The sequence below is a fragment of the Colossoma macropomum genome, unplaced genomic scaffold, assembly GCF_904425465.1.
Source record: "Colossoma macropomum unplaced genomic scaffold, Colossoma_macropomum, whole genome shotgun sequence".
Classification (NCBI taxonomy): domain Eukaryota; kingdom Metazoa; phylum Chordata; class Actinopteri; order Characiformes; family Serrasalmidae; genus Colossoma; species Colossoma macropomum.
In genome coordinates, this window is record NW_023494800.1 from 8,723,274 (window position 1) to 9,238,503 (window position 515,230).

A 515,230-nucleotide genomic window follows, 5' to 3' on the forward strand; every position below is an offset into this window, starting at 1 on the left:
CGGCCTCCATATGCTGACAAATCCATTAACCAGGTACAAGGGTATGCGCTGTGAGCAGAAAAACATCTCTGTTGGCTTCTTAATGAAAATAGGTCAAAACGGCACTGTCAACAAAACACTTGAGAATTTGAGATGTCTTGAGTGCAGCACAAACACACAGTCTAATAGTTTGGAAAGAAAGCATGCAGTTGAAAGGATTTAGTGTTAAAGATCAGTGCAAAAGGTAAATTAAATATAAAACTTCTAAAATAAACAAAAAGTAAGTGAAATGAGGAGAAGTATCGTCCCTTGTCCTGATGTACAGGCAGCCTTGTCCTTCATGCGTCACTGACACTGACATTAGATGAACAGCTCTGTGTCCTTGGCTCTGAACTGTCTTATAAGAAAAGTTCACTCCGTGCTTTGCAGTGTATACACACTAATAAGTGCACTCATAAGTATGCAAGAGATTTTTTTTTTGGCGATGTTTGTCTTGAATGATTACTTAAAGGGCCCATATCATGGAAAACTGATTGGGCCTCGTTCACCAAAATCTTCTTAGTTTTTTCCTAAAATGTGTTCTTGAGAAAGGTCCTAAGAAAAAGTCTATGTCAGATTCATGACGTGTTCTTAAAGCACAGAATTCCACCTATGTGCTCTTGAGTGTGTGTAGATTCTGTTCTTACCTAAGATCCCAAATGAGAAAACAGAAAACATCTTTGTGAAAGCTGCATAAGTGGGTTTTACAAAGAAATTTCTTTTAAGAATGTTTGGTGAATGAGGCCTTTTGTTTTTTCTCACATTATTGAATGAAAGAGTTTGACATAATATGTAAATATTGCTGTCGTTTCCAACACTTACAGTTCACTCTCCACTCCATACGGCCCAAATATAGGAATAAGCTGCAAATCAGCCCATTTTGAATTCATTGGGCCTCATTCAACAAACAACACCATAGAAAAAACATGACTTTTGCTGAAACTACTGTAAACTAGCAACAACACACAGGAATCCAAACAAGCTTTTCAACATGGCAGAGACCACAAAGCAAATCATCAAATGCTTGTCAAAACAATCATTATTGTATCAGAAATACCAAAGTTCCTCTTTCGTGATGTGATGAAGACTGTCAAGAACATTCAGTCTCCAGTCACTTTTACATTATACACATTTATATTTAGATAGCCAGCAATGAATAGCTGACATCAGCAGGATACTTAGATGCTAATTGGAGTTTCATTGACTAACGTGCTAAATTATAGTGGACATTTTACACAAAAAGTGGACAACTGAATTCACTGACTAAACTTTTCAACAATAAACACACAAATCAATAAATGATAATAATTACACTCAGTAAACTACATATCTGAATGAATGTCTCCAAGGTTTGAAGAAAATAAGTACACTAAATTAGAACATGAAACAACACTTTTAGTACTGTTTGTGAAGCTTCTTGGATGCCGTTCCAAACACACAGTGTACTCACAGTCATTACCTCTAAATGTAGCTATTCTGACAAAACAACTTGTGATTACACTGAGTGGAATGTTTGCCAACTTTCTGTAAATTGCATCCAACTTAGCAACAGTTGCGACTAAAGGATGCATTTGCAGAGTGTGTTTAGGTTAATTGTGCACCTTAAAGTCATTATATGCAAAGAAAAAACACCACCATCTCTCTCCCCCTTTCACCACAGTGATGGATCCCTCAGTATGTCTTTTGTCACTGAATGTCACATCATGGCTTCACTCTGAGTCATGGTGGGATATTAAAGCAGTCGTCCCCTCACGCGGTCAGCTCTGCCTGTGGCTGCACTGCTGCTGTGGCTGTGATCTGAGTGATGTCTGCGGAGGGGTCAGGCCGGCCTGATTGTTCCAGCAGCGCCATCCCTCCCTCCTTCTTTATTAGATCGTCAAGACAAGGCGGTTTAGTTAATTGCCTCATTTGCAGATTGAAATATTATGCGGCAAATGGACTCTGTTATGGGTGCGTTTGAGTGCTTTTCTGGATTGATGGCTCGTGTGGAATTGATTTTTTTCTCCCTGTCGTAGTCTCTCATTTTCTCTCGCTTTGAAACGAGAGATTCCCTTAGGCGTATGTATGTGTGTGTGTGATTTAAACCAACTGCCACTTTTTGGGTTTGAAAATATTTGAAAACTGCACAAGAAAGAAGTGATGCATTGGATTTTATTTGATTCGAATGCGCAGATCATTTTTACATGAATATTATATGTCACGTTGTAACATTACTGTCTTTTAGTTTGCTTACTTTTGGCAATAATTATGTTGACGTAATACATTTTATTCATGTGGAAATGATGTACATTTTTTAACATATTCCTTTTTGTAAATTGCACAGATCTACATAGTCAGGTAACCAGTATAAATTTAGCATACAGATTTACAGTTACAGTTAAAATGGAATGTTACTGTTTTTTGTTCATATTTCCTGCATAATGTAACTCATTCAGAGTTATTTGACATGAAATGCTCTATTCTAGAGAAACTTAAAGAGTCTGAATTGTTTATTTGCTCACTCTACTCAACAATCTGATAAATCTCAGTTTACATGCTCACTACAAATAATCTGATCCAAAATGACGTGCATTCATAGAGAACCACTCAGTGTAGCTGTTACCATGACAACAAGCATCACCCGAGTCCAGTCAGAGAGAGATGAGCAGCAGTGAGCAGTGCTAGTGTTTTTCACTTTAAAATGATGTCAGACTCAGAAAAACGTACTTCACATGTCCTTATTAAAGAAGGCCGAGAGGAAGATGTTGTGTTCTGAGACACATAAGCTGGACGTCCGTCCCACCGCCGTCTTTTAAAGATTAAAGCATAAACTTCGTCTCCTCTGCAGACCAGTTTCTGCTCCCGCCATGTTGATCATTATAAACTTGCGCTATGATGTGACACACATGCGCAGAACATACTTAAACTTTCCGATTGGGAATGTAATCGGAAACAGGCATTTACATGATTATTATTCTTCTATTTAACAGATTACTTACAGGGTTACCCACCTTGCTCAATCGGATAGAATTTGTATTCCGAATGGCCTCAATCGGCCTAGTCTATTGCGATTGAGGTGTATAGATGGGACGTATTCTATTCTGATTGAGCTATTAGTCAGATTATTATCAGATTAAAAGGTTGCATATAAATGTAGCTACTGTTTTATGATAGTTTTGCAATAAGGTTTTGACCTAAAACATAAAAAAGATTTGTTGTTGAGAGGTACACTCAGAGTGTCTTAAGGCCAAATAGTTTCCAAAGAAACTTTTTTCAGATTTACTACTATATTACCATTATCAAAATTACATATAAAACTCATGTAGACATGCATAGGTTCACTGATGGTTTTCAATTGCTATAACTGTTTTGTAGACATCATCACTCTTGCTTCCTATCACCACCACTGTAAAGAAATCTGAGTCTGTACGTTTCTCTACACTCCTAAAAGAGCGTCAAGGGTTATTTAGTAAAGAGAATGGTTCTATTTAGATGCATGAGATCTCTATAGAACCATTTCATGCCTCAAAGCTGATAGAGCATGAGTTGTGTCTGATTCTATATAGAACCTTTTTGAAAATAGTTCTATATTGCACCAGAAAGGGCTCTGCTACTGTTGTCAAGTCTGTAATTATAGCAGAACCTTTTTTGGTGCTATGCAGAACCACGTTCAAAAAAGGTTCTTTATAGAACTATATACAACACATGCTCCATCAGTCTGAACAAAATTTCTTGTTTTCATAAAAGCAGTTGATATCTTATGAGTGGGTTAGAGGAAAAAGTTTGGTTTCAGATTTCTCCTCGAAGCCCACAGCCATCGCATGGACCTCTTTTCACTTAATCAAGCACTGATTGAGCCAAACATGTGTTGGATGATAACTACATATGAAGTGTTTCATGCCACTTTCATTTTTTGCTCTTCTTTAAATGATATACAGTCATATGCAGAGGTTTGGGCACCCCAGTGTTTTGTTGAAGTGAAAATAAGTATACATCCTCTACAGAGAACCCACTTCTGCACAATTACAGTTTATTTCCTGAATTTAAAGGAGACCAAGTAAACAAACCTGCATTTTCCTTGCCAGTTCACACACATGTTAACTGTCATTCCATTTGAGAAATTGTGCTATATAAAGTCTGTGTGAAGGCCTGTGATTCAACAGGCTTTTGGGATTTTCTTCTCATTTGTACATCGCAGCAAAGTAGAGTCTTGCTCTACTATAACCACACCCACCAACCCCTCCACTAGAATAACCACACCCACCAACCCCTCCACTAGAACAACCACACCCACCAACCCCTCCACTAGAATAACCACACCAACCAACCCCTCTACTAGAATAACCACACCCACCAACCCCTCCACTAGAATAACCACACCCACCAACCTCTCCACTAGAATAACCACGCCCACCATCCCCTCCACTGGAATAACCACACCCACCAACCCCTCCACTAGAATAACCACACCCACCAACCTCTCCACTAGAATAACCACACCCACCAGCTCATCCATTAGAATAACCACACCCACCAACCCCTCCACTAGAACAACCACACCCACCAACCCCTCCACTAGAATAAGCACACCCACCAGCCCCTCCACTAGAATGACCACACCCACCAGCCCCCCCAAACTAGAATAACCACACCCACCAGCCCCTCCACTAGAATAACCACACCCACCAGCCCCTCCACTAGAATAAACCCACCCACCAGCCCCTCCACTAGAATAACCACACCCACCAGCCCTCCCAAACTAGAATAACCTATTTGTGGGTGGGTGTCACCCACACTAGAATAACTACACCCACCCTGGCTTTTACTGCCATTTCCATGCCCTCTGCCATCTACAACGTTATTTCACAGTAAACACCATTTTGGACTGAAAGAAGTATAAAGTGCTGTTGTTGGATGCCAGCTGTCCAGTGAGTCATGTTTTCAAGTCCTAGATTCCATAGGCAGTTAAACACCTTAGTTTCTGCTTTTCAGTTTAACTGGTAACATGATGTGCCATCTGGAAGACTGTTTGCAACCCTTTTATGATTGAAGCAGTCAGTTCTTGGCTAACTCTTAAAAAACTTGGCTAACTCTTAGTGATACAGAACTGATATATAGCAGAAGCCTAAGATAAGCACACAGTGATTAGGTGTCTCTGACGGGTTTATATCAGATAGTTCATGTTAAATTCCTGTGGGTTTGCTAAGTCAGTAAACATCATCATCAGCAAACCACCATACACTTACAAAGGAAAACAAGGCTATGAACCTGTTCGTAAACTCTGACCATTCGGAAACATCCTGCCGTATCTTGGTCAGTGGTTGGCCCGTCCACAGCAGTGTGCATGTTCTCTGACTCTGTTTCGAATATATAAGGCTACCGCACAGAGTCCAAACATTCAAGCACTGCCGGCACTATGCACTGTTTGGATTCTCTCCACCCCATTCAAATATATACAAGTAATACCATACATGGTAAATGCAACATACATACATACATACATACATCATCTAAACCGCTTATCCTTCTGGGTTGGGGGTGGGGTGATGGAGCCTATCCCAGGTGTCATTGGGCAGAAGGCAAGATACACCCTGGACAGGTCGCCAGTCCATCGCAGGGCAGGTAAATGCGACATTTATATATAATTTTAATTATGTATAAATAATTATATAATCATATATAAAAATGCATGTTGCATTTTACAGCAGCTGTTACTCCTTTCAATCATCTTTATTTCCAAAATTGATAGAAATGGATATACAGCAGAGTACATTTCAGTATAAACATTTATTGCGTTATGTACAGATTTCTGCATATATATATATATATATATATATATATATATATATATATATATACACACACACACACACAGACATACATATGTACATACCTACATGCATACATACATATGTGTATTATAATGTACACTATTATGTCATTATATATGATATATATATATATATATATATATATATATATATTATATATTTTAACACATAGTGGCAATTTAGGGTTTCTGGTTTCTGCATAAGGTTTCATTTCAATGCTACTCATTGCACAGTGTTCAAAATGGTTTAAAAATGCTGTCTCAGTGCTACATCATGGCTCTATTTAATGCAAGTTCCTGTTTGTGTGCCGCTGACTGTGAAGCGTAGACATGAAACCTTATTTCTGTGAGGTAAAAGCTAACAGAAAAACACACACCACGTTAGTGCGCCATTGTCCTCGGAGGTGCCACCGCCATGAGAAAGTCTGGTTTTGCAAATCCATCCTGCATGCACACTCTCGATAGCTTTGCAGTGGAAGAAAGCCAGGATTTCCTAATTCAGTGAGAATGCGGACTTCTCAACAGATTGATCTGCAACAGGGGACAGTCTATTCTTTAAACGGCCGCTCTGAAAAAAGTAGCTCACGGAAGAGTGTGTTTTTGAGCAACACTCCGAGAGGCTCAGAGTCCACTCTGAACTGCAGTTGGTGTGAGAGAGAAATGATAGAGCGCCTGTGAGTGGGGAAGCGACTGACCATCTGATTAGACCACTGCTCATCACCCTGACAACCGGCAGCATCCATGGACCCTTTCTACCTTGACATCCACATGGGTGAGTCCCTAATGAGGTGCTGGGCCTCAATGAATGGGGAATGGTCACTTCATTTACTGGCAGTTGAATGTTACTTTTTAAAACAATGTGCTGGAGAAAAACAGACCTGATATGTGATTTATTGAAATAATTTATATAACAATGAAATTGTTTAGAGGGTTTTTTACATGCATATAATGTAAATAGTACAATGTGGCTCCAGCTGTGGTGCATCTGCATTGTCTTGGAGTTAAAGGAGGTGTATATTACATAGCTTTCCCAACAGGAAACAAATGTGTACATAGAAAGAGCCAAAATAAATGCTGATATCTGCACAATTATATCTCAGTGATAAATGCTCACTCATATGCAGTCGCATTTCTCAGTGCTGTTGCACAAGCAGATCCGCTTGTTAATATAGAGCAGTGTTTATCTTCAAACTACGCAAATTACTGTAAGTAGCAGTTTAGCGTTTCATGGGAGGACAGCATGATCCTCAGTGTTACTTTTGTTGGCTGGCTCGCAGGCTGAGCTATTTGGCTCGGCTGCCATACTTAGCCCATGGATTTCATCTGTCAGGACAAAAGAGAGGGAGAAAAAAGAGGAGGAAGAAAATGCTAAATTAAATCTAACACATAAATTTGGGTCTGACAGAGGTTTGGCAAGCTGTAGAGGCCTCATACCGCCGGGAAGCGCTCACGTCTTTGTCAAGAGGGGCTTTGGAGTATTGATTTTGCAACAGGGCTGGCACAGGCTGCAGGAATGTAGGCCACTGCTGTTGCAAAAGCCCAAGTGTGTTTTTGTGGGGTGGCTGTGGCTCCACTCCCAACCCCAAGTATCAGATGGACGTGTTTACGCACCATTGTCACCTTACTGGATCTGCTGGGTTACTGGTATAAATAGTTACCTTCATATTGCCTTTTCTATTTTCAGTGCTGAATGAGTATTTTGTCAGGATCTTGTCGTTCGCAGAGGCAAAAATACATGCCCTTTTAACTGGTCCACGGTCCATTTCCATCGAATGAGTGAGATACTGCAGGTGTTGATGGAGACAGAAACGAAAGACCTTTGAAACTCGAGGTGTGAGCAGCTACTCTACATGTGTCATTGTGTCCTTGTCAATCAGCCGGTCTTTTGCATTGCCTGCTGGTTGTGCAGTGGTGCAAAGCATGCAGAGAAAAAAGAAAAACAGTCCCAAAAGTTTAGTAATGTACAAACGCAGTAATCTCTCTGTGTGTGTGTGTGTGTGTCTAAAAAAAAGCTGTATATATCAAGGGTGTCTAAATGTTCATCTTGGGGGGCAAAGTGCAATGTTTGTGGTGGGCCGAGGGAAGAGAACAGTATATGAAGAAGGTTTGAAATTGTGTGTTTGAAAATTGCTTTATAACATTACACCATATTTTGTTGTAGGAAAAGCAAAATGACACCAAAAATGTACATATTCTTTATTCTTTATTTGGATCCCCATTAGCTTACACAAAGCAGTTGCTAGTCTTCCTGGGTTCAATTGCTTACAAGAGTGGTTACAACAAAAATCTTTACTATCATCCTATATGATAAACAAGATAAAATCAAACAGAATTCAGGAATATATCTAATACCTAACAAGAGAACCAGTAACTAGTAAATATATATATATATATATATATATATATATATATATATATATATATATATACACACACATGTATGTGCTACTGTTGGAACAAAACTCCAAAATGATAACTTTAAAAGAGAAGGAAAAAACATACTTTACTTTCAATGTAAGTCAATGCAACCTGACTTTTTCCCATGTAATTTTCAGAAGTAATTTTTTTTGGTCCATTCATCATAAAAATTGCACACAATGTTCAAATTATGTCAAAAACTGAAAGACGACATACATATCTCCAAAAAAGAAACTGTACAAGAGAAGAAAAACAGTTTTTAGTTTTCAGTGCAAGTTCAAGTAACAAGCTTTTATTCTAAGTCAGTTTGGGCTGTTCATATTGGTCCATTTATAACAAAATTTTCACACAATCTACAGGTCAGCTGGCAGTTTCAAATGATGTAAAACAATGAAAAACTACAAAAATGGAGATACAAGGTTTTGCTCCGACAGCGAAGATACAGTACTGTGCACAAGTTGTAGTTTGAAACTATTTATGGGGCAAGAAGTATGTTTTTGTGTGTACAAACAGTTTAACATTACAATAAATACAAATAAACATAGGTGAAGTGTTTATTTCCAGACTGCTGTACATCTATTTGTGACAATGGGATCTAACTGCTCACCATGTGGCCATGAGGGAAACGGATGCAGTCTCTCTTCCTGCTCTAAAATTCAGAGGTATAACTAAATTGCGTCTCCCCTGCGGATTTCAGTAGATTGGCCATACATGTGTATATGTGTACATATGTAAAATATCGCTGTTGTCAGAAGAAAACTTTGTACCTCCAAATTGATAACTTATACACACACGTATATATGTATATATATATATATATACATATATACATATATACACACACATATATATGTATATAATGTATTCTTGGACTGCGCCTTTTTTGAGCCTTTCATTCCACACAGGCCTTTTCTTTCCTTTCTTTCGTTGTACTCCAGACACTTCTGAGCAGCACTGAAAAAAAGATGAAGGATCTATCTTCAATGAGACAAAACCTCACCCTGAGGAAGTGGGAACCTAAGCCACACCCTTGGATTCCATCCGTATATTGACTATGAATAAGTCATGGAAAAAGCGTTTCACTCCTCCCTGCTGCAGCATAACATAGCATCACACCACCATTATTCTTCCTCACTCATTCTTCATTTAACACAATTGGCTTTTATTTCTGGGGCTTTCCCTGTCATTTCACTCTGCCTAAGTTCTTCTGCTGCAGGGTCAAAGAAACATCTGCAGCCATGAGCGATGATCCGTTACAAAAAAAATGACATGGGATTCAACCACTGGGCAGACAGTAACAGAATAAATCTATAAACATTGAGCTCAAGTAGCTTTTTCAAAGATTTGTCATTAGTTTTAGTAGCTTTGTTTTGGAAGCTTTTACAAAATCCCCTTGGTAATCTTTTATTTTAATAAAAAAATGCTCATCTGAACAAATTAAAATAAAAAATGTTATTTTCTCATACTTTTTTAGCACTTTTAGCAAAAATTGTTCTATACAATGCTGGAGTGGGTGATCAAGACAGTCTGGAGAATGGGCAGTAATGTTTTGGGTTACTGTGGCTAACATATAAATGCATGTACACACAAATATGCACAGATAAACTCTAAACATTACAACAAGTCTATATTTGTAGTATTTTAGGAGTTAAAAACCTAAAAAAGTTACATATTTCAATTAAATGCAAAAAAAGAATTTAGTAAGTTAACAACTTTAATGTAACTGAGTGAAAATTAGATACAGTACTTTAGAAATGTACTCAGTATAAGTAAAAGTGTTACCCTTTACACTCAGCAAAGTAAAAATCCATCAAAGTTTAACTTGAGTACATGAAGTAAGTGAGTAAATGTAATTACTCATTGGTTACATACACAGTAATTATTACTAGTAATTATTATTCATTGATGACAGTGTTTAATGTATTTATATACAAACACTGTAGAATGCAGTGAGATGTTAAATTTGGCTTTAAAACTGTAAAACTTTAAAAGAAAATTGTACCAGTAATTTTATGGATGCTTAGATAATTGTTGCAGTGTTGCATATCGCTGCTCTCAGAACAAAAACTTGCATCTCCATTTTTGTTGATTTTCAGTTTTTGGCATGATTTGAAAATACCTCTTGCACTTTATATTGTGTTAAAATTTCATGATGAATGAACCAAAAGAAACGGCCCAAAATGACTTGGAAAAACACTTGGTTCCATTGGCTTACATTAAAAGTGAACTATGTTTTTTCCTTCTCCTGTAAAGTTGTCATTTTGGAGATATGAGGTTTTGTTCTAACAGCAGCAATATAATATTTATCTTTATATTGTTTTTAGTTTCACTTTCAAAGACAGATGATTCCGTCTCTCTCTCTCTCCCTCTCCCTCTCCCTCTCTCTCTCTCTCTACCACTTTCACCACTTCGTCTCCAGACTCTGCTCTATTGATCGTCTAAGTGTGTGACTATAATAAGCTTTGACAGCCCTCTACTCACACTTGCTCTGAAGAAGGCAGTGATCACACAGCCGATATGTGGGCTCAGTAAAGTTCACACCGTCCTGCGTGCATGACTGACCGTTCCATACAGCCGCACAGCAGAAACACACGTTAACACATCACACTGAGCACGGGGACGCTGGGTGCTGCCGGTGTTGCAGTCCTTGTCTGCAGGGTCTTCTGCTCTGTGCCCTGCAATGTGCAATGTTGCGTCACCTGCTCTGATCTGTAGGGATTTGTCACTGTCTTCTACTTAAAGTTCATTATTTGATTTATTCTTTCAACATTTAATATTATTTATTGCCACACAAGAACTTTGTTGGTGTTTAGATCTGGGGCAGTTCTGTGTGTGCATGAGCCCACAAAATGTAATTTGGCAAGCAGTAAAACACAAGAGAAGTCAATAATTGGAAAAAAATTAGTTGGTGGACAATACTGGCTGATGTTGAGGTTCTACAGATTTATGGGTATTTGCAAAAATACTGCTGACAAAGCAGGAATGTTTTAATTGTAACAAACAGGTGCCTCTGATGTGAGAACAACTGTTAGTTCCTGAGCTTTAATACTCTTTTTAATGATTTAATGGTGTCTCAGTCAGATATTAATCTCATGAGTGGCACAACCGTCTAAAGCTGGCAGTATAATTCAAATAAAAATGACATTTTAAAGCAAAACAACATCTTTTTTTGGCCAAAATGATACGCTAAGTCTAAGACCGCAATTGGTCCTTTTTTAATGTGCCATTCTTTCTGAGACCTCCTCCTGACTGCAACTGGTCCACTGCATAAAACAGGCTCACCAACATCTTGAAAACTGGATAATATAGCAATGGACTAGCAACACCACAGCAACCACCTGGGATGTAAAACCAATGGCCTAGCAACATTAGCAACCACCTAGGATACTATCGCAACCATTGGGATAACATAGCGATAGCCTAACAGCATCCTAACAACCTAAAAATCCATAGAACCTCAACATCTGCCAATATTGTTAGACAACAAATTTTTCTAACTATTTGCCTCCTATTGTATTTTATTGCTTGCAACCACCTAGGAAACCATGAAAACCATGCTAGACCATTGCTATGAGTTAGCAACCACCTATGAAACCATTGCAATGGAATAGCAACAACGCAACATCCATTTGGGATAGCAGCAACAGCCTAGCAGCATCCTAGCAACTACCTAGGATACTATAGCAATGGACTAGCAACGCCTTAGCAACCACGTGGAATTCCATAGCAGCTTCTTTATTAAGCATGAATTTTAGCCTTCTATTTAATTTTGTTTCCTGTTGAGGATGTGTTCACTTATTTTACCTAGAAAACCAACCAAATGTAATCTGACTGGGGCGTCCAAATTTTGCATATGCAGGCAATTATGCAAATTAGAAGATCCAATAAAATGCAGCTCTCAGGCTCGTTTTCTCCTGCAGGACCTCTACAGGCGTTTAAACACTGACTGACTTTACAGGCAGATTTACTGCGCTCTTGCTTGGAGGGAGGCTGATTTATACAGTGAATCAGCCTTTAAAGGTTGTGAAAACCTGTTGTTTTTGGTGTGCCATGGTCAGTAAGTGTTGCTTGTGGTGAGGTAGTAAACTGGCAGCGGTGAATAAATGGAGCTGTGTTTCAGGCCAAGGCTAATGAGCTGGCTGAGCAGGATATGTTCATCAAATCTTCAAAAAAAAGTCTAAAAGCTGCATCTCGTCCAGTAGCCCCATTCACATGTACCTGATTTGTAATTACTTCCAAATGTAGTTTGTTTGATCACAGTCCGTTCTCCTCTCGATCTGTGGCAGCACGTAAAGGACGTTCTATTTAAAGAGAGGAAAAAAAAATATTTTAGGAAAGACGGAGAAAAGTGCACGCTTTCAATACAATGGACAAAGCAGTGGAAAGCAATGAAGGCTGTGCTGATTGTATGGCAAAGGCAGTTGCAGTGTTTCCTTTTTTCACTTCTGGTAATGTTCAGTTTGCACACTTCCATTGAGTCCTCTCTCGGCTAAAAGTCTGAGTTAGGATCTTTATTGGGAAAAGAGGCAGTGCTCACCATCAAAGTCATCTAATGGTGTAATTGCTGTCAGAAAATATTAAATAATGAAGAAGATCTTATCTATAATTTTCTCTAAAATCCACACTTGATGCAGTTTTGAAAGCTAGATGGTACTGCAAATTTAATTTTTCTGTGCAGACATCTTCATATTGATCACAGTGAAGTAAGGCCAGGCTCTGCCAAATTTAGGAGTTCATTAATTTTGAAACCAACTTTTAATATCATGTCAGTAATGATTTGCACTTAGAAATAGACTGCATTAACCCAAGTGCAGGAAACTGTTACGAGCGGAAGAGTGAGGACGTCTGCAGCGCTGTGGCCCATTTTCTGACTCGAATTCAAAGTTGTGCTTCTTTTTTAAGCCCAAGAACTCATGTGGCTGTTTAACAGCTAAAAGTAGATTTAGTGTCAGGAATGTGTATAAATATCTGTATGTCTTTCACTTTTTGAGCTGTTACAAATTTATTTTGAATACACTGATCAGGTATAACAGGTGAGGTAAGTCCACCTCCTTGTTTCTACACTCATTGTCCATTTTATCAGCTCCACTTACTATATAGGTGCACGTTGTAGTTCTACAGTTACAGACTGTAGTCCATCTGTTTCTCTGCATACTTTGTTAGCCCCCTTTTACCCTGTTCTTCAGTGATCAGGACTCCCATGGACCCTCACAGAGCAGGTACTATTTGGGTGGTGGATCATTCTCAGCACTACGGTAACACTGATGTGGCAGTGGTGTGTTAGTGTATGTTGTGCTGGTACGAGTGGATCAGACCCAGCAGTGCTGCTGGAGTTTGTGTGTCCACTCACTGTCCACTCTATTAGACACTCCTACCTTGTCAGTCCACCTTGTAGATGTAATGTCAGAAACAGTAGCTCTTCTGTTGCTGCATAGTTTGTGTTAGTCATCCTCTGGTCCTTCATCAGTGGTCACAGGACGCTGTTGGCTGGATATTTTTGGTTGGTGGACTATTTTCAGTCCAGCAGTGACACTGAGGTGTTTAAAAACTCCAGCAGCACTGCTGTGTCTGATCCACTCATACCAGCGCAACATACACTAACACACCACCACCACATCAGTGGTACTGCAGTACTGAGAATGATCCACCATCCAAATAGTATCTGCTCTGTGAGGGTCCATGGGGGTCCTGATCACTGAAGAACAAGGTAAAAGGGGGCTAACAAAGTATACAGAGAAACAGATGGACTACAGTCTGTAACTGTAGAACTACAAAGTGCACCTATATAGTAAGTGGAGCTGATAAAATGGACAATGAGCATAGAAACAAGAAGGTGGTCATAATGTTATGCCTGATCGGTGTATATTGCAATTCAGAAGTTTGGGATCCCAATTCAAAAGCTTGGAATCACTGTATTTATTGAAAAAATGCTGAAACTGCAATAGCAAAATAGGCATTGAATACTTCAAAATAAAAATATATTTTTTTCAGTAGTTTTTTAAAACTTCCTTTTTGCTTGAACCAGACACCAGATATCTTCTTTTTGTGTAACCAGTGGCCCATAGATCGTTTTTGGGGGAAGGGGGCTGAATCGTGGGCTGAATAGGACTGTGTCATATGCTGGACTTGGCCCGCGGGCCTTGTGTTTGACATATGGGGTCTAGACAGTCCATCTACGGAAACTAAGCTGGAAAAACAGCCCATTTTGAATGAACTGTTTCTCTAATGTAATGAAAACTAATGCATTTACATACACCACATATTCAGCCTACAGTAGGTTAGCCCCACCCTTTCACACTGAAGTTACAAGGAGTGTTTCAGCCCATACTGCTTCTTGAATGAGGCCCAGACAATCAGAACAAAGCTCATTTACATATGTCAGCCATAAAGACAGAGTAACAAAAACAGCCTGTTGAATTCTAAGGGATGAAGAGAAGTTGGAAAATGGTCATGCAAATATGAATTTGTTCTGTTTTTGATACATTAAAACACATAAACGCAATTATGTCCCAACAAGTGGACCTCTGGGGGAAAAAAATAAATTTGAGAAAAATGTAGGTCAAAATTTTAAGTAATTTGTCCAATGCTGTAAATGATTTCATAGGAATAAGTAAAGATGATTTGTCAGAAAATTACAGTACATAGATCATAACAGTGTAGGATCATGTAATAACATCTCGTAGACCTGTTTGGTGGTGTCGTGTTTTTGGTATGTAAATACACATTACACAGTGATTCCAAGGTAAATGATAATGTATATTTCCCTCAGTGCTGATCCAGGACAAAATCCAGGACATTTATTTGTCTGACGGTGTAATTATCTGAAAACTATCTGCTATGGCTGTGTGGGCTTTCAAGGGTTAGATTATGATACACCATGACCTGATCATGTTTCATTCAATCCAAACACTTTGAATCTGGTCAAGGAACCGGACACTGGGAAGGTTCTGTAAGGCTGTAAATACTTAAACATTGAAAAGGACATTCAATTATAGTTCCACTGGTCCACTGTAAAGGAAATGCATTGAATTCCTAAAACATCCCTGTGGGCTTTTCTGGCCCAATAGATACAGTTACTAGAAAACATGGACTTTCTTACAATTACAATTGTGTATCCAGTTCCACTCTGTTTTAGGCTTAAGTTGTAATGTAGTACCACTATACTATACATAACTAATACTAAGGAATGCAGTTCTAATGATAGTTCATAACACTGTCAAAAATGATTCAGACTTAAAAAGTAAGCAACCTTCTTGCCTTAAAGTCAACCTGAAATCAAAATGGACCTTTCTTATGCCCTTGGTCACTTTAAGCACAATTTGTCATGTCATATCATTCAAAAGACAAAATTCTTGTTTCTCTGTAACCTTTGATTGACGTGTGGTGACTTTTACCCATCTCTCAATGCCAACTGATGTCTGGTTGAGTCACTGTCCTCCAGCAGCAGGGAAAAAATTACTAGCTAATAATATCTTAGGATGTTTTCCCTCCCCCCTCCCACCGCCGTGAGCAGTCATCAAATGAAAAACACCCATCATCACCTCAGCTCCCAGCTGCACATACATGCCACTCCAGTTGGTCAGCTTGCTCCAGATGACCTCATCATTTGATTTACTCCCACATGTTCACTTTCAGTTTTTGGACCAGTCATAAAAATAATCAATTAACTATAAGTTGTTTCAGTTACTTTACACTGGCAACCATGGTCATTAAGTTACCCATAGTTAGTCCCACAATGGAGAAATTCACCTCCGCATTTAACCCGTCTGTGCAGTAAAACACCCACATACAGACTAATGAATGCACACAGTAGAGGGGAATGAGCCCTGAGCACACATGCAGCACTATCCACTATCCAGGGGCAGTTGGGGGTAAGGTCCTCCCCGTATGGGTATCAAACCCTGGTCCTCCGCATGACAGGCAGAGATACTGTCCACTATACTAATGAGGACAACATGTCATGAAAACATGAGTGAGGTAGTCCAAATATCTGGTAGCATTTGCATTGTTTTCTAAAGTTTTCTGTCACCCGACACTGCGATGCTGTGAGGCAGGCCAGCTGATGACGGTAACGTCCGTCTCTTTCTCACGCATTAGGTAATTACACTGGTACACAGCTTTATTTACAGATCCTGGCTTCTTTTTTCTGGAAGTGTTTTCTGTTGCTTTTGTGTAGAATGTGTAAAAAAAGCTTAAGCAACACAGATACAAAAAATGCTAGCCAGCCAAACGACGCTTAGCCCACATCTATGTCTTAAAAAGACTTAAAATCAATCCTTCTAAAATTAATGAATCATGTTTCAGAAGATACATATCAAAATGTTGTACTACTTCATTTTTGACATTGTTTATCCTTATTTTTTTATCTTCGGCTTTTCTGCAAAACAGATTGATGATGGTGAATGTCAAGTCTAACTCCGCATTTGTTCCGGAACGCCCGCTTTTCATATTCCAGTCAAAACCTTAAGAATAAAATCATGTCCTACTCACAGTTATATCCCACCTGGGTTTCCTGTTTCACTTGAAAATACATCACATTGAGGAAAAAATTTATCTGATCGAATTGATTTCTTATCATGTTGACTTGTTGAGTCATTGACCTTAATAATACATTAACAGATGTAATTGTAAATTGTTGTTATTGTAAAACGCAGATGATTATTCTGTTAGCTCACTATTAAAAGTTCAAGGACCTTAAAATGTTAAGCAAACCAGGCTACTAACTTTTTCGGTTAAAACATTGAATAATTTTTATAGTATAGCACTACTACGTAGGATGGTAGCATGCGGTTTTAGACGCAGCCCTAGTTCAGCAAAGCATTATGTATTCCAAATAATGAATGCTTAAAAACTGCAGGTTTCTTAGTAACCTTTTACTTTTATTTCTGATGGGCCAGTTCGTTTAAAAAGCGCACTATTTTTTGCACAAGAATTCTTTGTCTTTCATGTGCTTATGAGGGTGTGGGCCTGGATTCATGCATATAGCAGAAAAAATCATGAAAAATAGCAGAATTGCCCAAGCCTTGCAAAACTGAACATATTATTGTGAAAACAAGCTTAGTTAGACTTGCATATGTCTAGCAGGACATGCATTGTTAAAATGGGAGCACTAACATATGTGTTTGTACAAGCCTGTCCAGTGTGGCTCTGTGAAAAGATTTACCATTGCTGAGAATTAGTCAGAACAGGCCAACTCACTGAAGAAAGAGTCTTACAGTATGCCACTAATGCAGTGGAAGCTGGAGACAAAAGCTAAGCACATGTTTCAGTGATGCATGAGATAAATTGGATTACTTAATCTGCTCTCTTATGTGCATAATTTTGTATTAAGCGCAATAAAACATCCCCATGAAATTTGGACAGTTGTTTCATTTGACGGTCCATAGCTGCACATGCTCTTACTCATGAGAAAGGTACTCTTACAGTGTGTGTTTGTATTTATTTTGAAATATCTATGAACCTCCTGGTGCTCCCAGTTGGCTATTTAATAAGAGCTCGCTTTGCTAATGTGTCCTCAGCAGCACTCTGATGCAATGATAGCCAAAGACATTTCTGTTTTCTATCACTTCACTCATAGTGAGAGCTGGTAAGTCCAGTTAATATGAAAAGCAGCCAGTGATCAGGGCCTTCAGTCACCCCTGGGAGTGCACAGTGAGGCCCCTCAGGACACTGAGTAAGCACGTCCATGCATTCGGCCTAACACAACTCGTGTGATAAATCAGAAGCACACTTATCACTTTATCAGCTTGTGTGATCTGGGGATAAAGCACTGAATTTAAGCCACTGTATGAGATACAGTGCAGTTCAGACAGTAAAGCTAGAGATAGAGAAGTTTCAGTTTGAAGGGGTTTGTGGGGGGGCAGTGTTTTACACAAAGATTTTTTTTATTAAATAAGTCGATTTGAGAGGATAGGTACACTGTTATTGCCTGAATTTTACAATATTTAACATGTATTCATATGAATCTTTTTATTGTGAAATTCACTCATCATATCTGTCACATATTTTCTGTGACAACACAGCAAATTACTGGGAGGTTCCCAATGAGCTGTACCGCACAGTATTATTGGATGTGATAGCCTCTAAAAATTAAAAAGGTGTGAAAATATATACATAAAATATACTTGAAATATTTTAATGTTGGAAAATTATTTATTTGGTTTGCCAAATATGAGTTTATGGTTTATACAAATCATAAGCAAATCATAAATGTAATGAAATGAAACTATCTGTAGAATATGTATCTGCATTTAAAAATACTTACTTGAGATATTTTGTGCATATACAGTACAAACATGGTGAATAAATGTGCACATTGACATTGTTTTTTATTATTTATTTTATTTTATTTTATTTTTCTATTTATTCTGTTCTACTCTATTTAAATTATATCTATTTATCTCGAAAAATGAATAGTCATTTTTTCATATGTAAATTTACAGTAACTGGCTGCTGACCCACATTACTTTTACAGTTGTTCTGTAAAAATACAGAAGATTACTGTATTTTAATCAGAGCTTATTACTGTAAGTGTAAGTGAAGAATAGAGCTACATCACAGTAATCTTGTGGTGCAGGTGACTTTTAAGTCACAGCATAAAGTTACCCCCCATGTTTTGCTGATTTTCTAAGTGAAAATAGTTTAAAAATCCTCTACAGAGAACACAATTAAATATGACATTTTTTGCTAATGTTGTAATGTAGTGTACTATTTCTATTTATTCTCTGATCGTAACATTGGAAAAAGTGGAACATAAAGTAGCCTGAGCATTTTATTTTTTATGTTTAATTTTTGTCAATATGTTCAACTCAACATGAAGACATGTCAAAATTTAATCATTAAGATAAACATTTCACAACTGCGTGAAATTTCAAAACATTTCCACACATGCAAACTCATAAGCAGTGAAAAGTGGCATAAGTTCAGAAACCAAGCACTTGCACATGGTCCAAAGGCCTTTAACATTTAGCTTAAAAGATTTTAGTTTTAAAATTTCATTAATTTAATCAATTTAATTTTAAATGAAAAAGGAGGCATTATGGTGCATTCATATTGAAGAAACAGGTAAATGCTATAGAACAGAGGGGACCAATCCTGGTCCTGCAGATCCACCACCTTGGAGAGTTCAGATCCAACACTCCTGTGTCTGATCTTCAGACGCCTCTGAAGGCATCTATTAATTGGATCAAGTGTGTTATATGAAGGCTAGAGCTAAACTCTGCAAAACTCCCTCTGTTTACAGCAGTTACCTGTTTCCTTATATGAATTCACCATAATACATAATAACCTATTGCTTACCATACCAACATCACTGTGTATGAAATATGGCAAACATCTCTTTTTAAGGTCCCTCCTCAACTAAATAGAGGTCATTCTAAAAGCTCACTTCTGTTTGTGTTCTATCTGCTGAAAGGCCAGTACAGCACCATAAGTCATGAAGTGCTTGGACCCCTAAGATTGCCACTTGTGATGTAATTTGCAGATGATTGCTTAGCTCTCATAGGGAGTGCAGTCCACAGAATTTAACGTGTTCTACAACAATTTCAGACAAAAACAAAGTGATATCTGATTGTCGTGGTTGCAAACAATGATCACTGACTCATACTGGCCTTTTTGCACCCACCATTCCAAAGCTATTAAAGATTGATATCATATTTGTGAAAATGAAACTAGCTGCTCAAGAAACATCTACTGCACAGAAAGGGTTTCATTTAGCAGTAACACCAAAGCACTGTTTTCCAGTAAATTCAGCTAAGTTAATATTATGCAGCAGCACCATTAAAATTCTTTCAATATACACAATTCATGTGGGTAGCATATTCACCATTCAAATTGAGGAATTTCACTGAAGGGCAACAAGTTTATCAGTGATGTGACTGGAGGTTATGAGTGTCTGGAGGGGGGGCACTCAGATTTATGGAGGCCAATCAGATTTCTTTCTGGAGCCAGGCCTCTGTGGCCCTGCTCCTAGATGTCCTTAGGTTTGGACCAATATTTCAGGCCTAATCAAAGCTCTAATTGTGATACATATTGTGGATTGTGATTATATTGTTGCCCTAAATATAAAGTCTCACTGCTATAGAGTGTGCTGGGCTGAGTTCACCTCAGAGCACACACATGCAGGGTGTTCAGAGGCCTCAGATGAGGCTGAAGGCTGGAGAAGTCCCAGGCCATGATGGACGTAAAGCAGCCAAGTCTGGCTGGGAAGGGTAAATCGATCCTAACTGCCTGAGATCAATAGCAATAATTGTGACACTCTTGTTTGGCCCTGACCTAACACAGACAGATGAGCAGAGACAGAGAGTTCTCCACACGAACACTGGACGTGTCGCCTGCTAACAGGAATGGGTTACACACCTGCAGAAGGCTTTAAAAGTTTATTAATGGGTTATTGGCCCCCGTGGTTGCTTGAAAATGTTCTGGTTTGTTATATGAATCATTCAAACTGGTTCAAAGTTAGAGTTCAAAACCCATTTAGGACTTTTAACTGATTTGGACTTTAGACTAAAATCCTCTTGCTTTGAATGAAGCTATACCTTAATTATGTTTATCTTATTAAAATCAATGATTGAACACTTAATTTTTTCTACGAAAACAAGCATAATTTACTAAATGTTTAGGTAGTGACTGTTTTGGAAGTGACAATTTTAACTCATTTTGAGCAGAACTCAAAAATACTAGCCAGTACATGGCTCAAAAAACACTCTACATGTTTTTTTAAATGTGTGTTTTACATCAAAATCTTAATGCAAAACTATTGCAAAACAATCTCAGATGTCCCTCCGATGTCTCAGGCATCAGGCAAAGTATTCCTAACCATTTCATGTAACAGTTTTCTATGAGGTTCCTTTAAACCTACTCAGATGTCTGGTTTCTTTGAGCAATCAGTGAAATTCCTCTTTAACCAGTAATTTCAACACTTTTTTCTACAAAATGGAAAAAACAATGTGGAAAAAATGTTTGCAGCAACAACTTTTCCTTCCGCTCCTCATACACCCTTAACAGTCACACTGTGCTGATGACAGACATAAAGGGTTGTTTCCTTAATTCATTCCTCAAAACAAACCTCATATTTCCAAAATGGTAACTTCCCAACACAATGAGAAAAATAAGCATAATTTAATATCTAATGCACTGTAACAAAAGTGAGGAAGTCACTTTGGATGATTTCTATTGGTGATTATATTGATGTTTAATTGTTCACATAATTCAAAGGACAGTTTACATTTTTAAATGGTGTAAAAATAAGTTAGAAAAAAAACAGAAATGTTTACAAGGTTTTGATAAGATAAGGACATCCTGAAAGTGTTGGCTGTAGTAATATAAACAATGTCTACATTACCTTTCCGTATAACAAATTTCTTCTTTTTATGTGCACAAGATCTGTAGAAGCATCTGAAACTTCTAGAAGCATCTGTACTGGTACTGAGATACTATCCTGGGTATTACTCATGGGGAAACCTCCAGGCCCTTTCAGGCCTTTAGACAAGGCCTGATCATTTCTGGCAACTTAAAATATATGTCTGCAATGTTCAATTCATTTTATTAATAATAATATTGTAGTAAAGAGTATGTCCCAACAGAAAACTGTCCACTGTTTTTTTTTTTTCTGTGATATATAGGTACAGTTATATGCAAAGGTTTGTGCGTCCCTGGTTAAATTATATGTTGTTTTTCTGAAGGAAAACACTTCTGCACATTTTAATGTACAATTACTGTTAATTTACTGAATTCAACATATTGGGAAAAAAGTCTCCTTTCGAATGTGTTAAACTCAGCTAAAAAATATACATATTTAAGTGTGTTCTCTGTAGAGGGTGTGTTATATTTTTAAAATCAATCTAACACAATTTGACTAGGGGTGTTCAAACTTTTGCATATGACTATAGATACAGCCAAGCTAATTCTCCCATTGGTCAGACAGAAGGCCTTACATGTTAGATCTACTACCAACATATTAGGAGGCAAAAAAAAGTAGTAGTGACATTGGAATTCCCTGATGATTCTAGGCTTTCTGGAAATCACATGGCTTTGCTGTATTCTAACCAAGTTTCAATTTGAAACAGAAGCGGTTGCTGGGCCAGCACTTTTTGCTGAAAGAGATTGTACAACTGCTACATACAAGGTAAAATATATTTCATGTCTTTTGCAGGTTTCAAATAAAAATGTAGAATGTCTTTTACAAGCGTCATATGTCTCTGATTAATCTAGAATGGTGAAAAACGGCATTAAGCACTAACATTAGCTTAGAGATAATGCACTATTAGAAATCCCATAGAGGTGCTAGCAAAATTAGTGTTACTGCAGAAGTGTTTTTTTTTGTTTTGTTTTTTGAGCTTAATCTGAAGGCCCGTCTCTAATAGTTATGGTTCGCGACTGGTGTGATGAACGTCTAGGGGTAGGGTATCCCAACATTTGTTGAGGTAGAGGGGTAGGGCAAAGTGTTAGGGCTATATGGCCCTCCAAACGGAGGTTTTTCAGAGTCACATTTAAAATAGAGCGATATGAGAAAAAAAAACGCAAGATGGCTGAGCAAGCCACCAGAGAAACCCACAAATGTGAATATTTTCCCCATTAAAAAATTACAATAACCATTGTATTATCTTAGTTTAATGTAGTTTCAATGTACTATGGTCCTTTTCTTCATAACAGGCATTAAAATTACTACTCGAATGCTGATATCTCATTAGCTAGCTAGCTAAATTTCCTGTTCCACCTTAAATGGCGCAGCAGTTACATTCTGGCACCTCAGGCATCACTACTGCTGCTCCACTTAAGGTGAAACAGGAAAGTTCAAACAAGAAACTGGCGAATAGCTGACTTTAGCTTCATGTCACCGAAGAATTAGGGGTGGGCAATAATAAACAACTGTCATGCCCCCCCTCTTTGAAGGCATATGGTGCCCTAAATGTAACTAAAGCCCAGCAGTGAGGAGCTGAACCCTCCTCTGCTATCACTGCAGACTGGTAGGGTCGCCTACTGAGCACTGCTAACAGCCTGTTAATGAAGTAATGTTCTTTTTTATTTGAGGGTCCCATTTCGTAGAGGAAGATTTCAACCATTACCTCTTGTAATTCAGTGCCAAGGGGAAGAAGTAGGGGTAAAAATAAGAAATGGGATTGGTCCTTAGGATCAGACTGACAGAAAAACAGTGGCTCACGTGTTTTGTGCTCTGCTGATAATGGACCATATGTGCCGGAGAGTATGAAGTTCCACAGACTTGAATTAACTGAGTGAAAGTGTTTCATTTGCTTGCTTTTTGCTCATTTTTCCATTTCCTCTTTTCGTTTTTCATCGTCTCCATGCTTGGAGAAAATGTTCACTGGAAAATGATGCAGGTACATCTACGATAGTACTGAGAGATTTAAAGCTTTCACTTTGATTCTCCTTCTCCACTGATGTGATTAGTCATTTCTCCCTAATTAATCTAACAACCAGGCTTTGTGTCAACCTGACCAGATCCTGGAGAATCTTCATTCAGTTTGACGTTACGATGCTGCAGACGGTGCGGTGTTGTCTCAGGATGGAGCTGCAGAGAGGAGAGAGAGGCTGCCCATGGGGCAGAGTGTTAGATGACTGGCACAGAAGCGACATGCTGATACTGATCCTGCGTTCAGTGTCGTCGGTCACTGCAAATAGTGTCCTCTCTTGTTGGTGTAGCAGACATGTTGCCATCATTGTTTGTTGTGCCTGGCGTGAGTGTGTTTTTCATTAGAGCTTTTGATCCGTATTCAGAGGAAATGAGTCCCCTGAAGAACTTGAGTAGCCCTCTGTGCTTTATGTACTTAAACAAAGAAATGAACTGGAGCGGGCCTCTGGAGCCTGCCAAACGGTCTCTGTTTGTTCATTATAAGACAATCCAGGGCAGCTGTGACAAATTCTGACCATGAAGGATCAGTTGAAGGAAGACTGGTAGACACTTCATTCTTGGACTGAGATGAAGCATGTCCTTTCATGTTTCATGTGCTGCAGCACTGAGATGGAGGCTATACGCTAATGCTGAAAGCCCACATCACTCGATCTCACTTCTGATTTCCTGAGCGCTGTCATTTGCCCACCACAGTGAAGATACTGTGGCCTCGTGCACTTTACAACAATTCACGACACACTTGAAGATGGCATGATGGAAAAAAATAGAGAAAAAGGAAATGCACATGCGGTTACAGAACATGTTTGTGTGATGAGTATTCTTCCTCTCAAGTCTGGTCGCAACGGCTGTTTGGAAAGTACATTAAAAATTGCACAAAATGCAGCTATAAAACAGCTCTGGCTCTGAAAACTGACTGAAGTTGTTGTGAAAGATTAGGTGTATTAGATGATCAAACACAGTAACTGAACTCCACAGTAACATGCCTATTATGTATGGAATAATCTTTGATGGTTATGTTATTAATGAGCTACAATGCTTGGCGGAAGAATTGGTTAATGCGTTATTAATAATAAACTAAGTTATTTGTGGAACATTGGTGTGCAGTTACTGTAACATATGACTGCTTGTGGATTATTGCTTTAACGGGAAATTCAACCTATTTTTCATCTCTGCATAATTAAATTGTTAATATGTAAACAAACCCATTCAGGGTGGTTTGGTGTGAAATACGCCGTTCTAGATAAGCTCACAGTGGTGGTGATAGGAACCAGACATTTGAAAAGTGTAATGTTCTCTCACATAATTACATAGAAAGTTCAAAACTATGTTGCTTGATGTCTGAGACATTAAAGTAGTTTATAGGAAGGATTTGGCCTAAAACATATTTTTAAATATAATCGTGGAAGAGTTGTGTGCGCAGGGTGTTATAAGGTAAAATAGTACACAAAAATACACTTTTTAAATTGATATTAAAACTCAGACGTCACATATAGGTTCCCTGGTCACTTTGAATAGTAAATAAAATGGCTATATTTCTGCATACAAGTTGCAACTCCTGGTTCCTATCACCTCCACTGTAAAGAAAGCAGAGTCTGTAAGTTTCTCTACAAATGAATTCACATCAAACCACTCTGAATGACTTTTCAGGTGTATTGAATGATTGAAATGACTAAAACGATTGAAACGTCAATGGAATTCCCCTTCAACAAACTACAATGCTCTGCAGAAGAACAGGCTTTTGTGACTATTATTAATAATAAATGCACATATCTATTAAACATTAGTGCATGTTATCATATTGTATTTTGTTACCATTTTATGAAAGCAATAAGCTGCTAGGTCATAGTATAGCTAGGTATGCAAGTTTGGGCAGCTTGGTCACTGATATTTGCAAAATGCCATATTCAGGTCTGCTCCTTGTAGAGCAGGGGTGTCAAACACAACCACTAAAAGGGCCATATTAAAAAGTCTTAACAAATAGATGGGCCAGCTGTGCTTTTATTTTATTTTTACTTAACACATTTGACACATGGGTTGTAGAGGATATGTTAACTTATTTTTACACCCACAAAAATCAATAAAACATAATTTGACCGGAGGTTCAAACTTTTAATTCGGACAGTAAATTATAGTAATTTTCATAGCTTTAATCAGTGTTGTTCTGTTGTTTTATTGTTTCACTTGACAAAAAAATTTCCATAAGCAGTGCCATCACTATGCCAGTGCTGGGTGAATTGTGGCTTGGACAGGGTTTACAACTGGCTGCAAGTTTGATTGGGTATCAGCATGCTCCCCTTTCCCTGGCCCCCTGTCCTCCCTGTCCTCGTAGCCTTGCCCCAGTGGCAGTGGAAAAGGCAGGACATTCGAGAAGGCCTTATAGAGTTCCGCCTCAGCTCTCTCAGGTGAGCTGGACTGGATCTGTTTACTGCGCGGACAGCTGCCACGGGGAAATGATCCGCAGCTTTAAAGTTCAGCTCCACGTTAGACTATGGTTACATGGAGAGGTGTTGGGTTTTTTTTTCCTCATCTTTATTTTTTTGAGGTGGGGGGCAGTAAACCCCCAGCTGAGGGTTCAGAGAGAGGTCCCGCAGCTGTGTTTCTCTGGGGAGGTGGTGGTGGCGGTGGAGGGGAATGGGGATTCTGGGAAAGCAGATGGGATGTAGACATGTAGTGGCGGGCAGCAGCCCTCTTTGGTTAGCGCATGCTTTCTCCATCTTCAGTTTCTTTTTGCCTTAATCCATGCCGACAATAAGCCACCCCTAACTTTTTCCAGAATTGTGAGGATGGAAAGATGTTCTCCTCTGAATTGAAAGCCATGTTCTTGTGCAATCCAATAAATCTTTGGCGTCCTGATGCAGGCTGATGTTTTAATGTTGCCTATGTTCAACTGCATGATTGTGTGAGTGTGTGTGTGCATTGGGGGGGGCTTATCTTCATAAAACTGCCTCTGTGGTCTGTAGGGTAGAGTTTCACCAAAAGAAGTTCGACACAAAAACTTCATGAGAAGTGGAAAATAAGTTTCAGAGGGGAATAGACGTTGCTAAAGGAGAGTCTCTCTTTCTGTGAGACTTTCCGTGTACTTTTAGCAAGCTGAAGCACTTCCCTTACAGGGCGTTCCAAGCAAAATCTAAAGAGGCATCACGTTAAAGCGCTGAAAGTAAACTCGCCTAGTGTCCTTGAAACAGGAGCTCGTGCGTTTTGTTGAAGGATGTGTCTCACAGTTGAAGACGTCTCTTGGGTTGATGATGTCTTCTTCCTGGAAAAGTTTTAGTGCTGCCTCAGAATGGCAAGTAGAGAAGTCTGATTTACAGATAAGAGCTGTTACCTCTATTTTTGCTCAATGCATGTAGAGGGTGGACAAAATAACAGAAACATAGCAAGAGAACAGATTATGAAGAGACAATTTTAAATGCATGTGACTCGTATTTAATTGTATGGCAATAAGCAGTGAAACAACACTGTCCGAATGACAGAAACCACCCTTCATTTATTTAATTTCCAGTCAAAATAGCCAATAAGAATCAGTTCATTTTTCAGGAGGTATTTCTGAGAAGATCAGATATATTAGATGGTAGACCACCAAAACGGTCAATGTCAGATAAAGCTTTCATGTTTAAGAAGAAAATCAAGCTCCACTCTTGCTTCAGATCTAAAACAATCCACAGATGTTTCTGTCCAAACTTCCACTGTGAGAAGACAACTCAGCTCTATGGGTCTGAAAGGATGTGTAGCTGCCAGGAACCCTTACTGTGAAAAAAAACAGACTAAAATGAAGAAATCATTTCAAATCAAAGATTTGGTGTTCTCAGATCAGTGGACTGACCACCTCAGAGTCCAGACCTCAACATTGGTGAATGTGTTTAGGACTACTTGAACCAACTTCTAAGACTGAACTTTTAAGGTCTTTAAGAGAAATGTGAACAAATTTCCAGCAGATTTCTTTGAAAAAAATGAAAGCAAGTCACTGGAGAAGAATGGAATCTGTAATAAATAAAGAAAAGAGTGTAGACACAATATACAAAATAATCATTTCATATTGTATTTACTTATTGAGCCTTCTGTATCGTTTTCCATTAAATACATGTTTTCTGTTTTTTTTCCTGAGGCTAAAACATAAATAACTCATACATAATGGCCATTTTAACTGGAACATAGAATAAACGAAAAGGTTGGTCTCTGACTTCTGCGCAGTACTGTGAGTACACAGTTAGAAATAAAGCTACTGAGCAGCTACATTTTTTGTTCATCAAGGTACAAAAAATGTAAATGTACCCTCAAAGGTACAACAGTGGTTTTAACATCTAATCGTGTACCTTAAATAAGTTTTTCCAGGTGAAAAGTATGTATTTGTACCTTTTCATAACCTCATGTTTTAAAACAGAACAATAAAATAAAAAGCCTAGAGATGAGAAGGGGTGTGTGGAGTCAGTACAACTTAGAAAATATGATTTCAATGGATTATGGTACAATTATGTTCCCTGATGAAAGGTACTGAGATGTACCCTTGAGGGAACCACCCCAGTGACAGTTTCATACCTTTATTTCTGAGAGTGTACAGAACACAACACGACTACCCGCATACAAAATAAGACGAACAGTGATCTCAACAGCTACTAAAATAATTTAATGTGTTAAGGGTAACAGCTCTCGAAAGTCATGACAGCTCGACCAAATGTAGGCAAACTGAAGAAGTGGTTTCAGGTCGAAGCTCACTGGCAGGAAGAGTCGGACACCTAACAGTAAAGCGGATAAACACCATTAACCTCATATATTATCACTACCTTGAATCAGCACTTCACCGTGACCTACACTCAACTGGAATTTATGGCAGTCCTACTGTTTGGAAACCACATGTTTCTAAGGTTCTAGCACAGAGATGCATATGATATAAAGAGCCCTGAGCAATGGAAAAAAGTAATATGGCCTGATGAGTCATCTTTCACTGTGTTTTTCCTAGTAGTGTTTATTTTTGTTGAAAGCCAAATGATGCCTTCAACCCACAATGCCTGTTGCTAACCTTTAAAGCCCTCGTCATGGTTTCAAATGTTTAACATTTTGTTTTAATAGTAAAGATATGCCACAGTGAGCAATGATGCTAGAGATGACACACGCAGCAGGCAGGATTGGTGTGGTTCAGCCCTATATGATTGATTTTGAAACAAGCAAACATTTCCAACACCGCAGGAAAAGAGACCCCTTCGCTCTTTTGACTGCTCTCTGAATGATTAGTAAAAAGGTGTGAAATGGGGAAAAAGCTGTCTAATGTTCAGCTTAGACGACTAAATACATTTTGCAGCTAATGCTGGAGAACTTGTCATCTTAAGATGGGTAGATCACAGACATATTGTGTCTGATATTTGAATCCTGCCACACAGCAGAGTTAGTTTTAACACAGTAGTAACAATGAATCCATTTCCTCCGACAAAATATTTAAAAGAATAAATGTTTTGGAAGTTTTTTTTCTGTATCAATTTGTTGAAGGTGTGCTAAAGATATCATGTATCCTGTATCCTGTCTATAAACACACTATTTCAAAATAGAATCATATTGAATTAAATGTGTTTGCATTAATTTGCTACCTCTTTGTGCGGTAGGTTGTAACATTTGCACTCACTCCACTTTCAGGTTAATTTTTTGTAGATATAAGTTGCTGGAAACCAGTCTGCAGAGATGTGTAGATTTCTTGTTGGAAAGGGGAAAAAAATCATATTAAATCACTTTCAAATTTGAAGTTAAATTATATGTCATTACATGTTAAATTGCATGTATTCAGAATACAGAAATGATAAAGAATGATAAAAAAGCAGTGGTTAGAAAACCAGTGGTTAGATACCTATTTCAAGTTTAAGGAGTTGCCTTTAAAAAACTTACCCACCAAATAAAAAATATACAATAGCTAATAGGAACACCACCAATGCTTTCTTATCAACTACTGTAAAATCAGAGGACAGCATGTAGCAAACATTAGTCAGACTCTAAAGAGGAACTTCAGAAGTTCCTGCTAAAGCCTGAGTGGACTGATAAATCCACACGATGAGTCAGTTATTTATCTCAGTGTTACTGAGCTCTTTTGAGGGATGATGAAACGGAGCAGTGTGCTCAGGAGTTCATGAGTGAAGCTTAGTGTCAATGTTGTACTGCTTGAAGTGTTCATTCAAGTGATAAGCAAGTTAAGCAGTACCAGCGAGGAGTAGTGTGAAATTAATAAAAGTTATTTTAAGCCAAGGTGGCACGGTGGCGCAGTGGGTAGCGCTGTCGCCTCACAGCAAGAATAGCCTGGGTTCGAATCCCGGCTGGGCGGCCAGGGTCGTTTCTGTGTGGAGTGTGCATGTTCTCCCTGTGTCTGCGTCTGTTTCCTCCCACAGTCCAAAAACATGCAGTCAGGCCAATTGGACGTGCTAAATTGTGAATGTGTATGTCTGTCTGCCCTGTGATGTACTGGCGACCTCTCCAGGGTGTATCCTGCCTTCTGCCCAATGACAGCTGGGATAGGCTCCAGCACCCCACCATGACCCAGAAGGATAAGCGGTTTTGATGATGTATGTATGTATTTTAAGACAGTTTAAGATGGTAGTATTGAGTATCAGTACTCAGCCATCACTACCTTTTCTCATAGGTGTATATAAGGTGTTTCTGTTATTTTGCCCACATAGAAGAACATATCAGAATAACTAAACGCTATTTTTCACCTCATATGTTCTTCAGAATAAAGCTGGGCTGGTGAAACAAAAGCCACTTCCTGTGGTTTCTGTTTCGTTTCGATTTTGCTAGATTATCTACACTAGATAATACTGTAGGACACGTGTATTTGACTTCTCAATCACCTTGCCTATTCTTGTCTCTCCTCGTTAGGATGTTCCAGTTACCTCACACTGCATAAATATTTGTTCAACATAACTATGGCCCTATTCAGCCGATACCGCGACTGTAACCCAAGCGCGCGGCCCTCGCGTTTCTCCCGGCTGCCGGCCAGGTAACTGTACCCAAGCTTGCATGGTCATTATTGATGGCAAAGTAACTGTTGCAGATACAAACCAATTACTCAGTCGTTAATCTTTGATGAGGAGCTCTACAAATAAGCCGCCTTTCGCTTATCAACTTCCCCTGCAGCCGCTGCTCACTTTCGCTCGGCCTGCTGGGCAGCTTCTGCGGCTCACACTCTACTATTAAGTAGGAGGTGAAAATGACAGCTGGCACTCTTGGGCTGCATCAGGGGAAAATGTCTGTCAGTTCAAGAGGTAAAAAAGTCAAGAGGTGAGCAATGTGGCCCCTGCACGACTCTGACAAATCTGGTGATCCGGTAAAGTGATATCGCGCCATGGAGGAGCGAAAGCGACAGGGAGGGAAATGAATGGTATTTGCTACATCCACCCACAACTTCACCAGTCGTAGGAGGGAGGAGGAAAGAGAAGTAAGCTGCGGGAAGATGGAGGGAGGAAAGAAAGAAAGAGAGAGTTGGCACCCTTCTCGCCACTGCTAACGCAGTAAAAGATAGGAAGGCATGCGTCAGTGCAATTTCCTTCTCCCCACCCCACACACAAACCCACTTTCAGCGACACACTGCAGACATGTGCAGTGAATGTGAGACAGTGGGCGTGTGGTTGTTTGTGAGTTGCAATGAGTCTCGAATGGGAGGGTGACACTGTTAAGCAACAGTGGCAGAATCGAGTCTGTACATGGTGGATTACTGGAAGGTTTGACAATGTCAGCATGTCACATACTTTATGAGACATTGTGGTATGATTCACTGTGGTCAATATTGTCTGGTTTATACAGTCATATGCAAAGGTTTGCACACCCCCAGTCAAATGACATGCTGATTGTTGATTTTCTAAGTGACACTAATTGACATATTTAAGTGTGTCCTCGACACAGGACACACTTAAATACGTCAATTTTTAGCGCACAGTTTCTGTTTTCTTGCTGAGTTTAAAAAAATGGGAAAAACAAAATATGAAAACCTACTTTTGCACAGGCCATATTTTATGGGTTTTTTATAGTATTTTGTTAAATTCAGCAAATAAACAGCAATTGCCCATTAAATTGTGCAGACATTTTTGTATCTTTTCATAATCTAACGTTTTAAAACGGTGCAATGAAATAAAAAGCCTGGAGACGAGACGGGGTGTGTGGAGTCAATACAACTTAGAAAATATAATTTCAGTGGATTATGGTATAATTTTGTTCCCTGACTAAAAGTACTGAGATGTACCCTTGAGGGTACCACCCCAGTGACAAGAGGGGTACTGCCCCAGTGACATTTTTTTCTGGAGTATAGAGGATGCATTAACTTATTTGCATTTAGATAACCAACAAGGCATGTCATTTGACCACTTTTGCAAACATTGTGTCCTGGCACAGCACCAGAGGTGGATAATCCAGGTGGGTAAAGGTGGGTGAGAAAGTAACATTCCTCCTGAGGATAACGTTCCAACTGTCCGGACACCTCTGCTGCTGGGCCAACTCACGGATCCAGGTGGTTGGAACAAAATTCTGAGGAGGATTTTTACTTTCTAGACCTGATCAACATACCTCTGGACAGCATGAGCACGAGAAGCACTGTAATCTACAAAGCCAACAAAGCCCATTCTGTTAAAAGAGATCCAACCTCACCCAAATAGGAACAGTTTTCACTCAGGAATTGCTGTGTAAGCATAACGTTTTATCTATGAAGGTTTTAGTTCAAGACAGCTGTTTTTGAACTCTCTCCATAAGGCAGGGACAGTGACAGGCCTTTCAAATGATGTTGAATATGGATTATTCCATTTTACCTTCCACTTGGTGCAAATTTGTACAAGTTTGGAGAGTATTGTGAATTAAATCAACGAGTAATGAGATTATTTTTGTTGTGAAGTAGTCACTAAAGTAAATCCTTTACAGTTTGAGAAAAGTACCAGGTAATTTGTAATTGGATTGCTTTTTTTGTGTAACTACCCAAAATCTGCTGATACATTCACACCAGCACCACACGCACTGCAACCTCAGTGTCACTGCTACGCTGAGATTGGACCACTATCCAAATAATATCTGATCAATGGTGATCGGAAACTGGCCAGTAATGAATGGGTTAGAAGGGGGTTGATAAATTGTGCACATGTATAGCTCTATAAGGTAGGTTGCCAGTGGACAGGAAGGTGTTTCCAATAAAATGGCCAGTGAAATGCTATCAGTGCATTTGCCAGATTGGTCATGGAAATGCTATGCGATTTTATTCCCCTTTTTATTGCGTGAAGCTCGTCTGTTGGAGGCCACATTTTGTGCTATTAGACATTTCGCAAAGTCAGTGCGTTTGAGTTCCTGCTTGTTCAGGCATTATTCTCAGCCCTGCAGTTCTGCTCTGTGCATGGTAAAGACTTACATCAGCAACGTGGCAGCAGCGTACACATCCTTTGGCGTCTGACAAAAAAGGAAACAGGCTTTTCCTCGGCAGGAAGGATGTGCCTGGTGCACGTCCTTTCCACTGCGTGGGAAATTCCACCCAAGAGCCCAATGACACTGGCAGCAATTTCACTAATGAGTAAGAGACTCCATATACCAACATGGCTCTGATACAGTACCAAAGCCGTATCAAAAACCAGTAATGCTTTCCTTGATAGTCCTCTGTAGTGCTTTTGTAAATGCTTACCAAGCCATTAACTTTAGTTCAACTACACATCACCTTAACATTTCCCCTCAACCTACAGCCAACTGCATAACTATTGGCACATCCATATTCACAAACCACTCAGGATTCAGTGTGCTGACCTATCATCGGTATTTGTGACAATGGCACTCATAAATATAGTGCAGTACTGCTTTGTGAATAGCAGCTCTTGTTTGCTTGTAGCTGTGAAGTTTTTTTTCACTTTTACAGCTCACAGTACATCAGACTGTCCTATAAACCACATCAGCAAGTCTTAATAAAGACCTGAATGTGATTTAAGTGGGCTGACGAAAGTTTTGGGGATGTATTTTTACAGAAATGATTTGGGCTATTTGGGTGGTTATTGAGTTCTAGTGTTTGTTAGCAACATTAGCTTTGTAGCTTCAGTTGTAAAAAAAAAAGAAGTAAAATTTGTGCTCCAACCATCTTGGCTGATCGACTACATCCAGAGTAAATGAAAAATTGTGGAAATTAGATTTTTTTCCAAACTATTTCCTCTAATTGAAGTAAATTTAGTCTAAGAAAATAAATACCCTTATTATTCCTCAACAAAGAAACTCTCCAGATCCTACAAGGTCCTACGCCTTGTCTTTTGGACTCTCCTTTTCAGATCACCCCACAGTTTTTCAATGAGGTTAAAGTAATGGGACTGTGATGACCATGTCAGTAGCCTGATTCTGTGGTCGTTGAGCTTTTTTTGTGCAGATTTGGAGGCATGTTTTATAAGATTTTATAAGATTTTTTGGAGGAGAAACAGCCCCAAAACATCACAGACTATACTAAACAGTGGGGGTATTGTTCTTTTCTGCATATTTCCTTTTATGCCAAACTTTGAGTGTTTGTTACCAAAAAGTTCTATTTTTGTCTCATCTGACCACAGAACCTGGTTCCAGTAGCATGTAGCGAACTCCAGGAGCTTACGTTTGTGGTCAGATGAAGAAGAGGCTTTAATTATGGAGCTGACTGTAACACTCACTCCAACCTTAAACCTAACCTTGCATCTAATCCTAACCACAAACCCTAACTGTGGTGGCACTAGATGATTTATGCATCTGTAGATAAATATAGAGGATTATCCAAGAATGAGAGGTCTAGTTGTTGGTTTTCTTTCTGTTGAAAGAATGCATAATAGACTTAAATCAGTAGTGGCAGTAGTGTACACTCTTACTTACCATTATAACTTGCTCAATCTGACCTTTTGTAACCTCTGTCTTAAGTCAGGCCTATTCAGTTCAAGTTTACCTCTCAAAGCGACTGCCCTTTTATCTTTCAGGGGTACTTTTAGGGTCTTCTTTTATTGTGCTTCCATGTCATTTTCTTCCCCACCTTTCTAATGTTCCCCCTGTACAGTTAACTCCCATCAGTCTCTTGCAATGGGACTTTTGTGATTAAAGACAAAGTTCTCCCTGTAGCTTTGGCTGGTCCCATGTGACATGAGTAGAAAGGGCTGCTGTACGTTAGTACAGCGTGGAGCGAGAGCGTCTGGGTGAAGTTTATGGAGATTTATAGCTCTCCCCCAGGCTCTAATTGCCTCCTCCCCAGTGGGTAGTCCTGTTTGGACCCGTGTGAGTAGCAGCCAGATCCAAGCCTCATAATGGCTGGAGCAGGTGGGCCAGTGCATTGTTTACGTCTGCGAGGTTATGGAGACAAATGGTGCCCCTGGACTCCTCCTGCCCTGGAGGACGCACACACTGGAGAGACGCTTCCCTTCCCTGGCCGTAAAAAGAGGAGGTGTTCCTCAACTTGGCCTTCAGACGCCGGACGGAGGTGGAGGAGTTGGTTCCCAGAAGGAGTAGGGAAAACTGAGCTATGGAAGCTAAATATATAGGTTAATGATAAGTGTCCCTGTCTACATGCAGAGTAAAAGATGGACATAATCTAACTTAAGCTCACAACTTAGTTTTGAGCAAATGCCCAAATATAGATGGTTTTATTCATTTCAAACGTGAAAGACCCCACTTAGATTGAGTGTTCCTGTAATTAAAACTTTTAAGGATTCACATTTGATTAATAGAGAAATAAGTTGAAATTCACTAAGTTGAAAGGCATTGTGTTCTGTAAAGCATATCCAAAAAGTTGCTATGATAGGGTGTTTTTTTGGGCAGACCACACATAGTTCAGTTGTACAGGCAAATGCTGAGGCTTACTGCAAAGAGACCCATGAAGACTGGGTGTCATTACATATTTTCCAATACCATTACTAATACCTTGATTTCTATATTGATCAGGGGTGGCAACTCACCTCCAAAAATTGTGAGCCAAAAATTATTAGCTGAAAAAAAGAAGAAAAAAAAAGCATGCTAAAGGAACTCTGGCTGACAACAAACAAACAACAAACTAAACTGACTTCATATGGTATATGTCATGGCTATCACATAATACCATATCCCAATAAACCTGTTCATAAACAGTGTCAGTGCTTGGATACACTGAGTTCTGCCCAAGGCCTTATATTATAAAGGAGGAGAAGACACTTCACTAGCTGAAAAATGAATGGAAAAGCTTGTAATGTTCAGCTTGCTGTTTGTTTAAAGTCCTGTTCTTCAATTAAAAAGAGCCCGATCTTCCCACAGTGTCATGACATAAAAAGTGATCAAGTGCATTAGTTTGTGTATTGCAGTAAAAATATTTTACCAGATTAGTGAGCTGCATTTCCTCTCATTAAACACAAAATAATAACAGTTTTATGGTTTGGGAAATCTCCTGCTCCTCCAGCTGAAATCGAGATTTTGATTGGCTCTGTCACTGAGTTTGACTTCATGCCTATAGGTCATCAGTTTGTGCAGTTTTAGGAGAGTGGATCTCACTCAAAAAGTGGTGGGGCATCACCCCAGTACTTTGAAAAGGTGGTCAGATGGCCACTCATGAGTTCCATCGGCCATAACTTTTTTCGATACCTTCTTTCAATCGAGTGGGGAGTGCTGGTTGTGATAGTAGATGTTTCTTCTCACCACAATATAGACTAATCAAGAACCACAGCCATTAATACATGCATATAAGATGTAATTTAGACAGCCAAGATTTTGACAGGAGTCACGAATTTTAGAACAGGAATGCTTATCGGTTTATAGATGCTGATAAGGCCAACTACTAAAACGTGACTTTAGTAGTACTAAAGTAATTCGGCCTGAGAAGTGTTGAATTTTACTCCCCAGCCCTACATGATACAAGGCTTACTAATGACAACTGAAAGACTAAAAAGACTCAAAAGCTAGGCTACCTTTAGAATCACTTCCTATTAGAAAAACCGTGCACTATGTACCTACACTATGTGTCCGCCATTTTCTAGTGTTGTTCGAATTCTTAGCAGTAAATCTCTGCTTGTCAACCTCTAGTGTGTTCACAAACACTGTAGTCAATCAGGAATGCGTTATTGAGTGAACCATTCAGAACATAGCGAATGGCTGCAAGTCATATCCACTTTTCTGCATATTTTTCTACGCTCTTTTCCTGTTGTCTTTTGAGTGCCATGACACATCATTCATTCTGAGACTGACAAGAAAATGGAGCGTTTCACTTCAGTTCCTCTATGAAGAGCGGCGAGGGAGGAGCCTCCAGCATGTGAGAGAGCGCTCAAGGCAGGGAAAGTTTTAGAAATGTGCTTGTGTTACTTCAAATACTTACACAGTGAAATCCACATACTGTATTTTCACCCGTCTCAAAGCTAGTTCTGCAGCGGCTTGAAAACGTTCGTCCACTCATGCCTTTGTCATAACTCAAGATGCTTAATGGGGAAATCCAAGGCTATGATATTGACTTCGCTGTTTATTTGCTTTTCCACTGAACTCTCTTCTCTGCTTCTCGATTCTCTTTGGACAGATGGACAGATGAAGTAGGCTAACCTTGGTGCCTTCTAACCTAATGCTGGCCTTGTAAAAGAGAATTTCAGTTTCAGGCAAGGTGTTGAATATTCTTCCCTTTTTCATGAATTCCTCTGCATCAACTGTTCAAAGTCAGATGCTTTTCTGTGAATGTGATGCTTCATATTTCACATCAAAAGACATTTTTGTATATTCAGGTTTCACAGTGTGCTTACTAGATACAAATACTGCTAAGTCAGAATGCTGTAAAATATTTCTTCATCCAACCTTGGATAGGAGCAAATGAGTTTATCAAGAAAAAGGGCATCATAAAAAGTTTTTTTAAGCTCAAAGACTACAGGGGTTTATGAATAATTGCATATGTAGTAGTAATCAAAAACAGACAGTTAAGAGAAGCAGATGATTAAACTCTGTAAATAAATAAATAAAACAGTCTTCTACATAAGCAGACATTCATATTTGAGATGTGGTTATAATTGTGCCCAAAATGAGTGTTCCGTAGACAGAGGAAAAAACGGAAATGACATTTGTAAGTCTACGAAGCGAGCTGCTAGTGACAGCTCATAATTTTTGCAGGGGTACATGTCTTCTGCAGGCTGTGCTGATGAATCTAAGATAGGCCTGCCAGAGTCAGTAAGTGCACTAATGACTGAAAACAGCCTGGCCATGAATATTGGATACGCATAAGAGTCTGTATTTTCAGTTCCTAGAAGTAGAAATCCCGTGGCCATGGCCACTGAAGCAGGGACGCTCTGAATGATCAGTCTGCTGGACACAGGCTAGGCCTACACTTTTAAAAATAAACATGCCAGAAAGCGTTCTGTGGAGGCCGCAGAAGAACCACTTTTGGTTCCCTAAAGAACCTTTCAGTGGATGGCAATCCTTGTATATGAAATATGTAGGTGTAAAATAACACTTTTAAAGTTTAAAGAGTTTAAAGAGCCTCCACATAATGTAAATGTTGTATACCACTTAAAGATTATTGCTAGTACTCTGCATCCAAGCCAAGAACCATGTAGGAACCATTATAAGAATTTATTAGTGTGTATTCCTGGACAAGGGGGCACTTTCAGTGAAGATTCAGCACTAACCATGTGGTAACCAAAGAGTACTGAGCAAAAATCAGAGACTACCTTTCATTTTCTTTTTGTTTCCAGTCAAAATGACCATTATGTACAAGTTATTTATGTCGGCACCGACAAATAAAGGAAACACAACAATCAACCATATATCTACTAAATTGATCATCATTTTATCAACTCTAAACCTGCTCTAATCCTAACCCTAACCTTAACCTTATCCTCACCCCAAAACCTAAACCCAACCCTCACCCTGGTCCTAGCCCTAACTCTGGTCCAAATCCTAACCCTAACCCCACCACTGTTTAGAATTAATCAAATTGTTTATTAACAAAAATTATAGTTACATTTTATTTAGTATGTAATGTGTTCAATCTTTGTTTTTATTATATCCTGCTTTCTTTTGCTTTAAGCAAATGTATTATTATTATTATTATTATTATTATTAGTAGTAGTAGTAGTAGTAGTAGTAGTAGTAGTAGTAGTATTACTACTACTATTCTAATGATCCAAGAAACCCCAAGAACAGTCATTGATGTTGAGGTTTGGACTCTGGCATGGCCAATCCATTGTTCTACGAACACCAGCGACACCTTTTTTGTCTATTTCCTGTTTTCTTCTTGACAGCTACACATCCTTTCAGACTCATAGTGCTGACTTGTCTTCACACAGTGGAAGGATGGACAGAAACACAGTGGATTTTTTCCGATCTGAAGCAAAAGTGGAGATTGATTTCTCCTCTCTCTCAGAGATGAAAGCTTTAAGCTCTGTTTATCTGATGGTGACAGTTTTGGAGGTCTTCCAGGCCTTGCACAGTTGTTAGCAGAGTTGTTACCTCCACAGAAATATCTCTTGAAAAATAAAACAAATTAGAAAAAGAATTTAAAAAAATGTATAAATGAATGGTTGTCTTTGACTTCCACAGTACTGTAGGTTAAAACATAAACATTAAAAGCTGATCATTAATCAGTGTTTGAGGTGTGAAATGTCCTCCTGAAGCACTTTGTGATATGCATTTTGTTATCATTGGTTGGAAAAATGTTTTGATGGCACTTTCACCATTTGATATTGAAGAAAAAATGTGAAAACCGAGCAGTCATATAGATAAGCATGCGTTATATGAGTCAGTTTGCTTTAATAAAGCCACACTGATGAGTGCTTAGGTGCTGTCAGACACGTGGGCTTAATGTGAAAGTGGTGGTAGGTGGGTAATAGAGAAAAGAGTTGACTCACAGATGCAAGTTCCAATCATGCAGTTCAGAAGCAGCTGGAGTTCACACAGATTCAGAAACAAGAGAATGAACAGAGAACAAAGAAACAGGTCGAGAGTTAAGGTACAATCTTTACCAAAACCTGATCTTTATCAGTTACACTAATGGAAGCTTATTTGCCCCCACCCACCCACCCACCCCCCCCAAAAAAAACATTTGTTTCAACGGGCTTTGAATCAGAGCCTGTTTTGGATCCATGGTACAGGCCAAACTGAATATTGGAATGAGTTCTAAACCCCATCTGCCCACTCTGAGCCTTTGCATTTGATATGAGCTGGATAAGGGAGACGCGGCTCTACTCAGCATCTGCCCATTGAATATACACAACTCCAGAGCAATTTGCTAAAAACAAACTTTCCATTTCAGAGCTCCTGCAATGAGGCTTCTTTATGAAAACATTGAACATCAAGGGCTGCAAACCACCATTATAGGTAGACGTTATTTCAGGAATCATCTTGTAATGGTTGGACGGAGATAAATGTCATTAAAACTAGCCATAGCTGGCTCTCTAGTCTGCTTTTGACAAAGCAAACATCAATCATAGTCTGAGAGGAGCCACTGGAAAATTTCCCAGTGTTCCAATAATAGCCTATGAAAATATTTTGTTTTACAGCTGAACGAAAGAGAAGTGAGCACATTTCTGTTTGAATTCTAGCTACCGCAAATTCCTAAAAGCTAGTTTGAAATTCAGACGATTCAAAGAATAACACTCCACTGTGAACCTATAGAAATGCCAGGGAAGTAATACTCAACCACACATATTGATTCTGAGAAGTGAACATCCCGACTGGTGGTCAGTAGGGAGCAGGTTTCATGGATAATCACCCTGTCATGTGGCCACCCGCCAGTGACAGCCTTATTGACTGTGATATCGAAGAACTGCTCTCCCACTTCATTCCCCTTCACACCTGCCACTTTCATTATGGTCCACTGCTTCAGCTGGATTTTGCCCCTAAAGGCAAAATGAATGAGTTTTAAATAAAGTTGTGTGCGCTAACATGGTTGCCCACTACCTGCTTTTCATATCGAGGGCTTCATCAGGCAAAAACGAAGCTAATTATGTGGATAATATTGAACCGGGCTAGTTTTCTGGACTATATTGAACCAAATTGGACTGTCAGTAGAGATTCTCCAAGAAAATCCTTTTCAGTCTAGATCTGGAAGCTGGCATAGATTTAATACTAATCCTCTATTACAGTGTTGACTTAGTGGTCTTTGATGAGGAAGCTTCCAGCACTAAGCCCATTAAACCCATACACAGCTTATACCTGATACACCTGGAACTCTGACCACAGACATTCAGATCAAATGACAAATTTATTTTGACACTGGAGGATGTAATTATATCCCTTCGGATCTAAAAGACTACATGTCAGGCTGTAATGTTCAGTAAAACAACCATAGTAATGTAATTGCTCTGCATTTCCAATATAGTACAAAGTGAAAGGAATTATTTAGGAGGTACCACAACTTCTAAATGATCACTCATTCCTTTTAGACACTTAACTATCCAGAGCTGGGATATCATTAAAGATCATCTTAACTGGTAGAGAGAGTGTTGTGTGTGATGCTCGCTACCATTTAAGAATCATATTTGTACTTTCAGAAAACCCAGCCCAGTTTATTTGAGATATGGACCTCACTGGTCACCACAATTACATGTTTTGCTGATTTCCTAAGTGAAAAGAAGTTAACAGAGAACATACTATAGATTTTAATGCACAATTACTGTTTCTTTGCCAAATGTATATGTAATATATTGGGAAAACGACGAAAAAGCATGTGGAATGTGCAAAAGTTAAAGCACATTTTATTTTTTTATGTTTTATATTGTCTTAATATTTTAAAGTCAGCAAATAATAGAAATTGTACAGTAAAATGTGCAGACAAATGTCACGTTTAAGCTTGTTCCCAGTATAGCATGAGCACGTGTAGAGTATGTGAGCTTGGGTTAACTTATTTTCAGCAGAACAAGTCTTTGACCAAGGATGTTTAAACTTGTGAGTACAACTGTAGGTGTACATTCACAGACTGTAGCCCATCTGTTATCATGCACAATCTGTCATCAGCTCTCTACCGCAGTTGACAAGTGTTTGAGAAGTTATGCTGTATCTAAACTGCTTAAAATATCGGCTCTGCTCTCAAGCTACATGGCCAAAACTTTTCAAAGTATTTCACACTTAAGTCAATTTTCCATGAGCTAACACGTGTTGATTGACATTTAGTTTTAGTTTGGTTCTAGAATATTCCGTTGGTTTGCAGTGCTGTGCACTTAGGACATTTCTCTACTGCACATTCAAACACAAGAGCTGACACAAATGGGAATCAGCCCAACTTATGGTTCTAGTTTTAGTTCATTTTCCACCTGTGTGAGAGACAGCTGGAGGAGTCATAATAGCCTGATTAACAATTTCTTTGTCTTTTTGGTCATTTTATGCCACTGTAATAGTACTAAGTGCCTAATTTAATAACTTGCTAGCTAGATGAACTTATTGCCTGCACTAGGTTGGAACGATATACTGCACTCTTCTGTGTACACGTTAGACACTAGACAAAATGTCTACACAGACCCATATGTAAGGTCAAGCAAAGCTTCCATTTGTCTCTCTTGAAAGTGTAAATGAGCTATTTTGCTTTCTAGTTATCTGGTCACACTAGTTTTGCTGACATGAAACAATTTAATGCAGTTTTCTGTGCTCAGATTCTCAGACAAATGCTTACAATTATAAAAATCGTGCTGAATCCACAGGCATAGGGCTGGGGGGTGGGGGTCTGGGTCCTCTTTAGTGTTTGGAGGGGGGTGAAGTGTCATGATAATTATTCACTTTCAACAAATCCAAATTCTGGTGTTTAGCAGTACTTTGTGAATGGTTGTGATTTTTTTTTATTATTATCCTATGGCTTAAAAAGAAAGCATTATATTTTCAGTGACATCTTTATGTCCCTCCACACAGACTCTTGGGAAATGCAGTTCTTAACTGTAGCAGACTACACCATCTCCATTTTCCTACTGTTTAATAATGTTTAAAAGAATGTTTAAAAATGAGGTTAACTAAGCAGGCTAACTGTCATATTGTAAGTCACTGCCAGCTTGTTATCTGCTGCAGACTGTTGCTCTTCTGGAATAAAAAAGACTAATGGTGTAGCCTAGTTTGGTAGCGATAGCTAGTTAGGTAGTGTAGTCGGCCTAGAAGATGTATTTCCTTCATAGAACCTATATATAGAATAAAGCTTCTACATCTAAAAGTGTGCTTATGTGTCTCCGCTACACCTACATATGTCAAACTGGGGCTGCCAAGTGTCCACTTTTGGACCAGAGCGTCTGGTTTTGAGCTCCGTTGTCTGGTTGGTGCTACCAACTGGACGTTAAAATGTCTGCTTTCATCTCCCTCTAAAGACATTCGATTTGTTGAAGTAGGTGAAGAGCCATTCTAGCCCTGTTATCAGACTTCTTTCCCTCAGCCCTCTGACTAACAGCTAATCTCTGTGTTAGAGAGATCAGAGATCTGTATGTGTAAATGGTACTGAGGAAAAGGAAGTCTGATATTAGAAATATTTTGGGGGTCAAAGTCAAAGTATGAGTGTAAAGAGGTGTTTTAACATGCAAACACAGATACTTCACTGTTCATCATATGCAAACTATATGTTTCAACTGTTTAAGGAGTCTCTCATATAGAGGTTCTAGCTAGATCAATTATTATTTCCATTCTGACACCTGTTTTATCCATAAACTCCCATGGGGGTTGGTTATTTAAGAAGTACTGTGATATTAGAGTGTATGCAATATATATATATATATATATATATATATATATATATATATATATATATATATATATATTCAGGGACACCAGACCACTGGTAATACTGGACCTGACTAACTACAGCCCTCCATGGACAGGGGGCTACAAAAGCCTCAGTAATAAATTGATTTAGGCTTCTAATTTTGCATCTTCCATGATATGTTCTGCTGTTGTTTCCTTGCCCTCCACCCCATACCCATGCCTTAAAGCAAAAGAGATCCTTGGCACACATGTCTATCATTACTGGCTGTCTGATGAAAACCAAACTCAGGATTTCAGAAAGGGAATGAGCAGAGAGAGAGAATACAATAAATAGGCAAATAACTTCTGACTCATTTCATTCAGAAATCAGGTGAGCCTAAAGTGCCAAACAGCAAATACCGTAAGCTAGAGCTAACTATCAATTAGCCATATTAATTGCAAGATATATATGTATAGAGATGTTTTCTCTGCTCCTAACTACAAAATCACACTGAAGTTGAACTATCACTGTGCACATTAGTTAATGTTATGTTTTCCCCGTTGAGTGCAAATGACCCACAATACAGGCTGTACGAACTAGCTCAAGGGGGACTATACGACAGTAGGTGGAACAAACTGTAACTTACACTACTGTCTGTTCAAAATAAATGAAAAGAAACCTTGACCTTATGCATTTAGGGGTTTTTGGTGCTATTTTCCGGTTGTATCGAACTGAACCTTGACTTCTGGGTACCATTCCCCATATATGTGTGTAGGTGAGGTTAAATGAGTATGTCCAGGATGGTGGAGATCTTCATCTCAGTAGTCACTCATGGCAGAGTAAATAGCAGATGCTGAATAAAAGATTTTATACATTGCTACTATGTTTTAAATCTCTCTACATGGAATAGTGGTGAATTATTTACATCCTCTACACTTAGAAGTGTCTTGGGTCAGGTAGTGTGTGATAGGGAAAAAATCTCATTAGCATTAAATATTCCAATGCGCTGCTTTGAGAGAGGCAGGAAGTTCATGAAAAGCAGAGTAAAAGAGAGATGGGGGTGGTCGGGGGGGCATAAATGGAGGAATGCATCAAAACCCCTGGCAATGGGAGGAAGAGAGAAAGAGGAAGAGGGAGATACTGACAAGAATTGCTAGCAAAGTGAGATAGAAAGTGTGACTGAGTCTGGAAAGGTGTGCTTTTCATCTCACCGCGTTTGATTCATACACAGAGGAGACAATGGGCAGACTCTTTCGTATAGCGGTTGTGGCGTACCGAATCTACTCTCTGACTCAGAGGGTGGCAAGCAAATTGGGGAGGTGTGGAGGGATGCATCAAAAGAAGAACGTCTGCCGTTTGCAAAGGGAGTTCTAACAGTTACAGTTTCACCGAGCCTGATTCCCCTGTTTTTCCCCAGAGACTTGTTTGCATGTTCTCTTACTCTACAGGAGCTCAGTGGTTACCAGTGCCCAAACCAAGACCTGGTCTCCTTACCTTTGACTCTACTCAGCTTTAATGTGATTAAGAGAAAACAGGCACACATCCTCCGTCTGCTTGTACCTCATACCAAGGCCTCAGACAGCTCAGCTCACCACAGAGCACAGGAAGTTGGCCAGCCGAGTCGTTAGGCTGCCTTTTTTGCTGCTCTTTGCTAAAAACATGGGCATGGAAAGTAAAGCTGATGCCACAAGAATGTACAAAGGTTACAGGTGTTTACAGGTATTGGCTTCTGTGTTCTTAGCATAGTTTCTAAATGGTAAATGGTAAAAGGCCAACAGGTCTCCTTTCACAGGTAGTCCCAATACGCCAACGGCTACAACGTGCCACTAGTCTTCAAATAGCTGCTTGGTATACAAAAGAAAGGTGGACTCAAATTTAATGATTTGACTCGACACAATCACAAAAAACGTGCAACTCAATATTAAATTGAGCACCAATTACTTGGACGTTAACTTAGACTTGAGCCTTGTGACTCAGAACGACTCGAGACTCAAAGTGGAAGAAATGTGGAGAGGCGTCCAGCAGCAAACTGGACTCTGTATAGTTGGTTATTTTCATGTGAATGGATTAATTTCCTGGTGCAGGCATGCCAACTAAAATAGGAGTATTCAAGTTTGCCTCCACAAGCTAGAAACAAGCTAACAAGCTAGCATAAATAAGCTTTCGCTCAGCCTCAAACTCCAGTCTTACTGGAGACAAACATACTATTTTCCTCATGGTAGTTATAAAAAAAAAACAAAAAAAAACAAACAGATGGCTTCTGCAATGAAGTCAAGTGTTTTTTCCCAGCTTCATATTGAATTTTTTACAATTCACCTTAACATTAGCAATTACTGCTGCACCAGTTAAGGTGGAACAAAGAATTCATGCATCGACCATCCTTTTGTTGTCTTTTCACAACAACCACACTTTGGTCGATGCGGCCGTTTTGGTTTCTGTTTGTTGTCTCAATTCAATTTAAACCAGCGGTTGTTTTTAGTTTGCTGGCTAATGTAACCTAACCGACCCAGTCAAACACTCATGGCAAAAAGTGAAAGATGAGGCTTTATTATAAAGAGATTTGGCAAAACTCAATGTCATTGAACAGGCAAGGGTCAAATCCAGAAAGGCCAAAAAACAAAGAAAGACAAACATCACAAAACCAGACAACCAGATCCAAAGGGCAAAAAGTCAACAGACAAAGGGCAATCAGACAAAACGCTCAGTAGCGCTCACAAGTAGAAGCAATACTTGGCAAAGTACCTAAGCTAAAAGCACAGGCTTTATATTAACTCTAATGTGTACATGACAAGACGTACAGGTGAATGAGATTAATACTCAGGTGACTGTGAACGATGATTGGAGCACTGTGGAGTGTCATCAATCACGTGATCTCCCAGAGGATTCTGGGAGATGGAGTTCATGGATTCCTCAGAGCCGGAGGGATGTGTGGCAGGTTAGGTTTAGTGCTGAGCAAGTTTTTACTTTATTATTATAATTCTAATGCTCCCAAAATTCATCAAAAGTATTATCTTTGATTATAAGGTTTTTTAATGAAGTTCAAAACCAGTTTGAAAATTTTCATTTTTAGTCATGTGTACAAAAAAAAACTTATAGCCATGCATTTCTAACAAACTGTCATCAAAGGGCTTTATTGCCATAGCAATCATTTTTTAGTGTTTAGTGTTGAAGTGGTATTAAATTTGCTGAAGAATGCATATTGACTTGTTAATGAGTCAAAGTTTAGGACCTGATTTGACTTGAGACTTGTACTGACTCGGGACTTCAACTATCTTGACTTGGGACATGACTGGCATTCAAGTGTGAAAACTTACTCAGTCACTTGTTCCCACCTCTGGTATACAATCATTCTGTGCAAAAGCTTGATTTTCAATGGCTAAGTGAAAAAATCAGGGGGAGTGGAGTTATCTCTCTGAATGAACGGCAGAATTAGCTTGCGCTGCAGCTTTTTGGATGAATCAAATGTCTCATTTCTCCGAGAGACTGAAGTGAAACCTCTGCTTTCAGCATTCAGGCTGATGTGGTGCAACACAGCAGCATAAGATTGTTTTTTCCCCCCACGCTAAGCCCTGCCAACCTGTAGTAACACTTACAACATCCAGCACGCCCACGTCTGAAAGGAGCTGATGGTGCACTTGATAAATGTGCTTATTGTTTCTGAGGCCTGTTTATTATAAGGCAGCGAGATAAATAGAGGAAGGAAAAGTTGAAGATGCTCGAGGAAAAAAACGTTCCGCTGTTTCAAGTGACACTTGACGATCAAGCTGATGCATTTTTCATGATATTATGCGAGCCACTGAAAGAATGTGTCAAACACAAGTGTGCATGAGGGCTGTTGCTTGGCTGAGCAGTTGATGGGAATGTCATTTGTGGTCAGCATTCAGAAAAAGGTCATCATCAGCATCAGTAAACAAGCTCCAGTTTAACCATAAACACTCTGTTATGTGTCACTATGTCTTGCCCAGGGCCGGCTACATGACACCACACAGGCCAAGCGCCGCAAAGCCATGATTTACGCTAAAACTCTGACATGTCCGTTATCGATATCAAACAACCAAAGAAGAATGTGGGCTTGAACAGCAGTCCTGATATGGATACGGATGGTATGGATCATATATAGCCCTTCAGGCCACTCTGGAGATACTTGCTTAGCAATTAGATGAAGAGATCAATCACAGCAGCCTGTTTGTTTTAAAGAGGAGTGTTTGTATTCTCCAGTTTGTGATTAGTAGACTTCCTTTCTCCATGGCCATGTTGTTTCTGGAATCTCTCCCAGCCCACAAGGAGAGATTTACTCTCCCACATGGTTAGTGGTGCACTGTGACCAAACAGTACAGAATGTCAGTGTTACTTTGAAATTTTTTGTCGGGCGCAGCTTTATACAGCAAAAATAAACATGCAGAAAAAAGAGTGACTATCCCGCCTTCGCAGTTGTGATGTTTATTCCAGATCAACCCTGGGTCTCTGGTTATATTTTCAGTGTTCTTCCTTGTGTTCAGAGCCAACACAGTATCGAAAATCAGCAGACAGGCCGCATGAACAGAACTGGCGTTAGGAGTGCTCCAGTGGTTTCAACCCAATTTCTATCTGTTGCATCTGTGTCACACTATTCATAATCAAATACAGTCATTTCTAGATATTTCCTTGTGCTTACAAAGGAATAGAAGGTAACTTTTTTATTTTAATAGCCCAACACAGATCATCTACAGATGCTCAATATTTTTATAAACTATCTGGTGAAACTCTTTTTGGTTAACTGTCAACAGTTTAGGATAGGGTTATATTTATTTGTGTCAAAGTTCAATTGAGTTTTATATATATTTAGTTGAATGTTACTTACCCTCTTTTTGCAGGCACCTGGTAACAATTCTGCCAGCGGAATGGAACTCTGGAAATATACTAGAATATTTTGAATTAATATTTAAAATATTTTACCCCTGTATCTCTGTTAGATCAGCTAGGATAAACCTGAGATTAATAATATTTTTCCATTATGATTTCTCAGATTTTTCGCTTTTTCATAGTCGCTCTGCATCTGTAAAACAGCTCTTCACAAAACCAATTTTAAACATTTGAGAAACCATTTTTAATAAAAAAAAAACAATATTTTTAAGACGTTTAATTTGTATACGACAGATTCATGTTTACCATTAATATTATACTACATTTAAAAAATCTGTATTTTATTTAAACAATCATTTGTTACAGAGATTTTGGTCACTGGTGTGATCAGGACTCTTATGTTAGTATTTTCAGCTCTAGTAAACTGCTTCTTTGGGTCAAGGCTCATCAGAGAGGAAGCATCTCAAGGCATGAGAAGGCGAGTCCACACTTGCTTACTATATTTCACTAATTTATTAATAATTTTGTTTATCAGGCAGCACATGACTTCTATGTGTCACTGGTGTTACGTGCTTTAATGGCTGGGTAATTAAAAGTTTGTCAAAATAATGTCAAATATCATTTTTATTACTGATTTTAAAAAGTTACACAAGGTCACCTGACCATTAATTAGTCAGCCAACTTACAAAATCCTTAGTTTTAACCAGAATGTCACTGTTGTCACTGTCACTGGTGTTACACCATATTCATACAACACCAGTGACTGTAAAATATGTTTGGAATTAAGCTTTCCTTTTTGTGTGTATGATAATAGGAGATGTTAATGGACATATTAGGGTTATTTAGTTCAGGGATGAAAGAACTTGAGTTTTTTTAAAATCCACCTGAATTCCCATTCCACATGGAGAATGAACCGTGAATGTTGAGCTGCTGATGAGTATTGAGGGATAAAATGTGGGGGTGAGATCCATCTGTTGTGAAAACAGTTCACACTTCTTCACAAATATGGCCCAAACTGCAGCATTCTTCATACCAAACAATCAAGACACAATAAAAAAATAGCACTTAAACACAATAAAAACACTTTTACAAATGTTGACTTGTTTCTCACCCACGATATTGAAAATCCAGTTCACTTCCAGGTTTGTAAATCATACACATTTCCATCTAAATGTATTACATCAACGTTACTGCAGAGAAAACGTTATTGATATTAGTTACAAAGCAGGTGGAAATTGCATATTATGACTACTGAAGGGTTGAAGACAAAGTAAGCATCTTCAAAGCACTTACAGTGAACAGAAATTCTGCTTATTTGAAACATACTTATAATAGAAGCCTTCTGAATTTTGTGAATAAACATTTTTATTTCATGAACAATTTTGTGTCAGTGGTTCTAAAACTGCTCCTCAGGATCCCCCAGACAGTCCATATTTTTGTCCCAATTCCCAACACATAAAAGGGGTCCCTGAGGACCAGTTTGAGAACCTCTGGCCTAAATAACAAAAAACTGAGACCATCAATGATATGAAAATGGGTCTAACAAAACAGCATGGAGACAGAGAGAGTGTCTCAGAAAAGGTGTTCTTATAAGGCTTTATCCAACTTTTGAGCTCTTGAGCACCACAGTCAAACAGCAATTCTCATTACATTCCTTTTACCTTAAGGTTTTCTGGTATCCATGCAAATAAGGCAGGAGCCTGTGGAAACTCTGCCCAAACCACTTTACTGATAACACAATTCTTTCTTTCCCTTACTATCTCTCTTGCCACTCTGTGAGTTGAATGGTTACCTCTTCACACTGCATGTAACAGTGTAGTTTTATGCTCTCTAAGTCACTCACACTCTCTTTGTATTAATACTGACTCCACATGACTCTCATTTAGCCCTCCTGCCTTTGCAGTTCCTCATGTAATGGCTAATCCATGGCAGATCTTTCTCAGTCTCTTTTTCAGAGAGTTCTGAGGTACATTTGTTTTTGGCCTGTGTGAAGATAGCATGTTGTTGTACGGGCCGTGCAGTGCATCAGGGGTGGCATGAGGAGCATGCTTGGGCCTTATGAATGGGCTAGTGAAAGGCCACTTCTCCATGGCTCGGTGAGGCTGCATGGCGGGTGTTTGTTTTTTTGGCCCAGCACTCCCTTGGGCTAGAGGTTTCGGCAGGGTCAGAGGTTGAACAGGAGTCAGGCAGAGTCAGTTACCACCATGTGCAGTCTTCCTAAAGGGTTCCTGCTTGAATGTACAGTTCTGGAATGTCTACATTCTGTGGAGGTTCTTTAAACTTCTTATTTACAAAAATGCTACTTTACAGACCCATCAATTTAAAGGTTCTCTCGGGAAGCAAAGTGGTATAAATAACCTTTATTTTAAATAATGTAGGCCTTAGAAGAACATACCAGCCATACTTGGCTAAAAGCTGTGCTTTCACATTATATACAGGCCTAGTCCTAAATATAGACCCACAATTACTTCTCTGTCCCAAATACGTGAGATGCCACTGCATACCAGCTTTTCCTCATTCTTTGTTGTGCTGGCACAAGCGTCGTCTCCAGCTGTGACGACCATCCTTATCGCCCCTATCTCGCAGGAGAAAAACAGGTAAACATTTTTAGGAAATGTTGTTTGTTCTGTGTTCTTATTGTTGTTATTTTCTTTTTTTCTTTTTTTGTTTTGGTTACTGAGACGGGAAAATATGAAAAATTTATTCTGCATAATCGACAGGCCAAAAAGACCACAACTTTTTTTTTTATTCCTCCCCGGGGGCCAGCGCTCAAAATCAAAACAATGAAAACATAATTATCACATTGTTGTCTTGAGCGAGCCCATTTTTTTTTTCCCAGGCGATGTTCCAGGTCAGGCTCTTGGCGTATGGCCAGCGATTGTCACGGGTGATCTGATGGAGCTGGAGGAGAGCGAGTGATGAGATGCTGAAAGGGAAAACACAAGCCTCTGAGTCTGGCTTTGTGTCTGTCAGCCAGCACTCCTGGCCCATTTAACACCGCCCCTCTTTCAGAAGGGGCCAAATTAGAGCAGGAATAAGAACAGAATGTGCCATAAGACCAGGAGCTAATTACCCATGTTCTCACCGCAGCTCTAGAACATGCTCCTACAACAAATCAAGACTTTAGTGTAAGGATCGTCATGACAACGGATGCCTGACGACAGAGTCTTGTTGACAAAATATTAGTTCATCTTATGCTAGATCTGCTTTGGTCATAATTTTTTATTGACTCTTATTTAGTGCTTATGCATTTAATTGCGCCATAAAAATCTTGTTTGCCAGTATGACTGGAAATCCGCTCAGAGAACATATTCAGCAGCTTTATGCCTATGGGAAGCTACACATGAATGTCTTTTAAATATATCTTACTATGATTACCAAAAGATTATTACCTTCATAAATGTACTGCATTACACCCACTTTATTAGAAACCCTCACTTGCAGCTCCAATAGCTCCGTTGCTGGAGTACAGTTAGAGACTGTGGCCTGTTGATGCAGCGTGTGTGTTAGCTGTCCTCCAGCCCTGAATCAGAACTGACCGCTTGTACACTCACAGGTAGGTATACCTCGTGAAGTGGCCAGTATAAAGTGTATGTTTTTAATAAAGTAGACAGTGAGTAAATATCTCCCATTGAATACCTTCTTGAAAAGTCCAGAAGGATGTTTTGACCTCTTTCCCTGTTTAACAGAGATGGGGACTCAAGTCAGTGCCTCAATCTCAAGTCCCACAAATCACATGTTGACTCGGAATGGCCCTAGCTAACTCATAACTCGACTCGTACTCTGAGACTTGGATAGCAAACATGCTAGCAAGCACCATAGCTAAAGTTGACAACTAACTGAGCTGAAGTTTTACTAAAATACAAATCATGAGGGCTGGCTCTAGCCTTTTAGCAAAATTTTGGCCCCCCATCTTGCTAACTAATGTACTGTAAAATTACTAGGCTGACTAATAACACTGGGCCTCATTCACTAATATCCTCTTAAATTTGTTCTTAAGTTTGAGAAAAGTCCTAAGAAAAAGTCTACATCAGATTCATGACGTGTTCTTAAACCACAGAACTGTTCACACCTTTGTGCTCTTGAGTGTGTAGATTCTGTTCTTACCTAATAACAAATCCTAAATAAGAAAACTGGTGAATGTTAGAATCTTCATGAAAACTGCGTAAGTGGGTTTTAAGAAGAAATTTCTTCTTAAGAATTGTTGGAATGAGGCCCCATGACTCCCATCAGTCGTCTAAATTATAGAATGCTAAATTGTGTGTTGCTGATGATTGGATTATCATTTGAGGTTGTAATAAGTCACATTTTAAATTACAGATAACCTTCTCAGCATTTTCAAGCCAAAGGTCTGTCTCACCATGCAATTTTCTTGCTTACCCAGCTAACTTTAAGCTTAGTTTAATCTAACCCCCATGGCACCGGCAACAGTGCTGCAATTTTACCATCAAAATGCTTTGCTTTCTACATATTTAGGCAGTATGTGTAAGAAGACAGAACTGGCTGAAAACACATGGTAAAAATCTGAGAAATAGGCTTTACTTGTTTGAAAGCAATCCAAATTCGTGGTCACACGATAGGCAGAGGTCAAATCCAGGAAGATCCAAATACAAAAAGGGAACAACATAACAGGGGCAGGAACCAGCAAACAGGGTACAAAAGGGGCAAAACAAAAGGCAAATTTAAAAATACAGAAGCATAATCCAATACACAGTAAGGCAATGACAACAAGAATGACCACTGAGTAGCTCTAAAGACTGAAACAGTACCTCGCACTGATATAGTCTAAAGCCTGAGCTTATATCCTAACTAGGTATGATCACATAATACAGAGAAAAGGCGAAACAGATCAATATTCAGGTGATTGGTGGATGATGGTCGAGTCACAGTCAAATGATTTCCCAGTGAGGTCTGGGAAATGGAGTTTGTAAGAGAGTCTGAGCCAGAGGGATGTGTGACATTTCTTTTTCCTTTCTTGGAGACTCCTCCTCCTGCAGCAGATCACATTCTTTTAAACTTGCTAAAACTTCAGCTGGATTAGTTATTATGCTTACGTTAGCATAGCTGTACAAACTACAACAGTTTTAAGTTGCCACTTTAAACAGCGTGAAGTGCTTCAGTTCTGTCCTTCAGATTGAAGGTTTTTCTGTAATGGAAGTTTCTTTTTTTGTATTTTTCCCCAATTTTCTCCCCAATTTAGTCATTTCCAATTCCACCCACTAGTTAGGACTCCGCCATTCACACGATACCACCAGCACTAGGAGGGCGAAGGCTAGCACAGGCTTCCTCCAAGACCTGTGAAGCGCCACCGCATCTTTTCGAACTGTTGCTCACGCAACCTCATTGAACAGCGGAACGCGCTTGGAGGACCACCTGATCCGCCCGATCTGTTAGGTCAGCTAACAGATACCTGCGCTGACTAGCATCACATTTGGGTGATGGGGGAGACGGAGGGGCCATCCTTCCCACCCAAAGAGTGAGGTCAATTGTGTTCTCTTGGACTCCCGGCCACGGACGGCTGTAGCATCACCAGGGATCAAACTCGCGATCTCATGATAGGGCCAACGCTTAGATGGTTGTGCCACTCAGGAGCCTGTAAGTTTCATTTTTCAGCCTGTTGAACTGGACTGGTAGGGATTTTACTTTTGTGCAATCAAGACTAAATTAAAATTCTCTACAAATGACAAACCTTTTTTTGACTTGAGTTGGACAAACTAGTGATTCAAGACTCAACTCATATTGTATGAAGCACGCATCTCTGCTGTGTAACTGATGGAATGTGTATTCAGCATGGTGGGTCAATCAGTAGCATTTTAAGCAAAAAAGCCTCCTAAAATATCAAACAGTGACTCAAACACTTAAAGCATTCAGTACATTTTACATGCCAACTTTCAGCCATTTCTTTGGCACCAGCGACGCTGTATTTTTCTGCATTAAGGTCAGGGACTTTTAAGGTATAATTAGATGTTGTTTTATTGAAGTAGCTCTCCAGCAGAAGTTAATAAAAGCGGTTTCTCTGTGGAAATCCATGCAGCAGGCAGCACTAAAATTACAACCACAGATAAGGTTAAGCAAACAGTCCCTCATCCGGCTCTCCCTCAGCTGCGGAGTTCAGGCCCACGCGCTGGGCTACTGCTACCCCCACCTTAGTGCCTGGATAAACCAACCGTGCCCTGATAGCCATCGTTTTTTTACACTGCCTCTTGATTGATATCTGCAGGTGCTTGACAAATTGCATAATTAAGTAAATAGGGACAGATGCTGTGTTGAGGGGGGAACTGAAGTTGTACGGCCCTCATAACTCTTTTGCAGGTTTTAATAGTGCCTGCAGTCCAAACATACAGTAACACGTATCAAACACACATACACACATGAGCACCTCATGCATACCCAGTACACCTCCTATCATCGAGAGGGGCAGAAAAGAGAAGCAGAGCTTTTCTCTCTGAGCCTTCAGTGAAGAGAAAAAATGAGCGTCACGCTTCCTTTCAGAGCCGAGGGCCCACAGAGGGTTTTATCTCGCTCCTCTGGGATTGTGTGAGGCAGCGGAGGGGTGTTTCTGAAGAAGTAGAGCGAGTCAGGAACGGGGGGTGGGGGGTGGCGGGGGGTGGGGGGTGGCGGTGAGGGGGGGGCTTCTCTAACTTTAGATCTACAAAGCATCCAGAGGAGGGAGCAGAGGAACAGAGAGAGTAATTCAGCGTGAATACACTCATCCTCACACTGCCCCGTCATCATCAGAGCGAGGAGCAGGTCATGAGGACAGAAACGCCTGCGTGAGGAAATTACTACCTGCTGCTTTAGCCTGTAAACTTGCTCATTCGTTTGCTTGCTCGCTTCCTCATTCATTCCTGTCTGCCCACGGTTTGTGAGTTACTGAGGTGAGGGTCTGCGTTAATCCACATAAGTATGGAGTTATTATAATCATTTTGCAGTTGTTGATGTCAGTATGAAATCTTATGTCTCCAAAACTTTTCAGAAGAAAAAATCATTAACTGATGTCTCGCTCAAGATAGGTTATTTCCAGCTACTGCCATGATGAATTTGCTTATTACCAGAATACATCTAGCCTGAAGCATCACTAAGAATCACTGGTGCTGGCAATATCAGTAATTTGGCAGTTGCTTGTAGAAGAAATATAGATAAATCAATGAGCAGCAAACTAACAAAAGCAATAGAAACATGGAAAGCTCCAGTTCCCCTCAAGAGCCTCCACTGTAACAAGAATGCATGAGCTGTGTAAATGAGAGTGAGAGGCTACAGTCATGGAGAAGTTTGGACCACTGGTCCATATTCACAAAGCTTATGAATGTAGAAGTGTTGATTTAGGATTAGAATCATAGCTTATTTACAATGATCATACTGACAGGAACAGATCCTAGATCAATGCTCCTAGTATGAGATGCTTTGTGAATATGGGCTATCGTGATTTTCATGTCCAGGTTCATGTTAGTTCTGCACTCACAGGATATAATTTTGTTGAGTTACTGAAAGTTATAAGTACAGTTTGGGCACCACTGGTCAAATGTTTTGTTGATATTCTAAGTGACAATAACACATCCTCTATAGAGAACATACCTCTGCACATTTTAATGCACAATTGCTGTTTATATTTTATATTTTTATGTTACACTCAACTCTAATGTTAAACCAAAAAATTAAAATAAATAGAAACTGTGCACCAACATGGCAAAAAGCCATGTTTACATTTGTTCTCTGTAGAAGATGTGTTCACTTATTTTCACTTGATAAAATCAACAGAACATATCATTTCAAACTTTTACATATGACTGTACATTCTGTTCAACTTTCAGCTCTAAGAGAATGCACTGATTTTGAGGGTGAAATTTGAGCAAATAATACAAATGTGATTAATCATGATTACACAAAATATTGTGATTAATTGCCCTAGTGCATTGCCATGGTAGTTGCATAATTAATTACAAAGTAGTTACACAATCAATAATTGGTGACATAGTTACATAATCAACTGCATTTATTGAAAGGCTATAGTCTGAAATTTTGAGTTTTGAGTTAAGAAAGAAATGCAGATCAAGACAGACCGACTATATTTTTTCATCAAAATCAAATCTCAATAAAATGTTTTATTTTCTACCTGCAAAAGCCAAATGTACTGACTGAAAGTTGAAAGACTCCTTAAATGGCCAAGGGCAACTGGTGGGCCCAAAGTATTGTTACACACTTCTAGACCAAAGAATAGCCCAACCAGTTTGCACTGAACTCCCTGTAGTTACTGAACATTAAGTATTAGTGTGTAATAAGCCTGGGATTTTAAGCGGTTACATAAATCACTTTTTTCAGTGGAATAATAACAATATTAAAGTTAATAATAACCAGTCATAGATGATATACTGCCCTTCCTACAGATTATTCATGAGTCTAATGATAAAGCAGCACATACAGCAAATTTAGAGAAAAGAATCAGAAATCAGTGATACTTCATTAATACAGTATTGAGATCTGCTTTCTTTCTTTGAGAAAGATATTTTTCGTCTGGGAAAGAGCTGTACTATACTGATGTAGATGTTAACCCCTTAAATGGTCAGGGCCCACTAACAGGCCTAAAGTTTCATTATACACTTCTAAAACCTAAAGAATAGCTCAGCCAGTTTGCAAGGAAGTCCCTGTAGTTACTGCAAAATAAGCCTTAGTATGTAAAACGCCTGGGATTTTAAGAGGTTAAATGAGCTGCATGTGTGAAATGACAATCAAATAACACCAGGGCTTTGAGTTTAGAAGAAATGGTAAACAAATTACCGGAAGCAGGGAACTTTCCCTATGTAGCATCATCTACCTTAGCTCATGTATCTTCTGCAGAAAATGTGATTTCCTCTGTAACACAGCTAAGCGTCTCCTAGCATTAGCCACCACTCTTTGAGAGGAAAGTGGAACAGAGAGCTTTGAGTAAAAAACTGAGAAATAATTGAAGAAGAAGGGTTCTTTCTTTTTACTTGAAGAGCATCAGTTATCTTGGTTAATTTTAGCTTAAGCTAATCAGATGAGCAAAAGGCCACAGAAGCTCAGTCATTTTGTTCAAGCTTAAAAAACCACTCACAACAACTTTCATTCAAAATGTTCTTTTTTTTAGCAATTATTCCTGCACTTTCTTTTGGTTAACTAATATTATTCATCCACCTTGGCTCATTCTATTTTCTGTTGATCAGATGGGAAGAACCGCATGGAAGTTTAAGATCTTTTTGTTCAAGCCTAAAAGAATAAGTCACAACAACACTTAAATGGTAAACATGCTTTTTTAATTCATTTTTAGCACTTTTTCCACATTTATCTCTATTTAGTTATCCATGATTCCCACTCTAGGCCATGTTGTCTTCCCCATGTCTGCCACCAATCAGAGACAAACAAGTTTCTCAATTAGTCTTCGCCTCTGCACATTAACACTACAGCTGGATCCTTTTAAAGCTGTAGATCATACTGCATTGACAAGGTTCTCAATGCACTTGGAGAATGTTACATACTCAACTCAGCCGTGGGCAGCTGTGCAGATTTCGGAGGGGCTGTATATGAACCAAAGGGCACAGCCATAGAGAGTTCATACCACTCACTCATCACCCCTTACTCAAAATGAGAATGTCTCCAGGGACAAAAAGATGCAGGTAGTGCAACCCACCCTGCTGAAAAAAAAATAGCTCAGCCAACTTGAACTAGTTAAACTGTTTAAGATGGTAGACCAGCTTAGGTGCTTCATTTGAGTTTGATGGTTTAGCTTGTTGACCAGAATGACCAGATTGACTATGTTGATTAACCTGCAACGACCAAGCTGGTTGAGCAGCATAACCAATATGAGCAAGCCGGTCGACCAGATTGACAGCAAGACCAAGCTTGTTAACCAGCATGGCCGGTATAACAAGACTGGTCGATCAGCAATACCAGCATGACCAAGATGGTCGACTGCCATGATTAGCAACCATCAAACTCATACAAAAACAACCAGATCAGTTTTATCTACCAGCATTACCAGCTAGTTGACCAACACTGAGTATGTTTTTGTCCAGAGCAGCTGGATGTCCAGCTTGTGAACAACCTAGACTATCAGAGACCAGCTTAGACCATGTCAAGCTATAAGCAACAGCTGATCGTAAAAGGACTTCGCAGCAGGGAAAGTGATAGTTTGGTGAATGCAATACTCCTGTTACCCAAAATGTAGCTGAGACATGTTTAGTATCAACAGGAAGCTGAAACTAATGGAGATAACACTAATTAGCATTGTACAAAATGATCATATACATTTCTCAAACTGTGTTGTTAGGTTATCTAAACTTGACATACTTGTGTGGTTCCCGATACTGTATAACATACTATTATCTATAAAAATGAATTAGACATACAGTCTGCCTGATGCTTATTGGTGGGTAGACAACCATTTCTTGTTAACCACATTAGCCACAAAGCTCTAATGCAAAACAAAGACACCAAACATGTCTAAGCTGATCTACTAGATGTGGGTAAAGTTTGATTTGACATTTGATTTTTCACCAAGACTCATTTTGAGTCATAGTTTCAGCACATACCTCCACAGTGCTTGTGCACTCTGAAAGGGGAAACACCAAACATGTTTTTAATCCTTCTGCTAATAATAAGAGGGACTCTTTTCCTGGCTCCTGGAGTTGGAGGTTGCCACTGATCTTTGAGGATGTCTATCTGTGGTCAGGAAGCACCATAAACACTTATCACACAGCACCCTTGTGCTTTGTAAAAGTGAGGGTGACTTTGAGCAGCAGATTTACGGGCCTCTTCCTGAGCCTCAGCACTGATGACAGGGTGCCATCGCTTCCGTCGTTCATCAGAGAGAAAAATCGATCTGAGCATTACAGCGTAAACGATTCATCTTGCCAGTAATTATGCACAGCACCCCTGACAAGTCTAGTTTCAGCTGCTGTGCCTGCTGGGAGGGGCCACGGGGGCCTGAGATGAGTGAGTTATGGCCATCTAACCCACCTCCTCTTCCATGAGAAGCTGCTCTTGTGTAATTTACTGTAGTGCATGTTAAACAGATATGGTTGTTATGGACAACTCTGAAAAAGTGACAACAACCTTGTTATGGCTTATGAGCAAAAACAGATGCTGAATCTGTTATTTCAAAGGATGTAAGATTTGCCAAAGGAATTATTAAGTTGGCTTGAAAAAGCAATTTATTGTTCTTCCAATTCTTGTTTTATTCTTATGATTCTGTGATAAATGTTTCACTGCCCACAGCTTTCATGCTAGAACCTCCACACCATGCAGGATTGTAGAACCATATACCATAAGGATATGCTTGTGCTTTTTGGGGACTGATTGAGCTTATGATTTTCATACAGCTATCTTTCAAAGATAACTTTTTTTTCGTAGGAATTAATGGCAGAATGTTCAGAAAAATAACAACTAACTTCCACTGATGTTATCACATTGACATCTCTCCCACTGACCATAGACATTACATACAGACCATCTTGGAAACCATAGCAACAGCTTAACAACACCTTAGCAACCAGCCAGGATAACATGGCAATGGTCTAATAACATCTTATCAACCACTTAAACAACTTAACAATAGCCTGGTAACCACCTGGAACATCATAGCCATTATTGTTTAAACAACCAAATAACAAAAATAGTACATTAGTCCAGTTAAAATAATCTAAATTGCTTAAACACAGCATAAACAACCCACAACCTTCAGTCATTACTAATCACTAGTCATTACTATATAAACCCAGCTAAGTTAAATAAGTCTATAACCACTTGAACATTTCAACATTTGTCAAGTTCATTTACAAACCTTTTCCTTCTAATTTCGTTTATTATTGTTTAAGCAAATAAGTAAATGACACTGAGTACTGTCTTTTAGCATTTTGGCTGGTTATGTCTGAAAGTTTTCCATCATCCAGGTCACTGAATTAGGTCACTGAATTAGTTTTAGTAATGAATAAATCACGACTTTTGATGTAGTCTTGAAGACGTTTCATTTGACTCATTTATTAATATTATATCACGACTGTGAGGGGAGCTGAACACATTACAGCATGCATCTGTGCTATAAGATGCTTAAGAGTTTGGCTGATCACTGTGGATTAGTGATGTAATTTGTTAACGAGTCAGTTCTTTGAGCCAACTCTTTCAGGTGAACAGGCACAGCTGACAAAGTAAAATGTTTCCCCTGATGCGTTTTTTTATGAGTGAAACACGTCACAGGAGAATATTTCCTTTCTTTCACAAATGTATGTTGCCAGTGTTACCATGATTTGGCTGCTTTTTTGGGGATTCGCTGCATGTAGAAAGACAAATTAACAGACAGATTTGATGAACAGGATTGATCTAAAGCAGACTGTTGTATCAGGTATCCCTCTGGTGGCATAGTATTATCAAGGGACCAGCCAGCAAATCCCACTGGTGGGGTTGTACTTGCAAATCCCACTAGTGGGATCTCAGTTGTGATAGGATTGATCATGATACAGAGGTAGGTGCATGTAGTGTTAGGAGTGTAGCCCAAGGATTCTCATTGATGTAGCATAGTGTGCTTGCTAAGACAAGGAAGATCCAGGAGGAAGCATGGAGGGCTGCAGTTACCCACTCTGCCATATTAATCACCCATTGAGTGTTGCACAACACTTTAGAGCCAAGTCTAGCAAAAATGGCAAAACGTTTGACTGCATTGCTACTTATTTTAATGATGTAGGCCCACACTGTGTATCACTTGTCTAATTTTGTTCATTTGAAAACAGCAAGACTTCATTGAACACTGTAAGTGATAGACAGGCCAAAAGCAACTGTGGATTACAATGTGCTAACTTTGGCTGTTTGTACCTAAAGAGGCATTTGGGAGTTGAAAGACCCGACTCTCATTGAGCCAATTGATCTGACTCACTGTGAGCCGGAATTCCCATTACTACTGTGGATATTTCATACTCATTTGAATGTATGATTTTTTTGCTGGCCCTTACCACATAAAGTAATATCTATTTTATTAAACATGAATAAGAAGTGCCCTATACTGAATGAGTTGTGCTCAGACGAAATCAATGGACAGACAAAAAAGTAATGCCCAAGTGATAGTAAGCATAAATGTGAATAGGGCAATCCTATATGATTTGCCCTTCAAAAAGCCCCACATGAATTGAGCGCTGAAAACAAGGGGCGGGAAAGCGAGTAAAAATTCCTCTGTTATGCTTGCTATCTAGCTGTGGAAAATGAGATTACTTTTTGTGCTAAAATCCCACTGAATGCACTGTTTCTGTGTCTCAGAGCTCAGGCTCTCCATGCATGAACCACTATTATTTCTTATTTTATGAAAAAAGTGGAATAAAAAAGACCTCATGTAAAGAAGTGAGAGATTAATTTCACAACATTATACAGTACTGTATCTGACAGGAGTAAGAAAGTGGTTTTATTCTCTGTATGTAAGGGTGAGAAAAGGGACAGTTTGCTGAAAAGGGATAGTAAAATATACAGTTTTCCTCCAGTCAATCAGCCACGACATGTTTGGTGTGGATATTGTACTGCTTTACTTTTGCACTGAAGGCTAATACATCTATGAGAAAAATGTATACTCACTAATTAGCATTGTGCAAACTGCATGCCTAAATCATCCCACTTGCTTGAAACTGTGTTAAGTTTCATGCTCAAAGCCATTTGCTGCATGCAAGTACTCTGCAAAAGATAGTTTAGAAAACATGTTAAAACGCACATACAGTTACCAAATTTGGTAGACTCGATCTTTAAAGAATCTATCACTGATTATAATAAGATTATATTGCTACATTTCCAATATGCTCACAGGAGATGCAAATGTGAACAATCACAATTGGGTCAGCATAATAACACTGTAGCTTACATTAGCTGTTGATAATTATATAGCTTGTCTTCATCTGAGATGCTAGACATGCTAGAACACCAACAGAATAGAAACTACATGCAGCATTTTCACAATATATCAGTTTGCTGCATCATTTTTTTTTCTATTTCTTTTGAAATTGGGTTAGCTGATTAGCCAAGTCAATTGATTAACTGATGCAACTCCCACAGTTTGCATTTAGTCACAACTGTGACCAAAAATAAAATTACTTTTCATGTAGTCTGTGTCATTAAACAGTCCAAGGTAAAATATATGTCCTCACATAGCTGTAATTTGAATGAGTTAATATTTGTATGCAATTTGAGGCAAATGTACGATTTAGACATGCAGTTTACACAATATAAGCTTCTAGTATCTGTTAGCTACATTAGTCTCTGTACATCCACTCAGGCCCATGCACAGATATTTTGGGGGATAGTGGTTTTAAAGGAAAAAGAGACATTACCATGAAGGTTTTACTATTTAAAGCATATTGCAATCACTCTTATGAAGAGACACATTATAATGTTAAAATAAAACATTGTGTGAAGAGGTTTTTCAAAGGCAGCCAAAAACTGTAAAACCACAGTCTATGTGGGGGATTTGAACCCCTGCCAGCAGCATGCAAACCTATGGCACTACTCTACACTATTTAATCACTATGTAGTATGTAGTCATGCTGCTTTTAAGTGCACCATAGAGGCTTACACAAAACCATTTTTTTTTTATTCAAAATTACCCATTATGGAATATAACGCTTAAAAAGATTATCAACATTTTGTTGGTGGGATTCCAGCACCGTGGTGATGTGTATCAGTATAAAGTTACTGAGCAGAACTACTGGAGGTCGGTACTATACCAGAGGGGGGGAAGGCGGGGAGGGGGGGGGCAAGAGCGATCCATCTTGTACATACAGCAATACATCTTGTAAAACCTGAGCTGACCCACAAACTTCAATGGTGAAGCTGAGCCTCACCTCGCTAGAACTGATCTCGAAGAACGGCAGAAGCCGTTTTTATACAGATGTTATGCACATCGACTAGGCACTTGTACAGTTTGAAGGGGCTGGGACTCAAGGCCTTTGTGGGGTCAATCTATCCAGTGCAAAACTAAAACAGTTAACCCTAAGATACTAAATGTTCTTTGGCTGATCAAATGCAATTAGAGGAAGAAAAAAATTGCCTAAATCTGATTTTTCCATTGAATCATCACTTCAAAAAGAACACTTGAAGTAGATTGGAATCCTTATTACTTGCCTTTGCAATGATTTAGTGCACATTTTGAAGCAATCTACAGTATGATACCCTTTTTGTCCTCTTCTATGGCTGCAAATATGTGTTAATTGAGTCATTATACTGGAAAAAAATTAAATACTGAATTTGAACATTTCCTTTTAGAGGTATCGTGGCATTGACCTTAAGGATCTCATTTTTGCAAGGAAAACTGTATCAAATCTTTTGGTGTAAAAGTGATGAATAGCCGTTTTTGGTTGGTTGGTTGTGATTTTTAGGAAAAATATTCCACTTAAGCCCCAGGGTGGAAAAGCAAAGGGAGATAGGGGCATGCAAAAGCGTGTCATGCAGCGGCCCCTCACAGAACGGAAGTCTCCATGCCTCAGCCAACACATTTTGTTTCATCCTGCTGAAATTGAATATTCTCTCTCATCCCTAGCATACAATTAAAAGCCTATGTGGGTGGAGACGGTTTGGGGGGGAATCAACAGTGATATCTTGCCCCATTTGGTAACAGGAGTTATTTATAGAAAACGGGGTGGAAAGAGAGGAAGCTCTCAACGGTTGTAGTCCGGAGGGGGAATCCTGAAATGCAAAAGAGACAAAGCAGCAGAGCAAATGAATAATAAAGCTGAAAGAAGAGTATTGCTGAGTTCTTCATTTCTAATTGTCATGGTTCCAGTTGTGTAATTGTCCGGGTTCTTGCTTTGGTCACTGTCTATATGTCTTCTTCATAGCTTCTTATTCTTTTCTACTACAAAGCTTACTCATTTGCTTCAGCTAAGATGTTAATTTCCGCTGGGCTCCTAAGGGGGTTTTCAATGTTATTACAGCTCCAAGCTAACAGTGGTGAATTTTTGCATTTTATACCAGCTCTCTAAATTAAATGCAGACATTTGAAGCTCCTAACAGACATTTAGGTTACATGATAAAAGTATGAAGGCTGGTTGAGTGGGTGTGGTAATGCAAGTTGGGTGGGGTGCTTGTATCTAATAACAAAATTGACAAGTGACCTAACAGCCTGTAGAATCACATGGCTTCTCTAAAAGGTAATGGCAGATAATTCACATTTCACAATTTCTCAGATGGTTGATACAATGACACAGTGGTGTAACTAGAGGTGGAGCTGGCAGTTGGACTAGGGTCCATGGCAAAGAGAGGTCCGCAGCAGCTAGCCCTCCAATTTTTTGTTTTTCTTATTGGGCCTCTCCAGGCTTGGACCTCCCACCAGGAGTACTGAGAGATTGTCCAGCAGGTAGTCTGACTTGTTAGTTGCGCAAAAGATTAATTAAACTTCCCCGCCCCTCTGCCCCATGATTTCTCACAAAGTGGTCTTTTTAAATCACAGACATGGTATACATGCACTAAAAGGTATTGTGGCATCCACCACAGGCTCCACGAGTGCGCACCGATGCTACACTATCAAACCAGAGACACACAGTACAACTAGCTGGCTAGCTAGCTTAGATAGTTAACCAGCCTACAGCATCACGGTTCATGATCACAACTGGAAAAGAGAAGGAAATAAAGGTGGAGCTGAGAGGGAAAGAGAGAGTGTGCTCAGAAAAACTACACTAAATGCCTCAAAAGTTTGTGGATGGCTGTTTATCCAACACTTATACAAAATCAAGAGTATTAACAGGGTGTTTTACTGCAGTAACAGCCTCTACTATTCTGGAAAAGCTTGACATCTAGTGTTGGGACATTGCTATGAGGATTTCATTGCATTCAGCCACAAGAGCATTAGTGAGGTCAGTTACTGATGTTGGATGATTAGTTCTGGATCACTCCAACTCATCCCAAAGGTATTGAATGGAGCTCCGTCACTCCAGAGAATGCAGTTCCACTTCTCCACAGCCCAATGCTGGGGGGACTTTACACTCCTCTTGCTCAGGCTTGACATTGGGCATGTTGACCTTAGGCTCATGTACAGCTGTTACAGAGCAACTCCTTATATTGTCAATGCTGTTGTATGGAAATTCTATGGAAAGCATATTTAATTCTGTGTGCATTTGATCTCCTGTGTCAGCAGTGGGTGAACTTTAATGCCTCTGAATTCACTAACAGGAAGGGATGTCCACAAACCTTTGGCCATATAGTGTATTTCAGCTATATATTTCACCATATAGTGTACACCCTCACAGACCAGGTACTATTTAGGTGGTGGATCATTCTCAGCATTGCAGTGACACTGACATGGTGGTGGTGTGTTGTGCTGGTACGAGTGGATCAGACACAGCAGTGCTGCTGGAGTTTTTAAACACTGTGTCCACTCACTGTCCACTCTATTAGACACTCCTACCTTGTCAGTCCACCTTGTAGATGTAAAGTCAGAGTTGATAGCTCATCTGCTACTGCACATTTTGTGTTGGTCTCTAGTCCTTCATCAGTGGTCACAGGACGCTGCCCACAGGACGTTGTTGGCTGGATATTTTTGGTTGGTGGACTATTCTCAGTCCAGCAGCGACACTGAGGTGTTTAAAAACTCCAGCAGCACTGCTGTGTCTGATCCACTCAGACCAGCGCAACACACACCAACACACCACCACCACATCAGTGGTACTGCAGTGCTGAGAATGACCCCAATAGTACCCAAAAGACCCCAATAGTACCATCCAAATAGTACCTGCTCTGTAAGGGTCCATGGGGGTCCTGACCACTGAAGAACAGGGTAAAAGGGGGCTAACAAAGTATGCAGAGAAACAGATGGACTACAGTCTGTAATTGTAGAACTACAAAGTGCACCTATATACTAAGTGGAGCTGATAAAATGGACAATGAGTGTAGAAACAAGGAGGTGGTCATAATGTTATGCCTGATCGGGGTGTACAGTTTAAGTCTGGAATCATTTCTTATTGTAAATTAACAATAACAGTATTTGTCTGGGCAGTAAGTGTGTATTTTTTCCACATTATTTTTACTGCATTTGTGTTTATTTGCTTTTATTCCAATGGCATATAGCAAAACAAATACATTAGGTTATAGTGGTTGGAGAGACGCTTCGAGAGCATCAACTTGTTTGAGACACAACAATACTGAAAAAACATGCAAGTTAAATTGTTATTTTTATTAATTGAAAGTAATTTTTGTATGGTGGGGGGGCATTAGTTGTTTTCGCACTGGGGCCCACAAGATCCTAGTTACGCCACTGCAATGACAAGTAACATGCATGTGACCTGGCAAAGAAAGTGCAGTCCGCTTTGAGCTTATTGATTCAGAAATCTGTAAACTGAACACACTGAAGAGCCTAAGTTGACTGGACAAAAGAGGAAAACCCCAGATTTCACAAATTCTCCGGTTTTATCCATCTATTACTATTTTATACAGTGTCTCTATTATTTTATCTGGTAAAAGACCTTTTCTGTGAAGTCATGTTCTATTCTCATGATCATCCAGTTTGTTTGTGTGTTGTATCTGCTGTTTTTGGGGAGTTTTGCCATCACATTGGATAATTCATGCTCTGCAAAAGTAAATAATTAATGTTTCTGCTCCATTTGACGTGACGCCAGAGGAGCAACAGGGCTGAGCTGTTTTATCTCTAAATGAACATTCACGTCTACAGGTTTTCTGCTGTCATCTGCCTGAGTTTTATTCTCTTTGTGCTGGGGAGAAAGTCAGCCTGTTGCATCATGTGCCGGCTGTGGGAATCTCTCTGGTGTCGGAGCGGCGAGGTTATAGAAATCCCTGTAAAGCTTGTCTTAAAGATTAATTGTGGAGTAGATCGATCCTGATCACTGCGTCTTTGAGGGAACAGAATCCCCCTCCGAGCGACAGGCAGGCCTTGTTAATGTTTTATCCCCAGAGTGTTTGGCCATTCAACGTGATTCTTTTGTGTCTATACAGCCGTAACACTGAGTGATGATGAATCTTCACCGGCCGCTCGGACAGCAGAGGTATTTCAAAGGAGGGGAGAGAGAGAGAGAGAGAGAGAGAGAGAGAGAGAGAGAGAGAGAGAATAAAAGAGAAAGAAGAAAGAAAGAAAGAAAGAAAGAAAGAAAGAAAGAAAGAAAGACAAATGGGAAGAAGGGAAAGGAAAAGAGAAAGAGAGGAAGACATGGGAAGTAATAAGGTGAAAGGAAGAAGAGCAGTAAGGAAAACAGAGACAGACCATAGAAATTTAAGGAAATAAAAACAGTGAAAGAAAAAGAAAAAGCAAAAAGAGTGAGAATACAAATGAGCAGAAGTGGCAGGATTAGGAGAGCATAAATGAAAGAGAGAGAGAGAGAGAGAGAAAGAAAGAGAGAGAGAGAGAGAGAGAGAGAGAAATGGAAAGAAATTGGATGAGAGGAAGAAAAGAAAGAGAGTAAAATAAAGAGAAAGAAAAGGAGAGAAAGGAAGAGAAAGAGAAAGAAAGCACAGAAAAAGAGGGAGAAACAAAAATGGAAAGAGGCAAAAGATTTACAGAAAGAAAAGTGAGTCAGTGAAAAAAAGACAGGTGAGGAATAAGAGAGAGCAAAGGAAAGAAAAAGAGAAAGAAAAAAGAAAGGGAGAAAAAGACAGAAGAAAAGAAAGAGTGAGATAAAGGAGAGAGAGAGAGAGAGAGAGAGAGAGAAAGAGAGAGAAAGAAAAGAGGACTCCTGCTCTTTTCCGTCAGTGCTGGTGTGTTTATGTTAATGGCCGAGCGATTTCTCGACCCGCCCAATCGCGGGCGACAAAAAGAAGACGGATGGCATCACCTGCGGCCTTGACACTCGCTCTGTGCTGAAATGACATTACTGGGCAGGAGCTGCAGGAGCTGCGGGCGCTCGGCGTGCTCGGCTGTAGTCGGAGGTCTTATTAAAGTGTCTGCTGTGCTTTGTGGACCGCTGCCTGAGGGGCGCTCATCAGTACTTGTCACTGGAGTCGCTCTATTAGTCAGCAGGCAGATGTCAGGGCGTCTTGTAAAGGATAGCTGACCCCTCTGCGGAGACCCTGAGTGTCTCCCCCAATACAGCGCTGACCCCACAGCATTGCCCAGTGTCAGGAGGGCACAGAGGGCACGCCTGAGGAGGTGGGGCCAGGGCAGAGGGGGTTCCGGGTGCTGGAGGGTCTTCTACCCCTCATGGTGGGGATGAGGGGGGTCCTGGGTGTTGACCTGCCCCTGACCCACTGTAGAAGGAGTTAGCCCACCAGTGACTCTGCTACAGTCTGAGAAAATGGCCAAGAGAGGGAGAGGCAAAAGAGAATGAGAGAGGAGAGATAGAGCTTAGTCATTTTGCTATGCATTTGATTTACATTACAGAATTATTCATATGTAATTATGTTATTACATAGTTAAATACATTGTTAGGAAATATGAATTACACAAGTACAAGAGTAAATACATTGTTAGAATGTATGAATTACATAATTACTAGAAAATTACGTTGTTATCTATGTGCTGAATTATATTTACATCCAATTTACTTCCACATCTGTTCTTTTTTCCCTGTTTGTTTCAATGTTAAGAATAACAGAAATATAAAAGAAAACAAAACTGTTCAATGATAACTTTTCATCAAATTCAAATTGTAATATTGGTAACACTTAATAAGCCATAATAACTATCAACTCAATCTTTATCTAATAGTTTGTTAATGACTGTTAATAATTATGTAACAAGCATATAATAAGCATTTATAAATGGTAGCAATGGAATTATTTACCATTGGCTATACTGACATATGAATAATTCATCCTTATTTTGAATTGTGAATACCTAATCATTAGTTATGATTAAATTAAATATTTCTAAATAATATATCATAAATGAGATACAGTCTGAAGCAAAAGTTTGGGCTCCCCAGTCAAATTATGTTGTTGTTTTTTTTTTGTAAGTGAAAATAAGTAATGTTTATTTGCAGAATTTAACATATTAATAAAAATAAAACATGATCTGTGCAGAAGTTATTGCACATTTTATATTTTGTGATTTTTTTTTTTCAAAATACTAAATTAAGCAAATAAACACAAATCGTGCACTGAAGTTTGCAGAATAACGCCAGGAACTTATTTTCACTGTCACTCAATCAATAAAACGTGTCATTTGACTGGAGGTGCCAAAACTTTTGTATATGACTGTACCTTGAAATATTAATCATTTACACAGTTGCATTAAAACAATTCATAATAATTCTGAATTCATTGTTACTAATTAATTAATCATTGTTATAAATTGATTAATTTGTCTGTTTCAAATGAATATGCAATGTTTCCTCTCTTAATCGTTAAAAAGTGGTTAATATATACTTTTTTAAATTGTAACATTCGTTTGCCCCTTAAATGGCCAGGGCCCACTGACTGTCCCATTGTTTTATTACACACTTCTAAGAATAGATCAGCCAGCTTACGTTGAATTCCCTGTAGTTACTGAATAATAAGTATGTTATAATCCTGGGATTTTAAGGTGTTAATTGGAGCCTATTATAAAGTTATGACTCTATAATGCTTTTTGGCTTAAAAAAAGAAATGGTGGCCCCTCTGAAGCCCCTCTGAAGGAAAAATGGCTTAAGGAGGGCAGGAGAGCTAGAGACTGATGAAAAAGAGTCAATGGCAGCTTTTTGAAGTCTTCTGCCTTTTGATTTTGCGCTCTGTGCTGCGTTATGTAACAGACAGGTATGCAGGTATGCGTTGACGTTCAGGCTGATGATGGATGGAGAGGTCTTTGATGTCACTGCTCTCTCCGGAGCCTCATGACGCGCCACACAGCACAAAATCATCCTGACACTCGCTTAATAAATTGTTTTAGTTGCACAAACGTATCGCAGGCTTTTTATTTGATTGTGTTTGAGCTGATTTGACTTGAAGCAAAATGAAATCAAAAGGCCTTTAATTGCAGCTATTCTCAAGCAGGATTTGCAGGATCCTTTTAAGTCCTTAATGAATAGTGCATACGTGAAGTGCCGGTAATTAAACTACATTAAAAATGGATGTTTTATGTGAAAAAACTATCCAACTAATAACTGGATCTTCAAATGGTGTGTTTGAAAAGCACTGACTGTAGAGTGAATCTGTAGAATCTGAACTCACTAGTATGAATGTAACTATCACATATTGTCACTTTTGAAATGTGTCATATACTAACAGTCAAATGTTTGAACAGGTCTTACTCAGTATTCATTTTTTCATAATGTTGATATTTTGAGGCTGATTTTTAAAGCTTACAATTAAATGTAAATGGAATTTGTTTCTAAGATAAATATGAAAAGTGAACTTTTTGGCTATATATGAAATTATTTCTAAAAATAATTAAAATTTTTAAAATGTAAAAAAAATGACTCCACTGGAGAGTTTCTATTTACTTACCAAGTTTAACATTTTGAAAAAATATATAAACTGTGCCATAATTTTTTGTTCTTTATTGTTAAAAATGTATAAATATAAAATAAATAAATTTTATTTGTTGGCAAATTCTATGCTTGTTGTTTGTGAAACGTTATTTTCACTTAAATTCAAAATCAACAAAACATTTGGACAGGGGCTCAAACTTTTGCACATGCTCCCAGTCTCCCAGCAAGTGGTCTTTAGCAATAAGGTCTCAGCATATGTGCAATTTCTTCAGTCCTGTCAGAAAATCATGGTCATGAGTGTTTAAAGCAGCAATTTTAATATTTGATTGTTTGAAGATATTTTGATTAGTTTAAATTAATAGTCTGGCTAAAAATCAAATTTACACAATTGTCCACTCACCCCAGATGCAGTTGATCAGCCAGGACAAGTTTGGTGTCCAAATTTAGCTTCTTTACTGTTACACTGGAGCTAAGAAGTTAAAATTGCTAGCAAGCACTATAAGTCAATAGTCACCCAAATCTTTCCTGTAAATGCATCCCCAAAACTTCTCTCAACCCACTCACACCCACATCCACGTCTTCATTAAGCTTGCACAGACTTGATGGGGTATTAGGACTAAGTATGACTTAGTGTAAACTATAAAAAGGAACAAAACTTCAGCCAGTAGGACAGCAGGTGCTGTGCTGACTCCCCTTCGAATGCACGTCATGCAAGCATATGGACGCTTGATTGTGTTTGCATTTCTGTTAATTTCATAAATAGCTGTTTATCTTGAATAGTTTCAAACTGAACATGTATGTTCATAAACAGAAACAACAGAAAGAGCAAATGCAATCTAGAATCCATGCATATGACGAGGAGTCACATTTGGTGGGAGAAGCAAAATTTAGCACAGCACCTGTTATCTAAAATTGGCTGCAGTGGTCAGCTATGCTTTTTTATAGTTCTCAGTAAGTGAATTAATGAAGAGCTGGATGCAGTTTGAGTGAGTGGAGAGAAGTTTTCAGGATGCATTTCCAGAACAGATTTGGGAGACTATTGACTTCTAGTTTAAGTTGGCAACATTAGCCCTGTAGCTCAAGTTTAAAGATAAAGAAACAAAATTTGGACACCAAACATGCCTTCGCTGATAAGTTACATCTGGGATTAATGGAACATTTTCCCCAAACATTTGCTTTACACTTTTTTCACTACATAAGTACATATTGTCGCTGTTGGGACAAACTTTGTACCTTGAATTTTGTCTATAAATTCGAAATCGCCAGGTGCTCTTTGCATTGTGGCAAAATTTCATGATGGATGGACCAACAGAAATGGTCCAAGATTACTTGGAGTAAACCATTGCTACATTAACTTCCATCAAAAATTAAGACTGTTTTGATGTTCCAGTAGTGAGATGTGATGTAGTTTTGATGTCTTCACTAGAAGTTTAATGTAAGTTAAAAGTAAGTGAATTTTAATCCGAGTAATTCTGTTTTTGTCATGAATTGTTCATACAATGCAAAGTGTAGCTTATGTAGAAAAAAGGTGAAAAACGTGGTCTTATGTGGTTTTGAAATGACCTTGCCAAATAAACTTTTCCATCACATTCAACTCCAAGTTAATATAAAAGCAGCAGGCATTCTGTTAAACACTAAGCCTGAATGATTTATTCCACTGTATGCTTGACCACAAGGCCTTGAAAACGTGAACCTGATGCTTTTGTAAGAGATTCTTAGTATTGGTAAAATTCTTTCTGGTGTGTTTTAGGTCTCATAGCTGAACGTACTTTAAAACTGCTGGGAACTTTGCCTTTGTTTGTGAATGTGTGTGTGTGGTGTGTGTGCTGTAACATACTGAGCAGATCCTCCAGTCTCCGCAGAAGCCTATAGGAGCTCAGGGAGATGCTAATGCTCAACAGATGCAGCATACTGAGGCAGCAGGTGGACTCTGTGCTCTGTGTTCTGTGCGTCATGTATGCCACTCATTACTCAGGAGTTTCGCTCTTCACAGCTACATTATCAATCAAGCCATGTGTAAAGGCCATGCTTTTAAACGCTAGTGACAGGCTAGCATCAGTAACAGTGGGGAAGGGGCCTACGGCTGGCATGGCTGATTGAGCCGTAGCATCTGTCAGTACAGTAATAAACACACACTGAATCAATCCAGTGAAGTGAAAAGAAGTTAACACATCCTCATGAAACATGGAATAAACATTTCTACAAATTTTAATCCATTTGCTGAACTGAACATGTTGAAGAAAAAAAAATAAATAAATATAGCTTGTGCATAAGTTTGTCCCCCCATTCAGTTGATCCATTAGTGTAATTTTTGGTAAGATCTTCCAGCTGACCCATTAGGCCTCAATCCAAGTCAGCTGTAGACAATTCCAGAGCATAATAAATCGTATGAACCTTCAAACCTCTCAGAATGCTGTACTGATACTTAACAGCCACGGGCTCATCTGACTGAGGAAGCAAGAAAAGAATGAAAGTTATTTAAACACCTTCTGCTTATAAATTTCACAGAAATGTCAATAAGAAATTGAAGTAAAAGAGAGAAAACATTTTTAGTCAAGATAACATCTGGAAGACCAAGCAAAATCTTTGAAATGACTGCTCATAGGCTGATCGGGCATGCAAAGTAAAACCCCCACACCACTCCCAAAGACCATAAAGGGGATTTCGCTGGCATGGGAAGAGTGATGCATTGGCCCACTGTACAGTATTGCTAGACAAACGTCATCTACATGAAAGTTCATCAGAAGTTAACCTTAACTGTGATCTCACCATAAAAGTCATTTGAAGTATGCAAAACAACACTTAAATAAAAAAGAGGCATTTGGAGATCATGTACTCTGGACTCATCACACAAAAAAGGGACTCAATAGCTTCAATCACCAAAAGCATGTTTGGTGTGACGTGAAAATTATGTACATTTGATTTTTTAACTATTGCTTTACATGAATGGCTGTTAAAACTGGTCTCAGATCAGTGAGAAATTGAGAACCTCATGTTTTGTGATTCCTTGGGCCTGCTGTGTGTGCTGTAAACTGAAAGCCCAGTCATATTACCATAACAGAGCGAATCAGTCATATTAAGCCATCTCGTTGTCGCTTGCTTTAGCAGTGCCGCTCTTCTCTGCCAAAGAAGCGTGGCAAAACATAAGATGCGTGTAAAATACGATTTGAATAAGGAGCATTATTTTGTCACTTCTTTATTTCTCTCCTCCCTTTCATTTAATTTTCATGAATCTGTTTATTTTCCCCCCGTTTCTAGACTACAATCATGCCAAGGAGGATTTTTCAGGTGTCAAATACATTACAGTTTTATTTTCAAGGTTGCTTGTGTGACATAATGAACTCAGGCACTTCTGAATGCGCCTTTTTTAAAAAAAAAACCTACATGTTTTTGGCTACTGGTATGGTTTAGGTTTAGGGTTAGGCTTAGAAAATTGTTATTACACACAGGCACTTACATGCGTGTGTGTGTATATATATATATATATATATATATATATATATATATGTATATATATACACACACACACACATGTAAGGTTTTTGTCCGACAGCAGTGATGTGTGTGTATATATATATATATATATATATATATATATATATATACACACACATTATGTATATGGACCTACATTTTTATTATGTATATATACTTGTGTGTGTGCATGTGCTTGTGTGTGTGGAGGGCTGTGCTGGCATACAGCGGGCAGTTTTTTAACATGCTTGCTGGAAATGTGGGAAAGTGCATGACATCATTGCTTTCATTTGTGCAAAGTGAAGGTGACAGAGCCAGGCTGTCAGCCCTGCAGACCGTTTCCATAGAGAACACTGCAACTGTCACAACCCAACTTAAACACACTCACTTATAAGGCCCAGAGTTTGGGCGAACATACAGGGGCTGTATTTGCTTTACTTGCTTTTGGGTGCACTCCAAGGCCTAAAACTGCTTTCAGTGAGCTCTTTAGAAGGGAGATATTTGTGATAACTGTGTATATGGCACTTTTGGCAGCCCCTGCTTTAATGTGATTCATCCCAAGATGTTGGATGCAGCAGTGAATATTAAAAAATAAATGATCTTTTATCTCTCAGTCCAGATCAGTGGAGACATCCAAAAAGGACTGCGTTATGTCTCTTTAACAGCAAACACAGCATTCTGGAAGATGTTTTCAGCTTTTATACGGCTCCTCCAAGATATGGCGAGCTTTCTCAAGGCCTGCTGACTGGCCACTGTGTTCTCCAATGAAATGTTAAAATCATCTTAGAAAATACAGTAAATAAAGGGGAAGAAAATCCATACTGTGGTTGGCTGTGAGTCGGAGAGGAGCTGAGGTTTTTCTGTAGCGCTCTGTTCCAGTTCATGGCAGGGCGACGCTTTGACTGGCAGCCTCCTTTGCCTTTGATCTGAGATTTCACAGATGCATTTGGGCATTTCAATGACAACGCGTCTTTATTCGCAGCTTCTCAGGCAGCCGCGGCCCCTCCCCCGCCGAAATTTTGCTCTGTGTGCTGCAAATTGGCATTCTGGGACAGTTGTTTTTTTGCACTCATCTTGAAGGATTCTTCTGTGTGCCGAAAAGCCTTTGAAAACTTTTCCCTCTGTCGCTGCAGAGAAAGGCTCTGTCATTTGAAAAGAAATATTTGCTTTCAGAACTGTGCCGTGTGGAGTTTCTCTGTAATGTCATCCGTTTTGATAGGAGCTGCTCTTTGTGTAATTACAGAATAACACTGGTTGCTGGTGATTTTCACAGCATCAATTACTCCCTCAAACACCTCAATAAAACATGTTTAAAGTGATTTTTGTCAGGTGTTTAGCATCGCTTCCTTTAATAGAAACAGATCCCATGCTGAATCCCAGCCTTTCTGTGTCTTTTGTTGCTTGTACGCAAATGTTCTTTCTTCAAACCTTGCAGTAGCTTGACTTGGAATTCTTGGAGAGATAACATCATTGGAGGTGTTTGGGAAACAGAAAGCTGGAAATTGACCTGTCCATGCTCCACCCCAAAATGCCGTTGACAGGATGAACAAGCTTTTCACGACTTTGGCGAAAATCCCATTCAATCTAATTAATAACTGTAGAGGTATATATTATGTACAGTTTACAGTTTAAAATGCTGTGCTACCCAGCTGGGCTGTATTGTTGTGGCTAATTGAAAGTACACAGGTTGGAAAATGATTTGCCACCATGCTAACATTGCTAACTTCATTGCACCCAAAAAAAAATCTGATCTAACAGTCTGTGCATTTCTATAGATGCCAATAATGCAACCATTATTCAATTAGGGCAGTTGTAATGATTATTCAAGTGGTTATGTGAACGGCATACTCACTTTTCTTAGACTGGATAGAAGCTGTTATCAGACTTCTTGAAATCCGAGAAAGAAACTTGTATTTTAGCTCAGTATTTGGGTGATTTTCAAACTCATGTAAATCCTTAATCAGATTTCTATTGTTGTTCTATATCTGTGTATGCACTTAAACAGAACTCTTTATCTCTTCCTTGTTTCCTCTGACAACATCTTCTTCGGTCTCTTTGCAGCCTCTGCCATGATGTCTGTGCTGGGAATACCTTCTTATAGCTAGTTGTTGGTGTTGCCGTAAAGCAGTATGCAGTTCTCAAGAGAGGTTTCGTGCTGCTCCTCCAAAGTTACATAGTGCTATAGCAGGCATTCCAGGCCTGGAGTGGCAACAACAGAGACACCATTCTCCCTGTTATGAGTCAGTGTACCATAAAAATGATTTTTAAGCTGTTATTTTAAGGTAAACCTGTTACACAATATTGCTTTAAAATGTGCTACAACAACTGTGAATATTGTAAGGTATGATTAAATTTGCAGCTCTTGCCATCTGAAAATTACACTCCTTCAAATTGTAATGTCAATATTAAATGATTAACCATTCAGCCCTAATCTAATCTAATCTAATCCATTGAATTTGGATTTTGATGTGAGGGGTATCAAGGCCATGTGTCTTTTTCCTCGTCTTCTCTCTCATACCTTAGCTCTCACTCTGGGGAGAGTGGAGTGGGATTGGGGGTGGGTGTGGGGGTGGGGGGTGAAGCCTTAGAGGAAGAGGCTGAAAGGCTAATGGTGTTTGCAACAGTTCAAGCTTCCCCTTGAAGTGGGAGACAGCTGAAGGAAGTGTCCAGATTTATGGTGGCAAAGACTGGCTGTGTTAGCTGCCTCTGTCATGGCGGTTGACCAGCAAAAGCAGAAAGAGAGAGTGAGCGAGTGAGGAAGTGAAAGAGAGAGCGAGAGAGAGAGAGTGAGAGAGAGAGAGAGAGAGAGCGCGGAGGCTGAGAAGTGGCTGCAAATCACACCATCACACATCAGATACACATACACGCGGTTTACACCCCCAAATAGCATTCACTACGGTGATGACTGTATTTGTGTTTGTGTATGTATATGAAAACGGAAGTTTTACTGCTACAAGCATCAAATTCAGCCGTTTAACTGAGGGGTAAGTTGGTAACCAAACTGCTAAAAGATCTCTCAGTTTACTCTCACGAAGGTTCTTCACACTCATCTCATTTGTAAAAGTGCTCCTTTAACCCTTTAAAAGGCCAGTGCCCAAGCTTTATTACACACTTCTATAACCTAAGAATAGCGCAACCAGTTTGCAGTTTGAAGTCCCTGTAGTTACTGAATCGGAGCCGCGTTTGAAGCCGCTGTAAAATCCACATTATACACACACCTATGACCACCTCACAACAACTGAATTGCATGTCACTGCATCACGGCATGAAAAAGACCCTTGTGCTGTTAATGGATTAATCTTTTACTCTTATACTGCTCGAGTACACTGATGAAGTAAGAACATGTTTTTGTATAACTGAGGGGCTTACAACTTCTTCTTTAGTTCTTTACTAGAACTAGGCTGGTCAGCTAGCTAACAGGCTAAACAACTCCATCATTAATATTACAGGCTTGAATTAAAGTACTTACAGTATGATTAACTGTAAAATGGCAGAATAAAAGTCTAAAAATGTCACTTGAATTGATAACATGCTTCAAAGGCCCATCAAACCCAGGCTAACGACAGATGACTGAACATTCTCTGGCTGGATTTCCTTATAGAGAGCAGAATTCATAGTTCTGTCAATTACGACAGGTTACCCGGGCCCTGAAGCAGCAAAGTATCCCCACACCATTACTCTACCACCACAATGTTTGATTGTTGGTATGATGTCCTTATTGTGGAATGCTGTGTTAGATTGACACCAGATGTAATCTGGGAAGATTCACCAATGTCCCAAGCTTTTTCCATTTGAAGACAATGGCTCTCACTGTGGTTTGCTGGAGTCCCAGGATTTTAGAAATGTCTTCTAAGCACATGTCTTCTAAGTTTTTACATGTAATGTTGTTAATGATAAAAAAATCTGTAATAAATAACTCGCCTTTGGGTGGCCTTATGCCCAAAAGTCTTGCATGTACCTCTTTACCATGAATGGATTTGAAAAGTACATTTTAGCCCCAAAGCTTACTTCAAACTACTGTAAATCAATGTCTCAGGTATGCATACATAAACATTTTATGTAGGTTTCATTCTGTGAGGTAGCTTTTGGAGACAGTAAACTGTTCTATTGTGAACCGTTCTGACTTGACAGGTTTCTCTAGAATACAGCACTTCACTTCAAAACACTAAGAATATTTGCATCCTCATTAAAATTGGTGGAATTCGTCTTTAAAATTGTATCACGCTTTTCAAAGTAAAAAGTATGCATCTACAAAATTTCTGACCATAGACCATCATTCATAGTCTGAGTTTGACTGATAAACTTGTGCCATTCTCTTGCAGTGATTATCTATAATGCTTTGCTTAACAGAGAAAGCCGAGCGCCTAAATAAAGATACAATTACTATGCCATTAAACGCATTGCTGCGGTGTTTTTCCACAACTTGCGTCATTTCCTACAAAGACACCGGCAATGTTCCCTTTGACTTCTCAGAGCATGATAATCAAGTCAATCACTCTCTTTTACTGTAGCCCAGGGAGCCCATTTATATTTTTCCTTGGTGAAAAAATGGTGCGACCAGTGTGTACCTAAAGAAGACTTCTCTCCACAGGATCTGTTTATCCAGCTGAAGTCCAGCCGAGTCCTGCTGTCCCCCAGCAGAGAGCAAAATAAGCCTTTCAGAGCAAATGAATATGTTTTCTGCCTTTTTTAAAATGAGTGACTATAGACATAGGCCCATTGTGCCCTGTTTGAATGAATATAATGGAAAAAGCTGGACTGTAATGTGTAATATGGCTGAAAACCTACTGTAGATAATAAAGGCCTTGTACATTCTGGCTGCATAACATCGGTTTAAACCACCTTTTCACACCCAGCTGTACTAAATGGCTAGTCTTTGGCCACACTTTAGTCCACAGTTTGGTTTCTCTGAGCGCACAGAATGTTCAGTCTCAGAACCTGAGTGCACCTTTCAGCTTTACTCTTAAAAATAAAGGTTTCTAAGTGGTTCTTGGCTTGTATGCTGAGTTCTTAGGGAAAAAAAAATAATTGGCATAGATTTTACATCATGTGCAGGTCTTTAAGCTAGAATTAAATGTATCTCCTCACTCATATATAGTTATTTAAAGAATCATTGTTTTTGAAAGCTTCCAAAGGTGTTTCTCCACTGAAGAGAAGAGACTGTAGTGGCCTAACATGCTAAGACATAAACCAGTAGATCTCAGTTTAATTTTTCTTACGTGCTACTGATCGTGCTTCACTCCACATTTCACTCATCATGTCTAAACATGTTTTATTTATGTTTTTGTTTGAATATCCCTCACTGCAGATTAGCCATTCTCCACTCCAGCAGTGGCCGATTCAGTGGAGAAAGCGATTCCAGCTCATCCTCAGCAATAAAGAAAGCTGTCCAGCATTTATCACGGAGCCCATTTAAACGCAGCCAATATGGGTTTAATGTGATTTTAAAGAGCGATGTATGCTGACTCTCACGCTCCCCTGCAGTGCTACACTCAGCACTCGACTCACTCATGTGGGTGTCGTGGAGGCAGAGCTGCAGAGCTGCTGATGTAATGTTTAATATTGATAAGAGCGCTGCGAGGCGCAGGCCTCTAATTGTCTATGATAAATACAGAGCCGACGGGTTCTGTCACTTTCCTTCCCGCTCAGCTTCGCCCAGACAGACATTTTTTCTTATCACCGCAGCGCAATCTTAAGAGGGATCCGCCGTCTCAGTCTGGCTCAGAGTGGAACCACAGCCCACACCCGGATCACACCACTATAAACGGGCTACTTACTTTAAAGGAATAGTTTCCCCTTAACCCAAATGTAGTCGATCAGGGAAGACACGGTTTCTGAAGTTCGCTCCACGCTGGAGCTACGAGGCTATTGGAACTAACAAGTTTATACTTTACAGACATGGGGATTCGAGTCACACTCAAGTCACATGCTGACTGACTCTAGACTTGACTAGACTTTCAACCTCAGAAAGAAACATGAAGAAAACTGATCAAACCTTGAAGCAGTAAATGAACAAAACCTTTCAATTTCCTTTCAACATTCCTTAAATTATGGATATCAGCTGGATTGACTATTGTGCCAGCTATCTAGGGTACATGGCATATAAACTACAGACTAGTCAAGGTATAGTGCATTTATGCATATTGTTTTTTAAATAAAGCCATTTTGGATGCTTAAGTAAACCTTTTTTGTACATTAACAATGGCATATTTTCTGGCTGTCCCTTCACTTTTAATAAGAACCATATTTAACAACTAAAGTAAAGCTAAAATATTTTTATTGGGCAAAATATTAAAAGCAAAAATGAACTATACATGGACAGATTTCAATATTGCTTTCTAATCCTAATCAGATTAAGCGTATGCTTCTCTGTGCATGACAAAAATGGTGCTGAATGTTGTTTTATATTTGAAAGTCATTTGACCCATATGTCATTTCTTACACTCAAGCTTTAATCTACTGGAATTTAATAAATATTACAAACCATTCACACTATCAATTTTAGGCTCAGACTGCAGCATTGCCCTAAGCAGCTGGCTGAGCAAGGAGCGCCATAGGCAGTGCACACAGGAAGCCAGCTAGTCTCCATGCTAGGCTAACAGCTAACCCCAAGAGACTGGATTTTCCTTCCAATCTGGAAGGAATTCTTTATAATCTCTCTGCTTCTTTGACAATAAAATTGATTAAATAACACCAGGCTACAACTCACTACATGAGAGGTGAGGGAATCAGTGTGTTTTGCACTGTTTGTGTGTTGCAGTATGTTGAGATAATGACAAAACTAATACATTAAAAAGAAGGATATATGCAGATAATAATACACATATATACAGACATATAATAATAATAATAATAATAATAATAATAATAATAAGGACCCAAGACTCAAATTGCACTGCAAGAACTAGATTTAATTTAATATTTAATAGGTTTCTGACACTGTATGACACTTATATGTTAAAGTGGTAAAAAGTACATCACCTACTTTGCACTATGTACACAGGTTACATCTCCATACAGTTTGAGGCAAGTATAGTGATTTAGGCAGTTTGCACACTGCTGATCGGTGAAGTCTAGCTTTTGTTATTTGTTGGCTCCAATGCAAAACTATAAAATGCTAATTTGAGGCATCAGATAAGTGTTTGCTGAATGACTACATTTATGTAGGGAGAAAACTGTTTAAATTAGATTTTTTTCCTGCCTGTTCGATTAACAGCAGGCTGAGTTGTCCAGCTTTTAGAATAAAGCATTTTCTGCTTTAGTCCCTTTTACATCTCAAAGCTGTAGCTCCTCAAATGTGCCACAATTGTCAGAGCACCCTTATGAAGCCACATACCACTGACAGTGATTTTGATGTGCCTTGATATGATTTGCAAAATGAAAATCTGGCTCTATATGCATATGCAAGTGTTTCTCTACCCTACAGATCACATTTAATCTTCATGTGTTAAATGCATGATCCAGTTCTGCTCGTCTAGCTAGGGTTGATGGGAATTAAATTCATTTTCTCAGTTTCCCACAGCAAAACGCTGAGGTCTCATCTTTCCTGTTGGTCCTGTCAGTTTCACCGAGCCACTTGCGAAACTCTGTTTTAAAACTGCCACCCTCATGTTCAGACGTTTTACAGGCCTGTTAGAAATTATAATCCTACTTTGATTTGCAATTTCCTCTCACAGTCATTGCAGTCAAATGTAATTAAAATAGGTGGCCATTCTGTTTATTGCCTATATTCTGGATTTGATCTGAGAGCAGATGCAAGGGGATGCTCTGATGCCAGTAGAAAAGAAAGACAAAAATAATCTTCTTTATAAACTTTTCATTCTTTTTTCCATCCCCTATGGATAAATATTGTTATATCATCTACGATTGTATTGTTGATGCTTTAATTCTGCCCATGTTTGAGATTTATATTCATGTACAATTGTCTAAGCTGTTTACATTCATAGTTGGCTGCAGCAAATAATATATATACAGTTCATAACCACCTCCTCAACATTATTAATGTGACCACTGCTTACTGCCTTCCCTGCTTATAAGACATAACCCAGAAGACATGACCATCCTGGTTGACTGAGAATGACACGGCTTGAACCTGGACTGGAGGTGCATTTCAGTGCAGAAAAAAAAAGTCACGTTTTGTTTCCGTTCCCATTGCCCGTGTCTCTCTCCCAGAGCCATTGTAACCCCTGTAATGGGGAAGTGAGCCCGCAGAGCAGCGGCCATGGCTGCAGGCTGGAGCCTGACCCCTCTGGGTTAAGAATGTGAACCACAGAGCTCCGTGGCTGGCCGCAGAGCAGCCCTCAGGGCTAGTGGATGCAGGGAGCCCTGCTTATTGCCCAATCGCTGGGATTAGTGTCCAATTCTTTCTTCTGCAATCACTTTCTGCTTCTCTTCTTCTGTTCTTCACTCACTGTTGACTTGGCTGGACTTTGTCTCAGAAATCCAGTGGCAGCGTACATGATGTAGAACTTAGAGGCTATTAAGGCTGTTATAAATGTGCTCCCTTGTTGTAGCATCAAGTGACCACTGTAGAGATGTACTTCAGTTCATCAGCAGCTGATGCTTCAAAACAGGATGTCTTGTTTTTAAGTTGAGGGGAAAGAGCAGAATAAAAGAAGACATTGTCTTATGTCCAGGACATGGATTTAGCCTAATATTAAGCCTAATCTTGGGCTTAATTGCCATGTCAATGATCCTTCTCCATTAACCCAAGTTATTACTGTCATTTTTTAAACTATTCCAATGTAATTACACATTTGCATGGTGAATTACATAGTAACATTACATTTACATTCGGTTTACATTCTGAATCGACAGGTTTAGGTCTGCACTTATTTTTGTTGTGTCAGAAAATAATAAAAACATGGTAAAATGTAAAGGATGTTTTGTGCAAAACAAGACTGTGCAGACAACAGTGACTTGTCATCAAATTCAAACAATAATAAAACATCGCCTCGTCTATTTACAAACACAAACATGATGATGATTGATTGAAAGCTTACAATCCATGCTTTCAACAGAATTTCTCCATTACTTTCAATTAGGTACAAGTGAGAAATAATTAATTTCAAATATTTAGCATATTTTTCTTATTGCTGGTAATAACTGAATTCTAAGGGTTCAAACTTTGTTTGCTCAGCTTAGACTGAATCTACATGTACAAAATATTTTGAGCTTCCATAAAAAAGTACCAATTTCGACTAGCTTTTTCTTGTTTTCTCAACTTCAGTAAGAAATGCGTTATACCGGCAGACATTTGCTAGTACTGACAACTGCCTGCCTCACACTACACTTCTTCAATAGTTCTTCAAATATTTATCCTCACATGTCGCTGTGATGGGCTTCTAATAGTAGCCACTGTTTTTATAGAACTACGTATTATGTATTACTCTATTAGGCCTCTGACAGCAGTCAGTGACAGTAACAGTAACTCTAATAGTAACACTAACACTGTTACTAGTCAGTAACAGTGAATGGCTTTCGTACATGTATTTCTGATTGTTTATGTCGAGGTTTCCTCCCCTTGCTTATAAGGAGTTTTTTTCTTGCCACTGTCACCCTTGGCCTGCTCATCTTGGTTTGTATCTGGATTTTCTGTAAAGCTGCTTTGTGGCAACGCCTGTTATAAAGCTCTAAATCTGGGATTGAACAGAACTGAAGGCATTTAGCTGAGCTTACATAGAAATCTAAGAAGTACTAGTCAAAGCTCTTTGAGATGAAGAAACCTGTATTCTTTGACATTCACGGTGTTTGGTAGAAGCTCTTGTTGAGAACAATTTATGTTTTAATCAGAGGTAGGTGAATGTAGCATTAGGTGTCTTGCCCAAGGACTCTTATTGGTATAGTGTTGTATGACAGACCCTGTGATTTTTGATATTTATTCATTATGGAGCTTTGACCTTTGCATGCCTGTAGATTTTTCCAAAAAGACAGATTTTTTTCTATTATTTGTAGCACGATGTAGCATGAACTGTTATTCCTTTGCAAGGAATTTCCTGTTGATGTTCAAAAACATACATTTAATCCACCTAATATAACCTAATCTCAAAGTCACACTGTCACCAAAAAACTTTTTTTTAAAAAGTTCAAGAAATTACTTTTTAAAGCATTTTGCTAAATCAACTTGATTAAACTAGTCATTCGAACGGATTTTTCTACAGTAGAAACCACCTTATATTGTCCAACATCTTAGTAGTAAATTTAATCCTGAGTATAATTTGCTAAAAGATTGATTTCCTCTTCCATGAATCTCACACTGTGAAGAACCAGAGGCCTCAGCTAACGTCAGAATGGCATCAGTGCAAACAAGCATTATAGATGAGCATGTTCTAAACGTTTAGATCACAAAGGCCTGCACTCCATTTATCACCACCTCAAGGAGTAAAAGAACAACTGTCACTATTACCTCAGCGGAGGCCGTCACGCTGGTGTCCCCCCGAGCCATGAGAGCGTTATTTAAAGGCGGCAAATCCAATGGAGATGCTCCACCATAAAGACGGGACTGTGTGCGTGTCTTGAGACAGTGAGAGAGGAGTGGTCCAAACCATGAGGAGTCTAGGAGACCCACAACACCCTCCTGAGATTTATATGAGGGAAGGTCGAGGGTCAGGCAGCTATTAATCACGGCCAAAGAAAGGGATTAAATAGCTCGGTCTCGCGGGCAGATGAGAGAGCGGCCAATTGAGGCGTTTAAAAGAGTGTGCTGTGTCTGTCTTAGATTACAGAGCGCCGGGCCGCAGGCTAAACATCCATCTGAGCTGAGAAGTCACACTCTGTAATCAGCAGGCCAGCGCACCTCTGGAGTGGTCACTCATATATCAGAATCGTTCATCTGCTCTACTACCATACAGCAGAACAGCCCTCTACGCTTTAAACAAGGGTCTAATGTTCACAGTGATGAATCAAAGGAATAACAAACACCAGTTGCTCAATGAACATTAAGGCCTCCAAGCAAACCTTAAGATGGGACATGTTAATAAGTGTTCCATGTATTCTCTCTGCCTTCCCCTGTTTCTCCCTCTTTCTAGAAGAAAAATTAGCTAGCCATAGGCCTTGTTCCAGAACCAAATCACTGAGGGTACATTAGAATACATCCATTTACATATATGCACAATCATAAGCCTACTTGCCAGCTAGGTTTGCATAATTTTCCCAATATTAGTGGACATCCAGTGTGCTAACTGCAGCATAATACACTGTGCTTACAGGAATTATGAGTATTTGAAATAAAATCAGAGGCTTTTGTACTGTGAAGGCTAATTATAGTCTTCACCTATACTACCACAGCTGTCCTGCATACCTAAACAGCTCTCTGTATGTTCCCACACTGGGCTACAGGAGTTAGGTAGGCTGATAATCTGCTAGTTTTGTGGGCCAGAAGTAATCTCGTAACGAGGAAGTCTGGAGACAACCATCAGAACGTTAGGGCTAAATGTGGATTCATTGGTACAAACTGAGTGTGACATTTTTAAACCCAAACCAATGCTTTGTGGGGGCAGAGCTCAAAGTAGGGGCAATGGTGCACTCGTCAACATTGTCCAGTCTGACAACAAGCCTGTGATTAGCTCATGGATGTACCATTAGTTGGCATGGCTGAAAAGTCCCCCGAAATTAAGTCCCCCAAAACCTTCACATACAGTAAAAGTAAACGTTACATCCTGCAAGGGAAAAGCAGTTCTGTTAATAATATTGCTTTGCTGGCTTGCTTGTTTTACATGTGTTACTCTGGACGTTGAAACAACATGAACTGGAGGAATTCGGGGGCAGATTTTAAAGCTTGTTTGTTGCAAATTTGGCCACCAAAGGTTTAACCCCTCAGATGGCCAGGGCCCACCAATGGGCCTAAAGCTTTATTACACACTTTTATAACCTAAGAATAGTTCAACCAGTTTGCACCGAAGTCTCTGTAGTTACTGAATAATAAGCCTTAGCCTGGGATTTTAAGGGGTCAACAAGTTGTCCCCAAGTTGTTACTGTTCTGCATGTTCCTCAAAGCTGAACTAAGGTTGCAAACGTTCAAACTGAGGGTGCGATGCATACTTTTGCACTACTGTAGAACCAAGCATGGGCTCGACTGTTTTTCCATTTCAGCAAACGACACTGACCAAACAGAGGACTTTGAAACCGTTGGCCGAAGACCTGCTGTAGATAATGAAGGCCCTGTACGTACTGGCTGGATGACATTAGTTTAAACAAATCTTTTTGCACCCTGTCATACTAAATGCCTACTCTTTGGCCAGCATTTGTTTCAGAGAACATACAATTTGTTCTGTCTCAAAGAGCGAGTGTTTCTTTGAGCTTGTAACACCCTCATCATGTGGCCTTATGTGCTAAACTAGCAAAAATACCGTGTGTTCTTTCAACCACTCCTTGCGTAATTTATCCTTAGTTATTTTCAGGAATTGAGAGACACTCCTCTCCCTCTCCACTGTGCATACATAGGAAACCACTAACCTGGCTGTGGAACACGACTGCACCTCATTAGATAATAAATGTGGCTTAAGCCTGTTTCACAGTTGTGAGATTAGCAAAAATGTTTATATGTAGGCCATACACACGTCTATGCTCAAGTCCATAGTAATTGACCTATCCACACGCTACCCACAAATGCATTCTTTCATAGCTACTGTTGCGAAAGGTTGGAAAAGCTTTACAGACTGGTGGCAAAAATTCAATTAACCCTTATAAGGTATTGCTACATAGCTGGACTATGTTACTGTTGCTAATCAAAACTAGGCAGGTCAGAAATCACAATGATGGATTTGCCACTAAGATTTTGCTTGTGTGATTACATGACAACTATTCTGATAGCATGACATTTTACATGCATGCAAAATTTAGAATTAATACCACATTTCAAACCCCTAAATTCACAGACATATTACATTCTAAGGCTTAATTACTCAGCAACAGCAAGGATGCAAAATACATCTTGTTAATTTAAGTCCAAATAATTTAACAAATTATCTACAAAGAACACATTTCTGATTTCCTTTTGATACACAAAAACTGTTTATTTGCTGAATTTAACATATTAGGGAGGAAAAAACATAAAATGTGGCCTGTGCAAAAGTTATATATTTATTTTTTTTCATTTGTTATTCTCATAAATAGAAATTGTTCACTAACGTTTGTGCAAAATGCCATATTTAAGTTCCTTGTAAAGCCCATGTGTCAAACACAAGGTCCACAATCCTATCTGACCCACAAAAGTATTTTAATTTTCTATTTATATTAACTCGTTTCACAATGCACTGCACTACAGTCCCCAGCATGCACTACAACAAAATGTGCGCTTCGACTCTCCTACCCCAGCAGCAATCTATGGGACAGCGTTTACACCTCAATTCTACACAATTCTACACAATACAACAGCAGTCATATCACCAAACGCACTAACTGCATTTCAGCTGCAGTTGAACCAAGATGAACTAAAAATAAACTATAAACAGCTTAGAAAGAACTATAAGCTTAGAAAATGAGCCCAATTTGAACTTGCCGCAAAGAAAGGATGCCAGGTGTCTAATTCAAGCAAATAGGTAGGTTGAAAAGATCAAGCTCCTGGGGACATTTGAATTTTGAATATTATTCATGTAATATTTCAAGGTGCCTATATTTTACTGTTGAAGATTTCACGTTTTTTGAATATACAATGGCCAGATCAGGTTATAGCACAATGTTAATGAAAAATGAAATACAAAAATTTTTTTCTCTGGCCCACTGATTTGTTGAGATTTTTTAATATGGCCCCTTTAGTCGTTGAGTTTGACACCCCTGCTGTAAAGCGTGTTTTTATCACTTAGATAAATGTTAAAAAGTGATTTAGTGTAGTGTGGAGTGGAGGTTTGGCCATTTAGGTGAGTTAAATTTATGTGTTTTCACCCAAAACTCATAGTTTCTTATTACTTTGAATGAGACTTTTGCCAGCTTTCTGCCCAACCGTTCAACAGTGGCAGTAAAAGAATGTATTTGTGAGCAAAGAATGAATATTTCAATTGCAAATATGTAAAGCCACCCGTTTCAGCACCCAATCTCCTTGATTTATGACTATTTACATATACAAAAGACATTGCATAAGCCTACATGCCACCAGTACCCAACACAGAGATAAACACAGCCCTGTTCGGCTCACTATAGCTAATCTTACACCATAGTATGTTTACTAGGACCCACTTACACAACTGACCCGGTAGATCCAGCAGCACTGATTGTTGGGAAGAGCTGATTAAACAGCTGTGGAACTTTCCTGGAACTATCCAGTAGATGTGCTGCAGCTCTTGGTGAACACCAGAAAGGATGAATGGCTGCAAGTGAAAACTTCATTCTACCTGTTCGTATCGTCCTTCATCATTCACACCCACCCACGCACCCGCTCTCGCCTTGAATCGGCGCCCAGTCACGGCTGCTTTAGGTTTATTGCCGAGTGTCGACAAATGTCTTTGATCTCTAATGCGCAGCGTGCTGCATTAATTATGTATCCTCCCGCCAGCCGAATTGCAGCGAGCACCTTCAAACACTCAACGAGCAGAGCTGTGTTTTCACAGGCCGCTGGGACGGCTCCAGGACCTTCTGTGTGTATAAATGTACATCTGCACGTACACACCCTAAGAGGCATCCGAGAAAACTTCTGCTCCAGCTCTACAGCACCCTGTCACTGGATCAAATCCAGCAGCGCTCTCTCAGCCTGCTATTAGCTCTAATAGCATTTATAGATATGCATATATACATGGACATATGCTTCCTCTGCATATACAGCACTGTACGCTGTATACAGTATCCCATGGACGCTTGCCTGGTGAGCTAATCCAGCAGTGTGAGTAAGACATACAGTGTTGTGGTAGCCACGGTGAGATGACAGCGGTATAATGATGGAGAAATGACCCAGTTCTCTCTGCAGTAATGTGCAGGGTGTTATGTAAATTCAGCAGGCTGCTGCTGTATATAACTAGCTTCAGGGCCTGTTCCAGAAGTTTGATACACTGGTTCCACTGACTTTTTCCCTCTTTTCTCTTTTTTTTGCCATGGTGTGCAGCTGTAAGCACCAGTGGATGACAGGGGGTGGCCTGTGCATGGTGGATTTGTGTTGCAGAACTTCTTTCTTTGTTCTTGTGAGAAAACACTTCATTTTATGCTATGCGGAAATGAAACAATGCTTTCCGTAGGTGCCTGCACTGTGTGGTGGGTGGCTTTAACAAACTGAATATTTTCCATTGGCCACATTATATCAAACACATTACTCTGTTAAAGGTGTCACTCTGCATACACTGACAGTGACAGCAATTTAGATTAATAGATCTAAAAAAGCTCAATCTATAGAGATGTGCAACTACACGGCAAATGTGAACATAGGCACAATGCTTCATCTGCACAGTGCATCAAACATTATATGAATTCAAGGTAGCATTATACAGGGGAAGCATGAGGAATACAATTAACACAAACTCACTTATACTAGCTCTTTTTGGTTAAATGAAACTGTATACAGAACTGTAAGGAGAAAGCAACAGTGCATTATGTTTGTATTCACTGACTTACTTTGTCCTAGATACTCTTAAGACTGTTTAGCAGACCAAAAGGCACAAGCTCATATTAGGGGTGGGCAATCTCCTTTTCTCAGTAAGGGTTTCTTAAACAGCTACACATCCTTTCAGACCCATAGCGCATAGCAATTCTCACAGTGGAGGGATGGACAGAAACACCTGTGGATTTTTTAGATCTCAGAAAAGAGTAGCGCTTGATTTTCTCCTCTCTCTCAAACATGAAAGCTTTGCGTTTACCTGACGGTGACAGTTTTGGTGGTCTATCAGGTCTTGCACAGTCCTTATGATACATTTTTGAACTCCAGATGTGAAAACTTGATTTTTTTTTTGACATATCTTTCCTTTGACTTTCTTCTTCCTTATGCAAGTGGATTACTTTATATGTAACCTCCTCAGAAATATCTCCTTAAAATAAATAACGTGTACTTAACGGGCATGCTGACTGGAAATAAAGTAAATGAAGAATGGCCTTTGATTTTCTCACAGCAATGTAATGTACATTGAAGCTTGAAACAGAAACAACTATTTGCTTCATTTAATTGTCATAGATAGGGGCAGGTGATATGGCAACAATACAGTATTGCAATACCTCAAGAAATTTTCATGATTAATGATAGACAGCAGACAGTTTTGGGCCAATTCTGGCTTTCCTACGCGAATACTGGTTGACAGCCGGGCAGATGTTAGGCATGCGGGCCAGAACAGGGCCAGATGCCGGACAGCTCCATATGGTTTTGCTTCGTGTTTATATTTGTGGGCCAATTCTGGCAAAAATGTTTGGCCAGATTTGGGCCACATCTATTATTTCCACTTACTTTGCAGTGTGCAGTCCAGATCTGGGCCCAAGACCCAGCCAAATACTGGGCCAGAACAAACCCAAGGATGTGGCCCACAAGCATACATGAATATTGAATACAAGTATAAAAAATACTTGTATTCAATATTCGGCATACTGTGTTGTAATAAACCCTGATAGCAAGAGGATAGAAGAGGATAGTGGACCACTGTTGACCCGCTGATGGCGAGCTAGGGTTTTGCTCAGCATTTTTCGGGAAGGTAGTTAAGCAGTAATAGACAAAATTCCACTTATCATCACTGATTTTCTACTCACAGTCCACTTTACTTATTTTCCTTCCTTCCTTTCTTTAGCTATACTTTGTAAATTAGTTTAGCAAATAATTTTAATCTAGCACAATGTCAGAAACATTTTCTATAAAATCATTCCAGTCATTTGCCTAGTTAATTTTGTTTGTAATATTTGTTTATTTTGTAAAATAAAAGGCTCTGTGCATTCAAAATCTGTTTGAGGAGATTAAAAACTAGGTAGAGCTTGTATGCAGGACAATAATCTGGGTGGTCCGAGAGTGGACCAGCAGTGGATATCAAGCCAGTGGACCGATATATGCTTGCTATCTGGGAAATCCAGTTAAAGTGGGACTGATTTTGCTCTCTTTCTAGTGAAACAGGCAGTTGGTCAGTGTTCTACTGACCATCGCCACGAGATGTTCAGAAAAGCAGACTGCATTGTACTGTGATATCATTTATCATGATAGCGATATATATTGTCATATTGCCCAGCCCTGCATACTCATCGTTATCATACACTGTTCCTCCAACTTGTGCAAAACGTTTATCTGACATCCAGAGAAGGAGGGGTTAACTCCGTAGCGCCCCCCTCCCCCCTCTCCCCCCACCCTCCTCACCGGGTCCTCCTGCAACAGAGCCGCCAGACTGAGTGCAACACCGAGAGAGACGGAGGAGAGGAGAGAGAGAGAGTGAGCGTCTGTGCGTTCGAGAGCTTCCAACAAAACCCAAGTGATCACAAAGTGAAAAGAAAAAGAGGGAAAAACACATCTCGACACGCAGCAGCGTCCGCTTCGAGCCTCAGACTCGAGGAAGCTGGTGAAGCTCAGCAGCAGCAGCAGAAGCGGTGAGGGGACAGCTGGCATGAGCTAACTAACCCCGCCGGCCATGGAGACCAAACCTTTCCTGTCATTGGGTAAGTTTGTAAAGGCTGTTAAAGGCGTTACTTTGTCTCAGTCGTGCTTTTAAATCGGGCTCCTCCGCCGCGGAGGGGAAGAAAACATCTCGTGCTGCGTTTCGGTTTTTTTGGGGATTCTGTTTTTTAAAGCATGGCAACCATCAGTGAAACGCAGATGTTGCAGATGTTGCACATGTATGCTCGTCAGGTTTGTTTACTTTGTGTCGCTCGCGCTGAAGTCGCGAGCTCGTAGTAAACAGCAAACTTGCAGCGGGCGCGCGCTCCCGCTGGCACGCGCCTGTCATTCACTTACACTTTCAGTGCTTTCAGTGAAAGTGTGCTGAGCAATAAAGGAGGCGTCTTTTTGCCCCCGCTGCCACAAACACGGCTCATTTTTTACCCCTCCTGCTGTAAACAGTAATTTCTCTGTCAGGACGACGTTGGAGTTGGGAAATCACACCTTCACGTGGTGGAAGACCGAGGGAGGTGTGTGTGTACGAGGCTGAAGTCGGCTTCTCATTCGCCAGCTTCTGGTTCGAACTCGGCCGTTCCACCTTAAATGGTGCAGCAGTTACATGCAACTGCTGGACCATTTAAGGTGGAACGGAAACATTCGAATGAGGAGCTGACTTAAGCTTCGTGGTTTGTGTGTGTGGTTGCTGTAAAAGCTCTTGCTCTTAGCTGAAGTGCTCGCGTTTCCCCTTTTCTTCATTCCTTCTCCTCAGTAAAATAGCATTAGCCTCTTTGGCTGCCTCTCGCTAACGGCTGGTTGTGAAACATTTAAAAAACAAAACGTTGCCTTTTCAGCTCTCGACGGGGTGAGAAACACTGAGTCAGAGGACGTTTCTTCTTTCTGAGAACTTCTTAAAGCCTTTCTTTTGCCTCCTACACGGTCTGCTCATTAAAGATGAGCGCCAAGTTACATTTTTTTTGTTTTGTTCCGGCAGCGAGACATTTCTGCACTGAGGTGATGAAAAAAAGTAAAAGTCATTGGTCACTTCAGCTTTGTGGGTGTGTGGTTGTAACACGAGAACTTACGTGTGGAAACGAAAAGAAACTTTTTATAGGTTGTGAGATTTTTTTTTAAATGAAATGCTTCTTCAACGGTTATTTAGAAAGGGCAAATTATGTATAGGAACCATTTGAAGACGTTAACTCTAAATGGTTCTTCTCTAGGATGGAAAACCTGTTGTATGTGGTTCTTTAATACATAAAAAAAATGGTTTTAGCACCAAAAAGGGTTCCGCTGTTGTTACAGGAGGACTAGGACTGCGGGCTTACATACCGTCTTCTTTAACTCATAAGAATATGGCACACTTAAAAAGATGGTTCTTCAAGGGTTCTTGAGTAAGGCATTGGTTCTATTAAGAACCATGAGCTCTATATAGATCCGTTTCATGCCTAAATGTTTTTGGCATATCAAAGTGGTTCTTCAGATTGATGAAAAACCTGTTGTATGTGGTTCTTTAAAGAAAAAAGTGGTTCTAGCACCAAAAAGGGTTCCGCGGTTGTTACAAGTGGACTGGGAGTCTGGGCTTACGCACTGGGTTCTTTAACTCATAACAACAGTGCACACTTAAAAAAGATGGTTCTTTAAGGGTTCTTTAGTAAAGGCATTGGTTCTGTTTAGAACAATGAGGTCTACACAGAGCCGTTTTATGCCTAACTAGTTCTTTGCATGGCAAAGTGGTTCTTCAGATTGATGGAGAATGTGTTGGTTCTATATAGAATATTTTTGAAAATGGTTCTATATAGCACCAAAAAGGGTTCTTCCATTGTTACAAGCTTGACATCAGTACAGTAGAAGTATCGAGTACTAAAAACCCCCTGAAGAACCATCTTTAACTCATAACAGTAGTGCACACTTAAAATGATGTTTTTTTCAGGGGTTTTTTAGTGAAGGCATTGGTTCTGTTTAGAACTGTGAGTTCTTGATAGGGCTGTTTCATGCCTAAATGGTTCTTTGTATGGCAAGGTGGTTATTCAGATTGATGGAGAACGTGTTGCATATGGTTCTATATAGTATATTTCTTAATATGGTTCTATTTAGCACCAAAAGGGTTCTTCCATTGTTACAAGCTTGACATCGTAATAGTAGAAGAATCCTTTTCAGTACTAAAGTACCCTTTTTAAGAGGGTGCAACCCTTTTGGGTGCTATACAAAACCATTTAAAAAAAAAGGTTCTTTAAAGATCCACATACAACAAGTTTTCCATCATAGAGTACCATGCAAATTCCATTTTGTTTCATTCCAAAATGTCCATTTATCGACAGTTTTGGATACAAGGAGTTTATGAAAGGAATAACAGCTGATGTGCAATGAAAAGCACATTAATTTCTCTTATAAAGGTGGTATTAATCATGATATAGCACTGATATTTCTGTGTAAAGCAGCCTCCCAACAGCGTATAATATAAAAAAGGAAATTCTTGAAAGTGGTGTGTAGCTTTGTGTATTTAGTGTTATAGCTGAATGGGTGATTTCCATAAGCTAAACTGAGAAGCATTTAGCTGTGTGTGGTCATGTGCAGCCGATATGCCTAAAAATGTCCAGACATCCCATCCAGTCAATTCAGCTACTTTCATTTCTGACACATGCGTTCAGTTGCACACACACACAGTTTGCATAATCTCAATTGAAAAGCATTGCCAGTAGAATGAGATGCTCTGTAGCAGCCATACATGAGTCTAAGGTCACTATGCCCAATGTCAGCCGTGTGCTAGAGGGGTACAGTGAAGTGATAGGGCCCCATCCAGTACCTTTTAAATGAATTGGAGAGGTGTTTGTGATCCAGAGCTAATCTTCAAACATCAGTACCTGACCTCGCCAGTGCCCTTATGGCTGAGTACAATCAAATCCTCCCAGCAATTTTCCAAAGAAAGCCTCCCCAAAAGAGTAGAGGCTGTTACCGCAGAAGAGAGAGAACAAACTCCCTATTAATACTCTTGATTTTAGAAGGAACCTTGAATGAGCAGGTGTTCTGAGCATGCTTATCTAGTCCAGAAATGATCATATATCTTTAATATTTGTATTGTTGAACACTTGTGTGTGTGTGTTTTTGTGTATCTGTATGTTCTACTTGTGTTTGTGTGAATAAGGGAACATTGATTCATAAAGTCAAGGCTGCACATCCTAAAGGAATAGAAATAAATCAGTGTAATGACATTATTCAGACTGAAGGCACAATAAGCCTTCCTTCGAGAGCTGCAGTACGTACCATTTAGCGTTCGCCATTTGCCATTTACCATTTAGGCTTCTACTAGAGCACCCAAACTCAGGCCCCCTCCCTGCTTTATGACACACTCATAGGCCTACTTAAGGTAGACTTTGAAACGAAAGGATGCCAGCTGTAGAGCACTCAGCACAGTAATGAGTGTAACCCAATACTTATGCAGATCCCCACAGATGAGCTCATGATCTGGGGGTCATATACAGTTTAATTCGGGCCCTCTCGCTCCGGTGTGGTTTATGTGGGCGCCATGTCTGCACCGCATGGTTCAGGCCCAGAGAGAAGCCCAGGGCTGTAGGCTGTAGCGTTATTGTGTCTGCAGCCCTTTGATGAAGGGGTCATGTTACACCTTGACACTCATCATCACCCCATCCCTGCGCCAAGACGAGAGACAGCAGGCGTGCACACCTCCGTGCAGGTTTCTCCGCTTACCTACGCGCTGTCTAGAGTATTTCGCAGCAATGCCTCGCTCTGACACAACAGTGGGGCTGCGTGTAATGGACAGAGTCCTGTATTGTAATTATAGTGCTATGTTTTGTGATTACAGTGTACTCTATATTAAAAGCACATTAGTGAACACTTGTGGTGATGTGACCTGCATTAGGTTTTGCTTGTTGGAGCACATAAATGCCTTGATTCATAAAAACAACCGCAGAAACTCATCTAGAGCATCTGTGGTCATGTTCACTAAACATAATAAAGCATTTTGTAATTTGTTAGAGGGCTACGTATTGCAGCCTTTTGCAGTACCAGTATTGCGAAAGCTTGCCGCATTTGCATCATATCTGAAAATTGAAACTAAGAAAATAAGTCAGAAGTGCATATTCAAACCTATTGATACCAAATATAATGTAATTAATGTGTAATTAAACATGTGTTTATGTAATTACATTTGAATAGTATCGCTAAATGAAAGTAAAAACTTTCAAATTCTAAAAGTGAACAGAGCTTATGGTTTGTTAGCATGGCATGATCGCTGATTTAAGCAGACAGACTCATGTAACACAAGTAAAGGGGTTTTGACTGGCATACAGTAGTTAGAAGCAGTAGAAGCAGTCTTTCCTGATCTATTCCTCATGGGACCTGTGCAGGCCACATTTTTGCTCCCAACACACATGAACCAAGCAATCAAGACCTGAATACTTGGTACAGCTGTGCTCAGAGCTGGGATGTAGCAAAAATGTGGACTGTCTGAAAGTCCCATGAGGACTGGATCATATTATTGTGTGGACTAAGCTGAGGGCAAGGTAAATGGCCTACATACAGTGTTTCTCACAGATCTGAAATATACCTGGGGGTAGCATCCAAGTGGGGGGCAGTATTCTACATACCAATACAAGCAAATATACTGTCAGTATGTTTTGGTATTCTTTTTACTTAATTGGGTATTCAAATGAGGCAGATCTGGAGGTGGCTATCAGTATACTTTGGTGGGTCACCCAAAAATAGCCTATATGTGTAGGAACCACTGTACATATCTTTGTTATTTTAGTAAAACCTTGTATTTCTGTAATGTTACCTTTATAGGAGAAGGGTTCTTACCTTTAATGTGCGATAATGTGACAAGGTTTAATTCTGTATAATTTTGGACCACCTCTATCAGCTCATTTGTATCGAAATGTTTAGATAGTGTACAGGACGTGTGCAAAACCTGCAAAAATATTTTTTTTGTATTTGCTGAATTGCTAGAATGCTTTGGCTTGTGAAAACTCATCTAGAGCATCTGTGAGTGGTCAGGATATTTATTAAATGTTTGGTGGTTTGTTAAAGGGCTACATAATTCTTCTGCAGTATCAGTATTTATGTACATTAATGTAACAAGATTTTACTTCATGTAGTTTTGGACCATTTCTGTCGTTCCATTCATTATAAGTTGTTCACACAATGTGAAAGACTGGCTTTTTTTAATGGGTATCAAAACGCAAAAACCAGACGAAATACAGTAATGAGGTTTTGACATAACAGTGACAGTATGTCCGTGGGGTTTGACTTTTGTGCTGCTCAGCTTACTGATTTGTCAACACAAAGAATTCGTCATCTTGAACAGCTCTTGTAATGTATTAATTCACAGTCTGCTTACTCTTTCACTTACATGTGGATGAACAGCCTTTGACTCTCTTCAGGCTGTCATTACCAGGCTGTTGGCTTATTGGATATGTTCTTTTGTCCTTTGGAGTAGTCGTTTTCATTATTATTTATTCTCCATTAGCTCATTGCAAGTCAACAAGTGGTACAGAGGCAGTAATCAAGCAGCCACTTCAGGCCTACCTGTGTGAATGAGAATAAAGGGACTTTCATTAGATTGGTTTTGATTAGTAATTTGCATGTGTTTAGTCAGAAGAGGCAGTTGAGAGCACTCTACAGTGAAAGACCTGGCAAAAATGACACTGAATATGAGAGATGAACCACACTGAGGATTAAAAAAATAGATAAGTAAGTAAATAAATCAAGAGGGGATTGTGTGTAGTCTAAATATATTCTCACAGTGGGTAGTGTGTGTTAGGAAAACATTACATATTAATCTATGGCTTGTATTGCAAAAGATAAAAGCAGTCCGCGGCAGGCCTCAGATGTGTAAGAGAGCATTGTGATTCCTTTCAGCGGGAGTGATGTACAGCTAGGTACAGCGTGTGGGAATGAGCGTTTGTTTTCAGCTGTTGCATCAGCCTGCTGCTGTGGCATACCAAGATCAGACAGCCTGTGATTTATTTAGCTTCAATGACTGAAGTTCATGCATGGTTTTGTCCTTTTTTGTTAAAGTTGCTCTTTTGGAAGTAAGAGTAGCAGTGGCTCTTGCGTTTGTCATGCGAAACATGCCTTTAACCAGATGTTTGCAATATAATCATAAGGCCTGTCATTAGATTAATTCAGTCTGGATTTCTTGGTCTTTTTAAACCGATCAAACCAAACATCTTGCTGCTGATACATTCTGAACTTTGGGGTTGGCCCCTTAATCTTGTTTAAATCTGCTGCCAGAGGAGTTCGGCAGCAGGCATGTCCATGTACAGTGGATCAGCAAGCGGAATCGGAGCTTCCTGCATGCTACCATGCTTCGTATCACTGCATAAACGATGCACAAGCTTTCCTTTTGTTGGATGCACTGAGATTTTTTGAGTGCGCAAGCTCATTCAGAGTAAGGCTGGGTGATTAATTGAATTTTATTTTCAATTATGAATTTGGCTGCCAATAATTATAAAAGTAAGATAATTGAGATATAATGATTATTGATGATGCTCTGATTTTCTTGTGTTATAAATCCAGCTTTACAGCTGTGCGCCTTGACCCCTCCCTAGGAGCCCAAACTCACTGTCACTGCCAGGCTGTGGTATGTTTAGTTCAGCTCAGAAAATCTCATATATAAAAATATTTGGGAAAATATTACTGACAGTACTGCCTAATAATGCCAGACCATACCCATTTTATCCTCTTTATCCTGTCAGAACACAAACCTGTCAGATATTTTGTTCTTTTTAAAAGAAAACTGTCAAATCATTATGATTTAGACAAAACTTGCTCTTCATAGCAAGCAAGAATACGTTTATGATGCTGAGTGCTGCAAAATATACTCATTATTAGTAATTTGCTGTTATTGCATAATTGTTATATGCTAACAAAACCATTCTGGACATTCTTTTAACGTAACTGAAAAAAAAACAGTGAAAGTAAAAAACAAACGAGGAGGTGAGCCCAAACTTTTGAGGAGCAGTGTAGATGTGACTGAGGCTGGGCGGTGAGGATGATTTGGGTGCGTTTGAGCAGCAGGAGGTGAGACTCTCCTCTGTCCCCTCAGTGAAGTTCATGGGCTTTGATGAGAAGCTGACATTCATAGTTGGGGGGGGCGCATTCCTCTCCTGGCTGTAATTCAGGAACAAAGGTAGAGCTGGGTGGGGGGGATTATTTTACAGGGCTGTGGTTGGGGGCTGGTTGGCTCCACACCACTAAAAGCGTACAAGTTGGGTTTTTTACAGCCGGGCAGTTTTGGTTTCCTCCGCCGATGTGTTCAGCCTCCTTTTGTTGAGGGGCTGCAGCTGTCATTTTTATAGAAGGAGGTTTATAGAGAAAGTTAATGGCTTAAAGTGATAGTGCTCTGCCTCTCTCTCTTTCTGTCTCCTTGCCTGGTCCAACAGGTTCAAAATCAGCTTCACGTCTCGTTCACTCATGAAAATGCCTTTAAATACATTATGATTTTGCTATATCACCCATGTTTTATGCTTTTTTTTTATTCAATGCTTTATTCTTAAGCAGTGTCCACTGTGATATCTGTCGACATGAAGGGTCTCTGTGACTTCAGTACAGGAGGGAGAAGCACATACGTTAACACTGCTGGGTTTTTGTGGACATGATGAAAGAAGACGTAGCTGCATGTCATAGCTGTAGTATGTCCTGAAGCCTTGTTAATAATTTGTGTGTTTGTAGCCCCACAGTGGTGAGCTTTATCTATATGGAGAGTAGAGGACTCTGTACCTCAGCCCTTGACCTCTGCTCCCCGCATGCTTTATCTGCTCAGAATTTTACTTTGCCTCGGGGCTTCTAGGCTGAGTTTTAACCATGTTACAAAAGATATAATAAATGTCCCTTGATTGCTACAATACCGGCATCTCCACCTATAAATGAATCACTCATCATTACTGATGTTTTTGCTAGTCATATTTGTTTATAGTCCAGACTGTTAAATAATTTGGGGCCCAGTTGAGGAGTCCGGTCAATGTCAATAAATACTGAGCTGCTCGAGTCCAATGAGAGTTCTGCTAAATTATTTACTTGAATGGTTTGGTTGAACTTGTGAAAAGCCTCTTGTTCTGAGAAGAGCAGTGGTGTAGCTACTAATACAACCTGCTGAGAGCCACTTGAACTTAAAGTGATAGTTGTAGTTTGCAGATATGCCTGATATTGGCCTGTAGGGATAAAAGCTTCCATTACTTGTTAACTGAATACAGTAATAACATCCACCTTGAAGCAAAAACAGTCAATTTTATAGATAATAGTGTGTCATACAACATCAGAAACCACATAAAGTCTATTTTAAATTGGCCCAGGCCTATTTTTTTGACCAGCATATCCATTTTTTCAATGTTTAAAAGGCTGAACATATTGTGCCAGTTAGTTGTGGTTGTTTTCATTTACACAGCATGTGTTTGGTGGCTTCTTATTGGTCTAACACATCTACAGGTGGTTAACCTGCTTAGTGTTACAGGTAAAATTTCCCACTTAAAACGTAAGTGTGATAATATAGGCCATAGTTAAAGTTGCAGCTCTTGCGAATTGAAAATTGCACATCAGCCCTATTTGGGACCGCAAGAAGCTAAAGATCAGCTCAGTTTGTGGGAAGGGTAAGACTGTAAATTTCAGTGTTGCTATATTATTGCTTTACTTGTAGACCTATGGTAGAGGAGTCATCGGATGGAGGGAATGAATGGATTCACAGATTTTCCTTTTGCTGGCAGGCTTGTTGAAGCCTAGGCCTAGATACCACTGTGTCTGACACCTCAGAAGGTGCTAGTCAGTGAAGTGTAGTGTTCAGTGCACTGTAGCAAACAGTACTGTAGCCTTTCGCTCACCGATCTTGGCAATCCTAAACCAGTATTGGGAGGGATGCACTCTGGCAAGCATGCTGAATGTGTTTGGAGTGCAGGTGAAACTTGTACTCCCTCATCTTCGCTCATTCATTAATAAACGCAAAGATACACAGTTAAACTCCCAGACAGGAGCAGCTCCATGTCATTGTGAATGTTTTCCAGCTCACTCTTATAATCATATGGGCCAGAGTGAATAACACTGACAGTAAGGTAATGCAGTAGTGTCCACTTCCTCTTTTTGAGGGGTGAGTGAAATGGAGAATTTGTGTTTTTTCTTCAGAGGGTATTGCAGTGTGAGGCCTGCAGAGTGTGTGGCTGGCAGAGATATGCTACACTCTGTTTGAATGTTTGGGAAAAGAAGACATGGTTCTGTTTGAGCAGTGAGCTCAGCACTGTGACTGTGTGTGTGCATGTTTGTGCTTGTTTTTAGGACATTTTCAGGACCAAAATGTTCTGACCTTGTAAGAAATTATATATGCATATATAAATATATGTGAAGTCATTCAGAGTGTGAAATGCATTGTAGAGAAACTTCCTGATTCTGGTTTCTTTACAGTGGTAGTGATAGGAACCTGCGGTTGTATTATCTACAAAGTAAATCTAGCCATTTTATTTACTTTCCTAAACAACCAGTGAACTTGCATGTTTCTGTATATAATGAATATGGGACTTTCTAAAAAAATCTTTTTTAAGACTATTTTTGCCTTACAGCGTCCTGCACGTACCTCTCTGCCATGCATAGATTTTTAGACTGAAGTCTTACCATACAACTATGTCTGAACCATCATGCAGTGTATTCATAACCATTCAATTTAATAACCCTCTGTGATGTAGATTTTTTAGGCATTAAACAATTCAGACCTTTGGTTCCAATCACAACCAATGTGAACTGGTTTCTCCAGAATGAAGCGGTTCATATCATACCATCATGAATGACTTTGTTTACATGCTAAAAAAAAATGTTTTAAAATATTGGTGGAATTCCTCTTTAATACATATGGGACATGTTATATTTGCATTTAGGTTGTTTAATATAAGCTGAAAGTACATATAGAATAAATGAATACCCCACGTCCTGCCATTGTATAAAAACAAGTATGTGTGTGTATGATTGAGAGTGTGTGTTAGTGTGTGTGGGGCTCTGTCCACTAATACAGCAGCTTACACTGGAGAGCTTAAACCAACGTGGCAGATTATAGGCGCTGATTGCAATTATGATAACCCAGATCCGTTACAGCCACCAAAATATGATCTCCTGAATTAAGATAAGATGGACGGATTTGCATGGAAATATAAGACGGGCTAGGATAAAGCAAGAACATATTTTTTTCTTTGAGAGCCAGGTTTTCTTTTACTATCGTGACCAATCTCTCCTCACTCTGCTCTTTTTTTCCCCCGCTGAGCTCAGTGCTCACAAGAGTGATTTACAGTCAGTTGATGCCTGCAGGTCCAGTGTTGCTTCTCTTGGGCCTCTCTTCTCCACCCCTCAGTTCCCAAAGCATCAAATCTCCAGAATGGTAACTTCATAGGAGAAGGTAAAGTTCCTAACATCTGTTAATGTAGCTCGAAAGATTTGCTTTTCAAAATTTTTGATGGTCCATTTGCCCTGAAATGTTCACACAATGCAAAAGGGCAGCTGCCATATTCAAATGGTGTAAAACATAAACTGATTTGCTTGTAGAGATAAATTTCATGGTTCATATGTGTACATTTTTTAGAGAAGAGTGTTTGAATATCCCAACAATAAAATGTAATAATACTGTATTTTTCTATTCAGAGAAAATGAATGAATTAACTTTCATATTGATTTTTTCTTTTTCTTTTTTAGGTCTATGTGTTAACCTACTTCCAGCTGACCTACAAAAAGATAACTCAGAGTTGCATAAATTACATTTTGTACATTTTTTGTTTGGAATATTTACATATATAGATCAGTAAGAAACATACTTTTGAGTGGTCATAAAGTCATAAATCAGCGTATTTTATTTTTAAAATTTCAATCTTTATATGCCTTATTTAAATGGTTGCTTAACCCTTGTGTGGTGTTCAGGTCTATAAAATCCATTTTCAGTGTTTACCAAAAGAAAAAATGATGTGATTTATTATTATTTCACCCTCAGATTTCTTGCCCGTTGCTCATTTTATAAGAACATATAAAATAACCCATTTTCAGTGACTTCACTTTGTTCACCCCCTACACATTTATATTACACATGTGGTGTTGGGTGAACCTGCAGGGAGTAAAACTGTTCTCCTCCTACATGGCCTGCTGTTATAGTGTGTGTGTCTGTGTGCATATATGTTTGTATATGTGTGAATGTGTGTGTGAGGGTGGACAACACAGACAGGCTGCTAACTGGCTACAGCTGCTAAAGGAGAACTCTACGCCGGCCACTTGTGATATTTTGAGCATCTGTTTTTTTTTTTTTACATAAACTGTTATGGCTATATTGATTTAAAACAGCAATAATGTGGTGGGTCCACAGGACCACTGAGTAACAAAAACATCAACACCACACAAGGGTTAAGGAAATGAATGCCAGTATGGGAACTGTGTGCAATTCAGATAAATAAACATTTGTCAAATGTGGAAATTGAAACTAGATGAATTGGCATTATGAAGAAATAAATATAACATTCATTTCTGTAGGGTTGCACTTTGTAAAATGAGCGTTGCCTAAATGTTCTGCTATTCTAGAGTACGTCATCAAATAGCAGATGAATTATCGTCAAATCTAAACATCTGTCCAATGCTGATCCATTTTTAAAGCATATATCTGCTGACAGCTATATGATTCCAATATCAGTAAGGAAATTTTGGGCCAGTGCTGATATTCAGTGTTTTTGAAGTATGTTTCTGCCAATACCGATACATAATCCACATAAACATACATGTAAAATCATGTAGAAAGTGTGGGTCCATCTGCCAGAACTGTGGAGCATTATGGAGAAACGTTTATTTCAGTAGGGTTACAAATGTTGTAAAAGTCACAGTAGCGTAGTCTTGCCTAATTGTTGTGCTTTTCTGCTGTAAAATAAATACGTCATCAAATATTGGCTTGAAATATCGCTTAATTGGTTTCAAGTCGGATGTTGATCAAGTGTTTAAGCAAACATCTGTCCATAACGATATAATTCCAATAACACTAGGGATTCCCCTGGGAACTGTGGCCAGGTGCCAGTGTCTATTATCTTTCATATATCTGTTGATGTTGATTAACAGTAGAAACTGCAGCTAGATCTACCTGGATCAGCATTACAGAGAAATGTAGCATTTAGCATTTCTACAAAGTTACAAATACAGTAAAATGAATAAAATGGAAAGATTTTAGCACGGTAGCCCAGATGTCTCCTAAACATTCTGCTCATCCAGTGTATACATCATCAAATATCGGTCGAATTTAAACATCTGTCCAATGGCGATGATAATTTTTTAAAGCAAATATCTGCAGATTGCAAAATGATTCTGAAATCATTAGTGATAGACTGATAAGGGAATTGTATGCTGATGCTGATTTCCAATATTTTCCAAGTGCTTTAGTTGATACGCTACATAAAGATTTATAAAATGTGGAAAGTGGGACTCCATTTACCTGGATTAGCCTTACAGAGGAGTGTAGCATTTATTTCTATAGGATTACAGCTACAGTACATACAGAATAACAGTATCCTACTGCTGCCTAAACTCTCCGGTCTTCTAAAGTGCAATACATCATCTAATATTGGTCAGATTTAAACAGCTGCACAATGATACGATAATTCGTGATTATCTGACAGTATTGATGTGATCGTGATCTCATTGTGCATCCAAATTGATATCATTCTGATTGTGATCTCATTGTGCAGTACAATTAGTTGGAATACTTGAATAACTACATCCTATAGTTGGTAGTTTTCCTGTGACAGCAGTGATTTGCTCGTAGACGTGTCTAGAGATTCTTTTCTCTCGGCTACAGTGTCTGTTTGGCAGTGCGGATATGGAGGTTTGAATAGGAGAATAAGGCTCAGAGTGGGGCTGGTTATGTAAGCCAGATGAGGCTGTATGTGAGGCGTTAATGGGGCTTGTGTTGTCCACTCCCAGGCCCTTCTGTTCAGGGCACTGCTTTGGGCAGGGAGGCTGCAAGTCCTCCCCCTCCCCATCCCTCTACTCTGATCCCAGCCAGAGAAGAGTGCGACTCTTATCACCCGCTGAGTGTGAGGGCTACTGCTCATCATCAAGTGGCTGTTGAGCTGGCTCTCTGCAGCTGAGAGTCTTTTCAATCTCAGGGGAGTGAGTGCCACTAGCTGCCTCTAATGTGAGTGTGCTTTTTCTACTGAATTGGTGGAGTAATTTAGGAGCACTCGCAGCATCAGGAGGCAGTTGTGGTTTGGCTCTTGTCTCTGGATATTTGTTTAGACTACCAGCGCAGCCTTTCTTCCTCTTCCATTCAGAATGAAAAGCAGAGCATTTGATAGGCAGTCCTTTGGCCTGACTGAGCTTCGTGCTCATGATGGGAGTTTTCAGAACTTTTCTGTGGAGAAGAAAAGCCGCGGGCAGTTGAGCAACACGCTTACAGGCGGGCGGGTGCTGGCAGTGTTTTTGTCAGCAGTGTGCTCGGTGCTGCATACCACAGGGCTCGCATTCCAGTGCCTGCAGAAATGCAGAAACGGCCCCAACAAGTTCAAGTGTCACATTTAGGACGGTTTCTTCTGTTTCAGCATCGAGGAACAGGAGACAGCCGCACATTATACGGCCTAGATCGGAGCGTCTGGGGGGGTCTGCACGTGTGCTTGTGCACACGAGGGGTGTAAGTCTCTGACCTCATGAAGATACGATTCAGTTGCGATTCTTTCGGAAACTAACGAGTGCATCATGAAATCTCAAATTTCTATTTGACGTTTGGGATGCGCAACATCACTCCACACAATTGACAATTTATTAGTTCAATTTAGATCTGTGTTGCAGCTTATAAGGTGTATAACATGAGTAAATGCACCAGTGCTGTATTGGAATGCACTGCTACACATGTACCGCAGTGTTGCAGCATAATTATACATGACTCATTGTGCTAAATTACTTTCTGTGGAGCACTTTATTTAATTTATGTTATTAAACAGGGAACACATTTTTTGTTCGCCAGTTTGGCCATTAATACTGACTTTTTAGCAACCTTGGATAATAGAAAGTACTGGAAATGTGCTAATGTGTTTTAGGGCTGCAATTAACAATTATTTTCATAAAGCTATGCTTACTGGTCTGTGCATAATTAACATTAAGTAATTAAAATTTAACACAATGTTTTATTTTTAAAAAATGAACTTTATTGTTGCTTTTGTTCAACACTTTTCTAAATCATACTTTACCAAAAAACAAAAGGACTTTTTTCAAGGGCATAGCAGCATATCTTCTGCATTACTCTTGAACACACTATTTTAATCAGTATGAAAGGTACATAAAACCTGCACTTGCAAAGTTGTGTTTTACCAAACCAGAAATGGCTTGAATCTCCACTGTGAAGAATGTTTTATAAAAGCTGTGGCTGGGAGGCTAAAATACAGAGAAAATACAAACTACATCTGTATTTTCTTATAATGAAGTGGTGTAACATTAGATGAGAAGCGCAAACCTTGTTAAGCCAAGTAATCAATAACAAGATTCATCGGCAACTATTTTTTACGATCAACGTTATCGATTTAATCAATTTGTTGTCAAGGCCCTTGTATGTTTCATGTGCTTTTTGCACGTAGGGCCCCCCAAGCATACTGCTGACCACACAATTATAGTTTGTCCCTTTTTAACTGCATCCAATTGCCATTTCTTTCCCTTTGAACAAAAGAAGGCTTTGTTTATCTGATTTCCATTGTTACACTAATGATAATTTTCACTAGTGCCTCTTTGGGATTTCCCATGTTATGCTATCCCTATTTGATGACTTATTTAAATACTTTTTAATATTTAAATATGACTGGAGGAACTATTCATTTTCAATAAGTTCACTATATCTATTAAAACCAAACTAATAATCCCATTTCATATTGCACAAAGCAGTGCATACTGTTTGAAAACATATTGAATATTATTCTTGTTATTCTTCTATTGTTCTAAAATCAAAGCAGCACCTTCAGATCACACTCATTCATTTTTATACTCTGTGTGTGTGCAATGTGTGCAGAGGAATGTACATGCATGGGTGTTTGTAGAGATGGGCAATATGATGATATTTTATCATTATCTTGATAAATTATGTCCGCTATGCTTTCTGAGCATGTTGTGGATATCACCAATACTTGCTGACTAACCATGTGTTTCATTACAAAGTGAGCATTTTTTAATCTTGTTTAGTCGGAATGCAGTACAGTGCAGTTTGTATGAAAGTGTTGAATAAAAAATATTGTAGTTGTAGGTTTGTTATTATTATTGTGGTATTTTTATATGTGGCACTTCAGGTTCTGTTTTGTCTGTTCCAACATATTAAATCTCCAAAAAAAAAAGAGAGATATTGTGATGAATATATATGAATGAATATTGTGTATTCAAATGCCTTGAAGTATTGAGATATAGTATTTTTGCATTATTGCCCACCCCTGTGTGTTTGTAATGCATTAGCAGAGTTTGAATAAGACACGGTTTAAACAACGAGGTGCAGGACGAGCTTTATCTGGAGAGGCCTACAGCTCTCGGCAGTGTCGGCTAGCACACTTCAGGTTAAAGGTTGCAGCAGGGTCACAGCCTGTGGGCACAGGAGCACAGTGCAGTATCTCTACAGCAGCAGCAGGGTGAGTGAGAGGGAACCACAGCTATAACCACAACTGAGCTGCTTTCATTAAGCCTGTTCCAGTGTAGAAGGACACTCTCCACCTGGGGCTTCTGTCTCCATCACTGCTGTTGCTCCTCTTCCTTTTTCTTTTCTCTTTCTCGTTTTTTTTTCCACCTTTTTTTATATCATTTGCGTTTAAAGCGGAGGGGTGTGAGGTCCTTTGAAGCCTTTATAGCCGTACAGATATCGAAACCTCTAATAAAAGAAGATGAAGTGAGGTGTAAGAATAGAATAGAGAGGAGAGAGAGAGGGAGAGAGAGAGAGGTGGACAGAGGAAAGAAAAAAGTAAAAGAGCGAGAGAGAGGCAAAGAAAGTACAAGAAGAAGGGAGAGAGAGAGGTCTGAGTGAAAGATAGATGAGAAGAGAGAGTGAGTGTAAGGGAGAAGTAGAGAGAAGAGAAAACATCAGAAAGATAGAGAGCTAAAGCTCTTAAAAAAGATGGTTCTTCAGGGGTTCTTTAATAAAGAAAATGAGTCTATATAGAACCATGAACATATGATTAAAGGGTTCTTTGCATCAAGAAAGGGTTCTTCAGAATGATGGAGATTGTGTTGTAGATGGTGTCATAAAGAACCTTTTTGAAAAGCGTTCTGGGTTCGAAAAGGGTTCTGCTATTGTTATGATATCAAGCTTGTTACATCAGTAGAACCCTTTTGGTGCTATATAGAACCATTTTCAAAAAGGTTCTTTATAGAACCATGTTCAAGTCATTCTCCACCAATCTGAAGAACCATTTTACCAAGCAAAGAACCCTTTAATCATGCAAAGGGTTCTTTGCGTGTTCATGGTTCTGTATAGAACCCTAAAGAACCCTTGAATAACCATCTTTTTAAGAGGGTAGAGAGGGGGAGAAAATGTGTGAAAAAGAAAGGGAGGGAGAGAAAGTAAAAGTGAGCTAGAGAGAGAGAATGTGAGAAAGAGAGCGAGAGAGATGTGTGAGAAAGAAGAGGGAAGGATAATGAGAGAGTGGGAAACAAGAAAGAAAATGAAAGGGAGAGACAGTGATTGAAAGAGAAAAAAGGGGAGAGAGTGAGAGAGGAGAGGGAGAGGGAAAAAGAGTGAGAGACAGAAGATAGAGTGAAAGAAAACCTGAGAGAGAGAGAAGAAAAAGAGAAAGAGAAAAGGAGAGTAAAAGAGAAGATAGAGTGAAAGAAAAGCTGAGAGAGAGAGAAGAAAAAGAGAGAGAGAAAAGGAGAGTAAAAGAGAAGATAGAGTGAAAGAAAACCTGAGAGAGAAGAAAGAGAGAAAGAAAAGGGAGAACTGGTGGAAAGGGTAAAGGAACGCCGTTTTGTTGTGAGATGGGGTGGGCGCAGGGGTTGAGAGCTTGGCACATCTGGACTGTTTCAGTGAATGTTTCTGGAACATCTGGAGAAATTCCCTGAAATTTAAGGGTCCCTCCTTTTGATTTAGCCCTCTTTTTTTCCCTCTCCCTCCTGTAGTCGCCGTTCATCGTCTTCAAAGCCCCCGCTGCGTCGCGGGACGTAAAAGAAGGGGAGACTCCCATTACAGCGCAGGGTCGAGTCATTCCACATTTTTATTATGGGCTAAATTGGGCCCATGTGACCAGCGCCCCTTTGTGCAAGGAGTCTAATGAAGTGGTGCAGCAGTGAAAGACTGGAACCTTAATGCACACCTATCTATAAAAAAAAGCCTGAGCCTGAGCCTGAGCCTGCCTGCGCTAACCCCTCCTGCTCCATTTAAACAGTCACTAATCCTGATAGAAATCACTCATTCTTAGCAGAGTGTGAAATGTAATACCTGCCTAATCCTTAACCGTGGATCATGATTTGGGGAGAAAAAAGGAGGAATTCTCTGTGGAGTAAGATGTGGGGCTGATGAGGAAATATTGCAGCAATGCCAAGAGCTTTATCCCCATGTTAGACACTGTAGACACAATCAATGCAAAGTTTCAGTTCAGCATTGTTTCAATGAAAAACAGTGGAAAAAATGGAAAGGTAAAAAAAGAGAAATTGATGTACTTGTGGTGGTGAGCGGGAAAACATTCGAATATGTTCAAATTTTGAATACGTTATGTTTTAGCATATAAAACTAAGCACAATTTTCTAAGACAAAGGCTTTTATTCATTAAACTGGCATAATGAAGTGCGTCTGATTCATAAAACTTTCATACGTCTTGGAAATAAGCAGAGATTTCAGTGCTGACAGTGAGCTTCGGTGCAAGAAATCAAGTGCTACACCTCATTTACATATTCACATAAGGCATGCAGATATTTCAGCCAACGGCTGAGCTCGTAGGCAGAGTCTGAGGTCGAGAAATCAGTGCACTGCTTCTCCTACTGACTAAATTTAATAGTGTTAAAAGTATGACAACTGGAAAGCCTAAAATTTAAATAAAGAAAATGTCTTTTTTAAGACGGTGAAATGATTGTTTAGTGGGATTGCAGTAACATATTTAAACACTGTGTTATTGCAGAGCATGAGATGCTTCTGCACTAGCTGGGCAGTGTCAGTAGTATAAAACAAAAGCACAGTGTATGTATTATGTATTATATAATAAAGTCTTTAAGTGGAGCATGGAATAGTTGCAGCATTTGTTTCTAGCATATGCATATTAAACACGTACATGCACTTTTGTACTGGTTTATTTACAAAAGTAGCATAATTGGGCCTGATTAATTGAATTGAGTGCAGTTTGTAAAGCATTGAATAAAAATCATCATAGTTGTAGGTTTATTATTACTATAGTGTTTTTTATGTGGCACTAATGGGTTCTATTTTGTCTGTTGCAGTTTATTAAATCTCAGAAAAACTAAATAGCATGGTGCATATTGTGTATCATGAAAATGTGCAGTATCATGATATCATTTTTGCCATATCGCTCGCAGCTGCTGTTACAATAAAATTTTAAGATCCAATTTGACTGCATGCAGCTTTGATGAATAAAGGCCAATGTACCCTAAATCCATGAGTGGGCACTCATAAATATCAAAGTGCACTGAGGCAAAGAAGGTCTCTAACTAGTGTGCGTGGCAGCAGCATGTAGCTAAGCAGCTAACCAAGCAGCCTACATCACTACCATACTGCTATTATTACCTTACTTTGCAGCAGAGAGTTTGCACTTGTCAGAAATAGTGTGTCAGCTTTATTCATAGCTGCTCAAGAGATACATGTTCCTATACATGTTAATACCTAATAAATGCCCAAATTAATCATTTTGTTTAGCTTATTTATGGTCAGCAATGGCATGTTCTTCTGTACATTTGGTAGCCATTGTTTCTGATTAACTGGCCTGAAACATACTTGGAGCAACTGCTGAGAAAGCTTTAAACTTTATATTGGACATTTTCAACATTTAAAGATACATTTATTCATTAAATTTAATAAATGTTCCAATGTCAGATGCTATTTTGACAGCCCCAATGGAAAGGTAGCTGAGGTAGCTAATGCTGCAGTAGTCTGCTGTCGCGTGAGTGGCAAGGGCTTTTGCATGTGATGCCGTCCAGGCTGTGTTCTTCCTGCGCCTGTTCTGTATTAACGTTGCGTGACTGATCTTTGCATTTACCTTTTTCTTAATGCATCTTGCACATACTTAACAAGAGCGGCGTTTCAGGTTAACTTTGGTTACAGTGAATGTCCTGATCTGCTACATTTTGGGGACTCATTGGTTTTGATTTCCATCATCATTTCCTTCCAGCTCGTCTGTTGATTTGGAGTTGGGTCTTTCATCCAATATGTTGCTGGGACCGAGTGCTTTTATTTGATAAATCTCTCTCTCTCTCACTCGCTCTCTCTCTCTGAATGCAGCCAGTTGGTTAATCGTGTCCCCCTCAGTCTGTGCACAGAGCTATTTTCTCTGTGTTGCTGTGCAGATGGCCTACATCTTTCTGCCTGGCTGCACGTGGAACAGCAGGGAGAGACCAATGTGCACATCATCACAGAGGCTCATCTGTGTGTGTGTGTGTGTGTGTGTGTGTGTGTGTGTGTATGTCTGTGTGTGTGAGCGTATAGATTGCCTCTCCTCATTCCTGCATTATTTACCTCACTTCTCTAGCTCACTTTCCATTCCATACATGATGCCTCTACCTTGCTATTTTACAAACCGGCACTATTCCTAGAGAGTCATGACCATGTCTAGAGCAGTGGTCACCAACCCTGTTCTTGAAGATCTACTTTCCTGCAGACTTTAGCGCCGACCCTAATCCCCCCCACCTGACCTGTTTATTGCCTTCTGAAGTCTTTGACTAGCTGAGTGAGGTGTTAGTTTTGGGTTGGAGGTGAAACGTGCAGGAAAGCAGATCTCCTGTCTAGAGTGTTTGCATAAACTTCTCGAAAATGATATATTTACAGTACAAGCTTCACAGTATGATAAGAGCATCATGATATGCTACAAGCATTAGGACAAAACATGCGTCACAATACAATACGTATACAAGCATCATAATATGAAACAAATTGTCATGATACAAGCATCGCAATATGATGTAAGCATCACAATACAATATATCACTTCAGGATACAAGCATCATGATATGATACAATGCATCACAATATGATACAAGCACTACAATTCGATACAAGGATCATGATGCAGTGCATGCATCACAGTATGATACATGTGTTGTGATGCAATACAAGCATCACGGCACAATACAAGCATTGTAATACAATACAAGCATCACAATGAGGTATAAGGATCACAATACAAGCATCACAATACAAGCCTCACAATGAGGTATAAGGATCACAATACAAGCATCAGAATGAGGTGTAAGGATCTCAATACAAGCATCACAATGAGGTATAAGGATCTTAATACAAGCATCACAATGGGGTATAAGGATCACAATACATGTATCACAATGCAATATAAGTATCACAATACAAGCATCAGAATGAGGTACAAGGATCTCAATACAAGCATTAGAATGAGGTATAAGGATCTCAATACAAGCATCACAATGCAATGCAGGTGTCATGTTGCAATACAAAAGTCGCAATATGATACAAACGTCATGAAACGATACAAGCATCATGATATAAATGCCATAATGTTAAAAAAGTGCAACAATATGATACAAGCATCACAATACAATAAAAGCATCACAATACAATGAAAGCGTGACCTTGCGATACAAGCGGCATGGGTATTCGAATACTGCCACTTCGAAAGGCTAACAGAGAGTCCTCAAGCACCCGTATACATCCCTAGTCACAATATGATTTAATCATCACAATACGACACAAGAGACACAATTAGTGTCATAACATGATAGAAGTGTCCTGATGTGATAAAGTACACTCTTAAAAAAAGATGCTTCTTGGAAAGTACTTTAGTAAATGGTTCATGAAGAGCACACCCACATACACCAAAGTACCTTGTGAATCTTCATGACGATACTTAGTTGTGTAAGTCATATGATTCTATTTGTTGCTGGAGTAGTTTACCTGAGTGTTGTATTTGCTGCAGGAGGCTAAGCATCCTCAAGAGTTCTTGCAAAAAAACATAACCTCAACATGAGTTTTGGGTCAGATGCTCTTCTATGCCAAGGTGTTTAGAACATAGGTTTGCCACGTGCTTGTACATTATAAATATTGCACTCCCAGATTTAACCGTAGTAATGGTGTGTGAAAGTAGACAGAAGTATTGATACATGCATCACTATATTGATACAGGTATCGCCAAGATTTTATTCATTATTTATTGCCATATTGATATTTTGAACACAGCCCTAACCACGTTCCTTAGCAGCAACAGCAAAAAACCAACATGGCCATTGGCCTTACAATTATGAATGGAGGAATCGGTCAAAGTGATGGACAGGTAAGGAGAGAAATTGAGATCTTGCAGCATTTTTTTCACACATGTATGAGGGTTACATTTCTATTTCTTTGAAGTGCGACCTTCCAGCCGCCTGTCAGGTCAGCCTGTGCCTCTTGATCCAAATCGCTTTTGCTGCTTTAGTTCAGCTTTTAGTGCAGGCTTCTCTCCCTAAACCAAAATGACATTCTGTCTCTCTCACTTAGTATCTGTTATTAGAGATAACTTTCCCCCCTCCAAGGCTGATTTTTTTCGGCTCTTCACCAATGCTTTGTATACTCACTGAATTATTAATTCTAACTTCGGCACCAAGTTTAGGTTTATGTAGAAGGTTAGAATCTGATTTATGTCAGTTGACCGATAATATCAGTAGATATCAAGATATCATAGATTTATCGACAAAATCCAGTCAATAAATAATCCAGCCAATGTTTAGTGGCTTCTAATGCAACAGTACTTTTATTATTTAAGTCATGATAGCTTACTTTTAGATGCTTAAGTGAAGTGTTTCAATTAAAAACAGCTTATTTTAAAGCTTTGTAGTTTTTAAAGAATAAATATCAGGTTGGTATTGGTATCGAGAGTTTTAATATCAGTGTTGCTAGTGGAAAAGAATTTTTTATCAGCCGATGTTATCATAATATAAGTCCCTAAACTGATTTAGTGTGGATCCTGTAGATTCCTCTTGAAGGAAATTGCATATTCCAGAGGAGGAAGAACTCATAGCAGTCTCTGACCTCCAGTGGCACTGGTGGAGTGGTGATTGGCACAGCGCAGGCAGAGCTGGAAGGCACGAGTGAGCTCATGAGTGGATTAGTCTTTGCTTCTGTGCTTGATTGGCAGCCGTTGTCTGCTTTGCCTCCTCTGTTGTTGTGTACGGAGACCCATGATATTTGCCTGTCGTGAGATGTCACCTTGCATTAAGTGCACATCTTAGTCACTACTTGACTGATTTACCCAGAGCACATTGGCCTTTCCCTTTTACACAGTTCTGCCCAATTTGTTAGTGATTTAATTCCTTGACTAAATAAATGCCGCACTGCTGGTTCCATCAGAATGTCTGTTTGCTCACTCAAGTTTTAGATTTCTTCAGGATTAAAGAGCTTTGTAGCTGCCTTCCGGTGTAAACCTCCAATCCAGATGTGTTTAGCACTAAATTATCAGTATTGTACCGTTAAGCTATGCAAAGCTCTCCTGTACGGAAGCCGGCAGATCCGGTTAAAATGGGTTGAGATTACTTGCTAAATCATTCAAGGTTCTCGCTAATTTAGTGATGTATTTGGATTCTCTGTAAAGCAAGCATCCACTATGAGCCAAAGAGGCTAAGCAACGTTACCAGGAAATGTGAAGAACCACCGAAAACAAGGCTGTGGACGTTCACCATAATTATAGTGCTAAGAACATGGTCTCTTTGGCCATTCCTCACTGTGTCTGAAGATGTGTTAGAATGGTTTATAAGGTCTTAAAGCACAGCAGTCTGTGTGAAGAGCAAAAGCCAAGGCTGTTGTAGAGCTTTAACTGGGCCTGAAATTTTCGTCCAAACCACCCACAGCATCGCATTTTGAGTCTAAACCTAAGCCTGTCCGTACCTGAAACGACACATTGTCAAGGTTTGAGTCCAAAACTGACCTGAACTGGTTCTTTATCACCCAAAGTGTGACAGGATAGCTCTGGTTATCGCATTGTAACAATAATAGATATTAGAGCATGAGTAAACAAAATATACATGAATCTAATACAATATGCAATAATAAAAAGCTGACCAAACATTGCATTTTAAAGTGTACATTCAGCTTTAATGAATTTATATGTCAAATAATGCTTTCAGTGTATTTCAGTCTGGATATACTACCCACACTGCACTGTTCTCACACTATGTGGTGCAAGATGTTAACCTCTACCTGTTTAATCCTAAAACTTAAAGGATATTTTTATATGTTCACTATGTTTTTGGGCAAACAAATTAAACATTCTTTTCTCTGCACTGAAGTGCCCTCTGTGAGGCCATAGGACCTCGGTGCGCAGTGACTCCAGTGTCTCCAGTGTGCCAGATTAAAAAATGACTTAAGGTAGTGAAAGTAGTGAAGAGCAGAGTAAGAAAATCTAAAGCAGGGGGAAGACGAAGGTAAAATCTGTTGATGTTGGTGGCAGAACCTGCATGTGAACTTTGAACCCGACCCATACCCAAAACATATTTGAGAAATGCTGTTCAAACTAAACTCACTAGTGATTGTATTAGAAATCGAGTAATAAATTTGATGATTAATTGTGTAAATGAGTAATTGAGTAGTAAAATGAGTTTTAAACAAAGACCAAGTAATAAAAATAGACTCAACTGAACAACAAAACCATGCATAGCCTTTCACAGCTACTTTACAAAACACCTTACTAGAAAAGTTAGGAAGCTAACTTTATACACGTTAGCACGAGGATTCTTTTCTTGCCGCATGGTTGACGCTGTTGTCTTGAGCACATGGTGTCAAACACGAGGGCTGGAGTAGAATCATCTCACAAACATTAGACTGCCTATTTAAAGTGACACTATACAAGGCTTGGGGCGTTGGAGATGTGGAGACCCCTCTGGTGGAAATGTGTAATTTCATGCAACATGCAGAAAAACATTTTGCTGTTGATTGTTAGACCAGAGGAGGAAGGGTTACCCTTTTGAGTCTTGGTTCTTCTCAAGATTTCTTCCTCTTGCTCTTATTGAGTTTTTCCTTGCCATTGCCACCATTGGCGACGCTCATGGGGGCTTGGACCCGGATTTATGTCTGTAAAGCTGCTTTGTGACAACGCATGTTGGAAAAAGTGCTATATAAATCAACTTTGACTCGGCTTGACTCTCGCTCTGTTTCTTACTGAGACGCCAAAAAGAGATTTTAAATGATGTATTATCATCAGACATATTCACAGAGAAGGTACAATTTTCAGCAATTAAAGCTGATTACTCAATAAAAAAAATAAATTAAGTCCTTCTGCACACACGCCCATCATTCTGGCCCCTGCCTGCTTTTTGTCCTTCAAAAGCACGGCTGCTTTCTGTCTGTCGCCGTGTCCCGAGTGGCAGCATGTCTTTATCCGTCGTCTTTTATCTGCTGTCTATGGAGCACTATCATAGGCTCTCCACACTGGACCGTGTCTCCCTCCCTCCCCGTCCTGCACAGAAACTACAGATAAAGCTGTAGTCAACATTTGTTTTGTAAATGACCACATGCTGTAGCAGCGTAATCCAGCCTGCAGTCCATCGCTCAGTCATGTGACTTGACCTAGTTTTTTTCACTCTCTCTCTTTCCGAATTCTGTCTTTTTTGTCCCTCTCTCTCTCTTTCACACACTGCCTTTCAGCCTGCCTGTATCATTTGGACTGTGTGTGTGTGTGTGTGTGTGCGTGTGTCTGAGGATGGGGTAATGTGAGATTAGCACTGCAGATTTTCAGTGAGTGCAAGAACTTGAATAAGCGTGAATTTCTTATATCAGAAGCACCTTTTGTAAGCGATTATTTTTGCGATGAATGCCAACGTGTCTGGCTCAGGTTACAAGACTCACTGCAACATGATCAACCCATTTTAGAGAGAGGAGAAATTGGTTTGAGGTCATTATAACATGTCGAAACAGCACGGCGTCTCCTATTTGTTGGTACACTCTAATACTCTCCCAGGGTTTGCCTCCTGCTTGCGTTAAAACCAAGGCTGTGGTTATGTTTACTAAAGTCATCTTCTCTATGCTTTTCTTTGACATGTTGAAAGATAGGAGTGTTTGTGTCTGTGTGAAATAGAGAATCACATGCCTTGATTCTCTACTTCACACAGACACAAACACTCCTAGCCTCCTCTGGGTGTGAATGCCTCGGCGCCAAATAAGCACTGAATTGATTTCGTTTTTCTCAACATAGTGGGCTTTGTCGCTGACATAATGAGCTGTGTTCTGAGCCATTGGTCAACGTACAGTATTTACGTCCAAGACGGAGGCCCACTCACATGATCTAATAGATAGAACTGTGAGGCTGCACAGAGCCGAGAGCTCTCCACTATGACTAAATTACTGCGCTTAGAACAACAAGAAAACAAAAAAGCACTTCACTGTGGCTTCTGTCTGCTAGGCTGTAGGGACGACTGTAAAACTGGTATCTGCTCTGAAATGGAAACGACAGCTGTTCAGTATTTGTCTGCACACCTCAGATTGAAGGCCAGTAACTAAAATGTGTTCTTGGCTGACTAAGGGTGCTTTCAGACTTGGCAGGTTTGATTTCACTAAAACAAACTCTGGTGCGATTGCTCAGTTAGAGCAAGTGGAAACGCTGCATTCCCAACTTTGATGCACACCGAATAAGCGGGCAGAGATTCCCTGGGCAGATCAGTCTTGGTTCACTTCAAAATGGTTAATTTGAAGAATGAACGTAATACAGGCCAAAGAGGTCTAGATGGACTAAAGACAGAATGAACTGTCGTTTCCACTCTGCAGAACATCTTTGGTTTGTTGAAAAGACAAGTTTTTGATGCTGTTCTGACAAATGCGTGTGTTTTAAGCAGTTATTCAGTAGAATGGATAGTTTTGGTTTTAATATGAGGCTGAGGCATGATAAAATACTCTCTCTCTCTCTCTCTCTCTCTCTCTCTCTCTCTCTCTCTCTCTCTATCTCTCTCTATATCTAAAACTATCAAACACTAAAAAGTCACGAGGTAGAATTCAGCTTCATGTTCACCAGCTTCAAATTTCCCCATTCCTCCTTAAATGGTGCAGTTCACACTGACATATTTAACTTCGATATATATATATACATATATATATATATATATATATATATATATATATGTATATATAAATTAATACATATATATTATGTATTAATCTGCCAAGGTTTCTCTGTTTTATAAAAGCAGTAAACCAACCGAGGCTGTTAGAAAGATTTTACTTTGCTTTGTATTGTGCAAAACCACAGTAATGCAGGGAGTCTCATAGCTTATTACTCTAATGTCACAAGACAGATGAAACAAGACATAAATAAATCCTTCAACCCTGACAGAACAGAGAACAGCATGATTCAGAAAGTTTGGTGGACATTATTACAGTTATTGTGTGTCCTAGAATCTGTCCATTAAGTTGTGACCTTTTACTTGTATGACTTTTGTTTACATCTTTTGGTTCGAAGTTAAATATGTCAGCGTGAATGTAGAATGTAACTGCTGCACCATTTAAGGAGGAACGGGAAAATTCGAACAAGAAGCTGGCGAACGTGAAGCTGACTTCTACCTCGCGACTTTTTAGTGTTTGACAGTTTTTCACTGAAGATTGAACGTATCAGGAAACCAGCTGGAGTGCTTATAAATGCAAGTAAGTCCATTCGTGTCCAAATTATCGACGTTCGTCTTTTTTTTCTTTGCCTTTTTGTTAGCTTTTTGAGATTCTTGTCTGTGTTGCTATGGTGACCAGCTGTCTGCTTGCCAATCTTCAGGGTTAAAGTTGGTGAATTAGCTGTAATAGGCTACTTTAACTCCAGCGTTTAAGACCATGTATTGTTGAAACTGTGTTAGAACGATCAGCAGAGCTTTTACTTTTTATTTTACTGCAAAGGAGGATTATTTTATTTTTATCTAAAACCTAATTCTGCTGTGGAGCTGCAACAGGCCAGTAAAAGAGCCGCATATGGCTCTGGAGCCGCAATGTTGCCAACCCCTGGCATAGAGGGTCAAGTGTCCTTTGCCATTCAGTGTGTACTGCAGTGCATCTGTTGGCTTGGTCAGTGCAGGGAAAGGTGTGGATTAACAGCAGAAACTTCATCATGGTCACTCTATGGGGTCTGAGGATTGGGGGAGGTATTTAGCTTTATCTGTCTGTTAAATGGCAGAGCTTCCAGGCTAGAGTGTTTGCACAGCAAATGGATTGCTCACCCGTTATAATTGATCCACCTCACTGACTTATACACTAGGATTCGCTTTCAGTTTGAGAGTTTCTACATGGAAAGGCAGCTGAAGAGAAATGGACGCAAATTAGCTTGCAACATGGGCCTGACTACAAGTTCAACATTGTCTCCATTCTTTCTTTTGTAAATGTCCAGAAATAGCATTCACAAAAATGTATGGCTAAATTTGAATCCGATCACTGTTGGCTGCCTAAAAGAAATGATAAATATCATGTATTTCCAGGTTTTTATTCCACATCAAGCATATCTTAGCATATAAAATAATGAACTCTTGAGCACAGAGGAAGGCAAATGGAATGGCTTTTTAAAAAGTGGTAAAACGGTTCAAGAAATCAAGAAACTCCTGGGGAGAAATGTACACATCAGAGTGTCGGAGTGGAGCACTTTTTACACAGCTCTCTGCTGTTTTACAATTTTAGGCTGCCCTATGACTAAAGCTTTTTAATGCCTTGAATTTAATTTCCTCTTTTGATTTCCTGTTCACAGTGCGCCGGTCCAGCTGCGAAGACTTTATAGGAATAAAGAAACTCTCACTTAACATCGCACTTCAGCGAGCTGAGGTCAAGCTTACATCCTCCACTCGAACAGCACAGGGTGTTAGTCAGAGCAGATTCCTCTGGTTTCTTCAGTTTTGCTCCAGCACTCGCTGCCTTTTTTCACAGTTTGGTGACAGATCTGCTCGCATCTCAGCCCTGTGGTTTTCTGCTGAAGTTGAATGTTCAAGCTGGTGTGAAGATAGAAAGTCTGTGTTTCAGGGGTTTTAATGAACTTCAGTTTGGCCCATTGTTTTGCTTCCTGTACAGACGGCCTGGCCTCCGCACTGCAGAACATCACTGATTGCGAGTTTGAATTGTACCATTATTTCTTCACCACCTGTCCGCTGGTAATTATACCCATTTAGTTTTACATAGCCAGCTCTGAAAATGAAAAATAGCTTTATTAGGCAAAATTCACACTGTTTAATTTCACAGCTCTAGCAGGGTCAGTTTCTGAATTGCTGAAACTGCTGCTGCTTGGTTAAAGGAGGGCAAAAATACAATGAAATGAATAGATACTATGAACAATACATATATATATATATATGTATACACATACACAACAGTAGGTTAAAAAGGTGGATTCTCATCATTGGCAACCAAGACAGATCAGATTTCATTTAGTTTGTGTGTAAAATTGATGGGGAACACATTGATTTCTGTGGACAGTAACTGCTATGAGAGCTAAACAGCCATTTACAAAATTACACTGTAAGTGGCAATCATTGGGGTCAAAGCACTATGTGGTGTTATGGTGCCGCTAGAAAAAGCATTGTTGTATGAAAGATTGGGGGTCTCAAATGGAGAAGTCTGCCAATTTTCATACACTGACTTTTTGGCTATGGTATCAAAAGCAACAGACAAGTAATTTAAAATATATAGAAAACAGTACAGTATTTGGAACATTATTAGGAACTAAATAATTCCCTAGCAATTACCCCTGTATTTTGTGGTCAGAGTGTACCAGAATTTTATGTTAATATCACAAAAATGTTCTCCTAGGAACAATGCCATTGGACCCCGATGCAGGGAATAGTCACCTATATACACAGTATGAGTGTGTGCTATTTCAGGATAGGTCTTTTTTTCCCTCCAATATCCAATCCAGCATATTCTACTGATACTGCCCAGTATGACACCTATCGATAACGATAGGCCATCTCGAAATATTGCCCACTGCTCTTGGTCCGGAGCAGAAACCACATTTCCACATTCTGGCCTACAGTGAGTCTATAGACGGAAAGGTTAGTATGTTATGCAGTAGAACTGCTATAGGAAAGGCGAAGTGACTATTCCGTCTGTTTGATTCCAAATCCATCCACGGCTTTTACCAGCCTGGGCAAATTTGTTTTGAGTGCATGCTAATGAGTCATTAGGAAGAGACGCGCCAGAGTGGATGCTCAGCAGTGCAGAGGTGTGTAACAGTGATGAATGAAGGAGAAGGTATTAGGCTAACAGGGACAGCAGAAAGATATGATGATGGTAATGAGTATGTGAGAGCTCCATGGGCTCCGCACCGCCATGGGAATCTGGGTCAGACACTGAGGAGCACATTGTTCAGTGAAGAGAGACGAGGCACATGCAGCGGAGCTCTGTGTCTGTGTGTGCGTATTCCCACATGGCAGTATGGCAGCCCACAGAGCTCAGAGACACTCATTAGCATCATATCTTCATGTTTGTGTATGTGTGTGCCTCTTTATGACTTGTTTATTTCTTGTGTGTGGAAGCCGTGGGCTGGCAGGCAGAGGTTGCTGTAGGCAGCAGGACTAATGTTCAGTTTAATAGTCCGCTATCAGTTGGGGGGGGGGTAATTTCAGATGCTGACAAGAAGTTTGCAACCACAGGATGACCGTTAAGAGTTTGCCAGAAGGTCATTCAGCTTCATCCCACCTTCACTTTACTCTCTTCTTTTATAGCATCTTGGACATGCTTTGCAGTGTGACAGTACTCAACCTAATGAGAAACTGCAGCACAGAATATATACATTTTGGGTGTGTTACTCTTTTTAAATCATTTCTTCTGCAGCATTCATATCATTGGCGTATTACAACAGATCTTTTGTGTTGTGTTTCCAACCTGCCTGGTTTCAGTGAGCTACAAGAACACAGACCAGTTCTGTAGTATAGCAATTTGAACTGGAAGCATAAAAAAATTGGGCTTGGGTGAAAAATGTACACAATTTTCCCCTTACCCCAGACGTAGTACGATGGCATTTCAGGGCCACAGTTTAAAAAAATAAAAGTAATACACTTCAGGAATAAAGTCGTAATATTTTGAGAATAAAGTTGGATTTGCTAGAATAAAATCGTAATATTTTGAGAATAAGGTCGTAAATACAGTAAAGTTGTAAAGTTACAAGAATAAATTCACGATATTTCGAGGATAAAGTAGGCTAATCGTAGGTGCTGCCGTAACCTGCTGGGGCCTCGATTGCTGTATTGGCAAGGACAAAGACGCTGAGAGTTCCACTCACTCTTTCGGGATCGATCGTTTGATCATTGATCATTTAACCACCAATACATGCGTAAACAACCCTGCCTGAGTTCTCCTTCAACAAAACAGACAAATTCTCCAAATCCGTCTGGTTCTTTATTCTAAATAAACACAGTTTCCTGCACAGCTTTTTCAGCTGTTTGAGTGTTTCTTTAATGGAGAAATCAATATGAAAGTATAACTCTACCAACTTCTCAACGTCCCTTGTTTTGACACGAGGAGGTTACAACCTTCCTATTACAAACCCTTTGGCTACAATATTGCAGCTGTTCCTGGTACTGTCCCACTTTAATGTCGTAATGACTTTATTCTCAAAATATTATGATCATATTCTCAAAATTTTACGACTTCATTCTTGAAATATTATGACTTTTCTAAAAATATCATACCATATGACGTTTTATCTCAAAATATTACGACTATTCTCAAAGTCTACTATTCTTTTATTTTTCAACAGTGGTCCTAAAAAAAGATGAAGTCAATCAGTCAAAGCAAGTTTGGTGTCCTAATATTTTTGCTTTTCAGTTTAGCAATGGAACTGCAAGGCTAACATTGCTAAGAAACACTAAAACTCGGTAGTTACCCAGATTGTTGAAATACATCCCCAAAACTTGTCTCAACCCACTCACACCACATCCAGACTTATCAATCTGATTTAGGACCCAGTTTGACTTATAAGACCGTGAACTATAAGAATTAACAAAAAAAAAAGTTGGAGCAAAGAAGTGTTTGGGATGTGTTCACGGAAAATATTTGGGCGGCGTAAGTTTAGCCTCTGAGCTTCAGCTCCAAATTAAAGACACAAAAGCAGCACACATGTCTGATCATTTACATCTGGAGAAGCTGAAAAGAATATTTTTAGCCAAACTATTTCTTAAATGTTATGAAGCAACAAGTTCTAATTAGGTTGAATAGGATTTTGACAGTGTTGTACGAAGCTCACCCAACCTTGCAATAGTTGCTCTGAAATTTGTTTGTGAGCAGAGCAGGGAAAGGTCTTGAAACACTGCAGCAGCATAAATAATGTAATGGAATTTATTTTATCCTGTGTTATATTTACAATATTGTGAAATAGAGCTCTGATTGTTCGTGTGTGGAGATGCTGATCATGTGATCAGTAAGAGTCAGGACGTTCAGGCTGATGTTGGGTTTTTAAATACTTCCTTGTCTGAAGCTGATCAAAGGGGCCTCTTTCTTTCCTGCGTATATTCTGAGGCCAATCATACAAATTCGATTACGCTGTTTGCCCAAGGAACTTCGTGAATGCTGGGCAGAGTGAAGGCCTTGTGTTCTTTATGCGCCCTGGAGCGACGCCTGACGCGCATAAGCCATCTTCTAAGATCTCCCTCTTAACCTTGTTACCGCTGACTTTTTCTCTCTTTCCTTCCTGGCCCCTCCTCCCTCTCTATCTATCTCTCTCTCTCTTATTCTCTCTTTCTCTCTCTTTTTCTTTCTTTCTTTCTCCTCCCTTTCTCTGTCTCCCTCTCTCTCCCTCCGCTTCTCTCTCTCCTTCCTCTCTCTCTCTTTATCTTTCTTTTCCCCTTTCCTCTTCTCTCTTTTTCCTCCCCCTCTATTCCATCTCTCTTTCTCTCTCTTTTCATTTCTCTCACTCTCTCTCTCTAACTCTCACTTTGTCTCTTTCTTTCTCTCTCTCTCTTTCTTTTTCTGTCTCTCTCTCCCTCCCCTCTCTATTTCCTTCCTCTCTCTCTCTTTATCTCTTTTTTCCTCTCTCATTCTTTCTCACTTTTTCCTCCCTCTCTCTCTTCCATCTCTCTTTCTCTCTCTTTTCCTCTCTCACTGTCTTCCTCTCTCTTTTACCCCCTCTCACTCTCTCTTTCTGTCTCTCACTTTTTTCTCTTGCTCTCTCTCTCTCTCTCTCTCTCTCTCTCTCTCTCTCCTGTTTGTCTCTTTTTCCTCTCTATCATTTTCTCTCTCTCTTTATCTCTCTCTCTCATAATCTATCTCTCTCTTCCTCTCTCACTCTTTCTCTTTGCCTCTTTCTCTCTCTCTTCCATCTTTCTCTCTCTTTTCCTCTCTCACTGTCTTTTTCTTTTCCTCTCTGTCCAACTCTCTCTTTCATCTCTATTATTTTCTCTCCCTCTCTCTTTCTCTTTCTTTCTCTTTCTTTTTCTCTTGCTCTTTCTCTTTTCCTCTTTCTCTCTCTTCCATCTTTCTGTTTTTCTTTTTTCCTCTCTCACTCTCTTTCTCTTTTTCTCTCTGTCTCACGCTCTCTTTCCCTCCCACTCTAACTTTCAACTCTCTCTTTCCGTCTCTCACTTTTCTCTCACTCTCTCTCTCTCTCCCTCTATCTCTCTCCTCTGTTTGTCTCTCTTTTTCCTCGCCATCATTTTTCTCTTCACTCTTTCTCACTCTTCTCTCTTAATCACTCTCTTTTCATTTCTCGTATGCTTTCTCTTCTAGGCCTGTTTTCCTCTCTCTTTCTCTCTCTCACTCTCTATCTTTCTCTCTCTTTCTCCTTCTCACTCTCTTTCTTTCTCTTCCTCTCTCTCTCTCTCTCTCTTTGCATCTCTCTCACTGATGTCTTCTCTCTCTCTTTCTCAGTTGTCTTTTAGTTTAAACTCCTTTTTAAGAGGAGTGAATTGGCCAGTTCTCTGTGATTATCATTATTAATCTAAGTCCTTCTTTGAGGCTCAGATTTGACACACTTGACAGCTGTATTATTCCACTCAGGAAGTGTTCTGAAGTTCTCTCAGTGTGGGGTGAAACAGGGTGAAAGCACCTTTTTTTGGACGGAAAAATGCAGCAGCTGCAAAGTGCTCAGCTGCCAATCAACGTGAACCACGTTTACTAGTCATCCTGCCTCCCAGTCATACTGCACACCGGCAGTGAACACACTGGTATCACATTAATAATTGAGCAGCGCATGCATACCTTCAGCATTAATGCATAAAATGCATATCAATCAGGCTTTGATGCATGTATTATTGATACACATTTCAGTTAAAGGAGCCCGTGTGTGATAGTATCATTTGCTCTGTCTGTTTACCAAGACTGTAAACAACCTTGTGGTCATGCCCACCTTTGGACTTGTGGTTTTCAAAGCTGTAGATAACATACACCATGTCCTGCTTGTAGGACAGTGATCACGCTGGAGCTTTCGACTTACAAACAGAGTGAAAATAAACATCAGTAGGAAGATCTTGATCGCTGTCTCTGACTGCACTGCGGTCTTGTGGTTTTAAATGCCACGCCTGGGCAACTGCCAATTGTGATGCCACGTGCTGCGTCGAAGAAGAACAGATATAATGTGAAACAACAACTACAGCAGCCACACAACACGGCCGTTAGTGGCACAGCCCACTCTCACACACGTGCACAGCCTCCTAAAAAATACACTTCCACCAAGATCTTCAGAAAGGAGCAGTGCAAAATGAGTGTTATTGGAGAAATCCTTCAATTTTGGTTTGATGTGAAATGGTCCTTTGTAGAAAAACCTTTCCAAGTCAGAATTGTTCACAGTGCTGTTGATACAAACCAGGCGTCTGAAACGTAAAAAAAAGCTCCCTCACAGAAATTTATTGCACAAAATGGTTACAAGTATGCTGCCTGATGCCTGAGACAGTGCTTTACAATAGTTTTGAGATTACTTTTAATGTAAATCAATGGAACCAGACATTTTTTCAAGTCATTTGGGTCATTTCTTTTAGTCCATTCATCATGAAATTTACATAAAATGTAAAAGGCAAGAGGTATTTTCAAATACCTGTTTCAAATACCTGCAGCTTTTACCATAATTAACATTACATTTAAAATCTCAGAAGATGTGTAGGTTCACTGGTCATTTTGGATAGTAAATAAAATGCACCTGTTTCCTATCACCACCACTCTGAAGTCCAGAAGTTCCCTTACAAGAAACCATTTCACGTCAGTTTATTGGGAATGGTTTTGCTTGTCAGTGAATAAGTTTGGAAAAATCAGTGGAAGAAATTCTGAAAAATCTCAAAGTTCCCCTTAAAAAGGCCAGAGCACTAGGTGGTGTTCTGTGTTTGATTATAGGGAGAATCTAGAATGTTCCTGTTCATTAATTGTGGTTCATTTGGCTTACGCTGTGTCCTAACAGCAATCAAGCATTCCAGTGTAGTATTACATTGCGTCACAAAGCCTTCATGATGTCCACATTTCAAATATATGCACGTCGACCTCATTCACCAACATCTTCCTAAGTTTTTTCTCAAGTTTGTTCTTGAGAAAGGTCCTAAGAAAAAGTCTACATCAGATTCATGACGTGTAGATTCTCCTCTTACCTAAGAACAAATCCCAAATAAGAAAACACTGGTGGATGTCAGAATCTTCATGAAAACTGCATCAGTGGGTTTTAAGAAGAAATTTCTTCTTAAGAATGGTTGGTGAGTGAGGCCATTCAAGTCAATACATAAACAAATGAACCTATCAGACAGTAGCTTGAGACTTCAACTAAAGTGAATGCCTATCTTAGCCCACTGTGTTGGGCAGCTTGGTTGTATTTGCTAAGTCTAATTAACTAATTAGCTAAGTATCCTTATCAATGAGTGACAAAACAAAGTGTGCACCTCTAACTTCCAGCACTCTGGCGGTTTCTCTCCATATTGTTTACACTTTGTTAACATCTTTGTGTTATTTACTGAAAGGGTTGTAGAGATCCCTCCTTTTCTCCGCTTCATGGATGAGTTTCTGCTTATTCATTTTGTGGCAGAATAGCGACATGTCAAAAACATTGCAGCGCACCACATTGCATTGGCACTCACAGCTGGTGTAGACAGCTTCATTGGTTATAATGGGAGCATTTTGGTCGTTGTCACTTGCGTGGCTTTCTGTTTGGACACGGTGTTATCAGTTCTTTTCATGGACATTCAAGCATTAGAATGTGGGTGTTTGTTGAAGAATATTTCCTCTGGCCTTTCAGGAATGGTACATGAAGCAGAACTTTTACAAAGTGGACCTGAACAGTCGAGGCATGTGTGGTGTCTTACGGTTTGTTTCATCTTCGCTAGTTTTGCACAGAATTAGCATTGCGCCAAAATCCTTTCACTGTTGTCTGTGATGCTAATTGTTGGGGTATAAGATTTCATTACATGTTCGTTACAGTAGTCTTGTGGCTCCAGGGCAAAACTTAAGAAAAACATCATTTGGGATATGAAGAAAATTGAGAGAATTTTTTCGCTGAACTATTTCTTTCGACTTCAAACGTCCAGCCCAGAACTAACAGTCGTTCGAAAGGTTGGATAGAGTTTATTTACACATGGCTTTGAAACACATACTCAAGCACAAGTTTGAAAAAAAAACTTAGTCTGGACAGGAAACCTTTGTCCTGCAGCCAGTGTCTGGTAGAAGTGTGCAGCGGCTGGCTTTGTAGCCACAGGTGCCTGCTGTTAAGCACAGCTGTATGTCAGCATGCACCATGTGGCTCGGCCTGTACTGCAGCAGCAGCAGCAGCAGCCTGCACAGGCCCGGCCCTGAGGAAGCACAGACAGGAAGCAGTGTTGGTGGTTATGGCTGGCTTAACTCCCTCAGTGCGCTGTGGTATTTAGGCGCAGGGCCTGGTGATACCAGCCTGGTCCGCGTGCGGCCTTCGGCTTGATACGTAATACGCATGAGCTCAGCGTGGGGCCTCCAGAGTGTGATCTGTCGTGCTTTTTGATTGGCTGCATGGGAACACCTGTGCTCTCAGCAGTGGGTCCTGTTGAGGGTGGAATTTCAGAGCAGCCTAATGTTCTACCCCCTGTGGAGAGCACTTCGATGAAAAGAGAGGTGGAGTAAGAGATTCGGAAGGAAAAAGATGGACTTTTAAGCCCTCCCTCTACGCTCACCTTTTTCTTGATTATTTGACAATGCCCCTTAATGTTCTTCTTTTTTTAAAGGAGTACTTCAGCATTTTTGACCACTTCTGTAGCATATGGTTGATTACCACAGACAGTAATTTTGACACATTTCCCTGTGCTCAGTGAACAAGCAAGCAAACTGTGCCCCTGAAACAACTTATAATGCAAGGCAGTAGGCAGATGCTGAAGCAGCTGCCCATTGGTGGCTATTATAGGCATGTTTTGAGTCACTGGGTTTCGTACTCCTTTCTGTTGAACAGGGAAAATACTGGAGTATTCCTAAATAAGGAAATGTTCAATGGGCCGAACATGATGCTAAAAAGTATGTGGAGTGCTTTTTTATTTCTGGTTGATTAAATGGTTAAGATGTGGCGTCATTTAGAGGGGATTGCTGTGAAATGTTTCGTTCTAGAAGGACTTGCTGAGCCAGAATTGTTTACAGTGATGATGATAGGAACCAGACGTTTTTTAGAGTGCCTCTGGAAGCTCCACAAAATGGTTATGAGATATTGCCTGAGACATTGTTTTACAATATTTTTGAGATAGCGTTTGGCATTTTGAACCCATTCTTAGTGGGGAGGTACATGCAGGCAAAGCAGTAACCCCCCAAAAAAAAATGTATATACAACATATAAATACACGTGTAGGGTCGCTGTTGGTTTAGGACAGTAAATAAAATGGCTATATTTGTATTGCAGACATCCCGACCCTTGGTTCCTATCACCACCACTGTAAAGAAGTTTATCCGCAATGAGCCATTTCACATCACCACTCTGAAAGACTTCGTTTACATCTTTACAATCGAATTATGCAGAAAACTGTTCAAGTAAAACAGAGAGGAGGACAGCGAGGGACTGGGGGGTGAAGAGTGCCTGCTTGTTGTGTTAAGCGCACAAACTGGAGCCTGGTTTGTAGAAATGGACAGTTTGCTGAAGGAGCACAGAGCGACGGAAGGTTTGACATTTCCTTCATGCTGATCAGTCGCTTCTAAATGGAGAAAGCGCTTGAATAGCGAAGTGTGACAGAAAGAGCGTTTGATTCTCAGAGACAGGGGAGCCTGCACCGATGGGGTTTATCCAGGAGACCCAACAAAGTCGGCGCTGTCAGCTCTGATGGGCTTTGATTAAGGCTCGGGAGAGGTTGAGGCTGTTCAGTGTAGAATAACTGTCAGCGCGGTAATTGAATTTAATGAGAGGCTGCTCCCCCTGATTACTTCTTTAAGTGAAAAGCAAACATCTGAGGTTCAGTTAGGATGCCAGAGCTGAATTTGCTCGCAGCCCGCGAGAGAACAAGCTGATGTGCTTTAACTGGAGCGGGTCTGGAACACGGCACAGGGAGAGGATGTGTTCTGAAAGGATAATTGCTTCGTCAGTTCACCAGCAGTTTAGACATACTCCCCTTGACCTCTGCATTAGAAAGAGGCTGCTGCGCCGCTCTTTTCTACATTTAAGGATGAAACAGACTCATTAATGAACAGAAAAAACCTGCAGACAACACAACAGACCTCTCAAGGGCAGACGGGATGGTAGCATGGCCTGTCCGCATGACTCATGGCGCTCAAAGCCATTTCACAAGACCGGCGCAACTGACTTTAAGCTTCCACATTAAGGGTGTGTTGAAGGTCACTGGCCATGGAAAGGGAGGGCGACAGGGCAAATATATAACATCATGATATTTGAAGGCATTTTCGTGATGGACAGTAAGTAGCACGGTGTTTTGTTTTTTTCTGAGGTTTGCAAACAAGTTGGAATGAATTTGCCACATATAACAAAGGCTATAAAACTATAAGTAATAAGTACATTTATTAAATGCTTGCAATAAACTATTTAAGAGGGAATGGAAGGAAAAAATTGGTTAAACAATTGGTAACAATAAATTACTAAATTATGGCAATGGCATTTGGGCTGACATCTAATCCATGTCACTTCATGCAAGTTTAAGTCGAGTCTTTAATAGAGAATTTTAATTTAGTCTTATTTTTAGCTGCAGGCGTCGCATTGCACAAAAGTAAACCCCTATTAAAAGCCTGTCAGGTTCAACACGGCTTCAAATAAACTGAGACTGAACAAAAAGCACTACATGCAGTAAATGCAGGTAGGAGGCAAAACAAATTAAATGGCTGGTTAGCAAGCTAGCATAATGGCCAATCCAGCTCAAGTTTTAGTAAGTTTTGAGGGGATTGTGATCTGCAACTTCTCAAACTTCTGCTAGATAAACTGGCAACTTCAGCTGAATTAGCTTTTGCACTAGCCACCATACTTTCTATCCAAACTAATACTAGCCAGTCATTTACATTTTTTTCTCTTCTTTCGATTGAACAATACATTTACTGTTAGCACTTCAGCACTTCTGCTGCGAGCTGTGGGAGAAAAACATTACAGCATGACCATGACAAATACGCTGGAGAACATGCAAGTTTGGAAACTGCATCAAAGCTTCACTATGTAAGATTTGGGGGATTTGGAGACCTCTCTGGTGGTAGTGTGTAATTGCATGCAACATGAATAAAAATATTTCATGACATTGGCTGTGCTTCAGACCCCCAAGAGCGCATGAATCAGATAATTGAATCAGGGCATTGAAAGACTATTGAAAGAGAACTCTAAAGAATCCGTCTTCTGAGGATGTGAAAGGAAGTGAAATATGTACTATTGTCATCAAATCTTCATCGGTATAATGTTAATTTGGCATTTGAGAGCCAGATCTTCTTTTGTAGCCAGTGTGTGTGATTTTGATAAGGGAAGACGTATGTTGTCCGAAAAGCTCCCACTGAATCCCATTTGACACCTCTGACTTTTAAATTAGTATTCCAGGCTTTACAGGGAGAATCACAGCAGTGCGCACTCACCATATTTTAGGGTGTTTTCTTTTTCTGCTGACTCAGTAATACTTCTTTAAAGCAAAACAAAAAACTGGCGGTTCTTATTCAATCAGTTTGGTTTGTGTTTTTTTTCTCAGGCTGAAATTTCACATGTCTTAAGTCTGAGTCAAGTCACGAGTTAGTCAGTTAGCTGACTCAAGTCCCCATATCTGCTATGCAGTTTATGCAATTACTATACACTGATTGTTGTTGTGTACAGGCTCTCGATAAATGGGCTGCAGTTGTTTTTTTATGATATACAGTATGGTGCAAAGGTTTTAGACACTAGAGAAAATTACGTTTAAAAAACTATTTGTCTGAGTATTTATTTGCTCAGAAAAATGCTAAAATTACAATAAATACAAATATTAATACAATAAGTAGTGTTTTTATGTCAATGTGTCCATTTAACCATTTTCAAACCTCTCCCTGAGGAAGGCCAGTGTTGTTTGTAATCATCCACCAAAACCTGGACAGATATCAATACTTCATTATGTTAAATGAAGTGTGATGGCGATGGAACTTATTAAATCTGTGTGATGGCTGGAAGCATTGAGGAGAAATCTGGAACCAAACTTTGTTCTTCAGAGTAGCTCACAAGATTTCAAAATTTTTTTTGAAAAAACTAAATTCTTCTTGCGTTTTGTATTGTATTTTTGTTTATTTGTATTTAGCCTCATGATGTATAGTGATTTTCTGAGCAAAAAACACATTTAAATGGTTTTAAATAGTGGGCGTAGGTGCCTAGACTTTCGCACACTACTGTGTGTAGTTCAGTTTTCTAGAAGTGCTGATGATACCCTTAATATACTACTAATATGTACCGTTTTGTAATGTATCATGATAATAATGTCATAGCTAAATATTGCCCACCTCTAGGCCGCAGCCAAACAATACTCAGCTCAATATTTTAATGTTCTACATGATTTTTTTTTTCATTTCTCATTTTACATTCTAAGCAAAGTAGCTTTGGCACAAATGCCACTGTGTGCTTTTAGCACCAGAACCTCTGCTGATAAAGAACAACCATAAGAAACATTCCAGAGAAAAGAGTCAGGCTCTGAGGGGGAGTGCATTAGCAGCTAGCCGCTAACTGTATCACTTTAAGTATCCTATAAAGCTCAGCACGCTCTTCTATGTTCTCCTTTGACCTTGACCATGATCTCCATGGTAACACAACGGAGAATGAAGCAGCTCTTTAGCGATGCCCCTTGTCTACATTACAATGCTGACCTTTTGCCCTGATTCATAATAGCATCTGTAAACTTTCAATTGAGTCAAAGTCCCTGTGGCTCATAAAGAAGACCTTGCAGCCTCATATGATCCCTCTGGTCCAGCAAAGCCTGTGTTCTCATTAGCACCGTGCCGTAAACCAGCGTTTTAATGACTTAATATCTTTTAGCACGGTTTCATTTGCTTTGCTACTTATATTGTATTTGCACAGTGTAGGCCTGTATTTTTTAATGCTGTGAGAAATCTGAGCGTTGACTTTCACCAGGAGAATAGCAGTGAAGCTTGTGCTTCATTAGAGCAGTATCTTAATGAGGGGGTCCACAGTGGACTTGCTCTCCTCTCTAGATCCTCAGATTATCGCAGAAATTAATGCTGATTGGATGCTGGTTTGGGCTGTGAAGGCTTGTCCCCTAAAGCCTGACGGCATCATTGTTAAAATGAATGAGATCAAACTTAATGGGCAGAGAAATATTAAACTCGTCTTTAATCAGCGGTTCGCACTTAGAGGGACTACAGAGGGACTGTTAAAGAAGACGCTTCTTAATCTTATCAGCTCATCAGGACTGCCTGAGATAAAGAGACAAGTGGACAATCACGCTTTCTTCAGACATGAAGCTGCTCCGATTGAATCTCATGTTTTTCCATACACATATATGCGGCTTACAGATGTTCTGTTCCCTGACACTTAAAATAAAGTGCAACAGGAGTTTAAATATACATATATATGAGTAAATATACAGCATGCAATTCCTTCTTCTTGTGCTTTTCACCATGTAATCAGCTCATAGTCCATAATTTGTGATGAACACCTCAGTTCAAGTCCCATAATTGAGCCTACTTGGCCATTTCTGCAAAAAAAGAGAAAGAGAGAAAACCTTCTTCTTTCTGGGCTGTTAAGCACGTTTTTTTCCAGCGTTCGCTGTCCGGTCGCATTAGCCGTGTTTTTGGAAAAGCCAAACTTGACTGGAAGCCTTAGCTCATGTGTTAATGTTCAGTGACATCGCTCAGAGCGAATGAGCATGTGTCATTGTCCGTCCTTCGCTGGTTTCCGCATTGGGGAATCTGCTGCTCTGGGACAGAGGTGATTCGCTCCATCAGGGATTTTGGAATAAAGCTAATGGAGGAGAATGACCGGTGATCAGACTGAGCCCCTTAAAACCTTTTCCTGCTGGCAGATATTTTCATTTAGATTTCTAGAATCACAGAATACACTGGCTTTTACTTCCAGCCTTGTTCTTCACCCCGTGAGCCTCAGATCTATCATTCAGGCATTGATCTTAGTAACTACATTAAATGATTTGGTAAAGTAGTGTAAGATATGTTGTCATGACACTGAGGAACTAAAGTGTGCTTGAAACATATTATGATGCATCAATGATGCATCAATCAAAGTTTTTGCCACGCATAGAAACAGAAAGACAGAATTTTATGCAATATGTTGTTAAAATGTAAGGTATTTTATTAATGTAGAATGATTATTGATGCACATGTTTGAATCAATCATTATTTTTTCAGAGTAGGCCCAAATCTGGGTCCTTAGGTTTGAACCCTATTGAAATGAATGTCGTGCCTGTGATCCTTTTAGAGATTTTGTTGATATTTTCGCTTGTTTAAATCTGCGAGCTGCGAGAAGGTTGCTCTTTTTCTGCTTGACAAGTGGGTAAGATTAACTTTTTTTTTTTGCTGTTTCACAGAATCAGTAGGTCAGTATTGTTTTGTCTTGTTTGCTAATGTTTGTGTTGGCAATCAGTTAGCCTCACAGCAGCAATTTATGCCCACGAAGATCTAAAAGGTGTTGTTTGCCTTAGCAATGTGCATCCATGAATTTGGGGGCAGATCTTCTGAAAGAGCCCTGAAGGGAGGGATGTATTTGGTATTTGCTGTTGAGAATCGCTTCTGCGTCTTTAAATGTGGCATCCAGCCCTCGATCGGTATCGGTTAACGGCTAATCGTGCTCAAAGGCAATCAGCAATCGATATCGACCCTAAAAACACTGATCGGTCCGTCTCTAGGTATTTTGCACTGGAAAAGATTTAATGGTTGTGTGACTTATTATAAAACTGTCTTTTTGATGCAAAGAAAGCTTTTTTAACAAATAATTATTTAGAATGTAAAGTTATTGTGTCAGTAAAGGTCTCTCTTTCTCTCTCACCCTAAGCTAGCCCATCTCCTCCAGATTACCTTATAGTCTGGAGTTAAAACTCGATGTCCGTCTCTGGCATTTGCAGGTTTTCATAATTTTAATCAGAGAACGGCGGAACACATTATAGACAGCCTTACCCCCCCACCCCCCCCCCATACTTCCGTCTCACAGGCCTCAGCCCCTGACCACAGCTTCGGCTTCCCAGACGGCTTATCACGGGGAACTAATTCAATATCCCTGTGCCTGTTTTAAATGTCATTGGCTGAGCTCATCTGGAATGACATGTTTTTCATGGTGGATGTGGAGGCGCTTTATTGAGCAGGGACTGAAGCGAGGGGATGTCTCTGCCCTTCGCTCTTCATGTTTGCTCCACTCCTAAAGGTCTACATGAGGAAATGAATAAAAGGGGATTTTTTTAAATAGATCTTCCAATGCGCTCATATCGCATGAACTCCCTCATCCTCTCCCTCATTGGCTCTGAGTCACACTGCATCCTTAGCTGACTGGAGAAAGTAAACTACTGCGAAAGTATAGACCACAAACTCAGAATCTGGAGCAGGATCAGAGTCTTTCCCTTTTCTTACTATTTTTCTCTCTATCTTACTGTGTTTCTTTTCTTTTTTCAGAATTCCTCAAAGACAGATTGGGTTGAATTAATTTTTTAAGATGTTATTGCAACATCATGCAATTATGCAGTGTTGTGGGTAACAGTATAGAAAAGTTAACTTATATAACGCAGGACTTAAAGTTCTGCACTGACTGTTATATAATGTAGCAATAAATGAGGCTTTTGAATTATGTATAGTTATGGGCATCATTCTGCAGTGCATGTATATTTCAGAGCAGTGTTGCTCGAAATGGCCAAAAATTTCATCTTGATATATTGTATCAATCAATATTGACTGTGATAATTATATTGTTGCTTTAAAATGTTTGGTTTAGATAATTATCTAGGCCTAACAACTGCATCTCCAGTTTCCGTCACTAGCTTCCTGTACCACTTCTAGACCACATTGTTGATTCCTCCAAGTGATTGTGCAGTTCAGCAAGTTGCATTCTGATTGGCTTTTGTGCTGGCTTTATGGTTATCCTGCATGCTGCAAGCATTGTCTGTTTACTTATAAATGTGATGATAAAAATGACCAACATTTATTAAAATGTAATAAATGTTTATCATCATTGTCGGGGGAAAACTTATTGCAGACCAAAATGAGATCGTTTCATCATCCAGCACTGTTTCACAAGCCATCTCACGGCTCAAATGGTATCAGTTAACCCACTGTGTCAGATAAATGACCTCAGTGTGGAGAATGACCTAAGACTCCGGAAATCCACAGCATGGCGTCCCTCTGTAGCCCCTGCAGGCATGCCTGTCTCATCTGGCATTTTACCAGTGCAGAGTCACCCGCCACCCAGCTCACCCCTGGCCTCCTTGCTTGGCCCTCATGCCCTGGACGGGCTGCGTTTGTAAGGCCTGGGGGCGGCTTCACTGTCCAGGGCTTTGGGTCATATGAAACGGGATGGAGCTGAAAATGTGAGGGGTCGAGTCGGCCTCTCTGTGGCTCAGAAAGTCGGGGGGGGGCAGGAGGAGACAATGGGTCATTGCTCCTCTAAAAGATCTGTTTTGAGGTTTAAAAGGCAAGCCATGGTTTGAGCTGACAGGCCTGTGGCTCTAGGCTAACTCAGTCGGCTGTCACAGTGTCCTGTTTCTACTGATTTTCTTTGTACTGCAGAGAATTTGTAGAGTGATGAATTGGCCAAAAGTTACATTTCCACCTTTACATCAAATGTAGTTGATCAGTCAAGGCATGTTAAGTGTCTGAAGGTTTGCTTCTTTAGTTTTAGACTGGAGCTACATGGCTAATCTAGCTAACATGCAATGCAAGCTTACAGCCTCCAGTTAACATTGTGGAAGGACTTTCAAACTCTCAAATATTCTTTCTGGTGTAGTTTATGGCATTTTATGACCTACTGTTAAAATGGACAAATGTATAGAAAAATAGGTTTTAAGGTGGTTGCTACTACTGTTTTTACCTATGCTGCATACTTAGCAGTACAATAAGCAGAAATTGTTTCTAAATACTAAATTTTCTAAATATTGGAATTGCTGCATAATGATGAAAAGTGAGAGGCAAAGCAGCATTATGGGGCCTTTAGAGATTAGTCATCTTTTATTGTGATTAGCCTATGATTTGGCTTGTATTACATAGAACAGACTATGTTCTTATAACATCATATATAAATAATCATTATTCATTTTGTTACACGTCTTTAGTGTTTTTGAAAATCCGTGCAAACTGTTTCAACCACAGGCGTTGAAACTTATTAACTCTACTGTGGTCAGTTTGCATCGCATCCCCTATCAGACTGTGACTTATTTTGCACTTTCTGGGAAAATTCTCAGCTCTCTAACATTGACATCATACATCCTACCAATGCTAGATAATGTATTGGTGCCTCTTGACCTGTTAGAACTTTAATCGGCCTTTCATTCCCATCACAGAACCATCTAACATAAAGCTTTTACCAGCAAAATTTAGAAATAGTTTTAATTTTCAGTTGTATTAACTTCAAACATCTCTCACAGGGTAAGGCTGGTTATCAGATCTTGCTGTAGTTTTTTAGCATTGACTACAGCAGGCAGGGTTGCCAGGTCCAGCAAATATCTCCAGCCCAAGGTTTGCTTAAAGCCATCCACCAGAAGCCAAAACTTTAGAATTTTATCCTGCAATTGCATTTTCAAACTTTTCACTCATGAATCTGGCAACCTTGACAGCAGATGCGTGCGCTGTACCACTCGACAGCTAAACCAATGAAAGCAAAAGAATGCAATTTTACATAACTGCCTCGTCTGCAGGTGCAGCTGCAGAACCTATATTTTTCATGAAGAACCGCCTTAGTGTGTAAATCTCACATGTGGATAGAATTATAAAAGAGATGATAAAAAAGATCTAAGTGGTCTAAAAGGGGGGAAGGGGAAATTCATTTTAAAAGACTGGATAGTTTTGTTTTTTTTCACTAGGGGGATGGCATCCCCTCACATTCCCCCTCAAATCAAGCCCTGTATAACACACATGTAAACTGCCATAATCACTGGTTCTGGTAAGCTTTTTATGCTTTTGCTTGATATGTTTGTGCTTTTTCTTCCTGCAGGGTTCCTGAAGCCCCAGTGCTCTCTGGCGCCGCCCCCTCAGAGAGGCCGTTCAGGGGAGGCATGCTCCTGTTTCAGCGGCATGTGCCCTCTCCATCAGCGCAGACTGTCCACAGGTAACAGCACCTCATCACTCAGCAGCACCAGCTACAGCTCCCAGCACACAAAGCCAGCACTGTATTCTGCCTACTGCACTGCAATTCAGTCTGGCTTTTGTTCCACATAGTGTACACTCTTAAAAATAAGCCTCCCTAACTTGGTTCTTGACTAAGATGTACAGTCCTAGGAAAAGTCTTTGGGGTGCTCTGGCCAAAATCAAAAATATAAGCGTCACTACATCTATTATAGACAACTGCCGTTTACAGTAGTGCCTACGGATCAGAACTGAGTGAGATTTTTAGGTTTAATGTCTAGAAAAATCCTCTTCTGATGATGTGTCTTGAAGGTTGAAGTTGAATTTGAAAGATTACAAGCATTTTAGGGCTGTTTTTCCACCAACTGGCTAATTCTTCAACTTGACTATTCCTTTGAAAAAGTTCTGTTTGATGACCGATTGAGGTTAGTGCTATATTAGTAATACTAGTCGCAACATTATTGTTTGTGTAATACACATTTATTAGCCTCAGGAACCTTTGTATTTTGTGAAACCTTTACATTATGTTATCATGAATGAAACATTGGCAGGTTCTTTAGGGAACCTAAAGTGATTCTTCTTTGATATTGCTCTGAAGAACCCTTATTTGTAAGAGTCCAGTGTGTCTACAGGCCGGAGTACACACATACAGCACTGCACCTACCCACTCACAAAGCTGTAGATCAGCGCCTGTCATTGAGTGTCATTGTTATTGTTAGACTACCACAGGTTTCCTTCGCTTTCACTTGTATCTAATGTGTCTGATCTTGCTTGGCACTTCTTCCCACACACGTGCACATACATACTCTTTCTTCATATTGAACTGAGGAATTGTAAAAGCCTGCTCTGTATCATTTACAGTTTGTTGTGTTGGTCCGAGTAGTCTTGCTGAAAGACCTGTTAACACACTGCTATTAGCGTGTCTTCTCCTTTCATCATCTCACTGCTGTCCTTTCAGGCCCAGCGCTTTACAGACACTGGAACATAACTTCACATACCAGTCCTGACCTTGTGGCATGTAAAGAATGGTGCTATAACAACTTTAAACCTTCTGGCTTTTCTCTACTAAGATGATAATCGTGGTGCATTTAATAGAAAATTGTCCATGTTAATGTTTTAGCTTGAGCCTCGTCAGTCTGGTCATTGATAATGTGTGTTAATGGCAGCTTTACGCAATTGCTATTCAGGGACTACAGCAACCCATAACAGTGCATTTTTCAAGAAAGCTTACATGCAACAGTGGCACAGTAAATAATGCTAATAACTTAATGCCCACTAATTGTGACATTTTGGTTTATTGTGGCACAAAAATGTCTCCTTTATATGTTCTTATTTTTGGAGTCATCAGGACTCATTAGCAAGTTCCTTAATTATGAATATTTTCATGCATGACATTTCAGAACATTTAGTTTTCTGAAGTCACAAAATAATTCATGGCAGTTTTCTGAGTGTTAAACAGTACGTATGAGCTGATTCGACATCAAAATATCAGCATGCAGTTCCATATGCGTGCTTAGTGTTTCTTTTATGGGGTGTTAATTATGGCACATTTTTGGTGCTTAATGTTCAGATTTTTTGGAAATATTCGTCTCTGATATGGTGACTCCTGTAAACTAGCATTAAAGGAGTTCTTATAGAGTTCTTATACTATATTCTTCATCCAGAAAGCAGTATCACATTTATGATGTTAATAAGCAGTGCTGCTAAGGGTTTACACATAAACACAATACATTTTTAACACCACTAATTGTTTTTAACACACCTAACACTTTTTTAAGGCATTTTCTGAGTTTGACCATTAAGAGCATCTCTCGTTCCACCATGAAGCCCAGCTGATCGCCCACTGTGTGTTTTTTCAGTCGTTGTTGCTATGACTCAAACACAGCTTTTAAATGGCAAATTTTATTATGGTTCTCTCCATAAAATCAAACTTATTTCTAGCTACTGTCATATCATGAATTTGTTTATCACCACAGCACGTTGAGTCTGAAGTGTCATTTACAAGAAAAACTCATCGCCGATGCAGAAATATCAGTAATTTCTCAGCCTGTGCTGGACAGTGCTCACAGAAGAGAAATTATTAAAAAGCAATAGTAAAGTGGAAAGAACAGTTCCCCTCAAAACTAGACATAATGTAGTGCTATGAGAGCAAGAGGCTAAAATCCCAAAGGAGTTGGAACATCTAGCCACTGCTGCTCTCACTGGACGTCAGTATTTAAAATCGGAAACTACATTCACCTTATTTTCATGCTCATCTCATGACAAAATAATGTTACCAAATTATTGAAAGTTATAAGTACATTCTGATGAGCTGTAGTCGTGCAGAAGGCTCGTCAAGTTATATGTTTTGGAAGTGAAAATGAATTTCCGCCCCTCTACAGGGAACGAGCTTAAATATGACATTTTTCTGCAACTTTTAGTGCAAAGTTTCTGTTGTGTTTACTGAATTAAGCAAAATGTGCCATAACTTTTCCACAGACCACATTTTATTTATTTTTTTTAATATGTTAAATTCAGCAAATAAACAGTAACTGTTGATTAAATGTAATTTGCATGTATACCAAAATTGACTTGGGCACAAGCTTCTTGTTGAGTCAAATGCGCTTAAATGCAATCCATCACAATTAGTTATTATTCATTATTTTAATTGTTTGACAGTCCAAATAATAACCTAAGAAATGTACTCTTTAAACCTTTCATAGGCATTTGTCCTGTTTCAGCGACGCTATCTCGTCTTGTCTGTTTTACAAATACCTGTAAGGCAGGCGTGTTGGAACAATGTCTCGGAGGCACATGTGCTTCGCTGCCCTTCTTTGTGGAGCCATCAGAGCCAGCATGATTGATTGGCTGCATTTTTACTGTCCCAGCTCTTAGTGCGTTTCCGTAGCAATTAGAGCCAGCCAGCATGCTTTATGGAGCTCATGGAGCGGTAGGCTGCTTTTACAGGCTTTTTCTGAAGGCTTGTTTGACTTTGTTGAATTATTCTAAGCCATTTGCTCTCCAGTAGTAATTCTGTTCTTACTGTTAGAAACTTAGTGTTTATGCCTCCTAGGTTTCGCAGAGTGAATGGAAGTGCTCTTTGAGTGTTTTGGGAAGCCGGCGAGTTTTCCCAAAAATTAGTTCTGCCTTTTTATTGTCTTTTCCACAACCCACTAAAGGAAAGGCCCATGTGGAAAAGTGGCCTTAAAAGCGCTGCATGGCGCGGGCCGGTTTGTTGTGGGGAGATGGTGACTGGAAACACTGCGGCGTTGTGTGAGCGAGCCTAGCTGGAGTCGCACGTTTATAGAAGGAGTAATAGCCATGTTTCTAATTAGGGAATGTGTTGCTGTAAATCTTCTTGGCCGCATCCAGAGCGAGAGGCCGTCCGCTCGTTGGCTGCAGGAGGCCGTAGCGGTTGTGGGCAGGCTGAGGCTGCCTGTGGGGGCGAGTGATCTGCAGCTGATCTCCTGAACTTCCCTGCACTCACTGATGTGGCCGCAGTGGTTTTATATTGTTTTGGATTTTCTCGCGAAAAAAACTAAGCCTCGCTGGAAAGAGACCGTGAGAAATGCAGCATCCCCAGGCTCCCGTCTCCCCAGATCATTTCAAAGGCAATCATTTTTGTTATTCCTTTTTCTAAAGACTACGAATGAGAGATGAGTGGGGAGGAGAGGGGGAGAAAAAAAAAAGTTTTTTTGGAAAAGTGTTGTATGAAGTGAGCGAGAGGGAGCGCATGAAAAACAGGGCTTTTTGAAGGCCCTCACAATGCAGGCCTTGTCCTGCGATTCGGGCTCTTCTCACCGCGCCGAGCGGAGGAATGGAAAAGATTATCCACAGGAATGTCTGGGGTGCCCTCAAACGGAGCGCTCCATGTGACCGGCCAATGAGAGAGCGCAGCTGAGCGGCTGGCTAATTTTTTCCTGATGAACTCAGCCGCCTGCTCCATAATGGGTTCTGATTGCCAGCGCTGAACTCACATATGGTCCATGTTTGGAGAGCCCAAATGACAGGACCAATTCTGTACTGGGCGGGGGAGAAACGATTGCTGGCTTTGTCTTTGTTGTTTCATTAGAGCAGGCTATTGGGCCTGGAACAGCAAGCCTTGGACGGTCCAAACCCACAGCGGCAGTGCTGGCTCTGTGTCTGGATCTCTGGCCAGCCAAGCTCACTCATCTCTTGCTCCAGGTGTGCCGTTTGCCTTCAATTAATCACTCTTTATTGACATCGCTTTGCTTAAATAAGCGGTAGTTATGCCCAAAGCCAAATGCCTGCCTAACTTAATAGTGGTGCTTGGGCCCCTGTGCCTCTGAATAATCATCTCACGGCTTCATAAATTCTGCCAATTAATTTAGAGCTTATTTATCCTACAGAGTGCTTGGAGAGAACTTTCGTAGGGCCGTTACTGCAAGGCGGCCTGAATTAACCCCATAAATTACAGGGAAATGGAGTCAACTCCATAAGCTTGGGCGTATTTTTACTCATTGTTTGGAGTTGCTAGCATAGCAGAGTCCTAGGCCTGCAATAAAAAACACCATGTGGTTGAGCTCCAGAGAGCCAGGCATGTGTTTGTAGACCTTGTGGTCATGTGGTGGAGGGACACTCAGGGGGGGCTGCGGTAGCGGCCGTTGGCTCCTTATGTTTCCTGGAGCGGGGGTCTCTGAGAGGCCAAAGGTCAAGGGAAGGGAGCTCGTTAGCTACGACATGTTCCACGCTCCCCCGTTTTAATTGGCCCTGGCCGCTGTCCGCACACTCCCTCACAGCTTCCTGTTGGCCGGCCGGTCAAAGGGGCCTCGCGAACGCCAGCAAGTCGATTACAGGGCCTGGGCCTCTCCTCCCTTACTCCGATTCATCATCGTCCCGCACTCCAGCTATTTTAATACTCTTATTTATTTAAGCTGCTCTTCAAAGGCAAGCCCAGTGGAAGGAGCAACCATTCAGTGGCCATTTGTTATGTCTTTATGTTTTTTTTTTCCCTCCCCGAATACATTACAGTACATGCCTGCCTTTAGTTTATGTCCTCTTCTCAAGCCAGAGGTCTGCAGTCTGTCATTTCTGGGGTCATGGCCACCAAAGGAGTCTGAGCTAATTGGATTTTGAAGTTCATTTTCATCAGCTATTTGGTAATACGCTGAAAAGCTCACCCTCAGCTGCCTCCGGTGTCTGTGCTGATTAGTGCATTCCATACATCTGTCCACAACAGTGAAGGTAGGCAAGGAGAGCGGTGATCTCATCTGAGGTAGTCTCAATACCAGTCCCCCTGTGGACACGTCCCAAACACTGGGAGCAATGCTGAAGAGCCGCAGCTCTTTGTGATTAGCGAGAGCCTTTGAAATGGACGGCAATCCTTGTAAAAATCTGCCACCTAATTGGAAGCAGCTTGCTTTCATGTCATACATGTGCCTCTGAAATAGAAATGATAGGAAAGTCATATGTGATTTATCATTTTTCTAAATGCAGGCAGTTCTGTGTGGAGTGTTCTTTTGGTCTGAGTGTGCATTTATAGAGTATGCTGCCATTTAGATTAAGGCCTGTATTACAGGCCAACTTAAAGGGAAAACTGTCATGGAAAAACTGTTTATCCTTGCTTTTTTGGAGAATGCACAGTCCCTCCTCCTACCTCTTCACTCCTTGCTGTTGCTAAATAGCCAGTGTTAGCATTAGCAGCTGTTTACTTACCAGTCTAGAAGAAGCGTTGAGAGTTCAGCATCAAACTTCATCAGTTTTCTCTTCAAGAGCTGTCTTTGGTGGTGGAAAGCAACGCCAGTGTTAACTCTCATTTTGATTCTATTCATATCACTTCTTTTCTTTTCTGCTGAATGTGGTTTCTTGCCAGGAGTGGGCGGCGGTGATGGTAATGGTTACTCGCCAAGAGCTGCAACCATTGTTGCATTTACTGGATGCTGCCAAACAATAGTGACTCACTATCACCTGTTGTTGAGGTATAAAGTGGTATGAGACAGGATGGGCTGGGGCTAGCTGGTTAGCATGCTAACTTCAGTAGATATCTTTGCAACACAATACATAGATGTCTTTGACTTGATGTTGAAGTTGTTATTTCTTCAAAATATGCTCATAATTTTAGTTAATTTTGGAATGTTTTAAACTATAAAGCATACAAATTGCAACTTTGAGCTCTGCTCATTTATGCTGAAGTTATAAGGAGTGTTTCAGCTTGGACTGCTTTCTAAACAAGGCAGATAGAGCTTATTTACATCTACCAGTTTTAAGCACATGGTAAAAAAGAGCCTGTTTATTTTGAAGGTCTAAAGAGAAGTTGGAAAATTGTCATGTAAAAATGAATAAGGACAGTTTTTTGATTAATAAAACCATCAAATATCATAAGTGGACCTGGTGTGAAAAACGAAATTCAAGAAACAGAACATTTTATGTGTAAGTTTAAATGTGTACTCATATTCGTACATTTTCAATATGAGAACCAGAGAAAAACAAGATTAACCTGCAGTGTTAAGAGCAACAAAAGTAGTGCTTACCATGTAAAGAGCTCTTTACAAAACCTGCATGTTTTTAACTAAAAGGTTTGAACAATTTCTTTTTGGTTACTGAGGGTAAAGTTAGGGTTACATTTAGGGTGGGCTTAGAAAATTCTTATTGTGTATGCAAACTTACACATATGGGCCATATTATTATTACATATGGATATTTACATATAAAGTACTGTGCAAAAGTCAGAGACCACCAATGATTTAATTCATGTCCAGTCAAAATGGCTATTAAGTACAAGTTAGCCGTTTTTATTTCTGAAGAGATTAGATATAAGATATCTCATTTGCAATAGAAAGGGGAAAGTCAAAGGAAAAGAAGTGAAAAAACAGGAGAAAAAAGAAGAACATTTGTAAATCAAACCAAAAACTGCTGGTGGACTGCCCATCCCAGACCGCAACATCATGGGAAGCAGAAAAATGCAACCAACTTCTAAGACTGAACTTTGGAGGTGTGGAAAAATACGAAATATATCAAAAACTGAAAGCAAATCTCCAGAAATGAATGGAAGCTGTAATAAAACCAAAGTGTGAACACACTAAATACTGAAAAAAATATATAGTAGATTCAGTTTATGAGACTTCTGTGTAATTTTTTGTTTAATATATGTTTTCTGCTTTTTCTGACACTGAAAGCTTAATGACCTGTACTAGACCATTTTGTCTGGAAAGTAAATGAGTGGTTTTCTGACTGCACAGTACTGTATATAATACATATGTGACATTATTAAGTATAGGCTTACATATATAAAACATATGGGACACATATATGTAAACGCTGACCTCACATTACGCTTCATAGCCCACTGCACTTCAACCCAGATCCTCACATATCCAAATAAAGTTAGTTTTTGTTAACTTTGTGTTGGCATTTAGAGGTCAGGATTTATGTGTTTGCTTGATTTTTATTTGAGTGGCCCCAGGCAGGGGAAGCAGAGTGGATATGCTATGACCACATGGATGGATTCTAGTTAGGAAGTGTTTTCAGAGTGGTACATAAGGTCAGAACGTCCTCATGTAAAATGACCTTAAATGATTCATGTGGTGTGCAACCTTTGCTCATTCGGCTGTGTCAGGTGACATGGTAGTGGCTGTACATACAGTAATAGCTGCTACCATTGTGTTTGTGAGGGTGTTTGTGTGTGTCCACACCTTGTTTTTTGAAATGTTTTTAAACAAATAGGAATGTTTAATTTGTTGATTTGTAAATATTCCACATATTAATCGGGAAACTAATTGGAGGAAAACAGTATCACGTGTAAATATTCGGGAATAAAGCCAAAGCCCACTCATTTAATCCTCTTGTTGTGATGTGTTTTATTATTACTATTATTATTATTTTTACATAAACTCTGTGAGTGTCTGCTAAATGCTGTAAATGTATTGTGTGAAATTTTCACGATTAATGGAGCAATAGAAATGCGCCAAAATGACTTATTATTAAATTAATTATTAAAACTATATTAACTTTTATTAAAAGTTAAGAATTTGTTTCCTTCCCTTATAAAGTTACTTTTGTGAAAATGCAGGGTTTGTGATGAGATGATCTGTAAATCTGTAAAGATCTACAGTAGAATCACCAAATCACCAAATATCTACCCGTGTAGGAAAAGTCTGCTGATTTAGCCTCCCGTAGCATTAACTCTCAGAAAAAAGATACTAAACTATCTCTGGGGCAGTACAGCTCTTGTCACTGGGGTGGTCCCCTCAAGGGTACATCTCAGTACCTTTAGTCAGGGAACATAACTGTACCATAATCCACTGAAATTATATTTTCTAAGTTGTGTTGACTCCACACACCCCGTCTCGACTCAGGCTTTTATTTTACTCTTCTGTTTTAAAAAATTAGGTTGTGAAAAAGTACAAATATGCACATTTACTGGGGAAAAACTTTTTTTAAGATTCACAATTGGACCTTAAAACCACTGTTGTACCTTTGAGGGAACATTTACATTGTTTGTACCTTGATGAACAAAAAATGTACCTGCACAGAACCTTTATTTCTAATGGTGTAGTGTTTCTCCAAAATGCAGCCAGTACAAAATGATGTATGAAAACTCTTAGATATTTTTTGATGTAGCCTTTTATACTGGCAACCAGCACAGCAGCTCACTCAAAGTTTTGTTTCACTTTGTTTTTTGCCGGCTAACACTATATAGGCTATATAGGCTAATCATGATCATCGCCACACCACCAGCAACTGGATAAGTCTGTGCTGTTAAAAGGTTGGCAACGCTTGATGTACACAACAGGGCACATCTAGGTGCGTGTCTGGGTGCGTGTAGCTATTCCCCCCCTGTCCACTCCAGGGATTCCCCCCTGTGATAAAGTGTGCCAGTTAGAGGAGTCACTGCCAGAAAGGGCAGAGAGCCTGGGCCTGAGATAAAGGGAACACAGTGTTTCCTCTAGTGTTTCACTCCCCTTTCTTATTTCTACCTCCCTCTCATCAGGTGCATAGACATAGGAGGTGCCACCATGTGTCTCCACTTCCTATATTCATCATTTCAAATGAAAAGCCCATTGCAGAGTTTTGTAATTGCAACTTTATGACATTTCATAAAATCCTGAAGTCAACCGCTGCAAAATTACTGCCACTGCAAAATATATACAGCAGAAACACTGGGAACAAACTGAAAGAGAGAGAGAGACAAATAGGAGAAAAAAGCCAGAGAATGGAGGGGGAGGATGGCAGTGGCGGAGTGTGACAGAGCTGTCCGTGGTGGTTTGGTGAGGGAGCTGGTGTTGAGAGAGAGACTAAAGCATTTGATAACTCACTGAGCTTTTAATCTCGCCACACCATTCCACCAACACAATGGCCTGCTGCATAAACCAGCCAGAGAGAGCAGTGCCATCTGTAATTCTACAGTTCTCTCTCTCTCTCTCTCTCCCTCTCTCTCCCTCTCTCTCCCTCTCATTCCCTCCCTCACTCTTTTTCTCACTCTCCTCCTCTATCTCACTCATTTCTTTCTCTCTTTGGTTTTTTTTCTCTTTCTCTCCTTGTCCTGCACTCTCCTTCTCACTCTCTTTCTTTTGCTCTTTCTCGTTTTTTTTCTCTTTCACTTGACCTTTCTCTCTAGATTTTCCTCTCACTCTTTAAATGTCATTTTGTTCTCTCTCTCTCTTTCTCTCCTTGTAACTTTCTTTCTCTTACTCTTTCTCATTTTCTCCCTCTTGCTCTCTGTAAGTCCCTCTCTCTCTGTATTGTCACTGTTGCTCTCTTGCTCTTTCTCACCTTCTCTCCTTCTCTTTGTCGTTCTTTCCTTTTCACTTTTTATCTCGCTCTCTATTTTACTTATTCCCTATCTCTATCTCTATCATTCTCTTCCTCTCTCTCTCTCTTTCTCTCTCTCTATCTCTATATATCTCACTAAATGTGTCATTGTATAAAAATGATGAAGTAAAAGTGCCTTTTGCTGTTCTCAAGGACTCCTACTATTTAGAATAGATGTTTCAAGGTTCTTTTTCTAGTATAAATGTGAGGATTTTTTTTATGAATATTCACTGATGTTTGCATGTTTCTGTTACTTTGTGAGGTCCTGCCATCTGCTATCTGAGTTACCAGCTCCTCATCTGTGAATAATGCAAAATACTTGCAAATTAGGACGTATCAAAGTCTGTTTCCATTGGCTTTTATTCAAAGCCTCTGCAGTAATGAGCATTAACCTGCTCTGAAACACACTGACAAACGCCACAGAGAGAAATCACAAAGGCAGGATATCGTTTGTATGACTCAAGTTTTAGAATCATTCCCATTCCAATAGAAACAGTCCAAGGAAATCTCATTACAGTATGTTACATTAAAGTTAAAAGGCCCACATCATTGAATCTCCCTCAGTTTGTTCAAAAAAATACTGTTCATTTTCCAGCCCATAGTCAATATGGGGAAACTAAGCTGCAAAAACAGCCTGTCTTGAGTTGTTTTTATGATTTCACAGGAATCAGCTCATTTACAAACATCTGCCTATTCAGCTTACAGCAGTTTGGCTCCGCCCATTCATATTGAAGTTCTAAGGAGTGTTTCAGTGCTGTTTCAGTGAGGCTTTTTTAATACAGGGCAGCCAATCCCAACAGAGCTCAAAAACAGTAACAAAAACAACCTCTTTAACTTTAAGGAGTGAAGGAAAAGGTTGGAAAACAGTCATGTAAAAATTAATTGTGGTCATTTTTGTTACATAAAACCACACAAATGTTATAAGCAACCCTCAAGAGAAAAATACAATACAGGAAAAATGCAGAATATCGGCCTATATTTTCCCCTCTATAAAGTGATCCGTTTTGTTTGCGGCAACAATCTAACACTGAGATAAGAGTAGAACTACAATACAGTACAATACTTGCAGAGTTTCAATAAAACAAGCATAATGATTGAAAAAAATACAGATTTAAAAAATATATTTTATTTTATTTTTTAGTGTTGTTAATTTGAGAGAATGCTTTTTTGGATTATATGGTCATCAGAAGTTCAGTGATGCCACATGTCCAGTTTAAAGACCAGGCCAGTTTGTGAAAGTTTTGTTTTTTTCATTGATTTTTGTTTTCTTCCACACCAGTGCACACATACAGCTCTGATCAGCAGCTGTGCCTGGAGGTCCTGCTCTCCTATTTGTGGCTAAAAACAGCACTGACCACATTACCACCCTTGAAAAATCATTGTAATGCATGTGTATACGTGGGCATGCATGTATGCGTGCGTGTGTGTGTGTGTGTGTGTGTTTGAAATGGATGAGGGACTCAGAGTGTTGTTTGGACTGAATCCTGAGCTGAAGTCATTTGAGTCCAGTATGCATGAGGTCTCTCCTGCCAGAGACAACAGGATGCTCCAGTTTACGACACACACAGAGCCCTCTCGCACTGCACGCTGACTTCTACACTTGAAGCTCCGAGTTGAACTTCTTTAAATACTGATTTTTATGTCTGAGGGCAGAGAGCTGTAATGTTTGGGTTGCTGACCATTTTACATACAGATTGCTGGGATTGTGCAGAGTTTAAACCCTTTGGAATGCATGTTACCAGATTACAGCTTGCATTTCTGATGCAGTTTAAGATCATCATCCCTCCCACTCTGTTTAACTGTATGTGCTCTTTAAGCCAAATAAATGTATAGTAACACAATGCTGCCTACCTGCTTCAGTGTGAACTGGCACTATATCACACATACAGTACTGTGCAAAAGTGTTAGGCATCTGAGAAAATTATATTTACAAAGCTATTTATCTGGATTGTAGGTGCATCAGACAAACAGTAAAAACACCAACAGTAAAACAAATTAATATTAATTATGTCAGTGTGTTCATTTAACCATTTCCCAACCTCCCCTCAAGGAAGCCCAGTATTATTTGAGGTTATCATCCAATATTTGTGGTTATACATCCAATTTATGTAATCAATCCTTTATTAAATGAGATCAGCAGTGCTGCTGATGGAACTTTAAAATCCGTACAGTGAACCAAACCTCTTTGCACAGTACTGTACATCCTCTTGCTGCCCACATCCATGTCCGTTTGCTGATCCCGCCATCCGTCTTGGCTGTTTGTTAAGGGGAGCATGCAAGGTGCAGCAGCAATGGTCCGAAAATAAAACCGTCCTTTAGAGCAGTGGTCCTCACATATGTCTGTCATGCATGTAGGATCTGGTCAATTTTTAAAAACTGACAAATATTTAGTTAATATTTTAAATAAAAACTAATTATGGAATCAAAATCTTGACCCTTGACCCTGTACGTGTGGTGTCATTGAGAGGCCCAAGGCAGAGCTGTAACATTGTCTGGAAAACCTGGTTAGCAACATAAAGACAGTTACATTGGAGAAAAGGGCTGCGCGATTAATGTTCTCCTGCATGCAGAGCTGTTGCATCATGCAGTGTGCAAATGCAAATGAGCAGAGCAAAGTGCTGTGCAGTTTTTATAGTGCATACGTATGGACAGTGATGATTATTCTCAGAATTATTAAATTAGAATTTATCGTTAACTGTTCATATTGCCATCATAATTTGTTGTTTACTTTTAATATTGTCATTGCAATATTATGTCTAAATTGTGCATCTCTAATGAAGAAATTTTATCAACACTATTCAAGGTATCAGAGAGAAATGGATGAGTGTCTGCTAAATGATTAAATAAAATTAATACAATTTAGTAAAAATTTAGTTATGCAAATTATGTCTGAAATGGCAAATACAGCAAATAATTGGGTCTCTACAAACATTCAGAATACCTCGTTAGATTGAACAAATAGACTATAGACTATTATTATTGTTACAATATCAATGAACGACAAAAAGCCCTGATGTGGACGACATTGAGGTTGTGCCTTTTGTAAAAAAAAAAAACTTTAGTGGGCCACTGTGTGGTCAGTTTGCTTCGGCCACAGCTCTGGGGACACGAAGGCCATCCTAAACCTGCAGTTCTGCTGCTTTGAGGAGGAAAAGGAGAGAAAGAGGGAGAGTGCGGGAGGGGTGCTGTCGGTATTTTGACGCTAAACTGATTGGACATGCTTGGCATTATAGCTGGCTCGGTAGCGGGGAGAGGGAGCGGAGAGGCGGGCCAAGGGAGCGTTTGATCCGAATGTCACTGGAGCCGATCTCATGAAGTGGAAGGTCAGCGCTGGAGCACCTGCTGCCCGAGCTGGACCCACCAACGGCTCACCACCCTGTCCCGAGCCTCTGGAGGCACGGGTGGCTCAGTGGGAGTCAGGAGGAGGAGGGTTTGGTGGAGAAGTTTTGAAGCCAGAGTTACTGACCTTGCAATGTCACACGTTCTTCTAGCCCAGCAACAGGGCAAACTGAGTGTGCTAATGTGGAGCAAGGCATGCGGGACGTGAACATGCTGAGTATGAAGTGTTAGCAGGTTCTCCTTCAAGGATTTGGGTTGGTGGAGGGGGGTTAGCGGCTAATGGAAATGTCTTGTTTGCGCGTGCTGCTGTTCAGAGGAACACTACTGGGGCCGGAGAGAGGAAGAAAAGGTCCAAACTCAGATGCCGCTTCAGAGGACAGTGTCTCTGCTGGACCTTCACAGCCGTGTGGGTCTTTGAAAGCCTTGTTCTAGTGCAGAAAGTGTTTAGTCACTTTTTTTTTTATAAAGTGTCCTTCTCCTTTCATTTCCTGCCATCCATCCATCCATCCATCCATCCATCCGCTAACACTCAGGGCACTTCCAGAGGAGCTCTTGCAGAACGCTGACCTTTAATATATACACAAACACAAACCGCACAGACTTATTCGGCTGATATCCGCTGTGTATAAGAGAAGAAATTGGGCAGGCCGCGTTTGATGGGCTGAAATCGACGCCACAGGGGCATCCTGTCCTCACGTCCATTGCAGCCAATGACACTGAGCTAATTGACTGACGTGGCCCAGTAATGATGTGCATATGAGACTAGAAGGCGAGTGAGGAAGAGACGGCGGGACAGACTGAGAGCCAAAAGCACACGAGGACGTAAGAAAGTCAAACCTTCTCTGGCTCCAAAATGGCCCTCAGAGGGGCCATCTGATTCTGCTACTTTGCAACTGCTTGAAATAGAGTCTGTTTTCATTTATTTTTTTTTTTATTATTAGAACTTCACAGACTTTCTTGTGTATTTGAATAAGTGTTTTCCATGCAGTCTTCTGCTGCTGTAATTGGCTGTTGAGATGCAGCATGATTTTAACGTTCGTAACCCATATGGTGCCATATGGCACAGTTCCCTGGATGTCGACTCTTCAGAGACAGCCTCAGATATCAACTGCAGTGGCCAGACCAGTTGAAATCCACCCTGCTTCTCAATTCAGGCACTGTACTCTACACTTCTTACATTGTATGCTATGCACTCTTTTCTCACATTATGTGTTTTACTATATAGTGCAGGGGTCGGCAACCCAAATGTTAACGAGAGCCATTTTGTCAAGTTTCAACAAAAATCAAACCACCTTGAGAGCCGCATTTCATGTCCCTTTTATTGAAGTAATGTTTCACCATCTTGGCCGTAAATATGTCTCAGTATGTGCCAGGGACCTAGTATAGGCTAAAATACAATATAAACAAAAACCCAGACTTACTTTGCTCTGCTATAGCTGCTTTTCTTGCATCTCCAGCAGGAAACTTTTCAGCAAAAGTAGAGCAGTTAATGTGAATAGTAAAATGTCTCTCAATGTTTGACTTTTTACAAAGCTGAAGTCAGCTTCTCATTCACCAACTTCTTGTTTGAATTTTCTCATTCCACCTTAAATGGTGCCTGGCATGCCAGAATGTAGCTAGCCATGTAGCTAACTGTTGCACTATTTAAGGTGGAACGGGAAAATTCAAACAAGAAACAGGCAAGCGAGAAGCTGACTTCAGCTTTGCAACGTTTCGGTGTTTGACAGTTTTTTGTTGCAGATTAAATGTATCAGGAAACCAGCTGGAGTGATTATAAATGCAATTAATTCGTCTCCAATTCCATGCATCTCCAAAATGATCAATGTTCCTCTTAATTCTTTCTCTTTGCCTTTTCGTTAGCTTCTAGCTAGGCAAGATTGTTGTCTGCATTGCTACGTGACCAGCAGTCTGCATAAGCAGTTATACATAAAACTCCAGCTCTTAAGACCATTTATTTTAAAAAAGCTTTTTTGTTTTATTTTTACCTAAATATCTAATTCTGCTGTGGAGCCACAACAGGGCAGTAAAAGAGCCACAGGGCACATGTTGCCGATCCCTGACCTAGTGCCTGGAGCATAGTGTCTCGAATTGAACACTAAATTTGAGCAGTGTAGCAGTGGTTGCCTCACTCTGGGCTCGCTTGAAGTTAACGTTTATAATTTAAACAATAATCAGTATAAAGTTGGTAGTTAGCAGCTTTCAAGCTTTTTGTCATGGAACTAACTACCTAGGCTAGCCAGTAGGCTATAGGTTAATGCCCGACAGAAACAGTGTGATGTGTAAAAATAGAGTTAATTGTATTCTAGCTTAGCACTGTTATTTGGCCAAATATCCTAGTTGGGATTGTGCTGTAACCTATATTAAGGATGGATAAGAGGAAGTGTATTTCAAGATACCCAAGGACACTGTACAAAGAAGATTAAAATCCAGGAAATAGATTAAAAAATGATAAAAGAAAAGAACATTAAAGACACAGAAATAAATTATTAGGTAGAGCTAAAAAGCAATTTACATCTATGTCATCACAAAATAATAGGTCAGGGACTAAGTATGAGTAAAAGCAATCTGGATGAGGTTTCAGCTTTTAAATGAAGGGAGAGAGGCACAAGCACAGAGATGTACAGTGATAAGAGTTTTGCCTCTGCCAAATAAAAGCCCAGACGTCTATAGAAATGTGTGTAACTTGTAGGGTGGCACAGAATTCAGGTGGGTGTGAGAGCATGAATACATATAAATAACAGCAGAAAGGTACGGAGGTGCAAACCATAGAACCTAGTGTTTTATATAAGCATTTGAGAGTGGGAGTTATGTGTTCCCAAGTTCTGGTGTGTATAAGAACCCCAGCAGCTGAGTTCTGGATATAATACAACTTCTTCAGACTACAGGCAAGAAGCCCATGAAGAACAGCATTGCAGTAGTCAATCCTGGATGTAATAAATGCATGAATAAAGGTTTTAGCAACAGGATAGAAGAGAGAAGGATGTAACCTAGCAATGTTTGTAAGATGTCAAGATGTGCCGTTTTAGTGATATTTTTCATATGACCTTCTCTGATATATCCCTTTATAATGGCAAGAGTCAAGAGTCTGAGCTGGCTCCAGAAAACCCAAAGTTATGCATCACTAAGTAGGGCTACAAGTTGCACTCTTGTGTATGATTCAGAAACAGTCCTCAAGTTGGATGAAAACCTGCCTATAACATTGATTGTTTATTGGAAATTAAATTCACTTTTTAACCAAATATATTTGTCAAACATTTATGTATTTGTCGGTTAACGTTTAATTCATTAACATTCCTAGAAGCTAGCCGAGAAAATGTTCTTCCTTGCTTATTGGCTCACAGGTGCTGATTAGATAAAGTACTTTGGCATTTAAATTTGATATTGAATGATATGGAATTTTCTGATATGGAATGGACATACTAGGTAGTATTGCAGTTCATTTGTAATTGTAAGTAATTTAGTCTGTACCATAAAATTGAATTTCAGTAGTTCTGGTATCGTCTGAGTATCAGCGGTTCACTTCGTCCTGTTGCATTTACCAGTTTTAACACGCAGTACAGAAGGACTGGATCTGAGACACAGCCCCAGTCTCTCTCTTTGACTCTTTTCCTCTCCCCCTTCCTCTTCTGCCTCTGCAGTGAGTGCAGTGCCTAAAGGCTCTCCCAGGAAAGAGTTAACGGTGTGTACGTGACTGTAGCGGAGCTCCATACTAAAGGCTTACGAAACTCATCCACTCTCTCAGAACATTTTGTCCTTCTATTTATCCGCTGACGATCTTCAAGTAAAGATGTCTGGTTAAAGGCTAAACGACAGCATTGTAAAGGCCGTACATAACGCTTTCCATTTTGCTGTGCAGCTCTTCTCTAGTCCATGTGGTGTGTTTATGTATGCCTGCATTTCCTCAATCTCGATAGTGGACAGTCCAGCTGTGTGGGCCGGTGTTTTGAGTGTTTACCTGCCCGCTGATTGCAGTAGGCAGAAACCAGGCTGCTGGTGTTTTGTCCTCATTGTGCACTGTGCCTGTGCTCTGGTGGCCCACAGCGCTGATGAATATTCTCCTGCAAGCCTGGTCAGATTAACCGTGTTCCTCTCGCTCCTGCTTTTATAGGGCCACTCGTGTCAGAAACGGCGGCCTCAGCAGCTGCCTGTAACCCAGGACGATAATGCTGTTTATTTAACACCTCCCTGGCCATCTGTCCTGGTGTATTGTGATCTTCTCTGGACACATGTGGGACCGCTGCATGATTACACAACAAAGTCGGACGGTCCTCGCTTTTTATAGCGATGCTTCACCCGACACCACCACCTTACACTCCTATATCTCTCTCTCTCTGTCTCTCTCTCTCTATCTCTCTCTCACACACACACACACACACACACACTCCAGCTCAATTATAAAAACAGAGGTGCCTATCTGATAAGAATCATACACTGAAAGTTATGCCACCTAAAATTTGTGGCTGAAAACTGAAGGCTCTGAAATGAGCCTTGTTTTTTGCCCAAAGAGTAAAAAGGCAGAAATTTTTGACCAAAAGTTTCCACCATTTCTACTGTAAATATACACATTGGTCATTTTTTCAGGTAGCATAATTAGTCTGACTGACTGTATTGCTGGTCGATTTATCAGCCAGCCTCTATCCTTTTTATCAATGGACAGATTTTACCATAGGACTACTACTGACCAGATATTGTTTAGAAGAGGAACGTTAGGGGGTGTTGCACTTTCATTTGTTTATCTGGTCAGTGGTCATCCTATTATGGACTGCTTGAATTGATGTATATTTGACCAAAGCAGAAAACATGCTAAAAATTTTGACCCTTAAATTTTTTTTTCAGGTTTTGGCTTTTTAAAAAAACAAATTTTATTCAATAGAAATGAGGATTAGAAATCTCAGTTAAAAGTAGTTCCTTCTTGTAGTCCTCTGTAACTTGGAGTCCTGTTGAAAGGACTTACTTTTCAATAAAAAACTGTTTTTATTCATTACATTGTAGTTTTTCATTCATTTTAATTCAAAAGCATCATGAAAAACAAAATTATAATACAGCAATGTGCAAAAGAGACCACTCACTCACTCACTCACTCACTCATCATCTAAGCTGTCCTAGTTGTCCTACTGTGCTGTGGGGGGTGCTGGAGCCTATCCCAAACAAGGCAATTTGATGGAAAAGAATGGAAGCTGTAATAAAGGCAAAGAGTGGACACAGTAAATAATCAAAAATATGATATTATTTGATATTATTTCATTGTTGAGGCTGAAAAGCATAACTTGTACTCAATGGCTGTTTGGACTGGAAACGAAATAAATGAAATCTGTTCTCTGACTTTTGACAGAACTACAGTTTTTGCAATCGCACAAAAAGTTTTATCAGCTAAAAATGTTTCATTCATCACTACCTGATAGTGGCCGTCAGGATGGAATCCAGCCCCTGGTAGGCCATTCTGCCTCCCCTGTAGATCAATAACCACCCCACGTGTGGAATTCTGTACAGTCTGCTCTGATAGACATGACCGGTGATCAGTCACTGCAACACACATAAACACGAATGCACTCCTCATGTCAAAGATACACACCACACAATCAGAGAGCAATCTCAGACAGACCGAGGCAGGCCGGCTTCAGCCATCCATCTGCAGCAGCTGAAGGTCGTTCAGGTCGAAAGTGACATCCTGCGTCTGGGTGGGGAACTGTATTACACCACTTTCTGCATTTGCCAGGGTCAGTAAAACCTTCGCCTGCTGTCTTTTTTCCTTCCTGCCTTGGAGATTACAGATTGTCTGCTGCCTTCAGGTCTCAGCTCAGGTGGGATTGAAATTTTTAACCGCCCCAATCTTGACACGATGATGAAATGCTGAAAGATTGAGTGAAACGTAGCGGAATAGATATGACCGTGACTGAGGAAGTCCTTGAATTGACCATGTCTGAGGAAGTAGTGTGATTATTGAGGGAATGCATAAAACTCATTGTCAGTTCATTGTGTGTTTGCATGTATTCACCGAAACCTTGAGCCGAAAACATATTTTACTTGTTTCTAAAATGTGTTTCCTGAGCTCTGTGTTTCTCTGGCAACTACAGGGTGTTAGTACACTTTCTTTTTTCTGGATTTACTGGAGGGATGACATGGCAGTGTGCTAGAATGAGGCTTGTGTAAGCCATGACTTCTTTACAAAGGAACGTAAAACCAGATTACATACTCTTAGCTAATTGTATGTCATAGAAGTAAATGAATGCTCTCTATGCTGAATACATTGAGGTACCAGAGGGTCTTTACAGTCTAGTAGCAGTTAGTACAAAGCACAGCTATAGTACATAAGAAGTGCTAACAAACAACAAATTCAAGCTCACTCTACAATTTACTAGTATAGATTTAGAGGTATAAAACGTTCATTATCATGTAGTGAATTTAACTCATTTAGAGATGGGCAATATGATGATATTTTAGCATTTTAGTGTTTAGCATCAACATGAATTGTGTTATGATAAATAGTGTGCTTGAGCATATCCTGAATCTCATCAGGACTTAAAGAGCACTGACCAAGTACATGTTTTTCTTACAAACGGAGCGTAATTAGTCATTAATCAATTGGATTTAGTGTAGCGCAGTATGTAAAACATTGAAGAAATTAATTGTACCCACGGTTTCAGATATGTAGTACAGTAACAGTATGATGCTAAGTGGAATCACTGTCTCTGATGACGTCTGCTGCGTGGTAGCCTGTAGCCTAGTGGTGGGCGATATGGAAAAAATATAATATCATGAAATTTTCATGATGCACAATATGTGACAATATTTATTTTTTTCAGACATCTGATCAGTTGTAACAGAGAAAAAAAGAAAAAAATACTATATTGCACTGAATCCAGTTGAATTAGATTAATTTTGCTGTCTTTATAATGAAATAAGTACTGATAAGTATGGACAATATCCACGATATGTTCAGAAAAGCCTATTCTGATGTTCTGTGACATAATTTATCATGATAATAATACATATTGTCATATTGCCCAACCCTACTGTAGCCTTAAAGGGCCCAAATCATGGAACACTTTTTTTTTAAATAAAAGAAAAATAAAATTAAATAAAACAGTTTAATGTAATATGTAAACACTGCTAAAGTCTCAAAACCTACAGGTCACTCTTCAATTACAGTCCATATATGGAAATTACACTGCAAAAAAAACGAATTTTGTTTCTGTGACGTCACGAAAACCAGCACATTTACATATATTCACCTATGTAGCCTACAGCAGTTTAGTCCCCCCCCCCATTCATGCTGAAATTATGAAGAGTATTTCAGCACATACAGCTTTTTGAATGAGGTACAACATCCAGTCAGAACAGTGGTCATTTCACGTATATCAGTCACAGTAACAAAAACAGCCTGTTTGATTCTAAATGGTCATGTAAAAATGAATTACGGCTGTTTTTGATCCATAAACCCACAAAGATGTTATAAGTGGGCATCAGGTGGGGAATAAAATTTAGGATATGGGCCCTTTAAAAGTCCTGTACTGTTTTATTGTTTTTTTGGCTTGTCAGGGTATTGTTCGAATGTTTTCTGAAAAATGCTGTATGAATTTGAATATTAAATTTGACTAAAAATGCTCATCCCTACCACTGATGAGAAAATATTTGGGTGGACCATTTCTAGTACAGTAGTGATACCAGCATTATGGTGGCATGTGAGTGGGTGTTGCATTGTTTCTCAGGCACAGCAGTGTTGCTGGGATGTTTATATCTGGTCTATGATGTTCCTTTTCCAATGATGGACGGGATAGAGGGGGGCTGACAAATCGTGCAGCAACAGACGGGCTACAGTGTGTAATAGTGTTTACAAAAAGTGCACCTATAGAGTGGTCGTTTCTGATACAATGGCCAGTCTAGGCACATGGTAAATAAACTGGTATCTAAGTATAGAATGCTCTGTCACAAACCTCTGTCACCTTACTGGGGGGATATTTACTGACAGGCTGTTTTGGTGAGAACATCGTGTGGAATCACTGGTTTTAAGTACACAGTCTGTTGGAACGTGGCTACTTTCAACATAGTGACCCTCCCTACCCTGTTTTGTTTGGTTCTTCAGAAGAGAAAGTACACAGAGTCAAAGGAACATTGAATTGAATTCCGTGTCTCTTCCTCACTCAGCGGCTCGTTTGGTGGAAACAGCACATAATCACACACAGGAGATTTGAAGCCTCTGGCTGGAGTCTCTGTATCTGGAGTGCTGTTATATCGTTGCACCTCCCGTAAGGCAGCAGGGGTTTGTGTAATAGAGGCAGGAAAGTGTCTACACCTCACTAATGTGTGTTTTTCAGTTTTTCTGCTACTGTCTGTTCATTGTTTCTATCAGCTGCTACTAAATAATAATCTCGAGTTGAGTGTGAGGAGTTAAACAGCCGCATTAGAGTGTGAATTCCACACACTCCTTCAATCTTTGAGTGAGAGAGAGCGAGAGAGAGAGATTGGCTGTATTTTATAATCCCTTTTATCATTTTAATCTTTTACTTCACCGTAGGGGCGGGTAATATGACAATATGTTATCATTACTGTGATAAATTTTGTCACAGTGTACTTTTCTGAGTGTATAATTGCCAGGGTTGTAATTTTTTTCCCCCACTTGTCCAAAAGTGTCCTGAAAAAAAAGAGTGTATCCCATCCCAAACAAATTTTCTAAAACTTTGACACATGGATAGATTTCGTTCCCAGTTTCAGGACTTTTCCTTTTTTCATGATATTCATTGTTAGGAGAGGGCTTCACACATGCAAGAAATATCAGTCAGTGTGTTTACATGCAAGTAATCCGAACTTAATCGATTTCTGCAGTTATCTGATTGTTCAAATGGCCGTGTAAACAGTATAATTTCTTAGATCAGAGTAAGGTCTATAAATTCGATTAAGAAAGCCGATTAAGAGAGTTGGATTGTAGCTCAGTATGTAAACTCTTACTCTGATTTCTTTCGGATTTGTCAGTCTGCACATGTGTGAAACAGACAACAGTACCCGAAACAAGCAAGCAGCATTGCCACGAGATGGAAGAAAACACTTCTTGAGCGACGCTGAAACTGACTACATCCTTGACAAAATGAAGCCGTTAAATGTCTCTTTATCTTCTAGATGATGTATGTTCATATTTTCAGGTAAAGTGGCGCAATGTTTTTAAAAAAACCCACAGTATTAAGTTTGAGTTTTACGCTACTTTTACGTCACATATTCTTCTGTGAGTTTATTGGCTGGTTGTAAAGCAGAAATCCGATTACTGTCTGACTTAAAAGTTATCGGATTATTAGGTGCATGTAAACACATTGTGATGTATTATGATTAATACCACCTGTATTAGAGAAAGAAAATTTTTGTCTCTTTTAAAAAAAATCATTACATCCAAAAATTGCTACAAATGGATCTACAGAGACTGAAACTGTTCAATTATAGAGAGCTTGTAAGCAAAAACAACCAGTGTAAAGTAAGTGTGTAAACTGCGAAATAACAAGCTGATTGAATATCAGTCCATTATACCGTTATTTTTATTTCTTCATTTTTACTAGTTTGTTGTGCTCGCCTGCCACCACATGTCCCCTACAATACTGTTGTGAATTGGTGATGGCTAGGGGGCGTGATGAGGTGATGGTATATCGCATGCAAGTTTTCATAGCCTTTTTTTAAATGTGGCACTGCTGGTTTGCTTGTGATTTTTGTCCATTCCAACTTGTGTGCAACCTCAGGAATATAAACATTGTGATAAACATGCACAATGACATCAGAATCATATCAGGATCAGTGGATACTCGCTATAAGTTAAGATTTGAACGATATTTTAATCTGATGTTTTTTGACATATTTACTGGACTTGAGCAGAGTGCTTAGGTAATGCTGGAAAACTGTACAAAACATCATAAATGTTATTTATTTTCCTGCATTTTTAACCCTTTAAAAATAAATGTTGCATTTTTGGTATGTATTGGCATCGACATCAGCAGTTATGTGTGTGAAAAAAATCAGATATCGGCCCGTAATTCCCCCATCAGTGCATCCCTAATATAGTGTATTGTGAAGGTCTTCAGGCATTGTGAAGTTATTTTTGATATATCAGCCACACTTACTTCAGATGTGTTTGAATATGTGTGAGTGAAAGTGTGAGATTCCTCTACAATGAGTGCATGTTTATTTGTAAATTTCCGCACTTGCTGTTTTTGATTCCTCACTCCTGGAGTGTGTGTCCCACTGCGCCTCTCTTCAGGAAGAGAGGGGCTTCACGCTTCCTGTTTGCGCTGCGAGAGAAAGGAAGAGCCCGAGAAGTCAAAGGAAACACTCCCACCTACTTGAATACACACACACGCTCACATGTTTTTCACACGCACACACACAAAGAGACTTAGAAATATATTAATGTATAGAAATGTATTTATGCCCATAGATGCACAATCACAGAAGGCACAGATAAAACTGTAACAGTGCTAGTATATTATCGTTTAAAAAATTGCTCAGTGCTGAAAAGCTAATGCCGTGCAGTACATTAGCCTGTACTGTGTATTTATGTTACTAGGCCTGGCTACTCTGAAACTTAAGTGCCCAAACAGAGCGCTGGTATCGGGTCACTGCTCAGTGCTCAGTTGAAATTAGGGCTGAACAATTGGAAAAAAAAAATCTAATTGCGTTTTTTCTTGCCAATATTGTCATTATGATTTAAATTGCATTGATCTTCTATATTGCGAACTCAGGGCCTGTTTTTTGGTTAATAACACCAGCAAAGCCACTTTTTTTGGCTTGAAGCTTATCACATTTGGTTGGTCTGACTCATCTAAAGGCAGGTTACAAGATCCATGTTATTGAATTAATCCCTTAAATTCCCAGGCTTATTGCATACTAAGCCTTATTACTCAGTAACTACTGGGACTTCAATGCAAACTGACTGCGTTATTCTGAAGTTATAGAAGTGTGTAATAAATTGTGCTTTTTAAAATTGTGAATTCAATAGAAAAACTATTTATCTTTTAGCCCTAGTTAAATGTCAAAATCAGTGTCAGGAGGTTTGATTGGTGCATCTCTAGCCGTTTCAGCAGAGATGCTTCTGCAGGTGAACCGAGCCCTGTCACAATTTTTACATAATCTGCTGACCGTACGTATATAAACCACCTGCAGTTACTTACCACAGTTGTTAACTTTCACAAACGTGTTTGTATCTCAACGATCTGAATGTGTTTCATTAGTTGGGTTGAGGCAAATACAGGTCAATAAAAGAAAGCAGGAAGTTTATTTTATATACATTGGGTCTTGTGAAAACTTCTGACTTGGTGCTATGACACCTTTAGAGGGCAGCGGTGAGTAATGTTTGTTTATTTGAGCTCAAGCTCTGTCTGTCATCCGTTGGGTTTTACCAGAGGGGAACCGTTATGGCCCTCTACACCCTCAGAGAGGGCTTAAGATATTCTAAAAATAATACTTTAAAATTGAGCAGTTCTAATTTTATCAGATCATATTTTGACAATCAATATCTAAACAAATACAAATCTAAGCAAATAAATCCAATTTGTATTGGAATGTGAAGGGTTAAATAAAGAAGCCCCTTTGTCTCCCTATCAGAATTGCCATCTCTGCTGTTACTGGAAAGAATGGTGGTGATTGGTGGTCCAGCTATAAATTTACAGAGGGTCAAGCAATAGTAATTCAGTGAGAGACCAATTTCAAATGACAGTAAAATTGACCAATCATGTCTTTCCCCTAAATGGATGGGCTTTGTTAACGCTAACTTTATCGCTAACAAGTTCCCCCCGCTGTGGGGACACATGGGTGCTGGGGACACAAAGCTAGCGAAAAAAAAACTAGTTAGCTTACTAATGCATTTTTCCACCAGGCAGTATAGTACAGCACAGTTCGGTTACCAATCCGACCCCTGGTTGAGTGCCTGTGTCTGTTTTCACTTTGCATAACAGAACCGTGGAAGTAGGGAGTTCCCTTTAGCTTGTGGGGTCACATGATTTCTTATGCCAATCTAGCATCAATAGTGCTGATAGTACAGTTAACTTGTTAGTGGAAATGATGTGATCACGGATTTGTGAAAAATGACAGCTAGGAAGCAAAATAGCTAATCAGCCAATGTGGCTACTTTAAGCTTGTACCTTAGTGGTTGCATATATTGATCAAAGGAGACAAGTACATTGTGAATCGCAATTATTTATGTGGCAGTTAATCGTCAGCTCAAATGTAGCGATCATGACAGGCCTAAACGTACCTCGTCTCCACGAATGCACCACGGTGGATACAGAGCAAATGCACTCTCCAAGTTCTTCCTCCTTCCTCTGTGTTACAATAGGAGTACTGTCTTTTGTCAAGACTTTGTAGTAATTGACGCTTTAATCCGTCTGGGCTCCTCTGCTTAACAGATGTCACAATTGTGCGTCTTGTTGCACATTGACAGGGCTCATTATATGACAGAGAGAGAGAAAAAGCAAGAGAGAGATTTAAATTCTTGGCTGTGACAACGTGAGTGAATTCCGAGTCTTATTTCTCCGACGCTGTATAGAGCAGGCAGAGCTTTACAGATCAAATGTCTCCTTCAAGGCGCACTGTTGCTCTGGACAACTAAGTCAATAGAGGAGCGGCAGGCTTTTGATCTGCCTCTTTTTGTGGATGGAATGAGTGCAGATTAGCTTGAAAGACATTAACCTTTGCCTCATGGGTAATTCCCATTTATCTTGCATCATTGTGCAACTGATTGGTTGAACATACATTGAGCTGTGGAGTAACAGGGACACGTGGGTGCGGATTCACTTCCATTCTATGCTCTGGCAGAGAAATGCTAGCTTTTTCTCTCACTTTCAAGGCTGTAAGTTCGTTACGCCTGGTGGGTGTGTTGTTTATTAAACGAATGGGTCAGTCAGTATTGCTAAAAGTGTGAATAAAGAATGAAAGCCAATATCCAACAGAATTATGAAAATGATGTCACGCTAATTGCTATTGGCTTCCATTCATTGTTAGCACTCTTAGTATGTGTGATTGAAATATTCAAGTTTTGCTTGAGAAAGGAGTTGTGTTTTACTGGTGGTGGGTCAGGCTCTGCTCTCTGTAGGCCGTAGCCAGAGATCAAAGGTCGGGTGAGGATAGGGACCACTCTGATTAAGCTGTCAGTCATCCCACTTGCAGTGACAGGGGTGTGTCCCGAGATGATTTATTAAATGTTTATATCAAGCGCATGCAAGTTGAGTGTTATTGATTCTATTCTGGAATGGCATTTTGAAGTTTACTCTCAGGAGCTTGCAATGCAGGAGTGGTTATTGTTAGAAATCGTCATGTCCATGTGATACATTGCATTATGTTTGTAAAGCACTTTTCACTAACCGGGAAAGAACAACAACTGCAGACCAGTCAAATATATGGCCGATCATGTGGCAACGACGGGTGTAGCAATGCAACGGACCATTGTGATATTGCGATACAAAAATGTGACAGTGCATCATGGAGAATAGTCATGATTAATCATCAAAGGTTGCAAACATTCATAACCAGTCAACAACCCACATCAGTACATTTGTTAGTAAGCTGTGTAAAAACATGGATACAGTTAAAGCATTTTTTTTTTCAATTTCATGTTTTTTATTTTCAAATTTTGTTCAAAATATCAAAAACATGAACCCAGTATTAAGATTCAAATTAAACTGTAGGCCAAAGGTATCATTACTCAATTAGTGGCAACACAAAAGCATTACTGAATATGAAGCATTTAAGATTCTCTACAATTGACCATCAAGTAAAGGTGAAAAAACAAACCTGCTCTTAAAAACAAACCTGCAGTGAGAACGGCAGCAGCAGCAAATTAGTCTGAATTATCAGGATATAAAAATGGTTAAAAAGATCTGTTTTAATTTTTTTCCTGAAGCAGTTTTTAGCCGTGATAAACAGAATTATGCTGACTCTAAGGTAAGGTAAACTTCTTCTGAGTTCTGCATTTATTTTAATGTTGTCTATGATGTCTGTTGATAAATAACATTACAGAAAAATATAAAGATCAGTTGGCTAACTCGTTAGCCTTTCCAAGCTTAGCTAACAATTAGCTGAAAGTTAGCTTGATAAAATCACATTTCTAATTAAAAACATTGCGGGTAAAGACAAATATTAATGCACTCATACACATGCCATTCTTTGTATTGTTTCATTAAAGTTTGCTTAAAGACTGTGTGTAAAAGCCAGTGAGTCCTCCTCAGCATCTAACATTACTCTAACAATTTCTACTGTCAGCTTTAGTATTAGTTCTTTTGAAGCAACAGCAAGAAAAACTTGTTTTTGGCCTTCACAAACTTTCAAAGTGTTTAGAGCTGTTTTTCTTCACCTTTATAGTGTTTTTAAAGCATAAAATCCAATGTAACTATCATCGATTGGTAAATAAAAAATAAGTAAATAAATGGATATATTCATTGGACTTCTGTCAAATACTGTGGAGAATGTATGCTTTTAATAAAAAGTAGTAAAAATCCCACAGGGGTTGAGTTCCCACGTTCATGATACCACATTTGTTTCCTATTCTGTGAATCAGTCTTTACGCTTTGTGGGACTGTCAATTAAAAATGATTTGTAAAGCTCCGGGAACACTGACAGGCCTGTGTAGAGCAACAAATTATTATTATTTTTTGTTCAGGCAGGTAATCCATCAAATAAAGTATCACCATTTTTTAATGAAAAAAAATTGACCGTGTCTCAGTCTGTAAAAACAGATCGTAGGGGACGGAGTAATAGGGAACATGCCTGTCATCGCTGTCAGAAGAAAACCTCATAACTGTTTTTAGTTTTATTTGAAAATGCCAGCTGCCCTTTATGCTGTGTGAACATTTCATGACAAATAGACCAACAGATAATTTGAAAGAAAACCTTTCAAGTTTATTTTTAAGTTACGTTAACAGATGTTAATGTAAGAATGTTATTTCTTTGCCTTGTAAAGTCATTGTTTGAGATATGATGTTTCCTTATGGCAGCCATGCTATGTATTTGTGTAATTTGCAGTGTGCTGAACAGAGGGTAAAAGCGAGAGAGCATGTGTGTCTGAACAGTATGTGCCTAACTCCTGTGGGAGTTCAGTGGTGTGGATAATCAGCAGGCTGGATTAGGTGGTTGGCGAGGAGTCTTCCCTCTTTGGGCTGTCAGTGTTTGGCCCCCTGTCATTGCCACTGTTGCTGGCTGCATGACTCAGCACTTTGGCCTCTTAACTGTTCCGAAGCAGCAGCTCAGGGGCTGCTGGGGGTCATGATCCCTGACCTCTCTCACCATGCTCCGGTCACACAGTGTGAGGGCATATATTGTATGCTTATCCCTGTGTGATGAGTAACTATGACCATCCTGTCTGTGTCTTTATGTCTATCTGGTTGTTCATTTGTCTCTTCTTCTCCCTTCTTAACCTCAGACCCTCTGAGGCAGAAGAGGAGGAGAAAAAGAGGAAGGGGGTGAAGGAGGACAGGAGGGAAGAGGTGGGAGGGAGGCACAGATATTCTACAGGGGTTTGTGGGAACGCACTGATAAAGGCTAGAGTCTTAATCCCTCCTAAGGCCTGTCTGTGAGACTGCAGCGTACACTCGGCCCTTTTGTGATCATTAAAAGTGTGTGTGCATGTGTGTGTGTGTGTTTGTTTTCGTACACTTTCAGGACAAAAATGTCCTGGCTTTGTAGGAAAAACAGAGAAAACATGGCCAACCTATCCTAAAAGAACTAACAGAATGCCCTTGACTTTGTAAAGTGCTTTTTAAGTTTTATTTTACAAAACTCAAAGAATAAAACCAGAGATTAAATGTAGGGGTAGTTTTTAAAAAGTTCCATGACATACAGGTCCTTGCATGTATTTAATATATATGGGACGTTATTGTTGCATATAGGTACTTATATACATAACACACATGGCACATATACATAAAGTACCATACAAAAGTCAGGGATCAATGTTTCTTTGTTCAATTTCCAGTGAAAATGGCCATTTTGCACTGTTCAGTTTTCAGATCACTGAATGTGTATTTGGGATTACTTGTATTGTGAGAAGCAGAAAATGTAGCTTTTTTTTCCCAAAATATGAAGTGAAGCACAAATTTAAAGTGTAACAGAAAACACACACACACACACATATATATATATATATATATATATATATATATATATGGGAAATATATTTCGAAACAATAAATATAATTTGAAACATACATATCATTACTGTCATAACAAAATCTCTTATGGCCAAAATAACTACATGACAAAGTAGGATTAAAAAACAAGAAACATGGAGATGTGTTGTTTTCTTCCATCAGCGACAGTATATATAATACATATGGGACATTATATATAGGTACTTATATATGTACCTGTCTTACATCTGTATAATAAGTATGGCACATATTTGCATTATGAAATTATTACAGATAGGTACTTAAATATCGCTGTTGTCGGAAGAAAACCTCACATCTCCAAAATGATAACTTTACAGGAGAAGGAAAAAACCTACTTTACGTTTAATGTAAGTCAATGGAACCAGACTTCTTTCCAAGTCATTTTGGGCCATTTCAAATTTATGCACAATGTAAAGAACAACAGGCATTTTCAAACTATGTCAAAAACAACAAAAATGGAAATACAAGGTTTTCTTCCGACGGCAGTGATATATAGTACATATGTTTGGCCTCAGGTCCTGACTTTATTAAATATTATTATTAAAACAAGCCTGTGTGTGTGTGACTGAGCCTTTCTCTGCCTTTTTTTCTCAACTGTTTAACATGCACCACAGCAGATAGCTTACTGCTCCTGTTTAAGGATAACTCATGTTCCATGTAATTAACTAGCAGCCTTTCAAGCTTAAATCCTTCATGTTCTTTTCACCTGAAGTGCCATAACCCCACTGATGAAACCGTGCGTGTGTTCAAGTATCCCCTTTTTTCTGAACAGCCAGAATTTTCTAAATCAAGGTGTTATTATCTTTAGAGAGTGCGTGTGGGCCTGGAATGTGTGTTTTTCTTACTGCCCGTTGGCTCAGCTCTTGTGTTTGTGTGTGTGTGTGTGTGTGTGTGTATTCCTGCGAAGGCTTTACTGGAATTTGGAGCAGGAGTTGATCTTGTTTTGCTGCTTTATGAGTCTGAGTGGAGGTCTGTAATTGAGGTTATGGGTGATTAAACTCTCCATGGCCCTCGCAATCCCCCAGCCAGCCATCACTCAGTGTCACACACTATCCTCTCCACTCACTGTGTAATTGATTCCTGTGTGTACACCGCTCACACACACACACACACCGATTTAGGCCACATCAGCCAGTGTTTAGTGTCAGATCAGCTTGAAATGGAAACTATGGTCTCTTCAGCTGGTAAGAGAACGGCCTCATGGGCATTTGCTGTGCTCCTAGCGGTGTGGTAGGAGGGGTGTGCAGTTTGTGGTATTATACAGCATCATTTGTATGTTAACATATCACTTTTCACAGCACCTAAGTGAGCACTAATTACTTATTGAAGTAATTATTGAAACGTATTGTATTGCACTTACACTGTGCCTTGGTACAACAATTTTATCAAATATTGCAATAATTATTATTATGGGACATATTTTGCTGTTATTGTTCTTTTGTTCTCGTTCATGTGTCACATGATTTTTATTGCTTCAGCCATTTACAGAGTACAGTCATTCTAATACATACTAAGTTCATAAATGTGTGCGGTAGAAAAGACAGCACTTCACTGTGGGCTGTACACACAGAACTAATTAACCACACATACACATGGAGAACCAGTCACTAGATGTGACCAGTGTTACATGCTGCTTGTGCACAGTATAGTTATCATTATAAATGATTGAGCAGCATTAGAAGCTAGCCCAGTTGGTAATCATATGGTAATTATATCAACATCATGGAAAATTCAAGTGTACTTCATTATACGTCGTAACTGAACTTGATTGATTTTGTTTATGGATATAATTGTGCAGACAGTCATCATTTGTCTAATTTACATTATCATCCAGGCTTATTTGCAATATCCAAACAAATCAAAGACTATTAATAACTTGCTACCCAATAACATTAAATATGAGTATTTCAAAAGAAAGTAAGCTGTCCGCAGACCTTTGGCAGGCAGTGTACATGTGATTAGAATGTGCATGTGAACAGATCTTGTGTGTGTGCGGTCACCTTGCTATCCTTGTAAAGACTACATGCCCTCACAGTGATAGGACAACATGATAATTTTTCTGAAGAGAGGACATTTTGCTGGTCCTCACTTGAGGACATGTTTTTTTCACCACAAAGTATTTTCTTGGAAAAGCTTAAAGAGCAGAAAAACTGCCTTTAGGATGCTGATGTTAAGGTTAGATTTAGGTTTTGGTGTAGACTGAGGTTTTGGTGTAGATGTAGTATTACTTGGCTACAGTAATAAAAAAAATCAATAGAAGTCCTCACTGGTAATGTAAGACAATCATGTGGTTGTGTGTGTGTGTGTGTGTGTGTGTGTGTGTGTGTGAACTGTTCGTTTCCTCTTATTTTGGATGTCCTGAGGACTATTGCTGTGTGCTGGCCTAATTGGCATGTGAAGGGTCTCTCATTGGTGGGATGGAAGATAGAGGTGGTGGTGTGTGTATGTGTGTATTATCAGGCCATTCAGTAAGACCTGCAGGGGGAACCGATCTCCCTCTGTCTGACCCTCAGAGCCAACCTGAAACCCCTGTCGACCCCCACTTACAGTTCCAGACCCCAGAGGCCCAGCACTGTCTCTGAGCCCTGTCCTCCTCTCACAGCTCTTCAGACGTCATTCCCTGTCTTACGTCACCTCGCTTAGGATTGTTTAGGAAACAGTTCGGTGCATCATTAAATCTCAGATTTCACTACAATTTATTTTGATTATTTGAATTTGATTTAGGGGTGGGCGATTTACTTTTTCTGAGGTATGAGAAATTTGAACAGAACATTTACATTTACATTATTTAGCAGACGCTCTTATCCAGAGTGACTTACAAAAGTGCTTTGTTGACAGAACACAAAAAAACCCATAATACCAAATTTAAAAACTGTCAAAAACGATGAGTACCGTAATTTTTATTTATTTTTTATTTAATTTTATTATATTTCACACACTGCACTGAAGAAATTCCAATTAAACAGGACTTATTATGTGTAAGTACTCACAGTATCTATAACCTGCTCAGAAAAGCACAATCTGCAGCAGTTTAGCTCCACCCATTCGAATAGAGGTTTTAAGGAGTGTTTTTTGAATGAGGCTCTATACAGGACAGCCATTCAGAACAGAGCTCATTTATATTGTATTGTTAAAGGCAAAGTAACAAAACAGCTTGTTTAATTCTAAGGGATAAAGAGAGGTTGGAAGTGGTGATATAAATATGAATTACTACTTTTGGCACAAAAAAACCTCAAAAAATGTCATAAGTGGACCTCAAATTCAGCTTAACTGTGGCTGGATGAACTATTGCTACAGAAGTGGGATCAAGACAATATAAGGCATCAAGCATTTCATTGGACTTTTATGCATGAAGACAGCCCAGGCGTTTCATTCAGTACAAAACAGAATGCATACTCTATTGAATATTTTTATTATCAAGATAATAAGGCTGTAATTGATATATAACATTCCACAATTGATACAGTTGAATCGCCACCTTCTGAGTAATGTATCAATATGCATTATAAACCTCTAATTATTAAGTATTAGACTTTTTTGATTTTTGTGATGGCTTGCAAGGAGACAATCAGCGTATAGCAGGGTTGGTTCATTAAGGTCAATTTTACGAAGTTTGACGATTATAAAAACGTTCAGCTCTACACTTTAATCATACCACACATCACTGACTACTAACCAAGCCTGCTAATTTGAGTGTAATTAGTGTTCACAGTTGTGTAGACACTACTTACATTTGCAAACATGTACTTGAACACCGTTTCAAGTTAAATGGTTGCTTGTTCTTTACGCTGAAATTCGGCTCTGCTCTTATCCGCTGTTGTTAAGTCTATAAATATTTATCTTCAGTCAAAATATTTTTCACTGTATCGTATTTCCCCCTTGTCATCTCTTTACGGTGGTTTTTGCTCTTTAATATAGGCCTCATTGCATGCCTCAGACTTCAGAGGAGTGTGTAATTTTCTGTATTACAGTGTCAGGCCCTCTGTACCACTTATAAGATAAAGCATGTAATGGGGGTATCTGCCTTTTTTTTACTGTCCTGCATATGTCAAGTTTATCCCTTTAATCTGCTGTCGTATTGCAAGTCCAAGCAGAAAAAGGTCTCATGACTAGTGTGGAAAAACCCTGGCAAAGGCCAAGCCTTAATGCTCCGCTAGCTCGCTGTGTGTGTGTGTTGGCCAGCTGCCAGCAGCAGAGGCAGAAGGAGCGTCAGCAGCCTCCCTGTTTGCCGTGTGCAGTGTGTGAATGGTGGGAGTGTGCGTGAGGCCTGGAGTTCAGGTGGTCCATGTGTACAATACTGGGCAAAATTCAGAGAATACGCTTTATTTATATCATTTTTGGTTAAAACAGCCATTAAGTACAACTTTGTTTTCAAGCGAAAACCCGTATTTACACAAAATTACACAAAATTATGAACAAACAGATATAATATTGCCTTTTGCTACAGCTTCCATTCTCTTCAGTAGATTTTTCAAAGAAATCTGCAGGGATATTTTTGCTCAACACCAGAGTTCAGTCTTAGATGTTGGTTGTAATTTCAGCTTCTCATGACCCAAATGATCCCAAACACGTTTAGTGATGTTGAGGTCTGGACTCTAATGGACTGGGACGGACGTCCAGCTTATGTGTCTGAGAACACGACGTCTTCCTCTCGGCCTTCTTTAATAAGGACATGTGAAGTACATTTTCCTGAGTCTGACATCGTTTTAAAGTAATTAAAAACACAAGCACTGCTCACTGCTGCTCGTCTCACTCTGACTGGTCTCACGAGATGCTCATTGTCATGGTAACGTCTACACTAAGTGGTTCTCTCCACATGCGTAATTTTGGATCTGATTACTTGTAGTGAGCATGTGAACTGAGATTTTCTATCAGATTGTTGAGTAGAGTGAGCATAAAAACACCTCAGTCTTCCTCTATAATCAGAATGTATTTAATCGGATTGGCAAAAATCTTTGCATGTAAACACAGCCAATGTTCTGAGAACACCAGCAGCTTTTTTGTTTAATTTACAATTTTTCTCCTGTTCTCAGTGAGGCGTCTTAAACAGCTACACATCCTTTCAGACCCATTGCGCTGAGCTGTCTTGTCACAGTGGAAAGGTGGCCAGAAACACCTGTGGATTTTTTCAGATCTGAAGCCAGAGTGGAGTTTCCTCTTATAACTTAAAAGATGAAAAATTAAAGTACTGTTTATCTGATGATGACAGTTTTGGTGGTCTGTAAGATCTTGCCTGGGTGTAAGAAGTCTCATTTTCTTTTAATCATTCTTGTTCCAGCTTTGGAAACCTGATGTTTTTTCACTGATTTTCTTTCCACTTTCTTATGCAAGTGGATTATCTTATATCTAATCTCCTTAGAAATGCATCCTGAAAAATTAATGTCTTGTACTTAATAGCTATTTTGGGTGGAAATTAAATAAATCAGAGGTGTTTTCTGATTTTGTGTTTAAGGCAAAGGGGTCTGTGCCCTTCTTAGACCATGCCAGACATCAAACACTTGACTGCTAACTGCCTGCTTCAGCCAATCAGAGCTCAAGAGTAATGGGCCTACTGCCATTAGCCAATGAAAAACACCTGCCTTCCGAAACGCCACTTCTGGTGCCAGTCATAACACCTAATTCATTTGCTTTGCTAGTCTGGGCCAATCATAACACAGATTTGGTGGGTACAGTGGGCCTCAGCGGAGCGAGAGCATGAAATACGTTTTGTGTCATGCGGGCGAAAAAAGAAAAAGTTTTACAAAATCTCGTTCAAGAACAGCAGCATCATGAGACCTTTCAGAAAAACAGGCCCGAATAACACTGAGGCACCATTGTTCTAAAGTGCGAGATGAAAAAAAAAAAGTAGGACTCGTGGAGTCGCCACTTCAAAAACGTTTACGGTTGAAGTCGTTAAAAGGAGAAGAAGAAAGAAGAGGAGGCTGGTTTTCGAGGCCTGTGTGTGTGCCTGAGAAAGAAAGTGAGAATAAAGGCAGAGAATAAAAGCAATGCATTATTAAGGATTATCCGCTTACGTCTCTGCCCTCTGTTAAAATAAAAACAGCGCTTTTAGGCCTGCCATGAGGCGAAGAGAAAACCGAGCAGGGTTTAACTACAGCAGAGCAAGATTCTACACGCAGCACCTTCAGATACTCTCTCTGTCTCCTCTCTCTCTCTCTCCCTTTAACTCCCATTTACTCTCTTTCTGTGAACTGCTTGTCTGTTCTTCTCTCTGTCACACTCACTCGCTTGTTCACTTTCTCTCCTCTGCTGTCTCTTTCTCTTCTCCTCTGTCTCTCTCTTTTTCCTGTTTCTATCTTTCCTTCTTTTCTGTTGGTGCTCATTCACTCGTCTCGTCGCCTTTCTCCCATTTGCTGTATCCTGTTCTCTACCTCTCTTCTTTCTCCTTTAAATTGGACTCTCTCGTTCTGTTTCACTTGCTATTGTGCCTTCTTCTGATTCTGTCTCTCTTTTCTCTTTTTTTCTCTTCCCCTCTCTCTCTTTCCTCTTTCATCACTCTATCTCCTTTTCTTTCTCTCTCTTTGTCTCTCTCTTTCCTCTTAGTTCTTTAATCTTTCTTTTTTCCTTTCTTTTTCCTTTCTGTCTCTCTCTTCTTTCTTTCTTCCCTCTTTCCTCTCTCTCCCTCCTTTCTCTCTGCCTCTTTCCTCTCTCTTTCTCTTTCTCTTTCCTCTTTTCTCTCTTTTTTCCTTTCTTTCTTTCTCTTTTTTCTCTCTCTCTTTTTCTCTTTCCTTTCTCTCTGCCTTTTTCCTGTCTCTCTTCTTCTTCTTTCTCTCCTCTTTCTTTCTCTCTTTTTTTTTCTCTTTCCTCTCTTTATCTTTCTCTCTCCCCCCTCTCTCTCTCCCTCTCTCTCTCTATCTTTTTACCTTTTTCTCTTTCCTTTCTCTCTGCCTCTTTTCTCTCTTTCTCTCTCTCTCTCTCTCTCTCTCTCTCTCTCTCTCTCTCTGAACACCTGAAATCTCTCTCCAGTGGTTCAGAGGTATAATTGAAGTGGACAGGTCAGGCTTTTAGGAACATGTTCCTGTGCTGATCCGTCACGGCCTGACACACTCCACTCTCTGACCACTCAGCACTCTTGCACACGGCTGTATGTGTGTGTTTGTGTGTGTGTAAGAGAGAGGGGCCTGATAGTGTGTGAGTGGCCAAGTGGACTCAAAGACTGAGTGGACTTAACATATAGAAGGTGAATGGATGGATGGACGGATGGATGGATGGATGGATGGATGGATAGATAGATAGATAGATAGATAGATAGATAGATAGATAGATAGATAGATAGATAGATACATAGATACATAGATACATAGATAGATACAATCCTGCAGCTTAACCATAATAATAAACAGTTTAATGACAGCACTATGGTAGCTAATAGTATCACAATATGATTATTTGAGCATATCATGGATATAATCATTACTTAAACAACACAATTAATGCTGTGGTGTTAAACATTAAAAACATTGAAACACTAAAATTTTAAATGTTGTGATGCTTATTGTGTTTCCCGGGCATATATAACAATGTTATATATTTGCCTTATTGCCCACCTGTAGCACTAGGCACAAACTATCCCCAAAGCATTTTGTGTAATTTATTATGGAGCTTCAGCACATCTCAGAAGCTTTAAATGATGCTAAGCTGGATATGAGGAATCTGAACTGTTGAAATTGTGACTGGGACCCACGTGAAGATTATGATGTGATTACTGATTAAGTTTTTTTGGCCATGTCTGCAAAGTCTGCAGTGTCACTCCAATCAGCAGGAGGTGAAGGAAACTAGTCTCAAAGTGTTTTTTTTTTTTTTCTGAGCAGCACTCGGCATTCATGCCAACATCCAACCTCAACATGAAAGAGCCTCAGACAGAGAGGGAGGATTCCTTAGAGAGGAGAAGAGATATTCAATGGTTTAGCCTTTCTCTTTTATGCAGGGAGACCCTCATGACTCCATAGAATGACGATGATGATGATGAGGATGATGATGGCAGTATTCTCCCTGATCTTTTCTGTAAGATGATTTGTCTGTCTAGGTTGTGGTTCACAGCAGGGGTGGACAGTATGACGATGTATCATAATTATTGTGATAAACTACATCAAAGTACTCTTTTGGATGTTATCATCTTATTTTATTAATTTATTCTTTTTCAATTAGTTGGTTTGTTCCTTCCTTTCCTTCCTGCATTGTTTGCTTTTGCGAAAAAGTTTTTCATCACTACTTTTAAAATGGCTCAACCTCAGAAAGACTAAATATTTGATATGTGTATTGTGATATTTCTGCCATATTGCCCAACGTTAGTCCACAGCAGCATTCCTTTCTGTTTCCACACAGCAGCAAACAGAAACTTTCTTTCTGACAGAACTTCAAGCTTCTGCTTGTGGGGTCTGGAGTGTACTGTAACGTTTGTGGGGGAGTGTGTGTGTGTGTGTGAGTGTGTGTGGGTGGATCACATTATTCATAAAGAACAAGCACTCCCCTCTTTAATAGTGATTATTTGTCTTGGAAGTCGATCTCCCCTGTGGGTTTCGTGTTGTTGTTTGTTTGTTTTGCGCCAAGGGGAGAATGGTGGGAGAGGGACCCTAACCATGCTTTCCCCATGAGACCCACACACACACACGCACACACACGCACACACAGAGAGGCATAAAGATAAAAGCAGTTATAGTATAAAAGTAAAATCAGCAAAAACAATAACAAGAGAAAAAAAAACAATAAAGTAACAATAATAGTAACAATATTTGTGGTAATAAAGGAATAATGTCAGTAAAAAGCAGTTTGTAAAAAGATGCCTTTAGCTGCTTGTAACCCTGGTTAGACCAGTTTTTCTCAGCTTTTTCTGAGATAGTCATGAACTTATTGTCCTGAAATGTACAAAAACAAGCACAGACACACAAAGCGAAATGTCCTCAGTTCAACAAAACTCTCAGGTCTTTATCTTTATAATGACATTTGGTCCTCACAGAGTGCTAAAAACAAACTCAAACACATATTCACACGCGCATAGACGTGTATACACACACGCACGTGAGACGCATGCGCTCCCCCGGCCCACGAGGCCTCTTCCTGCTGCACGTAGACACACACATAGTTTCCCAAAGCCCCCCTCCACCATCCCGCCCCAGGGGTGCACAACTGCACTCTTTTCCGGGGAGGAGGATGCGGAGTGAGAGGGGGAGCAACTGGGGCAGCCCACTCCAAGGCCCGGCGTATTTCTTTAACAGGCCGGCCAAAAAAACAGCTCACTCCCCATTTGTGTTTCATTACAGAGACCCTGAGCAGAACAGAACAGAGAACAAAAGAATAATAATCAGAAAAAGAAGGGGGGGTTTCAAAGGCCCATTATGTGGTCAATAAATTCAGCCTGAAAAGAGCTTCAAGTTTTTTTTTTAATTCAATCTGAAATGGAAACCAGCTTCTTTCACTTCTTTCCGATGCAGATACGCAAATCGAAGAGGGCTCGTTATCCTAAATCATGCACACAAGCTTGCTCTGGCTTTTTTTGTTTAGGAAAGAAATTACACATTTTATGGGCCGTGATATTATCTCCCCAAAGCAGCCCTATAAGGTTATATGTGGAACGATGAGGAGAAACATCTGCTTTGGGAAGTAGCCAAGGATACACATATACACACGCAGAGGGCCAGATAAGCCTGTCACCATCATGAAATTTTAGCTGACGATTAATTGCCCAATAAATAATTGCCTTAATAAAAAATGTATTTTATTGTTCGTTGTGTGTAACTGTTGGAGTACAAGCTTAAAGTGGCCAAATTGGCTTCTTCCTAGCTAGCGTTACTCAGTAGCTCCCAACTGATGACAGAAACAGCTCAAGCTCAAATAACCATCACTCACTGCTGCCCTCTAAAGGTGTTATAGCACCAGTCAGATGTTAGAGCTTCCATAAGACGCTTGATGAGTCTCGATAAACGTGTTTTCTGCTTATTTTATTTACATGCCTTTGCCTTAGCCCAGAAGGTGAAAATGTGCCCGATTTACATTCTGCTTGCTGCAACATAAAATAAGACTATGAAAGCGAACAGCTGGTCAGCCTTCATAATTACTCTCAGCTGAAAATATTGTGAACAGACGATTATGTTATAATTGTGACAGGCCTAGGGCCAGATCCAGATGTAGGTGTGAGCACAGGCGCAGCGGAACATGCACCTGCAACGTGCCTACATTTTATGTACGATTTACTAGGGCAGCTTATCACACAAACTGCGCATAGCACTGCCCACTAACAGATGCAATGAAATAATAGAGCAGGCTCAAGACGAAACAGAACATGGAAGTTTAGTAATGAAGCTTTTTCTCACCGAAACATTCAACAGGACAGTTATGTTACATTAGCTCAGAAAACAGAGCTTGAGAAACAATGATATGGACTGCGTGCGCATGCTGCAGCCGCATGACAGCATATCGCTGCTGTCGGAACAAAACCTCGTATCTTCAAAATGATAACTTTACAGGAGAAGGAAAAAACATACTTTACTTTTAATGTAAATCAATGGAACCAGAATTTTTTCCAAGTCATTTTGTGCAATTTCTTTTCATCGACTCATCATGAAATTTACATACAGTGTAAAGGGCAACAGGCATTTACAAATTGTGTCAAAAACTAAAAAAACAACAAAAATGGAGATGCATGGTTTTGTTCCGACCGCAGTGATATGTTGTCATCTTCTCATGTGGACATCTGGTCCCAGGAGTTTAAACAGCGCTTTCTTTCAGCACATGTTCAAGGAAAAACACATCTGTACAGACCCTACATGCAAATGTATGCCTGGTTATAACCCTTTTTCACAGTAGCCATAAAACGCAATTTCCAGCTGTTTTGAACATTGCTTTGTTTTTGAACTACAGTTGTATGCAAAAGTTTGAACACCCCAGTTACATTTTTTGTTAATTCTTTAAGTAAAAGTAAGTTGACGCATCCTTTATATGGAACAAATGAAAATAGGCTAATTTTAGAGCACAATTTCTATGTATTTACATGGAATTTACATTTCTATGAGTTTAACATATTGAAAAAAATTTTTAAAAGATGTGCCACAGCTTTGAATTCAGCAAATAAACAGAAAATCAACGAAACATGTAATTTGACCGGGGCGCACACAACAGTTTGCATTTTCTTTCCTTAGTAAAGCTGATAGAATATATTAGGTGTATAATTGGCAAAATCAGAAGCAAACTGGATGTTTACAAGTCAACATTCGTAAAGCATTTAATGAGTTTAAAGACTTTTATTGTGGCAGTTGCATACAAGTTATTGATATGAAGAAAACTGCAGTTGAGCCGTGTGTTTTATCAGCACGGCCAGCATTGTGGAAAGGTGTGTATTGTTCTCACAGCATGGGGGATCCTCACCCTTCCCCTTTCACCCATCATTGCTCACTAACAGCTCAACATACATTTCACAGAGCCAACAGTGTCCTAGTCAACCTCTTACATGGCCAGGTCCCGCCGGCAAGCCCAAAGATTTATTACACACTTCTGTAACCTAAGAATAGCTCAACCTGTTTGCATTGAAGTCCCTGTAGTTACTGAATAATAAGCCTTAGTATGTAATAAGCCTGGGATTGAGTTAATCTGAACGAAGTTACAGGGATGAATGTTTTATTTGATTAAATTAATTAAAAACAAGTCTATTTCTGGTGGAATGGCTGCACCGTAAACTGCACATTTAGGCTCGCAAGCCAGTTTTGTACATAACAGGTGACAGAAAGCTTCTGATTTGTGCCTAAAACTGGTGCAAAAGGCTCAGTATATCTGACCCAGAGTATGTTCTTTTTTACACTGCCACCTGAATAATGAATATCATTGCCAAGTATAACACTCTTGTGCATAAGTCTCACTTAGGTACTGTGTGTATGGAAGAGCCTGGCATTACCTCACAGTGTGCTGTATAACAGAGAGAGAGAGAGAGAGAGAGAGAGAGAGAGAGAGAGAGAGAGAGAGAGAGAGAGAGACAGAGAGGCTACGCAGGCTTTCCAGAAATAGCTTTTAGCCCGCAGACACAAACAAGCACACACACACACACACACACACACACAAACACACACACACACATACACACTTACACTCACTCACCAAAGAGGAAGTGACAAATTCCACAGCGTGCTGCCATCAGGCCAGCAGTCTCCCTCATGTGATAATTGTCAAAATTAATCACTTTTGTCCACTTGGACCCACTGCTTCAGATAGACAGACCATGTGACCCTGAAAACCTCCCTCTACAAGAAATATAGTGTCCATATAGTGACTTCCCCCATAGTCTGCTTTCATTTCCTCTCTTAATTGGCTAATGTCTGCATGTGTGTGTGTTTGTGTGTGTACAAGTGGCCTGAATTGACGTGGTGTTGATGCAGCAAGGGGTTCTGGGATGTGTAAAAACCAAGCGCCAGACCACCAGACTCCCTTTATGCCTCATAAAAGAGGCCCACTGTCCCAGGCAGGGAAACACTAAGAAAACCACAGCTTGCAGCCATCACTGTGGTGGACCTACAGTAAGGCTGTCACTATCAGTTATATTAGTAATAATCAGTTTTTTAAATATATATATATATGGATATATGAAGTATAAATGGACTACACTTTAACATACCATGCATAGAATTTAAAGGATGGGTATTTTTCTTTATTTTACCATTTATTTTTATTCCTGCACAATTTTGCATTTAAACACATAGCAGTAATAACAATGCTGACAGTAATAATAGTAATAATTAGAGCAATGTGTTTTCTACCTGTACTCTTGAGATGGTTCCTAACACTGAAGCACAGTGATAGGATGTGAAGCGTAATCTTTGTGAATTAAAAGAACAGAATAATTGCACAGTTCAGTAAAAGTTGTGGCTGTAATATTATCTTCTTTAATTTGGCTACCAAACTGTAATTACTGTAGTTAGAACGAATGTAATTGCGATTGTCACACAAGATCATCCTTTTCAAGATCATCATGCCTTTTCGTCTGTGGCTGTTTTAACTTATGTCTGGTTGCGTGACTGTTTTTCCTGAGACCCAAAGCCATTTGAACTCTCAGTGGTCTGAAGCCTGATGCTGTGGTCTGAGGATGTCCTAAAATGTACAATGTATCTAATAGGCCCTACCATATAGTACCGTAATGGTACACTGTGTAGGAATCTTGGCAGCCCTAATCTACTTCTTTCTACAGCTGCACACTCTCCAGTCTGGTATATTATTAGAACTTAAGTTGGCTGAATTTAGGTGCGTGCAGGTTTTTGGAGTTGTGTGCACGGAGGGGTTCTTGTGTATAGGTGAGAGAGTGTGTTCTTTCAGTTTAGCCAGATTAGATCTCACTGTGGGCGTGTGCAGTGATTTCATCTCAAACGATTGTATAATGTTTCGAGAAGCTTGCGCAACAGGAAGTTCTGCGTTGGAGCCTGAACGTCCTGTTTGTCTGCAGAGGAGAGGATCCTGATCTAACGGGGAAAATGCAGGCTTCGAAGCGGCTTACACAAAAGCACATGCGGTGAGCACTCAGAAGCTCATTCACACTGCAGTGATGAATTGGCACAAATCCAATGTTTGTTTTATATATATATATATATATATATATATATATATATATATATATATGGGCTAGACTTGATTATGCAACTGATCGGATATTAGTGCGTTCAAATAGTTATCTGACTTTTAAACATGGTCTCTCCTCCGCTAACAGCTACAAACACAGCCCTCTGCTTTCTAGAGCCGTGATGTATGTGCTTTGTACCTCAAGTTAGACCACCTCTGTGAAGCACTGCTTAACCTGTGGCTAACCTATTACCCACTAGCCCGCTGCTAAGAGAGGCTAGTGGGCCTGGTAGATCAAGTAAAGCTGCCCTGTGAGTGACATAACGCTTTGCAAGAAAAGCAACTAACTTATTTTGTTCTCTGGAGCTTTGGCAGTAATCAACAGTGAATATTCAAAGTTAGCTCCCTAAACTACCCACCAAACTACCCCTCTTACCATTTCCTTGGTTCTGCAAATCAAAGCGTGAGCTCCTTTTACACATCCACTTTTATGCAGGAGTTTAAACAGTGGTCAGATCAGTGATTAAGTAATTAAACAAGAAGGAGTTAAGTATGAACTTAAGCTTGAGTCTAAATGAGTCTGATGTGGCAACGCAGAAGTTTTCTATGATGCTTTTGTTTTTCCACTGTTGAGTTTTCAGGCCTTACGAGTGAAAAGCAAAAAAGACCGGAGTGCATTTTGTGCAAAATTCCACTGTTATTGTGCTCGAGAGAAGCGGCAGATTTATCCTTTGTGCAGGTGTGGATGCGTAAGATCAAAAGAGACATAGAATGACAACAAAGTGGCACTTTTTTATTATAGATATACAAACATTCATTGTAAACTTTTTTTGTTGCAAATTTTGTATTTGACTTTGTTTTCCACTTTGTACAAAGTCATATACAGTCTATTGATGTATGCGTGCATTTTTTTCAGGGAGGTTGTTTAGAGAGAATATCTCACATATCTCTTATCTGTGAAATATCTCAATATCTCATGTGCATGCGGGTGAACATGAGCCTTTATGTGCAAATGAGTCCTAAGCTTAGGAGTTGACTTTAGATTCCCAAATGCCTGGAATCTTCTTGGGGATCCTCTTCCAGTCCTGTCTTTCACTGTGAATGATCCTCCGGTGTTGGCAGCGGCTAACGATAGCAGCTATAGATGATAAAAGTGCATATGCAGGTGTGTCCTCACTACTGACAGATACAGGGTCACTTACAAAACAAATGTGAAGCCAAGACAGAAAGATCAGATCTGAGCAAAACATATCAGAACTGTAGTGTGAACTTAGTCTAATCCTGCACATCATCATATTTTATAAGAGATTCATCCCCCTGGCATTAGCGGCATTACCAGAGGACAAGGCTTTAGCGATGAAATTAATGCTAATGCTGAAAATACTAACTCATCTGTGAGTTCTTTCTCATAAGCTTGTGGTTCATCATCCACCTCTCTCCATGTCTTTCTCTCTCTATCCCCCTTCATCTCTCTGTATGACTCTCTAGGCTATCCAAGCCTTGGTGCTGTATTAGCTTCTCCAGCTGGGTAAGGATGCTCTAGAGAGTGCTGCGTCATATTGCTAATCAGGCTCTATGCAGAGTGCTCCGCTGGTCGCTGCCTGTAATTACCTTCCGTGTCATATCCCACTCCAGCTCTAATCAGGCCTCCATTGTTGGCTGGAGATTTGGGCCTGTCTCTTCAGATATAAGACTTTACCAATGAAATAAATGCTAATGTTGTAAACGCTGACCCCCTGCTAGGCTCCATTCGCTTCCCTCTGTGCTAACATAGAGGAGCTGCAGCTGAGAAGCTGGCAGTAATCAGTTTGTTGAGACAGATCGGTCCTGTAATGAGCATCCGTGAATCTGTGTGTCTACTTCACTGGCTGTTCAAAAGCATAACAGATTAGATAGCAGAAAGGGCTCGTGTGCCAGCCCTCAAGACGCTGTCAGATGGAAATGTGGCCACTAGCATGTCCAACTGGTTTACAAGTGGACAGTAGTGTCTAGTTTAAAAAAACGATGATTCTTTATGAAAAGAAAGTGTATTATTATATGATTTATTTTACATGCATATATTGTACTATTTACTTTAATTCCTTCTTCAAGTGATTCTGACTGAATCATTCATGATCTTTGCTCATCTTTGCTCAAAAACACCTAATAATCACTGTACTGCATCACAGGGTCTTTATAAAATGCCCTCCTATAAGCAGGCCTCCTTTTAGAATAACATTTAATGGAGCCTTGTTCAAAAATGCAGGGAAGTGACGTTAACCCTTAACAGAAGGGTTGTCCAATCTTGTCCACAGAGGGCCGGTGTGGTTGCAGGTTTTCACTCCAGCAAAACAGGAGGTCACCTGATGAAATGTTTGAAGACTAAGACCAACTCATTAAACAAGTGGTATCAGGTGAGCTCCAGCTTGTTTGGAGTGAAAACCTGCAGCCTCACCAGCCCTCTGTGGATATGATTGGACACCCCTGCTGTAGGGGCAGCAGTAATCTGTAGTGGGCCAGTGATGGCAATTTGTTATTAAAAATCAGTTGAAGCTTAACAATAATAAAGAAATATAAAACTTTTTCAATGCTTAACAACCTTAATACAAACCTTGCAACAACCGTGTACAAAGGCAGCTTCATAAAATTTGTACCCCTGACTGTTCAGTTGTCCACTTGAGAGGAACTGGTGTAAAAAGTTATTGTGTAGAATTTGCAAATTTTAATTTGCCACAGTTCTGTTGATATTTTATGTTCAGTGATCGATGTTGCATACATAAATACTGTGTTGAAAATTGTCCTAAAAATGAAAATAAAAAAAAAAAGTTTTATTTTCATGTGGGCCTTTGTGCTTTCTACTGATAAACTAGGTGGGCCTTGAAGTGGAAATGGTTGAGAATCCCTATGTTAGAAGGTCTTCTTGACTGCCAAGTGATGACAAAAGCAACAAAAAATGTGTAAAATCGTTGCTAAGCTTTGATTTATACATACTGTACCCAATTACTAGAAATGAGGGAAATTACAATAAGGAAACTATGCCTGTATTGAAATTCCTGATTTTTAAGTAATAACAAAAACATAGTTTGCTGTTTGTTTGGTTGTTCACATTAACCACGTCATGGAATGTGATCCTCCCTTAAAGAGATTATCCATGCTGTATCAGCGGGATTTCCAGCCCTGTGGAGATGTATGCAGCTTGGAGTTATTGGGGGAAACCTCTAGCCGCTAGTGCTGCACCAGAGAGCTGCTCAAGAGTAATGAAGTTCAGAGAACCCGAGCTGACCCACAATCTGTTCTTGGGCTGAGGCTGAGCCTCGCCTCCCTGAAACAGATCTAGAAAAGTAAAGCAGTTGTTATACACAGGAAAAAAGGGCAGGAGCCAGCCACAGGCCCAGGGGTCTATCTGTGCACATGCCAAACAGGCAGCACAACTGGAGGTTGTAAAGTTAGTTAAGTTTAGACACAACATGTGAAAGTGTAAGAGGCACATTCCTTCTTATGGTATGAAAGAGAGTCAACATTATTCACTGGTATTATGTGTGGCATGAGGTTTTGTTAAGATGTTCCTTTGTGTTCCTGTGCATGTGTGTGTTTTGGCTCGAGGATCACTCGTATCACCTCCAAGTTGAAAAGGACAATTAGGCCGTATCAGAGCAGCGCAGCGTTGGCACCAAAGCAAGAGCAGCGATAGCGACTGTAATCTGTAGCTTATCTGCACTTATCCTCAGCCAACTGCATCTCCTCTGCTTTCTTCCCTCTGCTCTCAGTAAACATGACCTTTCTCTGCCTCAGTAAGCAGCTCTTCCACATAAATAGCGTAATTATGGAGAGAGAGAGCGAGCGCAGTCCAGCAGGTATAGTTATGGAGGTGAGGGAAGAGGTTAGAGCCACACCAGGCAAACAATGGCCTGTGATTTACCACCTACATGGATGGCTTGGGTGGTCAATTTGTGGCCCTTTTTTCCTCCCCTCAAACACTTATCCCCCATTAAACTTTTTCTTTTCCTGTTGTTGTACTCTGACGCTTGATAGCGCTTTCAGCAGTCGGGCCAGACTCAAGCCGAGACGGAGGAATCTCTTTATTTGGGCTGCGGGAGGATAACAGTGCAGTTGCGGTTCCGCTGTCGTCTCGCATCTCGTCTCGTCACAGCCACTGATGAGGACTATTAAAGGCCTCTATTATTCCCCCTGGCCCCAAGCACCAGCATTCAGCCTGCCTCGCAAGTTTTTACCATGCAGCATCTCAACATCTGACAATGGCCAGATTTCAGTCCATTAGGCAGACCAGCAGTATTCAGCCCATTTCTGAGTCTCAGCCAGTCCACATTTTTCTCTTCCACAGCCAGCTTATTTACTACTCAGCTCTACATCCCTTAATTAAAGGCATAAGCACTGGGAGTTGGAGGCAACAAGAAATGTGGACTGACCAGGCTCTTACAGACTCCAAATACCGCTCAGAAGTGTCTACTGAATGAAGCTTGTTGCAGACGAAGTGTGAATCACGTCACACTGATGATGATGCCAATAAATGCATGGCCTTCTGTGCATTATTGTTTATGATTCTGCTTGCTTTAAGCCAGATTATGAGATAAAGAAAGAATGAAAGAAAGTGATGACATTCCCTGGCAGGTCCTGTTAAAGCCAGAAAATTTCACAAGTTTTAAGTTTTGAACTGTCGAGTCGAATCTTGAGTCATTTTAGGGTGAGTCTGAGTCGAGATGCAGTTTTGATCTGTGGCATATACGAATTTTAGTGATTTCCTACTGGGTGTCTTTTATACCAACTGTAGCTTAGCCCCTATATCTTACTCCTGTGGGCCTTCCCTCTGCTGTGGGATGGTGTGTGTGCTGACAGGTGGCCTGTTTGGAGCTGTGAGAGGGAGGCCCTTTCAGAAGGCCGTGCTCAAACAGGGGCCTCCTTCAGCTGGGACTTCGGCGTTCTTTTGGCCGCCCCACGCGTCTCCTGAGCCAGCGCTCATCCAGTTAGAGTAAACACATCAGCCAGCACTATTTACTCTCAGCGCCTTAACAGTGTGCACCAGATTAGTCTGTTTATACAAACACACACACACAGTGCAAACGGCTGATTAATGCCACAGACCATATCCTCGCATCCACACTCCAGCAGAATCCCCCCGCCCCCTCAAACCATAATGGATCTTTTTCAGACCATATCCTCACTTCCACACTCCAGCAGAATCCCCCTCCCCACCCTCCCAAACTCTAATAGTTCATTTCTCCTGCATGATAATAAACAGCAGGGCCGTTCAGAGATGAATAGTAAGTGTGGCCTTGTTAGTAAATGTCAAATAAATTTCGGCTTCGACCGTGTGTGTCACTCATTTGGCTGAGCATTCCATCCCCGCACACAGGAGGACGACTGTGCAGGATGTTTGCTACCCACCCCCTCCTCACCGCACACACCCCGCCAAATAGTCCTCATCACACTCTAAACCGCCAGAAAAACATGCAGCTTTGCTCCCTGTGCCACTTTTATTTTAGGCTCTGCATTAATGCGGCCTCTTGGAAGTTCTTCAGGAAGTTACTCTGTGTTTTTTTTTCTTCCCCCTCCTCCTTACCTATGAATAAACCTGAGCATTTCAGAGAAATGCTAATGATTTCTGTTTCATCGCCGCCTGGGCCCACCATCTGTGGGCTTCAAAACATGCCAGCCATCACTGCACAGCTTTGTGAATAATAGATTGTGTATGTCGCTCCAGTGTGGCAGCGCAGGGGCTTTTTCACAGGAGCAGGACTTGAACGTGTCTCTGTGTTAGCGAGCATCTTGGGAAACGTTTATTGGGGTTCTTCTCATTGTCAGAGCAAGTGTACATTGACTTTTCCTAGACCGGCGTTAACATTGTTACGTCCAGTGATGCACACATACAACTGACCCTAAGTAGTTATGCAATTGAGCAGCATCAGTCTTGTTGTGTTGCTGGTTAAGACTACATAAGTCTAGTTAGATTGCCTCATCTATAACATAAATTGGGGGCTCATCCAGGATTTAAATCAGGGACCTCTCAAAAACAGAACTCCTTCAAGTGAACGAGGGAAACGTTTGTGTGCGTGGGTGCATTAGCAGTGTAGCGATTGGTGGACTGGGATGGCCTAGCCCTCCTCAGTAAGAAGGCAGGTCCTCCAGATTTCTGAGAGCCCAAAAGAATCAAAACGTCCTCAGACAACATTGACAGTGTTACCAAATGTAATTTGTCATGCTGGCTGAATCCCAGGGCGTGAGTTCTTGCATCCTTGCATTGTATAATGAATGACTCCATGTACGTTCTGTAGGCCAGCTGGTAATATTTTAACACTAAATTTTCAAATAGTTTTGTTAAAAACAGTTTGATTGCCCATTCCAAGACAGGCTAATGGCTTCATCAGGAACAGAACTCATCAGTGTATTCATCGCTACATGTCCATGTTCAGACAGACTTGTGGCCCCGGCCGTCTGCCCCATTCATTCATAATGCAGGAGGCTCAGTTCAGCCCACAGAAATCAGAGATAACACAAGAGACACCTAAACCAAACTACAGCAGCAGCTCAGGGTGGGAGAGAGAATATATACAAAACACACACAGAGACTCTGTCCAGCTCACACCGGCATTTGAACATTTGGAGTTGAGTTACTTTCGTCGTCTCATGTTCTTACAGGAATAATTTGACAAAACATCAAATGTACACAGTTCTTCTCTTACTCTAAATGAAGTCTATAAGCAAATGTTAACCCCTGTTGACAGTCGCCACGAAATGTAATTCACACCTGCTTATTTTGCACAATGCATTTTTGTTGTTAGCACCGTTGATGGAATATATTTCAGTGGAAATGTGAATGGCTTACAAAACCAAGAGCTAACAGATTTTCATATTTGAAGGGGAGCGAGCAAGTCAGCATTTATTTTTATTCTTTTATTTTTATTGCGTTTTTCAGGCTTTTTTACTATGATAATTTGTTGATGAGAAGAAAACTGCAGTTGTGATGTCTGTTTTATCTCCACAAGGCCTTCTTTGTGGAGAGGTGTGAATTATCTTCACAGGAGTTTCTCACTCCTCATTGCTCACTAACAGCTCAACACAAAGTCACATTTCACACAGTGAGCCAACAGTGTCCTAGTTAATGTGATGCCAGAGTCACAGGGAAACATTTGGCTTGATTATATTAATAAAAAAATATTTCTGTTCCACTGGCGGACCAGCCACTAGGGGACCTGCAGAAAGACACTAAGTACAGGTGCGAACAGTGTCCACTGTGTCTTGGAGACACGTTATGGTCTAATCTCTCAGACCACTCACAGAGGTGGCCAGGAACGTATGATCACATAACATGTCACACATCTCAGTGTGTCCCTGTCAGCATCAATGACCGCCGTAATCAGCTGCATCATCCCTGAGACTGCATTCAGTGCTGTCTAACTGTTTGTAACAGCTCTTGTTTACATGAACAAGAACTCGCAACTCAAACGCAGCGAGAGGCTGACACAGTAAATGTAGCACCCTTCGTCTGTTCATGAAATTTGACCATAAACAGGCACTGGAAACGCATTCGACACATGAAAATGGCAGATTTAAAAGGTAGTCTCTGTCCGCTTATAATCAGATCACTCGAGCAGGTTGTTAATACTGAGAATGAACAGGGCCAAAGTCACGCTGTTATATTGTTGCTGTGCAAAAAAAACAAGTTTCCCATTGTTTGTGATTTTTATTTTTCGACAAGTACAGCAGTTACTCTTTACATTGTGTAAAAATTTAATGATGTATGGACCAATAGAAATGCTCCAAAATTGCTTAGAATACAATCTCTTTACATTAACCTACTGTACAGTTACTATTTTGGAGATACTTGGACAGCAACAATATTTAAAAAAGGACAAAAATATGTTGTTGTTTTTTTAACTATAGGAGCAGCGACCTTAAAGCCTGAATTTTGCCCATTATTTTAAAGAATGTTTAAAGATGTATGTCATGGAACTTTTCCTTTAAGAACACACTGATTGAAGCTTATTGTGCCCACCCTGGTCAACTGTATAGTCAGTCTGCACAGCTTACTGCCTCTTTATAAGCTCAGTTTTCTCCTTCAAAAATCTCAAAGATGATAAATGTTCTAGAATGCTCTAGAATGTCCATCTCCCATGACCAAGAGGGGCACTCGAGCATGTAGAAAGCCATTAAAATCATTTATGGACTTATTTTATCATGATGTGTGGCTTGAAGGAATGCGAGTGAGGCTGCTTTGTTCCCAGAGACTGTAAGAAGAAGAGAGATAAAATGAATGAAGGAAAGGGAACTTGTTGTTCGACTTGTTGCTTCAGAGCGCTCGTCTTATCAACCTGTGAGTGGGGTCTGGGAACGAGCGAGGATTCAGTTAATGAAGCTACACAGTTTCTTTTTAAGTGCACACATTAGTCATGCAGGCAGCGCGCTGGCAGGCCGGCCCACTGTGTGTGTGTTGTGTGCGTGTGTGGTGTTGGTGTGCATGTGTGTGGTCTCTGGGTGTCAGAAAGACATGCAGAAAAGAGGGAGTAACCCACCCCCCACACATAATCATGGGTTTTTTCCATGATTATGATGTATCTGCTGAGAGGCTGTTGGTGTGCTGCTGGCGAGAGACTGCATCCAAAAGCACATACTTCAGCTCTAATCAGTAGGTAAAAGTAGCACTCCAGAACAATTAGCGAGTCCCGAACCACTGTATGCGATAAAGGAGGATTCCACCAACTTTTTACTTTTTTCTTTTGCATAATTATGTGGCTAAGATGCAAACCAAGTCACCCAGAGTGGTTTGTGTGGAATACTCTGTTGTAGAGGAACGTACAGAGTCACAATTGTCCTTCCTCACACAAAGTTATTACATGAAATGATTACGAATACACAGCCTGATGTCCGAGACATTGTTTTTCAGGTTTAACTCTTTTTTACCATCATCAACATGACATATAAAAACTTAGAAGATATGTGTAGGTTCACTGGTCATTTTGGATAGAAAATTAAATGGCTTTATTTGTGTTGTAGACATGGCGACCCCTGGTTCCTATCAGCACCACTGTAAAGAAATCAGAGTCGGTAAGTTTCTCTACAATGCACCATTTCACATTAAACCACTTTAGATGACTGATTACATTTCAGTGATTGAATGACGCAGAAAAATTGAAAAATTGGTAGAATTGCCCTTTAAGCAGTATATGAAAAGTACCAGGATGTCATACTATGTTAATACATTTGATATGAAGGCATGCAAACATAACTGGTTGTGGCATCTGAGACTGTCTGTTAACTATGAAAAGATGAGTAATGTTGTTAATACCATAACAATGTGATTATTATACTTCCTTTGTATCATAATCTTGCTCAACCATTGATTTTAAAATACATATGGTTCCATGCTCATTTGAATGCTGCACTAACTAAGCAGCTGAATCATATTTACTGTAACCAGATGTGGAAAGTAACAAATTGCAGCAACTTTAGTTACAGTACATAAATTTGTTTTTACATGTAATGGCGATTATATAGTTTTATATTTTATAATGGCCAAGTATAATTAATACTGAACATATACAGTGCACTAATAGTGGTAGTTTAATTTGAGTTAATAGCTTAGATGTTTAACGTCTTAATTACCATTAGAGATCATAGTTCAACAGCTGGCTGGCTAATTGTGGGCCGATGCTGATATCTGATATTTTTCACATAGGCCTACATGTCTGCTGATGCTGTTACATAAATATTTATAAAATGTAGAAATTGGGGCTTCATTTATCTGGATTTAGCTAGCTAGTTTTGTGAGTGTAAACAAACAAGGTACGTTAATGAGCAGTATTACATTTTGTGGAAAATGCTTTGCAACAAGATTCGCTCTGTGTTTCTAAGACATTGTTTTATAACTCAAGGGATCTTAAAATGAATAAAATCAAGTGAATTCAAATGAGTGGATCTTTTTTTTACAATAATGTGAGCGTTGCCTTATTTACTTACTTTCCTCTGAGGCCCACTCATAACATTTGTATAGATTCCAGTACCAAAATAGTCATTATTCATTTTTACATGATCATTTTCCATTAGAATTTATCCATTAGAAATTAACAGGCTGTTTTGTTGCTGCGCCATTAAGTCTAATATATGTAAATTATCTCTGTTCTGACTGGCTGCATTGTATTGTGCCTCATTAAGAAAGCAGTGCCGGCTGAAACACTTCTTATAACTTCAACATAAGTGGGTGGGTCTAGACTTCTGCAGGCTAAATTGGTGGACAGATGTAACTACGTTGGTTTTTGTGACAGCATTAAAACAATGAATTCAAAACAAGCTGTTTGTGTGTATGGACTGTACAGACTGTACAGACTGGGGAGTGAATGGTATGCTTTGAAACTGTAACTGTGTTTGTATACTATATCAAACTCTTTTATTTCCTAGTTTGATCCCTGGTGATGCTGCAGCCATCCCTGGCTGGGAGTCCAAGAGAGCACAATTGGCCTCGCTCTCTGGGTGGATAGAATGCGCCCCCTTTCCCCTTATCACCCAAAATGCAATGCTAGTCAGTGCAGGCATCTGTTAGCTGACGTAACAGACCTGGTGGTTGGCGCTTTCCTCCAAGCGTGTTTAGCTGACAGTGTGTGAGTGACAGTTCGAAAAGATGTGGCGGCGCTTCACAGGTCTCGGAGGAAGCATGTGCCAACCTTCGGTGTCCTAGCGCTGGTGGTATCGTGTGATTGGGGGAGTCCTAACTAGTGGTTGGAATTAAAAACGACTAAATTCGGAAGAAAACTGGGGAAAAAAATTCAAAAACAAAGAAAATTGGGGGTGATACGGCTCTTCAAGTATAAATTTTCAGTACTCTTTACAATCATGACTACTGCTTAGAATAAGTGTGCTACTTGATTCCAGCCTCAGCACGGGAGCAGCCGTGGATCTGTTCCCACAGGAACTCCCTGCTCCCACACACTCCCTCTAGAGCCTGCCAGATCCAGTGCAAGATTTACACACGTGCAAGAGTGGAGACACTGCGCGTGGAAAGTAGGGAAGTGAGTCTGTGCTGTGTTAGTTTTCAGGGTTTGGGTGGGCCGTGCAGTTTACAGCAGCATTCTGGCAGAGACAGTAATCCCGCTTAATTTGCCATGTTGTTGCTGTCGACTGTGTTCCTGCGTACCTGTGCGGTGGAGCCGATGGGAGGCTGATGACAGGCCGTGCCGTGAGCGCTGCGCTGCGCCACGGCGCATCTTTATTTTTTCCTCTCCCTTTTTCTCAGTCCATTCGTGCTCACGCTGGCAAGACGAGAAGAGCTGGAGGACTGCCACTTTTTTCCTGATGCTGCCAGGCTTGTGTTTTCCCTCTTTTTTTGCTTTCTCTTATCTCATCTAGGGAGCCTGTTTATCCTGGGCGTGCTGCAGGTAGAACAAGCCCCTGATGAGGCTTCCAGTGCTTTTTCTTAGACAGCTTGTAGAACACGTTTCTGTTTCCAGCCAAACAAGTCGGGAGGAAGACGGGGCGGGGGGGTGAGGAGGGCGTGAGAAAAAGAGAAGGAAGGAGGGATGTAGAGGGAATGAATTGTGGCTGCAGGTGGGACCTGTGCTTACTGTGCTATAGGAACAGGAAGTGGATCAGAGCAGCGGACGCCAGTATGTACAGCTGTAGCAGCCCCAGTAGCACTTAGCAGCAGTACTGTTAAAACAGATGGTTCAGATATTTCCACAATTTTACCTTCACCTCTATTTAGTCCAGACATATTTAAGGTTCAAAGTTTGTTTGTTTAGTTTTACGAAGCTAATGAAGCTAACAGTCAGTGGAAACTTATATCTAGCTGTTAGCATTGTGCAGGCTGCATACCTAAATCATCATACACATGGCTTCAAGTGTTATAAATTGTTAAATTTCTACATAGACTGCTTAGTGTTTTTGACACAATAGATATTACTTTTTAAAAATAGACAAATATACATCACATCGCTAAAAACAATAGCATGTATCTTGAAGCCTGAATTTTGTCTTTACCTTGGCCTTAATACAAATGCTTGAGTTTTAATAATGAATTTGATGCCTATGTGAAATTTACGCACATTGTTTTTCTTAACTTTGCACTTATAAATATGACCAAACAGTATTTGTAAATATAAGCAATTCTGTACGATGCTTAATCCAATTTATAAGATTATTTTTCCATTAACATCAGCCGTCCATTTTTGTGGTTAACAGTATCTCTTAGTGGCAGAAACCACATCAGCAAGTTTTTTTTGAGATTACTTAACAACTCAACCTGGTTTGTGACGAGCGTGTGATGATTTCTACAGGTAATTTGCACAGTGCTATCCGGTGGCTATAAGCTTTCATTACTTCTTAGCCACATCAGTCTCGTAACTACAGTGTAAAGCTAAAAAAGCAAGCTTCAGACACCAAACATGTCTTGGCTGATCAGCTACTGTTGAGATGAGAGGGAAATTTGGGTCATTTTCATTTATGAAATATCACTTCTGTGGAGGGTCAGCCAGCAGGGCCTTTTGGATCTTGGATGCAAGTAATACACAAATAATACTCATAGAATTTCTCTCCTCTCCTCTGTTCTCATCTGTTCTGCTCTTGTGTTGTATGCCCTATTTTCTACCAGCTGTGCCCCCCTTTGGGAGGGGATTATGGCCCCTTTCATCCATCTGTAATCCTAATCTGGAAACCCAGCCCTGACAGAACAACATCAGAACCCTCACAAATGTGCTGTACAGTACCAGTCAAAAGTTTGGGCACACCTGAGTGAAAGTTTTTTTTGTTTGCAATCTTAAAGATGTTTTGATCTGAAGCCCTTATGCATAAATGCTTGACTTTTAAATAATGAATTTAATGCCTATGTGAAATTTAAACACGTTGTTTTTTTTTAACTTTGCACTTATAAATATGAACAAACAGTTGTGTTTGTAAATATAAGCAATGCTGTATGATGCTTAATACAATTTATAAGATTAGTTGTCCATTAATATCAGCTGTAATTTTTTTTAATTAAAAAAAAAACTCGCTATATACATTGTTTCAAGTGGATATGCAGCATTTTGGCCCAAAATATTCCATATATTTTTATATATAATAAGCTAGCAATTCAGAGGTAACAAGGCACATCGGAATTTTTTCTGCTTCTTTTGGAAAAGCATCTTGGGAGGATCGTGCTGAAGCTGCCTCAGAAAATGCCAAGAGTGTGGAAAGCTGCATCGGGGCAAAGAGGGGCTGCTCTGAAGAACGTAAAACATAAGATCTGAGGTCACTACACAGCTCCATATGTGTTGCTGCATCAACAAAATGTGAACTATAGTAAAAACAAGGAAGACTCTTCTATGAGTAGGCATGTGCAAACTTTTGGCTGGTACTGTACGTGGCTCACACACTTGTATTTGCTGTATTGGATCCAAGGGCAGATGCACTTACGCATGAAGAGCAGTGCAGTCATTCCGAGCAGAAGCACAACTGTCCCCTGTGAGGGCACATAACTGCACCCTGCACACACACACTCCAGCACGCAGTCCTGTACCAGCGCCTCTGCTGCACTTCTGCCAAACGTGACGCAGCAGGCTGGAGAGTGAGGGTCCTATGAGCCAGGACAGTCCCCAAACACACAAACACGCACACACCCACCCTGCCTCCCTGCTGGCAAGGAGAGCAGCCCCGACTGACATCCCATCAGCTGAGCCCTTTGCTCTGCTTCTGCGACCCACTGACAGATTGGCATCAGACGGCTCGCCCTAATGAAGGCTGGCATCTCTGGGCCAGAGGGGTTCGGTCTGCAATGAGCCTTCACTTGTGACTTTGTGAGGTTTTTTGTTTGTTGGTCTTTTTCTCTGTTTGTTTTGAAAATGTATGTTGTTTAGTAGGAATTTCGGAGCACCTCATAAAACAACTTGGAACATCATGGAACACTGCTGTCATTTCATTTAAAGTTTTGTTTAGTTTGGATGGCCCCCAGTAGAATATTTACAAGTGTTTGGCATTAACAAACTATCTGTTGAAAGTCAGTTGATTCAGTGTTAGAGTTAGGCTTAGGACAAGGGTGAGGGTTGGGTTTAGCTTTTAGGTTAAAGTTAGGTAGAGGTGGGCAATGTGATGATACTTTATCAATATTGTGATCAATTTTGTCATTATGACAAAACAGTATGCTTATTGAGCATATCATGGATATTCTTACGTAAAGAACACTTTCAGCATTATTAAATTTAGTGCAGTGCAGTATGTGAAATATCCAATAAAATCATTTCAAAATCATTTTGATGGCAGTTTTTAAATGTGGCACTATCATACACTAGTATCATGTATGATGAAAAAGTATTGTGATGTAATATTTTTGCCATATTGGCCACTACTAGGGTTACGTCAAAGTTTAGGGTTATGGTAAATTAATTTAATAAACAATTAGTAGAATGTAGGTTAAGCATCTACAAAGCATTTACAGTGGGCAATCCAAAAAAAATGTTTTGTTTTTTTGCCAACTGTATGCCATTCAGTCATGAACACATGCAGCGTTTAGTGTAGAACCTTCTACTTTATAAGGTCTTTTCATCCTCATAACACCCTTTATTAACATTTGTTTCATTAATATTTGTTATGTTAGCGCCGTGCTAATACTTACCCAGACCGGTATTAAAATGAATCATAGCTGTTGTAGCCTACATGTGGACCTTTAAAACCTTCATTTAAGGATTAGCCTGTTAGCGATTTGCTGAGGTGGTTGAGCAACACTGTCGGATTTGGGGATGAATCTGACTTTTGAGAGTTGAAAGTATTTTCAAGAGAACACAGTCCATACTCGCTGAAGGGCGTGTCTTCTGGGGATGTGAGTGAATTATCTACTCCTGTCATCATATCTTCATTAGAATAATGTTGATTTTGCATTTGAGACCTAAACAAGTCAGGCCTCCTTTTTGACGTTGGCCTTCTTTTAGTCGTGACGGTAATACGTAAAACATTTCACACGGTCCAAAAACTCCTGCCCAATCCATCCAGGTGCGTCTGACTTGTAAATTATTTTTTCAGGCTTTACAGGGAGACTCGCAGTGGTGCACGCACACTATATTTTAGTGTGTTCTTTTTTTCTCCATACTCAATAATGCTACTTCTTTTAGTTTTAACAAATAAGTATTACATAGAGCGAAGCCATTTACATGAAGCCACATTCCTATGTAGGGCATATATACTATGGTTTCTGTCTTGTATTTCAAGAATACAGAAAACTATGACTAATTCATAACTGCAAATATGCGAGCATTAGTGACAACTAATGACATGCATTTTTTCCTCCTCCAAGCCCAGCCTGTGTTAAATTAAGTATAACTTTATAAAGTCTCTTTTTCCCATGCCTATTGTTTAGATTAGTATCAGTATAAGAATGTATAAGAATTCATTTATCAACACCTACTTTCATGATAATTTTTTAAGGTGCCTTACGATCATAAAGAAGCAGAAGTCACAGGTAGACCTGCTAGTTTTTTAGGTTTCACTGAGTGTCTGAAAAGACTGAGCAGGATTATAGATTATACTAAGAATATATGTGCATATTTTATACAGTGATACACCACGCTTTTTTCACTCACATTAAAAGAAAATAGTGCCCCCACCCCACATGGGTGTATTGTGTCTTAGGTGTGTAAGTGTGTGTGTGCTGACAGCGGCCCCTCGCTCACTGGAGGAGATCGGAGGGTGTTTGTAGAAAGTGTTGAGCCGGATGTGGAGGAAGTGTTTGGCTTTGGTGGAGCTGCAGCCAGGCAGTTGCTACCACACCCACAGACTGGGGCACACGGGTACTAAGCCCCCCACCACCACCGCCACCTCCACTTTCGACTTGTGCCTTTGGCCTGGAATCCATCAGAGGCTCTGACCAATGACGTGTGTCGTTCCGGAACACTGTGCTCCTGAAAAACATCACAAATGGGACACGCAATTATTCTGAACTGTCACCTAATTGAGCAGTACATGGTTTTTATTCCTGTCTGCTGGCTTATGAAACCGTCCCGTGAAGAGGCCGGCCTGCTCTTGCATAACAGCATCAGATCACAAATAAGAAATTGTTCTCTCACAAACGCTGATGATTTTGTCACTTGTAGAAAAGTTTGTGTAGGGTAGATTTGAGTGGCTGGTGTGTGCCTGTGTGTGTCTGTTTGTCTGTCTGTGTGATTGTCTTTGTTTTCATACATCAGAGCAAAAATGCCCTGACTTTGTGGGAAAATCAGAGAAAAACATATAATACTTCTAAGACTGACCTTTGGATGTGGAAAATAACTTGTACGTAATGCCCATTCTAACTGAAATTAAACTAATAAAGGGTGGTCTCTGACTTTTGCACAGAACTGTAGGCACTTACACAAGTATAATACATATGGAATGTATAATTACATGTAGACACTTACATATTTGTAATACATATGGGACATATTATTGTTAAAAATAGGTTCTTCCATAAATATTATACATATAGGAGGTATCTATGACCCCTTGTCCTGACAAGATATAAAAACAAACCAGTTGGTGTGTTTCATCAGCTCACTCAGTGCCTATTACTCCTGAATAAAGGAGGAAAGGAGAGAGTACAGGAATATGCCCTTGCTCTCTGATCTGTCCTGATTGATGGTGACAGCGTGACGGACAGGTTCAAGGCAGATAGGGCGAGAGAGAGAGAGTGAGAGAGAGAGAGAGAGAGAGAGAGAGAGGAAGATAAAGCGATGGAGGATGACAGAGAAGCGAAGTGGGTCAAAGAGTGAGAACCTGTGAGTGTAATCATTGGTGCTAATGACTTTGCACCTTCCTCTCTGGATCCCTCTCTCTCTCTCTCTCTCTCTCAAATTCACTTGGCAGGTGAAAAGACTGTATGAATGTTTTGGCTCCACATGTTGCTTTCTCCTCCTGTAGAGGAGAGACTGTGTGCTGGGGAGTCCCCAAAGAACAAATATTTTCAGCTATATGTTTGAGCTTTAGTTTATAGACAAACATGAATGCATAAAAGTGTGGATATTGGCCATTTAAATCAACATACCACTCAAAAAGCATCTTAGACCCAGTAGCGTTCAAATTTTGCACATATCTGAATTATGATCTGTGTACTCTTGCCAAGCAGCCAGCCCAGGCAGCCACATAGCTGCTATGTGCCGTTGATCAGGTCCTCAGTCCAGGCAGCCTCATAGTCGCAGTACAGTGTCACTCAAGCGGCTGATCCAGGCTGCATCACAGCTCTGATGTAGCGTCACCCAAACGACCAGCCAAAAGTCACTGAGCCGTGGCTGGAAAGTCACTCTCAGCCACTATCTCGGCAGATATGATGCCAAACTCCTCAGCTCCCTGGGAAACATCAAAAAATACACACAAACAATACAAAACAAAGCAAAACAAAAACAAAAACTGATGTAAAGCAGCAGCACACTTACAACGGAGCACATGCACACACGCACTTAAACACACACACATCTTAGAGTACAATGAATATCAGAGTACATGAATATACTGTTGGTAACATGAGCATCTCTAAAATCATAAATGCTCTACAGCAGTAACACTAACTGTCTTTCTCCACATCCCCTCTTTCCATCACAGACTCGTCAGGTCAGATGACCTCCTCTCCCCTGAGCTCACCCACCTCTCACCGTGCGATGCATCCGCCCCTGCTCAGCCCGACCTCCATCGGGGCCTCGGGGTCCCTCCACTCGCCCATCAGCACCCTCAGCTCGCCCATGAACGGACTGGGTTCACCCTTCTCTGTCATCAGTTCGCCCATGGGCCCGCACTCCATGGCCTCACCTGGGATGGGCTACGGCCCCAGCGTTAGCCCACAGGTATGACCACAGTGTTAGTACACAGATATGTTAGCATGCAGGTATATTAGCCCAGTGCTTCACATATCTAGTCCTGGGGGCTCACCGCCCTGTATCATATCCCAGCACACTTTTTTTTCTCTCATCCACCAAATATCAAGCCCTTTTTCAGCTTAATTAGATGTGTTAAGGCCTTAAGTTGAAGAGCTGGGATTTTCCATCAGCTCACCAGTGCTTCATGTCTTCTGTGAAAACTGCCCTTGAGCACACAGCAAAGACAACACCTATCCTGCACGTGACTGGAAATAATTCTCTTTATGAGGTGTCTGTAGTCAATATTCATTAGGCATGTGATATTGTGTGCAACATACTGTCAATCGTGTTCCCTAGCTATTACCGACTGCCGATGCTGCTCACTTCTTGTGAAAATAATAAAATGACTGAAGCTTAACCGTTGTTACTGTACCTATATGTCATATTTTAGTTTTTAATACAAACGTAATCACAACATAAAAACCTTTTAAGCCCCTGTTCATGTTTCATGAGAGAAGCCATGTTGTGCATGGACAAAGGGTGGAAAAAAGTTCTACTTCGTGCTGCAGCCATAATTACTTTGCATCATAAAGTTGCATACAGCATGTTTTTGGATGCTCCAATCGTTGGACTTGATTCACAATCACGATTGGTGGAAAGTGTCGGTGGTCGACAGTGTGATCTTCAAGCCACTAAAGCCTAGTTCGATCCAAGAATGAAAATCTGAAGACCCAATACTGCAAAAACATAAACAACCTCTCAGCAGATTAGAGCCCTGTTCCAAAAGGCATGCTAATCCATATGGTTCTCCTTCAAGACTGCATGCAGATAACATCATCAGCGGGCCTTGAGGGTTTAAAATTGTGTGTTTGGGACAGGCTCTACATGTGCCGTACCTGCTGCAATCACGCTATTGGTCATACTTTTTGTTTTGAAGCGCTAATCTTGTCTACAGTGGCACAATTCTAAATACAAAGATAACACAGTGGAAAGTTAAGTTAATAAACCAATTGATAAACAAATGCATTTTAACTCACACTTGAATATCTTGTTCTCCAACATGTTGGTCAGGCAGCTGTAGTTCTTGTCTCTGTCTCAAGGAATTTGGGATAAGAGTGTCCTGCAAGTCTAGATTGAGGAACTCCAGGTTCGCGAGTGCTCTGTTTGAAGCAGGGCTTTGCTTGTTTTACTTGCTCATCATTTACTGATTCGCTAGACTGAATCATAGAACTCTGTCACCAGTGACGCCAACTGGCCAAACTGGGCCGATTAGAGCCAACAGTGTGGAATTTACCACTAAAGCTAAAGGCAACAATCAGCTACAGATGCTTCATGATGGCCTGATGCCAACCGGCAGCCAACAGCTTAGTGTGTGTTGAGGCCCTTAGGGCAGAGACTGTGTGTGGCGTTTGGTCTCCAGGACTGGAGTTAAGGGTCCCTGTATTAGCCCACAGGTACGATTACAGCCTGAGAATTCACTTCAGCTGCCCTTGACCTTCCAACGCACCGGGGGGGCTTTATTTAAACATGTGCTAATGCTGCTTAAACTCGCTCTCTTTCTCTCTCGCTCTCATCTCTTCTCGCTTTTGCTTTCATTCTCGTCCATTCCCTTGTGTTTTCCTTTTCTCCTCTTCGTCTTTTTTTCAATTTTGGTTCACGTTCCCTCTCTCTATCTCTCTCTCTTTCCCTCTATCCTTCTCTCTCTTCCTCTAACTCCCTGACTCTTTCTATCTCTCGCTCACTTTCAGTCCTTTGTTCCTTAAATAGGCCTGTGCATTTCTTTGCCATTTAAAAAAAAAAGACTCACAATTAAGACATCAAAGCCTTCGGCGTCCCAGTTTTCTTTCAAAGCCAAATCTAAAAAGGAAAAACCGTTCCCGAAATTCAAGAACCTTTTTTTTTGTATTTATGAAGTAAAAGAAAAATCCTAAGAAAGAGTTCTCACCCTTATTCTAACTGCTGCACATACTGTAGCTGTGTGCCTGGCTTTGTTTCCATTTAAACTGATTGTGTCCCGTCTCCAGTGGAGTCAGCAGAGTGGATTAAGGACACAGCGTACGAGCCATTTCTAGAAAGTACAGTAGACGCACACACAGGCCTCTTTTTTTAATTCCTCCTCTTCAGTTCAGCCCTATTGAGAGGGAGAGAGAGGAAAGCTTCATGTGTTTGTGTTTTGCCTTTATCATCAGAAAGGAATTGTGGTGTTTCATCCAATTGTTGGGCAATATCAAAATTCTCCTACATCATTAGAGTCCTGAGATAAAATCTTATTATACCGCATTGCTGGGACCAGCTAACACGTGCATTCTTGCCAGAAGATGTAATAGAATATTAATCCTCTAAATTTGTGGAGAAAATGAGGAGCTCTTGAAATACGTCATTCGTAATGCTGCTTTCAGAATCATATCAGTAAAAATAACAATATTATATCAGTAAAAAATGTTTGGGTCAAAAAAATCTGAGGTCAGTGATGTTTAAACTAAAACAGATTGGTTTGATATCGCAACTCATCAATCACACACAGGCACACTGGACAGGCCAGCGGTCACTAAAGCAGGGAGGAACTTTCTTTCTTTTCTTAACTTTTTGTCTTGTACTGATCTTCCATTGAGGCTGCATGCTGTCACTCTCTCTCTCTCACTCTCTCTCTCTCCCTCTCTCGGTCTCTTTCTCTCTCTCTCCCTCTCTCTCTCTTTCTTTTCTTTCTCCCTTTTTCTCTCTCTTCTTTCTCTTTCTCCCTCTCTCTCTCTTTCTGTCTCTCTCTCACACTCTCTCTCTCTCTCTCTCTCTCTCGCTCTCTTTCTCTTTCTCCCTCTCTCTTTCTGTCTCTCTCTCTCTCGCTCTCTCCGCTGTATAGACTGACTTGTTTCTTTTAACTCTCTCTTTCTCTCAGACTCTTTTTTCTCTCTCTTTTTCCCCTTTTCTCTCTCCTTTTCCCCTCTTTTTATTTCTAACCGGCTCTTTCTTTCTCTCTCTTCTTCTTTCTTGTTGACTTTCTCTCCCTCTTCAACTCTTTCTCTTTCACTCTCTCTCTTCCCCTTATACTTTCTCTCTTGCTTTCTCTCTGTCTCTCTCTCCCTCTTTCTGTCTACCTCCCTCCATTTCTCTGTCTCTCTCTCATTCTCCCTTCCTGTCTCTTTTTCTCTTTTTTCCCTTTCTTTCTTTCTTTCTTTCTTTCTTTCTTTCTTTCTTTCTTTCTGTCTGTCTGTCTCTCCTCTCTTTTTAACTCTTTCTTTCTTTATCACTTAGTCTTTTTCTCTCTAATGTCCTGTTTCTCCATGACTCTCTCTCTGTCGCTCTCTCTCTCTCTCTCTCTCTCTCTAAGGTTACGGTAAAAGTGGTCTTGCGGGTGGGCTGATAGAAGGTGATTTGAGTCAGGCTGCAGATGCCACTTGTGTTTAACACTCGGCTGAGTGGATGTTTTCAACTCTAGCCAGCCGGAACAGTCTTGCTGCTCAGGTCCTTCGTATTTAACCTCCGAGGGTCCGGAACTGGCCCCCCGTCAGCACCGACCGTGCAACACACGCTGAGCGCTGCTCTTATTCCCACACACACACGGAAAGTGCTGGTTATCGACAGCGTCACTGCTTTCCTAAAACTGTTTCTGCTCAAACACATAATCAGTAAACAGTAGCTCTGAGTGATGTATTGTGTAGAGGTGGAAGGATCGATCGGCTATAACTCAGCCAATCCTGACAGCTGATCAGTGACGTAAAACATATGAGCCTCATTTCGCCTGAGCTGCCAGAATGCAACTGTGGCACCATTTAAGGTGGAATGGCAAAATTCAAACAAGAAGCTGGCGAATAGGAAGCCAACTTCAGACTCATCACAAGCATATTCTTACATATTTTGCTCATAAACTTGCTGTGTGAACATGCAGAGCTGTAATTAATGCAGTTTGTTGTCAAAACTTTGAGGATTCGTTCCTGTTAGCATGTTAGCATCCACGCACTAGCTTAGCTTACACTGCACTAGCTTCATGACCTACAGCTTTGGCAGGAACTGAAAAAGTGATCGTATCTCAGCCCCCTTTGCCTTTCAGTACATTTAAAAAGCCTTTTGTGAAGCAAGAGGACTGTTTTGCACTGTTAGCTGCGCCGGTCGCGTAGGCTCCAGTTATTTAAATGGTTATGGTAGTGGGAGGCACCAGATAGCTAGCTAAAAAAGCCTAGCTAATGCTAATGCTGTATCATGACTTTGTCCATACAGCGTTTGCACAGGGTTTTATGGCCATAGAACTTGTACAGAGAAAAATTACCACTCTGTAATGTCTTCTGGGTTTCTCAAACTCTAGAGGCATATAAATCATATGTAGTTACATTGTTGTTGCATATGTTGTTCACATGTAACTACACAGTTATTAGAGACACTTAACATAAAGTGGGACCAGGAAATTACCTTTTAAATAATTATCTATATAAAAACTCAGAAGACACATATAGGTTCACCAGTGGTTTTGGATAGTATTAAATGGTTGTATTTGTGCTGTCGACATCTGATTCCTGTTCCCACCATTGTTAAGAAATCAATCTGCTAATTTCTCGTTTCACATCAAACCACTCTGATTGACTGTTTACATTTCTATTCAACTATTGAATTATGCAAACCTAAATATCATCTGATAGTGTATCATATATTTGGTGATATGTTTGGTGATGGTGATGATATATTTGAGAAAGCCTCCACCACTGAATTTTATCAACACTGTTCATCATCAGTACACAGTGTGCAGCACATTTGTCAGAAGACCTTCACTAGTACAGTGACTAAACACTGAAAACGGTTCGTTCTGCTGCATATTTCACATTGCATATGCCAAAAAGAAGTGACCAAATGACCCAGTTAGCACTAAGCTTTTCATGTGACTTCACTGAACAATTAGTTCACACTCTCAGGCCTCTATTTAGCTAATCTGAGCACTTTGAAAGTGTTGCTGTGGAAGTGTAATCTGGCACTAATGGAGTGTGTTGAAAGGGCTTTTGGCAGCGCAGTGGATATTCAACACAGCCGACCATTACCCCATTCATCCATTACACCTGCGGATGACTTTATACTCTGCTTCTGTGTGATGGTTTCTTGGAGTGATGTGCTGAGAAGAGCCGGTCCGCAGGTGCTGTGCCACCTGTGGTGTGCTGAACAATAGGCTTTTGATACTATCACCATGTTTCCACTGTCATTAATTCACTGTGCTTGCTTTTTGTGCTGCATGCATCATTTCACATTATAACCAGCACCGACTTCTTCAAAAAGGGGCCACACATGGAGCTGACCGGTTGTTCTTTTTCCCAGAAGGGATTCTTTCCTTCCTTCTTTCTTCTAGTGCTTTGTTTTGCCATTGTCTCGTGTGTTCTGCACAGTGTCTGTGGGGCATTTGGTTGGTTGGATACTCAGACGGCTGTAAACCCACTCTGTCTGCAACAGACGCCACCATCACCAAGCAGCTGGGCCACATTACACAGATCTGGAGCTAATTTTACTCTTCCAGGAGGCTGTCCTGGAGGACATAACCTGGCCTGTTGAGTTTCTACTAAGTGCACTGTGATTCTGTCCAGCCCCCCCAAGAAAAAAACATAGCAGGGATGTCCCAGACAGTTTTTTGTGTTCCTAATTCTGATCAGTCTTTAATACCAAGTATCTGAAAAAAGCAATCTGATATTTGCAGTTTTGCCTATAATACAGCCACCATATGCACTTCAACTACAGTAAAGCTGATCTGTGCTGGCCTGCCAATTACTTACAAAGCTACAGTAAAATCACTTTATTTTTAATGTCTGCATAGTATAACACTCTATGAATTAGGCCTGTGTCAGGTGGCAGCTTACCAAGTAACATCCTCCAATGAGTGGAAAAATATATTGTTTACATACTGACTTATTTCATGCTAACTATAGCACAACACTAGTTTTCCTACACATGAACATGACTGAACTTTTATACATGTTGGGTGATGTGATATGCTACGTTAATACACATGTACTGTACCCAGCTAGATGAGATTGTTCTGTAAATGTGGCTGTTTAAACTTGCTCAGGGTACGGGGTGTTGTAGGGGGAAGTCACTGTATCATGCCTGTATGAAAAGCTGCCTATAGTACAGTATATGTTTTAGGACATCCTCAGACCGTAGTGTCAGATTTCACATATGTGACAAATTCCGACCCAATTTTTGATATTTGGGAATCCGCAACAGTTAATAAATGCATATCGGATTCACCACAGGTGAGGAAAAGAGTGTTAAATTTGGTAACACAAAGAAGCAAGCGGAGGAATACATTTAAAACATGTTTTATCAACCAAAAAAGCCAAGGAAAGTTGGTAGCTTTCATTTTGGATGAATAACAGGAGGCTGCCTCTTCAGATGTGAGTTAGAGCTACAGCTAACTGGTACAACACTGGAGGCTGGTGAGAGCTCTAGTTACGCAACGTCTCCTCTGCTCAGTGGACGATGTGCCAACATGTTAGTTTGTCACAGATAAATCGCTGTTATCAGAACAAAATCTCGTATCTCCAAAATGACAACTTTGCAGGAGTTTTTTTCAGGTCATTGTGGGTCGTTTCTTTTGGTCCATTCATCATGAAATTTACACACAATGTGAAGGGCAACAGGTATTTTCAAATTATGTCAAAAAAAACAGTTAGCAATAAAGCCGTGTTACCTCTGCCTTCCCAATCACGTCCTTAACAACACATCCTTGCTCAGAGTGGCACAGTGTAGTATACATAGTACTGTATTCAAAGTATACATTTGTGAGTAATGGATACCTGAAAAGTGATTTCAGTACTTTAATTCTAGCTCCTCGAATGGTTAACCGAGTACTTGAGTACTCGATTACCTGCACACATCCAGCTTTGCGTCTCGGGAAAAGCACTGTCATGTCTCAGCTCTCAGCTCTGCACATCAGGCAAAATGACCTGAATGGCATCAGGCTAAGCTAAACAGCTACAGACACTACAGCATCAGACGGTAAAATTCGCATGTCATAAATAAGCTCTGTTCATATTTTATGCGTAAGTCTGTCTAATATGTGCAAAGTACATTGCTATGAGTTGTGTGTTTATAGTGCACTATAAGAGTAACATAGCATTAACACAGGATCAGAACTGGGTTAGACTTAAAGCCAATACCGATCCATTAAAATATCTTGTAATACCACTCCTTTAGATTGGATCAAGACTAGGAATGTTTGATATGGCAAAGTGCAATATTATGATACTTTTTAGCAATACGTGATGTATCACTGTATTAAATTTTTCGGAGGTTTGGTAAGTTGGGACAGTTCCAGTAGTGCCACATTTAAAACTGTCGAACTATGAACAGTATTTTACACAATAAACTGCACTAAATCAGACTAAGCAGGACCAGCAATGCTCTCTTATAACGAAACATGCAGTTAGTGTTCTTTAAGTACTGACAATATCCACAATATGCTCAGAAAACCATACTGGGGAGTACTGTAATTTGTCATGATATGATAAAATATTTTCATCTTGCCCACCCCTAATCGAGACATCCCTAAAAACAAAAGTTAATTGGCTCCACCTCGCAGTACCTTAGCCAGTTAAACACAGCAGCAGCACGTCATCCCACATAAAGCAGGCATTGTGTGAGTGATCTACAGAGTCCACACTAATGCAGAAATGGTGTAAACCTTTCACAGGACCAGCACTGTTAGTGTATTAATGTGTTGCGGTGATGTCATCGGGAGCGTCTCGAGGGTGTGTTATTTAGATGGCAGTAGCTAGGAGACTTGCAAACCTGCTCTCTTAGCACTGCATTGAAATGGCAAACAGCAGCTCTTTTCCTGTAAGGCGGTCATAAAACTGCGATCTACACGCACATGCTGGATAGCAGCATTGTGCCATGGCCTAAATGGCCACACAATAGACCTGTGTGTACGGGCCTGAGAAACACTGTTACAGCTCTGGTCGGGTCAGGCAGTGCACACAGCCAAAAAGGATTTCTCCCCCCACCCCCCACCCCCCCTCCTCGTCTCTCTCTCTTTAATGGAGCTCCATGAGTGAGCAACAATTAACAGGCCGGGTCTCATGTTTCCCTGTGCAGCAATGAGGTAATGGCTCAGGCGTTTATCTCCGTGCAGGTGAGACACAAAAGATGATTTTCTACCCCATTCGGTGTCACACCTGCAGCTGGGCCTCTGCTGGGGTTCAGTGTGCATTCCTCTGCACGGCTGATGGACGCCCGGTGCTTCTAGAGATGACAGAGGAGTCTGTGGTCACAGTAAAGACTCTCATTGTCAGTTACTGTGCTGTAAATCTGGCTGCTGTGTAAAATCTATATGTGATTTATGGAATGTTTTGTGCTCGGTGCCTCTATAATGTATAAAGGGAAGGACACTAAGTCAAAGCCCAGAGGAAGGGGCTGCCAGCATAGGGGCCGCTAATGCTAGAATTGAATCAATTACAGTGTTGAGTCTATGGAGGAGACTGAAATCTGTTGTACAGCCCCCCGCCTGGTAAATGGAAAAAAACAGAATGCAATGAGGTTCAATCATTTAAACCCTACAATTAATTGAAAATAAATGGAAAGACAATATATCAAATCTTGAAACTGAGAAATTTTATTATTTTTTGAAAAATATGTGCCCATTTTGAATTTGATGCGAGCAACATGTTTCAAAAAAGTTAAAAAACATCCAGTTGTACTGTTTTTACTTTATTTAGAAAGAAATAACAATAAACATCGTATTTAGAGACTGGTGAAGGAATTATAAATGGCCATTGCTGTTTAAAACCTTAAAAACTAGCTGGTAGAAATCAGTCTGACTGTAAATAAAATCTTTATGAATAAAATATAAAGCTTACAGAGATGTTTCTGATTACAAATCTAGACTGTTGGCCTGTCACAATCATGACATTTTTATTATAAATAATTGCAATTAACAATTTGCCTTTTTTGTATATTGAATGCAATATTGTATATTGTGACAGGCCTACTAGACTGGTTTGTGAAGGTAAGGTTGGGGTTCTCTTCTCTTCTGTGGCATGCTTAGGTGATTTTAGAGATTGCAGAGTTTACAGTGCTCATGCTGTGCTGGTCACGTTCACAGTCGAACTTGCGTTAAAGCTGCACTATATAAGATTTTTAGTTAAAGTTGAAAGTTTTACTGAGTCAGGAGAAAGAAAACACTCTAATTTATGGTGTTTTTGTGCTGCTGCGAGTCGCCCTGTAAAGTCTAAAATAATAATTTAAAAGTTAGAGACGTCGGGTCAGGTGTTTTTCGGACCACGTCATAGGTATTTACCTATTAACCTCACACGCACAGGCTCAAAAAGGAGGTCTGACTTGATGTTTAGGTCTCAAACACAAAATCAACATTACACCAATGGATGTATGCTGACATTGGTAGATAATTCACTCACATCCTGGAAAGACACATTCTTCACCAATTTTGGAGTTCTCTTTGAGTACCAGTGACAGTTTTGACACTGCTTGCCCCTGATTTCAGACAGAACGACCTGCAAACTGGGGGAGAAAAGAATCGCTCCTGTCACAGTCCGACTAGAGACAGCTCAAGCCTTGTCTTTCTCACTTCCTTCTGTGAAGCAGAACAGAACTTCCAGCAGTTTTCACTTTCAAACATTCATGTGTGAATGAGTTTCCAGCTCATGATTCCAGATCACGTTCGGAAAATAAACGTCCGCCCACAAACACCCCTACAACAAACCGGCATACTGACGCCTTTTATTCAGCAGATACCAGAATGTCCTTGTGATTGCAGCCTAATAGTGTAAACTCCAGCTGCGCTGCGTTTGAGTAAAACCAGCAACAAGAAGTTCATTACAGCACTCCCAGACATTACAGTCAGCTTCAGTACGAGGCCTTTGGGGTTTGATTGTGGTCTGGTGCTGCCGCCCCACCTCATCCACATCCCCCCATGATTCATTAGCCAAGGCTGAGAGTTTGACCCCTCAGCCGTGGTGCTGCTTCTGTAATCCTGCAGCCCCACATGGGGGGCGTTCACCTACTCACTGACCAGACTTTGGCTGTGACTTTACCATGTGGCGTCTGTCAAAAAACAAATCATAAACTAGACGTCCCGCTGGCCTGGTGTAGCTTATGAAAGAATGCTCTGAAATCTCAGCATCATCTGAAACAATTTAACTTAAGGATTGTTTAAAAACAAGTTCCACTCATTTTTTTAAATAAAGTTTTTCAAAATAAAGTAAACTTTTATAATTCAACTCCTCTGTCTGTACAGCCCATATTATGGAAGCGAAGCTGCAAAACCAGCCTGGTTTCAATTTGTTGCTTTTTACATACAGTTAAAGGAAAATGTTCGGGCATTTCCGAGTGAAAATAGGTTAACACTTCTCTACAGAGAACACACATCTGCACATTATAATGCACAGTTACTGTTTATTTGTTGAGTTTAACATATGGAGCAGAAATAAATGAATAAAACATAAAAAAGTAAATGCAAAAATGATGCCACATTTTATATTTTATGCTTTTTTCAATGTGTTAAACTCAGCAAAAATTAGAAATTATACATTGAAATTAGCTAAATTATGCACCACACAGGGCACCTAATAAGAACAAATTCAGTTTGCATATAAGGGCTCAGTCTTGATGGCACAGCAACAAAAACAGCCTATTGGAGGAATAAAATGAGGTTGGAAAATGGTCATGTAGTAGTGAATTTTGTTTTTGGTACATAAACTCAAGTCGACCTCTGGGGAAAAAGTAAAATTCAGAAAAAATAAGATTTGCGCCCTTGAAAGCTTACATTTACAGCATTTGACAGACGCTCTTGTCCAGAGCGGCCTACGATTTGATCATTTTACACAGGTAGTGTTAGGAGTCTTGCCCAAGGTAATGGTATAGTGTAGGCTGCTTACCTAAGCGGGGAATTGAACCCCACTCTACAGCGTGAGTATATGTAATTTTTCTCTTACTCATCACAAAGAAGGTTTGTTATTGGTTGTTTTTTCAATCTGTCTCTGTAACAAGCTCTGAAATGAAGCATGTTCTCAGCTCTGAGAGACAAAGGAGGTCTCAGGGAGCGAGCTCTCGGCCCAGACGGTTTCAGACGGGCTATAATGAAAAAAACGTGTCTGCTTTGTTATTTCATATTCAGATGTGATCTTGAGGTTTGCGGGAACAGGGGAACCAAAAGTTAAGCGCCTGATTGCGTTTCAAGCTTCAGACTGTTTTCAGCGTCGCTCTCCAAATGTGGCTGTTTACCATTCTTTTGGCAGTTGAAATAGCTCCGCGCTGCCTGCTGGGCAGGTCCAGAGCAGACAGGGGGAATACGTTTCTCAGAGTGCCTTTCTGACAGGCTGGCTAACTTTAAACCATGGCCCAGTTGCAAAAACAACAACGTGCTTCTATTGTGCAAGGATTTTCCTATAGGTGAGAGAAAACAAAGTTTCAAATAAGATATTTTGCTTTGTGAAACACAAACATGACATGAGGGACCGTAACCCTTTTCATTATGATTCTGCTTAATGTATAATATAAATAATTTAAGAATGCCTTCAAGCTGCCAAGGGCAGAGACTTTAAAACAATCTTCACATGCCCTGAGTGTAGCACTGTGTGATACAGGGCAGAGTATTCTAACATAAACGGATATCCAAACACCTTTTAATTAATCGAGTATTGAAAAAACAAGGCACGTTTGGATCCCAAGGCACCCTCCACATCTCTCTGCTCGTCGCTGGTTGGCATTTCTGTACCGTTATAGAAATGAAGGAACTGTATTGAGCATATAATGAGAGTGATTTACAATGGGACTAAAATACAGACTTGTGCTTTTATGATTTTCAGAATGCACCGGTCGTCCAGACAAGCAAGAGAGTTAGCTCTCACTAGCAATGTGGCTCCTTCAGCAAGGAACGTATGAGCTAGTTTAAAATTTGCCTTCCTACTCGCAGCTTATAAACTACATCCAATCAAGCATCTTTCCTTCCAAATCTTCACTGTCAACAGTTCTGTATAAAGCCAGACATTCTCATTATGTGGCTGAAGTGTCATGGATCAAATGAAGAGAAAGAGATCCTTTGTTTCCCTTTGAACCCTCAGATAAAGTTTCATGTTTGGCCTTCGTGATAAACACCGCCTACTCTTGCCTGATTGGCTAAATACAACACGGCAGCCACAGATATTTGCATAAAGTTGAAATCTGCTGAACTTTTTTGATGCACAGCGAGGCAGATTGCGCCTGCGCTGCAAACTGTCATGCGCCACACGATGCAACAGAAATGAATAGAGTGCGACCAGATGAAGTCCAAGTGGACCCATACTGTTACAGTTTGAAACAGTATAATTACCATTATGCTATATTTAGGGCTGTCACTACAGATTAGATAAGAAACTGAGTGATCTGCTGATTATTTTGATGATTAATCAAATAATATAAGTATTTGTATGGTAAATATAAAGTATATCATAAAAAATATGTTTAGAGGCCTTAAAAAAGCTTAATTAAAACACTAAGTGACAATAAATACACATAAAAATACAAGCGTCTTACTGGAAGCGAGGAGAATTTAAAATATACAGTATTGTCAGGATAGTGCCACCTAATCAAGGCAGATTCTACTGTGATTTCTACTGTTATATATCATTAAAACCAGTAACTTTCCCATCCATAGTCATGCAGTTCCTCATCCAAGTGTTCAAAATTCTCTCCTCTCCTCTCTTCAGTGCTGCTCTGCTCCTCAGGGATCTGCAGCCTGTCTTCAGCTTCTCTTTCAGCCCAGTTAACACTCCTCATCCGTACCTGCTGATTGAACTGCATGTTTTTAATGGTGATTGTTTGTAGGGGTTATCATTAGGCTAGCTGTGCTGGCGCGGGACATTCTGAAGAGACGGATAGAGGGATTTAGACGTTCACATAAAAAAGAGCCTGTTTGCCGAGTGTCTGTGGAGACACTGCCAGAATGTTAAGTTGTGCTTTTACAATAGGCTGCCTCTCTATTGTAAATGCTCATTAGTCACTCATGTGACTTGAGATTCAACTTGTTTTGCCTAGTTGCCTTCGTATAGCCTTGGTACCTGTACAGTGCCTCTCACGCAGCCCACAGTACAGTTCTGGGTGTTTTCAGTAACCTTGAAATGAGCGCTGGTATTGTCCAGCTCCTTCAAGGACAAACACGTCCTGCTGCCAATTTTCAGCGTTCAAACACCCACTTTTGAGGTTAGCTCAGTGTCAAGTGTGTGTCCTTGGCTTTGGAAATGCCTCTGTACTTTCACTTGATGGTGTTTTATGACTTTTCTTCAGTACACTTTTTGGCAAACTCAATAATTCCCACCTGAAAAGCCTGCTTCTGTGCTGTGCACCCACACTGTGTCCTACATATAGGGAAACACTATGATCCACAGATCTGCTAAACAAAAGACTCAGTCCAATTAGTTTGTTTCTAATATTGCTCAGGCTGCCAATATTGATCAGAGTAATTCAGAGTAATAAAGGCCACACATTAAAAATGGCCTTTAAAAGATTCCAAATATATATATATATATATATATTTTTCCCCAAAGAATTCTGCAGGGATATTTACTGGGATATTTATATACAATTTTTTTTCCAATAAAGCATTTTTGGAGTGCTTGAAAGGCTATGCATTGTTGGTTATTATTCATTTAAGTCCACTTTTATTGCCAGTATAATAATTGAGTCAACTTAAGGAAAGCCATGAAATCAGTTACTATATCATTTTAAGTTGAGCTGAACTCTCATTTTACATTGTAGTCACATGAAGTGACCAGGTGTAAACAGGCTCTTAAGGTGTCTGTTTTTTTGTGACATCACAAAACAATAATGAATTCAGAATAACATCGCTGCCCAAAGGTATTCATTATGAAATCTTCACAAAATATAAAGGACACCTGCCATGTTGAAATGAGGCATCCATCCATCCATCCATCATCTAAACCGCTTATCCTTCTGGGTCACGGTGGGGTGCTGGAGCCTATCCCAGCTGTCATTGAGCGGAAGGCAGGATACACCCTGGACAGGTCGCCAGTCCATTGCAGGGCTGAAATGAGGCAGAAAAATAAAAATCGATAAAAATGGAGATACGATTTTCTTTGGACAGCGACGATATGTTTCAATGTATGGACTGTATGGACTGGGCAGTGATTAGAACTATTTGAAACTTTAAATGTGTTCATGTAGTATAACTTCTATATCCAAAAAGTGATGAAAGGCAGTTTTACAGGATATGGGCCAGTATAATAATCAGTAGATAATTTGATCACTTATATAATTAACAATGGCAGCCTTAGGTCATATATGAGTCTAGCTTTTACTTTAGCGAGCATTACTTCAACATGTGCTCCCCTTTTCTGATATAGTGAAGATGTATTGGTTAGTGAGAAATGCCTGCAAATATTTATGTTCGCTGGTTCAGATGCTGCTGTCATATCCAATATATATGCTTTATTGTGGTTTGGGGAGTTTTCTGCTGAGATGACCAGAGGCTCAAGCCAGGCAGGACAGTGAGTTAAAAATCAGGCACTGTTTTTTTTTCTCATTTTAATTTTCTCCCTCAGCGCAGCCACACATATGCTGAACACATATGTCGGAGGCTTAGCTCTGCCAGTGATCTGAATGATTAATCCGCATGAGCTGAAATGCAGGCGGTGTTAAGGATAATTTTCCTTCTGAAGGAATGACATCATATCAGTACAGTCCACAAGCTCACTGAGTTCTCACTGAGAAACAGTCTTACTGCCTATATGACCTTGAGTTCTTGGAGTCAGTGTTGAGAGTTAGGAACACTTTTTCTTTTGAAATTTTGAATGTTTGGTTTTAATACCCTTTTTACACCAGGGGTGTTTTTAAACAGCTGAAAGGTTTGAGAGCAGATGAGTCACAACAAAGGGATAAAACGGGTGGGCTTTGGCATTGTTCCCAAACTAGGAATTTTATCAATTGTTCCTTCAGGTTTGCAGTTCTTGCTAAAACAAATGGCAAAATCTAAACACGTTCTACATGTTGAGTTATTATAAACCACTAAAGAAAGCGTGATTGTTTTAGAAAACCTTTTGAGAAGCCTGATGTCCCCAAACGTTTGACCTGTAGTGTATGTTCTTATGGAAATATAAGCATAATTAATCTTAGAGGATGTGTAGTTGTCAGAATTCCTGGAATGCCTTTGGAAAGGCTGCTGCTGGCTCATTGTTGAAGGAGTAAGCTTCAGGCCGGGGTCCAGGACCACCTTACTGCAGCTAAAGCTTCTATTATCTCCCTCACACTCTCAGTGACAGCGGCCCTGATGGGGTCATTCTCAGGGTGAGTTATGGGTGTGAAAGGTCAGGGGTCAGGGGTCGAGTGGGGTTATCAGGCACTGGGGGATTGCTGCCTGGTCTCTGTGCGGTGGCCCCGGGGCAGTTGGAGGCTGTTGTAGTTCGCTGGAGTGAGGAACGATTTCCATGTGTTGGTGTTTACTTTCACGCCAAGTGCGGCCTGCAGGAGTCAGAGGTGATGATGCGTTGGGTTGTGGTGACGTTGTGCCTTCAGGCTGCTTTGGTTAAACTGCCTTGATAAGTAAAGGCTAGAACTGCAAGATATGGACGAAACCGGAGACACATTTGACTACCAAGTGTAAATACATGTGGCTAAAATCTTATCAGGATAGAATTTAGATAGTACACTGTTATAAATGAGAGGTCAGCTCAACTCAAAATGATGTAGTAACTGTTTACATGGCTTTTCTTGAGTTGACTCAACTTGAGGACACGAGTTCACACAACTCAAACTTCTTAGTTGAGTCAAACGTTCTCTTAATTTTTTTATTTATCTCAGTGAGGTATATAAAATGAGCTTGTTTTTTATGCTCAACTTCCCCACAAGCCAGGACTCTTTCCATCCCACAATGCTGCTAGACATTTTTCCTCTTGGATACACACTGATGGATGGCTATGGCATCACTGGGGTTCAAACTTACAACCGCCTGTTGGGGTGACAGTTTAGCCCACTGCACCACTCAGGATCACATGAAGCAACTCAGATTTTGTGTCTACAGATGTTTAATACACTGGAGAAAATATTTGTTGTTTTAACTTTAAAGCATGGCGTCATCTCATGTAGTGCAACTGTCTAGTAATTCATCTCAACATCAGGAGATTGTGAGTTTGAATCCCAGCAATGCCATAGCTGTACCTATCTGGAAGCCCAAGAGGGAAAATATGCCAGATGGGACTGTGTGAAAGAAGTAGGGTCAGCTAGTGGGGAAATTGAGTAAAAAAACACAAGACCAGTTTTGTTCATCTAACTGAGATGCCGACCTAGAAACGGTAGCTGGGAGAATTTTTGACTCAACTAAGAAGTTTGAGTTGGGTGAACTCTGGTGTCCTCAAGTTGAGTCAACTTAAGGAAAGCCATGAAATCAGTTACTATATTATTTTAAGTTGAGCTGAACTCTCATTTTACATTGTAGTCACATGAAGTGACCAGGTGTAAACAGGCTCTTAAGATGTCTGTTTTTTTGTGACATCACAAAACAATAATGAATTCAGAATAACGTCGCTGCCCAAAGATATTCATTATGAAATCTTCACAAAATATAAAGGACACCTGCCATGTTGAAATGAGGCAGAAAAATATAAATCGATAAAAATGGAGATACGATTTTCTTTGGACAGCGACGATATGTTTCAATGTATGGACTGTATGGACTGGGCAGTGATTAGAACTATTTGAAACTTTAAATGTGTTCATGTAGTATAACTTCTATATCCAAAAAGTGAGGAAAAGTCAGTTTTACAGGATATGGGCACTTTAAGAACGATGTGCAAATAATATATTGTGCAGCAAGGGCTGGCCGTGATCTCTCCTTCTCTCTCTCTCTCCCACATACACCAACAAAGGCACTTGAACTGCAGCCTTCGATTAAAAGCCGCGTTACATAATTAGTCTGATGTAGCTCACCATTACAGAGCCATTACAGATGAGATTGTTTTTACTTTAAAGTCCTCTTGAGAGAAGAGTGAGGATGTTTCTGCCGCTGTGGAGAGTCGAGAGTGTGTTTAGGGCTAGTGCTGCAGGATTTGGAGCACCCTTTGAAGTGTCCTTTTGAGGGAAGTGTGTTCTCTGGCTCAATAAGATGGGCTAAGCTCTGTTAAAGCCCCCCGCTTTAATGCCTTCACTCTCTTTGAGTGTGTTCGAGCAGAGTTGTTTTTGTGGATCTCCGCTCGGCGTGCCGTGTTCAGACACCCAGATGTTTGAAGCTACATGCCTTAAATCACATGTAATGCATCCGATTGTGAGGAGCTAATGTGTCTCCCTTCGCTGCATTTAAAGTGTCAGACTGAAGGTAACGTATAGTTGGAGTCCACAAGCACAGTGAACTGTCGGGTCCTGCAGGGACACTGCGCTGAGGAGGGCTTTATGAAAAGGCCAAGAGATTTAGAGCCTCAACTGAACTTTCATACAGAACAAACTGAACTACCTCTGAACTGAATCAGCTTGGTGCTACTGGGAGAGAGAGAGAGAGAGAGAGAGAGAGAGAGAGAGAGAGAGAAAGAGAGAGAGAGTCTACCAGTGCCAAGGCTGTTGGTATGTGGGGTGTAACGATTTGTATTTGTTTCAATTGTTGAATCTCTTTACTTTAATGTTACTTCAAAACCTCAGTGGCTGTCAATGTGTTACAGTGCTGAGAACACTGTAAAATAATATATATTGCAAAATATGCATGATTTAATAATTAAAATCATAGTTTAATAGTTTAATGCTTTAATAGTTAAAATATTTAGTCTGGCAACCATACATACACGTAATGAGAATTTGGTCACTTAAATTGTGAAATATTACTAAAAGTTTGATTGTTTATCCCCCCACATAAGTTTTTTGATTCCATTCCATCCTTACGTAAGTTGGATTCCATTATTTGTCATGTTTGTAACAAATACAGATACAAGATTGCAAAACAAGACTGCTCTGTCTGGTGAAAGCATAACTAATAATAAACTTTAATATTAGCCTTTACAGCCAGTTGGCCAATAATTTTTACCCGATTTTCTCCCCAATTTATTTGTCTCCAATTCCACCCGCTAGTTAGGAGTCCCTCAATCACACGATACTATCAACGCTAGGAGGATGAAGGCTAACACAGGCCTGCCGCTCACGCAACGTCACTGGACAGCCGAACGCGCTCGGAGGAAAGCGCCAAGTGCCAGATCTGTTACGTCAGCTAACAGACGCCTGCGCTGACTAGCATCGCGCTGAGTGATGGGGGGAGAAGGAGGGGCCATCCTACCCACCCAGAGAGAGCGAGGCCAATTGTGCTCTCTTGGACTCCCGGCTACGGCTGGCTGTAGCATCACCACGGATCGAACTCGCGATCTCCTGATGATAGGGCCAACGCTTAGACGGTTGCGCCACTCGGGAGCCCCCAGTTGGCCAATTTTAATTAGCCATTTTTAAATCCCAGAAGCTCTGTGTGGATTAAACATATTGCAAAAACTACATAAATGTTGCCTGTACAAAAATGTTTTGCACATTTTATGTTTTAATGTTTTTCCAATATGTTAAACTCAGAAATTGTGCAGTACAAATGCAGAAAAATGCCACATTTACATGCAATTTCTGTGAAGGATGTGTTAACTTATTTTCTCATAGAAAATAGAAAAGCAACAAAACATGTAATTTGACCACTGGTGTTCAAACTTTTGCATACGACTATGTCTGTGAACAGGAAGAGACCTATAAACTCACAAATGAAAGCCACATTAATTTTTAAAAACATTTCATTTAAATTTCATTGGTGAAATCTGACAAAATTGTATAAATGGTTTGTAGCATTTGGTTGAAATATTGTACCTGCTTTTTCAGGTTGTTCTGGCAGTATGCATGTTGCACATTATGCACATGCACATTTCTCCAAGGGGGTGTGTGGGACCTTGCCTGTTTGCACCCTTACCAACAGGACGATTGGCTGTTTCATGCCTGTTGTTGAAGAGTGGGACTTATCCCATTCACCTTTCCGGTGCACTGTGTTCTCCTCCCACACTCCAAAAAAGACAAGTTCCAGAAAAGGGTCTTTGCTTGATGACATAGAACAACCACTTTTAATTTCCAGATTAAAATAATAAATTGGCCAACGGCTGAGCAAAAATTGGATTTTGGAACAAAAATTGATACCAATGTTGTCCAATCCCTAATAACTAATACAAACAGGTAGTAGAAGACTTAGAAGACAAAGAAATATAAATACACAATAAATATATTTTTTTAACTTTCATGGTTATTCCTTTTAGAAATGTCATGGAGTGTTTTTTTAATCTAATAGTGAAAAACATTCCAATTTATGGTAATATTTCTATCACAAATATTTATGTAGCATCATATCTAACTATATTTGAATCACAGCATGTGTGGTATTACAACCCCTGTGTAGAAACAAATGAAAGCTAATATGCATAAAGTTACAGTGCTGTTATTGAGTGTATTTGCAATACAGAATGATGGTCTTTTTATGAGAGACTGAATGAAGTATGAAGAGTGAAATGCTTGAGAGACTCTTCCATTCAGACAAGTGCATCACATATTTGAGTGCATACAAACGTACTAATGATGTGTTCTGCCTGTAGGTTCACTCTAGACATGTTTAGAAGGTTGTAGTGGGCTGTGTGGTTATAAACTGATCCTCTTCTTTTCAGTAGTAGTCAGTGAGTGTTGTGTTGAAATGTGTGCCAGACTCCTGTTTTGTCCTCTAACCTCAGACTCTGTCCTATCAGTTACAGTGTGTGTGTATGCATGATGGCCGGAGTAAAATGAATGAGCATGTAGAATTGCTTTCGGGGTGCTACCTTGTTTTCTATCAGTGCATAAAAGATGTACGAGACCGCTGTTATTGCTGGACCTGCTGTCATTTTTTTTAAAGGGAATCAGCAACAGTAATCACCATAAAATGCAACTGATATGTGACTATATTAATGTTCTTGTATTTATTTGTTCAAAAAGGTAGTTTGTGAAACAAACTAAATAACAACCTGTTTTTGTGTCAGCCCTAAATGTTAACTCAATGGCCCAATCCCATTTCTTATTTTTACCCCTTCCTGTTGTTTTCGAGTGTTACCTCACCCCTTGGAACTGAGTTACAGGGGGTAATGGTTGAAATCTTCCCCTGCGGAATAGGACAACCACTGAATAAAAAAGAAAATTCATTCACAGGCTACTAGCGGTGCTCTGTGGGCAATCTTGCCAGTCTGCAGTGACAGCAGAGGAGGGTAATGTTCAGCAACCTCACAGCTGGACATCAGCATACTAGTAGCGATTTTTTATGCTTGTTATGAAGAAAAAGACCAGAATACGTTGAAATGACATTAAACTAAGATAATACAGTGGTTATTATAATATTTCAATGGAGAAAATATTCACATTTGTGGGTTTCTTTGGTCGCTTGCACAGCCATCTTGCAGTTTTTTCTTTTTTTCTCATTACATTTAGTTTGGAGCCTCAGAAAAACATCTGTTTGGAGGGCCGATGTAGCCCTAACACTTCGCCCTACCCCTCTATCTCAACAAAAATCTGGGCACCTTACGCCTAGGCGTGATCACGCAAAAAAAAAGGGGTAAGGGCTGAGTGGTATGGGCCAGGGGTGAAATGGGATTGGGCCAATGTTTATTATTAAACTCAAACATTCAACTCAGTATTTATTAAATTCCAGTGAAGTTGAATGTAATTGGCTTTATTAAATGTAACCCTAAACATAAACCTAACCATGATCTTCACTTCAATGCAAAACTTTATCCTAATCCTAACCCTGACCCTGACCCTGACGAGAATCACCAGATAGTTTGTTAACAGTTTGAACATCTGTAGAAAATCTGACGAGACTATCAAAATAAAGTGTCCCAATTTTCTTGTCTGTCTTTTTCTGTCCTTTTCTCCATCTTCATTTCATTCTTTCTCTTCTGGCCCAGCTGCTCTGCAGCACATGATAAGGCAGCACATCAGATGTGTTTCTTATGCCTGTTAGTTTACATTTGTGAGTGTGTGACAGACAGAGAGAGAGAGAGCAAGAGGAGACCATGTGACATCACATGTGAGACATGCTGGTTCTCTGTGAAAACATAAGACAGTCTCGCCGCTCATGCTCAGTGAAGTTGAAGGCGGGTTTGGAGTCAGGGGTGCAGCTGAGCTCCAGCAGTGAGGTAGTGCTGTAACTGCTGCTTTAGCTATTACTGATAAAGACCCCCGACACCATGAGAATGGGAATACTGCTTTGTAAAGACATATCGCCAGAGGCTACAGTTCATCAGTGGGCTAATGTAGTGTCCCACTCTGTTAAACTGCCGATATCCACTGGCCTCTGCTATCTCTGCTATCTCTTTTCAGATTTATACAGTTTATGTATTGTGCAAACTGCATGTCTACATACATACATACTTTCCTATGTGGTCTCTGACGCTCTATGATATACTATTATATATAAAAATTGATGAAGTATAGAAAAAATATATTGCAACTACTGTTTTTAGCTGTGCAACATGTTTTTCTCCAGTCGTAAGGTAACAGTATCCCATACAGTTTTAGAAACCAAGTTGATTGGAGATTACTTATTGACAAGTTAGTTGATGTTTGCTATTACTTAGCTACATTAGCACTGTATCTCTAATGCAAAACTAAAGAAGCAAATCTTGGATACCAAACACGTCTACATTCGGGACAATAGAAAAACTGTACATTTGATTTGTGGCTGAAGCATTGCTTTATGGCAGGGTGGTGTAGGCTATTAGCATGTGCTGTCTTGTGGTGGTTTCGTGTTCTCTGCTCAGAGGGGGGATGTGCCATTGGTGGTCGGAGTAGGGTATGTTTGTTGTTGAGAGAGTAAAGGGGCGACCCCCAACACTTTAGAAGACAGTACGGCTCTCAGGGGGCGTTCCTATGACACTCTAGCCCAGAAACAAGGGTACATGTTCATGTATGGGGAGGAGGGGGGGATTATTCTATTTACAGTAACACAACTGAGGCCTTTTAATCCTTCCGCTGCATACACACACCCACACACCACAGAGAGTAAGTTTGAGCAGATTGAGTTGCATGTTCACTGAAAATAGATTGAGTCAGAGACCTAGTCTCATAGAGTCTCAGTGCAGCGTCTGGATGAGACTGAGACAGAGAGGAGCTGCATGGAGCACAGCTAGAGCACAGGTACTACCAGAGTGTGTGTGTGTGGTCGTGTGTGGATGTGGGTGTGTTTGTTTACATACATTTCCAGAACAAAACTGGACTCACATTGTAGGAAAAACAGAGAAAGAGCAAGGTTAACTACAATGTCAAGTGCAAAAAAATGCTCCTGACTGTGTGAAGTGTTTTTTCACAAAAGTTTCATTTTTCAAAACTGATATTATAAAGCTGTTTACATTTTGTCACTCACACATTGAGGTTAGATTTAGGGTTAAGATTTAGAAAAGTCTTTATATATGAACATACCTGATTGTGAAAATCACATTAACTTTTAATTTTATAGAAAGAACAAACTATACTACTCAACTATTTTTGTCAAAATAAGAAATTCTCGTTACTTTTTTACTACGTTTGTCTTTATTCACATATATTCTAATCATATTTAATGATTTTTCCAAGCACAAACACATTTTTTTAAACAATGTACTCTGGAGCTTAAGACCCTGTTTACACCTGGTCACTTTATGTGACTGGTATCTGGACTGTATCCTGATAAGATTTTAGCCACATGCATTTGCACTTGGTAGTCAAATGCGTCTCCGGTTAGACGGACTGAAACCCGATTGCTGTGTGGGATGGAATATGCTAATCAGTTCATTACACGGCAGCCAATCTTATCTTTTCAGCCTCTTCGTCTGCAGTTTGTTTTGCACAGTAGTGTCTATATAGTTATATATAGTTATATATATGTATATATATATATATATATACATATATATAAATTTGTGTGTGTGTATGTATATATATATATATATATATATATATATAAATTTGTGTGTGTGTATATATATATATATATATATATATATATATATATATATATATATATATGGTCCCACTTTGTATTAAATGTCTCTAATAACTGTAGTTACATGTGAACAACAAATGCAACAACAGTGTAACTACTACTGATTTAGACACTGTTACAGCTGGATTACAGAAGTACACCTTATTTACTTTTTTCCAGCAGTAAAATGAAGTATGTAATAACTTACATTAAAACATTGCTTACACTGTATCTGCCAGCTTTCCTGACATTTAGCTAGCATTTATGTTGCTAGTGCTGTGACATTATAACCAGTTTCAACTTCATTCTGCACGTACATGTGACAGTACAGCAGACGTCCCTTTATCTTAAAATGTAACTTTAGTGGCATAAGTTAAATTGTTGGAATACCCCCAAAGCAATTTCTATATTACCACTCCATTATTACACAGTACCTTTATAAAAACTACACAGGAACTGTATTTTAAAATTTAACTTTACGCTACAGGAAAGTTCCTGTGTAGAGGATACACTTGTGCAATTACATGAGGCAAAACTGAAGTTGATACACATGTGTAATTACATAGGCTGCACTTCTGTAATCCATCTGTAACATTGAGTAAATTATCAGTGGTTAGTGTTATTGCATATGTTATTCATGTGTAACTGCACAGTTATTAGAGACACTTAATATAAAGTGGGACTATATATACATATATGTGATATATATATATATATATATATATATATATATCACATTGAAGAGCTGAGATTTTTCCATTGAATGCAAATTTGTGAAACTGACCATGTTAAGGCCCTTGTACAAAAAAGGTCAGTTTTTTATACTTATTGCTTCCTTTGAAGCTCGTGTTAAGACTCTCTAGTGGATTTGGTCTGCTTTACAGAGGCTTGTGGATTTTGTGCTAGCTTGAGTGCGTGCTGTCATTAAAGCAAATGCAGGAAAGGCCAAACACAAGGACTTTCATTTTAAAATATCAAAGATTCTGCTTTTTGCTTAAATACTTTTGTTCATAATATAGTTTGTAATGAAAAGCTATTTATTTAGAAAAGAAAGCAAAACAGAAGCATTTTCACTAGTGCTGTCACACGTTTGGACTCTACTGCATATATGCAAGTAATTCTGGATCATTTCTATTGGTCTATTCATCATGAAATGGATACATAATATAAAGTGCAGTTGGCGTTATCAAATTATGTTGAAAACAATTTAAAAACCTAAAGAAAAAGAGATACAAGGTTTTGTTCTGACATTTATTCGTTACATATCTATAATACGTATGGGACATATATATGACCCCACATCCTTACACTGTACTGTATGTGTGTGTGTGTTTAATAGAGCTCATTTTATGAGGGTAGAAAGAAAGAACCTCATCATAACTGGAAGTGCTTTCTTTCTCATAAACATTGACAGCTTGTATAAAAGAAGGCAGCGCGGAGGTGATTTATTCAAGCATCTCTCGTTTACTCACTGTCCACTAATGTCTTTCTTCCGGCAGCACGGGAGAGCTCGCTGTTCCAGCTAGCGTAGCCTTGACATGCTTCAGTATTATTCAAGGACAACGTCCATTTCTGAAGCAATAAATCAAATTTAGCACTTCGAAGATACGTGGCTTTTGTCTATAGTGAGTGCCATCGCTGCAGTGTTTATGTGGATGAGCGATGTACCGCTGGCGAGGTGTTTGAGTTCAGCTTAAACGCAGCTTTTGTAAGTGTCTGCTTGTGTGTATATGTGAGTTTGAAAGCATGTACAGTATAGAGCTGTTTTTGTAAAGGTAACTCTGTACATATGTGTTTACTTGCCTATCACTGTATACAGGGTCTGTTCATTACAGTGAACGGCACTGGTGTTAAGAACATGTATCTGGATATGTGTAAGTGTGATTATAAGCTTTAGTAGTTTGTACATAAAGTTTTTGAATCAAGTAAAGTCACATTTAATTATGGTCTGTGTGTAAAACAACAGACAGATGCATACAGACATATGCATTGCTCTTTGCTTTCCAAACTGTGTTAAAGGGGCTGTCAACATATTTTGTTAATTTGTTTTAAGGTTCTACAGAAAAGCACTCTTGACTGACAAATAAAGAACAATATTGATCATTTCAAGGTTTTTCACTTTTATGTTTTCACAGTTGGACTTAAACTAGATGGGAGTATGTTGTAAGACACTGATGTCACGTGATCCCTCTAACCCAGGGGTCTGCAACCCAAATATTAAGAAGAGCCATTTTGTCGTTCAACAGAAATTACACCACCTTAGGAGCCACAACATTTTATGTCCATTTTAGCATCTTGGCTATAAATGAGTTTCAGTATGTGCTAATGTGTTAGTATAGGCTAAAATAAAATAATATAAACGGAAACGCACACTTACTTTGCTCTGCTTTAAGGTTTAGCTCAGCTATAGATGCTTTTCTCACATCTCTGGCAGGAAATTCTTCCTTAAAAGTGGAAAAGTTTCTTGTAAAATTATTAAACATATCAGGAAAACAGCTGGAGTGATTATAAATGCAAATAAGTCCATTTCTCTCTCTCTCTCTCTCTCTCTCTCTCTCTCTCTCTCCCTTTGCCTTTTCATTAGCGATTTGCTAGTCGAGATTCCTATCTGCATTGCTATGGTGACCAGCAGTCTGCGTGCCAATCCTCAGGGTTAAAGTTAAATTAGCAGTTATAGGCTACATTACCTCCACTGTTTAAGACCGTGTATTGGTAAAACTGTGTTAGAATGATCAGCAGAGCTTTATTTTACTGCAAAAGAGGCTTATTTTATTTTTACCTAAAATAGTAGTAAAAGAGCCGCACGTTGCCGACCCCTGCTCTAACTAATTGATATTAGGGCAGATTTTTAATCAGCAGCTCCTTTCCACAGCCTCATCTCACACAAACCAGTTGTGTCTTGCCAACAACTAGTGAGTGAGCTAGCTAGCCTTTCAGAAACCCCCCTAAATGGTGGTTAAATTACTGTAACACACAGCTTACGCAATGCAAAAATGTATCTGCACTGCCTACTTGATGATGATCAATTCCACAGTTTCATTGTGTAGTTATTCCAGGTTGAACGTCACCTTACTTTACTTTCACATTCAGAGTTCGACTTCTGCCAGAAAATAAAAGCTTAAAAAAGTGACTAAGGCTTAAAAAGCTGTTGGGTTTATTTATGTTTCCATGGCAGCACCACTGTCAAGTGCTGCACAGTCTGAAAGGCCGACACAAACCTGATGATGCAGAAAAGAGTTTTCCTAACTTTTAAATATTGTTTAGGATGTATTTTTTTTTTGCATTTTCTGCAGTCGAGTCGGCAGCCTCTTTAAGTCGAATCCTATTAGATTCAATCCATCATCTCCTGGTTCCTCAGTCTGTGCTGTATGTGTGAAGAGTGCTTTATTGCCTTTGAGGCAGTGATCAGTTTGTGGTGTGTTTGGGCTCTGAGGCTGAAACCTCCTCTCTGCAGTGATGTGCGATGTGTGTAAGCGTCCTCTGGCCGCCTGACAGTGTGCAGCCGGCTCAGTGTGCCAGTCTCCAGCACTCATGTCAACACGTAGGCTGAGTGTTAAGTGAGAAGTGACGGTGGCCCTTTCCCTCTAAACAGGGTTCTGACAAAGCTGTCCTGCTGCTCTCACCGTTAGTGCCCTCGCTAAACTGCTCGAGCCGTGTTGGAGATGATAAAGCGCTGACATTCCCAAAGCATTCCGGATCTCAAACCAGTTAATAATAACTACACATAGCCTCGTGTGTGGAACACCTGTCAGTGACACAGTGTAGAGCAGTGTAACTCCAGTGGTTTCATCAGGGCCGCTTACAGTGTTTGACACTGTTTTTGTTGCTGTCATCACTGTAACAAAACCTCATCTCTCTGAAATGTTAACTTTGTAAGAGAAGAAAAAACATTATGAACTGCTTAATATATGTTAATATAACAAAATTATATTCCACATCATTTTAAGCTGTTTATATTCCTCTTGAAATGTTCACACAGTGTTAATGGCAGCAGTCATTTTCAAATGGATTCAAAATAAAAAGTTATGAGGTTTCTTTGTGATTATGTACAGGGTCGTTATTGATAATATTATGATATTCAGTTATTAATCTCAAGACTTACTTACTGCTGCTGAAACGAATATGATTGTTATTTAGTTATCAAAGTGAGGCACCGAAATGTGAGGCGCTTAGCATTTTAGGTTCATTTAAGTTCATTTTATGTCCTTCAGTGACAGCTATGCTGATGCTGTGTACGTTTAATCAGACAAATCATTCCTGACTGTCTCTCTCGCTCAGTGCGAACGTGAGAGACGAATCAGTCACCCGAAGCATCAAGAGCACGAGCCAGCTCACAGTCTCCCATTTACTGTGAAATTATGTGAAATAAGGGTCTCTCTGATATGCTAATTTTGTCACAGATAGTCATTATAAAGAGTCAAAAACTCTATAACTCAATAACTCTAATAAACAACAATATTGGCCAAAATAATTTAATGTGGTCAGAACTGCACAGACTCCAGTAATTTTGTTTAAAGCGTTTTAATGACTGATATGATTATCAGTTCTCAACGGGCAAATTTTGTAGCCTCTGTCTGCAGGCCCCCAACAGGCCATACCACTGGTGGAATGGAAATTCATTCAGATCTATTTAATGATATGTCCCCCATAATGCAGTTATCAGATTAACTAGGACACTGTTGGCTGTGTGTGTGTGTGAAACATTGAGACTCTGTGTTGAGCTGCTAGTGAGCAATGAGGGACAAAAGAAGAGGGGCAAGAACCCCCTGCTGTGAAAACAGTTCACACCACTCCACAAAGAAGGTCATGCTGAGATAAAACATTGCAAATGCAGCTTCAAGTGACAGAACTCTGAAATGGGTGGAAATTAAATTTTATGGCTACTGTGAAAAGGGATTAAATAATAAACAGCTTAATTAAAAATTCTGCTGGTTATTATTTAATCTCTTTTCATGAATAGATTAATATAAACAGCTTAAAATGATATGGAATATAATCTTGTTATATTAAGATATATTAAGCAGTTCATAATGTTTTTTCTACTCTTACAAAGTTAACATTTCAGAGAGATGAGGTTTTGTTACAGCGATGACTGAAATGAAAACAGTGTCAAACACTGTAAGCGGCCCTCACGAATCCACTGGAGTTACATTGCTCTTCACTGTATCACTGACAGGTGCTCCACACACGAGGCTATGTGTAGTTATTAACTGGTTTGAGATCCGGAATGCTTTGGGAATGTCAGCGCTTTATCATCTCCACCACGGTTCAGGCAGAATTCTTAGCGGTTTTGTTGGTTTCTGTTACTTAGCTCTTAGGTTTTATTATAACATGTTATCCTAATGTTAATGAATGTTAGGTTTAGATGTATTTTATATGTTTTTATTTCGCCCATAATGATTTTTGTGTTTAGCAGTTCAGCCTGTATTGCTGTAATGGAAGATAAAAGTTGGTAACTGTCAGCTGTTTCTCACAGGAAATACTGTTGCTTTATTGGTAGGATTTTCACTGATGCTGATAAATAAAGAGCCCCCAATATTACGTCCAGGGGTCACACCCTAATGCAGAAGCAGCTAGTGGTCATTATGGTTGGGATATTTTGCAGTTGTGGATTTGGGCACTGAATCCACTGCTAGCAGTAGAGCTGTAGCTGCTATTGCGCATCACATCCCTGTTTTTGATTTGGCGTAAATGGTTGTGCACTGTGAAGGCCTGATATGCTGTTCAGTTGGTGCGAATCCACGGCTGAAAATGATGAATTGCTGTTGATCGTAGCTTGTATCTCCCCTGCCTTCTGTCGTAAATCTGCATGGAGTGCTGCAGCGCTCTTTTTTCGGGATATGCATGTATGAACAAATCTCCCTCTGTGCCTGGATGAGTTCACCCAGGCACATTTTTGGCTCGGGTGTATTTTTACAAGAGGAGAAAAAAAACATAAGCTTGTCTTTATTCCACTGTCCTGTTAAATATTTTATTGCTGCTATCCTAGCATAGAACATTTGCACTGGCAGTGTTGAATGTGAATAAATGAGTCTGGGGACATATGCTGCTATGACTGCTTGCCTATACTCAGAGACAGAATGAGAGAGGGAGAGAGAGAGGGGTTCTTCCCAGACACACCTGCATTAATCATAAGAGACGCTTGTCTCACCAAAATCAATTGGAAGGCTGCATTCAGAGGGAGCGTCTGCATTACTTCGCAGAAAAGTTGGGCTGCTTGCTAGTGATACGTGTATTGTTTATTTCTGTGAAAAATACAGGATTTTTAGCTCTTTTGGCGACTGTATGGTGTAATACATTATTATGCTGGACCTGTAATGGTCTTCCATGACTTGCATTATGTTGTGCTGGTGGTCTGCATATATAGTGTTGAACAAAAGTCTTCATCTGACAAAATAGTCTGTAAAGCTATTTATTTGGACAGTAGGCAGTTATTTATTCAAAAAAACAACATTGGGGCGACACTTTATTTTGAGTGGTACTTTTTAAATGAAATAAACACTCAACGGCCTCTCAGTAACATGTAAAAAGCATATGAGGGTGAGGGTTAGGTTTTGGGTTGAGGTTAAGGTTAAGATCAGGGCCAGGGTTAGGGTTAGGTGTTGGGAAAAGTTGGGTAAGGTGAGGGTTAGGATTAGGGCCAGCATTAGGGTTTGGTTTTGGGTTGAGGTTAAGGTTAGGGTTAGGATCAGGGCCAGGGTTAGGTTAGGTGTTGGGTTGAGGTTGGGTAGGTTAGGTTTTGCATAATGGAAGTAACATATTAACAATACATCTACTTAATGAAAATAATGTATCAACAGAACATCTTCAAGATATTTACTTTAATGTATTCAGATGCTGCACTACAGCTAATTCACTGTTATGTAGTTAATGTGTTACTGATAATCTGTTAAGAGTTTATTAATCATCTACAAAGGACCACTTCAAATAAAGTGTTATCAACATTAGAATAAATACAAATATACAAATGAACAATATATTATGATTTAACTGTGTGTGACTGTGTCAGTTTTACCATTTCTAAAGCTCTCCAGGGGAGGAAGGAAGCCCAGCATTTACAGTTACCATCCAATACATTGTGTATTTAATCAATCCTTCATTAAATTAAATCAGGTGCTGCTGATGGAATTTAACAAATCAATGCAGTGGCGGAAGTGCAGCTGGAAGTCATCTAACTGCATTCTTCTAACCAATATATGAATTACTTTTTAAAATGAAAACATTCTTATTATGTTCTACTGTATTTATGCTCATTTGTGTTAATTGTAATGTGAAATTGTGTTTCTACTGGCACTCAATAGAACTTGTACTTAGCTTTGAACAATTTTCCTTTGCAGAGTACTATAACTTGTACACTTGATGTACTCAGATGCTCACTCTTTGCACATATTCACACTTTTATACATTTTGCTATATGTCTCATGTTGTTTTCTCCTGTGTATTTATCATGTTGTACTGATTGTTGGGCTTTGAGCTTATTTTTTGCACTATTGTATACTCACTGTTGTCATGTAGTGTACTATTTTACATTATTTTGTTATACTGCACTTTAAGGAGCTAGCCTATAAGGCTACCTACATCACAACATATGCATAAGCATTGAATTGCATAGGTATAACTCGATACTTAAGTATTTATGAGCAGTTCATACCAGTGGCCACAAGATAACAGAAGATAACATTGTTTTGACATAAATAGCCTTAAACTAAAGTGACAGATAGTTGTTTCATTTATAACATGGTTATGAAGCATCATTCCCACTCATAAGGCTGAGGCATGGTTAAGAACTCCATATATCAGTTCTGCAAGTTTCTACTTAAAGTATGATTCATATTAAGGTTGTGGCTGCGGAGAACTTACAGCTAACTAAACATTATCACTAAGTTCAAAAACTTCCACAGAACTGATAAATGAGGCTCTTAACTAGGCCTCTACTTGAGAATGATGTGTTATAAATGTAACAAATTTCTTTAGTTTAAGGCCCTTTTATGTCAATACAATGTAATTTACTTTTATGCACTTTTGTGGTTAATGTACTTATGAAGCTTTTCATAAATTCTCCAGTATTGCTTCATAAATGCATTATTCAATGCTTATGCTTGTGTTTTAAAGGCCCAATGTTGGTAGCCTTTAAACAAACTTTGTTACCATGTAGTCTAAGTCTTTGTCAGTCCAACTGTGTGGTCGAGTAAACGCTGATGTTTTACAGTTGTACACAGGCTGATATCTATCTAAACAGTGTTTGTTTTTTTGCGTGTATGTGTTGCAGTTAAATTCGCCGATGAACTCCGTCAGTAGCTCTGAAGACATCAAGCCTCCACTGGGCCTAAACGGCGTGATGAAGGTGCCAGCTCAGCCCTCAGGCACACCAATCTCCCTCACCAAACACATCTGTGCCATCTGCGGAGACCGCTCCTCTGGTACACACGCACTCACATCAGCCTGCATATTAACCACCAGTTGTGGCTAAACATTTGGACTCATTTACACATTTCATGTGTTCACCATAAAGCTGTTTTTTTGGACGTTCTCATTTCCACATGCCATTTTGATAGATGTGTCGTCTCCTCAGGTAAACACTATGGCGTGTACAGCTGTGAGGGCTGCAAGGGCTTCTTTAAGAGAACTGTGCGGAAAGACCTGACCTACACCTGCAGAGACAACAAAGACTGCGTCATCGACAAGCGCCAGCGCAATCGCTGCCAATACTGCCGCTATCAGAAGTGTCTGGCCATGGGCATGAAGAGAGAAGGTACAACAGATTACGTAGAGGACTGTCCCCCTCACAGCACTTAACACACATGTTCTGTTAACTTCAATGTTGAATCTGTCATGGGCCAGATACAGAAAACCCAGCGATAACCGTGCAACACAAAATGTGCAGCACCGGTAATTAAGCGCTGTGCATACAGTCACCTTGGTGGTGACCAGCCTCTCCTTACCACTGCTGTATTTTTATGTGTCATAAGTAAAAACTCATCATAATTGTTTGTTAATATCAATGAGCTATATACATATTAGTGACCAGTGCTTAGTGAAGGCCTGTTTGGGTGCCAAAATGGACATTCAAAACCAGAAATCTGCAGATTCTTAAGACCATGATGTTGCTTAGAATCTAAAAATACAGTCATAAAATTACAAGCGTGCCAGTCATGCATGCTAGCCGCCATAGTATTTAATGTGGAAACCTTTAGCCAATGATGCACAGTCGTAAAAAATGGGAAACAGAATCTAGAATTGTGAAAATAAGTTGAAAAATAAAAATAATCAGTAAATAATAAATGAAGAATTCATATAATCTTTTTAAATAGTTTGGAGACTTTAGTTAACAATTTAACACTTTTTTTTAACTCTAGAAAAAATGTGTTATATCATTTATTTCTCACTGAAATGGACATAATTGTTAAATTAGTTATTTAATCAAAAAATAGATGAAACAATTAAATAAGTAATCATTAGTTGCAGCCTATCAACTGTATCACAACAATAATATGTAACTTAAAAGTATGTTAATGATCCAGGTACAGCCTATAGTGCAGTGATTCCAGTGGAACTGTATATGTTAAAACAGGTGTTTCACAAAAAAATGTATTCACTAAATTTAATCCAAATGTTGTCAGAAAGCAAGACATGGTTTGCTGGCTGAAGTTTGGTTCTTTAGCTTTGCAGTGAAGCTATGAGGTGAATGTAGCTAATATAGTAGTAATGGAAGGTTCCTGACACTGAATGACATACTGTCATCTGGAAAAATGGACAAAAATACAGACAAAATTCAGGCTTCAAGTTGACTGTGAGTGCTGTTTTTAGCTGTATGTCCATTTTTATAGATAACAGTACGACATACAGTGTCAGAAAGCACAATATCAAGTCTATAAGAGATTATTTCATAACTCGACATGGTTTAAGGCAAACATGTAATGATTTATGCATTTTAGCTCCAGGGCTAAACTAAAGAAGCAAACTTATCTCGGCTGATGGATAAGATTTGGATTATGGTGGAAAACTGTATAAATTTGATTTTTAACCGGAATGTCACTTTAATACATGGTAATGATCAGACATATAGAGTCCTTGGACTTTCATAGGATCAGACTCTTAATTCAGGCTTTGGTAGAACTGTGGCCTTCTTACTTGCGAGCCTTCAGCAGGCTTGGTTTGTGTAATTGTGATGAGCGTCCATAGCGGTGCTGGAGGGAGAGGTTAGTGGCTTATACTGAGGCTTTGGACAGCAATGAGAAGTGATTGTAGATAAAAAGTAGTTTTATTTTGTTTCCTAGATCGTATTGTTAAAATGAAGAAGCCTTATTCTCTTCCCTTCCAGATCAGTACCTCAGGCATGAGAGAAAGATGAGAGCAGAGAGAGAGAGGGATGAAAGAGGAGTGAGAGAAGGAGCTTATCACTATAGAGGAGGAGGACATTAGCACTTTTAGCACACCAGTCACACTCGTCCCCAAGAGAAAGAGACGGAAGAACGCACTGCGTCGGTCCCTCAGAGAAGAGCGCAACACGCACTGGTGAAATATTGATCTGAGAGACTGTTTATAGCCTGAGTTTGGCTATAGATGAATTATGCGTTTATGGGATTCAGTAATTTCTCTTTGCTGTTTTTAAAATGGTTCAAAGAAGCTGCCATGCTGCTTTTAAGGATTCGGCTCATACCATTAAAGTAAATTCTGTATCATATCAATACACACATGAACACATACACATTAGGGCTGTTACTATTGATTCTATAACCAGAGTACTTTACCAATGATTTGGATGATTATCAAGTAAAAAAGGCCAAACTATAGATGGAGTTAACTGGGATGAGTTTCCCAAAAGCATCTTAATACAAAGATGACTGTTAAATGGTAGAGCAAGCATCAAAGTGAACACTCGCTGTGTGATCTCAACAGTAAGATGCTGTTGGGAAACTTGGTCCAGAGCAAAAACAAATCATGCTTAGCTTAGCCTTTCAAAGATTCTAAAATACTAGAAAAAGATGGTGCATATTATTAAACCAGGTTTTCTGCACTTTTTTAAATTGAAATGTAATTAATATGTAATATGTAATGTAATATAATGTAGTATGTAAACACAGTAAGTTTCAAAAAAGCTCACCACAGTCAATACAGTCCATGTGTGGAAAATAAGCTGCAAAAACAGCTCATTTTGAATATTTATTTTAATAATGTGACAAAAAACACTGCATTTACATATATCAGCCTATATATGAGACACAGTACAGGTCAACCAATGAGAACAGAGCTCATTTATATATATCAGTCAGTAACAAAAACAGCCTGTTTATTTCTAAGTAATAAAAATAGATCAAAAAATGGACATGTAAAAATAAATTTGGTGTTTTTGTTACACAAACTCACATAACAAGCATAAAAGACAAAAATAAAAGACAAGAAAAATAATAAAAACACTGTGTGCCAAAAAAGCAGTGTAAATGGCCCTGTTTCAATGTAAATGGCCCCGTTCACTTAAGTTTTAATATACATTATTATATAAACTGCCAGCTAATCATTGCAGATTAATCGAGCAGATTAATTTTAATCATATCATATTGTTATCCAAAACCCCCTTCTGTCCAGACATTAAATGGAACCCATCACCACTCTTTATATAGGAGCAGTGAGAGTGGAGTTCATGTCAAGGACGTGAGAGGCCCCCCCAGCTGCCTCTACTTTAGGGACTCTTAATGAACATGAATGACAGATCAGTTCAGTGATAAAGATAAAACACATATAGATTACACACGTATACATTACACACGTATACACATATGTAGATTACGCAGATAGCTGGAAGCTGAGCACCCCCTGTTCCAGAGCCACAAGGCCTTTAGAAATGAAGGTGCTTTAGGAGGTCTTGGCTTGGACATATGGTTCTAGGGAAGAGAACTTTAATTGATACAATTACCTTTACATTATATGAAAAGTCTTTAACCTTTAACCCTGTCAAGCCTGATGTCTCGTTGATATGTTCAGAGACTTTGGCTTTGTCTACTTGACTAATTTAGACTAATTTTAGCTAATTTAATCTCACTAATTTGATCTTTCTGTGTTTTCTATAATGAAATAAAAGAAGCTCCATGCTTGGATGCTCTGTCATGGTTTCCAAGCTCTTTTCAAATGATATTTGGTAAAACTTTTTTTGGTAAATATTGATCACCAGAGAAACAATTAATGGCTTTAAAATCAGCCTTGTTTGAAATCATATTATAATATTGACAGTTGACAGAACCAAAAGTCGCTCTTCTATATTTCTATATCTTTATCACTCCAAAGTGCCCTTTTTGGCACCTTCATTTTTAAGAATGCACATTAAGCTCCACCCAGTTCCATGTGTTTTTACAGAGTGCGAGTGAGGCACCACAAGCCAAAGCAGAGTGAAACAATAGAGGCCAGAAATACATATGCACAGTACGCACAGTAGACCTTTTCCCTCTCACGCTTTTTCTTCCTTGGCCCCAGCTTGGCCTTTCCCCCTGTTCTTATTTATATCATGTGGGGCTTGAGTTCTGTTGGAGGTTACGGTCATATACTGCGTTTGGGTCGCCCATAAGCCCCCCTGTAGCCCGGGGCAGGGGAAGAGAAGGGCCACGCCAGCCCGAAAAGGGCCAAGCGAAACTGCAGAAAAACAGGATTAAATGAATTTATGCGCTCCTCCTTCTACGGGGGGAAATAAAGCTAACTTGATTTCAGCCCCCCTCACCTCTCCCTGACTCCAGGAGAAGTATTCTACCCTTGGGCTGACCTCCAGAAGCAGACAGCAGTTTCTGTAAAGTGGGGCCCCCTCTCTCTCTCTCTCTCGCTCTCTCTCTCCCCCACTGTACCCTGAGGCCCCTTCAGCAAACCACAACTGTGATTCAGCTGTGAGGAAATAGCAGAGGATGAAAGAAAACAGAGAATGTGTGAAGTGAAGTCTGTGTGTGTGTGTGTGTATGTGTGAGTGTGTGTTTTTGTACATTTTCAGTATAAAATTGTCTATCACAGAAAAAAACTAGGACCAATAAAATGGTCCCAACATTGTAAAAAAGTTTTTAAAAACAAGATCTTTTTTTTTTTTGCTTATTGAGGTCAAGGTTAGAGTTGGGTTTAGGGATATACTTAGGAAAGTCATATTACATACAGATACTTAAATATATACTTATGAGTCATATTATTATTACATATAGATACCTAAAAGTCTGAGACCACATTTCCATTATCCAAAATCCACATGCATAAGGAAGGAGAAAGTTTAAAGACTATATGTGAAGAAATAAGACTTTCCAAGAGTTGAATATGGAAAAAATGGGATTCCTAACAACTGTGCAGGACCTGGTAGACCACCAACACTGTCATCATTAGATAAATGGGTCTGAAAGGATGTGTAGCTGTTACTGAGAAAAGGAAACAGGCAGTTTCCTTAGACAGTAGAATATTTGCAAATCAAACAAAGAATTTGCCTGTACATTATTGAATGTGTTGGGGTGTATGTGGATCGTGAGAAGTAGAAAATGCGACCAATTTCTAACACTTGGAGCTTTGGAGGTGTGGAAAAATATCCCTGCAGATTTCTTTGAAAAGCTGAAAGAAAGTTTCCCAAAAAGAAAGAAAGAAAGCTGCAATAAAGGTCGAAGTGCACTGAGACTGTTTTGAGTTAAAATTAAATAAATAGAGGGTGGTCTCTGACTTCTTCATGGTACTGCATATTATGATTGTATATGCTTACATATATACAGTACGTGTGAGACATATTATTATTAAAAATAGGTGCTTGCAAATATATCACACTTAAGGGGCTTATGTATGGCTCCATGTCCTGACATTGTATAGAAACCTGTGTGTGCCTCCATTTGTGTGAAGGGGGCCGTTTTGGGAGGAGGTCTTGAAGGTTTGTGGAGGAACAGGGAGAGACACACATGCACAAAGAGAGAGAGAGAGAGAGAGAGAGAGAGAGAGAGAGAGAAAGATAGATAGAGAGAAAGAGAGAGAGAGAGAGTTAGTTTCCATAACCACAGAGGCTTGAGGTGTGGTTAGCTCTGCCTTGGCCACAGTAAGACTGAGTGTCTGCTCAGCACTCTAACCACTTCCTGCTGCTCTGCTCGAGCCGATCAAACGCCTGATCCATTAAACTAAACATTGAATCAGCAGCCCTGTTGCAAACAAAACACTCCACTGTGCGCTCTCTTCTCCAAGCAGGCCTGGATTCACAGCGCTTCTGACGTCTCTGTGAATGACCGAAATAGAAGTTAAACCCACAGCACAGCTACCTGCAGTAATACAATAAATAAACTAAAAGCAAGTAGAAGGAAGAAGGATTAGAGCATCAGTACTAGGACTGCACAATATATTGTTTTTTATTAATTATTACACATATTGATCTTCACAGTATTGATAAAAGACCACAATATGCAAAGAAAAATAGCTAAATCACAGCTTTTTTATAATGTGATCAAAATACAGTCCAATCTTTAGGTATATCATATCAACTTACAATCAACAATATGTCCAAGCCCTGCTCAGTACTTCTGTACATATATATGTTAGCAGTGGCTCTGTAAGCAGCAGTAGTGACCGGACCCAGTTTTGTTACATGCAGCTGTCCAGGAGGAGCGCCAGCGAGCCAGAGACCGAAACGAGAACGAGGTGGAGTCCACCAGCAGCGCCAATGAGGACATGCCTGTGGAGAAGATCCTGGAGGCTGAACTTGCTGTCGAGCCCAAGACTGAAACCTACATTGAGACCAACCTGGGCATGCCCTCCAACTCAGTAAGTAACTCCCCCTTCTTAAACACGTAACACAATGAAAGCTTCCTGCTCCTGCATGGTCATCTCGCTTTCAGAGGGATGGATACAGGTTTTCTCATCTGCTTTATTTAACTATCGGGTGATATTTGAAACTCTGCAAAAAACATCTGTCTTAGCATCTATTGCTGAAACTTGTTTTGCGAGATCAGATCAGGCGATGAGTGTATGAGGGCAGACTGTGACTGAGAGAACACTGGGAAGTTGGGCTGGAGTGAGTGGCTTTTGCTTGGAGCTAGAAGGCTGGACCCCTCCCCTTTTGGATGGTGGTAAGACCGGCATAGGACAGACATAGGAGATGGGGCAGTGGTGGGGAATGCAGAAAACTTCATCACAGGAAACGGAAGGTAGAGATGGGAATTTATAAATCATTAGATTGGAAGGAGGACGGGTCTCAGGCATGGTACTCCCCCCAAACGTCAGTTATTCCATAACTCCATTAACTGCATCTGTCAGTATATTACACGGGTGTCCAGCAGTAGTTCTGTCCAGCACAGTTTGGTGATTTCCAGAAGTGGCGCAGATTGAGTATCTAGTACCAGTATCTAGTGCCAGTATCTAGTAACAGATCTGGCCAGAAATATCACAGAATTGGTTGTAATGTAAAAAAGATTTATGCTGGATTTAAATGTTGGCGATAGACTGATGAGGCAAAGCAGATGTTCCATTGTTTTCAGCTTCAGCAGTGGAATAAATCAGATGTTGATTTTTTGGGGACACATTGGATAAACCATCATTGTACAAAAAATGAAAACAGTGCATCCTCAAGCTTTTTCCTCCTTAAATAAGGAATCCACAGTGCTAAAGCTCTCCCCTGATAATAATCCATTTTTACTGGTTCCTTGTCACAATGGCAGTGTTTCCATGACTGTACAGCACTGTGGGTCAAGCACCAGTATGAGAAAGGTGATATTTTCAATGGCAATATGTGAATGCAGCATTAGGGGTTAAAATTAGATATACATTTTTTATTTTGCATCTTTTTGTTGCATATTTTTTAACAAGTGTTTTTCCCAATTTAGTTGTCGCCAATTCCTACTAGTTAAGTATCCCCAATCACACAGTGCCAACAAGCTGGGAAGGTGAAGTCTAGCATGTTTCTCCTTCGAGACACTAATGCAACATGAACACTAGCTGCTAATTCTGTTACATCAGTTAACAGACACGCTTGTTGGCCACAAACCCAGAGAGAGCAGGGCCAACTATGCTCTGTTTCCAGAAATGGCACAGACTGAGTATCTAGTATTGGTATCAGGCCGATACCAGCTGAAAATGTGGATGCAATATTGGAGGCTAAAAATTTGTTTAGATTCTGTAAAAAATCTAGCCAGGAAAAAATTGAACTCCCAGCCACAGACGGAATTGAACTCACAATCTCCTGACAACAGGGCCAATGCTTAGACCAGGCAACATGCATCTCTTTTACTGCCTTAAATGGTGCAGTAGTTAACGTTACCTTAAGCCTCATAAAAAATCGAGCGTTGAGAGACATTTTACAAGAAACTATTCCACTTTTTTGTGGAAAAGTTTCCTTTCAGAGATGCGAAAAAAGCAGCTATAGCTGAGCTAAAGATCAAAGTAAGTCTGCGTTTCAGTTTATATTATTTTTCTAGCCTATACTAGCACATTAGCACATACTGAGACGTATTAACAGCCAAGATGGTACAATGGAAATAAAATGTTGTGGCTCCAAAAGTGGTGTGATTTTTGTTGAAAGGACAAAATGGCTCTTCCTAACATTTGGGTTGCCGACCCCTGGTTGCATCCCTTGGAAGTCAAAGCATATTTTTTGAAAGAAAGCAATCAGATCTGTGCGAGTCTATATTCAAGGCTTCAGTATTAGTATTACAAAAGAAGAAAGTGATACCATGCCATCTTGCTAGTGATATCTGCTGAAACACGCCTGATTCAACACAGCACAGTTTATGGATTTAGTTGAGGTGTTTGAGCAGGGAAACCACCAAACTGCTCTCAACTCTAGCTGTACAATAATCAGACACCACTGCTTTCCTAGCTGTGTTCTGTCTTCCCCTGTTACTTTTTCTATGTATGGAATCTGACTTGGCCTGGCTTTCTTCAATTCATGTGACTCTGCAGAGATTTTCAAAATGTCACACTTCTGAGAAACTTGAAAAGTGAGGCTGTTATTACTGTTGTGAAAGCTACAATGTCAATGTACACCTGTCTCTGTGGCTCAATCTCTCTTTCTCACTGTCTCTGATGTTCCCTCAATTAGGTAGATCTACTGCGCTATATGTCTCCACTGCCTTTGTAGTGACTTGTTATGTGAGCTCCGCAGTGGCAGCATCACAGTTAACTGAAAGCAGGATCCACAAAACTCTTGTTAGCATTCCTCCTTTTTGACTTGGGTCTGTTTTCAGAGCTATGCGTCGAGACTGTGTGCTCCATTTATTCCGTTTTCAAAGAGAAGTGAAACAGCAGGTGATTGTGTGCATTCAGACTAACATGGCAGTCTGTGATAAAGATCATGACGCAAGCTGTAGCAGAGCTTTGCCTGTGTCTGCCTGCTCCACCTGTATCAGTACAGCAGAGACACTGTTTAGTCACTGTGATGAACAAGCACCTGTAATACTGGCTCTTACAGGAGCAGTGGCTGAATGGGAGATGAAAACCTGCATAGCAACTGTTGCCAGGTTGGACAAGCTTTACAGAACATTTCCAGTTTAAAATGCTACACAACAGAGCTGGACTTTGGTGTTGTAGTTTGCAAACGACAGCGACAAACATGCTATCATGCTAATGTTAGCTCAAATTACTATCCTAGCAATGTGAGCTTTCACAGACATACAGAGTCAATATATTTGGAAGTTAATAATGCACTATAAATGTAGGTATATATACATATATATATATATACATATATATATATATATATATATATATATATAAATTAGACTCTAAATACACACATTACTCACCAGAATTGCACCATTCCCAATGTACAGGTTAGTGATTGGAATTTGAGTTATGAAATAAAAGCTATGATATGATTTAGATATGATATGATACAGTGTTGTCTCGATACCTTTTTCGATATAACAAAAATAAGGAGTGGCTGAAAATGTACAATGCCTAAAACAAAAGCTGTGCTTTATAGTGTCCCTATCTAGGCCCCTCTCTGGACACAAGCTAATATGTTAGCCCCAAGTTAACACTAGTAATGATACACTGATGCAATATAATATACATCTATACAGTTCAGTACAGTACAGTATGTCAGTATGTTGAGTCATTACATGCTTAGTTGATTGTGATTTCTTCCAATGTGCTACAGACCTTATTCATCCTACAGTTGCTATTAAATAATATATGGGGCACAAAACAGACAAAATCAGACAGCTTCCAGTCTGTCTTGCGGTATGGAGGAGCATTTTTTTCCCTCTCTCACATCAAAATGAGTACATGTAGTACTTTTACGGTAGGAGAGTGTTTTCAGGAGATAGAGGAGTGGTGAGAGAGAGAGGGGGTGGGGGGCTGAGTGCTTCTTTTGGGACGGCTGTAGAGCGTAGAGAGAATGTCCTGGAAGTGAGGGTGACGGTTATGCGAGTAAATGGGGTTTATTTTGGGCGGATGAGGATGTGTGGGCTGGAAGGGGTGATGTTAGGGGAAGCAGAGAGAGCCTCTTGGGAGAAGCTGCCAGCCTGACACTAGAAAGCACTCTTTCTCTGTCTCTCTATCTCTCTCTGTCTCTGTCTCTCTCTCTCTCTCTCTCTTTCTCTCTCTCTCTCTCTCTCTCTCTCTCTTTCTCTCTCTCTATCTCTCTCTTTCTTTCTCTCTATCTCTCTCTCTCTCTCTCTCTCACTTTGTCTCTCTCTTTCTTTCTCTCTCTCTCTCTCTCTCTCTCTCTCTGTTGTGAACACTCTCTGCACTAGCAGTAGAGTCTATAATCAGTTCTATAGGATTGACTATTATTCATTGAATCTATGAATCTAACCATTATGTTTTTTTTACGATTATTTTATCGATTTTGACAATTATTTCAATAGTCGACTAATCAAACCACTATACCTTCTGTTTTTACAACTGATTATTTAATTGATTTCCACAATTATTTGATTAGTTGACTAATTAACCCTTGATGGCTTTCTATAATCGATTCTGAAAGACTATTATGTGATGATTAATCAACAAATCAAGCTGTTTTGCCTTCTGCAGTTTCCTCTCAGTTTGCCTGTCACAGCATCTCAATGCAAAGGTGATTTCTTCTTGTGTAACTAAAACTATAGAAGCCATTTCGCCCCCAACGCTTCCTGCTGTGTTCTGCAATCTGTCAGAAGTATAATTAGTATAATCTGTATAGTATGTTATCAGTATGCTTTCAGCTTAGTGTTCTTGTTTTCAGTTAAATGAGACTTTTTTCCATGATCATCTTTGTTGACCACTAACCGACGCAGCCTTACCACACAAACATTTTTAAGAATTTGGCTCAGACTGAAATATGAAAATGAAAACTAAACTATGAGATGTGTTGAAGAAATCAGCACTTGATGAGCTGGAATGAGTGTGTGTCCTCTTGGGAAGCAGGCAGAGGCATTGACTCCTTCTCACTCGCTCCATCTCTCCCGCTCTCTCTCTCCCCTCCCGCTGTCTCTGGCTCGTCCCCTCCGTCCCGGGTCTTTTCGGAGCCACTGCCCCGTGCACTAATTAATCACAGGGCCTCGGCCCAGAGTGCAGCCCCTGAATGAGCCGTCACGGCAGCCTAATGGCCGGGGTTTGGCCGAGCTGAATAACGTGTGTTTATCTCATGGTGACCTAGAACAGGAGTTAAACAGGCGTTAGTAACACGCCTCCAGACACACGAGAACCGGACTGAGAAAAACGCTCAGAGCCAGTCACGCTCCCTCTCTCTCTCGCTCTCTTTCGCTCTCTCTCTCTTTCTCTCTCTCTCTCCCCCCTTCTTTTTTCTCACTATCATTCTCTCTCTCTCCCTCTCACATTTGCTCGTACATCTTTCTCTCTTTCTTTCTCTTCCATCTCACTCCATCTATCTCCTTCTGTCCTCTAACTCCCACCTCTCTCCCCCTCTCTCTCTCTCTTGCTCTCTCTCTTTCTCTTCTCTCTTTTAGGCTTCCTTCTTTCTCTCCCTTGTTGTTCTTTCTTTCTTTCTTTCTTTCTTTCTTTCTTCCTTTCTTACTTTCTCTTCCCCCTCTCTCTTTTTCTTCTTTCTCTTACTCTTCCATCTCTCTCTTGTTCTCTCTCTTTCTGCTTTGTTTCTTTCATTCTTTCTCTTTCCCTTTTGCTCTCCCTCTCTCTCTCTCTCTCTCTCTCTCTCTCTCTCTCTTGCTGTCTTAGGCTTCCATCTCTCTCTTCCCTGTTCTTTCATTCTTTCTCTCTTTCCCTCTCGCTCTCACTCTCTCGCTCTCGCTCTCGTTCTCTCTTTCTTCTCTCTACTAGGCTTCCATCTGTCTCTCTCTCTCTCGTTGTCCGTCTCTTTCTGTTTTTTCTTTCTCTCTTTTTCTTTCTTTCTTTCTTTCTTTCTTTCTTTCTTTCTTTCTTTCTTTCTTTCCCTCTCACTCTCCCTCTCTCTCTCTCTCTCTCACTCTTACATTTTTCTTTCTCTCTCTGTCTCTGCAATCTTCACTGTCTGGTGTCTCTCATTCTGGTTCTGTTCCTCCTCTGTTCTCTGTAAATCATCTGTTCTCCTTTTCATTTCTTTATTTTCAGGATTTATAGTCTGTTTAGTCAGTTAATTGAAAGTTGTTTATGCAACATCTCATTGTTTTCAGTGCAATTTTTTGGCTGAGAGATGCTGTTTTGGGGGGTTTCCCACGAAAGCTCACACAGGCCCCTCTCGTCTCCATGCCGTCTCGGCCGCAGACACACACACCCTTTTTTCTTCCTTGTTGTCACGCAACTGTAATGCAGTTTAAGCAGAGTATGAAAAATTAAAACATCTTTCGTCTCCTCCAGTTATGAAAATTTCATAGAACAATATGCAAGCAAGGCGTTTCTGTGAGAGGGAGGGATGAGGATCGGCCGTGAATAATGCAGACGGAATGCTTTCGATTCGTCTGGAGCAAAAAGGAAAAAAAACAGCACTTGTTTTGCGATGGTCATGAAGAGACTATTCAAAGCGTCTCCTCGAATCCAAAATCGTGGCCATCACCGCTACCCTGGGGGGAGTCTCACAAACAAATCATGCGGCCAGCTGCATCGCAGCCCCTCTCACTCAAACACACTTAGAGAGGGAGAGCGGGGAAATCAGCATTGGCCATTTTCAGACATATCATCAGCCTTATTCTGCTTACAGCCATGGCTCACTGCTGGGTGATGTATTGTCTATACTGCCATGCTTGTGTTGGTATCACCCAACAATGTTGGCCTTTTCACAGTTTCGATAGATAATGATAACTTCATTAACCTCAGTGTGTGTAATTTGGAAAGAGCTGAAAACTAAATAAACAGCAAGCTTTCTTTCAATAATTCTGGGTTCTGTCTGGTTACAATACTGTCTAAGATTCCCTTTGGTGTAAAATGACCCATGTCCTTTTCTGTTTATGACATTTGTGTGGTTTTATGACCAAAAACAGTCACAATATATATTTAAATGACAGTGTCTAACCCCACAGCAGTGAACAGGCTGTTTTTGTTACTGTACCTTTAAGACTGAGATATGTAAATGATCTTTGTTCTGACTGGCTGTCCTGTACTATACCTCACTCAAAAAGCAGTCTGGGCTGAAACTTTCCTTATAACTTCAATGTTAATGGGTGGTGCAAACATGCATTAAGATAAGCTCATATATGCAAATAAACTGTTTTTTGTGACATCACAAAAACAACTAACTTGATTGGCTGAATTGGCTCAATTGGTATGGACTGGGGAGTGAAGCATATGTTTTGAAACGTGTTCACTTACTTCATCAAAATTCATTTTTCTGTAATACGTGCCCTTTAAGAGGCAGAACAGACCAATTGGAACAGGCTTTGCATAGAATTCCAGTATCATTCATTAATTTAAATTTAATACCATCTTATTCTGTTATACTGTGATACATTTTGAAAATACTGTGATCTATTTTGAAGATACTGTGATATCATTGTATAAGTTCACTACTCACAGATGAGATAATTACATTGAAGCTCTGTGGATAATATAGATTACCTACACATTCAAATACAGTTTTAACAATAAATGGTCTTAAACACTGGAGTTAATGTATAACTGCTAATTCACCCTTTAAGGTTGGCACAGGGACTGCTGGTCACCATAGCAACACGGTAGTCTAGCTAGTAGCGAACGAAAAGACAAAGAGAGATTTAAGACAATAATTTGGACAATTTGGATGGATTTATTTGCATTTATAAGCTCTCAGCTGGTTCCTGATTCGTTTAATCTGCAGCGAGAAACGTCAAACACTAAAAAGTGGCAAAGCTGAGGTCAACTCCTCGTTTACCAGCCTCTTGTTCGAAGTTTCCCGTTCCATCTTAAATGGTGCAGCAGTTACATTCTGGCGTCTCAGGCACCATTTAAGGAGGAACTGGAAAATTCCAACAAGAAGCTGTGAATGAGAAACTGACTTCAGCCTGGAATTTTGAGAGACATTTTACAAGAAACTGTTCTACTTTTGCGGAAAAGTTTCCTGCTGGAGATGCGAGAAAAGCATCTATAGCTGAGCTAAAGCTTAAGGCAGAGCAAAGTAAGTCTGAGTTTTTGTTTATATTTTTTAGTCTGCACTAGGACATCAGCACATACTGAGACAAAATGGACAAAATGTTGTGGCCCCCAAGGTGATTCGATTCCTGTTGAAAGGACAAAATGGCTCTTCTTAACATTCAGGTTGCCGACCCCTGACCTACACGATGGTAAAGAAAACAGTTCTATATAGAACCCTGAACACTCAAAGTACCCTTTGCATGATTAAAGGGTTCTTTGCATTGTGAAATTGTTAGTCAGATTGATGGAGAATGTGTGGTATATGGTTCTACATAGAATCTTTTTAAAAAAGGTTCTATATAGCACCAAAAAGGGTTCTGATATTGTTATGATACAAGCTTGTTTCAATAGAAGAACCCTTTTGGTGCTATATAGAACCATTTTTAAAAAAAGGTCCTATATAGAACCATTTAGAGCACTTCTTCTTCAAGAACTATTTTATGACTCAAAGGATCCTTTAATCATGCGAAGGAGTCTTTGAGTGTTCAAGGTTCTATATGGAACCATTTTCTTTACTAAAGAACAATGTTTTTTAAGAGTGTATCATATATCTGGTCCTCTGGAATCTCCACCTTTAGCATGGCAGTGTTGAGGCACGTTGTGTGTGATAAAGGGCAGACCTTTGGCCTGCTGGGGCCCAGACCAGTGGGAAGCCCTGAGTGCCGTCCCACCGCCTGTCACTTGCCTCTCTCTGTCGCTACACCCATCCGGGCTGGGAGAGAAATGAGGTCAGGGTAAACACGGCTAAGAGAGCCATGCATCATTCATGAGTATTGCTGTGTTTAACTAGAACTCTGGGAGTTGTATTCTTTTGAGAGGAATCGGTGGAGGCGCTCTGCTGCCGCTCTGTTTTTTATTTGTATCGCTGCATTGTGCATGAATTATCTGTTTGTTTATACATTTGAGAGGAAACACAGCAGAAAGCTGTAGTGCTGAGCAGAGTCATCTGCATGTCCCTAATCTCATACAGAAATATTCATAAGTTATGCTGCCTGTCAGAAGTTTGAGGTCACCTTGCCTTCTTTGAATTGAATTGTCACTGGTACGTTTCAATTAAGTAAGAAAAAAATACCTGCAAAAATAAATATTTGGTAATATTCTGAATCTATTCATGTTCATGTGTGAAGTGCTTTTTTAAACTGTTAATAGATCATGTTGAAGGTCTTTTGGACTTGAAGTTGGTTTAAACACCTGAAAGCTTTGAGTAGTGATGAATGCTTAGGGCTTATTGCAAACCAAAAAAACACAGGAAGTTTGCATGCATATAGTACTGTGCAAACTCTTAGGTACCTCACAAAATGGTATAATGATATTGTCACTGAATGCGTTTACATGCACTTAATAATCTGATTTCTGCAGTTATCTGATTATTTAAATGGTCATGTAAACAGCATACTCTGAATTCTTAGATCAGTGTAAGGTCTAGAAATCCGATTAAGAAATCTGATAAAGAGAGCTGGATTTTAGCTCAGTAATCAGATTTCTCAGTGCATATAAACTCTTACTCTGATTTCTTTCGGATTTCTCGGTCTGTGCATGTGTAAAAACAGACGATGGTACTGGAAATAAGCAAGCAGAGTTACCGCAAGATGCTGAAACCAACTTTATACTTGACAAAATGAAGGATTTAAATTTTTTTCTTCTTCTAGATGATGTGTGTTCATAATTTCAGGTAAAGTGGTGCAATGTTTTTAAAAAAAAAGCTTTGGCATGAAGTTTGAGTTTACGTTACGTTTACATCACGTCTTCCTCTGTGAGTTTATTGACCGGTTACAAAGCAGAAATCTGATTACTGTCTGACTCATGTAGACCCGGAGTTTCCCCATTGTCTGATTACTCAAGTGCATGTAAACGCATTGATGGGATTACTGACAGAATCTGATTTTCTGCAGTTATCAGATTTTTAAGTGCATTTAAACACACTCATTGTTTAAAATTGTATTTAATGTATTGTTTAAGCACAGCAGCTGCTCTTTACATTGTGTCAAAATTCCATGATGTGTGGGCCAATAGAAATGCTCCAAAAAAAGAAAAACATCTCATTACATTGACTTACATCAAAAGCTAAGGAAGTTTTCGTCTTCTCCTGTAAAATTACCATTTTGAGTTTTTTTTTGGACAGTGATGATATGTATAGCCATTTATCTGCGTGGCGAGCATATATTTCTTTGAAAAATTAAAAATAAAATGTGCCAATAAACAATACATTGTGATTGTGTATTGTTAGATGTGTGTTCATTCAACCATTTTCAAAGCTCTCCTCAAATCCTCAATGAAGTCTTGTATATACAGTTATCATCTAATACCTAGTAGATCTAATCAGGCAGTTATTCTTTTACTTGAAGTCTTGTTTTACTTTATTTTTGTTTATACGTATTTACTCTAATGTCAAAGTTTGTACTGGCACAAACACACTTACTCCTAAGATAAATAGTTTAACCAATTATCTTTGCTGCCTGAGACTTTTGCGCAGTACTTTGTATACTTTTAATACGCATAAAATGCCACGCAGGAGTTGGTGAATACATGGCTTTGTCTGGCAGTTTGCTATCTCCCTCTCTTGCCTTTGATCTGCTGCAGCTGTGAGCTGATGAGCTGAAGTTTTAAACAGGGTATTGAGTGAATGCTTGAAGACGATGGCTCAGTGGAGGGGAATAGTATTGGCATGAGCTTTCTGTGCTTAGGCCTGAAGCCTCTCAAGGGAATCTGCATGCTGGAATGCAGGAACATCCAGGAGATCACTGTATTGATTCCTAGGATTTTTTAAAACTGGGATTTGAGCAAAGTTTCTTTGCACTTGGTTGTTTGTTGTTGTTATGAATGGATGGGTTCATGGAAAGTGGGACTGATTTGTGTCTGTGAGTGATTTGAAAGGAGCTTGTGCAAGTTTGAGTTGCAGGTTGTGGCCACTTCTGCTACCACTTCCACTAAAGACCTAAACATCACACCGGACCTACTTTTTGAGCCTGTGCATGTGACATTAATAGCCAGAGACGTATGATGTGGTCAGAAAAACTGTGAAACCTCTGACATTTAAATTATTGTTTCAAGCTTTACAGGGCAACTCCCAGCAGTGCAAAGACGACATATCATCGCTGTCCAAAGAAAAATAAGCATCTCCAAAATGCCAACTTTACAGATGGAAAAACCGTTATTTACTGCTAATGTAAGTTAATGTAAAGAGAGTTTTTGGAGTATTTCTGTTGGCCCATTCATCATGAAATTTTCATACAATGTAAAGTATAAAAATAGAAATAGCTTCTTTACATTTTAAGAGAAAACAACTAAAGTCAAGGCCATTTTTTCCTTCTTTTATTAAGTTACCATTTAAGAGATGCAAGATTTTTGTTACCACAGTTTTATCATCCTGTTGGTGAGGTGCATTCGCTCTGACCTCTCTTGACACAGCAGTGGCATATTGACACTCAGATTCTATTAGCTCTACACATATACAGAGCTCCTGCTGCTCCTCGCTCTCTCTCTCTCTCGCTCTCTGACTCCACTGACTCTCGCTTTCGTCTTCAGAAACAAAGCATAAGCTCTGTATTTCCCCTGTTCACGGCTCACTCGGCGCCCAGCGTGAGGCTTCTGTGGCCGTTTTTCATGTTGCTCGTTTGTGGGCCATCGCCGTCTGTGGCAGGACGCTGTTTGGGAAGACGTGCTAATAGAGGCGCAGCCATGGGGGGTGTAAGGGGAAAACCCTCCATACAAACATGCTCCACTGCCTGTCAGTTTAAAAAGACAGCCTTATGTATTCCACTACTACTAGGACTGTACAAATGCAGCTAGTGGTATGAAGGTGTAAGCAGTCAACTGCATCAATTTTGTAACGTTCTAGTCAATTATAATTGATTAATTGGCTCAGTGTTTTGGTCCAAAATGTAATTCTTTTTTTTAAAGGTGGTGGTATTTCGCTGTTTTTAAAGGGCTCATATCATGGAGGCCAAAACTGTTTATTCTTTTTTGAAATAAAAGATTTTGATGTACCATGTAAACATTGAAGTTGTAAAGCGCACCATTCAGTCCACGGTCCATACAGTTCATGTAGAGAAATTTAGCTTCGGAAGCAGCAGTTGCAATTCTTTGTTGTTTGTTTTTGTGAAAAAGCAGTGGTTAAATATATCCACCTATTCATCCTACAGCAGTTTAGCTCTACCTATTTGTACAAAGGTTTTAGGAATTATTAAAAGAAATATGACTGTTTTTTGGTCATACGTGGAGCTCAGGGGAAAAATAGCCTGAATTATACTGAAATATTTCTGTATCATTGATGCATTCACTATATTTTACTACTGTATAAGCAGGGTTGGGATGTAACAGAATACAAGTATTGGGAATATCTACTCAGAATACAGAAATTAAGTATCTGTATTCAGTCTAAGTTACACTTTGTTAAGGCAGTATTCAGAATACAGTAACTTTTTACATTTGTTGGAGAATACATTTAGAATACTTACCGACCAAATAAAAAAGTAACTATTTTAGAATCAGTGTACAAACAGTGTGCAAACATGCTCATTAGACGAATTCTAAAGAGACCTAAATTAATGGCTTTTTTTACAAACAATGAAGTTCCTACTAAAGCCTCAGTAGACTGATAAACCAATGTGATGAGCCAGTCTTTAATGTGTAAAGTATTAAAGTGGACATGTTTGCTAGTGATAAGCTTAGCATGTGTGTTGTACTGGACTGGACTGTGGAAGCAGCAGAGGACTGACGCAGGCGGTCAGAGACAAAAAAAGTCGGGAAGTTTCAGAAGTTCATTTAAATTATAAGCAAATGTTTCGTGAAAAGTATTAACAGAATAATTACATAAAGAAAACTGACAACTAGTAACAGTGAGAAACAATGTGAAGTGTAAAAAAGGTTTTCTAATGTGACTTTCCGAGATGTATTGTAATGAAATGTGTTACTGAATACATTTACGATGATGTATTCAGTTCAGCCATCACTACTTTTTAAAGTATTCTGTCCAAATCTGTATATAAGTAGTTCCTCTCATTATATTTGCATATTCAGTGTATTTTGGTACAGTCTAGAAATATTTTTAAAAACACACAAAGTGTATTGTACCTATGTTTTTAAATGTACTGTCCGAAACACATCTGGGAGGGGGAGGTGGGGAAAGAAAGGGGATGTTATATGTTCTTATGTTGTATGTATGCCAACATATAAGTTAAAAAGACAATAAAACAATTGTTCACAAAAAAAACACAGTATGCAAATGTAATGAGAGAAACTACTGAAACAGTACTGTATTTTTTAAAAACGTAAATAGTTCCTCTCTTTAGATTTGCATATTCAGTGTATTTTTAAAAATATTTCTAGATTACACCAAAATAACTGACCCCAATCTAATCTTATATCAATCGTTGTGAAATTTGAGATGTTCATGATGCACTGAATCATTCCCTAAAGAATCCTGTTCTTAATTATGTCATTGTGAGGCCAGAGATTTCACACCTTTAGCTAATAGTCCATTGTGTAGATTCTCAGTGTGTATTAACTGATGTGTGTAGAGTGAAGTGTTTTCCTGCTCTGAGTGCTGTGAGGGCTCTTTTTGACAGCGTGAGTGTGTGACTTGGAGAGAGTGTCAAGCGGCTTTCTGTCCGCTAGAGCTTCCTGCAGGAAATGCCTGCCTGAGCAGGGTGTGTTTTTAACGCTGCGTCTCCGCAGGTATTTCCTGAGCGTCCCGGGGCAGAAGCAGTATTTGTTTTGCCTTCCTGTTCGCTCCTGCTCGAAGGGGATTACTCACTGGCCTGAGTGTGTGGGGGGGGGCGCAGTGGTGTCAGGGTCGAAGTGCAGAGATCTGCTACCCTCCAGGCTCCACACACACCCACTCTGACAAACTGTCACCAAAACCGTTTTACTCTGTTAATCAGTGTCTTCAGTGTCTTCTGTAGAATATGTTCTTACAAGCTGCCTCAATTATACAGTGTGATAGAGTTTCACTCTAAAGCTGTTCTTAAGATAAGTTCCCAGTGTTTGAATACGATTGATTTATAAAAACACAACGTTCATGAATTGCACTCTAATGCCTGCAGCATTCTTGTATTATATATTTTATGTACCAAATGCAGACATAATTTGTTTTTACATGACCATTTTCCAACCTCTTTTAATCCACTAGATTTAAACAGGCTGGTTTTGTTACAGGGCGTTTAGAACTGATACATGTAAATGACCTCTGTTGTGATTGGCCCTATATTGTGCCTCACTCAAAAGCAGTCCAGAGTGAAACACCCTTTATTCAGTATGAATGAGTGCAGCTAAATTGCTGTAGGCTGAATAGGCTGACATATGTAAATATGTTTGTGGCATCACAAAAACAGTGAATTCAAAACTGGCTGTTTTTGCAACCTAATTTCCATATATGGACTCTGTAGGCTGGCAGTGAATGGCACTTTCTGAAACTATTACAATGTTTACATACTACATTAAACTCTTTTATTTCAAATAAGCATGGACAATTGGTTTTGCCGTGATATGGGCTATGTGATAAGGGTCCCCAGGGGTGTAAATCTCTAACATCATTCAGTTTGATTTGCATGATTTAGTGTATCATGAAATGTCAAATTTCACCATGATTTTGATATAATTTACAATTATTTTTAAAAATAAGCTTACAGATTACAGATTTAGCTGGAGAAACTATTTACACTGTAGTGGAATATAGACAGTAAAAACAAAATCTAATTTTTGTATTTCTTTTGAAATAATTGTATTTTGACATTTGTATTTTAGCCAGAAAATCACGTACCTGAATATGATTGGAATCAATTATAATCAAGTCTAACATTCCAAAATGTCCGTAGTTGAAATGCCTCCTTTAGATGCAGTTTTACACCCCTAAAGCATGGAGTTACATGTGCGCCCACACACACACACACACACACACACACACACACACACACAACACACAAAACACACAGGAGCTCCATGCACAGCTCGGGTCATGGATCAGGCTGTCAGCACATAGTGCAGGGTTAGTGTTACTGCACAGCCAGCTGTGTTATGTGTCAGTGGAGGTTGTGTCGACAGTAGTGTGATTAATAATTGGTTGGCAGTGTAAATAGAATATGTGGTTTGTTGTCTCTGTGTTCTTCTCTGTTTCTGTATTTACCTTTCTGCTGGACACTGATTTATTCTCATGTCTCCCTCTGCAGCCTAATGATCCAGTCACTAATATCTGCCAGGCAGCAGACAAACAGCTCTTCACTCTGGTGGAGTGGGCCAAAAGGATCCCACACTTCTCTGAACTGCCCCTGGATGACCAGGTCATCTTACTGCGAGCAGGTAAAGACACCCAGTCACAGGTTTATATATATATATATATATATATATATATATATATATATATGTAATATACATATATGTATTTATGTGTAATATATTTCCCATGTATTTTATATATACGTAAGTACCTATATGTAATATGTAACAATACGTCTCATATGTATTACATATATGTAATTACCTAAACGTAATAATAATATAACCAATATGTATTTTATATGTAAATTTACGCATGTATATGTTATGACAATATGCCCCATATGTGTTATAAACACCAGCGTTCAAAAGTTTGATATCGCTTTTATGAATAAGAGAAAGAAAAACATTGCAGATAAATTTGAAATGATTCTGTGATGATGCTACAAAAAGTAGTTGCCTAGTCATTTGTTTAGCTTATCACGTAAGAAGACTGGTGAGACAGGATATACTTGCCATATGCTACATTGTTGTGATTCAGGATATATATAGAAAGTGCTCTTCATTTAATCCTTCCTTTGTAAAGGTAATTGATTTGAAAATAGTAGAATAGGTAGTGTTAATTATAATTTACACTAATTCAATGTTATGAATGTTAAATAATGTCATTGTTTATTAACAAAGCCTAATTACTGTTTGTGTCATATATACTTTTGCTGAATGTAGCCTTACAGAAGCCCATAATTCATGATTAGTTTTTAGGAGCCAAAATCGCGGACTAGTTATGACTAATGGAATAGTTTTTCGTGATAATCCAACACCTTTCTTATACGCAAGGATGCTTTAGAACAGGGTGGTCAAATTCCATATTCTTCTACAAGACTTGATCATTTCTGCAGTGTTGAAACAAACAGAAGCATATTGTTCCGATCCTCCACTGACCACAGCTCAGTGTTCTTTCTAAATGTTAAGTAAACCGGTGCTGTTTAAAGGCCTTTTGTTGTGCACTGTGCCTGCTTGGCCTCTTGCATTAGCTGGTTGATGCTGCTCTTCTCAGGAACAGCACATAGCAGTGCAGGGTGTTCTCTCACAGCTAGCAGGTTTTCTATAAATAACCTCTTTAGTTCTGCTGTCTCACAGATGAAAGCATTTTCCCCAGCCTTTTCCCAGCACTATTCTATAGGGAAATACGGGGGTTGTATAGGGCTGTAGTTGCTAGGCAGACTAGTTAAAGGAACCCTGTCACTCATCAGCCGCCTCGCTGCTTTTTATTTACCCCTTTAAAGTCATGTGTTTTGGCTTTTGTGTAAATTCCATTTTTCTGCTACTGTCTTTGTCAGGCTGGAATGAGCTGCTCATCGCATCGTTCTCGCACCGCTCCATAGCCGTGAAGGACGGCATTCTGCTAGCCACAGGGCTCCACGTGCACAGGAACAGTGCCCACAGCGCAGGCGTGGGAGCCATATTCGACAGGTCAGAGATCACAAGCAGGATGGGGCTTCAGGAGTTTAGTGCCATTTTACCAGTGATGAACTATGACTGTTAGAGCCAGGCCTTCAATTAGGGACATAAAAATCAAAACAATTAAAAAACTTACCACTATGATAATGCTGACTTCTGCATGCATCCCTATGGGGTTCTAGTAGTTCGTTAGCACTAAACAAATGGCGATTCAGATGAATGTTCTTTGGCTATTATAGATTAAACTTTTTTCTGCAGAGCTTTTCAAAGACATTCCATGTTTTACTTGAAGCCTGTGTCAGACATATTAGCGTATATTTTACCTTGTGGCAGTTTCACAGTGACTAAAGTTTCACTACAGAACTCTGACACTCTGGACTCCCAGAGAACCAGAGTGATGTTTTTATCTCACAAAATTGGTCCCACCCATTAGAAATCAAATTGATTGGTTGATTCCTCTGTCACTTTCTGATTATGTTGATAGCTGATCTAACATGTTAGGACTTCTCCTGAGCTTCTGGAGTCCTAACCAATAGGAGAGCTATTGGTGAGAGCTTAGCTATATCTACCTAAATACCACAGAAAAGAAACAGTTCATGATTGGCTATTTTTCACTGGACAGTTCAAGAATTTAACCCTTTTTTTCCATCTAAAACATAACAATAAAACATAGTAGTACTTGCACAGTTCAAATGCAAGCGTGATTCTATTGAATAAAAATGAAAAATTACAGACGTATTTTTTACTTCCCAGAAATGATTAGGCATTCCCTTTAGATAGTTTCATTTCCATTTTATAAAAAGGAAGTTCCATTGATTTTTCAAAATATCTGCAATATTAAATTGCTAAGATGCAGACAAAGTCATTCTGAGCCGTTTGGTGTTCACAGCAGTGGCGATAGGAACCAGACATCCAAAGTGTTTAATGCTACATCACAGAAAGCATATTACAAATACAGTGCCATGATGTTTTACAGTAGTTTAGAGGGTTTTGGCATAATGTACCAGGAAAGTGCATGGAAACAACAGTACAGAAAGAAAGCTTATTTTTTGGATTTTTCCAATCTTTCTGAAATGGCTAGGTTTGTACTTTGACCTATCATCACCACTACTGTAAAAAATCAGAGTTGGTTAGTTGCTCTACAGTGAACCATGTCACATCAGACCACTCTGAATGACATTAATTATATCTCAATTGTTGAGAAATTTAGCAAAATCAACAGAAACCACCTTTAACAGCAAATATGTGCAGCAACCTCATCATAATTTTAGTTATTCAGTGGTGAAGTTATGATCTCCGGTGTAGTTCTAGGTCTTTTTCAATGTGACAGCACAAAGGCACAGCTATACTGTACATTTTCATGGCAAGGGCAGAAGAAGAACCTTGACATTTCTGCCAGTAGAGTGCAGAGAGGGAGGGGGGGGGGGTGGCAGGAGGTCTTTTATCGATTAACATCAATATTCATTAAATATTCACACATGCGGGCGACACAGGTCGTGCAGAAGTTGAGGGCTGCTCAGACAGAAAATGTGAACGGAAATCCATTTGTGTGTCATCTGTGGAAGCGGCGGGGCAGCAGTGCCTGTGGACTGCAACACTGTAAATGCACACTATAAATACATATATTCACCCCGATGTGTTCACCAGAACAGTAGCGGCAAAAAGGAAGACTCAGACGCAACAACCTTAGCCTCTGTTTTTCCTTTCTTTTCACGTTTCGTGAACCATTCTGATGATGGTATATAAACATTTTATCAGAGCTGTCAGAGTAATGTGAGCAATTATTCAAGCCACATTTTTTTATTTCATTAATGCGTTTTGAGAGTTTGACCCTGCACTCTCATAATGCAAAATAATGTTGTTATTGTTATAAGCAATATTAATAACAGATAATGTAATAAAGTAATAGTAATACCATTAACTACACAAAAAAGTGATTAATTATTTTTATCGTTCAACAGCCGCAATTTTTATATGTGCAGTGCTGTGCAGTATATCTTTTGTTAATCATCACAGTTATAACAATATGCTCTGCTTTAAATGGAAAACACTCTTTTAAGGTTCCAATTTGAGTAAATTAGACAAATGTATTTAATCACAATTAACTACACAAAATGATGTGATCAGGATTTATTATTTCAATCACTGGAAAGGCATCATTTTTATAGGTATACAGTGCTGCACTGGACATCATTTGTTAATCATTTCAGTCATTTTGGCTGCAATATGCAAATTAGCCGTCCAACAAAATGCTTTTCTTTGTTGTTTATTGTGTGCTGTGAACTTTATAGATGAGTTTCTGTGGTTGCTGGGATGAATCAATGCATTCACAAGATCCAACAAATACAAATAATTTCAGCCAAAGCAATGCAGGCCAGTCTGTTTTTAACGCAAGGCACGTCACATTTATGGCTTGTGGCAATATAATCACAATAGGTGTTTTGTTAGTATCATGCAGATGTAAGGAACAAATGAACGTTGGTGAAAATGTGTTCGTCACAGCACCCACTTGATCCCAGTCTAATCAGGCAAAAAACCAGCTCATCACAATTACAGATAGGTTAGTGCCACTGGTAAACAGACAAACAAAGTCTGCAATGCAAACTGGTCCCCTAATGCTTGGTAACCTGATTGGTGGAGAAGTGAGGAGCTCTTCAGTAAAGCCTAGAGCAAGTTCCACTCATTACCATACAGCCAGCTCCTCTCAAAGGATGGATTACATCTCTGCATTACCACAGTTCCACATTCAGATGCACAGCGCTGATAATGTTTCTTTATCGGCTCCTCTGCAAGTGGCACAAATGAAGTGGATGGTTCACTTAAACGCTGCGCTGAGGGTTTTTTTCCCCACTCTCTTTGTTCCAGAAGGCAAATTGAATTACAGTGAGTTAAGAGTGGGAATGAGCTTGCTTTGCTCTGGTGAACAGTGACTGACCCGGTCACTCACAGGCCAGCCTTTTCTGCAGAGACTTCAGCTTTCCTAACGGGGGGCATGATATAATTCTCGCCACTAAGTATCTGAGATGTTTACGTCACTGCAGTGACGTAATGGCGCCTCTCTTGGTGAAATTGTTTGTTGCATTAGTTCATTATCATTATCAGACAAACCTAAAGGAATACTCCAGTGTTTTTCAACCTAATCCCTCTCTGGTGCATCTGTAGCCATGCATGATTATTATGGGCAGTAATTTCGTGGTACTTTGATAAAAAAAAAACAAAATAAAAAACAGAACACCCACTGACACTTACAATAGATGTCAGTGGGCAGGTGGTGAAGTAGATGTGTTGAAATTATTGTCCATGGTGACGCTACAGATGCTGCAGACAGTGATAAGGTTCAAAAAGGCTGAAGTGTGCTTATCAGAAAAACAAAAATATCCACATCTGATCTATTTGCTCATGTGTTTTCTCTGGGGAGGCCAAACTAAATGAATTGAAATGTCAATATTTTGGAAAACTGACCACTAACCTGAACAAGCACTGTGGGGTATTTCACAAAGTGAGCTTTCTCAGTTTAACTTGCACTTATGGTGTTCACACAGCATTCATTCCAGCACATTTTTTAAGGCAAGGCAGGGCATGGCAAGTTTATTCATAGCATATTTCATACACTGTGGTCATTGAAAATCGCAAAATAAAAAATAACAAAAGGTTGAATGTCATAGCAACTTTATAGCAAAACCTTAGCAACTTCAATTACTATATAAACCCAGTTAAGTTTTTAAAAAATCAACAGTTTTGCAGCAGTTTTAACTTTTGGAGTGTCAGTAATTGGCTTTGCCAAGCCAAATTAAAGTTTGTTCAACTTTCCCCTTCTAGTTTTTTTGAGATGGTGATCTTTTGTGTCTTCTTATCCTACTTCACATCACACACACTTACCATCACATATTTTGTAGTATTTTTGTAGTAATTTTTCAGCAAATACTTTGTGAACACTTCTTTTCACTGCTGTTCTTCAATTAAGTGAGTAAAATACCATATTATAATGAAGGAAATGGGTAATAAATTAATTGTGCTAAATAAATTGTGTTTGTATGTGTGTAATCTGTGACACTGTGTCTGCTCTTCACTGCAGGGTGCTCACGGAGTTGGTGTCGAAGATGAGGGACATGCAGATGGATAAAACTGAGCTGGGCTGCCTGCGGGCCATAGTGCTTTTTAATCCAGGTAAGCATTTTTAACCCTCTCCTTAAAGGAATACGCCAACTAATCTCTTGTATCTGTAGCATACAGTTTATCACCACTGACAATAATTTCCCAGTGCCAAGAAATAAACATAAAACTTGTTGACTCATAATATACTTAATATAGTATAATATGGAAGCCAGTGGGCAGTTCCTACTGAATGCTTCAGATACAGCAGATGGAGATTATGATGACAAAAGCATGCATATTCATTTAATCTGCCTCCTCTTGCAACATATCATAGTCATCCAAACCAAACTGACTGTGGCTGAGTTTGAGCGGGAAAGGGGGGTAGTTTGATGTCCGAATTTGATTTTTTTCTTAATGAAGTGTATTAGACTGAGAGTCCTCTTGTTTAGATCTGCTCAGATTAGAGGCTCTGCCATAATGACTCACACTCCTCCAAAAGCAAACAGACACTTTCCACTGCACACTACTCCCAGGCTCTGTCACACAGCGGTTACCGTGGATACAGTAGTCCAGCGGACAGAGCTATCTCAGTCTGCTGGCACACGGCTCATTACTGCTTCTTTAATGAGCCACAGTCCCAGCCCAGCAGACAAAGCCAGCACACGGAGCCGTTCTCCACAGCCAGCCCACTCCTCTGTGCCTCTGCTGTTCTCTTCAGAGTCAGACAGAATTACTGCCCCCATTCTACCAATTAGGAGCTCTCCAAGGACCGCTCCACACGGCTTGATTGAGCTGCGAGCGCGGCAGAGGCACTGAGATTCACTCACTTACAAATTCACTGGAAATATTTTGTTGTAGTATTTCTTGAAGTTCTGTGATTTCTGTTATGTTCATCTCCACTGTATACAGTACCAGTCAAAAGTTTGGACACACCTGCTCGTACAAAGGTCTGCTTTATTTTAATGTTTTCCACCTTTTAGAATAAAAGTGAAGACATCAGAACTATGAAACAGCACAGACAGAATTATGCAGTGGTGTATCAAAACTTTAGATTCTTCAGAGTAGCCCCCCTTTGCCTTGCCTAGAAGCAGCACTGGAGACTGTCTTAAATATATGGTTTTTTTTTAATACATTTTTTTGTATTTCATTTCCAGTCAAAACGGCTATTCATTTTTCAGGAGATATTTCTGCGGAGATCAGATTTAAGATAATTTACTTGCATAAGGAAAGGGACAGTCAAAGAAAACTGCAAACTGGATATTGTAGATGCAGAGTAAGGTTTAATGGACTCGTAAGTCTAAATGTGCAACTTGGATTGCTCAGAATTAGAGAGGCAACAAACGCAACCAACTTCTGTGACTGAACTTTGGGGATGCGGAAAAACATCCCTGCAGATTTCTTTGAAAAACTGAAAGCAAAACATTGAAAAGAATGGAAGCTATAATACAAGCAAAGGGCAGACGCACTAAATTCTGACGCACAATAAATCCCTTATAACCTAAATGAATAGACTTAACTGACTTTTGCACAGTACTGCACTCTCAGAAATAAAGGTACTGAACAGTCACTGGGGCAGTACCCCTCTTGTCACTGGGGTGGTACCATCAAGGGTACATCTCAGTACCTTTAGTCAGAGAACATAACTGTACCATAATTCATTGAAATTATATTTTCTAAGTTGTATTGACTCCACAAACCCTGTCTTGTCTCCAGGGTTTTTATTTTACTGTTCTGTTTTAAATCATTAGGTTATGAAAAGGTACAAATACGTACTTTTCAGCTGGAAAAACTTATTGAAGGTTCACAATTGGACCTTAAAAACACTGTTGTACCTTTGAGGGAACATTTACAATGTTTGTACCTTGATGAAGGAAAAATGTACCTGCATAGTACCTTTATTTTTAACAGTATGTATGTGTAAATCAGGTATATGTAAGCTTTTGGCAGTGCGAATAATAGTTTTTAGTGTTTAGTAGCTTGAACTCTGCATTATGTTTCTGCCACTTCATGCTTTTCCTGTAAGAAAGCTTTCATCATGGATTCAAAGACTTTTCTCCTTTTTGCATATATTATTTGCTCACATTAATGTTAAAACCTCTGTGATCTCAGCATGCAGGTCTCTCCCTCAGGCCACTCAGGTTGTCTAGTTGTGTTTAGTGTTTGCTTGCTGTCACATGCTCACACCCACACATTCACACACGAGCACACACACACATGCACAAGTGTGCACACACCCACCACAAACCCTTCCCACACACACTCATAAGCACTTTTTTAAGCTGTGCACCGGCACAATGAGCGATTCACACGCTTCATTAAACCTGCTTTCATGCTACATGGGTTTTCACCATGATGTCATGTTCATACGTGCTCCTGATGTTAAGGATAATCAGGGTCTTTTTGATGGAATAACAGAGGGAAAAAGCTTGGCTAGTGTGAAAGATGCTCTAGGTTTCTGTCACCCTTCTTAATTTATACAAGACATCATCTGTTATTACAGCCACGCTATGAGCAACATCAAAGCCAGTTGCTATGACTACTGCTGTGTTCCATGATTGCTTTTAAATGTAGTGAAGCAGGAATTCATTCATGTTAGGATTAGTTTGCATGATCCATACATTTCTGATGTCACTTTATGCCATTAGACTGGTGTGCATAAAACACTGGTTGGTTATGGTGCCACCTGCTGTGAAAGTCTGCATGTATAAAGTCTTGTGCAAAAGTTTGGGTACCCCAATCAAATAGTGTGTTTTGTTGATTTTCTAATGGCAAACATAGTAATACATCCTTTACAGGGGATCACTTTTAAATGTGGTTATTTTCCTGAAAATTGCACTTTACAATTTCTATTTATTGGCCAAATTTAACATATTGGGAAAAAAATGTTGCTTGTGCCCATTAAAATTTGCACCCTGTAGAGGACGTGTTACCTTATTTTCACTTAAATAATCAACAAAATGTCATTTGATCGGGGTGCCCAAACTTTTGCACTCATTTTGAGGACACTCAAAACACTGATAGGTGTTAGGGCTGCACAGTATATCGCTTCTTAATTGTTATCACGATGGCATTTGCAAAACTGATATCAAAGAAGGCTATTATATGCAAATGAGCCATCTAACATTGCAGATGTTCCAGAAGGGTGGTTTGATAATTAAAAGCAAAGTGTTTCAACATTGATAATTTTGGCCAGGCCAATGTTTAATCATGTCCTACTAAGAGCTCCCCAATGTGTTTATAATATATTGCAAGGCACGTTGCAATATGTAGCAATATAACTGCAATAGGGTGTGTTGTCCAAATCATGCGGCCCTAATAAGTGTGAAATGTTGGAGTTCATGCTAGGTCTCATTGAAAAAAAAAACAGCCAAGCAAACAAACAGCCATTTGTGTGTGGCTGATGCAAACCTCCGTAGCCATGTTCCATAATAAACTTGGTTATAGCCCATAACTTGCTGTGTTAAAGTGGTCTAGAGTGATTCTCATATGCTGGTATAGTCTATATGTGTTTCAGTCATAGTTTCGTCCTGAATGCAAAGTTTCCTACCCCTTGACCGTTACTGTTAATAAGAAGTTATTCATTGACAGATTATATTTGTTAGGCATGAGAGACTGTCTGCAAAACCCACTGTCACCACTGTGTTAAAAATGTTGCAAAATGTGTCTTTCTTTCAGACTCCAAAGGGCTGTCAAACCCAGGGGAGGTGGAGGCTCTGAGGGAGAAAGTGTATGCCTCTCTGGAGGCCTACTGCAAGCATAAATACCCTGAACAGCCTGGCAGGTACAGTATCACCTGCTGAGTTCAAGCCTCCATCCACATATACTCAAATGCAGAGCTACTTGCAAGGCCTTACAGTGATAGTTTAGCTGAAGATGAAGTTGTCTCTCTACAAGTACCATATTATCATATTTGTTGAATGAAATTAGTGGTTAGTAAAATGTACATGTTCCAGCAAATGTAAATGTTTTTTTCATATAAACCATTTATGATAGTTGTGGACAAAAGGCAGTATAAGGACTGCATATCGTAAGACACCATACTCACTGTCAGAACAAAAAGGTTCTGTAGTGGTCATTTTTTGTCCCCCAAAGTACAAACAGGGTAAATGTACCATCAAATATACAACATTCTTAAAGTCAAATCGTGTAGCTTCAATGAGATGGTACATTACATTCACTTTCTCAGGTGAAAGGTACATATTTGTCCCTTTTCTTTTTTTTTTTTTAAATAGAAAAATGAAATAAAAAGTCAAAATGGGATGTATGAAATCAATGAAACTTAAAAACAATAATAATTGCAGCAGAATATGGTACAATTATGTTCCCTAACTAAAGGTACTGACACCATGGCAGCAACGCAGGGGAAAGCGACACAACCTAACAGTCTTTGAGCAAGGTTTATAATATTTTGAAAACATAATGAAATGAAAATATAAACCATTGTTACCAGCACATACCATTTGTGAACATTCAGTCAAAACCATTACAAGTGCTGTTAAAAAGGTAGTAAACTGTCTCTGGGGCAGGACCCCTCTTGTCACTGGGGTGGTACCTTCAAGGGTACATCTCAGTACCTTTAGTCAGGGAACATAATTGTACCAAAATCCATTGAAAGTATATTTTCTAAGTTGTATTGACTCCACACACCCCGTCTCGTCTCCAGGCTTTTTATTTTATTGTTCTGTTAGGTTAAACTTATTTAAGGTTCACAATTGGACTTTAAAACCACTGTTGTACCTTTGAGGGAACATTTACATTGTTTGTACCTCGATGAATGAAAAACGTACCTGCACAGAACCTTTATTTCTAACCGTGTAAATGGGGTGAACTGTAACAGACAGAAGAGCTAGTTGTAGCAGGCACTAAAAATCTGGTAATTTGATGAAAACTCAATTTCAGTATAATTCTATGTTGTTTGATCCAGACAAGCTTTCCAATGAAAACAGTAGGGGTGTAATGATATGCAGATTTCACAATATGATACATACTGTTGTTTTTGATGATACATTTTTGAAACAGAATCAGAAAAGAAATGCAAATAGAACTTCAACATTTCTCTTTTTTGAAACCTTGTATCTCCATTTTTGTCGTTTTTCAGTTTTTGACAGAATTTGAAAATGCCTGTTGTCCTTTACATTGTGTGTAAATTCATGAAGAATGGACCAAAAGAAATGGCCCAAAATGACATGGAAAAAAGTCTGGTTCCATTGACTTACATTAAAAGTAAACTAGGTTTTTTTCCTTTTCCTGTGAAGTTACCATTTGGAGATACGAGGTTTTCCTCAATTATTTGTTTTTGTATTTTTAATTATTTTTTAATTCCCAAAACTTCAAAAATCAGTCGTCAGGATGAATCTTGGAAAATATCTGACGTCTGTGAAAAATTCACAGATGACATTGCAATTGAAATACAAGACCAAACCAAAACATGCTCTACTTGAATATGTTTAACTACATAAAATATCTGTTTATGTTGGTTTATGTTCTGCTCTCCCTTACTGTTTATAGAGAGCATATTAATAGGATCCTATGTGTTTTAAGCAGTAGTGATTGCCCTGAACAAAAATCCCCCCACACACACATCCAGTTTTCCTTCTAATTAAGGGCTTAAATTAAATAAACATTGACCCAGCTGTTTATCTAGAGCTGTTATAAAGTGCATTGCTCTAGTCTGTATTCCTGGAAGCCGTTTCAAAACAATAACAGGAGCGATAAGTGCTTCTAAGTGTCCAGAACAAATTATCCATGTAGTGTGATGGACTTTTTGTTGCTCAGCCTAACTGTGGAATTGTGTGTGTGTCTTTGTGTGTTCAGGTTTGCTAAGCTGTTACTGCGGCTGCCTGCGCTCCGTTCCATCGGACTCAAGTGTCTGGAGCACTTGTTCTTTTTCAAGCTCATAGGGGACACGCCCATCGACACCTTCCTCATGGAGATGCTGGAGGCGCCCCACCAAATGACATAATGACATCATGACCTCCCGTTGCCCTGGGAGGCGGTCGGGGGGGGGCCAGACATCCCCTTCCTCCCCAGATGAGACTGATCTTGTGACGCTATTGGCAGGAGAGTGCTGCCCTCCACTGAACGTTTCACAACACGCTCATGGGCTCTCATGCTCTTATACCTTGTATAAAGATATAAATATATAAACTTGAGAGAATAGAGGCCACAGGTGCTTTGAATCATCCGCTTTGTGGTCAAACGGAAAAAATAAGGAAGGAAAAACAAACAACATAGGAAAGAGTGTTCTGACAAAAGGTTTACTGGAAGTACTGGGGACACTAATGAACCACAGGAATGGCCTTCAGGAAGTTGGACTGGATGACGGCACTGTTCTGGTTTAGGAGATTACTCCTGCTGTGTTTACTTCTACAAATACGAGGAGCACTGGGGCCTCATCGATGTCCAGTTTGAGGGGTCATGAGATGTAAGGAGTCCAGGATGGACCAACGATGGCGATGAAGAGCTTTCCCTCCTGTCAAGAGCCTAGTGCTCCACAACAACTGTCAGTTGTGAATAGGAGACATTGTTAGGCTATAAAATTATGGATCTGACTGGCAGCAAAGCCTGGATGTTATTGAACGCCTTGGTGTTATTGACTCTGTAATGTTGTTTGCAGGGCCTACTGCTTAAGGAGATCGATCTGAGCTATACCGTCCCACTGTTGCAACTGTATCTGTGTGCTTGGAGCGCAGTTAGACTCCCTCCTCGGTCTGCAGATAAGCACGTGGAAACGAACCTCGTCCATTTCATAGTGATTTTGTTCACTACTTCTTTTAGCGTTTTCACTGTGGCGCAGAGGGGGGCTCTAGTCTAGACTGTCATTAAAGATTATCTGAAGGTTCAGGTGGCATCTTCTCACCTCTGAGTACCTGCGGTACACCAGTTCACCTCAAAACAAAAACAGCAATCAGACTGTTCCTCACAGTCGAGATTCTAGCTTTGGAATGGCTCATTCATTCGTACACGTCGTTACTGCCAGACTCAGTATTGGTATTTCTGTTTCACAATGTGCAATTACCTCCCGTTCAGTTCCTTATGCCAGACTCCTCAGTTGTCGGTCCCCAATCCCTCATCTTCAACAATCAGTTAGCAGCTGGCGGGATGTTATGGGGATGTTCTTGCTTAGTACTTAACCTCATTATTCCATATAGCAGTAGTCCGGCCTTAACCAGCTTCAGCCAACCTGGTTAACAAGGGTGTTAGTTGGCTGTTGGCTATGTAGGGGAAGGGGACCAAAGAACGTTCACAATCTGCACTTCTCTGGGCAAACCAAGTGTCATTTTTTGTTCTTTTTGAGTGTGAAATATCTTACTTGAGCTATGTAATGTTCCCATATTCAGCATTTTTATTTCTTTTTCTGCGCTGCTGCTGCTTAACTATGCATCTAGCATTCTTTCCAAAGACTGCCTGCGGTGAGGTTTGCTATCATTTTACAGATTCTGTACAGCACACCAAACCGGGTGGCCCTACGGCCCTGGCCCTGAAAGCCCACCGACCAGGCGGCTTTCTGCTGGCTCTGCCTTTCTCTTCTTCGGACAATGTCCTGTCAGGACCAGGGCTTTGGTGCCCCGGTGTTAATGCCAGGCTACGGTATGTACAAAGACTTTTGACGAGAGGCTTTAGTGTAGAGATGTGCAAAGGATGTGACCAGTGAAAATGCAGAGGCTATGAGTGAGCTGTGAGCGCCGCCTAGTGGAGGACATGCAGCATTGCAGCATTACTTGAAGTATTTAATCAGAAAAAAAGGCACTTTTTTCATAATATCAATGTTTTTTTTTCTTTCCCTCAGTCAGACATGAGATTGGATATGATCAGCAATAACATGATTACCTGATCAGTTAATATGATTAATTGAAAATGCATGTATAGCTGTGAGGCCCGTTATCATTGATTTGGAAGAAATGAACGGTGCTCTTATGAGTAGGACTGAAAAGTAGGCAATCAGGTGACTGGCGAAATTTTGACAGCCTTGATAAAATGAATCTTAAAGCAGGAAGGATGAGGCTGGGTTTCTGGTGGAAACACTGTAGCCTACATCTCATCTCAGATAAAACATCAACAGAACTCAGAAACCCCATGGAACATGCATGAAGTGCTGTAGTTCTCAATATTTACACCCTGATGTAATAAATTATCAATTTTTCAGGCTTGTGGATTAAACTGATCGTGGTCTTAAATGGAGGAGTGTCAGACCACAGGGATCTTGAAGCCATATGCAGATTTTAAAATCACTAACAATGAAGAAACTCTCCTGCAGGAAACACGAGTCCTCTGAACTAAAGATTGACAGGATGAACACATGCATAAATGCTTTATATATGAGATAAAGCTATATTTTGTCTATATGTACATGTGTATATATTTATAAATAAGTATATAAAAACAAATCCTTTTCCTTAAATGTTTCCAGTCAACGTTAGTAAAAAGAGCGCCAAGTGCTTTGGTAAAACCTACTTAAAAAAAAATTAATTAAAAAAAACAAAAAAAACAGGCCTAATTGCACTGTGTAGTATTCAGAGATACCAGGCGTGGTTCAGTGTTTGAATTGCTGAAGCTTTTGTGTTCAGCTTTGATGAACTAAAGCAGAGAAATGAGCAGAATACCAGCAGCTCCAAGCCCTAAGATATGATCGCTCACCAGCTCCTTCACGGTTTGATAATCATCCTTACGGAAAACCTCAAGAACTGCGAGAATCAGGCCTGGAAGCTGAACTGAAAAAGGCAGCGTGTTCTCGCCTGCTTTTCAAAACCTGATCGGATTTTCAGGATAGCAGCTAACAATCAGTTGCTGAAAAGCATATGAATGTGGTCGAAATCAGACTCCATGAGTTCAGGCTTCAAGAAAAAATTGGATAGGATATATGAAAGGAAAAAAGAACCTGGTTTGATAAGCGTAGACCCTGACACAATCAGTTCTTTAGACGCCACAGAGACAGAACCTTTGAAAATGTTGAGAATTAATTATGACACCTGAAAAAAAAAAAAGAAAAAGGATCTATTTTTGTAAAAAATGTAATTTTATCCCTTGCTTATGTATTCATACCTTCCTTCTTCCTTTCGTGGGCTGTTGTATACATTGTGTAAATGTTGATTTGAAACTGAAACGAGTGAGAAAATAAATCAGACCTCTTTAAAAGTTGGCTATGGTGAGGCAGAGGTCAGTGGTGACACCCTTGCAATTTTCGCCTGTACTTTGCCTTTTTTTGTTTCTTTTTTTTCTTTCCTCCTTCATCTGTCACCGAGTGACAGGATCGTCCTCTCATATTTTCATCTATTTTTAAGGAAATGAAAAAGACATCTGTTATTTGTGCATTGTTCTTTGATGTTCTTTCATGAAAAAAAGAAAAAAATATTAAAGTTTAAAAGATGAATTCAGTGGTTTTTGTTTAGTTTTTTTCTCTCCAGATATCTGTGTAGGCATCTGCATTGGGTTTTAATTTTTTTTTCTTCAATAACTCGTCGCTGCCGCCAAAACAAAAAAATAAATCCATGTTTGATGTTTTTTATTTTCCCATATTAGTTGAACATGGTGGCTGCCTTTAAATTGTCAAAAAAATTCATAATGAATGGACCAATAGAAATGCTCCAAAATCACTTGGAATTAAACCCTTTTATCTTAACTGACACTGAAAGTTAAGGTTTTTGCATTCTCTTGAATGTTCCTCCTGGCTGGCAACAGGAATTTCAGAATAAAAATTACACATTTACATTTCATCTCGTTAAAGGGGCAATATTCAAAATTTATTTTTTCCTTCTGAGGTTAATTTTTATGGAAATGTGAGGTTTTATTTACCAAAACAGTTGTAATTCATTTTACATTACTTTCCCCCCCTCCCCACGCCATCTTTATCTCTTACAAACTGAATAGGCTGTTCATTTTATTACTGCACTTTTTAAACTCACATATGTAAACACCTTGCATTGTGCATCATTCAGACATAAGCAGTCCAGGCTGAAACACTCCTTATAACTGCAGTGTGAATAGAAGGCCTAATCTGCTATAAGCTGTATTGGTTTTTATGACAGTAAATACTGTTTTTGCAGTATAGTTTCCGTATATCGCTGCTGTTGGAAGAAAACCTCGTATCTCCATTTTTGTATTCAGTTTTTGACAATCTGAAAATGCCTTTTGTTCTTTACACTGCATGTAAATTTCATGATGAATAGACCAAATGAAACGACCCACAATTACTTTGAAAAAAGTCTGGTTCCATTGACTTACATTGAAAGTAAAGTATGTTTGTTCCTTCTCATGTACAGTAATTTTGGAGATACAAGGTTTTATTCCGACAGCAGCGATATGTTCCATATATGTTTCGACATTTTAACAATGCTTACATGTTACATAGTTATTTTTCAAAAAAGCAGAGAATTCAGATTTCCATTCAGAAATACCTAAAATGCTAGCACTGTTAATAAGAAATGAAAGCCTGCAGGAGCCAGAAAACTTGCAATTAAAAGTTTAAATTGTTCCCTCTAGCTTATATTTATTATCTACATTTGCATTTTTAGATTTGGTAGGACTGTAACAAAAGAACAGTAGTCCAGAGCCCTCCGAGGCCGATACGACCTACGTGGTAAGGCTTATAGAACGGACCTACGTTGGAACAGGTCACTTTAAAAAGAAAAAAAAAAATCTTTATTGAGTCACAGGTCAAGTCCAGAGTGACTAAATGTAATACAGATGCAGTCTTTCCATGCAGCCCTTTTTATCACTGCAGTGCACTGAAACTCAAGAAGATACAAAGTGGGGTGGAGAGAGAAAAAGAGAAAAAGTGAGAGAGCGCTGAGGGACCGGGGGGGCTGGGTTAATGCAAACCCTGGACTTCATTAGGCAGGGAAATAAAATACTCATACACGAGCACTGTACCAGCTACTGAAGACACAGTTAAGACCACCGGACAGAGAGAGAGAGAGAGAGAGACCGTTAAACAGAGAAGCTGCAAGTATGTACAGACAATGTAAGTTTCATAGACCCCAGTCTGCGTTTGGTCACATACAACTGTAGCAAATGTAGCTACATAAACATCACTGTGGACCTTTAAACCGAGTCGCAAACTTTGCATATAAATCCTTTTATTATCAACCGGAGGGAGTGTGCCTTCATGCCTTCAGAGGGAGGATACTCTGTTAAAAGATCATTCGCTTGAATTATGTTTGTCAGTCAAGTTAAGCTGAATGTGTGCATGTTAAAAGGGAATTCCACCGATTTATCAAAATTCAACCACTGCCATGTAGACTGGTTTGACGTGAAATACTTTGTTCTACAGAAACTTGCCGAGTCACAATTGTTCAAACCCTCTGATGCATTTAGTGCCTCTAAAAGCTCCCTCACACAAAATGATTACAGTGAATGGTCTTTGGTTTCCAATTGTCCTGAAATAAGGTTTTAACCTAAAACATATTTTTAATGCATTAATAACAGAGAGGTACATCCAGGCTGCTGAGGCAAAATATTACCCAAAGTAAACTTATTTTTCAAATTTACCACCATTTTACCATTAACAATATTACCTAACCGCTGCTGTCTGGACAAAAACCTCGTTTTTCAGTTTTTTGACAATGGGAAAATGCCTGTTGACCTATACACTGTGTCAAAACTTCATAATGAATGGACCAAAAGAAATGGCCCAAAAGGACTTTAAAAAAAAGTCTGGTTCCATTGACTTACATTGAAAGTAAAGTATGTTTTTTCCTTCTCCTGTTAAGTTAGCACTTTGGCGATAGAAGGTTTTGTTCCGACAACAGCGATATACAATTCAAGTGTAGGTTCACTGGTCATCCTGGAGAGCAAATAAAATGGCTATATTTGTGTAAACTATGTGTCCTCTGGTTCCTATCACCTCCACTGTACGGAAATCAGTAAGCTTATCTACAATAAACCATTTCACATCAAAATCACTCTAAACGACAAATCTCAAAGATTAAATTATGCAGAAATGTTGAAAAATTGGTGGAATTCCCCTTTAACTACTTAGTAAAATTCCTGTAATCAACTTGACAAATTTAAGTTGTGTGCGGGCTTCAGTTTTAGCAACAAAACTAGCAAAATAAAATCAGTCGTATTTGCAAGTTACAAATGCAGTCAGTTGCCTGTCACACATTTAACATACGGTGTTAACTGCTACTGAATGCCGGTCAATCTCCAGAGCTCACTATATTTTGTTTGAAAGCATAAAAACAAGATTAATTTCAGGCAATTATGTCTCAGCAGCGATTAGTTTCTGACCTTTTTAAAGGAACAAATGTAGCTCCAGAAACTGTAATGTTATTTAAAAAAAAACCCAGTATGCTGGAGATAAACTGCTCAATGCTGTAAGTCTTAGTTCTTTCTAATTTTGGCTTGTGCAATATTAACTATACAAGTACAAAATCCTCCGAAGCGAAGACAAAAACAACTTTTTTTACACTGCATATCAAAACTCATGACAAACCATACTACAAGACAGTAACGATAAAAACGTCCAGCTCTGCAACTACGGTGGAACGAATAGTCAGTTGTGTATATGTTTGTTGACGCTGTACAGAAATACACACAGAACTGTCTCAGCCATTCATTATTGGCACCTTTCAAAACATACATTGGATAAGGTCATACATAAAGGATGATTTAACTAACTGAATGTACAAGGCAGGACTCCGAACACCTTCTGTCATCACTGGCGTCTAACGTTTAAGGAGAGACAGGTAGCAGCAAAGCCGGTTACTGCTTTACATGAGATCCAATTGTGTAGTGGATGTAATGAAGTCTCTCCAAAAAATGACTTTTGTTCAGCCGCACAAACAAACAAACAAACAAAAAAAAGCAGGTAGACAATTTAATCCGTAAGATGACCACTAAATATGCACCCAAGGCTCACTTCTGGCTGAAGTTAATGTACGAAATCAACACAAGACTAGTGTCATTCTACAAAACGAGTGAAAAAGCTGTCCTAGGCTAGCAGAGCAGTGGGTTGTTCGGTCAAAGCTGCCTAGATCTAAAAGACCAAAGTGTAAAGGTTTGCCAGAGTACACAAGTGGGAGCTTTGAGGGTTTAATTGGAGAAAAAGAAGGAAACATCCAGCTTATGTTGGGGTAAGGCAGCGAGAGATAGAGAGAGTGGAGACTGTTTTAGTGCACAGAAACAGTTAACAGGAGTGGTGTGTTGGGTGCTCTGGACATGTGCTTATACCATCATCCATCCTTCTTGCCGACCAAGATCAAGCTATCACCAGCACGGACAGCCTGGTGTCATCTTTTTGATGATAGAAGTCCTTCTTCCCCCAAAAATGAAAAGTACAAAATTAAAAAAAGAAACAACAAAAAATACAATAATAAAATAAGCCTGCTCAAGCATATATTAGCATAGCTTAGCAGTCGCTTTTCCACAGTTTGATGGTCTTGTCGTTTTCTAGTGCTGCTGATGCAATGATGTTTTCTGTGGGATGGCAGGCAGTTGAGATCACCACATCTAGAAAAAAAACCCAAAAGATTAATGAATTAGAGAGACGTCACTATACTGCCCATTATGTGACTGATGATCATGTGCACTCAGCCAAAACAGCGTTTAGCAACTGTTCTGCCATATATATTCTTTACCTGTGTGACCCTGTAGTTTCTGTACGATCTCCTTGGTCTGCAAGTTCCAGATGTAAACCATGTTGTCTTCTGAGCCAGAGACAATCCACTGAGAGAGAGAGAGAGAGAGAGAGAGAGAGAGAGAGAGAGAGAGAGAGAGAGAGAGTTTTGTTTACTCTTAAATCTAACACATTAACTTGAATGAACAAAGAAGATATATATATATATATATATATATATAAACAACCATAAGCAGCATCTAGCAGGCCTGTCACAATAATGACATTTTAGAGAGCCGTTTCTTTCCACATCAATAACCGCAATTAACAATTTATCTTTTTTTGTTATTCATCTTTTTTGTACTTTTTTGTAATCAATTAATAATTGTAATAAAATTACAAGTCTGAACTGGCTGATTAGCCATCTTGACCATCTTGATTGGTATCGCTAATTAATAGATACCGGCTGACGACAGAAACAGTTTGAGCTCACAAACAAAAATTACTCGTCACTAGTTACAGTACTAGTCAAAAGTAAATGATATTAGGATGATGACAGTGGAGGATATTAGGACACACCATGTATGGAGTTTTTTTAAATCTGTAATTGTATTACATTCAAGTATTAAGTAAGAATTATGTGCATTAAGTATTACTTGCATGCCTAAAACAAACTAAACATCCGTAAACGCATTGAATAATATTTTTGGGTTATTTTCTGTGCTTTTTTTTTAGCTGATATATCATTGTACCTGCATCAACTCTCTAGGCTGCTTTAATATCTCATGCACATGCAAGAGTCTTGATTACTGAATCGCAGCTTAAGTTAGCAGGAACAGATCACACCTAGATCTTGTTAGCAGAATCAACTGAGCCTGGAGTCAACTGTGAGGCTAAATTGAGCGGGACTAATTCAAAGAATTGTGTTTTTTATAAGCTCACTTTGTGGAATACCCCCAGACGTGTCTTAATAACATGATATGCCTCATCCTAACTGATGAAAACCCACCCAATTTTCTTTCTATTTGTGGTAGCTTGAATATACAGTCATGAGCAAAAGATAAATACCCCTGATCAAGTGACATGTTTCGTTGATTTTCTAAGTGAAAATAAGTTAACAAACCCTCTTTAGGGAACAAACTTAAAATTGCAATTTTCTGCAAACTTTAAGGCATAATTTCTATTTTTCTGCTGCACCAGCCACATTTTATGCTTTATTATTTTTGTTAAATTCAGCAAATAAACACTAACTGTGCATTAAAATGCTGATGTGCGTTCTCTGTACAGGATGTGTACTTAACAAAACATGTTATTTGACCACAATCAACGGTGGAAAATAATTATAACCAGCTTAAATGATTATGATCAGCTCAAATAACTGCAAACAATTACGCAATAATTGTGAGAGACCTACTACAGGAAAATAATTTCCCATCAGTCGATGTGCATATGCTTGCATTTAAATTCAATTCTTCAAATTAATTAGAAAAAAATAACATCAAAAAAACGAAAAAGGAATGTAAAAATAAGAGAGAAACAGGAATACTTACCTTGCCGCCTGTGACTGAGAAATTGGCAAATATGCAGTATTTCTCGTTTTTATGACCGGTGTACGTTTTCAAGCACTAAAGGAAAGAGAAATGGGTTATGACAGGATGTAGCGCTGAACAATTAATCACTTTAATATCAAAATCGCAATTTGCTGCCTTTTTTTTTATTTACATGAAAGGGATGTAAACTATTTTCCGTAATCAAAATTGAATCTTTTTTATATAGACTATTTTTCTTAAGAATTAATTTCTTTAACTTTGGAATAATAGCCATTATTATGTGTCTCTGTAAGGCCTGTGCTTGTTCCTTGAGAAGGCCGCTGTGACATGAGATCAGGACTCATGCCCATCTCCAATCTATCCTACCAGACATGGAGAAGGCCCGTGGTTCAGAAGCTGGAACAGGGAATTTCCATCATCATATAACTGGGTGAAAGGTGACCATTAGGGAATCTTCGATCTTCTGACTGAGAGCGACTCTTGCTGACGTCATTAAGATGTACATGAGGGACAATATTTGTTGACTGAATCTAACCAGTGACACTGTGCTCAGTTTCTGAACCAATCCAAGTCTGCATTAAAATCATTTTGATCTGTCATGATGAATCAGCATCTGTATTCACAGACTGACTAATTTATATAAAATTTGCATAAACGTACAACTGCTTTGACCAATCTGTGTTTGGGGGAAAACACCTGCAGGTACACTTTCTTTTTCCCTCTTTTTCTCTCTCTCTCCCCCTCTCCCTCCCTCAACTTTTAGAGTTTTAGCCTGCTGATTTCTTCTGCTTTTGACTTATCTAAGCCTTCGTGTGTAGAGGTTGTTTGTGTGAACATGCTGACAAACAGATTATTTTTCTCTATTTTTATCCATTATTTTAATTATGTTTCCTTTGTCATATTTCTGTAATCTTGAAAAATATTTTTCTGATTAACCTTTGTAATCTATTTTACTTTCAAAACTCAATGTCAAAAGTTAACTCCTCTTTTCAGTTTTCGGGATATATCACGTCACAGAAATTATGAACGGGCGTTTTCCATAAATTTCTAAACTTTAATCTTAGTTATGCTGTGGTAAATTACCCAACAACAGACAAAAACCTGCAATTAAATCACAATCACAATATTGGGAAGAAAAATGACCATTGGATACTTCTTCCAAATTGTTTAGCTCTAAAAAGGACAATTAAAGTTGTCGTCTCTATTTAAATTACAAACCACTTATTTAGGTAAACAGCAGCTAAATAACATGACTCAAGTTACCAAATGTCATTGACTGCGAATTAGTATCAAGCCTTGATCTAGCTAGCAAGGGTTTAAATGACTTCTTAATTCAGTGCGGTTTGTTCAACTGGGTGAAATCTTCACACCACTGACATCTCCATGACAATGCATCATCATTTCAAACATACGAGAATACAGCCAGATCGGTAGGAGTCAGAGTTGGAATGACTGTAACATCCTTACCTTTCCTTTGCTGTAGTCCCAAAGCTTCAGGGTACTGTAAGGCAAAAAAAAAGAGAAAAAAGCTGAAATAAATAATTCTTATAACCCTGAAACTACTAATACTAATTATTAGCCTTAAATGTCATTCAAAGAGTAACACTGAGTGACTTTGGCAGAGTGGCAGCATTAGCAGCTCAGAACAGCAGGAGGGCTGTTACTCACTTATCCAGTGTGGCAGCCAGAATGTATTTGCCGTTGGGGGAAAACTTCACAAAGGACACAGGAGGGTTATCATCGTCTGAGAAATATACGCACAGTTAGGATGCTACATGAATACCATTATATTAATTTAAAGGATTTAAGACTATTTTCCACAGTACAATGGCTTATTGAAGACTTACCAATGAGCGTTTTAAGGCACTGGCCTGATGCTGTGTCCCAAATACGGCTGTAAATGCATAAATATCAGCATTAGTCATGTGTCTGACTTTAAACAGCATTAAGTCTGTAAAGAATATTCAATAACTGGATGCAGTCATTGAAATATTAATAAATGTCACACAACATCCAACTCAACAAGAGCAGTCCTAACACCAGGTGCAATCCAAATGAGTTTCATTCAAAAGCAAAACAATTTAAATAATTTATATAATGACACACAAATGCACATTAATATTAATAACAATAATAACTATAATAATTATAATCTGTTATGTTTTTTATTCAATCAATAAAAGGAAACAAGCTTTTCTTTTCAACATAGTATTCCATAGAATATAAGAAAATTAAATATTTGCTATTTGCATCCCTAAACAGCTTCATCTACAATACTCATTTAACAGGTTCTTAGTCTACACACAACAGATCAAAGAGCTACAACATCAGGAATGCCGAACTGGGTTCCATCCAGGCCACAGTACTGCAGAGATTAGCATAGTCCCTCTTCTAACACCTTCTGTGTCTCTCATATGGGCTTTATGCACTATATTCTTAAAATATATACCATGTACATCTCTCTAGAGCTTGGATTTTTGTATCATTTAAAATCAACACTAATGGCTTGCACTAAACAGAAATGATGAATTATCATACAGTACTACCTCACAACACTGAATCATGCCTAGGTTACAAGTTTGCCTACCAAGCAAGCTACAGTTAACTACAACATAAAATGACCAGTTACATTTATAGCATGTTATAACTGCATTTCCAAGCAGCGCTTTGTACTGTATCTTCTGCACAACACTGTTCAGCATACCCAGTGTGTGGTGGCCTTAACTTCCATATGAAATACCAAGCTGCGGCAGCCTCTCATGGCTCCTCCCTTTCTGCTGTATACAACAGTCTAAGCCTGTGAAGCGCAAACAGCGTGCAACAATCTACACGTCATTGCTGCAGCAGGTATCAACAGCACACTACATCCCAGTTCCTTTTCCAGGGTGAACACAATACCTGCACTAACAGTGACCAGTACACTACGGATGTACTCAATTTGAGACTCAGGGCCTGAATTAAACTCATGAAGAAGCTAATTACTGATGAGTTGATTTAATTGTGGTAAATGAGCAAAACGGTAAAGTCTGCAGTGCTGTGACCTGCCAGGACTGAAGTCTGACATGTGTAATACAAGGTGCTGGGATAAACTGATGGCTTGCTGCCAGATTTACTCACCAAAGTCCATCGTAGCTGCTGGAAACAATCAAAGATCCATCTCTGTTAAAATGGACCTGTAACAAAAGGTTGCGCATATTAGCTTTCTCATACACTATTTGGGGATTACTGTGCCATGTCACTACTGCAGATTTGCATATTTACTGTTTGTGACTCATTCTGATGGCCAAGTGAGTGGTCAGAGAACATGGATACTCACTGCGGAGACAGGGTCAGAGTGGGCCGGCAAAGTCTTCAGACACTTCCCTGTCTTAACATCCCATATTCGAACGCTCTCATCAAACTAATGAGAGAAAATCACTGTCAGATTTATACATCTGCATGGAGTAGCACTGAATGTTATAATACTTAAGTGTAGGGCTGTCACTGTAGACTACATACAAGCTGCCAAACTATATAAACGGGTTTGTCTATCAGACTTTATTACTGTAAGAGAGAACAGTGAGAGAATTTATCATCTTGCAAACTGCCAATAAATTATTGCTGATTCACTGAGAAGCTACATTTTAATCAAGCATTGCTTTAATTAAGTAACAGTTATAAAGTGTTGAGTTTAGTTAATTAAGTAATTGTGACAGCCCTGCTGATGTGTCTAATGTAAAGTGTTGAGGAAAAAAGAGGCTACCAAGGAATGCTGTAATTAATGAACTTACTGATCCAGATACTATGAGATTGGACTGGGGGTTGAAGTTACAGCAGAACACATAGTTGCTGTGGCCCTTTAAGGTTTTCAGACATTTTCCCTATAAAAATAAAAACATTACAGTCCACAAGCAAGCCAAAATCATACCACTTCAAAATAAAGTCACAGCACGGTTCCACATTAAAATTTTCCCTAATTTGGTCAATTGAGCAAGTGAACCCAGAGTTTACTGCCCTGAAAAGAGTTCATAGTGTTAAAAACACATTTTTAAAAACATTTAACAAACATAAATCAATTTCAAATAAATTATTTCTTTATGGCAATTAACTGTTTCTTAAAATGAGGATGGGCATGTATGAGTGTGAATCTTATGCATTGTTCATTAAATGTACTGTTGTGTACATTCGTTGTACACGTCTAGCGCTGCTGGCGAGTGAGGCCTTTTTTGCTCATAAACACAAAATCACAGAAACTTTGACTACTATAAAAAATCCTTCTATAAGCAATAGTACTCTGGTTTTGTCTGCATTATTAATATAAGACCTACAAACAGTGAAAATCATCTCAACATCACTTCAAAACTGACCCAAAGAAGCCTTTTTATACCATCCTTTTGAATGACATGTCACACTTTTGTTAAACGCTTATCAACAAACAATGCCATTAGCTAGATTTAACTCTCCACAGCTGGACGAGACCAATTTTTCCACAGCGAGGGGGCTGTTTGGAAGTGAAAGCTAATGAAGACAGCATCAGGTATGTTCAGCAAATCAATTGTCCATGAAAGCGTCAAATCATCAGCTGTGATTTTCAACACTGCTGTCCCGAATTGGCATTTTACTTGCCATGGGCATCCAGGCAATTGTTAATGTTGAACACTGCACAGGTACTCTCGTTTTGATCTTTGAAAATTTGTAGTTATTCGTTTTGTGAATGCTTTATTATAGATCTGGCCTAATGATAGGTCGGTGCTATACTCCATATCGTGGTACTACTTGTATGAGCTCAGGTTTGTTCCATGCAGTGTGACTTACAGAGCTCACATCCCATATCTTCAGGGTTTTGTCGTCAGATGCAGAGACAAGGAGGTTGGAGTCAGAGGACCAGGCCACATCCGAAATACCCTAAAGGTGTGGTAAAACGTAAAAAGTAAAATGAAGGTGTACTGGAGGTTACTTGGCAGTAATTCTGAGTGATGGGCATTAATATTGTGCCAAACTGGCCTCTTTTAATGAACTTACAAGTTTGTGCCCAGATATTGTCTTCTCAAACTTTCCATCATAGGCTCCCCATATTTTGATGAGCTTATCAGCAGCTGAAAAAAAAGTCAATTATGAACACTACAAGATGTAGCAGTGACCAACATTAGTGCCAACATTAAACAATTGTTGAACAACTTTTCTTGAACAACCAAACATGTCCTGGGCCAGCTTTGTAAAAGAGTGTGTCTGAAGTAATATTTTAATATTAAAGTCCAGCACACAGAAAAAGAAGCACCTACTCACTTAATCTATTCCTCTAATTTCAGGGAAAAACATTTATCTTCTCATAATAGCATAAATAACTTGAACTTTTGGAAAACAAAATTAATTCATGTTTCCATGTTCCATGTTTTTTTTTAGTGCCTCTGTGATCAACGTACTGTAGAGAAGGCCTAATTTGTCTTATTTGGAACCAACCCCAAGGACTAAGAAGGGAGGATGAGGGCAATTACCCATACTTAAATTTCCTTGTTCTCATCCCAACGGCTTCCTTGTTATCTAATTCACCATAACATTCTGCAACATTTTCTGGCCTTTAATAACTTGAAGTACAATGTTGCTAACCATCTTTCTCTGTAACTTCACAGCTGAGACGGAGGTATAGCAACATTAATAAAAATCACAAGCTTACACGAGCTGGCAAGCCATTCTCCACTTGGGCTGAACTTGACAGATGAGACTGCTTTTGTGTGGCCAGCTAACGTGAACTTCAAAGTGTAGTTGGGCTTCACAGGTGCTGACTAAATCAGGAAGAACGATTAAAACAGTTAAGAAGACAATGAGTTACGGCATGAGCTGGGTCATTTGAAATCATAAACAGCAGGTTCGATGAACGTGGGCTAGTTACACTGGAGAGAAAAGGTGAGGAAAGAAAAGAACATTCTGATAGGTTCTTGAAAAATAATTTACTCAGCACACCTAATAAAACAAAACTGACCTCATAATGAAATGCAAGTCATAGCACCTCTGAAAATCTATTTTAATGTTATAATTTTCTAATTTTAATTGAAAAAAAGAAAATGAGTCATATCATGCTTATTTCAATACAACTGCCCAAGACCTAACTGGTGGGTTAAAGTGAGATCTTTCTTACACAGAACTCAGCTCAGACCTTCCTTTTGTCTACAGGGCGTTTGGTTCCTCACCTTGCTCTGGCTGGCGGACGCAGCAGAGGACGCCTGTGTTTTAGTCGCTTCAGTTTCTGGCTTCTTCTCTTCAGTTGCCATAGTGACCAAGCAACAGGGAACAGATTAAGAGGAACAGGTTCTGCCTCAGCCAAACTACAAAATAAAAAATAAATCATCAACAAAACATGATTCAAACATTCATATAATGACTTAATGATAAAAGAGAGTGAAGGAGCTGATGTGAGATTAATTATTATGGCAATCATATGGGAAACTCTTGCCTTATCTTTATTTTTAATCTGTTAAATCATACAAATATTTGTTTTAACCATCTCTTCGCTTCATTCAAAATTTTCTTCCTGCTAACTAGATGACTTTAAACAACTTCTATAACTAAACTGTCTAGATTAGATTAACTTTCACCACCATATGTCACTGGTTTCTCTGTTTTAAAAAAAAGAGTGACTCACAACAACACAAAAACATAAAAGAAATGGATGCAAGTTAAAACATATTCAGGCATTTGAAGAGCTTTTTAGAGTAAAATGTACATCCGTTTGCAACAATTAAAGATTTATAAGAATAACAACTGATGTATACTGTCAACAAATCACTGTTGTCGGAAGAAAACCTTGTATGTCCAAAATGATAACTTTACAGGAGAAGGAAAAAACCTGCTTTACTTTCAATGGAACCAGAGTTTTTCCGAGTCATTTTAGGTCATTTCTTTTAGCCCATTCATCATGAAATTTACAAACAATGTAAAGCACAAGATATCTCTAAATTATGTCAAAAACTGAAAAACATCAAAAATGGAGATACGACAACAGCAAAATACTTTTATTTCTATAATAAATTATAATAGTCTTATTAATCATAATATAATCACTAATATTTCTGTATGTGTAAAATCCACTCACAACAACATATGAAAGAAAAAGAGAGGAAAACTCTTGAAAGTGCTATTTAAGGAATTCTGAAATGAAACTACGTCGTTGGCTGATTTTTCAACCCTGTAACACACACGCAAGCACACAGTGAAGCCTCGAATTAACCAATTTTGTGTGTTTTCAAAAGGATAACTAAGCTTCTACTTGTACTACAAACAATGGATGAATGAATGAAGTAATTACTTTAATCAGCCAGTTTGGTTCATATGTACTTTGCTAAACGAAAAAATATAAACAACTGAAATTAAGCAGACAATTACAGGGAAAAAATAAATCACAAATAAATCAAATCACACTAGTACTTCAGGTATTGGACATCTTGGTTGTAACAAAAACCTACAAATCACTGAAACCACCAAAGCAAAGCATTCCCACTCGAACAGGAAAGCACAATATCAGAATCATATCTGTACTGGCATACAATTGCTTTGAAAATTAGCATCAACAAGCAGATATTTAGATCTGCACGATATTTGATGTCATATTTATTGTGGTCTGGAAGAGGAAAATGTTTAGGTGACGCTGGGCTACTAAGATGTCTGCATTTAATTCATTTTACTGCATTTGTAACGCACTGCAAATAAATAAAACTTTTCTCCATAATGCTAGTCCAGGTAGATGTAGTCCCAATTTTTATATTTTATGTATGTTTATTTATTGAATATCGTCCTCAGCCCACAACTTCAATATCAGTGCATCTTTGCGCTCTAAAAGGAACGAAGGACGTTGACCACGGCAGAACTCCACAGTGAACTACCAGGTTATGATGGAGCTGGTGTTAGCAGGGTATGTCTAATATGTATGAGAAAGAAAATAAAATCACTGTACTGCTATAACTGACTTATTAATTTAGTATTGACAGCATCCTACCTAAGAAAAGTATATGTATTATCTACACACTACATACAAAAAAGTGTTGCATCTATATACTTAAAAAAGGGTTCTATATAGCACCAAAAGGAGTTCTTCTATTGTTAAATTGTCAACGTTGTACCAATAGAAGAACCCTTTTTGACGCTATATAGAACCATTTTCCCAAAGGTTCAACACAGAAGCACACAACACATTCTCCATCAATATGAAAAACCATTTCACCATGCAAAAAAAACATTTAAGCATGAAATAGTTCTATTTAGAACTCACTGTTCTAGATAGAACATTCCCTTTATTAAAGAACCCTTAAAGGAGCACATTTTGTAAGTGAATATGAGCCTAAAAATGAAATGTGTTGATGCTGCTACTACAGAAAAACAGATGCAATATCTTAGAAGTCAAACACTTCATTGCTTTATGAAAAAAAAAAATTCTCTATTTAAATCCATTCTCTCTCTATTTTTTCTATATATGGAGCCCCTGGTCTTTTAGCCATTGTCCCATCAGGGAGAGCTGCTTTGGTTCCTTTTACTGGAAAATATGAATTTATCAAAACATAGAGAAGCAGGACACAGAGCAGTTTACACTTTACGTCTTACACATTTATTCATTGCATTCCCACAGTAAATAACCCACAATAATTAAAATAAGAGTAAAATGCTACAGGGCAGCGCTTACTGACCACAACTAATTTAAAATTGCTTCTCCTCTGCACTTTTAGACTCACATTCCTGAGTGCTCGAGTTCACAAAATACAATAAAAGATCTATTATTTGACATTATTGAAGGATTTCGATACTCACTGAATGCCTTAAAGGGTTAACAACACGTGTAGAACCTACATTTGTAGGTTACAGGCACCAAACTTCTCAGAAAAACTAACGCTAGATAAGTTAGAAGCCGCTACTGATTTTAGCCAGAAGCTAAAGGAGGCCTAAAGGGCTTGACTAGCTAGCGAGCTAAATAAGACATGTTAACACATTAGCGGGCTAGCTAACGTCGGTTATAGCGAGCTAATACAAGATTATCTCCTCCAGATTAATCTAATCTCCGTTCAAAATGTATGAGAAAGCATTTAACTGGCGTTTGTCTCCCCAAACTGGTCGACTAGTTTTATATCCAGTCCTCTAAATCAGGCTGGCTAACGTTAGCATTCTATTCGGCAGCTTCTTTTTCGAATTTACCCGTTCCACCTTAAATACGGCAGCCGTTACATTCTGGCGCCTCGGGCAGAATCCAACTGGTGCATTATTTAAGGTGGACCGGGAAAGTTCGAACAAGAAGCTGATCTCAGCTTCGTGTTAGCCAGTCTGTCTGATGGTTTCCTTTCTCTCACATGCAGCTCCTCTTCACCTCCATTCAAACAATAAAAGATTAACTGAATTCGCCACTCACCGCCGGTCTCTGTGCTTCGGACCGATCTTTTATAAAACCTAAGAAGGATCCGAGAAGCTGGCCCCGATAGGTTTTGATGCATATATGTAGAAAAGACACCACGTTTTGTGTTTACATTGACTGAGCCGTGTTTGATGGTGGAGCTGCTGCGGGCTCAGGCGGGGAAATGTGGCATCATGGAGAGACAGAGAGAGCAGCGCCACCATGGAGGGAAGGAGAAACAATCACAACGGCAAGCCTGAGAGGACTATCTTAATAGGCAGGCTTTCACAGGCTTTACGGAGCTTTGGGTCTTATATTTCTCCTATTTTAGCAAGTAATATGTTGAATTTTAATACAGTTTATTTGTTTACTTGTTTGGTTGTTTTTTCCTTCAGTTATTTTTGTCATTTGTTTAGAAATATTGTTTGTGTTTGTTTCTTATGCTTCCCTAATCCTTAGTAAGTGAAATTTTGATAATCTGTTCAAGCTAAAAGAATAAAACAGGCAATACAATATTTAAAAAATATATGTTCAGCATCCACACAACAACTTTTTGATGTTGCGCATGGTCAAACTTGCTTGCTTTTTATTTATTTATTTATTTATTTAATTAATTCATTTACTTGCTTTTTTTGTTTAGAAATAGTTTGTATGTGGTTCTTATGCTTCATAGATCCTTAACAAGGGAAATTTTGATAATCTCTGATATGGCATTCAACAACTAAAAGCATAACACAAGCAATACATAGAGCAACTTTTTATGTTGAAGCGCGTGGACAAGCACATCTGTCTGTCTGTCTGTCTATCTGTCTATCTGTCTGTATATGGTTACCAGAGGTGTGTAGAGTAGTCTAAACCCATACTTAAGTAAAAGTACTGAAACTTCTGTAAACAAAAATCTCTCCAAGAAACAAACTTGAGTGGAAAACTCCAGCATTTAATCAGGGCAGTGAAGAGGATCATTGGATGTAGTCCGCAAACGCTTCAGGACATGTACAACAGCAGGGTGATGAAGCATGCCAGCAAAATAAGAGCTGACCCCTCTCATCCTGGACATCACCTCTTCTAGCCGCTTCTCTCTGGTAGAAGATTCAGGGCCATCACAACCAGCACAACCAGACATGCTGACAGCTTTTTTCCCCAGAGCTGTAGGGTCCATCAACCACAGTGGACACCTCATACGTTGAACTTAAACTGAACCAGCAAACCTTCATTACAGTATTAGAGTATAACTCCTCCTGTAGCATAATGCTTAGCACTACTGTACAAGTACATGTTTCATCATCGCTCTGTAATATTCTGCATATAATCGTTTTTACAGCATATTTTATAGTATGTCTACTTGTCCTGCAGACAGACAGAATTCATATCTGCATATGTACAGATATTCCCACATCTCATATGTGCATCTCCTGAGCTCTTTTCCCATTAGCTATTTTTATTATTATTCTCTATACTTTATTCTATTTATTGTATTATATTTTATTTTTCACTTATTTTAATACTTGTTAATGGTCTGTGTGTTGTCTGCTCTGTTTAGTATGTCACATGTCATGCATGTGTGCACTCACCAGGGCAAATCCCTTGTATGTGTAACATACTTGCAGAAATAAAGTGATTCTGATTAGAGCTACAAAAGTAGCAGCTGAGCACTACAACTACAGTGGATGTACTTCTGAGCACATCCAGCATCTATCAGCATAGAAACTGTAGTTTGTTGGGCTCCATTCTTCTCTCTTTTTGATGTTGCTTTACTCTGAAATAAAATAATAAACCTCAAAGGAGAGAGGTGTGACCAGTCGTCAAGCAGTGTCAACACTGTCTCCAACATAACAATGAAATTAAACAGAACGAAAGCAATTAGTAACTACATGGTAATGACTGAAATGAAGCACAGTAAGTAAAAGGTTCATCAAGTCTTATCAATTGAACCGACTCAGAAAGCACAAATCTGTCAAAAACATTAATTAAGTATGTGTAACTCAAATGTGAGGGGTTACTACTCACATCTGATGCTTTATTAATCCTTAATGAGGCAAATGTTGACATGGCATTTAGCAACCACAAAAACAGAGCAAGCACAAAGGACATACATTTAAAACAGGTGTAGAAATACAGTTTGCATATAAATATACTTGCATATAGTTCATTAATCCCTAATAAGGGAAATTTGATCGTTTCTGGCATGACATTTGACAACGACAAGGATGTCACAAGCAGTGCATTAAACAGTCCTTATAATTAATTAAGCTGTGTGTGTATCTATAATTATACTATATATATATATATATATATATATATATATATATATATATATATGTGTGGATGTGTATTAATTATTAATACACAGGCAGCGTAATTAATTATAAGGACTGTTTAAGGCACTGCTTGTGATTGTCAGTCATTACATTAAAACCACCTCATTGTTTCTACACTCGTCCATTTTATTAACTCCACTCACCATTTAGGCACTTAGGTAAATTTTACAATTACAGACTATAGTCCATCTGTTTCTGTGCATACTTGTTAGCCCCTTTTCACCTTGTTCTTCAATATTCAGGGCCCCACAGGACCACCACAGAGAAAGTGTTGTTTGGGTGGTGGATCATTCTCAGCACTGCAGTACCACTGACTGTAGTTGTGTGTCTTGCGTTAGTGTGTGTTGCACTGGTATGAGTGGATCAGATCCAGCCAACAGCAACCTGTGACAATTGATGAAGACTAGTGGATGACCAACACAAACTGCGCAGCAACAGATGAGCTACTGTCTCTGACTTTATATGTACAAGGTGGAACAACAAGGTAGGTGTGTCTGACATTGAGTGGACACACTGTTTAAAAACTCCAGCAGCACTGCTGTGTCTGATCCACTCGCACCAGCACAGCATACACTAACACGCCACCACCACATCACTCACTGCAGTGCTGAGAATGATCCACCACACAAATAATTCCTGCTCTGTGGTGGTCCTGTAGGGGCCCTGATCATTGAAGAACAGGGAAAAGAGGGGGGCTAATAAAGTATGCAGTGAAACAGACAGAGTACAATGTGTAATTGTAGAACTAGAAAATGCACCTATATCGTAAGTGGAGCTGATAAAATGGACAGTGACTGTAGAAACAAGCAGGTGGTTTTAATGTTATGGCTGCTCGGTGTACATCAACAGTCCCACGGTGAAAGAGGCGCCAGCGCGCATGCGCACAGAGCTTCGTGCCCTCTTGTGCTGCTGCTACCTCCAAATAACAGCAGCGGCGCGGATCAGCAGCAGCAGCCAGCGGCCCTCGGAGCCCCAAAAAAGTAATACAGCTACTTACATTTTCCCTTTTCTTTACTTCATACGTGCTTTACACGCAAAGTAATGCGGTACGAATATGCCGAGAGGGTAACTAATGGATAACCACGTCTTGTGCTTTTGCTGTATGCTCTGTAACATTATAACGTTAGCAACTTAGCGAGCTGCTGGCTAGCATTGTTTTCAACAAAGCTTCGTCTGTGCTGCAAACAATACGAGAAAAACGCCTGACTCTGCTTTAATAACGCCAACCTGTCTTACGTCTGGAAAACGTCCTAGTTCGTGAAGTTTTTTTTCTACCTTTTGTCCCGTTTTGTGCTTATTTCTACACCAGCGTTTGGTCGCGTATCTGTATTTCCAGATATTTTAGGCTTCGCGAATAAACTGGACTACATTCGCTAGCGAGATGGCTAACTTAGCCTGTTAGCTTAAACTGCCCGCCATCTTTCTGATGGAGGTTGCTAGCGTTAGCTGCGACGTTTAGCTAAGCTAAGCTAGCAGGTTTAACGCTAAAATGTACCAGACTATGCTAAGCTAAGTCCGCTAACAAACCAACTAGCAAGCTGACTGGTTCGTCGTGAACATACTGTCCTTTCTCTACGGACTGTGTCCTGTTTTTTGTTCATTTCTTGCTCAGCTTCATTAGGTGTTTATTTTAGTATTGAGCTGTTTTTTGGACTTCAGGTAGCTTCGTATGCTAATGTTGCTAACGCTAGTTTGTTAACCGAGCTAGCAGGAGTCTGCCGATAACTGTGTTCGCTAGTTTGTGTAGGCACTACTCTTCCCTGTTCGGCCCAGTTTTAATGTCTTTATTTTGACTGAGTTGGCACCGTGGTGCCGCCTTAATGTGCTGTGCCGTCCTGTCAGCTTTAGGCTCTCTGGTTTGGGAATGAATGAACGATGTCAGTCGGCCGTAGAGAGACAGGAAAGCCAGCTAGCAAGAGCTGGTTTGTTAGCTACTGTTTACGCGGGAGGTCAACGTGAACTGTGTGGTCTGAGTCATAGCTGCAAAAGTTGGGCACTAAGTTATAAAGTGTACTTGTTAAACCTGTGTTCGTACAACAAGTCTAACCTTTTTGTATGATGTTGTTACACATTTAACAAAACTTCTCTTTTAATGTGTTTGACGTTAGACAGCCAAAGGAGTCAAATGCACTGATTTTTCCAGTTACTTTCGCTGGTGCATATTGGCCTTATGTTCTTGCAGGATTTACGTTTATGCAATATTACTCAGCTGTGAAGTTCATCTTCTGTTTGGTAATATTTGCTTTGTTTTGTGCTTAGCTTTGTTTCCAAAAATACTGAATGGAGTCAGGTATTGTGTGAAGAGAGTTGGTTACTTGTTTCTTCATTGTTTTGTTTTCTTTTGAATCACTACAGGAAGAGCATTTTCTGACACATTGTTAGAGAGCTTCTGTTTTCATGTGTTATTGGGTAATTACAGTACTTGGAAAATGTTAGGTCACCATCATCTTAATGCTTTGCCTTCCTGTTGTGCTCGATAGCAGTGCTGTTTTATAGATGATTTGTTAAGGGAGGATTTTCATTGCCTGCATCACATCATGTCTGTAGTAAATGTACATAACTGCGCAACGTGTGCTGTTTTTCATTTCTTGTTTTTTACCCCCCAGAGGTTACAAGGTCAGGTCCTGCGATGGGATGTAGTCCCTCTTGGATGAGTGAAGGAAAAAGAGAAAACCAGCGCAAGTGTCTTTTGAAAAATACATATTAGCCTACGTCTTGTGCAGAGCAAGCAAACCGCCTTTTCCTGAACCGAAATGTCGGATGTCACCTCAGCTACTTCAACCCCTCCTCAGATTGTCAACCCCCCGCCTCCTGAGGTAACAAACCCCACTAAACCTGGCCGCAAGACTAATCAGCTACAGTACATGCAAAATGTAGTGGTCAAGACGCTGTGGAGACATCAGTTCGCATGGCCCTTCTACCAGCCTGTTGATGCTATCAAGCTGGGACTGCCGGTGAGTACTTTTATGTTTGATTTGAATGGTTGCATTATCTGACTTTAGTGATGTATGTCATGTTTAGGAAACAGCTCCTGGGAAACTGTCATAAATATTTCTAGGTAAATTGATGTTGTATGTTGATCACTGTAGAGTTCTGTTGAGGTTGTTTTACCAGACAGTATTTTGGTTTTCACATTTACAAGTATGGTCATTTAGTTTCCGTCCGGCTTAGAAAGTTCTTGGAGTGTTGGACCTAAGAGAATAAATGTCTTTTTCAAGCTGTTAAATATTTGCTTTATGGTTCAAATCCTATATTTGTCCATTAAACACTGCCTGTCTTTAGGAGTGTAAATATGAAGTCTGCTTTGATAATCATAAGTATAATGTATGTCTGTTAGGATTATCACAAGATAATAAAAAATCCAATGGATATGGGTACCATCAAGAAAAGACTGGAGAATGTGTACTACTGGAGTGCCAGCGAGTGCATGCAAGACTTCAATACAATGTTTACCAACTGTTACATCTACAATAAGGTAAGTTTATTCACTTTTCTGTTTCACATCTTTACTTTTATAGCTCCCTGGTATGTAAACATTGATAGTTTTTATAAACTGTTATTCAGAAACTGTTTTGTCTTTATAAGTTAAACTTCATTGTTCAGGTCTCATGTTTATTTGCTTGTTTTCTTTGTTTTCTTTTTTTTTTTTTCTTTCAACTAGCCAACAGATGACATTGTTTTAATGGCTCAAGCCTTGGAGAAGATTTTCCTGCAGAAAGTGGCCTTGATGCCCCAGGAGGAGGTGGAGTTACTCCCTCCAGCACCTAAGGGCAAGGGCCGCAAACCAGCACCAGGTAAAAGCACAGTAATGGCAGAGGTGATGCTGGTTGGGTCAGTGATTGTGCAATCATCAATTTAAACTGTAGATATGGTGAACATGCATCTGCACATTTTAAAGCATTTTAAGATTGACTTACCAATTCAAAGTATTTGAATTGGTAAGTCAGTCCAATGATCTCCGATATGGCTGCATCGATTTATAACCTTGGATTCTATTCCAAACGAGAACAACTAAAATCGATACAGTCCTCAAGTCAATTCACACGACAGTCTACTTGTGTGTGTGTGTGTGTGAAAGAAAGAAAGAAAGAAAAAACAAACAAGAATGCACACGTGTGCGATTGCTCCTCCCCCTATTCTTTGTTGCTTACAAACACAGAGGAAACTGGAGGAGACAGTTGGCGATGCCCCACCAATTCTAAAGTCAAAAGTTTGGTAATACTTCAGATTCAGCAGAAGTTCGGCAGGACATCTTGACAAAGCACTGCCAGTAAACTTACAAAACTTCCATCAAGTATGCTGGCAGCATCACAAACCTTGCTACATACTTACGGAGGCGGCATTTTGTAATGCTAACCGAAGGTGAGCCTGCTGCTTTAGCCAAAGATACAACAGGTAAAGCTAGAATTAGCAGTTTCATTCAGAGCTCCCAATCAATTCTAGCTGGTCAAAGGCAATAACTAAAGCTAAATGTACCAGTTGATTGACAAAGTTAGTGAAGAAATGTTTTGAAGGGGTTATTTCTTAACTGAATTGAAATGGGGACACAATAATACATGTTGAATTTAACTTAACTGAAACATATTGGACCAGACCTGAATCATCGATGCTGAACTGAATCATAACGGCTCACTAATGAATGGACGTGAATTTAATTGTTACCTGTTTAACTGTATCATTTTGTATTGCAAATCTCCTAAAAGGGAGAGATTCACACCCCTAATGTGTACTGTTTGTTTCCTGATTTTTTTTTTTCCCCCCGGGGGATAATACATAATGTGGTGCAGAGGTGTAAAATTCAGGTCCAGAAAGTAAAAATCCTTCCCAGGATTTTGTTCCAACTGCCTGGACAGCTCTGTTGGTGGTTTGATCTAACTAGAGAGGCTGTTGGAACAAAATCCTGGGAATTTTACACTTCTGAAATGGTGTGTGGAAATGTTATGGCACATTTTTATATTTTTTGTTTTATGTTTTTACAAAATGTTGAACTTGGCATAGACATAGAATTGTGCACTAAAAAATTTGCAGAAAAAGCTGCAGTTAAGTTTGGACCCTGTAAAGGATGTTAAATTATTTTCATTTAGGAAATCAACACATTTATAGAAGGTTCATCAGAAAAAAAGAGAGACAAAACTTTCTTCTTCTAAATTGTTTGCAAATGTAAACTAAGGATGAACAGGAGAGTGAAGACAAATAATCAGTAAAAAGAAATAAATAACATGGCGTAATGTGCTAACATTGTCAACTATTTTGTGTTTTGGGTTATGCAGTCACTGTACACTTGTCATTTAGAGACTCTGTTTGATCATAATCTGTCTTCCGATACATGTCAGTACCTCTAGAACAACTACAATACTTTTGATATACTTAAGTTTTGATAAGTAATATAGTTGTAGTCTTCACCCCATATTAAAATATAAAAATTAAATGATATCCTTGTTAGATTTTAAAGTTATAGCCTGCTCCTTGAAAGTAGTGTAGAGTGTCTCTACATGTATGTTGTAAATTGTACATCGCTGTTCCACTCTAAATGCAGGTCAGCAGGAAGGAGCTGTAATGTCTGGCTCTCCACCCTCGGCTTTCCCAGGTGCTACCTCTCCAGCCCCCCCAGCGCCAGTTATCTCCCCTCCTGCAGTGCCCACCATCACGCCGAGTACACCCACTATACAGAATACAACAGCTGCCTCCATCATGCCTGCCATGCCCCCCTCGCAGCCCGTCATCAAAGTAAGTTCCAGGGCCAAGAGATAAAATATAAGCATCTTTACTTCCAGCCTCTGTGTGCCTGTAATGGTCCCTCACTGCCATGTGCTTTTGTCCTTCTGTGTATGCATTTCTTCTGTTTCCCAGAAGAAAGGGGTAAAGAGGAAAGCTGACACCACCACCCCAACTACGTCTGCTATCACAGCCAGCAGGAGTGAATCGCCCACCCCTCTCTGCGAAGGCAAGCAGGGCAAGGTGGCCTCTCGGCGGGAAAGCACTGGTCGGCCAATCAAACCTCCCAAGAAGGACCTGGAGGATGGGGAGGCGGGCCAGCATGGAGGAAAACGTGGCCGGCTGACTGAACACCTCAAGCATTGTGATACCATCCTCAAAGAAATGCTCTCCAAAAAGCATGCTGCATACGCCTGGCCATTCTACAAGCCTGTTGATGCAGAGGCACTTGAACTGCACGATTACCACGACATTATCAAACATCCTATGGACTTAAGTACAGTCAAAGTGCGTACCTCAAATTCCTTCTTACTTAAGTGCTTAAGAAGCTTTTCAATGTATTTGCAACATACAGACTTTGTTGCAGTGCTGTTGATGTATCAAGAGTCGTTTTCGGGCCTGTTCTGGTTTATTTAATGTTTAATTATGTGTTGCAGAAAAAGATGGACAGTCGGGAGTACCAGGATGCACAGAGCTTTGCTGCAGATGTGCGATTAATGTTCTCAAATTGTTACAAGTACAACCCACCTGATCATGAGGTCGTAGCCATGGCTCGAAGACTACAGGTGAGTTTGACTATATTTGTTTAGTCATTCTGTCTTCTTGGTATTTTGGAAAAACAGAATTCTTTGATAAAGTATCCTAATCCTAATAATTACTCTGTCGTGTCGCTGTGTAGGATGTATTTGAGATGCGCTTTGCCAAGATGCCAGATGAGCCAGTGGAGGTAAATGTGCCTGGTGGTGCTGGTGGGGCTGGTGTGGTCAGTAAGAGCACGGCAAGCAGCGAGAGCAGCGGCGACTCCTCCACCTCTGATAGCTCCGACTCCGAGGAGGAGAGAGCTACGCGGCTTGCTGAGCTGCAGGAACAGGTGGGTGCGGAACAGGTGGGTTTCAGAACAAGGTCTGACTATCTAAACCTTCAGAGGCCCTGTCGGGTCTGCTCCTTTTTTCTTTATTAACTCTGTTTATCCTTCTCACATTACTCTACTTACTCTTTTAACCAAACTTTGCACACTGAGAAGTTGAGGGGAAGGGCTTCAGTGGAGGAGGACCTCCTTGCTGAAGTTTGGCCTCTTCTTGTTAACAGCCTGTTTTTCTGTTTATTTATTTATTTTTAATTTTGTTTCTTAAATTCAATTGAGCAGGATTTTAGCCCTCTACCAAAGCCCTTCGCTGGTTTAAATTTGCTTTTTACTGGCTATCCCATGCATTCTGTTTTTTACATAAACCCTCCTGCACCCTCAGAAAACCTTTTTTATTTTCATTTTATTAATCTTTACAGTATCAAGTGATATTTGACCTGAAATGGCTTTGCTGTTGACTGGTTTTGATCATCTGTCTCTGGAGCTCTGTTTTCTCTCCTCATTTTCCTTTGGCTTTCTTACTACTGTTTCTCTGGAGCACCCCAGTGGTAGCAGGAAGGGGAGAAAAACAGGTGCACCAAGATTTTTTTTTTTTAATATTTATTTATTGATTTTGTCTTTCTTTCACTTTTTTGACCCAGCTTCTACCATTTTTGTTGATGTGCATATACTTAACAGCAGCTTTTATAATCAAAAAGTAGTTTACTGTGTGTTATAGTAACTATATATTAGATATGGCATACATTCTGCTTACCAGAAAAAGTGGTGGAGGGTTAAAATACTCAGAGAAAGCATTTAGAGAACTAATGTGGTGGTGTGGGGCGTGGTGAGATTTTCCAATGCCTAGTGAAGATCTGGGTTCCAGTATTGTGGACTTTGTATTGCGAGTAGACATAGTGGTGCATCCTTTTTATTTATCTCTGGTTAAAGAAAGCATGAAGGCTTTATTTACACCAAAAAAAAACTTAAGACAAATATTTCATACTGGCAGCATTCAGTAATAAATATGGTGCAAGGTTACTTGTATGTTGTCGTAAGCCAAATTTAGTTATGTTTTGAGTTCTATGCCAATAGGTAAAATTGATTCTCTGTCTCCTCTTTTTTTCAGATGCTTCTTTCATTTTCAATAAATAACTCTCATTCTCTTGTTTTTAATTGATATTTGAAGGATATTTGCTTATCCAGTGTATTTGTGAAATTTGTATATTGTACTGTATATAATTTGTATATTGGACTGTTTTAAAAAAAAAACCGAGACATGTTTGATTTGTCTGATACATAATGTAGCCAATACCCATTTATCATACATTTATGTTAAAATGCTGGATAAGCAAAATTTGAAGTAAAAGAACCAAATCCATTTGCTAAAGAAGTGTCATAATTGCCATTAGTTGTAGGGGTTGTCCAGGGAGCAGGGTCAAATTCGTTTAAGCGTTATCAAAATTGATGACGTTTCTCCTACTGCAAAATATGTAAACTTTATCCTGACCTTTTACTACTGGACAACCCATGCTATCTTTTCTGGTTGCTGAACTTTTTAGTTTAAGCAGATCACTGACCCACCCTCCCCTTTCCCTGCCTCTATCCCCAGCTGAAAGCCGTCCATGAGCAGCTAGCTGCTCTTTCACAGGCTCCTGTCAGTAAACCAAAGAAGAAGAAAGAGAGAAAGGACAAAGACAAGAAAAAGAAAGATAACAAGCACAACAAAGCCAAACCTGAGGACGACAAAAAGCCTAAGGCAGTTCAACCTACGAAACAGGCTCAGCCGAAGAAGGGCCCAGCCAGGAAAGCTAACAGCACCGTTACTGGCAACAGGTTCTCTCATGGTCTTCCACTTTTTCAAAAGACTTAACATTTCAGTTTTTCTCACTTTAGTTGCTTGTAATTACCATTTACTATTTTCTGTGTATCTGTCCATTGCATTCGTTTAGGTAGGTTTTAGTGATCCATGGTATACCTCTCATCTTGGTTTACTTTTAGCAGGCAACCAAAGAAGGGAGCCAGAGGAGGGCCAGGCTACGAATCGGATGATGAAGACTCGGCGCTGCCCATGACATATGACGAGAAGCGGCAGCTGAGCCTGGACATCAACCGGTTGCCAGGGGAGAAGCTTGGCAGGGTGGTGCACATCATCCAGTCCAGGGAGCCTTCGCTGCGGGACTCCAACCCTGACGAGATTGAGATCGACTTTGAGACGCTCAAACCCTCCACCCTACGCGAGTTGGAGCGCTACGTCAAGTCTTGTTTACAGAAGAAACAGAGAAAACCTCTACGTAAGTTCACTTCTGTTCTTTCTCCTGGACCAGCAGAGACCGGACAGCAGCAGAAGCCAAAAAATGTCCAAAAAGTCCCTGGCCCGATTCCACTTCTAAGAAACTTAGACTTTCTTGATACTCCTCCTAATCACCCTGTCCATGATACATGGTAATGGGATGCAGGCCTGGGTTTTAAGTTCAGTGTTTGTTTGTTTAGCTGTATAACTTCATATTTTAGCTGCATATTGAAAGATGTTCCTTAAAATGAAATGCATTCCAGCTATGTGCATTTCCCCAGTGGAAGAGTTTTCTTGAATTAGATGTAGGGTTGTGTACTTAGTTGTAGTACTGTCAGGAGGGGTTGCTGCTGTTTTGTGCACAGTGGGATTTACTTTGACAATTAAGAGATCCAGGTGGCCCGTTCCCATGGAACAATTGAAGGTCTTTGACTAAAACATCTTATTGGAGAATTACTAGGCTCACTAGGCTTGTTTAGTCCAGGATTAGAGGCTAATCAATTTTTATACAACATGAATACAACAAAATATGCCATGTTCAGGGCATTGTTGAGTGGTGCAAATGGTATTTTTCTTTAAATGTATAATGAATTAACTGGTATTAAGCATTGAATTTAATTTCAGCAATTTTATATGTGACCTAACCTTGTTTTTCCTGTCTCTGGTCTGTAGAGAAAGGCGGCTCTGGGCCAGGCTCAGGCCCGTCCCGGCTCAGCGTCAGCAGCAGCTCTTCAGACTCGGGCAGCAGCAGCTCCAGCGGCTCCACTTCAGACAGCAGTGACTCTGACTGATTTTATTATTATATTATTATTTACATTTTTACTTCCTTTTTTTTAAAAAAAAAACACGTATGCAGTTGTGGTTGTTTCTCTGAGACTTTTTTAAGAGAGGAAAAAAAGAAACAATGAAAATGCATCATGTCATTTTCATATGAAATACCATAACAGGGAAACAATTTTACAAAAAAATAGATATCTCATTTCCACTGACTCTGAAAGGGATGTCCAGATCAACCAAACTAGAACTATGAACAAAGAAAACCTTCACTGAGGCATACTTGGGAAGAAACGAAACAACCTTCCTGACTCAAACATTGATATTTTGCAAATGGGTTGGCATTTCAAACAAACCAGTGGCATCTCTGTGCAAGAGAGAGAGAGAGATAATGGAAGCTCACAGAACTTTCTCCTAATCTTCCATCCCCCTTGATTTGACCCCCTCAGCCTCTCTTCTTCTGCAGGTGGTGTTGTATTTATTTTTATTTTTGTTCTTTCTACTTTGTTGTTGCTTTTCATTTTCTCCTCACAAGCCTTAGTGTTGTCAATGAATTTATTTTTTAAGATTTTTTTTCTTGAACTGCCAGAAAGTTTTGTATTTTATGTTCATAAAATTCAATCATGTGGTGTCTGTGTTGGCGTGCATGTTCATACAAGGCTCAGTAATCTAGTGAATCGATACTTGGTTCTGTTAAATATCATAACTTATTTGTTTCAACTTTTTAGATTTAGAAATAGTGGGTGATTCTAGGTTACATACGCATGAGAAGGGTGTGGAAAAAGAAAATGTCAACTGAGCATTGTGGGTACTGGTCTTCCTTCTTTGCTGCGCCATCTTCAGAAGTGAATGTACACAACCCCAAATCGCTCCACCCTACTATGACTGATGTCTAGATCTCCACCGGCTTTTGCAGTTGGAAGTTGTCTGTTGACTGCCCAATATGTGAGTCTGGCAGCAGATAATCCATCTACTTTTGAACGCTTGGTTAATGTTTTATGGTGTAGACCTTTCTAGGAAGTGTTGCTCACTTATGAATGTTTCCTCTGAACTTTTGGACAATGATCAATGAATCACAGTCTTCCTTCGATCATACTCATGCAAAAGTGATTTCTGAATGTAAAACAATAGCAGGTTTCACATTACAAGTCTCCTTTTTGAAAGGAATAAATGAACGTTTATGGTCCCAGTAAATCCTCCACCATTCCTAATGCTGCCTACTTTGCTCATGCTCATGTTTTAGAATACGGTTCATTATTTTTTGTAGATTTTAAAGAGGGAATATGCTATTTTGTCATTATATGTAATTGGCTTAGGGTCAATTTTGGAAACAAAAAATTTCCAGATGAAGTCTGCCTTAATGTTCTTTGGAGAGAACCAAATTAATGAGGCGCATTAACTTTCTACTCTAATTAAAACACTAATTAATGTCAAGCACACAATTATTTTACTATCTGCAGCTCTTTGTCGTTTCTGTTGATGTGTGTCTAATCTGGGTGTACTTGGCAGCAAATTTCCCCAAATTGCCTTCCCACAGCATTCTGAAACCAATGTTCATCAAGCCCTATCAGGTTTTACCAGAGTGATATCTTTTAGAAACAGTCTGAAAACAATAAATATATATATAAATATATATAGAATATATACATATATAAAACTTGTAGATCATTTCTAAGCCCTGGTTTAAAAAGAAAATTATAATAACTCCGTTTTATATTTTGAAAAACAAATGTTTACTTTTTATCTTTGACATGCATGCCAGTTTATTGTATTTTTCTTATACCTTTTTGAGCTGTTTATAGTTATCTTCCTGTAAATGTCAGTCATTGGAACAACCACAGCAACAAATTTGAGGATTCGGTGAAAGTAGATTTAGGCTTGTTTACGGAACCGTGGGCCAGAGGGTTGGGCTTTGGGTTGGACGGAGAGAGGCTACCATTTGATTGCATCGCCTACCAGGAATCTCTTCTATGCTGGGTAAATTCTGTTTTTTCATAAAATAAATGACAAAAATACCCTTGTAATGTGCCTTTCTTGCTTTCTGTTTCTTTTTATGCAGTTCTGCTCTGCAGTCTGCTTACTTACTGAATATGTGGTCCATCTTTATTTCGCCCATCCCAGCCCAGCTCTGACTTTCTTGCTTTCTATTTCTCTTTTCCTTGGTCCAGCACAACAATGAAGTGGCTCTGTTGTTAATCCTTTTTATGTTGATAATATCCTATTTAATATATATGTGTGTATATATATATATATATATATGAGTGTGTGTGTATATATAGACATACATATATATATATATATATATATATATATATGTATGTATGTTTTTTGTTTTTTTTGTTTTTTTGGGACAAGCAGAAGCCAACTGAAGCACACATTACTACCTGTGGACCACTAGATGGCGGTAGTGTTTTATTTTTGATTGCTGGCTGTGCGCATCACTGCTGTTAAAATTGTGATGCATATTAATGTAATTCTCGCATTGCCAGGCCCACTAGAGCAAATGTTTTAAATGAGTTAATATGGACCTGTTGGAGGTTCTGGTGAAGTTTAATAGCTCCGATGAAAGGAGAGAGAACACAAGCAGCTTGAGGAAGCGCAGAATATTTAAAGTAACGAGCTAAGGTCAGAGATTAGATTGGCCACATAATGTTGAGTTTCCACTCTAAAACGAAACGACAACTAATTTTATACCATGCTAACGTTAGCTTGATTATAAAAAAAACAGTTTTTCGTTAGAAATGGGATTTTTGTGTTCTTTAACGCTCAGAAACAGTAGCAAGGAAAGAACACATCTGTTTGCAGAGAACAGACAGGTGAAATAGTACCAAGAGTCACTGCGGGGGAGATTTGTTTTTGCTCAATCCGAGTAATACCACGGCTAATGCCCTTATGCCAATACAGATACCTTCAAAAGTACTTTTGTGAACATAAAAAGGGCAGTTCTTTGGGATGTACGGTGTTATACAGTGAAAACCAGTAAATGTGTACATCAGTAATTAAGGATCCATATCATAGAAAAATGACTTTTCCTCACTTTTTAAATAAGAGAGTTCAGTGTAGGATGTAAACACTGCTAAGATCTCAAAACATGCCTTTCACTCCCCAGTCCACATCTAGAAACTACTGAATTTACTGTTTTTGTGATGTCACAAAAAACAACTCTTTTCTATTCACTATATGGACAAAAGTATTGGGACACCTACACATTACACCTACAGGAGCTTTTATGACATCCCATTCTAAATCCATAGGCATTAATATGGAGTTGGTCCCCCCTTTGCAGCTATAACAGCTTCCACTCTTCTGGGAAGCTTTCTACAAGATTTTGGAGAGTGTCTGTGGGAATTTTTGCCCATTCATCCAGAAGAGCATTTGTGAGGTCAGACACTGATGTTAGACTAGAGGGTCTGGCTTGCAATCTCTGTTCAAGTTCATCCCAAAGGTGTTGGATGGGGTTGAAATCAGAGCTCTGTGCGGGCCAGTCAAGTTCTTCCACAGCAAACTCACCCAGCCACGCCTTTATAGACCTTGTTTTGTGCAAGGGGGCTCAGTCATGCTGGAACAGAAATGGGTCTTCCCCAAACTGTTCCCACAAAGTTAGAAGAATACAATTGTCCAAAATGCCTTGGTCTGCTGAAGCATTAAGATTCCCTTCACTGGAACTAAGGGTTCTAGGCCAACACATGAAAAACAACCCCATAGCGTTATCCTTCCTCCACCAAACTTTACTGTTGGCGTAATGCAGTCAGGCATTTTTTCCCCACTTTCTAGGCATTAAATACACATTCAGTTTCATGGAACGGTGTGACTAGTATTGTACATTCCAAAGTGCCTCCACTATAGACTATAAACTGAAAAAATAAAATTTATTAATTACCAGATGATTAAAAATAAATATCCTCTGCTGTTTCTGTTGTTGGTATGGTCAGTTTCTGTCCTCTCTCAGCTGCTTTTGTGTTAAGCACCTCTCCAACCTCCTCTAACCCCTGTTGCTGCAACACTTACCATGTATGTATATTATTTTTAAATGGAAAGAACATTAGACAAAAATGAACTGCATGCATAATTACTACCACAAATAAATATATCTGTATGAACTGGTACCTGGCATCTCATCAGAACTCAGATGGCTGCATATTATTTGGTCCAGTTTTAAGTTCTTAAACTTTTTAGTACAAAGTAATTAATGATCCAGTAGTGTGCTAACATAAAGTTCTTTCCCATATTCGCCTTTTCGGGCTGCTGTTTCTCCTGCAGTTTTCTTTATTTCTGGCACTCATCGGGCACTGAAAAAAATGTACTAATGTCTATTAAAAAATGACTGAATTAACTGAAACTAGAAGGAAAACACATTCAGTAGTAGAATGGCACTTAGCTAGCCTAGCTTACTGGTGGCCAAAATAAGATCAAACTTCTCAACTGCATTTTTCGTTCCACTTTAAATACCAATAATATTTAAATAATTTAGCTAACACTGCTAGCTAGTATATGCACCCCCTTAGGCCAACAATTAATAAGCTCATGTTACAATGGTGCATTAAAACTAGTGTGCAGCGATTTATATTCTTCTTCTTCTTTTTCTTCTTCTTCTTATTACTATTATTATTCTGCCGGATTTTTGTCCACTGACTCGTCCCTCATTTTTTGAGATGTCGACACCATTTTAACTCTGGTCTGATCGGATCCAACCTACATTTTTTGTACCCTTTTTTCCCAGTAGAAATTAATAGGGTGCAAAAGTTTGCGCCCCCAATATCATAATGATACAAGTCCATTGGCAACACCCTATTAACCATGTGGGGTACCATAGCAACCACCTGGGATACCATAGCAACCACTTTGCAACATCTAGCGACCACCTGGGATACCATAGCAACCACGTAGCAGCTCCTTAGGAACCAGCTGGGACCCCATAGCAAACATCTATGGAAACTTCCTGGACACTCCTTAGCAACTATCTGGGAACTGATTAACCTGCGCAATCACTCTGCATTTTCTGCATGAAATGCACTTTTCTAGTTAATAATTAACATTGATGTTGTTTGGGTTTTTTCTAGCATAAACAAACATTACAAATGGCTAATCTGATGTAACATAAGCTTAATCGTCCACCATAAGGAGGTGCATATATTAGCTAGTTACATTAGCTAACTTATTTAGAACAAATAACCTGTTCCTTATTTACCTGCTACCTATGTAACCTAAGCTAATGCTCTATTTATTTAATGTAGTTAATGTACCATTAACTTGTCTAAGATGTTGTTGAACTGTACAACAGTCAAGTTGCTTGGAGTTATTTATTGCTTTTAGTCATTCAGAGTGGTTTGGTGTGAAATGCTCCGTTCTAGAGAAACTTACAGAGTCAGAACTGTTCACAGTGGGGGTGATAGGAACCAGACTGAAGAGTTTGAGAGAGTTTAATGTGGCGTTTAATGTGAGACTTGAAGTGTCTAAAGAGTTTAATGCCTCTAAAAGCTACATCACAGAAAGCTATTACATGAAAATGGTTATGAATACACTGCCTGATGTCTGAGACATTGTTTTATGCTAGTTTTGTGATAAGATTTTTAAAACCCGTTCAGATTTTTTAAACCCTCACTGGTGGTTTTGGATAGTAAATAAAATGTCCGTATCTGCAATGTAGACATTGCTCTTCTGGTTCCTATCACCACCACTGTGAAGAAAATCAGAGGGAGTGAGTTTCTCTACAGTGAACCACTGACCACAGAATGACTTTATTTACACCTCAGTGACTGAATTATGCAGAAAATTTGATAAATCGGCGTAATTCCCCTTTAAAGAAAACACTTGCAATATTTTAATACAGGGCTCGATCCCCAAAAATAAAGATCGGAAGTATCAATACTTCAGTATATTCAGTATTCAGTATCCCATGCCTAGTCACTGGGTACTACACTGCTCCAAAGGCCCGCACGCTTTATCATTTGGTGTGACATTGCCCCGTGCTTGCGTCTCGGCTTCCATTTATAGTGCACTCTCCAGGGCGCAGTGTCACAGTTTTCATAGGACCGTGTGACCTTCCCCCTTTGCTGCAGCATATGAAACATGCCAGCCAGCGACACTCTCTTACTGCATTGCCGCGTGATGGATCAGGGGCCCAACTTCTCTGACAAGGCATCATGTTGGAGGCAGAAAGCCATTGTTCATTCTGAATGTGGTTACAAAGCAGCCACTGCAGTGAGCCATCCATCCAGTCGGATTGAACATGTCTCTCCCATGTAAATCTTATTCCAGAGGTAGATTGGAACCACCACAGTGCTCCTTTAGTGTACTGATGAGTTCATGTTTGTGCTGGTAGGGTCAGATGGCCGTTCTGCATCCATTACAGTGCAGTCTTAGCTCATTCGTAAGTGAATGCTGGGATTTCTGCAGGCCAGTTAAACATGCAGTCTGTTCTCTCCACAGGCCACAATATGAAATGGAAACGCAATTAGTGGAACTCTATCAGCTTACTGGGCATTCAGAGACAATTAGTCTATGTAAAATCAAAATTAAATAAAGTAGAATGGCACAACTGGTGCTACCAAGTGATGCAACAGTTTTTGCAGCAGGGCATTCAGAGGAGTAGATATACTTTCATACAATCCATAAAAATTATTACATAGATAAGAATCTATTTACCGTCTATCTGTCATCTAGAAAAGCATGTTTTAAGTCTCGGTTTAATATTCACTACTATTATATTTTATGTGCATATTTGTGGCAACTTAGTGGGGAGCAAAACCCAAACCTCCTCCTCCCACGTGGACGGATCCAACCCGTGCGCGCCCCCGCGCCTCCTCTTCCTCCTGTCCCCCGGCCGCGTGCACACGCTTTCTTTCTCATAGTGATGGGAAGTTGGATTCAGTTTGCCGAACCGATTCTTTCGACCTGTCCGTTTCAGTGAATCGAGCGTCCGATTCAACGATTCATTGATTCACAGGTCAAGTGAACTTTGTTCTCTCCATACAGCACAGGTTAAAAATTACACACAATAAAATTTATACTTTTCACACATTAGTGCAGTTGGACAAAATAATGTCCAGTCAAAAATCAGGCTCCATATGGTTGAGGGCGAGTTGGTGGGGGGACATATTTTCTCATGGGCTGTCAGAAGATGCACCTATGATATACAAATAACTTACAATTCAGCAACTGAATCTGAACTGTGAAAGATCAGCTTTAAATTTTAATTTGAAACCTTAAACCTACATTATAGGACCAAAAATATCTAGACACCCCTTCAAATTGGTGAATTCAGCTATTACTAACACAGGCATTTGATTGCATGCATCTCCAAAGAAAAGCATTGTGAATAGACTGGGACACTCTGGAACAGCCACACATGAGCCCAAGGTCACCATGCCCAATGCCAAGTGTTGGCTGGAGTGGTATAAACCCTCCCAGCATTGGGCTGTGGAGCAGCAGAACTGTGATCTGCAATGGAGCTCCATACAGCACCGTTTGGAATGAGTTGGAGCAGCATTTGTGATCCAAAACTAATCCACCAGCATCAGTTCCTGAGCTCATGAATGATTTTGTGGCTGAATGCAATCAAATCTTCAGAGCAATGTTCCAACTCATAGTGCAAGGTTGTTCAATGCTTATCCTGGAGGGTCAGTGTTCAGCAAACTTTTTGGCAATTGCCTTGCTCAAACACACCCACTAAACATGGCAATTACCTGATGCAACTGATACCTAAATCAGGTGTGAGCAGGGAAATCACAAACCTGTGACACTTGCCCTCCAAGACCAAAGTTAAACCCCACTGATGTAAAGTCTTGCCGGAAGAATAGAGGCTGTTAATGCAACAAACTCCCTAATAATAGCCCTGATTTCAGAAGAAACACTGAGCAGGTGTCTACAGACAAAACTGACATACAGGGTCATTTTCCTGGTCAGGGATTAAACCTACACAAAAGATGGTTCCTCAAGGGTTCTTTAGTGAAAAAAATGGTTCTATATAGAGCCATGAACACTCAAAGAACCCTTTGCATGATTTAAGGGTTCTTTGTATCATGAAAGTGTTCTTCAGATTGATTAAGAAAGTGCTGTAGATGGTTCTATGTAGAACCTTTTAAAAAGGATTTCGCTATTGTTACAACCTAAAGAATGCCTTTTGCTAAGAGTTTAGTGCTAGACTACATTTCCCTCATCTCTCCATTGCACTTTATTTTATTGTTTGTCTAGATTACAGGATCATATAAGATTTGTCATTTATTGCTTTTATGTTTGTGTGAAGCAATTTGAACTGCTGCTATGTATGAAAGGTACTATACAAATAAACTTGCCTTGCCTTTTCTTTTAATGGAGAATCTTTGTTCAGATTGCTGTGTAGTCCAGAACTAGGCTTAATCTGGATCTGGGAAACAGGCTCATTGTGGATCAGAATGCCTTACAGTATTACCATATAACTCCTCTGTAAGATACGCTTATTTGTACAAGTAGACAATTTTGCTTTACACATGTTCATATCATTTTGTAATGTAATAATTATTATATCATAAATTCAATCAGACCTTTATGTATAGATATTCATATCTGTATACAGACATTCAAACTTCTCTTTGGCTCTTTTCACATCAGTCCACTATTATTCTATTCTATTTATTGTATTTTCTGTGATGGACCGGTGACCTGTCCAGGGTGTATCCTGCCTTGTGACTGCTGGGATACGCTTCAGCTCCCTCCGTGACTCAGAAGGATAAGTGGCTTAGAAGATGTGTGTGTGTGTGTGTGTGTGTGTGTGTGCGTGTGTGTGTATTGTTTTTTTATTTTAATTGCCCTTTAGAGAAATATTTGTTACTAATCTGTGTGCTTGTCTGGCATGTTTAGTATGCCACGTGTGTGCACTCACCAAGACAATTCCTTGTATGTGTAAATACTTGAAAATAAAGGGATTCTGAATTTCTGATTATGTGTATCACGCTTTTAAAACATTTCGATTCATTTGGACCCGTGAGTCGATTCGAGCGCTCTGCTGAAAAGATTCGGTTCAAAAGAACTGATTTGTTCGCGAGTCGCGCATCGCTACTCGCACGGCTCGCGAGCTCCGAGTGAAGGCGAAAAAATCTGAAGAAGCAGAAAGAAAACGAGTGGAAAGAAAAACAACAAAAACAGGATTTCGGAGAACGGACAAAGCGACAGGAGGGAGAGAAGTACGCGTTATTGTGTTCGTGTATACTCTTCAGCTCTTTTTTTCTGTTCGCAAACAGCGAAAGGACTCTGAAAACAACAACGTTTTCAGTGAGTTTTTAACGGACGTTAACGGTAACGTTAGCTCGGATAGTCGGTTAACGTTAGCAGGTCGGGAGGTGCTGTGTTAAACGCCGAAAGTTTACCAAAGCTTAAGCAGGCAAGTTGATAACCTAACGGTCCTGTTTTGTTTATGTCTTATGTTGCAAGTTTCACCGTTGCTAGCTTAAACACTGCGAGAGAAAGAGAGGAGAGACTAACTACATCTCCTCTCACCAGGAGACAAACTCACTCCTTCGTTTCTCCGTGCTAGTTTGTGTGAACGGTGCCGTCTGACTAACTGAAGGGAAAAACTGCTCCACGAACCGCTCAGCAGCCGTTATTTGCCGTTGAAATAGTATCATTCATACAGCCGAAGCCTGTCTGAGCTCGTTAGCTAGCTAACGTTAACTTAAGCGATGAAGAAGAGGAAACTGCACTGATTCAAACTCGGGTTTGTAGTAGAAGTGTGATGTGATGTTTTGACTTCCTTTTCTTTGCATATTTAGCTTCACTAAACCATTTAACAACAAACAGTAAGGACACATTTGTTTTGAACTGTACGAAGCAGTTTGTACGCTGGAATGTGCGGAGGCACCAGCGGTTCATCTGAAACGGAGGACTGAATGAAGTGGATTCAGCCGTGTTGATTTTGGGATTGAGTCGCAGCTTTGTTTATTTATTTTCTTTCAGCTAAGTAAGAATCTGAGCTTTGTTTTTGTCCTATGGACCGCAAGTCCAGTTTTCGCTGCGCTGACATTTAGGACGGTCAGCGTGTCTTCTCTGGATCTCAGGCCGAGCGCGGAGCTGCCAAACCCGGAGTGCTGAGCTCGCTCTGCCCGCCGCCCGCGATGGAGGAGTGGAGGCAGTGCGGCCGCTGGCTCATAGACTGCAAGGTTTTGCCCCCCAACCACCGGGTCGTGTGGCCCTCTGCAGTCGTCTTCGACTTGGCCCAGGCGCTTCGAGATGGGGTGCTCTTGTGCCAAATGCTGCACAACTTGTCCCCAGGATCCGTGGACTTGAAGCAGATCAACTTCAGGCCCCAGATGTCACAGGTAACTCACATCAGTAAAGTGAAACTTCATGACTTTTTAAACAAAACCTTGGCCATTGAGTGTGTTTATGGGTGCAGTGACTGATTTGACTGGACAGTTATGAGGACTTTATGTGTTCTGCAGTCCATTTTTTGCACTGATTACATCCCAACAAGGTCACTACTGCATAATTAGAATGGACAAGTAAAGCCTAGAGAGAACGCTGAGAAGTTTGACTATCACTGTCCTTTATAAAGTAGTGCTGGGCTGTATTGATTAAATGAAACACCACAGTATTTTCTGAATACAGTATAATATCACAGTGTCAGACAGTCACTCATAAAGTTAATGAACCCTTCCTGAGCACTGCTACTCAATGCTAAAGAGATGTATTACAGTCCTGACCTTGCTTGTTTTATTGTTTTCTGTTCTGTAAATGACACCAAAGGGAACTTTGTCTGCTGAACAGACATACAGCACATTTCCACAGAGCGCTTACAGTTTTATTACATTTTTTATGATTGTTAAACTGTTCTTTCAAAACAGTCAATCACAGAGCAACACATTGAAGTTTACAGGATCACCTGTCTTATAAGCATTATGTAATCGATATAAAGCTTATTATCTATCAGGTGTTCAGATAAAATATTGGTAAAACTGAAAAGCATTATCGTGCTTTGTCGTGATTGCTATGTACCAGTATATTTGATGTAATGATATATATCACCCAGCACTACAGAGGCAGGAAATCTAATGCAGAAGAGATTTTTCCTGTACATTTTTGAGGTGCTGTGACCGTATACCCTGTGACATGCAGGCGACTTAATTCAGTTTTCCCCTCTCTGGGGAATATAGAATTTGACTGAGCTGATTTATCACACACACTCACACCCACACCAAACGTAGCACCTCCTTTCCATCGCAGTAAACTACTGTAATCAGCAGTGTCCCATTTGAAACCAAGGACATTTAAGGATGTGGTCTGGGACACTGAACCAAGGGCCACTGACCTTTCATGGTTTTGTGTCTTTGAGAAGCATCCACATTGTAAAATCAGCACTTTGAACCCATGCATTGTGACAAGATTGTGTTTGGTTAGGCATCTTGACTGACCACAGTCATGTACGTGGTGTGTGGGGTTGGAGAGCTCTCGTGGTCAGTGTGTGAGATGTTCTGGTGCTGCGTGCGCTGGGGTGCGGAGGTGGGGCGGAGCCCCGCTGGAAGGCGGATATTGTGGGGAAGCTCGGCTTTGTCCACACAAAGCAGGAAAGAGCACAACTTCAGTTGTTTGTGGAATGTGGCCCTCTGCCAGGGCTCTTTGTGAAGGAATCTGAAAGGGGGAAGTGTTTTTACTCTCTTACATGACAGTAACGTGCTGGTATTTTTCTCCTGAACAAATTCAGGATTGTACATATGTACAAGCAAGCTGACCTGCTGTTATTTGCATACTGCTGGACGGATGCCACATGGATTTGGTCATTCGTGTTGACATCAATGTGAAGATTACTTTCCTGCCCCCAAAAAAGAATGAGGGCTCTGATGTTTATGAAACTCTATTGTAAAGTGGAGAATTGGTCAAAAATCTGTGATGTCTGTGATTGTTCTAGTTGCTTTCCTTGCAAAGTGCGGAACACCAGGGTTTTGTTTGAGGTAGAGAAGAGTGTTGCTGTAGGCTAGAGATGAAACTTCAGTTCCTTTAGAATTTGAAACACTTTAGGGCAGGCTTGACAAAAGATTACTCTCGGCAGTGTTTCCCAACCTCGGTCATGGAGGCACACTGCCCTGCACATTTTAGTTTTTTCACAGCTCCCAACACACCTGATCTGACTACTTGGCTCATTAGCAACCCCTTACTCAGTTGTAGTGCATGTGTTAAAGCAGGGAAAGTACTAAAATGTGCAGGCCAGTTTGCCTCCAGTACCAGGGTTGGGGAAACACTGACTTAAAGGAATGGTTCACTACAAAAATTACATAATTTTCCTCTTACCCCAAACTTTTTATTTGGCCAAGCCATGTTTGGTGTCCAGAGTTTGCTTCTGTAGTTTTGCAGTTGAGATACGAGGGCTAATTTCATGCAAGTCAATGTCTTAAAGCACGTTTACACTGTAAGATAATTATCACCATGATGCAGTATAATTAATGTGAGACAGAAGTCGCAAATCATGAAAGAATTGTTTGATTAAGTTGAGATTTGGTGGTCTTTGAACACTGAACGTGGCGTGCTCTGCAGCGGCCAGTTTACTCCCTCAAAGACAGCCTACGTTAGTCTTTCGTTTACATTATTAGCCTGGCTCACCCCTTGGTTCACATATCGAGTGAAACAGTGAAATGGCAGAGCTAGCTACCACAGAATGGACAGAAAAATTAGCAGACTGTCCTCAAGTTCACTTTGGAGAATGAGCATTCTATATAGACCTTTCACCAGAGCCAAGAACAGCACCACCCTCTCCTTCTGTGTGTTTTTTTCAGACAACCGATTGCCTCCGTGCTGAGGGTTTTGCTTACATAGCTTTTTTTTCAGCCAAAAAAGAAAGCAAGTGTCATCTTTTTCTTGAATCATAAATCTACTGGGAGAAATGTTTTATTTTATAATAATTTTTTAAAATCATAACTGAATTCGCACAGTCCGAGGTGGAGTTTGGACAAGATTTTATTTGCAATGTCTAGTGCAGTGTGAAGACCACTGTAATCACATAGTGTAAAAGAGGCTTTAGACTTGTATTAGTTGTTAGCTAAATTAGTCGTGTGGGTCTGATGCTGTTTTTCCTGGGCCCTTACTTTATTAATCAAAATTTGCATGATATAATTTAATATCTGTCATCAGTTAATTGTGGCAGACCACGGTGGATGCATTTCATTCAGTTGTATGGCTACTGAGTCACAATCAAGCATTTCATTTCATGAGCACCACTCCTCCAGTAAGCACTTGAAAAACAGACATTTTTTTGCTCGAGTATGTTGACCAATCTCAGATGTTTCCATTTGTTGTCTTTAGAATGTTATGACAGATGAATTTTCCTCTTGCCTTATTTCTGTGTTATTTGATCATATTTGTACAGCAGTTGGAACTGAATTACATATATGTGACTCATTCTATGACTTCATTTCTCAAAACACCTGTGGAGCTTTGCAGTGGTTGTGGCCCGAGCAAGCATGGCAACCTTTGATCCACCCACACCACCCAGTATCCTTCCAGTGTGGAGGGGCGTGCGTGTTATTCTCCTGTGACAAATTGGGGGAAGGAGAGAGCTGGCAGCAGAACGGGAGAGGTGATTTATAAACCCTAAAGGTCACTGTGTACTTTGATACACAGTACTCACTAATTTACAGCCTTCATTAAATCAGGACCCAGTGATTACATGGCTTTCTCATGGAGGAAAGCCACTAGCACTGGAGTTGTGTAGTTCTCCACCTACCTTCGCTAATCAACACATACTGGTTGTTGACCGAGTCTGTTGCTTTACATTTATTGATTAAAAGGTACTTTCTCATTGAATTAGCTGTTCCTATGATGTTGATGCATATTTTAAATCCCTCTACTGGTCCTTCTTACGATATTTGCAAGTGTCCACTTGCAACCTTGCTACGCCATGATCATTTCAGTGGAGGGCTATGTTGGGTCCACACAGTACTTGATGGTTGCAGCCTGACAAAATCTGTTATGCCATGTGGCAGAAAAGTTCAGTTGATTTCTATTTGAGGCAAATTAGTTTGGCCGCAAGTTTTACCAATTAGGCAAAAGTAGTTTTTATCTTGATTGGCAAACAACTTTCTCCGAAGGTAGAGAGGGGAAACAGTACTTCTCTTTCTTTTCTTTAAGTCCATACAAGATCTGGTTTTATGCATAACTGGTGAACTTGAAGATCTGGAGGGAAAAGTTTAATTAGATGTAGTTTACATGGTTGAAACAGGAAGACAAGTTTTATATTGAACGCAGCTCACAGATTGACTTGCTGGCTTAAGTTGCTGACGGATGCACATTAACACAATGAACCCTAGCCTCATTTCCTGATTTCAAAAAGATTCATCCAATTTCAAAATTATTTATTTCACTTGTAAATCATTACAGAACAATGCAATGAATTGTAAATGGTTTAAATGAGCATAAAGTTTATTATGTAATTTTACAAGTGCTCAGTATGAACCTCCTCCAGCTGTACAGACGACATCACACCATAGTCAAATTCATCCCATACTTGATTGAGCTTGTTGGGTGTCACTGCACTCACGGCTCTTTGCGTGCGATTTCGGAGATCATCCAGTGTTGTGGAACCAACGATGAACGCTCTGAGCTGTTGGAGGTTCACTGCCGACTAAAATCACGTTGCACAGTTATGACTGATTCACTCTTGCTGAAGTGGAGAACACAAAACGCTTTCTGCTCAGGGGTCGCATCTCCTCGCAGACTGAAGGGAGCCATCTTCCAGTGACAGTCAGAAACTCTATGACCCCCTCTTTCAATTGGTGTTTGATTGGTTCCTAAGTGCCTCATGGTTGTAAAGATATGGCGCTTTGAAATCAGATGAATCTTTTTGAATCACCCTGTATATAAGGAATGAGGGAGATATATGAGGAATAAACAAAGAGGTGTAACAACAGGACACTGAGTGAATTTTAGGTCATTTTCAAACTGAATTACTTGCTGATGCATCTGAGTAGCTTGATGATTCTGAGATAGTTAGAGAGGGTAAGTCCTGCTGGTTGTTGTGATCCGCATGTCTCTCTGTTCCGTCTTTAGGATCTTTGGGCTGTTTTTTGAGCCAGATTACTTGTTGGTGCTTTGTCGAACTTGATGGAACTGCACTAGTTAGAGCAATTTTTTTTTTATTGCTTTGATATGTGTATCACGATTGTAAAATGTAGTAGTGTCTGTGTTATGAAAGGTAGACAACAACTATTCAAACAGCCTACAAAATGGGTTCATTGAGTTAAGAAAATTTTAATAGTATAAAAAAGGTTTAGTGTAAGCTTTGGTGAAACATCCTTTGCGGCAGCAGATAGGTTCAATGTGGTTCCTGTCCTCTTATTTCATTTTCAAAACAGAAACAGCATAGAAACACTCACCAAATAGAGAGACCCAGCGTGATTGAATGAGACAACAAAAAGTGTGAGTGGACACATGCTATAAGAAACAGAACATGATGGACTCTTGTTTATATGTGTTTCTGTCAAACACACATCTTTTAAAGTTTGCTATTTATTTTGAAATCTTTGAAAGTCTGTGCCTGATTTGTTATGGTTTAGGTGAGGCCTTTTATTGCCTAGCCCCTGATTATTAAATTAATCATCAAAATTTGGTAATTACTTGATTACTGGTATAATCAATAGCGAGAGTCCTAGTGTGATCAGCAAATCAGGTCATAGTGCCATCGTATGCTGAGTGTCTTTCATGAATGAATATCTGTCCTGACTTGACTTGGTCCTGTGTTGCTGGGAGAGCAGAAGATATGAGTGTAAACTGGCTCCAGGCAGTATTAGAAGAATGTAAACCCTGTAAAGGCACTGGTGAATGAGGGTTTACTATTAATGAACATTCCATTGTAGTGAATGAAGAAGCACATTGTTGAGTCAGAAAAAGACTGGATCTGGCCCACAATTGAATCTCCATAGCTCACACCGAGGGCAAAGCCCTGTACTATTGGTATCAGTCACATGGAGAGTTTCTTCTCTTTGGGTTAATGAGGTTTGAGGTCACCAAGCCCATGAATGTTTTATTTGTCCAGCACATACCAGGGATTCTCTGATATTTCCCTCCGTCTGTCTCACTCTTTCTCTTTGTTTTACTCTCCGTCTTAGTGAAGCTAAAGGGAAGACTTTTAAAAGCTCATTACACTCATTAAGCTCATACTACCTCTTGTTTTGACACAAACACAATAAGGCAAATTATGCAAGTGAATTATCTGTTTCTTACTGTAAGAGGGATCTTCAGGAGAATTCAGTAAACACCATGAAGCACATCACGATTAATCATTGACAAGTCATCAAGAAGGTACATTTCAAATGTTTTTTTTTAGTTTAACTGAGTAGTCATGGCAACTGTACATTGCACAGCTTTAAAGTTACCATTTCATCTTCTTGATTCTAAAGCTGGTTTCACACTACACAATTTTCAGCCCAGTTTCGACCCCGATTTGCCCCTTCCGACAAATTTTTACAATCTGAAGCAATTTTCCAGGTTAGGAGCTCATTCAGAAGCGATTGATGGCACAGATGGTCTGGTAGTGTCAGAGGGGAAGTGAGTCACTCTTTAGCCTTCAGATTGAGCACTGGAGTGATCGGAGGCCCTCAGATATTTTCAAATATATTTGATTTTTTTATCATTCAAAGCCTTCACGAGTCCTGCAGTGCGGTGTGGTCAGCGATGTAATTGAACGAGTGATTCAGGCAACAGCTACTGAGAGAGCTGGAAGAGTAGAGGTAAAAGGTAAAAAGAGGGATGTGCATGTACTCGTGCCGCACGAGCAGCGCACTGCGGGAGATAGAGAACGTGCTTGTTGAGTTCGGAGCTGAAGACATATTTCACTAAGAACGAGCTGCTGACATGAAATTGTACAGAGAGTGATTACTGGGCTGAACTCGACAAGTGTGCGTTTTAACCCCATATTCGGCATCAGTTTGTGTTTTTTGTTATACTTCTTGTGTACGCATAAAAGCTCAAACAAGTCCAGTCCAGTTTAGCTCTGCCTGTATCACGTGACAATGGGAAAGACCTGTTAAGTGTGTGATGCTCTCCATTTTCTCTTAAGATTTTGAAAAGTGTGGTGTAGGCCCAGCTTTACAGTTCCTAATTGCTGCTGTTGGAAGGTTAAAATAACATCCTATTGATCAGGCATCTGTTCTGGTAATGAAATGGGGTCATTTGGGAAGCAGATGATGAATACTCTGATGCGCTTTGTACAGTAGAGCCTGATGCTGAGGAGCATGTGAGGAGTGCTCTGTTAGGCTCTGTGGGAGTGGATGAGCTGCAATGTGTTGGGCTCTGTATGGTAGAAACTGGTACTGGTGCTAGGGACCAGCAATATGACAGTTTTGTCAGCATGATGATTAATTATGCCATGATTTGCTCTTGTAGAACACTGAAACTGCTTGTATCATAAAAATATATAGAGAGAGGCAACCAGTGTATACTAACTGTGTAAACTGCATAGTAACAAGGAACTGGTTGGATGTCAGCCCATTATGCCATTGTTTTATTTTATCTTACCAGTTGTTTGATTTTTTCATTCTGTTCCTCCTTAATTTTTTTTGGAAACATTGCTATTAAAAATGATTTATTTGTTTAATGCAGAACTGCTGTTTTGCTGATGCATTTTGTCCATTCCAACTTCTTCGGAAACCCTTAAAACGCTGAATATCATAGTGCATGTTTTGTATCGTGAAAATGCCTTCAGGTATCATATTACTACATTTTTTCATGCCTTCCTCTGGCTCTTTGTCTGAGTGAGTCAGTCAGCTTTGTGATTTGCTTTTGAACCCTTGTGTGTATTGTGCAGGTGTGTTTTTTTTTTTTCCCCTTCTACCTTCCTACCTCTGGTGGAAAGGTAGTAGTGAATGCCTCAGGGATGAATCAGGCGGCAGCAGCTGTGCGCGTGCATGTGTGTGTGTGTGCGGGTTTGTGATACCTCTGTTTAGACTCCTCTGGCGTAGCCCTGGGGATGTGTCTCTCCTCTCCTCTCGTAGCAGCAGGGTCTGCTAACCTCTCTCTGCAGGGCTTCTGGGAATGCAGAGACTTCTGCTTCCTTTTGCGAAGTGTAGCTATGCTTCTTTGCACGCTGACAGACTGACAGGGCACACAGAGCAAGCGGGCTTGTTTAGCATTATGCCTTCGTTCCCCGTTTTGCTGTTTTACAACCATATGTCTCAAGCTCACTTCTATGCTTTTGAGACTGATGTGTTCATAATGCTCGTAATCTTTGCTGCAGGGAGAAAAGGTTTCATTTTACAACTAGCCTATTCTGATTTATCTACCTTGTCAGTGGCGCTGGGTATTGGCAGCAACTGCATGATATGATACAGATCAGTGATACAAGCGTTGATACGATACAAAATAACTCACAACAGCACACCAGATATACATTAGTGACTTTTTTTTTGTTGAATTAACAGCTTACAAGTCTTCAGCATGATACCTAGACTTACGTCATGAGATTTGTTAGGATAAACAGAAATAACTCAAACCTCAGCTTGGGGCAGCTGCTCGGCTGTGTTACAGTATTTATTCTTATTTATTCTTATTCTGTGTTACAGTATTTGTTCTTGAGAACTGGTGCTAAATTGGTACCAGTTCCTGACTGGTCAGTACCGAAATATCGATAAGCTCCTGGACAAATGGTGCTGCTATCGGTATTTATGTTACCTTAATACATAGCAGTCATTTTCAAATGGTTGGTGCTAGATTGGATCAGCAGGAGGGGCGCTCTGTTCAATGTGACGAAAGTGTTCGCACTGCCATAACCATTTTGAATGCCGAGTGTCATTCTGTGCTCTCTGGTCAATGGCAATTTAATGATAATGCTGCTAAATACAGTATGTGTGAAGCAGTAGTTTTCTGTAAAGGGAGTAACACCAGCAACCTCATGGAATACAACATCCTATAAATCTGAAGCAGTGCAGCTCGTTTGCTTTAGCAAAGCAGCTGCTGCACCTGCGCCCTCAGTGAAGCCTCCTGGTGTTGTGGCAAATTGTGCTACCTGGTCGCAATGTCCTACCATAACACATATTTATAGATAGATCCCTGAATAAAACTCTAGGTAGGACATTTTGATAGCTTAAATCACCTTATCAACAGTGCTACCAGTATTAAAACTACTGAAATCCGTTTCCTATCTGCCAGCTTCTTGTCTCAATTTTCTCATTCCACCTTATGGAATGGTGCAGCAGTTACATGCTGGCGCCAGGTATTATAATAACTTCTGCACCATTTAAGGTGGATTGGGAAAATTCAAATAAGTAGCTGGCGGATAGGAAGCCATCTTAAGCCTTGTGTTAAACCTGCAGGTAGGATAGTTTGGTAGTCATGTCCTTTTCAGAAAATGTTTCCAGTATTAAAATAATAATTAGGATATTTTGGTCGCCTGAATGAGCTTATCGGGGGGAAGTAGTAACATTAAACTGCCCTGGAGACTGTACCGGATTAAAATTTGGTAGCTAACATAGCATAAATTGCTGTGAGATAGCCTAACTTTGAATTCTATGTGAGCTGTCTAGGCAACCAGGGGTAACTAATTTAGTTTTTCTAATGGTTGTTAATATCTTCAGCTGTAGGGAGATGAGCACAGGCTTTTCACATCTTTTCATTTTGAATCTTTTCATATCGTCTGTTCTTTGCACAAAATTATGGAGAGTAGTACCAATAAGATTATCGTTAAGTATCGGTATCAATAAGCAGTAATGGTATCGATATCAGTATCGATAAAATCCTAATGACACCCATCCCTAACTAGGATACAGGTTTGTCACATGCTTAGAGAGCAGTATTAGTTTTTTATAAACTGATGGGTGATTAATATGGCAAAAATGTTACTTCAAGACATTTTCAAGACATGTTATTCTGAAGTTTAATAAGCTGGAACAGATAAAAAAAGAGCCAGTAGTGCTACAATTAAAGAATTCTGTCAAAAAATATGAACTCAATTGTAGTTATTCAACATGTCTTATACACCACTGCACTAAATCCAGTCGGGAAATTCACAGTTATGCAATCATAATACCTCCATGCATCCTCCATCCTCTTTTCATATGGAAAGTGTACCCGACAAACACACATTCATTGTTGTGTATAAATATTTAATGAGGGTCTGGAATGTGTGAGTTGATTCCTGGTAACAGCTCAGCCCAAGGAGAGAAGCTCAGGCAGATCCATGCAGAAGTTGCTTCCTTGTAAAAAGAGAAGCTCAACTGGTGCCAAGAGCCGGAAAGTGTGGTCTCTGGGCTTATTTAGCAAACAAAGGAAGAATAGCAGAACATACATCACAAATAAACTTCAAGCCAGATGTATTTGGACATTTGTGCCATTGTGTTAGGAAACAAAATGTTAAACCAAGTTCCATTTATCGTAAAACAGACCATCCCGAAACTGTTGTTTTCTTTTGGGCAAAATGTTCCTTCAAAAGGCGGCTGGTAGGAGGGCTAAATGTTCAAGTGTCTAAATACTTTTTGTGGGCTGCTGTATGCGAATTGATCACGGAGATGGTCCTGGGGATATTTCTGAATCTTCTTTTAAGCATAGAGTATACGTTGATGAGTAGGGATGGGCAATATGACAATACATATCTTTATTGTGATCAGTTATGTTGCATTACGTCACAATATGCGTTGTAAATATGGTCAGTACTTAATCACTGACAAACTACATCTTTCATTACAAAGAGAGCACGACTAGTCCCGTCTGACTAAGGTTAGAGTGAATAGGTTGAGTGTTGAATCAGACATTAGTGCTGCTGAGATTTTTATTTTATTGATGCAAAAGAGGCTGTTAAACATGCGAGATATGATTCATAATATTTAACTAATGTAATCACTTAGCAACAGTGTTCCTGTCTACTCTGTCTATGTACACAGATGTACTTCTCTATTTACATTAACCTTGTGAACTACATACGAACAGGGTCCTTATCATATACTGTGTGTACTTCCCTTTTTTGGGGGGCTTTATGATGATATGATGTCCAACTGGGAGTGAGGTTCAGATTCTGAGTCGTTATGGTTGAAAGCTCTTTCTTGTTAGCGGTGTTCAGAGGGTGGAGTGGAAGCTGTAATCTGGAGCCAGTCTTTTTGTCCCTTTGGGGTAATTTAATCTAGCCGTTTGGTCTACTGGTGACCTTTGACCTGTGGCAGCTGGGTGTAAGTGATTTCATTTATAGTGCTTGTTAGGAAACTTCCTAGGTTGTGCAGCTGTGTCACGACCGGTGAAAGCTAACATGATTTAGGAGAGGAGGAAATGGGAGGCTACTCTGCAATTTGAATTGAACCATTTTGTGAGTGGGCACAGAGAGAGCTGACATGGACTGATGAATAGGGATATGAATTCTAACTAGTTTTGATGTCTGAGTAAGAGTTAACGAAGGGCTATTCAGTTAATAGTAATTGAAGGAGGAAAAGAGTGCTTGGGGTGATAGTAATGTAATGTAGTTCTTGATTGTAATACACAAACAGTGGGGATGTAACAAAACAACATATCAAATTGTATTGCAGTGTATTGTAAAATATTGTGGCTAGAGTGTTAGCTTGTGGCTAGTGTGTTTTTTGTGGTGAGAGCACTAAATTGGGACACTATAAAGCACAGTTTTTGTTTCAGATGTTGTATTTTTGGGTTCTTGAATGCTCTAATATACTGAAAATGGGAACACCAACATTAGAATTTTGTGAACCACAACACTCGTAACAAACAGGATGAAGTAATTAGTGCACTGGTGTTGGCAAACTAAAAAAATTAGTAGCACAAAGGAAAATTTCATAGCTGGGCCTATATTATACAAATTTTAGCCTGATTTTAACCCATATACGCCCCTTCCAACACATTTTCACAATATGAAGGGATTTTTCAGGTGGATCGGAAGCGATTGACGCTGTGGATGATATGATAGTGTGAGAGGAAAAGTGAGTCGGTCTTTAATCTTCTGATTGAACTCCAGAGTGATCAGAGGCCTTCTGATATTTTTAAATGTGTTTGATTTTTATGACTGAAAACGAGTTTATGAATGCTGAGATGGTCAGCGATGTAACTCAGTGAGTGATCCAAGGAGAAAGCTAGAGGAATGGAGAAAAAGGATGAGGCTCTCTGTACAATTTCATGTGAGCTGGTATTTTTGTAGTGAAATAATGAGATCAGCATTTCTCAATTCACAGTCCAGTTTAGCTTGGTTTGTATCACGTGATAATGTGGGGAGATTTGGGACTTTGAGGTCTTATTCATAACCAAAATTCATTACGTGTGATATACTCTCTTTCTGCCTTATCGTGTAATGTGAGCGGCTTCATGACAAAAAGCTGAAACTCTGATGTTATGTTTGTGATGCTCTCTGTTTTAGAAATCTGTTAGGGTTTTAAGTTGTGTAGTGTATGCTCAGCCTAATATTTTCAGTGATTTGATTAAAATGCTCAGTGAGGGATAACATTCCTTCATTGTTTTATTGTCATTCTGGTTGAAGACTGCGTTCAGCAACGTAAGAAAGGCTTGATTTTGGTCAGGGATTAGCTAGGGAGTGGATGTGCTGGGGCCTGCACTTAACTACTATGCAATATCTCTCGTAAGAGGTGTGTCTCCTGACCTCACAAGAACAGCACCACCCAGAAATACAGTGTGGCTCTGTAGTTTCACCAATAATTATACTTCCTAGCATTGCATTTTGAATGGGCCTCCTACATCAGTGGTGTTGACTGATATGTGTTTGAGAAAAATGTTGTGCTACATCCCACTTCGGGCTGAGTTTTTCATTCAGCTTTCAGAGACATTTCATGAGCAGCGTGGTGATTGTAAACTGTTTACAGATGACTGGTTTTGTCGTGTTATTTTATATGCAATTTCTTTGCGACATTTAGGAATAGGCTGCTTTAGTTCTAATAGCAGTAGTTGTTCTTGATGGCACTGAAAATTGTGCTTAGGGCAGGAGTAGATAATAGAGAGTTGAATGGCTCCATTCTGTTTCTGCCTCTCTCCTTCAGTGACTGAAGGGAAAACACCCAAGTGAGAAATAGCACCTTATTTTCTCTATTACTTTTATGCTCACCCCAGATTGCTCAGTGCCCCCCCCTCGCAAGACTACAAACCTGGTCGGGATAAGATGCTTTCCCAGTAGAAGGACCGACTTGATCATAAGTGGCATTCTATTAGGAAAATGCATACAGAATGAGGAGGAACCCACACAAGGAGCTTGTAAATGAAGCTCCATCTGCAAGCACTTTGTTGAGGGATGTTAACATGGACAAGCCTGGGAACGAGACATGACTTTTTTTAGGCCATGCTTAGTCAGGTGCCGGTACACTCAGGCCACAGGAGTCCAGAGTGAATGGCTGTAGCACAAACAGATGGCTGTATCTTCCTGATGGACGATCTCGATTCAGACCTCCTTGTCTGACCCTCTCCTCTCTCTTGGTGTCTGGCGTTCAGTGACCATAGTGTAATTTCTGCTTATGGATTGTTTTTTTAGCTATTAGCGCTGTGTGATGCTGATAACATGCACCATCTACACCTGTTTAACACAAAACAAGATGATGATTTTTTGGTATTGATACATAAAGTTAGCTACAGTGGGCACTCTTAAAAATGAGGGTTCTTCAAGGGTTTTTTAGTAAAGACAGTGGTTCCTTTGCATGATTAAAGGGTTCTTTGCATCATGAAGTGGTTCGTCAACTTGATGGAGAATGTGCTGTATGAGGTTCTATATCGAACCTTTTTGAAAAGGTTCTATATAGCACCAAAAAGAGTTCTTCTATCGTTACGATATCAAGCTTTTAATAATAGAAGAACCCTTGTTGGTACTATATAGAACATTTTCTAAATAGATTCTTTATAGAAGCCATATACAGCACAGTCTCCATCAGTTTGAAGAACCATTTCATGATGCAAAGAACTCTTTAATCATGCCAAGGGTTCTTTGAATGTTCAAGGTTCTATGTAGAACTATTTTCTTTACTAAAGAACCCTTGAAGAATCATCATTTTTAAGTGTGTAGTGTGCAAAAGTCAGAAACCACACTTCATTCATTGACTTTCCAGTAAAATTGGCCATTATGTACGTTATTCATATCTCAGGAGATATTTCTGAAGATATTAGATCTAAGATAATCCACTAAGGAAGGTAAAAGTCAAAAGAAAATAAGTGGAAAAAAATGTGTTTCTAAAACTGGGGTGCAAAATTCTTAAAAGATAGAGAGAATTGGGATTCCTAACAACTGTAAAAGACCACGAAACTGTTACCTTCAGATAATCAGTGCTTAAAGCTTTTATCTTTGAGAGCTCAGAGCAAATCAAACCCCACTCTGAAAAAATCCACAGGTGTTTCTGTCCATCCTTCTCTGAGAACACTATGGGTCTGAAAGGATGTGTAGCTGTCATGAAACAGTGAAAAATAAAAATAGAATTTGCAAATAAAACAAAGAAGCTGCTGGTTATGTCAGACCAATGGTCTGTCCGCGCCAGATCGCAGACCTCAGCATCATCTTTTGAGATTACTTGTTTGTGAGAAACAGAAACTTCTGAGACTGAACTTTGGAGGTGTGGAAGGAATATCCCTGCAGATATCTTGAATTGAAAAATTGAAAGCAAAAGATTGGAAACTGTAATAAAGGCAAAGGATAGACGCTAAATATTTAATATTCTCATATTATATTCAGTTAAGGCTTCTGTGTAATTTTTCTATTGTTCTTACTGTCTTTTTTCACTGGATATTATTTTTATCTGTTGTTGCATATCAACACCTTAAAAGGAAATAAAAAATCAATCTTGTTTTGTGACTCCTATACAGTTGTGAATCATATATCGCTCAGCACTTCCCTAAATACTGTGTGTTATGGTCGACCAACATGCACCCAGACGTTGCATTGCACTAGTAAATTTTGATGTTTGTTGGTGCAGCTCATGACTGATACTGCCTGGTTAGGCTGCACTGGTAGATTGATTGGAGCCTCTGGCTGAGGTGGAAACAATGATAAGATCAGGATGACATGGAAAGAAGGAGAAACGAACGGTTCCCCTAAGCTTCCTAAACGAGCTTCCTCTACCAGTTCCCTGCTGTAGCCTCTTGCGGTGAAGATAAGCTTCTTAATATTTTTTGCTATCTTCTCTCACAAGCAAAAAGAGATATGATTGTCTCCTGTGATGCGGATCTTTACGGTAGATGATTTGCTATATTGCTAGACTTACAGAATTTCCTAGCAACACAAAACCAGCCAATATCCCATTACTGAGCAGTATTGATCAGATCTCATAATTGGCTGTGGAGAAGGAAGGGGACGCAGGAAGGGTTGCAACATTTGAGACTGTCCTGTAAAAAGCCACTGCTTATTGATCCTCTGGTCAGCGGACATGCCAGTTAATCATGCAAACAAGACGGAATGGTGTGTTGTGGACAGCAGTGAACGGAAGGGATCGTTTCCTCCCTATCCCTGCTGCTTCCTTGCGTTCAACGACTTGATTTGCGGCTGGCTTGAAATAGCCATCAATAGTTTTCCCTTCAGCCTTTAGCTTTATTTCCTAAAATATTTAAAGAACATGCACAAGCTGTTGTAAACGTGCACACATGAAATAGTTTTCTTAGTTTGTGAGATTTTCAGTCACATTGAAAACAAGTTCAGGGATTGATTTGGTTTTAAAAAAGACAGTTTGAAGTTTTATTGAGTGATACAACTGGCATTATTTGCAGTTGATATCTGTTATTAATTTGAGGCGCAGCTTGCTTTTTCCCATGGACTACTTCCCTTTTTTGCTCTTGTCCATACCTTTATTATGTGTCAGTGGAGGGTCCGGGGTGGAATGCTTCCTCGTTGGCCAGGAAAGCCTAAATAGAGGCTTTTTGACAGGGTTGTATGTCGTCATCATTGACCTGATTTTCCATATGGAAATCCAGTGTGATTTCCATCTCACTTCTCACTCTCTGTTTGTCATTTGTCTGACAGTAGGCAAATGTAGCCAGGGCAGAGTCAATCACTAGAGCAGGGAAAGAACAGAGAGATGCAAACTACAGTTCACTGAGGGGCATGTTCATGTAGCTTACATCTTCAGAGTGAGCATGTTTGAATTGCTTTGAATACAGAGTGGCTGAAGGATTTTTTATTTGACTAATGTGAGATAACTTTTAAAGCATCTGACGGATCAATTATCTGATGACTTTCTGACTTATGGGCAGGCGATGTCATGTTAATGAATTGGCCCATTCATAAATACTCATGTTTTGATTTGACATGTCTTAACAAATATTGACAAGTTTACAGTTGGCGGATACGTAAGTCATTCATGTGCTACATTGTTTTCCTGTCATATGGCTTTGTACTAGGACCTACTTTTGTGTCAGAGAGAAAAGAGCATGATGACTGGCACTAGATAATCACCACTCTCCATGGAGCCTGATGAATTATCTAATCATCTAATCGTGTTCGGAGAGCAGTGTGAAAACGTCTGTACTCATTTCACTAGCAAATTGGATTCCCTGTAGACAAACACTGAGATTAATTTCAAGCTGCCCACCCTACAGAATTGGAGCACACATGACTGGTGCAGTTATAGTTCTTCTAACACTTGAGGAAAGATTGGAAGTGCCTTTGTTCATGTATGTAGACCAAAAAAAAAAAAATCAAGTTTTACAAATAAGTTTTCCAAACACACTTTTGTTCTATTAATGGGGTCTTGTGTCCAATTTTGATGGATGGTGTCTGTGAAACCAATTTCCTGGGTGCGGGGAGGACCCAATGTAACAGCAGGTGCGATTACAGAGCAGTTTTTCCCATTAAAATGGGGAAAGTTTGAAAATGTGGCAACAGTGAGGCTTGGGCGTAATGAAAGCGATGGTGTGTGAAGGGATTAGAGCTGAAAACAATTGAGAATATAGCAAGAGGCGCCTCGAGTGAAAAATAAGAGGGAAAACAAAGAGAGATGGTGAGTGTCTGGTCTAGGGGAAGCTTTTAGTGCATGTCTGGGGTAAATTGGTGCATGTCTCTTCCTGCTGACATGTGAGACTTTAACTGACCCTTCCTTGCTCCGTTAGAAAAGAGCATATGGTTGTCTTGATTGGTGAAGGGGTTACAAATTAGAGAGCCACCTCGCCTCTCTGTGTATTTCCCCTGGCCTCAGAAAAGCTTTCCGGCTTTTCTCTGTATAGAGGGAAAAAAAGTGCAAGCTGAGTTGTGTAAACCCCCTCCACTGCCACCACCCACCCAGACAACAAGAAACATCTGGAAGAAGAACAGAGAGTTCAGCAACACACCCATCTCCACCCTGAGGAGCCGTGGCGCTCCAGGCTGAGGTATGTGCTCAAGAACTGGACACCACAATTATTGGAGGGTCTCGTCTGTCTATATGTCTGTCTGCGACTGTTTTGGGCGCTGTCTGACGTAATCTCACCATCTTTTCAAGACTGATTTTCTTTGATTATGAGGTTGGAGCACTAGTGAGACTTGGGTCTCGTTTCTGTGGCAGTCAAACTGAGTGTCATTTCTGCCACAATCGGGTCCAAGATTGTGATCCAAGCCCCTCTATTAAACCATTTACAACTGTATGAGCTATTTTTATCCACCACTGCAGTTCCATATTAATAAGCCCTCAAAATTTGTAAGCGTTGCTGTTTTCTTGACTCAATAAGTGTAACGTTTCAATAAGTCTCTTAATATGTAAAGAGCACAGTGCTGATCGTTAGGTCTGCAGAAATCTGTTTCGCTTTGACTGTCATTAAGATACTGCATGTGGTATCATTATTATTAACACACGTGTGGTTGCAGGTGCAACAGTTTAAAACAGAATCTGAGTGAGTGAAGTACTTCTGCTTTTTAAATATATATATAGTTTTTTGCTTTCTCACCGGTATTTTCCAGTCCCCTCTGAACATCTCATTTTCCTCTTTTTTTTGCTGCGGAAGTTTCATTTCAGCACCTCTGGGTTAGAGCTTCATTATTCAACAACGACAGTCCAATAATTTGATGTCTTCCTTCATGACAAATTATTGAAGCTTTGTTTTGGACAGAAAGTACTCATTTGGGAGGGAGCGGATTCAGAGTTAGTGCATTGCACTGAGTGAGAACAAAAGCATTTTATTTCTTCTTTTTTATGGGTCTTCGGATAGCACCCGGTGGAGTATGTGCCTGGCGTATTTCTACAGCGCTCTGTAACACTTGGCAGCATGCACCAATCTTTTTTTTTCCCCCTCATAAAGATTTTCTGTGCTGGAGCAAAGATGTTTTCAGTTCGCTGCATTGTGCTGTCTTTGTAAGATTCTTTTACCCTTCTGAGTCCGTGTGCAAGGGACAGTACTATTTGTAAATTATTAAAAACATTCATATTCATGTCAAAACAATTTCCTCAAACCCCCACACACTGTCAAAATCAAAGGACAAAAAGGTTGCGCTCAGCAGAACTAGTTGTTTCTCCTCTTTTTAAACTCTCAAGGACAGGTCACAGGAGGACTGTGATAACCTGCGCTTCATGTTTTGTGACTGTCCTTCACATCTTAAGTAACTGTAGTGCAGAAAGATCTTTCAGTGTACTTTTAGTAATTAAGTCTTTTTCTGGATTCCAAGCATGTCCATTTCTCAGAATCTCAAAACAACACATGCTTTTATAGCTGTGAGATCAATGATAATAGCAAGATGTTATGATACAGAAAGTAACTATGAGAGAGAAACTGATTTAGTTCTGTTAGTACCTCTTCTTAGTATGTATGTGTGTCTGTTGATGTAAACTTGTGTCCTTGTTCTTTCGGTCTTGGATGACCAGTCATCTCCACGCTCTTCTCTCTTTTTGTGAATGACCTTGAGAGTGGAGGACAGGAGGAGTCTGGAATAGCATTTAGCCTGACCAGCACCTCTGGACGCCCTCTTCAGATGATGAACTGCAGGGTCTGGACACATTAATCTTCCTCCTCCAACACTTCATCTTACTGCTAGACCTCACCCAGGCCTGCTGCAGGCTGGCATTACAAACACAGCCAAACAGGCACTAGCAGCGTGCTCTCAGCGGTCCTTATTCATCAAAGTTGTGTAGAAATGAGAACAGACTGTAAGTCAAAAATCACATTCACATTAATACATTAACTGACATTAAAAGTTGTTTTTTTTCTTCTCCTGTAAAGTTATTTAGTAGAATTTTGTTTAGACAGTGACGATGACTTTTGGAAACGAGACACCGTGTTTTATCCTTGTGTACATAATTTCTTTATGCCCTGGTTCATGCAGGTCTGAGCTATTGTTCATGAGCCATTAGTAGTGAGGGCTGAAAGATTGGTTGTTTTCGTATTGAAATCGTAATTTGAAAGAGTGCGACTTTCAAATTGCAGTAGCTGCAATAGTGTTGAGCCGATAGACGATGCCATTGTCCATCGTTGATAGCCGGCAGACATCATGATGTTGAGCCAGCGTCTTGATGCCACTGTCTGGACTGTCTGGCTTGTGGAATGGAGTGATTTTGGAGTGAGAGAGGACACTTGACGCTTCGACTTTTTGAAAAGCCGCTCCATGTTCCGGGCAAAAATGACATCGCTTCTCTCCCACTGTGCACCACTCACATTCTGTACCTGCTATAATTCCAGTGTCTCTGCTATAACATAAAAACTGTATTTATTACTTATTATTTACCAGAAGATCTGACCAGATGAACAATTTAAGGAGTGTTGAGTATTTACAGTACCTTTGTAAAACTAACGCTGTTCTTCTAAAGTTTAGTAAATCTGTCATCATATATCAGTTTGAAATATCAAAATTATCTGCTGATACTGATATGACTTTGATATCACTGTGCATCCTTTTTTTTAGGTTGTTAAACCTGTACACTAAATTTAATATGACGCTGTTGTCGTAACAAAAACTTACCTACAAATTGATAGCTTTACAGGAGAAGGAAGAAACCTTCTTTACTTTCAATGTAAGTCAGTGGAAACAGACTTTTTTCCAAGTCATTTTGAGCCGTTTCTTTAGGTCCATCATCATGAAAGCCATATACAATGTAAAGGGCAACAGGCCTTTTCAAATTATGTCAAAAACTGAAAAACGACAAAAATGGAGATACAAGGATTTGTCCCGACAGCAGGAATGTACTGTCACCAGATGTGACTGAATGTGCACTCAATCAGATATGAGTGTGTGCAACTTTTTTATAAGTAAGGTTTTCATATAAGAAGTCTGATATAGGAAGCCTGTTATAGCAACAGCAATTCTGTACACCTGTAGAATCCAGCAGGCTATACTGTTATTTACCTCAGACAAATTTTTTTCTCAGCTGTGCTTAAAGCAGTTTGATTCTGTTAATATATCTGTGTGGCCGCTACTTGGTTCATCAGTAATGTACTCTTTGATTATATCTTACCAGTGTGAATAGAGAGAGTGCATTGAAGCTACATAGAGAAAGGAGCTCATCACCACCTTGTGGATTGTTCTCAGTTACTGAGAGGAAGACGTGTGCTTAAAGGAATTCTGTTTGGATGGTTCCATGCTGTGTATGAATCTGTGTGAATGAGAGGACGTACTGTGTACGTGACCAGTAAAGAATGTCACCAAGAATAGGTGAGGGGTATTGTACGATTGTTCGTTATGCGGGTGAGTGAGTTGGAGAGACATGGAGGAAATGAGGGGTGTGTGTGTGTGTGTGTGTGCGTGTGTGTGCGCGTGCATATGTTTATATGCAGGGGTTGGGAAGTGCTTTGGGGAGTAAAGGGGAGGAATGGCTTGAGAGTGTCATTCAGTATTAACCTAGGGACTCATCAGTGGTAATATAAGACTTTGTAATGTGAGTTGCTGCCTGTTATTCAAAGGCTTTTTGCTCTATTAGCATGCTTGTTATGGCACATATGTAAATGACGATTCCACATTCTGCGACATTAATGTCACATTTGTGGCACTGCTGGACAGAGACGTATTCCACGGCTTGCTGATATTTGATAGTGTTTGTTTAAATGTCACAGACAAATGCCATGGAGAAATGTAACCGTTAACCTATTCTCATGCTTGCACAGTTTCTATACAAGGGGAAGAAACGAGCCAGACCTTGACCCACACAAATGCACGGTCACGGCTGAGGAGCGGAAATTAAGCAGCTTGATTAATTTTTGTGATCGAAATTGTGTGAAGTTGTTACAGCACTTGCTGAATGTTTGTCATCGCTTAAGTTTAATTGGTTAAGAAAAAATAATTCATTATGGGTGAATATTATTATGTCCTGCAGGCATTCTACATTTTCGCGAAAGCCCATCTTTGTTAGCCTAGTGGTTCATCTTCCTCCTGTTTCGAGCTCTGTCACAGCCCCCAGGCTCGATTTAGCTGAGTCAATTAATTTAGTCAGCGTGCCTCGTCGGTACTGTTGGTTTCTTTTTCTTGTAGGGCTGCATGGTCTAATTTTATTATATGTCTGAGCACTGCTTTTTTGTTTTTGCATGGTTGTATTTCCCCCTCTCTATCACAGCTGACCCCCTTGAGAGGGGCTGGAAGGATTTGGAAGCTGCTGTCGACTATTGTGGTTGTCACCCTGCGTCTCCCAGACAAGGAGTGGTGCCGTGCCAGTCTTGAGAATGGGGGAGTTGACTGTCTGCTCTCTGAAACACGCAGAGGCTCTACAAAAACTGACAGCCAGATGTTAGAGGCCTCTGGCCCCTTAGAACCCCTGCTGACACTGCTGTCTCCTCTGCTTCCCATGCCATTAATTAGAAATGGCCGCCCTCTTTGGCAGTGGGATCTTAGAGATGCTGCACCCACATTACTCTATTTTGGTCCCCACAATTCTAAGTATGCATGTAGAAAGAATTGTCCCATGGAACTGTTAAGGCTCTATGAAGAAAACTAGGCCTGTGCAGTTTACAGAGTTATAGCGCATCGTGTTATTCACACAATCTAGTCTAATCCTGCCAGGAGGCCTCCCAGTCTCCCAATGCTTCCGATCTAGTGAATTGAGTCAATGAATGCTTGTAGCCAAGGGCTGTTCTCATAACCTTCACTGCATGGAGGATATTCTGAGGATTTGTATTTATTTTTAGTAAACACTCTTCAGTTCTTGGTTTTGAGACCTTGGTAAATCAAGTTGAGCGCTGTTAATGAGGCAGAGTTTTGCCTAGAACAGAGAGTGAAGGGGTGGGAAAATGAACTCTTTAATGGCGTTTTAACCTTAAATAGCGTCTAACTAATTAAAGCCAACTCCATAGGGCTCATTTAGAAAACATCTAAAGTGTAACAGCTAATGAAATCTGAGGAAAACTAGGAAAAAGGACAAATATTTTCACACACATCCTGTTAATGATTTTCATAGCCTTGGGATGAATGAGTATCTAATGAGAAAGACTGAGATTAATGATTCAGTAACTTTCTGGAGTGGACCTTTCCAATTATTTTGTTTTTCTCCATTTTTTAGCACTGTCACAATTTTAGTAGCTTCAAATGAAATTGGGAGCACTACCGCATCCACAGTAGTCAGCAGGATATCCAGTTTTCGAGGCTATACAGAGCAGATCCCTGGAAGGCTACTCTGCTTTAAACACACAGCATCTGTGCCAGCAGCTATGTGTGTAGTTTATGAGAAAGACCCTTGAGGTGTGTTTCTGCCGTGCTGAGTCACACAACTGAATGAGGGTAAGAGCCAGAGGAACCCGACCTACATGACTTTGCTCTTTGCCTAGCCGTTCATCCTCATGAATGTTTGAGAGAGATGTGGTTATCTAGGCAGCCTGTTGTGTAGCAGCAGCAGCATCAGCTACATATTCGCAACACAAATGTTGTTAATGTGTACCCCCACCTCCTCAATATGATTCAGACTAAGGCCCTCAGTGTAAGTAATGTAAAGCAGAAGGGAAAATGACTGCTTTTGTTGTAGCTTCCTGGTTTATATGTGGCTAAAGCTTTAGAAAGAAACAGAAGTGGTTGTTTTCATACTGTAGTTATAGCTGCTGTGGGTTACAAAGATGATTGGTGCAAACTGTGTTGTTCTGTTCAGACACCACATGCATTTATTGTTCACTACTCGTCTCTGCTAGTTCTGTCTCACCTTTGATGGACTTTATGTACATACGTGCACATCTAGGCATATGCCTGTGGTTAGGTCTGCCTGTTCACTTAGCACTTGCACGAGGAGTTACGTTTTCATTTGGTGAGTATTAAACCCATCTTTGGTGGATGCCTCCCCGAAGATGCCAAAGTGCTTGACTTGCTCATCATGTCTTGTGTTTTCCCCTCATTAAAAACCATGTTCAGCAGCAAAGAGCCTTATTAGATTAAGGCTGGAGGCAGACATGCACATATTCGAAGCCATCATCTTCTCATCTAATTCCCAAGTAGTCTCTCTCCCCCTCTCTCTCCCACCCTTACATGCACACAAGTTCAAATATCTTGAAAAGAGTGTTGTTTTTTTAATCACTGTTTATCCTTCAAAATGCGTTCTTCTTATGTGTTAAAGAAAAGCTTTAGTTGTAAATATACGTAGCATTACACATGACACTACTTCAGGTGTCAGCGTTCATTTCATTTCAACAAAAAATGATGCAGATATTTTAATGACACTACTTCAGGTGTCAGCGTTCACCTAAACACCCTGCTTTTCTGGAGTACGATAAATCCATCATCAAATATCAGTTTTAATTATTGATCTCTAAGCTATGTCTAACTATCTGCCTGATGCTGAATTTTTTTAAAAGCTCATTTGTCTTGCTTTTTTGAAAGGAAAGAGATTGATGTAGAATGTAAACACTCTGAAAGTTTCAAAATGTACCATTCCCCAGTCCATATAGTCTGTATACTGAAACTGCATATATTGAAACTACTACATATAGGTATTGAAATTTTGTGATGTCATGAAAACCGATGCATTTACACACATCTGCCTATTCAGCCTACAGCAGTGGAACCCCACCCACTCAGTTTGGTGTTAGAAGAAGTTTTTAAGGCTGGACTGCTTTTTAAATGAGGCACAGTGTAGAGCAGCCAATCAAAACAAAGCTCATTTACACATATCAGTCTTAAAGGGACAATAAAAAGTTGGCTGTTTTATTCTAAAGGGAAAAAGAGAAAAGTTGGAAAGTGGGCAAGTAAAAATAAATTATGTCTGTTTTTGGTGCATAAAACAACATAAATATCATAATTGGACCTCTGTAAACAAATAAAAGAAAAGAAAAATAATGGATATGGGTCCTTTAAGCAAATATCTGGTGATACTGATATGGTTTCAATAACATCCTAAAATAGTAATGCCCAGAGACTGAAAGAGAACAATTTACCAGGCTGTTCTCTTGGTGTAATTTTGACCATGAGACATAAGAACAGTAATACATATTTTATAGAGCTATGTGTCTTTAGCACAATAGCCTGCATTTATATTGTTGGAAATGCTCAAAAAGGCCAAACTGGTAATATTTTCAGCGGGGAAGCGGGAATAGGAGCAGCAGTATATTACAGTTTTGATTTAGATCAAGCTCAGATTATATTGGTGACTTTGGCGGCAAGCAACCAGAATGCTTTGTGAGAATCAGAGAATGTTTTTGAAGGTAAGGGTACACATTATGGCATGACTAGTTGATGTCTTTTTTGCTTTAAGATGGAGAAGCTTTTGAGAATTTAATCCTTGATGTGTGTTGCTTGTTGCATTGTTGCATCATATCCCTTCCAAGACGACAGCTTATGTAACGTCTGTTTTTATTTGCCGGCCAAAAAAACAATCTCCCTCCTCCAAGCAAAACTTAAACGTCTTTTCTGCACCGGGGAATTTTCTTGTTAAGTCTTGCCTAACATTTCTGGCCCATAATAATGACTTATAATAACAGAGTCTATGGGCACGTCTTCCAAAAGGGGGGGAAAAAAATGAAGGCTTGCGGACTAAGTTTGGTTAGTTGTGAGGTAGATGGAAGAAACGGAGACAGAAAGAGAGACAGATGACGCAGAAATCCGGAGATGCCCTACTGCTTCTGTCTGCTCTCTGCTGTCCTCTTGGCTTGCTCTTCCATAATGAGAGGTATCAGATCCCACAGCCAAACGTGCCTCCCTGCATCCCAGAGTTTATTATTAGCTTCTTTATTCTATTAAGCACTATGAATTATGGATCCCCCACAGTCCCTGGCTGTGACGGTGTGGGCGCTCTGATTTAATGCAGGGAGCTGTTAGCGTTCTCTCCTCTTCTCTTTGCCCAAGCTGCATCTAATGGATGTGGCAGGCCTTGCACACCAGATCCTGCTAATGGCTAGAACTCCTTATTTCAGGCTAAAAATACTCAGATGCAGAGACGAGGAAGGAAGAAAGGCCCTGCTGGGGCGTTGAGCTGGGGGCAGAGGGGCAGCAGGAAACGCGTTTAGTGCACTGAGAGAGATGTGACCAGTAGCTATCAGACTGGCCAGTGCCATAATCTGAGTCTTCAAAAAGGGACGGAAGAGCAGTGATTAGATTTTGTTACAGAAGTGTAGCTGAAACTACACTTCTGGAACAGAGTGCTGAGAGATAAGCACAAAACAGAAGTTAAGAATAGTTCAGTAGCTTTTAGGGCAGGGTGCTATGTAATCTGTGTCAGTATACTTAAGTGCACTATATGTAATTTGCTGAGTGATTCAGATTTTTAAGAACAGTTTAAAATGCAAAAACCCCTAAATAAATATTAAATTTCCTTTCTGGAAATGTGGTTTCTGTAAAGTTAATGTTTACAGTACCTTGTTCGGTTCCCTTTGGTGTAAAACGGCTGGCTAGTTTTTCTGTAGGAACAGTGCCTGTAGTGTCATTTGCATTTAGATCAATAGAAAAGACATCAGTAAATAAAGCTGGAAATGGTGGTGGAAAGCGCACATTCAGTGATGGATGCTTGTGCATTAGTGTAATATGTATGGAAGAACAGAAGAGCAACTATTCCTCCTGTTCCTGACTGAGAATATCCTTATAGGAGTGGTCTCTTCTAGGATGACAGTGCCCCCATCCATAGGGCACAAGTGGTCACTGAGTAGCTTGATGACCATGAAAATGATGTAAATCATGTTCTATGGCCTTTGCAGTCGATCCTCTGATTTTGGACTGGGGTGAGCACTCCACACCACCATCATTAAAACACTAATCTTTTGGAGGAATGGTGTTTCATCACTTTATTGTGCTTTAGAGACTTAGAGAACCTATACCAAGGTGCATTGGAGCTGTTAAGGTGACTCTATTTACTGATTTCTGCCCCATTGATCAAAATGCAGTTGACAAACCTCTTAACACCGTACTAAGACTACATTCAGATTGCAGGTAAAGTGGCTCAGACCTGTTTTTATTGTTTGGTTGTTCACATTATCTTTTCAGTGTGACATCAGTTTGAACAAGTCATGCCCCTGAACTGACTCGAATGCACAAAAAACCCATTCATCTGGCAGGAACAAACACAGCTGTCTTCTATATTTCCTTAAGATTAAAAGACTCCTTTCATGCAGACACTAAACCAGACCATGCTGAACAAAGCTTACAGAAAAGAGTAAAGAAATGGTGAAATTCTGTGCTTGTTTAAGTTGTGAAAGCTGATCAAACAGAGAAAGGAAGCTCAGTTTTTTTTCGTTTACCTGTCCTGAAGAAGATTTCTAGCAAAGGGACACAAACTTTATGCCAAACAGGAATATAATATTTACTGGATAAAGAAATTTGATCGGTGTAAAGCTCCATTGACTTTGTTATGCTGCTCTTTTTTTCAAACTAAGCCACTTTGTTCTCTTCAGTTATCAGTCATCTAGCTGTGGACATTAACATTGACATTGACTTGAATTAACTCCGATAGAAATGTTCGACTCGTTGTTGCCACCCCCTCAAGTATTCAGCCCATATCTATGTCCTTGAGCTGTGGAGTTGAACGCTATGTAAGAGTGGTGCTTCATGTCTGTGACACTGTGTCCTTGGTAGATGATAAGTAAAGTGTAAGGAATGCAATGAACTGTGAAATCCCTGGACACAATTCTTCCGGAGGAAGCTGAGGAAAGAAGAACTGTTTATGATAAACCGTGTGCTTCCTGTAAAGCACATGCAGGAAACTGCAGTCCGCGGAAATTCATAAATGATTTAACGACTATGCAAACCGCTCAAATAGAGGCAGTGTTCATTCTACACTACCCTTATCAATGTGTTCATTTCAGTAAAGGTGCGAAGCAGGGTACCAGATGCGTAGGAGGAAGTGTTTTGCATGAGTTCTCACACTAGGGGAAACCCCTCCTCCACTGTTCATTCATTGGTCACGCAAGTATGGCTTCAGTCTTTGTAATTTTATACACAGCTATATTAGCAGTGTTGCTGGAGAGCAGTGTAGTTACACTGTATCAAATGTTCTGAATACTGAAGTTGTTCATTTAATACTGGTGATTTTATGCTGTAGCTGCTTGTGCTTTGCAGCTCTGTAGTGGAATATGTGATCATTTTTGTTACCTTTTTCCCACTGTTTTGTTAAGAGAATGGCTATAGGCCTGATGAACCTCTAGAGTTCCACTCAAAGGAGCTATTGAGCTAAGTAAGGGTCAGTCTGATCATTGTTAGGAGAGTACACCCCCCCCCTAGCGAGGGTGGGATATTTGAGGCCTGATTGAGAAGGCAGGCCAGCTTGAGAGAGAGAGACCTGTCAGTAGAAGATAACAGGATTTCTATGGGGTAGGTTTGATACAGAGCTTGATTCTGTGTTCTGGTAGATATCAGAGAGAACGTCTGTTAACAGTTCTTCATTAATATAGTACCCCCCCCCCACCCCAGTTCAAGGTGCTGGGCAGTGTGATTCATTGGTAGAAATGCTGGTGAAAAAAGAGGTGTGCTGTACAGCACAGGCATGGATAGAAGTTAACGTTTCACGCTGTGCTCATTCTGTATTCACTGTTTTTTCTCATAATTTATGATGTGAATATTTCATTCGATGAAGCTGATCTTAGATCAGCATACGTCATGCATCATGCCCCAGTTACAGGCTGATCTGGCACAGATGCAGAAGACATTCTTCTACAGCAACTCAACCGTACCTCACCTTCCTCGTTACTCTCAAAGCTGCTGGTGCAGTGCTTACTCACGCTTTTGCTCACTCGTTACTCACTCTGAAAATGACAAGTTTGATGTTTTTTGATAGTTATTATTATTTATTGTTGTTACAATTGAAATACATGACGATGAATTTTTATGCTTTCATATTTGTGAGAGGCATTTTTACCTTATCAAAAAGCCTATTATTTTGTTATTGTGCACTTTAGCTTTTACTCCTTCTTTCTTTTGCTCTTTTGCTCTTTCTTTCTTACTTTTTTCTCTAGCCTTCCATGCTAAATCAGATGTGATGCTTGTTGTCATTGTTGTAATAGTAGAGCTTCAAACTAGGTTCTGATATATTAGTCAAACAGTAATATTGGCCAGTATTGAGGTCTAGCGAACTTAGTAGTATTTAATATTGTAATGCACCTTTGATGTCAGAGAAAACTCTTGAGAATTAAAATGTTTCTTGTTAACATGCCAGTCTATCACATCAATACAGGCTGAATTGTTAAATGTGATCGCTAAACACCTGCATGGTTAAAATTATAGTAATGTAAAACTAATGTAAAATGCAAGAAAAACTAACCTTTTGCATGAAGATAGCATTTTATAACACACACACACACACGCGCTTCTACACACATGAAAGGAACTGATGAGAAATAAGTGGCCTCCTAAAGGGCTCATTTCCTACAGTTTTCCTCTATTTAATATTTTTCCTTAAAAAAGGTCCCCTTAGGATATTTGTGTGGTTTTATGTACCAAAAACATAAGCCATAGTCTTAATAATCATAACAAATTTTTATATGATCATTTTCCAACCACTCTTTACCCCCTTGAAAATTAGACTGTCTCAATAATTGTGCCTTTATGACTGATATATGTAAATGCCCTCTGTGCTGATTGGCTGCCCTGTATTGTGCTTAATTCAAAAAGCACTGCAGACTGAAACACTCATTATCATTTCAGTGAGACTAGGCGGGGCTAAACTGTTGTGGGCTTAATAGGTGGGTTGGTTTTCAAGATGTCACAGAGTTAAGTGCAAGCACTTTTATTAGGGACTGAATAGACCGGGGAGTGAACTGTATATTTTGAATCTTTTGCAATGTTTACATAATACATCAAACTCTTTGTTGTGAGGAATTTCCATTTTCCATGATATGGGCTCTTTAAAGTCAGGTTTGGTCTTAAAACTGTCATATCAGTTAGGCTATAAAATTTGAACACTGCAATATTCATTAGTCACGCAGATACCACCTGATTACTATTAAGCAACGTTGTCACCGAGGCAGTGGATACAAATATGAATATGAGGTGATGTGAAAGAGTTGATGCACGTCCACAAATAAAAAATGTGGAAAATGAGAGCAAAGTATTTATATATCTACATAACAGGAAGAAATGTTCATAAACCAAATGGCCACTGAGATGGCATGTGGTTAGTGGGTGGTTGTGCTAAAAAGCTCATATTGTTTGGTCATTAAGGACACATGCATAAATGTACATAACTTAGCAGAGGCTTTGGGTCTCACCACATTTCAGACTGGGCATTTCCACAAACCTTCTGTCCTGTGTCTGAAAGAGAGGAAGACAGTAACAAATAGATTATGAGTGAGCAAAATAAAGAATTTTTCAGACTGGTTTTTATGTTTCAGACTAAACTGTGTGCTCATAGCTACACATCAGGCCAGACCAATCTGAGGCAACCAAGATGCAGCAGCATAATGCTGTTTATGACTCATCTTCCACAATCGACAACAGCACTGCACCAGAGCAAAACTAATGCTTAAATATGTCTTCCACCCCTGATGGCCTAGATAAATGTTTAGACATTATTCATGAAAACGCAGCCTGCTTTTCTGTGCAGCGTTTGTTGGGCTTCAAGATTCTCTCAAGCATCAATATTACATGAGGTACACATGTACGTTGTGTCTAATGACTGTAATATGACTAAGGGTGGGAATTAAAAATGAAACCAACAAAGTGAAATAAAAGCTGTTATAGTTTGCCTCATTCTGGGGTCGTGCTCGTGTCAGCTGCCTGGAGTCGGTTTAGTGCTGGGTGATGTATTGTCTGTACTGGTATTGATGTTGTATAGCAGTGTTAGGTTTCAGTGTTTGCTGTATTAATAGATACACAGTTATATATTGATTGTTTTATTAAAAGACTGAACAAAACAGTCTACATCAAATAAGCTATGCCAGGTTTGAAGAACATTTGTTTAGTTTGATAACTAAATAATCCACAGAATTTATTTCAATTAGTCTAAAGCAACTATATTTTGTGTAGTTTTACCTAGCTGTACTTGTTACGTATGTGTATATATATGTAGGATTTTTGTTGTTTTACCAAAAAAGTCGCAAAAGACTAAACTTAATTTGATAAATTAAGCAGTGATGGCTCACTTTTTAACCATATGTTTTGATCAACTTAAATATTTATATTTATTTAGTCAGCATAAATATTATCAGATAGTGTGATTCCAAAATATTGTGATATTGAATTTTATCAAAACTGCCCAGCACTATGCGTGTTGGAACAACACAGAGGAAGCTGCAGGCCAAACACAGTTCACTGAGCCAGTCGATGGTGTATTGATCACAGAATGAGTAGTTCAGACTTTCAAAGTCTGTGGGCAAATTATTGATATCCTATTCAAACAGGAGCACTTCAGCTTTGCAGTCCACTTGCTCAAAACGCCTCACTAATTGTGAGTTAAATAATTAAGAGGTCTTAGTGTGGTTGTGTTTATCTGTCAGCCATGTTTACTTATGTTTTTGTGAGGTATTTAAGGGCTCTCAGCTTCGAGTTTATGTCTTGTGAGCAGTCGAGTGTGGTTGTAATGGTGACTCACTGCGGCCAGTGCAATTGTCTCATTCCACTAGAGAAAGTTTGGGACGTGCTACAAGCTTAGTAATGTGGCCTGTCATACCAGTTCACTGCAAGGCAGGGGATGTGAACACGAGACTATTCTGGATATCAGTGTTCTTTCCGTGGACATTAAGAGGAGTGCTCTGAGCTCCAGTAGAAACATGTGTGTGCAAGAGTTTGGAGCTCTTTTACTGATGATAGTTGGCTCCTAGGACTTGCAGCCATTTAACCATGAAGAGAAAGAGAGAAAGAAAATTAACCGAAGAGATGGCACTGATCTGATACTGTATATACTAAATATGCTTCGCTTTATGCAGTGTTTCCCTTATGATTAAATGCTCATGTGCCATCAAACTTAGGACATTAGGATGGAACTTAAAATATAGTGTTTGCTTCCTAACTTTTTTATGTGTTGTGTGTTAAATTTTTGGCAAAAGTAAAATTATGAATTTTACTACATTTATTCTATATTCAAATGTAAACATGGTGTGGATCCGATTGTTGATATAGCAGTGTGCTAAAATAGTGTGTGCTTGAGTCAAGCTGGGTCCGAAAGAGCAGCATCAAGCTCTAGCCTTCATCTAGTCACAGTGGTTTTACACAGTACTTGCACAGTAAGCATTTCTACAAACTGAAATATGAAATAACATTTTTTTATAGTGCTTCTGTTGAAATATTGTGTTGTACTTTTCAAGGCAGTAATAAAAGATGGAAAACTCAAGCATAATGTTTCATTTTTACCATTTTATTATGAAAAAATCAATGATTCCTCCCCTTTTGGCTGTTTGTGGTCATTAGAAATCAGCTTCCTACTAAGTAATAAATGTTTTAACAATCACAGGCAGATCTGTTTATGCTTTCTTGTAAACTTCACAGTCCAAACAGTGTTTAGTGTTGATGAAACAATGTTTTTCCACATTTATATGTTATTATATGCACATTATTCTTTGGCCCCATATGAAATGTAACGCATTCAGTCACACATGAATCTTCTGATATATGTTAACTGACTGTGATCTCCATCATTCACAATTAGAGTTCTTGAAAAGAAAAGTATAAAGCTGGAGTGCCCCACATTTTTTTTGTCTTTGGGGGCCAAAGTATAATGTTTGTGGTGGGTAAAAGGTCAAAAAGACATAACGATATACAAATAAATAGGATAGGTAAGTCTCAAATTGAGTCTTTACATTTTTATTTTATAACATTACACTTTATGAAATGTTATAAAATGAAAACAAAAACCTCAAAATACAAACATGTTTCAATAATACAAATTTCAAAGGGAAATAAGTATCTATTAAGTTATGTCATTTAAAAATATTTGTTTTCTCATTGCATGAGGGGATTAAGGATAGGGTAACTTTATGGTTAGCCAAATCACGTCCTCATGAGCCAGATTTGGTACTCGGACCACACTTTGTGAAGCCCTGGTAAGGAGCATTAAACTACTGTATTCACATGTATAGTATGTTCACTATATTATTAAAGGTAATCCTGCGCTATGATACTACTCCAGCCTCACATCTGTTTGATGACACCACATTTGCAAAACGACAGTGGTAATTTTGAATGGTCTGCCACCTGATCTGAATAGAGATAGCCTTTTTGTATCTCTTAACCAATACTAAAATAATGCTGATTTTCAACTTCTATATGATTTATGTTATGTTGTGTTAAAATGAAGCTAATTGAGGTGTACACATTGGATTGGTATTGGACAGTCTAATTTTTGTGTCTGTATTGGCAAAGAAAGTGGTATTTTGACAGCTTTGTGTGTGGGTGCACATGTGATATTGCTAGATTTTTCCAGACATTGGTTCAAAAACTAAATCATAGATATAAAGGGGTTTAGAGAGAGGGAGGGAGGGAGGTATAGAGAGAGGTGGGGGGGGGAAGAGTGTCACGGCCGTGCACACAGCAATTTAAATTTTAATTGCCTATATTTATCTTCCCTGTGCAGTGTGACGGGCTGATAACTGGTCCTGATAACTCTGAAACTCTTGTTTGTGAAGCACTGCCACCAGCCTGATATGTGAACACAGAGAGGAAGGCATTTACTGTTACAATATCATCTCCCACGCAGTCTAACACATCACAGTCCCTGTACCTACAGCCTGACGGTGGAACGTGAAGAGAGATTTAACTAATCTCTATGCAAGTTTAAACATCTTATCTTGCAGAAGTAACTCTTGAACATTTGGCAACATCCTAGTGTCACAGTGTTTTTGTAAGGTGACTTAGCTCACTTTTGGATAGAAGTGCTCCATGTTTAGCCAGCAGTTTTTCTGTCAGTCTTTGTACAGAAAGCTAGTTCAGCTCAGATTCTTGTGTAGACAGCTGCAGACAGTTAGAGGCTTACTCGAATACTGAGCTGTCTATTTTAGTCCAGATCCTGTTGTACCAGGCCTTTTTCTGCAGCTCTGCAGTTCCGGCCTGCTCTAGCTAATAGCCCTTGCTTATTTTTCCAGGAAACTGTCAAATTAAAGGCAAAAATGGCTGCCTCTTATTTTTGTCCTACATCCTCTTCTTGCTGCAGATTTTCTCTAATTAAAGATTAAAGCCTTCAAGTTTTAAAGTGTTCCAAATGCATGCTGCCTTGGTTGACTTTGCCTTTCAAGTTAAGGGTACTGAGCTAATATTTTAATCATCAACTGCTTCCCTCACTTACCATCTGTGTGTGCGTGTGCATGGGTGTTTGTATATGAGTGTATGAGTGCTATGAGAGGATGGAGCAGCAGTGAGCTGGAATGATCATGCTCCAGTCTGTGTCACAGGGCACAAACTTCATCATTAACTCGCCTCTCCCTATTTTTTCCACATCTGTCACTTTTGCTCTTCTTTTACTTGCTCCCTTTTCCATTTTTTTTCTTTTTCTATCTCACTGATCTCAATGTTCAGGTTCAAGACCTTTTCTGCTGTGGCTTCAGCTTTTCTCACAGCACCCCAAGGTTTGTTTCAGAGTTTTTCATTTAAGTCCATCCAAACACATCGAAGCATTTGTTAACTTATTCAGGTATTTGAATAAGGCATCAAATAAGTAAATGTTAAACCTTCCATATTTATCGTTTTTAGATGTGAAGCACCTCATGGACTTGGCCAAAGTAACAGTTTAGGTTGTGGAAATGGCCACAGGGAAGAAGAATGATGCTTTGCATCAGTGACATTGTATGCCTTTGTTTATGCATATCAATACAAAATTTTTTTCCTTAATGGGCGTATGTTTAACAAGGTGAAATGAAAATTGGTCATTGTTAAAAAGTGGACAAATATGCTTGGGTGGCTACCAATATGTATAGCCTATATGTGAAAAACATTAGGCCAGTAAGGCTGGTTATTGGCAGCAGGTTCACAGTACAATGTGTTAGGCCTAGGCAGTATAACTATTTATTGTTATCTTGATGAATTGCATCACAATTTACTTTTCTACACATGTCATGGATTTTTAAGCTTCTAGAAACCTGAACAGCTGCATGTTTCATTATAAAAACTGCATAAACACACTAGATGTACAGCAGACATTTTTTGGTCGGTGTTTCCTTTCAAATTTGTTTTAAAACCTACAGTAATAATACAATTACACTAGCACTGCTATAATGAGAAATCACAAACCATATTTTCACTGCAGGGAGCCTGCAACCTCTTGAATACATGTTTTTAAAGAGCTAATTGAATGGTGTGCTTTGGGGACGCGAGTTGGAATTTCATTACTGAAATATTTCTGTGTGAAAGCACTGTGTTCTTTCTGTTTGCAGTTATGCATTTGTCTTTGGCTATTTTGAATTCCTGCTTATGGCTTCCTGTCCAGAGTGGCTGATGATGCTGATGAATGACAACGAAGAGCCCCATTCTTTATTCCTCTCTCATTTTTTTGTTTCTTATGCTGCAAGAATAATAATTAATGTAGAAAAATGTTCTTAATTAACTAGTACAATGAGAACGTAACTATCTGTTATTGGATGCTAAATGAACCATGCTAGGGAGGCAGGATCTCTAACATAACCAGAGTGCTGCATCAATTATCTTCCCCCTGAGCTCATGCAAAGTAGGGCCAAAGAGAGGGAAATGATACGTAATGGCAGAAAGCTTCCCCTTGCCGCCCATGATTCCTGTTTTATTTCAGTGCCTAATTTGCTATGTAACAGTGGGGTGGCTTTGTTTGATAGTTCCATGATGATTTAGATTGCTGCGAGTGATGAACAGTTGGAGAGAGAGAGAAAGAGAGCTGTAATCCACCTGTCATGCTCTAATTGGATAGTAATGTCATCCTATGGCTAATTATCGTCACTGTTTTGCCAATTACATTATCTCTGTATGACCCCATCCTGCGGCACTGCCTGTAACGCAGCAGTGTTCTTCTGACCAATGGGTTTTGCAGACCTTTACTGATAGCATTTTTTGTGATCACAGTGGAGAAACTGTTTTTCATGTCTTGATCATGTTAATTATACCTGTTTAAGCTAAATATCTACAGAAGAGCAATAGAAATATTTGGAAAGCTACCATTTTTCCAGGCATTGCAACACAATAAATCTTGGATACCTTGCAGCCTTGACTGTGCATGTTTCACATACCTGTTTTCAGTAATGTTTGAAATATCCACTCTGTGTCAGATACTGTTGTGAATTTGCTTTGTTCCCTTAGCAGCATTGCAGTTAAAGTAGTGTTTTCAACACAATGAATTAAGCCTATGCTTACACAGCCGGTAGGTTAGGTGGCATGAAAAAGCATTACATGACAATTAGAGATGTCAGCGACCCTTATCAGCAGAAAACATACTAACACTAAGTGATGTGAAGTCTGGACAGTGAATGATATTTACTCTTATCATTACATGAGTTATTGTTGACTATTTAAGATGCCATAATTTCACCATAACCTAAACACTGTTTGGATCTGGCTTTTGATTTGTTGAACAAAAAAAGGCCCCACAGTTGTGGCTTCTTTTTAAAAAATTCCCATTCCACCTTAAATATACAGGTGCCAGAATGTAAGTGCTGCTGTAATTAAGGTGGAATGGAGAATTCAAACAAAAAGAGTTCTGAATAAGAAGCAAACTTAACAATGATAATGATAACTTGAAACAACATTTAGCTCCATTTCTGCCAGGCCTGCTGGGCTCATGCTAGAAAGCAATAATGACACAGGTTTGTTTATGTATTGTTTAGTTTATTTTTTTACTATTTTGCACAATAAAAATATTTCAGATTTACTTTGTTTGGTAAAATAATAAGCCACTGTTAACCTACATAGAGACCGTGTAATCATCTTAAATGGTTTTAATTGAAGGGGAAAAGTGTAATTATATCATACTATAAATTTCTAACCATACCACCCACTAGCACCGTGTAATGTAGTGTATCACAATAATGATAAATATCACCACCCCTGGTTGGCAGTGGATTTCAGTAATATCAGGCCAACCTGTGTTGGAACAGGATGTTCACCCTTCAGGAGGCCACATTTTCAATGACAGTACTATCTGTCTTATTGCCACAAATGTGTTCATAGTGTGCTTTTCTTGCTTGATGCTCATTTCTGAAGAGAAATAATTAGATTCAGATGTTTTATGCTGATTTGTTGATGAAGAAAATGCGAACACACTAATGTTCCTGTTCACACTCTCACAGGAATGACTGATGGATGACATCCCACTTAGCACCATCACTCTTCCAAGGAGCTGACTCAATTACTGCAGTTGGTTAATGACGTTATTATACCTTCACGCTGTGCTGCCTGGCTGCGTTGTGCAAAACCAGACCAGCAGAACCTTCTAGATTTCTTCTGAAACTGCACGAGGCTTCTAGATTGTGGTTGTGGTAAAAGTCACTTCTTGTATTATTCATATTGTCTAAATGTCAGGACACATCAGGAGTTCATCCTCTGCCAATGTCACCTGAGCATACCACAGCTGAATAGCTGAATTGTGTCCACTGTAGGCCTGCATTGAACAGAGGAGTAGCGTAGATGAAGTTGTGGTGAGGAACACAAACCCTGAGGTTAGCCAAATTTCCCCATTAAAAAAAAAACATATACAGGCCTGTGTTGTCATAGGTTTGACTGTTGTAGCAATTCATCATGAGGGCATTTCTAGAGGAGTTTCAGGGCGGTTGGGACCGTATGGATGTGGTAATTATGCAATTTAGTAGACTTGGCTTCAGCTGATCGAGGTGCTCACATTAAGATCTCTATCTGCAGCTTATTTTCCTACAAACATTCTGTGAGTCAGCAAGATGGCTGCTTTGATAGGACTAAATGGGCTATTTGTCTCCCGTGTGATCTCTCCTCCTTAATGCCTAGAGCGGAGAGAAATATGGAAATTCCATTCACTTTGTTCTGAGTGGGAAGCAAAGCTGTTTTTTTCATCTCACTGCTGTGAAGATAAAGGATTAAAAGGAGATGTGCCTTTGTCACTCTTCAGTCACTGTCAAGTGCCAGCAGATATGCCATGTGAGGTGCAGGCAGGTGTTATATCACTAAACAGGATATAGTGGAGCTTGTTTTGATATGATTGTCTGTGCTGTGTCTGTGGTTGGTGTGACGCATGGGAATGCTTCAAAATTCAGACATCCTGCATTCTTACATTCAGCATCTCTTTGAGTCAGAGGCTTGCGTTGGACGCAATAGAGCTCAGTTTTCTAACTCTGGCAGCTTATTTATAGACTCTCCTGGGGTATTCCCACTTTTGCTGCAATAAAACGGGTCAATTTTAAGACAAGCTTGAGCAAGATCTCCTTCCTCGCACTGTTCTGTTGTATCCAACAAGTTAAGGACTGTAGATTTATCATTTAAAGAGACGGCACACCAATTTACATACTCCACTGGGCTTTACTGTGTTTGAGTTGAACCTGATTGACCAGCCTTTGTTACATTGCAGTATAAGGATCAGTGATAAGTAAAGCTTTCAGAATAATGCTTTTAAAAAGTTGGCACAACTGCACATTAATAAATGTCATTTTAAAGTTATTTACAACTGTTGAAACTGATTGCACAAGACATTGTGAATTCATATTTGTCTTTAACTTTAAATTTTACCACCTGGCTTGGCAATATGAATCAGCATAACTGTGACTTAGAATGACTTTTTCATTGTTTTTGAAATGCTGCTGACCTGGTCATTACACCAGGCAGATCTTTGGTTGTCTTCTTTATGATGCAGTATGCTGCTCAGTCTTTCTTGTCAGAATAAGAGTCAATTTGTTATTGGTTGTGCCATGTGACATTTGAGGAAATCAGAATTTATGGACAGAAGTCTTTCCATGAGTTCAATACTTTTAAAGCTTCTCTATTTTGCAACTTATTGTGATTTAAAAGGCTTCAAACATAAAATGATGCCAAACTTTTTTTATTTGGACTGCATTACCCTTTTTATTAGAATACTAAAGCTGCATATATGGTTGAACATTTGCACCACTTGACTTTGGGAGGCATAAATACCTAAAATGCATTTTATTTTGAGACACTTAAATGTATTCACACAAAGTGAGTGTCAAAGAATAATGTGTTTATGCCATGTATTTATTAAATTCTTTAATACATTATCAATGGACTTAGACACATCATATTAATGACCCACAAATGGATACTGTCACAGTAGAAAAAAAATACATCAACACTTGGACAGACCAGCACTGTGTATTTTGTCCTTTAGTGATTTTGTTAGAACATTCCATGACACTGGAATCACAGGAAACAAATGATCATGCTTTGTGCCTTTCATTTAGTTATTGAATCCATCTCTACATTTTTAAATGTAAATGTGTTTGAATGTTGAGAAATGCATACAAGAATATGTGCAGCATATCGCTCATGCTATCATATCTAACTCTTAACGTCTGTCAGCAGTTATAATGGAAGTCTATTAACTAAGACATTTGTGATCGTCTTTCTGTACACATTGATCTAATATTCAATTAAATTCCAAGTCAGCTAGAGCGAGCATAATCAAGTGGGCATAATCCATGTCCAAACAGTGCTACATTCTCAGTCACAATCCAAATGAGTGCTCAAATACTGCATGGGCCCAGGAGCCCACCCTGGCTCTGGGGGGAAAGGATGAGGAAGTTGAAGTGAGCTGCAGAACATCAGCTTGCTTAAAGGGTAGAAAACAGGAACCCTGTGGCGAGGATGGGGGTCGTACTTCTCAGCGAAGCCTGGTAACATGTCTTAACTTAGCCAGTGAGTATTTTTGGTGAGAGAGAGATTTAACTGTAAAACCTGTAATTGTGCTTGTCTCAGCCATCTCTGCAATGATGTCACTTTGTGGTAAGGAAGAGGGGAGTTCACTTGGCTTGTCTGGGCCAGTATGAGTGAAGCACCAGTGATTTCCTTGCCTTTTTTTTCCCTCCTTCTCATATGTGTGGAATCTGTTTTGTCCTGCTCACTACCTTCAGCAGGCAGTCTAGTCAGTAGTTTGTTGGTTCTCACAGTTCTGATAGGGGCCAATGAGCTGGTCACTTTTTGCAGATAACCCCAAATAACCATGGCTTTGTAACGTCAACCAAATTATCTACAAAGTTTGCAGTTAAGGTTTCTCAAAGACTGTTTATTATGTCGTTTGTCTTCATTGCTCCTGGGAATCGAAATTCAGTTTCCAAAAGGTGTAGGGGCAAATCACATTGGGTATTAAAACCTGTCAAAAAATGGTTTTAAACCGCTAACTGAGTGTAATACATCAAACCTAATGAAACGTATGACAATGTATTAGATTCATCTCAGTCAAGAAATCTGCAGTTTTCTTCTGTTCATCATCTCAGGCCAGATGCACCACAGTCGCACAGTACAGCAGGAGCTGTTTACAACAAGCATGCATCAGTCACAGTTGTAACCAGCTAACTTATTACTTTTGCAAGAGGACTGTGAAGTTAGTCTGAAGTTAGGCTGCAGCTAGCTTTTAGAATGACTGTGCTGTGCTAAACAGCTGAAAACTATTTGCAGAGACAGCTCTGGAAATCTTGAGCCCTGTTTACTTTGTAATACTAAAAACTACTTGATTTGGATATGTTCTGTTGAGATCTAAGGATCTTTGCCTTACGTGGTGATAGTGATTTTCAGAAAAGCCTGTTCCAAACCCCTGTGAAATTAACACTTTATTAAGACTTAGCAGAAATTGAACATTGCTAGACACAAAGTAGCAGAAAATGTCATCAGAAGATAAAAGTTGTCTTCTAAGGTGGTCAGCACATTTTTGGTAACTCAGGATTTGTCTAACTCTCATGCCTTGTTTATTGTTGGGACAGTAAACAGGTTAACAGGTAACAGAAGCAGATAATGTAGAGTAATCCAAGTTTCTGTATTAAAGTATTAGAGTATTGATTTGGTATCTGTATCACATTCAATCAGCTGGTCTCATGCCCAGCAACAGTGCTGAAAAATGATACCCCACCTTAGTCTTCCTGAAGGCCGTTTTTGTAAATTACCTTATTGTTCTCTAACATTGTGTGGTGTTATTTTTTTTCATAAATCATGAACAGACAAAAGGCATACCTGTCCTCAACATTTGCCCCTGGCTTATGTACATATGTCATGGTAGGAATATTCCACACAGTAGATACCATAATCACAACAAATGCCCAGTATTGATGTTGCCTGACTGTAGCTCATACTGTACTTCATGAAGTGAAATAACTTTGTCAGAGTATATTCATGTAGCCAATGTCAGTATATTTATACAGCTTTTTATCTTTGCTCTAAAGCTCATGCTTGCAATCCACTCTGGGTTATTTAAGTAGCTTAGGCCAGTGTTTTCTATCTTTTTTCTATCCCCTTTTTGCCATCTGCTTTGAAATTAATGGCCATCATGTTGAAAACTAGGCTAAATCCAGAGTGAAAGCTTTTCTGTTTCTCTCCTTTTTAAAGACATTCAGAAGTACTGGAGGCTGTGCCCTGCCAGACATACACATCACAGAAATACTAACCCTCTCCTAAACCATAGGCCACTCCCTGTGTTCACACAGTGTATTGATATCACCCCTGGAAGCTCAACTGTAATAATGTAATAATAATGAAGGTGTATGTGTTGTGTGTGCTGTTAAAGGGTTTTGATGCTGTGTCATATTTCGATTTGTTTTTTTTCCTTTCCTCGCCTTGTTGTCTGCTAGCTTTTTGGTGTCAGGGTGTGTCTGCTTTGAATTCGCTCGTGTAGAACATGACAAAGGGAATCGGGGTGTGCTTCTTTAGGCGGCTCTCAAACACAAAATTTGCTTCACTTTAGCAGCTGTGTCCCTGAAGGCTTCGGGGATCATTTCCATTCCGTGCCCTCGTTGTGCCCTGCCATATCACAGCACTGCCAGATAAAAGCAGTCCCTTTTAGTCTGGCTGCTTGTCTTAATTGAGCTGCGGTGTCAGAGGGGTAAGAGATGTCCCCATCTTCCTCCGCTCCAGATTCTGCTGCCACATATGCAAAGACATCATGCTTTCATCTGATGTTTCCCTGGTAGATTCTTTCTCTCTCTGTCTGCCTGGTTACATTTCTGATTATCTGCAGAATCTAGTTCATAATAAGGCCTGTCTAGAAAAGTGATGAAAGCCTGACTGTAGCTGTAGATCGGCGGCCGCTAGCTGGAGTGGAGCTGCGGTGCTCTTGCCCTCCCCCAACACCCTACCACCCTGCCCTCCTCCTCCTCCTTCTGCCTTCCTCTGGAGGGATCAGTGACGGAGAGCTGCTTTTTGATCCTGCCAGCTCATGCTCTCGTTCGCCATATCTGCCTGACAAAGCTCTCCCTCCTTTCGTCTACTCAATAAGAGATGAGCTTCTTCCCCTGGCACGCTTTTTGCTCCTGACTCCTTCGCTTTTCTTTGATACAACAGAAGGGTGTTAGAGATTTAAGGAAAGTTAATTCAATTACACTGCAGGGTAGATAAAGAGGGCATGCAAGCCCAGGTTAGAGGCACTGAGAAATTGTTTGTTTATTTGTTTGTTTGATATGATGTTGTCACACAGAACGAGGTTAAGCCTGCCCTGACCAGAGGTGCCTGAGTCTTTCAGCCTGCCGCGCTCCCTCCCTCTACACCAGCTGCTTTGATCTCCAGTCATTAATTCCAGCAGGCATTGCCAAAAAGCTCTCTGATGAAATCTCGATGAAAAGTATAAACAGGAAGTGTGCGTCATATGCATTGCCGTTAGACTGGGGACCACATGCTCATGGAACGAGGGAAAGTGAGCCTTGTTACATATAATAGGATGAGATGCTTGATGAGATCAGTTGACCTTTTTAACCGGCATGCTCAAGTGTAAATTAAGTTTTGGCGTTAATTAGACAAACTTCTAAGCGAAGCCGGTCTCGGGCTAAGTGGGCCAAGTGTGCATTCTTTTAAATCTCTGCTGGGTGATCCTGGGTGACTTAGCTAAGAAAAGTTCCTCAGCAAACTTTCTTCTGCTAAGACAAGCCACCCACACAACTGCCTAGGCTCCGAATGAAAAGGGAGGATATGAAGAGCACTTCTAAATTCAGACATTATCTCCACAAAGCCTAATTATTACTGCAAAAAAATGTATGTAGAGCAACCGTAACCATAAGCCTTATGCATAGTTTTTCTTTCACCTCTGCCAACACTTATCTTTAAAATGCATTTTTGTTTGGTCCACTAAAAAAAGCTCAGACCCACAGAAAAGCAGAAGATATTTGACAGAACTTTGCATGAGCCAGGTTACCAGCTAGTGCTGCAATCAGATATTTATTCCCATTATAATTAAGATAATTGCTTTTTTGTTATTTTTGTGCAGAAGTGACTTCCTTGTCTTGCAGCCCAAAATGTATGCCTTATTTCGTATTCACAGTTTTTTTTTAATAAATACTGCAGTCTGTAGTAATTGGACAGTGACTCCGGCATTCATTTTAAAGAATCCATATCCTACAATTTTCTTGAGATCCACTTATGGTTACTTATTTGTATGGCTTTAAGTGACAAAAACAGGTGTAATTCATTTTTATATGATGCCAACTATAGTACTGAGCATGTAATCACCATAACCACACAGGTTTTTGACTTAACTTGTTTTGTTTTTCTGTAAGAGCACATCTCACTGAAGTGAAATTTTATAATAATAACGAAAACAAAAATAATAGAATTGTATTATGAGCAATTTTCTGGGTGCTCATGGACACTGACACAAAGGCGTTTAAGGAAAAGACATACGCCTACTTACATATGAAAATGTCAAAGAATAAACGTGTACTAATAATAATAATAATAAAAAAACAGTAAAGACAATGCAATTAAAACCAAAGCAGAAACTCCTGCATTTCTCCAGTGCAACGTTCACACTTGCAGGTAGTTCCTCTGCGCTGCTCCTTTTATACTGGCTGTGCACAGCAAGCAGCAGAAGTGGGCATGCGTACATAATATGCAATTGTAAGCTTCAAGTCCATTTTTCTCACTTGCTGTTCATCCTGCATGCCACTAGAAGCATGTACAGAACACGTATGCGACATTCTTAACTTGCCACTGCTGTGTAATAAAGCGTTGCAGAAACATTTCCTTTGAACCCCCATCATAACCGCTCTGTTTGGTTCTGAAGTCATAGTTTGCATCTGATAGATTGTCTCTTAACATGAGAACCAAATAAGTGTCTTTGCTAGTAAAGCAGGTCATGAAGCTGGTAAATCAGAATAAAGACATCAAGAAATGAGTGTGCCAAAATCAACTGTAGATGTAGCAAACAACCTGGCAGACAGAAGACCAAAGTGTATGGCTCAAGGATAATTTCAGTCATAAGGAAAAACATTTAACAGTTCAAGAATGTTATTCAGGATTTATTACTAGGGATATCAATACAACTTTTTTCAGTATGAGTACCTGTTTGTAAAACTTGCCAATACTGATACCATTTTGAGTAACCTATATAGAATTAAGTAGTTGTTAGTGCCAGTGACTGCAATTTACCTTAACAGTTAAATCATTCAAATCTGGCTGCTTTTAATAGCACTTATGTACAGCTGTAAATAAAGTATGTTTCAGTTTTGATCCTCTTCTGTCTCTTTCAGTAACAATCTCTGTAGCACAGTGGCAGTAATCACATCTGAGGCTAATGCATCTGAGGAACTCACTTTTAGTGTTGAGTCTTTTTGGCTGCTTGGCTGGTTGAGCTGTAGTTGAATGTCCTCTAAAGTCTAGCATACACTGCGATTTTAGAAATCTTCGGTGTTTGTTGGTGACTTGCAGTGTACGTTTGAATAGACTGTTGTGTACGGACAAAGCCTACGACTTACACACTAAAACTGTATGAAAATGCTTAGTCCGATTGACATGCTAGGTGAAATGCAGCCTCTAGAGACAGCTCTGTCTACGGACAATTATCAGTAAAGCTGTTTCATTCACAATAACACGCTGCACGTCCGAGTACTGAGCAAACACACTGAGAAACTGAGCAGCTTTGCTAACTTGTGCCACACTATGCACTGAAACTAAAACCAGGCGGTGACGTACACGGGTAGGACAGTAGAGTCTCTTTACTGCCACTTTTTTGCAAAGACAGTTTAAAAAATTAATGCATTCACGTTTGTATCTCACAATTCTATTTAAACAGAGTAAAGTCAGAAAATATGGACTTTAGTACAACAAATGCTGACTTTTTTGCCTCCGTTTCGTTAGTCTGCGTGTCTTCACCCCTATTGGGGTAGTGGTTGTGATTGTAGTTGTGTGTGTTTAAAATTGGGCTCAAATCACACTGTGCATGCATGGCGGGAATGTGCCGAGTTGGAATGTTTAAAGTGACTAATGACTTTGCATCCGACTTCCATGCTGTCAGCAACACTCCTTTCTGCAAGCAGACTCTTGTTCACTGCCAGCTTGAGTTGTTTGTTCATCAGGATGGTAGTGTACGCTAGGCTTGCCTCACATGGTATCAGGTGGTATCTGATGTTGGTCTTTGTGCAATTTTATGAATGAGTACGAGTAAATGAGCACACTGTCAGGCTAATACCTGATACCAGTATTGATATTGATACTTCCCTGTTTGTTACTAGATGCAAAACAATGGTAAGCCTGAAGAACAGTAAGGCCAGTCTTGAGCTTGCTAGAATGTGCGTGTGAAAGCTTTTAGAATTCAGGGACAAAGGTTCATCTGTACCCGAGCGACAGAATGAGGAAACAGTGCCGAAAAAAAGAAAATATTCATGATCCGTGGAATACAACCTCATCAGTGAAACATGGTGGCTCAGGCAGCCAGTAGAACCAACTCATTTGTCTTTGTTGATGATGTGACTGTAGACATCAGCATCAGGATGAATTCTGATGTGTAGAGAAGCATCTCGACTGCTCAGATCCAAACAGAGGTCTCAAAACTCTGCTTGGTGCTTCATCTTGCAGTAGAGTGACCCAAACCATACTACTGTGGGGTTTTTCAGGACCAAAATATGGAATGTTCTTGACAATCTCAAACAAATCACCTGACCTGAGTACTGTCAAGTGTGCATTTCACGCAGTGAAGACAAGAATGAAGACAGAAGGCCCACAAAACAAGCTGGATATGGCAGCATTAAAAGACCTTTTTAAAGTCCACTTTTGATTGTGTGAGTTTATTTACTACATTGTTATTTATTTTGATGAGGAAAATTTGTTTTTTCATGATATGGGCCATGATAAGACTCATCATCCGGCAATATGTTTACTTATCTGTGGTCACATATTTCAGAGACATTGTTTGCGAAAGTTTTACATTAAATGTGGTGTTAAGATTAGATGTTATTTAGGATTTCATAAATATGCTGTTTTTTTATTTTGTTGGTTCTCATTTTGAAGGACGTCAGCAATAGACTCCTGATACTAATGCACATGTAGAGTGTCTTATGTGTAGGCCAACAATGCAATGACACCCTTGGCCAAGAAACAACTGGTCAGTCGTTTTTCAGTTGCTTGTGGTCACCTGAAGTGGTGGCCCTTTGTATGCAGAAGACTGTGATTCCTGTATGGTTCACCCGATGCAGATGTAAGTATACTTGAATTAAATATGACATTCTGCGCTGTAACCTCAGTCATAGTTTCATTTCAAATGCAGAGTGCAGAGCCAAAACAACAAAATGGTCACTATACAATTACTTAAAGATTGTACTGCATGTATTATTATTTAGCAGATAATCTGTAGTGATTTACATAGTCCTGATGTATTTATCATGGCCTCACCTGTACTCTGTCTGCTGCTCAGTAGGTAGCGTAAATGTTATCATCAGTGATTGAGTAATTATTTATCTCTGCTATGAAGGTGATTATTTAAATGATGCTTTGCATGCAGGCCCCAGAGTCAGATGAGTAATTAAGGGGCTGTTTTCCATGGTAATGACATTAGCCATCTCTGAAGTAATCACAGAGAGAATGGCAGAGTACTAACAGCTGCACACTTCTACACACACACACACACACACACACACACACACACACACACACACACACACACACGCAGTGTGACAAGACTTAAGCTGTCCCTTTACTCCTCTATTCAGAAGTGCTTAATTTGTGTACGTAAGTAATCAAGTAATCTTTTGTTCCACATTTTATGGAACATTTGATGTTTTGTACAGTACTGTGCAAAACTCAGAGACCACTTTTCATTTATTTAGTTTCCAGTCTAAACGGCCATTAAGTTATTCATTTTTACGTGTCAGGAGAAAAAAAAAACAGAAAGCATTTAGCAGAAAATTACTTCAACGACTAAACTGAATTTGCAGTATTTAGCCTAGTGGGTCAACCCTTTACCTTTATTACAGCTTCCGTCCTTTTTAGGAGACTTGTTTTTAGTTTTTATAGAAATTTGCAAGGATGATTCACACCTGCAAAGTTTGGTCTTAGAAGCTGGTTGAGTTTTCTCCTTTTCCCAGAAGTCCCAGTTTCATTCAGTGATGCTGAGGTCTGGGCTCTGGGGTGGCCAGTCAGTTGTTATGAGATCACCAGCAGTTTCTTTGTTTTGCAAATGTTCTTCTTTTTTGTCTATTTTCTTTTCTCAGTAAGAGCTTCCTGACAGCTACACATCCTTTTAGACTCATAGCGTTGTCTTCTCACAGTAGAAGAATGGACAGAAACACCTGTGGATTTTTTCTGATCTTTTCAAAAGCGAGAGTGAAGCTTGATTTGCTCCTTACTCTGACAGATTACTTTTTTAATTATTAAGTGATGTTATCTGATGGTGACAGTATTGGTGGTCTACCAGGTCTTGCACAGATGTTGGGGGTTTCCCATTTTTTTCTGTATCTTTTTGAAATCCATATTTGTTTTTAAACTTCTGTTTTTTTCCACTTATTTTCCTTTAACTTTCGACTTCCTTATGGAAGTTGTTTATTTTATATCTAAACTCCTCAAAAAATATCTCCTAAAAATGAAAAACATCAATTTAATGGCCATTTTGACTGGAAGTTAAGTAAATAAAGGGTGTTCACTGACTTGTGCACAGTGCTGTAAAAAGAATGCTTGTGTAAGTTGTACTGATTTTTGTTTGAAATCATTGCTTTGTTCTCTCAAGTGGTTGCAGTCTACTCTCTTTGATGTTATCATTGTTTTTGTTGTATTTTGCTGCTCTTGAATTGTAGGATTTGTTATTATAGCTGTGTTATGTCACATGAGTAATACACAAAGAAAGTAGAGAAACATCTTGCTTGCCTGTTGATCTCATATAACAGGCATAGACGAATGCAGCGAGGCAAATGCACTGAGCAAATATTTATGGGCAGTTTAGTGCTGTAGAGCATGTAGTGATTTGCATGGCAGGATCAAATAAACACTGTTAATGGTACCGTTGTAATCCTCTGCGTTGCTTTTCAAACCACATCGTAGTTATTTATCTAGTAAACAGCAAACGGCAAAGATTAGTGGCTGGGAATTCTCTTGTGTGCCTACGGCAGGTCTTTGCAGGCCCCGGAGAAGGAAGGGAGGGTGAGGGAGTTGAGGCTAGCGGGGAGAATCTAAAGCAGGAATTCAGTCAGCGCTCTGAGCCATGACTGGAGGGAGACATGCAGGAAAAGATGGATGCAGCTCTCGGCTCTCCAAGCCTGCTGTCATAAATAACCTGCCCATTGATCCGCTGTAGTCTCTCGCTCTCTGCAGGCCCTCTCCCCACATTCATCAGGCTGGGAGCTGATGTGTTTGCCCGCTGCTTTTAGCTGCCGATTACTCAGCCACCCCACCTTCACCTCCCCACGATCCGTCACCAAGCGCGCAAAATGGGGCTCATTATAACGGCTGGGAGTAATTCTGAGGTCGTCTTGGCCGGGGTGGACTCATCATCTTCTGGAGCGTCCTCGGGCTGCACAGAGGGGCCAGGATCACTATGACATTCTCAATCCCAGGAGTCTGGAGGGAATTGGCAATATCTTATGGTTATCATGAGAAATTATATTACAGTATACTTTATTACATGTTGGATATCGTCAGTGAATAACTGCATATATCCATAAAAATACACATTTAGACCAACTATAAAGAGCCTGTTAATAATTTAGTCCACAGCATCTGCATGAATTGTGTGTATCTACAAGTAGCGGATTTAATATTATGTCTTGTGAAAATATCTTGGAGTATCACAATGTTATATTTTTGTCAATTCGCTCAGCCTTACAAGTTGTAGACTTCAAGATTTCAGTTCCAAATCCACAGTGATGGAGCTGGATAGAAAGTAGAAAGCAGAGATCTTCGATCCTCATTTGAAGTGCAGGCTGGTTAGTGTCTGAAATACAAACTAACTGTGAAACAGAGCTGTTTAGGTCACTGGAACGCAGGCCCCTGTGGAGAACCTGATGACTGCATCATGTGGATATGAGCAGAGTGAATCATACTGCTGGCGAATTCAATACTACTGCCGTTCAGGACAGAGGCTTAGCAACTACAGGGCAAGCACCTGCGTGCCGGAACAGAAAAAGGAAACAGAGCCATCCAAAAATGTGGTCACTTGCACTTTTTGCTGTTTTGAGAGCCCATAGGAAATGCAATAATTTATGACTGGTACATTTAGAGCTTGGTCAGGCTTGAGGGTCAGCAAGTATGGGAAGTTACAACTCAGATACAACTAAGGTGGTAATAATAGATTTCTACTCCTTTTTGTTTTCTTCTGCCTCTCTTCAGAAGCTGAATCCTGTAGGCTTTCATTCATGTTTCACTCTCTAGACTGGACCCTGAACTGATGTTGCTGAGTGGTTGTGCCAGAGAGAACATACATTTATTCATTGTCACTGAAAAGGGCTTGATCAGTCTGCTACTACAGGGCCACATAGTACACATGTTGATACAAAGCCACAGTAAGCTGGCTCTATCTGGCCAGTTCAGGTCTGGCTGTGCCATCAGAGTGTAAAATCCCTGGACTTTATAGCTATTGCCTCTTTCTATTATCCTTAAGAGCCCAGTCTTTGTTCCCCAGTGCAGGGATCTTCTGGTTCAATTGGCAGAGAACTGCTAAGACCTTTCTGCTTTGTCACAAAGCCTCTTTCTCTTTTCCCTCTCTCTCTCTCTCTCTTTCTGCCATCTACAAACACACACACACACACACACACACACACACACACACACACACACGCATATATACAGTCTCTCTTTTTGAGAGGCTTGTCTTTCAGAGTCCTTGTGTGCACTGGTTTTTTAACAGGTTTGCTGTAGAGAATATCTGCATAGTGGACTGTGGGTGGTTGTATTTATTATATTTTACTTACTTCACACCACCTCCAAGGCCGTTTTTTCTGCAATGGTTTATTTAAGAATTCAGAGTAAAAGCAGAAAAGTGTAATTCCCTAATTAGATCTATGTACGAAAATTCAGTACTGAGTAAATTACTTAGTACTGTGGTAAAATACCACAGAGCATCAAAAAATTCCATATCATTCAGTACCAAATTAAATACCTAAGTAGTCAGTATTATCAGTAAGCATGTTAGTTCAAAAATATAGACTGATGATTGGCTAGGAGTTGGGTGGTATGAAGTTGTTTATGTTATAATAATGTAATGTTATATTAGTATTACGCTTTATCACATCTGAATGGCCAAATAAACACATTTCACCCATTTACATTTTAGAGGGACTCACTGATTGGTGGTATGGGGGCTGTCTGATAAGAGGTGCTCATAGAAATAGGGGAAAAATCAGAGCCAAGAGCTTCACACACCACAGAACTTTGGATTTCAAATACCAGTCACTCACATTTTCATTCTCAAATATCCTCTTAACAGATGTCACTTTACCAAGGATGCCCTGCTAACGAAGCTCTCCTTAGCTTGGAAAAACGCAACCGTCCCAAACACTACAGAACACAGATTCGATTTCGGCTTACTGTCATTCCAGCGCCAGTCACTCGACTTTTGCTCCCTCAGACATTACTTTTTATCATCTACACTTGTTTCAGCTGAGCACCAAATAGTCAGGATGAAGCCTGTACTGTGGTGTGTAGAATTGTTTAGGCCGGCTCACTAAGCTAACGTTAAAGTTAGTTGATCAGGCTACAGATCCAAACACCATGGATCTGGTTTAATTTTGTGTTTCTGTCCCTTCAGTGCCAATTGTTCGACTTCACTTCCTCAGATTTGAATCTGAACTTGTGTCGGTGCTTTAGTTAGCCAGAATAAAACATTTTCTGTGGTGAGCATAGCTGTTGTCATGCTAGCTATACTTCCTCTCTAGTTAGCAGCACCGTTTAACATTTAGCAGTTGGTAGATAGATGGATTGACATTTATCGATGGCTTGAAAATCATAGTCTGTTTACTTATTAGGTGACCATGTCAGGAAATGAATGTTTTTGATTATGTTTGATTTTGAAATAATATAGACAACAAAACATAACAAAAACAGCATGAATGCCTTTATGTGGCTTATTTCAATTTCACATCAAACCACTCTGAATGACTTTGTTTACATTTCAGAGGTTGAATCCTTCAGAAATTTTGAAAAAAATAGTGCAATTTCACTTTAAGATGGCTCTCTGTGCTTTAGGCTTTAATAGTAGTCTTTAAGGTGAATGGGTTTGATTTTAAGATAGACAGATGGTTTTCCTATAGGGTGCTTTGCAATTGATTCAATAACGACATGGACGGGTTGCTGTGATATGCTCAGCTTTTAGATAATGCTATCAGATTACCATATTGCATAGCAGCATGCATTATTCATCTTGTGTCTGCCTCCCCAATTAGTCGAAGTGGAACCTTTCTCCAGAGAAGGTTTAACATCTGTGCGACCCGGAAATCTTTGAGGAGATTTGGGCTAATCAGCCCAGAGACATTCTGAGGCCCTTGGAATTAGCGGGATCTCAGGAGCATGGTTTCTGTGAGTGTGTGTGTTTGTTTGCTTCTGTGTGTGTGTGTGTGTGTGTGTGTGTGCGTGCCCTGGTCCATCCAGAGTGCAATTGTCCTCTGGGGAAAAGTTGCTGTATTGAAGAGGAGGATCAGAGGGAGATGGTGCCCTGACAAAACGCCACCGCCATGTCTCACAGCAGGTGGTGCCCTGTCTCAGAGACACACACACACAGACACACATACACCTTCTGACACAATCACAGCGCTCTTTCGGGTACTGACTTTCTCAAAATGTTTTGTAGTTTTTCTCAAAGTGTTTTCCTGTTGTCAGTATGCTTTTACATATTCTACATGATGTGTCGCAACCCAAGTCTGTCTCTGTATGTCTGCTTTTGCCGAAAGCCACGCCGGCTTTTGTGTGGTTTGTTGTTGCGATGGGGGTTGAGTGGGTGCACTCGTCTTCTCCGCCTTTTATTCCTGCCTCTCGGGAGACGTGTAGCGATTCAGTCCCGAGACACGGCAGCGTAACCTCAGGTGCCTGCCTTGCCCTGACAAGTGATTTGCTTCACCCACTGACTCACTGTCTGTCTGTCCGCCTTTCTGACTGCCTTGCAGTCCTCATGTCTGTCTCTCTGCTTGGTTATTTGAAGCTTTGTTTTAGTGTCAGACTGTTTGACTGACAGTTTGGCTCTTCGACTCTTTTGGGAGCAGTTCACTGAGTTCAGTCCAGCAGCATCAACTGATTCTCTTCGTCTCACCTTCTTTACTCCTACTTTTTATCCAGCTCAGACACAACAACCTTCCCTAAGGACTCCATGCTCTCTCGTACCTCATTTTTTCCTTTTCTGCTGTATTCTTCTCCTTTTGTCTTTGCTCCTCCCTCCCTTCACCTGCTTCCTTTTGTTTTTTTTTCAATTTTGGGTTTATTAGAAAGTACTCTCAGGGTTTATTTGTAAACTCCCTATTAAAACCAGTAGGGAAGCGATGCCTGTAAGGAGGGTGTACCTCCAGAGGAGAAAGGTAATGCATTATTCTTTGTGTGAGCATGGCACTGCCACAGGATAGACTGTCAGGGGATGACAGGTCTTTGTTACCAGTTTTCTTTCCTCTGCTGTTCAACCATGCACTCTCCCTCTACCTCTCTGCCTTGTTTCCTTTCTGCCTTTTTTTCCCAGATTCTTTGGATTTTCTTGGAAAGGGAGGAGGGGAACTCTGCTTTTGCCAAACCTGCAGCTTGTGTGGAGCATGTAGGCACATCTCTCCATGTAGTCTTTTTTGCAGGATAAATAAAGAGAACTTCAGATATGTGCATCCTCACCCAAAACCCGAGGATTCACTCAAACTCCTGCTAGGATAAAGAACTGCTCTGATACCTCTTTTAGGTACATTTAGGTCCTCAGTGCGGAACCACCTGCCTGCTAAGATCAGATAACCCACAGGCTGCTTCCTAAATTTGGTGCCTATGTTTTTTTTATTGAACACTATTTTTTGTAAATCATAAAATAACAGAACAGGACACTTGAAAATTTCTAAATAGTAGCCTTTTCTCTTTAATTGGAAATAACGACTCAATCAGCTTCTACACAACAACAGCTACAGTTTCAGCAAGTGATGCCTTTTTAAACCTGCCTTAAAGAGACAGGAAGCATTGTGTTCAAAAACAGTAAATATAAGCTTTTTTTGTTAGACGAGTGACTAGGAATCATTAGTATTGATTTGTCAGTTGTTGGTGACGTATCTCACTCTTTTGTGTGCTTAGCAGAAAGGTTGGCATTTTTTTTCAGCTGAAACGTGTTAGTCTTATAGAAGCAGCTCCTTATGGTGATGTGGTAATGCATTTGATTGACAACTAGGTAAATGCGAACGGTTAAGACCATGGCAGTTGATAAACTTTTTGAAACTGGCATGTTTAATAGAAAATAGAAATATTTAAGAAATTAAAAACATTTTTCTAACAAAACACACAAATAAACACACAAATTGGAGGAATCTAGAATGCAATGCAATACAATTCAATTCACTGTCTTTGAAAACTGAGTTTTAAGCTTTAAAAAAAGTGATTTAAAACGTGCTAGAAGACTGTTTTTTAGTTGCGATGTCAGACAACAGTGTGAAGAAGTGCGCTTGAGAGAGTTTGAAAGGGCAATGTCTGAAAGCCCCCTCATCTGTAGTGGTGTGTCTCTTGCAAACAATCAAGTCTGCCCTTTCCTGAGTGTCTGATTTAATTTGGAAAATGGCAAAACCTGAATTATGCATACGAAACATAAATAGCGATGGTGCATAAGATCACCATTTGGAACCACAAAAAGCTGTAAACTTCTTAAAACTTTTGCTCAAAAAAGACCAACATTCTCAACTGTTACAGTGAAATTAAGATTGATGTAGTATAAGATTGATTTTACACTGTCAGAAAAAAAAAAGGTCTTACATGCGCCTTACAAGTTTGACCAAAACCCAAGCTGCAGGAAGTTATTTATTTTGCTTGAATAGGGTTATGGAATGTGCCAATTGCACAAGGGAACGGGGCAGTCTACGAGTTGGAGTGTGTTTTCACGGTCAGCGGATGCAGAGCAGGCTGAGTTTTTAGCACTCAGTGATCAGTGAGAGGCAGAGAGAGAACCACTGGGGGTCACACACACATGAATTATGACAACAGGCCTGTACACAGCTTGGGACAGTGTCCAGATAGAGTTCAGAGAAGGTTCACCAAATGCAGCCGCAATGTAGCTCCAAATGAAGCTCCTCTTTGGAGACGTGTAGGCGTTAATTGGCCAAAAAAATATAAACGTGATGTCATTGTAATATTCATTGTAAATGGTTTGTGAAAAGGCCATAGCTGTTGTATGGCTCTAGATTATCTTTTATATCCATCCACATCCCGTATCTTGATGCTTCGCAGAATGTAGCCAGTCATCTGTGACAGTGCAGGTCTTTATCTAGTCTGATGTAGAAGCTGTTGTGACTAAAGAGCAGTGATTGCATTGTTGTATGCTTTTGTGTACTGAATAGGCCTAATGGTTTATCTTGCACACATGCCTTATTATACAGTGCATAGTGTGACAGTGTAAGTGACATAACATTTGCAGCTCGGGCTGCTGGGTTACTGGTACTGGTGTGTATTATGAATAACAATGTATCACCACTCCTTTGTTAAGGTTCACACTGAGCGAGTGAGCTGCTTGCCACTGTGTTAACAATAGTGTCTGTGATTAGGGCTGAAATAATGTTACCATGATCATTAAATTGTTGAATTAAAGCCCCTCTGTTCTGAACTCATTTATGCATTGGTATATTGAAGAGCCCAGTGGTACATCTTGAGTTTATTGTACAAATCCCACCCACAGTAACAGCAGTGAAGGGTGTTTTTCTATTATTTCTTTTGTTGCTACTGAGACATGTACAATCAAACCGTAGCTAGAGCCTAAATTGAGCATGTACTCTCCAATTAATCAAATTTACAGAACGACAATTCAGTGGAATGCTGATCTTAACAGGACTGTAAGATGTTAAAGTTTTGCTCATATATGTAAGTGTGGTGTTATACTTTGCTGCTCTGAAATGTGACGGCCTTAGGCTGCAACATTAAAGATGTGACTGAGAAGGCAGAGATAATGTGGCTTTTATTGCTAAACAGATTAATCTGTTGTGACACCCAGAAATACATAAAATGTATTTTTCTGACAAACCAATGTTGCCACATTATGCGCTGAAAAGGGAAAAACTCCCGTAGAAGTCTCCATCAGCATCCAGTGTTGTGCTGGTTAGCTGTAGTTTTTGCTCAACAGCTCATCTGAGTCTCCATTATGCTACTCATCCAGCACAAAAACCTACCAATTTCTCTTGGCTGTTTTTGAATAATAAAACGTGTTTTGAAATGTATAACTCTGTGATGCTACTTTTTTGGGCAACACCTGTGCTGCCACAGCGCATAATGCACTAGTACTACTACGTTTGATGACTGCCTTTAAAAACTCTGGGCACAGTGATTTTATTGAATGTTTCATATACTGTACTGCACTTAATTCAATTAAATAGGACTAAAAATGCTCTCTTTGTAATAAAGCAAGCAGTTGATCAGTGTTCTCTACAGACAGTAACACAGTACTGATAAAATATAGTCAGGTTGCCCATCTCTTGCTGCATCTTTGCCATGAAGGAGCTAACCTAGACACGTATACTGTATATCTGCATGCCTTGGTTGGCTAATCTATTACTGTAGGCTGGTGGGTTGGTAGACAGAGCCGGAACTGAGCTACAGCAATTCTTAAAGCACTCAGTGAGTCTCGGCTGATGCTGGCTTATCATGCGTGCTCTGCTTCACCAAGCCAGGTGATGGCCAGCATAATCACTGGGTGAGATCTGGCAGTGCTTAATCACCCATACAGGAAAGAGGAAATGAGAAGACTGTCAGTTGCCTCCAGGAAATTAAATCTGCTCCACATACTAAAAGAGAGTGTAGCAAGCTCACTTTACTTTTTACTAACAAATGCAGTTGAATGAATGCACAAAGTCAAGAGCAGTAGTGCCACAAAGACCCTACTGATGTACTCTCTTTCTCTCTCCTTTACCTAGTTCCTGTGTCTAAAGAACATCCGCACGTTCCTCAAGGTGTGCCATGACAAATTTGGACTGAGAAACAGCGAGCTCTTTGATCCCTTCGACCTGTTTGATGTCAGGGACTTCGGGAAGGTGAGTTATGTGACTTGTGTTGATCGGCAGCATTCTTTTGGGGCAAATGAGGTGCCTCTACAGTAATAACACTCACATCCTCATAGGTAAACCACATGCCCTGCTGTTCCCTTTATAAACAGAGGTTAACCTGTGAGTGACTGCTCTGCACTGGCTGGCAAGCATCAGCTTTGTCTATTCTTATACACACACACTCACTCAATGCTAAGGGTCTAATGAAAGCAAGAGCAATGCTCAGCTGGTTCTACTTGTATGACGTTATTACACCAGTCGTATTTCTTGCCCTGTGCATTGAATGTACATGTGAGTTTTCAGTCCAACACTTCAGGGTCAGCAGTATCGTGTGTGTGTCAGTAAATATCTGTGTCAGCATCCATACGATGTGTGTGTGTGTGTGTGTGTGTGTGTGTGTGTGTGTGTGTGTGTGTCATATGAGCTCCTGTAGTGATATGGGGGTGGGTAGGAGTTAGGGCTGTAATAATTAGTCGACTTTGATTAATTATAAAAAAAAAAAAAAGTTGACATGGATTTTTATAATTGGTGTTGTCATTTACTTAATGAAAAAATAGTTAAATGACACCACATAATGTTAATGTGTGCCAATTCTGACAGAATTCAGTGTACTCTAAACAAACGAGAGCAGTGTGGCTTCTGTTGTTCAGTTCCACCGAAGTTGGCCCGAATTACCATGGCAACAGACCACAGTGACTGAAAAACCGGTCATTCATTCATGGCTTTAAAAAAACAATAAAAAACAATAATTTTTTATTTATTTCATGGAAATCCTAGCAAAACACAAGTATTCCCACACGTGAACATAACTTGTAAACATGTAGAGTGATGTAATATTCTTCTACATTAAGATCAAATTTTATAGATGACACTGATGCAGGAACGTGGCTGCTGAGCTGCGCTGGCTGAACAAGCGTTGAGTGTGGCACGGGGCTGTGTAACACTGAGGCAGCCTATATTCATATGAATCACATTTCAACCACCATTATAAGATGACATCATAAAACTGTGTTCATCTTTGTTAGTTCTGAAAGTCCATGCTACCCTTAATCTACACTTGCTCTGGCAACCTGTGGGGCCTTGCCCTACTGACCTACACCTCTTCCTCCTTTTATTGGAGTGTTTGGTCAGAAGACCAAAAAATTCTGCCAATAGTGAGTTGGTTTCAAAACATAATATCACTGCAGCCATCTGTAACCATTTGGATTTTAAACTGAACGATGAAAGAGCCATTAACATACCCATTAACATACCCTTTTTCTTTAAGAAAATCCCTGTCAAATACAGGAATACGTAACATCTGCGACAGCTCTTAAAACACAATCACCCCCACGGCTTCTCCCAGTTAGTACTGTGTAGGAGTGTAACAATTCTCCAAATTCACGGTTCAATTATGACCTGATTTCTGAGCCACAGTTTGGTTCATACCTCTTTTTTTTGTTATTTGGTGGGGGTGAATAAGAAAAAACAAGGAAAAAAATCTGGGTTTTATTAAATCAGCAACATTTTGGAACACAAAAGAGCAGAACACTGTATACAGCTTGTATACAGCTTACCCTAACGTTAAATAGAATAATGGTTTCATGATGTGTTGTAGTGTTAATTGAACAATGAAAAATGAGTTTTGTTAAATTAGTAACATAATAAAAGCTCAACAGGCTGCACCGGCATCAGGTTGGGGGTGGTGGGGGCTTGATGGGAAGGGTAGTATCCGAAACCGTGATACGAGACCGTGGACGTTTGTAACGTGTTTTCAGTCTCAGTTTCGCAATTGTTATGCCTCTCATACTGTGTCATCCTCAGGAGAGGCACATCAGGTCACTATTAGAAGCATTTACCAAAGCAAGTAAGTACAGTAAGAACAAAGTCGAAAACCTTAGTCATTTTGGCATAGAGAGCAATATTAACATCTGTCTTTATATTGTTCATTTCTGGTTTAACCGTTTCGCCCAATAAAAGTATTTCAGATTTACTAAGTTGTTAAATGTGATTCTTATTAAAAGTGAAGGGACATCCAGAATAATAGTTATTGTTAATCTACAAAAAAGGATACTTAAGCATCCAAAATGGTTTTATATTTAAAAAATACATTAATACACTGTACTGTGATATATATCGAAACTGTCAGTAATCTTAATTATACCAAGATCGTCCATATACCCATATATACCCATATCTTCCACTAATATAAACACATGCAAATAAAAATTATTATTCTGTTTGTTTGTTTATTTAGTTTTGTTTTCGTAGTTATGTGAAGTTAAATTAATCTACCCTGTTCTTTAGTGTTCTTCTCTTTAGTGTTCCAAATTGTTGATAATGAAACCCAGATTTTTTTTCCCCCTTTTTTTTCATATTCACCCCCCACCCCACCTCCCCATCAAACAAAAAAAAAACCCCAAATGAACCAAACTGTGGCTCAAAATCAAGATCTGAACCGAACTACAGATTTGGAGAATCGTTACACCCCTACTTACAAAACTAAAAAATATACTGTCCTAAATTTACAAGCATTCCACTTGTTCATGCCAGTCATGAACAAAGTAGTGTTTAATACTGAAACCTTTAGTCAGTGATGCATGAACTGTCTCTCAGGCAGAAATGCCCCTCTCAGAATCATATAAATTGTGACAAAAAATGAGAAACAGATAAATGATTAAATATATGCTAAACAGGAATGACGATACGTTGAAAAGTAAAAAGAGCCTGTAAATAATAAATGTAGTCATCCAAAAAGAGACATTAGTAAATAATTGAAATCTTTCTTTTTTATTTCTTGCATTCAGTCACACTTTTGATTCTGCAACAGTTTCAGCTGAGAAATAAGTTTAACGTGAACAAAAGGCTAGTCAATAGATTAAGTAATCATTAGTTGCAGCCCTTGTAGAAGAATGTCTTCGTACATGATTGTTCCGTTGATGAGGCCTTGCTGGTTCTGTGACATGTTTACATTTTCATGGCTTTGCGTTCTTGGAGTGGATTGTTTTTGCTGTATGGGATGTGACTGCACTAGTTAAAGTCTTCAGTCATGTTCTGTATATGAGGATATGATCACCGAGACATGGCTGGGAAAATCACTTTCATGAGATAAATCTCACTGAACTTGCGTGGATATTTAGCCTAATGAATCTGCTTAGTCAGAGAGCGAGAGAGAGAGGGAAAGGGAAAGCAGTGGGAAATGAAGGAGGGAGGGGCAGGGAAAGAAAGATTAATCCTTTTGGCAGACGGTAGACTTTAACAGATAATGCAGGGGACGACGTATGAGAGTCAATGAGCTCACGGAAAACAATATTAAAATCCTCCACCACGCTGAATCAATCTCGTGCACCCTCCACATGTCAATGCGAAAATTGCGTTTGCGTTGACTCGAAGGTGACGGGCTTGTCTTGGCATTGATTTTCCATTAAAGGCAAGCAACACATTATAATATATTGAAGTGGGCAGCTCAGCACTAATGTGCCTTACATTCAAATCATTTGCCTTTCTCTCGTCGGAGAAAAATGAAGCTAGTCTGTATTCATGACTAAATGATAGACAGCACTTCTAATTCGTCAATACGGTGTTGAACTTTTAGCCTGAGTAGTAATGCATCTCATTGGGCACTCATATTTCATGTGACATAAGGAAATAATTAGCTGTGATCTAGTTTACCCTTGTCCTGAATAATAAAGATGATCTTGCAGATGGCTCATCTGGTCTGGTAAGTCTTTAACAATAAGCTTGTGCTGTGGTGTCACAAAACAACCACGTCTTTAAGATGCACAAAAGTAATTATATTTGGCTCTCAATTTTCTTAATATAATTTTTTTTTAATGTGTAACATTAGTCCATGTCCTGAATCAGCCCTGATTTGTTATCTGGTCTCAGGACATTCTGTAGCAGGGCGAGAACTTTATTTCTTACCAGTGGTTGTGCTTGATAACTAAAGCCATGCAGAACCCTTCCAAGCATGGACTGCCTTCCTTCACAAAACATGAACAGCGCAGATCAGTTTAACAAAAAAAAGGACAATGCTTAGCTACACTAATAGTAGATTTAGAGCTACTTCACATGAAATCTTTAGCTGCTTTATTATTTTAGTAAATGTTGTAATTTAGGGTGCCTTTAGATTTGACAGGTATGGTTCAATTAAAACAAATCTCGTTAGTCTGTTGGTGTGATTCATCACAGCAAATGAGAATGTTGCCATCCGAACTCTGGTGCGCACCACATGAGCAGACCAAGACCCCCTGAGCAGGTCGAACTCCGGTGTGGTTTGTTCAAAGCTTGAATGCAGTACAGACCAAATATGTCTAAACGGACAAAGAATAGAAAGAATGATCATGTCTTCTCTGGGTGTTTTTTTATTATAATGTTCTGGTGCTGTTTTGACACATACATGTGTTTTATTATCTCTTCGTAAGCTCTGAATCGGTAATTATAGAATGGATAGTTTCGGTTTTAAAACGAGACTGAGGCATGTGTGAGGTCATTATAAAATACTCAGGATACGCATTTGACTGCATGCATAAATTAAATTATGTATTAGTAAATTATGTATTAAGGCGTCAGGGTTTCTCCGTTTTGAAAAAGCAGTAGGCCACTCAAGGCTGTTAGAGGGATTTTACCCTGCTTTGCAACATGTAAACCATGGTAATGCAAGGAGGCTTATTGCTCTAATGTCACAAGACAGATAAAACAAGACATAAAACCAGCAAGCCCAGATAGAACAGAGAACAGCATGATTCAGAAGGTTTGGATGTAATTACAGTTATTGTAAAAATCTGCCCAGTTTGCTATGACCTTTCACTTATATGACTTCTTTGTTTACATCTTTTGGTTCGATGTTAAATATGTTGGTGTGATCGCAAAGCAAACCAGAACTAAAATGCAACAGTGTGTCACTGCGTCTGTTTTTGCCTGGACCAAAGGAAACGAACTACAAGTATGAAGGCACCCTTATAAGCTGAAACATACGCTGTTTTATTAAACCTAGAGCAGAAACGACCAAACAGTACCAAAATGTACCAAACTATACCACAAACAAATTTAGCTTACATCAGTGGTCTCCAATGGAGAGCTGCCGTCCTGCAGAGTCTAATTCCAACCACAATTTGCCACACCTGCTCCAGCTAATTAACTTCTTCAGAAGTTCATGATTGGCTGGATCAGATGCACCAGTGTTAGGTGAGGGGATGGTTAGCATGTTAGATTGAAGGACAGTAGCTCTCCATAGGGACATTTGGAGACCACAGGCTTACATGTTTCTGACCCGATAGCATGCGCTTTCCCGAGTTTAAGTGGGCACGGTAGGTAGTATTGGTGTCGGACTTGCCTTCCCACCACGGTAGTATCATCAAACATCTGTTTATTTTTTAATTCTATTTTTAGCTATTAAGAACATATTCTCATTTACAACGTGATGGTTAGGGGATGCGATCAAACAAGTATATTGTGATCTCACAAGCCTAATGCATACCTAAAGCTACCAGGAGCATTGCATGCTTTAAACGTCTTTCTCTTGGCTCTAGACCCTCAACCTCATCCAGCTACATAATGACTCGCTGTGAATCACCCCACTCTGTCTAGAGAGGGCCATGCATCGTGTCCAGGGAGTTAAAGGCAAATCTATCCATTAATGTAAAAAATATACCTCCCCATACACATCTGCTGCTTCCAAGCCCAGCATTTCTTTTTTTAATTATGCTCTTTCTCCTGGGTAAAGGAGAGGCACTTCCCCCTCCTGGAGGTGCAGGTAATTTTAGTCTAGAAACAGATGGATCCCAACTTACCTCCTCCTCTCTCCTTCTTTTCATACTTCAGCACCTCAAATTGGAGCACAGAGCCAAGCTCTGTCCCCTCTTGCGCCACCATACCGCCCCCCCTCTGCCATTCCAGCAGCCTCTGGGACACAACCCATAATGCTCACAGATGGACCAGAATTCACCTCATCATTCTATATTCATCATGATATTCACTGCGCATGAACATGGTGTTCTCCAGGGGACGCTTTCAGTTAAATGTGCTGTCAAATCGAAGCTGGCTCGATTTTTCTTCTAGCTCTTAATTAGACTCGGAACGAGCGTCGCTATCATTTAAATGAACATGGCAATCACTTTATTTTATGATGCTGCGATGATCATGGCAATGAGGCTACATCTGTTAGTCGTCTGGTTGTGTTGGAATGATTTGCAGTGCTGGATTCAGACTGGGTGAAGAATGGACTCATAATTACACACTTTGTCAGTGGGTTTTAACTGAAAACCATCATTTCTGATAATAAATAAATTGTCACATAATAATAAGTCTTTGCTTTTAATCCAGACCCTGTTTTCAGAAAAATTTAAGCTGCTTTTCTCTGAAAGAGATAGAGGGGAAGGGTAAAAGACTTCTGTATTCTGATTTGAAATGAGTTTTTTCACAGGAAAAGCCATCTTCTTTTCTCTTTTAATTCCCCAGTGAAACTTGGGGAGTAATGCTTTTTCTATGCTTTTATTTTTTCTATTACATTTATGTATGTTGAATTTCTTTGGGGTGAAACGCTGTTAGCTTTTAAGAGCATACTGGTGATGACATTGCTGTTATACGAAATCTGATTGACCTGCAATGCTTTGTTCAATGTTGTCATAATTAGCCCTTGTCTCTATGCAAAGAGAGGTCTCGTCCCAGTGGGTTCACATGGGCGTGCCCTAAATTAGCAGTAGGTTGAAGACAGACAGAGGTGGGGTCAGCAAAATTATCTTTTGATTGACAACGCTGTGGTGCTGGTCTATGGAGACCCAAGGAGTCAAGCATATTTTCCAGCACATTAAGCCACTACAAGCTTCAGTGTGCATTTCACCCTCTGCTTGTTGTTCTCCACTCTCATTTGCTTCTTCCTGCCTCTTGTCTTCTTTCACCTCCTCTCTCCCACGCTTCTGTTCTCAGACAGCCCACAGCTGCACTGGCTATTGTTTTCTGACTGCATGATCACAGTTTTGAGGCACTGCTTTGCCGCTCCTTCACTCCTCTCACACCTCTGCTGTTCAGGCTTACTGTAAGAACAGCTTCTGGCTTCTTTTCAGACTCGGAGGCTGAAAATAGCCGGTTGCCAAGCCGCAGTGCTCCACTAAGAATGCTGCAGCACCCAGCCTTCACAAAGTTGCTAAGAAACAATGGTGCTCCTAATGAGCAGAGTCTCTTTAAAGGTTACTGCGCAAGGTTCAGTTGCTGTTTTAAAGCTGCTGAAGGAGGAAGAGACTGCTGAGCACAGAAGGAGCAGCCGTGTTTGAAGGTCGGCAGAGGCATTAGCTCTTGTGAGGTCAACCTGCTGTGTTATTAACTTGTTGGTCAGTGAAGCTTAGGTTAGCTGAGGCTCCATGCTGCTAATGATCAGCTAAATGGAATTTCTGCTGCAAAACAAACACCCCTCTGATATATATATATATATTTTTTTTTCCATTTGTAAAGGGTTGGGCATTGGCTGTGCTCCTGAGAGTCTAGTCAGGCGCTTGAGGTCATGACTTAAAGGGCCCATATCCTGAAAAACTGAATCGTCCTTATTTTTTTATTTATTTTTTTTAATAAGAGTGTTATGTAAATATTGTTACATTTTCAAAACATACCATTCAATCTTCAGTCCATGTGGTCCATATCATCACTGTTAGATAAAAACCTTTTATCTTCATTTTTATCGGTTTTCATTTTGAAATGCCCATTGCCTTTTACGTTGTGTCAAATTTACATGATGAATAGACCAACAGAAATTAAAACAATCTTTTTCCATCAAGGTCCATTCAAAGTTATACAAGGTTTTGTTCCGACAGCAGCAATATGTGGAAACTAAGCTGCGAGAGCAGACTCTTTTAAGTGAATTGCTTTTGTGACATCACAAAAACATGTTACGTACATACAGTGAAATTTAGGCCACGTTTGTCTTGAAGTTATAAGGAGTGTTTCAGCTATGAGTGCTTCTTAAATGAGGCACAGGGCAGCCAATTAGAACAAAGGTCATTTACATATATCAGTAACAGAAAAAGCTTGTTTAATTTTAAACAGTAAAGAGAGGTTGGATTATGGTCATGTAAAAACGAATGATATAGCAGCTTTAATAATATAGGCCTGTAATAAAAGAACAATACTGTTCAAAGCTGAATGTAAATCAAAAGATACAAACCTTTAGTGTGTACATGTTCAAGCAGTCCTATAGGGGAATGAGGTAGTCTATGGCATACTGAAGACAGGCCTAGAAGTAATACAATTTATGCATGTTTGTAGTCTGTATGGAATAGCATTCCAGTCTTCCCAGATCATTACCCGTAGTGTCCCATAAAGTAAGTGTGCTGGCTCTCCCAAGAGGAGGACGTGTCTGCTTTTATATCCCTGTCACACCCTGTTCCCCACTGGCTCCTGTCCATCAGAGGCATCCCTGCATCTTTTAACATAAAGCTGCCAACACACGATCAATTATTCATTCAAAACGTCTCACTCCTGATGATAATTCTCCTGTTATGAATAATTGATGCCAAGTACCCCCCTCACTTTGGACTGCCTTCTCCCTTTCTGCCCCCCTCCTACTCTTCAAAATGCCTCATTAATCTGCTCCTCGTTAGTGAGGTGCCTATGGAAACAGGTGGTTGCAGAGCGTTGATGGTTGTCTGGGATACCAGCCATGACGGAGGTGGAGAATTAGTTGACGTTGGAGTGGGTGATGCTGTTTTTAGCCAGCATACACGTGCAGAAGTTCAGCAGGTTTATGCACTACTTGTTTTAAGCAACTGAAGTGAAAAGTGTCTGACTGGTAAGCTGCTCTAGGCCGTAGATTCTGCTGGTACAGGCAACCTGTCAGATAAGCTGTGATGTGGCACGGTTATTTACGAACGCGTGATGCTTTGAAATTTGTCCAGTAGCCTCAGAGGTGCTACCGGCTATCATGTAAACAGAAACGATCAATGATGAAAGCTGTATGTATTCCTTATGAAGTCACACTCTTTACTACAGAGCAATTTCCCACTGCGAGAGCAGAATGGCAGCAGTATTTCATATATCAGCTAAGGCTTACATTCCCCGGAATCAGCTCTTTGTTTTCTGTTGATTCTGTTCTTTACTCTGACAGCAGGCCATGACAGGCGGCTGTATTTAATTCTGCACGAGAGGGAGAGAAAAGTGATGAGCTGCAAAATGCATTTCATTCAGAGTCCAAAAAAGCGCCCTGTACAATAAAATGTCTGTTGTGGAAATAATTGCTGTTCTTTTATCTTCTCTGGGAGAACGTTACACAGCAGCAGAACTGCACAATGGCCTGGGCTGGCTTTCTCGTGTAGTGTTTCCTGTGTATTGTTTTGCTGCGGCGTCTTGCCTTAGCTGAGCTCAGGAAGCTGAGGATAGAGAGAGGTTTTGAGGCACTGTTATGTTTTTGCTGCTGTTTGGCTTCTTATGGTGCTGTCGCAGTAAAGAGGGGTCCAGGAAGAGCAACTCCCCTCCAGGTGAATCTTATACACAAGCCTCGCTCCTCCCCCCGCCTCCCTCTCTTTCTCTTCTTCTGTCTCTGTTTCCTCGCCCTTTAGTTTGATGACGCATACCTAAAGGCAGTTCTCTGATGGACAGGTACACTCTCTGCTCGTCTCTGGGCATGAATAAAGAGTAAGTGGGAAAATATGCAGGCTGTCCTTTCCTCTTCTCTGGCTCTACAAATAAATTGGGATTGTGCTATTGCAGTTGAGGGTGTGCATTCAGGTTTTTGTTGTAGGTATTCCCCCCAACCTATGTCTTGTTTTCCAGAGCTTAAGCTGTGAAAAGTAAGCAGTGTGTTTCAGCTGGCCTTATGGACCTCATGGTGGAAACTCAGGCAGCGTGTTGGGGTTTGTATTAGTACTGCATGGTGATGAGCTCAGTGCAGGATTATGCTAAGCACTCTGGAATTCCAGCACACTGAGAGGGAATGAATTAAAGTCTTCACGAAGGGCAGAAGTGTGATTCAGGGTCAGCTTACTTGCAGCTGACCTGTATAACTTTTGTTTCCCTCCTCCGTGCTTTATTAATTTATCTGCAGCGAAATGAGAGATGCATGTGAGAAGTGATCATTGTGGGGTGATGCCAGTGAGATGTATTCTCAGTGAATAGTGAACATAAAACTCTCATCTTTCTCTCTGTCTCTCTCTGGTTAATCAGCAGCGCTGCTGGATAAGGCTGAGATGTTCTTTGTTTCAGCCTCTCTCTCATATCATGTATTAAAGAGTTGTAAAATGTAAATTGGGATGAATGCATTACAGACTCCCCCATTAGCCCGTGCCTTGTATAACACAGATCAGTAATAGGGATGCTGTGTGGAATCAGAGCCCTGTTCTCCACTTAGCTGCCGACACACAGCCTCTTAATATTGAAAGAATCCATTAATCTTGACATTTCGCTCCTTGCAGTGGTGTCAGCATGTGGTTCAAACGTTAAATCTCCCATTTCTTCTTCTCTTTTACTCCTTCGCTTGTTCTTTTTTTTTTACCCTTGCCCTCTCTCTCCCTGCTCACTCGGCTTCTGTTTCATGACCGAGGACTACCTTACAGATTGTTTTTAAGCTCTGTGTTCATCGCTTGATGTAATTCCGTACGGATAATAAACTGTACATCACAGGCTCTCTACCACATCATCCCCACCTCTCACTTTTGGCTTACTTTCTTCCTGTGTGTGTGTGTGTGTGTGTGTGTGAGAAAGATGCCCTGCCAGGTGTTGCTGGGCTCTCCTACTGAGAGTGCTAAACTGTAGCCCTCCCTCCACTGTTCCTGTTCATTTCTCACCCGCTGGGTGTCCCCTGCTAGGCAGCAATAAGAGCCACCCTGCTGTTTTGCCGCAGTGGCCATGGGTGGCCAGGAGAGGCGCTCCGGCCTGGGGAGGCATCTGTGTACAGTGATGCGCCTTTGTCTCAGTTTCTCCTGCATCCTCTAGCTGCCCTAGCAAACAGAGCTTTTTGCACGAGTGGCATTTTTATGCTTGAAGGGTTTGGGTGCATTAAATAGAAAACATGAGCCTCTATCCAGCCTTGAATTCCATGCAGTATTATATATTAGTCCTCCCTCCTGAGCAGTGTCATTTTTTCTTCACAATAGTTCATTCTTTTAAGTTCATCTTTCTATCCAAGAAACGTAGGCTACCTTCACACTGCAGGTGAAAGTGCCCAAAATCCGATACATGTCTGATATATACCTATGTGACCTCTGTCTGAACAGTCAGATTGGAATTAATTAATTTTTACACCAATCTTGCTCAGTCTTCACCATTATTTTGTGTCTGTGGGAACAGACCCTTTATGGTAACATCATTAAAACGTTCATAATGAAAACAAGCACAGAAACTCACGACTTTTACCCCTTTCTTTGTGGTGTGGCCGCTTTACTGTCTCTTGTTTGTCTTTCAGTTTTAAAGGAACCATTTGCACATGTGAAGTTTGAAGTCATGTGAAAGGAGTCTGTTAATCTTAAGGAAAGGTAAAGGGATGCTGTGTTTGCTGGATGAGTGTGCCTGGCATACTTTTGTGAATGCAGTTCAGGAGCATGATCTGTTCAGACTAATGCCAGATAGTCAGATAGGAACAGACCAAGATCCGTGATTTTTGGCAGACCACAGTTTAGTTCTTAGGTGCGGACCCAAGTATGGATGGAGTGTTCACACATGTTAAAACGGACAGGCTAAAGAAAAAGTTTGATTTGTCTGCACCAAATAAGATGGATGTGAATGTGGCCTAAGATATAACATACAGGCCTAATTCTTTATTAACGACAGTGAAGTGAGAAACGAATATTTTTTGTTTTGCATACTTGCTCCCCAAATTTGCCACTGCAGTGTGCAGAAGGCTCTCTTCAGGCCACAGTTGATTTATAGTTCAGTTTATTTGTAAGAGCTGTTCATATTGATGCTGAAAGAAATTTGTAAATATGTTTTTTTTGTTTGTTTTTTTTGTTTTTTTTACAAAATTGGTATATTGAATCGTAAGTGAAAATTGTGATCTCTATTCTAAGCAATAAAAAGCATTTCTTATTGTGAATCGTGCAGCTTTAGTGTTTGTGTGGCATACATTGTTGGAGTGGTCATCATATCTATGCAGAGATTTTTTCCCAATGGAAGAGAGTGATAGACATTGACATTTAGAGCTCTGTTCCTCTGCTCACACACTCTTACGATCAATAATGTGCTCAATAATTTAGCGGTGGTCACATGCTAGCCCTAATCAATCCCAGTTACAGCCCTCACTCGTCTTACCAATTTTCTTTAATTTTACCTGATTGCACAGCATTCACCTCTGGTCATAACTAATGCCTTAAATAAAGAGCAGCTTGCAAGAGAGACTGAGAAAGAGTGCGAATGGAAAGTTTAAGAAGGTTGGCCAAAACAGGGGCAGACCACAGCGGCTCGTTGTAGTCGTGTCTCTTTTATCGGCCAGCGTGGTCACTGTCATGATGTGCACGAGCATGTGTGTGAACGAATGGAGAGGCCATGACTGTGCGGCTCTGAACTTTCAGTTACCTTGGCGTGAGAGCTGTATGTGACAGAGAGCTCTTCTTTTCACTGTGTGAGCAAGATCAAAGGCATACGGCCTGCTGAAAGTGGAAGAAGGCCACTGTTGTCAGTCAGGATGCTGCTATAGCCAGAGGCAGACTGAGCTGTTGCTTAAAAGCACATGGCTCTCTCCCTCTCGCGCCCATTAACCCTGCGGAGGCCCTCAGAGACCAGTCAGACACTACAGCAGTGTAGCGGTGGTGTCGAATTCAACAGGCAACCACGCATACGCATATTGATTTAGAATTATGTCATTATTGCATGCTGCAGTATCTGACTTGAATAATAACATTAGTATGATTGGTATGAATATAGTTGCTTTGTTATCTGGAGTTAACATCATTAAAAAAAATAGCAGTGACGCAGCCGCAGTAGACAGCTGAAAAAGAGTTTTGTGCATGCTTTCCCCATTCACTTACATGGAGCATGTTTTTTTCTGCCCTGTGCCAAGATGTTCAGGGCACTGCAGTAGAAGTTCAAATTCTTCTTTATGATCTTGAATCACACAGCTAGTGACATTAGACCATTTCTTGTGCCATTTCAAAATATAATTAATTAGCCTAATGCGCTCTTGATAACCAAAGACAGATCACAGTGATTATCACAGACATTTATTGACAGGTAGGCCTGTTGCAATTATTTCATATTTACCTGGTTGCAATTATTTGAGCTGATTGCAATTATTTATACTGACTGCACTTATTTCCCATAGTTGTTAGCTTTTGCATTGCAAACAGAATGTAAATTGGGTGCGTTTTCAGACACTGGGTTGAGGCAAATACATATAAATAAAAGAAAGAAAGCAGAAAGCTGGTTTATTGAGACACGTTATGGGTCTTAAGAAAACAACAAAAGTTGTGACTTTTGACAGGTGCTGTAACACCTTTAGAGGAGCAGCGATAAGTAACGTTTGTTTATTTGAGCTCGAGCTTCATCTTTCATCAGTTGGAAACTACTAAGTATCGAGGGCTAGGAAGCAAAGTAGCTAATCAGCCTATTTGACCAGTTTCGGCTTGTACTACAGTTGTTACATAAAATGAACTTAAAAAAAACAACTAAATTGTTAATCGCAATCCTGATTATAGCAATTAATTGTTGGCTAAAATGTCATGACCGTGTCAGACCTACTTACAGGACTTTGTTTGGGTTTGGTGGGTAGCTTTTAATAATAGTGCCACTGAGATTCCCGGAACAGTTAAATCTTGTCGCTGTTCTGGGAGTATATATAGTATATATAATATAAAATCTAGAGCACTTTTCATACCAGTGGCAGCTCTAAAAGTACCTTAGATAACAAGGTTTAACAGTAATAGAAGTAGATTTCTTCTGTTGTAGTTACTGTTTGGTAGGTGGTGCGCAAATGCACATTTTCTGAGATAAAAAATTCTGCATTGGGCTGTCAACAAAGCGGGTCTAACTGCACAGAATCCTGGATTCAGTTGCATTCAGTGGCGAGCATTGTTTCTGTTTGTGCCAGAGTAATGGCTTTCGATCTGTTTGCTTTTGTTTTGCTGTGGGAAACAAATGGCTTTCCAGATCACATTGTTTGAATGATTTTCTACTAAGATCAGCTTTTTTTGTTGTCCCACACTTCCGCAAAGATCGAGAGGGAATCAAACCAGTTTCAGATTTCTAACACCTACGGCTCAGCTCCAGCGGCTCCAGTAGAAAAAAGTTTTCTCTCACAGTGAGCATCAGTGGCTGCCTCAGTGAGGTGCCACGCCGAGCCTCCTGTGCTGGCTTATATCCTGGCTTAGCAGAAAAAGCCTGCTTTTGTACACTGCACTTCCGAAGGATAGACAGCTCAGCATCAGAAAGCCCTGTGTTGCCTTTCCAGTGTCATACAGAGTCAGCTCTGTCTGTATACAGCCTTTAAATGGAGTGAGGAGTGTCAGGCTGTGTGCTTTAAATCCACAGCTCTATCATTGTGGGTTTGATTTTACTGCAGTAAGGACTCTTTCACCCATGAGTCTGCAGTGAATGTATGCCGCTAGGTGAGGAGAAAAGGGGTTTGTTTTACAGTGCTAGGCTGTTCTGCTGTCTGTTTGGCTCTGAGATGCAGAAGCATTATTAATGCTGAAGCCCACACACTCTGCTCTGAGCGCCTTCCTTTCTCCAGTGCAGGAACACTCTTCTTGCCTGTTTGAACCTCCCATGAAGTGCCTGTTTTTCATGCTTTCATGCTTTCGTATTGACTTTCTGCTTCTGTCTCTTTCTCTCTCTTTCTCTTTGGCTTTTATCTTCCAGCCTTTCTCTCTTAGTTTGTCTTTTTCCTTTTTCCTTGTTCTCCCTCTTTTTCTTTTTCTCTCTCGCGTATTTGTACATACACACACAGATACATACAAAACATGCTTACTTTGACCATAATTTCCTGGGTTCTGTTGTAGCTCTGGCACATGAGCACTCACCATTCCAATTTCTATTGAAGCTAGTTTAGACCATAAACGTAAAAACAAAAAAAAAAACACCTACTATAATGCTAATTTCTGCTGATGCCCATGGTATTCTAGTAGTGTTTTAGTGCTAAGCTATGCAATGTTTTTGTCGTTCTAACACAGACTAATGTAAAGAGTTTGATTAAACACAGACATTTAAAGTTTAAAAACAACATTCTATGTTTTATGTTAAGCTTCTGACAAACATATTGACAAATTTCACCTTGGAGCAGTTTTCAGTGAAATTCTCAGTAAAGAGCTGGGCATAGAGGTGCCACCGTTTATCATCTCAAACGCCTAAATGAAATGCATTGCTAAGGTTATCACTCATATGTGCAGTCGGTGAAATATGTAGGACTTCTAAAAGGACTAGAGTGATGATTTTATCTTCAAGAAACTGGTTAGTTGATTCCACTATCAGTTCCTAATTATGTTGGTAGTTAATCTGGCACGTTTGGCCTTCAGTTCAGCTCCTGAAGTCCGAACCCCTGGGAGAGCTCACTTGGCTGTATGTACCTAGATATTGCACAGAGGATAAAAATCTTAAGTAATTTTACTTTATTGTTCAGTATTTTACAAAATTATAATAATAATTATAATAATAAATAATGAAATAAAATTTACAAGCATGAATTTATTTATTGTAGGCCGAGAAAGCCCTGAGGGTTTCCCTCTGGTGTTATAGTGATCTTTTTATAAGATTCCTTACCTCACGTTCTAGGCTGAGCAGATGAAGCCCCTCTGGGTGTTTTATAGTGGGTAATGTGTGCAAGCTCTGTCTTGGCTGTGCTGACAGTGGCTACAGAAGGTTCTGGAACTAAAGAACACCAGAGCAAGCTGAATGTGGCCCTGTTTGAAATCCTCTGGAAGAGAGCGAAGGCCAAACTTGAGAGGATAAAAATAAGAGCCCACAAACCAGTTGAGAAGCTTGTGGGGAATACAGGCCATTATTTTGTACAGGAGGAAACTACATATAAAATGCTGATGAAATGCTTTTAAAAGTGAATGAAATCTACCTTTAGAGATAAAACTCTTTAAAAAAACACTCTAAAAGCAATTCAGCTGCCAAGGAACCTAAGCTATGGCTGCCTGATGGCCTTTCCACTCACAATTAGGATCCAGCAGACACCCCAGGGCTCATCAGAGGCTGTGAAATCTGGGCAGGCCTAAATCAAAGGCTAGTGCGGCTCAGCTAACTGTTTTTATTAGGGCAGAATAATGGCCCAGCTTCACTGGCGTTACTCAGCACTTTGATGTAAAAGCAGCGCTCGTTTTGTTTTGGCTCACGCCAGCTAGACACAGGGGAGAGCGAGTAATGAGATTTCTTCAGCCAGAGGCGACGGAAAGCTTTCAGGTACAGCAAAGTTTTAAGCCTCTTCTTTCCTTCATCCTGCTTCAAATGCACTTCTACTCCCTCTTTTCTGATCTCAGATGCTCGCTTTCATACTCAACTGAAATTCAGGCTTAGGCCAGTTCTGTTCATGATGGATTTGTTACATCATCATATCTGTATACAGTGAACCACAGTGTTGCTTACAGACATGTTATTTTTATCCGCCCTGACTGGTGCACATTCGTGGAATTGTTAGCATGACTTTGCACTTCATCGCAAGCATTATTCCTGTGCTCTCTTCATTCTTTAGCAGAATCTGAACTCCCAAACCCAAAACACAAGCCTGTGTGTGCGTGCGTGCACGCAAAGCTTGTGTGCTAGCAAACACAGATCAGACTGTCATTAATCCTGGCTCCTTGTCAAAATAATTCATTATGCGGTTCGATAGTGGCTGCCAGGTCTCCGCTGCTAATGCTACATAAGCTGCAGTCTCCTCCTGGGAAGAGGCCAGGGCTGCAGACCCTGCTTGCCCGCTGAAGGTCAACACTGGATGGGGTTGGAAAGGCGCTGAGCTTCCCTGTGTGAAGAAGGTAGGTGCCTGGCTACGGCTCAGGCAGGAGTCACATGCACTGCACCTGCATACCTCTCTCACAGCTGTACTCGTCTCATCACTCCTGCAGTTGCAAACATCATGGCTCCAATGTTGCACTGATGAAAAAATGACTTGGAAAAAAGGGAATTTTTTATTGAATGCTATCGGTTGAAATATTTTGAAATTTAATGCTACTGATGCATGTCATGTATCCAGCCTGGAAGCTCAGGAAAAACTGCTGTAAGTGCTGAGCTTTTAGATTCTGCATTGAAGGAGTCAGACTTGTAGACTTCTGATCTTCAGTTCTTCTTCTTCTTCATGGCCTTATCATGGTAGTTGAGGTTGTAGACTTTGGAAAGGGCAACTCACCTTCTTTCGGCGTCTACTTCATAGATGCCATTTCCCATCTGTAATATTGGGAGTAGGGATGAATATTTCACACTAGGGCTGCAGCTTGAAGTGTTAATGAGTTTGTGATAAATTATTAAAGGCACTAATTTATTTTTTTATGCTATTAATGCTTTTTCCTATTTTGACTTTTTTGAGCAACCCATAGTAGTGCAGGCTGAAGCCCAGTTGCTCACATGCTATATGTTGCTATGGTCTAGTCAGCGATTGTAGTGGCCTCGTTCAAATACAGCTTTAAAAACAAAACCTTCAGCGGACTTCACTGGACAGTGCTCACGGGAGGCCTATGGGTAAATCAATAAGCAGCAGGCTAACAAAAGCAATAGTAATGTAAAAAGTTCCAGTTCCCTTTGTTCACAGATTTACTGTTATTGTTGGTCTCACTGAAAATGTAAATCCTGTCTTTGAATGAATAAAATAAATTTACTGAATTATTGAAAGCTCTAAATACATTGTATGGCCAAATGTAAGTGGACCCCCGAATTCCCCTACAACAAACTTGTCAAATCGTCTCTTTTATAGATCTTACTTTGTACACAGGTGCACAGTCATGCCGGAACAGGAAAGGGTCTTCCCCTAACTGTTGCTGCAAAGTTGGAAACGTATAATTGTCTAACATGTCTTTGAATGCTTATCATTAACATTGCTCGTCACTGGAACTTGAGGGGTCAAAAATACAACAGATGCCAGACCATTAACTCTCTTCCACCAAACTTTACTGTTGGCACTATCTCTTCTGGTAGGTAACATTCTCTTAGCATCCACTGAACCCACATTTGTCTGTTAGACTGCCAGATAGTGAAGTGTTGTTCACTCTAGAGAACGTTTCCACTGCTCCAGTCCAGTGGCGGTGTGCTTCACACGACTCCAGCCAATGCTTGGCATTGTGCATAGTGATCTTAGGCTTGTGTGCAGCCAGTTAGTCATGGAAACCAATTTCACAAGGTTCCTGACACAGTTCTTGTGTTGATGTTGCTTCGAGAGGCATTTTGAACGGCACTTTTGAACGGCTCTTACAGTTGATCGGGGCAGATCTAGGAAGTCATTTCACAAACCAGCAAAGATAGTATCCTATGACAGTGCAACATTCAAAGTCACAAAGCCCTTCAGTATGACCCATTCTGCTGCCAGTGTTTGTTAAAGGAGATTGCATAGCTATGTGCTTTGTTGTATATACCTCTTAGAAGTAGATGTGGCTGAAACACCCAAACCCAATAATTAGGAGTGTCCACATATTTTTGGCCATAGAATGTACATTCTGAAGAAGATCCACTCATATAGCTAAAACAAAATTCACTGCTTTTTAATGTGGCAAAAAATCTTTCTTAACTATAATTATATTAACTATACCAAAATAATGTGCTTAATACATTAATCATTGTTTGACAGCCCTTTAAAATTGTTATTTGAGTTTTTAAGGCATCACTGGAAAAATAATGGAATAAGTTGTCACAGAGTATCAGTGTAGCATATGTTCCCCATGCCAGTTGTTGCAGTCATAGATTTTCAGGCTATTTCATCCTTCTCCACCAGCCTCTGGAATTTGAGTAAATAAAATTTTAATTTCAGTTTTATTGTTTTTTTAACTTGTGTGTCTGTTCAAATCTGTGACAATTCAGACTGTTCCCTAACTGGGAAATGAATTAAATGATTTCACATTTATTCAAATGATCCTTTAAGCGTTTTTTGCTCTGTAAGACTGCTATAAATTATATAAAGCTATTCTTCCCAGTGGTAGAATATAATTGCAACTGCAATGTGTATATATATGTGTCCTCCATGGCTGCTGTAAAGGGTTGATCCCCATGTGTGTCTGCTGCATGGATCCCACCCCTGTCTCCCTGTCTCTCTGCTGTTTGCTCCTATGAAGTAGCACAGCACTTCGTAGATGTGTGCTTCCTCCCATTATCTCTGCTGGGGCTGCTGCTGCATTAATGGCTAATCTCTCCAAATGTCACTCACTGCAGGACTAACATCCTTTGAATGGAAATGGCGGCCCTGCGGAGGGTACTTCAGTTTGTTTTTTTTTTTGGGATAGGAAATCAGCCTTATCACTTTTTCTCCTAAAGCCCCCCTTCACCCTTTTATAGAGCACTAGAGACATAAATGTATAAACACACACGCACTCTCTCTCACTTGCACGTGTGTTTCCTCTCCACAAAAGCCCCAAGAGCTCACACCTTGAGCTAGCGTCTCTAGTGATTTGTAGGTGACACAAATTAATGCAAAGTCAACCAAAACAGAGCCGGTGTTTTCCAGCGTCAGGGCTGCTCTCGACTCGTGTGTTTTGGCACGCCTGGAGGTTTGTTTTCTCTTTGCCTCTAATTGCAGTTCGACTAGAAATACAGCCTTTTCACACTTCCCAGCTAAAAGCTTCTTAGGAGAGCGGAGTCAGACCATTGTTCTCAACTGAATGCTGCAGAATAGCTGATAAATTTGTTCATTTTTTAATGCAGGTCATTCGCCATTGTCTTGTGTCAGATAAACTGTGTTGGCTACACGTTTACTGTATCCTTTCATTAACTCATCAGCCCATAAGCCCCTTCTCAATCTGTCCCACTGCACATGCACTTTCATGTTCAAAGACAATTGCATAGAGTCAGCATGGGTGTTGGCGGCCTGTTTTGCAGAAGCAGCATTGCACAGTGGGACAGTCAATCATGAATGGCTCTCTTTGGGCTGAAAGCCAACACAAATGAATGTTTACAGCTCCCCAATCATCAAACTCATGATTTGCCCAATTTGGCCTAATCTGGTGTGAATGGGTCCTAGTCCTCGTGGGAACTGATCAGCTGGTCTGCGGTGGCTGGTTGTAAATTGCAATGCTAATGGTGAGGCTTTAGGCGGCCTGCATCCCTGCTCAAGGCAGATTTAATGGAGATATTCAGCGTGTGATCATTTATCAGACCCTGACAGGCTGAGCACTCCCCCCCCTACACCACATCATACAGATGAGAGAGAGCTGTGAAGCCCCCTCCCAACATCTCTCGCAGGAAGTGGGCCGTGACGGTGGAGTCTGTTCGGAGCAGACCCACCCAATCACACACAATATGCTGCAAATTTACCCTCCATGTACACACTTGAGAGAATAAGTCTCAGGCAGCATGTCCTTCAGACAGCTCTGACCCCCCCAGCACATACACATGCACCACCCCAGCTTGTCATTTGTTTGGTTGTTTGGGCCAAACTCTCACTTCCCTTTTCTTGCATCACTTGTTTATCCGACAGCTGCTTGGGCTGAAAGAGAGCGCCTCAGCAGAATGCTGGATTGTGCCTCATAGACACTGAAACAGCCAGAGCGGATATGAAGGAAAAGGAGACGTCCTGGTGTGTGTCCTCCCCTCCTGCACTAAACAAACCTCAGTTCAGTCCAGCATGTCCCCAGTTTGACCCAACCTGACCTGAGTAAAGTGTGCTTTTACTTCCTTTCACAGCTGTCCCTTGAGGCACAAAGCTTTCCATCCCCCTTTTCCTCTCCTCTCTTTCGCCTTTCCCTCCCTTCCAGGAACTGCTGATTTAATGAATGCCCCTGTGGTCAACATTACTGTCTGAAACAGGAGCCTCTACCTCCATTCAGATGCATACATACACTTTATATTGGTCTGATAGTTGCATTACTGCTACTGTTGTCAGTGATTTTTTTTGTTTGACCGTTATATATATATTCCCACTCTTGAGATCTGTCTGTGACCAGAGGCCAGTCTGGCCTCCTGCCCCCCAGCTCCTCCTCTGTCTCACCTTCACCCTAAATCCCAGGCTTCCTCTCGCACAGCAAGCTTTGTGGAATCGAAGCCGCAGGAGCTTCATTTACGGCCACTGCTTTGACTGCACGCAGCTGATGAGAACAGCTTGTGGAGCAGCTCATTAAAGGAAGAAGCAGTCGTCTCTCCTTCAGGTCATTTCTTACTTTTTATCTTTTGCTCTCGCTCTCTCTCTTGTGTTTTTGTGTGTTTCTCAGACTTTCTTTTTTTCTTGTCAGACTATCTCAGGACATACTCTCTTCTTTTATAAAATACAGTGTTTTCTCTGCAGATAAAAAATGGAGGGCAGGGTTGTGTACGATCCCATAAACCATGCCTGTTTTTGTATAGCGTGAATAGTACCGGACCATATTTTAATGATTACATTTAAATAAGTGTATTTATTGTATTTCTGTATACCACTAAATCTTGGCATATATCAGTCATAAGCATCTGGAAGAAAGAAACATTTTTTATTGCTGGCGGAATGGCATCTGGTGTCTCCTTTTTTTTCACTTTTGCATAATTTAAAACTGTTAGCTACCTTTACATTTTATGTATATTTCATGAATGGACCAATAGAAACTGTTCAAAATTACTTTGAAAAAGTCATATTACATTGACTTACATTAAAAGTGAAAAATGTTTTTGCCTTCTCCTGTAAAGGTACCATTTTAAAGATACAAGTGATGTGCCACATACATAAAATAACAAAATAACAAATATATACATTGTATGTGATGTCTTCCTATACAAAAGTAAATACATGTGCATAAGTTTCTTCATATCCAAAAATATATGGGCAATATGTATCAATACATACGATGTCCTCCAAAATTACAAAAAGAACTATTTCTGAAAACCTGCTACTAATGCGTGTATAGTTGTCATGGTGTAGACACCCAGTTCTGACTCCTGAAAATAGTGTATCAGCCCTCGGAAGTATTTCCATTGTATTGTTTCATTTCATGAGCACAATGCTTTGATTCTCCTTAGCAAGTGCTGTCGTGCTGTTTGGGTAATGCTGTAATTATGGGTGCTGTGTGGAGGGCTAATGAGGTTCTCAGTGCGTGGAGAGGCCGAGCAGAGCGGATGCATTTACCTGCAGTACATGCCCATTTGACTGAGTGTATTAATTACCACCAGGCCAAAGCACCATCACCCTCTATTATGTGCTCCTGGCTATAGAGATCCTGCTGGGTAGAGAGCTGAACCTCATTACCATTAACCATTACCGTGGAAGTGTAGAGATAAGGGTTTTTCTTTGAGGACTAAGTGACATGGTTTATTTAAAGCAGTAAACGTCATTGCCTTTTTGATTAAAATCCAGAGAATGCATGTTTCACGTTATATGATTCAGTCCTTTAGGTATACAAAGCCAGACATTTATTCTATTCAGGACATTTTGACTGGCATGTTGGTATGCCACTTCTTAAGGGCATTCTTTAGATTGTTTTGGAGATGCTGTTGGAGCTCATTTACTCTTCCAGGCTTATATTTTTGGGACAACAATTCAGAGCCCCTGGAAGTCATTATATTTGACCTGTCATCTCCAGTAGTCACTCAGTATCAGGCTGTTTTGACACCCAGTCCCTGCAGACACTCTTTAACGGGGGCCTTCTCCCCTCTAACCTGACACGTTGACACCTTTCTGCTGCAGTGCCAGGGATGTTCTCCCTATTGCCCAATTTTTGCCACAGCTTTCCCCCTTCCCAGAGGACCCCCTGCTTCCTCTAAGTACTGTGTGTGAAACCCTGAAATCCCTCCTTAAAAATGCTGAAAGGCCTCAGGTTGTCCTCCTCAGTGATTGAACAGCTACATCCCCTACAGTCAACATTTTTTTAACAATTTATTTATTCTCCGGGGTGTTTCAGTTTTTTTTAAGGTCTGTAGCATCCATCTATCTGTTTTGTCCTGTTTTGTTTGTAATATGCATATTTTGTCTTACATTGCCTTTTATTGTATTATTGACTTGTTTATTTCATTCTTATTTCTATTCCCCTGAACTGGAAGCATACTTCAAATGAAAAGATGTTTTGAAGCAAAAGTATTGAGCCAAAAAGACTTATATTAGTTATATTGAGTTGTTATGGTATAGTGTGCACTGACTGCCAAACAGAACTACATCTAAACACCATGTCTTTCTGTTGTGACACCTCCCTCTTACTGCGATTGGTCTAATGTTTTAGTGAACAGGGAATCACTTGTTTAATTTATACATGAATTTTGTTGCACCCAAAATGCAGTGTTCTTCTTGAGTATGCACGTTCAGCAGTTTTCTTTTTGTTTGATTAGTTTATAACTACTTTTAGACCTCTGCAGGTGCTGCTTCTCTTTTCTTTAGAAACAGCCATCCCTGAAACACTTCGGTGGCACTCTGTTCCTCACAGCTGGTGGTACCCATGACTTTGACTCTCTGGGTGGACAATAGGGCCCTAGGTCCTCCTCACACCAAGAGAGAGATAGGGAGAAAGAGCTGGTGAAGAGGAGCAGGAGGCTGAAAGACAGGAGACTGGAGTCTATTCAGCCAGAATCACAGCTAAAGCCCACAGGGAGTGGAGAGTGACAGGCGAGACAAAGCCCTCCTGGTGGTGGCCTCTGTATGATTCTCTCAGGCTAGAATCCATGGTAGGGAAAAAAAAAGTACTGTAGGTTAGCACTCTGGCCAGCTGTGTACAGCTGGTCGTACTGTTGCTTTGTCATGCAAGCAGAGCAGAACATTCAAATATGCATATCCACAGTATAGTACGCTTTTGCATACTTGCTTTTACATGAACGCAGTAGCGTGCCCATAAGCATACATTTTACATGCTTTTGTGCTTCTTCAGTATTTGCCATCTGGTGCAGGACAACCTGGATATCATGTTCTAGAAATGAGATGCTTTTTTCTCCTCTCTCCTCGAGTTCCCATAACAGTTCTGTGCCATTCTCTGTATGTGTTACATGATGTGGCCGTGTCGTCTCAAATCATGTCAGACGCTGAGTGTTATGTTCCCTCTCTTATAGATTTTGCCATGTCAGATTGGAGCATAACCTTTTATGTGCGGCGACGCAGTGTTTATTAAGCTCATAATGTAAATGCTGATTGAATTAAACAACCAGGATCACACAGGTTGGGGCAGCGGGAGAGTAAATGAGCGAGAAAGAGAGAGGACGAGGAGGAAAGAGAAGCAGGGGGACGGACATGCGTTCCTAATATCCTCTAGAGAAGTAATCACCCGCGGCAGTGCGGTGCTGAACAGACTGTCGGTTTGTTTCCTCTAAGAAAGAAAGCCATTGTTGCAGCTGCAGTTATCAAGCGGAAATCGATGGCAGCGTCTAATTCGATGCGTCAAGCAAAGGCCCGTTGTGAATCGATTGTTCTGTGGTTGAGGAGATGTGTGGAGGCTTTGGTTGGCTTTGGGTATCGTGTGTGACCAAGCATAGCAGTCAGGCACTTTCAGAATCTCCGCTGAGACTAATAAAACATTGGGTATGTCGCGTAAAACTACTTTACAACCTCACGTTTTGTCACGCTTACTGCTTGGGCAACAAATTTTATTCCACTCAGATGTTTTTGTGTGTCTGTCATAATAATGGAATTAAAGACTGTGTGTATCTCTCACGGCCCACCCTCTGCTTTGTGAAGCCAGCTGTGTTCCAGTAAGATGCAGGTGGCTCTGTTATAAGTGCTGAGCAGGACAGTGAGAAACCCCTACTGTCTTTAGGGCAGCTCTGTGCTGTGGGAATTATTCATCTCCAGTAGGCCAGCAGGATTGATTTTTACAACCAAAGTGATCCAGTCCCACCATCTCCAGCTCACAAGAATGGCCTAGAGTAAAGAGTTCCTCAGGGCCAGTGGAGAACCTTAAAGAGACCAGCAGAGAGAATCCCTTAGCTAGAGGGAAGCTGGAAATAGAGATTAAGTTTCACTGCACTTTAGGGTTTTCACGATTACTTGATTTAAACTTGATAAATGGTAAAAAATAAGCACTTAAAATGTACTTTCATGAAGAGTCTGCAGTAATTAGCTTGCAGTCTGCATGAACATCATCAAAATAATCAATAGATTACTCGATTACTAATAATGCTAATAATGGTGATGACAATGCTACACTTACTGTTTCTCCTTGTAAATGGACATTGTGAGATGATGTAGATAATCTTCAGTAGCAGCACTGATAGTTTTATTCGCAGTTATGGGCTGACTGTATTATAATCCTTAAAAAAATTTGTTATATTTGGAAAAGGTGCTGCCCTGTTAAGTAGTTGTGTTTTTGTGCTGACGCTATTAGAGTCTAAGCAAACTTCACACATAAACTTTGACCCATTTTGTTAGCAGTGGAGCATGAGCTGAGTTTGAAGCCAATGATGGTGTTTACCTGCTGTTTCTGCATGTGCTTTAGGTGTTTGCTGTGGCTTCTTTTGTTGACGAGGGATTAACAGATAAGTGAGCAGCTAATGGAGCTTCATTAGCACACTAATCACCACAGTTCATGAGCTTGCATAAAGCCCAGTCTCATGTGACTGTTCGTGTGTATGTGTGTACGTATGTTTTAATAAGGCCGTGCAATGAATTGTATATTAATTGTAATCATGAATTTGGCCTCAGCTATTAGCGAATGGTGATGTAATTATCTAATCCATTTCATATAGGAGCCCTCCCTCATTCTCTCTGCATAAAGTCAAACATCCCTAGTTAAAATGACTCTACGAATGAGCAGTCTGAATTAGAGGGCTGCACTCCCGTGGATTCCCGCAGGACCTGCCACAATATCTTGCTTGGTACTAATTTTCAGAATTGCACGCAAGAGTGGGTGGGAAACCAGCCCACTGTAGGTGGGAGTGGGCTGCAGCACGCATGATGAGAAATCCCGCAAATTAATGAATAGCCTAAATAAAGTAGAATGATCACTAAATCATATAAATAAACGATATAAAATTATAACAGTAAAACAGTTAAAATGAATAAGTCATTCTAAAGAGTTGCAAAGCAGCCAGTCATGTGAACAACATGCAAATTCTCATAGCTTGCAGAGATGGCGAAGCCTTCAGTCATACAGCCACAGTTGCTAAGCCAACCAAAACACCAAAAATAACCATCCTGTGGTTTAATTCCTACTTTGTGTGAGCATGATGACCCTGACTGCCATGTTATTTCAGCAGAGGGTAATGTATTTGTGAATAGACTATGTCAGATATTAGATGCCAGTTCGCACTGACGGAACTGCAGGAGCGGGCCAAAGCGTTTCGGTTGTGGGCGGGAGCAGGACAAATGATTTTGATTTTCTGTGGGAGGGGATGAAATCTTGCAGGAGCGGAGGGCTGTGGGAATAAATGTCGAAACTCAGTCAAAAATGAAGGAAAAACCCACATCAATACTGATATCTGCTACCTCACCTTCACATTAACATTTTTTGACTGTTGTAGAATACATTTTATTTTCAGATTTTATTTAAAGATTATAACAGACATATTAACAAATTTTACCTTTCATGTTGCAGTTTTACAGTAATCCCTGTCTGCTGTTTTCTATTTCTAACATCTGACTGAACCATGGTTGGACTAAGGCCTAGAGTGATATTTTTACTTATGAAATTGGTCCCACCCATTGGAAATCAAAACGTGACTGGTTGATTAAGTTTCTAATTATGTTAGTGGTTAATCTGACACTTTAAGCCATCAGTCCAACTAATGAAGTCCTAACCAATGAGCGGGCCAGCTTGGCTGTATCTGCCTAGATACCATGGAGAAAAAATCCTTACTGGATATTTTTCTATTGGGTATTTCAAGAATTTAACTCTCTTGTTTCAACCAAAACTTATAGATGATGTAAGAGTAGTTCTACAATACTTAAATACAATAAACATGAGACTATGATTCAATGAAAATGAACTAAATTACATAAATGTATTCTTATTTCAGAGGAGGCCCTCATGGTTCTCCTCTGGTGATTGAAGTCTTTATCAACAATTTGCATAACAAATATTGTTTACATCAAATTGGAAATCCTTTCTCATTTTTCTGTAAGAAGAATATCGCTGCTGTCATGACAAAACCTTGTATCTCCATTTTGGCGTTTTATAGTTTTTGGCATAGTTTGAAAATGTCTGTTGCCCTTAACATTGTGCATCATTTTTATGATGAATGGACCAAAAGAAATGACCTACGATTACTTGAAAAGACGTCTGGTTCCATTGACTTACATTAAAAGTAAAGTATGTTTTTTCTTTCTCCTATAAAGTTATAATTTTGGATATACAAGGTTTTGTTTCAACAGCAGCGATATGCATTTAGATTGCATATTTATCAAAGATACGTGAAGAAATTCTAAATGTCTTTTAATGCAGTATTTTGTCACATAATTTTTAAATTAATCATAATAAATGTTTTTCTGTACCATTATGTGGATCTCAGTAAATTACCATCAAAATAAAAAATAATCATGACTGTCTTTTCTTTCATAATAATACAGCTCTTGTACATGTGCATGTTGCAGCATGGTACTCTCTCTGGCAGATTATTATATATGCTTGCACGTTTCCAGGACAGAGGATATTCATATCCACTTACGTATGTATGTTCATGATATGTTCATGAATGCTTGAGTTCACATATATACAGCTCCTCCTGATGCTCATGCAAGATAAGAGAAAGGTGTAATTCAGGACTGCATCCTCTCCAGCTCTAGCACCACTATATTGCATGTATGCAGGGAATTGCATCCGGTAAAATAATCTCACTGCAAATCTAAATCTCCTTTAGCATGGGGCTCCTCGTTAAAAAGAGAGCCATTGAAATGACCCTGCACACAAATACCTCTTTAATTTCCCCTTAGCGTGGCTCTGGGGCATGGCCAGTCAATGAGCCTCTCAACACTGCCACGTTTAATGGCGCTACTGAATGTAATGACATGCTCACATCTAATGAGAGTGAGAGAACGCAGGGCTAATGTGCAAGTGCTGCTTGTTTGTTGCAGTTAGAAAGAAGGGTCAGTTGGAAAACCCTCAGTAGGAGATGGCCAAGGCAGCCGCTAAACAGAAGGCCATTAGAGATCCTGAGCAGCAGAATGATTGTTTGTAACTGCCTTATACTGCTGTGGCCCAGCTGGCAAGAAACTGATGAGGAAATAGTTAGTCCTTAGCAACTGCCCAGTAAATTACAATATCATAATCTCTGCACACACAGCTTTCATCATAAATGGATTATATCTTGTTGTACGCTGTATTCTCTAAATCACAACTGTTGTATCAGAACCTTTTTTAAGCCTTTTGAAAATGCCAGCTACTCTTTACATTGTGTAAATACAGATCTGTGCAAAAGTGAGGGACCAACTTTCATTAAATTCATTTCCAGTCAAAATGGCCCTTAAGTACAATAAAAAAATTCAGTGTTTTTGTCCATCCTTCTACTGTGAGGACAACACTTTGAGCCTGAAAGGATGTGTAGCTGTCAGGAACGTGATACTGAGAAAAGGAAAGAGACAAAAAAGAATTTGCAAATCAACGAATCGCCCAGTCTGTTGTTTTAGAATCGGCTGCAGCTCATCTTAGAACGTTAGACTGGGCGCCCCAGAGCCCAGACCCCAGCTTCAGTGAATGTGTTTGGGATTATCTGGGGACTAATTGGGTGAAGCAGAAAGTGCAGGCTTCTTCTAGGCCTGAACTTTTGAGGTGTGGAGAAATATCACTGCAGATTTCTTTGAAAAACTGAAAGCAAACCTCCCAAAAGAATGGAAGCTGTAATAAAAGCAATGGGTGGACATAATAATACTGAAAATTTTGATGCCATGTTTAGTTGTTGAGGCTTTTGTGTAATTTTCTGTTAAATGTATGCTTTTTTCCTGACAATAATAAATGAATAGCTTGTATTTATTGGCAGATTTGACTGGAAGTTAAATAAATGAAAGAGTTGTCTCTGACTTTCACAGCACTGTTTTTCATGATAGACCAATAGAAATGGTCTAAAATTACTTACAGTGATGCACATTAACCTTTTAGAGGAAACGAGACGCTGGCGAGATGAAATACCGTGCTATCTTTAAAGCATCACTGCTCCTCAGTGGGCTAGAGAGTTGTGTATTTTCCCACTTGAAACTAGAGAAATAGCACTAAAATCAAATTTTGTTATTGTGGGTCATTTACTTCATACGTAAACCTACAATGTAAGCTTATAGACAACATGCCTACCCTTTCCATGAACTTGGCACAATGCTTGTTCAGTCTTTTTGGACAGAAATTGCCAAGAAAACTTTCATAAATAAGCAATGTTTGATTTAAATGCACTCGGACAATGCCCAGAAAGGCGTAACTTGAAAACAAAAAGAAATAGAAACTTCAGGTAATTTGTATTTTAGGTCAAAGGTTTTTTGTGACATTTTCTGCGTTAAACTTTTCTTTTGATACCATTGTTTAATTGGTAAACATTTAAAAAAAAAAAAACAATTTATTGAGTGACACATTTTATTAGCTGAGGTAATGCTGAATCTGTATAACACTTTATGGTTCTGTCAAAGCAAATAAAATCAAAGTGCAAAATGCAACAGTATGCAAAGGTGGCATTGTCTCGTTGTAAGTATTAAAGGGTTAAAGTACTTTTTTTTTTTTTTCTTGTTCCCATAAAGTTACTTTTTCTAACAAGGTTTTTGTTGCGACAGTGATGATATTTTATCTGTCTTTCTCTTGCTCTTCTCTCTTATGGACTCTCTCAGCAGAGTGAAGTTTAATGTGGATCGAGTGCTATCAAGCACTCCACCTCAAACACACTCATGCTTGCTCATGTCTGCCCTTCATGTGTAATTAGGTGTGAGGCGTAATTGGACAAATTGTTCTCTCATTGGTTCAGGGTCAGTGGTTCCCCTCGAGTTGGCTGGGCAAATAGTGTCAGAGGCAGAACGTGTGAGTGTGTCTGTGTTTGAATGTGACAGAGAAAAAAATGTACTGTTTGTGAAATTTTTGAGCAGATGTGTTTTAGAGCACTAATGTATGCACTTCGGTCTGCCCTCCTTTTTTTCTATGTGAATGTGTGTGTGTGTGTGTGTGTGTGTGTGTGTGTGTGTGTGTGTGTGTGTGTGTGTTAGCTGCATGTTTCAGTGAAAATGCAGATGACGTGGGCTCAGCCTTCATTATAACAAGCTTGAGGGCTTTTTTTCGTGTTTACTTTGACCTTAACCAGACACAGACATAGCACACAAGCACACACGTACTCATACATACACATGCACATGTTTTTGTGCAGTGTCAGAACGTGGGATCCTCATCTGTCTCATATGTACATACAAGGGTAGACGTGTTTAAAAATCTGCACTGACCACTAGGACCACCAAGCCAATGAATCTTGCCAAATTTGCCAAAATTAAGAATTTATAGCTTGAATTATAGAAACATACTTATATTGAATTGACAATCAGCAATCGAGTTTCAGTTGCAAATGCAGTTAGATGTTGCTTTATGTCCCCCATGTTCGCTTAGTTTTTTCATTATCAGTGAATGAAGTGAAGGGATCCTCTTTTTTCATATAAAAGTCAGCCAGACTGAAGATTTTTATCAGGTGATCATGCTGACTCACCTCAGCCTTCATCAGGCTTTGATCAAGCAGCCCTATGTGTTTATTGCTAAAGATCACTGTACTATAACAGCCTGTGCTTTCAAATATTTTGTTTTCTAAACAAACTATTCTGGGTAAAGAATGAACACGTTGTGTTGGCCTGTTGTGGACACTGATGACATGCTCAATGGAATGTTAGGTTCTTCAAAAAATGAACTCCAACCACACAGATTCTTTCTTTCACTGTTTTTAACTTCACTGCCAGTAAAAAAAAATCTCCAAGACATGTGGTCACTTGGGCCACAGCTTCTGCATTTTTAATTGCCAAAATGATGTGGCCAAGGGCCCTGGGCAGTAGGCAATGTCGACCCCGTGTACATACACTCACTGGCCACTTTTATTAGGCGCATCTCCTTTTATCTACGTTTTTCATTTTTATCAGTTCCACATACCATATAGCTGCACTTTATAGTTTTACAATTACGGATTGTGGTCCATCTGTTTGTTTACATAATTTGTTACCACCATTGAGCAGGTATTATTTGGGTGGTGGATCATTCTCAGCAGTGTGTGTTGTTAGTGTGTGTTGCGCTCATATGAGTGGATCAGATACAGCAGTGCTGTTGGAGTTTTTTAAACACTGTATCCACTTACTGTCCACACTATTAGACACACCTACCTTGTTGGTCCACCTTGTAGATGTAAACTTAGAGATAGCTCGTCTTTTGCTACATAGTTTGTGTTAGTCATGTTAGTCGTCCTTTAGTCCTTCATCAGTGGTCAGTTTCTGGCGACAAGATAGAGGATATTTTTGGTTAGCATACTTGACTCAGTCCATGCGTGACTCTGAGTTGTTTCATCTAGCAACGCTGCCGTGTACGATACATTTGTACCTGTGCAACACAGAGTAATGTCATTACCATGATCCACCACCCAAATGATACCTGCTCAGTGGCGGTCCTGACCACTAATGAATAGGGTAAAATTATGCAGAAAAACAGACGCACTTTTGTCTGTCATTGAAGAACTACGGAGTGCGTCTATGTGGTAAGTGGACCTAATAATGGACAATGAATGTACATGTAAGGTAAGTGTACCTAAAAAGTTGCCAGTGAGTATATGTACCTGTATGTAATAAGACTTTTCCAAGCCTAACCTGGTCTGGACATTGTTCTGGAAAGGTCCGAAAAGCTAGCACATATACAAGTACCCTAATGCCTCAGTGTCACTGTCGGGGCTGTTGAGGATGGACACATTCCTGCTCCTCTTAAGGCTGATGAGCACACTCTGTCTCTTAGAACTGCTCCTTAACTTGCTGCTAACAGTGATGCCTCTCTGCTCCAGCCTGCTTTTAAATGTGTCTGCCAGTGTGCAGTGATCACTCATTTGAGTGTTTGCTGTGGACAAATGCCAGCTTTCTGTAGGAAGCAGGAGTGAGCGCATTCATCTTGCTCTCGCCGCTCTCTCTGATGCAAGGGAAAAGATAACGGTGAGAATGAGTGAGGAGGAGGTGCTGGTGATAGAGGAGAGTTGGGACGAAGTGTAAAGCAGGCAGGGAATAAGAGAAATAAGATAAGAAATGAGAGAGCGTAGTGGAAGTGAGAAGAGGAGAGAGGAGAGGTCTTTAATCATCCTACATACAGTATGCTTCAGTGGCTGCAGTACAATATTGTTCTTCTGCTCACCCGACCAGTGTCAATATTCTGCTTTTTCATGAGTGTTACAGTTAGATTTATTATTTGAAGACATGAAGTGGTCTTTCCTGGAAACCCTGAATGCCTTTCTACCAAAAGTACTGACTCTCTATTATCCAGTATCTCTCTTTTAGCTTTGGTCAGGTTCAGCTGTTAAAAGCCCTTTTTTTTTACGACTCAGAGGACCTGTTGCATTGACTTTAGCTTATGGATCAGTGTCAGAAATAAATCAAAACCACATTTCCTTTTTCTCTTTTCTACCCACTTATCTTTCTCTCTCATTTTAGCTCTCGCCACCATTTCCACTGCACACCACAGCTGTATTGATCAGGGCGAGTGCGTGCAAGGCATTGCAGGCGTTGCTGTCAGGGGAAGAAGAGACGGAGATGTTTGAGAGATGAATGTTAATCGATATCATCTGTGGTCTGGGGACGCGTTAAAAGCTGCTGTGTCATCCACCTTTATTAGCTACACTGGCAGAGCCTCCCATACTGCAGTCAATAAAGCCAACGCTGCTACGGGGAGCCTTTCCAACTGCTGCTCTTGATCAGTAGCAATTTGTCAATGTGGCTTTGGCGGTTTACAGTAGCAAGGCTGCATTAGAGATGCTGGTTTATGTTCTGATGCGACACTATCAGTTAGATCCAGTGTCAACCCCTCTTGATTTGCCAAAACTAATCAGATCAGTGACAGAGATGTTAACAGAGAGATTGCAGTGTCTCCTAGGCCTTAGAGGATACATCAGAGATGCCATATTTACTTTTAATTTTAGTATGTTTTTGTCACATTTACCTCTGTTATCTAAATTCCTGCTTTACACCGTAGCACCTTAGATTCTTTTCTTTTTTTTTATCTTTTTTACCCGATTTTCTCCCCAATTTAGTCATCTCCAATTCCCGCTAGTTAGGAGTCCCTCCATCACACGATACTATCAACGCTAGGAGGGTGAAGGCTAACACAGGCTTCCTCTGAGACCTGTGAAGCCAACCACCGCTTCTTTTCGAGCTGCCGCTCACGCAACGTCACTGGACAGCCGAACTCGTTCGGTGGAAAGCGCCAACCGCCAGATCTGTTACGTCAGCTAACAGACGCCTGCGCTGACTAGCATTGCGCTGAGTGATAAGGGGAGAAGGAGGGGCCATCCTACCCACCCAGAGAGAGCGAGGCCAATTGTGCTCTCTCGGACTCCCGGCTACGGATGGCTGTAGCATCACCAGGGATCGAACTCGTGATCTCCTGATGATAGGGCCAACGCTTAGACGGTTGCGCCACTCGGGAGCCAGCACCTTAGATTCTTTGACCTGATCTACACTGACAAACTGCAAGTGGCAAAGTGACCAAACTGCAGCCATTACCCTAGAGACTACACTTCATGTTAGACTCCATTAGTTTGCACTCTTCTCTTCTAGTATTGATCCTCAGCATGAGAAGTTTGGCTTACGGAGTGATCTTTTATCAAAAGAGATGAGTGTGAAAGTCATTGCACAAAAGAGGTCGCCTCAGAGTGCTCTGTCCCTTTATTCACACTGCTGAGCGTCTCTGCTTTATAATTAATGTAATTAATGGGAAATGGAGAGCATGAAATGAAACCATTTAAATGAATGATTTAGCTTTTGAAAAATGGCTCCTCGTGAAATTTGACATTGTCTTTTTGCTGGTCCGTTCTTCTGCTGAGCTGTGAAAGGCGCGTACTACCTTCACTCTTGCATTTTACTATCACTCAGCTATTTTACAACGGCATTAAGAGATTAGGCCTGTGCCGAACCAAAAAGTAATGGAGGTACAGTCATGAAGTGCAGTATACTTACCCTCCTGCCCCTGTAACCACCTCCATCTTGCAGGTTCAGAAAGAAGTCAGGGTAACAGCAACACCGGTTGCAGAGAGGTGCCCAGGTTGACACTATTAGGGCCAAATCTCATGGGTTGTCAATCTGTCATATCCTTTCTGGGAGATTACAACAGGGTCAGCCATTTCACAGCCAGAACAGAAAGGCTGGCACGGTGGAATGTGCTTAAATGCTCACTTCACGGCTCTGTTGGACCAAATTAAATCATCTGAGAACTGATCAGCATCAGCATCAGATTATTTCGGTATCAGATGTATTATCAGAGCAGCTGGCATTGGCTTCCCAGAGACTGCTTGTAGAGAGGACTATGTGTGTGTGTCTGTGTGTGCAGGCATTGCTGCACAAAGAAACTGATAAAAGTTGAATGTGTGAGTTACAGCTGATGTTGAGGGAAAAAAAAGATTTGTAAAATGAGCCTCAAAACTTTATATGGGGACATCTCACAAAACCTGTTTGCGTTGTGCGAAAGGAAATTTGTTTAGTTACATTCTACAAGAAATTAGCTCCTCTGTCGGCCAGATTCATAAAATTCACCACCAGATTTACCTTGACGTTAAGAGCAAATAGCATCACTACCACATTTGCTCGTTCACAAATGAGAATTATTGGCAACTTCTGCCACTTGCGCGATGTGAGGCGTTCCTAAACCAAAATAATGCCTGAAACACTCTCATGGTAATTTTCACTGGTAAAACTGCTGTTGCAGGAGCACACAAGGAGGAAGAAAAGGAAAGGAAGGGAAAGTAGCCTGTAATCCAAATAAGTGAGTAATTTGAGATGTTGAGGTTCTTATTATATATTCATATTGATTTTATTGTAAGCAGTTCTATCTTTTAATCCTGTTTTTGAATTTCTAAAATATTTTACAAAGAAATGTACATATGAGAAAATTACATTTTTGCTAGTTAAAAACTCATGTCAAACTTTTCTCATGTGAAAATTGGATTCCTAATATTAAGGAAAATAGGAAATAAAAGCTAAAATGGCTTGCTGTAGTAATTAATTTCAGCATGTCAATTTAATTTTTAACCATGTGAGTGGAAAAAATACCACATATTAAATTTTAATTTGTGTTAGTAAAATTTGTTTCTGCAACTGTAGAATTCTTGCCAATGAGAAAACAAATCTTATGTGCAAAAATATAATTCTTTGAGATGCTATTATTTGATATTAATGCATTTTCTCTAGTATCAGCATTTTCTCATAAAGTACCAATGAACTATTATTTGGTGGTACTTCTTTCCTTAAAATTCGTAACTCTGTTTCTGAGAATTTTATTTTGCTTTAATGTGTCATATCCACTTTGACAGCCGAACAGAGCTTCACTTGGCGTGGGTCCACTCACTGTCCACTCTATTAGACACTCCTACTTTGTCAGTCCACCTTGTAGATCTAAAGTCAGAGACGATAGCTCATCTAAACATTGTGTTTTGTGTATATTTAATATATTTCAGTTTCAGTATTTTCTTGTATTTTCATTTTTACTTTGTTTACTTTCTGTAGAGTAATTACCTGAGTCTTGCCACAAGCATTTCAATGCATGAATGTTGTGCAAATGACAAATAAACTTGAAACTTGAGCAACTTCATCTGCTGCTGCACAGTTTGTGTTGGGTCATCCTCTAGTTCTTCATCAGTGGTCACAGGACGCTGCCCTCAGGACGCTGTTGGCTGGATATTTTTGCTTGGTGGACTATTCTCAGTCCAGCAGTGACACTGAGGTGTTTAAAAACTTGTTCAGTGCACTACATAGTAATTGGAGCTGATAAAATGGACAATGAGCATAGAAACAAGGAGGTGGTCAGAATGTTATGCCTGATCGGTATACATGCATACATACATACAAAATAAATACATTTCTGTTTAGTTCTGCTATTTTTATGATTACATATTTAAGAGAAGACGTGTTATAGATGCGGTTAATCCAAAATCTATGTAGTATCTTGCCAGCGTTTCTGTTCAAGTAGTTCTCAGATTTCAGTTAAGCAGAACATCATTTTATCTTACTACTTCTTTAATAACTATAGCTTTATCTGTACTATATCATTAGTGGCTGCATGTCATTTTTTGGGATTATTCTTACACTAGATCTTTCTTCCAGTGCTCCCCCAGTTATTAAACACTCTCTCAAAACCTCAGTGACCACAACCAGACCTGTTCAGTCATCCCTTTCAGTTATTAAAGGAAAGCTGGTGTGGCAGACACTTGGAAATTGAGGCAGTTTTCTTTAGCAGTTTTCTTGCATTAGATAAATTGTGATACTACTGCAGCTTCAAGCGCAGGCAAGCTTGATGTTCTTAGGAAGCATTCTGCAAGTAACACTGATTGAGTCCGTCTTCCCTTGTATGTTTGGCTATCTGTAATAGACCATAGGATGCCGGGGCTACAGTGCTGAAGATGACCAGATTTTTATGTCATATTGGAGATGCAGAGCTAATGGTCCATTAAAGGCTGGCAGAGCTCATTTAGCATTACTGCTGCATACTGTAGCAGATGCACCATTCGACTCACACTGCTAAGGTACCATTAAGGGTCTGTGGCACCTTCAGTGTACACAGGAGTCAAGCGTTTGCCAATGGAGAAGTCATATGATGTAGTGATGGCATTAAAGATGAGTGTTGGGGTTTATGTGCATGAAGCTTTGTATGCAGCTTGCAGGGCTAGCTGGTGGTGCTCCCCAGCCAGTGAGTGCTGTGTGGAGAGTTCTTGGGTGTCTGTACCACACAGACTTTCCCTTCAATGATGTGGAACACCGTGAAAAAAGAGTGTGAGGACATTGGGTTTTTGAAGTGAGATCTTCTCACAGTGTGTGCTGGCTCTGCTGGGAACAGAACATGCCAAGCATCACTCCAAGAACTTAATTGAGCCTTGAAGTACTGTCAGAGACTCAGCCTGCGTCTGATATGCAGAACACACACAAGCATCTGAGCGTGCTCTTAACGAGAGGAGATGGCTCTCTTTGAGATGCTGAATGTGCTTATCTATCTCAGAGAGAGGAACATCATCTTTTCTAGTCGTTCTTCTTAGCAGAATTAGTATTAGAGGGATGCTTTGTCAGTGTGGCACATGCCGACGTAATTTATACAAAGCGCACAAACGTTTTTGCTTTTAATTTAATGTCAGTTTGAGAGATGGAAAAAGCCAAGCGGCTCCTCTCTGCTGTAATTCAGCCGTTTTTAACATTCGCCACATATTTGGGGAGGGCTGTCGCCTCAGGGCTGCGCTGTGTTGAACAGGGAGCGAGAGAGATCGTTCTCAGCAGGGTGGAGCTCCTGAGCAGAAAACCTCTAATACACACATACACACTCCCCTCAAGAGTCCCTGCTTCTCCCAGAGTGGGTGTGACTGCAGGTCAATAGGTTAATAGCCTCAGGACAAATGATGGTACAGAATGGCAAACTGCACATTCAGCTTATGCTCAAAGAGGCTGTGGTGTTCTCCTGTGATTCCTGTCCCTTCCAGCCTGCATGTTTGATCAGCATTTGATTCTGTCTGTTTCTGCAGGCGGATCTCTTGCCATCTAAATGCAGAAACAGCGTTTGGCTTTGTCTTTACCTCAGCTGTCTTCAGCTTGAACCTAGGGCTGGGCAGAATGGTATAAATGCCATGATACTTCAAGTTATTTTCATAAGAGAGGATATTTGTCATGCTGTTCTATTTTTTGGGGAGGACTTGATGAGTTAGATCTAGGGCTGCACATTTAAATGTCTTTAATCGTCATCACGATATGAGTTTTTGCAATAGACACAATGTTAAAACATGCTAATACAATACACATATTCAGTGCTAGAGTGACATAAATAAGTTGGCTGGAATGTCATGTCTATTATCTATGTAGGGCAGATGAACTACACTGCTACTGAGCCAATTACAGTCCACACACAGGCACAGCTCAGTAACTGCACATCATTAAATACTAACCTGTGACGTGATAATTATTGTGTAAAATGTGTGAATCAGTACCAGCTACTGTCACAACAAACCTGCATCACCACAAGGAGCATTGTAAAGGAATAGTTCGGCAAAAAAATCAAATTAGCATGATTTATTACTTACCCCAGATGCAGTTGATCAGCCAAGACTCGTTTGGTATCTAAAATTTGCTTCCTTAGTTGACAATGGGAGATGCTAGGTTAACATTGCTTACAAACACTGGACTTGGATTATCACCGAACTCCTCTCTGTAAACACATGGTTAGAAACGTCTCTTGACGCACTCAAAACTAATCCAGATCTTTATTTTTTTCATCTTGGCTTATCGACTGCATTTGGGGTAAGTGATCAGTCATTTTAATTAGATTTTCAGATGAACTATTCCTTTAAGGAATTAAACGTGTGCTTTTTTCATTTTTGTCGGCCTATATAGGGAAGAAGCGTTCAGAGAATGCTCACTGTTTACTAACAGCCTTATAGCGCAGGAAAAATCCGTGACATGCTCAGAAAAGCTTATTGTGATGTGATATTTATTCTGATACCAATATCATATCATTATGTCATCCATCTCTAGCTGGACAGAGAATTTTTATAATTACAGTCTTCCATTCAGTTTTATTCTATTTTCCTCTCATCCTCAGCCTCTTTTCTCTTATCTCATTTACCAATGGCATTGAGCTTTAGCATTCAGAGAAAGAAGCTATTCTAATGCAGACAGTGCTATCTGAAGAAGCCTCTTGTTCGGTGGAAAATGAACGTGCTTGATCATTAATGAAGTCCACTCTACTGTGGCTCCTGCTGCCACTCGATGAAATCTGTCTAGAAGTGTCAGGGATAAAGCTAATCATGAATTAATATTTGCCTTTCAGATTAAATGTGGAGCTCTGAGTCTGACTGGGGTCCAGAGGAATGATCCCTTAAGGGAGAAGAATTTCTATAAGAATCAAAAAACTCATTAAATCATTGAGATCCACCATTCATGCTTCATGTTTTTGTTAGAGAGTTGGAAATAACAGACACACATTAGTTAATGTAACAGATTCTGTTTAGCCATTTTTATGTTTTTTGCTTTCTCAAGGAAAGGTTATTTATATTGATGTATAAATATTACAGCAGCCTTGATTGTGTTTTTGTTTTGTTGCTCTAGTGTTTGAGTCAGCAGTACTGTAGATGGCCTTTAGATCAATAGATTTTCTTGTTGGTTGTACAACTGTTTAAATATATATAACTAAGTGTATTTAAAACTTAAAACATAATTCATTGCCATATGTCTCTCAGTAGCATTATATTTAATCATATTGACCTTGCCCAAGATCAGGCTCGTTTAAGGTCTCATTAAGTTCAATAGAAAGCTTGGGTCGATAAGATTATGGATTGAAGTCTATACGATATGGCTGTAATAACAGTAAATAGATTGACCTTGTCCTTGAAGGGCAAAGTGAGTCACTGTCACATGCTGTACTGCTATTGACACATCTGTCACATTGTCTAGATGTCTCTGTCGTATACCTCTGCCATACAGCTCTGCCTGCTGGCCAGGGGCCCTAACATTTGGGTAAGCTGCACTTTGAGTGTAGCCTCAATTCCCAGCCAACATAATCGAACAATACAGGCGAAATGGGCTACTTCTGGCTGAACAGAGAGTTCAGTCTCATTCATTTATGTTTTGCGAATCAGATAACCAGATGCGGCAAGGTGGGATTTACTGACTGCTTTCTTCACGCACGGTGTCTTAATCAGTCTCGCTCCACTTAATTCCATAGGGGAATTGTACTGAATCCAGATGTCATTGCAGAACACGACTCATGGCTGCGATTGTCAAGATTAATGTTTGTACGATGGATGCAGTGTAAGTGAGTGCATTTGTTTTACAGCACAGGGACTGCAGACAAGTAGGTAGAGGAAGTTTCAAATGCAGTTGTTTTGTTTTCTGCAGTTCTTTCATAACTTTTCTTGGTCTCTTTATGTATATGGGGGTATTTATTGTGGTATTTCAGAGTTTGCTCCTTTTTCATTTGAAATTCTCTGCTCTACTTCTGCTTCCATCTAGCCTGTCCTTGGTGCAGTCAATACTCTTTATTGTGGCCCACGTCTACCTGTGTTTTTCTCTTTGTCTCTCTGTGGAATGTGACATGTCTTGTTGGAGAATGCCCTTTGCTCTTTGGTCTGAGTGCGGAAGTGGACTCTTCTCTGCCCTGGGCCAGCAGATACAACCCACACAGCGTTGTCTCCTGTTCCACTTACAAGCTGATCGATTTGTTCTCTCCTCCCTGAGCTGAGTTCTAGCACCTTTCTCTTCCAGTGTGAGACCCAGAGTGCCTCTTATCAGAGCCAGAGCAGGCTTGCCCGATCAATGAGCCTCTGCCCAGCGTGCAGAAGCAAACTCCATACACATTCCACACACACCTACACACATGCGCACGCGCACACACACACACACATTTACCTTGTGTTGAGCGCTTAATGAGAAGACTCATTAAAACAAAAACAATTTGTGAATATGGAATTAGTCACCAGCACACTCTCAGCCAGCCAGAGGGAGGGTACTGGAAAGACTTATTGATCCACTTACTTCTTTCCTGAAGTATCAGCGTTTAGGAGGAGCTCCAGATTCAGCTCTGGACGTGTAAAGGGGGCATCCGAATGGCTGTGGAAATGCCTAAATAATCAGGTTTCACATGCTGTGTTGGTGCTTGTTGGCAGCTACAGGCATGCGAATGCCAGATGGATTGACCTGTCCATGCTCTGCCCAAAAATCCATTCTTTTTTTGCAACTGATACTAAGCCAGCAACCAAAAGGTCACAAGTTCACATTCTAGCACTGACTTGGGTATACCTGGCTGTGCTCTCGGGCAAGGCACTTAACTCCATCCCTGACCACAGCACTGTGCTGCTCCCAGAGTGGGCATAGTAAGACAGCAAAATAACAGATTTCCCTTGTAGGATCACTGAAGTACATAACACAACACTGAGCTTCCAGTTTAAAATGTAATGCTGACAAGCTGTTGTAACTGAAACTAGGCAGGTTTGAAATAATTATCACCATGCTTAACACAACAAAAACACCCAAATTATCCCAACAGATTTATCCTAACAGTGTGGCCTTTCACATGCATGTAAAATAAGTATTTAAAATTACTGCTGCACTCTAAGTTTAGTATTTAAAAAAAAAAATGTGGGAATGCACTGACATGGGAATTGTAGCCCAATCCCGACATCTGATATTTTTCATGTACATATCTACCAATGTCAGTGAAGATAAACATTTATAAAATGTAGAAATTTGGATTATGTCTATCTGGATTTGCATATTTCTGTATGATTATAAGATGCAGATATTTTAGCACGGTAGCCAAACATTCTATGTGGCTGGAATACAGTAAACACATAATAAATAAAAATATTGGATTGAAATACCTAAACATCAAATCTGAACATATGTCCGATGCTGGTAATTAAGCAATTGTCTTCACAGACTGATATGGTTCAAATATCGTCATCCATAAAAACTGAGCTGTGCTTTACAATTTCTCGTTAGAAATTGAGCGGGATTTTTCCAAGCATTCTTTAAAGTTAGTCTAACCTCCCAACAGTAGCTGTGAAAGAATGAATTTGTAGTTAGAACATGAATAGGTCAACTGTCAGCCTGCTATGTGTCCAGGTTCCCTACCACAGGTTTTATCTACAGCCCCTCCTGTACTGCATCACAATGGAGACTGACTGAATGGAGTGTATAGAGGAGTCAGACATGAAAGAGGAAGGAGGGGCAGCTCTATACTGATAAGGGTGCTTTATAAAGTTTCTCTATACAGATAAGAGAACTTTATCTCACTTCTGTCTTACTTTATATTTGCTCTGCCCTTACAAACCAAGACTGGAATTGACAGTTGGAATGTGACCTGAATGCTTCCCAACACAATTATTCATGTATGTTACTGTAAACATTTATTCTGGTTTTGGCAGCTTATCTTCAGTTTCCTGTAATGCCTCTCCTAGTGCAAGCAGCCTTTATCAAAACTGCTCAGCCTCATAATCCATGCATGTTGCGTCACACGTCAGGGTCAGCTAAGCACGTAGAGGGTAGTACTCTTCTGCCAGCTGTTGGCAGTGGCTTTTGATTTCTCAGACTCGCCTGCAACCACTGATTGATATTAACATTTTTAATCAATGGATGTTCAGACTAGTTAACATATGTTTGACTCTGAACGTGTTGAATATGGTGTGTGTGAGTGTGTGTGTGTGTGTATATGTGTGTGAGTGTGTGTGTTTGAAGGGCAATAAAGGGCTGGAGCAGCAGTCTTGATAATGAAGTTTCCCGCAGTAATGTAATTAATTAGAGTAGTTATCTGGCCAGACAAAACCCAACCTAATGGATCGAAATCAAAATGCAGGAGCCATTCCTCTCAGGAGGACATGGCAAATCAATCTCGCCCTGCAAAAACAAACAAACAAAAAAAAGCACAGAAACGCTCCTTGAAAATGCGTAAATATTTTGCTTATCTTTCTGCTTATTTCCTCTATTCAGTTTGGCTTAAGTAGGAATAACTTGCTTCAAGAGGTGGTTCTACTGGCCTATATTTGTGTAATTACGTGTCTTATGCCTGGCAGAGATAAATTAACATGGTCCGGCCCAGCTGCAGCCTTCTAGTGTTTGCTGTTAGCATATGCAGTAAACGGTGACAGATGGACTTGTGAAGGCTTATAGGAACAGCATCCGTGGCCAGCACTATGTAGTCCAGCCAGACTGCAGATGAGCTCCAGTCACACCCTGCCATCCCATAATTCCCCTGTTGGCCCCAGAGGGAGGAAAAGGAAGTATCTTTATCTCCCTCAGCCAACGGTAGCTATATTTCTCCGCTAAATTACTTTTTCTGTGTGTGTGATAGGAAAGTTAGAAGAAATGATATGAAAAAAGAAAAGAAAGATATGATGTAGGTGAGTGGAATATAGAAATGATAGTTCCATGGGTAGTCTTTAAACAGAGGAGACTTCAGATGGATTAGAATATGACCCTTTAAAAACGCAATTATAATGAGAGCGATCAGAGAAGACAAATCTCTGTGTCATACTCCATAACTCAGCCGTACCCTTCTTCGAACATAACTTCTCTCTGTTCACACATACAAAAGTAAACTGATTTACAGAAATAGCTCGACGTGGCGGAAATGATGTTGATGTATTGTGTTTTCTCCCTAGGACAAAGAAGGCTATTGGAGTTGTTTGTTTTTGTTTTGTCTTTATTGTCTTGATGGTAGGAGCATTTCAGGGTAAAGACAGTAGAGCACAAAAATATTTTTGTTTGTTGTGATTTCCAGTTCATCATGCAATTAAAGCATGCATTTATGTACTGATAACTGCACAGACAGCATTGCTAAAATAGATGAGGCTAAGAATCAGTGAGACGTAATCTGATTTTAATGCGTTGTTGGTTTCTGTTTTGTCTCTTTTTTACTGGCCTGTCAGTGCTAGAATGCAGTAGAGTGAGTGAATGCACAACAGCTCAGTGGCGTAAAGTACAGGGAAATCATCTTATTACCGTCTAGGTTGTTGTGTCAGAATGTTGTCTCGTCATGCTGGAAGTGGACACAGCAAGAGAGACACGGGGGACAAGTGTGAGTCATGCACCAAAGGCCCTGACAGGCTAACATGGGCACCTCTGGTGCTGAATCAGTGTATTATGGGTTTGTGTTCACACACATACACGCGCGTACACACACTGTGGTCCCCTAAGGCGACACTGAGCCATAGCAGCTGTCTCCTCGGGGCTCCTGGAGTGGCCATGCTGTCCGAGCCGGTTAGGAGTGATTATGACTGGCCGTGGATTTGGAGGAGGAGGGGAAGGAGGGGCAGAGAGCTCCTCAGAAAAATGCCAGCCGATCGGCCTCGACAAGTTCACCTCAGCCACAGGGGCCCTAAGCAGGATCACCACACAAGTCCCTCTCAGCCTCTGACCCTGTGTGTCCATCACCAGCCCCCACAGTCAGGCTCACGCCCATGCCATGCCAAGCTACGTCTCCCGCATGTGCCAGCCCGACTCCTGATGGCCGGCTACAGCATCCGAGAGGCGGCTTTCTTGAAATATCAATTGTCAAACAAGTTCTTCACTTTACTGTCACATTCATTTCTATCATGTCTTGCTCAAAGGTTCATCGTGGAGTCATGAGAAAGTACACCATCTTTCAGCTTAAATATGTTCATTGCTAATCTTATGAGTTGAGCTGTAGGGCTTTAAAAATGCATCGAAGGGTAAATGTTTAAATTATGTAAAGTATGTGGCATGGATGAGTCAGAATTGTTGAATCTTTGAATAGTCATGAAGGTTTCAAAAACTGAATCAAGTTAAAAAATGGTGAAGTACATTTTTTGATATGCAAATTAGCTTCTCTATAACGTTATTCGTTCTCAAATTGAAGAACCATCTGAAGAGGCATCTGAACTCAGTACTTTCACCAGAGGACTGTGAATAACCTGTGTCTTACATTTTGGTCAGAGTTTCTTATTAGTCCAAATAAGGAAGTATAGAAAGACTACTGCAGTTAGCTAAAGACTCCTGCACACCAGGTGAGAAACACCTCATTATGCTGCCAGAACTTTTGTGAATTTATCAGGTTTTTATCAGATGATTTCCAGCTAAAAGATACAAGGTGATATTTAATAGTGGCTAGTAACATTAGCTGAGGTGAAAACAGACTATTAGCATGTGTCTGTTTATCTTAAATACTTTCGATTAACATCTTTCTTAATGTATATTTCCAACCACATGTCATATACTATGGATTTGTGGTCTGGATTTAGAGAAAAATAATAGAGTAATAGAGAAATGGACAGCCTAAAGAGTCCTATATATATGTCGGTGTTAATTTATTGTTTTGGGGGGTGGTTGTATTCAAATCTTGTTTGTATAATGCCTTATGTATTATATGTATTATTGCTGCATATTTAAAAAATCTACCTGAATTGTACCAATATAATTCAATTAAATTAAATCATTGCAAAATTTGAGCTTTCTTAATGTATTGAATTATTTCCTAAACAAATCATAATTTAATCGAAACGGATATGAAGGCTGAGACTTACACCGGTTCCCCTCTGCTTTGTTTGAGCTCTGAGTCAAATCAACGACTTGAACCAGTGCCTTGCGCTAACAGCAGCTGAGAGCAAAAGCAGCACACAGAGAACAGCTAATGGTCAAACAAACGGCCAACGTTTGCTTTAGTCAGGCCTGCTGTGATGGGGGCACGCAGGCCTTGTCTCCAGCAATCCCAGAATCCCTCTGCAGGGACAGCGAGTGTATCCGTCAGGACTGAGTCACTTCCTGCTGTCACCTCCAGCAGACAGACTGAGATGGGCTAGCCGCTGACTGAGATAAACAGCCCAGACGTAGCCTGGGGCTGTTTGAGCAACAGTAAGCTTAATTGTCTTTTGACCTACAGACAATGATGATGTGTCTGTTCCTCCCCAGGACATGTACTGTAGTCAAATGCACTTCAGAAAAGGGGGGTGGGGATACATACAAGGTCTCTGTGTGTCAAACAGCCGCAGGCATAAAAAACCTGGAGGGAGATTTAGTGTAACTTAAGGCACTGTGTGTTTTTTCTCAGAGGATGTAGAAAGAAAATCAGAATTCTGTAACTGCCTGCTGTGGAATATTCTCCGAAAAATAGGATTTGTCCCTTTTCCCCTTGAGAACGTTATACCAGATTTTGCCTTTTTTATCAGCATTCTGCAGTAATTTCCTGTTCCAGAGTGAGAAAGAGGTAAAACCAAGATTGCAGTGTGGACATATAATTTGCTGTCAGTCACCCAAACAAATCAATCATGTCTGCATACCTGACCACAGCCAAGTCTGCATGTGGAGCCTGTGTATGGTGTGCAGATCAGCCAGGATTTGTAGCACAAAGAGCATTCTGTCCAGCTTTGAATAATCAATGCCATTCAGAAGCAAAAGCTCCTTTTGTTTTAGTGCTCTTTCAGTTCCTCCTGACAGTGTATTGCAGAATTGTGTCTGAGATCATCGGACTATGAGAGTTAATGGTGAGAAAGATGAATCTGCACTTCTACTTCATCCACAGTGGATCGCAGATAGTTTACCTTTTGTCTGTCATCTTTGAATTGTGCTATTTATGGATAGATTTATAGACAGCATATGCTCATTTTCCATGGTGGCTCGCTTATAGCCAGTAGTGGCTTTGCTGAAGCTGGTCTAATGGCATAGTGCCATTCAGCAAACACACAGCTTACTGGCTGTAGTGTGCAGGAAGGGAGAGAGCAAATCAGGGGTCAGAGCCATTACAGGCCGGCAGCCCCCTCCCCTATTCCTCCCGAGCTGTTTGATCACTTTGATTTGTTCAAACAGAATAACTCTCCTTATGTTTACTGTGCTGCCCCCTTCCACAGCTCCACAGGTGGCCCCTCTCAGTGTACTTTTCATTTATTTTTAATGGAGGTCTGCCAAAGTGGTGGCCACAAATGCTCCCTGCTGCCACCATGGCCAAACTGGGGCCAAGTCCTGCAGGAGAGACGCTAAACAGCAGTGAAAGCTGCAAATTCACAGCTCCTTCCTTTTACGCTAACAGGAGACTGATATGCATAGGCCAGTGGCCCCTGAGCAAGGCCAGCCCACACTGTGGATGGTAATGGGTTTTTGCAAGGCTGCAGTAGTGCACCTGGCCAGTGCAGAGGAAAGGGACATGGCAGCTGGCTGAAATTGAAGCGTTTGGGAGCTGCCGGAGAGAGGGGCTTTGGATGAGGTGGAGGGGTTAGGAGTGCTGCTGGACACACACTTCTGTCATCTGTTCCAGAGTGCTGCTGCTGGCACTGCTGCACACATAACTGACAAAGCGGCCTTTATTTGTAAGTGAGAGTAAAAGAGAGAGAGAGAGAGAGAGACAGAAAGGCTGCAGGTCACTACAACACAATTAAAGACTCTTTGACGTGTCAGTTAGGAGTGTAACAATACAACATATAGTGTATTGCATGGTCATACACAGTTGCATTGCAGCTAGCATGTTGGCTCATTGCTAGTGCATTAGATCAGGGCACTGTTAACCACAGCATTTCGTTCAGTGCTATTGTGCTGCTAACAAACCAGCCTAAATGGTTTAGGCAAAACTCTGACTGTGACATTCTAAAACCACAGATTTTGTACTTATTATAGCGCAAATATGTGTCAAAGCAATGTATCACTGTATCGAACCAAATGATCAATTTCGTGAATTATTAGGCTCCAGCAGATTGCAGTACACAGTATCATGTAGGACTGACAGATAGTTTGAGGACCAGATTTCTAAGTCAGTGTTACAGCTCCCAAACCTGCAAATCCTATCTGTCATCTGCATACATGATTAAACAAGATTGTTGTCCAAAAAAAGAACATGGGCCTTTTCTGATATATCTCTGAGAATGTATTATCTATAAAATCGTGATGCCAGTGATATCCCTTTTGTCACTGTATGCTGCAGAAAGTGGCTGCGCTGAAAGCACATGCACACTGATCGTGATGAAAGAAAAGTCTTCAGCAGATATAGGTGACTGCAGTAGCTGTGTAGCAGCTTAGCCATGCAGCTAAGCTAGCAGCTTACTTCACTGCCTCATAAATATTATGCGATTATTAGCTCACTGGGCTATAGAGCGTCTACATTTGGAGCATTGACTTGTCTGGAAAAAGTTTACCATCTGAAGCAGATCATCAACTACCCTACACAAGAACATATTTCTGCCCACATTATCATTCAGCTTATAATACAGGGGTGCTTAATCCTGTTTCTGGAGATCTACCACTTTGGAGAGATTAGATCCAACACACTTGTCTCTAATATATAAATGCCTCTGAAAGCCTTAATTACCTGGAAAGGGTGTGTAAGACTAGGAAGCAAAACTCTGCAGGATGGTAGATCTTCAAAAAAAAATGATAAAGCAAACACATCACCTCGTTCACAGTGACTAAGTTGCTTAAAAGCTGTTTGCAAATATTCTCATGCAAGTTAAAACTCCAGTTAAAGCCAAAATAAGTCATTATTTTTGGTCGACAGTGGCATGTTCTTCCCTCTGTTTTGGTAGCCGCAGTGTGTGATACTGTTACTCGTTGGAACATGCTAAAAGCTGTATCAGAGGTAGGCTTTAAACTTTCTAATGGACTTTGTCTTCGTTCGAATGTGCTTTTTTCAGTTGGATTCGATGAATATTTGAAATTGTCAGGGCTAATAATAATATAAAACAAGAAATTCCTTGCTGTCGGAACAAAACCTTGTATCTCTAAAAATGATGACTTTACAGGAGAAGGAAAAAACATACTTTTAATGTAAGTCAATAAAACCACGCTTTTTTAGTACAAGTAATTTTGGACCCTTTCTTTTGGTCCATTCATCATGAAAATTACACACAATGTAAAAGGGCAACAGGTATTTTCAAATTATGTCAAAAACTGAAAAACTTCAAAAATGGAGATACAAGGTTTTGTTCCAACAGCAACAAATTGCTTGTTGTTCTGACAGAATGTTGCATGATAAATCTGTTATGGAGGTAAAATGAGGTGATCTGTAAATAAATCCACTGTAGAACTAGTTTAGTTGCAGTTGTTTTGTATTGTACGTACATAAACAGACATGTTGATTCATTTAATCTTTTTCACAAACGATACTATTTAAGCACATAACACAGCATACACTGTCTACACTCAGTCATTTGTCCCTGGTCTGATGAAGTGAAAGGAGTTCTGTGGCTTTGGTCTGCTGAGACAGTGTGGCTGAAAGCCTGAGTGTGTCCCTGCTTCATGGTGAGCCATTTCCTGCGGAAGAGCTGGCTTTATCAGAATACCACTGACTGCTCAAGCTCCCAATTACACACTCCACACTTCCATCCTCCCCCACACATCCACATTTATTGCTGCATTGGTACACACCACAAGTTCCTTAGTCCCCTGAGAGGGCAGCACAGTTGTGAAGTGCACACTGTGCAGAATATTTGCAGTGGATTCCAATGAGAATTTCAACAGGCACGGATGAAGAATTGACCATGAAATGGCAAAGGCACGTCTGTCTGTATAGAACGAGGAATTGTTCTGCATTTAGACCTGTTGCTATTTTGGATTCAAAATAGACCAAATCCAAATGTCTGGAATTTCGCTCTGCTCTTTTTATTTTACCCACGGAAGAATTAGTAATAACAGAACAGGCTCTGTCATACATTATGCCTAGTTTGGCAACATTAAGTAACAGTAGTCTTCTGTTGAGCTTTAACAGGTCGCCTGACTGTTGAGCTCATTCCTAAATCAGTTCAGCTGATTCCTGAATCGGTTCTTAAATGACAGCCGTCCATATATCCTCATCTGAAGTAATAAAGGCCCATATCCAGGGCAATTCTGCTCCATTGCCTTTCAATAAAAATGTTAATTATTAAGTGAATTGAGTTCAGCTTTGCCTGAGAAAACTTTTTATTCTTTTCACAGGCAAAATAATCCTCTGTTGAATATGTACATTTGGCCATTTTGGATATTGAAGTACTCCAGTGACCCTTTAAGTGCATAATCATGTTCTCTCTACTTCATCAAAGGTATTCATTTAATAAGGGCATTTGGCTCGATCTTCTTCAGCAAAGCAGTAATGCTTTGCAGTCTTAATAAATTTGCTGGAGCATCTGAGGCAGACGGGGGAAAAATGGCCTCATGAATGAATAAACCATCTGCAACAGTTTAATGGTGTAATAAAATATGATGGTTCTCATCTTTGCAGGGAAATCCTAACATTATATTCTGAGCCACGGGTGTGTTTCTTGCTGAGATTAAACTTTCCGTCTCCGTAATCCTCTTCGACTGCGATGAGGTCCGTTTGACCCGGATACACGCAGCACGAGTGGGCTGTGGGAAACTAAGACATGAATATTTAAAGCATCTAATGTAACTTTGGCTCTTAGATGTATCACAATTAGTTGCCTTCTGTGTCATCGCTATGATGTATGTTGGCTGTTTCTTCTGTGCTGCAGCAAACAGTTTTAAAACTGCAGCGAAAGTTGCCTAGCTAAGAACAAGCAGGTGGAGGGTGAAGGATGTGTAAGGCCTGGTGTGAAGGAAATGTCACAGGGAATGAATTGAAGAGACATAAAAGTGAAGCACCACAGGGCAGTTGGTGGCTGCTGACGGGAGGCGGACATGAGCTGCAAATAATGGAGTGTGTCGAATGTTTTCTTTTTCTCTCGGGCCTCGGGGCTATGATTGTTATGAACTGGATGGAGACGCGCAGAGCCCTGTCCCTTTGTAGCCATGGTTACAAAAGACTGTGGAGTTTTGCCCTTGCTGACGCTCTTAAGACCACAGCATCAATTTGAACTGCTATCTAAAGTGTTTGAAACTAACAGTGCATTATCTTAGGCCTGCTGTATTGTATGTTTTTGTGTTCTTTTACCACTACCTTTTTTTTTTTTTACCACTACCTTTTACAAAGGAACATTGTGGCCTTGTTTGCATTGAAGCAAGTCTCGTAGTTGTGGATTACATGACTGACTGCATTCAGTACTCTTTATACTTCACCTTTTTATGCTCTGTATCATAGTATTCATTCTACTGTCTACTACTCTACTAACACTCCACATAAAGGGAGGGGGGGGGTCTTTCAAAGGAATGATAAATACTCAACACTTCTTAAAATACATGTTCGTCATATCAGGCAGAGCATGAGAGCAGTGTGGAGTGGGATTTTTGCTCAGAGCATGGTGTGGCTTTTCAGAAAGTCGGAGCATCAGTGTTCTCTTGCTCCGAAATTGTTCCAGTATCACTCCATAATATAAGCCAGAGATTCATTTTTTTTTGTTAAAAAAAAACAAAACAGTCACAACCTCTTCGTGAGTGATGCGGCAGTGACTCTTACAGCTCGCACATGATGGCTGTTCATACACAGCATCTGCACTGCGGCGCTGTTCAGCAGACTTGCATACTGGAAATTCTCACCAATTACAGTAAAATTCTACAGACATTACACAGAGTCAGTCTCTTGTCATTCATTTTGCTGCTAGAATGATGAGGAAGAGCATGTTGAAAGCATGTGCATATGTCTAACCTCTGCAGGTTTGTAGATTAGGCTGTTGCTTCCTGCCTGTACCTTGCGAGAAAACCCTGCGTAGCGCAGTAACTAGTGTATCGTTTAGTAACAGCCATAGGTTATACAATTCGTGAAATAAAGTGGAGTGTCTCGTTCATAAATTCAAAACATTAAGTAAATATCATAAGAATGGATCATACGGAGTGGACACGGAATGGGGTTTCTCTGATGTGTGAGTGAGAAGGGGGAAATAGAAAACCTGGAGCGGAGTGATTACAGAAACACTTTGAGCGAGGAGCGAAATGTCTGCTGCTGCACTCTTCTCACATGCATGATAGTAGGCATGGTGCACCCCACTGTCTGTGTGGGTGGGGGTGGGGGCTGGAAGAGGTGGGGTGTGGCATCACAATACTGGCTCAACATCATGATGTCCGTCAGCCATTGACGATGGAGCATGGCACCGTCTATCAGTCCAAACCGAGTCCCCATTCTTCTTGAATGTTTTCCTCCTACTTCCACTGTTCCTTCACTTATTCACATTATTCTTATTCACACTGTTCTTGACAGTCCTCTCTTATTCACTATGTGCTGGAATGCTCTCCCTTCATTCCATGTTTTAGAACGCTCTCCCCATCCACACTGCTCCTGAATGTTGCTGTATGTTCTCCCCCTGTTCTGAAACCAACATTAAAATGTTGGTGTTTGTTGTGTCAGTGTGCTCTGGCTTTTAGTATCACAGTGATGTCATCTATAACAGGGAAAATTGAAGCGCTTGTAGGATGAAATGCGACCTGTAGTCTCTTCCCAGCTGTTCTCCAGGGACAACGGGATGTGTAGTGCTAATAAAAGGGCGATGAACGGTCCAGTAGCTTGTTGGTCTGATAGCTTGTTGAATGCGCAGCCATGTGCTTAAACAACACAGACGTGCGGCCGTGCAGGAGTCTCTCGCCCCTCCTCAGGTCCCGATCTCACTCTCCTCTATTTGACAAATCCCATTTCCTTGAGTGGGCTTTGCCTGATCTGGATACAGGAGTTCAGTTTTCACAGATGTATGAAAAACAAGCAGCCACTGACTCATTTTTCTTCCCCAGCAAAAGAAAAGAGAGGGAGAGAGAGAAAGAGAAAAAAGTAATTTAACCAGCATGTAGGTCAGCGATCTGGAAACTGTAATATTGCTTTTATGTTCAGCCCCATCTGGTATCTCCTACGGCAGTATTCTCTCTCTCTCCTTCTTTCATTCCATCTCTCTCTCTCTCTCTCTCTCTCTCTCTCTCTCTCTCTCTCTCTCTCTCTCGTGCTCTCCCTCTTTCTCTCTCTCTCTTTCCTTCTTTCGTTCTTTTTCTTTCTCTATCTCTCTCTCTGTTCCCCTCTATCTGTCTTTCTCAGGCCCTGCCTCTCTTTGTCTCTCTCCCTTTTTTTCTCTCTCTCTCTCTTGTAAGCTAATGTACTATTAAATATTGCGAAGTATAGACACATCTCTTCTATGTGTTTTGTATTGTATTAGATTGTTGCGTCTTCTTGTCTGAGCTCGCATTTGTTTATGTGGATGTGTGTGTGTGACAGAGAGAGATAGAGAAAGTATGTAAAAGTACGAGAGCTCTCAGAAGTGTGGAGAGCTGTGTAGATGGCCAGTTACTCCATAAAGTCAAACCCAATCCAGCGATGCAGCAGGCCAGGAGGGACAAAAGAGGGAAGGAATGCATTAAGTTAATGGCACTCGCTCTTTCCCCCTCACAGAGTGACATTAAACAAATTACCTCGCCATCTCACTAATGCAAAGTCTCAAACAACAGGTAGGCACATTTCAAAAGGGGAAATCAATTCGGCTGTTGGTTTCGCCGTTTTCTGACTCCATTGGGAGCCGTGGCTGATGGATGGCTGTGTTTGAACATTGCTTTCTAGACCTGAAAAAGTCTGTGTAGAAAAGGAAAACACAGCCATACACATATACATTCACAAACTACCACTTCATTTGTGTCAGGATTAAACCACCACCTCAATATGTCAGATACTATAGTAATGATGTTTGAGTGCCAGTTTTCCAGATCTACATTAAGCCTAAGTCTAGACTAAAAAGAGTTTCCAGTGGCGATTCAACATTGGCACAGCAGTTTAGTCCAAGACTAGGCATAATCCTTGTCCAGGAAGGCAGCCATTAATGTTGTTTGTGACTGTTTAGATATGAAGTCGAAAGCTTTAGCATTTTGACTTGGTCAGATGAGATTCAGCTTCATGTTCTGTTTTGGATCAGATGTTTGGCTTGTCTGTGTTTAGGGACAGTGAGCTCAGGTCATTGGTGACAGAATACAGATTAGCTGCTCTCATCCATCCACTCTGAAGCTGTGGTCTGTTTGTCTGTTCTAGAACTGGGTCATGTTGATGTGAGAACATGTAGTCTGTAATTAGTGCGTGCATTTAGGTAGTACAGTGCCATGTGGGCTCTCTGTGTCCCTGTTGTGGGTTTATTTCACAATGTAGGGGGGGTATTCCTGTTGAGAGCAGAAAACTGCGGCTTTTTATTATCCACTGATGGATTGAGACTGTCCTCCTGGATACATTATGTAGTAGTTTCATATTAGTCATTGATTCATAATAACTTTATGAATAAAATATTAATTAACTTTCTAAATGAATCAGCAATGATTAGTTGCATGAGATTAACTAAAAACATACTTTGCAAAAACAGTTTAGAATTCATTGTTTGCGTGATGTCACGAGAACTAATTTACATATATCCACCAATTCAGCCTACAGCAGTTTATTTACGTTGAAGTTTAGCTCTGAGGGATTTTTTAATGAAGCGCAATACAGCCAATCAGAACAGAGCTCATTTGCATATATTAGTCTTAAAGGTACCATAACAAAAACCCCTTAAAAATCCCTTAATTCTAAGGGATAAAGAGAGGTTGAAAATGGTCATGTAAGAACGAATTATGGCTGTATTTTGGTACATAAAACCACATAAATGTTATAAGTGGACCTTAGGGGGAAATAAAATGCAAGAAAAATGTTACATATGAGGCCTTTCAAAGCTTCTTAATTCATCCAGTGTCCCAGCATCTTATTCCAGTAAAGTATATTTAATCTTTTAAAGGCTGTGCATGGTTTATTATTGCTCACGTATCGTTTGATGCTTTCTTTCAAGCTTTGAGTGTTAGTGACCTGAGTTAGTCTCTGTAGTGTCTCTTATTACTGTTCTGTCTCTTTGTGGCTGTACCTCACATTCCTTCCCTCAACTTCTGCTCTGCCTTTATGGTTTCGGAGTACGTCCGCCACACCGTGCCTGGCCCAGATGCCTTTACGTCAGTCTCGTAGTGGTTGTGGTCAGCACATTGCCCAGCGTTCCTCTGTAAGCACGTTTCTGGCTCCAACTCTCTCTCTGTGCAGGCCTGCTTCAGACTGTGGGACGCAATCATAAACACTCTGGCTCCCAGCCTGCACCGGGCTCAGACTTCCTGCAACATGTGGAACTCTCTCACACTCTCCGCTCTTGAAGTTTAGTGCTCTGTGTTTAGAGATGTTGGTGGGTTTTTGTTTTATGGACAGCGATCTTAAGTCCAATCTAAACACTGGCTGAGTATTGCCTAACTAACACAAAAAGACTCAAGTGCTGGGTTAGTGTGCCATATCTGTATGATTGAGAAGTGTTTTAAATATTCTCCCCATTCACAGTGGATTTATTGACATATAAGGTTTTTTTTAAACATCCTTAAGAATCTTGAATGAGGTAGTTAAAGCTGAATGTATTACTAGAGTAGTCACTATCAATATTGATTATATTAGAGATTGGATGCTCTATTTGATTATTTATTGAGTAATCAGAATTTTTAAAGTAGGCCAGACAATAATGAACATAACTGAATAGTAACAAATGATGCATAGCCCTTTACAGCTTCCAAAATACTAAACAAAGAAGCCATTGAAAAGCTGTAAAAGAGACCAGTAACGGAAAATTTAAAGTGTACGTTATAATAAATATACAGACTGCAAAAAAATTGTAATTAATTGGAAAAATATGAAGATTTTTTTTTGATTGAAGAATCATTACAGCACTATGTTTTCTGCAGACCTGCCAACCTTTACGCATTTTGTGTTGCAGGTACGCATTTTGACATTGAAGCTGACACGATTTGTCATTCTGAACTATGCAAAAACTGGTAAAGCCTGTGAGTTCAGTTGTGCATGTACAGTACTCAAATTTAACACCAAGAAGCAGCAGCATCTGGCCTTCTGGAAAAAAAAAAAGAAGAAGAGTTTGACCAATCATGACAAATGCGTAATGTCCATCATTACAAGAGACTGCAAACCGATAGCAACACGAAATGTCTTCTCTCGTCCCCCCTCCTCTGTCTGTCAGGCTGGTTCCACAGGGAGGATGGTGCTTTTAACTCCTTTGCAGGTAAATGGGCTGGAGTGAATGTGGAAAGTTGAAATTGTGAATTGAGTTAATGCAGACCTGCCAAGCATTGGATAATATTTAACGTTAATAATGTTAGCCTAGCCTTAAATAATTTGCAAGTTAGCTTACTTGTTCACCAGGCATTTAAGTTGTCAAAGTAACTTTAAGTAACATTGTCTGTGTGCCTCAGATTATTAAACGTGACTTTTCACAGTACTGTATTCATAATTAATATTGCAGCTCAAACCGTAAAAGTAATGAGAGCAGCAGATCATGGCAGTGCATGTTCCACAGAAATAATATTACCTAGAAAGTTACCGGGAGGTAGGTGTGTGTGTGTGTGCATGTGTGTGTGCGTGGGTCTTACAATTAAAATAAACATGACGTCGAATGAGGAGGACACAGACGGGGAGAGAGAGCAGGGGACCCTATTGCATAATGAAACGTGATGTGGCGGCGAAGGGGAAAATGACAGTGTACCAACCAAAGTGTTTTTTTTTTTGTTTGTTTGTTTTTTTTTACATTATGCATTGTGCTACGCAAAACATCATCCCGATGTTGGCAGGTCTGTACCTGTCTGAAGCACTGTCTTTGAGATCGCAGGTTGGCATAGCATTTTTAGATGCTTGGTATGTAAGAGGAGAATTGGTTCAGAGGCACAGATGGTGGACAGCACTCATAACCCAATCAGGCTGTCTGTACTGACGGGCAGCTGACAGGCTGAACCCGATTGACCTCTGCTGGAAATGCCAGCCATTCGGCTCCCTGCCTGCTTGGTTCTGCTTTAAACCACACAGCTGAGATTGGCATCAGTAGCTCAATCTTTGTGGTTGGATGAACTGCATGTGTATGTGTGCACGTTTGTGTCTTGTTGGCCTCCAGAAACTGGTGTATCTGGCCCCTTGAGTGGATTCCTGTTTAAGACAAATGGAAAGCAGCCACTTCAAGTAGAACTTATTAATAGTGGTGTGTTGAAAACTTGACTGGATTGCATCACCCATGCTGCTTGCCAAAGTCTGCCTTGGCTGAATGAGTAAACTAGATTGGGCCTTGTGCTTCATGTAACCCTGTCTTACCTAACGCAGAGTTGGCTCATTTTTAATCTAATAAAATCTGCCCTCAGAGTTGTTAGGTAGCTTATATGTTCACACTGGCCGTAGTAAAATGGATCAGCTTGTGGAATTGGAGCTTTCTGTGTGCTACTGTGTTTTCTATCACTATATAAAAAAAGCCCCATGCTACCTTTATTGTTTAGTACACTTTGATAGTTTGTGTGTGAGCATGTGCACACATCGAGAATAGAATTAGATCGCTAAGCTCGTTTTATTGATTTGTTCCACCAGAGTAAGGGGTGTAGGAAGTGTGAAGTAAACTGCTGTTCATGTGTTTACTTGCTCCAAAATACTTAATTACAATAAGTAACAATACTTAATTACTGTAATTTGTAAGTTGTCATCTACTCTTTTTCATCTGTCTCCTAGCAAAAAGCCTTAAATAGACTACAGTATATTCAAAATTCAGAAATCAGCAATAATTCTAACTCAAACCAAACATACAGAGCATTTCAGCTCTTACACCATTTACATTGGCTACCCATTCATCACTTATACAATACAGACTACTCCTCATTGAACACATTGCATGGACTAGCCCCCCTTATTTTATCTGTACAACCAGGTCCTCCAGCACAGGGCTGTTAGTTGTTCGTCAGAGCAGTCTTTCTTTCCGGGGTGACTGGTCCTTTAGTGCTGTACTTTAGGTCCTTTAGCTCATGCTTTTGGTTTGTGTTTTTGTTTGTTCCTCATGACTTCCTCCTGTGGATTTATTTATTTATTTATTTATTTATTTACACTTTATTTGGATGGTCCCCTACAGATTAACAAAATTTCTGGTGATACTTGATGATCAACAACATTATAATTAGAGTAAGGTTTAGGTGTAGGTGTAGATTTTGCCTTGAGGTTAGGATTAGGTTTAATCTTAGGGATAGATTTGATGGAGTCTTCCACACTTAAAGTTCAGTTGCATTTAATAGATATTTAGTCAAATGGTACTTAAAGATATACTGAGCATCTACAAAGCATCTACAGTGGACCATCCAAATAAAGTGTTACCATTTATTGTTGGCCTTTTTTTTGATGCTCTTAAAGCAACCTTGAGCTTTGGAAAGCCACTATATAAATAACAAATGAATGATTACACATATAAACATAAATATTATGTTTTTTACATATCAAAATAAATACCACAACACACACCCCAACACTTTCTAAGCTGCTTATCCTTCTGGTTCACGGGCTGAGCTGGAGCCTATCCCAGCGGTCATTGGGCGGAAGGCAGGAAACACCCTAAATACCACAACGGTACTGAGAAATTATTATTAAAGGATAAGAGTAAAAATAAAATGCAGACAGCTGTTTTTTGCCTCTGCCTTAAAGGGTCAGTCTATTTGTAATCACTGTTATTCTTGACCAGAGAGTCAGCTCTCACGCCTTTACCTTTAAACTGTTCAGACTGATATGTGCAAAGATGACTGCGAGTGAAACTTGGTGATCCGTGTCAGTAAGCTTTAGCTGTGTGTTTGTGATCTCTGACAGCAAACGCGTAACTGTAGCTCAGATATTATCATAACAGTTTCCACCTGCTTCACTGCTTTTCTCCTGCAACACTGGCAGCCGTGATGACAGCATCAGTATGCAGCATGTTCTTGATGTTGTGAATATGATGCAGCTGGTGCAGTTGTGAATTCTTGGTCAGCAAATAGTTGACAGAGATGGAAGAGGCAGACTGTTGTTGGTTTATAGTTGATTTATGGCATTGTTTTGCTTTGCATTTGATATGCAGACTGTCGAGGACAAACTCTTGAATGAGAGGAGGAGTAATTTAAATTGATATGATTCACCCTCTGTATGTGTGAAGTGTGTGTGTGTGTGTGTGTGTGTGTGTGTGTGTGTGTGTGTGTTGGCTTTAGACTGACATGGAGGTCAGCACAGTCCTGTGAGGAAAAAGACATCACACCGATATTAAAAGCACCTGCCATGTTGCATCGTATCAGCAAGAATGGGGACTAGCCCAATGAAATGACAAAGGCCAGTGTCCCCAAAATGAATGTGGACAAGAAGCCTGAGAGGCAGGATATTGCTTCTCTTTCTGTGTGTGTGTGTGTGTGCTTCTCAGTAATATACACGACTACATCCTGTCATTTCTGTGAAATTTGCCTTAACTCCCAGTGGTTTAAAGTGGATGTTGTAAAGCCTGATAACCCTTAAAAAAACTAAACATAACCCAGCTGGGAATGAACTGTGCTGCTTAAAGCAATAGTACTGTGTAGTTGTACAGCTAAAGGCAGCTGTACTTTTATGTGGTTTTAGAACTGTTTAAAATATTTCTAACTCTGAAATTTAGGACTGTAGCTATTAAAAAAATAACATTTCTTGGTTAATTGTCTTAACCTAGGCATGTAAGTGTGTTTATCTCTTAAAAAAGAGCTTTGACAAAAAGCTGTGCAAAGCTCAGTGACAAATTTGCTGTGACAAATAAATTTACTGAATAATTTCACTTTCCCTTTGCTTTGTACAGGCATGAGTATTTCAGAAGCATCCGAGTCCTAATGTTCGGATAACACCAGTGGTTTCCTAACTTCTGTTTTAGGCCTCTGTTTCTACTATTCAGTTGAAACTAGAATGCTGTAGTTACAAGTAGCTCTAGCATAACATCATTATGTTTAGTTATACTACTAAACTGCAGTTTCACTTGTGATTTTTCTTCAACTAGCATTTGTAGATAACTATAAATTACTTTTTTTGTTTATGTAATTTTCAATTACACATTTACATCTCAGCTGTGTGTATCATCAGTTGCTTGGTAACAGATCATCTATCTCGATCGAGTGGGTTAGGAATTTATAACTTTAGATAAGATGTAAAATAAGATATAATTCCTGTATTAAGATTTGAAATATATGACATGAAGCTGAGCTTGTCAGATCTTAACTTAGAACTAAAGATAGAGTTTCTGTAACATGGCATTTCTGAGTTTCTGTTTCAAGCATTACCTGATCAGTTAACTGAGAGAGAGCTCAATTAATTTGACCAGATCAATTGAGTAAGTGAGAGTCAGCGAGGGAGACAGCAAAAATCAGAGAGAGAGAGAGAGAGAGAGAGAGAGAGAGAGAGGCTACTGTAGCTGCTTGAGAGTGGGAGGACATTGCTGAGTGTTCCTAATATGTTTGCTGCTATGGAGAGCGACTGCTTGGCACTAATGTTAGACAGGTGGGACTTGTCCAATTCTTTGTCTCAACAATTGACATCTTAATGGATGTCCCTGGTTAAAGCCCTGTAGGAGTCAAAGGAGCCAGGTTAAGAAGATGTTCCTGTCTCTAAATGAAGAAAAATTCTCTGTTTCTGCAGTGACATGACATTTCTTCATGCCTTTTTTTGAAGGGAATGATCTTGTGATGGTGACGGAAGTGCCTCAGAATATGATAAAGGAAATGATTAGATAATGTGCACAATATTACAATGTGCAAGGTCTAATATGGTTTTAAATAGCAGCTCTAATGGCAGTCAGACTCGCCCTGTAATGCATGTCAGCAATAGTTGAGTGGCAGTTGCTCCTGGCCCTCTGTTGTCTGCTCAGGCTATGTGTGTATGTGTGTGGCTAGATGCTGAGCTGGATGCAGTGCTTTGGGCTTTGATGAGCAGAGGGAGCGAGGAACCCTGCAGGCTGCATAATCAGTCTGGCCCCTCATTAAGTTCAGGAGCCGCCCAGCGGCCCACTGAGAGCCCACGCTCTGCCTGCGTTCAGCCGTCGTTCAGCCGCCATCCAGCCCACCCGCTCCCAGCATCCCCACCCCAATCACTCAGAGAAAGAGGTGGTTGTGCAAAAGGGGCAGACTGAGCAGGAGAAAGAGAGATGAGGGAGGGTGGGGAGGTGTCATTTCTGCCCACTCCTCCCTGAAGGGCTGAACATGTGGATAATGAAGCTGCTCCATGTTTCCAGGCTTCCCTAACAGCACACCAATAAGCTGCAAGCCTCAGGAGCTCAGCAAAGCTTTTTATTCCCAAGCAGCTTCACCGCTTCATCAGTTTAAACCAAAATCCACTTTCTCTCAGAGCTCCACCCCCAGCTGGGGAAGTCAGATCACTGCTGGGGCTAGTTCTTATTTGGAGACACACCCGACACGCACACAATTAACCCCATCTCTTACCTACACATTGTTGGTAATGCATTGAGAGACTCTGAGAGGTGAAACCTGCCCCAGATTAGTTTGGATGCATGTACAGTATCATGCAGAAGTCTGAGACCTCTCAATCCTAGGTCCTGGAGCTGTATCTCTCTGGAGAGTTCAGATCCAACTCACCTTGCTCTAATATAAAGATGCTCCTGAAGGCCTTCATTACCTGGGTCAGGTGTGTTTGATTAGAGGTGGAACTAAGCTGTGCAGGGTGGTAGATCTCCAGGACCGCCATTAAATACAAACTTCATTTTTCAGCATCAGGAAAAATACAGAAGCATATATTTAATAGAAAATTACTTGGAAACCTCAGCAACTAAATATAATTTTACATATTTCAGTAATTACTGTGTCCACCCCTTACCTTTACCTACAGCGTCTGTTCTTTTCAGGAGATTTGCTTTCAGTTTTTCGAAGAAATCTGCAGGGCTATTTTTCCACACCTCCAAAGTTCAGTCTTTGAAGCTGGTTTCATTTTCTGCTTCTCATGATCGGAGTAATTCAAATTACATATTTCGACTCATCTTTTCATAAAACCTTACTCAACATCTCAGTTGTACAGTTTTGGAGCTCCAGTAAAAAACTATCTTCGTTTTTGACTAGTTTTTGTCAGTAACGGCTTCTTTACATTTAAACATCCTTTCAGACTCATAGTGTTGAGTTGTCTCCTCACTGAAGAACAATGGACAGAAACACTTTTTTTGTATTTTTTCAGATCTGCATGGTTTCTATCACTATATAAGAAAAGCATCATGCTGCTTTTATTTTTGAATACTCTAATAGTATCTGAACGAGTACACATGCATATTCGGAATGAATGTCAGATTATTAGTGATTCGTGTTGATCAGAAATAACTTTAACAAAAAAAAGACAACTGGATTGAAAGTTTCTAATCATGTTTGCTGGTTTGAAATCATAGTTTGTGACAAAATAATCTTCAAATTTTTGGCTTTGTTAGATTTTTTTTACATTTTAGCATTCAGAAAACAGTTCATGAATTAGAAGAGTGGAGAGTAGAAATAACTGCTTTTTTTCCATCAGCCTTAATGGGTTAATTTGAGAGACAATTGATTGGGCTAAACGGATTTCACAGATCATGTCTGGCATCCTTGTCTGCCTAGGTGAGGCATGAGTGAGGGGTCTAGATAAGTGGACTGTGACCCTTTCATTGTTTTTTTACATTTAAGAAGAAGGGATTTAAGGTTACGTAACACAGGTCTGTTAAAGTGATCAGTGAGCTCATTTCCTTAAACAGAAACAGGGTGGTAGTCAGACTGCACAAGGAATGGTGAGATAAGGGCAAAAACGATGCTATAAACATGACAGGTTTCTCCATTTACTTTTTTTTTACTCTTTTTATTCTGTACCGTTCTTTTTGATTGGCCTCCAGTCTTGTTGTGCCAATTACTTAATCCATATTTTCCACGCTTCACCTTCTCCGGCGAAACACTGTTTGTCTTTCATTAGACTGAGTGGAGCTGATGTGGAAAGAACATGTTGCGTGTGGCAGCATTTCCACCACACCGTGTGCTGGATTCTTTGGCAGCACTTTTCATTATTCTGTAAGCTCAGGCTTACTTAATTATTTCTGACACAGTCGTCTAAATCCGGGCTGGATATTTTGAAATTAGAATGCTGTTTTAATTTTAGAGAGAGAGGCGAGGAGAGATTTTTTTGCAACCGTATGTGAGCCAGGCCTACTTTCGGCTGTTGAGAGGGAGGTGGGATGTGATTGTGTGTGAAATGCAATTTAGGCATGGCTCATAGTTGCTGCTGAAATGTGAGTGAATAAAGTATCCTCTGTATAGTGGCATCTTCCAAATGATTTCTGTGGACACAAAGCCCAACCACAACTGCACGATTTCTTGGAAATGTCTGTCTGGACACGTTCCTTGCCGGTGGCTCATCCATCAGTGAGATCTAGGAGATCTGCGTGTGTGTGCGTTAGACAGGCTTTAGCAGACAGCAGTGACTGGCTGGAGAATGATGAGTGTGGAAGATTTATGTCCCTGAGCTGAGCCCCATGATGGACTGACTTTAGAACTCTAACCTCATGATAAACACACTGTTTCACTTGTGTGTGATTGCACATACATGTGTCTGTGTGTCTGTCTGCATCTGCACAGGCACAAATGTTTTGTGGTGATATTTTTTCATAGACTATGTTCAGTCCTTGTGTGTTTATGAAGGAAACGTTCTTATTTTAATCAAATAATGCTCACTGTGTAAGCCTTTAAAGGGAATCTATCCCAACAGGGCTGCAAAATAATTTGTTAATTGCTATTGCGGTTTTGGCCTTTGCCATACCAATTCTGCAGAAGGTTTCAGTATGCAAACGACCATCTAGCCAATCACACTGTTTTTAACTAGCATCCTGATCAATCACAGCTGTCACATTTAAGTTTTTTCTGTGTGAATTTCTGTATGAATCAAAAGAAGAATCTAATTCAGTGGTGACCAGTGTTTTTCCCGGAGATGTTTTTTTTTAGATTTATTAGTTTTATTCCATCCTGCATCTAACATGCTGCCCCCCATTACCTACCATTAATACATTCGATCCAGTAGGGTCTCTCAGGGCCAGATGTGATCTTGTATTAGACATTTTGCGTCAACCCTGTCCTTTACATCCCTGCCATGGATGTAAAGTATGTTAGCATCCTGAAGCGTTCCCCCAAAAAACTCCAAATAAGCATGTTGATGTGTGTTGCATGTGGTTAAAAAATAAACAATGCCCCTTGCAGGGAAAAAAAAATTCAGTTAGCTAAAGATAACATATTGCTAACTAGCTTGTTATCAGTTGTACTCCAAATATTAAAAGAGCACAGACTAGAGTAATTTGGGGACAGGTTTTAGAGCAGGGCATACCTTTGGAGGCACCAAAAGTTATGATATCAGAATGCAAAAGTGTGACCCTGTGCATCATGGAGATGTGACACTATGCATTATAGAGAACTATCATTTTATTAATTATGCCATCTAATGCAGTTGCATTGTTTGAACGGTGAAGTTTGCAAACAATCAACACCAACTAACAGCTCGCTCCAGCACTCCTCCTGTCTCCTAGGGTTGGTGACCACTGATGTAATTCAACAAAAATAAATGATTTGGGTTAAAATAATGCAGCCCAGGCTTTTACTATGTCAAAATATTGATTTACTGGTCTGTTTTTTAATATATTGTAAGGTCTATCACAATCACAAACAATATGTAGCAATATAATCACAGTACTATTATTTTGCCCGTACAGTGCACCACTACATCCAACAACAAAAGCATATTCTTTAGAACTCATTAGAACTCCTTTTGCTAGGCAACAGTAATACTGACTTCAATGGCCTGTATTTGTGTGGTGTATTTGAGTGACGGGTCCCATTCGTGCACCTCATGAGAGAGAATTATTAACCATCAGAGCTACGGCCACCAAACTTTGATGCTCCCTCCATTAGCATGTATTATTCTGTGCACAGTTGGATGCCAGCAAGTCTTTTGTGTAGTCCATTTTCCCTGAGCAGAAACCACTAGGCTGCAGCTGGCATGTCTGAATGTGAACTATAAAAAAGCTCTCTCTTCTCCACATTTGAGTGTGTGTGTGTGTGTGTGTGTGTGTGTGTCCATTCCATGGACATTGCATTAACACCACATGATGTGTCTGCTCATTTTGAAAGGTAAACCACTGCAAAACTCTTCATTCCAATCTAACATGACACCTCACCCCTGTCCCTGTGTTGGTGCATCTCGATCTGTGTGTGTCTCTAGGTGATAATGTTTGTAATCTCCGTATTAAGCCTTCATGTCTCTCTGTCTTTTTCTCTTTCAATTTGGTATACCTTTATTTAAGATAGCTTGATTGGCATAACTGAATTGAGATATTGTCTATAAATGACACAGTAACTGTGTGTAGTTAAACATATCCAGTAGATTTAATAGCAGTAAGAGTTTAGTACTTGTGTGTACTTTTTAAAAATATTTCCATTTTCAGCTACATTTAAAAGTAAAATATCCTATGTTTTGTAAGAAAACTACATAAAAAAATGCAACAAGATTGTATTGAAATCCTGCAAAAACAGGGTGGAACAGCTACAACATTAGTATTTGGTATGTACCATTGTTGTACCATTTGCCTGTAGCAGTGCAACACATTTCTAGGAGAATGTTTTTTCATCAAACTGCTGCTGCTGCAAAAAACCTAACCATATCACACCTATCCCTAAACACTTAATAACACTAAATAACAATTGTCCATTGGGTATCTGATGCTTACTTCGGATACCCAGTGATTTTCTAAGAGTTTCTAAAAAAGTGAAAGACACAATGAGAGGAAAAATATAACACAACTGTAATAGCTAGAATAACTCACAGTACTTTTGTATCACTTAAATACATTTAAACTTGGGTACTTTTGTACTTAAACTCGAGGAGAAATGTAAATAGAGAACTTCTACCTATAATCATATTAAAATCATGTTAAAATCATATTTAACAAAAGGTATCTCTACTTTAACCCAAGTACAGGAATATTTGTAGAGTTCTTAACATAATAGTATACTACTTCAACTAGTACTACTGCTACTAAAAGTAGTAATAATAATAATAATAATTAAAAAACATGCTCTATTGGCTTTAACATCTGCCTTGTTTGCTGCAAACAAGTCAAACTAAAGCAAGTTTTGACAGGTGTGAATACTCCACCCGTGCTCAGGTGTGCATCAGTTACTTAAACTATGGTCCACCAAAAAATCATGAGCCTCTAAGTGAACCCTGGTTCAGTTCGCTGCTGGTGTGAATGCATTTTATGACCGTCTGCACCAAACGAGAGAACACCAAGCGTGTTTCTGGTCAGGCATCAGCGACTTGTTACATTTAAACTGACAAACCAACTCCTGCTCAAGTGCACGTACACACACTTTCTCACACATCATTCACTCATCCTGTCATTCTTTATGTTGTCTTTGGGGAAGACCTGTGGTTCTTGCTAACAGGAGTGTTAATAAGGGGTGAGTATGTCTGAAGATGCCTCCTGTGATGACAGGTCTAAACTGACGTAATTAGTGAGAAAAGTCACACTCCCTTACACCTATTCAAAACACACACACACACACACACACACACACACACACACACACACACACACACACACACACACCCCTACACTTTGCTCTGTCTAACCTCAGTTCTTCTGCCCCAGTGCCCTAAATGTCCATCTCACAGTGTCTATAACAGTGTCTCATTCTGTGCAGACCAAAAGTATATATCATACTCTTAAAAACAATGGTTTTCGGGTTTTGATGTACAGTTCTGGAAAAAATACTTTAATTATTGTTGAACCTGGAGATTCTTCAAACTTTCTAATCTTTAAACTCACACATATCATCTCAAAAAGTGTTTTTTTGAATCATCCAATAACAGTAGAAATGGCTTCATGCCACAGGTCAGAGTTTGCTGGGCAAAGTTCATTAAACACCTACGACAAGTCTCCCAACTGCTTCCGCGACCCTAGCTGGATTAAGCAGTTTCAGATGATGATGATGATGATGATGTTTGTACCCTTTCATTCTGAGCGAGTGTCATGGGTGTCGTAGGTGTTTGTTGAACTTTGCTCACCAAACTCTGACCTGTAGCTTCAGGCCTGCATGTGCTCCTCTGTACTGACGGGCTTTTTAATGAAGACCCCACAACTCCCTGTGTGTGATATTCCTGAAGATGAGGACGCCTTTACCCTCCAGTTACTCCCCACAGTCACATCTGAGAAGAGTGTCTCAATGGGGACATTGCAAATCACGTTTTCTTCTTCTGGCTCCATGCCCACCTTGTTATTTTGAAGCCCCCCAACTGGGAGAATATAATGTAGTCTGACAGTCTTCTTGCATCTACTCTCACCATTCCTACACACACACACACTGTTCCTCCCTCCCTTCCCCCCAGCTGTGTAAAAAAGATCAGAGTGTGTGAAGTCGATGTCCTGGATAAGCTGACACACTTGTCAGTGTTGAGCTCTGCTTTTGGAGACAGCACGCTCCCTCTTTTGATTAGCATCATCATTAATGACTTTAGGTGCTTCCCTATAAGACGTGTACCTGCAAATTTGTAAACCTGCAAATTACCTTCGAATAAAAAAAAAAACTAAACAAATGTTGATAAGTTTAGCCTGGGTTTGTCACTTTGTATTGCATGTGTGAAAGAGAGTGAAAGAGGGAGACAGGTTTGATAGAGCTGAATGTGATGTTTGTGTCTGGATCTCACAGGCCCTGGGCCTTCGTTTCACACCCACTAAATGTCCTCCTCATCTCCACGGTAACAGATTTAAGACCGCTGGGATGGACACTGCACATTGCACATCTCTCTCTCTCTCTTTCTCTCTCTCTCTCTCTCTCTCTCTCTCTCTCTCTCTCTCTCACTTTCTGTGGCTTTCTCTTTGTTTTTCTCCTTTTCAGTGTCACCACAGCAGCCTGCATTTCCATCTACTTTAGAGTCTTTGTTGATGTTCTATCGGTCACTTACCCTTTTTGTAACTGTCCTCCTGTGTTTGCATGCAGCATTGTGCACTCGGCTATGATATGTTACATACAGAGTTTGTAATTTACAAGACTACAAATGTACAAATATTTATGCGTGACTTAAAAATACAAATACTAAGAACACTAGAACTTTTTATTTACAGATGTTATGTCTTTAAAGTCAAAGTTAAAGCTGTTCTTTGAGCAAGTGACGTGTTTTTGTCTCATAAAGCTAAATCACTAACAAGTGAATGTCAGTTTGTTTGCCTTTTCTTTCTGTCAACAAACTGGCACATGAATATATATGGATGATCTGACTTTCTGGCTGGTGCACTGCACCATCTGCCATCCTTGTTTGTGATGTAAAAGATAACACTTTGGCTAAATTTCTGAGCCTTTTGGCTCCTGTAGGTTGCACTACATGTTCAACCTAAAGTTCTTAAGGAACATGAAAACCACAACCATCTCTCACTTTAATAATAAGCACTGAAATTACCAAAATACACTTTCCTAATATGTTTTTCAATGAAGTTTAATCAGCCAAATGACTGCAAAGTGCTTCCACAACACTTTGAAATACACATCAGAGCACCTCAGCTACGAGTCTCTCCTCTTCACTGGTTCCTCCCCTGAGTTCTGTTCATGTAGAGGTTAAATTGAAAGCGTATTGTTTTTTTTAAACAAATTAATAAAAAATGCTAAACTTTCTTGTAATGGGAAGAAATATACCTGGGTGGTTGGCTGTGTATCTGGGTGTGTCATCAAAGTATAACCTATGTGTGGGACAAACTGCAATGTGTTTAAAAAAAAAAAAAAAGTTGTAAAGAAATTTCAGTCAGCCTTTAAAATTCATGATTGGTGCTAGAACTGGATTTTTTCAGCTTATTAACTTATTAAAAGAAAAAGGTCTAACCTTTTTCCAGATTTATCTGTATTTTACCATTGTCAACATTACATATAAAAACTCAGAAGACACATGTAGGCTGTAGTTTGGGTCAAGACCATCTTTGTTGAGTCCAAGACAAGTCCAAGACCATGACTAGTTGAGAGTGAGTCAAGTCTAAAGTCCACGTCAAAGCAGAGTCCAAACAAAAGTGAGACTAAGTCAAATTAGAGTCCAAATGAGAGCGAGACTGGAGTCCTCTTCAAGACCAAAACACAAAAAAAAAATTTTCGACTTGCTGAAAAAGTAACGGAAGGATATTCTACTCTAAATGAATCCATCCAGTGCATGTATCATGAAATATCATCAAAATGTGATTAAAATAAACAGCCTGTTGTTTCTGTCTTGATGGCTTAATTAATTCATTTACTTGTCTATTTAAAGTCCTTAATTGACATCAAAATTATTTTAGGATATCTGCTGATTATTTTCTGACAGAAATTAAATTAAAACTAAAGCCTTTAAATGGGCAAAACAAACTGTTCCAATTACTGACACTGTTAGCTAGCTAGCTATGTGCAAATGCATGCCTTTAGAGTACATTTAGAAGCAGTCAGCAAAACAGTAGACTAAACTTCAGTAATACGGTGAAATTCAAAAAATTTCAAAAAATGCCCATTTGCGTGGACAGATGCTCTGTACAAACAAGTGTCTGATTAAGCTTTCTCAGTTGTGACAGCTGTATCTGGCTACACTATTTCTGTGACAGAATTCATGCTTAAAATACTACTGATAAAGTTAAATTGAAATTTAAATTTTACAGCACAAATAATGGCAAATAATCTTGGCTACTTGTTAAAGTTTAAGAAAGTTGAAACAAATCTGTTTATGTGGTTAAAACAACAAAACAGCAGAAATGAATCAATCAACACTTACATGTTTGTGATCTCAGTAGAGCGATAACTGTGACGAGGAGGACCATTTAAACGCACAGTGGCAAAAAACAAGTGGACTTTTGGGGAGAGGGTGATATATTAAATTAAATAGTTTAACGGGTTTCACAAAGATGTTATGAAGTTTACATTTACATTAAATCACTGCCCTACGTTTTGGATAGTAAATAAAATGGCTATATTTATGCTCCAGGTTCTATGATCGAGGGCAAAAATATCACATCACAATCCTTCACATTACACAATATGTATCACAGTGTTTTAACACTCAGATACCATCAGACACTAGTAATGGCACAAATAAAAACTGCCATCAAAAACAATGTTAGGAATAGTCAGTTAGGAATAATGTTAGCCAGTTTTCTATGAACCATTTGACATCAAACCACTCTGAATTACTTTGTTTACATGCAGAAATGTAAAAAAAAAAAAAATATTGGAATTCCACTTTAAGGAAATCTGTTGCTCAGCCAGTGCAATTATGTAGATGGAGATTGCATTAGCCATAACATGAATATATGAGACTGACATATGCCACTCATCACTGCTAAATATGAATATTTCACCTCTGTGGGCCATTATCTCTGCGTGGCCTCTCCGTCTTTGTCCCGTTGCTTGTCTGGTCCTGTGGTGTCATTTGACCCTGCCTTCAGGTGTCCATCAGCTGTGTGGTTGTCATAGCAACACGGTGCAGTGACGGGTGTGGCAAGAGGTCCTAATGGAGGTGCTTTATCCTGTTGTCACTTTAATAGTCACCACAGAGACCTCCTGCAGGCCCTCCTCTGACTTGCCACACACACACACACACACACACAAAGTATGTATGACAGTGAGAGAGACAGTATGAGCAAATAAAGACAGTGAGAAAATTTATTGCCCTCTCTCTCTCTCTCTCTCTCTCTCTCTCTCTCTCTCTTCTATGTCTCACTCTTACTCACTCGCTCACTCTCTCATTGCTGTGTAAATCCTCAGACATGGCCACTCGAGCTCCCCTTGAGCTAACATCAATAGTTTGTGCTATGCAGCATCTTACAGAGATTAACACTAACTGCGCTTAAATGAGGTCAGAGTGTTTTTTGCGGCTTTGCAAGGCACTGATATAATGTTGAAAGTGCTGTCAGAGACTGTCATTAATATTTATCATTTATATAGATTAACCATAATGCTTGGCAGGTATAACAAATAAGTTTAATATGCAATTCACCCACAGTATAATAGCCAACATGATGAATACAAATTGATACAGTGTCATGGGTTTAATAAAAACCGGTATATTGGCAGCGAATCAGAATTGTACTTATTCTGTATGAGCTCTCTGGCTGACCCAACTGGCTCTCACTCTCTCTTTCTTTTTCTAAAGGTAACATAAGCATGTCAGTATCATCGGTGCCTTTTTTATTCAGTTAAGATGGCAACTGTGCGACATGATACAGTGCGAGAGAATAATCTGTTTATTAAAAAGTGAGAGAGAGGCAGAGGCTGCGTCCATGCCCTGTATCTTGTTCAAATGGATGGAGTTTGGTGACTTTATCTCCTCTTCTCTGTATTTGCCTTGGCTGTGAGGAGAGAGAGGGGAGGCACTGGGATTAGAGCCGGTGGGGAATCCAGTGCATTGAAGCCAGACACAACAGCGCATGTCCTGGGACGCCCCTGAGTTCAGCGCACAAGGCCTCTCTGTCCTTTTCCCTGCCCCCACTCACCCTTATCTCCTCCAGCAGAGAGCCATAGCCTCTGTTTCTTCTCCCCAGTGCTGGATTACCCTCTATAATCTCAGCATTCTCTTTGACACAGGGGCACAATGTCTGCTCTGCATCTGCACAGTGTCTCCAGGGCCTCAATGTGCAGATTCATATTTTGGTGTTGTTAAAAAAAAAATAAACAAAAAAAAACTTGTAGTTCAGAAGTGATAACAGTGTAGAAGGACTAAAAAACATTCTTAATACAGGGAGATTCACTCAAAAGAGGCCCAGAATATTCTGCTGTAACTCCCGTTAGGATGATGCAATCTGAACCAAAAAATACATACCTTGACGTATGTGTAATCGATTGCATTACATGCAACGTTGGAAGTGATCTCCGTTTTCTGCCAGAGACATTTTGATGCGGCGCTCCATGTTCCTGAACATATCGGCAAGCATTAGAGAGGTTAAACGTCACGATGGCTGTCTGGTGCCTGCCTCATTGCTCCGATGCAGGGGCATCCCGGCTTGTTCGAAGCTTCATATACTCAGGAGAACATTGCACATTGCTTTGTTCAGATTGCTTTGTCCAAGAGAGAGTTATTACGGAATATTCGGGGCCTCTTTCGAGTGAATCTCCCTGTATTGGTTAATGTAAGAATTACACTTAAAAGGTTTGCTTTCAGAAGTTTCTCTTGCTTCATTTATCATGAAATGTTAATATGATATCAATAGCAGCTGGTGTTTCAAAAGGTGTTAAAGATAAAAATGTCATAAAAATGGGAAAAAAAATATATCTCTATCTGTATGGGAGTGTCTGCTTGATTTGTGTGTGGTCACATTAAAGTAACTCCATGCGTAATATGCATCTTCAGCTGCTCACAAGTACAAAACTTGGTGCAAACTAGGGGGGAAAAAAGCCTGTAACTGGACTAGGGTTGCAACTAATGTCATTCACCGTGAACGCAAGCAGAAGAGTAACCAGGTTTCAGTCAGTTGCTAGAAATGGAAAACGACAGAGGTTGTTCAATACAGGGCTCTGTAATGAAGGAGTCTCTGCAGAAGTGCTACATACAAGGCAAACTATGTTTGTCTTGCAAACTTCAAATAAAACATGGACTGTCTTTTACAAGCTTCATATATTCATGTTTAATGTAGAACACACAACAGCTTAGCGCTAACATACTGTTAGAAATCACAGTAAAGACATTAGCATTTTTTTCCCTCCTTTCGATTTATAGCCTGAAATGAAGGCCTTTTTTAAACAAATATATAAATATATAAGCCAAAAAAAACAGAAAAATTGGATTTGTGAGATTTTCTTACGGCAGTGATGATATGCAGTGCGCTGATAAAAACCAGTGTGTTGGAATTGGTGTCATTGTGTGTCAGAAAGCATGAGAATCCCCTCACCTCAGCCTTAATGCTTTGGGGTCATCATTTGGCTTCTTAAAAGCAGCCTCTGCCCTGCTGTCAGACAGACAGAACAGACACAGAGCACAGGGAGAAACAGAGAGAGAAAGGGAAGACACAGCGCTCATACTGTATCATTGTCACATAATCCGCTTAAGTTCTTGGATTGTTGCAGATGCAGTCAGGACCCCCTCCATTGCCCTTGAACTGGTCTTAGCGACCCTGCTGCCTGCCAAACACAGACAGAGTCATCTTTTACACACGCATACTGACATACACACAGCTTAAATGGTTGTGTTGTGAAATTTGCCTTTAATAAGTCATTTAGAATGTCAGCTCAGTTCTCTGTGTATAGAATCAATTTCTGTTTAGCAGAGTTCCCAGATACTCTGCTATAATCTTGTCAACATCTCACTCCCTTTTGTGTGAACGACTGTTTTGATTGCCGTGTTTGGTGTCTGCACCAGCACAGGTTTTGTGGGCCCAATTTACTCGAGCGGCTCCATCAAATTAGCAGCTCTGTAAACAAATATGTGCAGCTGACACAACAGCGTCTGGTGCTCGCAGTGCTAGGCGGCAGGCGGGGAACGCTTGGCAAAACGCACCTCTCATTTCCGCTGTTAGCGGAGCCTTGTTTCTGTTATGCTCTTTAATTATTCTTTATGACTTAAGCAGACTGAATGGGACTTGGGCAACCTTGTTCTTTTGCAGCATGAATTGTATGGGATTCAGAAACTCATGAAAACAGATTATATAGGAATCATGTTCTAACATAAAACATCACAAAATTACCTAAACCTTTTTCACAGTTTACAGTTTTATCATGATATTTAAAAAAAAAAAAACACTACATGTATATGATAAACATACAAGTAGTGTTTTTTTTGTCATTTTAATAGCAGTTGTGTGTTGGTGCTTACACATTTTTGGGATTTGGCCTGCTGTGATGGTACTTTGTATAATAACACAGCAGTCTTCATTCATAGTTTTCGATTTCCCCTGGTTTCTCATGTCTTTGGATCCCCTGGATGTTTTCAGGCCAGGTGGGAGACTGTTTTACTCTAACTAGCATATAGAATGAAGATAGCACTGTGACCTTTACTCAAAGCTATGAAGTAAAGGTCTACTTCATAGCTGCGGTTATGTGCAAGAGTGAGCGGTGAGCTAGCCCGGTGCAGAGAAATCCTGCAAATAAACAAATGGCCTAAATAAAATGATAATAATCATTTGTTAATTAGTATATGTAGATAATGTCTAGCCACACAATAACTAAAATTAATAAACGCATTCTAAGTAGTAGTGAACAAATAAAAATATGTAACAATAAAGCCGACTAAAGGCAAGTCTGATGTGGTGCTCATTTTAACTTGTGACTAATGCAGATGAGAACTAGCTATTTAGGTCTGCGGGACAGCACCTTTAGGTAGCAGGCAGGAGCAGGAAGATGGTACAGATTTTCTGCAGAAGCAAGATGAAATCTTATGGGCATAGGCAGGACTAAAAAATCAGTTTAATGTAGACACCTTTGCTTTTTAAGTAGCCTTTGTTTGTCCCAGTTCCAGTGCTATGATGATGCTAATTTCCACTCATGCCCTTATGGGACTTGCAGTGTTATGTCAGTGCCAATATAACGGTGGGATATATTCACTGGGATTATTGCTGCTTATGGCAGCAGTGAGTAGTTAAGAAAATGTTTCAAGTTAAAGCCTAACTCCCAGTAATATTGGAGAGCCTCTTAGTCTGCTATCTGCCAAAGTGTTTGCTAAATGAAACCATGTTGAATATGTTTACTGTAGTTTTGGGCCTTTATTTCATATGCACACAGTTTGTGATTGCAGAGATTGATTTGTGAGAACGTGCATCATGTGATCAGAACAAGACCTTGCAAAAACAGAGCTGCTCTTCATAACTAAAAACTTATTTGTTTGATTGTCCATGATAAAATTACTGAGTTCAGTGAATATTGCATTATACCTTTTTACCAAATATCACCTCGTGTCTGATGGAGGGTGTACATGGCTATTGATTTTGAAGTTGTTGATGTATTTCTGCTGTAAACATTTTGGAATTAGCACTTTGCATTTAAGATTTTAAAGCTGTTTTAAACATTTATCAAAGACTTTATCAAAGTGGGGACCTATTTGTAGGTATGCCAGTCACATAAATGGTTGTGATTGTTTCCAAACGACCTGTTTTAAATTCTCCCTCCTTACTCCAAACAAGGAAAAGCTGCCTCAGGAGGGAAACTGTGGATTGAGAGTTGAAGCTCTTCCAATTTCCCTGAAGAAATGGTTAAAAACGTGTATTACAGCATTTCAATAAGGATCGAAGCTGCTTAGAAGACAAAAGGCAGTCAAGTCCTTAGTACTTCTATATCTGAATGCTGCCTGGGGTGTTCTCATTGTTTTGTCTAGCCTCTGTAGATGGGTTTGGATGGGCAACATTTCCAAGTAAACTCCTGCTGCTTGTGCCATCTTTCACTAAAATAGCTAAAGTAAGGCACAAATAACATGACATTTAAAAGAGACCGGCATTATACTTGCATTAGAGTGCTTTATTTTCTTGAAAGGTTTGTTTTTAATCTTCTTTTTCCCTGAAGCGTTGCACACATTGTGGCTTATTGCTGTTACAGGCAGAGCCCATAATAGGTGTGTTAAACATTTCATTGCACAATATTGCTGCTTTGAGGGAAGCTTTTGCATGAACATCTAAATTGAGTAAAATCCAATGTCAGCAGTGGTGGGTTTAGGTAGGAAACAAGCAAGCAGTTTCAGAGTGCCTGTGGTCTATGCAAATACACATTTACCTTGCTATGGCTACTGTTCGGTAGGGGGCGGGGGGGGTCCATTAGCCTGGAGTATGGCGACCATAACAGATTGCCATTTGAAATAGAGTTGCGTAATGATTTTTCAGTGGGAATATGCTCTCGTTTTGTCCACTTGTCTGGTTGCGCTGTGGTTCCACATGTTTAAATTGGCACACAGAGAGTTATATTTATTCTACCTTTGTCATATTTTGTTCCAATATATGTAAATATTTTAGCAAAAATAGGCATAAAGGATTGCACAGATAAATGATTTTGCAGCATACCAGTTGTCTGTCTGTCTCTGTTTCTCTGACGCAGTGTGCCACCCATCTAGGCTGGCTATGGCCAGTGAAGCGGATGTGAGATGGCTGCTTATTGAAAGGAAGTCGTTTGCTCGCCTCCTTTGTTTGACCCTCAGGGTTGAAGAAGCAGGAGGGTTGGGGGAATAGGTGGGGAGTGTGGGCTTCCGTTTGTCATCCTGTTATCCCACTCAGAAAATGGCATCACGCAATCTTGTTACTGACCTCTACCTGAACTCTCGCCCAGCGATAGAGTTTAACACTGTATCCCGTGGGTGGTGGGGAGACAATCAGCAGCATTACAGAATGAGAGAGAGAGAGTGGACATGCTGGGAGTGACCACAGTCCGTCCCTTGTGCCCTTCTGTTGGACCGGCAACAGGTGTTCACTTCCTGTTTTGCACTGTCTAAATACAATGTTCCACTATGTGCGCAAGCCGCTTATCACACACAGACTGGAATAGGGTTTGTAACTTCACCAAATTTCACTTGTTGGTGTATGGGTCAAAGACAAACAGGTTCTGTAGAGACTGCTTATTGCAGTGTAGGGGTGTAAAATACATCAGTGTGAAGGTGGCAATTCAGCTGCTTCACTGATTACAGTAAAGTATGTGCTTGGACAATTTGCAGAGATGACAACAATCCAATATCAGTCGATATCAATAGATAATGGTGGATTGGATATTAGAAGGAAAAAAAGAATGAATTCCATCCAATTCTGTAACAGATCTAGCGTGAAGTAGTCATGATGTTAGCTGTGCATTTCTTTCTGTGGGCTAGTATAATGTTTGAGTAGTTTGAGTATTATATCCTACTTTCAGATGTTCATCTTAAAGGGCCCATATCTTACATTTTTATTGTATTTTATATTTTCCCCTGAGGGGTGCTTACTACATTTGTGTGGTTTCATGTACTCAAAGACACCCATACTTAATTTTTACATGACCGTTTTCTGACCTCTCTTTATTATTTCGAGGTCCAGTCTGTAACACTCATTATAATTTAAGCATGAATGTGCGGAGCTAAACTGCTGTAGGCTGAACATGCAGATATATGTAAATCAGTTGGCTAGTTTCCATGTATGGACTGTATGGTCCATGGTGAGTAAATGGTACGGTACATACTACATCGACTTCTTTTATTAAATAATTAACTTTCCCATGATATGGGTCCCATGATTAAGCAATGTGCTTCAGGTGGAAACACTGCATAAAACGTGATAGATTTAAAAAGAAAATATCGGATTGTATCAGGCACTACTCAAGTTTTCAATATCAGTAGCGGCATCAGAAAAGAAAAAAGTAGTATATTATCCCTAGCAAGGCTTGGGCAAAATACAAGTACAAAAAAGTAGTGATGCCTGAATACTGAATACACTGTCCAAAATGCGTTCAGTAACGTATTCCATTGCAATACATAAAAAGTAGTGTATTCGGAATACCTTTAGAATACATGTAGAATGCATTTACAATGAATCTTATGCAGGCATATTGCAAATCTTTCTTTTTTTTAGTTCACACTGTTTCCCGCTGTTTCTGGTTGTCATTTTATCAGTCTATGTCACTTATCATTTAAATGAATTTCCAAAAATTCATAACTTTTTTTTCTCTCTCTTGCTAGCCGATTCCATCCACTGCTGCTCCTGCAATCTCCACAAACAAGAGTCCAGTACAACACGCATGCTAAAATTGCCACTCATAAACATGTCCCCTACTAAGGACATTATTTGTTTGGTCATCCCTCAAAAGAGCTCAGTAATGCTGAGATTAATAATGGATCAGCCATTAATTGAGGTCCTGCTTAGCATTTGTCTAATGTTTGCTACATTCTGTGCACTGATTCTGAAATAGTTAATGAACAAGCATCGATGATGTTTCTTTGAAAGATGGTATGCCTTATGAATACTGCCTTTATAAAATGTAACTTGGACTGAATACAGATACTTACTCTGTATTCTGAATATGTATCCCCAGTATTCCATTACATGCCAACCCTGTCTCTAAGCCATTTCCAGTTTCAAGCTTGGTGTATTGTTTTTATTGTTTGTGGTCAATTACTGTGTAAATATACTGAACACAAACACAGCACGTTTCACTGAAGGTAAAAGTACAAAAACCCTGCTGGATTGAAAACAGAATTCTCGCAGAAGGATCTGGTGTGGCCACTGTAGCAGTGTGACACAATTTTATTAAAAATTCCTGATTTACTTTTTATATTAAATTGCTGCATTATTATTTTTATTTTTATAAGTCTAGTTTAGTCTAGTTCTCAGTATAATTCTCAATAATATCAAAATAATCAAATGTAACCGAATCATGGTGAACCACCCTTGTGTATTGCTTTGTGTGTATTTAAGCTAAAGTCATTTACAGCCTAAGTGTTTCCTCCCTCCTCCACGTCTCTAGCCCTGACCCTCTTAACTGGGAGGATGTATGGCTCTTCCCTCTGCTGACCCCTGCAAACACCTCTGCATCTCATTGACCCATTACTGCCACTTTTCTGGGTCTGTTTCACTATTGATCAGAGAGGGCCCCTGCTGTGCTGGCCTGCACACTCGAGGGAGCAGAACTGTGCAGATTAGATCCAGTGTGAAACCCCAGCGATTCCAGACAGAACTGTGAGGTGCTTGTGTGAGATTTGTCTGGTTTGATCACACACTTTCACACTGAGAAATATGACAACAAGAGAACCATGTGGATCAGCAGTGTGCCTCAAAGCAGCAAATTATAATGCCAGTCCAGAGCATTCTCCTTCAGAAAGAGTGATATTAATGTTGAATTGCACCTTTGTGTCTAGTTCCTTTATGCTTTTTCCTTTCTTGGTTTAGCTTTGAGGAGGTCTTAAAGTACGTGCTTGGCAAAGTCTCATCATAGATCTTGCCTATGGTCCATGTGACTAGCCTGTATCGTAGTTAGAAATTATAAGATTAATACTGGCACTTAAACACCAAATCATTATTGGCAATGGGGAAGCCAATACCTATGACCAATACCAATAAGCAATTTCTATGTATGTGCACCAGTAGACGGAACTTAAAAACACGTCGGCAGTGTGGGATGACAAGCAGCAGTAAAAATGCTCATGGCAAAATCTGTAGCACCAATATTTTGAGAAAATGCAGTAGTAAGGGGAAATATACTGCTTGAAATTCTTCCTCAGGTATTAGTTTCACCAATATGTCACAAATACACCAGATAATGCAACATATAAACAGTTTAAAACGTGCTAACCTTATCAACTTACCTCAGTGACTGAGTCCGGCTTTGTTCAATAGTCACACATCTGCTGCTGTGTAGTCAGTTACAGTCTGAGCTAAAGCTGGTCAAGGTTGTTATTGAGGGAACGAAACAATGAAGAGATAGATGGAAGGAACAGCTGGTCTCTTGGGGTATTGATAGCCTTTAGACTTGGTTTAGCATTTAGCATTTAGCTAGCTGGACCTGTGTATCCACCAGCCCTGCCTGCGGTGCACCTCTGTCGGTCAGCAGTCATACGTGGGGCTTGTTTCAGATGTGTTCATGTCCACTCTTGAGGGCATCTTTCTGAAAGTAATTGGTAATCATAATGCTGCCAGGGCTCCATGAGAGGATTTAGCTCCAGTGCCAATGCCGAACGACTCACGCTGCCCAGAAACTTTCAGGCATAAGGAAATTGCCTCAGTATAGTCAGTGTTGCTGTAGGGTAAATACTTTTATTTTTCTTTATCTTTCTTTCTTTTTTTTGCTTGTGTTTAGTTCATTTGCAGATCTCTCTTAGATAGCTGAGCCCTGTGCTGGTTAGAGATTACTGGTGCTGGACTGTCTCAGGTCCATTATTGATGACGTAGGGGACTTTACTCTTCACACAGCTGTCTGTTCTCATGTCTCCCAATACTGTGGTCTCTGTCATCAGCTGAACCGAGGCTTCCTGGTGCAAACTCTCATTTAAAGCGCATTAATATCTCATGCTTCTGCTATTTTCTCACCCTGCTCAGTGGGGCTGTTTGAGATTCTACGTTGGTTTAATTTATAGACGTACAGAGAACATAATTGAATGCTACAGCATGAATATTATTGTACAGGCTGCAATGCCCAGCTTAGTAGAGTATCGTGTGGTGAGCCTTATCATGTGGCGCGTTATTCCCTGCTGTATATTTTAGTAATTAAACTGCCACAATGAATGTATGGCATGGTGCCCATGTTGTGTGCATTCATGGTGACATGATCTTGTGTGTTCTGCATATATAACATGTCATTAAATGCCCTTCCCCTTCGCTCTTCTCATCTCTTGCTTCCTCTGTTCCCCTCTCGTTTGTGTCTTCTCCTCTCCTCTCATTTCCTCTGTTCTGCTCTCCACTCCTTCTCCACTATGTTCTCCTCTCCTTCTCTCTTTCCTGTCTTTCTCTCTGTTTGTTCTGATCTCTTCCCCTCCCCTCTTCTGTTCTGTTCTTCACTCCTCTCCACCTTTCTGTTTTCTTTCCCTCTGTTCTAATCTCTTCTCCTCCCCACTCCTCTCATCTGTTCTATTCTTCACTCCTCTCCCCCATTCTGCGCTCCTGTCTTTTTCTCCACTCTGTTCTGCTCTTCACTCCTTTCCTCCTCTCAGTTCTCCACTCCTCCCCTCCTCTCTCCTCTCCTCTCCTCCCCTCCTCTCCTTCCCTCTGTTCTGTTCTCCACTCCTCTCCACCGTTCTATCCTCTCCCTCTGTTCTAATCTCTTCTGCTACCCTCTCCTCTGTTCTGTTCTGCACTCTTCTCCACCATTCTGCTCTCTTGTCTTTCTCTTCGCCTCTGTTCTGCTCTTCGCTCCTTTCCTCCCCTCTGTTCTTTTCGCTCCCTTCTGATTTCTTCCACTCTGCTCCCTCTCTTCTCTCCTCCTCCTTTCCACTTCTCTCCTTCCCTCTGTCCTCCTTTCTTCCCCTCTGTTCTCTTGTCATCTCATCTCGTCTCATCTGTTCTTCTCTCCTTTTCGGTCATTTAGCTTCCTCTCCTTTCCTCTCCTCTCCTCTCCGCTTGTGTTCTCTCCTCTCCTCTCCTCTCCTCTCCTCTCCTCTCATCTTAACGTCAGGTGGCCAGCTGTGACTGGAGTCACATGTGTTGCTGCAAGTCAGGACAATTTATTGTGTGTTTGTAAACACTCAGTACTGTGTTTCGCAGCTGATCCATGCACAACACCGCATCTCAGCTGCACCAGACAACCTGTTAATATTGCATGAATTCAGAATGTGCGACTTCAGGGAGCTTCATCATCAGCACAGACTCTGTCCTTTCTCTCTACCTCTCTCTCTCTCTCTCTCTCTCACACACACACACACACACACACATTCTTTCCTTGTCTCTGCCTCTTGCACCTTCTGTCATCTACTGTTGTATCATGAAGGGGAGCATCTGGGCTCTGGTGAAGCTATTGAATGTAATATGTCCTTCTACCCGCCAAATATTTCATTGTGTTTGATATGCTGTTTGCGCGAGAGGTGACGGAGGCTGTGTGTTCCCTTCCGGCTGTGACTGGCTGCTCCTCAGGGAGCTACACTGAGATGAGAGCAAAATCAATAGTGAAGAAACAGAGAGAGAGGATTTGACCTGACCTGAAGAATGAGAGAAAGGAAGAAAGAGTAAGAGATGAGAGTGATGGAGGCTGAGAAAGAGAGTTAGGTGCATGGAGATTTATTGCAAAAAGGCGCAGAAAGGAGAGAGAGGGAGAGAGCTGCATCACTGATGTATAACTCAGACACCGATGGTGTCACCATACTAAAACTCCATTAATATTTAAACCCATTAGCTGGTGGTGGATGAAGAGGCCAGACAGCCGTGTGACTAAAACAAGTGTAGTGGAGTAATGCAGTGCCATAGATCTTACAGGCTGCTGTCCTGAACAGGGCTGCATTGTAGCCATCGTAGGTAGGGTGGCTGCCTGCTCGGACTCATCTGGGCCAGGTGGGATAAAGAAGAATTTTGTGTGCATGTAAAAGGTCACCCTTTTAGATTTCTTTGTCATGTAATCAAGCTAACGTTAGCATTGTGGCAAATCTGTTGCTGTTTCCAACCTGCCTAGTATTGACTATTACAACAGTATAGTCCGGCTTGGTAGTAGGGATGTGTACAGATTCATGAGTATGCAGTTAACCTTTTGAGGTGTCAGTATTTTACAAAATACAGAAATCAGTATTTCAGTATTTGTCACAGAAAGACAGAGAAAATAGACAGGCCAACCATTTAGTGAAACTGTGTTTGTTTATTTATTTATTTATTTAAACAGGTTTTGGTTTTGAGTAAGTATGCATATTACACAACTTGCTACTATACAACACAAGTACCTGATAACATGAACTAAGACTGTTGCCAAGGACACATTGTTAAGAACTTTATCGATTTATCGCTAACCAGTCGCTAAGTACTCTAATTGATCTTAGGTATGTCCAGAAACAATGAAAAGATATTCCTGTGTTGGCGTATCCACTGTGAAGAAAAGACGAGTTCTCATCAGCAGCCAATACTGGATGACTGTTGTGTTAGCTTATAGCCTCATCTGAAGAGGCAACCCTAGAGCGCTACATTAATCCTAGTGCACTACAGTTTTTTTTTGTTGTTGTTTTTTTGCACACATCTAAACTTCAGCCTAAATTCATAAGGTTGAATGTGGTTTTGCAATGTTCTGTAAAACTTGTCCTACTTTGCAACGGTTAAAACAAAAGAATGCATCTGTGTATGGATACATTAATATATAGTACTTTTCAGTATAAGCATTCTGGCTTCAAAACTTGCTGGTCTTTTACCAGGTGTCAGTATCAGAACATAGGCAAACTATATCTTTGATCTAGAGCTACTAAAGAGATATTAAGGATGTGCAGATTGCATAATCATGCATAAGTGTCTAAGTTGTCTGTGAAGTGATGGTGTGTAGTCTCAGAGAGACACTCTGGATCGCCCTTCATTAGAGCCCATTCCCATTTGTGGAGTCACCTTCATGGCAGCAAGAGCACTGAGTGCATATATAGCTACACTGAGACTGTGCACACCTGCTTAGAGACCCAAGGAGCTCTACACACTCATACTCACTATGGCTGTCAGACAGCTGGTGTCGCCATGGCAGCAGGTGAAGGAGGCTTAAAACACGCACATAAGCATGTAATGAGGCAAGACAAACGCATCTCCGATGTTAACGTGTTTATGATCTGTGTGTCTGTACGGATCTTATTTCTACGTTGTGCTCCCAGGGCTATCTAGCGCACCATCTGGAAGCCCCCAGAGCGGCCACCAATAAGCCCACTCACATGTGACTCATGACTGGCATTAAATCAGTTTAAATACTGCATGCGTTTAACCCTGTTACCCAGTGCTAATGCACCAAGGGTGTATGTAGAGGAAGAGAGCACAGAGGAAGGCAGCAAGAGAGAAAATGTGGCAAAAGCCAAGGTTTTAGGAACAGATTTGAGAGAAGCTGCTCACTTCACCGACTTTGCGGGGGACGTTAGGAGCCACATGTCACCTGCCACTGTCACTAATACTGTGCCATTCTCACTGTTAACACACAAGCTGTGCACTGCATGCTGAGATAAACAAAAGCTGGGATAGTTTTCTTTATACTGAATATTGCACTTGTGTCTCCTTTGAGAAGTTTGTGTTGCTAACTCATGCTTTCTCCTGTGTTTTCACAGGTGATCTCCGCCCTGTCCAGAATCTCCCACCACAGTATTGCTCAGATCAAAGGCATCAGGTAATTGTCCAGCTCACACTGTGTCTGGTTTTGGCCTCAATTCCCGTGTCTGCTCTCAGCTGAGAAGGACGTCTCTTAGCACTTGCCCAGCTAGGAGTGGGCAGGTTAACATGTTGTTATCGTGATAAATTCTGAGTATGCCATGGGTTCTTCTCCAGTACTTCTAGAACACTGAATAATTGCATGTATCATCAGAAAAATTATTAGACCGATTATAGATTTAGACTATTTATAGAATCTATAAATCTGCAGAGATATTTTGTCACACCAACAAAGTTCAGTCTTAGAAGCTGGTTCCCAAATGCATTCAGTGGTATTCAGGTCTGTGCTTTGGGGTGGCCAGACCAAGTCTTTGTTTGATTTGTGAATTATCGTCTTTGTTTTCTCATGGTAACGGCTTCTTGACAGCTACACATCCTTTCAGACCCATAGTGCTGAGTTGTCTTCTTACAGTGGAAGGATGGAGAGTGGATTTTTTTTGTGGATTTTTTCAGATTTAAAGCATGAGTGGAACTTGATTTTCTCCTGTCTCTCTAAGATAAAAGATCTATTTATCTGATGGGAACTGTTTTGGTGGTCTGTCAGGTCTTGCATGGTTATTAGGAGTCCTATTTTCTCTATAACTTTTAATATTTTTTTGAACCACAGTTTTGAAAAACTCCTGCTTTTCATTTATTTTCCTTTGACCTTCCCATTTCTTATGCAAGTGTATTTCATACTTTGTCTTTTCAGAAATATCTCCTGGAAAATTATTAGCTTGTACTTAGTGGCTATTTTGACTAAAAATTAAAGAAATTAAGGGTAGTCTCAGACTTTTGAACAATACTGAATGTACTGTATTGTGTATCTTGTAAAAAGTGCCGCACCCCATAATCTCAACTATAGGCTCAGGTGTGCCGTTCATGTAGGCTCTTTAAGAAAGCATCTGGCTTCGGAAGTAGCATGTGGGTGCAAGCTGCGGGCCACCCCTCGCTGTGCAATGGGGCAGTAAGCCCCTGAGGTTCCTCTGTCTCCCTCTCCTGCTTTACAGGCCACTGTGGACTCAGTTTGTCTCTTTATGTGCCCAGGCTAGACTCCTTGCGCAAGACACAGTGCCCCAGCTCCACAAATAAAGCTTTTTATCCGGCAGGGTTATGAGCTGATGGAGCGGACCATTAGGCCTGCAGCCAGAGGGGAGAGACACATGGAGACAGAGGCGTTACCATTAGCCCAGCGCTGTACAATACTGCGAAAGGTGCCTAAATCACCGCCTGTGCTCAACAGCCAATATACTCCATGTTTATTTATCAGCAATCAGGACCCAATCACTGCTCCTTCTGTGCTTGACATGGACGTGAAAATGAGCGTGTTATTCTGAGGTTTTGCAAAGAAAGGCCAAAACATGGGGCTTGTAAATGTTGGCTTGATGGAATAAAAGGAAAGATCTGTGGATAGAGCTTGGCAGAGAGTGCAGCCTCTGTGACTAATGCAAGTCAAATTTACCCTCTAACATGTTCCCTGCGCATGTTTTAAGAGCGCTAGGAGCACAGTCTGATTCAGGGAGTTCTCATAATTTCCCTCAGTTTGAGGGAGCTTGAAGAAAGGCAGCCTTGTGGCTGCTCTCAGTGTGCTGTGTCTAAGGACCAGTGTGTTCCGGCACACAGCACCAGTGGTCGCGGTGGTTATGGAAGCTGTGGCCTGGCATAACCCTCAGGGTTTATTTGTGGCACTGAAAGATGCTGTTCTTCTGAAACAGATTTTTTTCTTTATTTATATGACTCCACTAAGTCAGAGATGTGTCTAGTTCTAATGAGCATTGCTAGAAGACTTTTTTGTTGACATTAAGGCAGAATGTGTTGAGGGTTCCTAGCTCATGTGTACGGGCCACAGTTCAGACATGAAAGCTAGTTTGTAGGGACTGCATTAATTGGTATTAACTAAGAGCATCCAGAAATGACTGGTTAGGCTAAGGCCCACATTTTTATCCTCATTCCACTCCAAGGCTATTTTGGCATGCCTCTGCTCTAAAGCAGGCCATAGACCGACATGGATAGGTCAAAATGTCAAACTTACATGAAACTTACATAGTGTAGCTTAAAACAAAACAAAAAAAAAACTATTTTGGACACTTAATTGTTAATAATTGGCAAATTATACTGATGCATAATGTAGTGCATGCTTTGCAGTATAAAGATCTCACTCTTATGACTTTTGACTTAAGAACCCTATTTTTTGTAGCCCATAATCATTCCGTTAAGGCTGAGCATCATTATTTCCCAGGCTTGTTAATTGATTAGATGCTGAAGCCCATTGATCAGAGCTTTGATGAAGGCTCACAGTAACATTTCACTCTGACCTCTCTGCCTATGTGGGTATGTCTTGCAGAACTTCACTGGTTGCTGTGTATGTGCTGACCAACCATGCAAACAAGCTGGTAGTATATAGTTATGTTGTAGGTAAAATTAAATAAAAATAGTAATGAATTGTTGTATGTTGGTGTTATGTTAAATATCTTGCAAACCATTGCTGAGAAGGGACAGCACCTAACATCTTACTCCACATTCAACTGCTTTGTGTGAACTAAATGGTCCATCTCATAGAGGTGATAGGTATAAAGTGAATTCCGTATTGATGTTTTGTCATGACATGGATTTTGCAACACCATTTTTTTGCCTTCTGTTGCATTTTTTATTGCATTACAGCTCAGATTTTTACTATACATTGCATACATTTACTGTTGCACATATCTAGTTAGTATAGTCTATATGCAAGTTCTGTAGCTTGCACCTAATGCAGGCTTTCTCGGTTTACCCCTGGTATACTGAAAAGGCAAGTTCTACCCATATTGGGTATGTATCTGTTCAACCATGACAATCTCACTTCCTCTGAGCTTTCCTGTCTGCAGAGCTCTCACCAGTGACTGCAATGTGAATAGCTTTATTAGATTGAACAGGCTGCTTTGAGGTACACCACAGTGTATTTGCTTTTGATTATTTTTCCAAAAATATATGTTAAAGGATACACCCAATTAAATGAAAACAGCTGCTGTTATGAGAAGTACGTTCTGCCTAATTATAGTGTCTCCCATGCATATCACCTAGTTGTTCTCTGGTTCCTCTGAGATGTTTTATGTACTAAACTTCGTGTTTCCTGTAGTGCAGCTGTCTTTCTCAGTTTCGTACATCATTATTGCTGTTACAAAACCTCATATTTCTGAAATGGTAAAAGGACAAATATCACTCTTTAATGTATGTTAATGTAACAAGATTTTATTCCAAGTAATTGTGGGCCTGTTACCGCTGGTTATATCGTTATGAAATGTTCCGTATAAACATTTGCATAAAAAAAATGGAAGTTTTAATATGACAGTTGACTGACAGTTACACCACCATCTTTTAGACAGCACGGTGACTCCAGACTGAAGCTTGCTCATAACTACTAATGCATCAATACTATTTTTTCAGACTGAGTACATTTTTAGTACTTACTGATACAGAGTCTGATACCATAACCATAACCTTCTTAGAATTACGTAGTTGTTAATGTAAATGAGTGCAATGTCCCTTCACAGTTAAATCATTAAAATCTAGGTAGTAATGATGTGCATTAAGATGAGACAAGATAAAATAATCCATTATTAGTCCCACAACAGGGAAATTCACAAATTAGCTAGCTATGCTACATTAAATACCTTGGGTTGAGTAGCATTGCAGTGGAGAAGTGGTTTTTTTGTACATCAGAAAAGCACTTCTGTACAGCTGTAAGTAAAGTATGTTTCATAGTCACTTGAGGGGTTTATGTCTTCTTGAAGTCTTTTGTTTGGCTGGATGAGCTGAAGTTGAATGTCCACTAAAGCCAGACATACACTGTGTCGTTTTAGAAATTGCATTCTTTGGTAACAGCTCAGACTGTGTTACGTGAAATGCAGCTCCTACACACAGCTCTGTCTATGGGTAATTATCAATAAAGTTTTACAGTAAAAAATAACATGCTGCTCGCAGTGTATACCTGGCGGGAATATTCAGAAGCAGAATGTGACCGACAGCTTTATGTCCAACTGCCACAGAGTCAGTTACACTTCGCTGTGTGAGCAGACCCTCATTCACTGCCAGCATGAATCACTTGTTCATTGTTCGTGGTGTCAGGTGATGTCGGATGTTGGTGTCTGTGAATTTTTAGGAGGTTGAGTATGAGTAGATGAACATGATATTGGGCCGATAATTGATACTAGTATTGGTATCAGTGCGTTCCTGCTGATAACTTACTTTGTTACTGTTATTTTATCTGCAAAATGTAAAAGAAGGCAGCAGACAGGAAAGTGCCTGAATGCTCTTTCGAATAACTCACTCTATTATTTTCATCCCATCACGCTTTTCCTCACTCCTCCCTTTTTCCACCCACTTTCTGTTTCACCACCTCTGCCCCTTGATTCTGACTGTATCTTGCCATGCTGTGACATTACACATGCTCAGTTGCACACTCAAAATGTGTGGTTATGCAGTTTTCTGTATTTGCTTGCATGTCTGTTAATTGGAGTTTATTATGCATGCAACACATTTGGGTGCTTTTTCACCCATGGGTGGAAAAAAAACACTGATCTAGAATCGACTATCATCTGCCTAGAACTATAGTCATCAGCACATGAACGTGAAAAGTACTCTCGAAATCAGCACCGTTAATCTCAGATGTTTAAAATAGGGTGCACGATATATTAGAGACCATTGCATCATTTGTCAGTAAATTGGAAAATTATCAAAACATTATCAGTAAAGCTAATCATTACAGTCGATAATTCTGTTCTAGATTTAGTTTGTGCAAGCACTGCTACATGCATGGTCACTAGTGGTGGGCCTTCCCATTCTTTTTACAGATTACACAAATGCATAACGTTTGGTGTCGTGTTGCTCAAGTGGCCAGCCTGGAGGTCACTCTTGGCCGGTATCTGTCAGTATGGAGGCAAAATCTTTGGCCAGTGAGGAAACATCAACACATACACACAAACAATACAGATCAGTCCACAAACCACACAAACAAAACTGATGTAGAGCGGCAGCAATGTTGCACCAGGTACACAAACAGATACACACAAACCCACACCAAGGACTCTAAATCAAATATACACACGTTGTTATACCAATAAGAGTCATTCAGCAGTACTCCCAGTGTTACATTCATCTTCTGCGGAGTATGGCTGCAGTGCAAAGAACAATAACTCATTACTGATAGCAGTATCATACACAATAAGGGGTTAATTATCGATTCTGGTATTGCCTCAGATATTTCATATTTGTGCATTCCTTGTTTTTAAATATATGGGCTTACATCCTGCAACATAATCAGACTGAGATCAGACTCTGAGAAGATTTTAATGTGTCTTTGAGTTCATGTACAATGAGTGAACTGGCCTCAGTGGACTCTTGGTCAGGTCTCAGGCATCAGATAGCCTTTAGCAGGAATGCATGGTCTTGACAGGAGCTTTGTCTCCCATCCCAGTAGATATCTGATGGGGTCTCAGGCTGCTGTCAGAACACTATAGATTTGGGCTGTGATGGACATGGCACTGTAAAAGCACTTCATCTCTGTGAGCTGGTGAGGGCCATAGAAGAGGATGAGCTCTGAAAGAGCCTGAGGCTTACACTGCTGCATAAATCAGATAGCACTCTTTCTTACCAACCCCTTCTCACGCAAGATTTTTTTTAGCAGATTTCTAGAGGCTTTTAGTTTCTAATCACATTTTAAATAGTCTTATCAAATGAAATTATCCGACTTGATGATTATTCCTTTCCTAAATGAAAAATCACTTTATTAAAAAAAGATTATGCACCAATGCATTTCTTTACACTCTCTTGCTGTTAACAGATATAACAGTCAGTTAATCACATTGTACAGGTGCTATGTGTATGTAGTTCACTTCAGAGCCACCCCCTAATCACTCTGCTTTCTGCATTTTAACAAACCATTCAGTATATTTAAATATTAGAGGTGTAACAATACACATATTTTCAAGTTCGATTATGATTTATATGACAAGATTTGAATAAGTTAAGGTCTCAGGAGTCTAAGCATTGGCCCTATTGGGTGATCGCAAGCTCAGTCCGCAGTGATACCACAGCCGTCTGTGGCTAGAAATCCAAGAAAGCATAGTTGGCCTTGCTGTCTCTGGATGGGTAGCCTAGCCCTCCTTCTCCTCCCATCACGCAGCACAATACTAGCCAGCGCGGATGTCTGTTAGCTGATGTAACAGAAATGGCAGTTAACGTTTCCTCCAAGTGCGCTGAGTTGCCGAATTAGTTTGCAGGAGGCTGGGAAGCACGTGTCAGCCTTTGCCCTCCAAACTTAATAGCATTGTGCGATGTGGGAGACCAAGCTAGAGGATGAAACTAATTGAGATTAAACTGGGGGGGAAATTGGACAATAAATCAATCCCAAATATAAAGCCTCCCCCAAAAATCACAATTCCTAGAATTTATAAGCAAAAAATGTCTACTCATTTGAGGACTGGTATGTGCATAGTACAAGCCCATCCCACATCTCCACCCACTTCACCCTGATGGGATGCACCTAGATGTCTTGTTCTGATTATTGAGAGTTGGACAGAACAGTTGTTTTCATATTGATATTGTAGTGTGAAAAAGAAATAATCATAGTATAGTTGCAATTGCAGTATTGGTCAGAAAAAAACAGGAATTAAATATGTAAGTCATTCAGCCCTAATTGAGAGAGTTTTCTACAGAAGATGGCAAATAAAAACTGCATTAGTCCCTTTTGACACGCGCACATATTTCAGTGACTTTTTAGGGAAATCAATATTTTTGCACTTTTGGTGAATGTATGATTGAGAGGTGTTGGGAAGAATCCTGTGAATATTGGGAAACGAAGAGTGTGAGACACTGAGAAGAAGAAGTGATAAGAGCCAGACCAGACCAAGCGAGGATGGGAGGGAGGGGGAGTTAGAGAAGGCCTTTAGGGCAGAGGGCTGACCTTTGTGTGGCTGACCGCTCGTTATCCAGATTCATTACTTGTTCCCACATTCTGACCCCAGCGCTTTAACTCTGCTGATGCTAATTACCTGTATTGTGCAAACCAACACAAACAGGTCAAATAGACACCACCACAAGCAATCAAGTAGGCATTTCACTTGATGCATGTTGCACACAAGACACCTAATTAATCTGTTTTGGGAAGTAGAAGTCAAAGAGAGCATTTGAGAGAATGTTTCATGAGTCGTGAGTAATCAGGCATACTTTTAATCTTCCTGGGCCCATTAGTAATTGAATCACTTTCCTCATGCATTTGTGTTTTTTCCTTCTTTGCCCCAGACAGCTTATGTTCACTCCATTGCACTAATAGCCAAGACAACCCAAAAAGTCTCAATACTCTGAGTGCTCATCAGAAATGGTGCATTCTGAATGGACAGCACATATCTGTTTCTGTGAGATAAAAACCCAGAAATAGTGTTTGGTTAGACATAAATGAAATTGGATTGAGACTGATGTGCCTGCCAAATCTAATTAAACCTTGTGTGAGTTTGATGTATTTGAGGCTGGAACTACCATGGGATGGGACTGTCTTTCACATCTTGTTGATTTCTAATGATATCAAGTTCATCAGTGTGAGCGCTCTTAAAGTCAGGAGACATCTGTGTGAGTGTGTCTGTGTTTTGTGCCTGTGTGTGGAGGTTTGTGTATTGTGTGTTTTTGTGGGAGATGACAGTATGCTCAGGTGTTTTGAAGTACATGGAGGATGGCTGTATTGAGCAGACAGATGGCTGGATTCTGAGGATGACACTGACTGACTGAGCTCTAATTGCTGCTACCTGTTAGAGGACAAGAAGCACTGAGCTAAAGAGATGGAGAGATTTGTTTTGCTTTCTGTTATTTTTTTTTATTGTGAAGTGGATGTTCAAAAAAGAGTTTAAATGTTTCAGTACAGTATTGTACAGTAAAGTTTTAAACTGTGTATAGAAATGTATGACTCCCTCTATATCTCCAGCAGATCTTTCATATGTTGTCTTTCGTGGAAACCACTGTTAATAGACTAGGTGTCTAGACACAGTCCTCTATTCATAAACTACAGTACCCTCAACAAATATTGGCACCTCTGGTAAATGAGCAAAACAGGCTGTAAAAACATTCTTTGTTGCTTATCCTTTTGAACATTCATTAAAAATGTGAACAAAAATCTAGCCTTTATTTGAAGCAGAATGATTGAAAAAATATACATTTTATCGTGAAATAAATATTTTTCTTGAATCTAAGTGTGCCACAATTGTTGGCACCTCTTCAGTTAGTACTTTGATCTGAGACCATTCCTCCAAACAGAACCTCTCCAGATCCTACAGATTCTGAGGTCCACACTGTGGACTTTCCTCTTCAGTTCATCCCACAGGTTTTCTGTGGGGTTTAGGTCAGGGATTGGGGTGGCAAAACCTTAATTCTGTGAACCATTTTTGTGTTAATTGTGAGGTGTGCTTTGGATCTCTGTCCTGCTGGAAGATCCAAGCTATGGCCCAGTTTATGCTTCCTGGCTGAGGCAGTCAGGTTTTGATTTTAATTATGCTGGCACGTGATGGAGTCTGTGATACCATGTATCCAAATAAACTGTCCAGGGCCTTTGGAAGATTGTGGTTTGGCAGACGTTCTGACCCCAACAGCTAATTAATTTCTGCAATTCCTCATCTCTGATCCTTGGGGATTCTTTGTCCACTCAAACCATCCTTCTTGCTATGCATGGGATCAGTATAGACATATGTCCTCTTCCTGCCAGATTCTTAATGTATCCAGTTGCTTTAAACTTCTTAATTATTGACCTGATAGCAAAAATGGGCATTTCCCACAGTTTAGCTATTTTCTTGCAGCTGTTTCCTGATTTGTGCAGCTCAACAACCTTTTGTTGCACATCATTGCTGTATTCTCTGGTCTTTCTCATAGCGTTGGATGACTGAGGGAACTTGGCCTTTGTTTCATCATATATATGTATTGCCCAGTGAATCAGGAAATTATCATCAGATCACTCAGGTGAACTTTAAAACATAAAATATAAATGGGAATGTACTTCAGTTAGATGTCACTCCTAAGAATTTCTAGGGGTACTGACAATTTAAGAAATATATTTATTTATTGACAAGATTGTGTTTTTTGTGTATCATTATACCTGAAATAAAGGTTAGATTTTTGCTAGTATTTTAAGTGAAAAATCAGAGGGATGTGTAATCAAGAATACTCTTTTCAGCTCATGATTACCAGGGGTGCCAGTGGTTGTGGAGGGCTTTGTGTATTTTGAAAACCCACAACAACTAGCCATTCAAATGCTAAACCAGTTAGCTTAAAGAGGAATTCCACAGATTTTTCACATTTTCTGCATAATTAAATGGTTGATGTATTCATTCAGAGTGGTTTGAAGTAAAATGCCCAGTTTTAGAGAAATTTACTAAATCAGATTTAAATCTGTACCACCACTACTATAAAAATAGCAGTATTAGCAGTAATAATTGGCAATGACATACCAATATTTTATCAATATTGTACATATATTTTTGATATTTGAGAACTCTTATAATCCTACAACTAAGACTTAACTCAAAATAGTTTTTATTGTGTTTCAAGAAATTTGTAACACCTAAAATATGCGTCCTTACACCATTGTTGCATATTTTTAGAAAAGAATTAACGCATTTTGTCAGAACATAATAAACTTTAAGACAAACAGTTTGTTTGAGGGATGAATGTACAGTGGAGTCAGTGCTGTCTATCAAATGATTAAATGCTACTATGCCTTTTTAAAGGTGCTCTTGTGAAAACCCATGAGATTTTGCTTCACTTACTTGCACTGTGAATCTTTAAAAGCTCCAGGTCATTTTTGCAGAGATGTAGGTGTCTGGAATCAAACCTATGGAACTGCTCTCTCGTTTTATTACTGTGACAAATACATCTGAGATCTATTCAGCCAGTGACCTGTTAACCTTTTACCAACTATATAAGGTTTTAACTACTGAATTACTCTGCTGACTAGAGTTCTGCAAGGACATCTGGTAACAGGAAAATTGAACTTTGGACTTGAACAGAGTTATATCTAATTGGGTCTGATGGCTGTAAAGTCCCACCTATATGACCAAAGACAATACATGGGGTGTTTGTTCCTTAACTAAGCACCTGGTGCTAACTTTAACCTTTTCAACTCCTTGAGACCACTGGTGGTTCCAAAACGCACTTTGTCATGTTCTTCATAACTTTCATATTTCACAAGCTACATTCAAAAGGTGGGTGCCATATGAGAGCTGTAACTGTCTTCTTTCCAGTCAAGTTGATTGGTAATGTAATTTTAAACCCTTATAATAGAAGAAGCTGAACTGCAATTTTTTTGGCTACTGAAGAATCCAAACCCTCTTGATACCAGGGGACTCAGTCTGTTGTCTGGACAAGTGAAGTTTATTCGTTGCGCGCGCAGGTCCCAGACACCGAGCTAGCCTGTAGGACATTGGGCTGACACAGTTTTATAGCTGGAGTGATGCCAAGATTAGACCCAGCTTATACAGGACAAGTAACAGGTGTGGCAAACATGACCATGTAGGGGTAAACACAAAATAGGCAGCCTAAAATACAACTTCAGCACATTCACACTCAACACAGCACATTTCACAATAAATTCCTTCACTACTGAAAGTTGACCCATTTTTCCACAAATCTGGGCTATGCACTATAAACACATGGTGCCTCTTCAGTGATGTACTCTGTAAAAATTATTTTTATAAAATAATATAAAGAGTGTCTAAGATAGCAATATGTTTATGATCTTAAAACACATTTTCTGTTAATTTGAGGGGAGCTTTTAAAATAAATAAATAAATAAAATAAAAAAATTTGACCAAATCATAAGGCAAATTATTCAGTTACTGAATAATTTGCCTTACGATTTGGTCATGTAAATTCAGATGGAAAACACAAAATATACCCTGCTCAATAAGAGGTTAAATAATAAGCTGTGAATCAATTAATGTAAAGATAACGAATTTGAAGTTGTCCATTCAGAGGTATACCGGAGTCAATAGATTGACTCGATAAAAGAGATCCGGTGCCGCACAGTCACTGATTTCAAAAAAAGCTCCTTTCATGGGTTGCCATTTATGAAGGTAAACTGTTTAATCCCTCTCATTAGGAGTGTGTGGCTGACCAAGAAAGGCTAATGAAGTCTGTGTTGACCCTGGCAGGTCAATTAGTGAAACCTATTTGTTTATTTTAGAAATATCATTCTGAAATGGAGGTGGATTTATTTTGCCATTATGTCTTTCCCACATGCTCTGTAGTTTGAGCATGGCATGAAGCAAGGGCCAATTTATTTGACCAAAACAGTCAGTTGGATGTTCTGTGATATGAGCATAATTTGATTTGACTGACACACCCCACAGCATCAGGGTAATTATTTATTCATGCACCACAGTAATTAGAAACCCATTTGGAGGTTGCATTCTTCAGTGTAATAACGTCTTCTTTGATGAGAAAATGAAGGGTATGGTCATCATAATTGGACGCAGAAGCACTACTGATTTGTGCTGATTATTTATTTATTTTTGTTTCTGGTTGCTTCAAAGATTTTAGCCACGTAAATGTACGTGTTTCTCAACCAGGGAGCCTCAGGTGGTTCTGGACGCATAAACAAACACGGTCTTGCACAGTCATGCACGAATGCTCCCTCTTTTTCAGTGTCTTGTTTTTCAGGATTCCTGCCTGCGTTCATAGCTGTGCCTGCACAGTATATCGCTCCTTAATGATATCAGCCTTTGCAATACTGACTTAAAAATGAAGCACTAACTGATCACTGATTGTTTTATTTGTGTGCTATGAGCATCCTGAGGCATCGCAGATGTTCACATCACAGGTGTGTTAATGAATCAAGGCATTCACATTTGCATGCACAGTTGTTTTGGTCTGATCTTTGGACCAATCTTTATTCCTGTCACATATGTAGGGTACTGTGCAGAAGTTGGAGACCACCTTTCATTTTTTAATTTCTTGTGTTCAAAGAAATCCGCAGGGATGTTTTTCAATGTCTGAAAAATAAACACCTCCAAATCTTAGAAGCTGCTTGCATTTTCTGCTTCTCACAATCCAAGAAATCTCAAACACATTCAGTGATGCTGAGATCTGGGCTCTGGTGTGGCCAGTCCATTGTTTTGGGAACAACATCAGCTCCTTTGTTTGATGGTTTGAGTATGCATCGTTTTAGACCCATAGCATTTTTTTCAGATCTGAAGCAAGAGTTGAGCTTGATTTACACCTCTCAAAAAAAGAAAGCATCAAATACTGTTTATCTAATGGTGACTGTTTTGGTGGTCTACTAGGTCTTGCAGGAGTCTATTTTTCTATATCTTCTATCTTCTTCACACGTAACTCCAATTTTGGAAACTCCTGTTTTTTGCCATTTATTTCCCTTTTACTTTCCCCTTCCTTATGCGAGTGGCTCACTTTATATCTAAAATCCTCAGAAATATATCCTGAAAATGTAAGAACTGAAACGACCATATTAATCCCCCTTAATTGAGCCATTTCATTGCTAGAATGAGAATTAACGCCATTTGGGAGTAATTTGTCTGAATACGTTTTTAATCTTTAAATATCACACTGTTACATTTTCGCAATATTTTTCGGTGTAATCGCATTGGTTTGACTGGAGCTGAAACCAGGTTTTTATTCATGCTACAAGGCCTGGTCTTCTGGTGGTCTCTTCAGGGACTGAGCGTCCACAGCAGTGAAAGAGCTAATGGTATTTCCTCCTCTCTAACCCTCACTGAGGGATCTGCTCTTCTCTTTCTTTCTCTCTCCTTTTTCCGTAAGACTGTATGACTCACGCACTCTTGGTGTTCAGGGAAATTGAGAGGAAGGCTAGGGTCAGCAGGCGCCTATGATTGTTAGCATGTTTATTTGTATGTCCAACACGTGTCCATTGCTTAGCACAGATGCTCTCAGCGTGTTAAACCTCTAAGAATCTTGCGCTCTGTTCCGATTATTGTGGGTCATGAGTCAGAGTGAAGGCTGGTGTTTCCCTGTCCATCAAAGCTGTTCTGACAGAAATGGAGTCTGTAGTTAAGGCTGTGGAGATGTGCCGCTTAGTCATCCAGAAAGAAAAGGCTAGCTCTATTTCTGTGGAGGCGGGTTACTATAGAAGTCTCCATACTGTAGCTTTTCAAGGCTGGATAATTTGGGGAATTGAAAGCATGGTGAGCTCATCTGCTCAGCTGCAGCAGCTCCCACACTTGAGTCACAGCTCCTAACCATCAGCATAGGGACATGATGAACTGCTGCATTTATTACAGCTGCATAATTCATGCATGTGCATAGTGATATTAAATGTCACTGAGATGTAACTCATCTCAGTGTGTATGCACAAACACATGCATGTACGCGAGTACAATGCGTTATGCAGTGCATTACATACACCCGCATGCTAAAGTAATCCTGACATAGCGTGCTCCTAAATCACTTAAGTTTATGAGTCCCATGTTTATTTCATGTCTCATGACACATCGTGTCTCAGGCCGAACGAGCTGATGAGCTCTCTGGAGGTAAAGGGCCTGAGGAATAGCTAGGCTTAGAATCGAATAATTGATCGATCATTTGCTGCATTCTAATTGGCCCATGGGCATTAGTTAAGTGCTGGCTTAATTACCATGTGGGTGGGATCTCGGAGGAGTAGAGCTTTTGACCTGCACTTATTGGAATAAAGCCCAATGCACATGTGGCTCGCTGTCTCTATTATACAAGGTTGTGTCATTCAGTCTTGCCACAGCCTCTTCACTGTATGTGCGGAATACTGTCCAAAATCAGATAAATGCCTTTGAAACATCTGTCTCATTGTTGCAGGTGTCAATCAAAAGAGTAGATAGAGGGTTCATAAATAAAACAACCTGTTGAATTATGGATGCGGTAGAGTGGAGCTGGCACGTTGACTGATAGATGTTCTTGCCTTCTTTATTTTTACTAATATTATGATTCTCTATCTCTCTGTCTTGCTCTGCAGGCCTTTTCCATCAGAAGACACAGCTCTGAATGAAGATGATGTCTACCGGAGCTTGGAGGAGCTGGCAGAGTAAGTGTCAACATATTCACCTCCCTGACCCTGGTCACACTTTGTGCACACAATCATCCTCAAGACACTAGGACCTGGATGTGACCCTCGTCACACTTTGTACACACAGTCATCCTCAAGACACATTGCCCATTCTAATCTTTCAGCTCTCTCTGTTTACATAAACAAACTGGCATTATTCACTCCTCTCGTTGTCATGGCAATGCCAGCTTGGCATGCATCAGATCAGAGCAGGCTGGAGTTGTGGGTGTTAGGGCGGGAGGGGTGGATGGATGAGAAGAACGAGAGAGATGGAGGGTGAGAGAGAGAAGTGGCGGCGATGATGCTGATGGTGGTGACAGAGCCTATTCCCCTCTGATTAATGGGGAATAATTAGGCAGCCGGCGCAGATAGGTGTCCTTCATCAGCAAAGGGGGGTGTGACAGCGCCTGCCCTCCACAAGCTGAATGCATTAGTCTTTAGCAGCCTCTGGAGGGAGTCGTGAACAGAACAAAGCTCCAGTCACTGTTTACACCCAGCACCTAGCTAATGGCTGCTTAATGCAATGACGTACATCCTTCTCTTATATCAACTGGGCTACATTTATGGTGGACAGAGGTGGCTATAATTTTGCTCTATGGGTATTATATGGTCTTCAAAATGCTTTTTTTATTTTTTTTCTTAATCCTGCACCTGGTCCTCCACAACACTGCATAGTTTCAACTCATCTGTTCCGGCTCATTCATTTAATTCAGTACCTGAAGAGCTGGATCAGGTGTGTTGATGCAGAGAATAGTTGTTTACTGTGTAGTGTGTCTCCAAAACTGGTTTTACTGTGCACTTTGGCTTTGTTGTTTATGAAGCAGGGACGTTCTTTTCTGCTTCTGTTGTTTTGCTGTGTTCTGTGTACTGAGTGTCATGTCATGTCGTATCAATTCTGTAATGCAGAAGTTTTTGGGTGTTGTATCCCCTATTGATACTCAATGTCCCTCATAAAAGCCATGAAATAGTTCCACATGGCTATCAAACTGTTGCAATCACTGGCACAGGCGAGCAAAGGAAATGTTTAAAGTTTATTTTGATTTATAATCTCTGGCCATACCGTTCATGTCGCTTCATGTCTTAAACCCGCTTAAATCCATTCAGGCTGTAAACCCACTGCTGTCATTTTAAATGACTGATGTTGAACCCAGGTCCTAAGTCAGATCACTGCCTGTCCTGCACAGTGTGGGAAATAAGGATTCTATTAAATTAATGAAACTGCCCAACCGTGTGGACCCATGACCTTTTAAAGTGACAAATAAGGTATCTTTCTAGTTTGGTGTGGCAGAGTGATTAATGGAAAAGTCCTGGTTGTGATACAGTGGGACACACTTCAACAAGCCCCTTAACCTAGCTGCCCTCACTTACTTAATTGGACTGTGATACCGTTGTGTAGCTCAGTTCAAATGAGAATTATGTCTGCTCCGAAAAAGTGAATTGTGACCACTGGAAAGGACCGCTGTCATCTTCAGGGTTTAGCACTTTTTAAGGCAAGAACAGTCATTTCCAAGGCTGTATTAGATCAGATAAATGCCTTATGGTATAGGTAAATTTTGTTTTTCTCTCTTATGTAGGGAGAAAGTGGTAATCATTGAGCAGGTTAATCTTCCTCTAGAAATAGGTATAACAATAGTCATAAAGCAGCAGTATTTGATTCGCATTGGGACTGCGCTCTTTATTTTCTGTTCACCTTGGTGTTATGACAGTTATGTGCACAAAGCTGGGGGGGGGTATGAGCACTGTGTGACGAGATGTACGAGATGTATACTAAACCAGAGTGGCTGCAAGGATGTGCGCTAAACCAAACTGACTGCAGGGAATTGCATGCGATGAACAGTCAGTGTGTGGAGGGGTGCTTACATATGAGAAGGTTGTTAATTGAGGCCATTTAAGCTAATCTGGGAAGTCACTTCCTACTGGCTCCCAGTAGATTTCCACTATCAGTGCCCCACTTTCCACCATGTTTAACGTGTCCATCCCAAAACTGACAAAGCGTGAAATTATTCGGTTGTAACAACTAAGCTCAGAGACCTCTCCCCACCCCGCACCCTCCCCCCTGCTGCAATAGCAGTCAGCCGTCTGGACATACATTGTGTCAGAAGCTCTTTACTTCACCCTCCCTGGTAGCTGCCTCGTTGAGCGTTCTCGCTCCACAGGAACCATGGAAGCAAAGGCTTAGATGCCTAATTCATAATGTTCACAAGCATCAGAAGAGATGACCTTGTGCAGTTGCCACCTGGTCTGGTTGTCACAGACTGTGACTTTTGTGTCTCTCTTGGTGAAACTAACATTTAGGATTAGAGCTTTAATCAGGCCTGAAGTTGTAGTCCAGGCCTGAAATTTTAGTCCAAGCCTGAATCCGGCCCAAGAATTTTTTGCTCAAATCTGACCCAACATGAACCACGTTGTCAAGCCTTTGAGTCCAAACCTGAGCCTGAAAGAGTTTTGTCAAAACCTATCCTGACCTGACCCACATTATCAGGTCTAGAGTCTGAAACTCACTCCAGATGACGAATCTTCTGTTTAAAACTGAAAGTGCTAAATAAAACCTGTCAGGAGAGCGCTGGTTGAATTGCCGTGTATTGAGAATAATAGCATTCATTAGATCATGGATAAGTAACATTTAAAAATTATATAAAATAATGTGATGTAATAAGTTATTCAGCTGTCCAAAATTATATTTTACTTTAGTCATATTATTAAGCCAGCAATGTTTTCAAGCAACGTCTCAAGCAAAATCTAACAAATTCCAGTAGCCTGAATATGTGTGGTGGTGTATTACTCAAGTTAATGCTTTACATGAGATCAGTCTTTCTTACGGTACAGATGTTATGATACATGTTGTTTTTGCATCACAATATAATGCATTTTTATTACAGAATTAGAAAAGAAATGCTAACATAAGTTTAACATTTATTTATTTACTTATTTATATATAATTCACAAGACTTTTTGGTAATATTAGTATTAAATTAACAAGTTCATTCACAGTCTGATCTTGTGTTTCTATATAAAGTGTGCTTCTTGCCTTCAGCTTAAATGAGTGTGAGAGAGGAGTTTCTAATGTGTCACTCCCAGCAAACTGTGGAATCCAGTACACTCTATAACAGAGTAGTGGTGCACATGAGCACCTCTGTGGTGTGAGTTAATTGTTTTGACCGTTCAGGATGGGCACTTACTGGCTACTTGAATCCACTTGGGAGAAGTAGCTGCTGAGACCCATGTTTTCTCCATGAGACTGAAGTTCCTATTTGCCAGCTTTGTATTTAAATTTTATTTTCTGCCTTAAATGGAGCAGCAGTAACAAACCCCTCTAAATATTTTTTTTAAGATGGAAAATTTGAATGAGTTGCTGGCTTCACATACTCTTTGTTTTTTTTTTCTGTTTGTGTGTGTTTGTCAGTTTCAGGAATATTACGGTTACCCTGCATTTTATAGCATGAAATCTAAGTGTATTTGATTTACAGAGCATGTTATCTTGCAACCCCCATATAGAAAAAAAATAATATTAACGTATGTATCGTGACACCCTTAGTCTTTCAGCATGCAAAACTGATTACATCAAGCCAGGCCAGGTGGGGATGGTAGAGAGAGTCAGGCTCAGAGGCATGGCACATAATCATATTCTTCATAGCATCAATGTAGAGGCATAGACTTAAGCAGAGGGAACTCCTGAGCAGAGCTAAAAGAGCGAAGATGACAGCAGCGCCTGTCTTATCTCCACTTCAGCGGTACGCATCTAGTCACAGGTTGGTGTACCAGCACAGGTATTACCTAGTCTGAAATCAGCCTACAAGAGTATGTAAACATCTTAGCTAAGTGTGTAGCCTATCTGATAGAATGAGTCTGACAGAACATGTACAGAACAGAATGTTTCATACAGTACAGCTCTTCCCTGGCGCTGTGAAGAAGATCTATGCAGTAGATTATTACGAGCCATTTTACTTCAGTGATGTTGGAATTGTGCGTCAGCATTGTGGTTCCTTTTATATTTCCTGACATGCAGGAGTGGAAATAAAATCAGTCTTCGCAAGTGTTATCTGTGTTTTACCATAAGTGAGTCATAGAAAACACATTGTGAAGTTTGTGGAATGAAATTCCAGCCTTTTTTCAGCTTTCAAATGCCATAAATGGAGAGGTGATCCATTGGTTTGCTTCAGCTGAGCTCCTACATATACTGTAGATGCTCTGATGCTGAAATGCATGAGTATGAAGAGGAATGAGCAAATTAATCACAGGTAGCCTCAAAAATAACTAAAACATTTTATGTATTTTCCCACAGAAACAGTTTCAGTCTGTGTTTAAAAGACCTAACCACTCTAAAATGTGCTTGTTTGAGAATATAAACACACAAAGCCCTCTTTGGGCCATGTCCACGTATGCACTCTGAACAGTTCTTAGAACCGTGAACCTTGTCCACCAGACAGGATTATGGGTGGGATCAGCTGCTCTGTCTGAACTGTAATGCCTCTATGCAGAGGAGAATAATAAAATCATGATCTGATATGTCAGAGGTTTCAGTTTCCCTAAAGCAGTGCTCTATCCAAGTGCCACTTTAGCTGCCTTCTGTGTGGGGAAAGGTTTGTGGCCCTGGCTGCTCTGGGACACAAATACAGTCTGCATCGCGTGCAGAAGCAGAGTTCTTCCCTCTGCTGTCCAGAGTTAAATCAGACAGAAAATCCGTCTGTGATACCGGAGTTTGGGGAAAACACACAGGCACGCACAATGTACAAATGGCATCCGCTTTCTTTCCCCTGCCTCTGACAGATTCTGTCCTCAAACACACACTCTCACTGCGGAGTCCAGTTCACAGATCACTGAACTAAGCATCATTCAGCTAATGCTTGTCCTCAGGGCTGTTTGGGAAAGAGGAAGGCCTTTTCCTAAATCTTACGTCCTCTGTACATATTACTCTGCTCTTTGCTTGAACTCTCAGTGAAAACTACCGATTGTGTTGAGTCAGTTGAAGTCTCTGTGCAGCCCAGAGTAGCCTAGCAGAAGGTAGGAGTGGAACAGTACATCATGACACAGTACACTGCAGTGCAAAAATATAACAATGCACATTATGGTGATGGGTGATGTCAGCTGCATTGTTTAAATTATGTCATTTAACGCAATTGCTCTAGTTGAATACCAAAAGTATCAGCTTTACTCACACCAGCACATTGAGTCAGTGTGCAATGACATGGATACAGGCATTTCCTCAGTTATCATCTAATTTGTTAGAAAATATTGTGAGAATTTCAAACCAGGGTCTAGGGATGTGCATCTTAGTCAAATTTTTTATTTGAGTTTGTAAGGCATTATTTAAAATGTGACACCAAAAGGAAAAAGGACACCTCTGTCTACTGCACACTAGACGCTTTAGATGGACACCTTTTGAGACAGTTATGCCGCTCAGCATCATACAGTTGTACTGTGTTAAACTCAGAGCACAAATCCAGGTTGTTTCCTCAACTCTGATTTGGTATAGAGTTCAGACATCTCATGATTCTTTCATATGTAAACATACAGGGAGATTCACTCGAAAGAGGCCCCGAATATTCTGTAATAACTCTCGCTAGGACAAAGCAAACTGAACGAAACAACATACAATGTGCTCCTCAGTATATGGAGCTTCGAGCAAGCCGGGATGCCCCTGTCACTGTGACGTTTAACCTCCGTTTGCAACTTCCAGGTGCATACCCCTGTACCTCTTCATATGTATGCCAGAAAACAGAAATCACTTCTAGTATCGCATGTAATGCAATCGATTACACAAAAGTCAAGGAATATAGTGTATTTTTTTGGTTCAGATTGCTTCATCCTAACGGGAGTTACCGCAGAACATTCGGGGCCTCTTTCGAGTGAATCTCCCTGTATAATGTTCGTAAGACGTTAATCCTAATTTACTTTATATTTTATATTATATTTTTATAATTTAATTATATTTTTAAAACTTTCTTGACTATTTCAGTATTTGACAATTTATGAATATCATGATTCAAATAGAATCGTGAGCTGATTGTATCGCCTCATCCCTAGCAGAAAGTGCGCTGGGTCTGTTGCAGTATGGGTTCAGCCTAGAGTGGCGTAGCAGAAGTAGCTCTGCATTCACTGTGAGTCAGCATGGTTAATGAAGCAAGGAGCAGCAGTCTGTCCATCCGAGTGAACCGCACAACCTCAATTAAAACTTCAAACAATCCGCACGCTGTGTGGGCCACAGCGCTGAATATTTGATTGAGGCCAGTGCCTATCTTTCCCTCAGTCTGCCCATTTTTCCTCATTCAGATACGAAGGATGCATTCATATCATGTTCCATTATTGAAAGAAGAGCTGTCCCATGAAGTCAAACTAGAATTAGATTACCTTGTGCTCATTAGTAATTGTATAGGTGAACGGCCAGCAAGGCAAAGTCATTTTCTCATAGAGGCTTCTGTCACCTTGAGCAATTCATGTATTTTTCTGATTCTGGTAACTTTAGATAGTAAGTGACTGACAGGCCCTCAGAAGGCATTGGAGCCTGTAAGGGCCTGAGGATCTGTGGTAGACTTCATTGAGTATGTGGGGAGGAATGTGCGATCGAGAGCAAAACAGGCGAAGCAGACATAATCATGTTAAGCACATCGCTTCAGTGTACATCGATACATTTGTGCAGATAAAGATACTGGTGTTAAGGAACCAGAAGAGACTTTGTGTTCACAGTAGCGTGAAAGTAGATAAATGACACGTGCATGTCCCTGGTCCCCTCAGGGGAGTGGTTACAATGCTGTGAACCAGTGGGAAATGTAGGCGATTGATATTCTGTACAGTGCTTTGTCAAGTGTGTTTCCTTTACTATTCTTTATGTCTGTTCACCATTTATTTTATGTAATCTTAATTTTATATGTTAGATTTATGAATACAGTTCTCTTTATCTACACAGTGGGTCAGTTTCCCAGACAGAGATTAAGTCTAGTCCTCACAACATTCTGAATGTAGATTCTCTATTAAAAGGAATGTAGTTTAGGCCTAGGCTTAATCTCTGTCCAGGAAACCAACCTCATCTGTTTAGTTTACTCTGTTTTGAATGTGCAGTGCTGTATATTTTAATTAGGCGATATAACACAGAACAGGGTGTTATCACAAATAACATCTGGACAGCAGGCATTAGCCGAAGGCGAGAGCCGCAGATCATCACAGCTGTGTTTTTTTTTGGCGATAAAGCAAGATTATGAGTGTTCTTTTGCTTTTATACAACAGTTCTGCAAATTAAATATAAAAGTAAAATAAAGGAGCCTTAAACATTGTATCAAATGTGGTTTAATATTGATCGTTTCTTCCACTGAAAAAGTAGCCTTTTGCATTACAGGTAGAGCCATGAAACTGTTGCGAATCAGGTTCAGTTCAGTTTTTTACTATTTGCCAGATTAACCAGAATATTACTTTGTTCCGTTCAGTCTGTAAAGCAGTTCACAACCCATCTTGTTTGCTTGATTGTATTTTGTTAATTTCTATCTACTTGCATTTGGATTACCTGTTTCGTCACCGCTGCCATCTGAAAAGCTTGTTTAAAGTCAACGACAGGTTTGAAATTCGTTGCAGTCCTGCGGTCACTCTCTTCTACTGAATCTGACCAAATAGGTTACAAGTCAAATGTTATTTTATACGAGTTATGTATGATGTGTTCATTATGTTTTCTGTTTTCATATACGTTTAAGTAGAAACTTATCAACACTAAGCTGCAGCGTAAAGCAAGTTGTTACTTAACAGCTTGTGCTCAGTGAAGTGGTAGCTATCATGAAAAAACAGTACTTCTTCACCAGTGAGACTGTGTTGTTGGAACTAACTATTGTATAACTTTCTGTAGTTGTAGTACAGTACCAGTTTTTACTATGTTTTAAGTGGTAATGGTGAAAACTTTAAAGCTATGAAATAACATGTGTAGCATTGTGTAGTGACCAAAAAAGTGTAAAATGAATCAATTATTTTGGATTTATCATTTTTCTAGGTTTTAAGCATTTACCTTGATTTTTGCTTTCCACAATTTTGCTCGTTTAGTGCTCTCCCAAGTAGCTATGCAACGCTCTCAAGTAGCATTTTCATCAGGCTTAAAGAAGCTCTAAATTTGCTGATTTGACTGCTCGGAACAAATTAGCTACCCAAACTTTTGACTGATACTGTAGTTTGGTGCTGGAGTTGTACAGAAGGTCATGCACATAGACAGTTTGAGGTCATCCAGCAGCTCTTTCCACACACGTAACCAACCTCATTGGTTGTCCACTGTGTGTGGGCCTCAGTCATCCATGGTGTTGCCTTTTGCCAATATTCTGAAACACCTGTTCTGAAATTAACAGGAGACAGAGAAAATGAGGAAAGTTCACATGCGTTGGTTTCAGCACAGATTGGTACCCTTTCAGCCATGCTCAACTCAAGCTGTGGCGATGCGTGTCACTACAACAGATCGAATTACGGCGACGCAGTGAAGCCCACGCTAAACCGTGCTGAATGTCTCCTGCACTCTGAGCTTCCAGATCCTCTCATAGTGACTGCCTTGGAATCGAGAGGCATCAAAGTGTATTCAGCTGAAGTTGAGAACTTTGAAAGCTGTAATAATACTGTCATGGTGTGTTAAGACCACATTAGTAATCTTCTTATTGGCTTATAGAACCCTCAAAGTCTGAATGCTGTTACCCAGAGTTATGAAGTTAAAGGGCTAATTACTGTCAAGTAGGCATACATCGACTTAATCCTTCAGCAGAAATATTTAAGCTGTAAACTATAGTTCATTATTAAAGCACATATTCACACAAACTTTCACACAAAGAGAAAGTGTTGTCATGTTGGTTAGTGAGCGCTGCCTAAACCTGCTGTTCTTATGTAGCTGTATACATCTCTCCTAAATGAATGAGTCACTGCATTAATCGGGCAAACAGGGGTTAACCTCCAGCTGCATTAGTTTGTCATGCTTATTCTTGCCTGCAGATGGTAAGAACAGAAGAGAAAAAAGTCAGTGGCTGTCCCAAGCCTTCATTCATTGAGTAGGGTATTGTGGTTGCACTGGTTAGCTGTTTTGGGGCAAGGGGTGGAGGGTTGCCCATGGCAACCTTTGGCAGAGCAACCACAGACATGCCATCTGGACAGGCTGGTGGGAGTCATATAGTGTTAACAATTCACAAATTTTATAAAAATTCATATGCTAGCAATTTGAACCAGCAGCCCAAACCATCTGTTTTGTTACCACCTGAATTATTACTTAATGGTTGCTATTATTGTGGTGCAATCATGTTTAAAACCATTCCTCATTTGATTTAACAAGCATGGGCAGAACCTTGGGTTTTGACCTTAAAGATTGTTTGGTTGGTACTACTGTGGTTGGAAATATATGTAGAATGACATATACATTGCAGTGTAAAGGTCAGGCTGCTGGACAGGTGGAATTATGTTTTAACATGCACTGAGAACATTTGTAAAGCATCTTCATGCAAAAGTTGCAGTCTTTTTGACATCTGTTTCTGGTGTGTTCTAAGACGTTGTGTTTTAAACCACTGTGCAGTCATCAAGAAACTTTCACATCCTTTATGAAAGTGTATGTGAGTGAGGATGAGAGAAAAAATACGTCTTTTTTAACTCACATATAGTAATGTGGAAAAGTCAGAGGCCATCCTTCATGTATTTAATTTCCAGTCAAAACGGCAATTAGGTACAAGTTATTTTTTCAATGTCAGAGGAAAAGAAAAACAAAGAAAAACACATCTATTTAACATGGTGTTCAGATCTGGGCTCTGGGCTGGTCAGTCAGTTAATCTGTGTACATCGGCATCTTCTTTGTTTTTTTTTGCTAACTTTCTTTTTTTGGCTATTCTTTCAGACCCGTAGCGTAACTGTCTTCTCACAGTGGAAGGACGGACAGAAAAGCATGTGTGTTTTTTAGATCTGAAGCAAGATTGAAGCTTTATTTTCTCCTGTCTCTCTCAAAGATGAAAGCTTGAAGTACAGTTTATCTGATGGTGGCGGTTTTGCTGGTCTACTTGGTCTTGCACAGTTGTTAGGTCCAATTTTCATAACAACAACTTTGATTTCAGAACTACAGTTTTGGAAAGTCCAGTTTTTTTCACTTATTTTGCTTTGACATTCCCCTTCCTTATGCAAGTGGATTGACCTATATCCAATCTCCTGAAAAATGAATAGCTTTTATACTTGATGACCGTTTTGACTAGAAATTAAATAACTGACAGGTAGTCTCTGACATTTGCGTACACATGGACGTGTATTTTAAATGTTTGTGCTCCTGCTCAGTGAGAGAGTGATGAAGTGATGGCTGATTGGTCATTGCTGTGAGTGCACAGCTGGGACAAGCCAGGGAAGGACACCGTACGTGGATGTCAGGCGCTTTAGAATAGGCCACTCAGACTGAGCCAGGCCTTCACTCGCCTGGGAGAATGAAGGCAATGTGTGCACAGATGGATGCCACTGAAGCTGTCTGAGGAACACGTGCACACACACACACGTCAGGCCCCTAATCAAAATATCTTTAATGGTACATCTATATCAGTCTCACACCAGGAAAAAAATCACAGACTGTCATTGTTGACTCTATTAGTAGTCAAGTAAGCTACTGATTAATCAATTGAATAATCAAATAATCAGTTTCTCAAACAAGCCTAACTATATAAATGGACTTAACTGAACAATAACAAACCATTCAAAAAAATGTTTCTTTTTCTTTTCAAAAGTTCCAAACCACCATATTTTTTTAGAACAATGTGAAAATGACAATTACCATGTTTATCTGGTGATCTGATGGTGGCAGTTTTGCTGATCTGCTAGGTCTTGCACAATTGTCAGGTCAAATGTGTATTTTGATTGGTTGTAGTGCTGCTCGGTGAGAGAGTGATAGATGATTGATTCTATTAGTGATCAGTAAACTACTGATTAATCAAATTAAATAATAATCAAATTATCAGTTTTTCACAACTATAAAAATGGACTTAACTAAACAATAACCATCCGCAGCCTTTCAGAAGTTCAAACAGGATTTGAAAATTGCAGTTGCCATTTTCAATGTATTAAAATTTCACAAAATAGTTATGTAATTATCTATTTCAAATTCTTTTTATTTTGTGTGGGTGTGGTAGAATAGAGGAGTGTTTCATCAAACTAATGTTAGTGTGTTGGCATATGTCATTTTCAATCTGTTCAACTTTAATTAGCTACAACAACATAGTCCAGCTCAGTTGTTTAGTATTTTGAATAGGAAACTCAACATTGTAGAGCATCTCTAAGCAAACATTGTAGTGGTCCTGTTTTTCCAAGAGCAAAGTTAAGTGCTAAAATTTCACTTTTGGTTGAATAGGCTGTATTTTGCTGATGTTATGTAAGGCTTACCCACCCATGTAACAGTAGCTTAGAAACAGAAGCTATGAAAGAACATATTTTTGGGCAAGCATGGGTACATCAAATGTGCCCATTCCCTGTGAGGAAAGGATGTCTTAGTTCCTCTTTCATTACAAGGTTGGCCAGTGGCAGCCTGTTTGGGTAGTTCTGTGCTGTTCTCCAAGTGCATTTAGCTGTTCTAAAATTTTGCATTAATAGGAGTTTGGAAAAGATATCTGGAGGCTTCACATGTCTCAGAGCAAGCACATGTTAGCCTTCACACTCCCAGTCTGGTTGGAAATGTACAATAGGAGAGAGTCAGACAGTGGTTGAGAACTGGCCGTGGCTAACACTGGTGAGATAATTGTGAGAAGAAAAGACAAAAAAAAAAAAAGAAAGAACTGAAAGGATATCACATCTCTGTGCATTTTTACTTGATTGTTAGAGCTTTGTCATAGCTTGCCTTCTTTAGCTTCTCAGGTCTTTTAGGTCGGTCTTGGAGCCTTAAGTGCATTGCAGTTATTCTTTTCACAATGCTGACTACACTACCATGAGCATTTAAGACCATTATGTGGACCATTATCTTCCATTATTGAGTGAATGCCTTTCTCTGCTGATTGTGGATACCTGAAGAACATGTAGTAATGTAAGGAGTATAAAGAAAAATACTATTACAGTTATTATTTAACCTGGTGTTGTTAACATGGTCAGTAAAAAAACTGCTATATCCTTAGTTCCATGAAAGGAAAGGTTTGTTTAAAGCTAAGCTTGGACAGTAATGTAAAAAAGTGATTATCGTCTGCAGAACCAGTGCAATAAACAGTAAATTTTTGATAGCTCTTTAATTAATGAATGACAGCACGTAAGTGACACAGAACTTTACCTTATAGTCATGGTATATGCTCCCGTATAATTACCATCCAAATATGGGGAAACCGCTGGATGTTAAGTGTTACATGCCAGATTATTAGCAAGGGTGGTAATCCTATCAGTTTGCAAACACAGCTTAGGTTACATCATCCAGCTGATTCAGCGAAGAAGTGACTCCATCAAATCAACCAACTGGCAGAATCAAGTATCTCTACCAAAGATTAAATGGCATGTACCAGAGCTTCATTTGCCAAATCTGTGTTATAATATATGAATGTAGTTAATAAGTCAGTGTTATGCATGTATAGCCTATGATTGAACAAAGGGAATTGTGAAGGGTAAAGCGTGTGTGTGTGTGTGTGTGTATATATATATATATATATATATGTATATACATACATACCCATCTATTGGGTATTTGTTTCTGGAATTTTGTGTTTTTGTTCCTTCAGCTGTGATTAACATGTTCAATTTGTGTGTCCATAGTGAACACGATGTGGGGGAGGACGACATCTATGACTGCGTGCCATGTGAAGATGAAGGAGATGATATCTACGAGGACATCATTAAGGTGGAAGTTAGACAGCCCATGGTAAGTGAGCCACTTCATTCATTATTGTGTGTGTGTATGTGTGTGAGTGTGTTGTGTGTATGTGTATGTGTATGAGTGTGCTGTGTGTGTGTGTGCACGTGTGTGTGTGTGTATGAGAGAGAGAAAGAGAGAGGAAGTGTGTGTGCCAGGGGTGGCTGGTGACTTACAGATTTGGGGAGCACAGGAGGAAGTTACAGTAAATAATAGCTTATTAATAAATAACTTATTAAGGATCATGAATTGCATAGATGTCCTGGTAAAATGCAAGACAGTTTCATGAAAAGTTAAAAATCTATTATTATTTGTCTCATTGAATGGCATTCTTAAAAAAAATCCATCCCAGCTTCTGGTGTACATGGCTACTAACTAGCCAGCTTTGCCAAAGATAATCAAAGACTCAACCAACAACAACAAAATCTCAAAAACATACTCTACCTAACAATATTAACAGGACAAATCAAATGAATATACTGTAGTAAGAATGTAAACAGAGCTACTAATAACAGTATCTCTACTAAATGTCTCTATCTCTGTGGCTACTGTAACTAGTTGACTCTGCAGAGCAGCATATGTTCTATGGAAGTTACAGAACTGTTGTTGTGTTTTCTTGATAGTTAATGAGACTGATCAAGTAAGTTAAATATGTTTGAATGCATTTTTACATTTTATTTGATAGAGCAATTTTGGCAAGGGTGGTCCTTCCTTCCCTCTACCAACCAGCCGCCTCTGTTGTATGCACATGTTTGAGAGGTCATTTAGACTGTGTTAGAAGAAAGACAATGTTTTTCCTGCACTGTTCCCAAGGCTGTGTGCACGAGTTAACGCGCTCTGCTTACATATGCCACTTTGCCTCCTTAACGCTGCAGATCAGATACATGCAGGTGAGTTTGATCCTGATCTGATCCTCCTGGTTATGACTGTCCTACTCCCCTAGTGCTCTTCTCTCTGTTCCTCTTAGTGTCCAGTGTGTCCACACCTGCAGCTGACTCTGTGCTTGATAGGGGACCGCTTGCACGGTTGTAAACAAACATTTGGGTCCTCTCAGTCGGGTCCACTGACCTAAGTTTAGTAGTACAGTTAATCAAGATCTTCAACAGAAAAATGTACCCAGTGTAATTTGAACTTGTCATTTTGTAGAATGACCAGACATACATAGCAAACTTCGACAGGAAATGCAATAAAAGTGAATTAGAGTAGTGGTCGTCATATTAGTACAAGGTAATCTTCCAGAAAAGTGCTTTTGCACAGTTCTAGAAACAGTGAATTTTCAGCAGAAGGACACTGTGTTACGGCTTTGGATTATTTGCTTTGTTTACAACCAAGCATTTGGCTCATGGCATAAATACCCTATTAAACCCTGCAATGATACAGTCCCATTAGAAATGAGCTTTTTGGTGGGATGAGCATAATAAGAGTGGGTGGTTGCTCTCTCAAAATAAAAAGTCAGGCAGTAGCAGCAGATCCCTCAACACAGATGCCCCTCACTGATCTGGAAAGTGCTGTTCTGTCTCAGGGAAGTAGCGAGAGCTTATTTTAAGCCACCAAGGGAGGAGATGAGCCCCCCTGCTGGGTGAAATCCCTGCTGGGCCCGGCCTGCCTACACACGCATACCTCATTTGTGTCATCAGCCACAGCATGGCAAAAAATGATAGCTTGGCAAGTGAAACCCAGTCAATATATGTAATATTTCTCATTATGAGATTGTTGTATGAGCATGAAAAGATTATTCAGTCTGTTTCTAGACATTTTTATTCATTTTAAAGGGCCCATATCCTATATTTTTGTTGTCATTTTAGGTGCGTTTATGGTGTTTGTGTGTATTTATGTACCAAAAATGGTCATAATTTATTTTTACATGACCATTTTCCAACATCTCTATGTGTTAGTATGAAACAAAGTTTTTAGTTACTGTGCATTTAAGATTGATATACGTAAATGACCTCTGTTCTGATTGGCTACTCTTTATTGTGCCGCAGTCAGATGGCTTCAGTATGAATGGGCAGGGCTAAACTACTGTAGATTGAATAAGCGGATATATGTAAACGCACTAATTTTCATGACATCACAAAAACATTGAATTTTAAACAGGCTCTATTTTCATCCTAGTTTCCAAATATGCACTGAATGGACTGGGAGTGAAATGTACATTTCAAATATTTGAGAATGCTTGTATACTGTGTCAAATTATGTCAGTTTTTTTTTATTTTAAAAAATGACAAAAAAAACAATTTTCCATGATATGGAAAAATGATCTTCCATGGGCAGATTCTTCTGCTTATTTCAAGAAATAATGCCCAGAATGTCTAGAAATTGGTTGAGTAATCTTATAATATTCTTATAGCAGTCTCACAGTCAGAAATGTAAGACATATTGGGTAGATTTAAAAAGATCTTTTTTTTCTCAGTGAGAATCTTGCGGATACGTCAGCAACCCAGTGACACAAGCACAGTGACTCAAATGAAAAAGGGGCAAACTAGTGATAAATATAGACAGACAGACAGACACTGGCTCAGAGATGGCTCCAGAAAGAGACAGACAAAGAAAAAGAGAGCTTAACTGGGTGTTTCCCCAGACATACTCTGTGCTCCGGAGTGTGTGTGTGTGTCTGTGGCTCTTATTGGATTAGCTGTTCCTCCCGCAGTACCGAGCCATCAGAAACACCTCCGATCTCTTCCACTTTAACGCCACAACCGCTCCCAGCTGCTGACAAAACCCAGTCTGGGTTACAAGCACACTATGATGTACCTGGGTTTTGTCTGTAAAATTCAGTAACACACGTTTATTCTTCTTCTAAAAGGTCCACACCCGAACGTGATGGTGTGGTGGGTTCTGGGCTCTGCTGTTAGGTAAAGGCCTGCTGGAAGACTGAATGCAATCTGTTTTCCTTCCTTTTTCTTTCATTTCTCTTTTCTATTGCTCTCTCTCAGTTGCATATTAGTTTCATTCAGTTCACTTTGATTCAATTAAATTTACTGTTATGACCATATTGGACCCTTTAAGGCCACTGCCAAAATACTGCTTTTTCTGCTGCTTTACCTACTTTTACAGATGTAAATTCTGTTTAGAATGAGCTCACATGCTTACTCGGAACACACTCAACAGAAAAGGAAGCCTTATGCATATTTTATATAGTGATGGATAACTCAGAACACTCCATTTCTACATGCTGAAATTGTTAAAATGTTTTTACAATTGCAGGGATGTGCACACAGCAACCTCCTCCGGTGGCAGATTTAAATGAGCTACAATGCATGTTAATTATGCATTGGCAAAGCCTAACAAAAGCAAAATAAATAAACATTTGGCGTATTTAGAGTGGAGATGACATTGGTATTGCTGGGTATCTGTATCAGGCCAATATCAGCAGAAAATGCTGAATCAGATATTGAGGTTAAAAAAAAAGTGTGAGTGTGATTGGAATTGGAAAAGATAAAGTGATATCATGCCATCTTTAGTTTAGAGATATAAGTATTTTTGGTTTCAATTACAGGAAAAAATAGTTTAAACCATCAAAACACAAGAATAATGATTTAAAGTAGTGAAAGGATGAAACGGAAAACAAAAAAATGTCTTATAGATCTTTTTCTCTTCTCTAACTCACTCTCGCTCTCTTGCTCTCTCGATCTCTCTCTGTTTATCTGATGGTAGATGTATGTGGATGTGCAGGCTGGTTGCCTTGGCTGAGGTGACTGCTGGCCCCAGATGTTGTGCTGCGTGAGTGCAGCAGACCCAGATGTTCATTAGAGCTTTGGTCCTTGACTGTGCCACCATGCTCTTAGACTAATTCTGTCTCAAAAGCTGCCAAACCATTAGCATTGTCCCAGCGTGGCCAGGATTACATTTCATCATCTGGATTGTGTTCTGTTGGATCAGGTTTTGCCACTGTTCTTGTATTGAATTGGTCTTACTTGAATAAAAGACTTTTTTTTGCCTTCAACTTCTTAGTTACAGCTGCAGGATGATATTTAGAATGATGAATGAATTCCCCTACCTTTAGTCCCTGTCAAATGTGATCCATTGCATCTCTATGGGTTCTTGTTTTTGTCAAATATTCTTTGTTGCACTTTGTCCTTTCCTGTTGCCGCCTTTGGTCTGCTTCCTCCAAAATGTAGCAGTTCCTCTAACAGTCTGGTTCTTGGACAGGCATTCAGAAAAACAGCAGTGCTTTCACCTGCAAAATGGCCTACAGTATCGTGTGTTTGTGTGCTTGCTCTTTCCATCACAGAAAATGGGCATGACTGAGGACGACAAGAGGAACTGCTGCTTGGTGGAGATCCAGGAGACCGAGGCGAAGTACTACAAGACACTGGAGGACATTGAGAAGGTGAGTGTGTGCGCACTGAGAGCTTTTCTACAGTGCTAGAGAGAGCCCAGAAGGAGGACAAGGTTACAGTGACATTCTGGGTAGGAATAGAGTCTGACTGGAGGAGAGAATGAAATGAGATGAGATAGTAAGAGGAAGAGGAGAGGATGTCACTGACAGAAGAAGACAAGGTGTGGCTGAAATAGGACACAGTGGTGGATAGAAGACAACCATGAAAAAAATTATGCTAAATGTAGGTGGGAACAAAGTGAGTGTGAAATTTCTAAACCAGTCCAACGCTTTGTGAAGGCAGAGCTCAATATAGAGCAAGTTGTGAGCATATTCAGCAGTTTTTGATACAGCAAAAATACAAAGTGCTTGAAAATATGCCTCATTTTCAATTTGTTAGACAATTGAACATTATAAAAGAGGTTTTAGAATGGCACAGTGGAGTTTTGCCTGATTCATTCAGACTGGTCGCTTAGCCGAATATAAACACTGAACAAAAGCTGTCATTTATAAATGTAGCAAAAGTAAAACAGAATAGTGTGAGACAAAAAAACAGGAAAATCATTCAAGCTTAACCACCACAACACCAAATTGATTATTTATCTTTTTTTTTGTTTTAGATCGATGACTTTACAAAGAGAAGTTTGTGTGAATGAGTGGACATGCTATCGCAGTCCCGATCCGATATATTAGCACAAAGCCAACACACTAGCCCTAAGTGAAGGCAGTAGCCACAACCTAACATGCTAGCACAATGCAGTATGAAATGTTACAAGTTAATGACACATTGTGTTGTTATAGCATGAAAAGCTACTTCTCTCCCCACCACTAGTCTTTTGAATCCCCCTTTCCACCTGAAATGTTGTTTAATTTGACAACTGGGCTATAGAGACGAGAGTACAGAAGGGTACAGAAAGTTGTTTCTAGTTGTTACTAGAAAAGAAATAGAGAGAGACTCACACCTCTGCCTTGAGGAGAAACCTCTGACACTCAGGGCTTAATGAGAGAATACAGATGTCCTCTCAGCAGATCAATACTATCGGCAGAGAGTCCTTCAGGCATTACTTATGCAGCCTTACACACGTGTAATGAGTAACACACACACAACTTTAATTTAACACCCAGCGCATCCTTCAACATGTGGTTGCCAACATCCCCTTCCCTCTCTCTCACACTCTCACTCTCTCTCTCTCTTACAATCTATATATTTTTTTCTCTGTAGTACTCTCACTCATTCTTACACACTCAGTCGGCTTCAGAGCTTCATTATTAATCTTGTAATAAAACTGTCCAGCTTTGCTGTAGTGAGGTGATTAGTCTCTGTCATGACAGACAGCAAGAGACCCTCACTGTATCTATTATCAGAGCACAATTCTGTTTGCTCAGCAAGCCAAACAAGCACTCATAAACCTGCAAAACGAGCCCCCAATGAACATTTGATTCATTTTGCCTTAATTGAACCAAATGTATCAATATTACTCTCACACACAGTCTCTTTATTATATTTCAATTGAGATAAATGAGTCGATGCCTTTGTCGATGCCTTTGTATGCTGTTTGGAGGATCTGCAGCATTGCTGTCAAAACCTTGTACCTCCATGTTTTTTACACCATAGTAAAACACCAACACCCCTTTTTGTAAACATGATGAATAGATCAATAGAAAAGGTCCAAAATTACGTGCAGTATATAATGTAATATAGTGTTATATATATATATAATATAATATAGAAGTTAAGAACATTATTGTTTCAGAGACACAAGGTTTTGTTATGACACTGGCAATTTGTTTGCTTACTTTCTTTGGCAAAAATCAGTTCCCTTAACAGAATGAGTGTTTTACTGAAAGGACTGTTTGATCAGGGAAAGTGAATGTGAAAGCTGCAGGAGGATTTAAAAGCTTTTACTTTTAATGCTGAAGGGCTGGTGCTTGAACAGGACAGCATCTGAAAAAACTACAGCTAACCGTGTCCTACATGGAACTCCCTCACATAACATCCCATTATAAATCGGCGGCCAACCATCACCTACACCTCATCGCTGTTGAATTTTTAGATAAACACAAATTTGCATTTAAAATTGCAGCTGAGATTTCTTGCCTTGTTTGTTCCCTCAGAGTTACATGATACCCCTGAAGCAGGTCTTAACTCCACAGGAGATGGAGGCCATCTTTGTTAACCTAGAGGTGGGTCCACGTTTATTCTAAACTGAAAAGAGCTCTAAAGCATTTGTTTTATGTTTACACTTTCTATACCATTACCAAATACGTGTTATGCATTATTAGAAGGTATTTGTGAATTTTCAAGCCAGTATGAATACTTTTAGGCACATGTGTAAATAGTCTTATACAAATAATTTTTTATACTGCACTTTAAAATGTAATAACATGCTGAAGTGTCTTAAAGTCATGTAAGAATTTACAAACCTCAATTCCAATGTAGGTGTGACAGTATACTGTTTGACCTGTATTAAACTGAAAACACCACAAACAGCACTCTCTGATTAAGCAGCCATTCTGTTGTAACACATGCAGAATGTGGCGCTGAAAGTCTGGGCATCCCTGAAAATGACATTGTCTTAGTGGCAGCAAATGTGCATATATCTTTCAGCATTAATGATGCCTTCATCTGAAAGGATGACTTGTCAGATCACAATGCATGTTTCCAGTGTGCATCAGTCCCTTTCAGACAAGCTGGAGTCCAGAGAAGTGGGCAGCATTTCTGGACGTTGTTGACAAATGGCTTCCACTGTGCACCAACAGACTTGCATTTGTGGCTGCAGCGATGAACAGCACTGGCAGTGGCTTGCCAAAGTGTTCCTAAGCTCATGTGGTGATATTGATCACAGAAGCATGCCAGGTTTTATTGCAGTGTGGTCTTAGAGTTCAAAGGTCACTCACATTCAGTTTTCAGATTTTCAGCCTTGCCCTTACCGCCAGGAGATTTCTGAATTCCCTGGATCTTTTGATGACGTTATGTACCATAGAAGGTGAAATACCTACAAATTTGTTGAGGAACATTGTTCTTAAGCTCTTGGTTTATTTGCTGAAACGTTATTTTGTTAGTGGAGAGCCTTGACCCATCCTTGCTTGTAAATGACTATGCCTTTCCTAGATGCTCCTTTTCTAACTGAGCATGATTGCATCACCTATTTAAGGTGATTTTTAAACATTTCACAATGTTCCTAGTCTTAAATTGCCCCTGACAGTTTTTTTTTTATGTATTGCAGGCATCATTTTCAGAATCAGAGTTTATTTACAAAAAATACAATGAAGTTGATAAGGGACATAAAAACGTGAAATATCTTTGTATGGTTTTCTGTTAAATACAGGTCAAAAGTGATTCACAGTCCTCTGTTTTCTGATTTTATTTACACATACTGTCACAACATTTTTGGAATTAAGGTTTGTATTTGGCATTTGATAACTGTAAACTCACTACACTGTGGTTTGTGTATTTGCTGGACTGATTTATACCACAAATAATGGGTATTGGGTAATAAATAAATGGGTAATGCGGTTGTTTAGAGGTGCATTGATATACACCCATGCGTTTGCAGGTACCTCTGTCTGTAAAGATGTTTCTCTCTTTATGTGCTTAGTGGTCTATCTAGTTCTAGTAAACTCTTAGTCACACTGTGTATTAGTGCACAGCGCTGGATTAAAGCATGAATGGCCCTGACACTGTAATTTTCTGTAGGATATCATCAAAGTCCATTTTGCCCTGCTGAGAGCCATTGACCTGAACATGGTGAGCGGAGGCAACGGCCTGGGAAAGATCTTCCTAGACTTCAAGGAGAGGTCAGTAACATTTTACACTATCTGTGTGTGAGAGAGAGTAAGCGAGACAGAGTGAAAGAGGTAGTGAAGCCAGAAGTAGGTGTTAGTAATGTCAGTGCTAGACCAAAAAAGAAAGGGAGCAGATGAAGTGTCATCTGTTTTGTGGGCGTACAGATTCCTTAGCTTTGTAACACACACGCAAACCATTTCACCTTCTGAAAAGGAACTGTGCGATAAGACAGTGTTCAGTCCTAAAATAGTGAAAGTCATTCACGTTGCATATTGGCCTGCAGTGCCACTGGTCATTGGCTTGAGACTGCTGCTGAATCAGCATACACACACTGCAGCTATGTGGGCTCCCCGGGCACTGAAGCATGACTAAGGGACAAGCTCCGTAGATAGCAGTCAGCTAATTCTTCCCATGTTTCACTATTTGCTCCGTGTCATCAGCCTTTATGGAGACCCAGTGTGGCCTACTCTGCCTACCCTTCTGAAGCCTGGTCTTGCTGTGTTCAGCACATTTTCTGTGTTATTCCACTTGGGACCCACCAAGACAACATCTAATGAAAATGCTCACAGTCTTCCTAGCAGTTTGAATCTGCAAATTCTCAGAGATCCCAACTTTGCTCTTCCAGGTCTATGGTTTATTAAGCAGCCCAAGTGATCCTTTGACTCAGTCTGTCTGCATTAGAATCTCAGTAATGAACTCAGGCATAGGTGCAGAGCTTTTACTCTGAGAGATTCTGAGCTTGCTGTCTTATTAGATGGTGCATTTTACAGCATCTTTCTGTCAGCTGTATCCATGTATTAAATGGCTTATGCCCACAGCAGAGCTATGTGTTGCCAGTTTATTAGGCACACCTACATTGTACCTGCACTCAGAGGCTGTTTCATCAGGCCATATAGGAGCACTTTGTGAATATATATATTTCTGAACGTAGACCATGTGTTGCTATGTACAATTTGTTATCCACCCTTGTCCTGAAAAATCAAAGTACTATAAAAACACTGCCCTGATTTTTTTATTTGGCATAAGTTATCAGTGTATCAGGCATAGAAACTTTGTTGATCCTTTTAAACCCTGTGTATACATACTAGAAGGCCTGTCACAGTTATTACATAATTGCCTGAATGCTTTTATTTGAGCTCATTTTCCACAGTTATCAGCTTTCATAGTCATATATTTACATTGCAGCAAACAGCAGATTGGGTGGGTTTTCATAAATTGGGTTGAGGCAAATACATGTTTTTTTTGTTTTGTTTTTTTTTTTAAAGCAGAAAACGCTTTTATTGAGGCATTTTTATTTGTTTATTTGAGCTTGAGTTGTGTCTTTCATCATTTGGTAGCTACTAAGTGTCAACAGCTAGGAAGCAACAAAACTAATCCGCCAATTTAGCCAGTTGCATACGAAGAAGACAATTTGTTAATCACAATTATTTATATGGCAGTTAACTGTCAGCTAAAATTTCATGATTGCGACAGACTAGGCATACCACACCTACCTTGTTAGTACACCTTTTAAGTATACAGTTAGAAGCTATACCTTATCTTCTTCTATGCGGAATTTATGCTAGCCACACTCTAGCCCATCATCAGTGGGCAATTTCTGAGCACAGGACCACTGTTGGCTGGATATTTTTTTGTTGGTGGACTATATTCAAGCAAGTAGTGACACAGGTGTTTAAGGGTGTGTTCACATTTGGCAGACCTGGTTCGATAAAACTGAACCCTGATGCAATTATTCTGATACTGTGGTTCAACAAGTGAGAATGGCGAGTCGAACCCTGGTGTGCATCAAATTAGTGAACTCCATTTGAGCTTTGGTCTGAAATTTGGACCAGACACCAAATAAGGTGTTGTCTCCCTGCAGCATTCTTTGGTACTTGCAACAGATGATTGGCACTTGGATGGATTTTTTAGATCTCCTATCATAATGCTTTTTTTTCATATTGCATTTTGTCGCAGAAAATAGCTCTGGTTTTGCCCCTCTTTGCGTTGGTCTAACAATACCTCTTAAATGTGGCTAAATTGTGGTAACAAAAGGCCTTGAGTGGTTTATTGCTTTAGATCAGGGGTATAAAACTTATTTGTGGTCAAAAACTCACATTAAAGGAACCATCAGAATATCCAGTCACATCAATATATCCAGTCACTTGTCAATAATATGTGCCATTTTGTTTCATTTTATAATGTGTTTTTCAAATTACGATCAGTGACTGGCCTATTCATATGACTTCAATAAAGCAATGCAGATTGTTATTGCTTTGTAGTGCTGTAACTTTACCACAATAAACACAGTGCAGATCAATTGTTAAAGCTTCTTGTTAACATTTACTGCTTAACTGTTCAACAAACTGTTCGGTGGCGGTCAAATAAACGTTTTGTAAAAACCTCTAAAGAAAACTGCGAGCTAAGCCACAACACTACTGTCTGTGCTCTCGTCTACTGCCTTTGAAAAACTAATGCATGATTTTACTCTCTCCTTCAACTGCCTGTCCAAGTCTGTAACTCTGTCTTTTACAGTTTGTCTCAAGCTTATATCAGCAAAAGCCTGTCACTTTTCAGAGCATACAAGTGCAGCTGCCTTCAACATGCAAGTTTTAATGAACTCCAGTTCAGAATGTGGCAATTATAAAACTAGCATTCAGAGCAGCATCAGTCATGCTTTTTAAGAGCTATGGTTAGCTTGTTTATCTTGTCTATCTGTAGCTGCCAGTAATCTGCTTGTACTTTTTATCATGATTTTGTTTCATAGTGTTTTGTTAAATCCTTTGCTCATGGTTGCTGGGAACAAATTAAAAGAAGGTTTGTAGTTTATTTCCAAAAAGAAAGATGCCCTTGTCCATTTTTCTTGGAACACTCATTCTGAATCCACCTGATGTTCCTTTGACAGACGATTATCAATGCACAAAGCTGCTAGCCTGCATGTGTTCATTATTCACCACTTGGAAACTGCGCCAGGAATGGCAACAAGGACATCTCACAGATAAATCAGTAACTGAATCTGGGTGACAATAAAACCAGAAAACGACGAGGTGGATAAACCAGGAACTGTACTGTGAGTTTACTGTGAGTCCCATTTTTGACTCATTAACCCGTGGTCTGGACCGTATGTTTTGCACTCCTGCTTTATTCATCTTAAATCTTTCTCTTTGTCTTTTCATTAGCTGCTAGCTAGGCAAGATTGTTGTCTGCATTGCTGTGGTGACCAGCAGTCTGCGCACCAACCTTCAGGGTTAAAGGGTGAATTAGCAGTTATGCATTAACTCCAGTGTTTAAGACCCTTTATTGTTAAAACTGTTAGAAGTGTTAAAACATTCAGCAGAACTTTAATTTACTGCAAAGTTAGTAGTTTTACCTAAAAATTTAATTATGCTGGGGAGCCGCAACAGGGCAGTAAAAGAGCCGCATGTTGCTGACCCCTGGGCTAGAACAAGGAAACTGATCCATGGGCATAAGCACACACTAAAAACCCCAGCAGGTTGTGGTGCAGTATGTTAATGAAAACTATTCTGAGCAGCTTTGATTGACACCTGTAGTTAACTTGATTGGCTGGATGCTACAGGTGTGAAGTGGTTTTATGATGGTCATAAAGATCCATTATCGCTTCGTGTTCAGTTCATGGGGCTGCATTTAAATGAGAGATGAGACTAAAGGGAAGTGGGATTAGATCAGAATTAGTTTATCGACTGGAATAATTGCTGTTGGCAGAGGATTGTTTTTCCTGCACTGTGTGCCACTTGTCGAACTTGGGGAAAAGTTGCACCAGCTGCTAAATGGACACATGCTGCATATCATCCAGAAGAATGATGAAAAGATTGCATCTTATTCTCTACTAATTGCCCCAGCACTGTTTTTTTTCTGCTCTTGCACATGCATTCAAAGTCTCTTTATCTCCTCCCCTCTCTCCTTCAGGCATCTTATTTCGATTCCTACTCTTGCGTCATACCTTTGATTTTCTTATCTGTTGTGCTTGATGGGTAAAAGGGTAAATGGGCTGTGAGCTGGAGTGGATTAGTTTGCGGGTTGTGATAAGGAGTGCAGAGAGTTGCTCGTCAGTGTGAGTGAATGGTGCAGCTGCAGGGCGCGGGCTGGATTTGCATAGCGCTGCAGAGCTGTGCTCTCCACCCTGCAGAGGTGGAGGCAGTGATAATCATGGGTTTGGCTTTCTTAATGAAAGCACAGGCTGACAGCCGCTCACCGAGAATGTTCCTTTACATCCAGCCCCTTTCCTTTTCTTTTCTTTTCTTCTTTTAAAGAAGCGTCTTGCAGAAAGGCATGTTTGTGTGTGTATGTGCATGTTTTTAGGTTGAAAAAGTTCTAACTTCATAGGAAAACCTAGCTAACATACTAACCTTAGTAAAGTGCTTTTTACAAAAGCTGCATGTTTCATTTTTGACAACTTCAAGAGCAGAAATATTTCTTGTTAGTGAGCTTAAGATATGAGTTAGCTTTAGTGTCAGGCTTTGAAAACGTCTTATTACAAATAGTTATATTTATATTAAACATATTACATGTAGGTACATAGTGGACATGATTGTTACAAAGGAGTAGATGCCTATATTCAGCATATATAAGACATATGATGTATAGATACAATCATGCATCACAACCCATAATAAAGAACTTTTATTCTGACATGCTTTTAGGAAAGAGTGGACAAGTTATTGCATCGTAAAGAAGACCACGAGTAACCTGCAATGCGAAAATGCCAAAATCAGTCACAACTGATCACAAAAAAATAGTCTTTTATGAGTCAGGGTTAGACTGGTTCCATTTACCAAGTCAAGTGGTATGACCCCAGAAAAAACACGAAAATGTTTGATTATTTTTATTATAATAATGTTTATTTATTAGGTAAAAATGTATGTATACACTTGAATTCAAGAACAAAGGTTCATATAGGTGTCCAAGTACAAAGACTAGTTTATACACATTTCAGTAGCGGTAAATAACTTGGTAAATCAGAATCAGAGACACTTCATTTCGACAAGTATGTTGCACATACAAAGAGTTTGTCTTGGTGAGCGCACACATGTATGACTTGACATTCTTAACAGACCAGCCAAGCACACAGACTGTAAACAATTGTTCAACTAAGGGAAAAAATACAATAAAATACAATAAATAGAAGGAAGAATTAAAAATAAAGAGCCATGAGAGAGAAGCTATAGAGATATGTGAATGTGCGGATATCTGTACATGTACAGATATGAATGTCTGTGAATATGCAGTAGACATATATTATAAAATATGTTATAAAACTGTTACATACCACATATTACAGAATGATGTGAACATTGTAAAAAAATTCACTTCCACTGTGGTCAATGAGTGCTACAGCTCTGGGGAAAAAGCTGTTTGTATGTCTGGGTATGCTCATTTTGATGGCCCTTATGGACCAAAAGAGAGTGGCTGGAAGAGGTGATGTCCAGGATGAGAGGGGTCAGCTGTAACTTTTGCCAGCAAGCTTCACCACCCTGCTGTTGTAGATGTCCTGAAGCGTTTGCAGACAGCATCCAATGATCCTCTTTACTGTCCTGATTATGAACTGGAGTTTGGCTTGTTCTTGTGAGTTGGAGGAACCAAACAGATGGTTGTTGATGATGAGGACAGACACAGTAATCACAGTATAGAACTGGAAAGAATAGACAGTAAAGTATACGCATTAAAGTATATATTTTTTAATCAATGTCTGTTTTTTACAATTATAAAAGCTATGAAGCAAATATCAACTGAATAGATTCTAGCAGATACAAAAATGTAAATGCATATTTTTTCTTTTAAATTATCATTTTGAGAGCCTCCTTTGTCATTTGACCCATGAATATGAATGACCCCACATCCTGCCTTTTTTTTATGGAAGTGCATGTGTGTGTGCACGCATGGGTGTGTGTGCCTGTGTTCGAAAGAGAATGATCCAATTGCTCAGATTTAGTGGTGGAGGCGTGTTCTGCTCTTTAAAAAAGTCTCGGCTAAAGAATAGGGTGAGGCAGCAGCTCCATTGTTTCAGGGCATCAGTTTGCATAGGTAATTGGCTCATTAGAAGCCTCTGTGCTGAACCCTGAGGGCTGTGTACCGTGAAGCTGGTGTGACAGCTCCGCCTCTTTTGCCTGCGCTCCTTTATTTATCTAACTCTTGTGCTTGTGATCTCATCCAGCCTTCCTGCCATGGTCTCCTGAGCTAACGTGCACTTTGACACAACACAGAAAAGACCCAACTCACATAGCACTCTCTCATCTAAGGGGCAAAACTGAAGGGGCAGGTTACTGAGCTTATTGCACATAGATAGCCAGAGCTTGCCCTGACCTCCCTGTGGCCCTAAGCAAAATTCTGCAAAGGAGCCTTACTACCTAACCTATGAGCCATGTAAACCATTTGCAATTGCCACACAGCCACACCTGACACCACAGTGCTCCCACTACAATCCTCCCTCCTTTAAAACTCCATCTGTCAGTTTAAGAATAAGTAGACCCATACAGAACAGAATGAGGGATACACAAATAAAATCAAGGGTATTAATGGGGAGTTTGTCCCGCTTTGCTTCCGTAACAGCCTCTACTAATCTGGAAAGTTTTAACACAAGATGTTGAAACATTGCTGTGAGGATTTAATTGAATTTACCCACAAGAGTATTAGTGAGATCAGGTATTGATATTTGGTAATTAGTTCTGGATCACAAACACAACTCCAACTTATCCCAAAGATATTGGATAGAGCTCCATCACTACAGAGAACGCAGTTCCACTGCTCTATAGCCCAATGCTGAGGGGTTTAATATCCTTCTAGCTGATGCTTGGCATTGGACACGGTGACCTTAGGCTCATGTGCGGTGGCTCCAGAGCATCGCATTCCATTGATCAGTGCTTTTCTATGGAGATTATACAAGCTGTCTGTGTGCTCTATCCCAGTCTTTCTTTCTGTCTTTCTCTTTCTATTCTATCTATTCCTCTTTGACAGTTACTGTAAGCTTTCAGACTCTTGCACAAGATTCTTCCCCCACATCAAAGCAAAAGTGGACAAGCCATAACATCTTACTGAGAGTCAGACATGTTTTTCCTGAAATTAAAGAATGCTTGAAAGTCTGCTTGAAGAAAAAAAAGACACTCTGCTTTGACACAAATCTGCATATGACAGAGAATGGTAATATTTACATTTGGTGACATTAGGCATAATACAGCTGCGAGTATTTTTGGTAGATTATTCATTTCATTAGAGCAGGACCGCATCATCTGTCTTTGCCATTCGGCTTGAGATTGACATGTTTCTGTGTCTCATTATGAAGTGTGTGCTTCTCCTTCTTCTTTCTCTACAAAGAGGGAAATGGCCAGGGGATTTGGCCTGCTTGGCGCCTGCTGTGCACCACACCTCCATCCGTGGCTCTGAGGGCCCAGCTGACTTTAATTAATTTTGTTATCTCCTCTTGTAAGTCCCAGTGACCTTTTGCAGTGATGCATACCGCAGAATGAAATGAATGAGAAGCTTTTGAAGACATTGACTCATTGAATGGCAGAGGGAAAATGCCAGTGTGTGTGTGTGTGTGTTTTTTAAGTGTCTATGCTCAGAGAGAGAGAGAGGAAGGAGAGAGAGAAGGAAAGAGAGATAGAAAGGGACTGAAGAAGTGTAAGGTAAGTATTTCAGCTTAGAGCCAGCCATGGGAAAGGTCACCCAGCACTTAAAGAAGATTCAAACTGTGCAGTCCAACCATTTGGGAGGCTCATTCGAAAACACAGTGGCTGCTGATAGAGCTGAGGCTACGCAAGAGTGTTGTTAGCCGCTGGGCTGCTGAGTGTGAGCTCAGTCTGCTGGCTGTTTTAAGCAGAGGTGAGGGGTCCTCAGTGCCACGTGTCAGAGACTATTACCTCACTCTCTGCCTGTCACTTCTGCTTTACTGTGAGCTTTCCTCAGCAGCCACCCAGGCTTATTCCACAGGCAGACAGAGGGCTTTGAGGGGGAGCGTTTAGACACAATTGTGTTTTCTCTGGAATAACATGCATGACAGACTTCCCATAATGAGAAATCCGTGTGAGAAATCCAGCAACAGCACCGAAAGAAAAATAAATTTAAAGAGTGATTACATGGCAGTAGCAAAGGCCACCACAAAAGGGAATGTTCACACTTAAGTGACCTAGACTTATTAGACTAGGCTTATTTATTCTCCACTTGGAGTGGACAATATTACAATATGTTAACAATTTGTCAATGAGTTATGTCACAGGCACAGGATGCCTTTCTGAGTAGTTTATATCATGGTAATTGTTAGTACTTCTAGAACACTGTATGTACCATACAAAGACTTATTATACACAGCATAGTCAAGTTATGCCATTAAGTACAGGTTCTTTAAACAAAGCAGAAAATATGTATATTTATATGTTTTATCTGTGTGTGAAAATTACACAAAAACCTCAACAACTAAATATATCATATTTATTTAGGATTTAGTGTGTCTACCTTTTGCCTTTATTACAATTTCCATTCTCTTTAAGACACTTGCTTTTAGTTTTCCAAGAAATCTAAAGTTCAGTCTTAGAAGTTGGTTGCATTTTCCACCTTTCATGATCTAAGTAATTCCAAACACATTGAATCAAACACTTTATTTGATTGGCATATTTCGTTTTCCTTTTCTAAGTAATGGCTTCATCACATCCTTTCAGAACCATAGAGTGGTCTTCTCACAGTGGAAGGACAAACAGAAAAACCTGTAGATTTTTCAGATCCAATGTAAAAATAGAGCTTGATTTTCTCCTCTCTCAAAGATGAAAGCTGTTTATCTGATGGTAACAGTTTTGATGGTCTTTGTATTTCACAAAGCAGGATTTTTCAGTTAGGCAGATAACTTAAGGCCAAGTTTGGGAATTTTCTAATAGAAATGTCTGTCAGCTTTCCTATTGGACAGGCTTGACTTTGGGCTTAAGTTATCTGGCTAAATTGAGAAATCCTGCTTTGTGAAAACCCCCCCAAGTCTTCTGCAAATGTTAGGAGTCTCATATTGTCTATTTTTTAAAGTCCAGTTTTGGAAGCTCCTGTTTTTTTTTATTTTATTTTGATTTTTCTTAATTATGCAAGTAGATTATTTTATGCAGAATCTCAGAAATGTTCTCTGAAAAATGACAAACTTGTGCTTAATAACTATTTTGATTGGAAATTAAACAAATGATGGGTGATTTCTGACTTTTGCGCAGTGCCATAGACCAATATCAGACAGATTATTTATTATATAGGCAAATAGAAAATATTGTGGAGAACATTGTAAATAGCATCCACTAATGTATAGTAATTGCATAGTGGCAAATGGCTGACCGGATGTCAGGCATTTATGGCAGCATCTTATTTTATTAGTTTAAATATATTGCAAATATATGGAATATTGAATATATTGCAAATACTGAATTTTAAAAAGCTCACTACACTCTTTATTTTTCATAGCTTTTTGTCCATTCCAATTTGGTTGCAAATCTCAGAAAAACAAGATACATATATATATATATATCACAAGATATATATTGTGTATCGCGATGTTATATTTCTACCACATCACCCACCCCTACTGTCCGTCCTTTCTTGTCTCCTGTTCTCTCTCCTCCTTTCTAAGGTGCCAGGGGTGTGGATAACCTAATTCGTCTGAAGCGCCAAAACAGGGAGAGCTCCTCTGGCTTCGGTGCATAGAATTAACACTGAAGAAATATTGCTGCACTCTTTTGCCCTTTGTGGTTGTCAGAATGCAGCATCTTAACACAGGCAGCCTTCCAAAGCCAATGTGACAGCATTGTCACATTGGTCAGCAATATTTCTTATCATTTCAGCACCTTTAACTTTTGACATGTGAATTGGGGGTGGGGTGCTAGGTGGGTGAAGGCATTTGTGCTGAGAGTTTAGCGCTTGAAGCTAGATTAGCAAAAGCAACAGCAGTGGCTTTTTAGAGAGAGAGCACTCCTTGTGGTGTCGCAGCGGCTACATGCCTCCTATGGCCATTGACAGCTCCTGTTCTGACTATATGAGCTTGCATGATTGATAGCACTTTAATGATCTCCATTAGCCACCATTATGCTGCGTTGAGCATGTGACGCATGAATAAAAGAGTGTGGGCCTGTTAAAGAAATCTGTACTATTGAGACCGTAGCTAAAAATAATTATATTCGTAGGAGAAGCACATGCGGCTAAGGTCCATTTCAGCAAGCTATAATAGAACAAAGCGTTCTGACTGGACCATAGGCCTGGGCAGTATTGATAAAATAATCATGATATTTTCCACATAAATCACTGTATCAGATGATACTAAAGTTTGCATTTCTGAAGTTAACGGGCCTGTGTTTCCTGAGTATTTGAGAATATGTTTTAGGCTTGACAAGCTTGTTTTGTTTGGACCGTTTTGTTCCATTTTTCTTTCTTAAAATTATGCCAAAGAGAACCTTACACAATATTGTAAACATTAACCAGACAGAAACCACATTTACAGAAAAAGCACTTACTACAGTGCAGGGAATCAAGTCTTTATACACTTTTGTTTTCGTTATTTAATGTACTTCTTGTGCCTATATCACTTCAAATAGACACAAGATCTTTTGACTTTGTGTTTATAAATATGAAATATACAAAAGTATGTATTCTCTGGCATGAATAAATATATCAGAGTTAATATATAACAGAGTTAATAAGGACAAAAGTCTTCAGAAATTTCACTTGAGAAGTTTTTGGACAGTGACACAGTTTTTGTAATTTTGCCTCTTACGGACCTGACTGTATATGCAAAGGGTGCATAGCATACAAGTTCTAGATATTGATGCTGCAAAAAAAAAAGTTTTCATGCAAATTGCACCTGGTGTCAATATAGAAGACACTGCTATTGGTTGAGAAAAGTTAACACAAGTAGCTGTCATCAGGTGAAGGTGCTTCCTGAAGTTCTCAGGGACAACATTATTAGACAACACTCAAATGGAAAAAGCTTCACCTTAAACATTCCCGTGAGTAAAACTGATTTGATAACATGCCAGTGGAAAGTTCATGGAACCACAACTAATCATCCCAGGACAGGCCATGTAAGACTTCACAACACACTGTCAGGCTACTGATGTGGAAGGTAAGAGACAAACTAGCCCAAAAGGAGTGTGCTGCAATCATCTTACATTCCTACACCCCACACAAAGCTCTTCTGCCCTTAAGGGATAATGTACTCTGGTGATGAAAACACAATAGACCTCTGGCAATTATTCAGCCTGTCATATTTGGAGAAAGAAGGGTTGCATGTATGATCCCAAGAATACTATACCCACAGTGAAGGAGGGAGCATCATGATATGGGTTTGCTTCTCTGCAGATGGTACTGGCTCATTGCCAGTCATTGGAGGAAACAGTGTAACAGGGAATATTAGAAAAGAATAATCTCATCGACCAAGAAATTGAATCTGGAGGGAAGGAGAAAATTCCAGCGAGGAAACAAACCCAGAAATACAGCCAATAACAGATGACTAGTTTCTAAAAAAGAGTCTCCTGACTTTGAAAAGCCTTTGAAAGTGTACAGAGGATTTTGAGACAGATAGTCCATCAGAGGGACCCTCCTAACTTTGGGGAATTGAAGACAGTTTGCTCAAAGTTATGACAACAAATTAAAGCATCCATCAACTTACATTCATTGCCATTAACCAAGTTTTTTACTATCAGTATCACTAAAACATAAAAATCAGATTTGTTGTGGGACACCAGCACTGACATACCAATATGGACAATATATCTTCCAGCACCGCTGGACCAACACTGGATCAAGTCTCCACATGTTCTTCCACATCTGTCTTGTCTGGGGAAGGAGGTGGCATCCGCAGTGTGAAAAGATGGGGCAGGGTTAAACTGTCATTTTAAACATGGTAGAACTTGGTTGACAGTGAGCAGTGGAGGGGGTCATGCGTTAATAGGCAGTTTACTAAGCCAGCTTGCTAGCTCCATTTACATGTTATTTACATATTAACTGATAGGGCTGAGTTAAAGATCCCTGCATATATAATTAAGAGTTCACTCTGTTTGACTTGGATGTAAGCCTAGCTTACTAGCATGGTTACTGTCAGCTTGACTTCAAGTAATTTTGCATGCATTCTTGCACTTAGTGTTTCGCAGAACTATAAACCTTTCTCCACACAGTCAGACTCCACAGTATGGGCATTATGGTTGGGCATTATTTGTTAAAGCTGGAATGTGGTTTGTCATTAATTTTTCCTGTAAAACAAGATGATCCTCATTTTTTTCTGTGCTACAACAACTGGGCCCATGGTTAATGGTTCAGTTCAGTCACGGTTCAGTTCAGCTTCAGATCTAAAAAAGTCCACACTTGTTTTTGTAAATCCTTCTACTGTGAGAAAACAACTCAACAGTATGAATCAGAAAGGAGGTGTAGCTGTCAAGAAGCCCTTACTGAGAAAAGAAAAGAAAATTTGCAAATAAAAAAGAAGCTGCTGCTGTTCTCAGAACAATGGACTGATGAAGAACTAAAAGCATGTCTCCTGAAAAGAATGGGAGCTGTAATAAAGGCAAAGGGGGACACACTAAATACTGAAAAAATTCATTAGATATTTAGTTGTTAGTGGCTCCTATGTTTTTTCCTAGTAAATATGGGTTTTCTTTTTTTCCTAATGCTAAAAAGTGAATAACTTGTCTATTGGCAGTTTTGACTGGAAATAAAATAAGGATGGCCTTTGACATTAGCACAGTGCTATATGTACAGTCACCCATTTGTTCAGTAGTGGCTAAATAAATGGACAGTATTTATACCTTCATTTACCTATTACAAGTTATAGATAAATATTTTGAATTGTCTGCCATGTTGGTTGTGCTGCTTGGTGCTAGTATAGTGGCTTTATAAAGAAAGGTCTTGGTCATAGCGTACAGTGTAAAAACAGCAGTAAGTCCTGTAATGCCTTTAGTTTGCCGATGTGTCCTTGACTGTCTGTGAGAGAGAGGCCAGGGTGGTGAGGTGTTTGATGAAGGCTGCCCTCAGGGTGAAAGTATCACAGGTTTTGTACACTACAATAGGCTTTACTGGGCTGAACACTGCGTAACCCTGACCCTCTACCAATATCAAACCTCAGATCTCTTTTTTAAATCTCTCTGTTCTACCCTCTCCACAGAGTTACTGCATACTTCACACTCTCTTTGGTTATTTTAACATGAAGGTCTTAGTATATTAAAGTACGTTTAATATGAATGATTAAGTAGCTCAATTTTTTGCATTTAATTCTTTGTTCCATGATAATTTTCTATATAGAGCTTATGACTTTATTACCTACTCTCTCTCTCTCTCTCTCTCTCTCTCTCTCTCTCTCTCTCTCTCTCTTTTTTTTTCTCGCTCTCTCTCTCTGGGTGTACTTTATGATCCACCTTACATATTTGATCTGAAAATTGGCTCATAAAAAAGACCTTCATGTCCAATTATGTCTATGACATCTGTTATTAGAGCTAATTCCTGACAGCTGCCCCTACATTTTCTGTATGCTGCTGAATCTGTGTTGTGCCTCATAATTGAACAGGACTCCCATTAATCTTCATCAGTCCTTGTCCTCGAGGAGCGCTGCCGTCCCTCTCGTTCCACATCAGCTCTTAATCAGGCCTGCTTAGCCCAGGGGCACGAAGGTCTTGGCAGGGAGCAGAGCAGCAGGGAGGCCTTGTGAGCTCCACTGGGGCTCCACATCCACCCTGAGCCTTCTCCAACAGCACACATATGCAGACAGAGAAAGGACAGGCCAAACTATTCTAGCAGTGCAAGGATGAGAACGGTTATGGTCATCATATGAAGTTGTGTGAGTCAGTTGGAGTCCTGAATTTTACTTGCCATGTTTTTGGTAATGGAAAGGGATCTGTTTAAAATGAGTAGGTGTGTTCAGAAGCTTGTTACATACTGAACAAGCTACATTTGATGTGAGTGATGGTGACGTTTTGTTTCTTTGCTGGTAAAAGCTTGTTTGGTTGGTTTAATTTGACAGTAACCCCTTGACCTGGTGTAGACTTTGGAGGATATGTCATCAGTTTGTAGTTTGCATCATTAGCATCCGGATGTGCCCTTGGTATGCATATCTGGGAGAAGAATGAATGGCATTTTTCAAAAATAGTGCTCTGTGGTTACCAGTTCTAAAGCCTGTACTTCTTGTTCTGTGTACCTTTTTCCCCCAATTATATCACTGTGTGATTTAAATTACGAGGTCATTTAATAGTTAAAATAGGAATATTGCTACATACATGCTGATGCTGAATTATACTTCTGTGTCTATATAGCAAATATGTGGGGCATCATGCTCAGGCGTTCACATAGGTGCCACCATACCTTCATGTAATGTAAATGTATGCCTTAGTGGGTCCAAACCAGAATGAACAGAAAATGCAAAGAATGTCTTTTTTTTCTTCTACACCTCTCCAAGAATTAATACTTCAGTGTTTCTGTAATATTTTAAAGATGGGTTGTATAAATGTTTGTGATGTGGTACCTCTTCTGCCAGCCAGTCGTTTGCAATAGTTCTGGTTCAGGTTTAGTAATATTTGCGTCTATTAGCACCCCCTAATATTCACAAATAAACAAATAGCTTTTGCTTGGTTCACAGCTGCTGATTCACCATGCTCATGCGTAGTTCAGATCTTGGAGGTGTTTCCGTTGTGGCCTCTAGAAGCCTTTATGAACTACATTTACACTTGAATCCCTTCTCTGTCTCTCGACACAGATGCATTTACATAGACGTTCGCGTAAGTATAACTCAACACTCTTGCACAGTTAATTGACATCTTAAGTCTGGCAACCCCCAAAACACCAGACACAAAAAAGAAAGTATTATTATATGTGGTAGGCAAGTTGATTCGACAGTATTTGAATAGCTGATGTTATATAATAGTGTTACTGTAGTGTATAGTTACAGCAGTAGCCTTACATGTAATGTTGTCAATTAAATGAACAGGAGTTTATTACTTGTAGCATGTATTTAGCATTATTTGTATTTTGATTATTTAATGACCTTGTACTTCAAATATTCTGAAGAAACATGTACGGGGCACAAAAATGTCTGAAAATTTTTCTCAGGTGTAATGGGGCAGTTTTTCTGCTAGTATTTCCTGTAGACAAAAATGACTTTGAGTCAAAATTATATAGTCAAAATGACACAACCTCTCAGATGTGTGTTGTCTCCTGATGTTCTTGTGGCAGATTGTTTAAGAACTTGAGAACTGCACCAAGATTTAGCAAATAACAGAGCCAGATTTCAGTTGTCAGACTGGATTTAAGGATTTTGTGCTAGTGCTGTCTTGGTCTCAAAGTCCAGACTCTCAGGAAGGTTCTGTGTGGCTCTACTTGTGTTCAGTGAGGATCTTTCTAAGCAATAATTACACTCTGTCATGCAAGCTCTGAGCAAGACCATGATTAAGAGGCAGAACTGCCAAAAGTGTCCAAGCATTTTGCGGTTGCCAGCTATGCCAATGCCCTACTTTAATCAGAGGCGAAAATCTGTGCCACACGTGGTGCCATCCTCCAGGCCGGGGAACTTTGAACTACTTCCAAGCAGAGCTGATCTGTTACAGTAGTCCATTGTGAAATCTAATGAATGTACATCTGATATTCTCAGTAGCTCAAATTAGATTTAAGGGAATGTCTTAAACAATTTGTTCAAATCAATTAAGATAGTTTTACTGTTGCTTTGCTTTTACTGCCCACTCCAACCACTGGATCTGACTTGTAGACTAGAGTCTTAGTCTTTTATGTGGTAATAATAGTAATAGAAAGGAATGTAAATGCTGAATCTAAGCAAGAACCTGCATACCGAGTTATAGTAAGGAATGTCAATGCTGAATCAAACTAATTAATATAATGGTAGTGAACTTTAACTCCATGTGTCCTCCATAGGCTGCTGATCTACGGCCAGTACTGCAGCCACATGGAGCATGCTCAGAAGACCCTGGACGAGCTCATTGCCACACGGGAAGATGTGAAAAGTAAAGTGGAGGTAAACTCACTCACCTTGAGCATCTCCTGCCCTGTCGTCATTCTGCTCTGATCAAACTCATTAGCCTTATCAGCTCAATGGAGATACACGCAGGCTCTTATCCATAAATCATTGATGCTGGTCAAGTGCACTAGAGGCAGCTCAGTGCAGTTTTGTCTTAATCAAGTTCCTGCTGTGCAGATTATTGACTCTACGGTGATGTTCACACAGTCTGATAGCTGGCACTGATCCAGCTGGAGACATTGTCAAAATTCCCCTTTGTCCTAATGTTCAGTGCATGTGTCAGAATTATCTGATGAAAGACAAACTGGCACTCTGAGACACAGTCGCTCTAAGCCAGAATTTTCCCTAAAAATCTTCTAAACCTTGTGGAGCTGTACTAAAGCTATGTAAAGAGTTAGCAGTGACCTATTTACCAAAGCGGGCTCTGCAGAAGTCCCAGTTGCCCAGAGCAGGCCCAAAGGCACGAATGCAGCTCCAGTGGAGCTTTCCCTCCCTCTCTCAAACCGGAGCTGGAGCCAGAGCTGCTGCTGTTAACCTCTCTTTCTCTACCTCCTCCGCCTCTTTTCTGTGGGACCGTGTGCTCGTTCAGCCCCTGTGTTCAAAAGGGACCATCCCACACTGCACTGCAACTGACGTTTTTGGGACATTAACTAATTAAGATAAAAAATATATTAGAGGATCCTTTTCATTAATTAAATTCAAAGTTTTTAGTTCTACTACCAGGTTGGAGGCACAGCCAACCCTGTTTTGGATCCAAGAACTCTGTCAGTTCATCACGTAATTGCAATTTGGCTTTGCAATCCTGTCAGAGGCCATCCTTATTTTATTTCCAGTCAAAACTAGCAGTAAACACAACTTATAAATGAAGGGCGGTCTCTGACTTTTGCACGGTACTGTATGTTATATGTTATTCATCATGCATTTTTTGTACTATCATGCAAACAAATTGGTCTATATGGGAACAATAATGGCTCATAGTACTACTACTGCTAGTAAAATCCATTGTAACATTCAGTAAATCCAGACTAGAACACTGTGTCCCATAGCCAGAGTCCGCGAAGGCCACATCAAATACACCCAGAAATAAAGACTGGAGTCAGATGATGTGAGACAGCCATTATGTCTGTGCAGGATTAGAGTGGATTAGTGTGGAGGAAATCATGGAGGCTGAGATTGTTGTCTATACACAGTTTGACACATGCAGATGATTATCACACGGCTATCTGCCACATGAGGAGGGCTCGGTAATTGGGCAGGCTTTTGGGCTGCACTACCAGCGTACTCAGTTGAGTGAAGTGCCTCTTTCAGTGGATTAAAACCAGAATCTTTTCCTTTAGGAAAAGGACACAAACACTGATTATGAAGCTGTTGTGATGAACTTCCTCTTCACAGTTAAATGTCAAGCACAGTAGTTTAGATGCTCCTCTTAATCTTCATGACCTCACGCATCCTCACAGACGTGTGAGGTCGTGAAGATTAATAATGGAATGATTATATTTAATATGTGGAAATGTTTAATTAGTGATAGGCTTATAGTAATCTTCACTGAAGCCGTGTATAGTACATGATTTTAGCCCAATTTTACCCGATTTGCCTCTTCTTGGGGCTCGATCAAAAACAATTAATGGCACATATTATCTGGGAGGGGAAGAGGGGAAACGAGTTTATCTTTAGGATTCAGATTGAGTGCTGGAGCGATCAGAAGCATTCCGATATTTTCAAACATGTTTGATTTTTATGACTCAGTACATTCACGAGTCACACTGGTCAGCAGTGTAACTGAATGAGTTATTCAGGCGGTAGCCAATGGGAGAGCTAGTTGAATGGAGAAAAAGGTGAAGAGACACGTATACGTGATGATGGAGGAGCTGCTTGTTGGCAAATTTGAGAGTCAATGCACTCACTTTACAATTTCATGTCCACTTGCCAGTTTCATAGTAAAATGCTTCTCCAGTTCTCATTGCAGAATAGAATGTTTCCACACCCCTTATTCATCCACATCTTGTGTGTGTTTTCTATGGTTCTTATATGTACATGCAAGCACAAATGAGCCCAGTCCGGTTTCAACTTTATTTGTGTCAGGTGGTAACAGCAAGACTATTAGGTGAGATGGTCATGTCATGTATGCCTGAAAGCCTAAAAGAAATACTCATGCATTTTTCAACCTTATCTCTATCTATCAGTTATTACAGCCAATAATTTTGAGTTCCCTGTACTTAGAGGAGAAAAATTATGGTTTAACAATACAGGTCTTTGGGAAGGACAGACATGGGAGAATGTCTTATGTAAGCTGTTCAAAATTATTGTCTGTGGTAATTGAATGTACACTACAGATGCAACAGACAGAGACTGAATTGAAATATGCTTGAGTATTCTTTTGTTTCTTTATACCTGTATTATTTAATGTTGTAGAACAAATGGTCTGTTCCACAAACTATCATCTTGTAATGTCGGCAAGAGATATAAAAGTACTATCTACGCATGTATTTTTGTACACGTGTGCATACATTGTGGATATTGTTGTGAAAGTGTTTCTGCTTCATGACCTGTTGCTCATGTCCTGTAGGAATGCACCATGAAAGTTCAGGAGGGCAAGTTCAAACTGCAGGATCTACTGGTGGTTCCGATGCAGAGGGTCCTAAAATACCACCTGCTGCTCAAGGTCAGTTCAAGATTTATCACACAGTTGTGTGCAATTTTTGAACACCTCCAGTCAGATTACATGTTCTGTTGATATTCTAAGTGAAAATAAGTTCACACAGTAACACACAACACATCCTCTACAGGAAACACACTTAAATATGGCATTTCCAACACCTTTTATTACACAATTCTATTTGTTTTATTATTGTTTTTTTCTAGTATGTTAAATTCATCATGTAAACAGTAATCATGCAGTAAAATGTGCAGAAGTGTGTTGTTTATAGAGGATGTGTGCTTGTTTTATTTAGACAGTAAACAAAACATGTAACTTGCCAAACATGCCAAATTGTCATACGACAGTAGCTTTACTAGCAAATATATTGTCACTATCATAAGAAAACAGTACTTTTATAGGTGAATAAGCATCTGTTCATCATCACACAATAGTGTTAAAAAAGAGGTGTGAAAAAATGTGATCACTGGTTACTAGTGCTTGCTTTGTTAATGTTTGTTACTGAAGTTTCCTTTGCTCTACAGAAAGTGAAAGCAGTGTTACTTCTTTCTGTTCACTTTTACCCAGTTTTCTACCTCAGTTCATCTCAACTGAACCTACAACAGGATGAAACATTTAGAGCACATATTCCCCAAATAGACTGTGTTTTATAATTTGAAAACTTTGCCTTAAAGTTAAGATCTTCTAAAGTGACCCCAGAATGACTTGCCTCACAGAAACTAAGCTAACCTGAGTCCAGTCAGCCACTGTTGGTTGTGTTCATGTATAAAGAGGCTGTTCTGCATGATCTGAACCATGATTAATTCAGCTCTGACATACATAATGAAGTAAGAGAGGTTGAATGTGGCATGACGGGGAGAGCTGGAGCTGGAGGTGGAGGTGAAGGGAGTGGGTGGTTAAGGAAGCGCACTTGTTTTGGTTATTTCAGACTGGACTCTTCCATGCACTGAGTGCCACTGTTTAAAGCATCCATGCTGAAATCATATTATACACACTCCATTTCACTCCCTCCCACAGCGGCACACTGAAGTATTAATATACCGCTGGTCCTGGGGGCATCACAGTGGTGGGCTGTTTGATTGTATGTATGTGGATATATGCACACTTGTATATGTTGAAAAAGCATCATTTTGTAAGGATTTTCAGACACACTTGCCTACTCGCATCTAAAGTCCAAATGCTTCAGGGCTTCTGGCTGAAGGAGCACTCTGAGCCATAGTTTTGAGTGGGCGTTAAAGAGATACTGCAGCTTTATGAAATTTGGATTTTCAGAACATGCTGTTTAACAGTACAGTTGGACTAACTTCTCTCTCACTTCCGATTAAAGCGTGATGTTTCATGTTTACTGTGCTGCAGTCCTACTGGGCCGAAAGATACCAGCACATGTTCCACAACCTTTCAAACTGATTTTAAAGGAATTTTCCAGCGGTTTTCAGGTTATCTAGTTATCTGGTGCGTCTGGCGTATGGTGAACTAATACAAACAATTTTGATGCATTGTCCCTTACTATAGATTTAGAAAAATGATTGACTCAGAAAAAAACTGTCTTGTGTTATAACTGTGATGTGTATTACTGTCTAAAGTCAATAGACACATTATTAGGTACAACCACATTGTATATTCCCTTGTTTATTTTGTCAGGTACTATTACCATATAGGTTCATATTGTAGTCCTACAATTACAGACTGTTGTCCATCTGCTTCTCTGCATAATTTATACCTAGCATGTAAATTTTGTTAAAATGGGTAACACAGGCAAGTGTGTTATTTAGCACATCACTTAAAGTGTAGACTGTGCTTCTCGTGTCTTCTCGTAGCAACATCATCTGCATGTTTTGCCAGCAATTAGACAGATGGTTCTCAAGATTCACCCTGAGGTTCACTGTTTTTATACCAAAAAAGTAACTTCTTTCCATTCTAAGTGTTTTTCAATTACTGAGTTTTTTTAATCACTTTCTTGTCGGCTATAATATAGCACCACTTTGAAGAATGTAAACAACCCACAGCCAGAGCTAGCCAGGTTAAAGTATAACCTCCACCTGGCAGGGTTAGTTTTAACATGCTGTTACATCTAAGCCTCCTGCAGTAAGTCAATATCCTATTATATAAATTCACATTCAGTGAAGTATTTATGCACAGATTAATCAGAAACATGCTATAGACATGCAAATAAAATATAGTTAAAATTTATTGTGCTGACAAATTTGCTATGTTGGATAAGGCCTCTTTGAAAATATGAAAATGAAAATATTTTTATGTACTGTATTTATGGGATGCTTCTCTGTTCAAACAACATAGAACTGTATTGAATTAGTTGTTGTGTTTTGCATCGATTTTGGCAGTAGTGTCGGAAACAAAGTGTTTTCATTTGTAGCAGAGATGTGTACGTTGCTTTTTAAAAATATTAATCAGTCTGTTATTGTAGAACTACAAAGTGCACCAATATGTAAGTGGTAAGTGGTAAGCGGTAAGCAGACCTGATTAAAATGGACAAGTGTAGATAGAAGGTATCTAATAAATAGGCCAGTGATTGTATAAGTCTTGATTATGTAAGTTATTTTCTGTTATTTTATTTAAGTGGAAGGAAATTATTGCTCATGGCAATCAACCGTATGTTACAAATGCAGAGATTAGGTTGAAAAATGCTGGAAGTATTCCTTTTCTATCTTCTTCTCAGCAGAAGCAAAGAAACTTATAGCATTAAGGATTTATTAAAAGTACAAAGGAACAGGTTTTTTTGTTGTTGTTTAGTTTTGTTTCAGTGTGAATATTGCATACATAAATTACCATTTACCTCATCATCAGTGAATTAGGTTGTCTCTGACATAGGACCATGACTAGACAGTTAAGATGTACACATCATGATATATAATACATATAGTGTATTTGTACTTTCTCTATTATTACTGAATGAGTGCAAAAACTTAAAGCTCAGGTTTTGACAGAAGTGTCAGGTTTCAGTCATGAGTTTTTTTTCTGGGACTACAAAACAATGTTTCAGGGACCTGTACTGCATCATAAATATACTCCATACTGCACTGTGGTTTATACAGTATGTACCCAGCAGTGCAGCAAGTGGAGAATCAGCAGTTATATTCTTTGCCCTACAGGAGTTAGTGAGTCATTCAACAGACCGACCAGAGAGACAGCAACTGAAGGAAGCCCTGGAAGCCATGCAGGTAGGAGCTGCCCTGAGACTGACCTCTACACTTCATGCCAATCCAACCACACACAGGTGTAATTGAGTGTAGTCAGAACCCTTTGAATGACTGTAAAATGACTTAAGATATAGACCATCTGAAGGGCATGTCAATTTGATTTGAAGTCTGATTATTTTCCTCTGCTTTCCTCTTTGATGCCTTTGAAGGACCTTGCCATGTACATCAATGAAGTCAAAAGGGACAATGAGACCTTGAAGAAAATCAGTGAATTTCAGAGCTCAATTGAAAATCTGGTAAGAAAACCTGCTTTTCCCTGTCATCAACAATAGCACACCAGACAAAAATCTGCAAGATTTATTGCATATGTATTTTTCCATTACCCCTACATACCTCTCAAATTCTCTGGAAGGTTCTCCTTGGTCCCACAACACTTGCTTTATCCAGTGTACTCACCTGCAGCCGCCTCATCTGCCGTGATTGCTCACTGTAATAAATCATTAACTCCTCCAGAGTGTGAGCACGGAGAGGACAGACTTTAATTCTGTGTTAAATTGAAACTTAATCAGTGTATCTTCTGTCACCAATGTGTGTGGGTGGTAGCGTTTAGTGAGGAGGCGAGTGCTTTTTTTTATGTACGTGCGTGTGGCGCTGAGGAAGCTACTGGGAGAGAAAACCAGAGAGAATGTTTTCTTTATCTCTCCCTCTACACAGAAGTACAGCATTCCTTATTACAGAGGAGACTGGTATGAGGGTATGCTGCAAAGTTAATGAAGTTGGTGACTGTGTTTTCAAGACATTGTACTGAGATATAAATGATTTCACACTGAAAAGCTGCAATCTGGTCTGTTCTGAATGTAGTGCTTTCTGGCTGCAATTTCTTCAATGCTTTTGCAAAACTGTTTTCTCCCAAACATGCACTTCCAGTTTATTTATATACTGAATCCACACCAACTTAGCCAACGAAATGTAAAACTGTTGGCTTTTCCAGCTAGTAAGTTGTGGCTTTTCCAAGAAGCAAGAGAAGACTTAGCAACATTGTCATCTGTGTGTCTCCACTACAGCATGTGAAACTGGAGGAGTATGGGAGGCCAAAGATAGATGGAGAACTGAAAGTCTGCTCTATAGTTAACCGGACCAAACAGGATAGGTAAGTTAGAGGACGTTCAGTGCAAGGCTTTTTGATATAATTCTGTACACCTGAAGCCTCAATTAGGTAGTATCATAGGTGTATCTTGGCCACCTCAAGACCATGGTAGTCATGTATCTTGTACACATTTTGAAAATTTCTGTTTTTTCCATGCCAAGAATTGTGCCCTGCTGAATGCATTTCTACCTGACTTAGGTTTTAAATAGCACCCAGTTGTGGCTGATACTGGTTAAGTGTCTGAAAATACATCATTTTGGCTGTTATAATTTTAGATTTTAATTTTGTTAAATTTAGTTAAATGTTGGTCAGGCTCTATTTTAAATGGAACATTATTCCATAAAAACATTGAATGTTATCTAGCATTTCTGCCTTCTTTTTCTTCTAGGTACATTTTCCTATTTGATAAAGTAGTGATTGTGTGCAAGAGAAAAGGCTACAATTACGAGCTGAAGGAGATCATTGAGCTACAGTTTTACAAGATGTCAGACGACCCCATGAACAACAGAGACATGAAAAAGGTAGAGGACCACCAAGCTGTTCTGTATTTGCTCGTGGAAGCGCCTGGGAAGTGTTTGAATAACATCTACATTTGCATTTCTTTGTTTAAATGCCTTTCCGAATGTTGGGTTCTCTAATATGAGGCACAGGGGGTTCTTTGATTATATGCTGTATGTTGAGTGCTGATGGATTGTGCTCATGTAATCTCGTCCTTGAACATACAGCATGGTGCTTGTAATTTCAAATAGGCCAATCATGAATGATGCACTGCACTCCTTTACGCTCTGGAGAGTATGCGGACATGGATTTGTTGAAAATGCCTTTTTTCTCTAATCTAACATACTGAAACTCTGCATGTGTGGAAGATTGCATGTGTAACTGGGTCTTTCTCTCTCTCTCCCTCCCTCCCCTTCTCCCTCTATCTATCTCTACCTATCTATCTCTTTCTATCTTTTACATTCTCTCTCTCTCTCTCTCCCTGGTGTTTCTCCTTGCATGCCTACCAGGCCAGTGGAAAAATGGTAAGCTGAAGCAAACCTCTGCTCATGTTCTTTTAGCCGTGTTCTCTAAGCTGTGATTTATATATGGATCAGTGGCTGTGATTGCCTGTCTTCTCTCTGATAGTTTGATTTGTGTTCTGTTGTCTTGAGAGCTACACAGCATCCTTATGTTGTCAGACAGGAATTACTTTTGTTTACAACAAACTGAGGATTTGTTCCTGACTCTACAAGTTTCTGGTCTTTTTTCCTCTCTGTGATTCATATAAAATCAATGTCGAACACCCCTTTCCTGTCTTTAATTCTGCTTTTGTCCATCCCCCTGTGGCCTGGCAGTGGTCCTATGGCTTCTACCTGATCCATCTGCAGGGCAAACAAGGCTTTCAATTCTTCTGTAAGACAGAAGACACTAAAAGAAAATGGATGGAACAGTTTGAAATGGCCATGTAAGTATGCTGCTGCATTATATTTTCTTAAAAAAAGTCACTCAAACCCATTTTACTTAAATGCTCATCCTATAAAAACAGGTCGAACATCAAGCCAGAAAGAGCTACGGCCAACCAGCACAATTTCCAGATGCACACTTTTGAGAAGAACACCAACTGCAGGGCTTGTAAGATGCTGTTGAGGTAAGAACACACACACACCCACATATTCAAACACTAGAAGAAAGCAGATGGAGTCGTTTCAGATGGCCTGAAACTTGTCTGAGCTGACTCATGCAAACAGCTGAAATCTTGTGGTTGTTCACCCAGTAAAAAATGTCTCAAACATCAGGCTGTGTTCTTATTTGCATATATATATATATATATATATATATGCTGCATATGCTGCGGTGATGGCCAGCCTTTCTTCTCTTGTACCTTTTTGGCAACTTGTGTAGAACCCTGAGGATGTGTTGTCAATTTGTAGTTTGCCATTACCATCTGGACAAGTTCTGAGTCTACTCCATTTTTGTCTATGGGGGAAAATTAATGGCATTTTTTGAAAATTGTCTCCATCGCACTATCATGTTTAATCAGCAAATTCCAAAGATTGTATGTTTAATCCTATGTGCATTTTCCCTTTGAATACCAGTGGGTCAACTGAATTATGAGGTGGTAACAAAAATCAGAATATTACTACATTCTTGCTACTCTCCTTGCACATGTATTGCCATAAATGATATCTTGCACACCAAACATGATTTTGAACTGCAAAAATTAGTTTTTTTCTGTTTTTTGTGAACTATCACCAGACACATGTAATTCCTTGACCAGTCACAGTTGTTTTTGGTGTTGTCATGGCAACAACCAACACGACTGATCAGTTGTATCACAACAACTAGACCTTTCTGACAAACGTCTTCTGTCTCGCCACATACAGCTCAGTCTGGGCTATTCAGAAACGGACATTCAAGCTAAAGCAGTGAACGTTTCAGGTCCCGGAGAAAGCCATGAAACGCTCTGTTCTCCTTTCACTTTTCCAAAATAGAAAGTATCACTGTCACCATTTGCCCATTTTGTAGAGAGCAAAGGGTGTCTTTTTGTCAGTGAAGACATTCTGCTTGTTTGTTTTTTTTTTCCCCCCCACAGCATTAACAACCAGACATTTTGAAAAAATCGCATTGTCACCAATGTGTATGGGTTTGGTGTGAAAAATCTGTGTCTGACATACATACATACCTACCTACTCTACTTATCTGAATGAATGCAAGACTTTATGCTGTATGTTCAGACTTTGACTCATGTTACTGCCAGTGGCCTGATATTTATTCTTTGGGCTGCCTTTAGTTGATAGGTTTTATTGCCCCATATAAACCAGCAGTTCCGCAGTGACCTAAATCTCATGTTCTGCAGCCAGTAAGACCAATGGGCGTACAGGCTGTGAACAGCTAATTATAACAGTGATGTGTCCAGCACTGCTAGTGCCCTGCTGTTTTAACTGTGTACTGATGACTCAGTCTGAGTGCCAACACATGCAAGTTGCATAGTGTGTAGTAGGGAGAGTTGTATGCAATATGGTAGCCTTTGAAAGTGGATCAGTCAATGGACCAATGGCCAATGGGAAATAACCATAATGTGGTGTTCTTGCTTGGAAACTGATCAGAGTTTTGGACATAGGCCAGCAGCAATCACAGATGCTTCATTACTCATAAAACTCCTCCTCATTTTCTCTCTCTCTCTTACTACCTCTCTCCTGCAGGGGGATATTCTACCAGGGTTACTACTGTTCACGCTGTGGGGCTGGAGCCCATAAGGAGTGCTTGGAGGTCATCACCATCTGTAAAATAAGTGAGTTCAATATGGTGATCACTGCCCTAATGATCTGTCTGAATATCTAGTGGAATTAAAAACATCAGCGGCTGACCACCTCTTTTCTTCTCTTTCCTTCTCTTTCTCTGTAGGTCCCCATGATTTGGTAAGTTCAAATGGCTGCTTTCACGCAGACAGAATGTGCACTGATCAGATCTGTTTCAGCTTTGGCCTCTTCTTGTTCATTCTATCCCATTTTGTGCACATGTCTATGAAACAAGTTACATTCGCAGACAGAAATATTAATGCAAACCGTCTTTCTGCATCTGACAGGAGCCTGGACTTCCACAGTCAGGTAAGAACTGAGTGTGCACCACTCTCAGCCTCACTGCTTTCTGCTCATGTAGAAATGTGGTTATGTCTTATTATAAAAAATTTAGACACTGCAGTGCTCACTGCTTCAGGTAAATTCTCTGAAACATAGTTTAATGCGAATGGACAAAGGCCTGCTCCCAGATTACTGCTAGGTATTCTGTAGCTCACTGCTGCCATCTAGTGAGTGTGACACACTCTGTAAAATGCTAAACAGCAAAGAGGATTTATAGCCTTTTGAGTGCTCTAGGATTATCACTATCTCTCTGCGGTGTGAGAGACATGCTATACAGCTGCAGTCCAGAAGTACCACAGCTTGGCAGGCTAGATTTTGGTTTTACAGAAGATGATTCAGTGCTACAACAAAATAACCAGTAAAAAGTGCAAAATGTTTACCATGTGTTTCTTTCAATAAAATCCATATGGTATTATCCTTTTTAGCGCTTTTTCCGATTTGGTTCTTGAATTAAAATATAGAAAAATCAATTTGTATTTGTGTAAATATGAAGTTATATTCATAGAACCATGTCTTTGCCTGCTTTACTGAAGGTCCGAAGATGGTGGCTATCAGAAACTACCATGGCACACCAGCCCCTCCAGGCAAAACCCCTCTCACCTTCCAGACCGGGGACGTCATCGAGCTCCTGAAGGGAGACCCAGACACTTCGTGGTGGGAGGTGAACAATCACTTTTGAATGTCTTTACCCTACATACAAACTTACACTGTATGACCAAAAGTATGTGGACACCTGACCATCACACCTATATGAGTTTTTTGGAAATCCCATTCCAAAATCATTGGCATTAATATGGAGTTGACCCCCTTTTTGGCTATAACTGTCTCCACTCTTCTAAGAAGACTTTCCACAAGGTTTGGGAGTGTGTCTGTGGGACTTTTTGCCCATCCAGTCAAAAGAGCATTTGTAAGGTCAGGCACTGATGTTGAATGAGAGGGCCTGGCTCACAATCAACATTCCAATTCATCCCAAAGGTGTTGGAGTTGATGTAGGGTCTCTGTGCAGGCCACTGGAGTTTTCTCCACACCAAAGCTGTCAAATCATGTCTTTATGGAGCTCACTTGGAGCCCAAGGGCACAGTCATGCTAAAACAGGAAAGGGCACTCTTCAAACTATTGCCAGAAAGTTTGATGCATATAATTGTCTAAAGTGTATTTATGTGCTGTAGATCTCTCTTCCACCAAACTTTACTGTTAGCAGCACTATGCATTCTGGTAGGTAGCGTCCTCCTTGCATCCACCAAACCCAGATTTGTCCGTCAGACTGCCAGATAGTAAAGCGTGATTTATCACTCCAGAAAACACAATTACACTGCTGCAAAGTCCAGTGGCGGTGTGCTTTACACCACTCTAGCACCACCGTAGCATTCTTGTCTGCACAACTAACATTGCTTACAGGATTACAGTACTTTGTGGAGTCATTGCTTTGGCTGTTAAAGGCTCCATGTCATGGAAAATCTAATTTTAATAGTAGTTTGATGTAGTATGTTAACAACATACCTTTCACTTTCCAGACCACATATGGAAATGGAGCTGCAAATACAGCCCGTTCTGAGTTCACTATTTTGTGATGTCATGAAAACAAGTCCACATATATCTGCCGATTCAGCCTACGTGAATACAGCCCTGCCCACTTCCACTGAAGTTACATAGCGTGTTTTAGCCCAAACTTTTTGCTTTTTGAACGAAGCACAACACAGGCCAGCCAGTCGGAACAGCAAAATCATTTAGATACATCTTAAAAGCAGAACAAAAGAAACAGCCTGTTTAATTCTAAGAGATAAAGAGAGCTTGGAAAATGGTTAGGTGAAATGAATTATTACTGTTTCAACCCACACAAATCGACTTAAGAGAAAAAAAAACATAAAATACAAAAACATGTAGTAAATAGTCCCTTCAACTCTTAAATGTGTCTCACAGGGAAGGCTCATTCAGACCCTGAAGACTGGCTATTTCCCGAGCTCCTGTGTGAAGCCGTGTATAGACCCCAAGGTGGGTCATCCAAGCCTGATGACAAGAGAAACCTCTTCATTTCAAACTCTCAGCTTGAATAATTCATTTTACTGCAGTTAGAAAAAAAGTGAACTTGTTACTGAAATTCTTTCCTCTCTCATTTCCCAGCCATTTCTGTCTTGTCCCAGCCGTCAGTCCTCAAGAGATATGGATTACTGTGTTTATCCATGGTATGTTCCCTGTTTACCTTTTTTCTTTTTGTTCTCCAGTTTAGGCGATATTGATTTTGCTGTTTGTTTACCTGATGCATGATAGGTGACTTAGGTTCTGGACAAAAAGTATAATTAAAACTACTCCTGGAACTTTTGACCTCACTAAAATTCATCAAAAGTTAATGCATTTATGGCTGGAATCAATACAAATTATAGATTGGTTTGAACCATATGCAAGTCACGTCATGACATTTCTGTCTTAATAATGCACGCTTTGTAAGATCCGCAGTGACGCCTGAGGTGTTAGCAGGCCTATGTGCATTCACGCATGTCCTTGTGTCTGTGTGTGTGTGTGTACACTCAACAGGTTTGCAGGGAACATGGAGAGGCAGCAAGCTGATAACCTCCTGAAGTCTCACAGCAGCGGCACATATCTGATCAGAGAACGGACTGCAGAGGCCGAGCGGTTTGCCATCAGCATCAAGTTAGTGATAGACACTTGACTGTACAAGAAATGAAGTGCGGCAGTTTTCAGTAGAGGTGGTAAATAGGAATATTTTATCGTTGGTGTGATAAATTACATCATGATATGCTTTTTTATGAGTATATCATGTGTATCATGAGTAGTTCTAGAATACTGAACAAGTGCATTATTTAGAACAATTATAGAAAGCTGGTAAACAGCAACAATCAATGTATAGTAATTGCATAGTAATAAGCAGCTCATTTAGTTCCTGACCAGTGGGCTCATGGTCATTGTTAGCACTGGTACTAAAGATCAAGAGTTTGAGATATTCTGAGAATATTATTAATGAATTTTATTTATTGTTTTATTATTAATGAGCTTTGCAAATGGGGATATTTATACATTGTTGATATATTTTCTTTACCAGGTTTAATGATGAAGTAAAACACATTAAAGTCATAGAGAAAGACAACTGGATTCACATCACAGAGGCAAAAAAGTTTGAAAGTCTCCTGGTAAGAGATCCAGTATGTCCAGCAATAATACTACAGGTGTGGTATAATTAATACATGGTAACTAAGCATTGTTTTTTGTCCTGCCAGGAGTTGGTTGAGTATTATCAGTCTCACTCTCTGAAAGAGAGTTTTAAGCTGTTGGACACAACGTTACGATACCCTTACAAATCCAGAGAGCGCTCAAACTCTCGTGCCAGCACCCGTTCTCCAGGTAAACACTTCTTACACCAGTTTCTTTCTGTTTTCTCTCTTCCTTCCCTCTCTCTTTCCCTCTTTTTTTCCTGGCTATTTAACCTTGGCACCCCTCTGCCCTGCACTATTGCTCACACTTATTGACATACACTGAAGAAACAGACCCCAGCTGCTGGTCACACCCCTCACATGTTGCATGCCACGCCCTCTACCATTTCACCTGTCAATCACCCATAGCTTGTATGCCTGGGTGCCACCCCTTCTGACTGAGGGAAAGGACTGGCTCTGGCTTTTGGCTGCAGTGGGAGCCTGTTGCCCTGCTGACTGAATGGGCACTGTTAAACACATGCAGTATTAGGTCTATTCTAAATTATTTTCGCCACCCTCTGGCCAAAAGCCCGACACGCCGCCTTTGTTCACCTTCCAGCCAAGCCTAACTGGCCCTCACTGAGGCCTTTATTGAAACACATGGCTGCAGAAATGAACAAAGACAATGCACGTCTGTTGGTGAGGGAGGAACTGGGGAGAGGGCTTCTGTAAGGAAAAGGTCAGCAGCTTGTGTCCAGTCAAAGAGCTGATTCACTGCAGATAAGACAATAAGACATTATAATGGCAGGAAACATCCCTCCCCTTACTCTTTGCTGCTGTAGAACTGTTCTCACTGTGACTCTTGAGGCAAGTAAAAGCACATGCATGTTAAAAAATATGTAATGTTATCTTGCAGAGAACATTTTATTGCTTTTAGGCTGAGCTTTCTCTTCTCTTCTCTTCTTCTTCTCTTCTCTTTTCTTCTCGTCTCTTCTATTCTCTTCTCTTTTCCTTTCCTTCATGTCCTAGCAGCCTCCTGTGCTTCCTACAACTTCTCCTTCCTCAGTCCTCAGGGCCTCAACTTCTCTTCTCAAAGCTCTGCCCCCTTCTGGTCAGGTACTGCTAAGCATCATTCTCTCTCTCTCTTTCTCTCTCTTTCCCTCTCTCTCTGATTGTATTCCATCACTCATATTCCATTGTCCTCACTGTCTCATTGTAGAAGCCAGATTATCTATTTATTTCCTTTTCCTCCATACTCATTCTTTCAGTGCCACCTGCTCCCAACTCTTTCTTCTAACTGACTGATCTCGTCTCCAGCTCCTGTAATGCATGACTATATTGCAAACTCCAAATCAATAATGTGAATGGCTGCTTGTTTTGTCACCGCTCATCATGCAGTTCATCCACGCCTCACACCTGGGCCCTGAACCACCCCACCTGCTCCTACGTTTTTTGCAGTCTCAGTTCTATATGTAGTTTCATTTATTGATTAATCTGCTATGGGTCTGTGCAGTATTCACCCCCAGGGTGGTCAGCACGGCAGTGGCCAGATATAACTTTGCTGCTCGAGACATGAGAGAGCTGTCTTTGAGAGAAGGCGACATCGTCAAGATCTACAGCAAGATCGGAGGAGACCAGGGCTGGTGGAAAGGCGAGGCTAATGGAAGGGTAAGAAAGAAGGAGAGCAAAAAGAGACTGTTTATAAAGAAACAAGCATGTAGGGGTATAAGAGTCACTGGCAAGTTAATACTGTGGTAATGGTAAAACATATAAGCCCAGCCCAAAACACATTAAACAGCTCAAATTCATATGGAATCAGCTTTATTACTGTAATTATTTTTATTGTAAATCTTATTATTATTGTCATTTTTGTTATTTTTTGTGTGTGCATACATTTGTGTGTATCATATATCGTTACTGTCTGGAAAAGTATTGTGATATAAACTTTAGCTTATTTTTTATCACCTGCCTCTTTAAGCATGTTTGAATTACACATTAATTATAGTTTAATTTCTAGTTGCGCTGCATTTGCATGGCTCTCTGTGCCTTTTGTGCTCTAGCATAAGTGGATGCTGCTTTGTTCCCGGTTTCAGATTGGCTGGTTCCCCTCGACGTACGTAGATGAGGAAGGCGTGCAGTGAAGCTCTGATGTCACTCTCCAATCAGATCACCCTCCCATCCACAGCCCTCCAACAGAGGACTCTCTTGGTTTCCGTGGGAACACCTTGTGGAATATGGTTTTTTGCTGGAAGCTGTATTTTTCCGTGAATATTTGTACTCCTGTTTCTTTGTTCATCATGTACGAATCTGCATTTTTACCTTTTTTTTTCTTTGGAAAATGTCCACGTGATCTCTGTGAAGAAAACTGGATGGATTCATTACTGTTCCTTTCCGAGGGGCTGGTGGAGAAAATGTGAAAAGTCCAGAACTTTTTCTTGGACAAGTCAAAACCTTCAGCATGGCATTGCCATTTTTTGTGTAAAGATAGCTATGAAGATTTCTGTGGCCAACAGGAGGAGCTGGGGTGGGCATGTATAGATAATTTATTCAAGAGAAGTATCTATAAAAGAGTGATGGAAATTTTATTGTTAAGAAAGTAACGAGGAAAAAAATGCACTATGCATTCCTTTACAGAGAGAACTTGCCTTAGTAGTTATACTAATGCCTTGTGGGCTGACAGGAGTGTTGGTGGGATTTATATGGAAATTATGTTTCTGCACACACACACACACACACACACACACACACACACACATACATACATAAACACACCTCTGCCCTGTACAGTAATATGGTGCCTTTGAAGTGCAATCTCAGCTTTCAGAACACGCTCATACAGGTGCTCCCTGACCCAGGAGTCAGATGAAAAGGCAGTCAGCCTCTTGCTGCCACGGAACTGGGCCACAGGAAAACAGCAGAGGCCCTGGAACGCCCCCCATGACTGTAATTGGACAACCCAAACAAATCATCTCTAACACAATAGAGGATAGCCATCTGGATGCACTGGACCTGTCTATGTCTCTGGCATACAGTGATCAGTTCCGTGTCTGGACCATGAAGATCATCTCCTCAGTGGACATGAGAAGAAATGACACCAACACCTGGACCTGTAGTGCCTGTGTATGGATACCCTTGTCTGACTTGCACAGACAAGGGAGTTAAATCCAAGTCAAACCATCTTTTCTTTTTGTTGACAAATTGGCTAAAGCAAGGGCAAATTAATAACATTTCATACTGACAAACACATTTTTTGTCAAATATCCACAGGTTCTAATTACATTAACACATTTTTCTCTCCTTTGCAGTTTATCATTGTACAGTATCTTGCCTTATTGATTGGTTGACACATGGTGCTGCAGTGGTGTATTTTTAATCTCTGGATTCATGGCAGGATTCTTGGTGCAGTTGCTATGGACTAGGAGCCTCATGCTTTACCTGCGAACCTCAGCCATCAAGTGCACTTTATCTGTGAAATGAGACATTTGAGAACAGACAGGTTTTAAAAAAAACATACTCTCTCAGAATAAGTTCTCAAGTCAGGAGACCAGTGGATTGCCTTTGATCAGAATCCAAGCGCCATTTCTTGGACTCCTAAACTTCAAGCAACCTGCTGTTGTGTCTTTATTTCCTCTGGAGGAGAAGGAGTACACCACCATTTCCCTTCACTCTGTCAATACTAAATATCTGTACAACTCCTACATAGGTGCACTGATGTTGGCCCTTCATTTAATCTACTGAAAAATGTTATATGTTGCTGTGGTCGATCAACCAAGACTGGCAATATTTCACAGAAGCTGAAAGATGGCTGGATGGTGTCTGTCTGTCCAGTGAGAAACATTCACTGGCTGGTTTCAGGCCTGAGTGGAGCTCTTAACAGTGAAGGAAGAGATGATCTCTGGCTTAAGCCTGGACTGGCCAAGGGGCTTCGTTGCTGTTTGTGTAGTGGACAGAAATCCATTGCATGTGGTCATAGATATTACAACTCCTGTCAGTGATCCAGAAAAAATTAAATTGTGTACTTTTTTGAATGGTCAATTATTTCCAAACTGAGGTCTATCATGAAATAAATATTTCTTCTTTTGTCTAACAGTGGTTTGCCCATTTTTGATGTAAAGTCATAAAATCCTAAATGTTTCTATAAAAGTAAATGTGGTTACACGAAGATTTGTAAACATGGCACATGAACATTTTGTCATTCAAATGTCATACTAATGAATAAGTCCATTCAATGCATTTCATGTTGCCTTGTATTGTAGCAACACAAATTTCCGTCGTTTGGATAAAGACGGCATGTAGATCTGTAACATTAAGCACCTTTGAACCTATGAAAAAATTTACTTCCACTGTAAACTGAAGTAATTGCAAATATTTATTTTTGTTTTGTTTTTTTTCTTCTTAATTGGACTGAAAATTTACAATGCAGTCCCTGTGAACACATTGTTCCAACTAACAGTTAAAGTGACCCCACATATATTTTCATCCAGCTATTAAAAGATCTTTAATCATAAGAGAAATTAAAATATTAATGCTGAGATTTATGAATTCATTAAAAATTAATTTTGCAGTACATTATCAGAGCAGTTATAATGGTGTAAGTGCTTGTCATGGCCACTCGGGGGAGCTACATCACTAAAAATTCTCTCCACTCAGTTCAGAACATTGTCAGTTTGTTTTATCTGTGGATAGTCAGTTCCAGTTTTCAACAGAGTAAATAAGACTCGATTCTCTGTAGCAGCATCTTATTTGTGAAAATAGCAATTTCCAATAAACTCGCTGTGGTGGGCAAGGCTGGTTTTCTGATTTTTAATGGGAGATTTCAGGGTACTGAGGATTTAGTCCTAGTCTAGGCCCAGCCTGTGAGTATGAGAAACCGTCTGTGTGTTTAGCTTCTTGTTGCAGTGGAGCTCTTTATGACATTAGTTCTGGGCACAGACACGCCATCCATCACAGCGTACAAACACAATATCAAGCAGTGAAGTTGAAGAATAACATGGTTAGGTAGCCAGGAGTCGTCTGATGGGTTGCTGCAACCAATTTTCAGGGTGCGGCCCCTAAGGGGATTCTGCCTGCCTTCTTAAATAACCATTTCAAATGCTCAAATAGACGTGTGCTTGCAGTCCCAAGATACTGAACACTTTGAATTCAGTATGAAGAGTACAGGTCTCTAATGCTCAAATGCTATGAGATTGAAGTCATGACCAACTACCTCTTCTTTATTAAACCCTTAAATAAAGGTTTATTAATATATACCATATAAGGACTACTGCTTTTAACTGCAATGGCCTACATACAGTGTTACACAGCAATGGATTGTCACCAGCATTTAGATGGAAAGAAAACTTTTTTTTAATGTACTTTTGGTACATTTCATAAGAACTGCTGTAGCAGAAGCATTGTTACGTTTTTGTTATTGAATAATATTCTAGTTATATGGGGCAGTGAGTTGATTTTCATTGCTGGAACAATGAGCAGCAGGTTGATCAAACTGGCTGTGTTTATGACTCATATAACTCATTTATGGCATAATGGAGAGCTGTTTGACTCACTTGCCTTTTCTGACCCTTGTTAGTCAGCAAACTGAGGATAATTAAAAATGATCTGTTCTCTACCAGGGATAATGTGTGATTGACACATCTGGCTGCGGTACCAGCTGAAAACTGTCTCACTCATTCAATCTCCACTGGGGAGATATTAAACAAATGGGCCAGTCTGAAGGCTGAGACTATAGGTGCACTCCCTTAGGAGAGTTAACGTTGCAGGCAAAGGTAGTGAAGGACCTCCAGTACTGGGCAAGGCTGTGAGTGCAGTTCATTTATTTCATTTCCATTTAAAAGTTATCCATTTTTTGGGATGTGTAGCTGCCGAAGCCGATGCTGAGAAAAGGAAATAGACAAAAAAGAAGAAAATTTACAAATCAAACAAAGCCGCTGGTCTTCACAGATCAATGAACTGGCCACATCAGAATCCAGACCTCAGCATCACTGAATGTGGGATTATCTGAATCACGAGAAGGTAAAAAGTCCAACCAACTTCTAAGATTAAACTTCACAGGTGTGGAACAACATCCCTGCAGATTTCTTTAAAAACTGAATGCAGATCTCCCAAAACAATTGGAAGCTGTAACAACATATTACATTTAGTTGTTGAGTCTTCTGTGTAACATACTATTAAACATAGAACCATAAACACCCAAATAATGAAAAGGGTTCTTCAGATAGAACCTATATAGAACCTTTTTGAAAAGGGTTCTGTATCACACCAAAAAGGATTCTTCTGTTGTTACAAGCTTGACATTGTAACTATAACAACACTTTTTGCTGCTATATAGAACCCTTTTCCAAAGGTGAACAGTACATTCTCCATCAATCTGAAGAACCCTTTCATGATGCAAAGAACCCTTCAATCATGCAAGGGATTATTTGAATGCTCATGGTTTTATATAGAACCATTTTTTACTAAAAACCCTGAATCTTTTTTAAGTGTATTCTGTTCACACGTCGGTACTGCTGCTTATACAGTTTAAATTACTGCTGCCTGCTTAGTGTAGATAAAGGAAATCGGGAAATTGTCTCCATAATTGTCTCAAAAATTCACTCAAAAAATGAAAAACCTAATCCAGCTCATATCCTAGTTATTTCTTCATTATTTAGTGACCAAGGATACTAAAATTACATTTCCCCATTAAAGGATTAAATATTTGTGATCTTGCATACAATGGCAAGCAGATAGTTGAGCCTCTGTTTATGATTAAGCTTTTATCAAAATCTGCATGTAATGAATAATATAATGATTCCATGCCAATCTAACCTCCATTCTCTAATTTCAGCGTAAAGCCTTCCATTCAGTGTCCAGGAACGAATCTAACAAGACCAAATTATACTTTAATTAGGACTGATTTTGCTTAAAGGACTTTCCATATTTCATGGCCTAGAATTTAGGCATTGTGTATAACACAAACGTTTTGCGTCTTTGTGAATAGATCTCTGTAAAATGAAATAAGTCTTTTGATCAAAGAGATGAAAGATGTCTTCCTGTCCTGACTTGCCTCGTTCCCCATGTCTTTGTTCTGTGTATCACAGGACATCTCAATGATGCCAGAGCTGCCCCTGGTAAACTGAGGCTGTCCAGAAAGCCAGTGTGTTAAACAGAGAAAGAACTTGCAGATTTTTAGACTACAAGCACAACAAAAGTGCTGAATCCAAAACAGCTCTCGACTTTTTGGGTGTTTAAGACCTTAATTCATAATGCTGAGACTCAGCCATATATATGAACCAATAAATGGGGCTCTGTCCCACATCGACTCCTTGTTCCCTGCTGAGTGAATTAATGTCTATGAAAAGGAAAATTCAGTGTCCTTGTCAGTCCGTAAAGTAGGGTGTGGAGCTGAGGGCTGACGTCCAGCACAGTAACAACACTTTAACCTACGGCTGCCCAATCCTGATCATTGCGATCTACCACCCTGGAAAGTTCAGACCCAACACACCTGGCTCTGATATTCAGATGCTCCTGAAGGCCTTCATTACCTGGATCAGGTAAGATTAGGGTTGGAGCTAAACTCAGCAGGGTGGTAGATCTCCAGGACCAGGATTGGGCACCCCTGTTTGAACTAAACTTGACAATTAGCTAATGGGTTAAATTAGGTCATTAAAGCAGGAAAAGAATCAAACTGTGCAGGAATCTGTCCTTCCAGGACTGGAGTTCCTCACCCTTGCCTTAAACTGAAGTAGATTTACTGAAATATTGGTATATTGAAGCCTGCTGGAAAACCTGCAAGATGAACTACATGCTTGACTTGTGTACCAGATATGTGCTGACTATATTACTGTAGGTTTTGACTCGTGTTACTTTGAGAACAGTCCGCCAACCAACAATATCAAGCCAACGGTGGTGAGAATCTGACCCCTGAAGGATCATTAGCACTAATTGTGGATGGAAAAATATGGTCCAACTTTACATCTACAAGGTAGGTGTGTCTAATAGACTGGACATTATGTGTACACAGTGTTTAAAAACTCCAGCAGCACCACTGGACCCGATACATTTGTACCAGCGCCACACATGTATGCAACACATGCAACTACCATGTCAATGAGAATGATAAGTTGTGTACCAATACGGTAGGTGCACCTGATAAAATGGCCAATGAATAAATCTGTATGTGATTCGGCTGCCCTCTTTAGATTAGTGAGGAAAATTACATTTTGGATTGTGAGGGGTCGTGAAGGTACAAGGCATCCCAGTAGTACTGAGCTCATTTTTCATTGGGGTTTCCCTTCAGATGACTGAAGTTCCAGTACATAAACTAGGGCAGGGATTTTGTTCACAAAGAGCCAGTGACTGCAGGTTTCCACTGCAATCAAGCAGAAGCACACCTGATTCCACTTGTTCTCAGTCTTTAAACAACTAACCAGTAATCTGAGTTGTGCTCTTGCTTGGCTGGAATGCAAAACCTGAAGATACAGCAGTCCTTTTCCAAGCAGATAAGACTGGTGACCACTGAACTAGGGGATGGTGTGAGAGACAGCTATGGAGGAGGATCCCAATTCTCAGTCCTGGTGACCACACTATGCACATTTCTGTGCTTTGTGTCATCCAGCACACCTGATTCAACCCATTAGCTAATTAACAAGCTCCTCATGGGCCAATCCGGATCCTGAAGATCTACCACCCTGCAGAGTTTAGCTCCAACCCTAATCTAACACAACTGATCCATGTAATGAAATCATTTAAGGGCATCTGAACATTATAGCCAGGTGTGTTGGATCTGGACTTTCCAGTGTGGTAGATCTCTAGGATAAGAATTGGACACCACTGGTCCAGCGCATGAAGTCACCAGCACTGGGATGGGAACCCCTGACCTGTGGTGTTCCCATTTTAAGTGGTTCCTAATTCTTTAGTAGCCCCCCCAGTATATTTTGTTGCTTTCCCTGCTCTACACACCTGATTCAACTATTCAGCTATTTAACAAACCCTTCCTAAGTTAAAGCAGATGTGTTAGAGCAGGTCTGCACTCACCGAGTTGGAAATCACTGCTTTAGCACAGTGGTTTTCAACTGGGGACCCACTGCCTTGCAAAATTTAGGGGTTCTCTGGTGGTAAATCTGAACAATTCGGACTCTGTAAGAATCTCTATGATGGAGCTTTTACCATCAAACCACTCTGAGCACATCTTGAGCAAAGATTGATTTCCCTGCTATAAGAGAACCATTACAAACTATTAGGATTAAAACATAAGGGTTCTGCTTGTAATAGCGATGGGCTTAATGGTTTCTAATAGAGAGCACTAGTTTCCTGTAGAATGCCTTTAGATCTCGTTAGAAAACCATCAAATGCATTTAGAATCAGCAATTGGTCACCTGTTAAACCATTCATTTACATTGTGATATCAACCCATTAAGAAAAGCCAAAAACATTACAAAACCACGAGGAACCAAAAGAAACACTTAATGGCTTCTATGTTTTTTTTTCAACAGGGCTTATGCATACATTTTGAAAATTCGGATGGAATTCCCCTTTTAACATGAACTAAAACCCCAAACCACACCCTAACCCTGATGACGATAATCAAGAGTTTCACTACACTGGTTAACAGTTCGACCATCTGTAGATCAGCCTAAGGGACCATCAGAAAGAAGAATAAGACTGAATGATCTACTGAGTGACA

At 39.9% G+C, this 515,230-nt stretch overlaps 4 protein-coding genes and 1 long non-coding RNA gene across 14 annotated transcripts; 3 read left to right on the forward strand and 2 right to left on the reverse strand.

The window, feature by feature from the left end:
- Positions 1–6,255: 6,255 nt before the first annotated feature.
- rxraa (retinoid X receptor, alpha a) lies at positions 6,256–265,108 on the forward strand. 2 transcript variants are annotated; one of them, XM_036588001.1, is made up of 12 exons: positions 6,256–6,599; positions 136,896–137,009; positions 188,770–188,820; positions 197,305–197,543; positions 228,776–228,926; positions 229,079–229,258; positions 235,088–235,257; positions 250,137–250,266; positions 251,523–251,655; positions 255,719–255,810; positions 259,414–259,519; positions 261,553–265,108. In XM_036588001.1, the coding sequence occupies exons 1-12, from the start codon at positions 6,569–6,571 to the stop codon at positions 261,698–261,700; spliced, it is 1,545 nt and encodes a 514-aa protein (XP_036443894.1). In that variant the 5' UTR covers positions 6,256–6,568; the 3' UTR covers positions 261,701–265,108. The 2 variants fall into 2 exon arrangements, with proteins under 2 accessions (XP_036443894.1, XP_036443895.1); XM_036588002.1 differs by lacking the exons at positions 6,256–6,599; positions 136,896–137,009; positions 188,770–188,820 and having other exon boundaries at positions 196,879–197,543; positions 235,073–235,257.
- Positions 154,916–162,455, reverse strand: LOC118819960. 2 transcript variants are annotated; one of them, XR_005008214.1, is made up of 5 exons: positions 162,342–162,455; positions 160,294–160,380; positions 156,752–156,836; positions 155,511–155,638; positions 154,916–155,292 (listed from the first exon to the last, which is right to left on the reverse strand). It is a non-coding gene; the product is annotated as an uncharacterized LOC118819960 (long non-coding RNA). The 2 variants fall into 2 exon arrangements; XR_005008215.1 differs by lacking the exon at positions 156,752–156,836.
- Positions 265,109–268,535: 3,427 nt separating the features above from the next.
- Positions 268,536–280,399, reverse strand: wdr5 (WD repeat domain 5). Its single transcript, XM_036588666.1, has 14 exons — positions 280,211–280,399; positions 277,011–277,145; positions 276,497–276,605; positions 275,845–275,918; positions 275,638–275,727; positions 274,614–274,703; positions 274,160–274,243; positions 273,961–274,016; positions 272,691–272,737; positions 272,512–272,587; positions 272,311–272,344; positions 270,844–270,918; positions 269,316–269,403; positions 268,536–269,187 (listed from the first exon to the last, which is right to left on the reverse strand). Exons 2-14 carry the CDS (start codon positions 277,089–277,091, stop codon positions 269,087–269,089), a joined length of 1,005 nt encoding a protein of 334 aa, XP_036444559.1. The 5' UTR covers positions 277,092–277,145; positions 280,211–280,399; the 3' UTR covers positions 268,536–269,086.
- Positions 280,400–283,426: 3,027 nt separating this feature from the next.
- brd3a (bromodomain containing 3a) lies at positions 283,427–292,372 on the forward strand. 5 transcript variants are annotated; one of them, XM_036588318.1, is made up of 11 exons: positions 283,427–283,490; positions 285,117–285,464; positions 285,848–285,985; positions 286,172–286,304; positions 288,047–288,237; positions 288,361–288,732; positions 288,882–289,010; positions 289,124–289,330; positions 290,901–291,124; positions 291,290–291,582; positions 292,254–292,372. In XM_036588318.1, the coding sequence occupies exons 2-11, from the start codon at positions 285,264–285,266 to the stop codon at positions 292,370–292,372; spliced, it is 2,007 nt and encodes a 668-aa protein (XP_036444211.1). In that variant the 5' UTR covers positions 283,427–283,490; positions 285,117–285,263. The 5 variants fall into 5 exon arrangements, with proteins under 5 accessions (XP_036444211.1, XP_036444212.1, XP_036444213.1 ...); XM_036588319.1 differs by having other exon boundaries at positions 288,364–288,732; XM_036588320.1 differs by lacking the exon at positions 283,427–283,490 and having other exon boundaries at positions 285,264–285,464; positions 291,293–291,582.
- Positions 292,373–301,380: 9,008 nt separating this feature from the next.
- On the forward strand, positions 301,381–509,655 carry vav2 (vav 2 guanine nucleotide exchange factor). 4 transcript variants are annotated; one of them, XM_036587586.1, is made up of 29 exons: positions 301,381–302,647; positions 357,879–357,995; positions 440,846–440,904; positions 454,897–454,965; positions 467,677–467,782; positions 472,008–472,106; positions 474,210–474,278; positions 475,792–475,892; positions 491,737–491,836; positions 494,406–494,501; positions 497,606–497,674; positions 497,863–497,949; positions 498,718–498,803; positions 499,189–499,321; positions 499,808–499,822; positions 500,135–500,244; positions 500,326–500,427; positions 501,983–502,071; positions 502,185–502,198; positions 502,366–502,387; positions 502,954–503,081; positions 504,341–504,412; positions 504,542–504,603; positions 504,953–505,069; positions 505,479–505,566; positions 505,654–505,777; positions 506,596–506,682; positions 507,080–507,234; positions 507,660–509,655. In XM_036587586.1, the coding sequence occupies exons 1-29, from the start codon at positions 302,444–302,446 to the stop codon at positions 507,705–507,707; spliced, it is 2,628 nt and encodes an 875-aa protein (XP_036443479.1). In that variant the 5' UTR covers positions 301,381–302,443; the 3' UTR covers positions 507,708–509,655. The 4 variants fall into 4 exon arrangements, with proteins under 4 accessions (XP_036443479.1, XP_036443481.1, XP_036443480.1 ...); XM_036587588.1 differs by lacking the exon at positions 506,596–506,682; XM_036587587.1 differs by lacking the exon at positions 499,808–499,822.
- The last annotated feature ends 5,575 nt before the right edge of the window (positions 509,656–515,230 follow it).

Coding starts and splice junctions, on each gene's coding strand:
- rxraa (XM_036588001.1), top strand. CDS start 6,569: ATGGACCCTTTCTACCTTGACATCCACATGG. Junction 137,010..188,769: donor TCAGCGCAGACTGTCCACAG/GTAACAGCACCT, acceptor TTTGTGTTGTAG/ACATGGCGACCCCTGGTTCC. Junction 229,259..235,087: donor CATGGGCATGAAGAGAGAAG/GTACAACAGATT, acceptor TGTTACATGCAG/CTGTCCAGGAGGAGCGCCAG.
- wdr5 (XM_036588666.1), bottom strand. CDS start 277,091: ATGGCAACTGAAGAGAAGAAGCCAGAAACTGAAGCGACTAAAACACAG. Junction 272,345..272,511: donor CTGGCTGCCACACTGGATAA/GTGAGTAACAGC, acceptor TTTGCCTTACAG/TACCCTGAAGCTTTGGGACT. Junction 269,404..270,843: donor TCTCAGTCACAGGCGGCAAG/GTAAGTATTCCT, acceptor TCTCTCTCTCAG/TGGATTGTCTCTGGCTCAGA.
- brd3a (XM_036588318.1), top strand. CDS start 285,264: ATGTCGGATGTCACCTCAGCTACTTCAACCCCTCCTCAGATTGTCAAC. Junction 285,986..286,171: donor ACTGTTACATCTACAATAAG/GTAAGTTTATTC, acceptor TCTTTCAACTAG/CCAACAGATGACATTGTTTT. Junction 289,331..290,900: donor AACAGGTGGGTGCGGAACAG/GTGGGTTTCAGA, acceptor CTCTATCCCCAG/CTGAAAGCCGTCCATGAGCA.
- vav2 (XM_036587586.1), top strand. CDS start 302,444: ATGGAGGAGTGGAGGCAGTGCGGCCGCTGGCTCATAGACTGCAAGGTT. Junction 504,413..504,541: donor AGCCGTGTATAGACCCCAAG/GTGGGTCATCCA, acceptor CTCATTTCCCAG/CCATTTCTGTCTTGTCCCAG. Junction 505,070..505,478: donor CGGTTTGCCATCAGCATCAA/GTTAGTGATAGA, acceptor TTTCTTTACCAG/GTTTAATGATGAAGTAAAAC.